The 508,976-nt window shown below is 40.1% G+C and overlaps 2 long non-coding RNA genes across 5 annotated transcripts; one reads left to right on the top strand and one right to left on the bottom strand.

The window, feature by feature from the left end:
* The first annotated feature begins 25,553 nt into the window (after positions 1 to 25,553).
* On the top strand, positions 25,554 to 447,610 carry LOC131494301 (uncharacterized). 4 transcript variants are annotated; one of them, XR_009253304.1, is made up of 9 exons: positions 25,554 to 25,752; positions 206,696 to 206,886; positions 280,968 to 281,285; positions 282,719 to 282,865; positions 372,700 to 372,770; positions 422,081 to 422,176; positions 422,351 to 422,437; positions 446,138 to 446,285; positions 447,296 to 447,610. It is a non-coding gene; the product is annotated as an uncharacterized LOC131494301 (long non-coding RNA). The 4 variants fall into 4 exon arrangements; XR_009253307.1 differs by lacking the exon at positions 25,554 to 25,752 and adding an exon at positions 86,500 to 86,691; XR_009253305.1 differs by lacking the exons at positions 25,554 to 25,752; positions 206,696 to 206,886 and adding exons at positions 278,016 to 278,382; positions 278,476 to 278,599.
* Positions 421,611 to 423,891, bottom strand: LOC131494302 (uncharacterized). Its single transcript, XR_009253308.1, has 2 exons — positions 423,807 to 423,891; positions 421,611 to 421,891 (listed from the first exon to the last, which is right to left on the bottom strand). It is a non-coding gene; the product is annotated as an uncharacterized LOC131494302 (long non-coding RNA).
* Positions 447,611 to 508,976: the final 61,366 nt, after the last annotated feature.

Here is a 508,976-nt window from a genome sequence, read left to right as displayed (position 1 = left end):
GCTCTGCACTGTCAGCACAGAGCCCAATGTGGGGCTCGAACTCATGAATCATGAGGTCATGCTGAGCCAAAATCAAGAGTGTGGCACTTAACCCATTGAGCCACCCAGATGTCCCAACCCTGTTGGCACTCTTAATAAAAGAGATTTCAGAGAGCTCCGTAGCTCCTTCTGCCTTGTTACACTGAGAAGATGGCCATCAGTGAGGGAGAGAACTGTGAGAAGTAAATTTCTGTTTTTTATAAGCTGCATAGTTTATGTTTTTGTTTCTGCTATAGCAGCTTAAATGGCCTAAGACAGACTCAGTATGCTTAAAATCAAGATTTAAATCCTTACTCTGGCTATGAAGGCTGTATCTCATTCTTGCCTTCCCATCTACTTCCACTGCCCCCACTCTGCTCTAGATACAGTATCTTTCTTTCTGTTCCCAGCATGTATCAAGCTCGTTTTAGAATCAGTTTTGTGTTTGTTGTTTTTTTCCGCCTGGAACACTCTTCCCTCAGGTCTTCGCATGGCTGGCCCCTTCTTATCACATAGAATTCTGCTTTAAAGGTGCCTACAGAATGAGGTTTTCTCTGAACACCTAATCATTACCATGTCACTCTGTTTTGTTTCCTTTGAAGCACATAACACTCTCTGAAATTAACCTATTTGTTTATATGCTATTTCTGTCTCCCATGATTAGAATATAGTCTGCATGGACGTAGGCACAGTTCACATTATATTCTCTGCACCACCAAAGTCCTTGATTCATAGTAGGAACTAATGGAATTAGTAATTAATGGAATTTACCAATGAAAAATGAATGAGTGAAAACCCCACGACAGAAAGAGCACGGTGTGTTTGAGGAAATGGAAGAAAATCAAAGAGGCTGGAGTAGAGGAGGTGGGCATCATGATAGGTGATGTAGTTGGAGTGGTAGGGAGGGGGTCTGGTCACGTAGGCAGTTCAGCCATGGTGAAAAAATTTGTTCCTTACACTGGAGTTCTTCAGAGAAACAGAACCAATAGTACATGTGTATATGTACTAAATATAGTGTATATATATGTTTTTATTATCCATCCATCCATCCATCCATCCATCCATCCATCCATCCATCCATATGGTTTATTTTAAAGAACTGGCTCATGTGAAAATGGGAGCTGAGTCCCAGGACATGCTGTCAGCAAGCTGGAGACCCAGGAGAGCTGATGGTATGAATTCTAGTCCACAAGCTGGCAGACTCAAGACTCAAGAAGAGCTGATATTTCTGGCTGAGTCTGAAGGTTGGGAAAAAAAGCAACATTCCAGTTTAAGCAGTCAGGTAGGAAGCTTTCCTTCTCCCTCAGATTTTTTGTCCTAGTCAGGTATCTTTTTTTTTTTTAATTTAAATTTTAGTTAGTTAACATTATAGTGCAATATTGGTTTCAGGAGTAGAATTCAGTGATGCATCACTTACATACAACACCCAGTGCTTATCACAACAAGTGTCGTCCTCAATGCCCATCACCCATCTGACTCACCTCTTTCTAGTCAGGTCTTAAATTGATTGGATGAGGCATACCTACATTAGGGAGGACAATCTGCTTTACTCAGTCTACCAATTCAAATGTTAATCTCATTCCAAAACATCCTCACAAACACACCCAGAAAAATGTTTGGTCAAAAGTTTGGGCATCCTGTGGCCCAGTCAAGTTGATACAAATTAAGGATCACAGTCCTTATCTTAGTATTTATATGTTACAGCGACAACTATCGTATTCGTCATGTAACTTTTAAATCTTTTAGCAAATGCCTCATGTACAATTTTTGAACAAAAATATACTGAATTGTACTCTTTCAGCCTCCACCTAACATATGGAATGAATATGTTCTAGGAACCCATCTCCTGAGTTCTGGGCTCTTCTTTGGTTTTACTCTTTTGTTAACAGACATTTCAGAACATTGAAATTAAATCCCTTGTCTTCTCTTTCTAGTGTGCTTGCCACTGTTGTAGACTCTCTCTCTCACACACACACACACCACGTACATTGTGATTTTTTTTTGCAATGTTCTTAAACAAATGTAAGCATTAAATAAATTAATTTAAGTAGTCAATGAATGCCATTTCATATTTGAAATAAGGAGAGTGTATGTAGCCAATCATGGTTGTAGCATTCCAAAATCTCTGGGAATTACTCTTCCAGGATACCAGCTGTATAACTTGACTTTTTTCAGTGATTTCTTAAATTACTACTGACTTTTCACTGACTTCTCTTAAGTTACTACATGATATTTATTTATTGTGAAAACAGCACAATTTTATTTTGCATAACATTGAATGAATTCTAATTGACTTAGGTTGGTTTAAGAAAGGTCCAGTGGAGGCAAAGAGTTACATTAACTTCATTCACCATTTATTCAGCATTATTTACTGAGAACTTGTCATATACCAGGTGCTGGATTTACCATTCTTTTTTTTGTTTTTATGTTTATTCATTTTTGAGAGACAGAGACAGAGCACAAGCAGGGGGAAGGGTAGGGAGAGGGGGAGACACAGAATCCGAAACAGGCTCCAGACTCTGAGCTGTCAGCACAGAGCCTGACGTGGGGCTCGAACTCATGGACCGTGAGATCATGACCTGAGCTGAAGTCAGATGCTTAAAGGACTGAGCCACCCAGGCACCCCTGGATTTACCATTTTTTAAACCAAGTGCCCTGCATGAGGTGGAAGGAGGTACCTATACATATAACTGGAGCAGTTTTTGAGCTTTTTTCCAGTCGTATTTCTTTGAAACTTTAGAGGTGATGATGTAGTTTAAATTAGATTATTTTATTTAAATCATATGTTATTATTTTCTTAATCTTAGCTTTCTCCTCCCCTCCCCCTTGTCCCATTTTAGAAAGGAAAATATTAAGTGAGCAACCATGATATATTGTATTTTTTTGCCGTTGTTTATGCCTATACAACATGACTTCGGATGTAGCTGTTACATGTTAGATAGCTTAAGAAAATTGTTTTAATGTTGATACACAGATACAAAACCTCTCCCTAGCAAATAGTTTTATTATTTGTTTAATTTTTTTTTTAATGTTTATTTTTATTTTTGAGACAGAGAGAGACAGAGCATGAACAGGGGAGGGGCAGAGAGCAAGGGAGACACAGAATTGGAAGCAGGCTCCAGGCCTGCTGTCAGCACAGAGCCCGACGCGGGGCTCGAACTCACGGACCGTTAGATCATGACCCGAGCCGAAGTCGGACGCTTAACCGACTGAGCCACCCAGGCGCCCCTAATTTTGTTTTTTTACTCTTTGAAGATTCAATATTTGAGGGGATATAAGGACTCCCTCTAGTGGTAAACTTAGTACTTAAAATGACTTGGTCAGGAACTAGAACCAAGGGATTAGGATGAAACTGCCCCAGACTGCCATCTCTTTTATGATCAGTTTTCAAGTAGAACTTACCTATCACTGGCTTTCTTAGTGTATTAAGGAGTGAGTGTCATAAAGTGATGAAGCACATGGGCTTTGGAGGGCTCTGAGGTCTCACACCCAGATTTAAAGCCCGGCTTTATCACTCTCTTGAGGGTTGGTGTGCATCAGAGTCACCTGGAAGGCACGTTAAGACACAGCTTTCTAGACCCCAGCCCAAGTTTCTGACTCAGGGATCTGGAGTGAGCGCCAAGAATATACATTTATAACAAATTCTCAGATGACACTGATGCTGCTGATCCAGGGACTGTAGCCGGGGCCCAAGGGTACAAGGGCACCTGGCCCCAGGGGTCCCAAACAGACCAGGTTCAGCCACTTATTGCTGACATCATCCAGAGGCAGAGAGACAAGAGGTCGTGAGGCAAGAAAGGAATTTATTTCAGTGAGGACTACACTGGGAAGACAGCAGACTTATATCCCAAAGACTGACTCCAAAGTGCTGAAGATAGTGCTAGGTTTATATAAGGAAAATGTGGGACAAAGGTTGGTGGGTGCATGTAGGTGGGCAATACAGGTCAGGTCAAGCCTTGTCTTGGGGTCAATTGTGGGGGGTCTTGCTGGCATCAGGGCAATTATTATTATTTGAGGAGGTAGTTTCGGTTCCCATCATGGGATGCTTTAGCCGCCATCTCTTTTGCTTGAGTTAAAAGTTAAGTTGGAAAACTTCATCAGTTAGAAAGTACAGACTAAGGTAAAAATGGAGGTAAAGTTCTCTTTCAAAACCACACTATGAGAAATAGGATCCTTGACTCCTAGAGTGATGTCACTAAGTAAGCCTTCTGTTCCTCAGGGTTGAGCTGCAGGGTTGTTGTGAGAATTAAATGGAGTAGTTGATGTTAATTAAGTGCTTAGCATGATTCCTGACAGTGAGTGCTCCATAAAGGTTAGCTTGTGTTAATGTCACAGATATGCAGTGTTTTCTAATTTGGAAAATTCAAAAAATAAAACTGTTTAATAATATTGTTGAGTTAAAATAGTCAGCTAAGTTATATCAGTAATTTTACTTATGGTTGAGGTCTTTGTGCTTGACACTGTACTAAGCATTATTAACAAATCTATAGAATCTCCATCATTATTAATATATTAATCTTTTTCATTGGTTTGAAAAACTGATAACAAAACAAAACAGAAACTACACACTGAAGGGGAGTGTCAAATAAACACAGGGGCCAATCGAAACAGCTCCAAATATAGTAATGGATTATAACCCAAGGTGAAAAACAGATACCCCTGAGTCCATGCTGAGATCAATGATTAAATGAATGAAAGAATGAATAAATAAGTAAATGGAGAAGAGACAAATCTTCCATGCAGAAGAGTCCAAATAATTTATGTAGATTCTCTGCCCTCAAAGCGGAAGCCTAACTCAGTCCTTAAGTGTAGACAACACATAGTGACTTCTTCTTCCTTCCTTTTCTTTCTTCCTTTTTCTTTCTTTCTCTTTCTCTTTTCTCCTTTTCTTTCTTTCTTTCTTTCTTTCTTTCTTTCTTTCTTTCTTTCTTTCTTTCTTTCTTTCTTTCTTTCTTCTTTTTCTTTCTTTCTTTCCTCTCTTTCTTTCTTTTGCTTTTATTTACATAGTAACTTCTTTCTAAAGAAGGGGGAAAAAAGTAACTTTAAAGTGGAGAAACATGACAAACATCAGCTCAGCCAGGTGATTAAGGTCAATGTCAACAGTGGTAAGTTATGTTACAAGTATGTACCTTTTATGTGATGTCATGGAAATGGTATCTTATATTTCTGGTCTTTCTCCTCAAAACCCATACCCCCCGAGTAATCATGAGAAACACATCAGATAAATCCAAGTATAGTGGCATTTTATAAAATATCTTACCAGGATGCCTCAAAACTGTCAAGGTCATCAAAAATAAGAGAGTCTGGGGGTGCCTGGGTGGCTCAGTTGGTTAAGCATCCATTGGACTTTGGCTCAGGTCATGATCTCATGAGTTCAAACCCTGCACTGGGCTCTCTGCTGTCGGCACGGAGCCCGCTTCAGATCGTCTGTCCCCCAGTCTCTCTGCCCCTCTCCCGCTTGCGTTCTTGCTCTTTCTCTCAAAAATAAATTTAAAAATGGGGCACCTGGGTGGCTCAGTTCGTTGAGCTACCGATTTCGACTCAGGTCATGATCTCACGGTTTGTGAGTTCGAGTCCCGCGTTGGGCTCTGTGCTGACAGCTCAGAGCCTGGAGCCTGCTTCTGATTCTGTGTCTCCCTCTCTCTCTGCCCTTCCCCCATTCATGCTCTGTCTCTGTGTCTCAGAAATAAATAAACATTAAAAAAAAAAATAAAATAAATTAAAAAAAATTAGGAAGTCTGAAAAACTGTCACAGGCAGGAGGAGCTTAAGGTGGCATGACAACTAAATGTAGTGTGGTATCCTGGATGGGGTCCTGGAACAGGACGTGGACATTAGGTAAGCGGTAAGAACTAAGGAAATCTGAATAAAATACAGAAAAAAATAAAGCAAAGTTATTTGACTGTTAGAAAAATATGAATACATATTCATTATTAGAATGAGAAAAGTTGAGAAGTATAATAAAGAAAAGTTGAGGGGCACCTGGGTGGCTCAGTCGGTTAAGCATCCGACTTCAGCTCAGGTCATGATCTCGTGGTTCATGAGTTCGAGCCCTGCATCAGGCTCTGTGCTAATAGCTAGGAGCCTGGAGCCTGCTTTGGATTCTGAGTCTCCCTCTCTGTCTGCCCCTCCTCTGCTCTCTGTCTCTGTCTCTCAAAAATAAATAAACATTAAAAAAAATTAAAAAAAAGAGAAAAGTTGAAAAGTATAATAAAGAAAAGAATGCCAATACTATAGGTAAAATGTTATGTTAATATTAGGTAAACATTTTTGTAGATCTGTTTTTCTAGATTGATCTATCTATCTGATAGGTAGAGGTAGAGCATATATATGCATATGTAAATATACAAATATATAGTAGGCCTGAAGACAAATAATCTTACAAAAATATGATTTTTGTGTGTGTTTAAAATTTTTATTTTAGGCATTATTTAATTTTTTTTTACATTATGAAATATAGCAAACATACAGAAAGTAATTAACTGGCCTCTGTGTATTCGTTGGGCAGATTTTACCATATTTGCTTCAGTTTTTTTTTTTTAATAAGCAAAAATTCCAGATAAGTTAAAATCCTACCCTTTCATCTTGTTCCCTCTCTCCCTTTTTTGTTGTGATAATCACTGTCTTCAAGCATATTCTTTCCATGCCTGTTTATATACTTCTACTTTATATGTATGTATTCATTAATGATGTAGTATTTTTTGTGTTTTTAAACATTATGTGATTGGTGTAACATTTACGTACCTTTTTGAAATTTGCTTCTTAACACAACATTATTATGTTTTAGAGGTTTATCCATATTGTTACATTGGGTGCTGTGTAGTTAAACTAGTGTTTGTATTCTTCTGGTGAATATTGGTTGTTTCCAATTTTTTGTCTTACAAAATATGCTGCAATGTATATGTACTTTATTTTCTCTAGAGTATCTATATAGAGATGGCTTGTCTTTTTGTGTTGTTTGTAATAACTTTTACATTACAAAAGTTTTTAATATTAGGCCTTTAATCTAGTTGGTATCTATTTTTGTATATACTAGGAAGTAAGGATCTAATTTTATTTTTTTCCATACAGGCAACCACTTGTACCAAATTAATTTATTGAATTATCCCCCCCATCCCAACTAATTTTTATTACTACTTCTGTCACATGCCAAGTTCCCATACATAGTTTGACCTTTTATAGGCATTCTGTTCATTGGCCTATTTGTTTAGCTATTGCTTCTCAAACCCGCCAGCCCTAGGCAATCAGTAATCTGTTTTCTGTCTCTATGGACTTGCCTGTTCTCGGTGTGTCAAATAAATGGAATCATACAATACGTAGTCTTTTGTGATTGAACTTTCACTTAGCATAATGTTTTCAAGGTTCATTCATGTTATAAACTGTAGTAGTATTTTATTCTTTTTATTGCTGAGTAATAGTCCTTTGTATGGACATACCAATTTGATTTTCCCATTCATCAACTGATAGACGTTTGAGTTAGTTCCACTTTTTGCTTGTTATGAATAATGCTGCTGTAAACATTTCTGTGCAAGTTTTTGTGTAGGCATGCGTTTGCATTTCCCTTGAGTATATATACTTAGGAGTTGAATTGCTGGATCATAAGGTAACAGTATGTTTAACTTTTTGATGAATTTCCAGACTGTTTTGCGAAGTGGCTGCACCAGATTCCCACTAACAGTGTATGATGGCTCTAATTACTCCACATCCTTTGCAACATTTGTTATTTTCTGACTTTATTCATTTTAGCCATACTAGTGGGAAAAAAATGATATGACATAGTGGTTTTGATTTCCATTTGCCTGATGGCTAATAATAAGCATTTTTTCGTGATCTTATTGGCCATTTATCTTTTTTTTTTGTATTTTTAAATTGAAGTATAATTAACATAAAGTGTTATTCGTTTCCGATGTACAGTATAATGATTCAACAAATCTATACATTACTCAGTGCTCTTCACAAGAAATGTACTCTTAATTTCTGTGGGGAAATAGGTTCTACTTACATAAATGGGTTAAAAAAAACAACAACTTAGGTTGGAAAACTGCCACCACGGGGTGAAAACACCCAAGGTTAGCTAGAGAGATACTGTAATGGAATCACGAGTTATATCACCTGAAGGAAATTACTTTCCATCTGGCGCCAATGTACCTTTATCACAAACTCCGCTTGCCCCCCAGATCCTTTGCTTCTTACACATACAAGTTAATGATTACTGTCTGATTGCTTTCTCCATGTTCACGTTTGTAAGATTTTTTTTTCCCTCATGTTCACCACGTGGGTAGTATCTTGTGAACTCAATAAATAGGGAGACAAAATCCCTGTTTGGGGCTCTTGTCTCCTCCCAGGCATTAGCCTCTCTTGCACTCAATTCTGCATCTGCTCTCTTGCTGGACAAGAGAGAACTCCAGACTCGTAGTCTGCTACAAATTTCCTTTATCTACTTCACCCATCTGCCCACCCACCTCCTCCTGGCAACCACCAGTTTGTTCTCTGTATTTGAGTTGTTTCTTTCTTTGTTTGTCCCTTTCTTTGTTCATTTTTTTTTGTTTGTTTCCTCAATTCCATGTATAAGTGAAATCATATGGTCTTTGTCTGTCTGATTTATTTCACTTAGCATTATACCCTTTAGGTCCATCCATGTTGTTAGAAATGGCAAGATCCCAATTCTTTTTTTATGGCTGAGTAATATTCCATTATATATATATATATATATATATATATATATATATATATATATATATCTCACATATATTCCATTATATGTATATATATATGTATCCATATATATATATCACATCTTTATCCATTTATTTATGGATGGACACTTGGATTGCTTCCATATATTGACTGTTGTAAATATGCTTCAATTAAACATAGAGGTGTGTATATCTTTTTGAATTAATGATTTCATTTAGGGGGATAGATACACAGCAGTGGAATTACTGGATCATATGGTAATTACATTTTTAATTTTGGGGGGAATGTCCATACTGTTTTCCACAGTGTGGCTGCACTTTGCATTTCCACTAATAGTGCACGAGGGTGCCTTTTTCTTCACATCCTCACCAACACTTGTTATTTCTTGTATTTTTGATACTAACCATTCTGGCAGGTGTAAGGTGATATCTCATTGTGGTTTTGATTTGCATTTCTCTGATGATTAGTGATGTTGAACATTTTTCATGTGTCTGTTGGCCATTTGTATGTCTTCTCTGGAACAATGTCTACTCAGGTCCTCTGCCCATTAAAAAAAAAAAAATTTAAAGAGAGAGAGAGAGCTCATAAGTGGGGCAGAGTGAAGGGGGGGTGGGGGAGAGACAGAGAGAGAGAGAGAGAGAGAGAGAGAGAGAGAGGAAAACTTAAGCAGGCTCTATACTCAGCACAGATCCTGATGTGAGGCTTGATCCTATGACCCTGGGATCACGTCCTGAGCTGAAACCAAGAGTCAACTAACTGACTGAACCACTCAGGCAACACCCCCTGCCCATTTTTAATTGGGTTATTTGTTTTGTTGTTGTTTTGTTTTGTTTTCTTGGCATTGAGTTGTATAAATCCTTTATGTATTTTGGATATTAACCCCTTATTGGATATCTTATTGGCCATTTGTATATCTTCTTTGGAGAAATATCTATGTAGATCCTTTGCCTATTTTTTAAATTGGTAATTTGTCCTTATATTATTGGGTTATGAAAGTTCTTTATGTATTCTAGATACAAGTCCCTTATCAGATATATGATTTGCAAATATTTTTCTCCCATTATATGGATTGTCTTTTCACTTTCTTGATGGTATCTTTTGAAGTACAAAAGGTTTTAATTATGATGAAGCCCAATTTATGTAAGTTTTCCTTTGTTGTCTGTGCTTTTTAAACAAAGAGGGCTTGGTTAACCTAAGGTCATAAAGAATCACGCCTATATTTTCTTCTAAGAGTTTTATAGTTTTGGCACTTAAATTTATGTCTATGGTCAATTTTGAATTAATTTTTAAAAAAATCTTTATTTATTTAATTATTTATTTTTAAAGTTTATTTATTTCTTTTGAGAGATACACAGACAGCATGAGTAAAGGAGGGCAGAGAGAAGGAGAGAGAATACCAAGCAGGTTCCGTACCTTCAGTGCAGAGCCTGATGCAGGGATTGAACCCACAAAACTGCAAGATCATGACCTGAGCCAAAACCAAGAGTCAGATGCTTAACCAACTGAGCCATCCAGGAGCCTCTATTTATTTTTGAGAGAGAGAGAGAGAGAGCATTAGTGGTGAGGGGCAGAGAGAGAGGGAGAGAGAGAATCCAAAGAACAGAGAGCACAGCTCTCATGCTGAGAGCACAGAGCCTGACATGGGGGTGGAACCCATCAGTGAGATCATGACTTGAACAGAAGTCAGATGTTCAACCAACTGAGCCACCCAGGCCGCCTAAGAATTGAAGATTTTATATTTTGTAAACATGTAGTTCAATTTCAAATTTTATGGTAAACTCTCTGCTATGAAAAATAAAGAAATTACCATCTTTATACCTTCTATCACTTCCCTTTTCCTCACATTTTGTTTTTATTAATAATACTATTATTTTATATTATCAATGTCCCTAACAATATGTTTGAAGCTATAACCCATATAGTGGTTTAGTCTTGGTTGTACATTTACATTGACTCATTGACTCATTGCTCCCTATCAGTCCACTTGATCTAAGTTGGTGACTTTATAAACTCAGAGTTGTATGTTATATTCTGTTATCAGTATTTTAATGTCTGTGGGACGAGTAATGATGTTCCTTCTTTCATTTCTTTCATTTATGTGATTTATAATTTGTGCCTTCTCTCTCTCTCTCTCTTTTTTTTTCTTGATTAGTCTGGCTAGAGACTTATCAATTTTAATGATCTTTTCAAATAACTAGCTTTTGGTCCCATTTTTTTTCCTTCCCTCTCCTTTTCCGTCTTCTTTTTTTTTTTTTCTGCCTCCTACTTGTTATACGGTTAATTTGCTATTCTTTTTTTTAAAAAAATGTTTATTTATTTATTTTGATGGAGAGAGTGTGTGTGCATGAGCAGGGAGGGGCAGAGAGAGAGGGAGAGAGAATTCCTAGCAGCTTCCATGCTGTCAGTGCAGAGCCTGACACGGGGCTCCATCTCATGAGAGATGAACGTGAGATCATGAACTGAGCCGAAATCAAGAGTCAGACGCTTAGCTGACTCAGCCACCCAGGTGTCCTTCCTCTTCTTTTCTTTCTTTTTTTTTTTCAAGATTTTATTTTTAAGTAATCTCTACATCCAACATGGGGCTTAAACTCACAATCCCGATATCAGGAGTCACATGCTCTACCAACTGAGCCAGCCAGGCACCCCATTTCCCCCCTAGTCTCTTAAGATAGAAGCTTAGATCATGGTATTTACACCTTTCTTCTTTTCTGATATATGAATTTAATGCTATATAAATACTATGCACTTTTCTCTAAGCACTGCTTTTGCCGCATCCATAAATTTTAGTATGTTGTGTTTTTCTTTTCATTCAACTAAAAATACTTTCTAATTTCCCTTATAGATCCCTCTTTGACTCATGGGTCATTTGGAGGTGTGTTGTTTAACTTTCAAATTTTCAAATTTTACAGATCTATTTCTGTTACTGATTTTTAGTTTAATTCTGTTATGATCAGAGAATATATATATTATGATTATGGTTCTTTCAAATTGGTTGAAGGATTTTTTTTTAAGTAATCTCTATGCCCAACATGGGGCTCAAACTCATGACTCCAAGATTAAGAGTCACAATGTCTACCGACTGAGCCAACCAAGCACCCCCTGGAGGATTTTTTAATGACTCAGAATATTGTCTATTTTGGTGAATGTTTCATATGCTTCATTTTTATTATACTTCATTTTTCAAGTTTTTATTTAAATTCTACTTTGTTAACATATAGTGTAGTATTGTTTTCAGGAGTATAATTTAGTGATTCATCACTTACATATGATGCCTTGTTTCATATGCTTTTGAAAAGAATTTGTATCCTACTGTTGGGTAGAAAATTCTACCAATGTTAAATAGGTCAAGTGTTGATAGCATTGTATTATAGATTTTCTATAACCTTACTGAATTTCTTTCTATTTGCTCTGAAATAAGAATGTTGAAGCCTCCAACTGTAATTATAGATTTGCCTGTTTCTCCTTTCAGTTCCATCAGCTTTTGTCCATTTTGAATATGTGTTGTTAGGTTCATATATGTTTAGATTATGTACCATATTGATATATCTTCTTAATGACCCTTTAATGATTGTATAATACTGCTTTTTATCCCTAAGAAGTGTGGTACATGTGTGTGTGTATACACACACACACACACACACACACACACACACATACATACAATGGAATATTACTTGGTGATCAAAAAGAATGAAATCTTGCCATTTGCAACAACGTGGATGGAATTAGAGTGTATTATGCTAAGCAAAATAAGTCATTCAGAGAAAGACAATTATCATATGATTTTACTCATATGTGGAATTTAAGAAAGAAAACAGATGAACATAGGGGAACGGAAGCAAAAATAAGATAAAAACACAGAAGGAGACAAACCATAAGAAACTCTTAAATACAGAAAACAAACTGAGGTTTGCTGGTATGGTGTTGGGTGGGGGGATGGGCTAAATGGGTGTCGGGCATTAAGGAGGGCACTTGGGATTAACACTGGGCATTATATGAAAGTGATGAACCACTAAATTTTACACCTGAAACTAATATTACACTGTATGTTAACTAACTGGAATTTTAATAAAAATAGAAAATAATGCCAAGGTTTGTTATATATATGTTTATATATATATAAACATATATAATATATATATTATATATATATATTATATATATATAAATATATATATATGTTTATATATATATATTTTTTACCACAATTTGAAAATATTAAAAAGGTAATATATCAGAAACCATTGGAATTACATACTTTAGATGGGTGAATTGTATCATATGTGAATTATATCTCAGAAAGACTCTTAAAATTATTCAAAGCATTTAGGATTTTTGCTTTAAAACAGTTGGCATTTGGTGCTAAACATTGCAGCCTTTTGGGAGCTGAGAAATTGTTCCTCCTGTCTAATGGACAACTAGTCATTTCCTTTTGCAGCACATTAGATGGTATATTAGGGACAATAGAAACACAAACGTCCCTAGGTTTGATATACATCAGAGGTTCATCATTGAAAAGAAATGGAAGGGAACAGGGGTGCCTGGCTGGCTAGCTCAGTTGGTACAGCATGCAACTTTTGTTCTTGGGGTTGTGAGTTTGAGCCTCATATTGGATGTGGAGATTACTTAAAAATAAAATCTTAAAAAAAAAAAAAAGAAATATAAGGGAATAAATAAGTATGACCTGGCAGAGACAGACTCTCACCTAGAGATTGGCAGCACTGCCAGAGGAAAGTTATGAATTACCTAGTGAAATGAAAACTAGGCTTGGCTGTTACGGGCTTTTTATCTTAATCTATGAGAAGCTACTGACTACTGATTCCTGAAATCATTGTTACACTATATGTTAACTAACTTGGATTTAAATTAAAAAAAATACTGCTCTTTATTCCTGGTACTATTCCTTAATCTGAAGACTATTTTTCCTGATACTAATGTACTTTTTATTAGTGTTAGGATGGTATAATCTTTCCCTTCCTTTCGCTTTTAACTTATCTGTATCTTTATATTTAAAATGGGTTTCTTATATAGTTAGGTTTTGATTTATCCACCTGATAGTCTCTGACTTTAATTAATTTGTTTAGGCCATTTACATTTAATGTAATAATTGATATAGTAATATTAAAATCTACCATTTGGTAGCTTTTTAAATATATTCTGTATTTCCTTTGTTGGAAGACCTGGGTTCTATTATTTTTTGATGTCTTTGTTAATATCCTGTGTCAGGGCTAACTCCATGTAATTGCAGTATATCCTGCGCCTATGGTGGGGGATATGTGCTGACTCCAATTCAGCATGTGGCCATGGGATGCAGTTACTTCAAGAGATTCCTCCAGTAGTGGAGCTTAATGCTGGATGCACATTAGAAATACCTGAGAAGCTTTAAAAAGTACCAATGCCTGTGTCCTACCAATAAAAATTATAATTTGATTTATCTGGAATGCAGCCTGGCAATTGATAATCTTAAATTAGGCTTCCCAGGTGATTCTAATGTGAATTAGGTTGCAGACCCTGGGACGATCTTGAATGAAAATAGAAAATTCTACTTTCATTGATTTTCCTTAATGCTTCTCTGAGCTCCCTACCTACTCTTTTTTCACTTCTTTAAAAATTTGGGGATAAAATGGAGAATTCCCAGGATTTAGTTGAACTCAGTATTTTCCCTTATCCTTATTCCTTGGAAGAAGGTATGGGATTATGATCTAGTCATGGCTGAAACTTTTCAAAATTTATGACATGATTTAGTATACTTTACTGTGTTTTACTTTTGCTTGTAATTTTTTGGCTAGTTTTTGCAACCTTTATTTATTTGTTTATTTTGTCAGATATGGAGGGAAAGGATTCTGTGATCCAACTTTATTCTATCATCTTTACCTGGAAGTCCTTGTATCTTTTGTTATATTATACTATTTTCTTTAATCTTCACAATGATCTTGTGAAGCTACTACTATTACTACTGTAGTTGTAGATTTCCTTGTTTTTACAGATGCTTAGACAATAATTTATTTACTTTTTAAAAGGATAAAATTAGATATGAATTAACATTTTTTTTCCTGACAGAAATGTAAAAATTTTTAAGCTACTATGTTGTGGGCATACGTTGTAACTTTTTTTTTTTGTCCTTTAGATTGGAAGATTTTCTTTCTCAACCAGAAAAGCCTCTGTTAGGGGCACCTGGGTGGCTCAGTTGGTTGACATCTGACTTCAGCTCAAGTCATGATCTCTATGTAAATTCGAGCCCCGCATCAGTCTCTGTGCTCAGAGCCTGGAGCCTGCTTCGAATTCTGTGTCTCCCCGCCTCTCTGCCCCTCCCCTGCTCATGTTCTGTCTCTCTCTGTCTCTCAATAATAAATAAATGTTAAAAAAAATTTTTTAAAAAGAAAAGCCTGTGTTAGCAACCATTTGTATTTCACATATTAGCTTCACGTTCTGTCCATATGAATTTTTTTCTTTATTGTTTTTCAGTGTTGATATCAGTTTTTCTGAGTCTTCACAGTTATTTTTAGTGAGCAGTTAGATTTTACTTAGTGTATTACAGGTGATTGCAGCCATTATTCTTTCTGATGTTCCAATTACTCAGGAGCTGGCCAGTGGGATCCATTCCAGCTGGTGCTGTGTTTGACAAGTTCCTGTTTTTCATAAATGTGTCCTGGGTTCTGGCCCAAGACGTCCCAGACTCGCCTTGTGTCTATTCTTCTCAAGACTTGGAATCAGCCAATTCTGCAAGGAACAGCTAGACGTCACTTTAAACTGAAAACTCTGAATTCCTTATTAAAGCATTTTCTTGAGAGAGTTTTGGGAATAGCAAGCCTGCTGAGTAAAGAGTTGAAAGCATCTATTTTGACTGTTAGCTGTAATGGTCACTGAAAACAATATGTTTATCTTTTTAACAAAGACTATCACAGTCAAAATCTGCGTTAAATCATAGCTTGTTGTGCTCCTATTCTTTCAACCTAAATAAACAAAAATTTAAAATAGTGTGTTTGAGATTGTACTTGTATTAGAGACAGTTTTATGCAGTTTAACATACTCATAGGCTTAGCCTACTGGGAAGAAAGAGTAATGTTTCTTCAGATCACCAGTTTTTGGAAATACTTCTCATTTTGATAGCAGAATCTAGTAAATATGGGGTTTCTATGACAAATACCATGGAGTGAAAAGTTCAGTCATTTATTAGAGTATGTCCAGATCTTTATTTGGGATTAACTGAAGCATTGGAATAATTTTCAGAAACATTTCCTTTTTATCTAGATAATATTGTGTTATAGAAAAATGGGTATTTTATTAAAAGAGTGTACCTAAAACTTTTATTTTCTTTAAAAATTCTCACATATCTATTGCTTTGTTATTATTATAAAAGTTATAATACTTTTTTTTTTTAATTTTTTTTTCAACGTTTTTTATTTATTTTTGGGACAGAGAGAGACAGAGCATGAACGGGGGAGGGGCAGAGAGAGAGGGAGACACAGAATCGGAAACAGGCTCCAGGCTCCGAGCCATCAGCCCAGAGCCTGACGTGGGGCTCGAACTCACAGACCGCGAGATCGTGACCTGGCTGAAGTCGGACGCTTAACCGACTGCGCCACCCAGGCGCCCCTATAATACTTTTTTTTAGATAGCTTGCAAGATGCAGAACCACTGTTAATCACTTTTCTTTTTTTTAAGTTTATTTATTTATTTTGAGAGAGAGAGAGAGAGAACACGAGCAGGGGAGGGGCAGAGAGAGATGGAGAGAGAGAGAATCCTAAGCAGCCTCCATGCTGAGCTTGACGTGCTGAGCTTGACATGGGGCTTGATCTCATGACTCTGAGATCATGACCTGAGCTGAAATCAAGAGTCAGATGCTTAACCGACCGAGCCACCCAGGCACCCCTGGGTGCTATTGATATCTCATACTTCTCTATGTGATATTTCATACTACTCTGTAGCATCGATCACAATTATAAGTAAATATCTGATTGAGTAATGAGTACTATTTGTGTCTGTCTGTCCTCATATAGACCACATTACTCATATGTCTGACCTCATATAGACAGCATGCTACATCATTCATTACCGCACACCTAGAAGCTAGAATACTGTCTTAAGTGTAACAGTCAATATATTTTTGTTGAACAAATTATATCTAAAAATAGTCAATATTTTACTTTAATATTTTAGTTCCCAAATTTGTAACTTGCCTCTTAAGCTTATGCTTTAAAACGAACAGATAAAATCCATTTTAGCAGTCTTTGTCATTGTAATTTGCTTTTATATTTTGAAAGCCCTTTCCCAATTTGAGATCAATTAAATATTCACCTTCCCCCCCCAAAGCTTTTATAAGGTTTAATTTTATGTAATTAACATTTTAATCCTTTAAAAATTTATTTCATTCTAAGTTGTGAGGAAACAGTGTTAAATGGCCAGTATGACCAATATATCTAATTAGCTATTTTCCCCAGTGCCATTGATTTAATAATATAAATACCTTCTCTGATAATTTGAGGCTCTGTATATTTCTTTTCCTCTTATTGGTCTCCAAGAAGCTTCTTTAAAGTATGTGCCTAGGAATGGAACCATAATTCAAAATCACAGAAGTGCTCTTGACCCTATTCCTGCTTTTCACTTTTGCACATTTTGCTCCAGAAATGTTGAATTTTCCCAGAATGGTGGGAAAAGTCATTCTGCTTTTGGCCATATGTGAACTTCCAGGTGGCTCTGTGTTGCCAAGTCTGCTCTAAGAAAACAGTTTTAATTAAGAAAAAAAAAATTGGCAATTTGCTTTGGGAATTGCATTAAGCAGAAGACACCAGGAGTCAGGGGGGCTTACACAAGATAGAAATTAATTTTTCTTTCACATAAAAGAAGTACCATGGTAGGCAGTCAATAGCTTGTCTGGAGGATAAATAAAGTTATCTGGAATACAGACTTCTTTCTTTGCAACAAGACAGCAGCACAGTCATTGTATACAGATTTTTGGCTTCAGACAACTTTTGGGAAGGCTGAAGGGCAAAAAAGCCTTTCCCTAAAAGTTTGTTCCCCTTTTAAGGAGATTTTTAAAAGTCCCAAGTATCTCTCTATCTCTCTATCTCTGTCTCTGTCTCTGTCTCTATCTCTCTATAGAAATATGTATGTATATATCTATTTGCAGCTGTGGTAATTGTCCCATCTAAAACTCTAGCCAACGGAAAAGAAATACATACAGATTTTCTAGTAGTATAAAAACATATAATGACATGTTTATTTTTTAAAGTGTGCGAGACAGTATTGTTTTTTTTTACACCTTGACTTTTAATGATTCCTTAAAATTTTTGCCAATAGTGAATAATGCTTTCTCATTGTTTTAATTTGCATTCCTTTGAATTGTAGTTAAGTTGAGCATCTTTTAAAATATATGTGTTCTTTTTTGTCTTTTTAAAAATGTTTCATTTGGAAATAATTTCAAAGCTGGAAATACAAAATCCGTACAAGGAACATATATATACTCTTTACTCAGGTTCATCTATTGCTAACATTTAACTCCATTTGCTTTGTCATTTTCTCTCTTTGTGTATGTTTGCATGTATGTGTGTGTGTGTGTGCATAATTTTTTACTGAAGTATTTGAAGTTACATATATGGAGTCCTTTACTCTTAAACATTTCCACATATATTTCCTAAGAATAGGGACACTTTTTCACAGAACCACATGAATTTATCAAATTCATAAATTAATATTGAGGGGCATGTGGGTGGCTCAGTTGGTTAAGCCTCTGACTTTGGCTCAGGTCATCATCTTGCAGTTCATGAGTTTGAGCCCCACATTGGGCTTCTTGCTGTCAGCCTGTCAGTGCAGAGCCCACTTCGGATCCTCTGTCCCTTTCTCTCTGCCCCCCCCCCAACCTTGGACTCTCCCCAAAATAAAAAAATTAATATTGTTGTAATACTTTATCATTCATATTCCAGTTTTGTTCATTGATCTAATATTTTCCTTGATAGCATTTTTTCCAGTCCAATAAAAGATCCAGTCTAGGATAAGGTATTGCATTTAATTGCCATGTCTCTTCAGCCTTCTTTAATATGGAACATTTCCACAGCCCCTCTTTGTCTTTTATGACATTGACATTTTGTGAGAATGTAATGCCCCCATGTCCCACGTTCTTAGTAAAAGTTCATTATTTTGTGCTTGTCTGATGTTTCCTCATAAAAGACTGAGGTTATGCATTCTTGGCAAAAATACTGCATTGTAGATGGTGTGTTCTTCTCAGAGTATCACATCTGGGGCACATGTTCATCTCTTCCTTATTGGTTATGGTAATGGTCATCTGCCAAGTCTTCAATGTGCATCTCTTATAAGTTAAGTACTGGGTTCAAAGATGAATAAGATAATTCCTCTGCCAAGGAGATTACAGTCTAGGAAGGAAACGGAAATGTAAACAGAAAAAGGACAGTAACATGAGTTGTGTGCTGTAATAGGGGCATGAACAGTGGAGTAATTAAATCTACCTTCAGGCATAACTCTGACCAGGGAAGTTGGGAAAGCTTCACAGAGATAAGTTATTTAGGAACAGGGACTATGCTTATGGATGTTTGTTACCCTTATAGGATCTTGCCTTATACTCATTAATAAGAAATAAATGAATTAAAAAAATCTATGTACTTCAAAATAAAACTGTCGAAATATAATACAAAATATATTTGATTTTATCTCTTTTTAGTTCACCATTGATTATATAATTGACTGTTTTAGACACTAAGGAAATATATTTACTTGCTGAGAGAAAATGCTCATAGTAAATTATGTGTAAAAATGTGGTTTATAAATTTATGAGATAAGCTTTTATTACACCCAGTTAGAGACCTTGATTAAAAAATTGAAATATGTACAGAATCATAGATCTTGATGCAGGAAAGGATTTCAAGAGTTCATCCATTCCAGTGTCTTCTCTTCAGGTGAGGCCAGTTTTGCAGATGAAGACATGGGGCTCAGAGTAGTTTAATGACTTGACAAGGTGAAAGTTATATGGTTATTAAGAAGTCTGTAGCCTTGAACTAATTCCAGTCATGTTCCTAGTAATAACTGGTGTTTAATCCATATTTGCAGGATGAATGATGTTCTTTTTTCCTAGTGCATTGTGCTTTCCAGTATTCATACTGAACTCTTAGGAATCCCTATGATCACAAGTTCTATTTGTGGTCTCCAAGAGTCATAGCTAACCTTCAAGTTATATCCTAAAGTTATAAGTTCTCTTGGCATGAACTAATACCACTATTTAATAGAAATACAACATGACCCATTTTTTTAACTGGTTTGTAACTTGTAATGGGTACATTAAAAAAGTACAGAGGAAGAGTGAAGTCAATTTTCATAATATATTTTATTCAATGAATATATCTAAAGTTTTAGCATTTTGGGAATTATCTCTTAATCGCCTTCATCTATTTCACCCATTCCCCCAATCCCCTCCCCTTTGGGAACCACCAGTTTGTTCTCTGTATGTGTGTATTTATTTAATGTTTATTTATTTTTGAGAGAGCGAGAGACAGAGACAGAGAGTGAGTGGGGAAGGGGCAGAGAGAGGGAGACAGAGAATCCAAAACAGGCTCCAGGCTCTGAGCTGTCAGCACAGAGCTCGATGTGGAGCTCGAACTTGTGAACCGGGAGATCATGACCTGAGCCAAAGTCGGACGCTTAACCAACTGAGCCACCCAGGCGCCCCTTGTTCTCTGTATTTAAAAGTATGTTTATTTTGTTTGTTTGTTTTGTTTTTAAGATTCCACATAAAAGTGAAATAATATTTGTCTTCCTTCCTCTTATTTCACTTAGCATAATACCTTCTAGGTGTGCTTATACTGTTACAAATGGCAAGATTTTCTTTTTAATGGCTGAGTAGTATTCCATTTTGTGTGTTTCACATGTAAATGTGATTTCAATAAACATTTCAATATGTAAATAATGTAAAATTATTGAAATATTTCAATTCCTTTTTTGATAATTTCTTAGAAATCCAGTGTATATTTTGCAGCCTATCCCATTTTTCACTATCTACATTTCAAGTTCTCAATAGTCACATGTGGTTAGTGGTTACTATATGGTTCAATACTCACAATATAGTGTGTGTGTGTTGGACAGTACAGATCTAGAATGACCCTTGGTAATCTATCTTTATGTTTTGCATTACTTAATACTAGCTGCCAAAGGACAATGTCCCAAAGAAGGGTTTCTTCTCCCACCAGACTGGATTTTGATATAATCTCAGGGTTGTGAGTGCAGATCCTTTTATAAATCTTTCAAAGAATTGCAGAATTTTGGAGAGGGATAAGACAATATGGTAGTGCTTCAATAAAAACACACACACAACCACTTATTTCTCATGCTTATGGTATTAACAACTAGTTGTGATGCTTTTAGAATTAGATCATGGATAATGTGATTATCTAAATTGATCTCCATGTTCCTTTTATAGATCGATACATCACAGCATCAAGATAAAATTCTTTACTTTTAGATTTATGGGGAGAAAGAGAAGGCAGCTTTGATGAAAATGACATTCATACTTAAAAATTTTTATTTCATATGTTGATAGGAAACGTTTTTCTTGGCTGCTATTAGTGGCAGAAACCTTTAATAAGATAATATTTCAAATTAGTGGGTAAAGATAATGTAGTTCATAAATCATCTTGGGACAACTGGGCACACATCTGTAGCATTATAATATAATAAAGTTTGATCCCAACTTCTTCTATATCAGGATAATGCCACATGAAATTAGGATATTCTGTCTCATATATTGTTGGTGGAGTGCAGGGTTGGAGGCCAATTTGGCAATCTCGAATTATATGTTTCCACCTCTAGGAATTTATCTAACATATATATTCACATGCGTACAAAGAAGTATGTAATATGTAATTCACTCTAGCAGTTATTTATAATAGCAAAAAAACAACCAAAAAACTTAATGTAGGATTGGCTAAATACATTATGATACATCCATAGAGTAGCTTATTATATATTCTTTTAAAAAATGAGCTCTCTTTAATGTCCTGGTACAGAATTCACTCTAAGATATATTATAAAGAGAGAAAAACAAGATACAGAACTGTATACAGATCAGGGGTCAGCAAACAATCCAATTTGCTGCCTGTTTTGGTAAATAAAGTTTTACTGGAATGCAGCCTCTCCCGTCTGTTTACATATTGTCTCTGGCTGCTTTTGTGCTCAATGGCAGAGTTGAGTAATTGCTACAGACACCATATGGGCTGAAAAGCAGAAAATATTTATTATCCACCCTTTAAAAAAAATCTTGCTGAGCCCTGTGTACTCCTATCTATGTTATATAACTTTTACTAATTAAAAAAGAGTACAGAAATCTCCCTATTCATTTTTCATGATTTCAGTTACCAGCGGTCAACTGTGCTCAGCCCCAGTTTGGAAGCAGATGATCCTTTTCCTGATCAATCAATGAAGGCCAATGGTTGGCTAATGCTACATCATAATATTTACATCCTTCACCTCACTTCGTGTCATCATGTAGACATTTTATCATCTCACATCATCACGAGAAGAAGGGTGAATACAGTACAATAAGATATTTCGAGAGAGACGATGTTCACATAACTTTTATTACAGTATATTGTTATAATTGTTCTACTTTATTATTAGTTATTGTTCTTACTCTCTTACTGTGCCTAATTTTCAGATTAAGCTTTATCATACACACACACACACACATATATGTGAACACATATACATATATATTTACATCAGAAAAAACATGGTATATATAGGGTTTGGTTTGGTATTATGACTGGGTGTCTTGGAACATATCCCCTGCAAATAAGGGGATACTCCCCTATAAAATAATTGGAAATATTCTTACCTCCAACATTTCACAATTGTAAACCTGAAAATATCGTCAATGTCATGTTTGTCGAATTCCCTGCGTTTAAGGAGGTTGCATAAAAAAAATCAAGAATACGTTTTTAAGTGATTTCTGATATGATCAATCCATAAAAAGAAATTCCATTTCTTTATGATGGGATCTATACTGTGCCCAGAAGAGCAATTAAAAGGTGGAAAAATCCAATCAATCAGTTCATTATTTTGTGTACAGAGTAAGTGGTTTGAAGGTTTTTTGTTTTTGTTTTTTCCCCTGAACTCACTGTAACAACTCACCTGGAGGCAAGTTGGCAGAGTTATCAGCTAGCTGTGTAACTGACATCAAAGGTTCTGTGGCCCACGGATGAATTCTTTTGCCATCCCAGTTCTGGCCAGCCACCCTCCAGAGCTGGTGTTGGTTGTTTGGACCTCCCGATGCATACACAGAATAGAGCCATGGTTGTCTCCTTGACATCTTTCCATGACTTCCTCCGACTCTCATTTCTTTGTTTTTCATGGTTCCTTGCTTGCTCTGATCTTGGACTGTCTACCTCTAACAACCTGGATTATCTGCCTATAACAACCTGGCCTCAGTTAGCCTGGTCTCCACCCCGCATTGGTACCCTCCCTCTCAGTTTGTAGCAAACCAAACCCAAAACTCTGTTAACACCCATAATCACAACACGGCCCTTGTGCACCTCAGAGCATGTCAGCCAATAATTACAGTAATAAATCTCACCCCATTCCAAGCTATGTTTGCTCCTCTCTGCCCCCAGATACACAGTGCTCTTCCATGGTTCTGTTCCAAGCTGCTCCTGTGCTGGAACATAGCCTGTGCTCTCTGCTTGGATAGCACCTCTCATCCGAGCTCAGTTGTTTCTGACTCCCGTGGAGAGATTTATATTCTCTTGTTTTCAATTTTCAACATTTTATTCTTTATTACAGTGTTGAGATTGTATTGAAATTATTTGTTTTTGTGCTTGTGTTTGCTCCTTCATCGCACATTGTGCAGTCCTCTTGGATGCCATGCCCCTTTAACAACATCAGCCACAGAGGAAGTCTGTCACAAAAGGCTGATGAATGAAGGTACTGTTCTTGAAAACTCCTTGCGACCTCAAGAGTCTAAGGTTCTCTGAATATTGACAAAAGTATGGCAGAAAATTTATTCAACAGCAGATATTTATGAAGTACCTACTACTATGTGCTGGACTATGATATGGTGCTTGGCACAAGTCAGAGAACAAAGCAAAGATGCCCTTGGAGTTTACTTCACGGTGAGGTGCAGGCGTCATCCAATTTTATAGTATGTTAGAATGTGGTAAGTGGTACAACAAAAGGAAAACAGAGCAGGGTCCGAGCGATTAGCAGTGTTGCTGTCACAGTGGATGGTTTCAGTTCGTCGTTTTTTTTTTAAGCACGGCATCTGCTAATACCTAACAGTTGAGCCAGACAGTTGAAGCACTATATGAGCTCACTGAATTCTCGTACTAGCTAAATGCGGTAGGTATTATTTTTCTTATTATCTACATTAATACTGATGAGGAAATGAAGAGAGAAGTTCAGTAACTTGAGACTAAATTCACACTGCTAGTACATGGCAGACCGGGATTCGAATCCAATCAGTCTGATCTAAAAGTTCAGGTTATTAATCACTATTAATTAGTACCCTGATATCTGTGGGAAGTGATACATTTCCTAAATTCTCCACTACGCTTTTTCACTTTATAGTAATTTTTTTAAGGCAGTAGTTTTATTGAAAGATAAAGAATTTTCTTACAGCCAGGGGGCAGCAAATGATTGCTCTTAAACTATGTACAAAGCAGATGACAAATGCAGATAGCTTTTTTGAACTGTTTAAATGTAGTTAATAAGCCTCAAGATGAGAAAATGGAAGTCTTCCCTGTGCTTTTCTTTAATCTTTTAGAATAAAATTACTTTCATGTTAAAAGTAATATTTACAAATATTTCTTTAAAATAATAAATTTACAGAAAGACTATCACCTTGATCTGAATCTTGATCTAAGTATCAGTATCCCTAATATATTTCCAGTTTGGCTTTATAATATTTTTAGATGCCTGAATATGTGTATTCTTTACAAATAACTTAATTGCTATTTTCACAACTAAAGAATAGAGTAAATGGGTATTTATGCTTAGTTATTCTTCATTAGAAATTGAATTTCTTTTTTCTTTTTTTCTTCATTGGAAATTGAATTTGAAATTCATGCATTTAAAATCTTTTTTAAAGCTTCACAAAGGAAGAAGTGTTGTGGAAAAATGTCTACCAACTTAATTATGTTTTCTGAGTTGTACGGGGTATACTGTTGACCTTTGGACAGCACAGGGGTTAGGCACCAACCCTGTGCAATAAAAAAATCTACCTATAACTTTTGAATTTCTCCGAACTACTAATAGTCCACTGTTGACTGGCTAATAATAGCAGCAGTCAATTAACAGGTATTTTGTGTGTGCATCATATACTGTATTCTTATAATATACGAGGCCAGAGAAAAGAAAATGTTATTAAAATCATAAGGAAGAGAAAATATATTTACAGTATGTACTGTATTTATAAAAACAAATCCATCATGTGTAAGTGGATCACCACAGTTCAAACCCATGCTGTTCAAGGATCAAATGTAGTTGCACAAACTGTAGACGAAGATTTGGGGGTACTCTCAGAGCTTTTTAAAGGGCTAACTCGTAGAATAGCAGAATAGGGGATTTGGTCGTTAGGGAATGTTTAATAAAGAGCAACTCAATAAAGATCTTAGATGATCTCAGGGGAACACTGAGACTCAGAGCTTATTTTCCCAAATCGAATGGAAGCTTTGGCGTGGGACACAGGATCCCTAACATTCTGACGGACACGAGTTTTGAAGCAGAGGGAATTCGTAATTCTTCATTCAACACGAGGCTGACACCAATCCCAAGTGAGGAACCCAAGCATTGCCCTAGGAGAGGGGCAGGGCTGTCTGCGGGGTGAAAAGTCAGGGGGCAGCCCCGCTCCAGGGCCAGGTGAACTTCCCACCCCAAGCAGTGCGGCTGGGGCGGGAAGGAGGGGGAGGAGGAAGGGGACCCAGCGTCCCAGCCGCGCGAGCTCCTCCTCCCGCTGCCAGCGGCCTCAGCTAGTCCGCCTCGGGCTGCCGCCGGGCTGCAGGGACTGCGCTCCGAAGCGCCTCCCCACGGGCCACCACCCAAGGTCGGTTTCTCACACTTAGAACACGCTCTTTAAAAACAGCCCTTGCGCTCGAAGGACGTGTCATTGTTAACACTTTGGGGCAACTGATGTCCTTGGCCCATTTTCTGCAGAGTAGGGGAGGGAGTTTAACTCACTGCCCTTGCTCAGCCTCCCGGGGTCCTGGTTGTCCCCGCCTCCTCGAGAAGGGGTGTGTGTGTGTGGGGGGGTCCCCTGCCTCCTCTTGGTCGTTGGCCCCTGCCACAGCCCGCCGGGTGTCGCCACTGTAGCTCTTGTCAGGTCCTTTCCTAACCGCTGTTGGCTGGTCTCCCCCACCGCGTCGTGTGGGTGTTTAGGTTCCTGGGGACTTCACAGCCCGGTCGGGTCCCGGCGACGGAAGGAAGGGGAGCCCGGGGGGGGGGGGGGGGGGATGCGGTGGTGCAGAGGACAGACAGGCTGGGGGCAAGGGCCCTGCTGAGACTGGGGACGTGAGAAGGGCGACTGTGGTCAAGGCAGAGGCCTACAGTTGGAGCATGGGGGCCGGGAAGAAAAGCAAGCTTCAGGATATTGCTAACTGGGTGTCTTTTGCCAAGGCGAGAGAAAACAATTACCGGGACTCTCCTAGGTTCTAAATCAACAGCTGGATGCCATTTCCTATCCCTCCCGCCACCTCCGCTTGTAAGGCTTTATATTTGACAAAGAATTTACTTCTTTTTCTCAAATGAATGTAAGAAGACACCCATTTCAAATACACATTTGAGGGACCCAGGAAAGTTCTGTGAATAGGGAAATATGATATATTTACTAGAAGTCCAAACATATTTTATATGTAATATACTGCTGACTTAACAGACACACATGTATTTATGTGTCTGCGTGGTATTTAGTATTTCTATTTCCTCCCTGTTTTGGTCCTAAGTCTAGTTAACCCCAGGGGTGCTGCTTCATTGCTCTACACGCAAGCGTCAACTCCTCTCAGATTTGAACTCCTTTGTGGACCCCAGCGTAACCACACCTCGCCCTGCACGCCGAACCTTCCCAACTATATTATTATTGCCGTGAAACCCTAAGTGCTATGGAATCGCGTATGGAATCGCGTTTGTAGCTCACTAACAACTCTTTTTTTTTTTCAACATTTTTTATTTATTTTTGGGACAGAGAGAGACAGAGCATGAACGGAGAGACAGAGCATGAACGGGGGAGGGGCAGAGAGAGAGGGAGACACAGAATCGGAAACAGGCTCCAGGCTCCGAGCCATCAGCCCAGAGCCTGACGCGGGGCTCGAACTCACGGACCGCGAGATCGTGACCTGGCTGAAGTCGGACGCTTAACCGACTGCGCCACCCAGGCGCCCCGCTCACTAACAACTCTTAAAGCAGTCTACTTGATATTAGTGTTAGTACATTTGTATTCCAAGCTTCTTTATTAGATTTTGAGCTCTTTGGGCGTATTCGTCTTTGTATCCTCTGCAGTGCTCAGCACTGTACGGAGCAGTGTTCCTACCTCTAGGCCTCGGACTTGCTCTTCTCTTTCAGGAGGGTTCTTCCCCCAGACAGCTGCATGGCTAGCTAGCTCTTTCATTTCCTTGAGGTCTTGACTCAAAATCACGTTGTCACTGCCTAAAATCCTCCTGCCCCTCAGCATTTTGTAGTTCCCTTTCTTGCTTTATTTTTTCTCCCTAGTACATAATACATTTAGCATTTTATGTATCTTACTCATTTATCTGGTTCATTTTCTATCTAAATTACAAGTTCCATGAGGACAGAGTTTTGTCTATTTTGTTCAGAACTGTATCCCTAGGGGTGCCTGGGTGGTTCAGTCGGTTGAGCATCCGACTTCAGCTCAGGTCATGATCTCACCGTTCGTGGGTTCGAGCCCCGCATCACGCTCTGTGCTGGCAGCTCAGAACCTGGAGCCTGCTTCAGATTCTGTATCTCCCTCTCTGATCCTCCCCCATTCATGCTCTGTCTCTCAAAAATAAATAAACGTTAAAAAAAAAAAAAAAAAAAAGAACTGTATCCCTAGTGTTTATCACACAGTAGGTGTCCAGTAAATATTAACAAATAAAGGAATAAATAGAAGCATTAAATAAATACAGTAGAAATGAATCAGAGTATATAGGCATTGGATCTGAGCCTAGAACTGATGTCAAGGGAAATGAATGCTTCTTTCCAACATGTGTAGAAGGGCACTAGCTAAATTAATTCACATTTACCTGGGTCTGTTAAGTTTATGAGAAACCAACTAATTGTTTCATTAATGTTTCAAAATACATATTTTTAAAATAAAGAGTGAGCGTATAAATATTTCCAACCTGTTTTCATAGATCAAAGGGAAACATAGGTCTTTGTTTCCTGGCTTGTCAGAGAAATGATTATGCTTCTAAGACATCTGTTCAGCTCATCATTTTCATTTCCTCCTGTGGTTTATACAGTTGAGCCCATTGGTACATATTTGTTTATATAATATGGCATATGGTATTGGTCAGTTCTGACCATAGAAATGTCCTGAAGATTTGTGGTAGCACTAGGCCTTACAATGTGTGGTTTTGTCATGGAAAAATTAGATTTCCATTCTGGTAGACAATTGAGTACTGATCATATTAACAAGAATTTTGAATAAAGATATTTAGATTTCTCACCTCACTGCAAAATGGTGAGTTGCAAGATTTAGTGAGCTAATACTAAATAAATAGTTCCTTTTCTCCTTGAAAGGTAAGCTTGGATCTGGGCAAATTTGAGGAACTTGGTGTGCCAGGATTAAATTTAGGAAATACTGGGACTTTTACTAGGATTTGTTAAAACAAACAAACAAACAAACAAACAACCCCCACCCCCCCACAGAACAAAAACAAAGCTAATTTCACTATTCATTCGAATGCAAATATTTTCCAGAAAGCATTGCCCCTGGAAAGTTTTGAAATTTTATCTTGGGATTAAAGAAAAAATATGAGAAATATGAATATCCTTATGAACCTCATATGATTTTGCTTCTTGAGCAGGAAGACTTTATAATCCTGATCTGTTTTAGTCAACTTCCCTCAGCCTTAGAGTTCTCGGTTTTGTCAAATAAAAAGCAAATCTGGACTTAGTAAGGAGAGACTTTATTTGAAAGGATTATTGCAAGAGGTGGGCAGAGACCATTACAATGTCATGAGGGGGCTCTTTCCATAGGGAGAACACTGTAACCATGTGATCGGCAAGTATCTGAAGAGTTAGGCAAAAAAGGCTTCTTTTACAGGAGAAGTGAACAAGGCTAGCAAGAACTGGGCTGGAAAAGTGGGATGAGAGCACAGCATATAGGACAGTAGGTCAGAGAATGCCTTACTCAGACCCCACCCTGCTTTCCAGGTGGGACCCATAAATAGGTATTGTATGCTGTCTCAGGCTGCAAGTGGGCTCAATCAAGTTCAGGGACCCAAAGCAAGAAGAGAAGCCTAACCAAAGTTTGGTGAACAACTGCTTTGTTTTAGTAAATCAGTGGGGACCAGGAGGTTCAGCTAATCATTTGTAAGGCAAAGGCTGGTCTTGTCATAGGGTGAACAAGTAGGGAACCTGTGAATTTTATCTAAGTAGTATGGGAAGGGTGGTTCTTTGCAGTAAGCCATTTTCCAGAACACAAAAGCAGAGGGAGAATTCCTTTAATTTTTGTTGTTTTCCAGGAGCACAGGACTCAGGTAAAATTCAACATTGTCAGTTTCTCTACCTAGAATGAATTTGGAAAAATACTCTGACCTTATTCTGCCTGCTTTATAAAAGGATTACAGTGAAAACAATCTGATGGTTGCTAATATTTGAAATTTGAAATTTTTCCTCCCAGAAAAAGAAAAGGTGAATATATAAAATATCTTTGGAGCTTTATTCTTGCAAATAAAATACATCTTAAAGGATGTGATTTTCTGGTTTATATAGTAGCTGACTTGCAGAGGCATTTAATGGTTGTAAATGAGAATTGTAGGAGAAAATAAATCTTTAAAACATAGATTAATCAAAGTCAGTATTTAGAACTTTACCAAAAAGGTAAACACCCAGGTTTACTCTAAAGTACTTGCTTTATGAAAAAATTAAAGACTATTTCCTGACCCCCTAGGAAGTTTCATTCTACAGTGAATGACTTTGTTATGGCAGAAAGTTCCATAAAGATAGAGTGAATTAAAGATAAAAAGCTCCGTGTTTTATTTTGTTGTGTTGTGTTTAAAAGGACCATAAAGCCACAAAATTTAGATTTAAATCAGTTTATTCTTTTCAGAAACATATGTATTGGATACATCAACTTAGAGATAACTGCCCATTTTACTTTCTCATGTAGCTATGTACTTAAATTCTGATTTTCCTCAAAATAGCTCAGAGAAAGTGAGGAAAGTATGTATGAAGAAAGTATAGAATTTTATCAAGCCTCTGAAATTCCAAACATATGCAAAACAAATAAAAACAGACTGGAGGTGGGGAAACTTTTGAGGAACATTTTGTATGTGTGGCCTACTTGCGGAAAAATTTATTCTTCCAGGGCCCAATCTGTGGTCTGTCGCTCACCAGCTGGGTGACCCCAGGGTCACCTACATTTTTCTAGCTTCGGTTTCCTCTACTGTTAAATGCAGACTAAGATGGTCCAAAAGGGATCAGCCTAGTTTTAGAAGTTTATGTATTGTCTTAAAGCCAGTAATTCCTTAATTTATGAAGCAATTTGAAAACCTTGGATCATCAACAGATTTCCAGCTCTAGATGATTTACAGATGGTGTAGTTAAGATGGGGGAATGGGGAAAAAAGGATATATAAAGTCAACAACACAGGAGAGAGATTTTCTCTGAAGACAGCTAAGTGCTCAGGGTAAATGTGATTCCTGCTGGTAACACTCCCCAGGATCCTGCATTCTTCCTTACCTCTCACAGAGGCTCATCCTGGCTGGGTATCTTTACCTGGTCACCACTTAAGCCAAAGCAACTCCCCTCTTTCTGCTTTTCTTCTCTCCCGCACCTCAGTCTCCTTTGAATACTCAACCCTCAATAGCTCTCACCAGCCAAGGCCCATCCTGGTTTCCAGAATTAGCTACACCTGTGACAGCCTCACCGATTTCTCCCAGAACCCGCCACATGCTGGGTAGGAAATGGCTTTCGTTTGCTATTTCCATTTTCAGACAGTAGATGTCCCTGGTTTACCATTAAAAAGGGCTTCCTGGTTGTCATCCTGGTTCCCAGGCCTCCTATATCAAGTTCTGTGTTGAACCACCTTAGAGTCAGAAATGTTTGATTTTTGCTTGTTTATAATCATATCTTCTAGGCAGTAGTTTCACAAATGTATGTAAACTACTCAAACAGTGCTTCCCCGTTTTAGATATTTCTGTAGAAGAGTTATTTTCTGATTGCGATGCCAGTGTGTGTGTGTGGGGGGGGGGGGGGGAACTAGCTCCCTGCCTTAGAGATCTTCATTAAATCATGCCATCTTCCATGAGGTATTGAGATGCTGCCTTTTGGAAAAGGGATTTCAAAAAACTTGTATAATTGACAATATCTTCCAGCTAAACCTTTGAAGTTCTAGTTCTAATATCTTAAAGAAACTTTTCAAATGGTGTAACCCATTTGATTTTTATTCCTTTGTATATTTCCCTTTCTCTTTAAGCCGCAAGACATCCTTTAGTCTTAAAGGATGAAATTGAGAATCAGTTTTCTGGAAACAGTTTGCCATTTTCTCCCTAATGCTGTGCCAATAAGCCAAAGGGAGCATTATAGAGCAGACGTATACATCTCCACGATAGAAAAACAAAATATACTGCCACCAGAAAGACCAGCCTACTGTTGTAAATATCTCAAAGATGCCTTCATGGGAGGTGTCTTAAGAATTTTCATGGAAGACAAAATTAGGGAGAATCTGAAGAAAATATCTTATCATTAATAAAATTATAATTTTTGTAACTCTAGTGACTGATTTTCCCAGTATGTGATTTCGTTTAGTTCACTGAATGTATATTTTAAAATAGAATTTCTTTTTTCCTACTTTCCCCCTTGTCATGCAACAAAATATGACTTCAAACCAAAAACCTAAATGCATAAATTAAGGAAGGTTCTAACTTTCATTAAAAAGATCTTTAAAATTCATAGTTTTCCACAAAACCCTGAATCATACCGCTTTTTTTGGGAAAATGTCTATTTGATTTTAAGAAATTAATCACTTCTTGGTGCTGCTATTTAAGACAGTAATCTAAATATATTTTATGAGCTAAGTTACACTTTTGATGGGCTCTGTGATTAGAATTTGAAACACTTAAAGATCTCCCATACACTCTCAAATCTGGTGATTTTAAACAGAATGTAATCTAAAAATGATCTCCCAGATCTCACCCAGCAGTGAGGTCTTATCATTTCACTGTTGCCCTCCTGTTCTCCAATTACCCAGATGTCTACACACTGAGCATGGTGTCTCCCTGACTTGGTGATGGATTTGTGTAGCTGTCAATTCTAGATTTATTGCTTAGTTTGGGAATGAGCTGTTTCAATAGCACATGCCCTGCAGATCTCTCAGAACTAGCAAAAACTCTCATCAGAAGCAAAATATTAGCCTACACCTCATATGCTTGTAGTCCTGAGATTATGTAGTTTGTTTTTTTTTTTTCCTGAATAAAGTTAGAAATCCAAAATGACAACACAAATTTCTTAACTTCATCCTAACTCTGTGATATTGCTGTCTGGCAACAGCTATAGCCAAACCTACGATTTAAATTTCAAACTTAGTAAGTGAGAAATCATCTTTAAGAGCCAGAATACACAAAGCAGCAGTTGCAACAATATCCTTCTACAACATGTTAGAAAGAACATCGCAAACACATTGCCAAAATTATTAATTTTCTAGAAGAAAAACACACAAAGCAAATGTTCCTGAGGAACAAATACATATATGCCTTGGAAATGGCTTTAACTAGCAATAATATATAATTTTTGAGTTCTGTGTTCAAGACATTGGAATTCTTGTTAATTCGTATTTTTTTCATGACTAAATGTACTGGAGGAAACCAAATAAATATCTCTAAAAGCTGAAGTTCTGAGTACTCAGAATGTTTTCTGGGACATAGCCCAGTTTTTTATACCTAAGAATTAGACGGGAGAAGTAAGGATACAGGCACTGTTTTGATCTTTCTCTCTCTCCTTCATGTTTCTCATAATCAGTCATGATATGATGGGACTATTTCACTTAGGTGTTCTGTCTTCAAGTTAAGCATCTTAGACATAAGCCAACCTTTCTCTCTTCCAAACTATAGTATTTAAAAAAAATTTTTTTTTAATGTTTATGTATTTTTGACAGAGAGAGCGAGAGAGTGCACAAGCATAGGGGGGGCAGAGGGAGAGAGGGACACACAGAATCTGAAGCAGGCTCCAGGCTCTACGTTGTCAGCACAGAGCCCAACTAGGGGCTCGAACTCATGAACCATGAGATCATGACCTGAGCTGAAATTTGACGCTTGACTGACTGAGCCACCCAGGTGCCCCTAAACTTTAGTATTTTTTAATCCTTTTAGCTCTTCCTTCAGGTTTAAAAGCCTGTGGCCATTTGGAATTTTTTCTCTTTTGTTGCTCCTCTAAACCCTTGTGGTCGCCAAGTTCCTCCTCTGAAATGCTTCCTCTTTTTGAGCATGAAAATAAATATCTTTGCTGTCTTTCACATCTGGTTTGACAGGTTAAAATTCAAATTAGTTTTATGTACAACCTTGTTTTCTATGCTGTTTTCTTCATCTTCCCCAGAACTTACAGTTTAGACTCTACTGCTGGTAAGAGCAAACAGAGGCTTTGCTGGTAGATTTTTCAAAAACCTTACCTAACTCGGGTGATCCACAAATTTGACAGGACCTTTTCTCAGACCCCGCCTCACCCACTCTCCACCCTGTCTCATGATCATTCTACTTCTTGGCGTTTGTTCATGCTGTCTCTGCCCCAGCTTCGTTTTGCCTATTCAAATTCATCATATTCTTCATTGAGGTCACAGAGCAGGTCCCAGATGCTGCATTGTTTCCCCAAAGAGCATGTACACAGCCCTGTCCCAACTGAAAGTTCTTTGCTGGCACCTCTAATGTATATTCTGTGACTGTCCTTGTGTTCTTTCTGTGGCCTCATGTGACCATGGCTATGTCTCCAAGAATATTTTAGACTCTTAGGGCTGAGAATGTTGATAATCTTTTCAAATTACCCACCCTGTTTTGTTGGTGGTGATGACATTTGTTGCCTCCTTCAGGATCTTGCTGACTACGTCTCCAAGTGATCTTTACATAGGCGACCATGTTCATTTGGAAATACTTGTCTTCTTCAGAGAGAGAGGATCGGTGTGTGATTTCAAATGCTTCTTCTTTTGGTTTTTTAAAACAGCTTTATTGATATATAATTTACATACTATAAACAGCACCCATTTTAAGTGTACAAATCAATGAATTTTAGTATATCCACAGAGTTGTGTAACCTCTCTACAATCTAATTTTAGTATATTTTCATTGCCTCCAAAAGAAACCTTGAACCCATTTTCAGTCATCCCTCTATTGGTTGGCATTTAACACACCAATATTTTAAAACACTGAATGCAAAAAAAAAACCAAAAAAACAAAAAAACAGTGAATGCGTTAGAACATCTCCATTCAATAGCATGGCTATTTTTGAGGGAAAGCTATTAACCAAGTGTTAATGGATTTTTAAATCTATTATAAATTTTCCCATCAATCAGTAATGCTTAAAGTACTTGATCATGCATTCTAGTTTTAAAATTTTGTTTTTTGGTGCATCAAACCCCAATGCCTAAGAACATTTGGCTCTTGCTCAATGGCAGATCATTTTTGTTTTCTAACAAGAAACTGTGTCAACAGGACAACTAATTCAGCCATGTTGATTGAATTAATGAGTCAATTTAGTGTTTACAGCTCTGTTAAAAATGATTATTTGATCAAGAACATTTGCCATTTTATTCAAGATTGTCAAATAATTTGAGTGTGTGGACATAGCCTTCTATCTGCATTAATTAATTCAAAACTTGGAGCAAAGAAATGGGACCTGATACAAAAAGAATTCCAGGAAATATCTCTTGGGAATCTAGCTCTGTGTGTAGCTCCAAAGCTCCATGTACTTCTTGAAAATCGACAGTAGTGATTTAAAACATTTCATTAAACAAATGGACCTGGTTTAGTGAGTAAAAACAGGTTTGTAGATGGCAAATCGGGAGCTGCAGTGAATGTAGGCACTCACGTACTTGTGACTGCTTCCAATATTTAGGAACCATTAGTCCAAGGCTAACATTTTGATATTCATGTACTTCTTCATGGTTTTATGTGTAACCTGTTGATTTTACCCTCTACGTGTTTCTTGAACCTGTCCTCTTACAGCATCTCCCAGCTCAGGCCCTCGTGCTCACTCTTGGGCTTGCGCAGCTCAAGCCTGACTTGTATTCCTGCCTCCACTCTCATGCGCCTTGCCTCAAACCCTGTCCCCAGGCTGCCTTCCACACACCAGCCAGAGTGATGGCTCAAGACCAAATCCATTTGGGGTGGTTCCCTTGCATGTGCTTCCACCACGGGGAGAATGAAGGGCAGGCCCCTTGGCACAGACCATAAGGCTTCTGTGTCCTGCGCTCTGCTCGGACCTCCTTTGCCGCCATTCCCCTGCACACTTAGCGTTCTAATAATACTTTACTGCTGGACGCTTCACTGTACCCACCTGAATGTTTCACGCTTCTCTTCAAGCAGTTCCTTCTGCCTGCAGTGGTTGCCCATACATCTTTCTTCACATAGATAATTCGGATTCATTTTTTTTTTTTTTTATTTGAGAGAGAGAGTGTGAGCGTGCGTGCAGGTGGGGGAGGGGCAGAGGGAGAAAGAATCCCAAGCAGGCTCCATGTTCAGTGAGGAGCCCACCGCAGGGCTCGAGCCCATGACCCTGGGATCATGACCTGAGCTGAAATCAAGAGTCGCATGCTCAACCAATTGAGCCACCCTGGCGCCTCCTCCTGGATTCATTTATAAGGCAGTTCAGGTGTCATCTTTATGGGAAAACCTTTCCTTGACAGCAGCTTAGGGGAAGGGTCCTTCACTGGTGTGCCAGCGCCTTGATATAAGGGAGGATGTTTTAATCATCTCTGTTTTCTCAGTGTCTGGCAGGAGGCACCTTGTAAAGGTTTGCTGACTTGAAGTCAATTTTGTTGAATAAGTAACTAAATTTCTTAGTTCATGGATCACTTCTGCCTTTGCTATGCCTTCTTTCTGAATGTTTGTTCATCTCATTGTGATTTATAACCAGTGTGTGCGCGCGTGTGTGTGTTTTCAGAACTTTATGGGGTATAGGGGCACCCAGGTGGCTCAGTTGGTTGGGCATCTGACTCTGGATTTCGGCTCAGGTCATGATCCCAGGGTCATGAGATTGAGCTCAGCACGGAGCCTGCTTAGGATTCCCTCTCTCCCTTTGCCCCTCTCCCCCAGTCATGGGCTCGCTCGCAAAATAATTAAATAAACTTTAAAACTTTATGGGTACAAAAACACTTTTTTCATGATATCTAGGGGAGTGGATCAAGCCTGATTTAGGATGAAAAATGAAAGATAAAGGTCTGTGTGGTATTTCTTGAACTGTAAGTAACGCTAGGCCAGAGATGCTCTAGTGTCAAGTTGATATTAACTCTTTATGTGTTTACATTTATTTGTTGATCATTTTCCAAACTGAAAGTTAGATTAAAAATTATTATTGTAGTTACCATTTCCTTATTTATTGAGTACTTACTATATACCAGCCCCTGTTAAAACTCCTTCATGTTAATTATATATATATATATACACATATATATTTATATATGTGTGTGTATATATATATATATATATATATATATAAGCTTATTTATTTATTTTAAGAGAGAATAGAGTGCGTACAAACATGTATGAGCATGAGTGGGGGAGGGGCAGAGTGAGAGAATCCCAAACAGGCTACATGCTGTCATCACAGAGACCAGTGAGGGGCTTGAACCCATGAACCATGTAATCATGACTTGAGCCAAAGTCAAGAGTTGGACTTTGACCAACTGAGCCATCTAGGTGCCCCATGTTTATTATATTTAAACCTCCTATCAACAAATGCAGAAGAAATTACTATTCCCATTTACATTCAGGGAGACTGGTTAAGTAACTTGCTAAAAGTCATACAGCCATGGGCTGCATCGCTAGGATTCAAACTCTGAGGTCTTGAGCTCCAAAGCCCATGTTCTTTCCACTTAGTTTTGATGCCTCCACAAAAGGGTACTTCTGTAAGAATGAGCCACAAAGTAGGTAAACTGTGATAATGAGGTAGAGAGCAGGCAACAATCAGATACTACTCGGAAGGGTAAGCATTGAAGTAATAGGTCATGATCAAGGATAGGATGGCAGAGTGGGTGTCCCTGGTGGGAGAAAGGCAGGCCTCTTACAGCTATAAAAAAGTTACCGGAAGGGGATGAGGGTGTGCCAAAGACACAGTGTGCCCGAAGCCCAATTTTGCAAGTAACTGGCTTTGATGGGAAATATTTTGGTGCTTGCTGCTCTCATCACATGAACTAGGAAAAACTAAGAAAAAACCTTCCTCTGCCCCCAATTTTTTTTTTCTTAGAAAGCAATGAAAAAGAGAAAAAGAGAGAAATTAAAGGGGAAAATAAGTATGTATAGATTGGTAAAGAAAATGAAGAGAAAAAGGTTTTGAAATAATTATGATAGAGGGCACCTGGCTCAGTCGGTTAAGCACCCAACTGCGTCTCAGGTCATGAGTCACCGTTCGTGAGTTCAAGCCCTGTGTCGGGCTTTCTGCTGTCAGTGCAGAGCCTGCTTCAGATTCTCTGTCCCGCCCTTCTCTCTGCTGATCTCTCTTTCTCAAAAATAAATAAACTTAAAAAAATAAAGAAAGAATTATAACAGAGCCGGAATGGGTCACCGAGCAGTTTTCATATGCAAACATCAGATCTTTGGAGAAATTATTTCTTTCCAAAATATTTTGGAAGCAGAAATTATATTTGCCATAAATTATTTTGCAAGAGAATCTATTTGGCTTGATTTAACCTTAGTATTTAAAAGACCTGCAATCATCATTCTTTTTTACACTTTACGATTTTTTGAAGTTCTATTTTCTCAAGATTTGACCAAATTATTTAAAACGGGAATGGAAAAACATGGCTTTCTTCCAGATGGTGTGTGAGCATTGCTTTATAATTTTGTTAGCATGTGGGGGGGGGGTGGGTAGAATGTTATTTCATTTTGTTTGTAAACTCTGGGTGTGGATGTTCAGTTTTAAAATGAACATCGTTTGTTAATGCTGTTACACTACTTGCTTTTAGAATTTTTACAATAAATTCTTCTGTCTTCCTGGTGCTGAATTAAAACTTTCTTGCTGGTGAGCTTCTTTCCAGTATGAAGGCAGATTTAAATTAATAATCTTTTTGAAATTAAAAAAAAGGTAAGTATATTGATAAATTGTGTGATAAGTGGTTGCATAGAAACCATTGGCAGACATTGCGTGGTGAATTACAATTTAAAATAAGGCTTAATTTTCATATATATATATATATATATATATATATATATATATATATGTATTCATTCTTGTAAGTTAGACTCAATCACATGCCTTTGCTTTTAGCTACATATCTATGTAAAATAGTACATTTGAAAGTCGTTTATTTTAAAATGAGACAAAATTTAGAAATTTGACTCAGAGGAAAATTGAACAATAGGGAGAATGAACTTCCCTTGACCTGGGATAAATGAAAAAGTGACTTCAACCAAAAATAACATTTCTCCCTGCAGAGCAGGAACGTAATATATGGAGATACCTTTGCAGCATCCAGACGTGTGATTTCAGGATGCTGCCAGGTGTTATATGTGCTCCAGGAGACCTCACAGAATTGGGTAGAAAGTGTGGACTATGCTGCCTGAGCCACACACGAGGAGGACTGTGGACCGATAAGAAAAGATGGCCACAGAAATCAAGGTGCTGTAAGAGGAGGCTCACGAGTGTCCAGGGGTTGCCTCAGTTTACCTCCATCAAACAGGAGGCAAGGCTGGATGAAGTGGGGAGAATCAGATCCCAAACATACTCATGATCTCTTTCGTTATCTGCTTCCCCCTAGGATGTGGGACGAAAGGGCATGTAAGGAGGTAGTTCAGATTATGCAGAATTCACTTCAGTTTAAATTTCAGGCCACAATAATATGACTACAATGGTTAGGCTTGCCAATTATGTATATTCCCCTTTTATATGTGAGCCAGTTTGTTCATTTATTTCTTCATTTCTTCCTTCCTTCCTCTCTTCCTCTCTTCCTCCCTTCCTTCCTCCCTTCCTTCCTTCCTTCCTTCCTTCCTTCCTTCCTTCCTTCCATTATTAAGAATTAGTTGCATTATCATTTTGCTAGGAGCTGATATCGAGATAACGCAGGGACACAGCCTGCAAGGAACCTCTATATGGATGTTAAAATCCACTGCTCTTGGACTAGACTAAGTCCAAGATATAGGGATATAGTCAGTAAATTTGTACACTGAACAAATAACTTGATTATTGCACATAGTGCTGGCTGCTGTGAAAGAAATGAACAAGATATACTGTTAGAAAGCAATGCTTGACAGCCTTTTTGAGGAGGGGACCTGGAGGCTCTCACTGAAAGTAAAGAGGAGAGCCAGCCCTGCAAAGAAGGGGGGAGAACATTCCAAGCAGAGGGAATAGCATATGCAAAGGCCTTGAGGTTTGCCCTCCTTGAGGTGTGAAAGAGCTTGCTATTTTTTTTTTAATTTTTTTTTAACGTTTATTTATTTTTGAGACAGAGAGTGACAGAGCATGAACGGGGGAGGGTCAGAGAGAGAGGGAGACACAAAATCTGAAACAGGCTCCAGGCTCTGAGCAGTCAGCACAGAGCCCGACGCGGGGCTCGAACTCACAGACCGCGAGATCGTGACCTGAGCCGAAGTCCGACGCTTAACCGACTGAGCCACCCAGGCGCCCCAAGAGCTTGCTATTTTTAAGGCACAGACATACAACGACCATTTTCTTCCACAGCTGGAGCTGTAAGGAAGAGATTAGCACAAACCAGGAGGATGGGGAGGGGAGGGGTGAATGCCAGCTTTTGCAGGGTCTTTTAAGGCTGGGCAAGGAGCTTGGGTTTTCTTTGAAATGAGATGTGAATTCATTGAAAGGACCTAGTCAGGGGTGAAATATGAACTAGTTCATGTTTTGAGAAGAATGCCAGGCCTGCTGTGTGAAGAACGGATGGAGGTGGGCAGGAGAGGAAGGAGAGTCATACAGAGGTTCCTGAGTGGTCTGGGCAAAGAGGCCATGCCTGGTATCCAGTGGGGAGGCTGCAGGTAGCCCGTGCAGGGCTGAATGTGGGAGTTGTTCTCTGCTCATCCTAATGCCCACCTCTGTGGAGCCCTGGGGCTCTGGGAACAGAGTTTGAAAACCACGAACCCATATATGTGTAAAAATGAGTTTGACTGACGTTTTCAGGCACGTAACCACTACTTGACTGAACTGACCAGATTAGCTAGGGGTGGGGTGTGTAGTTCTTCTGAAGCTAAGATCCTGGTTTGTTGTATTGGAAGGTTACAAGATAATTTTAGATGATGGAAGTATGTTTTGTTTACTGAGGTATATAAAAACTGTTGACCACACGTGTTCTAGTTAAAGTATTCTTTGGAGGAAATAACTTCCAAATCCTTGGCTTTCAGTCTTACACTGAAATCTCATTATTGGAGGTCAAGATCAAGGGGACAACATAAACAAGGGTAAGAAAGAGCAAAGATGAACCCAATCAATGATTTACTGGCTCACACACCGCAAAATCAAACTGAGTCACGTTGCTGGGCTTGATCTCAATTTTTAAAAGCTACCCCTTTCTTTCAATGAACAATGTTTGGGAGATTAAGACAATGGTGTTGTGCTTTTCAGGCTCTAGGCAGGTTGTGCTTCTGTATTTAATTTTGCTGCAGTAACACATGTCCTGATGGAGCACGGGCTTGATTATTGTAATTCTCTTTTAGTAGGACTTCCAGCAGGGCTTTTCTGTCACTTGCTGCTCATGCAGAATGCAGCGGCACATCTGTTGGCTGATTTGAGAATGGGCAATCATATTACCCCATCCTGTATAATTTGATATGTGTGGGTCACTGAGGACTCTGGCGATGTTTCTTTGTTTCTCTCTGTCTCTCCTTCTCTCTCTTTTTAAAAAGGATGAAAATTATATTTCCTCTGTATCCAAGCCTATCTATTTTTCACAAGCATTTATCTTTTCTTAGAATTGTGAGGCATTTTACCTACTCTCAAGTCACCTGTCATTTTAGGTTAAAGGTGTATCCATGCTGTTTGTTACGTGGATGACAGGGGGAAAATGAGACTATGTGGTAAGATTATGAGGCACTGTTTTAATAGATTTTATTCCTGCTTGGTGAAAGAGGATGAAGAGTTTCCATTCCATTCCATTCCATTCCGTTCCGTTCCATTCCATTCCATTCCATTCCGTTCCATTCCATTTCATGCCATTTCTTCCTTCCACTCAGGGATTCTTAAGTTTGCCAACAGCCTGGAAGAGAGAGACAGCTGCTGTGATACCGCAGCTTTGCCTGTGGCTGGTAATATAGCTTTGACCCACATGGTTAGTGAATGTTGTAAAAGCTGTGGATGGAGAGGTCAAGTCAGGAGTCATGACACTGTGGACTTCTCTGGACTGCCAGTTGCCTCTGTTCCTTGTTCCATGAGCATCCTAGTTTAAGGTTGCTCAGAATGGTGGGAAATTGGATGGGAAGAAAGATCAGCAATTTGTATGCACAATTACCCAGAGGAGAAAGTAAGACAAGGCACACAGGTAGGGCGCCATCCTGCCTTCAAGGCCAGATGGTCATTGGGCCTCTGGTTTCCTTCACTGGCAAGTTTACTGATGTTACATTGAGTGTTGGGAGGATGAAAAGATTGGAAAGGGTGGCAGGCACTTTAGGTGCCCCCACAGGTAGAGGTAGGCTGACTCTAGGGAGTATCTCAAGAGGCATCAATCGTAACTAACCATTTCCAAGTTGTCCAGTGTCTTCTGGGTAAGGGAATCAATCTTTCTCTATGGTCTTTTATAACATTTACTCCATTTATTCTTTTGATTCTTTTAGTCACTATGGCCGGTGCTCATTTAACTTTTCAAAAGACAAGAACAAATTTTGGGAAGGAAATAAAGCTCATGTGGCAACTATAATTTTCATATATTAGGGGTTAGTGGAATTTACCCGAGGTGTTGACTACCTAGGTGGAGGCTGGGGTAAAAACCCTCATCCTGAATCACAACTCCAGTGTTTCTGTAAGTGGGTTCCTTTACATCACTGCTCCTCAGTTTCTTTGTGTGTAAAATGTGGATAATCATATCAGCCTCTCAGTGTTGCTGTGAGGGGTAAATGAGATAATGATTGGGAAACTCCTGCAGCACCCTTTCCTGCCTCCTTTAAAGTTTATCTTGGTTCTATCCAGGAAAAGAGTTAATTTTTTTCCGTTACTTAAGTATAATTTCTCTCTTTTGTGATGAATTTTCATCTTGAGAAATAGCTTTATTCAAGCAAGTTTTTCCCTCCCTCCCCCATCCTTCTTTCCTCCCTCTCCTCCTTTCTCCATTCCTCCCTTCCTTCCTTTTCTCCTCCCCTTTCTTCCTTCCTTCCTTCCTTCCTTCCTTCCTTCCTTCCTTCCTTCATCCGTCCCTTTCTTCCTTCCTTCTTCCCTCCCTTCCTCCCTTCCTTCCTTTCTTCTTTTCTTCCCCCCTCCCCCCTTTTTTCTTTCCTTCCTTCCTTCCTCCCTCCCTCCCAATAAATAGTCATAGTAGGCAGACACAAAGGCAGTCTTTTCAAACTGGCCTAAAGACCAGGTTAGTGATTACGTGACTCCAGTAAACTAATCAAATTCTCTGATAAATTTGTGGAAAAATGTCTGCTTTAACATTGTTTTGTCTTTTATTTTTTTTTTAATTTTTTTATTTTTTTAAAAATTTTAATGTTTATTTATTTTTGAAACAGAGACAGAGCATGAACGGGGGAGGGTCAGAGAGAGGGAGACACAGAATCCGAAACAGGCTCCAGGCTCTGAGCTGTCAGCACAGAGCCTGACGTGGGGCTCAAACTCACGGACCGTGAGATCATGACCTGAGCCGAAGTCAGCCGCCTAACCGACTGAGCCACCCAGGCGCCCCTGTTTTGTCTTTTAAAACAGAGTAGTGTATTTGAAGGTTTATTTTATGCAAATACAGTGGAAGCATTGTGTAAGGACTAAAGCATACTTCATTAGAGTGGGGTCTAAGAAAAACCAAAGAAAGACTCCTAATGACTAAGCATTTTAATAGACGGATAGTTCCACTGAGATCACAGAGTGGTTAGTAGAAAGAAGTAGGATGGCTGTAATTAGTGTTGGATGCAAATGGTTAAAGCAAGGAGGTCTTATTTCATAGAGCAGTGAAAGCCATTCTTGCTGTGTAAATATCATCACTTCTGCTGAAATAAACTGTACAGTGTCAGTCTCAGGTTGGTGATCAGAGAACCTAATTCTTGGGACACTTCTCAACCAAGGGGTACTAAAGCTCTTGAGAGAGTGTGAACGTCAAGGTTGCCCTTGGCTTTATAGACTTACAGTGATATATTGCTAGGCTCTGTTAGGTAATAGATTTAGTTGACTTTCGGAGGGATTTCAGTTTAAATTTGGAATCTCCAAGCCAGGAGTGGGACCTTTTTTTTTTTTGGCTGTTCATTATAAATAAACAGGTCTTCAGTGAAGCTGTCTCTTAGTCAGAACCTATGGGGCAGGGAGCCCATGATCAAAGGCACTGCTTCTCATGGATGAAGGGCGTGTGACCATAGGATGCTACTTTACAGTATTTTTTAAACAGTTAGATGAGATTACCCTATGGTTTATACTTGAAAATAGCACCTGAAATATTTTCAGGCACATACTAGAGTTAGTCACTTCATGAATTCTTTAAAAAAAATTTTTTTTTAACAGTTACTTATTATTGAGAGACAGAGAGAGACAGACCGTGAGCAGGGGAGGGTCAGAGAGAGAGGGAGACACAGAATCCAAAGCAGGCTCCGAGCTCTGAGCTGTCAGCACAGAGCCCGACATGGGGCTTGAACTCACAAACTATGAGATCATGACCTGAGCCGATGTTGGACGCTTAACCCACTGAGCCACCCACGCACCCCATTTAAAAAAAATTTTTTTTAAAAATATTTACTTATTATTGAGAGACAGAGAGAGACAGACCGTGAGCAGGGGAGGGGCAGAAAGAGAGGGAGTCATGAATTCTAATAGGAGTGTGGGAAAAAAAAAAAAAAAAAGATTAGTGTCATGCCCCAGACTGTGGCTTCCAGGACATGTCTGTGGGCAAAGTCTGACACACTGCTGTATCTGAAGGAGATGTTTTCTAACTCCAACCTTAAAGGCAAAAATAGGCTGCAGGTAGTGGCAGGACTTGAGGAATTTGGTTTCTCTGTGGAATCTGGAAAGGAGACACCAGGAAGGATAGGACCTGAGGTTTGGAAGGGATGGGGTGAGCTCAGAGACATCCTAGACAAGTGTCTAGATTGTTGTGATTAATATGTTTCCCACTCTTTTACCAAAACACTCCTGAATATCCCTGAGGGAATTTATGTAGATCACATGGGATCTACAAAAAATATGCCCAATATATACCGCGGTGACTCTAGTTAGCAATGTTGTATTGAATATTTGAAAGTTGCTAAAGAGTAGATCTTAAAAATTCTCATAAGAAAAAAAACATAACTCTGTGTAGGGACGGACAACTAAATTTATTGTGGTAATGATGGTGTGCGGTATATACATATACCAAATCATTATGTTGTACACCTAAAATTAAGAGAGTGTTATGTGTCAATCACATCTCAAAAACATGCCTAATAAATTATATTCCAGTTCATAATATCATAGATGGATCAAGTCCACAAAACCTTTTATGTGATCAGTATAACCTTATAGAAATAGCCAGATTCATAGAGTTTTTGTTTTGAGATTTAATGAACATTTTTATGAATATATATGATTAATTTCATTTCCTTAACAGATTTTTTTTTACAGTGTGTATGTGTGTGTTTTCATTTATTGAAATGGCCAAAGACCTTAAGAAAAAACAGAGATAGTACAGGGTGGCTTGGGTTTTAGCTCAGCTCTGACTCAGATCTTCTTGTGACCATGTGAAAGTCACTTCACTTTGCTGGTCCTCAGTGACTTCCATCATAAAATGAGAGGACTGATACAGGTCCTTGGATTTGTATGGATATTTATAAAATAAATGATGCTGCTTGTGTGTAAATATGCTTTTTAAAAAAATGCTTATTTATTTTTGAGAGAGAGAGAGAGAGAGAGAGAGAGAGAGAGAGAACAGGTGGGGGAGGGGCAGAGAGAGAGGGAGACACAGAATCTGAAGCAGGCTCCAGGCTCTGAGCTGTCAGCACAGAGCCCAATGTGGGGCTCGAACCCATGAACCATGAGATCATGACCTGAGCCAGTCAGACACTTAACCGACCAAGCCACCCAGGCGCTTGTGAAAATGTGCTTGTAATGTGCCTAGACTGTTGCTTATCTTTTCCAATCATCACTGTGAGGGGGATACTTACATGGAGGAGTAGGAGAGGACCGTGGAGCATGGGTGAGGGGACAGATAATACAGGAGAGGGAGCATTATGTGGACTGAGACAGTAGTATAGCATGAGCTAAGGAGTGTTATTAACACAGCTCTCTGCACCCATGGTCAAAAAATTAAAGCAAAAAAGAAAGACTTGGATCATGTGAGCAGTGCCCAATCTGTGTAATCTCATCAGCTAGCAATATTTAAAAAACGATGTTTGGGAATTGATAAGTCATATATAGTAAGGGTGTTAAAAATCTAGGGTGATGTATTACCTTCTTTTCATAAACAAACTGACCTTCAAATATAGAAAATACAGGGAGCATATATTACCAAAGGAAAAAAAAAATCTTTAAATTCATCAAATGGATCTCTTGGGAAACTCATCTCCTTGTCCTTATTTTTCTAATTTTTTCCTGGATTGGTAAAGAAGGTATCTTGCATGGTCCCAAGTCCCAAGGCTGGCATTTAGAAACCAGTGAGTCCTTTTCAGAATTCATCCTCTGATGCTTTGTATTTTCTGAGAGAGAACTATCACATGAGTGATCTCCTAGGCTTATTTTAAAATCCCGAGAGTCTAATGTTTAGTGGTGCTAGTAATGCCGGGACTGGAGGGGAAGAATAGCTCCTTGCTTGTTGCCTTCTCGGGACACCAGCCGAGCTGCTCTGTGTGTGTGGAGGGAATGCGTGCCTGAGCGCATGTGCCTTTGGAAACAGCGGGGAGCGCTGAGATGGAACCTTTGCAACCCTGCTGGGACTATCATCTTTAGATCCAGTTTTACAATTAGAAGGGTATGAATAACATAAATAAACGGATGGTGATTTACCTTGCTTTTTTATTTTATTTCCTGGAGTTTTATGACTTGAGTTTTGTGAAAATCTCCATTATCAGTCGGCGGGTAGCCCACCCATCTAAAATTATTTGTTGATTGTCTGAGAAATAATTTTTCCCCAAGGAAGTCCAGCATTGACAGAGCACTGGTTTAATTGTTAAACAATTCCTCTGACTTTTCCATAGGCCTTTGGCTACATGAAGCCTTTCTGAGGGAAATCCCTAGCATTAATAGTAGTACTGTCTGTGTGAATCAGTCTACACTTGAGTGGGAAAGCCTGCTTTCAGGGGACTGAGTCTCCTCTTTGTGTTTGGGGTGGGGGTGATAACAACCAGACAGTCATCTCCTGGAGGCAGAGATAAGAGCATCCTTCTGCGCTATCATGATTCTCTACTGTAAGTGGGCTCACGACCAATGTCTATCTAGGATGTCAACTTCCCGCTACCAGGAGCCATGATTTCTTGGTGCAAAGTTACAGAATGTATAATGTCATAATAATCAATATCCCTTAAGGGGAAACTAGAAAGCACCTTGGATTATTTCTGCTAGCACATGTGTGTCTTCTAAGCGTTGGCCTTTTTCTGCTCAGTTCATTTGGCAGGCAAGAGGAAGTTAGTCTTGGCCCAAAGGCACACCACAGTGGGAAGAGGGTGAGGCAGAGACACATCTCCCCTTGTTTAAAGTCACACAAGGACCTTAAAAGACATCCCTCTGATGTTTATAGCAGGTTACTCTTTCCCTCAAAGAAGAATGTTAATGTTAAGTTCATTAAGTAGAGATTTTGTTATACTCATTTCCAACTGAATGTTGTACGTGATTGAATTTACTGGTTTTTGTTTTTTTGTTTTTTGTTTTGTTTGGTTTTGTTTGGTTTGTTTTTGGTGAGGACAGGTCTCTTTAAAGATGGGAAAACAAAGGAAAAAGGCCTGGAATACACTGAAAATGTAGCAGCCTAGAAAATGACGTATGACTGAGTTTGCTCAGGCAGGACTCCGGCCTCCACTCTCTTGTCATACTTCCTCCTTTCTACAAACACAGAGGCTTGGTTTTGCTTGAAACCAGACTTCTGCTCACTAAACATCTTTATTGTGCCATGTTCTAGGTCTCAGTTAATGAAAACCATGTAATTCAGCTATCCACAGTGAAAATTTTAACCTATTAAAAATATTTATCTGTACTCTTGACTTTTCACATTCAATCAGTTGTACTAAGTGAAGGAGGTTTTTTCCCCCCGAATAGTTCTCTCCATTTTTATCATAATTACTTAATCCAGCCCCCAGAAGCTTCCTGCCTAGACTCTGGCGTGGTTCTCCTAGTTTATTTCCTGAACGCAGTCTCTTAGCCCTCTTCTCCATTCTGTGTTCTTGTTTTTGGACTTATCTTTCGTCAACCCCATTCATACTCTCATCTTCCCTGTCTTAACCAGTATCGGTGCAAGTCTCAACCCTATTTGAGCTTCTCTACGATTCCTTGGCTTCACATGCATTTATTGAGCACCAACAATGTGCCAGGCATGGCCATATGGCCTGGATATAAGAAAAAGATATCAGCCCCACCTTCAAGGAGCATTGATTCTTGTGGAGGAGAGAGATGGATAGTGTAGGAGAACGTTCTGGAATCCAGGAAGGCTTTGCAAAGGGGGTGAACCCCAAAAAGGATTTCCAAAGAGAAGGAACTGTGTGAAGAGGGATGGAAGGGCACTGACTGGTGAGGTGGTGTCAATTCAGGGATTAACTCAGGGTGACTTGAGGGTGGGTGTTGGTAAGAGTGGTGCAGTGGTGCAGTGACAGGGAAGGAAGAGGCAGTAGCTGGAGCCAGGCCCCCTTGCTCTGGTTCCCGCTCTCTCCAGCAGAGAGCCTCAGCACTGACCGCACCTGCCTTGTGCCATCTTGTTCCTTGTCCCAGCTGGGCCCTCACTCACAATGTTCCCCTCACTCGGAATGTGCCCTTTCCCCAGATCTCCCTATCTTTTAAGGCACAATTCTCATGCCACTTGCTCTGAAGAGACTTCCTAGACTTCTTAGGCCTTCTGTACAATGCCCTCTGTTTCTAAACTTCTTTTTTTGCGGTAGAACTTATGTAATATAAAATTTACCATTTTAACCATTTCCAGGTGTACAGTTAGATCGGTGGCATTAAATACCCTCCACATTATTGTACACCATCACTACCATCCATCTCTGGAACTTTTTCATCTCCCCAAACTGAAACTCTGTACCCCTCAAATACCAGCTCTCCACTTCCCATTTCTCCCAGCCGTGGAAACCACCGTTCTACTTTCTGTTCATGACTTTGACTACTCTAAGTACTGGAATCTTACGGTATTTGCCCTTACAGGATATGCTTCTTTCACTTAGCATAATACCTTCAAGTTTCATTCATGATGTAGTGTGTGTTAGAATTTCCTTCCTTTTTATTTTTATTTTTATTTTTATTTATTTTTTATTTTTATTTTTTTATTATATTTTTATATTTTTATATTTTTTTAAGAATTTCCTTCCTTTTTAAAGCTGAATAACATCCCATTATATATATATATATATACCACCTTTCATTTATCCATTCATCCGCCAAGGGGTACTTGGGTTGTTTCCACCTTTTGGCTATTGTGAATAATACTGCTGTGAACATGGGTGTACAAATATCAGTTTGGCTGGCTCAGTGCGTTAAGCGTCTGACTCTTGATTTTGGCTCAGGTCACGATCTCATGGTTCGCAAGTTCAAACCCCACACGGAGTCCGCACTGACAGCACAAGAGCCTACTTGGGATTCTCTCTCTTCCTCTCTCTCTGCCCCTCCCCAACTTGTGCGTGTGTGTGTGTGTGTGTGTGTGCGCGCGCTTGCTCTCTGTCACAGTCTCTTAAAACAAACAAACAAACAAACAAACAAACAATCGAACAATAGAAACCCAAATATCAGTTTGAGTCCTGGTGTTCACTTCTTTGGGGGTGTTCCTCTACTTTTAAAAGGTTATGTAAGTCTATGTTACACGATTTAGAATGAAATCATTTAATGTCTCCTTTATCGGTGATACTATTTTATAAAACTTTGAACACCTACTAAGTGGTATGAAATAGGTGCTTCGTTTAAACCCACAACCATAGCCACTAACATTTATTGAGGGCATACTTTGTATTAAGCAGTCCTCTGCATGCTTTACATGCAGTAACACATTTAATCCTCAGAATAACCTCATGAGAAGAACACTTACTATCCCTATTTTGCAGATGAGGAAATGGAGGCACTGAGCCGTTATGTGTATATAAGGGCATATAACAAATAAGAGGTAATATTATTAACTCTCACAGCGACTCAGAACAGATTTTATCATCTTCATTAATTCAGATGAGAAAATTATTGTTCTGAGCAATTAAGTGGCATTCCTGATAGCATACAGTTACGCAGAAGCAGAGTTCAAGTACCTTGTTTACTTGACTCTGATTCCCATGCTCTTTCCACTGCAGTGTATTTTTCTATTCTATTCTATTCTATTCTATTCTATTCTATTCTATTCTATTCTATTCTATTCATTTTGCTTTGTTTTTAACCAGATTGCACATTCTTGGGAGACAAAAACATCTTTCTGATTCTTTTCCAAGTACATAGTCAGTGATCACTACCTATTTGATTTCTCATTGTTAGGTCAATAAGCAGATGAATATAGGAAGGACTAAAGGATTCAAGGAAAGGCCACAGTAGTTTTGAATTGAGGCTTCAGCAATTTGAGGACAAGGGAATGGGAAGGAATCATTTAAAACACTACTTTCACCAAGAAATTAGTGTTCAATAACCATTGTTTTTCTTTTGTGTTTCTGCAATCTATAAGTATGTCATAATACATGGAACGCAGTGTTACATATGCTGCACCCCATGGGAAAAAACCCCATTGATTATTCACAAGAGTTACACTACTCTCGTGAATTATTAAAATTTGCTAATGAGATGAGAAGCAGCCCCAAACTCCCATCAGGCTGCTCTTTCTGCTCCTGCCATGGAGGGGCCTTTTCTGTGAAGAGAGGAGAGCTTGGGGGGAGTCAGACTGGGAGGGGATGGCTGACAGGGAGAGTCAGTGTGAGGATGGATGGCCCCAGTGGGAGGAGGGCACGCGTGAATTGAGAAGTAGGATCCATCCATTATATAAAAATAAACAATAAGCAACTTTTGAATCGCGATGCTGTATTTCCTTCTGGGATTCAAATGACTACACAAACCACTTGAGCTTCATTTTTATGGTTTATGAAGCTCAAGGGAATTATATGCTCGTAATTTATAGTTGCTGGTTCCACGTAGTGTTTATGGCTCCGTATGCTATGTATGATGATATCGTGTGCATGCCTGTACACAGGGTTTAATTAATGACCTAGAGATTATCCTTGGCCTGACTTATTGATGTCTGTGTGTTGGAAAACATGTGCTTCCATGCTGAAAAATAAGAGTGGTTCAGGGCCAAGAGCAGTAGCCTTGGAGTTTGGAGTGAAATTTCATGCTACTTGCAGATTCAGTCTTCAGAATTCTGCATGTATTGTGCACCTTTCCAGCTCATCTTCTAAGCTTTTGCAGTAAGTGAAGCAATTAAAAGTTAAATTAGATTCTGAGTCCCTCTGAATCAATTCCCTTCCTATATTTTTTTTTTGGAGAATGCAATGGACATGAAAGTTACAATTGATTTTGGGGGGTTATTCTTCCTTTGAGAAGCAGTGAGTCTTCTCCATTTCCTGGAGTTGGGAGGGGCCCAGGCAGGGATGTCTTTTAGGGTTCCACATGTGAAGAGCAGAGAGAAAGTCAAGAATGTAGGTTTCAATTTTATTAACTTTTTTCTTTAGAGTAGCTCTTGCTAAACCAGATTTTAGAGTGTTAAAGCGACTTAATTAGTTGAGATCAGTGGTTTTCAAACTTAAAAACTCATAGTTCTCTTTTTTAAAGGAGCTCACAGATAAAACGGGTACAAGGGTGTCCCCAGTCCCTCTGGTTAGTTGAGAGACAGTGTGGTACAGTGGTTCAAGTATGACCTAGAGTGGTAGACTGCTTGGGCTCAGGTCTCAAGTTTTCCTACTTACTTAGATGGGCAAGTTACTTACCCTCCTGGTACCTCAGTTTCTCCAACTATAAAATGGGGATGATAAGAATAAAAGCAGTCTCATGGGGTTTTTGTAAGGATTAAAGACAGGAGTTGATTATGAGTTAAGCGCTAAGATCAGTACTTGCATGCGATACTGCCTATCAGCTGCTGCTAGTATTATTTAATCTACCCAACAGGTCAGTGACGCAGCTTGAAAACCTCTGAGTTGTTCAAATATTTATCGTGTACCTACTCTGTGCCAGGAAGGTCTAAGGGCTGGGGAGATGGCGGCGAACAAAACAAAGTCAACTTTTCTGTCTCTTATATTCAACAGGCCTAGCCCAGGGGTTGGCTAACTTTTTCTGTAAAGGGCCAGACGGTAAATGTTTTAGGCTCTGCAGCCCATGCTGTCTCTGTCGCCACTGCTTACCCCTGCCATTATAGCACTGAAGCAGTTATAGATAATATGTAAGTGAATGGGCATGGTTGTGTTCTAATAAAACTTTATTTACAGAAGCAAGAAGTGGGCTGAATTTGGCCTGAGGGCAGAGGTTTGCTTTTTCCTGTTCGAACTTAACCTCTCCTTTTATAAACTAGACAAATGAGGCCCAGGTCACATAATAGTGGCAAAGTCAAAACCAGAATATTGTTTCAGACATCCTACCATGCAATACTTTTTCCTTTTTACTGTTCTCCTTGGCACATTGACTTTGGAGGGCCCTTCCTGTCTTTTATCAAGTTGCACAATGAGTTGGGTAAAAGTGGGATGACTGAGAGTCTCACCAGAAGATCCTGTGATTTGCTCGCTTTTGTATCTGTCTTTAGAATGGCATATTTGCTCATTCAACAGATATTTATCAGGTGCCTACCATGTACTAGGCACTGTTCTGAGGCCAAGTGGCTACTGGTTAACAAAGCAGACAAAGGTCCCTGCCCTCTTGGAACTTACATTCTAGAGGGGCGGGGAGAGATAGCAAACAATAGACAAAATAAATAAATTATCAGATGATCAGGAAGATCAAGGGCATACGAGCAGTTTGTGGGGTTCTCTAGGGTGGTCAGAGCAGGCTTCACCGCAAAGAGGAAATTTGAGCAAAGACTTAAAGGAGACAAGAACATCAGCAGAGTAAAACCAGAGCAAAAGCCCTTCTGGCAGAGAGCTCTGCTGGAGCATGTCAAGAGTGTTGGAAGAATGGCAAGTAGGCCACTGTGGCTGGAGAGAAGTGTATGGTGGGTGTGTAATAGAAAACAAGGTGGGGGTGGTTGGGGGTACTTGTGTAGTACACAATGGGGAGCCATTGTAGTATTCTGAACAGAGTCATGCATTGCTCCTAAAGAATAGACTCACTCTTACCTGCCCTTGAGAACGGGAGACAGAAGCAGAGGCCATTGTGTCGATCCAGATGAGCGGTGATGTTGACTCAGGCCGCAATAATAGTGACAGACCGAGGAAGTGAGAGGAGGTCAGATCCTGAATACATATTTTGAAGGTAGCATCAATAGACATTGCAATATACTGAAAGTGGCATATGAAGAATGAGAAGAGGTAAGGATGACCCTGTACTTACAGTATTCATAGGATTCCTGGCCTTATCATACAGCTCAAGAACTTTCTTTCACAGGTGGGAGAACTGAGGTACAGAGAGGAATGGCTTGTCCAGGCCCCAGCAGCAAGCAAGTGGTTGCTCTCCATCTGGAGGGGCACAGCTCTATCACTCTCTCTCTTTTAAATGGTTATTTATTTTTGAGAGACAGAGAGAGAGAGAGAGAGAGAGAAAGAGAGAAGGGAACAGAGGATCCTAAGCAGGCTCTGCCCTGACAGCAGCGAGCTCAATGTAGGGCTTGAACTCATGACTGGTGAGATTATGACCTGAGCTGAAGTTGGATGCTCAGCCAACTGAGCCACCCAGGAGCCCCTCTCTCTTTTCTATTCTCCATCTTTTATCTTGTTGGGTTAGTCTTCTTTGTACTTCTCTGTAGAGCTGGGTGTTCCTTTACTCTTTCTGATGTATCCTGCTTTTACCTACCCCATGATGAGATTTTCCTCTCTGTTTTGTAATTGCCTGCTTACTGTCTCCATCTCCACTTGGCTCTTTGGGGGCTCCTAGCATAGTGTTTCACACACAATAGGTACTTTATTGTGCTTTGTTAATGTTATATGACTATGTAAAGTTTTTTCAAATGGTTTTCTCCTAACTTACAGCCATTGTAAAATCTTGTTCTTTTATAGTTTTTCTTCTTTCATTGACTTTCCCTCAGTGTTTTATTTCTTTTTCCTTATAGAATCTCCGTTTGGATTTGCTTTATGTTTTCTATTTTAAGAGTTTCCCTAGAGCCTGTCACATTGAAGGGAAAAGTCCTTTGATTTTCATTTTAAATTACATCTGTTAAATAGTAACACATCAGGTAGTAAGGCATTTGGTATTTTAAATCTCTCTTCTTACTTTCTTTGGTTCCTCAACAGGTCTCTCGGGGGGCATGCAAGTTCAGAGCGTCTTGAAATTCTGCCAGCAATGTGGCACAGTTGCCTCAGTGTGTATAATTCTCGAACGTGTGAAGTGCAGCTGGGTTATGTACAGTTTACCCATGCCCAGAGTAGAATGCATTTGCCTAACTACGCTCGGTCCTCTCTTTTGCCATTACTCTTAGTTGACTATGTGCTATAAAAACCAACAGGTGTCAACAATGTAGGCAACCATGCCTTGACTAAATCTGCTCAGGATGAGGGTGCATCTGCTGGAAGCATCTTCTAGAACTGCTAGTTGCTGAAACTGCAAATTCACATAACCCTTTGCTTTTACCTAAATTATTGCTCCAAGTCCTACCAGATAAAAAAAAAAAAAAAAAAAAAAAAAAAAGAAAAGAAAAAAAATCAGGTTAGTGTATGTAATGGGTAAAATATCTATTAAATACTGGAACCTGAAAGATATTTTAATTTTTTTTGCATATTTTTTGGTGGGATATGTGAGTCTTTTTATTGTCTCAATAAGAGCTGCGAACAAACAATAGATTATTGGTTGTCATATTTTTGGTTTTATGACCCATTGATTATAGTCTCATTCTTTTGAGTTCAATGATGAAATGGTAGGCAATATTTATAGTCTGGCGTTGTGTTGAATATTCTACACGAGTTCTTTGATTCTTCCAGCAATGCTGAGGTAGCTGCTATTATTATTACTCCCATTTTACAGATGAGGAATGAAGTTAAGTAGCTGGCCCCATGACAATATCTGTAGAGCTAGGGACACACCTGTTATCCCAAAGGTATTTGTGTATCTAGAGGCTCTGTGGTATTGTGCTAGCTTATGTTCAGTTTTTCCTTATATAGATTTTAAATTATGATCATTTGGGGAGTTTACACTGTATCTCAATAAGCTTTAAGGTTAATTTGTGTTTCATTTGGTATATGGTATTTTATGAAAATTCCCAACACTTATACACCACTGTAGCATTTATAAAATGCTTTTTACAAATAATCTCTCCCTTAATTTTAATGTTCTGTGGGCACTCACCCTATTTTCCTAGTATCAAAGTCATGCTGATCATTTTAAATGTGAAGAAAAGCTTCCCCGTACTTCCTTTTCTTTTTAATTTCCCCCATCTCCCACCCCGCCTCACATCTATTGCTTTACAGTATTCCAAATAATTTTGTATCTATTATTCCATTGAATCTTCAAACCAGTCATGTGAGGTAGATGTTGTTATTCCCACTTTGCTGTTGAAGAAGTTGAGCCTGAGAGAAGTGATTTGACTGGAGAGATGAGGCAGAAGGGAAGTCAGAGAGATTCGAAGTGTGGGAAAGACTCAACCCACCATTGTTGGCTTTGAAGATGAAGGAGGCCACAGCCAGGGAATATGGGCAGCCTCAAGAAGCTGAGAACAACTCTGGCAAACAGCTGGCAAGGAAGTGGGGTCCTTAGTTCTACAACCTCATGGATCTGAATTCTGCCAACAACCTGAATGAGCCTGGAGGTGTGTGTTCTCCCCTAGCACCCCCAGAAAAGAACGCAACCCCGCCAACACCTTCATCCTGCCACGTGCAACACTTAGCAAAGCACCTGCTGAGCCATGCTATGCCTGGATCCCTGGCTCATGGAAATCATGAGAGAATAAACTTGTTATTTTAAGCTGCTAAATTTGGGGTAATCTGTGACAGTGGCAATAGAATACACATAGAGTTGCAAAAGTTGTTTGGTGGTGACTCAGGTGATTCCCAGTTCCATACTGTTTCCACTGGTTGCCCAGGACAGCACCCAGCACTGTGGTCTCTAAGGGTGAGAGGTCCATCAGCCCCAGGTGTGCACAGAAGGATCCTTTTGAGTAAAGAAAGAAAACTCAACTTTTCAATGTATAGTTTTGCCTAGGTTTTGCACTATAATTAATGTATTAGCATAGCAGAATAGTTATAATTCATGTACGGTATGTTGTCTCCTCAATTGTTTTTTACTGACAGGGTTGCATGATCATAAAGATTGCATAATAAATTGACTGTCATGTTGAACACTGACCTAGTTAGTGGACAGCAGAACACAGAGTCTGCATGCTCTAGTGGAAAGTATTTGGAGTTGGAGCCATCAATTTTATTTTCACCTATGATGGTAATTAGTCCAGTGACTTTGGCTAAGCCACTTAACTCTGGCTTACATTTCCTCATGGAACGGGAGTTCGGCATCAAGATGCTCCCTGAGCTTTCTTTGAGAATATGGAGATGACACATTGGCACATAAATCAGTAACTATCATCTCTGAAACACGTCTTTGTTCTGACTGAGACAAGAGAGAAACTTGGACAAACAACAACAACAACGTCAACACAAACAACAAAACATGTTTCACAGAGTTGGCTGGTTGTTTGGACTAACTGATTGTTATGTTTGACTGAATTGACTTCATATAGTGAGCTACTCCTGGGCAGGTATTTTTCTGACTCATTTGTTAAAGTTTTCCAAACCTCTGTTCTGGTACTTTGCACCAGATTCATAATAAGATCTTGTGGAATGAATGGGTAGACTTAAAATGGTAAAATAAAAGTATCAAGGTTAAAAAGAAGTGTTAAGGTTAAAAAGAAGCATTCCAACATAAATTACAGTGATCAATCTGTTATTTATTAAGAGATAAATAACACTTCCAGAGAAGTGACTGCTTTCATTAGACCACAGGACCTCAAGGGGACTGGCAGTACAATTGATTGTTTCTAGGGGTATTCAACAGAACTGTTAGAACAATCTAGCTACTTGTATATGGTACCTATTATGCTTCAGATGTCATGCTGGGGACTTTTTGTATATTAACTTACTTAATGCTCACAATAACCATATTGGTTTGGAACTGGTATGACTCCCCTTATTAAAAGTAGGTAATGCAAAGCACAGAGAACTTAAATAACCTGCTCCAGGTCACATAGTTAATAATTGGTGGGGCAGGGATCCAAACCCGACAGGCTGGCTTCAGAGTCTTTGCCCCTCACTTGTGTGCTCTGTTGCTTGTCTGTGATAAGAGGTGGCTAGGCAGGCTCTGGAGGACTCTTTTCCTGAGTCCTCTGAGCATAAATCTTTCTTTAATTTCTAACTCACAAGGAATAATCAGGACCACCTTTGTTCCCCATGGACTCAGGTATGGGACCAGAATAGGAAAGCCCACAGTAGGGTATTCAGTATCGTCATGAAGAGGAGTAGAGGGTAGATCTTGGCACAAAGAGCTTTCTGGCCTCGGAAAAATGGAACTTTCTGAGCCAGAGTTTTCTCGTATTATCAATATGGAGCTGACAGTACCTACTAGATAGGGCTATTATGAGGGTTAAGTGAAATAATGGGTATAGAGCATATTGTTTCAGGCATAGAATATAGCAGGTACTTAATAAATCTTTGTTGAACTGTACTGCACCCATGCCCTGGGTACTGGGTGGCTTTGGAACCCAGTAGATGTTAACACACAGGAGAGAGGATCTGCAACACAGCTTTGCCTACATAGCATCTGTGTGGTCATCTTTGTGTCTTTGCACAGGTATATTGAGGCTGGAGTACACGCTTCTCTGTTCTTCTCTCAGTTAGTTCCCAGTGGTAGTAATATTTTATTACGAACGCATTATATTATGAATGTACTTGAACGTAGATTTCTAATAGCCACAATTCTCTTGGAGATTGACGAAGCTTAATCAAAAGTCTTACATGATTTTTATTCACTTCCATCACAACCGTGCTTCCCTGAGCCTTCCCCATCTGTGTTAGGAGGATCACTGTTCACCTTTGCGTTCTCTTTTCCTCACTTATTTTGGGAGGTTCACTGTTGATCCATGCATCCTGTCTCCCCCGTTTCTGGTGGGAGGACCTCTATATATCCATGTGTTCAGGCTTGCCACCTGGGATTTTCCTTGACTCCTCCCTTCTTCCCATACCCCACATCCCATCCCTCAGTGGATCCTGTCAGTTCTCCCTTAATAACCTGTTCTGAATCTAACCAATTCTCTTCTCTTCTACCACTACCAGGTTAATCCTAGCCATGATCACCTCTTGCCTGGATGACTGTAAGGACCTCCTTTGGTTGCTTCCTCTCTTGCCCTTCTAGTTTACTCTCCATAGGCAGCCAGAGTGATCGTGTCACTCCTCTGTGTACACCCCCAATGACATGTCACATTCAGAACATAATCCAGTGTCTCACCATGGCCTGTGAGGTTCCTTACGACCCTACCCATAACTATCTGTGCGTCTTCATTTCCATCTCTTTCCCCTGCTTGCTGCTCTCAGTCTGCTTGCTTCCTTTTTGCTCTAGGAGCACTCCAAGTGGCCTCCCACTTTGGACACTCCATGTTCACTTGCTCCTCCCTTCTGGAACACTCTTTCCCCAGAACTGCCCTTGGCTGTTTCTTCTTATTCTTCATGGCTCTGCTCAAACTTGATGTCTTCAGAGAGGCCCTTTCGGTGTTCATCGCGCTCTCTCAGACCCTAACCCTGTTTATCTTCCTTCATAACATCTGACTTAAAAAAAAAACAAACTCCATATTATTTGCTTTTCTGTTCTCTGTCTAGGATGTACGGGGATTCAACACCTGGAAAAATAATTGGCACATATTATGAGTTTAAAAATATTTGGAATAAATGGATTAGTGAATTATTGAAGAATTTAAAAGGAATATAGTGGGAGAAGTTGGATATTTCAAAAAAGTATTTCTTCTGAGAACAGCAAAGGAGGTAGAAGGCAATCTATCTAGGGGTGATTCCTTCCCCTTGACAGCAAAAGAGAATTTACCTACTTAGGGAACAAAGTGAGCCTGAGTTGAGGTAGTCTTCCCCACCACTCTGTTTTATACACCTGTTGCCTGCCTGTGGCCCCCCCCCCCCCGCCTGCCCCCCCTGCCCTCCATCCTGCTGTTTGGAGGCTTAGGGAAGAGCACCTAATTTGCCATTACCCAGCAGAGCAGCTGTGCTTTTCTCTTGTCTTCTGTGCTTGGGATCTCTCTGGGAACAGGCCTACAGAAGGTTGGAGAACACTATTCCCTCCCCGGATGGTTTGGGAGGTACCAAGAGCCTAATGTCCACTTGGGAGTAATGGTCCTTAAGGAGAAGTTCAGTACTTTGGCTGAACACAGCAGAGCCTTTCTCAGGGAAACTCTCCGAGGAGTTTCTGCACGGGCCTCCCAGGTAGAGATGTGATCTGTAGCGGTATTAGGCCTCTTTATATTGCAGTTTCGTCTCTACGCATTGATTTTGTCATTTGCAGCTTATAATGGAAATGAGGATAGCTGGTATGGGTGGAGCAGTTACTAGATGCTTCTCTCTGTCTTGTAGCTGGGACACTCCTGGGGAGTAGCTGAATGGGCATTTGGTTTCTTAACTCTTCTCTGGGTTTCACCAAGTCAGGGTTGCCTGGAAGGTGATCATCAATTCTGTAGATGGTTCATATTGTACAATGTGAATACATGAAAGAATTAGGACCAGCTCCCAACATAAAAGCTTAAAGGAGGACATAAGTATATAAATTGTGACAACTTATACTAATTTTAGGAATATGTGTTGTTTAAACAGGATGAAAAATACATTACATTTGATCAATTTCCCTGTATGCTGTTCTTGGGGGACAATGGAATCTTTAGTTTTCTGTAGATTGATTGTGATGCTAGTACCTTAAGGAAGTCTGGTATTTATTTTGCTTTGAGAAAACTAAAGATATATATGGTGGCGTATCACCTGTATATAGAGGTCAGTCTGAAATATAGCTTTGATCTGAAAAAAGTAAGTGGAAAAGGACTATGAAGATATGAAGCAGGAGACTTATGTCCTGGCATGAGAGCCAGGCCCTGAGTGCTTCCTATTCTTGATATCTATTTAGCATTCTCATCTAACATTTTCAGTTGTCTTTCTCCCCACCCCAGAGCAGCAAAGAAGCAGTAAACTGGACGAGGGCAGAGGAGGTTTCAAGTCAAAGTCATACTTTGTCAAAACTTAACCAGCAATGCAGGACTGCTGTAGACTAGCTCAGAATTGTTGGTTTTGTCTGTAAGTCCAAGATAGACACAGTGGGGATTGCCTTCAGGCATGACACACAGGAAGGAGTCAGTGGATGGAAACGATCCAACCAGGAGGATGTTCATGAATTTGCCAAGTCAAAGAGCTTTGCTTGGCGAGGAAGCTGGGATAGGAAACTGGGCAAAGGTTGTGTGGCTTAAGCCAGATACTGAAAGACCAAGAGATGGTTTCCAAGGTAGGTCGGCAAGAGTGTTAACAAATGGAAGTGCACTGAGGTCCACGTGGGTGGTTAGGTTGATTCTGAAACTAAATGAGAAGATTTAAGTTTGTGATGGCTAAGTTACTTTTATATCGCTACATGAAAATTATGCCATAGACTGGTACCTTCAGAATGGAGAATGTACACTCTAGGAAGGAGGCATGATGATCTCAGGGTATGTGATATGCAAAGCATATAATGCCTTCTTATCAAAAGACAGAAATCAATTTTTAGGTAAAGATTGACATTAGCATTTGTGCTGTATATATGTATCATCAAAAGACATATAATATATACTTGTATATATTATATGTATAAATTTGGGAGTGTGCTCAAATCAAGTACAACATAAACAGTGTTTGGAAATGACCAGTCTATAGAATAATATAGCTCGATCAAACAGTCTGTATGAATTCTTTTGATTTCCTGCCCCTAATTTATCTGCACACTTATCTGTATCCATAGCCTTGTTTCCCCCTGTTTACCCCTTTTGCCATGGAAAAGATATCTTTCAGTGGAAAAGATGGTCTTTTCTTCTTTTCATCTGTGTGGTTTCTCCTCCTGCATTCAGAGTCTCAGTCCAATCGGTTAAGTTTGACTCTTTACTCAATAAATCTGTTCACTCCCTTACTCACACATGCAACTTTTTTCTGCCCAACTTGTGAATAGTTTTACAGCCCTTTCATCTGAATAAAAACCCTGCAACTTTCCATCCCAAATCGGTTGTCCTTTCTCCCCACTACACCTCATTCCTGCCAAGTTTTTGTCCATGCTCTCTGTATGTCCCTTTGACTTTTCTCCTTCTGCAGTCTGGGTTCTGCCTCAGCATTCCATGGGAGCTGCCTTGGCTTTCATGCTCTGGCCCTGAGCACCTGTAATCACCTAATGCCACATCCAATGAGCACTATTACTGCTCACTTTAGTTCACCTTTCTTTGGCATCTTAACCATTTCTTCTGTTTTGAATGTCTTCTTTCTGTCCACCTCTATTTGTTAATGCCTAAGAACACCCACCTTAGAAATCACTTCTCTCAGGTCATCATCTTTGCTTTAAACTAGTTCCTCCACCTGTATTTCCCTATCTTGATGAATGTCAGCACCATCTGCTCTATCATTTGCATTAGCCTCAGCTCCCTCTAATGATGAGCCAGTCAAAGGCACTCTTCATTTTTATTATTGCATTTATGATTTCTAGCATTTCTTTCTGATTATTTCTTAGAGTTTCCGTCTCCCTTCTTATATTACTCATTGTCCTTGTGTTGACCTTACCTTGCCTGTCTGCCTACTTTTCCCATTAGAGTCCTTTATATGTTAATCATAGTTATTTTCAACTCCCTGTATGCTAATTCTAATTTCTGTGTCATATCTGAGTCTAGTTCTGATGATATTTTTTTTCTCTTCATACAGTGTTTCTTCTTGCCTTTTGTCATACCTTGTAATTTTTTGTTGACAGCTGGGCATGTTGTATTGCATAATAAGAACTGAGGGAAATAGGTCTTTAGTGGGAGGATTTATGTTAATCTGGCTAGGATCTGGACTATATTTAATGTTTATTTTAGCCGTAGGTTCTAGAGGCTTCAGTTTTTTTCTCATCTTTATTTTTGTTCTCTCTCTTGGCTTTGAAGCTTCCCTGTGTCCTACTTCTTGGAGAGAGTCTGCATTGTACACTTCCTTTACCTGTAATTCACTGTTATGACACTAGAGTCTGTTGGTGAAGTTGTAGGGTGTGTGTGTGTGTGTGTGTGTGTGTGTAAGTGACCCATGATCTTCTGATGAAGTCTCAGTCCTAGGCTCATAGGGAGACTGTGTTTTGGACTGTAGTCTTCACAAGAGTTTCTACCTCTCTTCCAGGGGTATAGCCCCTTTCTCCTTTGCCCTTTACTCCATACCAGGGCTACAGTTTCCTCAATTTATTTCCTTGAAGCCCAGCTCCTTGGTGACTATGGGATTCTCCTTCCCCCTTCTGCCCCTACTTCTCTATAGGAAGACTGTAGGGTACTGCAGTGGGGAGGAATTCCCTTCCCCCAGGCAAGATAAGGGTTCAAAATTGTGCACAGGTGAAGTCGTTTTCTCTGGAGAACAGGCCTTTTTTAATGGTGATGGCTCTGGATGGGTGTCACAAGGATCGTTCAGCTGGGAGGGGATCTTTCTCAGATTCTCGCTGTGAACCTGGTGGTGTTCCTGGAGGGAAAGCTCAGGAAAGCTTCCTTGCCTCAAGACTATGGACCCCAGGAATTTCTCACTCTTACCCCAGTCTACACTGAACCTCCAGCAATTTGTCAAAATTACCAGGAAAGTGTTTCTACCAGTTTATGGCTCCTGTAACTTCTGCCTGAGGTAAACAGATCTCAGTCACTGTATTTCTTTCTTGAGATGTACCTACCTCTCCAGATTTCAGGGAGGTAATTTTCTCTGCTACTTCAATTTTATGATAGGTCCAAGCAAATTAATTGATTTTCAGTTTGTCCATTTTTTTCTCCTTATAAGAAAGGGGATGATGATTTCCAAGATCTTTACATGTCAGAGCTGAGATCAAAGTCTGCCTCACTCCTAGTCCTTCGTTGTTTCTATCCAAGTCCTATTACTTCTATTTCCAAAGTATCTTTTGAAACATTCCCAGCTTCATTCAGTCAAGACATCATGATTTCTTGTCTGGATCATTGCAGCAGTCACCTGACCATTCTCCTTATCACCAGTAACGCATAAATTGTCCTAAGATGAAGTCTCATCTTAGGACTGTCCTTACTAATGTCTTCTAATGGCCCAACCACCTTAGTATAGAATACAGTGTCCTCCTACGTCCACTGCCTTCTGGTCCCTTACAATGCGGTACAAAAGATCAAACATTCAGGTTTGGGGACAAGGATGTGGATGCATTTTATAAGAACCTTAAAAATTATTTCTTTAATTCCTGTTGCTTTAATTAAATGATCCCTTTAAACTGGGACATGTTCACAGAAGAAAACGGATCAAAGAGAAATAAAATTCAGGTAGAACAAATGTTAATATATGGTCTACTTATTGCTATAAAATATATGTTTCTTTGTGATCACACAAACATACCCATATTTTGTACTTGTACAGAGGAAGGGACTGGATTGAAACATCTTTTATTTTGGCTGCAAGTCCAATAAAGTCCCAAGGGTTGTGATGTGACACACATTCTGTCAGGGCATACATGAGACTGGATACAGGTAAGATGAGGGCCCCTAGCATAAGCACTTGCCCTATTTTCAACTCCAGGCACTCTTAATTCACTACCAAAGACCAAATGAAGTGATAACTGTAACGCATCAACAGTCTAGACTTTAGCTGGCCCTGGAGACATTGCATTAGTGTCCTATGGGTGAGGTCTAAATTAGATGGCAGTCAGGTATGTATGTACACAGGAGCGGTCATTACTGTGGGCAGATGTGCACAGCTAATGGCTGGCAGTGGAGATTGCTGCAGGGGGAATTCCTTGATAAAAATGAGTTAAAATGAGACAATGGATTATCCAGAAGGGTGCTTTTCTACAGACTACACTTTTATTGGTAAAGGCAATCAAGGAAAAAAAACCCGAGCCATTAAAAATGAAAGCCACTATACTGTATTTATTTAATACCATCTAGGTACCACATAGACGATGTATACATCTATATGATTTTTTTTTCTTTTTAGTTTGAGTAAACTAAAGGAAATGCTGCTTTCATTTTCCCCCCAAATAAATGTAGATGGGAGGCTGGTACATTAAGGCAATGTAGGAACCTAATGTACTGGGACGGAGGGACTACTTGCAAAAGAGTTAAATCTTTATGCATGTAAGCCAAACTGCCCATGATCTCATTACGCCGCAGAGAGCTTGCAAGCATTGCTCCCCAATCACAAAGAAAAATCAGCACACAAGTGACCTGTGTATTAGCATCTCTGCAAATCTCAGGCAGGAGCTGAGATTTATATACACTTTACACACCCCTGAGGAAATACCCATTTTATGCCATTGATAGGCCAGATGTATTTTTCTCTGTGAAATGTGATCAGAATGTAATTAGAAGAAAATACACTGCGTATTCAAAAACAAATAGACAGTATTCTTTAAAAGTCCATGGCAATTTAGAACAGGCAGCAATATCAAATTACAGGAGTTGTATGGAAGGCTTATTACTGTGTGATTGGGCCTATGTGGTTATATTAGCAACAGTGAACTGATTTAGTTCTACAGCCATTGAGATGAGTTGGAAATCTCACATGTCCAAAAAATCTTTGTCTTGGAATATGATTACTTATGTGATAAAATATCTCACATTAGATAGCACGATTCCTTAAAAAATGCCAATGTGGATTTCAGTCTGTTTTTTCCCCCCAAAACCAATTTTACATGGAAGGAAAAAAATGAAGATGGCTTTGGGGGAAAAATACACACATTTCTAATAGAACTTGCTAGAGCAATCACACAGACTGCTATTATTCTATTGCATCTGTGCATTTTCCTGTAACAAAGTGATTAATATGCTTTAAATTTTGAACTTATGGACTCAACTATTTTAGTGTCATATTAAAATACACAAAAACCTGACACATCTAATTTCTATGTAATCCCAAGTAGTATAAAATTATATGTGTATTTATAATGTTTAGGCATTTGAATGGATTGTGTGACATAAGCGTGGACAATTATGTACAGGAACATGAATAAAACATGGTCAAATGTATAAACAAAACAGACACCAGCCAAAAGAATTGTATGTGTGCATGATGAATCAGGATGAAAATTCATCCTTTAATCTCTCTAGACTTTGGATCACAATATTTTATGTAAGACTGAATACTTTATAGGAAATATCTGGGAGGGGGGAGGGCATAATTTATAACCTGTGTCCTATAAGGATTTTAATCCTTAGTTTTATATGAACCAAAAAGATGTGTAAAACATTGTTAATGTTTCTAAACCTCTCTGAAGAGGTCCAAAGAGAGTATGGATTAGTGGCAATGAATTTAAAGACAGGATTAACAAGGGTTGCTTCCGAATTGAAGGTATTAAGAACCAACTTTACAAAGCAGAATATTCTCATAAGGAGATTTAGGCATCATCTGGGACTATTGATGAGTTCCAAGGAACCAGTAACCCATAGCCTTGCTCTGGTATTTGTCAAGACCTTACAAATGTGAAGAATGTCTACAGAAAAAGAAAGTTTGTGGGTGCACATTAAGGACTGAAACAAGACATGTGGCAGTTTAAAAATATGGCCCTGAATTCTTTGCTGTCCTCCCATTGAGAGGCAGGGTCTTGTCTGTTTCCTTTGAATTTAGGTAGGTCTGTGACTGCTTTGACCCCCAGAATGCGGCAAAAGGTGTTGCCACGTGATTCTGAAGCTTGGTCAGGAGAGGCCACGCAGTGTCCACCCAGTTCTCTGGGGATGCTCACTCTGGGAGAAGCCAGCCACGCGCCGTAAAGAAATCCCACCACCCTGAGGCTTCCGTACTGGAGAGGCCACTTATAGGTCCCCAGGGCAACAGCTGGCTGCACCTTGAGACTTTTGCAAGCGCTGAGGAGCAGAGACAAACCATGCTTCCTTTTCCTCCTCCCAGGCTCTGACACAGGGAATCCATGGGAATGATAAAGTTATCGTACACTACTTAGTTTGGGGATGTTTAGTTCACAGCAGCAGTTAACTGGGGCAAGCCAGTATTTCCCGAACTTACCTTCCACAATGGCCACTTGGGGAGCAAGTTAAAGATTCCCATGTTTCACTCCTGGGCATTCTGACTTAACAGGATTGGCTGGGAGTAGGGCTGGAGAAATCGGTTTTTAACAAGTAGCACGGAAAGTTAACGACGATAAAATGACTCCAAGATACTGCATGATTTGTTGGTCAGTTTTGATATATGAATTTTTCATGACAAACATATTTCTTTGATTACTTGGAATGGGCTCACGGGCCCATTATTTTCCTTATTTTAAGGTTGTAAAACATACCACTTATATGCCTATCTATTATGCCAGTCCCAATTGTGAAAAAGCAGCCAACGAGACAAGACACTCTCATTAGGCACTAAATCAGAGCAGCGAGAGAGAGGACGATGAGGGTTAGCATAGGAGGGAGTTTAGGGAGGAAGTGAGGCTGCAATGAGGCCTTTGATGCTGACGGCACTGGAAGCGGCTTAGAGGAGAAGGAAGGTGTCACGTGTGGAGGATGGAAGCAGGAGGGGAGGCCAACAGCGAAAGAGTTTTCAGATTCCATCATAGTACTGGGAATACTCTATTGCACTTGTTTGTTACTATCATTACTTCTAACACCGGCAGCAACCCGAACCATCTTTTACTGAGTGTTTCCTTTGTGTGTGTTGCTCTCATTTGCTCACATCTGTCTCCTGCCTTCCTGGCACCTGCACTGCATCTTGCTCCTCTTTGTATCCTGTGATTGGTGTGGGGCCCGCCTAGCACATGGTGGGCAGGCCTACAGATGGTTGTGGAAGAATAATAATAATGATAATAAAAAATAAGAGATAATATTTATGGGGCCAGACTTTGTGCGAGACACCTTGAATAGATTACCCTATTTCGTCCTCATAACAAATCTATCACAGAACAGGATCCTTGCCCAAAGTTGTGTAGATTGTAAGTGGTGGCCCCTGCATTCCGACCTAGGCAGTTGGACTTTGGACATGACTCTGAATGCATTAAGAAAGCTGTGCTAGAGAATGAATAGAGTCTATCTCTCTTGACCCCTCCACGTACTGCCTTTACCTGGGGGCACTCTTCTCATCTTTCCTTGCCCCGCTAGTACCTACTCATCCTGCACTATCCTTTCCCTTGATGCTTAGTGGGAGACAGAAATGATGCTAAGTTTCCTACAGCACGTGGAACAATCCTATACAGAATGCCAGTAACAGCCCAGTTAGGAAACAGTGCATAATAACACTCACTAAAAGCTTGAAAGAAACCTACCCCCCAACCCCGTATTACAGGTGTCAGGGGGTGAATAATTTTATTTATTGGGAAAGAGAAGAAATATTTTCTCTTGACCCTCTTGAAGTGTCAAACTTACAGGGAACAATTTTATTTAAGAGCTGATTTCATAGAAACCTAAAAACAGCAACATTTTTATTTTTGGATATGAATCAAAGGATATTTTAATCTTCTAGCTTTTAATAAAGTCTATTCATTTGCTCACATGAACATTCATTTAGTCAACAGATATTTATTAAACACTTTTTAGAGGCAAATCACTCTTCTAGGCTTAGGAGATACAGCACGAACATGACAAGCAAAAACCCTGTCCTCATGCAAGAGGGAGTTTATAACCCTAAAATTGCAAGGGGGGATAGAACATGAGAGGGAGGATTCAATTGCTTCTTTTGCAGCCACGAATTATTTATGTGGGATCTCTGAAAATATAACTAGGGCCACATTTCTTCATAACTAGACAAGCTTATAACCCCAAGGGTGTATGCACTGTCCGTGCCTTGCTAGAGAGGTAGATATAGACTATGTCATTAAAGCCAATTGCTACCACATACCCGGGGCTGTTTGGGGACTAAGAGAATTGAGGATTTATTTAAAATTGGGAGAACAGAAGAGTTGGCACCTGTAGGAAATCTTGCTAGTGCAGTTATGTTAATGTCATAAATATTTCAGAAAAAATCAGTGGTTAAAAGGATATCAACGTTGACCTAATTGGTTGCAAATAAAGTAAAACCCAGAGATTGCCAAGAATCCTTTTAGAGCAGAATGGGTTGCACTTCATTTTAGCTCATTTTCCCAGACCTCTTTGTTGGGACGAGCCAAGCAGGAAGAAGAAATATACATAGGATGGAAAGAAGCTATTATTTTGTCATCATTGCTATTATTTTGTTTGTTTTTGTGGTGGTACTTCAGATAATGTTCTTAATTTGATGGAACAGAAGAAAGAAAACTAAGATAGTTTCATTTTTGTACTAGTTTGATGTCATTGCTACCAAGAGAAATATTTCCTACCTAAGCCTAAAGTCAAAGATACGAAAAAGGGGTAAAGAGGTGCCACTGGTAGAAAAAGATAATAGAGCCAAATTTACCCATATTGGGTGGTTGCTGTTGTGGCAAGATCATTCACTGAGATATGACCCGTGTTTTGCCTTTCCTGTGCATGAAAAGGAGGTGGCCATTCCTTGGGTTCACTTACCTTAGGGTGAGTTTGGGTCAGAAGGGAATTTCACTTCCTGTCTTTGGTGAAAGCCTAAACTTGTTAAGCTGATTTTACTAAAATGCCCTGGGAATCAGTAGAGTTAGAGAGGTAAGAGAAGGAAGAACAGGAGAGAGAAGAGATCCTTTGTAACTGGCAGGATCTTGGTGTAGTGGATACTTGTATTCTGTTCTCTCACGGTGGACCTTGAAGGGAATGGCACTATGGAAGGCTGGATCCTAGGCACAGGGTTTGCTAGTTAAGTCGAAGATTCCAGGTCTATTTCCACCCAGGACGCTTGGGGTCGATGTTCCTATCTGGACAAAGTGAGCCTGGGCCATAAAGCAACAGCTGTGACCCTATGGATGGGAGATTGGAGATGTGACTTTGTTCTGGGTTTGTGGGAGCCTCTCAGGTTTCTGTGAGATTCTAGAGAGGGGAAGATGTCAAGAACTATGAAAGGTCTGAGAGCAAATCGCACTGTGTAACTTATTACTGCCTTGAATATGATGTGAAGAATCAGTGAGATGATGCCTGGAAAGAGCTTAGCACATTGCCTGGCATAAAGTAAATGCCAAATATTTGGGAGCTATTATGTAAAGGCACATGTGTATAGCACTAAATGTAGGTGGCAAATGCGGTGATCAAAGGTAGGAAAAGAGAGGTGTGTTTTTCCAGTCTTCTGTCTAGGCCCTGAGGTTCTCATTCTTTTGAATTGGAAGGCTTTTTGACTGGGCAACTTGGTTTTGAAGAAGTCTCAAGTTTTCTCTATCTGCATCCCTCACGTCTTTGTTTGAGTTGGTATAAAACGTGGAAATATTATTGCTTTGCAGAGAAAATCAGGGCTTAAAGATAGGAAAGCCTGAAAAATCCAGGCTGACCCAAAAGTAAACTATTAAAAGGGTAGACCCAGGCTAGAGGCCAGCTAGCCCCTTAAGGCCGTACTGTCCATAGAAATGGCAGGCAAGCAGGTTATGAATGGGTCACCAGCATGCCTCAATAGTGGTACCCTCAGCTGGAATGTAGCTAAAGAAGGTCTGAGGTGGTTGGAGGCCCCTCCCTGGTCCAGTAGCCTTTGGCTGAGAACATCTGTACAATATAAGAACAAATCTTGTATGTACAGCATAGTGACTATAGTTAATAATACTGTATTGGGGGCGCCTGGGTGGCTAAGTCGGTTGAGCTTCCGACTTTGGCTCACGTCATGATCTCATGGTCTGTGAGTTCGAGCCCCGCGTCGGGCTCTGTGCCGACAGCTCAGAGCCTGGAGCCTGCTTCAGATTCTGTGTCTCCCTCTCTCTCTGACCCTCCCCCACTCATGCTCTGTCTCTCTCTGTCTCAAAAATAAATAAACATTAAAAAAAATAATATTGTATTGTATATTTGAATGTTGCTAAAAGAGTAGATCTTAAGATTTCTCACAAGAAAAAAATTGTAACTATGTGTAGCAATGGATGGTAATGAGACTTATTGTGGTGATCATTTCACAATATATATAAATATTGAATCATTATGTTGTGCACCTGAAACTAATTTAATGTTATATGTCAATTATATCTCAAAAAAAGGAACACATTTTATGTTCTATGTGTGCCATGATGTGTAAAAGTTTGGGAAGCACTGATTTAAGGATTGAGAGCTTCAGGTCCACACCGGGGAGGATTGCGGAACTAGGGAGTGAGGAGGAAAGTATCCTTAAAAAGCTCAAACTGAATTAAAGATTTTTCAAACCCAAGCAGGGACAGTATAAGTAAATTCTCGGATTCCAGGAAGGGAAATTATTTGCCATGGAGTTGACATGGGGAGTTGCCAACACAGAGTTTTGCACTGCAGGAGATCCTATAGGATGATTCAGCTGTCAGGTCCCAAGAATCCTGGACTTTGGAGGTGGAAATTCTACGTCTGCCAGTGGGTTTGGGGGCTCGGACTTATTGGTAGTGCGAGATACTGCCACTTAGAAACCTATTTATCTGGGAACTAGGGTGCCAATGCCAGAGTGAACCTGGAAATCAGAATAAAGTCCTATCAATTGACCAAGCTAATAGCATAAGGCTCCTTGTCCTTCCTCAATTTAGGGCAAGTAGACAAGTTTGGTGCCTAAGACTGGAGTGGGGCCAGGTTTTAAAGTAAAGGCTTAAATGGATTTAGGTTTGAATGTTAGGAAGGAAGCCAGGAAGGGAACCAAGCAGACCCCAAAACCACCCTCTCTGTAGGGCTCTTGTGACTGCCAGGTCTAGAATCCACCAGCTGACCACTCCTCACCCCCATATCGGTAAATAAATAACTTTGTTCCTTGTGGAAGCTAAAGAACATTTAAGTTCTATTCTGCCATATCAGATCACAGGCTTTTTTTTTTTTTAATTGTGTGGGTTAAGTAATAAGCTCCGATAATCATGCTTAGCCCTTGTAGCAGCATTTGAGTCATTTATTAATGCAGGGACATTAAGCTGCTCTATTATAAATACAGGATAATTACCCAGATGATGTGTGAAGTTCTTTCCAAATTTCTTCCCTTTATTTAGTCCAACATAAGCACTAACATATGGTGCCTCTGCCATGAGTACATGTGGATGAGGTCAATTATAAAGAAAGCAAAAACTGATTGATAAGTGGGTGTGGTTTCAAGAATCAATCAGTCAATAAAGACATTAGGCCTTCTTTTATGACTGGGACTAGGTATCTGGGGGCACAGGGACAAAAATGTAACAACTCTGAGCACATGGCCCAAAGGGTTGGTAATCTAGCAGGGGATTGGTAAGAGATTGCTAATCTAGCCGGGGAAGTAAGGCTATGCTGTAGGGGTCAGTCCTGGAAACCCTTGGAGGGGGGACTTTCCAGTGTGGAGGTGCTGTGTATCAACCACACACTGGAGGAAGGTAGTCATGCACAAAGGCGATAGTTCACATCTCTGATTTACATCTTCATGTTACAGTGGGCAGGGTTCTTTAAAAAAAATTAAGGGTTCAACCCAGTGTAGGATAGATGGCCATGGAAAAAGGCAATCCTTTAGAGAAACAGCAGCAGCAACAAGAAAAAGGAGGCAAGTCTGATTCACAGCTTTGATGCTCTTTGAGAAAGAGAGTCTGAATGATAGGTCTAGGATCCATACTAAGAAATTTAGGACATTTCTTACCCCATAAAATTTCTGGGTTTTTTTTTAAGCTTCTTATTCCCCCTCCATGGTGACCATCACTGTGTTCAAGTGAGGAAAACAAATTTCAGGAGATTGGAGCTGGTGGACTGTTAGTAACAGGAATTGAAATAGTAAGCATTCAGCTGTTTGCTGTGCTGGTTGTGCAGACGTTCCCCTGTCACTCCCAAAGCTCTGCCTTCTACCTCATTTGTAGGAGAGGGAAAAAGGACAAGGGAGCCACATTTCACATTAGTATGGATATGGACTGGAGAAGAGAGAGTGACTGAAAGAGGCAAGACACGACAGGGGTCGAGAGAGGTTACTGAAAGCAGGCAATCCAAGCAAAGGGAGACTGGGGAAATAGAGTTCTTTTGAGAGTCCTGAGATCCTGGGATGATGTTAATTAATGCTTGAACATTTTGAAAATTGATACTAAGACTATTCCACCACCTTTGCCTCCTCAGTGCCAGAAGGTTGTAGGGGGACATCTAGGCAGCTGACATGTGGGTTATAAGGCCCCTGTGTTTTATTTTGTGGCAACAAGGAAGGGGTGTGTACTGTAGAGACTACACCTCTACAACCAACATCGATGGGGAAAAACCTCAAAAGGATGGTACAGAAGAGCAGAAAGGTAAGCACACCTTCCATCGCTGTGGTCTGCAGTGGGAGAGGAAAAGGAAGACTGCCATATAACTTAAAAACTGTCCCGGATACCCTTGTAGTTTCCATAGAGAACAATAGCCATCGTGTGCCATCTACCCACAAGGAAGGTGTCCATTGGTGGCAGGCACATCCATTATAAACTCAAAGAAGAGGGTAACTGGAGCCACCAGAGCTTTTGGGAAGAGATCTGACTTCAGTTTGATTTTAAAGAATGAGAGGGATTTGGCTTGGCCAAGAGAAATAATTTAATACAAGCTCCCATGTGCCAGGCCTGTGCTTTTGTACATATGATACTTCATTTAATCTTTGGAAGGCTTATTTAACAGATGAACAAATGAGGTTGAGAAAGATGAAGTTTGTTTTCTGATAAGTGATGGAGCTAAGTTTCATATTTAAGAAACTTTGGTGCCCAAGAATATTTTTAGTCACTACCACTCTGTGTTTCTGTAGGTTAGACTGTGTCGTTTCAAGGTGGGGACAATACTGCCTTATTGGAGGCTATTTTGAAAAGTGAGGAAGGAGGGAGGTTTGGGTACTTATGTGAGATTGTCACTGGAGATGTCACTGGAGATTGAGAATTTAGTGGAAGGGCCTGTGTTGCAAGATATTCTGTGATATGTGGGTAATCCTATACTATGGAGAATTACCCCAAATGATAATAATTCTATGAAGAAACACTAGAAGGAAAAAGCATAAATGCAGTAGATAAGGCAATGGGAAATAAGAATTGCCAGCAGTAGGGGACATGGGCTGAATGGAGACTTGTCTAATCAATGAACAGACTGGGGAGAAAAGTTTGTTTGCTTCCCAAATGTTCCAAGTCCTTTTCCATTTCTGCTGGCTGGTCCTTTAACTTAGCTGGGTTTTGTTTGTTTGTTTGTTTGCAGAGCTCATTCTTGTTCTTTAGGTCTCAGAGCAAATATAATCTCATCACGTAGGTCTTTTCAAACCACTGCCAGTTTATTTCACATCCTTGTATCGTTACCTATTGCTGTGTAACAAATCCCTCCACAATTCAACAGCTTAAAACAATAAGACTTACTGTCTAATGCTTTGTGTGTGTCAAGAATCTGGGAGCTAGTGGTCTGGCTCAGGAACTTTCATGAAGTTACAGTCAAGGCATGGACTGGGGCTGCAGTCATCTGAAGGGCTGGAAGACCCACCTCTAAGACTATTCACACTGTTGTTGGCAGGCCTCAGTTCCTTGCTGGCCGTTTGCCACATGGGACTTGCCATAGGCTTTCTGAGGGTCCCCAACATATGACAATTGGTTTTTCTGCCAGAGTGAGAGCATGAGAAGGTGACCGAACAAGCCACCCTGTCTTTTATAACCCAATTTTGAAAGTGACATACCATTCACTACTTCTTTTGTATTCTATTGGTCAGTCAGACCAACTCTGTAAAATGTGAGAAAGGACTACACAAAGGTGTGAATGTCAAGAGGAGGAATCACTGGGGGCAATCTTAGAAGCCCCCACTGGTGACCACACTCCTGCTTACTTTCTTCATAGCACTTATCCCAACCTTGGATTCTCTTATTTGTTTACTTGTTAATTGGTGATCTTTTCCCCACTAGAATGAAAGTTGTACTAAAGCAGAAACACTTACCTGGCTCGCTTCTGAATTTCCAGCTCCTGGAAGAGTGTATAAATATTGTTGAAATAATGAATATTATTTGAATGGATAATGAATAATGAATAATGATGCGATAAATATTGTTGAAAGAATGAATATGTGAATGAACCACATGGTAACGTGTAGAAGGTCACTAACTAACCTTCATTTCCTCTGTCTACATTTGTGTTTCTCATATTAGTTTGTGATCGTGTTAAGAATGACTTAGATCACTGGCTGGACAAAGAGGCAGGAGCATGATACAGATGTCTAGTTTGATTTTTTTTCTTTTTTTACTTGATAAATGATTTAAAAGAATTAGCTATATTCTTAGTCCTTTTTCATACTGCCAAAACATGTTCTAGTGATAAAAATAGTCTGGGGTAGTACATCATAGTTTCAAAATTGCTCTCACATTCTACCCTTCGTTTGATTTTAACAATACCATGTTTAAGTTGATGGAAGTTATATTTACAGATGAGGTATTGGAGGTTTGCAAAGGGCAGTGACTCACCAAAGGGATGTACTTAGTGGTTAACATGGGGACCTAAGCAAAACCTGTCTCCAGATCAAGGACACTGTCCCTGAGCCCAGATTGCCTTTGTTTAATGCTTACTTGATACTTCTCTCATGATAATTTTTAATAGTATTATATAAAATGATATTCTCAGAATAGCTCTCTCAGAATAACTTGCTGTCTTTCATATGTACACGGACCATTTCTTGTATAGCAGGGCGATTGTATTAACTTACCATTATGGCATGGGCTTCTAATAGTTTATTGTATTTAATTTTGTTATCATTTATTTGAGCGCCTGCTGTGTGAAACAGAACTGTGCTAGGTGCTGCATATAAAAAAGGTGAATAAAATATGTGCTTCGATTTTAAAAAATGACATTTTTTTGGTACTTTCTTTTCCTAATTCTAAAAGCAACTTAGGTGTTTTTCAGAATTTTTGAAAAATATGGAAATGTGTAAAGAAGAAAAAAAAATCTTCCAAATGTTAATTACCATTAACATTTTGGAGTATTTTCTTCCAGAGTTTCACTTATAGACATATACATTTGTACATGTATATGTACTTTCCTATAATATTTTAATGTAAGAAAAAATCATATTAAAAAACTTTTTCCTCATCCCTTTAAAAAAGACTTAGCCCCTGGTCTTGGGTTGGTCAATGACTCTGTTGAGGTTGTAAAAGACCCCGAGGGCTTGCACAGTCTGGAAAAATTGGTAGGGCTTCTGGTCTTCTGCCCCTTGTGTCCCAGCCCTCATAGACCATTCAGTGGTGGAGGCTCCCTGATGTCAGGGCTCACAAGGGACTGTTCAGACCCCAGATATCCAAGAGCCATTTCCCCCTGTGGGGCACACCAAAGAGAGCCAGGGAGCAGAAACCTAGGGTTTGACTCCTCCAATCCCAGTCTTTTTTTTACTTTTACTTTTTATTTATTTTTTAATGTTTATTTATTTTTGAGAGAGAGGAGGGAGGGAGAGAGAGAGAGAGTGAGTGCACACAAGTGGGGAGGGGCAGAGAGAGAGAGGGAGACAGAGGATTAGAAGCGGGCTCTGCACTGATAGCACCGAGCCCGATTCGGGGCTTGAACTCACGAACCTGAAATCATGACCTGAGCCAAAGTCGGATGCCTAACTGACTGAGCCACCCAGGCATTCCTGAAGTCAACACTTTTTAAAAAAGTTTTTTTAACGTTTATTTATTTTTGAGACAGAGAGAGACAGAGCATGAACAGGGGAGGGTCAGAGAGAGGGAGACACAGAATCTGAAACAGGCTCCAGGCTCTGAGCTGTCAGCACAGAGCCTAATGCGGGGCTTGAACTCATGGGCCGCGAGATCATGACCTGAGCCGAAGTCGGCCGCTTAACCGACTGAGCCACCCAGGCGCCCCTGAAGTCAACATTTTTGAACATAGATCTTAGTTGAAACTTTGTGATCAGTTTTTAGGATAAATGATGGAGTGTCTGCTCTTCGAGTTCACCTCTGGCCTGGGAATGAGAGGAAGACAATGAGAGAGAGAGAGTTTTCATGGAGGTGGTGAATTGGACAATAGAGATAGACTACCAGTCACAAAAGGGGCAAAAATGGGGGCGGCCTCAGCAGCGGTGACAGATTTGCCAAGATGAGTTTACACATGCTTCCTTAAATCTGCTGATGGTTGATGGCATATATTTTAGATCTGACGACGTTGGGAGAGTGGTGTCATTTAAGGCCTTACCACTCACAGTGTGGCCTCAGACTAGCAGCCTCAGCAACCCAGAAGTAGCTAAAATGCAGAATCTCAGACCTCACTCTAGACCTTGGTAACTGTAGATAGTATCACTATTATCCCATCCGAAGTCTTTGCGTTCTAACCAGCTGATAGGCACGCATTTTTAGCTTACAGCCTAATTTCCCTTTCCATCAACACAGAGCCCACGTTTGAAAATGCATGAGCAGTTATTGCTATTATGATGATGACTATTATTACTATTACCTTGATTTTATAGTGCATATTTTCTTTTAAGAGCCGAAAAGGCTTAAGAAATATATCACTAATCCTTACAACATCACTGTGAAATAGGTAGGTGGCAAATATAAACAAGTATCAATATTATGCTAAATCATACTTAAGTATATGGTGTGAAATCCTGGGCGATATAATGAAAGCAATATCCTTTTGCTGCTGGTGAAGTATTTTATGTTTTTATCTCTTGGGGTACATCAGTGAGGGATAGGGCTTGGTGACCTATTATGTTTTTCGCCATCACTCATTTAGATAATGTTCCTTTCACATTTATATGAAAACGTTTAGATATATTTTTGAAAAATTCAGGCCATGAGAGAGATTTTACAAACATGACCTCAGCAATGCCCCTGTAAGAGGGAAACAGAGATACTTAGAATTACCAATGGAATTGAAATCAAAGACTGTAATTTAATCCAGTCAGCTTCTGTATTGAGGCATCTCCAGCCTGAGTCCAAGCCATCTTTCCATCTTGCCAGTTACTATGCCACATTGGTCCTCCCCACACCTTCATCATTTCTTGGTCACCCTCGCTGATTCTACTATTTATCTTTAAAAAACAACTAATTTTGGGTGCTTGGGTGGCTTAGTTGGCTGAGCATCTGCCTCTTGATTTCAGCCCAGGTCAAGATCCCAGGATTGTGGGATCGATCCCTGTGTTGGGCTCCACACCGAGAGTGGAGCCTGCTTAAGATTCTCTCTCTCCCTCAGCCCCTCTCCCCAGCTCGTGCATGCTCTCTCTCTCCCTAAAATAAAAATAAGCATTAAAAAAAACAATAAATTTAAAAAATCTTAAATAAATTTTCCTTAAAAGGAAATGTTATATTACCACCACAAATGGAAGACCAGTAAGTGCTTCTTGGTATAGAATAAAGTAACATTGATAACCAACATTATGAAAGCAAACGATATTATCAAATTCCAGCCTGTAGACTTTGGGCCCGAGGCTGGCTCTCTTTGTGAAAAAGAGAGATTTAGCAAGTACTCGAGTGGTGTGGAAGATATATTGGCACCAAACTGAGACTGTCTTCTTAAGGCAATTAGGAGAATTAACAGAGTTAGTAGGAGATTATTTTCTGACTTTATAATTCAATGTTATTTAATGCCTACATGTGTACTACTCAAAATCATTTCTCTTCACTTCTACAGGGCTGGACATTAATTCTCAAGATGTAACCAGAGCGGGCTCCCCACAATTTCACCCATTACTCCTGCTTCCTCCCAATGAAATACTTCCTGCTCTGGGCTCTGTAAAGCTTCTCCCATCTGCTATGACTTCTCCTTTTCTGTGACCATCTGAATCTTTTCAGCCTTCAAGACTGATTTCAAATTCTTTTTGGTGAGCTTCCTTGATTTCCTGGGCTTGTGGAAATCTCACTGTTCTAAAAATTTCTTTTGTCGTGCTCAGTTCATGTTTATCACACACCCACTTAGTGGCTGAGAATCTTCTTGTGGGAGCATCTGTCTTCATACCAGCGAGGTGGTCAGCTTTCAGAGGCAGCATAGCATCTTAGGCTCCTTCTTAGAATGGTGCCTTGCAGGGCACAGGTGCTAGATCAGTAACTGATGCTTCTTTGGGACGAAATTTCTCTGAACTGGCTCCATTTGTGGTTTGAATATCTATGTGCTAACGGGAGCTGTATATACAGTAGACTGATAGCTTTGAGGGTTCTTGTTTGACCTTGTCACTCTGTTCAACATTGCTACAGCTGATGTAGAAACTTTTGGCAGCTTGTAAGTGAGAACACTAAGTTCCAATTTATTTCTGCTTTGACCTGGAAGTTATGGTTTGTGCCGTTTGTGACATTATCAGGGACCTTAGGAAAGCCTTCTCTAACTCAGAGGAGGTAAACTAAATTGGATGGAAACTTTGGGTTTGGATTCAATCTAGTAGCCCAATCATCTAGAATTCATAGAAAGCGTTCCAGGAAGAGGCAAGGAAACCATCTTAGACCACTCGACACAGTTTTCATTATCCAGGCCACCAGATCATACTTCTTTTTTCCGTGTGCAATATTTTTCAGGCTCTCTCTACCATGATATGATTGTTTTTCAATTGAATCCTTCCTTTTGGGCTCTGTTTGCCAGGTTAATTAACTGCATTTGTCTCAGATCCTGATTGTTTCTAAGATCTGGATGCAATATTTCCCCCAAAGATCACTGAATTTACAAACAAGTTGTTACTGCTGAAATCTTGATATTTCACTTGGGTAAAATGTAAAGTACTGAGATCATTATCTAAATACTGATAAACTTGCCCTGTTTGAAACCTGTCCATTGTGTATGGTTACACTTCATATGACTTTTAAGATACATGATGGTTGTAAGGACTTTCTTCAGGAATGTACCCTTTTGCAAAGGCCTTATCTTCATCTGTGAAGCTTTTCAAAAACAGCTACAGTGCATTTTAAACACCACAGAAAATTATTATAAGATCCTGAACTCACAACAGAGCCAGAGATGTCAAATCCAACCACGTAAATCCATAGTCCCTTCTCCTGATTTTTGGTGGGAGGTGTTGAGATTGCATTTTCATGGCCTTTATAAAATTGTCAGTAACTGTAGGGATATTAAAGGGTTAATCCGTTTCGTTTACTTAAATATTCCAAACCACGATGAAAACATTTTTGCACCTAAGAGGAAAGATTGTGGGTGAAAAACTGAAGATACATGATTTATCACTCCCCTCACAAATAAAATTTATTCATTGCATCCACCAGCCATCACACAGATGGTCAGAAAATTGGCTTTGTGTAGGGATGTGGATTCAGGCATGAATATTAATATGAGACAGATGTAAACGCATATTAATATGCATTTGCTTTGCATGGACTGACATTACAATATTTTCATTAAAGGAACTGCATTTGAAAAGAAAGTATAGGTCACCTTTTACAAAGCATAAAATTGAATGGTAGAATATATTTGTTGGCTCTGGAAAACTGCTGTTGATAAGAAATGGAAAAATTAACGTTGAATCCGTAGTCGGATGTTTACAACATGGCAACAGAGGCATCAGAAAGATTTCGCTCCTCTGGATTACAATTAAACTCTATTTTTGCACTTCAGTCGTACAGGGTACAGGCTGCGACTCAAACAACCTAGGAAGCAAAGCCCTGTTTGGATATGATACACGGACAAGTATAAATTATGAGGAGTCTGAGATAAGCTAAAGTATCAAGAAAGATCCATTCACATCCTAAGACACAAATTTGCAGTGTGCGTTTGCCGTAATGGCAGTGATTCATAAAAATATAAGATTTATGCAGGGATGGTACTTGGGGAATTTTTTTCTTTCTTTTTTTTTTTTTTTTGGTGCGGGACAGCATTTATGCTCACATCAGCGCCAGCATCTGTGCTGTTAGTATCTGCTTATGGTAGCATTGTGCTTCCTTCCCAAGTGGAAGGAGAGAACGTGACATTGTAAAAAGCTATTCACATGCTTGCTGCTTTGTACTCACAAACCATTCACAGGGTGTTTTGCCACTAAAATATTGCTTACTGGAGAGAACAGCAGCTTTCTTCTGTTTGTGAATCCCTTTAAAACTGCTGTGTTGGCTCTTCAGACAAACATGATTACATCCCAGCACATGAACATGCAAGCTAATAATTATAAATGATCTGTTATTGATTATTCACTTCAGTGACTTCACTAATCCTTACAAAACCTCTGTGAGGCTTCTGAATTCCATTCTCCAACCCTGATGTCTGCCCCCTCCCACCTCGAGACTTGCCCAATGTCTTTTTTGTTGCTTGCTGAAAAAATTCATCCAGAGGCCCAGCAATGTAGCCAAAACGGAGTTGAATTTCCCACCCCCCCTTCCCCCCCAGCACTAGCATGGATTAATGGAGACAGCATGAAATCTGGCCTGGGGTCAGGAAGGTTTGGGTTCAAATCTTGATTCTGCTACTCATGGGCCTCATGACCTAGGCAAAAAAAGTCGAACGTTTCCGAGCATCAGTTTCTTATGGGTAAACAAAGGGATAGTTTTACCGGTTTCCTTGGTAATTTTCATTTGATTGTTTGGCATATTACTTGTGAAAACTTATGGGAAATTGCCTAGCATGTCTGGCACATAGTAATTTCTCAGAGCTATTTTCATAGTTTTCTATTTCTTTTGCTGGCCCAGCCATGTTTCCAATCTCTCTGTCTCTCTGCTTAGTTATTTTTCATTCTGTTTCTTATTCCTCTTCACTGTCATCGTTCTGCTTTGGCCTTCCTTATACTTCTCCTGGTGTATAACCATTTATTGTATAATGGTTTTGTAACTGGTTTTCCCATCTACTCATCTAAACCATGGGACAAGTTGATTTTCCTAAAGCATAGTACCCATCAGGTTTCTTTTTTTTTTCAAAATCCTTCAAGGGTTTAGCATTACTTACCAAGTAAAACCCAAATCCTTAGTTGGCAGGCCAGGTCTCTTTTTGCTGAGCCTCTAATCTGCCCCTTCAGGCCAGTCTCTGTCTTCTTCTTCTTTTTTTTTTTAGGATTTTATTTTTAAGTAATCTCTACACCCAATGTGGTGTAGAGATCAATGTGGCTTAAACTCATGACCCTGAGATCAAGAGTCACATGCTACACCGACTGAGTCAGCCAGGCACCCCCAGCCCTCAACCTCTGTCTTCTTGTCACACTTCTACAGGACTGCTTTTTCCAAACCTTCTCTCACTTTCCTGCCTTGGCCTTGCCTGGATTCTGTCTGGAGGAGCATGTCTCCCTAATACCACCTGGTGAACTCCTACTCATTGAATAACTCTTTTCCTATGAATATTTTTCTGTGAATACCTATAACGTTTGGTTTCACTCCAATAAATGTTTGCTACAAAGTTTATTTGACAAATGCATTTATAGAACTCTAATTCATTCAACTATGTCATGTGTCCATTCTATAGATGAAGAAGCGGAGGCACAGAGAGTGAGTAATTCCCTTGGACACAGAGCTGTTAGGTGGCAGATTTGGGATTCCAACCCAGGTGGTCTGGCTACAGAATGTGTTATTAGGTTATTAGCCACATGTATTCTATACTACTTTTCAACTTCAAATTTTTTAATATATCATGTGTCTTTCTATCAGTCCTATTCTTGTTAAGGTACTATTACAATTCTCCACCAAGCTTTCTTTTTAATTTTTTTTAAGCATTAAGATTATTTGTTTGGATTATGGAATCATTTAGCTTTTTTTTTTTTTTTTTTTTTTTTTTTTTTTTTTTTTTTTACCATGTTTGAGTCAAAGATTGAAACTTGTGGTTGTCTGAAAGGGTTCTGGATGAACACAGGTATTTGATTATCTATCTATCTATCTATCTGTCTATCTATCTATCATCTATCCCTCTATATCTCTATTTCTATCTATCTGATATTTCTTTATATATTTATGTATTATATTTCTTTTAGGATGGTTATAAAACATTTCCACTCTGGTTCCATAATCCTTATATATCAATTATACACATTGTTTATATACTGAAGATTTTCCCTGCAATTACCACATTCTTATCAATAAGGTTGCTTATGTTTGTGATTAATTGTTTTATATATTTGCGTGCTTTCGAATTCGGTGCATAGGCATTTATAATTGTTAGCTCTTCCTGATGGATAGACCCTGTAATTATTATATAATGCCCTTCTTCATCTCATGTTACAGCCTTTAATTTAAAGTCTAGTTTGTCTGATATCAGTATGGCTACTCCAGCTTTCTTTTGACTTCCAGTAGCATGATAGATAGTTCTCCATCCCCTCACTTTCAATCTGAAGGTGTCCTCAGGTCTGAAATGAGTCTCTTGTAGACAGCAAATAGATGGGTCTTGTTTTGTTTTGTTTTTTTATCTATTCTGATACCCTATGTCTTTTGGTTGGAGCATTTAGTCCACTTACATTCAGTGCTATTATTGAAAGATATGGATTTAGAGTCATTATGTTATCTGTAGGTTTAATGCTTATAGTGGTGTCTCTGGTGCTTTGTGGTCCTTGCAACATTTCACTCAGAGTTCCCCTTAGAATCTCTTGTAGGGCTGGTTCAGTGGAGATGAATTCCTTCAGTTTTTGTTTGTTTGGGAAAAGCTTTATCTCTCCTTCTATTCTGAATGACAGACTTGCTGGATAAAGGATTCTCGGCTGCATATTTTTTCTGTTCGCCACATTGAAGATTTCCTGCCATTCCATTCTGGTCTGCCGAGTTTCAGTAGATAGGTCTGCTACTACCCTTATGTGTCTACTTTTGTATGTTAAGGCCCGTTTATCCCTAGCTGCTTTCAGAATTCTCTACCCTTGTATTTTGCCAGTTTCACTATGATATGTCATGCAGAAGATTGATTCAAGTTATGTCAGAAAGGAGTTCTCTGTGCCTCTTCGATTTCAATGCCTGTTTTTTGCCCAGATCGCGTAAGTTCTCAGCTATGGTTTGTTCAAGTACACCTTCAGCCCCTTTCTCTCTCTCTTCTTCTGACACTCCTATGATATGGATATTGTTCCATTTGACTGCATCACTTAGTTCTCTAATTCTCCCCTCGTAACTCCCGGATTTTTTATCTCTTTCTCAGCTTCCTCTTTTTCCATAATTTTATCTTCTAATTCACCTATTCTCCCCTCTGCCTTTTATATACCGAAGATTTTCAACAAGATGGGATGTCTTGCATTAAGCAGGCCAAGAACATTCCCATGCCTCTAGGCACCCAGTAGTTTCTAGGTGGAAAACAAGCCTGTTTTTCTCTCTGCCTTATTTCCAGTGCCTAGCATATTGCCTGGAATATGGCTAGTAAACAAATGCTCAAAGAACCATTCTATTTCCTCATGTTGTTCTAAGTACTCTTAGTAATAAGTTATTTATATGTTAATTTATTCCTTCATGTTTGTTATGATCACCCTTGGTGTGGTTCCTGAAGTTGCAATTCAGAGTTCCACATGTAGTCACTTCCAAAGAAACAAAGAAATGAATCTTTATTTCCCACTTGAGGGTGGCTGGGCATCATAGCAAATGGAGCCCAGGGTGATTACAGAATATATTTAATAGGTCCCCTGATCCTACTTCTCTCCAAGTCTGCAGGCATCAATTTTTTTAAAGTGGGGGTGCCTAGTCAGGGGCACACATACCCTTTAGAAGATCCATGGATGGGCTTCAGGGTCTTTGGGATTGCTAAAATTGTATACATAATTGTACATGAATTTTGGGGGGGAGAAGGTCCATAGATTAAAAAAATAATTTATATTATTCTTATTTTCCTTTTAAATAATAAAAGTAATATGTTCACACTGTGAGAAAATTCAAACTGTACAAAATATCAAGTAAAAAAATTCAACCAGCACAGAAGCAGATCAAGCAAAAACCTAGAATTTGCTTTTTTCCACTTTTCACTCTTTATATCTTCAGTCTCTTTCCTGATAAGAGGATCACACCACAACTCTATTTGACAGCTGATTCTAATAATACAAAGTTATATTTCCATATCAGTACGTATAGACCAACCTTTTTTGGAAAACCTTTATTTTGATATAATTATAGATTCACAGGAAGGTGCAGAACATGTATAGAGAGGTCCTGTGTTTTGGGACCAATGGTAATATAATGCCTGATTATATCACAGTATCAAAACGAGGACCTGAGGTCTACAGGGCTTATTGACATTTCTCCAGTTTTACATATACCTGTGTGTGTGTGTGTGTGTGTGGTGGGGGGTGGGGGAGTGGGGGGGTTCTATGCAGTTGTGTTATGTACTACTCATGTAACCACTGCCACAATGAAGGTACAGAACTGTCCACAATCATGTCCCTCCTACTATTCCCTTTATAACCACATCCACCTCTGTCCCTACTATCCCTAATCCCTGTCAACCACTTACCTGTTCCTTGGCTCTACAATTTTGTTATTTCAAGAATGTTACATAAAGGGAGCCATCAAATTTGTAGTCTTTTGAGGTTTGCTTTATTATTTTTTTTTCCACTCAGCCTAAGTCCCTGGAGATTTATCCAAGTTGTTGAGTGTATCTGTAATTCACTTCTTTTTATTGTTAAGCAATATGTGGTACAGTAGGATTGTACCACAGCTTGGTTATACATGTGCCCACTGAAAATATTTAAGTTGTTCACAGTGCTTGGCTATTGTGAGTGAGACTGCTATGAACATTAGTGTACAGGTTTTTGTGTGAACAGGTCTTCATGTCTTTGGGATAAGTGCCCAACAGTGCAATTGCTGGGTCACATGGTAAGCACATATAGTTTTATTAGACATTGCAAAACTATTTTGAGGTCTGTAGCTTTGTCACAGATTATTAAAGGGAACTGTGATCATAAGAAGGCTGAACTAACTTGACATGACCCAAATATGGCCTGGAACCCAGTTTTTGCTCCAAATTGTCACGTAAGGAAACTTCTCTTTTCTCATTCTTTTTTCTGCCGCCTCATAGGCATTTCACATGAAAACTTCAGCAACAGTTCTTTGAGGATATTCCTTACTTATCATCTACAACTCTGGTCCTAGGACTCCTCTAACTTCTATTCATCTGCAGTCTTTTCAACATCCATTGTCCACAGGAGAAATTCACAACCTCTCTAGCTCTCAAAGATTTTGACTGCATTTATCATTCTGTTCTTATTTATTTACATTGTTGACACTTCATCTACTGATTGTTAGTGTCAGCTCCGTTAATCCTATGTCTTACAGACAATTAAGTTTTCACTTACTCTTGCACTGTGTTTTCCTATGTTCTCAAAATGCAGCTCGTTGAAACCCTTTGTTAGCTATCATCCTCTTTGCTTTAGGGAAAACTGAATAGAAAACAGCTCTGCTTAGGCTGGTGGCAAGAAAGGAATTTCTTAAGATAGAGAAGGATGATGATAAAAATTGATTAAAGTTAGGATAATGCAGTTTTTTAATTTCTTTTAAGTTAAATTTTCACAGGTGCTTCTTTTCCTGGTAGTGGCTGACATGAGAAATAAAGACACTAAGCAGCCATTTACAGATGTAAACATGAAAAATCCCAGAGACGATGAAGTAGATAGTTTGGGCTGCAAAGGGTAGTCTAATAGTTAATGCTCCCAGTCAGTGTCTTTGTTTCCTGATAATCAGCTTGTTTGATCCAACATATTTCTGGCCTGGGAGTTCATATGGCTTCATGTGACTCTGGGATCTAGCGTATCCAATGATAACTTACCATCGGAGCCAGACAACTTGTGTTCTGGAAAGTACTTTTGGTTTGCTGCATCTGATGCATGCCAGATCCTCATCTCGAGTCCTGTTAGGACTAGCCTGACAAATCCTTAACACTGAGGTTCTCTTTGCTTGCTCTTAGTTGAGCGTTGACTACATTTCAGTGATGATGAGTGAAGGGCAGAAGGGGATGCTGTTATTTTCTTATTCCCTCTCTTTCTTTTCTTTTAAGTGAATGCATATCAAAAGCTAATTAAGTGCCACACACCCTGCTAAATATTTTGTGTACATTGCCTCTTTTGATGTTTATAGCAACCCCTATGCACTTTCTCCATGTCTGTCTTATTGGAGGCTTTCCCTCCCTCTACCACATGTTCACTGGTCTTCCTGACATAGTGGCTGCTCAAGGCCAGTAGGTTATTCTTTAGTGCGCTGAACACTGTAGTGCACTTTTGGTGGAGGAATGCACTCAGAAGGACCACTTGAGCTTTGTTCCCAAACCTTTTGTGGTTGAAATTAATGTAAATTGATTAAATGTCATGTAAAGTGATAATATATAGGTGGGAAAGAAAGATACTGTTTTTAAGAAAACAAACTTGAATGTTTAGAAAGTGCTAGGAATTTCCCCAAGGGATATAGGAGTGCTGATGCGTAGGGGCATTTGTACCCCAAGTTTTATTTATTGTATCCCTATTGTTTATTTCAACAATAGCCAAATTATGGAAAGAGCCTAAATGTCCATCAACTGATGAATGGATAAAGAAATTGTGGTTTATATATACAATGGAATACTATGTGGCAATGAGAAAGAATGAAATATGGCCTTTTGTAGCAACGTGGATGGAGCTGGAGAGTGTTATGCTAAGTGAAATAAATCATACAGAGAAAGACAGATACCATATGTTTTCATTCTTATGTGGATCCTGAGAAACTTAACAGAAGACCATGGGGGAGGGGAAGGGAAGGAAAAAAAAAGTTAGAGAGGAAGGGAGCCAAACTATAAGAGGCTTTTAAAAACTGAGAATAAACTGAAGGTTGATGGGGGGTAGGAGGGAGGGGAAAATGGGTGATGGTCATTGAGGAGTGCACCTGTTGGGATGAGCACTGGATGTTGTATGGAAACCAATTTGACAATAAATTTCATATAAAAAAGTCTTAATAAAGGAATTCAGTAAACAAATTACTGTTTAATTTAGTATGAGGAGAAAATCTGGAAAGATTTTGCACTTAGACTACTTTACAAGTGTCTGCATGTTCTGTTTCTTGTTAAAGAAAGTAAAACTGGAAATTATAGATACACTATGAGTGTGGTTTGTGCAAGAAAGGAAATAAAAGGCTTTTACACTATTTCATAGGCTTGATGAGTGTTCATTTATATATGTTAAGTTACTGTAAAATGTTTAAGGTTTGTTTGTATCATTTTAGGACTCCCCCTTTACACTGATATTTTTGCTTATATAACTAATTCCAGGACTGAGTTATGCAGAATAGGAATCTGCAACTATATGATGGCATTTTATAGGTAAGGAAACTGAAATTTACAGAGATTATGTAACTTGTCTTCTTTTTCTAGACAATTAATGATACCGCAGTGGATATTGCAAAACTAGGATTTGGTATACATGTTTCATATGTTGGGAAATTGCTTGATCCTATATCAAGGTTTTTTTAAGCCTTTATATAATATGCACATTGGTGCCTTACGTCATTTTTAATAGTGATGATAAATTAGCACATTGTGACATTGTAATTAAAATACTTAAGAATGTTCAGTGAAAAAAAGTGCAGGTTATAAAGCCTGTTTATAATATAGATCCAGTTTTGAGGAGAAATATCTATATATCTATATATCTATATATCTATATATCTATGTCTATCTATCTCTATCTATATATAGAGATAGATAGACATAGATACAGATATCTATATATAGATATCTATATATGGATATATATATACATATATAGATATCTATAGACGTCTATAGATATCTATATATAGATATATATGTATCTATATATACATATATAGATATCTATAGACGTCTATAGATATCTATATATAGATATATATATCCATATATAGATATCTATAGACGTCTATAGATATCTATATATAGATAGATAGAGATAGACATAGATACAGATCCAGTTTTGGGGAAAATATATATGCTTTAGATTATCATTACTATCAAATACACACATCTCCACATGAAATAGACCAAAGATATTTTTATGAAGTCTTAATGATTTTTTCTATTTCTGAGTAGTAACAGAAAAGATCATTTCTTTATTTTGTTTTTCCATATTTTAAACAATTGCCTCTGGGAATACATAATATTTTTATGATCATTTAAAATGTTAAAAAAAAAAACGGTCATGGGCTTGATTTTTTTTCATTCTCCCCCCACCTTAAAAATATGCTGATTGGTCTATTATTACAGTCATTTTAATAATGGTGGCATGGAATCAGGGGAAGTGAAGGACTATTCCACAATATTTTCCCTTTGTCTGGTCTTCTGGACAAATCGCTTTAAAAAACAGGCTTGCATTCTGACCTGCTTTTCTCTGATACCTGACAATTCATCTCAGATGTTTCTCTCCTGGGTCTACCAGTGTCTTATCAGTGCTGCGTTCTGAAGAATTGAATGCAGTATGAGTTGATTTAACAAAGCTCTGTCATCCTCGATCTCTATTATGTCTAAGATTATAAGAAGTCTCCTGTCTTGTGACCTGGAATGCCCCACTAGAATGAATAATTCACCATCTAGTCTTCTCCAGTCACCCTATTTATGCCTTACCTGTTTTAAAATGGAAGTTTTCTAACAAATGAAAAAATATGGGTAAATAATTTTTCAGATTTTATTTCTTTACCCTGTAGTAGATTCCTGAGCAATATAAATGTGCAAATGAAAGCTGTCTCTTATTACTATCTGGCTTTCTCCGTGCAATTCATTTAGCTATATCTCTGTCTTTTCTTTTTGATGTAACAATTGCTGATATGAGGATGAATTGTAATGTTACTTGTCTGGAATCTGAGTGAAATATGCCTGAGGAATGTAATGATTAGGGTTGGGGGGGGGGGTGTTTCTATGTGAAAGATGTACTCTTTTTTAAAACTCAGCATTGGTGGGAAATTGCCAGCCAGTGCATGGAGGTTTTAGTTAAAAAGAAAAAAAGTCCTAGGTTATAGTTTTCCACTGAAACATGGTAATAATTCATTAAACTTTAACAATTTAATCCAGAAGTCAGTGATGGTGGGGGGCCTCTGTGTGAAGCATAGAAAAAAAAATCTCTCTGAGGTCTGGTGCAATTTTCTTGCTTTTAATCTGGTGTTCAGGGTGTTTGCAATCATCCTTACTTCACAGTTGGGAGTTTTTCCTTGGTGTTCTTGTAGATTGTACAAGGAATGATAAAACAGCTGTTATCAGGCTGCATGAGAATCTATCTCTTACCTCGCCACAATAGGAGGTGAAGTACAGATGTTGTTTAATAAAGAACTTAAGAGACAGGTCAGCCTGTCCAGCTTGGATGAACACAAGGCTGTAATTGCTCAAGTGGGGACACGTGGTATACCCCAAAGAGGATTCTCTTTGACAGCTCCAGCTTTTCTGGCTGAGCCCTCTGAGAGGTGAGAATGATATATATATCTGTGGATATATATTGATATGTGTAAGGATAAACAGGGAGGGTGGGAGGTGTCAGATTAGAGGGTCACAAAATGTTTTAATTTTTCCTTTGTCTTCCAAATTTAAGACACTTATGGCATAAGAATCGTCCTAAGAGTTCAGTCTTTGACTTTTGTTGAACAATTCAATACTCAGTGCTAATCCACCTGCCAATCAACAATTTAGAAACAAATGGAAAATGTGAGAAGATGAATCAAATACTTTGCCCATTATAGAGTTTTCATGATTAGAGAACAAGAGGGAGTTCACTTGATCTCTCAAGACAGCATGTGAAAACTCCTGCTAACAATAAACTGATCCACAGAAGCCTGATTTTACTCTTGGTCTAGCAGGTGACATAGGCTCCCCAGTTGTCCAAGTGCAGGGCTTGATCCTTTCCAATGATTAGACACTTGTTGCACTTTGGTGGCCAAGCAAATCACGTATTAGCATAAGAAGAGCTCTAACAGGGGCGCCTGGGTGGCGCAGTCGGTTAAGCGTCCGACTTCAGCCAGGTCACGATCTCGCGGTCCGTGAGTTCGAGCCCCGCGTCAGGCTCTGGGCTGATGGCTCGGAGCCTGGAGCCTGTTTCCGATTCTGTGTCTCCCTCTCTCTCTGCCCCTCCCCCGTTCATGCTCTGTCTCTCTCTGTCCCAAAAATAAATAAAAAACGTTGAAAAAAAAAATTAAAAAAAAAAAAAAAAAAAAAAAAAAAAAAAAAAAAAGAAGAGCTCTAACAAAAAGAATTGTAGAAGTTAAGTTTCATTTTTTTCAAGTACTGTCACTTTTTGTCTATCTTTTAAAAATAATATAAAATATTTTTACCAAAAAAAATTGAAAAAAATAAAAGAGAAATAAGATATCTTTGAGTTATAATCCCATGATCCAATAGTAATGATTGTTAACATCTTAGTTGTATGTTTTTCCGTACTGTTTCGTATGCGTGTGTAAACTACACCCTCCACATACACTGTAACTTTTTAAATTAATAACCACATGCATCACCACATTCATGTTGTTAATAATCTGCTGCTTTCACCTGATAATATCACAGTCTTGTTTCATGTCAACACATTAAGCTTAAGCATCGTAATCGATTGTATGGATTTATCATTAGTTATTAAGCTGATTCCTTATAGATGGACATTTAATTTGTTTCCACTATTCTGCGATTATAACAAACTATGATGAATACCTTTACAATCTTTTTTTTGGTACACATTTAACAAATTATGTTAGAAAATGGAATTTCTGGGAAAAAAATGATAGCTACAGCCAAACTGTCACCTAAAGATGTTAAAATAATTTATGTTCCTGCCAGTAGCATATGAGAATCCCTGTTTTCTCAAACACTTGCCAACATTAGGTTTTGTGTTTTTTTTTAATCTATATTAATCTGCTAAATTAAAAATGTTATCAGTTTGTTGTCCTGATTGGCATTTATTTTATTACTAATAAGATAGAGCATTTTTTATATGCTGGTAAACATTTAAATTCTTTTACCATTTGCCTTTTCATGACTTTTGCTCATTTTTTTCCCTTTTAGGCTGTTTATATTTTCCTTATTGATTTTTAAGTTCATTATGTATTTTTTTTTATGTTTATTTATCTTTTTTTGAGAGAGAGACAGTGTGAGCCAGGGAGGGGCAGAGAGAGAGAGAGAGAGAGGGAGATACAGAATCTGAAACAGGTTCCAGACTTTGAGCTGTGAGCACAGAGCCCAATCCAAGGCTTGAACTCACAAACCGTGAGATCATGACCTGAGCTAAAGTCGGGTGCTTAACCTACTAAGCCACCCAGTTGCCCCTGAGTTCATTATGTATTAAGCACATAAATTATTTTGTTATGAATTCTTTGCCATAGGCCCCCAAGTGTCAATTTTTTAGAAACCTTGTTAGTGTCGTTTTGGGTCAAATAGAAACTTTAAAATGGATATGTAATAGAAGCACCTGGGTGGCTCAGTCGGTTAAGTGTCCATCTCTTGGTTTCGGCTCAGGTCATGATCTCACAGTTCATGGGTTCAAGCCCTACATCAGGTTCCATGCTTACAGTGCAGAGCTTGCTTGAGATTCTCTCTCTCTCTCTCTCTCTCTCTCTCTCTCTGCCCCTTCCCCACTTGTGTTCTCTCTCTCTCTCTCTCTCTCAAAATAAATAAATAAATAAGCTTAAAAAACTATATGTAATAAAATCTATTCATCTCTTCCCATTATGATCTCTATCTTTGGTATAACTTCCAGCCCAAGATTATATCAATCTCATTGATATTTTCTTCTAGTGCTTTTATGATTTATTTGTTCTTATTTGAATCTTTAATCTATGAAATGCTGCATACATTCCAGTATACAGCACTGGTTAGGAACTTAACCTTTTCTCCTTAAATGGTTAGCTACCTTCTCCATCATCACATATTGAATTTTCCATAATTTCATTATTGTTTTGAGTTGCTTTCTTTATGAGATTATAATTCTGATACATACTGGGTCTATTTCTGAATTCACTCTTCTATTAATCCATCTACCCTTAAACTAGCACCATACCTTTTCAAAAACTTTAACATAATATAGTGAGCAACTGAAGGGCATATCCTTTTGTCTACTTAGACACTGCACATCACCATCTTTCCATAGCAGTTGTGAATGCATGCCTGGACTTGAGTCCAACCCTGTCACTTACTACATATATAATCACAGGTAAATTACCCACCTCTCTCAGATTTTGATTTCTTCCTGTGTAAAATGAAGAAAATAATACCTCACAGAGTTGTTGTGACAAGTGAAATAATCTGTGTAAAGCTCTTTGTGCAGTTTGGAATATAGCATATTCGACAATAACTGTTCATAATAGAAAGACATTTAGGATGTGGTCCTTCTCATGGTTTTGTGCATGCCTTGATTGCAGAGATTAAGGATAAACATGAAAAGGAAGATGATTTGATGATGCGCCATAAGGTGAACACGCACATTCCAACCCTCCCGTCTGTTAGGAGGCAGACTCAGGGCTGCTATGGCAGGTACAGAGGTGTGAGTGGGGCAGCTGACTGCTTAAGACATATTTTGCGGGGCGGGGGCAATGGCTTTATTTGGTCATCAGTGTCAACGGATTGGTTCTCAGCTTGGTGGTCCAGTTGATCTAGAGTCAGTTCAGGTCTGGAATCACAAGCAGGAAATATATGGTCTCAGGTTATCTGATCTGAGAAGATGCACAACTCTGATGAAACAGGGCTGATTCAGATCATGTGCCCTGTCCAGAAAGCACGGAGATCTGCATGCTTCCGGCCGTTTTTATAAACATGGCACATCCCTCTTCTCATATTTTGTCTACCGATCCTTATGATGTCCAAGGGTTCCTAAATCAGATGGGTGGTGCCACTGAAAATGCCCAGGTGCAGTTGCAACTTACCTGGTGCCTTCTCCCTCATGGAGTCTGAGTCACATAAATTGTTTATGAAGGTGAATTTCCCATTGATTATAAGGCCTGCCTTTAATACCCTGTATGACACTAAAACGACTTAATGTGACTTATGTTAACTCTTATACTCCTTTTCTATTCCTTAACCCAGTAGCTGTTGCTTATACCAGCCTCTCAACACTGGAAAAATTATTCTTTCACCCCCAAACTGAGTACGTCTTCAAATAACAGGAATGGTTATTTCTCAGTACAATGTCTATCTCCTATTCACCGTTAGATAAACCCTGACAAATTCACATTCTTTGGCCTTCTTTTCCTTGCTTACACACATACCTCTCTTCTGTTGATACATCTCTTCTTTATACTCGTTATCATGTACAGTTGATAGGTTATAACCTTCGTTCCCTACATTCTAGCCTTTAGCTGTTGGGCTGGGTAGATCTCTAAGTCCATGCAGCAACACGTTTACACACCAACTCTCAGGACCACTGAATATGCTAATCCCTTGTATGCTGACCTTTACCACCGTCTGTTTCAATGGGTGGTTGTTTCCTGACCTTGTCTCCAAATTCAGAGTGTGAGTTCTTGATTACCGCCCCCAAATGAGCAGTGCCTTCTTTCACACTACTAACAGGAAGCTTGTGCTCTCATCCAGTTCCATTTTCCTTGGGTGACACCAGACGGAGTTATAGTTTTCACATCTAGTGTTATCTATCTATACTATAATAGCAGGCTTCATTGTTCCAAAATGCTGTTGAAAGACACAACCACTACTGAGCCATTACCTATATATTTTTTTATCACCCACTATTCATTATAATGCCTTTGTGTTCTGTCAGCATTATCAGAGGCAACCAGTATTTATTAGGCATCCACCGGCTGTGTGACATTGTGGTACGTGTTGCCAAGGGCACTTGTGTAGAATGAAGCATTACAAGAGAGGAGGACGACAGTTTTTCTTTATGGTGCACCACCCCACCTTACACCGTAGTGTTGGTCACCAGGTTGGTCAAATTACCCATTTGATCCCTTGGACTCCGTTAGGATTTCCTAGAAAGGTGACAGTGTTTGTCATGTGTTTTAGATGGGCTCGTTGCAACATGGCCTTTGGGTGAATTTGCAAAAGTAGTAAGAAAAGATAGTCTTTTCTGAGAAGAGAGCAAACAAGAAAGCAAGGTTTTCTTAGAAAAGAGAAAGAAATTGTGTGTGTGTGTGTGTGTGTGTGTGTGTGTGTGTGTGTATTTGTAACTCAAGTGGCATAAGGACTTCTACTTTCATTTTAGTATGCATGCTGTGGAGCTAGGTTAATTTAAGACTTGTAAATATTTCTAGACCCATTTACCCAAATAAACTTAATTTACCTTATGACACATCATGTCCTGGAATTTCAGGTGAGGACTTAATGTACCCTTCCGGGAGTGGTTTCTGACTTCTTGGCATCTGATCAAGATAGAGTCTGAGCTTCCAATTTTCTTAGTCTTTGGATTCATCAACCTTCTTAAGTCTCACAGTGTAGATATAGCTATAATAAGTACCCTGTTAGTCTAGTGGGTCTGAGGTATATCTGTTCATTTTGGCACACACAGTATGCCCTTTGAACCTTCTGTCTCTTGGTCTCTGGGTGTCTGCCATTACATCATAGAGTCCTGCTAGATACTGACAAGTGTAAATCTACCATGATTTTTTGAAGTTTTGGATGCTTCTTTTATTATGAGAATGATGATGGATTGAGTTATAACTCATTTCTTGTTCTCTGCCCAAAGTTTCTTAGCAGAGCTAGAATCAATTCTGGTGTAATCCCTGGTCATACCAGGTAGAGGGTTGCATGACATTTTTTTGGACACCAAGAGGGATTCATACTGTTTTGAACACAGAAGCAGGCTAACTCATTAAATAAGGCATTTCAGTGCAATAGAACTCACTTTGTATACATGATAGTCATTATTAGCAATAAAAATATTGATGATAATTTTAATGTATGCAATCTCATCATTTTACACCATATCCAGATATTTATTAGACTTTAATTTGCATGATGTATGGTTTCCATGTGTGTCCTTTTAACATTTTTTTTTATTAAAGAGATTTTTTTAAATGTTTACTTAATTTTGAGAGAGAGACAGAGTGCGAATGAGGGAGGGGTGGAGAGAGAGGGAGACACAGAATCCGAAGCAGGCTCCAGGCTCTGAGCCATAAGCACAGAGCCCGATGCTGGGTTCTAACTCATGAACCATGAGATCATGACCTGAGCCAAAGTTGAAAGCTTAACTGACTGAGCCATCCAGGTACCCTCTTTAGAAAAATTTTTTTAATGTTAATTTAGTTTTGAGAGAGAGAGAGAAAGAGAAAGAAATACAGAGCGTGAGCAGGGGAGGGGCAGAGAGAGATGGAGACACAGAATCCAAAGCAGGCTCTAGGCTCTGAGCTGTCAGCACAGAGCCTGATGTGGGATTTGAACTCATGAACCGCAAGATCATGACCTGAGCCAAAGTCGGACTCTTAACCGACTGAGCCACCTAGGTGCCCCACTATGTGTGTCCTTTTATTTGATGTAGGCAAAGTAGATACCATTGCCTTGTGGGAAGTCATCATGGAGTATTGGAGAAACAGACAGACCTGAGATTGGATTCCACCCCAAATACTCTAATCACTCAGTAGTGAATGCAAGCAACTTACTCTCATCTTTGGTTTAGGGATTTATCACTTGGATTCCAGTCAAGAGGCTGCAACCATATGAGTTATATTAACAGAGAGCTTTTAATATTAAGAATTACTAACTGGGTGTTGGAGAAATGAAAAGGTTAAAAACGAACGCCTAGGTACCATGGAGGTGATGATGCGGGAAGAAGCTACCACCCTCAGCTGTGAAACAGGAGGAAGAAGACGGAATATTAATACTTAGAAGATTGGAGGAGGGGCCTTGCAGGGCTTGGATGCAGATCTCCGAGGAGGGTGCACTGGCTGGGCTGGTGTCACCCGAGGGCAGCATTCACGAGGCTGGTTGTAGGAGTGTAAGAAAAGCTGCATGCTGACTCACCCTTGCTGCTGGCTTGGAAAGAACTTCTGTGAGCTGGAGTGAGCTGTGGCCTCCAGAGCTGAGAAGTGTTGCTGGCCATGCAGACAACGGGGAATAAGTCGGGAAGGAACAAATCCTTCTTCCTCCTCCAGTCTTGTGGTCTCTCTCGGATGACCCCTGGTGACAGAGCCTAGCGGGGGAACAGCAGGCTCTGACCGTGGGCTGCAGAGCACCAGCCCCATTGCCGCAGAGCAGAGCAGGGAAGGCCGATTTGAAACTGAGAAACAATCCTTTAATAACCAGCGCGGGGATGATGTTGCCTACCCCAGTTGGTTATCATTTTAATCATTATTATTATCACTGAAATCTGTGTAAAGAATCTAGTGCAATGGCTGGCTCATAGTAAGGGCTAAAACTCATCAGTTCTTTTCAATTTTTTATAGGTTTACAAAGTCTTCTTTCAGCTTAGTTCTTAAAGATGGCCAGTGACACGTTGACACTCTGATTCCTCTATTTTTTTAAGTTTATTTATTTATTTTGAGAGAGAGAGAGAGAGTCAGAGAGAATCCCAAGCAGGCTCTGTGTTTTCAGCACAGAGCCCAGCGCGGGGCACGATCTCATGAAGCATGAGTTTGTGACCTGAGCCGAAAGCAAGGGTCGGACGCTTAACCAAATGAGCCGCTCGGGCACCCCCGATTCCTCTATTTTGATCCCAAACCACCGTAGTAGCATTTTGTGTGTGGATTAGTAGTGTTCCCTCTGGAATTCATTTGTTATTAGTTGCGAACTTTGGACAAGTTAATTAGGTTCTCCAAGCCTAAATTTACATTACGTGAAATAACACATGGACAGTGCTTGATTCAAAGCCTGGCAAATAAGTGTTTAAACATGTTAGCTGCCATTATTGTTATGCTCATCGTCGCCACTATCAGTATTTAATGTGTGTGGAGAAAGCAACAAAATAGCCTCAACTTGAGATACAACGTCTGTGAAGCCATCTTTCTCCAAAATCACCAGTGATTCCCTTTATCTCTGAAACCCAATCATTCTAATGAAAATGAAACACAGTTTGTTTTCCTTGTTAGCCACGTACCTCATTTTTGGTTCTTCAAAAAATTTCTATTTTTCTAACCTTTGATCCGATTATTCTGAAAGAACCCAATATTACCAATTCTGTTTTGCCTTAGGGGGTATTGAGTCCTGAGATTCTTTGAGCCTTTCCCTGAGTCATGCATGTGTTTGTGAAAAGGCCTGGAAGGGATTCAAAAATCCATCATGCCACTATCAGGGACTCTTGAATTCTGAAGCATTCCTGGCTCCCACTTGCTCAGGGATACGGAGACTGTCACTAGAAATTCAGAATGAGTGTTCTGCATGGTAATGCGGCACATCACTGCTAGGTCCTGAGGCAAGCTGAGGACATCCTGGATTTTATGCATTATGCATGAGAGGGTGTAAGAAATAAAGGATCAATCATCTTCTCCCTCAGATAACATTGATCATTTGCTACACATTATTTGGCTGGGCTCTGTGCAGATTTATTTTCTCCAATGAGAACGAGAAGCAGATTGCCTGTTTTCTTAATGAGCAATGACATCAATCTAGCCAAATCTATCTAATGCATTGGATGTCTCTCTCTCTCTCATTCTCTGCCCCACCCCCCATAGTTAGAAGAAATGGGGACAGCTTCCGAAGACTGCCGACTCCTGTGAGGGTGCCGATGGAGTGGAAAACTTGGGTCTAATTCAGGGTGATGAGGAGTCTCTTTCTCTCCCTTTACTTTTTTTTTTTCTTTTTAATTTAAAGCAGTGTTTTCACTCTTCATTTTTCCAGATGGCATATTCTGAGGGGCTGATCTGCAGGAAAGGCCAAGTGAAAAGTCACCCAATAATGAGATAGGAGGAAGATGGTGTGTGAAATACATGACTAGGCAGTGATGCTAGGACTCTGAGCGGGCTGGAATGGCACAGTCATCGGGCAGAATAACAAATACCAATCAGAACATGTTATTACAAGCGGTCCTCAGCCAACACGAGTGACCTCTCATAACATCGGAATCCACGTGTGGCCCCCATGAGCACCTGGAGTTGAGACCTTTCTGTTGATCCAGTGTTCCCCTCGCTGTGGTAGCCAATAGAATGTTGGAGGTAGTGGCAGGACTGAAGATCTGAGAGGACAGTGGAATGTCTTGCTGGAGCAAGACCCTCCTTCAATCAGACAAGTGTCAACTGTGGGAGGCAGGGGCTTTGGGACACTGACTGGCTGAGGTTGAGCAATTTGGGATTTGGTGGAGCAGACTACTAATGGCAGATCAGGGCTGGCCTGGAGTCTTGGCAGGATTGGCCCGCCTGGAGACTGTTTGCTGGGAAGCACGATGCCTGAGGGAGAGGAGAGATCTCAGACCCCTGACCCGGCACGGGGTAGGGCAAGAGGGGTCCTAACAAAGGAGGAAAATGTGTCACTAGGTGGATGGGGCAGAGGAACAGGGCAACTTTCAAGGAGATCCTGCCAATCAATGGCAGTGGCTCGGGTCCCAGAAGGAAGAGAAGAGGCTCTGGTGAGAATAAGGCAGGACACCCATCCCAGGCAAAGGCCAGAATGGTGGGCCACGAGGCTTCCCATCATAAACTTCCCACCCCCAGTGTCTCAAAGTCACAGAGAAAGAAATGTTGAAACTGTTGGAAACTAATTAACCATGAACCACAATAGCACGTGGAAAATCAGTGATGTAAATTGCAAAACATTAAGTCCTGCTTCTGTTTTGTTTTGTTTTTTTTTTTTTCCTGCAGAAATGTAAATACGGGAGAATTTTTACCAAGCTAGAATGTAAGAACCAGGAAGACTTGGGCAGGGGCATTTCATGGAGTGTCACACCTCTCCTCCATCAGGCTTGCTTCCCACTCTGAAGTGGGGAGGTGGGTTAGAACCACAGCTCAGGGACAGGGCCGGGAGACTGAGTTAAACACGCAGGCTTTCTGTGGAGGGAAAGGAGAGGCTGGGAGGGTGTTGGAGGGTCCGCTGAAGTAAGCTCACTCTGCCAGACACTGTGCTGAGACTCTGATGGTTTTCCCATAAAATGAAGTGTTCTTAGCATTTTTTCTTTTCTGTTGGCTTTTCCCTCCCTCTCTCCCCTCCCTTTTCTTTTTTTCAAACAATTTTTAGAGCACGAGCAGGGGAGGGGCAGAGAGAGAGAGAGGGAGACGCAGAATCCGAAGCATGCGCCAGGCTCTGAGCTCTCAGCACAGAGCCTGATGCGGGGCTCAGGGCTCAGGGCCGGAACCCGCGAACCATGAGATCATGACCTGAGCCAAGGTCAGACTGAGCCACCCAGGCGCCCCCCACCCCTTCCCTTTTCTTAACAAATGAGGAAACTGTAACAGGGAGAAGCAAATTAACTCGCTCAAGTTCGAGGCAGGTAGAGAGCTGATCTCTAATCTATTAACGTGAGTCCAGAGCCTGGTCTCTCATGCACCCTGCCACACAGCTCTCAGGCGTCTGCTCTGGGATGTGAAGTCTGAGTCAGCCCCGCTCAGAGGCTGTCCTGAGCCAAAGCATCACCTTTCTCATTCTAGAGCGAGAGAGTCCTTTTATCGATTCACCCTGAGATCAACTTACTGTTTGGGGAGTTCAGCAAACACGGCGTGCGTGGTATGAACTAGCAGTCCGCTCCTTAAAGGTCCTTTTATTTTGTGCCCCGATGTAGATCGTTACATTGTAGATCTTATTTAAAGTCATCTTTTTATATTTAGCCGATTGCTCCAGCCTGTCAAGATCTTTTTAAATCCTTACTAACAGCAGATTCTTCTTTTTTGTTCCTTCTTTTTTAAAGTCCAATACAACATGAAATGAAAACCACAACTCTCTTAAAAGCCCTCCTGTTTCGGAAAGCTTTGACACATTCAGCAGAGATCTATTCCTCGGTGTCTGTCTGTGCTATGTTTATTTTCTGCCTTGCCGATTCGTGGAGGATAACTGTACCCAAATGTGCCTTTAGACGGCAAACTCTTCAGGGCAAGGGCTCTGCTCTTTGTTTTGGCACATGCTACCTATTACAGAGCTCAGTGTGCACCTGGGGCTCCAGATAAATAATAACAATCCTGGACTATTTCTCACTTGGAGAGCTGCACAGGCCTTTTCAGACAGTGTGTTAGCTTTCTTTAAAGAATATCCGAGTGACCGATTTTACCTTGACATTGGGTGCCCATCTCTCTGCACCTGTTCCACCTGCTGCCTGGCTGGTAGCTGCTTCTTTATTGTTTGCTGTTTCTGCACTGCCCTTAGGAGCCATTCCTGAGAAGTAGCACTTTGGCTTGCAGATGATGCGCGCCTTTATGAATGTTCTGGTTCTGACGCCAACCAGGCAGCATTCTTCCCCCTTGCCCTCCCCACCCTGTTAGTGCTGAAGTGTGAATCCCGGATGGTTTCCAGTGGACTGGAGCCAGAGCAGGAGGAGGTAAAGAGGTGGGAGGGGACAGTTATTTGATTTCTGGCAGTAAAAACAACTAGCCGAAGCCTGGGTTTCACAGATTTTAGCAAAATAGTCTTTTGCTTTTCATTTCTTTCCCTCTCTTTCTCATGAAGAGCTCGAATGGCCGGGGGCTGGGGGGTGGGGTGGGGTGGGGGAGGATTACAGCTTTCTTTTGTTCGCTTTGAAAAGAATAGTTTAAATACAGTTAATGTACCTATTATCATTTTCAAAATATAGAACGAAAGAAATCCTGGTTGGCTCCAATGGATTTGGAAGCAAAGTTGCCTGCTTTGGCTGCAGCCAGATTAGATTACTGTAATTCTCTCAAGTGGCACTTTTGCTAACAATTAAAGTGGATCTTTGGAGGGACCAGGATTCAGTTGAGAGGAAGATGTCTTACAGCAGTGAATCAACCATTTGTTCTCAGATTGAGAATAAAAAAATAAACTTTTAATCCCCTCCACTTTTGGGTGGCCGTTGTATAGAGGAGGGCTTGCTTTTTAACAGACTGACACTTCAAATCTTGAATTACCTGGCTCTGTCTCATGCCTCCGGGCACTTCTTGGCGAACCAAACTTCATCATTAGATAGGGCTTATATTCTCTATCAAATGGGCCTTTTGAACATTCCTTTTATCATGCTAACGTCTCATTCATTCACCTCCAAAATAGTGAGGTCAAAACTTCTCTGTCTAGGCAATTACTGTTATCCTGTAGCGTGTGATATGTGTAATTGATATTAACTATAATGTCATACATTTTATTCATTTATTTATTTAATTTTATTTAAAAAATGTTTATTTATTTTTGAGAGAGAGAGAGAGAGTAAGCAGGGAAGGGCAGAGAGAGAGAGGGGTGCAGAGGATCTGAAGCCAGCTCTGTGCTGACAGCAGGAAGCCTGCCTGATGCTGGGCTCAAACTCACCAACCATGAGATCAGAACTTAAGCCAGCGTCGGATGCTCAATCCACATTTTTGTTCCAAAGAGTAGCTTTATTTCTTGACCCTCTTTATTTTTAAATATTTATTTATTTATTTATTTATTTATTTATTTATTTATTTACACTGCGAATGTCTTAATCATTTTTGTTTACAACTGAAACTCTGGGAACTCAAAGTTAACATCTTTAATTTCTGCCTCTGAGTCTTCAGACTTTTTTCAAAGTAAAGCTGTCTGGTGCACTCAGTGATTGGTCAGGATCTGTAAAATGGACATTGTCTAGTTCAACGTTCCATTGTATCAAGACTGTTTCCCCCCCATCCAAAGTTTCTTCCTCTCTTTTTCTCCTGATCCAACTTCTAAGTTACACTGAGGGGAGCAGAGGTTGCTCTCATGATGTTGAAGGCTGAGAGAAGTCACATCCATTTTATGTTCTGCTGATGTTCCTGGAGTCTGTTATCCTGCTGTGGCTAACACCTGGAGGAATCACACAGAGGAGCAACTGTCCCTCTTTTCACCCTGCTGGTGGCTGCATTCTCCTCCCCTTCCTCCTCCCATTGGGGGTCCCTTCCCAGACAGGCTCTTAGAGCCACTCATTGGCCGATCTTCACTCCAGGACCATGAGATCCTTGTCGTTCCTCAGGTTTGGTTTGTGGTTGATGATGGCGTTGGACCACCACTCAAGTCTAGGTGCACGTGCCACCACACTCTTGTTTCTTGCAAGTTTCACGGGGCTGGATAGACTTGCAAAGACTGCCACTCTCCAACTGTACCTGGAAAATGTATTTAGCAGGCCTCCCCCCACCCCCAGATATTCTAAACATCACAGGAGAATGCCCTGGTACCCTTCAAGTCCCTAGTTTGGCCAGAGGTGGGAAAGATTAAAAAAATTTCCCACTGTTCATTTTTTCCATCTTTTAATCTTCGTTGGACTCCTTCATCTCTCCTCTTCTCGTAGTGGTGTTGGCCCTGGGGAGATAGGGTGAGGGGTAGCTCCCTGGCTTTGGATATATGTATCGGCATCTTCTTCCTTGCCCCTGAGGTCATTTATCTCAAAGTCAAGGCTTGGGCATATCGTTTCACTGCTTCCTACATTGTAATATGTCTGCTATGTTTATCTTTAAGATTTAGAATAAAAAAGCAACGTTTCATTTCCTCCCTTGGGTTGATGTTGAGCTGATGATGGGAGCAACTACTTCCCCATGGCAAATGGCAAGTCAGTGTCTCCAGGTCCGGATGCAGAGATGGCAGGGGTTATGAATACTACTTGCTGCTTGATGTCTCACATTTTTGGTGTGACATGAATACTTTATATTTTTTCCTCCTATATATGTGTGTGAGTGTGTGTGTGTGTATGCTTGTGTGTGTATTTTGGCAACTATCATAACCAAAGTAGTCCCACGGAGAACAAATTTCTTAAGTAAAAAAAAAATTTTCTGTAATATTAATGATGCCATACAGACGACTGTTTAGGAATAATAACTGTGATGTCATCTCAAGAATCATGTGTCAGGAAGGATCAACATAACATTTTTGTTCCTAGGAGAAAATATGCATGGCTCTATCAAAGCAGAAATATAACGATTAATTGTATATAAATATTTGATTATATTTTGCTGTTTTCGAGAATCTGGAAGCAAGACAGCAATCTTTTTCTCGTACTGGGCTGAAGTGGTGCTGGAGCTGGGATGAGCATGTGTGGGGATGCTGGGGTGGAGGTCTGGTGGGCAGGACCAGGTGATGAGCAAGGAAGATTTCATCTTTATTGTACATGGCTTAACCATGTAGTATTTGTTTAGTTTGATAATTTGAAATGAGGTCACGTTAATCTTGTACTTTCTTTGGGAGGCACGTGAGGAGGTTTACCTGCCCACTTGGATGTCAAGTTATTAAAATCCAAGAGGGATAGAGTAGAGGGAGAGATATATGGTAACATGTTATCTATCCAGCAGCTCATGTCATCTAGGGTGTTTGAACTGAGGGCAAGGATCTGCCAGCCAGGACTGGGACTCACGTGAAGGGTGTACAGGCACAAGACACACTGTCAGAAGTGCGCGATATCATCCCAAAGACACAGGTCATAGGCTGTAACTGAATAAAGGCAATGGCCTTTAAACTCACACAGATCTGATCTATGATGCCACCTTATTCATTTCTTTGCTCACAACCTTAATAGTGTTGACTCTCAAAGTTGTACTGTTACTGGAAACTGGAAGGTATTTTGTTTAAGAATAGTTTTTTTAAATGTTTATTTATTTTTGATGGGGTGGGGGAGAGGGGAGGGCAAGGACAGAGAGGGAGAGAGAATCCCAAGCAGGTTCTGTGCTGTCAACGCAGAGCCTGACATGAGGCTCGAACTCACAAAGCATGAGCTCATGACCTGAGCTGAAACCGAGAGTTGGACGTGTAACTCACTGAACCACCCAAGCAGCTCTAAACTGGAAAGTACGAAATTTTACTCTAGGAATGTAATGTGGAACTCCAATCAGCGGACCCATATTAAGAAAAAACAATTTAATTTAAAAAAGTGTTTAAAATCTTGTCTCTATTGCAAAATATATGATTATTAAATCTGTAATTGTGTACTTTAAGGTAAAACAAATGATTTAAGTATATATACATATATATTTTTATAATTACTTGCTTTAATGATGTTTTGATCAACTAACTAAGTTGTACTAGATTTCATTTAGGGCCATATCATCTGAAACATGATGTTTATTTAACTTTTATAGTCAAATTTAATGTAGAAGTGTGGGAACACAGTCCACTGAGGCAATAGCAGATTCTTCTTGTCCTTATCAAATTCATTTCAGAGCTATGCTCATTGAGTGGAATAGTTTAAATTATGGTTGCATAATGCACATCATTTTTTTTCCTATGGTCATACTTACTCTTATTCTCCCTCCTTTGCTGAGATCATAGAGTTAAATTCACATTAATTAAGTGCACATTTATACTTTATTGTTATCTCCTCCTCACAGATGAAGAAATAAAGCTTAGAGCAGTTGAGACATTTGTCAGCTTCTCAGAGCTTTAACAACCAAGGAGAAAGTTTTGAAAGCAAGCCATGGGGAATGTTTAGCCTTGCATCTGAGGCTAGGAGAGCTGTCTCCCTCCGGGTTCCTTATCCATCATCACCCAGCTATTTGCTCAAAGTCAAAACGTAGTAGTCATTCTCAGTTCCTCCCTCTTTCTCACCTTCCACATGATAAATATTTAAAATCTATCCATTTCCTTAGTTTAGGGCATCATCATCTCACCTGGATATTAAGAATATGATAATAGCAAATGTGTGTGTGTGTGTGTGTGTGTGTGTGTGTGTGTGTGTAGCACTTACTAAGCATTATACCACACCTGACATGTACTTATCTATATTTAATTCTCACAATTACTCCTTGAGGTAAGTACTATTGTTTGTTCTCATTTTAAAAACAAGAAAACTAAGGCACACCTAGATTAGAGGCAAAGATAAGAAACAGTATCCTATTTGATTTTTCTACCTTAGTTTTGTTTTCTCCAATTCACTTTCCGCAGCACAGCTAGTCTGATAGTTTTAAAGTAAAAATCTTCCAATATTGCTTACGATGTTAAAATCTTTTTTTTTCCTTTTGGCATCTTGCTACCATTTGGGGTCCACATTTGGTACTTGGTACCCCTTTTCCATGGGGCCTTACCCATGTAAGAGTAGTAACTGATGGAAGATTACTGGTGGAAGTTGGGTACCACACAAGGACCTGGTGGAAGAGGAGAGCTGTTTGGACCAGCACCTTCTTGGTGCCTTTGTAGACTGTATGCTCTAAAGATGCCTACAACAATATCTTCCCTCCCACACAGTCTTCTTAGAGAGCGACACTGTGAGAAGTGCTCCTTTCTCTTGAATCTGGATGGGCTTATAACTGTGGTCACTCTGACCCTCTGAGACTTCCAAGGCTGGATCATAAAAGGTGGTGTGGCTTCTGCATAGACCATGGAAAGAATCACTCCGGATCTCTGTAGAAGCTACCAAAATGCCCCAAGGCTGCTGTGTTATGAGGAAGCCCAGTCTAGCTGTGGTACAGAGACCACCCAGAGAAACTCTGAGACTCCTGAACAGAGATGCCGGCCCAGCCACCAGCTGCTCCAGTGCCATCATTGTCTGACTGTAACTGCATGAGACACCTTGAGCAGAAGCAACCAGCTATGGCTTTCCCAAATAATGACGCAGAGATAATAAAATGATTGTTGCTGTTCTAAGCCATTAAGTTTGGGATGATATGTTACACAGCAACATAGAACTGGGACTGTGTCCCGCAATTTATATCACTCGAGAGTAGCTGTAGGCTTGAGGAGGACACACACAGTGTTTTGATCCCCAGTTTATTCCGGGAAAGAGGGTTCCCTATCTTCCCAGGCTACTTTGTCTTAAAGATGAGTGGCTGAGACAGTTGTGTGTACTTGAACTGTGTTTCTTACTGAACTTTCAGCATCTTGGTGCATCACAGGTGATGAAACACACATTTTTATCAGTTGGTGATCCTGCCAGATGTCTCCTGTCTTCATTAGGTGGCTTGGCAGGGAGCTATCCCTGTCAGGTAGCTCATGGGTGCTCTCTGTTCCCCTCCCAACTTCTTGATAAAAATTTCCAGCAGCATTGGGGAGCAGATACCTCTTCTGGAGCACTTTCCATGGTGCCTTCCTTACTCTGGCCAGCCACATTCTCTGCATGAGCTTGAGGAATTATGGGCACTCCTTTGCCACTCTACTTCTTCAATAAATCCCACTTTAGACTTACACTGTGTGTCGCGTGTGGTGTCTTACACTCTTTGTGCTCCTTACAATAAGAAGTAGGGTCAGTGGCCAACACAGTCTATGGATTTAGTCAGTCCAAGTTGGATTAATAGTGACAGAATGGGGGACATCCCCTTCATAGTTAGTGGTGAGAATGCTTCAGCAAAAATATCTCACCAAATATCAGGATGCCTCTCTCTGTGCCTGATATTTTACCATTAGAGACTTATGTAATCAAGAAAGACGATGTTTTCAAGGATTCCAGAGTTTAAAGGGGGAGACAGACAAAGGAGCTGGCAACTGCAACTCAGGATGAGCAGCGCCACAGGAAGACTATGCCGAGGGCATCTTGGGAGGAAATAGATCTCAGGGGAGGCAGGGGAAGTCAGGGATGTCTGAGGAAGCAGTAATGTGAGGACTGAGATCTGAAGATTAAGATGGAGTTGGCCAGGGGCACTTGTGTGGCTCAGTCAGTTGGGCATCCAACTCTTATTTTGGCTCAGGTCATGATCTCATGGTCGTGAGATCCAGCCCCATGTCGGGCTCTGTGCTGGGCATGGAGCCTGCTTGAGATTCTCTCTTTCCTTTTACCCCTCACCTGCTCATGCTCTCTCTCTCTCTCTCTCTCAAAAAGAATAAAAAAAAAAAAGATAGAGGTGGCCAAGGGAAGGGAAGGAAAGGAGAGAGAAAGCCTGCCCCGTTTCAGGGATTGGAACACCACTCTGCTTTGGGAGACTGGGGGGACGGAAAAGTGGGGAGGAGAGCATCAGAATGAGGGAGGAGAAGGTGGAGGGTACAATCAAATCATGCAGGGGAGTTGGACTCTATTTTGAGGGCAGTAAGGAGCTGCTCATTGTTCTTAGGAAGGAGAGGTACAAGATGAGATTTGCCTTTTGGGAATGTGGCTTTGTCTGTAGTGTAAAGCATTGGAAGGGGCCATGGTGGTCATCTAAGTGAGATGCTGGTGGCCTCGAATTGGGAAAAGTGGACATGTTTTAAGATGCTTTTGGATGTGACCTCAGAGTATTTTTTTACCCCCATCCTCCTTAATTCCCAGTTCCCCACCTCCAAACACTATGTTCCATCCTACTAGTCTTTAAATATATCAGCTCTTCAGCCGTGTCAGGCATCAAAGTCTTTTTAAATCCCCCTTCCACAGTTTTTCCAGTCTGTAATGTCCCTTGTCTTTCACATTTGGCAAACTGTTACTCATCCTTCAGACCCATATCCTCCCTATTTTCCCTGACTTGCTCGGGAAATACCATTATTTTCTCCTTGATGCTTCAATAGATTGCTTTCCTCTCTTCTGTTATATGTATTGTACGCTCCTGTTTTCCCCTTCAGATCTACTCTTTCTTTCATCCTGTCCACACTGCTGGTTGCCTAGAAAGTCAGTCTGAATGGATACCAATGGACTCTCTTCTCTGAGACTGAATAGATGGGTCAGTCTCCATCCATTGGCTTGGCATTGGGTTGGCTATTTTCAGGAGAAGAGAGGGAATAAGGAGAATAAATTTGGCTTATTTATTCCCCTGGCATCCTTTCTGTGTGACTACTCTGAGCTAGCTGCCTCCCACAACAAAGATTCTACCTAGTGATGTGCTGGTAAATGGTTAACAAGCAGCTTGAGTGTTGGAGAATCCCTGATGTGTAGTTTTTGTCCATTTCTGTAGTGTAAATACTCCTACCATGACCAGTTTCAAGAAACCAATGTGATGTCACTAAATGTGGAGTTGGGAAGGGATGTACACTGTCTGTTTTCTCAAAGTGGCACAAGTCAGCTCTAGCCCCTCATGGTTCCATTTTCCCTTGTAAATAATTGTATCTGTTCTTCCCTTAGCCCTTTGGATCTGTGAGGAGGGCTGTGCCATAGTTTTTAGTCCTGGGAAATTGCACTATCTTCTGTGGCTTTCTTCACAATACCCATAACTTTGAAAATAGTCCTTCTATTAGACTCTCCTCAGATTATACAATTTGAGGTGCCATCTGTTTCCTGATGAGATCCTAATTAATTCACCAAGTAATATTATGTAGAAATTGATCATTTAAAAAGCTTTTCTCCTGCTATATTACAAATACTTAGAGTGCAGGGATTATGATTTATTAATTTTTGTATCTCCAACATCTAGTCAGTGGAGGGGTGAGATGGGAAAGAAGGATCTAATTCTTATCCAGTATCTACTATGCACCACATATTGTCAGATACGTCAGAACTGTTCTGTCTTTAATTTTAACAAATCAAATCAAGTCTAGTCACTATCATTATAGGCATTGACAGATAAGGAAACTGAGGCTCAGAGTGTTAAATAACTTTTCCATGGTTACAGTTAAGAAGTAGCTGAGTTAGGATTTGAACCTGAGTGTCTGGCTCTAAAATATTCTTTTTGCTCTGTTGTCTCAATTTATTTTTAGTACATGAATGGAAGTTTTAGCTAACAGAGAAGATAGACTGAGTGCCATCAGAGATGCCTGATGAGAGGGATCTCCGTGTGGAAGGAAGATGGCAATTGGCTTCCTTCTGTTCCTAGGAGTGAACTTTCTAGCAATCTAGTAGCTTATGAAATGTAGACTGGTAATGTATAAGCATTTCCATTGAACAGGGTGTTTTAGGTAACATCAGGAAATCATAGATTAGTCATAAATCTGGCAGGTATTTTTATTAGTAGCTTAACAAATTCATATCTTACAATAGTACCGGGCAGCTTCTAATCTCTTTAGGGTTTAACATTAGCTTAATACTCCAAGATGAGGAAAACCATGCCTGTATAGTTGCATTAAATGATGGCAGAAACTGCAAGCGTGATCAATTCAAGAGAAATTTCATAAGAGAAAGTACTTAGATCATCCTAACATCTCAGATTTTGTGCTCCAGTCTTTTCATCTAGAATGTACTAGTGACCCTAGTCCAGACCTGGAGGGATCTGTGGGAAGTCTGCTTTAGAGAAACATCTGTCATGTATTTCCGCTCTCTTGAAAGGGCTTAGTGTTTTAATAATGAAAAACATTTGCTGGAAAAATCGATCTTGTTTTGGCAATGTCATTCTGTTACGATGACATGAAAGGGAACACAATAGGTCTAGCAGACCTCTCAGGAGCCTGAGTGAGAAAACTTGGGTCTAGTACCAGCTTTGATACTTGCCTTGTTTTATCATTACAGCTGAGCCGCCTAAATGTGTGCGCCTCAGTCTTCTCATAGGTACAGTGGGTAGGGAGATTAGATGTAGCCTAAACGTTCTTCCTCGCTCTGAAAGCGTATGAAACCCTTATGAGTTCTTCTTTCTTTTTAGTGAAACCGTTACAATTTCTCTACATTGATCAGCCACTATGCCTTTAATTCCAATTTTATTCCTATTTTCCTTTATAGCAATAATTTTATTATTTAGTTAGTCATCCTCTCTCTCCCTCTCTCTTATTATCTATCATTTGCTTACCATCTGGCTATGTATCTATAACTACTAAGGAGAAAATCTGCCCAGTGTCCAATGTGTAGGTACAAAAATAAAACAATCCCTACATTATGTACTTCTGTCTAGCCTTCTATTCCCTAACACATGCTTTGCGTATATGTGTGTGTGCATGTGCACATATATATATGCATTAACCCACATAGGTGTAAACATTATATATGTATATACATATATTAATATTAATGTAGCTATGTCTCTACACAGGTGTCTTTTGGTAATTGTTTACCCATCAATTCTCTTGGAATAAAAAGAAACATTTTGATTTATAACATTTGCCAGTTTCTGTGGTCTAACAGCTCCCATCATGGCAATTTCAAGCTACCCATGGTAAATTGCCGAATGTGGAACTGAGAAAAGATGCACAAAATTGGCCCTTGCAAGCGATACAAGCTGGTCCCAGCACACCTTCGAGTGTAAGCAGCTTGTGGGGCACAAACTGCTCTCTTTCATGCTAAAATACCTATTTTAGCATATATTTTGGGAACTGAATACTGAACCTAAAAGTAGGGAATACAAAGCTTGTGTTTTCTAGTTAATTTCTGTTCATTAGGATCTTGGAATTCTTTTTAATAGCCCTCTGTCACCCTCATACCAAATGCATGCATACACAAGCACATATATGCACACACCTCAATTTGGTTGAATTTTGCTGATGATGTCTGTGCCTTATGTAATTGTGTGTAAGTAGAAAATATTAAAATACTGTGCCAATTTTCTTCTTCACAAATCGTCTATCCTTTCAAATTTGAAGTTAAGAGAGCTTCCTTAAAAATCCGTATTTCTAAAGAGTTCTAAACCTTTTTAAAAAATGTTTATTTATTTTTGAGAGAGAGAGAGAGAGAGAGAGAGAGAGAGGAGAGGGAGACACAGAATCGGAAGCAGGCTCCAGGCTCTGCGCTGTCGGCACAGAGCCCAATAGGGGGTGGGGGGCTCAAACTCAGGAACCATGAGATCGTGACCTGAGCTGAAGTCGGACACTTAACCCACTGAGCTACCCAGGTGTCTCAAGGGTTCTAAACCTCTAAGCCTTTCCTCATGAGTGTGTCTGTGTTTGTACCCAAGATTTTCATTGATTAGTTGTTTATCAAAGGAGTTAGTGCTGGAAAAATCCCCAAACTATTAGAATCAAGTCAGAGACTGATATAAATTTGATAGAAATCCAGAGAGCTGCACATAGTAATTTGGTATTTAGTCAATCGCAGAAAGGCTACAATGCGTTGACTGTTGACTGAATGATGAGCATCAAACATAGAGTGTAATTAACACAGACAGAAGCTTACTGCCAACAACAGTTTGAAACAATTTTAGTCCTCTGTCTCTTGCCAACTTTGATATATAAAGAACCCTTCATTGCATGATGGAGAAAATTTGTTTTTGTATGGGGAATTCAGCATGTACCCCAGAGCCTCCAGAATAGTGGCTTTTGCAGGGTAGGAACTTAATGGGTATTTGTTGGATTGAACCAGATCTACATTAAAAAAAATTGGTCCTCAGACACCACAATTCTTGTTAGAAAATACCACTGAGTTTCATGAGCCAGTGGTAACATGTCCTCTGTACCCTCAAGTAGTAAGTGAGCCTTTGCCAGGCTAGTGAACATTTTTTAAGGGAGGAAAGACAATGATGAATACCTATCTTATTCAATCCAAGGAAAACTTTTATAAAAATAGTCACTGAGAATTTGAAGTTGTGTATGGATCCAAGAATTGATCTGTGCTGATCAAATGTGTAAGAAGGAATATCAGCTCTAAGGTATCCATTTCAGCTACTACTTGAGTTCTAAGTTATCCACTAATAGTTTATCTGCTAAAACTGGAATCGTGTTTGCCTTGATAATTCGCTGCACCCTGGGCAATGAGCTTGAATTTTGAGCTGAGAGCCAGGTGGGACAGGACTTGGAAGAATATGCAGGTAGATACTGAGCAAGCTGCAGCTAGATGTGTGTGTGTGTGTGTGTGTGTGTGTGTGTGTGTGTGTGTGTGAACGTTGCAAAGTGTGTATCATTCATCCACACTGATAGAGATAATAGAACATAGCCATTATCTGTAGTCCTTGATTGTCTTTAGGCTACAGTTCTAAGTCATGAGCTGCCCTTGTGGATCTCTCTGGCCTCACCTCTTGCCACTTCCTTCCTTGTACCCACAGATTAGTCATGTTGAGCTGTTAGCAGCCCCCCAAAGCAGTTAGGATTCCTGATACCCCTGTGCCACAGGACTGCTCTTCCTGCTTGCTACATGCTTCTTCCCATCTGACACTCCTCCCACCCCTGACTCAGCTTGGTTTACTCCTCCAAATCATTCTTCTCGACCCAGTTCAGATGTCTCTTAGAATGTCACCCTCGTCTGCACTGAGTGCCTATCTTGGGAGGCCCATTGAGTGTAGAAATACATTTATCAGTGTCTATCACATTGTATTGTAGTTGTTGGTCTGCAGGTTCCCCTGCAGACTGTATGCTCTTGAGGAAGAGAGTGATTACTATCTCTTTGTATTCCCAGGACCCAGCACAGCATTTGGCAAATAGTAGGTATTCCATAAATGTTGAGTATTTCAATATATAAATAACTAAAATGAATAAATATGTGATTTACCAGTTGAGTATTCATCTATTCAATCTTGAATTGCCTTTATTCATCAAGATTTTTCCTTTTTTAAAAATGTTTTTATTATTTATTTTTAAGAGAGAGAGACGGGGGGTGGGGGAGAGAGAGAGAGAGAGAGAGAGAGAGAGAGAGAGAGCATAGAGAGAGGGAGACACAGAATCCAAAACAGACTCCAGGCTCTGAGCTGTAGCACAGTGCCAGACGTGGGGCTCAAACCCATGAACCATGAGATCGTGACCTGAGACAAAGTGGGACACTTAACCCACTGAGCCACCCAGGTGTCCCCAGCAGGAATTTTTGTTGTAGAAGAAACACAACTTAAAGAAAAACAGGAATTTACCAGTTCAAATAACTGTGAGTCTAAAGAGTGGCGTTAACTATGGGCTTATTGGATCCAGGTCTCCGATGATGCCATTAGAAATCTGTTTCTCTCCATGTCTCTTTTCTCCTCTGGGGTGTTTTCTCATTAGGTTCTCTCCATGTGATTGGAAAAGATGGTCCTTGTAGCTCTAGGCTTACATGATCCAATATAGATCACAATTTCAGAGTGATACTAAATGTCTACATCAACACACCCAAGATGCCTATGCTTGGCTCTGGTTGGGTTGCACATTCACCCTTGGACCAATCACTGTGCCCAGGGCAGTTAAGCATTCCGATTTTTCACCTTAGATCACATGCAAGCACGTGTGGATGGCAGGTTTCCTTAATTGAATACTTCTTGGGAAGTGGTTTCTGGGGGCAGTTTGCAACAGGAAGTGATAATTAAAATAGGCATATATATCTATATGCTGTCGTTGATTTTGCAATATGATTAACAAATATGCATTTTAAAAAGTCTACCAGGCGTCCAGGCAATTTAACTCTATACATCTTTTCTGCGTCCACTGAGATGCACCAAGACTGGTGTAAAAGAAATCTCTGGAGGATACTCAATTTTCAGGTACTTAGATGCTGAGCCTAGGTGTGTAATTCTATGCCTGTATCTTGCTCCTTTCATTAAGGAGATTTTTGTTTATTGGCTAAAAAAACCCCCCTTTTTTAGGGGCATCTGCGTGGCTCAGTCAGTTGAACGCCCAGTTCTTGATTTTGGCTCAGGTCATGATCTCAGACTTTTGTGGGTTTGAACCCTGAGTCAGGCTCAGAGCTGAGAGCACAGAGCCTGCTTGAGATTCTCCCCGTTTCTCTGCCCCTCTCCCACTTGCACATCCTCTGTCTCTGTCAAAATAAATAAATAAACTTAAAAAATAAACTTTTTAAAATTTTAGAATATTTTTTATAGACAAGGCACACAGTATAGAGGGTTCTCATATACCCCATCACCCAGTTTTCCCTGTTGTTAACATCTTACATTACTATGGTACGTTTGTCACAACTAAGGAAACAACATCTGTGCATTACCATTAACTGATCACCACAGTGTTATTTGGATTTCATGAGTTTTTCCTGAAAAACTTTTTTACTTATTCTTGCTAGGATCCCATTCAAGGTACCCCATTATATTTAGTCACCGCCTTCTTGGCCTCCTTCTGTTTGATAGTTTCTTGGGCTTTTCCTTGTTTCTGATGACCTTGACAGTTTTGAGGAGTGCTGGTAGGGTATTTTGTAAACTCTCCCTCAACTTGGGTTTGTCTGATATTTTCTCCTGGTTAGACTGGAGTGATGGGATTTGGGGAGGAAGACCTCAGAGGTAGAGTGTCATTCTCATCACATAATGTCAAGGGGGCATACTATCCACATGACTTACCACTGTTGACATTAACTTTGATCACTGGCCTGAAGTAGTGTTTGCCGGGTTTCTCCACTGTACAGTTATTTTTTCCTCCCTCTTCTCATACTCAACTCTTTTGAAGCAGGTCACTAAGCACCACTTACACAAGACGTGGGGGTTGAGCTTCACCTCCTTGAGGGGAGGAGTACCTACATGAATTATTTGGAATTCTCCTGTGTGGGAGTTTTGTCTCTTCTTCTCTATTTATTTACCCAATTATTTTATTTTTTAAAGTATACTTATTTATTTTGAGAGAGAGAGAGAGGAGAAACAGAGAGAGAGAGAGAGAGAGAGAGAGAGAGAGAGAGAGAGAGAGAATGAGTGGGGAAGGGCAGAAAGAGATGGGACAGAAGATCCAAAGTGGGGTCTGTGCTGATAGCGGACAGCGGAGGCGGAGCTCAGACTCCTGAGCCATGAGATCACGACCTGAGCCGAAGTCGGATGCTTAACCTACTGAGCCCCCCAGGAGCCCCTACTCAGTTATTTTTTAATGTCATTGTGGACCCATGAATGTTCATTTTTTACTTTGGGTTATAAGTGAACACTACATTATTTATTTTGTTCCTCAAACTGTTCCAGCTTTAGCAATTGAGAGTTCTTTCAGTTGGCTCCTCTGTCCCTTTGCCATACTCCTATCCTTTTGTTTTTTTGAGCACTTCTTTATGCTCTGGCTTTACGAGATACCTCATTCTCATTTTGTATATTCTGTTCCAGTCCTAGAATCAGCCATGTCTCCGAGGGGCCCTGGTTCCTTTTATTGGAGAATGGTGTTAGAAACCAAGGTCTGGGAGCTGGTGCTGGTGGATTCTGGAGTTTCATTACTTCTCAATCCTCTTGGTGGACAGAGCTAATAAATATATGTATCTATACTAACTTATTTCACACTTGCTTTTAGTTTTCTTTGTTACTGACCTTCCCCCCCCCCCCCCCGCCCCCAATCTATGCATGCCTTCACCTTGCCTTTCAGTTTGATGTATAATTTTCCCCTGGCTTCCAAATTTTGCTCTATTTCTTGGCTATGCTTTTATTGCATTTTCTCCTTGATTCAGTGATCATGATGTAAGAAGTAATGTGTTCAGCTTGATCCAGCACTTGAAATAGCAGCTCCTCTGCTGTGTCCTTGCAGGCCACATGTTCTGTCCAGGACTTATTGGTGACACCCAGATGCTGTAGGACATATAAATGAGCTTTTATTTTTGGCCTCTCGTTTGAGATGCTCATAATAGGATTATATCACTCTGTTTGAAAAACATATATATTCTGCCTCAATATCCATTTTCAATATGCAGCAAGTGATATTTCCAAGTAAATATTTTGTTCCAGAAATCTGGGTCAGGCTGGAAACATTTCTAGAATTTTGCTTCTGCAAAGATAGAACATTATTTGGAAATTATGGTGTTATTGGGAGAAAAAGATGAGTTATTTGAAGAGACATATGAAGAAAACCACCTCAGAGTTAGAAGTAGCTAAAAGAAATTTTCTGATAGTACTTTTTATTTCCTTTTAAAAATTGAATATATTTGACATATAACATTGTGTAAGTTTAAGACATATATTTGTCTTTTCTTCCTCTTTCTTTCTTTCTTTCTTTCTTTCTTTCTTTCTTTCTTTCTTTCTTTCATTTGTTCTTTCTTCTTCTTCTTCTTCTTCTTCTTCTTCTTCTTCTTCTTCTTCTGTTATGAGTAAGGAAAAGGACTTGTGAAAGTCTTCAGGGGAAACAATGTGTGAGGAAGAAAGTGAGGTTCGTTCCCAGAGAAACTGCATAGAAGGTGAGCCCCTGAAGAATGAAGGAGAGAAATGAATGCCTACATTCTTATAAAATGCAAGCAGATATCTTAAGACTGGATACAGCCTTAGGTCCCCAGGGATAGACATCAGCAGAACACCTGTCACAATAGGACTCTGGCTTGAAGAAAAAAGTCAGGTTATATTTGCTACATAGGTCTGGAAGATAAAACCAAATTAGATCATCTAGTCATTTCTGAATAATGTGAATTTTAGCAAGCAAATTATTCTCTTAAATTTTATTACATATTTACCTTATATTATGTCTTAAAACAAGTGCAAAATGAGTAAACAATGTTTTTTTAAACTGATATTACATTTACCTCAAACATTTTTTTCCAGAGAAAAACACAACTAGTACATAATCTCTATTCTCATTTATGCTTCTGGGGGGAAGACTGGTTTATTTCAGGCATTCATTAACTCACTCAGTCATCAATCATTTATTGAACACTAATGAATCAGACATTATTGGAGGCTTTGAGGATAGAGTTTTGAGTCAGTTACAGTCTTTATCACCGCCCTTCGACTCCAGAGTTTGGGAATCTAAAAAAAGACCACTGTGTGAAGAATACAGTATTTAGGTATCATGTTAGAGGTGACTGGGGAGGTACAGTAGAAGAAAAGGGGAAAGATGAATCTGTTCTATCTTGGCGGCTCCCCACCTTGCAGGCACAGTGCTTGAGAAGGAAACCAAATGCTACTTTAAAAGATCCTATAAACCCAAACCCATACAAACATGAGGAAGTGATGCTGAAGTGCTCTCTCCCCTTCCTGCCTGTTCTTCCCTTCTCTCTCTTCCCCTCTCATTCTCTTATAGCAGAGATCAGGGACTTCAAGTTTTGAAGTACTAACACAATTAAGCAATTTAGAAATCCTTCTACTGGGATCTCCTCTCAAGGAAGTGTCTTTAGATTCCATGATCAGAGAAGGAAAAGTGATCAAGATTCTTGGATTCAAGATGGTCTGGGGATTGAGGGATGAGGTAGGGCGGATGTGTGCAAGACAGACTGCATTGATGACAGGTAAGTTCAAAATGGATCCTATTTCCAGGCCTGGTGTGTGGAAATTAATGAAATCGACAGACACAAGAGTATAGCAGTCATTCAACACAGATGTCAATAGCCGATGGTATGGGTTCAAATCCTGCATGACTTACTTAACTACCCTTCATACTTCCATTTCCTTACCTGAAGGTGGGGAGGGTGATTGTTGTACCCACGTTATATGAGGATTATATGAGTTAATACGTATAAGATCTTTAGAACAGTGCTGGGCACACTATCAGTGCTATATAGTTAAGTGCTGGCAATTGTCAGATTTAGATACTGAACATCTTGTATGTGCAAGATTCTATGCTAAATACTAGGAAGTATAAAAGATCTTCCAGGTAGGGTCCCTTCCACAATCTTTATCAGCAAGTACTTCTAACTCCTCTTCAACTGAATATTTTTTTATAATTCCACTTTGTGCTATATCTTTAAGGAAATAATCCATCCTTTTTCCATTTACCTCCTCGTAAGTAGACCAGCATATTCTATTAGCATTTTCTATTCCACTTGGAGTGGAAACATCATCTAAGGTAACAGTGTCTGGATAATGAAGAACTTGGTTTACTTTGCTGAGAAGGGAGTGAATTATTTCTATGCGATTTTCCAACAGCAATATCTTTAGATGCTCTGTCTTTTATTATTATTATTATTATTATTATTATTATTTTTAAAGTGTTTATTTACTTTTTGAGAGAGAGAGAGCGAGAGAGCGTGCAGAGGAGTGGAGGGAGAGGGAAACACAGAATCCCAAAGCAGGCTTCCGGCTCTGAGCTGTCAGCACAAGCCTGACACAGGGCTGGAACCCACCAAGTGGGAGATCATGACCTGAGCCAAAGCTGGCCGCTTAACTGAGTGACCTACCCGGGCACCCCCCTCTGAGGGTCTTTAATTATGATTGCCAATTGCTAAAACTATTGAAAGCATATAGCATACATAAAAACAGTTATTTAGACTCTAATATGTACAGAGCAGCCATGATGTAACATTAAAAAAAATTGAGCTACTTTAATTGAACATACCATTAAAAAATAATGAAAAAATGTTGGCAATTTAGTCAGAAAAGAGTGGTCACTCATCACTTCTTTGAATTTATAAACTGGAGTTGAAAGTCCAGGACTGTTGACAAGCCTAGTAATTCTGGGTCTGGGTTTGTGAGCCCATCAATTACCTAATATTTCTTTAGTAGTAAACAATCAAAAAGGTAAAATCATCACGTTTCTACTGTTTAGGAATATTATGAGGTTAAGTTAGAGAATCTTTTTGAAACTTGGAGACCACAAGTGTCAATAAGCTACGAAATAAAATTTTAATATTTGAGTTAGTAACTAAAACTGTGCTCACAGTACCCTGAAAACTTTACACTTAGACCTACATCTGCTAAAGCCAGAGTCAAGAACATAGTTTCGCTTCAGATAACAATTGATACCTTTTCAAAGTTCAAAAATAGAAATTTTGACTGGTCATGATTCCAAATCAGCAGCTAAAAAGGTGTTTGGGAATCTGACATGCAAGTAACGGTTGCATTTTAAAAGGTTTCACGTTACCGGGAAGCTGTCAAAAGAGAAACAAGTGTGCGAAACCTTTTTATAGCTCCCTTGATCTCACAAAAAGAAACCCCAAATATTTCCTTTCGTCAGGTTTACTTTTAGGGTGCAATCTTTAGGAAATTTGATATATGCACTGGGCAATTTCGCTGACTTTCCCCATCCCTGAACTCTCCTTGCTTCTTATAAAGACTTTCAGTAGGGTTAGTTTCAAAATTAATCCAGGCATTTGAGGGCAGTTGTGCCCTCCGCGCTTGAATAATTAAGTGCATACTATTAAAGAAAAGGCTACACATTAGTAACTTAGAAGAATCAGAGTGGATGAACCACTTTTCAGAACCTGCATGACAATTTTGAAAATTAAACCCAGTTAATAGAAAAAAATGCTAAATCAATGGCCATAAAATTTAATGGGTTTATAGCAGCCTTAACACAGTAGGACTGAATTATCATGTTAATTTAATTTCCATTTCTAAATGAACCAGAAGGCACAATAAAGGTCAATTAACCAGCTACCTTCCCTGTCTTCTTTTTCTTTTACTGCTGGTTTTAAATCACATTCAGCCCCAAAGCACTCACACTGCTTCTGGAAACTCATTAGTTTTTCTTGAAATTAAAACAAAAAAGAAAAAAAAAAAAAGAAGAAACAAAAACTAACAACTAACCATGTGCTGAGAACAACCACTGAGAATGTGTGCCACAATTATGGGGATATATGTATTCAATGAAAAAGCTTTACTCTTGTCACATCGAGGCTACAAACAGTCACACCAAGCCTAGGGAAACACACAAGTTAAAGGTCTCAATTATAGTGTTTACCAAGTGTTCATCTACAGTGAAAAAGCTGCGTGTGCTACTCTTAACATTTATGAGGCGAATAAGGAAGAGAACTCCATCTGTGAAATGTGGGTCTGTTGTTAGTACAGTGAGAACCTCAAGCTTTGCACAGCCTGCATTTTTTTTGCATTGAAATGTGTCACTTTATATTAATAGGCTTTTATTACTTTTTTTTTATTTAATGAAAAGAGAAAAAAAAAGAAGTCAGTTTCTTCCTCCTCACCAGCAAGAGAATTCAGTCCTTGTTTTTAGTGTAGTTAATTAATTTTGCAGTGTATTGCCTGTAATTTGATATAATGTGGATCCAATGCTTCAAACATTCTGGTGTTTTCCAGAGATAAAAACAACATCAGGGGTACTAGACTGGTGAACAAAATATAGTTTTGTTTTTAAAAATCTTTACAGTCACTAAAATTGGTTTCTAATTACAATATTTGCAAGAATTGGAACAGTGATTTGCAGATGTTGCAAAATGATCGTGATTTTGGTTCCAATAGGAATGTCTTTAAAAGAAAATAAGTAATGGTTGTAAAACCTCTAACCCCAGGTACCAGGTAGCTTTCAATGAATGTTAGCCTTCTTTTCATTCCACATTAACATTCTAAAGTAGAAAAATGAAATACTCATGAGTTAAAGTCTAGTTGTTTGGAATTATTTCTTAGGATTATAGAACTTTAAGAGAGCGATGACTTCAATATCTTTGCTTATCAAATTCCTATAACAAAGATACTGAATTTAAGTGTAATTTAGATCAGGAGTGTAAGGGTTTTACTTTATGGCTAACATCTATTTTTTTTTCACATAAAAAATTTAGTTCACCTTTCTTTTAATAAAAATCTGCTCTTTTGCTTCCCCTTCACACCAAAGATCAATTGATCTGTATCTGTCTGTCTGTCCATCTATCTATCATCATCAGTTTTAGAAGACACGAGTAAGATTTAATGATCTCATGACAATTTCTGGACCAAAATGAAACACGTATTCCATGCAGAATGTTGATGTAGGAGTATAATTCACAACGTACAGATTTGACAAATACATACTCATGGATGTGATTGGCTTTGAGAGGCATCTTTGAGAGGCATCTGAAAACTTTTGTAGGCTAGCAATAGAATCCAGCCTTTCTTTTAATTGCAACCTGCTTAATCCACTTTTAAAGTTCTTGTGATAGAATAGAAAGAATTGAAATTTTGCCGCTGGAATTCTTTAACAAAATTTTTTAAATGTTGATTTATTTTTGAGAGAGTGAGCAGGGGAGGGGCAGAGAGAGAGAGAGGGAGTCAGAGAATCCGAAGCAGGCTCCAGGCTCCAAGCTATCAGCACAGAGCCCGACATGGGGCTAGAACTCACGAGCCACGAGATCATGGCCTGAACTGAATTCTGATGCTCAACCGACTGAGCCACTCAGATGTGCCTGGAATTCTTCAAACATTAAATACACTTAAATGATTTTGTTAATTGCATGTGTATAATAAGCAATGCTTTTGTAAGAAGGAGGGGGTTTCTTGTGCTGTTTTACTCCTGGTCTTTCTTTAGATTGACATTGGGATTGCACATATAAAGCACCCATTCTGTCACCTGTGTGAGGTAGCTCTGTAGTGAATACTCTCTTCCCCTCTCTTCTCCCTCTCCTCTTCCTCTTTACTCCCATCAGAGCTCTCAGTGAGCTCCAGAGTGAGGCCCTAGGAGCAAACGTGAGCCAAGTGTCTGCTGTGGCCTCTTGCCACTTGCCGTTTCCTACAATTGATGAGGATGCCCAATTACAGTGGATTCTCAAAAATTATTGCTGACCAACTGAACGATATCATATCGTATGATGTAATTATTCTGCCCTCCCCACCTCTTTTGAGACTGGAGAGGCTGTCTTTAAACATTAGGGCACTGTGTCATGAATTATATCCCTGAACCGTTGATATGACTTAGGGGTTGGAGTCACAGAAGTCACTAGACTGTGACTGACCATGTGCAGACAGGGAATGTAGAGAAGTGGTATGGGTACATGGTGGGATAATAGGAAAAGAAAGAAGAAAAATGGAAGCAAGAGGAAGAGTGTTAGAAGAGAATAGGAGAAAGCTGTGGCAATGCGTGCCCTTCATGACCACATTCACGAGGCAGAATACCCATTCCTACATTTGCACAGCAGTCTCCCCCCAACCTCCCTTGCTTATTGACCACTGCCAGCTGGTATTATTTACAATGTCATGGTCAGGTCCAAAGATTATTGAGTTTGGAATTTTCTGTCTTGATGGTTTTAAGGAAATTTCCTCCAGGTGAGAGTTTAACTGGTATCTCTCCTAACTATTACCCGATAGTTCATAAGCCCTTAGCTCCCTGGAGTTGTCTTATCAGAATATGTGAATGTATTTGACAGCTCTTCTGCCATCTGGCTATGTGGTTTTTGGAAGTCACTTTAGTTTTCTAGGCCCTGGTTTCCCCAGTGGTGAAAGGGGTTTGCCCTTTGATTCTGAAGGTACTTCTGGCTCCAATATTCTATGGTTCTCTGAAGCCCCATTTCAAGCATGGAGTAAGAATGTAAACAGGATCAAAATGCCCCAGCTTTCCCCTTTTCCTTCAATTTACCTCTCTTGTACAAAGATGAACTGAACTGAACTGATTTTTGCTGGAAAATTACGTGTGTGTCTATGCATGCATACACATATACAAATATATATACACACAGATGTATATGTATATACATGTGTAGATATGTATTCTACAGTAGTTTGAAATTTTACTTTGGTATTAAGTGACTTGGAGGCAAAATTTTGATGTTGTGTAAATAGAGAGACAATGAAAAGAGGGAAAAAGTCTGTTTTTTGACTTCTAAAACTTTTTGACTGCCAGTTACATTCTTTTATTGAAAAGGGTCTAGTATATGTGCAGATGTAGGAAAATTGGAGAAAAACAGAACTTCTTACTCATTTAAGAAACATCTGTCCATTTGTGTAGTACGGTATATATATAATTTTTAGTGACAATATTTTATATTACACTTAAGCCTCACCATGAAAGCCGAGGAGCCGTGAGGAGAGGAAGTCTGATGGCTTGTGTGAAATGGGCCAGGTGGCTGACTGGTAAAGGAAAACACAAGTTCGTTACCTAGCAGCATTTCCTTTATCTCATAAGAACATGTTTGCCAAGAAAGTAGATCAGAAGGAAAAATCTTGGAATTGTACTCTTTGTTTTACAATTGGAAAGAGTGAATAAATATGTGAAGTTAATGCAGCTTGGGCACCACTGCAGAGCCATGTCAGGAGAAGACGATGGTAACTAAGGACAAATGGGCCAGGATGGCAGCAGAAGGGCCCTTCCTCGAAGACAGGAGAGCCATTCAGCTCCCTCTGAGCTCCCTCCCTTGCAGAGGTAGAGAGGAGAGGGACACAAGTGACAACTTTGGGCCTATGGCTCTCTATTTTTATTTCTCAGCTGGGGGTCCAGTGTTCTCATTTATAGGCACCTGTCCCTTTCAACTCTTAGAATAGTTTCTCCCTCTCACCTTGGTATCTATATCTCTTATTCTGTTCCAAAAAGAAAAGAAAAACAAAACTCTAAGTTTATTGCCCCAAGAAGTTTCTTACATTCAGAAGACTGCACAGATGTAGCTGAGTGCTGTGTGAAGCAGTTCAGTCTACCCCAGTCCTGCCCAGCATCTAGAAAGGCGGCTGAGGGTCGCCTGCCACCTGGCCACTGGGGAGGTAGGAAGATGGCTCAGGTAGATACAGAAAGATGAGTGTGATGTACCCAAGAAACAAATAATCCTGAAACCCTGTGGGCACCACCCAGGATCTCCATTGTAATCACGGAATGGGTGGCTGGTGCTCTCATTTATCTGTCTCCTCGTCCATCTCTTCATGGATCCATTGAGTCAATAAGCACTTGGGGAACTTCTTTGTGTCAGACGCAGATGCCTGTGTGTAAACTGGAGTAAGTCTACCAAGGGAAGACATTTAAAATAATATGAACTTTGATTTTGAGGTTTACAATTTGTCAGGCATTGTGTTAAGTACTTTATATGCATCATTTCATCTAATCTTCTTATGTATGACCCCAATTTTCAGACTAGAAACTGAGACTCTGAGACTCTAAGCGGCTTGTTCGAGACCACATAGCTAGTAAGTGACAGAGCCAGGTTTGAAGTTGGGACTGTTTTACTTGGAAACTTCCCACGAAGAGGTCATTGGACTAGAAAGTGATAAATGCAATAAGGGAGGCATGCCTGGGGGTGAGAAAACAGGACAGAGGAATTCAATCCACCTTTGTGGGTTCAGTTAAAGCACTTTGGACATAGTTGTTCCTTTTTTTAAATTTTATTTTTTAGTTTACATCTAAATTAGTTAGCATATAGTACAACAATGATTTCAGGAGTAGATTCCCTATTGCCCCCTGCCCATTTAGGTCATCCCTCCTCTCACAACCCCTCCAGTAACCCTCTGTTTGTTCTCCATATTTAAGAGTCTCTTATGTTTTGTCCCCCTCCCTGTTTTTATATTATTTTTGTTTCCCTTCCCTTATGTTCATCTGTTCTGTGTCTTAAAGTCCTCATATGAGTAAAGTCATACGCTATTTGTCTTTCTCTGACTAATTTCGCTTAGCGTAATACCCTCCAGTTCCATCCGCGTAGTTGCAAATGGCAAGATTTCATTCTTTTTGATCGCTGAGTAATATTCCATTGTATATATGTACCACATCTTTAACCATTCATCAGTCAATGGATATTTGGGCTCTTTCTATACTTTGGCTATCGTAGGTAGTGCTGCTATAAACATGGGGGTGCATGTGTCCCTTCGAAACAGCACACCTGTATCCCTTGGGTAAATGCCTAGAAGTGCAATTGCTGGGTCGTAGGGTTGGAGATGGTTGTTCTTGAATGTAATGTTAAACTAGGGACCTGAAGGCAGATTGAGGTATATTAGTGATTCGAGACAGAAGAATCGCTTGTGAAAAGGACTGTGTGAGGAATTAATTGCAAGTGCTTTGGTTTTTCTGAAAGATCAAGTGTAGGGCAAGGACTTGTGGGATATGAGCCTGGAGAGGTGGGTGGGGTCAGTTCATGGTGGATTATTTAGAATCTACAGTGTAGCTGATGTCAAATGAGCTTGGAACCTGTGCAGTGGTCTGGGAGAAATGTGATGGGGGCTGGTCATGGCAGGGGCCATGGCATGATGGAAGGAGAGAAGGGAGGGAAGACTTGATGGCCTGCTGGGTGGACAGAGGGAATGAGAGATGCAGGAGGGTAGGATGCCTCTCAGACTGGGTTGGTGGTTGGATGGATGGAAACTCCAGAGGACCCAGGAGGAGGAAAAGGTTCTGAAGAAGGGTACTGAGCCGCTTTATTTCTCACCAGTCTCTAGTTCCAACACAGTAAGTTTTTCTATATTAGGTTAAAATGGTAATGCATAGATTTCAAACTTACTGTAATTTATAGTTAATTATTCAGTTTTATAATTTCATAAATAAGAACTATTTTTCTTGCCTGGGGGAAATTAAATACGTTCGTTACAATCTCAAAAAATAAAACAGAATTAGGTCAGCCATTGTTAAATGGATACTAACCATAACAACAACCACTTACTGAGCGTGACACATGTCCAGGTATCGTTCTATGGGCTTTAGCTACATCAATTCTATTCATCTTGCCTTCAGTGATTCTAGCCAGAAAATCCAAGTTGTAACCCGCTGGAGTTCATTCATATCCTGTCATGGTTGGAAGCCTAATGGTATGGCTCTGTCATGGGTGAGTTTGAGCATGGCATGATCCCCATTGCTGGTGACTGAGACCCAGGAGGACAGCTTTGTGGAAATAAATCAGAGAAAGCTGTTTCACTACAAGTTGTGTGAAGATGGAATGTGTACTTTCTTCAGACCAAGTTTGTATTCTGGTAATGCCAGTTAGAAGCTGTACGACTTGGGGGTGTTCATAGCAGCATTATTCATAATAGACGAAACTGGAAACAACCTAACTCTCCATCCACTGGTGAATGGACAGACAAAACTGATAGAAATTCCACTGAATACTATTCAGCAATAAAAAGAAACCTTATTTATGCAACCTTAGTATGGACGAGCCTCAAAAACTTTATGCTATGGGAAAGAAGCCAAGCACAGAAGACCACATATTCTATGATTCCATTTACATGAAATGTCCAGAAAAGGTCAGTTTCTAGAGAAAGAAAGTAGATTAGTGGTTGCTTGAGTCTGGAGGTGAGATGGATTCCATTGTATGTATGAGGAATTTTATCGGTATAAAAATGTTCTTAAACTAATTATGGTAATGATTGCAACCGTTTGGTAAAGTTAGTAAAAATCATTTAATTCATGAAATGGCTGCATTTTATGATATGTAAAATATACTTCAATGAAGTTGTTAAAAAAATAAAAGAAGCTGGGTGACCTTGGCCAAGTTCTTGAATCCCTTTTTGTTTCACTGTCCTTATCTTCACAATGGGTGGTGAATTTTTAGTTCTTATTTCATGTCTGGCAGCATTTGGCTCAGGTTATCATTCACTGCTCCCCTGCTGCTGGCCCCCACTCACTTTCTGAGATACTTTCTTGACTTGATTTCTCAGATACTGAACCCTCCTGATTTTCTTTTCTTACAACAAAAGCTGGCATTGGGTTCTCTGACAGTGTGGGGACCGGTTTAATTGTTTCAGTCTGCAATGAATTATCCAGTTCAATGCCTGGGATATGCATTCTGAATCAGCCTCTGCTACTTCTGATGTTGGGATTATTCTGGGTTCTGCCTGGGATATTTTGGGACTTTTTTGAGATATTTTTCTGACACCTCAATATCACTTCAGGTTCCTTAGCTCTAAGGGCAATTTTGTCAATCTTTTCCCATCAATTTATTCCAGAAGGTCTTCCTTATTCACCTTTGCTAGAGATCCCTCTCCTGATCTGAATTCATTACAAATTCATTTTTGTTTTTATATTTTGCTCATGGTTGCAATAAGATTTTGTGAGAGGGGACATAGAAGATGCTCTGTGTGCTATTGAGATCACAATTAGGACTGAAAAGCTTATTTGTCCAGCTGCCCAAGATTGGTCTCCTTCTAGGGGAGCCTTCATTCAGTGACTCATCTACTCAAGGCTCAACCTTCTCACTCAACTTGGTAGAACTCTGAAGGACCACCCAGGTTCAGAACTTCCTGAAGTTGGCAGAAGCTTTTATTAAGAATCCGTCCATCCCAGCTTCTCTCTCTATTTCTATTTTCTTCCCTTCCTTTCCATCTGAGTTGACCCCAAGAATACCCTCTAATAAACATTATTCATGCTAATCTCCATCTCAGAGTCTGCTTCCTAGAGAGAAGAGATGTGACAGAAGAGCTGTGAATACATCTGTCCACTCAGCCATTTGGAATGCTTTTTACATGCTTTTTACAGGGCTTATTTTGAGACCAGGGCCTTTTAAAATAAGATTGAAGTGTGTGAATTCTTTCTATCCGGAAGGTGATGTTAATTTCCCTCTCCAATACCAACTCACTCCTTTTGGTTTTGGATAGAGACATCAGGCTCAGTTGGGTTCCCAGCTTCTCCCTCCCTCCTTCTCCCCACAGCTGGTACTATGTGACCCTTACTTGTGAGCTCAGCCTCCCACTTAGTAGGGCTAAACTAACCCTGTGTGGAAAAATCTTAGCAGTTTGTCTTAAGTCAGTCTTTCCTCAAGCAGATCCTAAGATAAAGGTTTGTGTGTAAGTACTTTATTAAGGAGGTATCCCTGGAAGAAAGGAAGAGGAAGCCAAGCAAGGCTAAGATCTCAGGGAGAGTTCTTTGGCGATAATGTGATGGTTAATTTTGCATGGCAATGTGACTAGCCGCAGGGCGGGATGGGGGGTAGGGATGTGCAGTGTAAATATTATTTCTGGGTGTGTCTGGAAGGGTATTTCCAGATGAGACTAGCATCTGAATCAGTGGACTTGGTAAAGTAGGTTGCCTTCCCCAAGGTCATGGAACTTGGGCATACTGATTCCACTAGGAGCCTGAATGAAACAAAGTGCGGGAGGAGAGGAACTTGTCTTTCTTTTCCTGTCTTACTGCTGGGCTTGAACACATCTCATTCTCTCTGCCCTGAGACTGGGATTTATACCACCAGCTCCTCCAGTTCCTGGGTCTTCAGCTTGCAGACAGCAGACTGTGGGACTTCTCAGCTTCAATAATTCTGTGACCCAATTCCTCATAATAAATTCCTGTCTGTCTATCTGTCTATCTATCTATCTATCTATCTATCTATCTATCTATCTATCTATCTACATCTATCCATCCATCCATCCATCCATCCATCCATCCATCTCTCCATCCATCCTATTGACTCTGATTCTTTGGAGAACCCTGATTAATATAGATCATGTTGTTGGATCCTCAGAAGAACTCTGGGATGTAATTTATACCTCAGAAATTTTTCTTCCTGAGGCAGAAGAGTGGGGTTTTTATACTCTTGCACCCAATATTCAGATTGATTGACAGTGACTCCCTGTGGTGGGGCCAGGAGCTGGGATGAAAACTCCCAGGCACTTCTGGCTCTGCCCATGCAGAGCAAAGCCACTCCTGTACCATGAGGGTCCCTCAAGGTCACATATGAGTGCTGGATGTTGGGAGCCAAAGCGCACAGAAGCTACTGAAGGGGCATCCAGAAGGGACAGAGGGGATCTTGGTGGAACAACAACATCATCTGCTGCATGGTTCTATCACCAGCATCCTCATCAGTCTGGCTTCGGTGCCAGGCTCTAATTTTGATAGTGGGTCCTGACAGGAGAATTTTGAAACTTGGCCTTATAAATAGTCTGTCTCTAGCCTAGTAGAACTTATAGAATATCTAATTTTGTGTTGGACCGCATTCCAATGAGCCTGTTTGGATGAGTTAGTTGCAAAATGCTCCATTAAATAATGAAATGAGTTAATCTTTTTATGGAGTTCCTCTATATTTGCTATCAAAATGCAAAAAGTGTTTGCCAAAAGCAGCAAGCCTAGTATTGGCCTAATTGATATTGAGCTATTCCTCATAGTTGTAATTGCCCACTAAGCTTAGTGGCTCCTTGAGGCCACTCTGAGAATGATAATAGGACTATGTCATCAGCATAAAGGAGGATGCTGTGACAGGAGGTCATGTATCCAGGTTATCAAAAGATGTATCAAATGGTTTGGGTGAAAATTAAAGAGTAGGTGGGCTAGGACATTTGTACCATTTGAGGCCGTAATCTGCTCTGTGAAGAGCGCATTTCCTGTCCATTTTGATCCCTTTTTGATATTACAGTAAAGGCTCTGAAGGACTATTAAAAGCCAGGGATCGATCTCGAGATTATGCAACTTGGCCTGTAAATGGTTTCTGTCTATAAAATCAAAGGCTGACAATAGAGTAATAAACACCACAAGCCTCAAATCGTTTTTAACCATTTTCCTTAATAGAAGAAATAGAGTATAGTAGGAATAGTCCATAATAGAAAAACTATTTCTAAAGCATTTGTGCTCTTCCTGTAGGATATTATATTGAGACACCCAAATAGGCAGTGTGGGAGAGCAAAGATTTTTAAAAAGGATATTCTGAAGATTGCTGGGTGGTAAGCAACGATAGAAGACTACCTCCCCCCCCCCCCACGCACACATTTATTTTACTAATAGCAGATTATTCTTTTGGTCTATTTTATAGAATTATACTGTTGGTGATTATGGCAATAATGTTGCATGGATTAACACCTGCAATGTAGAATAGGATTTGGGGTGGCAGAACTGTCCCTGCTACACAGTTCAAAACAGTCCTTTCACCTTCCAACCAATGTGAGCTTGCTCCTTGGTGAATCACAGATACACCAGGTGGAGTTGTTGTACAAAGGAAACCTTATCTGCAGCAAATAAGGAGATCCCAGGAAATAACTTCCAAAGCTGTGAATCTCTGAACTAGGGTGAGTGGGTTCCTTTTATTTAGGGTTAGAATGGATATTTAGATAGGGAAGCCTTGTCATTGTATGTAGAGGGGGACGTGAATGGCTCAAGCTGCCTTCAGGAAACACTCTGGTACAGACATTGTATGTTATGTAAATGAAGCTTGTGCTCTTGTTTGTGGGGAGATTTTAGTATTAAAATGGGCTAAAGGTAGTTTTCAGTCATTCTAGAGGTCACTCCAAGGTCCATCTGCCCGGGTGCAATTCAGGGTTTACACTCAAACTGGTCTGGGTGGTCTGGGCTGGTGGGAGGTCTTGTCAGGGCAGTGGCTATTGCTTGAGGGGTGGTTTCAATTTCCATTTACCTGAATTGAGAGCTAAACTGGAAAGAAGAACTTACGGAAAAATGTGGGGATCAAGGGTTGGTGAGTATAATCAGGTGGGCAATAAAGGTCAGGTCTTGGGGTCTAGCTGGTGACGAATTTTGAGTGAAGTTTAATGAGTTAGGGGAACTGGATTTGAGCTAGAGAAAGTTCTACGGTTCTTAAACTGCGAGGTGAATGTAAGAGTTTTAAAAAAAGAAGTCTTTGAAACTGCCTACCCACATCCCTAACCAATATAGTAAACAAAAAACAATGAGACATTGTGGGAGAAATGGTGATGATTAGTGCCACTTTTAAGGATCTCAAGGATGTGGGGGAGGGGTGGCCCCCAACATATCTCTATTTCATTTACCAATCTGGCCCTGGCAGAAACTGGATAGATCCTGGAGAATGACTGTAGGCTACCAGAGAGAAGCTCAAATAGTAGCCTTGATCAACAGGAGACTGGCAGAGTGGATCTAGTTTGCTAGCGCAGGTTAAAATACCTTTGTTACACAATATGCAGCCATTGATTTGATAATGGAGTTCTTTTCTTTCTCTGTAGGTAAGAAGTTGGAAACAGCTTGCCTTCACAAAGAGGGAAAACCATATATATTTGCGGTTTTGCCCAGTACTATGTTAAGTCTCCTGCCCTCTGCCATAATATGGTCTGAACATATCTATACTGTTGGTGTGTACTCTGTAGAATATCAATTGATTGATTACATTGTTGGCATCATGCTGATCAGGCAGGATGTGCAAAAGAAATTAGCATGCTGGAGACATTGGTGCTTGGGCCAAAGGGTGGGAGATAAATTCTCCAAAGGCTTTAGGACCTGCCACTTTGGTAATGTTTTCAGGGGTCCAGTGGTTCCAGAGGCATACTGGGACATCTCCTCCAGGATATAGGAGAACATGCTTCAACCTTCATCCACTATCACAAAGAAGGCAGCACAATGCCTGCTAGACCTGTTCAGGTACTGGAGGAACACATTCTACATCCAAGAATACTATTCCAGCCATATATCATGTGACCCAAAGGCCTGGGTCAGTTTTGAGAAGGGCCTGGAATAGGAAAGGGCTCTGAAGAGGTTCAAGTTGTGATATAAGCAGCTCTGTCATGTAGGCTATAAAATTCCACAAACCTAAGTGGCTATTCATCAAGAACTTATGAGCTGGGTTCTGTTGGAAGCATTAAGTTACAAAGCTGAGTGGACCCAGCAGCAGTTCATCATAAGGTGGAAATGGTATGTTTAAGACTGAGGAGCAGAGGGCATGAGTAGCCTAGACCCCCGTATCACCCACAATGTCTGCACCAGCACCTATCTTTCAGCCCAAAGCTAGCACGAGGTTGAGATGGGAAGGAGGTGCACACAATCAGTTGAAGGAGGAGGATAAACCTAAGGTTGGTTTATGGATGGGTTGGCTTGGTATGTGGGTCCAGGCAGAAGCAATGCAGCCATAAGTATGGCAGCTTTGAAAGATAATGTTGAGAAAAATCTTTCCATAGTAGAGCTCTGAACAGTGTATCTGGTCATCCTCTTTATGAGCATGAAGAAATGGTCCATTCATCTGGCCCTTGATGCATAGCCTGGCCAGTTTGGTTAATGACCTGGAAGGAAAACAAAAACAAAAAACAAAACTAGAAGATCAGAGAATAAGTCTGGGATAGAGGTAATGTGAATGAACATATGGAGGTTGGCATGAAGTGAGATTTTTGTATCATGTATTAATTAATGCTTACCAGAAAGCACATATCATTGAAGTAGCACTAAAATAATCAAGTAGACAATACAACTCAGACAGGTAACATTAGCTGGGATTGGTCATCAGCTACTTCAGGACTGCACTTTGGGCACATGAATGAAGAGGCCACAGAGGCAGAGGTGAAAGCCACACATGGACCTAACAACATGGATTCCCACGTATGAAGGCAAATATTGCTAAGCCAGCTCTGAGTGTTCAGCCTGGCCGCCACAGATCTCAAGGCTGAGCTCCTAACATGGTACTATTCCTCACAAGTAGCTAGTTGCTGACAAGTTGACTACATTGGACCCTTGTCATTCTGGAAGTGCTGGTGATTTGCTCTAATAAGAACAAATATCTGTTCCAAATGAGTTTGCCTTTGCTGGTCACAAAAGTTCAGCCAGCACTGCTGTCTGGAGTCTTACCCGATCCATAGCATTTATAGAGTGAAGGAAATGCTGGAATGGGCCCATTATTATAAAATTCACTGGCAGGATCACATGCTGTACCATCCAGAATCTGTCAATCTAATAGACTATTGGACTGGCCTGTTGAAGGTGAAGCTAAAGTGCCATGTTGGGGGCAATACTCTGCAAGTATGGGGCCTCTTAATTAGAAATATAAGGAGGATTCTCAGGTTGCCATTTAACAGTAGACTAGATTATTGACATTCTCAAAGATATAACCTTCTTACTACTCCTATGGAATATGATTTCTCTTATAAAATGTAATACTGTATAACTTGAAATGAAATGATCTGTTCACATTCAATGATACGAGAGCAGCAAAGCCAAGCTCAGTGCCCTCATGCCCTATCAGAGCTCTTCTCGTTCCACCTGTTTGCTCATCCTTCTCTGTTGTTATTGCTCTAGGTAAGACCGTGTTACAGTACATGCAGTTCAAATTAACATATGCACAACGTTACAAATGATGACATATTTTGAAATTTTAGGGCCACTCAGAAGTGCTCAAAACCATAAATGTTTTGTTTGCCACAATTAAGGCTCTACTGAAATGAGTGTGATTGCAAATTAATTTGACTAAATGCTGGCCTTTTCAAGTGCACAGCTTTCCCTACAGTTATAGTGATCTTTTAGTTCAGGTCTTCCATGAATTCCATTTGGAAGAATCATTTCAATTCTGGTATTCAGGTCTCTTGAATATTATTTCCTTTAAAGGGTAAAACAAATATGTGCAAGGCAAATAATAGGAAGAGGGACAAGGTAGATTTCATACATATAAATGTAATTTGATGGTGTAATATATGTATCTAAGGCATGCGTGGTCTGTCTTATTAGGGAGCAGAACCATTGTGTGATAAAAAGTCGCATTTCCAGTATTCGTTTGGATTCTAAAAATCTTAGAAATACATTCTTACTTGCAAAATGATTGCCTTATTTTGAACCCAGCTGCATGTGAGTTATTATTAATCACACCCCTCCCCTCCAAACACTTCTCTCTACGCATGTGGTTATTTATTTGAAATAGATAGAATCAGTATCAGTTTTTAAAGAGAATGGCTATATTCTTAAAGGAAGCTGGAAGACTGTGATACTACAAAGAGATATAAAAACTATATAAGGAAAATGATATATTAACTGGTTAAATTAGTACTTAAAAACGGCAGAGAGGCCTACTTTACCTCTTACCTTAAACAAAATATGTTTGGGGCACCTGTGTGGCTCAGTTGGTTAAGAGTCTGACTCTTGATTTCAGCTCAGGTCATGATATCACAGTTGGTGAGTTTTTAGCCCCATGTCGAGGCTCTGTGCTGATCCCTGCTTGGGATTCTCTCTCCCTCTCTCTCTGTCAAAATAAATAAATAAGGATAGTTAAAAATATGTTTATTTCTCTGTAGATTCTATTGAACAACTATGGTGTATTTTATTTTTCAGTGTTAAGTATTTTCATGTGAGTTTGTAAAGAAACATTTCCAAATTATGCTATTATTTTGCAAAAGAAGTCAGTGAACCAAATAACTATAAACATATTTCCACACAAAGACAGAAAACATGCACAAGAAGAGTCAGAATTTGTCTTGGGGAACACAGTATTGGGTTCATGGTGTGAGACTTTTATTTATTAAGTACTGCTTCAGAACCACCTACGGAATATAGAAAATGATTAAGATTTAGTGTCTGATGCTAACATAGAACCACAGAGCCCTAGCTTAAGAAAAGTCATAAAGCATCGTTTTCTGAGGAGGCAGGAAGAATGAAGGAGATCATCTCAGGTAATATCGGTGGTAAAGGAGACACGAAATGTTCCAAGATGACTGAATAGTCAACTGCTCTCTATCTTAAGTTGGGGAGATAAACTCTCCTTGAGAATTGCTGCCTTTACAGGAGACTTTCTTGACAGAGAGGGCCAGGTAGACCAAAGGAAGTATGCCTGGATCTGGAGAGTACAGTCCATTTTTTATAAGCTGACTAGCTGAATACCTACCATGTGCTAGGTACCCTTCCCAGTGTTGTGGGGGTTACAAAGATAAATAAAGAGGAAACTGGCTTATCTTAGAGCTCCTACTTTTGCCAAACACTTGACAGGACTTCTGTGAAATGGGTGTTATGGTTACTATTTTTACATGTAGGAAAGTGGGGATTTGGAGATTAAATAATATGCTGCAAATCACAAAGCTAGTAAGTGATAACCATAATATCCCCTTTGCAGAATTGTGGCTGGGTTCTCGGTGTGAAGTACAAGCTCAAAAAAAGTTAGTTCTGGGGCAGATTCTAAGTATGTATTTGGGAGTTATTTTATCTTTAAGCTGTTTGCAAACTCTATCATTCAATTATCACCTAATTATAACATGTTCAACTTAGTAATGTTCTAGAATTCTTTCTTATGTATTAGTTTATGCTATTATGGCAATCTGTGAGCTTCTGAGACTGTGTGTTATACGGGCAAGTCACACTTTCACCAGACCCCATGTTGCCCCCTTGCTCTTTGGACATTGCTTAGTGAAGATCAAGGTTTCACTCGTTTGCTGAAGTGTTCATCATTCGTTGGTTCCTCCTGATCACCGTAAGGGTAAAGAATGAACGAGGGGTGCCTGGGTGGCTCAGTCGGTTAAGCGTCTGACTTCGGCTCTGGTCATGATCTTGTGGTCCGTGAGTTTGAGCCCCACGTCGGGCTCTGTGCTGACAGCTCAGAGCCTGGAGCCTGTTTCAGATTCTGGGTCTCCCTCTCTCTCTGCCCCTCCCCTGCTCATGCTCTGTCTCTCTCACTCTCAAAAATAAATAAAAACATTTAAAAAGGTTAAAAAAAAGAATGAATGACATGCAAGATCAGAATTTTATTTTGTATCAGTATGCTTTAAAAAAGTGGCTTCAGATGTTTGTCTGAAATCTCCAGCAAGAGATATATTTTTCATCAGACCTAGCTTTTGTGTATACATGCACACACTCCAGTCAAAGGTTTTATGAAACAATACTTACCTTATGGACAATAGACTCTGATACTTTCTATTCGATTCAATTTAGATTCCATTCCATTCTATTCCATTCTCTGCCATGCTTTTCTGCTATTCCATTCCATTCCATCCCATTAAAAAAAAAATCCTAATCACAGACCACTAAACTGATTTAATAGCCCACTAATGGGTCATGGTCCACATTTTGAAAAAAAGATTTCTTTTTAAGACATTTCAAACACAGGGCACTAAATGAAATTTGAACCTCCTACAGTGCCTAGCACGGTGCTAAAATATAACAGGTAATCTGGTGTGTTAGATTACCAATTTGCTCCAAATCTTCACCCTCCTTTCCATGTCTACATTTTTTTGCCATGTAACTTTAGAGTGTATGCCTATTTTGATGCTGGCCTGGGCTATGTGATTTGTTTGGGGCAATGGGGAAGTTAGTAAACATGGCCCGATCAAAAGCTTGAAAAGTGCGTTTTATCGTGGTTGGGTTTGTTTGCTCTTGCCCCTATGTCTTGGTTATGAGAACATGCTCGACCAGCTGCTTGAGACACAGGGATGGGATCAGAATATGATCACAGCTGAATTGCTCCGGGTGTACCAGCTGAGGCAATCCTAGATCAGCTCACAGCCAGCCAACACTGACACATGAGTGAGCCCAGCCAAGATAAGCAGAGGCATCTAGCCATCTAGCCAACCGCTCCAGACATGTGAGCAATAAACATTTATTGTTAAATGCCACTGAGGTTTTTTGGTTTGTTACACATTATTACTGTGGTGATAGATAATATGCACCTGGCTGCACCTGCCCAATCCTGTACTGTTCGTGTTTGAGTAACGTGAAGTATATCTATGTAACTTGAAGCCTAGCAGAATCAAAAACTTCACCATCCTGCCTCACTTCCACTGATGTGTCAAAATTTATCCAGCTTGTTGATTGGGGTCACCTAGTTACAGGTATTTCCAGTTGAAGAAAAAAACCTCCAACTCTTCCCAAATGTTAGTGTCCATCAGATCAGCTGATCTGCTGAATTAGAACCTAATGCTTGCTAAAGGCTGAAAACTGCTGACTTGGTGAATCTATTTTTTTTGAATTTGGAAACAAGGGGATTAATTGCTAAAGACTACCGGGTAAAATCCAATGGTTTGCTCATGCAATTGATTTAAGTATAGTTATCCTATATACAACAAATGACAACACATATAACCCACATCTTCCTTGCTTAACTGTTTAGTCTTTGCACATCAGGAAACTAAAAGTTAAGCCTCAGTTCTGGTACTATTTTTGGGGGGTATTGTCTCTCCAAAGGTGCTGCCCCTTGTGGCTGCCAGGATATCTTTGAGTGGTTGTCAGGTCCTTAGAACTGTGTTGGTTACGAAGTTACTTAAGGCTCCTCTGTTTTTGTTTTTGTTTTTGTTTTGTTTTTAAACAAAATTCAATTTCTAATGTGTAAAACATTCTGCCATTGCTGTTATCTCTGTTTTTCATGTTTCTCTTTTCTTGTCAAACTTCATTGACCTGTGCTGGGCTTGGTTTCTTGGTGTTGGACAAATTTGGGGGCACCCTGAAAATTTACTACTATCTCTTTGATCACCTGAGCATAGGGATAGTCCTCAGTACGTCTGATTTCCTCAGGAGGTTCTCAACCTCTCAGAGACCACATTTTGACATTCGGATGTAGGACCATTGAAATTGTTAACATTTAAGAAGACGATAAAGGTATGATGTTACACTGGAATGCACTACACTATATAGGTGCACAGAAATACTTTAGCATCCCACTGTTAGGAATCTGAAAGTTATTTTAAAGCATGTCAGTCTACCCTTTCTTCCTGTTCTTTCTAGGTTTCAAGCTTTTTGTTTTAGGACTTCTCTGCTAATTGCTCTTGTCTTATTTCCTTTAGCATTTTATTACTCCCCAAATGGGTACCCTTCTCCCCAAAAAGGTGTTCCTTCTGTGTAGGAGTTAGACAACTTGGGGTCTTCAAAAGAAAGATATTACTCACTGCTCTGGAAAATCTGAAATAGGTGGAAAGATCTGGATAATATCACTGAGAAAGCATAACTGCCAAAAAGGTGGTTATTAAAAAACCAGTAACTTCTACTTCTCCCTCTGATATCAGAGAGATCTCTAAGTTTGGGCCAGGGGATACTCCATTAAAACAAGCTGGAGAGGCCTCATTGCCTTGACATAGAAGGCTTGACATAGTTGCTTTACTTACTACCATTAAGCTTGAGCCTTGTCTTTTGTAGGTTAGCCAGGGACCCACAAAGAGGTCAGGCTTCTTAGAGGGAGGGGTCCTAGCACCTTAACAGAAATTCCTGGTCATTCCATCTTTCAGGTGCACCAAGCATAGCTCTCTTTACCAGTCAGGTTCCAATGACGGAGACAGACTTACTTTGATCTTTCGTATCTTCCTTGTTTTCTCTGACTTGGGTGTTAATGGGTCCTTTGGACTTTCTGAATTCTTGTATCCCCATCATCCTTTAGCACAGAGGTTTTTTTTAAAAAAAAATTTTTTTTAATCTTTGTTAATTTTTGAAAGAGAGAGAGGCAGATTGCGAGCGGGGCAGGAACAGGGAGAGAGGGAGATACAAATCCAAAGCAGTCTCCAGGTTCCCAGCTGTCAGCACAGAGCCCGTCGCGGGGTTCGAATTCACGAACTGTGAGATCATGACCTGAGCTGAAGTAGGATGCTTAACTGAGTCATTCAGGCTCCCCTAGCACAGAGGTTTTTGATCTTAGTTGTACTTCAGGAGCTTTGAAAAACCCAGATGCCCTGGGGCCGCACCCAGATTAATGACATCAGAATCTCTGGGGATGGGTCTCAAGCATCTGCACTTTTGGAGTAGTTTCATTGTGTAGCAAAGTGGAAAGCCATCGCTCTAGTCAATTTCTTAAGTCACCTTCCAAGCTCTTTACTTTCAGAAAGTTGGGAAGTACTGAGCTTTCATGCCTCTCTGATTTTGAGATTGAAAGGACTAGATGAGACACATAGTGCCAATAAGAAGACTGTCCTCTCCAGATCTTCTTTTTCTTTTCTACTTTTTCCGTTTCTCATTTCTCCCCCAACAGGGCTGTCAGTCAAAAAATAAAGTAGTTGCGCTTAAAATGTAAAGTATGTGGCTCATGTTCAAACCACTGCTACCCCAGCGGAAAGTCCTTTCTGGTCTGGCATGAAATTCTTAGGTCTTTCGAACCTAGCACATGGTATGAGGTAAACACATAGTTGTTAAATTGAATTGAAACATGAATTTTTTAAATTCACTCATAGCAAGTACATTATTCTACAGTGTCTCTGTATGTCTGAAACTCTCAGGTTAAGTTTGTGAATTGCCAGGACTAAACAGATCATTCTTTCTTTCCAGACTGTCTAGCTGCAGGTACTCACTGCCATGATGTTAAATCTTCTGTGAATTCTTAAACTCTAAGGATATTTGCAAGATGAACACAATATTATCTTGGCAGAGAATCGTGTGTATGGATGTGGGTAGGGGGTGATAGTTGCTCCTATATATCTCTTTAACATAAAAGAAGCTAGGTTTAGTTTGCTTCTATTTTATTCTCCCAGGATCCAGGAAAAATACTCAAGAGGAAAAAGGGTATTATTTTCACTCTGAGAGCTAACAGTGATGGAAACTTGGAAATGAAAGCAAGTATGCATAGGTACATAAGTCATGAATTTTAAATGTCTGAATTACCTCTGGTTTATTCATCTAAAATGAAAATATTCTCCAGCCATCAAAATCATGTTTATAGCTTATTTGGGAAAATTTATCTTAAAACCAGATATAGATTTTGGAAGGAAACCAGGAGCCTGGACAGTACAATTCACTTGGGGTCAAAGGCACAATTACTGGGAGATCTTTTTTTTTTTTTTTTTTTTTTTTTATTAAGGCTGCAGTGTTAAGATTTGAGGAATATAAAAGAAATAACTTAAAATATCTTCCTAGAAGTAACTGTATATCATCAGCTTTAGATGAAAAAGCTGGGAACTGGCTTCATTTGAAGGAATAATTACTCAGCTCTCTAGAGTTTGCTTAAATGACTTCAAGGACCAAATTTACAGCTTATATCACGTGATGTTAAATCCTTTTTTGCAGAGTCTGTGCAAGCCAGAATACTTATTAGGTTTCTGCTTATTTATTCATTTGTCATGTGCTTCTTGAGCACCTACTTTAGTCAGGTACTGCTAGGTTCTGGAAATACAAGGATGAACAATATGCTCCCTATCCTCAAGCAACTTACAGTTTAGTAAGGAAGATAGTCATTGAACAAATAAATGACACGGATAGTGATTTAATTACAGTTGCGATAAGTGGAACAAGAGAAAAATTACAGTGTGCAGTGGAAGTCATTAATATGGAAAGTGCCTCATCTTGGGCGTTAGAGATGGTTTTCTTTAGGAAATGGTGCATTAGCTGGCGTTGGTGGGATTAGTAGGTGTTAGCTCACTTGTTGTTCTGTGAAAGTACATTTTAATCGAGTCATTGAAATCAGATATTTATTTGTAGAAGAACTGATTCAGTGTGATTGGGTGTCTAGTGGGCTTACATAAAATTTAATTTAGAAAATCAGTATCTCTGTATATTCATAGAAGTCAGAGGTTAACAAAGTGTCATTAGTGACTCAAAAGATCATATCCATTCACTCAAAAAGTATTCGTGCTGGGGATATAGCAGTGAACAAAACAGACAAAAATCCCTGCCCTCACGGAGCTTGCGCTATAATAGACTAGACAGTCAGTAAAGATAAGTGAGTACTTACAGAACATATTAGTTATTGATAATGGCTATGGAAGAAAAATAAGGCAGAAAGGGGGTTAGGGAGTGTTGGGGTTGCAAATTTACCATAGCCTACTTTACATAATGCTTTTGGAAGAAAATCTGTTCTGATTCTACTCACAGATGGGCTACTAGGGTTGCAGTTGGCTGGAGTTGGCACCATATTCGAATATTCACTGGAATTCTTCAGAGCTGTTGTCCCTAAACTGTTGTGAGGGGGCACTAATGTCCTTTTCCTCACGACTTTGCAATTGGGAAAGGTGCTGGTGGAGAAACCTTGACTGCTTTATCTCCTGGGACATTTGTCTGAGCTTTCGAAAGCACCTTGTATGCGATACTTTGCCTGTGTTGGTGAATGGTCTTTCTGTCAGGCAGGTAAAGAACATGTTATACTTGCATTGGCATCTTTTTGGCAATAATAACAAACATTTGTGTGTTACTAGCTAGGTGCCAGGTGCATTTCTCAACCTCTTACCTATAGTCCTCATGGCAGTTTTACAAGGTGAATATTATTGTCATTCCCATTTTGCAAATGGCAAATTCAGAAAGATGAACTTGCCCAAGGTCACACATGTAGTACATAGCAGAATTAGGAATCAAGACCAGGCAGACTATGCCATGGTCGCCAAACATTTTTTGAACACACATCCCAATAATAAAATAATTTGGAGCATTAATCTCAAGGTATGTATGTTTATTGATTTAAAATTCTACGTAAAAATTAATATAATAATAGGGTATGTAAATTATAAAACATCCATAAAATAGAAAGTAAAAGTGAAAAGCTAAAGGTGAAGTATTTAAATATGCATTTTTAAGGTTTTATTAACAGTTCAAAACCTTTTTGCTTTCATAAATGTGATTCACTATGCTTTGTTATTTTTTGTTTCAAATTATGGACTACACTTTGTGATTATACTATTGAAAGATTTGTTTCTGAATTTTTAGCTGAAAAAGATGCCTCACAGATAATTCTTGGGTCCTTATGGAAGGTATACATCATTAGCTGCCCTTAATTATGATATGTTTGTCACTCATCCATCCTTTATACAAAGGCTTTTAAAATTGTGATTGTTTAGATTGTACAGAAAAACTCTTATCATTTCTGATTTGATTAGCTGCTCTTGCAAATTCCTTGGAAGAGGGTGCCTTTTTACATTTCGACAAAAGAGATAAAGACCAACTAATATATTATTTTGAGGATGTTGAAACTGGTTAAAATATTGTTTCTACTTTTTTTATTTTGATATAGATAAGGGGGATTTTAGAGGGCCCATCCTGCCGTCATCTCGTTTTCCTAGAAAGCAGACCCTGGGCTTTATTTAGAAGTGTACAATCCCAGAGAGCAAGAAGGAGGGACACGGGGAGGGAAATCCTGTCAAGGATTTATTATTGAGTTGGCCACTGTCTTGTATGGAGCATGACTGATGCTCAATACTAAGATATGGTCTTCCTAAAAGCTGTGCAAATGACTGCTTCCCAGGACAGTCCCTCTGGGGAAAGGAATAAGAAAATGTATTCTGTAGTTCCTATCTTCCAGAGTTCAGAAGTTCACTCTGGGATTGCACTTGTGTTGGGTACTCGGCAGGGTCCTGTAGCCTTTCTACTCCTCCAAGTCAACAGGAAAACCTGGGGCGGGAGGCAAGAAAGCAGCATCCCAAGCAAATATGAGGCTGGGCACTGTCAGCTTGTGTCTGCTTGAAGGAGGTCAGAGCCCGTGCTCCAACGAGGGGCTGGACAGGAGAGAGGCCGGGCAGGGCGAGGTGAAGGGGCACCAGAAAGGTGATTTGTGGATACACTTAAATTATGTCTTTGGCAATGGAAACCATATAACTATGCAAACATTTTCAAATAACCAGTTTCAAAACGCTCCCTTAAGCATTCTTTTTTTTTTTTTCCTAAAGCACTTACTTTTAATTTTTGTTAAAACAGCACCTGTATCAACCTAGGTAAACTGCCTACCAGGTAAATCGCAACGTGCTGTGATACACGGAAGTAAAAGAACAAGGGAAGGTTCCACTGTGAAGTGCTGAAGTGTGAGAGCCTTCCCTCCCCCCCCCCCCCAGGATGCTCACAGGCTGTATGTGAGTGCAGGCAAACAGACTGATTTATGCACCAGGCTCAACCTGTATGCTAAATATTGGCATAACAATTTCTTATTTTTTGATCGGAACTGAATAGAAAAAGATGTTCTAATGTTTTCTAAAGAAGTTCTAATATTTTCTCGTTTCCTAATTGCTAACTCCCTTCAGGCAGTGGCAGCTTTCAAAGCAATGGCCGCACCCCCGCCTTTGTGTCTGTTTGTCCCCATTAGGCTGTGACCTATATCTGAGATGGGAAGATGGAGAGTTGGTAGTTGGAATCGCCCAGCATCTGTGGAGAACTGGAAAGGGTAGGTTTTCTGGCAAGATGCGTATGACCAATATCTCCAATCCTTTTATGGCAGTGACTAATTGTGAGTGTGTGTGTGTGTGTGTGTGTGTGTGTGTGTGTGTGTGTGTGTATGTGTGTGAGAGAGAGAGGGAGAGAGAGGAGAGAGAGAGAGAGAAGGAGGGAGAGACAAAGAGGAAGGGAGAGAAGGAGGGAGGGAGAGACGGGGAGAGAAAGGGAGGAGAAGGAGGGAGAGACAAAGAGGGAAAGAAGGAGAGAAGGAGGAAGGGAGAGAGAGGAAGAGAGAGGGTGGGAGAGAGAGAGAAACCTTAGAAGGATGGGAAAAGTTGTTGCCTACCAGCTGTGGAGATGGTATTGGGGGCATGGTCGAGTGGGTATGAGGAGAAGGGCTGTTGTGTATTTTTGACATTGTCTAGGTGGAGACTGAACCTCCTCCCCTTGGGAATTATATGGACTCTGGTTGATTTTTTTTTTGGTAGCAGAAAACTGCTAAATATATATATATATTTAAATATTTTTTTGTGTTGAAGACATCATCCATCCATCCATCCATCCATCCATCCATCCATCCTTTTGTACATCCACCCCCTTATCCATCTGTACCAAAACTTCAAAGAGCAGCTCTTACAGGAAGTTTAAAATTGTGTAGATCTCATCACTTTGCCAGAAAGATCTCTTATAGTTATTATAGGCCCCCTCCTGCCATAGTCCACTATTTTCTCTATTATTTTGTCCCTCTTTACCCGCATATTTTCTCGTATGTCTCTGCAGCCAGCCTGTGTGCTGCTTGTTCACCTGTGCCCCACTGAGGCCAGCCCTGCACTGGACCGTCAGCCTGGATGCAGCCGTCTGGCTGTATATAAACACTGCTTTCATTTGTTTGTTGAATGCTGACAAAGTTCTCTGGCCTTATTCCTCCCAAATTACCCTCAAACCTATTTCTTGTATTTAATGATGCTGTCTTTAATATCTTGCATTTGTAAGAATGTGCAAAAATATACAGCGTATTCTTCACTTTCCTGACTGCTGTGCCAAGAAGCGTAACAAGAAGGTATATTGATTTTTATTTCTTCTGGGCTTCAGCCACACACATTCCCACATAGTTCCAGACGTTAACAACTGAGGCAGGCCCTGGCATTACAGTTTTGGGAATTTTAACGACAGCGTTGGCCTGCATAGCTCATTCATCTCAGGACATGCGTCTCCATCTGCCAGGCTGAGGTGCTTTTTCCAAGAAGCATTCAAGTACACAGGGAGTGGGTTCGGTGCTAGGGAGTTTCTGTGTCAGAGTAATATTCCAGGCCGATGCCTCAGCAACAAAGAGGGCTGAGCAGAGCTCTGAGGCAGATGCGGCAGAAGTAACACACTCTCTGGAGAGGAGCGGTGACACTTTTGTGAAGGAAAACAAACTTCACACATGCCTAGTAGCTTCTCCCTTGAGAAATCCATATCTTAGTAAGAGCCAGAGAAGGGGCTGAGGGTTGAGAGCCATGCTTGCCCACGTCTATGGGGATGGACAGGTTGTACCCCAGTGAATCATCTTCCTGAACATTTCCTAGCATGTGAGCATTTGCTGTCTCTTTTCTGGCACGGAGCCAATTGTTTGGCCTGATCTGAGAGCCAGCGAGTGAGTGCATTTCTCGAAGGATATACGTTTGGCTCCACATGCACTGGAGGACGATAAGATATAATTGCTTCCTGTTTTCTTCATTTTCCCTCTATATTAATTATTTCCCTTTTCTTCCATCTGATGGAAAGAAGGCCACAGGAAACAAAACTACCCTTTCCCATTTGGTCTTAGCCAACAATGCATTAACGAAACCCCTTGTTTAGTGGCTGGGGTCACAGTTGATGGCATCTGTGGAGATTAGAGCTAGAGTTTACCCAGCTCTGAAAATGGCACAATTTTAAACTCAGAGGGAAAACACCTTCTGTAAAGTCCCCTAGGAGATAGGCAAATGAATGATCTACTTTAGAGCTTGCTTAAATATTCACCGTTGTGGTTGACTGCAGTGTGGAGTGGAGGTCTCCGTTGGACTATCTGCATGGCGATATTTTAAGAGAATCAGAGCAGGGAGGTCAGCCTGGGAAACTCATTTTACCACATGATGGATGCAGGACACACACATTATGCTCAGACCACTGCTTTGAGCCTCTGATTTGTTTGCACAACTCATCTAAACTGTAAGGCCCCATGCAGGACATGAAAAGTATCTTGGAAAGTGATGTACATTCTTCAGCTTGAAATTGGATTATAATCTAATTTAACATAGTTTTTTTTTTCCCCCTCTTTAATTCTTACATTTTTTTTTTACTGTGGTAAAATACCCCTTGCACAGAATTTACTATATTAACCGTTTTTAAATGTACAGTTCAGGGGTATTACATACATTAATAATGTACAACCATCACCACCGTTCATCTCCATTGCTCCTTTCATCTTGTAAAATTGAAACTCAATACTCATTAAACACAAACTCCCCATTGTTCCCTGCCTCCAGCCCTGGCAACCACCAGGGTGGTTGTCTACTTTCTGTCTCTATGATTTTGATGACTCTAAGTACCTAATACAGGTGGAATCACACAATATTTGTCTTTCTGTGTCTGGTTTATTCCACCTAGCATGGTGTCCATCCATGTTCGTCCATGTTCAACATCTTCATCTGTTTTGTAATATTATCAGAATTCCCTTTCTTTTTAAGGCCGAGTAGTCTTCCATTATGTGAATATACCATATTTTGGTTATTCATTCATCCATTGATGAACACTTGGGTTGCTTTCATGTTTTAGATTTTGTGAATACAGCTGCTATGAACATGGGCGTACAAATATCTCTTTGAGACCCTGCTTTCACTTCTTTTGGGTGTATACCCAGAAGTGGAATTCTGGGTCATATGGTAATTCTATTTTTAAATTTTTGAGAAACTGCCACTCTTTCATTTCTCTCCATTTCTCATCCTTCTTCAAATGGGAAGATAGATCTGAATGTGTATTGTGGCTTTGTCATTTGATCATTTTCTTTGCCCACTATTTGTTCAGTCTCCTATATGTCTTGGGAGCATATATTGCCTCTGGTATTACTAAGTGGACCAGACAGTACGAAGTAAAGCCTTGATTTATAGGTGATGTGGATTAAGGAGTATCTTGTGATGACCACTGGATGTTACATGTAAGTATTAAATCACTAAGTCGTACACCTAAAACTAATATTACATTGTTTTTTAACTAACTAAAATTTAAATAAAAACTTAAAAATATATATGTGAGATAATTTAAAGACTTTAGGCCTGTGTATAGGCTACATAATAATCATTATTATTTACTGAATGTCTTTTACATGTCAAGAGCTTTATTAAGCACCAAGGCTACAAAGTATAAAAAACTCAGTCCCTGCCCTCAGGTAACTCACTGTCTGGTGGAGGAGAGACATATACCCAGGGATTTCAATGTCACAATTAATCTAATGGAAATATAATTATGTATAAGGCACAATTGGGAATGTCAAGAAGGGGCTTTAAAGTTTGCTTGGGAGGAAACCAAGAGCTAATCTTTTAGTTGAAAATTGCGGTAAAAGTTTGTCAATTGAAGATGGGCCAAGGGCATTCAAGCAATGGGAGAATGGGGTACAAAGGGAAATACCAGAAGTTTAGTGTGGGTGGAGTGGTGAGTTGTGAGACTGGATAAAAGCAAGAGATGAATAAGTAGGCGAGAGCAAGATCACAGGAGGTGCTGGACATCATAGTTCTTCCGTTGGGTAATGGTAAGCCACAGAAGGGTCTTAAGCAAAGAATAAATAGCATCTGAGTTGAGGTTCAGAATGTTCCACGTGTAAGACTGAGTGGGAAAGGGTTATTCTGGAAGGAGGGAGAACATTTAGAAGATGTGAGAATGGCCCCAGGAAAAGAAAAAAAATTGAACTTAAACCCAGGCACCAAGGCAGTGTTTTGACAAAGAGGAAGGATATGGTTCTGGGAAAGATTTAAGAGAATATAGTGTATAGGACTTATTAAATCACTGGAAATAGAATGTATCTTCCAAGGAAATCCAGGATTGTAGTTTGAGTGATGCAAAGACAATGTTTTTTTTTATTCATTCAGAAAATATTTATGATATATCTATGGGTCCCAAGAAAAGTGGTGAGTGCTGAGGATACTTAAGTGACAAGACGTAAGATCTGCCTTCAGAGAGTTTGAACTTTAGTAGGAGAGATAGATATCACAACTTACAAGTGAAATATGGCACTTGCATCATGAAGTTGTGACTATTACCTCCAATAAGGAGCCCAACATCTTGAGCTTACGGAACTTGCAAGATATCCAGTGGAGATGCAGACAGCTGGGTATATGGGAGAAGGACTCAGAAGACACAGGAGTAATCAGGGTTGAAGTCACAGTCAAGATCTTGGGAGTGATGATATCACAAGGGAGAGTGGGGGTGTCCTAAGAGAAAATGGGCAAGGAGAGATGCAAATTTTAAAGGGGTAAAAGAGGAAGAGTTGCCAGCAAATAAGACTGCGAAGCAACTGTTAGGGAGACAAGAGTGAGACATTTGCATTTTATCTCCCATCACTCTTGAAAGTCCTGCTTTGGTGGTACATAGGAGAGAAGTACTCCTATTATTTCCAGTATCTATTTTGGTGCCTAGCTCAGAGTAGGCACTAAGAAATGTTGATTTAGTTAAATGTAATAGGGGTTAGGAAATTAATTTTATCCTAATAGTGTGATGAAGGAAGTGGAGAAATAATGTAATACACAAAATTGGAAAAGAACTGAATTTGATGTTTATTGAATTTGTGATCAGGGAAACTTTAGTTTACAGCTGACTTCATCACCAACTGCGGGGCAAGTTACTTGTCTCTCAATATTGTATTTATACTATGTGCTTCTGTGTCCTTCTTAGTAAATCAGGGGATTGGGATAAGAGGCAAAGTCCTATTTGGTTCTAAAATTCTGAATTTGGAAACATAATTAGCAGGCGAAGCTGAAGAGGTGATATATTATCAAATGGAGGTATCCTTGTCGGCTTTCACTGATATATTATCTTATAAAACATTGGGACATTAAGTATTTGATAGTGGAACTCTGGATATTGATTTTGCCCCCAGTCATAAATGGCCTTTGCTTCTGAAGAATGGTAGGCATTGCAGGGTTGTTTATACCAGTAGATTGCGTCCCTGCAAAACGAATGTCAAACAGTGCATCTGGGTATTGTCTTGATAAATTACATGACTCAGTGATCACTGACCCACATTTTGTAATATGATTTTATAAAACCCGTGTGACAACGCTAATGGAGATAGATGCACTATAGTTCTTACACAGTAGAGGCCAACAGTGTTCTTGGAAAAAAATGAAAATAGGAAACGGAATCACAAATTTGCTATTATAAGATTTCATCTAAAGAAAGAATGTTAGGTGGGTGGATATTCTTTACAGGGAAGTTGTTAGAATTTCAAGCAAATTTACTGCATGCCAACCAATAATACTGCTTTGTCAAAATAATTGTTTATTTCTGTACTTCTAGAATCTGCACTGCCATAGCACCAGGTGTGGGATAATAGGTTTGCACTCTGTACATATGCTGGGGTGCACGATACTTTGGCGTGTGTAGTCTTGGTCTGGGATTTCCTTTTTATGACTTCATTTTTTGTTGTGGCAGCCTCCATCTGAGGATTCATTCACAGCAGAAAAAAGACACTGACCTTATCAGTGAAGATTTTAGCCTGACTCACGAAAGGAAAAAGAGTACCTCAGACAACAAATTCACTTGTGTTTACAGAAAAAGCATTAGGAGAGTTATAAAGATTTCTTTTTCTTGAAACACAGCAGCTTGTATGGTTTTGTCACGTAAACTGCCAAGATAGAAGGAGGAATTTAGTGGGCTTCGACGTATGAGACTTATTCACAAAAATCCTTTCTGGTTTTTTTTTTTTTTTAATGTAACATTTGAATTCTAAGAGTTCTGTTTGTATGTTCCAGTTTGGAGTCTGAATTTTTGCCTATTGAAAAAAATGCAGTTATGGACTGGCACCTGGGCTTGATTCTAGCTACCCTTCTAATTTCATTTCTTCAGTAGTGGTAGGAATCTAAAGAAACACTATGTTGGGTCTTGATCATTTTCTGAGAACAGAGTTTCTAATCTCGATTTGCTAAGTGTTCTTAATATTCTATTATTTTGCATCTTAGTGATTCATTGCCATGATTAAAATGGTGGTAGAAAAGTGAAGCCGAATAAGAAAACTGGACAGTTTAGGTTTACCAAAGGACTTTTCCCCCCTCAGTTTCTTTAATGGGTTGGGGACACGGAAAATGATGAGGTCAGCTTTGGTCAGTTTGAAGTCATAAGCTTATAGCATATGCAAATGGAGATGTGAGCCTATAGGTCAGATGTCATCATCGATGGTATGAGTTGAAGGTTGTGCATGGGAGAGATTACCCAAGGGAGAATATGAGGAATGAGATAAGTAAAGTGCTGCGAGTAAAATCTTGGTAAAGATCAATTTTTAAGTGGCTGTTGGAAAGAGACAAGGAAACTCAAAAAGAAGAGCCAGCCAGTCACTAGGAAAATCTTGAAGGTTACGGCAGACGTGAATTTTCAAAAGAAGGGAATGGTCACAAATGACAAACGCTGCAGGAAGATAAAGGAATAATTGGACTGGAACGTGTCCATTGCATTTGTCAACCAGGGGATGAAACTGACCATCGTAAGAACCAGTTTAGTGGAACAGCTGTGGCAGAAACCCAGATTGCATTAGATTTAGGAGTAAACAGGAAAAGAACAAATACTGTTTTCCTTTTAAAGAAACTAGTTTTGCTTCAATGAAGTTGTACTATGCTGTGTGCATGTGGGAGGGAGTGGTTGCAAATTAAGATTTCAAGGGGAAAGAAGGGTTTAAGAATGTGGTAATGATGGAAAGAAAAGTCTGTTGGGGCCAGTTGGGGATTTTGATCAGGACAATACAATTTGATGGGACATGGTGGTGGGTAGATTAGATGCAGGATTATCCCATCAACTTTCTTGGAAGAACATGGAGTGTTAGCAAAGAAACCAAAGGATGAAGGCAAGGGCTGGAGGTTGGGCCGAGTTATGGAGTGAAGCTCTTTAAAAAGAATTGCAGATTGTAGTCTGTATTGCAGTAGAATTCCAAGGTCACAGATATGGGAAGGTGGTTCTCAGAGCACAAAGTAGAATTTGTCGGTAGCCTTGAATACTGAAACATTTGCAAAGGAAGGAGACTCTGGAAGCAGTGGCAGAAGGTATAGTCTGAAGTAGTGGGGGTGGGGTTGTAGGAAATGGGTGACCCTGACACATGTATGGAAGATACCTGTGGCTGCACTTGAAATTGCTCTACAGGGGTACCTGGGTGGTTCAGTCCGTGAATCCTCCAACTTCATGATCTCGCGGTCTGTGGGTTCGAGCCCAGCATCGGGCTCTGTGCTGAGAGCTCAGAGCCTGGAGCTTGCTTTGGATTCTGTGTCTCCCTCTCTCTCTGCCCCTCCCCCTGCTCTCTCTCTCTCTCTCTCTCTCTCTCTCTGCCCCTCTCCCACTTGTGCTTTCTCTCTCTCTCAAAAATAAATAAATAAACTTAAAAAATAAAAAAGATAAAAAAAAAAAAAGAAGAAATTGCTCTACATGTGAGAGGTCCGAAGTGACTAGGGAACCACTTTTAGACTTGTTTCTCAGAAAGTATATATATAACACAGAGGCAGGGGTCTTGTGAAGCAAAGGCTACTCATGGCTCGTGACTGGAACGACTGCGTCTTACCTTAGAATTCCTTAAGAGGAACTCATCCCCAAAGCTTGGATATCCTTGTTTATTTATACTACTACATCTGTGACAGTGGAAGTATCTGACATTTTAGGGGAATATAAAAAGTGATGAAGAGATGTTTGGGACCCTTTAAAAGGATGTCCAATAGAAAGAAGAATCAATTCCCCAAACTGTAGGACAGCTACTGAAGTAAAGGCGAGGATGGATCTAAAGCCACAAAATCGGCATGGGGGAAAGTCATTCCCGTTTAGTCTTTTAGTGACCTAGAGGTCAGTACGGTTATGATGAATTGTTTATAACAGGGTCTCAAAGTGGGAAGAGTCCAATCTTTCCTCCAATTAAAAAAATTCCCCAACAGTTGGGTGAACATCTCCAGTAAGTCAGGTTCATTACTAGCCATGATCATCGTTAATGTACATCTCCGAGTAGGAAGATAGTAGCTGTAGGGCTGCCCGTTCCATTTACAAATTCTAAATTCCTTGTCGGCCAGGGTCCAAAATCCTCCGAACCCACCCAAATTATTTTTTTCCAAAAATGTCTTCCTTATGTAGAGATTTCACTCAGTGATCCTATTTTGAGTCTTCTGGAGTTATTCTTTTACAAATTCAGTGACCTCTATCTTTTTCCATATGTATCTTTCTACCATGTTTTAATATCATATAGTTTCCAGGTCTTCCAATACCTTGTCCTTGGGTATCAGGATCTAGACCTAGACACAATTCTCCAGACGTGCGCTGCTGGTGTTAGTAGAGTCATTGCTTATCTTGACCCAAATACAATGATATCATCAGCAGAGTCTTGGGTTTTTGTTTTTGTTTTTATTTTTTTTAAGTCCTAGCAAGGGGGTCATAGGCCTCTCTAATGATACATTCATGGAATAAAAAGAGAATCAAGAAAAGGGTGTAGAAAAATGCCAACAAAGCTCTTTCTACTTGCTAACAATTTTATGCACCGACACACCATTGAATAATTTTCCAAACAGTTACAAATCCACCTACCTCATTACTACCCGGTCCACAGCACTCCACTGTGTCTGTGCTAGTATTATGAAAGGCAGCCAAATGTCTTGGCGAGATCATGGTGCATTTTCTGGCTTAAAGATCTTTCAAAGATTCTCCGAATCTCAGAATACTCCTCAGAATAAAGTCTAAACTCAGAATAAAATCTACATTCCTCAACATGGCTTTCAGTTCTGATTTTGCTTGTTTCTCCTGCCTTCATTCTTCAATCTCCAGTATGAATTCTATGTTCCAGTCTTTCTGAACTACTTGCAGCTCAGCTCCATAAGCCATCGCATCGCCCTCTATCACCCCAAAGCCTTTCACCTTTTATTCTTTTCCACCGGCATCTTGTGGTCCCTAGTCCCCAGCTCTGTTGGCCTAGTTTATTTCTCTTTGTCTTTCCCCTCGCACAATGAGACTATTTTCCCTCATCTAAGAGCTTCCTTCCATCTTTCTCCATTACACCCATGTTTAGCCCCATAAAGGCTGGTCTTTTTTTCTTTTCTAGCTCTCCCTTTAGACTGAAATCCCCTTGAAGGCAAGAACTGGGCACTTTATCCCCAAGGCCTATGTGGTACCCAGCACATGGTGGGGACTCAATACATTAAAAAAAAATCAATTCTGACTGGTCTTTGAATACATTTTACTTGTGATATTCTTTCCATCTACTCTCCTGCTAATGTAGCAAAGTAGTTTGCACTGGATTATTTTTGGCAACCTCGTGTTGGCCTCTGGTGATCGCCTATTTCCCTACTAAGAGCATATAAATTACCTAGTGAAGAATACACTTTAGGATGTTCCTGGCTTTGAAAGTCAAACTCTTCTGGCTTCAGAATATGAAATCCCCCTTTTTGAAATCTGAAGCATTTGCTTAGCTCTGATCTTCTGGCAATTTTCCCATTCTCTGATTTTTTTTTTCCCAGGACACTAGCAGCTGTGATAACAGCTGCAAATTGTTTTAATTGTCTTGGATGTAATGCATCTGGACTTGAACACATTTTAAAGCTGCTAGACACTCTCTTACTATCTCCCTTACTAAGATTGTGTTCCATCCATTGCAACCTCAATATTATTCTCCTCTGAGGAGGAAAATGGGAGCAAACCAAAGAGAGGACTTTTCTGCTTTTTCATTCATCATCATCAAGCAGTTAACTTATCATTCCTTTGTCTTATTACTAACAACATAACTTTATTTTTTTACATTTATTTATTTTGAGAGAGAGAGAGAGAGAGAGAGAGAGATTGTGTGTGTGTGGGGGGGGAGGGTCAGAGAGAGAGGGACAGAGAGAATCCCAAGCAGGCTCCTTGCTGTCAGTGCAGTGTCTGACATGGATCTCGATCCCATGAACTGTAAGATCAAGACCTGAGCCAAAATCAAGAGTTGGAAGCTTAACCAACTGAGCCACCCAGGCGCCCTAAAAACATAACTTTAAAACAATAACAACAACAACATTCTTATTTTGGTCTCATCTCAGTTACATTCTGGAAGGTTGGGGCAGGAGGAATATGCGTGGATAGAGAGGACAGCAATCGTATATTCTCTCTCTCTCTCTCTCTAAGACCTGCTTGGTGCTAGACATTGTGATAGAGATCTTGCTACAAATATGATTTATTCTCTGTTCTTAGGGAGCTCATGGTCAAGTAGAGAGTGTTAAAAATTATAGTGTTATATTTGAGTTAGCTGTGTATCAACCTTGGCAAAAAAAGATAACTTGATAACTATTTTGCATGATTTAGTTTTTTATCCATCCTTCCATATATCTTCCAAGTCACGGTTCTCAACTATAGTTGTATGTTAGAATCACCAAGGGATTCTGGATTGGATAGCAATAAAGTAGGTGGATTTGTAACTATTTGGAAACTTTTATAACACAAGAAACCAACTTGATTAGGATCTCTGAGGAATGAAGTCTTATGGGTGGTACCTATTGAAAGCTCCCTTGAAAAATCCATAGTCAGAGAGTGGAGAACCATGGTCTTAAGAACTTACTATGTGTTTTAGTAGTGCCGTGCCAGGGACTGAAAAAGATACACCCCATCCTAATGTAATACAAAGTCATTGCCAGAGGTAACACTTTGAGTAGACAAGGCATTCTCACGGAAAAGAGCAAAGTGAAAATGCAAGGTAGTATATTGTATGATTAAGAGCCAAAGTGAGCGGAAGTAAACAAAACAAACCAAAACAAAAAACAAACAAAGAAAAAACCAAAAAAACCCACCCCCAAATCCATGGACGTTACAGGTAAAGGAGACAAATCCTGGGCCAGAGTTGTGAGAAAAGAGTTGGGGCAGGTGGGCTAAGGTACACTTTGAAGAATGCAGAGGATCAATCAGGTGGTAGGATAGATACATGCGGTTCTGACCAGGAGGGTATAATGAACAAAGGCTTGGTGGCAGGAATGAATGTGGAGTGTTCTGAGCATTTTGTGGACTGGAAAGCCAAAATGGAGCAGAAGTTTAATTTTGAGAACCAATCAGACTAAGGTTATGGAAGTAAAGCCCAAATAGGTAGAACTTTGTATATGCTATTTTGAGGAATTTTTCTTTAAAGTATAGGCAGCACTTTATTTTTTTTTTTTTAATTTTAAAAACATAACCACAGTCCTTGGACATTTCTCAAACCTCTTTCAAATTACGGCATTGATCAACCTCAGCCTTGCTACTGAGTTTAGAATCTGTGATACAAACTTGGAGGAGAGAGGAGGCTGGATCTCATAGGCAAATGGAAGTATTCTCTAATGCTCCCATTCATTTGTGTCAGTAGCATCCTGGTAAGTGTGTAACAACCAACTCTCTAGGGAGAAAAAAGCCTTGATTTATAGTGTTTGCCGATTTCCATGGTGTAAATACTACCACTGTGATCAACATGAAGATACCATCGGTTTAAAAATCACTTTGCAAAATTTCTGGAAATCTGGCATTGACTCTCACAAGCTGGTATGAGCCGGCTTCGAGACACCGCTGCTGGCGTTTACTACCTCAATTCTCTCAATAATGGTTTGTCTCTGGGAAGAGGGGCATTGAGGCATAGAAGATTTGCCTTTGAAGTATCATATTCAGTTTCATCTAAATTTATGTAACTCATTAAAAAATGGGGGTGGAGGAGGAGGAGGAGGAGGAGGAGGAGGAGGAGGAGGAGGAGGAGAAAATCCCTGACACTTTGACTAGAGCAAAACTGAAAGAGCACGTCAACATCCATGTCTTAGGAAATGCGATTCCAGAAGCGTCTTTTGCGGACAGAGGGGGCCCCCCCGAGTGCTCGGTGGCCAGGTGGAGTGTCTCACCTTAGTTCGTGGTGTTTCCAGCAGAGCAGCGAAGGGTTACGAAGCCTGGGAAAACATAGGAATGTGCTGAATAAATCCAATTTCCGTGCAAGGGCGCTCTGTGTGCCCCAGGAGGAATCACAGGCCGTTGTGTTTGTGTGAAACTCAGCTCCCGCTGCAAAGGGCCCTTTTCACTTTGACTGCTGAACCCACGTCCCCTTGGTTCCCAGAGACAACCCAACGGCACCAGCATCGCCGGTGAGAAGTCCGTGAGCTTTGAAGCGCCATCGGACCTGATCTGATCACAGTTTGCCTCTCCCTAGCGCCCGGGTCACTCCTGACGCGTTTAGCTCTTGCCTTCAGTACTCGTCGCGGCCGCATGGGGGTGAGAGCGCAGGGGTCCCGCTCGAAGCGTCCAGACGCCACCTGGGTCCCGCGCCAGGCCTAGGCGAGCCTTCCACGGGCAACGCCGCCACAGAGCCTTCCACGGGCAACGCCGCCACAAAGCCCTCCGCGCAATCCACCTTCCCCTTTTCTTCCCCCTTCAAAAAAAAACCAAAAAACAAAAACAAAACAACCAACCAACTCATGTGTGGGTAAAAAAGCCATTTAGTCAAAAATAAAGACTAAAATGTTTTTTCCTTCTGATAGTGTTCCTGGTTCCGTCACTCGGCATTATGCTCCATAATGTGCCGCGTGCAGCCATTTTGTCATCGCTTTGGGTCATCCTTGCTCACAATTGGTTATTTACTCAGGGGCTTTTGAAATTATTGAGTTGACACATCTGTCAGACGGCAAAAGCAGAAATGCTAAAAGGTCACTTGGAGAGAAACCAGCTGCTCCAGACAAACCTTTCTGCCTCCAAATAGCGCAATCATTACAGCCTGGCAGATGGGGCCTCTGCTTTCGTTTCAGTCGCTCCCCTTGCCTTCAGGTATTTAGCCACACTACCTCATTGCCAGGTCAGCCAGGCCTCCTCGTAATTACCCACACAATAGGCATCTCTCTGCTTAAGAATAACAGCTCCATTTTCTCTAAATAGGAAACCAGTTTCCTCACAGATATGAGCTACTCAACGCGTGCCACAAACTTTCCTATTAACAGATTAATTTTGACAGTGGTGGGTATGTTTCTATTACTTCTGCAGCCTTCATTATACCTAGAAACACGAGGTTTGGTCTGATTTAACACTTTGGCGGGCTTCTGAGGGTCTGAGGAGATGGCCTCTGGAGAGTAGGTCTGCGATTCCCTTTCCCCTCCACCTAATCCTTCGTCCTCCTCACCTCCTTCCCCTCTGTGTGCCCCCGGAGAGTTGGTGTCATGTCGGGAGGAAAAGGGCAAAAGGTGACGCCTGTTTGTGCTGCTCCACGGGGAGGTTTCATTCGGATGACTTTTCAGTCAGCCTGGCTCCCCCGAGGCCTCAGAATCTGAAAGGTGTGTGTGCGCACGAGTGCCTATGTTTATGGCCCTGAGAGATGATGTAAAATAAAAATTAACAAGAAAAGCAAGCTGATATTGAACCTCAAGTGTATAGGGAGGAGAATCTTCCATAAAGCAGGTTCTCACAAACTCTGCTTTGGGGAACAATTAATATGTCATCAGCTATAATAACAGCATCTTAACCTTTCAGAATAATAACAAATAAATTGATAAACATAAGGCAGTGTGTCTCAAACTTAGTGGCCATGGGGGTGGTTTTTAGAAACCCTAATTTAACTATGCTTATTTTCCCCAAATTAGTAGTATTACCAACAGTAAGGTTGAAGTTTGCTCTCTGTCATTAGGGACAAGACACTTCAGTGGATAAGTTTGAAAAGCAACACTTTGGGGTACGTGCACGAAGCAGAGAGTGGAAAGGGATTTGAGAGCTGCCTCGTGATTACAGTTAGAGTTCTGAAATCATCGCATCCGGAGTAGATCACATGACCTCAATATTCCCTTTCAGCCTGGTGGGGCTTCTCACATAAATAGACGTGAACCTGGAAGACTTCGCTTGGGAAATGCTATCAAAGAGCTTCAAACAGAAAAACACTAACAAAACCTTCGACCACCCAATATCGTGACAACTCATGATTGACGCCCCAGACATTGCTGTTTTCCCTCTGTTTCTCCTTGAGGTACTCACTACCTTGCCCCTCAGTCCTCCATTTCCACTTTTGCATTCTCTTCAGTCTCTTATTCTGGGGACTAAACAGCAACTCTATGGTTGTGTTAAGGTCTGTGAGCACCAAGAGAGATTGCTATTCGCAGCAAAAGTGGGGGCTCTCTGCGTTGTACCTCCATTATCCTATAAGAATTCAAAAAAATTGTTACATATGCCATAGCCTGAGACTAGCTGTGAACCAGGAAGCTGAGAAAAGTTTGGAAGTGAGACAAACTATGGCAACCGACCAAGTTGATCTAGGTGATTGTCCCCTAATAAGATACAACTGTAAACTAGTAAATGGCTTTACTGTTTGCTTCTGGAAATCTTGCAAATTAGTTTATGTGGGCAAACAGTTTGGTCGCATGGGTAAGCAGTTCTATCAGGATGAGAGATTGCTCGTTTAGGCAATGGTTCACTTACCAGACAATAGTTAACACTATTGCTTCAAGACACGAGTGTTGCTGTATTCATCAATCCTAAATTATCGTGTCGTAAACTTTGTCTAATCTCAATTAATCTCTTGTCTTGAAAGACTCCCCCCTCAAACCAGATCCCAGAGTCCTAGAAACGTCCTCTTCTGATCTCTCTCTTGTGAGATATTGCTAACATGCTGTCAAGGTGTTGTCTCCATTACTGCAGTAAGTCTGATAAACTTAGCTCAATCAACAGTTCTTCTGGTGGTCTTTTTGGGGAAGTTGATAGTCAACAAAGTGGACTGGTGTCCAGTCTTGGAACAGACTGGACAGAAAGAGAGAACACTCCGAAGAGATCCCCAGGAAAGTTATGATGTAGCAGTGAATTCCGAACACGGGCGATGGGGCAGGACACAAGATAGGTTTGGAGCATGTATGTATTCTACAGGGGTTCCTAGAAGTTATATATGAAGAGACACTGGTCAAAAAATAGACGTCCTATGATTCATGAGACAAACTTCAGAGTCATTACAAATTTATTATTAAAGAATAAATGGTGGGGTGTGTGACCAGCTTAGTTGGTAGAGCATGGGACTCTTGATCTTGGGGTCGTGAGTTCAATCCCCATGTTGGGCCTAGAGGTTACTTAAAGAGAAACAAGAATAAATAGTCTTACTTTAAGATCACCAGCTGTTGAAACTCAGGGGCATATTGGGTCCTTAGTCAGAAAGAAGGTATTCTGGAGCTGTGGAGGAGGGGGGTGACCAGGGAAGACTTTATGCAGGAGGTGGCTAGCATTTGAGGTGGGTCTTGAAGAATGGGTAGAATTTCTGTGTGTGTGCATGTGTGCGTGCGTGTGTGTGTGTGTGTGTGTTTATGTGGAGATGGGTCATGAGGACATTTGGAATAAAGCCAGATGCAGGAGGCAGTATAATGAAGTGGTTAAGAGAATGAGCACATGATTCAGAGACCTGCATTTGAAGTCTAATTCCACCACTTAAAATTGTGCAGATGCACATGGGCAAGTTGCTTAACTTCTCTAAGTCTCATCCATAAAATGGATCTATGATACCTACTGTATTAGGGTCCTTATGAGGACAAAATGAGATAATGTATGTAAAGTAGTGAGGAGATTACGTGGATATAGTTAAGACTTACTAGATGATGGCTATTATCATTTATTATTATTATTATTATTATTATTATTATTATTACTACCACCGTCTAACACAAAAGAGAAGTGAATGGCAAGAAAGCTCAGGGCCCATTCCAGGACAGAGTGAAGGTGAAACTCTGCATGCAAAAGTAGGAGAAAACAATTCAGGAAGAGTCAGGGCCAGTTGTAAAAAAGCCTTGAATTTATTTTAAAACATTTATTCAGTAGGCAGAGGGGGACCCATAAAGGATTTTGATGCAGGGGAGCAATGATCAGAGCTGTCCTGGTAATACATGGGTTGAATGAAAGGAGAGGAGAGACCAGTTTCAGAGATCAGTGAGCTAGCAGGCTGTAGCAGAGTCAAGAGTGTGGTGTTTCTAATGCTGGAAGAAAGAATAACTGTGAGAGAGTTTTGGAAGGGTTTTGGGATTAAAAGGTCCTCTCGTCCATTTAATTCAGGCTTAAACAAATCAGCATTTAAGCCCTTAATCTAAAGCACATCAAATGAAGTTTAGCCACAAGTTTATTTAAAAAAAAAAAAAAAATTTTTTTTTAACGTTTATTTATTTTTGAGACAGAGAGAGACAGAGCATGAACGGGGGAGGGTCAGAGAGAGGGAGACACAGAATCTGAAACAGGCTCCAGGCTCTGAGCTGTCAGCACAGAGCCCGACACGGGGCTCAAACTCATGGACCGCGAGATCATGACCTGAGCCCAAGTCGGCCGCTTAACTGACTGAGCCACCCAGGTGCCCCAAGCCACAAGTTTAAAAGTAGCTCATCACGCTAGTGCTGTAGCTTATGCTCTGAGCCTTCTGCTATGTGACGCCTGATCCCACGAACACCGGGCATGTGGAATGAATGCATAGCAAAAGCAACGAGCTAATGCATCTGAACTCTGTCTAATTTATAGTATATTTGCATTACCTACGAGCTTACCGTGGGACTGGAGCCCTTTGAATAGTAGAATGTGTTGCTAAGTTTTACCCGAGTTCTGCAAATTCCAATCCACTAACTTTTTATCATATAAGGTGCTAAATTTGACGCCCTCCCCTTCCGAGTTCATATCAGTTGAGGAAGGAAGCATTAACAAATCCACTGAATATAGTATTTTTTGAATCAATTCTTGCCATGCTTTATCTATTGGCATTCAAATTTATTTAATTAGTGGGCTCTAATTTGCACTAAACAGAAAAGCCAGGATTCAGAGCCAGCATCAGGTGACACTAATGTTAGCCTAATTGGTCGATCTGTGTTAATTATCAGGTAACTTGGCTAAATAATAAAGCCATTCACAGACAAGGACAAAGTGATTTTAAAAGTCTCTCTTTAAACAAGGCCTCACTTCCCTAGAACAGTCTAGCAGCTTTTAGAGCCACAACGGGTTATTTATAACGGCTCTCTCCTTAGAGATTCTACTTTCAGATGGAGGAGGAGTATTAAGATTGGGACATAAGACCCGGAGGTGCAAATCAGAGTTAGTGGAAGCCACATAAGGGAGGGAGATCAGCTTCAAGGGTTGCGATATTTAGAATGAAAATGAAGAACATAATGTGTTTTATTCTTAAATAATTATTAAACTTTGAAAAGGCCGAGAACAATCTAGATAAAATCCAAACCACCTTCAACAAAGGGTAACCCTCCCTTCCCAGGATTGGGATCATGTTGTGCATATGGTGTGGTTTTCTGATCCTTTTACTTAACCATCTGAGAGCATTTTCTTCCCCATAGTATTATTTCTCAAAAACATTCGTCTAACTTCACAATTAAATTGGCTAAATCATAGGTCACATTTTAACCTTCTTATGTGAGGAGGGAGGTAGGGAACAAGGTCAGGGTGGGAGAGGGTTATTTGTAGGGTCCAAATGGTTAAGGGGAAGTGCCTTATGTAGAGAGGAGGGAGGTGGCCCTCTCCGTCGTCCTGGGCAGTTAAAACAAGGTGATGCTGGGAGAGTGTAAAGGCGTACCAACCTCACTGACTTCCGCACATTTCTTACTGCACAGCAGAACCCATGCAATCATCCTTTCTAAGTTTAGGTTTTAGGATTGTTAAAACAGGAAAATATGGCCCGGGACCAAGTTTATCCCCCTGCATGTTTTTAGACAGTCTTAGATCATGATCTAAGAATATTTTTATATTTTTAACTGATTACACAATATCAAAAGAAAAATAATATTTTGTGACACATTAAAGTTATATGAAGCTCACATTTCCGTGTCTTTGAAGTTTGACTGGAACCCAGCCATGCCCATTCATTTGCTTGCGGTCCCTGGAGCTTGTCTGTGGCCGCTTCCCTAGCATAATGGCAGAGCTGAGTGGTTGAGACGGAGGCTGTCTGGCCTGAAACACCTAAAATATTGACTGTCTGACCTTTCTAGTGAAAGTTTGTTCACCCTTGCTCTAGAAGATGAATTTTTACGCTCATATCCACATGTCTTCCTAGAATTTTAAAAGGGCATTCTAAGCCTTTAATTATAACTTCCTGACATCACAACCTCATATCCACTTGTTACTGAGCATATTTGTTTCAAATATTAATCATTACTAATAAGGACATTGCAGGCTGGACTAACTTTCCATGGCAGTGCTAACACTTGAGAATCTTGGGCCTCACTTTCAACTTACTCAGACTATGTATTATCACACAATTAGAATCATTCATTACGGAAAAAAGGACTTTTTTTAGTTTTTTCATTAAGCTGAGAAAGAAATTTTATTTTATTTTATTTTTTATTTATTTTTTTTTTTCAACGTTTTTTATTTATTTTTGGGACAGAGAGAGAGCATGAACGGGGAAGGGGCAGAGAGAGAGGGAGACACACAGAATTGGAAACAGGCTCCAGGCTCCGAGCCATCAGCCCAGAGCCTGACGCGGGGCTCGAACTCACAGACCGCGAGATCGTGACCTGGCTGAAGTCGGACGCTTAACCGACTGCGCCACCCAGGCGCCCCGAGAAAGAAATTTTAAATATTATGTTAACATAAAAGCAATATGATGTTAATGACTTTGCAAAGCACCTTGAGAGATCTTGGATGATAATGAGAACTGAACGTGCAGTGGGTAAAACTACATGCCAGTCAGCTGTTTGTTCTAACACACGTATCCACACTGGAAGATAAAATTACCTGGAGATTGTATCATTCTCTCTTTCTTTTTTCTCTCTCCCATATACACGTACGTACACACACACACACACACACACACACACACACACATTGTATGTACACATCCATACTCCATGGCTGGAATCCAAACTGGCTGCTCTATAGACAACAGTGATTGTCGCACATCCAATATGGCATGTATTTCCCTGAATCAGTTGAATTGAGAGTTACACGGCGGCTCTTACCTTTATAGACTGTTCATTATTTTGGAAACATAGGGAGAGCAATGATTTTATGTTTAGCATGTAATAAGCACTTAATACAAGTTACCTATTACTGTTGTCAGTAGTGGAAACTTGACTAACTTGAGTATGTCTCCAGAAAATACTTTGGGGGCCAGCTAATAGAATGCTGTTTGTGACTCTTGGTGGCACAACTGGAGGACATATTAGAGATTAGAATTCAGGCTGTGATGTGTCTCCAACAAAGTTTTGCTATAGGTAAGACCCCAAAGTCAGGTGTTTTCGTGGTTCATTTAGAGCGACTGAGATGGTAGAGAAATATAATGTGCTTCTAATGGAGTCTTGGCAGAGATTAGTTGTGGAGATCACAGACTGGGGTCCCATGGTTGAATTTGGCTGGCAGTAGCTTTGATTAGCAAAATAAGTATTGATAAAAAAATAAATTTGAATATTTTTAGACAGGCCGCGTACTCTCAGCTTTACCGTTGTCTTCACTGTTGCATATTCCCAACATGGTACCCATCTTATCCCTAGAGGCATTCAAATTTGTAACTCTTGATTAGAAACACTGTTGAGGAATCCTTGAGAGGGACATTTGAAGGGACTTGGATTTGCATGCCTGTGTATGCGCGTGTGCATATATAGGTAAATAATTAATTTTGCTGCTAGGTTCCAGATTTCAAAATCATATAGTTAAATAAAGCATCCCAACTAAAAAGAACTTAAGGCAAATTCTGTAGTACATTTCTCTGTGTCTGGTAGTGAAAAAATTCCCTCCTGTCCTTTTTTTATAATTTAGTCTTCTTACTATTTATTATGCTCAATGATAAAAGTCGAACAGCATCAGCTCACAGAAGGCTGGCTATGCTCTGAAAATGTGTGCATCCTTGGGTTACATGAATTTGCTCTTCTGATATGAGGGTACTATAATGCCCCTTAGGGAAAGAACAGAATGCTTTCCTGTCCAGAGAATTTTGAACACTGGCCAGAGTAAGTGAATGTCCTCTGGCTGAATGATGAGGCTCAGACTTATTATGTGGACACCTGTCCATTAAATACTTGTTAGACACAGTCCTTTTGCTCTTCTGTGGCCCTGGGTAAGTCTTATTTCTTTTCCCAATCACATATTATGGGATATTCTGAGAAAATGACTTGGTTATCTTGGAGTTCCTAATGGTACAAGAAGAAAATGTTAGATAGAGTCTGACATGGCACTAAGGCTGGAAAGAGAATTTTTAAGAGTTTACATAATGGTTTTTGTTGCCAGAAACCATGGAAAGAAATAGTACTCAAGAGGGGAAGGAAGCTGTAAAAATGAAATATGGACCATGACCATGGTAGGGCAATCCAGGAACACATCTGCTCTTTGTGGGGATATGGTCCCTTTAAGACAAGGATGTTCCTGGGGCGCCTGGGTGGCGCAGTCGGTTAAGCGTCCGACTTCAGCCAGGTCACGATCTCGCGGTCCGTGAGTTCGAGCCCCGCGTTGGGCTCTGGGCTGATGGCTCAGAGCCTGGAGCCTGTTTCCGATTCTGTGTCTCCCTCTCTCTCTGCCCCTCCCCCGTTCATGCTCTGTCTCTCTCTGTCCCAAAAATAAATAAAAAAAAAAACGTTGAAAAAAAAAAGACAAGGATGTTCCTGACCAAAAGTCAATTGGTGCCACTTGCCTCTGTGGGCAGACTTGAATTTTTGCTTCTAATCTCGTTCAGCACCTACCCACTTGCCTTCAGGGCTCTCACTTTAGTCTCGGGGCTTGTTGGGCACTCATCTGTCTGTTCTTTAGTCTGCCTGAGGTGGCTTTGCTGTCTGGTCTCCTTTTTCTCTGTCCTGTATTGCAGAAAACCAACTTTGGATCACATACTGTGCAAAATTTTGAGGTAGATAAAAAGATTGCAACTTTTCCCTTTTTTGAGGTTTATAGTGAAAGAGAGAGCCCGATGTAGGTACTGAAATAGAGAGAAATGCACAGAACTGAGGGAAATGGAGGAAGACAATGTCCCTGATATTTACATAGCACACTATATTCACAAACATTATCTCATTTAATCTCCCCATATTCTGTGATGCAGGTAGTATTCTCGCTACAAGGTGAGGAGAACAAAGCTTAGAGGTGAAAGAGAAAACAATATGTGAAAGATTAAAAAGCTCAAAATGCAGTAATGTTGGGAGGAAAAAGTGCTAAAACACCCCAAAAAGAGTCTCTTCTGTGTTTGGAACAAAAGGGAGAACAAATAGGCCAATTACAGGAGCGTTTAATGTTAAAATGATAGAAAATAGAAATTATTACAGAAGCAGATCCTATTTGGTTTCTGTATTCTATAAAAAGAACAAAAATCCACTGACTGTCAAATTCCCTGAAAAGACACCAAAAGACACCATTGAGAAAACAAAGCAGTAAGGGAGACAACCATTTTAGAAGAAAGAGGGCAAAAGTGGGATATTTATGAGGTTTTTAGAGGAATGATTTAAAGTCTTTTCAGTATGGGGACCTGGTTGGGATTGAGCAAAATTCACAATGTGACAGTTGAGGATTAACAAGGTGGATTTTAAAGGATAAACAATCATGTAGTGAGTCTGGTTGGGAGGCCTATTGTCTGGGGAAGGGGCTATTAACTCTGATGAGGGTAGTAGAGTTTTTCATTGTTTGGAGAAATGGATTTCCAGAACGTTCCTGCAACAAAAACAATGCACCTTTATTTTCTTGGAAAACTTCCCTGCAAATTTTTCATGGAATATGAAAGTCCTATGAATGCAGACTGGTGAATAGTAAAGTCATGTTAATGTAAACAGTGTTGCCGATGGTTTCCATTCTCTGGAGGGAAGCCCTGCAAGTAGGGTGAGAGACCCACAGTGTGGCCTAAGGCAAGGCTCTGTCAGGCTGTCCCTGTGTGGAGTTGTTTGGAGCCCATGCAGAGTTGGTTGTGACAGTGGTGGGAAGAATGTGGACTGTAAGAAAAAGGGTTCTGAAATGGTGCACGGTAAGGCAGGATTATTTAGGAGAGAGACTCTTCATTGACTTTCTTATACCTTACCCTATGTTTGAGAGTATTTCTGAATATTTGCTTATGATGCTGGAATTTATTTTTATTTTTAAAAAATATTTATTTCGAGAGAGAGAGAAAGAGCAAGTGAAACAGGGAGGGGCACAGAGAGAGAGAGGGAGAGAGAGAATCCCAAGCAGGTTCTGTGCTGTCAGCACCGAGCTTGACTCAGGGCTTGATCCCGTGCCTCATGAGCCATGAGATCATGACCTGAGCCAAAATCAAAAGTTGCATGCTCAACCGACTGAGCTACCCAGGTGCCCCATGGAATTTATTTTTATTTGGAACAAAATCTATTCCACAATTAGAAGTAAAAGTGGGAATTGTAAGTTGATATGTAAGGATACAATGACCAAAATTCATCACACTGAAGAGTAATCAAGCCATTACGGTACCGTTATCTAATAGTAGATCATTTCCTGATCTGAAGTTAAAAGGCATGAACATTGGAAAGTGGGAGAAACATTTACTGATGACGACACAGGGTAGAAAGAGAGCTGGAATCCCATCAGCAGACATTGAACACTCTGTATCTGCTAGGCACTCTCTTAGGCCCTGGCATAGAACAGGTTATAAAACAGACTACATCTCTGTGCTCTGGGGCCCAGGCTGGAGGAAGGAGCAGACATTAAGCAAGCAATCCAAAGAAAAATATGTCAAGGAGGGTAAGTCCTACAAAGGAACATAAAGGAGGATAGGTACAGAATAATGGAAGGTGTTATTTAAAATAATAGAGCAAGAGCTCTTCTAAAATAAGGTGAGGTTTTAATAGAGGCACAAAGCAGTTGAAGGGGGATGCCATGCCAATGACCGGACAAAGAAGCTTCTCCACAGACAGCATAGCTTGTGCAAAGGCCCTGAGTCAGGAACATGCTTATCATTTTCAGGGAACAAGAAAGCCAGTGTATTTGGAACAGAGTGAGGTAGGAAGGAAATGGAGGAGATAAATCCAAGAATGGTCTTGGATAGAGTGAAAAAGGGCAGATTGTTTTTTCCCAGGCTGACATTTTTTTTGAGAGTAATCCCTGTTTACTTCATTTGAGCATAGGTATCTAGGGGGTAGGAGAAAATAGTCTATTATTCAAGACTGTGTACACTCCCACTTTAATGGGGCATCAATCACCCTGAAGCACTGTGTGCACCTTTGCTTGTAGTATTTCCGGAATCCCTGCCTCATACCTTTCATGCTCTCTAGGTGACAGAAACTTTTACTTCAGAGAGAAAAGAGTCTAACATGACTGTCACTTACTACCCATGACTCAATTGTATCTACTTAATGAATATATTACCTCCATTGCCTTATTCCTTAAGACAAGATTTATCCTTCCTCCTGCCCTTCTGGGTTCAGGGTCCCATCCTCTGAGTGTCCTTGTTTATAAATCATCTGCTTCCTCTCTTTATTGTCAACATCCCCTCTTCCACTGGTTCTTTGTCTTCAGCTTTTAGAAGGGCTTAGGTCTTGCCCATCTCAAAACAATCCCCCCTCAACCTGATGACAAATTCTAGCTCTTGCCAATGTCTTTCTTCTCCTTCATAGCCCACATCTCCTTCATGACTCTACTCATGCTCTATGCATTTTCCATCGCTTTTGTTCTGCACCCCTCTAAAGTCATGACTCCATACCACCTCTCCACAAAACCCCTTTCTCTCAGTTCAGCAGTGACTTACTCTTTGCCCAAACCAGCTCATACCTTTCAGTTTTCATTCTCTGCAAACTCTCTCAAGTTCTTTTTTTTAAAAATGTTTGTTTATTTTTGAGACAGAGAGAGAAAGAGAGAGGAAGAAAGCTCAAGTGGGGGAGGGGAAGTGAGAGAGGGGGACAGAGGATCCAAAGCAAGCTCTGTGCTGACAGCAGCGAGTCTGACACCGGGCTTGAACTCACCAACCATGAGATCATGACCTGAGCTGAAGTCAGACATTCAACCAACTGAACCACCCAGGTGCCCCCCTCTCAAGTTCCTTTGCACAGTTCTTTCCTCTTCTGTGGCTACTTCTTGGTTTCCTTTGTTCATTTCCAGCTGCCTAAATGTATTTATTCCATAAGACTGAGCTTCTCAACCAGCATAAAACAGTGATGCCCTTAGTTCTTGTTATGGCCATAGTCCCCACGCTAGTTGCCTACAGACCTGAGTTTTCTTGTCTGTTTACCCCACCGGGCTGCCCAAATACCTGTTTGTACTGATATGAAAAAATACATGGAAAGTACAGCCCTGGGAGTCTGTCCTCAGCCCTCCCAATCTTATATTCTAGATACTCTTAATGATCTCATTCACACAACTACTCCCTATGGGGAGATGAATTCTAAATCTGTCTCCATCATTCCTCTGTTGAGTTCTAGATCGGTATAATCAAACCAAATACCTCGTCTTGGGTGATCCTCAAATTAGCATCTTCAGTATTAAACTTTTTATCCCCAATGCTGTTCTTTTCAGTGAATGATATCACCAACCACCTTCAAACGTGAGTGATTCTCAGTCCAGCTGCATTACTCACACATAAACTCAGCTGCCACATCTTCTTGATTTGGGTTTTGTGCCATCATATCTAGTCTTTCCTGTCATCACTCTGATGCCACTTTCATTCAAGTCTTTATAATTCTTTACTGAAACTGTTGTGGTAGATCTTATTGCTCAAAGGATTTACAGCTCTTCCCTATAGTTCCCTTCCCTGTGATGACTCTTGTGGGAGAGTTATACATTCCTACCCCCAGTGAATTCAGACAGTGTGGTCTAGGGTTTGCTTTGGCTAAGGAAATGTGAATAGAGTTAGCCAGATGGCAAAGTTTGAGGGCACAGTCCTCTAGACTGCCAATTCTACTCAAGACTTCTGTCACCAACTACAAGAAGGTAGGGTCCAACTACAATAGTGGGAAAAGTCCATATAAGGCCACCCTCTCTTCTGACACCAAATGCAAGTTTAGAGGTTCCTCAAACCACTCTCAGGTTTGATATTTTCTGGAAAGACTCACAGAACTCACTAAAGGCTATTGTACTTGTGGTTATAGTTTATTATAGGAAAAATATACAGAAGAAAAATTAGCCAAAGAAAGACATGCATAGAGCAAGGTCTGGGAGGGTTCCAAATGTAAAGTATCCATTATACTCAGAACATGTCACCGTCCCAGCATTAATGTGAGGCAATATACCTGGAGTATTGCCAACCAGGAAAGTTTACCTGAGCTATGAGTTCAGAGCTTTCATTGGGGCTCCATCATATAAGCATGTTTAACTGATTGCCCATGTTGTTGACCCCAAATACCTATATCTCTGGGCAAAGACAAATTCTTTACTACACAGAAGTGAATTGGATCACTGCTGACAAGCAGCTTTAAACACCAGGGTGGGATTTGCTGTTTTCTTCTCTCTGCCATCTGACTAACAATGTTCCAGATAAGTAAGTCTGGGTCTAGAGTGAAGATGGAGAGGAGCTGAGTTGCAGCTGGCCCAACATGGCTGTGTGACATGGGCAAGATGTAAATCTTGGTGTTTGTAAGCACCTAAGATTTGGGAATCATTTGTTACCACAGCATTACTTGTAGCATGGTATCATCTTATGGATGAAGCCATTGGCATCTGCCTCTTGCTCCTTCCCCCCCCCCCACTTTGATCCGTTGGACCTGCTTGAGCCCAGGCATCATGGCAGTTTGTCCTTCCAGTATTGAGTGGTAAACAGACCAAGAATCACAGATTTCTCTTTTTTTTCTTTCTTTTTTTCCTTTTGGAGAGAATGAGTGTGCCAGTGGGGGCACAGGGGCAGAGGGAGGGAGCAAGAGAATCCAAGCAGGCTCCATGCTCAGCTCGGATCCCAACACAGGGCTCGATCTCATGACCCTGGGACCATGGCCTGAACTGAAATCAAGAGTCTTATGCTCAACTGACTGAGCCACCCAGGTGCCCCCAAGAAGCCCAGATTTTTATCAGGCTGAACTAAATTTCTGCTCACTTTATTCCAGCTTCTCCAGTTAGTCACAGGCTGTTTAAGTCAGGGAAAGATAGGACTCAGTTTTCAGGGAGGGAGGAGAGAAGCTTTGCAACATTCTCCAATCCAGCTTTTGAAACAATAAAGTTGATCAGGTATTTTGATTCTTCTCTGGCTGTTATTGTCTGCTCTCAAAGGGTTAAGAACCCAGAAAGGGAAAAATGGTTACTCAGACAACCCCAACCCTAGGTACCAGTAAAGGCTAAATCTGCTGACTTCAGTACTTGCTGGGGGTCAGGACTGGAACTTGGAATTGGTAGGAATTTGTAGTTCAAGTAAATCTCATTGGTAGTCCATCTTTAATATGAAAGACTATTCCAAGAACAGAAAATGGACAATGGTCTTATTGCTCCAAAGGTAGACAGGAAGGAGCTGGTGGGTGTTCCAGGAAAGAATAAACACTTTAGTGTAATCAGTTTGTGTCACCTTCTAGGTTGGAATCAGTTAGTGGTGAGGCAGTTGGCATTTTCAGCCTGAGGCTGTCATCTGCACAGGCAGGAAAACCAGAAAGCGGCTGAATGGCTGGCCACAGCACAGCCCATCAAGAGGGCGAGAGAGTCTCTGCAAGAAGAGCTGGAGTGGTGGGAGGCTCTGAAGAGGAGGCCAAGAATCTATATTTGATCTAGGATGTAAAAGGACAAAGTGGTTGAAGCAGTTCACGTAAGAATTAATTTCCAGGGAAACAGGATACTTAGCAAATTGTCTCTTTTCCTGAATTGACAGATATGATAGGAACTATAGTAATACATCTCAAAGGATGAGCAGTTTATTCCCAGGGGCACTTTATTTACTGAAAAGTAAATCTCACTGAGAACCCGGCTGGAAATATCTTTTCATTTACTATGCTCTCCGCCTGCCTTGCCTTTAATAGAAAACAAGCCAAGAATGTTCTCAAATAAAACTAAAGACCATACGGCCACTAGTGAGTTCCAGAGGAACATTTATAACAATAATTGCAGACAGAGGATCATTCTTTCAGGGACTGCAGTTCCCAGGCCCCCTCGCTGAAGCGGGATAGAGCAATACTGTGCAACCCTGGGGCCGATGCTTCCTATAAAGCTCAGAGACAGTCAACTGGGACTCAAGGGGAAAGGAAATGGGAACAGAAAGAAAATATCCAAGAGAACGATTTTTTTTAAAAGGATGGGATGACCTCACAGGAAGTGTTTTGAGCTATTCATTAACTCATGAAGAGCTACAACTTACTCCTTTACTTTTTCTTCTTTTTCTCCTTCTTCAGCTCTCAACGTTCTCCTGCATCTGTTTCCCCAATCCCAGTAACCCCAGTAGCAATCCCTGGTGGAGACTAAAATTAGGACTGCTTTTAGAAATGCTGATAGTCTTGGAAAACTAGCAGGGCCATGACAATGACAAAGGCAGGACAGCCATAATGAAATAAATACATATATAAAGTGGCTGTCTTCTCTTCATGTGACAGTCTTCATTGACATGTTTGAGACTTGGCATAGAAAGTATACATGTCTCCCTCCCTCCTTCCTTCTTTCCTTCTTTCCTTCTTTCCTTCTTTCCTTCTTTCCTTCTTTCCTTCCTTCCTTCCTTCCTTCCTTCCTTCCTTCCTTCCTTCCTTCCTCCTCCTTTCCTCCCTTCCTCTTTCTTTCTTTCTTTCTTTCTTTCTTTCTTTCTTTCTTTCTTTCTTTCTTTCTTTCTTTCTTTCTTTCTTTCAAAGGCAGAGAGAACAGCTCCCGAGGGGTTGTAGTGGGTTTGAAGCCATCATATGGTGCACATGCCTCAAAATATTCCCCTCCACGTTCATTCTTGGAATCTGAAAGACACTTTTCATGCCATTAAAATTATTTCTTGGGAGCCTACTGAAGACATGCATCTTTAACTAAGCCAAGCCATGGGGCCATGGCATTATCTGGTGGGAGTGAATATATGTGTTCAGTACAATGCTGTCAGAATATTTCTTTCTCCTCTTCAATCATCTCTGTGAGGTGAGCAGCCTTGGGGGAGTGGGGCACAGGCTGGGTACATTTTGATGGGTAAGCTGAGGTCTGGAATATAGATGGACTCCTGTCAGGACGTGGTGAAGATGATGGAAGAAGGCGCTTGTCAAGCACAGGGCTGCGTGAGCACACTCTGTGTGCATGCATGTGTGTATGGGGAATACAGACAGGCGACACAGTGATCGATGAAAAGGGGAGAGCCTGTGAGACAGATAATTCAAAATTCTTACATGGAAACACACTTATTTCTTGATCATGCCACATTAATTTATAAACTTTGTCTCTAGTGTTTCCTCTAGGATGTGTGTGTGTGTGTGTGTGTGTGTGTGTTCAACTAATAAGCTTTATTTTTTAGAACAGTTTTAAATTTACAGAGAAATTGATCAGGTATCAGGTGGTGCAGAGGTTCACGCACACATATCCTTCTGCCCCCAAATAGAGTTCCCTTATTATTATCATTTTCTATTAGGAAAGTCTATTAGTTACAATTAGTGCACTGATACTGATACATTATTAACTAAAGTCCATGGTTCATATTAATTTTCACTCTTTGTTTTGTATAGTCCTGTGGATTTTGGCAAATGCATAATGCCAGGTATTCACCATTACAGTATCATACAGAGTAGTTTTGCTGCCTCAAAAATCCCCATGCTTCACCTGTTATTTCTTCCCCCAAGATTCATTCTTTAACTCAATATAATGATGAGGGGAATAGTTAATTAAATGTACATATGTGCACATAATATATGAATATGTAAGTGTGTAAGTGTATATGTGTGTATACCCTCATACACATGCACAATCTTATATTTAAGCAATGTAATTTCCTTATGGCTGCTTACACACTATCTCCAATAAAATAAGAAGCTGCACGTATGTAAAACCTTTATGCTTCTATCTTGTGCCTGAGGTGTTTTCTTTAACGGGACCATCGTCTATCATTAAATCCACAGAAGGTCAAACTTATCACCTGACGCTAGCATTATGATCCTTAAGATGTCCTTGTAAAGGCTGGATGTCATGGCAACCAGTTTTATATATCAGGATGCAGTGCTGCTGAACTTCTCTTAATAAATCAGGCATAATTGGCATATATGCACTATAATTAATTAAAAGTTATTCAAGTGGAATGATTTTATATCGTGCAACATTAAGTCATTAAATTTACTTGTCCTGATCTTCCTTCAGTGTTGGTATTCTTGTTTGGCTTAAAAAAAAACCACCTTACATTTTTAGTATCAAGTGCTTTAAAAAGTAGCTATTTATGGGTACTATATTGTAAAATAGATCGATGCATTATTTATTTATTTGTTTTTGATATGTTAAGGTTAAATTCTGGTGGGTTTAGGTCAGAGAAGAGTTATAAGACTTTCTCTCCATTCTTTAATGGACTGAAGCGCCTTGCAAGGCACCTCTGTGTGGTCAGTCATGGTGCTTGTTAGCGCTCTGGTAGGTAAGTACTGCATGGGCAAGAGTGCATGTGCCAGAAATGGTTAACCCACCGCCACACCCTTAAGTTATCTTCTTGGTGGCTCCAAATCTGGGATGGAGCCAAAAAGAAGGAGTGGTTCAAGGCCTGAAGGCAATGAGGAATTCAGGAAGAGCCAGTGGCATCATGTCTTGCTACTCAGAGAGTAATCAGAGGGCCAGCAGATCCAACTGGGAACTTGTTAGAAATGTGGAGCTTTAGGTCCCAATCCAACTGACTGAATCAGGATTCACTTTGGATGATGATCCCCAGATGTCTCATGTGCACAACAAAGTTTGAGAAGCACTGGCCTAGTGGTTCAGAACATGCATGCTGGAGTAGAAAAGCCATGAGTTGAATTGCAATTCTACTACTTTTTAGTGGTAGGAATTGGCCACATGTCTCAGTTTGAGTTCCTTAATCCTTTAATGTGGGAATCACCCTTTTGGAGCATAATGATAGAACAGATGTGAAGTGCCCAGCACAGTGCCTCTTATACAGTAGTGCACGTGTTAGCTGTGATTAAAACTGGCTGGAGAGTCAGTGTGACTATAGAATGCCAACGTAAGTGACAGAGAAAGAGCCCCAGCTTGGGAATGTGAAAGTGAGTCTGAGTCAAAATCAGTAAACAATGATGAGCAACCTTAGAATTCAGGAGATGCCAAGGGAGAGAGGAGACAGTCTAACCCAGTTTCCTCGGTGAGTCATAGGTCCAGGATCTACCTTACAAGTACATTTCAGCTTCCCTATATTTCGGAACATCCCAGGTATTCAGGAATTCAGTGTCCTTGCCTCAGTGGTTCTCACAAAGTAGGAAGAAGGTAAATGAGCAGATGAGAAAGGAAGCATCCCACATTAGAATCACAAGAGATCAAGTTTGGAAGGAACCTGAAAGGTGATCTAGCGTGATTATCTATTTCATGTTTTGGTTCTCACCAAATTGTTGCTCAGTCTATGGCTGAATGCCCTCTGTGACTAAAAACCCACCAGCTCCACTGACTCAGCTGTAACTTGGCTGTTGTCTGTGGGCAGAGAAGTGTTTTACAAGTCAATGGACTCAGATATTTAGCATCCAACATATAGACAAAACAACCAGAGAATTTCAAACAAGTTATCCTGTTTGCAACCACACTTGTTGAAGTATCTACTATGTTCTAGGCATCAGGCAAAGTGTTTGGGATAAAAATATGTATAACACATAGAGCCCATAGTTTTGCTGAGTTCGTAGTCTGGATAAGTGACAGACATGTAAGCAATAACTATAATGCAATAAAGGCAATGATAGAAGAATGAATGAGTGGGTCAGGTAGCAGGGAAAAGGGCCACTCATTCTATGAAGCATGTTGAGGATTTGCTAAGAAGATGATTTTTGATATGGGTCTTTATTATAGACCTCTAGTGTTTGCTGAGTGAATACCTAGGTATATGAACTGTATGCATATGTGTGTGTGCGTGCACACGTGTGCTTCTGAATGTGCACGTACTCTTAAAAGGAACATAGCAAAGGTGTAGTATCTTGCAGTTCTGAGATTGGCTCCTATGCCATCCCTTCTTTGCTAGGTGATGTTGGAAATATTTCCCGTCTATGAGCCTCAAGTCTAAACAAAGGCAGTTCTTAGTGTTTTCTAATAAATAATACTATTCTGCAAAGTCTCTTTATTTAGTTTTTAAAATATTTATTTATTTAATTATTTATTTATTTCAAGTTTTTATTTAAGCCTAGTTAGTTAATATATAGTGTAATACTGGTTTTAGGAGTAAAATTTAGTGATTCATCACTTACATATAACAAACACCCAGTGCTCATGCTAAGTGCCCTCCTTAATACACGTCATCCATTTAGCCCATCCTCCTCCTACTTCCCTCCAGCAACCCTCAGTTTGTTTTCTATAGTTAAGAGTCTCTTATGATTTGCCTCCCTCTCTGTTTTTATCTTATTTTTCCTTCCCTTCCCCTATGTTCATCTGTTCTGTTTCTTAAATTCCACATTCTGAGTGAAATCAAATGATGTTTGTCTTTCTCTGATTGACTTATTTCACTTAGCATAATACATTCTAGTTCCATCCACATCATTGCAAATGGCAAGATTTCATTCTTTTTGATGGCTGAGTAATATTTCAGTGTGTGTGTGTGTGTGTGTGTGTGTGTGTGTGTGTGTGTGTGTCTGTGTGTGTATATATACACACAGACATACATAAATACATGTATATATACATCATATCATATCTTCTTTATCCATTCATCAGTTGATGGACATTTAAGCTCTTTTCATAATTGTTGAGAATGTTGCTATAAACATCAGGGAGCATGTATCCCTTCAAATCAGTATTTTTGTATCCTTTGGGTAAATACCTAGTAGGCAATTGCTGGGTCATAGGATAGTTCTGTTTTTAACTTTTTGATACTGTTTTCCAGAGTGGGTGTACCAGTTTGCATTCCCACCAGCAGAGCAAGGGAGTCCCCCTTTCTCAACACCCTCGCCAACATCTGTTGTTTCCTGTGTTGTTAATTTGAGCCATTCTGACAGGTGTGAGGTGATATCTCATCATAGCTTTGATTTGTATTTCCCTGATGATAAGTGATGTTGAGCATCTTTTCATGTGTCTGTTAGCCATTAATATGTCTTCTTTGGAAAATTGTCTATTCATGTCTTCTGTCCATTTATTCACTATTGTTTTTTGGGGTGTTGAGTTTGATAAGTTCTTTATAGATTTTGGATAATAACCCTTTATCAGGTAAGTCATTTGCAGATACCGTCTCTCATTCCGTAGGTTGCCTTTTAGTTCTGTTAATTGTTTCCTTTGCTGTGCAGAAGTGTTTTATCTTGATGAGGTCCAAATGGTTCATTTTGCTTTTGTTTCCCCTGCCTTTCAAGATGTGTCTAGTAAGAAGTTGCTCCAGCTGATGTCAAAGAGGTTGCTGTGTGTGTTCTCCTCTAGGAATTTGATGATTTCTTTTCTCACATTCAGGTTCTTTATCCATTTTGAGTTTGTTTTTGTGTGTAGTGTAAGAAAGTGGCCCAGTTTCATTCTTCTGCATGTGCTATCCAGTTTTCCCAGCACCATTTGTTGAAGAGACTGTCTTTTTTCCATTGGACATTCTTTCCTGCTTTGTTGAAGATTAGTTGACCACATAATTGTGGGTATATTTTTGTGTTTTCAGTTCCATTGATCTATGTATCTGTTTTTGTGACAGTACCATACTGTCTTGATGACTGCAACTTTGTAATATAGTTTGAAGTCCAGAATTGTGATACCTCCAGCTTTGTGTTCCCTATCAAAATACCACCAGCATTTTTCACAGAGCTAGGACAAACAATTCTAAGAGAATTTGTATGGAACCACAAAAGACCCTGGATAGCCAAAGCAGTCTTGAAAAAGAAAAGGAAAGCTAGAGGCATCAAAATGTAAAGTCCTCTTTAAACACATATAATGTGTGATAATAGAGATTTATAAAACACAAATAAGGCTGTGATTAGACACATAAAATCACTCTTCATTTTATAGGAGGATTTATTTTCAGAATGTTTATAATTTCTCTTTAGTGCACTTCAATTGTAATTTGACTTAATTTTTTGTGGTATGTTTCTCTTTTTAAAACAAGTTGTATCTCCACTTAGATAACATTGATCATAATATAAATATTTGAAATAACAGAGAAAAATAATTTTTATGGATCATGGAAGCAATTGGAAAAAATGTACTGAATTTAAATTTTAAGGGTTCCCTTTCTGTTAAACCATTCATCTATCCATCCAGCCCTTTAACCCATTCTCTATTCCAAGTCAAGAGTTATTATTTTTTCCTAAAGTTATAATGATATTGAGTACAACAAACTTAAAAGTTAACATTGAGTATTGAAAAGTCTAAGATATTTTCTAGTTGTTTCTACATTTTTCTCAAAATTAAAATTTGGATTACCCATATACTTATACTTGTAGTAACTCATCAGGTAATACAACCGATTATTTCTTTTTGGTTCATTTTTAGGTAGAAATTTGAATTTTAGTGTCTGCTTGAAATGAGTGTTACTCTCCAATGTTTCAAATCTCTGTAAATTATTCTTTGTATGCCTACTACTTGGACCTCAAATATTTTGTAATCCATTTGATACATTTCACCATGTTTACCTAAGAAAAACTTCTAAACATCTGAACCACTTATAAGGATGTCTTTGGCTTTTTGGACATCAACTTGGTACAAAACAACAGTTTGTTACAAAAGATGTAAGTGAATTAGAAACAGATGGATAATATTTCTGTGAATAAATATAATTAAAGGTTTAAAAGCTTGCAGAAAAATATTCACTAAAACCAAATGGCTGAACAGTCAGTCTAGGAGCTATGACTAACCTTAAATAGGTTACGATTCCCTTCCAAGTCAATCTCAAAGTGTTTGGTGGGTTACTCATATCTGTTTATCCACACATTTGGTCAGTGTTTGTGACGAACTTGGAACTGTCAGATGGAGTTAGAGTACCTGGCACACGCTTGAAAGAAAGTGTGCTTTAAGCCACTTCATCAGAGCTTTGACATACCAACCATGGCAGTTAGTAATCATTTTATCTTTTTTGCTGTAAATGTACACTTGTTGCATCCAGTAATTGCTTTCGTTGAATCTATAGAGTAGGCATTATTGAGTCACGTCCAGCATTTGCTCAATTATGAACCAACAAACTGAATTCACAAGTAGATCTGATGTTCAAGATCCAGAAGAGGGCAGTAGGACACAGAGATTAAATCCCACTCCACCAGTCAGTACAACAATGGCTGCTAACAACTACTCAGTGTTAGATCTAACACTTACCTTCCCTTTGGCATACCATGAGCATGATATAGCTAAGGAAAGAAATTAACCCTTCTGCACCCCTACTATGTGTCAAGCACTAACTAGGTATTGTTCACATGTGGTAAGTCCTAACAGCCTTGAGAGGTAGGTGACATATTATTACCATTTGTATTAATGGGAAAATCAATGCTCAGAGAGCTTAAGCAACTTGCCTGAGGTCACACAGCAAGTAATAGAACCAAAATTAAAGTCCAGATCTGACTGCATAGGTTCTGTTCGACCCTATTAGAATTTGATTACTGACCCCACTACTCATAAACTTACTGACCTAGGTCAGGCAAGTAATTAAGCTGTTAAGAACTTTGGTTTATTTTATTTATTTATTTTTCTTTCTTTCTTTCTTTTCTTTCTTTCTTTTTTTTTTTTTTTTTTGAGAGAGGGAGAGAATGTACATGAACAAGCGGGGGAGGGGCAGAGGGAGAGAGAGAGAGAGAGAGAGGGAATCTTAAGCAGGCTTCACACTTAGCATGGTGCTGGATGTGCAGTTCAAGCCCTATGACCATGACGTTATAACCTAAGCCCAAGTCAAGAGTTGGACACTTAGCTGACTGAGCCACCAGGCAAAAAATTAGAGAAAATTAAATCCAGAAGGGAAACAAGAGAGCTTATCCAACACTTCCATCTTAGAGATGATGAAAAGAAGGCCCAGAGTGTTTCAGTGACTTGTATACTATCAGAAAGCTTGATAGTGACAGACACTAGAACTCAGGATTGGCAACTTTTGTCCAGCTTTCTCCTCTCTTTTCTCTGTGTCATTTCCTAGAGATAACAATAAATGTCTCTGAAGAAATTATAGAAGTTTCTTTATTTTATAAGGAACTTATTTCATTAGGAAGCCCTGCTTCCCTTGCTCTGTTCATGAGGGAAGCCAATATAAGGCTAAGACTGTATAAGATTTGTCTAAGACTGTTGGTTGATAGGAGGGTGGGAAGGGCCAGGGTATGAATAATTAAGACACTCTTCAAATGGGAAATGCTAAAATGCAGACCCCAATAAAATCATTACTAATGTTAGATTTTTTTGTTTCAATCAGTCTTACTGGTTTTCCCAAATCTATGATGGAGAAGCTAACTACTTGGAAACAGTGGAGATTGATCTAATGTGACTCCTTTGAGAAAATTTTGGGTTATCAACCATATTTTATTCCAGTTTTTCTAACTTCCTCTTTTCTGAGTTTGGTATAATCCGTCTAGTCCTCACAGTAGGTTCATAGCGAATCCAGTAAGAGGAAGCAAAAAGGCGAAAAGAAAAAAAAGGAATAATTGGAAGGAGAAATGCTTCAGTCTTCATCACCAAGAGGGTAGGAGGCCCAAGCACCTTGTACATGTGTTTGAAGAATCCCCCAGGTTTCATTGGGCTGTGGATTTATGGACTGTAGCTAGGAAAGCTGATCATCAGTTATACAGATATAGAGCCTTTCTATTTAAAATACTTGCAATTGGAGCTACTGGTTTTCCTAATTTACCCAAAGGTGGATTTTTGTGTTAAACATTGTTTGAAAATAGAGATTTCTAATAGTTTAAATGATCTATCCCCTGGCTCACCTTAGGAATAGTTTCCCAGATCCCATTCATGTCTCATTTCATCAGATTCTTAGGGCTCTTCCTTTCCCTTGCAGTGCTGGAAAAAGATCTTCTCAGAGGTCTGGAGAAAGGGAGCTTAGGTGGTGATTCATGAATACATGTTCCAGGAGCTATAGCATGGCTGTCCTGAAGGCTGGAGGAAAGGGCAAGTGGAGACCAGTGATGCTTTGCTTCCAAACTCAGCACTTGAACACCTGCATTGTTCACTGACCATTAGGCATGTAGTACATGTTCCAGTTTTCTGTTATCACTGGCCAAAGCTTACATTTTGTGTTTTGTGATTAGATATCTTATCTCCATTATAGGTATGCCCAATCTCAACTCACACTCAGGATCTAGAACAGTGCCCTAAAATGCAAGGTTATGATACGTATTGATTATTTTGAATGACCCTCTGAATAGGACAAAACTTCTGACTTCTGTCCAGTCTGTATGGAATGAATGTAAAGATGGATTAGGGAAAGTGAACTATAAAGAAATAGGGAAAAAACCACCGTGGGTTAGTAATGCAATCTGGTATCTTCGGATGCAGAGTGTGGCATATTAACAAATGACAATATTGCCTGTGAAGTGCTGAAATAATTCCTGATATGTTGCCTGCTGAATGGCAGCAAAGTGTTCCAGCACTGCTAATGGTATGGGATGTGAGAGATGATAGGGTCTGGGGCATAGAGCGTGCCCATTCTACATTGGATAGAGGGCCTGTTGCCTCAGGATGCTATTATTTCAGCATGATAGATGTTTGATGTAAGTTATAATAATTTCATCTCCCACAGCATTCCTGGAAGACAGTTGATAGGATACACACACACACACACACACACACACACACACACACACAAGAACCTTTAGTTACCCAGGAGGATACTATAATTTTAGATGTTAGAATGACTATAGAAAGTAAAAAATAATAAAATTTAAACTATCACAAGAAGTATTAAATGCTTGTATTGTCTCTGATAACAAATAAGAAGCTGTTGCCCCTTAAAACATGATCAGTTGTACAAAAGGTTAACACGGTCAATAGTATTTAATACAGGTTCGTGGTATGTTGAGTTATGAGAAGAACAAAGGTCTGACTTTGCCATTTGTACAGTAGGTCCAATGATGGATATTCAGAATATCTTGTGTCTCATCATTCTGTAACACCACTATCATTTTTATCATAAAAGAATTATGTTACTCCATATATGAAAAATGCATTCTTGAACCACTGTGAATTAGTTTTTAATGTACTGTGACCTTGGATTGCCCTGGGATATTAATGCTAAATGATTACTTCTGAATGCTTTTTGAATAGCTGCATAGTGCAATTAAATGTGCGATACATCATGGATGACATAGCTAAATGCCTCTTCTGGTCAAGGGACCCAAAGAGGTCTTGGGAATGATGGTAATTCTGCATTGCTGAGGATGGGAGAGAAAAGGATCTCTTGTTAGTAGGGAAATAAGTACAGACTGAAGTGGATGATAACCTTTTCCTGGGGTTAGTCAATGGGAAATAAATTTTTGATTAAGAACTGTAAAGGAAGATGATTTTTCATCACTGCCAAAGTAGTGTCCCATTATATCTGCCAAATGTGCAAAGTGAATAATTATCATTAGTCTTTCTGAGTGACAAGTTGCCAAACAGTATGTCTGAGTATGTGTGTGCACATGTATGTGCGTGCGTGCGTGTGTGTGTGTGTATGTATGAATGTAGAGGTGTAGATGAAGGAATAAAGAATTTGGTTCATATTCTAGCCCTCTTTCTAGAATGGGCCTCTATTGAATTACTGCTTGCTTCAGTGTGGAATCTCATAAATCTTGCACTTAATCAAATCCTTTTTTTATCAAATTATTGGGCCTGGGGAAATATGACGGATGAAAGGGTGGTACGGAAGAGCCAAGATGAAGTAGAGGGCCTTTTACCTATTGGTCAGTGGTTTAAATCCAACCTTGCTGGCTGGTGGCTAAGGGTGGTCCCTGTCCTGCTGGTTGTGGGCTGGTGGCCAGAGTCTGGCTGTCAGCTGACTCCACAGTCTACAGAAGAGCCTTGAATTCGTGGGTCCCTGATGGCAACCGGCTCTCCATCAGACACTCTTTGTCTTTAGTTGACTCTGTGAACAGGCTGCTGCCGAAAGGCCCAGCACTAATGCTGTTGGGTGAGTGATCTGGGATTGGAACCTTTGAGCTTGATCAACAAAGAGAACTTTTTTTTTTTTTTTTTTTTTTTTTTTTCAACATTTTTTATTTATTTTTGGGACAGAGAGAGACAGAGCATGAACGGGGGAGGGGCAGAGAGAGAGGGAGACACAGAATCGGAAACAGGCTCCAGGCTCCGAGCCATCAGCCCAGAGCCTGACGCGGGGCTCGAACTCACGGACCGCGAGATCGTGACCTGGCTGAAGTCGGACGCTTAACCGACTGCGCCACCCAGGCGCCAAAGAGAACTTTTTACTAAGGCAGAACTCACTGAATTTCTCTTTAACTGGTGACAATTTTAAAAAGAAGCATTAATAAGGATTTTGGTTCTGTTTCATGAAAATGAGCCACAATTGTGCAAGCCAGTCTAACTTCAGACCACAGCCCTAAGTGTATCACCCTTCCCAGGGCCAGGCTCACCATGGCCTCTTGTGAGACCTAGTGGCAGTGCTTGGTCAATACCGAGGTGCTCCATTAAGCTCCTTGCAGAGATCGCTTTATGGCCTCAGTGAGCCCAGGTATAGAAATGGCTAGACTTCCCTATTCCTAAACTCCCACTCCTGTCCCTGCAACTGGAGGCCTTTCTTGCTGTTTGGAGAATGTGACCTTGTATTTTATCTAGCCAGCTAGCTAGCTATCTAGGAGAGAAAGATTGCAAGTGAGGGAAAGGGGCAGGGTGGGAGAGAGAGAGAGAGAGAGAGAGAGAGAGAGAGAGAGAGAATTTGAAGCAGGCTCCAGCTTGGTGTGGAGCTGGATGCAGGGCTCAGTCCCATGACTCTGGGATCATGACCTGAGCCGAAATCAAGAGTCAGATGCTCAACTGACTAAGCCATCCAGGCACCCCTGTGACCTTGTATTTTAAATGCTAGTGTTTTGGGGATAATAGCACCAGCCTAGATGTACTAATACTTTTTTTTCCTAGAATGATACTGATACAGATTAAATGTAAATATATTAATGCCTACATCTCAACTGATTGACTTCTTGGATGAGCCTTCCAGGACATTTTTATGAGTATACATGTACAGCTTCTATTTTTGAACTTGGCATTCTGTTGCTGTTTATTCATAGAGATCTGCATTTTGTAATTATTTATTTGTTTATATATTTATCATGTGTGCTGCCAGTTCCACGAGGCAAGGACTTTGTTTTCTTCTTTTTATGTACCCCACACCTAGTATAGTGCCTTCTACATAATGGATGGTCAATAAAAATTTGGGGGATGACTGAATGAATGAACACATTTCTTAGGAACATATTTACGTGTATGAGTGGAGAAAGGGGCCTAGAAAGAGGAAAAGAGTAGAAGAATAATTTTATAATGAATAAAGCTATGAGTTTGGAACTTAATTGGAACTTAAGATACAATGTGAATGCAAAAAAATTCAAAGATCTTCTTTGAGGCAGAGTGGAATCAGAAAAGCTTCGGTGCTTCCTTGCCGGCTTTGCAATTCACCAGCTATGAGCTAATTTCCTTCTTAAATGTTTTTGAAAAGCTCTATCTCATTCATATTTCAGAGCAGCAAACAAGTCCTGTCTCACTTCGGACCCTCTCAATTTCTCACCTGGATTATAGCAAGAGCTTCCTAACTAACTTCCCTGACTGATCCAACCCCTCTCACATCCTTCCTTCTTAGAGCTGCCAGGGAAATCTTTCCAAAATGCAAATCTGACCATGCTCTGCCCCAGATTTCTAATTGGCTGTAGGATAAAAGCCAAACTTCTTCTTTTTTTTAATGTTTATTTATTTTTGAGAGCTAAGGGTGCAGAGAGAGAGGGGGGAGAGAGAATCCTGAGCAGACTCTGTACTATCAGTGCAGAGCCCGATTTGGGGCTTGATCCCACAAACCACAAGACCTGAGTCAAAATCAAGAGTCAGATGCCCAACTGACTGAGCCACCCAGGTGTCCCCAGACTTCTCAGTGTGGCTTACAAGGCCTTTCTCAATCTTCCCTTCTTTGTTGCCTCACCCTCCTGTCTCACTCTCTGTCCAAACAGGGCAGCTCTCCAGAAGCCAAGACCCTTGGCTCTGCACTTTTGCAAGTGGTAGTTCCTACTTCCCTTTGTCTGGTTAACTCCATTTCTTCCTTCAACTTGGAGTTCAGGTTTCACTTCATTCAGGAAGTGTTTCCTGACACCACTCCTTCAGCATCCCATGGCCAGGTGCCATAGATCTCTCTCTTTCATGTGCCATGTGCTCTTTGGTAGCCCAGAATACTCAGCTAAGTCCACTGCGATTGAGCGGCTCTAGTATGAGTTCTCACTAGATGCTGAGCAGCTTCAGGGACTCTTCTTCCATCTCTGAGTCTCTGGTGCTCATATAACCTGCATGTGGTAGATGTTCAGTGAAGGTGTGTTGAGTGAATGCGTGACTCACTCACTGACCGACGGCACTTTATCTGGTCCTTGATGACAGACCTTTAAAGTGTGTAGGGTCTGGTGCAAAGGAGAGAATGGGGGAAGGGTAGTTGGCTTGCTGAGGTCAGCTGATGAGTTAGTTGTCAGATCTGTTTTACTCAGTGCTAAATGTAATGCAGTGTCAAGCAAAACGAAACAAAAAGCCACTGGAAGAAAAGGAGAAAATGTTTTGGCTGGGCTGCTGCTGCTGTGATTCAGGCATCAATGATCTTTTCCTCCTTTGAAATCCCTTATTTCCCTTATGGACAAGAACTAATGTAATTATGTATGCTCTCATCTTAGTTTGTTGTATCAGTCGGCTTATATGAGTTATACTGTAGTAACAAACAACCTCTATATCTTACTGGTTGCCTACCTGCTCATGTTGCATTTCCATCATGGGGTGGCCATGGCTCTGCTCCTTATCTGGATCCAGGCTAATGGAGAGAAACCCCCATTTCTCTCTGGGGTGTTGCTGGGCTCACAGCAGGGGAGAAAGGGAAATCATGCAAAGTGCCCATCTGGTCTTTAAAAAAATTGAGATATAACTGACATATAGCATGGTATTAGTTTCGACGAGAGGTGTATATGTTGTGAAATGACCACTACAATAAGTCTAGTTAACATCCATGACCATACATACATTTTTTTTTCTTGTGATGAGAACTTTCAAATATACAATACAGAATTATTATGTATAGTCACAGTTCTGTATATTACACATCTCCAGGACTTACTTATTTTTTAACTGGAAGTTCATGTCTTTTGACCACCTTTACCCATTTCACTGCCCTCCCCGAGCATTGCCTGTGGCAGCCACCAATATTCTGTTCCCCGTGTCTATCATTTCATTTTTGTTTGTTTTTTATGCTTACTCTACTTCTCACTTTACTACTTAGACTCCTCACAGTTGGTCTTAATGCTTGTGCCTAGAAACATTGCTTCTACCCGTATTTCCTTAGCCAAAGCAAGTCCTAAGTGGAGATATATTGTATTCCCATGGGGGAGAGCAGCAGCAAATATTGTGAACAATAATGTAGCCTATCACATTTCCCCCACTGTACCATAAACTCCTGGAGGGCAGGAATGTTTGCGTTCTCTGACTCAAAACCCTGGAGCCTGGCCAAAGCATATTACTTGTTATCTTTGAAATAAAGAGCAGAGGTGTTGTGCTTCAGAAGTAATGGAGACTTATTTGGAATATCACACTCTTCTTTTTTGTGTGCCATCAGTTATATTTCAGTTTGTGTGATCTAGTTACTTAAAAGCCCTTATTATTTTTTCCCAATTAAATATTGAATGCTTGATACTCCTTTGAATGTGTTAATTGGTTGCTTGCTATAGAACTCTAGTCAACAGAGGTTTGTCTTATTTCCCCAACTAATCTTGACCGATGGCTTCATGCTAGCTCTCCACTTCCTCCTCCGCAGCAAATCTCAAGGTTGGTACTGGAGGCCCTCTGTGATCTGGCACCAAGTGATGGTGCTCGTGCTGACCTCCACACCTAGCCACCCTGAGCCTTGCCCCATGTGTGCTGCTTTTCCCCCTTAGTGTCTTTGCTCTGGTGATCGCCTCTGCCTGAGATGACCCACGGTCCTAGCAGCATCAATTCAGATCCTTCTCAGGCTTCACAACCTAGGTTAAGTACTACTTCTCTCACACAGTCTTCCTTGGCACTTAGGGGATGCAAGCCACACTTTCACGCCATGCTCTTTATCTTCCTCCTCAGGCAACTCATTTGTTTTATCCTGCGAAGGAGGTTAGGACCGCAGGGTTTGTACAGTTAGAACCGAATTTGAACTAAGTTTCTGCCACTGAACTACTTCTCAAAACCGGGCTGAAATTCTTATCCTCTGAGTCTCAATTACTTCATTTGTAAGTAGGGGGTGCTAATAACTGTCTCATAGGACATATTTGATAAGCTATGTAAAGTGATTGATCACCATCCCTCACATATAGGAAGTGCACAATAAATGAAAGTCATTACCTGATAGAGTTAGGTACTACTGGGTAGGGTTTCTTTGCTTCACCCTTCTATCTCCCCAGTGACATTGCGCAGAGTAAAATGAAGGTATTTGTTGAGGGAATTAATGAGTAATAGAATGATGCTAGAAAGATGGCCACGAGGCTCACTTTTCAGGGAAATTCATGACGCTGGACTGAGTCTTGGTTCTTTTCCCTGAGGCTGAGTTTGCCTAGATTGTCAATGGCTTAGGTCTGATGGTGGGGGGTCCCAAATCTAGTGATAGGGCAGGGAGAGATGGAAACTGTTACAAAAACATTTGAGAGGTGTCCCCCAGTAGAGGATCAAAGAAAGTGGAACAAAAATTCTCCTAACATATTTGTAATAAAAAAATTACTGTCCAGAGACCCCAGATAACACCATTTTATGTATCACCCCAATAGTTTACTAGAAGTATCTTATTTCTTCTTCCTTTCATTATGGCAGACTGAACAAATAACTATTTCAAAGACTGGGTCTAAAATTTGCACCGTAAATCCTTGACATACTGCAAATGTTTATTGAATGGTAAGTGGCAACTACAGAGCAATCATTTACCTGATTAAGAGAATGCTGTTTGGAAAAAATCACAAGCTATATGTTTCAAAAGTCTTGTAATAAGTTAATGTTTTCAAATAAATACAATTTCTCTTCCATAAGCCATAAATAATATCACAGTTCATTTTAAAGCACTACAGTTATTTAACTCTTCCAACAGTGCCTCTTTTAAATCAAGCTCAGTGCTACTCCTTTCTTAAACTGGCAATGTTGTCGAATTTTTGGATCCCTGTCCCCCAATGAGGACAGCTATAGGAACTTCCTGAGTGCCAGCAAAGGAGGAGTACAGGTGTTGATGACGCTGGAAGCCTCCACACCAAGCCAGAGTGGGGTTCAGACCCGTGGATTGTCCTCAGTATAGAGATAACTTAATCTTGGGACAAACTTTTTAGTGAATCAGGTTTTCTTTGTGTGTGTTTCCTGTTGTCACTGTAACAGATGACCGCAAACTGAGCGGCTTAATACAACACAAATATATTCTTTGTAGTTCTGAAAATGAGTCTTATGGGGCTAAAATCAAGGTGTCAGCTGGGGTTGGTCCCATCTGGAGGCTCCACAGGAGACTCTGTTTCCTGATTCTTCCAGTTCTAGCCAGGTTCCTGACTGCTTCTGTGGTCACATTGCCTTCTCTTCTACTGTAGTCAAAACTCCCTCCATCTCCTTATTATAAAGACATTTGTGATTACATTTAGGGCCTGCCCCGATAATCGAGAGTAATCTCCGTTTCTCAAAAATTCTTAAATTAACCACATCTGCCAAGTCCCTTTGCCATATAGTGTAATATTCAGTTTCTGGGGATTAGGGCGTCTTGGGGTGCCATTACTCAGCCTACCATGCCTTGCCTTTCAAAAGCTTTTCTGTTTCTAGACTATCATATTGACTTTATAAAAACAAAGAATAGAGTACTGGCTTTCCCAGAGGGAAAAGAAGGCATCTCAAAAGGCTGTATATACAGATTGCGGAATGAGGAGTAGGTTGTGAAGATTCTGATTTGCCTAAAGCCTGGCTCATGCAGTTTGGTTACGAACGGCGGTTTGTCCCTGTCATTCTGTGAGTTTGTGTTTGTTTCTATATCCAAATCCAAGTGATGAAAACCTATTGTTAAGATTTTGAAGAATGAGAACCATCATAGGATTCACTTCATCTTGCACAAAATAGATGTGTAGGCGTTTAGCGATCTAATCAAGTATTTGCATAATTCTTCCACTGCTCCACCATCCCACCTATGGCCACTGTGTAATCCTAGGGGCTGAGGGTCTCACTGCAAGCCTAATAAACGACTGTTGAAAGTGGACTTGATTCTAAATCTGCTTGAAATTAGCAATGGAAAAATTCGTCTCCACCTTCTCCAATTATCGTATCTTTCTTTATAACTCTGGATAGAGAACAGTTTAAACCTTAATTCTGATGGTCCTTAATTTTATGAGTTTCATTAAAACCCTTGAGAGTCATTTAATTTTATGGAGTTCAGTGCTAATATCAAAATGCATTCCCTCCAAAATAGATTTTTACCTTGTATCATAGAGATAGAGCTTCCATTTTTTAACACATATGTTCTTAGTGCTTATGCAAATTTCACTACTTATCTTTAAAATTGGCATATCATTGTTATTGTTATTATTATTATTGTGTATTGACCAAGTTGAATGCCTCATTCTCAAGGGATTGCTGTCAGAGTTATATAACACAAGAACAATGGGTGAATGTTGTTCATTTTAAATGTGAAATTATAAATCAATTACAGTGGTGGCTAAAACCCCTTCATGACATGCCACAATTTACTTCCAATGACATTTAAACCTATCTCACATGCTGAACAATCTGTAATAAATTATGATTTTTTTTTTTTGCTTCTGAAATGAAGCTATAATTATGACAGTTGAATTCTTGTTCTGGGAAATAAGGTGGCATTTAATTCCTTGAGAACAAATGACACTCACAAAAGAACAGTTAATTATTCTCAGCTGCAAAGGAAGGGAGGAGGGGAGAGAAAAATTATGAAAAAGGACATGGTAGCACTTTATGTGAAGTATCTATTAACTAATCCTTAACTAAAGCTGAACTACAATTGAACTTCTGGGGCTGCCCCTGAGCTCAGGTAACACTTTTCATTATTTCAATTCTCAATAAAACCCAAACAGAAGGAATTAGCAACCTGAACATTTCTCTATTCCTTGTCCATGATGATACAAATATTCTCCCGATCAGCCTTGGCTCATTGAACGTGGGTCTACACTGTAACCCAGTTAAATCAGACTCGAGATGGGGGGTGGGTGGGTGGGCAGGTGTTGTATGGTATTAGTTTTCAATTTCAGCTGTCCTAATAAAGGTCTTTAACTGCTGTAGTCATTCAATCAATATTGCAAATAAAGAGAAAGGAAAGCATTGTACCCCCAGAATTTATTATGTTGTCGTTCGTTTCTAGTTTAAACAGCAACCCTACTTCTATTGGCTTTTCTCCGATGGCCCTTTCCTGTTCATTCTGGCAAGAAGCCCCTGTGCAATTGAATATGCCAGCAAACACGAGGCCACTCTTCAGAGCCAGTCCTGACACCATCAGCTGTGATGTTAGCAGCCTGCTATTAGAGACGCCTCTTTCTTTGACTTCCCTTTCTTCCTTGGGAGGAATAGATACTCCAGAGAAGGGCCCTGCTGAGTGGAATCCCCCATTTTGACTGCAATTAGGGATTGTGACTTGATTGATTTGGGGGCTCTCTGAAATGTAGCAGGATCAACACAGTTGCACACAAAACAAGGCATAATCCACTGGGTTAAATTAACGTTAAATCAGAGATGATTGGATTAATTGCTATTACATTTTATCTTCTGTGCACATGTGCTGTTGGCAGGCTTTCAGAGCCTTTTTAAAATTAGCTTAGAACTGGATGGAAATGGTACAGGTGCAAATGATTTGTGCACTGGGTCTTTCAAGTACACAGTGGGCTCATAAGAAGGTGCATTTTTTTCCAAATCATATTTTGGATGTGATTTACGAAAACTGCACCGAGAATAAACTTGGCATCACTATACAGAAGCTATGGATGTGTTAAATGGCAAAAGGACCCTGTTGGCTAGAAGATAACTTGGAAAGTGGATCTGCTTTGTACTGTGGCCTTGGCACTATCCCTGTCTTCAGTTTGTTTCCCCTCCATGCTTTTCTGCCCTCATGAGAGTCTGTAGGGTCCTGGAGACTGATGCATCTGAGCACTTAGTGTGACAGTTGATACCCTGGAATGTATTCTTCAAAAACCCCATTCCTTCAACAAATTTTCAAGATAAAATGTTGACATGATGACTGTTAACAGAATGAATCTGTTGCACAGAAATAGTGTGGAATATGCAATTGAAATATGGAATGATCAGATGAGTGAGGCAAAAACAAAGATAGTCAAAGGCTAGTATCTTTTTATGTACTACTCATTTGCCCGTCAGCCAGTGGCTCAGGCCCACTGCCAAGCTGACGGTGTGAAAACCTGCTAAACCACTTGGAAGAAAGGGTTATGTTTTTATGGTTTAGGAAATGGGGTGAATCAACAGCTCCTTTTTAAGACCATGGTGTGCACAGCACTATAAAACAGGTATTGTGGAGGAGAAAAAGATTTCATTTCTGGGGCTGATCGTATTTTGGATCAATACAAATACATGGGTTAGAGCATGGTATCTTCTCTTCTTTGACCTGTGACACTTTGCCAGCAATATCCGGCTCATGAGAGCAAGCAGTGACTATCAACGGGATTTTCCCCTCCTGGACAATCTTCTGTCTGCAGGTCTTTTGCATATGATGCATTTGCTTCTGTCTAGCGTGCCGGACCCGAGCATCCTGGCTTCTTCTATGGCTTTATCATCCCTGCCACTGGCCCTCTTCTATGACTTTGTCATCCCTGCCAAAGGCCCCACTGGCCTTTTGCACTTGCGCCGGCTTCTTTTTTTTTTTTTTTTAATGTTTATTTATTTTTGAGACAGAGAGAGACAGAGCATGAATGGGGGAGGGTCAGAGAGAGAGGGAGACACAGAATCCGAAACAGGCTCCAGGCTCTGAGCGGTCAGCACAGAGCCCGACGTGGGGCTCGAACTCACGGACTGTGAGATCATGACCTGAGCTAAAGTCGGCCGCTTAACGACTGAGCCAGCCAGGCGCCCCTGCGCCGGCTTCTTGAACCTTCTCTGCTTTACCTTGTCTTCGTCACTCCTCATGCATACTTGTCTCCCTGCCTCCACTCCAGGCCATGTCAGTTCCCAAAAGAAAGGGTGTTATGATACATACAAATGTCCAAATGCAACAATTAGGAACTGGGCTCACAAAATCATTTCAGCTTATTACACATATATATGTATATGCCTATATCAACCTTTAATTTATTCTTTTGAAAAAGTAGCATATATGTGATTAAGTTCACATGATGCCAATAGTTACACTGAAAAGAATGTTTCCTTCCCATCCATGACCTGACCGCTGGTATTCTAATTCCCCATTTCAGAGATAGCCACTGTTACTGGGTTTTATATTTTACCCATTCTTATGGAAATATACGCATATATAAATACATATGCATATATGCTCTACCTCATTTTTACACACAAATCACATGATGGCATCTCTGCTCTCTTCTATATTTCCTGCTTACTGTTTGCTTAAATGGATGAAGAGTGTCCCATATTTGTACACATAGAGATGCCTTATTCTTTTTTAAGTTTCCATAGTGTTCCTGGATGTGTCATAATTTATTGAGCCAGTCATCTACTGATGAGCATTTACACTGGTTTTCAGATTTTTGCTTTCATAAGTCACACTTGCACCTAATTTTTAACATGCTTAGGTATTTGCATTGTATCTGCAAAACAAAATCCTTAGAAATAAAGTTTTATGGATATATCACAAGATTTCAATAAAACACACTTAAGAAAGGTGAGTGAATCATTGCCAGTGGAACGCCCTTAGAACCACTGCTTGGGTCAAAAAAGAGACTTGCTGGGGTGCCTGGGTGGCTCAGTTGGTTGAGCTTCTGACTTCGGCTCAGGTCACGATCTTGCCGTTCGTGAGTTCGAGCCTGACATCGTTGGGCTCTGTACTGACAGCTCAGAGCCTGGAGCCTGCTTTGGATTCTGTCTTCCTCTCTCTCTGCCCCTCCCCAACTTTCTCTCTCTCTCTTTCTCTCTTTCTCAAAAATAAATAAACATTAAAAAAAAAAAAGAGTGACTTGCCACCACCTGAGAGACCCCATTCCTGGCAGCTTCCATTTCTTACTTGTTTCCTTCTTCCACTTGCTTTTCATACTATAGTTTTTCTTGCTTTTGAGCTTTGTATAATTGATTTACACAGTACTATAGACTGCATGTTTGTGTTCCCCCCAAATTCACATGTGGACACCTAACTTCCAATGTGATGGTGTTAGGAGGTAGGCCTATGGGAGGCTATGAGGTCACAAGGGTGGGGCCTTCATGATGGGATTAATGCCTTTATAAAAGAGACCTTGGGGAGGCTCTCACCCCATCTCCCATGTGAATACAGTCAAGAAGATTGCCTTGTGTGAACCAAGAAGAGAGCTCTCAGCAGACACTGAATGTTCCGGCACCTTTCCAGACTCCAGAACTGTGAGAAATAAATGTTGTTATGCAAGATGTCCAGTCTATGCTATTCTGTCATAGCAGTCTGAATGGACTATTTTTGTGTGTGTGTGCCATTTTTGTGTCTGGCTTTTTTGCTCATAGTATTTGTGAAGGCTGTGTGTATTGTTTCATTGTTTCGTTGTAACTGTAGATAGGTCATTTTTACTGGTATATATTACTTTATTGAATGAATACATCACAATTCATTTATCCATTCTTCTGCTGGTGGACATTTGGGTTCTTTGGCTGTTAGGAACAATGTGGCTATGCATACATTACTGTTGGGTACATACCCTAGGAGTGGGGTGGTCGTATCATGGATTCCATGTGTGTTAAATTCTAGTAATGCCAACATGTTTCCCCAAATCATATTCATATCAGCGTGTATAAGAATTCTCATTGTTCCACATTCTTTCAAATATTGGTAACGGCACTTTATTTTTAGACATTCTGCTAATTGCATAGTGGTGTATCATTGGGGTTTTAATTTGTATTTTTCTGATCACTCAAGGATCCTGAATATGTTTCCTTATTGAAATATTATTCTGTGAAGTATCTGTCAAAGTCTCTTGCCCATTTTTCATTCAGGCTCTAGAGAGCTCGGAGATCATTTTATATATTCTTGATACAAGCCTTTTGTTACATACATATAACATTTTCTCCCATCTATAGATTGCTTTTCCACTTTCTTAATGTTATATTTTGATGAAAACAATTCCTAGTTTTAATGTAGTCCAGTTCAAAGATTTTCCATTAATGGTGATTTTTCTTTCCTTGTGGTATGTGTGTTGCTAAAAAAAAAAAAAAATCCTTAATTCAATCTAACGAAAATATTCTCCTATATCATATACTAGTGTCATTCTTTGTCTTTATTTTTTGGGAATTGATTTTTGTGCATGGCAGGAGGTGGGAGTGAAGTTTCCTTTTTCCTATAAGAATATCCAGCTGAGGGGTGCCTGGGGGGCTCTGTTGGTTAAACGTCCAACTTCAGCTCATGATCTTGCAGTCTGTGAGTTGGAGCCTTGCATCGGGTTCCGTGACGACAGCTCAGAGCCTGGAGCCTACTCTGGATTCTGTGTCTCCCTCTCTGTCTGCCCTTCCCCCGCTAATGCTCTGTCTCTCAAAAATGAATAATGTTAAAAAATTAATTAAAAAAAAAGAATATCCAGGTGATTCAGTGCCATGTACTGGAAAGACTATCCTTTTACCTCTTAATTGCATTGTTACGTTGTCATGAATCAAGTGTCTGTACACTTGGGGATCTACTTCTAGACTTTCTATTTTGTTCCATTGGTTTATTTGTCAAACTTTTACAAATATCACATTTCTTAATTATAGTAGCTTTATAATAAGTCTTGCTATCTAGTGGAACAAGGTCTCTTATCTTGTTCTTCAAGACAGTTTGCATATTCTTAGCCACTTGCATTTTTATATAATTTGAGAAATGGCTTTTTAGTTTCTTCAGAAATAAAGGTTAGATTTTTTGGGGGGGGAGTGGGGCAGGGACAGAGTGGGGGAGAGGGAGGGAGGCAGAAAGAGAGAGAGAGAGAAAGAAGAGAGAGAATCTTAAGCAGGCTCCACGCTCAGCACAGAGCCTGACTTCGGGCTGGACCCCATGACCCTGTGATCACGACCTTAGCCGAAAATGAAAGTTGGAGGCTCAACTGACTGAACCACCCCAGTGCCTCTAAATGTTGGAGTTTTAAACATGATTTCTTTGAATATATAAAAAATTGGGGGGAGAACCAATATTTTTGTAATATTGAGTCTTGCTATCTATGTATGCTACTGGAATCATGTGTTAATGAGTGAAACTGATCCATAATTTCTTTCTTATAATGGTTCTGTCAGGCTTTGGCATCAAGCCTCATAAAAATGCTAGTCATATGCCAGTCTCATAGAAATGAAACGTCTTTGTACTTTCTGAAGAGTTTGTGTGGAATTGTAGTTATTTCTTCGCCAACAAATCCTCGATCTGGAGTTTTTATTGCATATGTTTTTAAAGAATTTTTTTTTAGAGCAGCAATTTTAACAAAATTGAGATGAAGGTCGGAGATTTCCCATGTACCCCCTGCCTCCACACATGCATAGCCTCTCCCATTATTAACATCACTCACCAGAAGGTACATTTACTACCAAGTATGAATCTACATTAACTCTTCATAATTACCCAAGTCCATAGTTTACCTTAGGATTCACTCTTGGTATATCCTCTGTGGGTTTGGATAAATGTATAATGACATATAATATATGTCTCTATAATTTCATAGAGAGTATGTTCACTGCCCTAAAGATCTTCTCTGCTCTGTCTATCCATTCTTTCCCCTCCCCCAAATCTCTGGCAACCATTGACTTTTTTTATTGTCTCCATAGATGTGCCTTTTTTGGAATGTCATATAGTTGGAATCAGACAACGTGTAACCTTTTTGAATTAGCCTCTTTCATTTAGTAATATGCATTTAAATTTCTTCTCATGGCTTGATGGCTCATTCTTTTTAGTACTAAATAATATTCCACTGTTTGGATGTACCACAGTTTATCCACTCATCTACCGAAAGACATCTTGGTTGCTTTCAAGTTTTGACAGTTATGAATAAAGCTGCTATAAACATCTGTGTGTAGGTTTTTGTGTTGACATAAATCTTCACATTTTTGTGGGGTAAATCCAAGGAGCATGATTGCTGAATTCCATGGTAAATGTATGTTTAGTTTGGTAAAAAACTGTTAAGCTGTCTTCCAAAGTGCCTATACCACTTTGCATTCCCACCAGCAACAAATGAGAGATTCTGTTGATCCAAATCCTTGCCAACATTTGGTTTTGTCAGTGTCCCAGATTTGGGCTATTCTAATAGGTATGTGCTTGTATCTCATCATTGTTTTAATTTACATTTCCTCAATGACATATACTGTGGAGCATCTTTCCATATATTCATTTGCCATCTGTGTATCATCTTTAGTGTGGTATCTGTTGAGGTCTTTGGCCCATTTTTTAATCTGGCTGTTTTTTATTGTTGAGTTTTAAGAGTTCTTTGTATATTTTGATTAATAGTCCTTTATAAGATGTATCTTTTGCAAATATTTTCTCCCAATCTGTGGCTTGTCTTCCCATTCTCGTGAGTTGTCTTTTGCAGAACAGTAGCTTTAAATTTTAATAAAGTCCAGCTTATCAGTTATTTCTTTCTCAGATCATGCATTTGGTGTTGTGTCAAAAAAGATACCATCATACTCAAGGTCATCTAGGTTTTCTTTTTTCTTTTTGCCATCTTCTAGGGGTTTTATAGTTTTGCATTTTACATTTTGGTTTATGATCCATTTTGAGTTAAGTTTTATAAAGAGAGTAAGATCTGCATGTCTATGTTCTTGTTCTTTTTCTTTCTTTTCTTTTTTTTTTTTTACATGTAGATATCCAGTTGTTCCAGCACCATTTGTCAAAGAGATTATCTTTGCTCCATTGTATTATCTTTACTCCTTTTTCAAAGATCAGTTTACTGTATTCATGGGAGTTCTATTCCTGGGATCTCTATTCCGTTTCATTAATCTATTCGTGTATTCTTTCAATATATTACTGTCTTGATTACTATAGCGTTATAGTAAGTCTTGAAGTTGGGTACCATTAGCCCACCAGCTTTGTTCTTCTTCTTCAATATTGTGTTGGCTATTCTGTGTTTTTGACTTTCCATATAAACTTTGGAACCAGTTTGTTAATATCCATAAAATACTGCTAATATTTTGATTGGGAATTGAATCTATAGATCAAGTTATGAAGAACTGGCATTTTTGATAATACTGAGTTTTCCTATCAACGAACATGGAATATCTCTTCATTTATTTGGTTCTTCTTTTATTTCATTCATTAGGCTTTTGTAGTTTTTCTCATATAGATGTACACTTTTTGTGAAATTTATACCTAACGATTTAATTTGGGGGGGGTGCTAATGCAAATGATATTATGTTTTTAATTTCAAATTCCACTTGTTCATTACTGGTATATAGGAAAGAAATTGACACTTTTATATTAACCTTGTATCCTGGAACCTTGCTATAATCACTTATTAGTTTCAGGAGTTTCTTTTGTCCATTCTTTGAGTTGTTCTATGTAGACAATCATGCCATCTGTGAACAAGGACAGTTTTATATCTTCCTTCCCAATCTATGAACCTTTTATTTCATTTTCCTGCCTTATTGAATTAGCAAGGATTGCCACTACAATGTTGAAAAGGAGTGGTAAGCTTTTCACTATATTTTCAGCAATATCTTCCTAAGATCTTTTTTTATAATATTGTTTTATAATCTCTTTAATGTTTTGTGATGTTACCTATTTCATATCTAACACGGTTATTTATGCCTTTTCTCCTTTTTTCTTGATCCATCTTATGGAGAATGTTATCAATGTATTGATTTTATAATGAAACAGTTTTGGTCTTGTTGATCCTATTTATCGTATTTTTTTCTATTTTATTTCTATTCTTGTCTGTTTAGTTCCTTTTACTATATTTAGGTTTATTTTACTGTTTTATGGCTAACTTAGTGAGATGAATATTTAACTTATTAATTTCATCTTTTCTTCTTTTGTAATGAATACATTTCCTTGTGAGAATGGGCTTATCCACATTCCACAGTTTATCATCAGTTAATCAAATAATAACTATACATATTAATTCACACAGATATGGAGATTTTCTAGTTTTGTTTTGTTAATGATTTCAAGCTTAATAGAATTGTGTCACAGAACATATTCTGATCATTTAAATACTATGCAATTTGTTGAGTTTTTCTTGATGATTCAGCGTATGGTTAATTTTTATCAATGCTTGGTATGTGCCTTAGAAGGTATATTCTGCAGTTCTTGGGTACTGTTATCTACAAGTCAGTTACTTAAAGTCTCTTAATTATGTTGTTCAGATCTTCCAAGTATTTACTATCTTTTATTCTACCATTTACTGAGAAGATTATGATTATGTTTTCCACTATGATTATTGGCTTTATGTTTCACCTTGTAGTTCTGTTTTCTCTCTATATTTTGAAATTATGATATTAGGTAAATACAAATTAATAATGGATTAAGATGGTTAACCCCCTTTCATATGACATTTCCCACTTTTCTCTAGTTATGTTATTTTATTTACTTTGTCTGGTATTGTATAATTTAATCAACCTTTTTGTTTTATGATTGTATGTTGTATCTTTTCCATCCTTGTATTTTCAACTTTTGGTTCCTTATTTTCAGATATATTATTTATAATCAGCATATTATAAATTTTAAATTTTAATATGACCATTTTTTTCTTAAAAAATTTTTTTTTTTACATTTATTTATTTTTGATAGAGAGAGACAGAGCACAAATGGGGGAGGGGCAGAGAGAGGAGACACAGAATCTGAAGAAAGCTCCAGGCTGTGAGCTGTCAGCACAGAGCCTGATGCGGGGCTCGAACTCACAAACTGAGATTATGACCTGAGCTGAAGTCAGACGCTTAACCGACTGAGTCACCCAGGCACCCCCACCATTTTTGTCTTTTAATATGAGCTTATAATATAATCAGTGATACATTTGTTTAAATCTCCCATTTTATATCTGTTTTCAATTTTCCTAACTTTCTTTATCCTCCTATTTTCTTTCTTTCTTGCCTTGTGTTTCAATAGATTATTTCTTAGTCATGTATTCTTGTCCCACTTTCCTAATCATGTCAGCTTGGTAGTTGTACAATTATTATTTTTTCAGTGGTTATCCTGAAGAATACAATATGTATTTTTAAATTATCAAAGAGTGATATTTTTTGATTCTTTTTATCCATTTTCTTGATATGAGAGTGGTCTTAAAATACTTTAACTCCATTTAATCCTTTGTCAACTTTTATGCTATTTTTTTTTTGTCTTGTATCTCAGTTCTATGCACGACTATTTTGCCTTTCTGTGTTTGATGTTTGTTATTTTCTTCTTTCTTTACTTACAAAAACAGAAAAAAAGACACTGTCTTTACAAAACTTATATTCCTGTTGAGGAGACAGTCAACAAAAACATAAACAACTAAAATGTATTGTATGTCAGATGGTGATAAATACTTCAGAGAAAAAGCAGGGAAATAATATATGGAAGGTTGGGAAGCAAGGGTAGAATTTTAAGTGAGGGTGATGTGGGAAGACCTCCTTAAATAATTGAAGTTTGAACAAAGACATACAGGAGTTATGGGGATAAACCATGAAGAAATCTGGTAGTAGATTATTTCTAGGCACAGGGAACTGTACATAAAAAGCATCTCAGTCAGAACTGTACCTGATATGTTTTAAAATTAGGTAGGAGGCCGGTGTGGCTGAAGTTAAATGAGTATGGGAGGGCAGAAATGGATAATGAGAGGAGTAGTGATGTTTTTGTTTGTTATCATTTAAAAATTTTTTAATAGTTATTTATTTTTGAGAGACAGAAAGAGACAGAGCATGAGCAGGGGAGGGGCAGAGAGAGAGAGGGAGACATAGAATCTGAAGCAGGCTCTAGGCTCTGAGCTGTCAGTACAGAGCCCAACGTGGGGCTCGAACTCACCAACTGTTGAGATCATGACCTGAGCTTAGGTTGGATGCTTAACCTACTGAGCCACCCAGGCACCCCTGTAGTGATGTTTTTACAATGAGGTAATGAGTTGGGAGTCAAATAATGTCACTATGGCCTTGTAGAAAAATTTTTGGCTTGTGATTATGACATAAAACCCAGTTTAAGAGATGTGATGGTAGTTGAATACAAAATACAACTTTTTTTTCTTTTAGCTTGCAGTTTTAGAGGGTTTATTATATGTCAGGTAGTGTATTAAGCACCTTACATACAAAATTTCAGTTTATATTTAATATAAGAATGTAGGTTTGACACAGCTTGTCTTACCCAAGCTCACAGTTCATATGTAGCAATTCTAGAAGTCAAGGCCATGTGGTCTCTTAACCATAATTCTATTATTTCTTGGACTCTTATTGTTTAATGACAGTTTACCTGGAGAGATCTAGCTCTGAACTCTGTAGATGGGATTTCCTACTTCTTCTTTCAGTACACAAAGCATTAGCAAATGATCCCAAGAGACTTGGTTGGCTTGTCATGTGGGTCATTTACCTGTTCTATGTTTTAATGACACATGCTACACATTCGATTCTGGGCCATTTTTTTTTTTTCATAAGCCTATTGCCATACACAAGAATGGACAAAGACATCATGGATGGTTAAACCTTAATAAAACATCATTACTGAAAAGAAACCATGTCCTATAGAGGACATTGGCATATGAGTTATTTTAACCTACTGTAAGGTCTTTTGTTTACATCTGAGTGACCAATTATGTTCCTTTTTTATTTTATGTAATATAAAAGAAAAAATTAACTTGGTAGACTATACTAGAAAAACTTGCCCTTGGAATAATCTAACGTTGTATTTGTCTGTCACAAATGAGTAGCATGTGCATTCTTGAGTTTATTGTCTCAGAAGGAGGGATGTTGGCTGACCCAACCCCTGTGGAACAATCAGAAGGTTGGGCGATCCATTTTATTTTGTACACAATTTTACTAGAAAACTGAAGACTTATTGATGTAAGGTAAAATATTAGCTGGCAGGTAAAAATAAGCCTGTTAATGAATGCGATTAGACCAGCAGCTGGAATGAATTGCAGTGTTTGCAACATCAATGGAATTAGTAGACCTTAAAATATTCAGGGAATCAATTAAAAGTCTTCTTTGGGATTCAAAAAATGTGTGTTCATGTGCTTAACTTTAAAATGAGCACCGGGAGAAGAAATGGCTAAACCTTCTGTCAGAAAACCACTTAAAGATTCCAAGGGCGTCTGACTGTTTTCTGGGCCCAGCCAGCTTCTGAAGGAAGCCCTGGTGGGCTGAAAGGCAGGCATCTTGGAGCACAAGCTCCAGACTGTGCTTCCGAGAATTGAATAAGAGAAGCACGTGAGAGCAATTGAAATGGGTGTCCTGGCCACACTCCCTGAAGGTTCTGCAACCTCGTTAACCTTTGAGAAGAGCGCAGCTTCCAACCAGGATGAAAGACGAAAAGAAGGTGATAGTTTCTTAAATATGTTCTTTCTCGTGGTCACCCCAAGGACCTTGAAGAGTTTCAAGCCAGAAGTTTTGAGCTGAATAATCTTGTATCAAAGTCCTTGGGAGAAATTAATTGGACAGCATAATGTGTAAGCAACTGAACATAGATATTATCTAGCATTCCCAAAACTAGATTAATTAACCTCCGTTTCCCTACACTAACAAACAAGCTGGATAGGCTCTTTAAAGCTCTGCTTTTAGGCTTTTACCTCCAGGGAAGAACCAAAGGAAGCCTCCATTGTTCTCATAATTGTTTTACAATCCAAAGTTGAAAGTTCCTCTTCAAATTAATGGAAAATAGAAGCATAAAATAATAAAGCTGGGGAGATTATTTAGTTTTAGGCTATGATTGTCTAAGACATCTGTTTTAATTTGGGGGATACATTCGTGCCCTTTTTTCATGTCTAAGTCTAAAAGATGGGGGCTGGTTTACAGGTTAAATGTATCCTTCACGATTTCTGAGACTTTTTTTCCCCTCATCGTCTTGGTAGGAAGCTGGGCAGGGTCAGAAATCCTGCAAGCCACAATTGCTGGTTTTGTGAAGATGACGTCAGGATTTCTGAACCTGCAAATCTCCTACTGGTTTTTTTTTTTTTTTTTTGCCCCCATGGCTCCAGGTTTCAGTGTAACCCCTAGTCCCAAGCAGTCAGGATCCCGTGTTGGTCCCACAATACTCATGGATATCTTCTGGTTGCTCTTACTGGGGACAGGAGACAGTGGGGAGATGGCCAAGGGGATGTGCCCACCCAGTGCCTAGCTCCTCTTCTAGACCATGCTCTGGGGAATTCAAAATTCCTGGTTAAACCTGTGAGCTGGCTTTCAAGGTAACAGTTTGTCCTCATAAGAGTGGATTGTGGTACAGTGGGTGTGTGCACCCATAGATCTAAGGAGTAGACAAGGAGAGGGGGGAGAGTGAGAACAGGGGGAAGAGTGAATGGAGCTTAGACATGCAGGATGCACCCAGGCCTCTCAGAGGAGCCAAATGATGGGGGTAGGGAGGATGGGACAACTTAGCCTTGCCACACAGTTAGGAACCTCTATTTGTACCGGCCCTACCAATTGCTATAGCCAGCCATGGTCGTGGCCATATGAGAAGAGCTGCCTGTGCCTTGGGTCCCTAAAAAAGGACAGTGAAGACACACTTTGCCTTCTTACCAACATTCTCCAGTGGTTTTCTTCAAAACTGAAGTACCCCGTTGGCATTTTACTACAGAGATTATCAGAAGCAACAAGGGGTAATTGCACTATTTAGTGTACCTTTGTTCTAGTCTCAGCAACTTGTCTCTTATTTTAGCATCTCCTAAGGTTCCTCCTATTTGACTATTTCTTTTTTGCCAACGTCCCCCTTCAGTGATCCAGCCATTGTATATTGCCTCTGTTCCCACCGCAACATCTATTCAGGTTTTTTTTCTTGTGGTATACCCCCGGTGATCTTCCACTTCGGCCCCACCCATGGCTTCCATTATATTTGCCTTAGGCTAATCCAGTAGTGCTTGAGATAACAATTTCAGGTGGAAGGGGAGTGTGGTATAATCACACTGTGTGTATATATGTTTGTGGGTAGCAGAGAGAGAAGGGGAAAGTTCAGTGTATATTCTGCAACAGATACGTTGAAACCACAGAATCTTGAAGCTGCTGTTTTCTTCTAGGGCTTATGATATTTGTCAATTAACCGTTTGAAGACTCCTAAGAGAAATGCATTCCCTATGAAGAGCACTAAAGAGAGAAAATCATTACTATTTTTCAGGCACAAAAAAATAAATAAATAAAGAGTGTGTAAACATCTTAGCCAGGAGCTCAGATCCTGATCTGGGGACAGGAGGGATAGACGTATAGAAGGTACGTTTAAATCCAACGAAGTCAGGAAAAAAAAAAAAAAAGGATAGTGTGAGACTAAGAAAGTACATGCATTTGAGTAGTGAAGACATACATTGAACTGTCATGGGATCAGAGGACTTAATTCTGTCTCTCATCACCAGCTACCTGTGTGACCCTGAGCAGTTTACTAATGACCTTCACCTTCAGGTTCCTTGTTTGTAAAACTGACACAATGTCTTCCCTGCTGCCCTACAGGGTGGCTGTGAGGACGAACTGAAACAATGACTAGGAAAACACTTTGTTTACAGGAATCTGCGGTGTATATGTGTTGGAACCCTGTGTTCCCTCCAGAGCTCAGACGTGTCTGAGATCTGGACCTAGTCGAGGCTCGTGCACGTGGTGGTGCTTGTGCTCTTTGTTTTGGTTTTCCCCTAAGCCACTGTCCCCAGCACGTAAAAGTTTGTTGGCTAAATGAAAATAATGCAGAAAATAATGTTGCCTAATGAAAGAAATGCAGGACGATATTCTACTTTCATCACACAATCCTCTATCTCACTTTTTGTTTTATTTTGTAAATAGAGATCTACATATGTTCTGCTGAGCCAACAGGATCACACCAGCTCCTACGGGAAGGATAAGCTCTGTGTCCCCGGGGGGCGGGGGGGAGGGGCCTCATCCTATGAGACTTCACTGGTTTAAGGGCTAGGATAGCATCCTGGCCGTTATTCAGCTGTGAGGGTCCTTGGGCCTTAGATGACTTAGGCTGTTTCCCTATCACCCTATTTCCTCAGCTATAAAATCAATATTTTAAATGACACAATTTCTAGCATCTCTTCCAGCTCTAGTTTCCAGGATTCTAAATCTAGCATACACACATGCTCAGGTCTTCTTTTTCTTTTTAAAATGATGAAATAAGCAAAGGCAAAGCCTACCAGAACCTAAATAATCAAAATAACTGATAAATTAAATATTTTGTTTGGTCAAAATTGTTTCTGGAATATCAACTTTATGGGGACACTGGGGAAGACAAAATAGACAAGATCCTCACTCTTACAGAGCTCACTCCTTAGTAGGCAAGACAACAAAGAAGCAAGTAAGTGAATAAAGAAATGGTGAATATAGACATGTGCTGTAAAATAGGAGATTTTAGATTCACCAAATTGACCATACATTCCCCTCCTCTAAATCCCCAGATTTCTTATTGAGGATCACCTTTTAAGCAGATTTACAGAATTCTGTTTGCCTATGTGGAAATAAGGAAGAGAAAATAATTTGAAAGGGGCTTAGGGAATTCTGAATCTTTGAAATCATTAACTCTTTCAAATTTGGGTGGCCAAAAAAAAAAATCTACACACAAAAATGAGCAACTCTTAGTCTTAGACGCAGCATTGAACAGATGAAGTTTGTCTATGGGGAAAACACTGAATAATATAGCATCGACTTACAGTGGGTCACTGTTTAGGCATTCATTTGCATTTTGACTGAATCTGTTGACAGGAAAAGGATCCCAAATGTGATGGAACTAATTTGAAAGCTTACAAAGCCTTATAAGCACAGTGAAACAAGTTAGTGTATAGTCAAACTTTAAAAAGTGGAGAGAAAACAGTATGTGTACAATGCTAGTGAGCAAAACAGAGAAGTCGCAAATAGGCAAGAAATAGTTTTGAATTTATCTTGAATGTCTGCACTTGCAGCAGATCGATCAACCCAGAGGGACATTAGATGCTAAATTGGAGAGAGAAGCCTTTGCAGGTGCTTTGAAGGGCTCAAGTGGTCAAGATGCTGATTACTTATTATGCCCTATTTCACTTGTAAGCGTATGGCTTTCCTTTCTTTTGATTTTACAATGTTGCGGGACTCCGCACTTAATGCTTCCCAGTCGTGCCTATAGTGAGTTTATTTAACTCATAAATGGAACAAAGTAGGGAAAAGAAAAGAGGGCATGGATATTTTCTGAAGTCACCACAAAGATTTGAAGGAGGGCTGAGAAGAAGCGTGGGACTGAGGGAGATAAGGATATGTGGATACTTCAGAAAGAAGACCCGACGTACAACCAGTAGAGAAAGAAGTCCTGGATATCTAATGCACAAGCATAGTGATCATAGACAACAATATTGTACTATAAACACCAAACTTGCTAAGAGACTAGATGTAAATTATTCCCACCACAAAAAAGAAATGACAATTATGTGATGATAAGGGTGTTAGCCAACGCTTCAAAGACAATCATAATATCTAAATGCATCAGAGCAACATGTTGAGCACCTTAAACTTACACAGCGTTATACGTGAAATGTATTTCAATGTAAAAAGAAAGAAGACCTGTCTAAACTCCACCAAATTGCGAAGAGTTGAAAGCCAAGAAATGGGAGAGAGAGGAGAGGAGGTTGGGCAAATAAGGGTATTTATTTGATGGCCAAAAAGGAGGAAAAACCAGAAACTGCAACTTGGGTTGGGGGAAACAATGCTGAGTAAGTCATGGTGGTTGGTGCCGGTGACAGGTTGCAACCCCCAATTTATATTTAGGAATCTTTGTAAATCAGATTTTGGTGTGTTAGAGAGTGCCTATTCTTTGAACATTTGCCTTGGACCTAACAGTGTTTTTAGCCACGCTACATTTTCTCTTAAGACAAGCTTAATGCTATTGTTTGTCATTCAGCAATCTACTGTCAGATGTGGATGACTCATTGACATTTTAGCACCAACTACGATCTATTTTCCTCGCTAAATGTTGAATTAGAGGTTTTATGCATATAATATGGATTTAAGAAATTTCCCTGCAGAGGTTAATGTGCTTAAAGGTCAATGCAGTGGGGTGTGTTTTGGAAGAACGTAATATAAAGCATTTAAAAAATATAGATTTGACAGGTCTTTTGCAAGCTTTATTGTCTAAAATGTAATGCTTAGTTTCTGTGAGATTAATATACCCACAAAAGAAATCATTACCGGTACTTTGACGGACTGAGCAGTTTCTGAAGCTCCTGTAATGCCAAGAGTACAATATGCATGGGCAGCAGTGAAGCTATAACTCAGCCCTGTGTGATTATGATGTTTAAGTAGAAAGCAAGAATCAGGGAAAGTGTTTTGCAACAATGTCCTCTCCAAATAACAGAGTATTTACTGGTTCACCAAGAAAACGTCAGTGTTCAAAAGGACTGTGGGTGTCACAAGCAATTAGTGTGTCTACGAAGGATCTTCTGCAATTCCCAGAGAAGACAGGAAAATGTTATATAGAATGTGAAATGTAGGGGTCATTTCAAAAGTAATGGATACTGACACAGAGCTACAAACAATTGTACGGTTTACACATCACTCAAAGAAATTGGATTAGAGCCAGAGAAAAAGATGTTTTATATTATGGTTTCAAAAAAAAAATCTTGAGGGCATTTGGTACAAGACAGTATAATATCTACCTTTTTTTGAAATGTAATGTACATGAAGGCAAAGGGTTCTATGTCATTTTTGAGGTAAAATGTTACCACTTGGAGCATATTTCTTCCCAAAGACTTCACACTAACAATAGCCTGTACATATTAAAATAGTTTACAAGTGGCATGTAAATGAAGTACCTAAATCCTAGTGTTCAAAGTGTTTCTATGTCCTGCTGAAAGAATTGCTCATCTGATGTTTCTCAGGCTTTGTCTAAACTCTCAAATAGGAGCAGGCTTCCGTTTGTTTGTCTTGGAAACACATTTAACTAGGCAAGTGTTCTGACTCAGACTTGGGATGATATTTGTGGCACTGGCTGGCTTGGGAGAGTGTTTGACTCCCTGAGGCAAGGCCCTGGTAACCAGCAAGAACGTTATGTCTTAGTATGTGGACGTTGTAAAACCATACAAATGGTGGCTTCCGAAAAGATAGGTTTATGTCCTAATTCGTGAACTCTGTGGATATTATTTGGAAAAAGGGTCAATGCAGATGAAAGTAAGTTAAGGATCTCGAGATGAAGAGATCATCTTGGATTCTCTGGGTAGGACCTAAATCCAATGACGATACTCTTATGAGAGAAAGGCAGAGGGATATTGAGAAAGGTAGAAAAGACATAGAAGCTGAGGCGATGATTAGACATAGAAGAGATTGGAATGATGGAGCCACAAGCCCAGGAACTCAAGAAATACCAGCAGCCACCAGAAGCTGGAAAAGGCCAGGAAGGATTCACCCTTAGAGCCTTCTGAGGGAATGTGGCTTTGATCTTGAACTTTTGGTTGGCAAAGCTGTGAGAAAATGATTTTTATTTTTTAATTGCCCAGTTTGTGGCAATTTGTTACAGTAGTGACAGAAGACTTATATAGCAACCTTTAACTTCTGGGGTTCCTACACACCAAAGTAAAACCAGGTTGCCAAGTGGTGCCTAGGTGACTCAGGTGAATAAGCGCCTGACTCTTGGTTTTGGCTCAGGTCATGGGATCAAGCCCCGCATTGCTTGATTCTCTCTCTCCCTCTTCCTCTTCCCTTCTCCTGCTTATGTGCACTGTCTGTCTGTCTGTCTCTCTCTCCAAAAACCACCACCACCACCATCACCACCACCACCACCAACAAAAACCAGGGTCCCACGTAGAACATGGTCTAGGTTGCTCACCCTCTATCCTTCTACACTCCCATGAGGTGATAATAACTCACTGGGAGGAGACAACAAGATGGAGAAAGTGGTTCTGAATTCCAAATCCAAGATTGTAAAGGTGTCTTTAGTTTTGAAGTGAGGGAAGATAGGAGCCATTTCTGTCAGCGCGCTTACCACAGTATCTTTCTGATTCCTTTGTTCTTGCCTCCTGTCCACCATTTTGGCCTTGGGAAGAGGAGGGCAGGTGAGACACAAGAAAAGGAAGGAATTAAAACAGAGTAAGGAGTAAGCTGAACATAGTAAGGACTCTTCTCTGATAAGAACATATAATTATGGCATCCAGACAAAGACATTTTGAAGACAAACACAAACAGCAACAACAACAAACCAGATAGAAACCCAGGATAGATATAAATTAACAATGGAAGAGTTGAGACTTTTTCACCTTAACATTTCATGAAGTAGATAGACTATAGCACCAAATTAAGAGAGAAAACATTTCCCTCTCTGTCTGGCCAAGTTGTTGTATAAAGATTCACAACAATGACCATACATAATAGCATTTAATTTTGGACAGATTATTTTATCTGTCTGGAACAGTTTGGAGTATATTGTTTTGACCTTTATTGAAGTCAGAGACTTTGTTCTTGGTCCCTGATTCTCTGTTATCTTTCTCTCTCTCTCTTTTTCTCTGTAGTCATACCTTTCAGGTAAGGTTCCTCAGGGTTCCCTGAATGAGCCTCTTGAAGTTATTTCTAGGTCTCCTCAGTGAATTCAATTTAGGATGTTAGTTTAACCTATTAACTTGTCTCGTAACTAGTGCATTTTCGGCCCCATGGGTTTAAGTAGATTACATCTCGATGTGTTATTAGGTAATTCTGACTTCACATAGGCTTCATAAAATAGCGGCCCTGGCCTCTAAGATTTAAAGTAATGGAGTTTCCTGTAAGTGAGAAGAAATACACATCTGGACAACCCTGCAGGCTCATGGAGCTGTCTCGTATCCAGGCGCCATGAGGGGACTGGGGACGTTTGAGGATGTGCCAAGGTAACTGCTCTGACAGCAGTGCTCGTGAGAAAGTTCTCGTCTTCCTGGGGCTAATAACAAGGCAGTGCTGTCGATGTGAAAATGGATTCAATTTGCTTCAATTCAAACAGTTGTAGGAATAATTTTGCTGAGGCAGTACACTGCAAATGGCTCTGTGCCCTCATGGAGACACACGGATGCTCCAAAAGATGTCTGCTTAAGCAGCTCGGCTGCTACTGCCTTAACCTGGATATTAAGGTCTTCCTGAACTGTCCGCCATTTTTCTTTTTCTACTATGTTCCTTTAGATACCTGCCACTTTGACCAAACCTAGTCATTCAACAGTGATGTCAGGCCCTTGGGACTTTGTCAGGGATATCTGTCCCCTCATTTCTGCCTAGTTGAGATCCTAGTCATTTCGAGCCTGAATCAAACCTCCCAAACACAGTTACCCCCTTCTTCCTCTGCAGCCATGCATGGCACACTGCCAGAACCTCTCTCTTGGTCCCTCCTTCCTCTTTCACCTGCCCCATTTCACCGTTTATGCTCTTTCTGACTGCATCCCACTGAAATGTTACTTCCTGGGGACTTGCGTCTTAGTCATCTTTCTATAACTCACAGTAACTGAAAGAGGACTTTTCCTCCTGTAACTATTTGATAAACATTTTTTAATGAACAAAAAAAAATGATAGAAAAATAGGTGATTTGGGCCATTACAAAATACTTTTTATTTCCCAGATTTGCTGGAGAACCCTGAACAAATAGTTGCCTGGGATAGCCAGAAATCAAGTAAATGTTTGAGAATCAAGACAGCAGTTCATTATTCCATAAGTATAAAGACAAAAATGTTGGAATTAGCTCAGGATTTCCCTTGTACAAGTTACTTTAGATGGGAGAAACGAAGGTCATTACTGCCAAACTCTTAATGTCTTAGAGTGTCTTGCTTGGGTGGGACAACAACCTCCCCATTGGTCTCCATCCTCCCCTGGCATCTCCTCCAAGCCCATCTTCACAAAGGAATATTTATAAAATAGAAAGCTGACCCTGCCTTGATCCTGCTCTCAGGATGAAGTTCAGACGCTGCGGCCTGTCATGTCAGGCCTTTTATGACCCTCCCCTGCTTGCCTTTCTAGTCGTGTCTCTGTAGCCTTTTCAGGTCTCCTTTCAGATTCATCGCTTATTCTCCGATCCCATGCTGTCTTAGGCCTGTGTTCTGTTTGGTTTTTTTCCCTGGAATTTTCTCCCTCTTTTCATCTTTCGGAATAACTCCTTCTTATCCTTTCAGAATTGGTTTAAGCAGATTCTTCAGGCTGAGTGTGTTCTGTGTGCACATCTATTATAACACATTTTAGCATAGCATTTCATACACACTGTCATAATACTTGATACCTTTTGTCTTTTCCCTTTTGTCAGGATCATGTCTTACTCACAAGTCTGGAGCTGTGGGAATCCTTAGCACAGAGGAGCAGATGAGGTTCCCTAGGAAGAACATGTAGACTAAAAAGTGCATCAGGCTGAGAGTTAGCAGAGGGAAAGTACCCACCAGAGGAGACAAAGAAGGTAGAGGAGAATCAGAAGAGATCTGCATGTGGAATCCAAAGAAGGTAAACGTTTCCTATTGAAAGAAATGTTCAGCTGTGTGAAACATTGTAAAAAGGTCAAGTTAAGTAAATATTGGAAGGTACTCATTGGATTTGGTGCTTAGGAGCTCATTGGTGGTCTTTGTAATAGATCACAAGGTCTGTTTCTAGGGTTTAGCACCCACATAAACACTATTGCATCCAGCAGAACAGATCATTTTGACTGAAGATTTTGTAATGCCTAGGTTGGCATGTCTGCTATACTTTTGTCATTAGGGACACAGTCCAGGTTCTCAGCACAAGGAGATATTTGGCAAAAGCTGAAGAAGGAAGATCTACTTCTGTGCTTTGGATATGATTGTAATCCTAGCTGCCGTTTCATGCTGTAATCTTCAGCACCTCATCAGCATCCCCAACCGCACCTGCTTGCCAGGCCCTCAGCTGCCACCGAGACAGATTGGTTGGTCCTTCACGGGCCTGTGCAATTTTGCCACCTGGGGCCGGTCAGCTGAACCCGTGGGGTCTCTGGCCCCTCCGACCACTTCCAGGCTTGGATGCAGCAGGACACTGTGGTACTGGGACGGGCTTCTTCAGCAGCTACTGAGGGAGCTAGGTGACATGACTTGGGATTTGGGGAAAAGAACTCCCTTTGTAATGAATCTGGGAGACTAGAGAGGGGAAGTAGCCATGCAGATAAATTTCCCCTCCTTCCTCTTTGAAGGGACTGCTTTGAGCAGCTTCGATGCACAGCCTGTCTGGAGACATCCCAGGTGGCTGAGTAGCTGCACCTGCTGAGCGACCAGCTGTGTGTCTTTGAGGCTTATGGTAAAGCAGTGGCCAGTACAGTGACACGCTGTGGCTCTGTAACCTTCCTTGTCACACTTCTCTTTTCATTAACTCTCACTGCTTCAGGACTTCACCTTTCAAATTAGGCACCCCTGTCCGGTTCTGTTTTCAGTGGAGTCCGGGCTGAGACATTTCTTTGTCTCCCTTGCCCACCCAGGATGCTGGTGATTGTGCAAATATCAACAGCAAAGCTTGGACTTCTCTAGTCAATAGCTGGCCTGTCCTCTCCTTTCCAACTTTAAGGCAATGGATAGGGCAAGGATGTCACATAATTTGAATGGCATGAATCATTGGCCAGGATTCATTTTGGCTGATACCTTGCCTATTCTGCAGGCAGAATAAATAAACTCCTTTGAAGAAACACGTTGCTTATTTGGGGGACAAACCCAGGAGCCACATGCCAGCTCATCACTAGGGCACCAGGCTCTGGTTTATTTTCTTGGCTACATATGGCAGGAGAAGGGGGCTGTTCAAACGTCAGGAAGAAGAAGGCGATTTTATCAAGTCTCACACAATCTGCTGAGTCCACTGTCAGCTGGGTCCCATCTGCACAGATGTGAAATTGTATTCCTGTTGAACAAGGGTCCTTTAGGTTAAAAGTAATAAATATTATCTTACTTAATTGAAAGATTGTTAGGATTATTACTTCGGCTTTTGGCAAATCCTCCAAGGGGAAAAGTGGATCCATGTATCTGGAAGGAGGGGCGTGATAACTTAAATTCTGGAATCTGAAGCAAATCTCTTAGCAGCTGGATAAGAGCTAGGAGAGGAGGAGGAGGAGGTTCTGAATAGCTATTCTTGAATAGGGCCATAGATTGAGGGGAGAAAATAAATTTAGTAGGTACCAAATTCTACTTCTAGGAGTTTGGTTCTGAAAGTTAGGGTACATAGGATGGTTGCTAGAGGAGGTATCTGTCTACCTGATGAGGGGAAGAAGCTATCTGTCGAGTCAGAGTGTAGCCACAAATAGAAAATGTCTCCCTTGTCAGCCGGATGACTCTTGGGCTCTCACATGAGTTCTGCAAAGTTATGGTGGTTTTGCCCGTCTGGGCTTCAATTTCCCTTGTTCGTAAAGTGAGGACACTACACTGGGTGGTCTCCAAGATTGTTTTCATGAATGGAAATTTCCTGTCCATTCATTTTACTAGTAAGGCCTGTATTGACTTGTTCTCAGGTCCCCCACTGGATTCCAGAGCAGAAGTATGCATACCACTGATTGATTGCTTTTATTCTGATGTCAAGGTTACCATTCTAAAAACTCCACATGAGGGAAACATTAGGGTGGCATAGTAACAAAACGTTTTTTTTTTAAAAGAATACTTTGATGGGTTGGCTGCACAGATTCAGAAGTCCTGATATGCCCAAGGAAGATAGCTCAAGTGTAGATGAATAGAGATTAGGCCAACTTTAGGCAGAGACAGAGATAAGGAATGGGAGAGGGAGTAGGAGAGGGGGAGGAGGAGGGGATGGGAGGAGGGGAGGAAAGGAGGGAGGGCGAGAGAGGGAGAGAGACAGAGAGAGAGAGAGAGAGAGAAGCAGATAGACCCTAATGCCTATACCACAGAAACAAACATTAGTGACACTAGGTTCTGTTTGTTCCCAGATGCGCAAATCTATGCTATCTCTTAGACTTACCAGCCCTCTTTAAAATTCTGTCACATTTCCCTTTTGTCTCTCTGCAACTTGGTGGGAAAGATGTGCAGTCAGAGCCTTGCAGCTTTTTCTTGGTTATTCTCATTCATTGTCCCAAACGGCTTCTGTGACTGTTAGCTGGCCAATGACGCCATGGCTAGGGACACAATTGAGATAACCTCTGAAGTGGAGGGAAAACATCTATGGTTTGGGTGAGTGGAGGTGGCAGGGCCACTGGCCTGGTTCTATTCGCTGCATACGTGCAATGTATCAAGCACTGAACCCCAAGCTGGTACACAGCAGTGAACCAGACCAGTGGGGTCCCTCAGCTCACGGAGCGTCCATCCCCAGATCATGTTTTCTCTTAAGGACCTGATTACATATTCTGTGTAATGCTAGATAAGTTTTTCTCATTTTTCATTAAAAGAGTGATGCAGATTTTATGCATTCAATGAACAAACATTTGGTGAGCACCTACTATGTACCAACAAACTTTCCAGGTGTGGGGGTACAATGTAGAACGAGGCAGACTCTGTTCTGCCTCCTTGGAGTTCAGGCTCTAGTGTGGAAAACAGAGATTTAACAAAGAATTACACACAGGGGCATTTAACTGGAAGGTCAGAGAGCAGTTTCTGAAGAGGTCATGTTCAAGAGGATTAGAGCTCATTCTCAATTATTTGAGTTTGGAAAATTTAATCCACAGTAAAATGTTAATCTCTCGTTTGATTTCTACTACTCTTACCTGGTATGGATATGGGCTGTCTTCCTGTGCAATCAGCAGCTGCTTGCATGGAGCTCCATCCTCATTTAAATGTTAATGTAAGCAAAACATTATTAGGAAAGTAACTTGGATGCAAATAAATAAATAAAGGGTTCTAAAGCCAAATACTAATGACTTGAAAATTACCTGCCGTGTTCGATTAGCTCTGCCACTTTTTATGAATATGGATAGTTGGGAACTGACTGTAAGCTATTATTTCTAGCAGCTAATTGATCTCTTTCGTAGATCAATTTAAGTTTTATTATTTGTGCTTGATTCTTAAAAGAGAGTTAATGTTTGCCCAATTACTTTGCTGTGTATCAAATTAACGATATCCTATGATGTGCTATGCAAGCGTTTCTTAAATTCTAGCTTGGGATGCCAACGACTCACTTCCTGTGACTGTTAGCTGCCCGAGGCTGCAATGGCATCAAATGGGGGGAAAGGTACCCATGATTTGGGTGAGTGGGGATGGTAGGGATATCGGCTTACTTAAAACCTGATGCTTTGGACTAGCTTTTCCTTCCAGGATGCAGCTAGAACAGGCAGACCAGGCATCACCTAATCTAATCGTGGACACGACAGAAAGGCTAAGGCCTTGGAAGGTTGGTAACCAGAAACTGAGCATCAGGAAACCAAACCAGTTGAGTTATATGCATTTTATGCCAAAACACAGGTTCAGAAAACATGCATATCACAATTCACTTGAAAAGAGTCAAAATATAGTCAGAATAGAGGTGACCTCAATGAGCCACCAATTATTAGAAGATGTTGTTTCTATAACCTAGAAAACTATATCCTGAATTTCAAAGCTAGTTTTTATCTTCTCCTGATCTAAACTGTAGATATCCTGGAATCTCATCCAAAGGACTTTCTGGAGCATGATTCAATCTGTGTCCCACCTCTTAGGTTCACTTTAAGATAAGATTGGCTGGGTACCGACCAGTCGTGCATCTGAAGGAGATATAAACCAGATCTAAAGCCAAGGTCTAAGATTGCTCTGGGCCTCCAGAAGTTCTTCATTTTGGAATAATTTTCATCTTTTTTGTGACTCTGATAAAAAGTTGTGGATTCTTTCTCTAGAAAAATGCACATGTGCATACATACATAAAATGTTCTTTGGTCTTTTTTAAGGCACCATGGACCTGGGGTCAAGAACCCTTGGCCAAGAGGTAAAATAGAGCCCAATCACTCTTATTTGGACTGGAATATTTTCACATTGAATCTTCTTTGGTATTGACCAAAAGGGTCTCAAATCTTTTGTGGAGGGGTCATGTTCCATTCTATTCACTTTGGTATTTGTAGTTTCTAGTCACTTTTAGGTAGGTAATAAAAGTCCCTATAGTGCCATTCAGTCCCAAACACAGTATCAAGTAAATTCATAATATATCAACTCTGGTGTTAAAACAATAAAAAAACCACAAAAAACCCTCTGACCTTGATTTAATGTTAACCTCTTTCCCCTCAAAATGTGGAACTGGAGGCTGAGTCTCTTTAAGGTTGGAGGCCCAAAGTTTGTGACTAGGCAGGGATTTTGACTGGCTTCTTTTTTTCCCCTCTGCATCCTAGTTCATTCTCCCTCATTTTGCTACCTATGACTTCTGGACCTTTGTGGTTGGAACAAAGTGCAAAGGAAGGAGAGTAAGGGAAGCAGGAAAGGTCCCGCTGAAAGCTACTGCTGTGAGCTGGCTTTCAGTTGGTGGTACTCCTGCTTCTCTACTTACAGGATATGGTAGACTCCATTAGAGTGAATCGAGGTAAATTTTGGGCAGGTTTGGTGAATTATTACCCACTGTAGCTGAGGATCAATGAGCTCCATGAAGAAAAGGACACTCTGCCTACTTAATAGAGTTGAGCAAACAGGGAATCAACACTAGTCACTTTAAGCATTTCTAGATGGACTTAGAAAAAAGCATAATGAGGAGGACCATGAACTTTGGCAAAAGAAACTATGCCCAAACCTGCCTTTTCCCTTTACCAGTTGTGGAACCTTGATGGGTCATTTATGATTTCAGCAGTTAGTTTTCTCATTAGAAAAATGAGCATAATAATAACCTCTTGTGGTCATATTGGATAATCAGAGATAATGTTTATAAGGTGTCCAACACTTAGTAGGCACTTGATGAATGGTAACTATGAAGATTAGTTTGAAAACATACCCCAAGTCCCTTTAGTGCAGAAGTTTATAAGCACAGACATCCACGCCCTTTCTCAGTCTGTATCAAACATTCAATGTGGTCTCCAACACATTTACTGCTTTGAGGAGAAAAATAATATTCAAGCTGAGTTATTTTTCTCTCCCACATGTGGTTTCTCATAGTTCTACATGTGTGGCTTGGTTCTTGGATTCCACTCAGGCATTATGCAACATCCTGATGTTGCAAAGATGCTGTGTTGGAGAGAGAGGTACATTTAAAACAGACACAAGTAACATAGAGTCAGACCCACTGGTGGTGGTGGGAGATGAGCTCGGCCAGATGTTCCTCAACCTCCCACAAGCTGTGACTCACAGGTGGCCCCTGGTGCCGTGTGCAGTGGCTCGGGGGACAACCTGTTGTCCCAGCTGAGTTCTCCATCATGGTGAGGTCAGAGCCTAGATTTATGAGCTCCTGGCAAGGTAGAGTGCAGATGGAGAAAATTTCAACTTTAGCTTTTGTGAGGGAATCAGGAAGTACCTTTAGGAATTGTCACTGCCATGACTTATTAGAGAGTTTCACCCTGAACCCTTTCTCCTGTGTAACTCTCCTTCTCTGCTGACTTCTTCCCCTCCAGCCTCCGCACAATGTCTAATGATACCTATGCCCCTAACTCTTATTTTTGACGTTCTTTGCTCTTGACCTCTGTTGGAAACTTCTTTTATCTACCCTTTGGTGTGGATCTGAAATTCCATATGGCCATGCACCCCTGTTGATGGTAGAATTCAGCATATGGGATTGCAAAGTGAAGCTGTTTTAGCTTTCTCTCCCTCAGAGGTGTTGGGTCTTAACAATGGTCTTGCACCAAGCGAATTGTGGTTCCTGGGTGTGCTTTACAATGCTAAGGAAATCCCCTGGTAGTGGACAATGTGTCTTGTTATGCACTTCTTTACATTTGTTCCAGAAAAAGAAAGGAAGGAAGGAAGGGAGGAAGGAAGGGAGGGAGGAAGGGAGGGAGGAAGGGAGGGAGGAAGGGAGGGAGGAAGGGAGGGAGGAAGGGAGGGAGGAAAGAAAGAAAGAAAGAGAGAGAGAGAGAAGAAAGAGAAAGAGAAAGAGAGAGAAAATGTTTACTGTGAGTTGTTTTTACATGGAAATTAAATTAAATATTTTAAATAGTCCATGGAATGAAAAAAGGCTCAGATTGAGAAGTCACTTTCCACAAAATTCAGACACCCTCTAGAAATGGTCCTATTCCACTGCTTGCCTTTTTTGGTGTATGACTCCCCAGCCTCTGTTCTAGCCAACAGCTGCTGGCAATTTTGCAATGAATTTCTCCTTTAATTAATCAATTGGGGTCCACATGGAGGAGGTCTGTATTTACTGTGTCAAAATTTTGACAAAAGCATGCATGCAAGGGAATCAGGCATGCACAAAAAATCCAATTTCTTTTTGACTGTACTCAAATAGTAATCAGGAAGCTGCATACAGGAAATAAACAACTGTCTTTGCATAGACAATTAATGTGACATTTTTTTTAAAGGGGAGCATGCTCTGGCTACTGGAATAAGTATAATGGTACTATAAGATCAAGAACAGAATGATGTATTTAGGGAAGAAAAATAAAGTTCATAAATCCAAGAATTGGAATAACTGAGAGTTGTCAAGGAATGAGAATTATGGAGGGGACGATGTTTTCCATTCTGCCTCAATGCAAGCAGAAACATAAGCACAAATATGTCTTGTTCCAGAAGTGAGATTAACACTGGACACTTCTGCTGACAGAGAGGGAAAGACAGTTGGGGGACAAGGAGGATATGAAGCCTGCATCCTGACATCCTCTAAGGCATGTGGAATGTAGGAGAATGAACACACCCATTTGAAAAGGCAGCAGGGGATGTGGTAACCTCATAGAGCCAGATTTCAGTGAAGATGGGCAGCGGTGTTCTGTGAGGAAGTTCAAGATAGAAGGGCGTTTGTCAACATGGAAATGGCTTCCAGAAGGAGCATCCCTACCATGCAATGCATTGGCTATTTATTATTTGCCACATGACAATAGATGTTGCAGTGTATGTGTGTCGATCTGTGTGTCACTAGTATGTGTGTGTCTATGTGTGTGTACCATATCCTGACTACTTAATCAATTTTATTTAAAAAATCAAACTTTCTACAACCTCAAAACCTTTGTTAAGGCTAGAAATTCTCTTTAACCAAAATAACTTTTTTTTACAATAAAATAGCCGAATTAAAACTAACCAACGGAAAAGGAAAAACAACAACAACAACTGAATATGGTACAAGACACTCTCCAGATAAACCTGAACAAAATAAATGAAGGCGGCCAAGAAACGGATGGACTTGTGTGACAACTGTCTAGATTTCCAGGGCTCAGCCATTACATGGTTTCCACTTTTTCTCACCCCTACGTGCCAACGTCAGTGCTAATAGCAGGGCCCCTCTGGGGGCTTCTTCCTGCCATAGGGAGTCAAGGTCGGGGGGCGGGGGAGGGCGGGAAGGTACAGACCCCTGCCAGGATGTTCAGGGTACAGCCCGGGGGTGGGAGTGAGGGTTTGGGGAGGGGGGGGCTGGGGCTTTATATATATATATTTTTTCTGCTTCATATATTGTTTCTCCCTCGTTAGAAATGACACTGCTGACAGTGTTCTTTCTCGGCAGTTTACATGCCACAGAATATGCTGAAGTTGTCTGGCAGCTTCCATGATGAGGGTAATCATCCTCACAGACGCCAGCCCTCGCGCACCTGCACTTGGCTCCAGCGCCGCAGCGCGCGGGGCGGCGGAGGCAGCGGGTCCCGGCCCTCTCGGCTCCGGCTCCTTCCGTCTTGCTGGCTCCAGCCGACTCTGTGTACAAGCCAGCAGCGCGGGCTGGACTGCTTGCTTCCCGCACGGGGTTGTGCAGTGAGCTACTTGGGAAGAAGGGGCGAGACTGAGGCTTGCTCACCAAAGTGCTATTGCCTCCTAATATACTGGGCTGCTGGGAGTGCCTGAAGGCTTCTCATACGAAGAGTAATGGTGCTATCTTACGGGGCACAATGAGAAAACACAGGCCACTTAGCGCTCTAGCTAGATCAGAGCAAAGTCGGAGTCCAAACTGCATGGTTGGAAGCCAGCTGTCATGTGCGGGACTAACTTCTATTGTGGAATGTTCTCAGAAACATCACCAAACACTTATCCCAAAGACAGTGTGAAGCTGCTTGAAACGCAGAGGCAGTCCGTTAAACATAACTAGTCGTTACTGCGGCTATCGTGTGCGGTCTCATCCCAGGCACTGCTAGGGCAAAGTCCAGCCCCTCGAGGAACTCTCCATGGAAAATGTAGGAGACAGGCGCTCAGTGTCTATTGTTACAGAAAATATGTGCTCTAAGATTTAAGAGGAGGGTTTGTTAGCTGAGTGACACAGATGGGATGCCAGATCTGGAAGGGAAGGTAGGATTTTACATAGGGATAGAGAAAGAAGGATCATGAGACAGGCATAGATTTTAAATTCTTCCAGCTTGTATCCGATGTTGTCGTTAAGAACCAGTGTTAAATCACAGGAATCTCACCAAAATAGAATGGGAAGGGACCAGGGTCTGGGTAGGTGTTACTATCTAACACATTTCTATCCATGCAAAGATAACTCAGAAGGCAGGAACAAACCTGAAATGGGAGTGAGAGAGGGAGAAGGGGAGAAAGGGGAGAGGATGAGACAGGGGAGGGCGGGGCAGGGGGCAGGGACTAATTACTCTGAAAAAGACAAGTTAGATCCTGCAATTTTAAGAGTTGAGATGTTGTTTTTAGAAGCCTTAAAAAGCTACAGCAGTGTTTAACAGGGGTAATTTCACCTAACAGCTGGAAAGAAGCTTAAAAAAGGAATACCTGTACTGGACCGCAGCTTGAAAGGAAGAAGGTAAAGAAGTGAGAACACTAGCTTTATCGTGAATGACACCCTGTGTCTCCCCTCTTTGATTCTATGAATTTATTTTTAAACTACCTGTATCTTTCTTTGTATTATTTGGAATGGCTACCAGTTAACTTAGCCACCTTATTGTCTTGTTCCAGTAAAGAATACTTTTCTCTATTAAAAACAATGACTAGGCTGTATGGTGTGGAGCTGCTGGTGTTCTGTTAAGAAAATTAAATCCCCAGGCCTCTGTTAAAGGAATGGGCACTTGAAATCATTAGCGGCAGATGGGAAGGTATCCTGCCAGCCCCTGGCCCCCAGCTGCCATGTTTTACTTTTCCCCTCCCATTGCCCTGCATCTAATGAGCTGTCCCATCTGAAAAATTCTTTCTGTCATATTTCATACCTTTCCACTCTTCTCCATGCTCATGGCAGCTCTCCCGACTCAACTCTCCTTGCCTTTCACCTGGATATCAGCACATCCTCATTCATTCTAAACACCACCATTGGAGCATTAAGGTGGGAGCTGGGATTGTAATTATGCGTGAGACACAGCCCCTGCTTTTAAGTTGCACTTAATCTAGTTAAGGAGTTGGACAGACGAGCAGACAACATAAGTACTATTTTAGACCAAAGAAGCTGAGATGTTTTCAGCACATACAGGAGGACCACTCAATCAGGCAGGGGCTCAGGGGTGATTTTCTGGAGAAGAAAGGAATGCCGTGCTCATCAGAGAAAGTAGTGTAGGAAGGAGTGACCCATGTAACAGTTTAGAGGCGTGAGAGAGCATGGCACTTTTAAGGAACTAGAGGAGTCTCTGAATTACATACCCCCAGGAAAGGGGCATGATGTAAAACAGTAGCTAAGCAAGTAGACAGGACCAGGCTGTGTTGGGTCTGTGTTCCATTCATTTGTCATTCAGTCATTCATCTATCGTGGTTTTTGAGTGTTTACTGTGCACAAAGCAAGAGACTAAGCACCATATGTTAAAGGAAGCTAAGAATAAATATAAACATTTGTTGACTTGTTGATGAGAAAGAGCACAGGTGAGGTGTCGTTGGCACTGGAGGTAGAGAAGAGAAAGGGAGTGATGCCTGACTGATGTATCGACCGGTGTCGTCCTCGTGCCGCCCCCCATCCCCAGACCCCAGCTGCAGAACACAGTTTCAGTGACAGTCTGCAACTAAATGTCAGGTTAACTTTCCTTTCCTTGACTGAAAATATAAATGTAGGAAGGATGATGGGGCATTCAGCAGTGAGGAAATGAGTCAGGGACTAAGTAGAAGCAAGCTAGATGGTTGAGCAATTTTCTTAAACGATATATGAAAGGAGAATCTTGAAAAGGAATAGGGTTTGACTTGACTTTATATTCAGAACTTATAAAAATGCCGGGCAACGTGCACTCAGCAGAGCATTAGTGCATTAGGAGCCATAATCTAGTTGAGTTTCTAAAGTAACTCCAACCAAGAAATGAAAAATGAGGGTGTTCGATTTCTGCAGAATCAATGTTTGAAAAAAAAAAAGTAGTGAATAATGGATGCAATAGAATGGAATAACTGAATAATACAATGGGAAGGAATTAGGAACAAAAAAGGGAAAGAAATTGCTCAGAGATAATCTGATCCATGGCAAAAGGTTATAAACTACCATTTTTAGCAATAAAGGTACTTTTGGGCCAGGGAAAAGAATAAGAAAAATAAAAAGTAATTTAAGATGAAAAAAAAAAAAGAGAAACATGTGAAATATTAAACACCTGGGTCATGCAATATTGAAAAGACAGAACAAAATTAAAATAATATATAAACTTTGACAGTTTCCACTTTTTAAAAAAAAAGCCATGTTGCTTCAGCCCCACTCCCAAATACTGACACCTTCCTGATGGCCCTCGCTCAAAGCCCTTGGGGGCAACACTGAGAATGGGTGGACTCTCCTTGATCTCCCTCTTTAGGCAACTCAAAGTTACTCTCTCTCTCTGCACCCACCACTCCAGCCACCAAGCTGGATGAGTTCTAAGAGAGTGCTTGCTTGTAAGATAGGTGGCCAAGGTTCCGGAGACAAAATGATACAGTGCATTCATGGAAAAATAACTCTAAAAAGAGATGTGATCCCATTCTTCTGGAACCTGCGTTCCAGTGCCAACAAAATCTCTTAGCCCTCTGCTCTTTCCTCACAGAGGATTCTCTGCCTCAGTGGTCCTGGGCCCCTGGCATCAGCATAACCTAGGAACTCAGTAGAAATGCAGATTTTTCGGGGCACCTGGGTAGCTCAGTCAGTTAAGCGTCTGACTCTTGATTTCTGCTCAGGTTATGATTTCATGGTTTGTGAGATCAAGCCACACCGTCAGGCTCTGTGATGATGGCATGGAGCCTGTTTAGGATTTTCTGTCCATCTCTCTCTCTGCCCCTGCCTCACTCACTCACTTTCTCTTGCTCTCCCTTTCTCTCAAAATAAAGAAATAAACATTAAAAAAATTAAAAGAAATGCATATTTTTCAAGTCCCACCCAGACCTACTGGTTCTAGCAATCTGGATTTCTTTTTTGGTTGCACAGTCAAGTGTGAGAGCCCAAGTTCTGTTTTTCTGCCCAGTTTGTGCTGACCATTCTTCCTCACTGAAGCCCAGGCAGGAGCTGGGTGCTTCACACATGTGCTCTTAATGCTTGAAACAACCTCCTGGAGTATTTCTTTGTTACTTGCCATTTCTATAGGAGACAGAACTGAGGCTCCACTCAAGAAAGGCACTTGTCCAACATCTCAGTGATAATGAGTTTAAGAGCTGGGGTTTGGATCCAGGGCTGGCCAATGCCAACATCCATGCTCCTTTCTCTACACGTTGTCCTTTTCTCTGAGCACCACACCTTTTCTGATTCAACTTTGCATTGTTCAGCCAACAGTTTCTCCCTTGTTTAAGTCTCCTATATCTCACCTCAGAGTATGTCTGCATGTGTCTGCTCCTCATTGTTCTGCTTGGAGGGATAGAAGGAGGCTCCTTTCCAAGGGTGATTCTTCCACTCTGCTCACATCGAGATTCCTCTTCCCCCCTCGTCTCTCTGCCATTTTCTACCTTTTACCGTCCTTTATTTTCTCTTCATTAGCCCTTGTATTTCTTCCAAAAATTACATATCTCTTGTTTCTTATCTCTTTAATCATCAGACTCCCTCATCTTCCCTCTCTTTTCATATTCTCTCACTGAGAATGTCACCCGGTCCCAGGATTTCTCCTCGGGTGAAATCCAAACCTCGGTCTCCAGTCCTGACCTCTTTCTCAAGCTCCAGACCCATGGGTCAAGCTTCTTGCTGGATATCTTATCAACCTCACCTCAGTGTGCCTAACATTGAGCTGATGAGTCCCTCCTCAAATCTGCCCAATTCTCCATCTCTTCTTGCTAGGAGAGAAAACCTGTACTCTCCCCTCTTTCACACTCTATCCATTCAGGCCCTGTGACCTGATCATTCTTCTTGAAAATATCCACCAGATCTGGTGCTCTTAGTTATATTCCCCAGCTGGATTCTAAGCTCTTTGAGAGATGGACAGGATCTTATTCCCCTTGTATCTCTCCACCTAGCTTGTTGCTTTGATGTTATAGGTGCTCCAAGAATATTAAATGAATATGTAGAGAAATTATGGGGAATTAAAAAAAGTAGCAATTTTTATTCTCATGGGAAAAGGAGAAAAATAGCAGGCACTGTAAAGGTAAGTTAAAATAATTTATTGACAGCCAAGGTGACTGTTAAAATGCTTGCTGAATTATTAGTCCCAGAGGAGCAGAAGGAGGGAGACCTGAAACACTTATCAAATAATGAATCAAAGGATGGTCCCTGTAGCCTCCTGTTAAGAGGCAGAGATATTTCAACATCTCAAGAATCAAGTACTACAATCTTTTATGAGACCAGAAAATCATTGTAGGTCTCATAAATTTCCCTCTTCTCATTGTTCCAAAGGCTTAATTTAGGATGAGTCACTCCATAAATCTAGACAAAGATGACTAATGATTATAATAACAATATCATAAATTATATCGTGCTTTTCCACCAAAGGAAAACTGTATCTAATTTATTCTCAAAATATTCCTCATTGGTTGCTAGGACCAGGGATCATTCTCTCTATTTTTCAGCAAACTGGGCATGGAAAGTGCCTACTCACTTATCCTTATGGCCATGCCATTTCCTATGGTACATCTTAACGTCTATCCAAGTTTTACTTCAAGTGGATTACAGCTTCCACCCCATCTTTGTCAGTCTCCAAGCCTTTCCTTAGTTTTCTTTCCTTCTAGTGGTCACGCCACATTCTGAACCTTATGTAATAAAATGTTGTTGTAGCTTACTCGTTGTCTAATTCATTGCCCCAGGAACTCAGAAAACCTAACCATAGGGGAATGAAAAAGGTAAAAAAGTATGCAAACTGAATTTTAGGTCAGTTTTCTGATAATAATTACATTGGGGTGCCTGGGTGGCTCAGTTGGTTAAGTGTCTAACTTCGCCCTAGGTCATAATCTCGCGAGTTCAAGCCCCTGAGTCAGGGCCTGTGCTGACAGCTCAGAGCCTGGAGCCTGTTTCAGATTCTGTGTCTCCCCACACCCCCACCCCCCGCCCCTGCCCCTCCCCGACTCTGCTCTGTCTCTCTCTCCCTCTCTCAAAAATAAATAAGCATTAAAAAAAATTAAAAATAATTATAATAGTAGTTAACTCCTTTCTCATAACAGATATTTAAAGTTACTGCAATTGTAAGTTCCCTTTTTGGTATATTCATTTTAGTTAGCCCTGTTAATGCCACTGAAACAGGAAATATGCATTTTGTTTCGTTTTTAAATGTTTATTTTATTTTTGAGAGAGAGAGAGAAAGCTCAGGAGAGGGGCATAGAAAGAGGGAGACAGAGGATCCAAAGTGGGCTCTACACTGACAGAGAGCCTGATGTGGGACTTGAACTCACAAACTGGAAGATCATGACCTGAGCTGAAGTTGGACCCTTAACTAACTGAGCCAGTGAGTTGCCCCTGCATGTTTTTAATATATCCTCAATCACTGTTTACCAAGTTATTCAAGATGGATATTAAGCACATAGTTATTTACTAAGTGACTTGGTTAAAGTCACTGGTTCAATAACACTGTGATCACAGTGTTTGAGTCATTAAAATATGAATCCATATCTGTTGATACTCAGTTTATTATGTGGTCCATAAATGTATCATTTTGTAAAAATTTAAGCATGATTTTACAATTTTTTCCTAGTAAAACACTCTGATGAGTTAATCTGAACAATTACCTTAAGAATAATGCCTTGATTTTAAATTTATTTTTTTATGAATTCAAGTTGCTTTGCACGTATTATTTTAAATAATAATTTCATAAGATGGTAATGAAAAAAGCAGTCCTATTCTTGTCTTTCTCTTCATAGATGGAGTTGCTAATACTCTTCATTCATCCATTCATTTATTCCACAAATATTCATTTATTGCCAACTGTATGCCAAGAACTCTCCTGGGTGCTGAAAATATGAACAAATCAAATGATCCTTTTCCTTGAGGAGCTTAGAGCCTAAAACGAGATACAGACATGAAGCAAAGAGACACATAAAGGGATGCATACCTTCAGATTACAAGTGCTATGAAGTAAAAGAATTAAGAGGGATACAATGGACAATGAAGAATCCACGATGGCCTCTTTGAGAAAGAGACGTTTGTTGTGGGATTGAAGGCTAGGAGTTAGGCCGAGTAGCACGCAGACGAGCAGCACTTGGGAATGACCTAAGAGGATCGTGTGGCACTGATGGCAGTGAGAGGGGAAGAGGGTTACAAAATGAGGCAGAGGAAGGGGGTAAGGGTGGGAGAGCCGCCAGATGGTGCATCATCTTGTTGTCCATGCTGAGGATTTGAGACATTATTTTGAGTGCAAAGGAAACTACTGGAGGGTTTAAGCAGAGGAATAAGTAGAATCAAATTTTTATTTCAAAAGGACCATGCTGGCTGCTTTGTGGGAGCATAGGTTGGACAGGAACAGGAGAGAAGGACTGATTATGAAGCTCTCAAGTTAGTTCAGGTGAGTAAGTACTAGGGTGCTCACTGCAGAGGTGGGCAGATTTATTTATTTTTCTGTTGTTTATTTTTTGAGGTGGGCAGATTTAAAATATATTTTAGAATCAGACTAGTAGGACTTAGTGATGGATTGGATGGAGCCAGGGTTAGGGATGAAGGAGACTGAGATGCTTTATGTCACTGAGTCTCTGACTGATAAGACCTAGAGGGAACCTTAGGTGCTTCCTAATTCAACTCCTCATTTTTGAGCAAACGGAATTGAGGATCTGAGAGGCGAGGTGATTTACATACACGAATAGTTCTTTTACTGCAGGCAAAGAACTGAGTGATGTTCAAGGTCAAAAGAATGAGCCAACAGAATTAAAATAGTCTTTTTATATTTAATTCTTACCTCTAAGAAAAATACTTAGAACAACTATTATGAGAAACTCACCATTTCATTATTAATTAGTTTGTTTATTTATTTTTATATTTTTTAGAGAGAGAGTGTGAGTTGGAGAGGGGAAGTGAGGGAGGAAGAGAGAGAGAATCTTAAACAGGCTCCCCGCTCAGCACAGAGCCCAACGTGGGGCTTGATCCCACAACCCTGGGAGCATGACCTGAACTGGAATAAAGAGTCAGATGCTCAACTGAGCCACCTAGGCACCCCACTCACCATTTATTTTATAAATATTTGCAGTGGGTCTGAGAATGTAGGAAAAAGTTTCTAGTTCCTTTTCCTGTGTGTTTAAGTGACTCATTAGTTGGGAAAGCCACCTCCTCATCTGTTCAGTTTCTCAGGCCAATAACACTGTAAAGTCATTCCTTGATATTCAGCCCAAGTGTTCACTTGTCCAATGACAGATGTTCTATTTTATTTGGAAATATAAAAGAAACCAATAGTTCCTGATCTGCCCCTAAAAAGAAGATATGGAGCTTTATTCTTTAGGTGAAGTGAAGTATATTCACGCATGCAAATTATTATTTTATTTTTTTGTTTCTTTTCACTGATGCAAAAAGAATTGACTGCTGAGAAATGAGTCCCCGTCCTTTGTCCTGTTTGGCTGATGTGGCATATTCTTTGAAAGTTTGATTTATTAAAATAAGTGATAATTGTTAATCATTCTCTTAGGAGAATGAGATTTATATTTTATATTTAATGGTAATAATAATAATGTTTTTAAATGTTTATTTATTTATTTTGAGAGAGAGAGAGAGTACAGGAGCATGGACAGAGAAAGGGCAGAGAGAGAGAGAGAGGGAGAAAGAGAATCCCAAGCAGGCTCCGTGCTGTCAGTGCAGAGCCTGATGAAGGGCTTGATCCCAGGAACCATGAGATCATGACCTGAGCCAAAATCAAGCATCAGATGCTTAACTAACTGAGCCACCCAGGTGCCCCAATTATAATTATGTTTTAATAATGATGGCTAATATGTATAGAGCCAATCCCTAAGTGCCAGGCCCTGTACCAGAACTGTTAATAGGCACTGTTTGCCTACAGCCAGGCAGCTCATGGTGGCAGAGCTGAAGTTCATGCCCAAGTCTGTCTGATTACAGAGCCCATGTTCAAAGCCATTCTTTTGTATATTCATCCATCCATCCAATAAATGCCAAGCAGTTGGGTGACAGGAATGTTCCAAGAGCAGAGATATAGCAGTGAATAAAATAGACAAAAATCCCTGCCTTCATGAACTTATATTCTATTTTGGGGCAGGAAGGGTTAGGAATAGAGCATAATAAATTAGTAGATAGTGTGCTAGAAAGTGATAACTGGTATGGAGAAAAACAAATCCTGGTAAAGGGAGGTGTTGCACTTTTAAATAGAGGAGTTGGGGAGGGTGAAAGCAAGACGGTAACATCTGAGCAAAGACTTCAGGGAGACTAGGGCCGGAGCTCTGTGGCTATTGATGGGAATAGCATTCTAAGCAGAGGGAATAGCAGTGCAAAGGCTCTCCTTCAGGAGGTGCCTGGCATGTTTGAGAATTAGTAGGGAGGCCATTGTGGTAGCAGTAGAGTGAGCAAGAGGGGAAGGGGATGGAGGGGCCAAAGTGGGGTTGGGGAGGGTAGTAAATGCAGTCAGTGATGGAAGGCCAGATTGTCCCGTAGGGTTTTTCAAGTCAGGATACTTAAAAAAAACACCATAAATCTTGTATAAAAATGCTGTTCGACACACTATTACAAGGCGAGCTTTATTCACATGGCATTGGATGTCTCCAAGAATTGGTAAATGACAGTGGTTACTGCTCTCTGGGAATATCTGAGCCACTGACTTCCTGAGTCAGCTGTCCTTCCTCAGTAACCAAGAGTCAGATGGGTTTTATTCAACTTTGCAACTAATCTGTAAATCCATTTTTATAGTGCGTTACAGTAGTGTTTCTCAAACTTGAATGTGCATATTAATTAACTGGGGAATCATGTTAAAATGCAAGTTCTGATTCAGTGGGTCTGAGGCAGAGCCCATGAAGCTGCATTTCTTTTTTAAAAAAAATTTTTTTTTAACACTTATTTGTTTTTTGAGACAGAGAGAGACAGAGCATGAACGGGGGAGGGACAGAGAGAGAGGGAGACACAGAATCGGAAGCAGGCTCCAGGCTCTGGGCCATCAGCCCAGAGCCTGACGCGGGGGTCGAACTCACAGACCGTGAGATCGTGACCTGAGCTGAAGTTGGAGGCTTAACTGACTGAGCCACCCAGGTGCCCCTGAAGCTGCATTTCTAGCAAGCTTCCAGGTGAAGTCGGTGCTGCTGGTCTGTGGTCCATACCTTGAAAAATAGGGCGTTTAGCATTTGCAGAAGACTTTCCTATACATCGTCTCATTTTAATTTGGCTCTTCATCAAAACCCTGAGTTAATTGGTTCAGATCGTATCATCTTCATTTACAAATGAAGAAATCAAAGCTCAGAGGGGTGAGACGACCTGGCAGAGGTTGTATGGCCAAATGACAGAGCCGTGACTTGAATTTAGCTCCCTGGCTTCTAGACAACAGCTGCCCTGATGGCTTTTAAGATCTAATACATAAAAGCATGCTAATTAATGCTTTTAGCTGGTGTGTGTGTGTGCGTGCGTGTGTGTGTGTGTGTGTGCATGTGTGTGTGTGTGCACACACACACACATGCACACACACACACACACACACGCACGCACACACTCATGCACACAATTTGGTGGGGGGCAGGCAGAGGGGATGATAAAGCTTCTCTAAAGCTGCAGCTGCCCAGAGGCCCGCCTTGGCAGTGGTCTCTGGAAATGATCCAGTCATCACAACATGCCCTGGAAATGTCTTCCTGTGTGCCTTGCTCTGGCACAGTGCTGGCCCCCACCTCGGATGGGAACATTTTCTTCACATCCACTTTGTGCGTGAGCTAAACTGCATTTCATCTACCTCTGAGATAATCTGGTCCTGTGCTCTTGCCCAAGTCAGAAAGTTATTTACCGTCAAGCTGGAAAATACTGTTCTTCTCACCCAAGGACAGCACTGTTCTCAGAAATGAAGCACATCACTTCATACTGAGCTCCAGCTTTCTGGGACAAGCAGAAATCTTTGAAGCATTTCCAGCCAAATCCTTGGAGAGGTAAACATATTTTTCAGCCGCAGGATTCCAGGTTAAAGAAGTGTGTCCCCCACTTGTTTACAAAGCATCGTAGCAGCTGTTCGGAGGCCTCCGCCCCCCTGGACAGACAGGCATTTGGAAGATGCACCGAGCCCTGCCAGACAGTCTGCTCAGGCTCGCCCCTCTGGGAAGACCTCAGCACCATCAGCCACCGGCAGTGCTGAGGGCTCAGTACAGGAACGGCACAGGAGACACGCCTGCCTGGCTGTTCGGATTCAGTTTGGTTGTGCTCTTTTTATTAATGTTCAAGAAATCGTGCTGCCTCTCAACTTTTTCCGCGGATGATGGTTAAAGGGAAACTCCTACCTCTACCCTCTACTGGTTCTTACTCCCTAGTGAGAGACAGGGCTTCAGAGATGCAGGCATTGGTTTCTCGGGCGCTCCAGGGAGAAGTGCTGCACCCCCTTCCCTCTGCCTGTGTGCCCATGCTTAAAAACTCTGCTCATGTCCTGTGTGCTTTGGGAAATCCTCGTGGGACCCACCAGCTTACAGGGACTGCTCGCTTTCCTCATTCCTAGAACACAGAGTGTTTTCACTATTCATTAGCCTTCCCCTGTACTGTCTTGGAAGGTTGTAACAATAACGGAGCTAACAATAGCTAGCATGTATAGCGTGATTACTATTCATTTCACATTGTGCTAAGCACTTTTTATGGACTACCCCATTTATCCTCAAAAAGAACCTCATAAAACTGGTATTGTTATCCCCATTTTAAGATAAGAAGATTAAGGCATTGAGAAAGTAGCGTTTGCCCAAGGTCATACAGCAAACAAATCAGAGAACCTGGCCTGGTACCAGGTGTGTTTGGACGCTTGTTATCTTTTAAACGTGTAAAGATAATGCCTCTTTTGTTAGGCAGAGACAGTAGTCAATAAACTGCGATGAATAGCAGTAGTTGAAATAATATCCCTGTGTTTCAGCGAAAACTACTCTGGAGACACTTCCACCTTAATATTACTACCTACTGTTACTATTACTCGTACGAATACTACTACTATGTGGGGCTCCATACGAGCAGATGGCTGTAGAAGTTATGTGGTGTGTGTGTGGTGTGTGTGTGTGCACTTGTTTGCTTGCTTGCTTCAGACATCTTTGGAAGAACCACCCATTTCCATTCTTAGTCCACGTAATTGGGGTAAGTGTGACCTTCTCCTTACCCCCTTCCTCTGAAGCTGGCACCCAATCCTTCCCAATAGAATATTCCATACTCCTGAACATAGGGATGGATCAGGGTCCAGCCAACCAGAGACTGATATAGAAGGACAAACTTGAGATTGTGGGTACCAAGAATGATAGGAGCCTGAGTCTACTGGGGGGTCACCTTTCGCCCCCCCCCGGCCATATACTAAAGCCAGCCTACAAAGAAAGCCCACATAGAAGACAGTAAGGCTTACAGAAGAGAGACAGTTTTAAGGAGAGATTGGAACCTCTGGATCCAGCTGGGCTTTATTCCTAGACTTCTCAAATATAAGAACAAATCAATTCTCTATTTTTGTTGAAGCTATTTTTGAGTTGCATTTTTCCTCTTATGATTGAGTGAGCCCTGACTAATCATTAGGAAAAAACCTCTCATTAAAACTAACACTAAAATTGGAGCACGTGTCCCCTTTTCCTTTAAATAGCAGTCATTTGGCCAGCAAGGGTTTGCTCTCCTTTTTATCTAGACTGGCACCGTCCAATAGTATTTTCTGTGATGATTGGAATATTCTAGAAATGGTCAAGATCTGCATTATCCAACACAGTGGCCATTAGCCACACGCACTACTGAGCACTTGAAGAGTGGCTAGTGCAACTAAGGAACTGAATTTTTAATTTTATTTGTTTTCAACTGAAATATGCACATGTGGCTGGTGGCTACTGGACTGGGCAGCAAGGATCTAGGCCACCTCTGTACTATATGAATGAACGCAGAAACTCTCGATGACTCCACCGTACTAGGTGGAGTGACCAAAGAATTACAGCTTACTCTCTCTCTGTTTCTGGTGGGTTCCCAGGAGTCCTTCTGTCTGTGTGAATCCAAAGCTCATGCTCTTTCCCCTGGAGGAGGCTCAGAGAGAGGGGGGTGACTTGATGAAGTCTTCTAATGGTAAATGCCTTAACAGCTCTGTTTGTGCAATGACAGATGAAAGAAAACTCTTAATTTAAAAAAAATTTTTTTAGACGTTTATTCGTTTTTTGAAACACAAGAGAGAGATGGAGTGTGAGTGGAGGAGGGGCAGAGAGAGAGAGGGACACACAGAATCTGAAGCAGGCTCCAGGCTCTGAGCTGTCGGCACCGAGCCGGACGTGGGACTTGAACTCACGAACTGCAAGATCGTGACCTGAGCTGAAGTTGGCCACTTAAGCAACTGAGCCACCCAGGCGCCTCTTACTTTTTGAATATGGCTACCCCACTCTGGTCTATCCATCCTGAGACCTGCTGTGAGACAGGGCCTGGGAGGTCATTGTAGTTGCACCTTCTTGTGGTCTAGATCATGCTAACACTTGTTATAGAAAGCAATAGAGAAAAATAGACCCAGTGATACTCAGATTCCTCTTACTTGTCTTCTAAATGTTCATCTAAATTTGCAGGAGGAAGGTGGAGACAAATCTTAAGACATTACTCAACCGGAAATTCATCTAGTTGTCAAGAGCTTTTGAAATCAGGCAGCCTGGATTTAACTTCTGACTCTACCATTTAACACATGTGAGGCCTCCATGGAGCCATTCACGTTCTTTGAATGATGGGTTTTTGCAACTGAAAACAAATAGGGCAATAGCATCTAGCTCGTGGTATCTTACTGAGTATTAAGTGAGACAGTACATGTGAAAGACCTACTAGAGTGCTCTATAAACATCCCCTGCCATTGCTGTTTCATATTATTATTGATATCTATGGGGTAATGTTTCAAGTAACGAAGAGCACAAAACATATTGATGGTTTTTGTAACTTTCCACATCAGGGCTCCTCACTAGCCGGCAGTATCCTTTCAATCTGAAATTTAGCTGAAAGTCTGAATGAGGTTCCTCTGCACAAATTACTCAGTCTTAACTGAGGTAAATTAAATGAAGATCCCTGGTCCGAATGATGAGTGTCTGCCTGGCATAATTACTGCTTTTCACTGCTTGGCAACTTTCTTTTCATCTTTCAAAGATGTCAGGAGTTCTTGCCAGTGGGGTTTAAAAATAGTCCTTGCTCTTTCTTTCCTGAAGGCTGAAGTGCTAAACACCTTAACAATGACATTAGACAGCAGCTCCCCTAAAACCCTGGGGAGAAGGCCGTGTTCTTTCCCAAGCTGCCTGTCTGGGTGTAGAATAATTAGACTGGAGTTCAGGAAGCATTTATTCTAAAAATATTTATCTCATACCTCCTACTTTCCAGACACTGTGCTGGCTGGCCACTGAGGGTACAGGAAGGGATCCAATGGACAGAGTCTACAGCTGCCTTAATGGAGCATATAGTCTAAGGATGTTGTCTGATGGCTAAGCATAGGGGGTGTTTTAGTGCCTTGTTTACAGGATACTGGTCATCTCCCCAAAATCATTTTCTCATTAGGAAAGCACCACTGAGGGAGCCTCCAGAAAAGTATAAATGGGTTGAGAGAACATCATTCGATTAGATGCTGAGGCTTCTCTTCAGTTCTGTATTCTTGCCGTGCATAGAGGACATTTTTATGTTCATGTAAAAGAATTAAATGGCTGGATTCATGTCCAATGGCACAATTCTATGCATTAGAGGAAGGGGGAGCCTTGTAAGGTCATATTATCACACACTAAGTCCCATAAACTGTTGGCTCAGTTTATTCAGACTTGTCTGTCATACTTGCTGCAAAATAGGATGTGGGGCACCTGAGTGGCTCAGTCAGTTAAGCATCTGACTTTTGGTTTCAGTTCAGGTCATGATCTCACGGTTCATGGGTTCAAGCCCTGCATTGAGCTCTCTGCTGTCGGCACAGGGCCCGCTTCGGATCCTCTCTCTGTCTTTCTCTCTCTCTCTCTCTCTCTCTCTGCCCCTCCTATGCTTTTTCTCTCTCTCTCTCAAAAATAAATACGCATTAAAAAAATAGGATGGAAACATTTCAACATATAAACTTTGGGAAGCAGGTTTATCAGCATCAATATCTTAATAGCTACAGAACCCATGTACAGTATTCTTTTTACAAACATTAATGCCGTACTCACATTATGGCAGACACTGGCAGGATCTTGGAAGCAGCAAGTCTCATTTCTCTGGGAAGAGGCTGTTTTCAGTAGCTTGAGAGCAGTATAGTTCTATAAATTTACGTGATCACAAAGAATTCTGTTAATGGGATCTTGTTCCTCATTCCCCAAAAACGTTGTGTTGGGATTGCAGTAAAAATTTAAGGAATCAGTGGGCATATGAAGCCAGGTTTCTGCATCTCAGGATCTATTCTGACTTAAGTCCACCAGAGGTGACCACAGTAACATTCACTTTAGCGTCTTTTACTTGACTGGACATTGATTGAGTCACATGAAATACCATTAACAACAGTGCACATTCACATGGATCGTCTCATGTCCTTCTCAGCACGTTCCTCTGAGGTCAGGAACGTGCTGCCATTTGCTGCCACTTTATAGAGGAGGATACCAGGAATCTAGAGTTAAAACACAGGCCCCAGATGAGGCTGCAAGACCGTAAGGGACCTGGATTGTATGCAGGTGTGGTGTATTTGACCCCAAAGCACAGGCTTTAAATCCACAGCCCTGAGGGTATGAGTGCATTGTCGACTTCTTCTAGTTCCCACTGTGTTTCGTCCATGGTTAAGTTCTCGATAAATACTGGTCAGTTAGAAGTTTTCGGCTCTGTGGTGGAGTGGGGTGGGGGGTGGGAGAGTTGAGCTTTAATTCAAATTAGAAATTTTTTTCAGTACCTGCCTGATGCTGTTGTGACCTGCCCTTTCTCTATACCTTTGAAACCCGGATAACCGGGGTTGGAATCACCAGCCCTACATTTTGGTTAATACTTTTTCTGACCCCAACCGTTTTCTCCTGCCTCCACACAGATACTATTTCTGAGCTGATTTGATGGAAAATCTACCCCCTGCAAGTTTCTACAAAGTATCTAAACTTACAATACCATGTTTCTCTAGTAGTTTTCCTGAAGCTGTTAGGCTCACATTTCACAGTTAACATATTTTGCTAGTATCCTGCTGGCCATTGGCCCTCCAACTCACTTTCCCCTTCCACTGCTACCTAGCCCCAGACCCCCAAATCCTACACACACACACAAATCCTGAGTCTTCTAAAAGTCCAAATTTGAGGGTCGCCTGGGTGGCTCAGTAGGTTAAGCATCCACCTCTTGATTTCAGCTCAGGTCATGATCTCACAGTTCATGAGCTCAAGCCCCATATCAGGCTCCATACTGTGGATATTCTTCTTGAAGCTTTCCCATGAAGCAGCATGCCTTCTCTTTCCCTGTTTTTCTGTCTTCGGGAAATCTGGAGAATAAAATCCTCTCCGTTACTGCACTAACAGGTGTTTAACAATTTTATGTAATTGTCATTCAATCTTTACAATAACTCTAGGAATTAGATGTTTTGTCCTTATTTTATGTTTATTTATTTTTGAGAGAGAGAGAGAGAGAGAGAGACAGAGCATGAGCAGGGGAGGGGCAGAGAGAGAGAGGGAGACACAGAATCTGAAACAGGCTCCAGACTCTGTAGCTGTCAGCACAGAGCCAGATGTGGGGCTCGAACCCATGGACTGTGAGATCTTGACCTAAACTGACTGAGCCACCCAGGCGCTCCTGTCCTTATTTTATGATGAAAGGAAAAAAAAAAGACTCAGAAACATAATTTATCCAGGTTATCACTGGGGGAGCTGTGCTGAGAACTTTTGCTTTTTAGCCCGGCTCTGATGCTTTTCCCCCTCCCTCCTGCCTCCCTTGTCCACACAGAGAAAGAAAGGATTTTTCCTCAGCTAGTTGGCTCTATCACTGTTTCCTCGATGGAGTGCTACTGACAGTTTGGGTGAGATGATTCACTGTAAGGAACTGTCTTGGGCATTGCTGGTGGCTTGGCCTCCCTGGTCCTACCCACAAAATGCTGGTAGTGTGTTCTAGTCATTGTGACAACCAATGAATGTCCCTTTGCATGTCTGGGGGTCACTTTCTTGGGTGGGGTAGTCCTTACTCCATGAAAGAGAACAGATGATCCCTAGAGGTAAGTGGACAGATAAATCCTCATATCTGTACTACTCAATTAATTGCAGGGCTGATATGCATATAGCAGCCTCCACTACTGTTAAAACAGTATCATGAAGCAGAAAGGTAGGGAAGAATAGAAGACAGTCAGAAAAACAGAATATAGCCCTTCTTTCCCCCAATTTAACACACGGAACCTACGGAAGTCCCGGATGACAAGGTCATTCTCACCCCAGAATTAAGCTGTGGGTAGAATCCAAGATGGCGGGGAAGCAAGGCCAGAAAGTGGTGCTTTGGGAAGCAGCAAGAAGGGAGGAACCACTTCCAGTGGTGGAAAAATCACTGGAGAAAAGGAAGGGGAGTCTGGGTCTAGTGTTCTCTGGGTTGCAAGTCACTGTGTAATCTTGAGTACTCTCCTTCTGACCTGCAGAATGAGAGAATTGCATCAGGGGATGGCTAAGGGTCTTCTTAGCCATGTTTCTTAGTTTAGGGAGCTTGGGGGGATCAGAAATGCTGGTCATTTTGTTTACCGAGAGTTCTTAATACTTTGGTTGCTGTGTACAGTTTAGCCTCCTAATGACTTCCATATTTTTCAGCTGCTTCAGCCTGAATCATCTTTATCCCTGAGGAGAAAGGAAAGTCCAAGTCCATGATTTGATTCTGTTCAGAAACCATAACCCTCGGCCCAGGCTCAGGGCCTGTGCTGTACTATTTATTCCTGCTGGCAAGTCACAGGCTCTGGGTTAGGGAGATACATGATCTTAAATGTTAGCAGAGTCAGATGTGCTCAATGGAAACAGTCTGGCTAACTCACAACAGATTCTCAGCCCTCTTGGCTGTCCTCCAGAAATCATGTCTGGTAGGATTTCTGCAACAGATCTGATAGTTGCTGACTTAGAGAACGTGTAAGCTGTTTGTGAATTCATGGTGAATGGTCCTAATTCCAGACACAAATTCCCATTGACAGTAAGAGAGTAGAAACGTACAGAAAATGCATTGAAAGCTTATTTGTGAAGTGTGTGTGTGTGTGTGTGTGTGTGTGTGTGTGTGTGTGTGTGTGAGAGAGAGAGAGAGAGAGAGAGAGAGAAGGAGAGTATGTGAAATATGAAAATAACTTAGGTTGGTAGAGGCTAGATACCTTCTAAGTGGAATATTTTGTCAAGATGGCTACATAGGGAAGGAATAGACTAGAATGATGAGGTCTAATGATTTTTCAACACAGAATATAAAACTTAACCTCACAAGACATAACCAAAACATAGCATGCTCTATCAGAAGGCCAGTATGCAATTTTTGATAATTGAGAGAAACAGGGCAGGTAGACATAGGACATCGGAAAGTTGATAAAGTTTACTAGAATTTATAGGTTGGTTTCATTTATTCTGTGTTCCAGAACATCAGGGAAACTTTTGGCAAATTATCAGATTATTTATAAGGATTTTTCTCCGTTCTCAAGCACTTAATGATTTTTGTTTTGTTTTGTTTTGTTTTACTGTTCACTACATATTTCGTAGAGCCTGACCCTATCCCAGATAGAATGTATGCTACTTCACACTCTCATGTGTATGAATGTGTGCAGGTGTGTGTGGGTGTAAAGGGTAATTTGTAGAGTTAGGAAGGTAGATGGGAAATGGTTATTCTAATGTCTTTTGCAGACTTGCTGCTTGTTTGCTAAGAGACAATTCCAAAAGGCAGAGGAAAAATAATACTAATACCTAATAATTGATGTGTGCCTTATCACCCATTGGTCGGTTTTCTGCTGTTCTTTCTGGAAACAACTTCTTAGGATGGGCAGATGCATGGGTATAGTTGTGTAGACAAATGCATTGTTACTTCTTTGAAGACTAAATAGAGTTTGAAGAGACATCTTAATTCTCAGCATGAGTCTAGAGAAATGAAATCGTGAGGGTCAGCTCTTGGATGGGTGATGTTGGTCAGTTAATTTTGGAGAACTATCACTTAACTGGCTTTGCTGGTAGAACATGTCTTCTCAGCTTGTGTGTATGAAGACTGTGTTATGAGTTTTCAGAAGCGTGCTAGCTCCTGCAGATGACAGGTTGACAATAAACACATTTATAGAGTATTAGGTTAGTAACATCTAAATGGGACTTTAATGTTTGAAGGGCTTAAAATAATTTTTATTGTTCAATCAATTGCTATGTTGTACACAGGCTAATTACTCTTGAGTCAGTACAAAGAATTCCAGTAAGATTAACAACATCAGGAATCAAGTTATTTGAGTGTCTTAATACTTATTCTGACTACCTAATGTATGTACCAACTATTCCTAAATGTAGTGGCTTAAGATAACTTGCTATTTTCTGTCAGAGTTCTGTGGGTTGACTGTGACTTAAAGAGGACCCCGTCTTACATGGCATCAACTGGAAGGTTTGCTCTTGAGTTTCTCTCACCTAAAGGCTTGACCAGATGGACTCACTCACATGGCTGGCAGTTGATCATGGTCATGAGCTGGGAGTTTAGCTGAGATTGTCCACTGAAGTACCTACATGTGTTCTAGTGGCCTCGCCATGTGGCTTGAGCTTCTCACAGCCATGGGAGTTGGGCTCCCAAAAGAACCGTGCTAAGAGCTAGCCTTCCAAGAAAGCATAGCTAACTGCAAGTCTCCTGATCTTGCCCCTTAACCCCAAGAATGTCACCGTTGCTGCATTATATTGGTCAAAGGCAAGTCAGAAAGGGCAACCTAAGTTTAAGGGGAAGGGAATTAGATTCCACTCAATGATGAAGAAGTAGCAAAGTCGTGCTGTAGCAGAACATGTGGAATGGGAGATATTATTGTGGGCATTTATGGAAAGTACAATTTGTCACAACGCTTTTAACCTAGTACTTAGTTGTTTTATGTGTATGAATGAAGTCTTTATTTCCAAAAAATTATACTATCACGGTTAAGACCTTCTTGGAAATCCAGCAAGATAAAAACAGAATGGTGGCATGTTCTGGCACCATGCTGACTTGGTTTTGAATCCAGATTTCGCTTCCCTAAGACCCATGGGACATTGGTCGAGTACAGTTATATAATTCGTGGGGCCCAGGGCAAAATGAGTGGTTGTTCAAAACTTAGTAAGAATTTTAATTTAATGGCATCAGACCATTAAACCAAGCATGAGGTCCTTTTCAACGCAAGGCTTTTTGTGACTGCACAGGTCGCTTACCTATGAGGCACCCCTCAGGGTACATAACTTCTCTGAGCCTCACTCACATCTTCAAATTAGGAATGATGCTATCTATCTTATAGGGGATTTAAAATCTTTTTAAAATGTTTATTTAGTTTTGAGAGACAGAGAGAGACAGAACCCGAGTGCGGAAGGGGCAGAGAGAGAGGGAGAGACAGAATCTGAAGCAGGCTCCAGGCTCTGAGCTGTCAGCACAGAGCTTGACGTGGGGCTCGAACCCACAAACCGTGAGATCATGACCTGAGCCGAAGTCAGATGCTTAACCAACTGAGCCACCCAGGCACCCCTCTTATAGGTGGATTTTAAAGAAAACTTGAAATGATGTTATGTAACACTATTTATTAAGCTTATCAATATGCTTTCCCAGCTTATTAAGCTCGTAGAACGTGCTTAATAAATAAAAATATTAAAAGTTAATAGTAGTATTAGTTGAATTAAAACATAAATGAGAATTTATTTGGGGGACTTCTATCAAGAGTTTTTTTTTTAATTTGCTGCTCAAAGAAATAAGAGCTTTTTGCAGGCCACATGCATGCCCAAAATATCCCTGAGTAGAAAAATATATGAAATCTAGAGAAATGCTTGACACATGCTCAGTCGTTCCCCTTATAATATTTGCAATCATAAAAATGTCTACTCTGATGCTTTCCAACTTGAGTAGAATTTCTTTTCCGTGGAGTACCATAGACAAGCAAGTTTCCAGGTTTCAAATTTAGTTACTTGAACATTTGAGACATTTTAGTTACTTGAACTATTGAAAAGAATGTTTTATGTCAAAAGCAGAAATTGTGTATTTCTCTTTAATATTTAACAGCTGAAATGATTTAGGCTCAAATGTCATCTTCAAACCCTAAAAACACCTTTGGGGAGAGACAACATTAAAACTTTTAAGTCCTAAAGGACATCTTAAAAAGTCATGAGTTAATGAAAACAGGACCGTTCGTTTTCCGAAAACAATTTCTTTGACATATTTTCCTTACCTGGAAAACGGTTGAGAAGTCATAGCTCGAAGGTGGGATATCTGTGTATCTTCACTCTCCTAGTGACATCAACACAATATTTCCAGACTAAATAACTGAAAATACAATATTTTATTCAAATTTAGTTATTGGATGGGAGGAGATAGACCCTATGAGGTGATTGTATTTCCTTTCCTCTCATTTCAAAGTTGTTCTCTCTGTTCCCCTCTCCTCTCTACCCACCCTCTCGTAATTTATCTAAATTATCCCTAAAATAAGAGTGTCAGATATTTCTTTGGTGATGTCACCCCTAGTTCATAACAGTACTGTCAAAATCTGGCCAAGAATCCACAAATAAGTCTTCTGCCTTTTGCTCAGTAAGGCCCAGAGGACAAATACCTCCATGAAGTGAATTGTGAGGATTTTGAAGGAACTTCCTACCTAGTTCATGGAAGATCAGATCCTCCTAGTAAAATGCCCAACCTCCAGAGGTGCTAAGCGTATAAACTCTGGGTAGATAAGGATGTGCTCCCCGTGCAGGGTCAGGGTCTGTATGACCAACCCTGTCCTTTATGGGGTTGACTACAGAAGATCTGAGCCAGGGCAAACCAAAGGCCCTTAAAATGCTCTCATCGTCACCAAGAAAGATTTCTGTGTCTTTCTGGGTTACCTCAGAGCCCAGCTCCACATTATCCATTGATGCTATCTGGGACCCTGAAGTCTGTCTTCTCAGTTGGTGGCCCCTCATTCTGTTGCCTGCTTTCCCTGGAGCTCTGCTAATGGTCTGTGCCCTCTCATGCCTGGTCTTGCCTGTATCCTTATACCTATGGACATCATGCCCACATCTGCCTCACATATCTGCGGTCTTTGCCTCACAACCACATCCTACTGATCTGACCTCAACTGCAACACCTGGTCATTTCCCCTCAGACTAGTGAGAACTTTTGATTCCCATATGCACTTGGCCAGGTGGATTATTCCTCTAGGCGCCTCTTATAGGTTGGATTGTGTTCTCCTCACATTCATACACTCAAGTCCGAATCCCCAGTGCCTTAGACTGTGACCTTCTTTGAAGATAGGGTGTTCGTGGAGATGGTCAAGTTGGAATGAGATCATTAGGGTGGGCTGTGATCCAGGCTGAGCGGTGTCCTTTAAGAAAGGGGGAAATTGGAGATAGACTAATATACAGGAAGAGCCCCATGAGCATATGCAGGGGTACACAGAAGGACATGGACAGATCCTTCTTCATGGCTCGTAGAAGGAGCAACCCTGCAAACACCTTGATTTGAGACTTCTAGCCTCCAGAACCATGAGACAAATTGGTTTTATTGCTTAGGCTGCCCAGTTTGTGGTAGTTCATGATGGAAGCCCTAGCAAACAAATAGGGGACCCCATCCTACACAGGTTTCAACTCCTTTTCTCGGCTCTTCCACAGCATTCAAAGCCTGTGTGGTGGCACTCACTCTTTCTATGGTGGGGGGCCTGTCGACATCCACGAGGTAAGGTTTCTTTCTGGGGCCACAGCACACAGTTTTCTGAAGCGTGTTTGGCCTGTACCTGGCTGGTCTCTTGGCTCGCGAAACGTGCATTTCTGAAAGGGCTCCCGGACTGATGTCTACATCTCTAAGTTATCCACGCAGCTTGGCCTTTTCTTTGAAGATAAAGTATCCAGTTAATCTCTCCAGACCACCTTGCTGTCTCTTCCCTGGCTTCCTCCTAACTGGACTGAGTGAAAGCAAGTCAGCCCTCAAATCCCCTTCAGTGAGGACACTTGCCAGTGTCTGACTCTGCTGCTTCATCAAGGAGGGTGACAGTGGGGCCAGTCGTGCCATCAGGGCCACAAATCAAACGTAGCCGTTTCGTTGCAGTCAGATACAATATTGTTTCCTCTGCCCTCCCTACGAGCAAGCGGTCAGGGCCATAATTACTCTTGATGGCAGGTGGCAGGTCGACATCACATCTTGACATTAGCTTTTAGCTATTTTTTTTATAGCTGCCAGTGTGCTCAGTCAAATACCTGTCTGTCATCACAATCAGACAGGTCTTAATGTCTCTGCATTACAGAGGAGGACCTCGGCTCCCTTCCAGCCCGTTTATTATGGTCCCAGCGTAGCATTTTATCACACATTCCTTACGCATAGCCTCCTCTCCACCACCACGGAAATCTTCCAAGTTGGCAGCTTTAGTGTCTACTGCCATTAATCTTCACTAGGCTGGGATCACGGGGCAAAGGATGATTTATTGCAATTACCTGTTATAGTGCAGAGCTCAGGTGAGCTGGGCTCACATGCATTTACTGGGCTCCCTTCCACTCTCCCACAGCCAAGGAGTAAAACGTGTTTGCTTTGTTTCTGTGTATATCTTCTTGCATTTAGCCCATCAAATGTTAGTTAATTAACAGAGAAGTGGAAAAATAGATTTAGATAGTATTAGGGTTATGTACAGACATGGGGAAGCCTGGCTGTTCATAGCCAGAGCTGACGCTGACATCTGACAGTCCATTTAATTTCTTTGTTGTTTCTGCATTTTAAGAAACATCCAAAGGAAATTCGCAATTGCACTTACCTGCCACTTTCTGCACCATCTGTTCCAGGTGATTAAAACCAATCTGCATATAGTGTGTTTCATTTCCAATTTCTTGCTCCCTGGGAAGGCATGGGGCAGTGCATGAAGTGGATAATGTGTGCTTGAGTTCTGCTCGTAAGGGGGGGAAAGACAGGGTGGGGGTGGAATAAAAAGGGAGAAGACGAAAGTCCCAGGATAAGCTCTTCATAGCAGAAAAAAGTGTGTTCCTAAGAGCGGCCCATTGTTTTCCCATTACCAGCTCCGTTGGCAGCTTCTTATCTGTCCTAAGTTAAAAAGCCCCAGTACTCTCATGTCCCTGGCCCAATGAGAAAGTGACAATTTTCTGGGTAGATTAATGGAACTAAAACACATGTTTGCTATTGTATATGGGATCTGATTCATTTGCATGTCAAATATAATTTGTAGGAGACACTATCTGGTGTCCTTACTATGGACAATAAATCGTTTGTCTCCTATTGGAGTGGGGAGGGGTAAACTAAATGATCTCCCTCTCTCTCCCCCCACGTCTGTTGAAGCCATGCTGTGAACTGCCCTATGAAGGGGCCCACGTGGCCAGCAATTGAGGGTGGCCTCTGGCCAGCGGCTAGGATGGAGTTGAGGCCCTCTGACCAAAAGCCTGGGAGAAACAGCATCCCACCAACGATGTGGACTTGGAAGCAGTTCTTCTCCAGTTGAGCTCTGAGGTCGATTGCAACCCCAGCTGGTGCCAGGACTGTGGTCTTGTGCAAGACCTTGAGCCAGAGCATCCAGCAAGCCACCCCAGACCCCCGACTCACAGAAACTGCAAGATGATGCATGTTGTTGTCTTAAGCCATTCTGTTTTGGAGCGTTTTATTATACAGCCATAGACAATTAATACAACGTGGAAAACTGAACCACACGAGACTCTTTCACTAATTCTGCTTACTATAGAAAGGAATTTGGGAAAAGGTATGTTTGACTTGCAATCCTGTAAGGAGTACTAACTGAGGCCAATGAAGAGGTAACAATAAAATATTGAACAAATCTGAATGGCACAGATGCCAATCACACAGAAAGTAGCCTTGTCACCAAGTAGGGTGCTGGGGGCATGCTGTGGTGCTAGGGCCATGGCACCACATCCCCTTTAGTCATGAGGGGCTCCGGGAAGTTCTGGGAGAAGGGGTGGGCCACCCTACAGGTACTTGTGAGGCTCAGGAAGAGGTTAATTACCAACTGGAACCAACATGTCCCTATTTGAACAATCAGCATGCCCATACTGGTGCCTCCCTCCTGGATATCAGCCCTTGGCCAGTTCAAAGGAGCTCATTTCAGATAGTATCATCTGCATCAGAAGGCCCAGACTCCGGGCAGGAGTGGGGAGGTAGCAGTTCCTTTTTGTTCTTTCCTCTGATTTACTGAGGAGACATCCATGGGTCCAAGGCTCCCAGTGGCCACAATCAGCTACCTTTTCCATTTGCTTATCAGTAAGCAGTCTATTACGAGCCCAGAGGTTTTGGAGAACATACCTCCCACAGCTGGAAGCCCAGCTTTCGCTCTGACACCCTTTCTCCAGTTGCCAGGCATTAGTGAAGGTAATTCTGCAGAATGCAGGAGCTTGGGCAAAGGCAGGCCTTTTAAACATTCAGCTGTGTGCTTGAACTGGGGAAGTCACAGCTGCTCCTCGCTTTTGATAATGCCAGGGAAATTGGTAAATAAATAAATAACTAGGGCCCAGGGTTCATTTACTAAATACCCCAATATGTGCAAGCAAGCCGCATCAGGCACATCAAAGGAAAATAAAAGCATAATTTAGTAATAACATGGTCTCCTGCAGCCTCCTGCTTAACTCACATGTTAAGTTAAAAGAGGTAAATCAGGGGTTTTGAAGCACCATTGTATACTTAGTCTTCTTTTTCTTTTTTTAAAAAAAGAAAGGGATCTGGGACCACTTCCTATGTTAGCAGGATCTGGCACATTTTCCTTCCTGTGAAAGGGGAGACTTTAAAAAATGATTGTTAACAATTAGCCTTTATTTATCCTTCAGCTAGGGAATCTCCCCTCCTGCAAGAAGTGTGCCAATGTTTAAAGTGTTTGCAAGGATTTGAGGGACTTCGCGTCCCCCGTGGCGGAGATTGGTTTTCCGTTTGGGTGTGGAAGAAACAGGGCAGAGCTCTTGCTTGACTGAGGAAACTAACCCACAGGAGGGAAAATAAAGACACACATGCCCCGGGGCGGGGGCGGGGGGAGCAAGATAAATGCGGTGTCTCCTGGGACACCTTCCAAACTGTCTGCCCATTCCCAGGGACCTCTAAACCTTTGGATGGTCTCTGATGTCTGGGAACAGACAGCAAAGGGACAGCAGTGCGAGCACTGATGGTAGGACTTTCCCTTCTGTAATCAGCCACAGCTGGCGCACGGTCACTCTCAGCTCATTGGACAGCTTGCTGTCGTCTAGCTTGCCAACCTCAGCCCCAGAGTCCCCCTGCCCTGGCAAGCTATCCTGGATTCATCATGCTCCAGGTTTGTGGCCGGATCCCTCCCTTGGATCATACTTGTTTGACGCTGGCCACACCCCCCATGCATCAGCCCCGTTATGCTCTGATTTCTCACTGCCTGCCCTCTATCTGGGCCCTGGATCTTTTCATTTCTAGCATACTGCATGGTTCGATATTTTAAAGTGCTCCTTCTGCACCCCTTCCCAATTAAAACGACATACTTCTGTCTATCGTGCTCTTCATTGAATGTACCTGTCACATGGAGATGCATGGGCTCTGGACGCAGGCCGCCTGGGTTCAAATGCCAACCTTCCTCAGGCAAGTCACTTTGAGGCTGCCAAGTGTCAGCTTCCCATGGTTAAAATGGAAATTTCTCCAAGTCTCACTCTTTTCCTTGAGATGGGAATCAGTAATCCCTAACTCATAGGGTTAGGGTGAGGATTAAATGGTATAATATATGTAAAATGTTTCACGTGCTGACTGGCCACATGGGAAGCCCTTAGTAATTGACATACACATAGGTGACTTAATACAACTCTAATACCACTGATTTTTCTTTTAATATTAGATCATTTTATTCTCTTAACTAGGAAAGTACGTGGTGACTAGGCAGGTCTCCCTTGCACAGGAGGAGTTAAGTAACTTGCCCAAACTCAGCCATCTATTGAGAGAGGTTTGACTATAGACCTGAATCCAGAACCTTTCTCCAGGTTCTCTTTAAACAATGAATGATTTGCTCTTTTTTATTCTTCATTTTGGCCCACAGCTGATGAAGTATTTATGCTTCAAATGGTTTACCTATACAAAGGGATAAATAGAGTTGAGAAGTCAACATGGATGTAAGTAGTAACTGTTGGTAGCGACTCCCCAAGATGTCAACAAAACAGGCTCTGAACTAGAGTAGATGCTGGTAGTAAACTTGAAAGCAAGCCATGACTTGGAAGATTAGGAATCGCTGTTCATGGAAGGGAGCAATAACGTAATTAACGTGATTCAACACATGGATAAATAGTAATTTAGATTTAGATTTAGAATCTCCTTGGTACCCATATTGGTTCAAGTGGAAATGTTGAACACCTCAGCCCACTGGAGCAACCAACCAGACCATAAAGATCACATCTATTGGGAAAACCTATCCCCATCCATCCAGGTCCTTCCCACCTTCATGCCAGAGGCGATGCTACACTTTCACCTGAGGGTGGGGGGCGCCCACTAAGTTTCATGTCTTCCACATACCTTCTTGAGCTCAGCATAGATTTTTCTTAGGATACATCTGAAGTGATTGCTTGAGGGGCATGATGACATCCCTGGCTTGTCATCCCATGAAGACAAGTGGAATGGGTGTCAGGAAGCTCCTTTGGATGAGCTGCTCTTGACCTCAGTTTTGTCATAGAAAAAATGAGGAACTCCAAAATTAAAGATTCTTTCCTTTCCAGATTGTGCTGGGCTACAGAAGGAATGTGCAAGCTCATAGAGAGTGGAGGAATAATAGAAGTAAATCCTGCATGAAAGTAGAGTCTTTCTGAACCAATAGGTCAACATTCAGAGTTAATAAAAAGTTGTGCGAAATCAGAAGTTGCTTAGATCACATGTGGAACATACAAACCAGAGGCATATAGATATTTCTTGGTCTTACTTTCTTTGGCCTGAAGATAGTTTAAAAAATAATTTGAATTTAATTGCTGATTTATATGAAAAGGTAGATTTTTCCTTTTACTTGAAAAATAGGGAAATCTGGTGTCAGTGGACTTATGTTTCCATGAACAATAATGAGCTGGGGCCTAGTAATAGCTAGCCCCTTAGACAGAGGCTGGGGTCCCAGTTCCATCCAGTTCTGGGTAGGACACTTTCTATTGTCTCCCACTTCTCAGGATTAGTGCATTTGCCATTGATCTTGGCATTCACTTCATTGTTTTCCTTATACTATATTGTTTTTTTTTCTTATACTATACTGTCTTTCTTGTACTTAACTCATTTGTGTGACCATAGGCTTGATAATTGGTGGCCTCTGCGCTAGATAAATACCAAATACATATCATTCAGAAGTTTAGAGTCAGCAAATCCAACCCAGAAGAAGATCCATTCTATGGGGAGGGTTACTTACTCGAGTTCTACTCAACATGGGTTCCAGAAAAGTGACTGCAAAGGTCATTTGGGTCTATCCAGTTCAGGTAACTCTCCTGAACACTTGAAAGCGTTCTTTTAATTTAGGACTTTCTGAGGACAACTGTATATATGAGTGGAGAGCACTAAGCATGGTACATAGAATTAAATGGCTAGATAGTTCGTTTGAATATTTATCTGTAATGCCTACCATTGCTCTGTGCCTTATATTGTACTAAACACATCACATCTATTATCTCATCAATTCCTCATAAGAACCCTGTGATAATACTGTGATAACCGATAACATTAATATTGGGTAGAACTCAATATTAGCTAACATTTTGTAGATGAGGAAACTGAGAAACTGATAGCATTAGCGGTTGCCCGCATCACTCAGGGGGCAGAGCGGGGAATTCTAGACCAGCAGTCAGACTCAGAGCCTGTCTTAACCACCCCTTGACCTCCTGTCTACCAGGGAGGAGGAATCAATAGTATCCCAAGGCACGTCAGGCAATCTCCTCAGGGGGGGAAATGTGTGAAGAATAAACTAAGCACCTGGGTGACTCAGTCAGTTACTTGTCTGACTTCGACTCTGGTTGTGATCTCACAGTGCATGAGTTCGAGCCCTGCATCAGGCCCTCTGCTGTTAGCATGGAGCCTGCTTCGGATCTTCTGTCTCCCTCTCTTTCTGCCCCTCCCACCTTCCCTTCCTCTCTCTCCCTCTCTCTTTTCTCAAGAATAAATAAACATTAAAAAAACCTCAATATCTTAAAAAAAAAAAGTGAGCATCAGATATAATACCTATTTGAGGATTGTATGCTTTAAAAAACATTTTTTTTTAAGTTTATTTATTTATTTTGAGAGAAAGAGAGCACAAGCGAGGGAGGGGCAGAGAGGAGAGACAGAATCCCAACCAGGCTCGGTGCGAGGCTCAAACTCACGAACTGCGAGATCATGGCCTAAGCCAAGATCAAGAGTTGCAGGCTCGACTGACCGCGCCACGCAGATGCCGTGGGGATTGTATGTTAAAGGTGAAAGATTTCAGTACATCTGCCTCTCCTGGTACATGAGGTCACGCCTGAACCCTGTGGGCTGTGGCAGTGATAGGTAGAGACGTCGGCTGAATTTCCGGCTGCTTTGCGCAGAGGCATCTACTGCGGGAGATTGAAGTAGTAGATGTCCATGTCCTTGTGGGACTCGAATACCGTATTAGCTGGCGTATTAGCTGGCGACTGTTGGTGTCGTGTGGAGTGACAGTCTGACACCCCTGCCATGAAGTTTGCTGGTAACGCTGAGGTCAGCAGCAGCCCTGACAACAGCTGTGCCGCAGCGGAGGGGATGCTGTCTGTCCGTGATCTTCTGCTCGTGGCCAAAGTGCCGATCCTGCGAGCGCATAGCCGGTTAGGCGGAAACTTCACCACCGTTTGCCTGTGTTCTGCTCTGAAGGTGGACAGCCTCCAACACTGTGCCGCTAGACCGGGAACCGGCGTCTTACTTACTGTGATCAAGAACGTGACCTCAGCATTAGGTAGACCTGCGTCTGAATCTCAGTTTTGACATTTAATAGCTGCGTGAATTTGGACGTGTTAATTAACCTCTCTGTTAGTTTCAGCATTTATAAAATAAGGACTAATACGATTACCCACTCTGTGGTTGTATCCTAATGAGGAGTAAATAAGATAATTTTTAAAAGATTACATGGTACAATATCTGGGTATACAGTAAACACAGATCTTCCTCAACTTACGATGGGGTTATATCCAGATAGACCCACTGTTAAGTTGAAAATATTGCAAGTCAAAAATGCATTTAATACACCTGACCCACCAAACGTCATCGCTTAGTGTAGCCTACCTTAAATGTGCCCAGAACACTTAACATCAGCCAGAGTCGGGCTCACACAAAGCCTATTTTATACTAACACATTGACTATCTCATGTGATTTACTGAATCCTGTACTTAAAGTGCAAAACAACATTGTATGACTACAAAACCGTTGTTAAGTGTGTCGTTGTTTCCTGTCGTGGTCATGTGGCTGACTGGTTGCTGTGGCTCTCACTTCCCAGCATCATGATGGAGAATCACACCGTGCATATCACTAGCCCAGGAGAAGGTCAAATTTCACAACTGGAAGAATGGTTTCTACTGAATGCGTATTGCTTTCATACCATCGTAAAGTTAAAATATCGTAAGTCAAGTCATTGTAAGTCAGGAGTCGTCTGTGCTCTATTGGTGGTAATTTTATTTTAAATATTAAGAACAGATGGAAAAACTCTGTGGCTCTCCTTTACCTGGCACTATCACAGAAGCCGTTAAACCACACTTCTTTGATTTCAAGTCTCCCTGGATTGTAGCATCATCAAATTCATAACTTTTGGAAAGAAAAAGAAACAGTAACACGTTGAACCACTTACAAAGCACATCTTGATTCCAGGTGTGAACGTATGAAAAATTCTCTCTCAGGATCATGTAAATGGGATTTATCAAGTCTGAGATGTACCTGATCAAAAAGGCTTTGCATTATTATTCTAGCAGAATAATATCCGAAGGAACTGAGCGTAGGTGAAGACTTGGTCCTTGTCATTTCCTTCGGAAAGTCTTTGATGTGCTCTTGCCCACAAGCTCCTCCTGTTTGTGGATACTTTCTCTAGATGAGCCTGAGTTTTCCTATACATAAAATGGGATATTTCCAATTTCCCAGTGTTGTTATGAGAATTACGTGAGACAACATAGACAAGTCACCTGGCCTAGTTTCTTACCCAGAAAAGCAGCTCCATGTTTTCTTGTCTGCTTCTTCTTGCTGTCGCACAACAGACTGTGAGCTACATGACGTGGATGTGAAGGAAATGGCACCGATGACATGGAACATTTCTGAATTAAAAAAAGTTTAGACCACTCAGAATTCTCAGCCTGTGGATTTAGCCAACACTTACTGTGTAACGAACACAAACGTGATAAGCTGGCTGCGAACCCCCTGAATTAATTAAATGCTCCCTGATCAGAGGTAGCCTAGACACTGTGTCTCCGGAAGGGTCCAACTAGGATAGGCAGAAAAGGGGTTCTTTTGATGAATTGATGATTTTATTGAGGCTCTGAGAGGCCACAGCAAACATGAGAAATAGTGCTCCTGCTCTTCTTTAAAAGTCAGACTTTTCATTCATTTGTTCAACTGTTATTTTATAAAGTGTCTCCTTTGGGTGAGGTCCTGGACTAGGCTGTGTCTACACTGGTGGATAAAAGAGACATGTGACCCTTGCACCATGGAGCTTGGAATCTGAAGAGGAAGGTAGGCAATGAACAAGAAAACAAACTAACACAAAATTATAAATTGGGATAAGTGCTATCAAGGAAAAGAGCCAGACACAGGGAATAATAGCAGGGTGTGGGATGAAGGAAAGCCTCTCAGTGGGGTTGGCATCTAAGCTGGAAGGAACTAGCAATAAAAACCAAGAGAAAGGTGTTCTAGCCTGAGGGAACAGCATATGTGAAGCCTCTAAGGTGGGGGAGAACTTGGCATACTTTGTTTATTTGTTTGCTTATTTATTTGCCTATTTACTTATTTTGAGAGCGAGGGAGAGAATCCCAAGCAAGCTCCTGACTGTCAGCGTAGAGCCCGACACAGGGCTCGATCTCATGAAACGTGACATCGTGACCTGAGCCAAGATCAAGGGTTGGACATTTAACCACCTGAGCCACCCAGGCACCCTGTCATACTTTAGACCTGTGAAAAGGCCAGTAGGAAGGAGCACGGTGTCCCAAGGTATAGTCTGTTCTCAAACAACTGATTTGCTTATTATTTCAGTAATATGTTGAAGGGAATCTAAAAGAATAATTATAATCTGACCAACATATTTGAACTTCCAGGGAGAACAGGTAGGGAATGGGACAAGCAAGGAACACACAGGGGGAGTTCATCATCATTTTCTTTTCATGGTGCTGCACATTAACAGGTCCTACTTGTGTCATCTCTGCTATGGTGCAAGCAAACTTTGCCTCTCCGGAGTGTAGGGGCCATGGGGTTTGGTTTCTCCAACTTATTTCATTCCGGCTGCACGTAGTGTTACTGGCTATGGGTGTGGGATCAGATCATCCTGGAAACAGTGAGTTAAGAGCCCAGCAGAGTATGAGTAGTTGTTTTCCCCCTAGCACGGTATTTGAAAATAGGTTTTTGCTCGGTTCTCCTAGAACCCTGCATTTCTTAATAGGTGCTATGGTCCGAATGTGTATGACCCCCTAAATTCATATGTCAGTGCCTGGTGTGATGGTATTAGGTGGTGGGGACTTCGGGAGGTGCTTAGATCATGAGGGGGGAGCTCTCATACATGGGATTAGTGCCCTTATAATAGAGGCCCCAGAGAGCTTGCTGGCCCCTTCCATCATGTGAGGACCTGGCTATGAACCAGGAGGAGGGCCCTCACTAGGACGTGATCATGCCAATGCCTTGATCTTGGGCTCCTCAGCATCCAGAACTGTGAGAAATAAAATTTCTGTTGTTTATCAGCAACCCACTCTGTGGTCTTTTGTTGTAGGGACCTGTCCAAGACAATAGATACTGGATTTAAAAAAAAGACCTACTAAAGGAAATAAGTTTGGGAAATCTTGGAGGTGGGTGGGTGGTAAAGAGCTACAGTAAATAGTTAAACATTATTTTAGTACTTCCTGGAGCCTTTCATAGTCTTGAATTTCCTCAAATATTGCCATGAATGTTTATACTTCTGTTGGGGTATATATCAAATAAAAAGAAAAGTTTAAAAATGATACTTAAAATTCCTTTAAAATCAGGTTTTGAGAAAAGACCCAATTTATTCTTTTTTATATATTAAATATTATTTATTGTCAAATTGGTTCCCATACAACACCCAGTGCTCATCCCAACAGGTGCCCTCCTCAATGCCCATCACCCACTTTCCCCTCTCCCCCACCCCCCCCAAGACACAATTTATTCTAACATGTGCCAGAATCAAGAGCAATAGCATTAGACAATTAGGAGCGCAAAGCAAATATATGCCATGATGTAAGGAATTAATGGAATGGAATTTAATCTAGGACATTAAAGGCAATCGTATTTATATGAGTTTGGAATGAATTCTTTTCGGAAATTCCCTTATGTGAGCCATGGTCCAGAAGATACATCCCAGTGAGTATGTGAATGTAAGGAACCTCTCATGTAACTGGAGCCATGGACACATTTGTGAGATTGGTTAGTTTGTGGGAGAGTCTATAAATACGTGCTCTCCACGAAGACAGTGTGAGCTGGAGAGACAGGGAGATGGCATTGTTAAGAGAGAGGTAAACTTGAGCCTAGCCATATGGTCAGTGCCACAGCCAGGCAAGCCTGTCAGGGGCAGGCAGCCTTGTAGTGCAGGCAAGAGGGAATTGTCCTGTGAGAACCACATACATTCGGCCCCGAGGAAATGAGGACAGAGGGCTGTGGGCCAGAGTCTGCTCAGTGACTGACACTTGTGCTGATCGGAGCCAACACCGGATGTTGAATCATGTCTACACAAAGTTGATTAGGATGGATGGGAGCCTTCTAATGCCCTAAAAACATTCAGTTCAGGGCAAACCATACTCATCCAAAGTGCCATACACAAGATTGGCTTCTATTTTGCGATGTTTGTGACTAAATTTATTCAACCGATCGGAGGCATATAAATAGATCTTCCAAGAAATTCCTCTTTTTCTAACCACGCTCCATCCCAGATGTCTTCCTATAGCTGCCATTTATCCATTAAAATGCTATGCTGGTTCCATTAAAATATCAAGCTTTCTGGATTAGATGGAGAACATCAACCATAGACGTGTGACTTTGCCTGTGTGGACTACTCACCTTGCTGCTATGAGTACATCAGAATTTGCTAACAGTATCAGTGAGAAGACATTGCCATCAGCTTCCCATCTGATCAGGGTTGATACAAGAGACTCGGGAATTGATCATTTGGCCACTTCCCTTCATGCTGTCTTTCGGCACGCAACACCGATGGAAATGCAGCCAGGTATCTGGAAAACTGCCAAAGGCATACGCATAACTGGGTTTTCCAAACTAAGTTGCTTTCTGGGAGTAATAGATGCATATTGATTTTTATGCCATCCATTCAGAGTTCTAACATAAAAAGCCGGGAGACGATTCTAACTCACTCAAGTTCTGCTTTGCCCCATGCTACCCCACCCCCTACTCCCTGTGCTAGACATGGCCCTTTCATAACAAATCACTAACCCCCAAGATTCTCAAGCTAACCTAATGGGCTTAGCATCATTAGTGAATTAGTCTCTCTCACTCGCACACACACATAATCACACACATACATTATAATCTTTTAATGTTCTGCTGGAAGGATTACTTGAAATTTTTGCACAAAAGAATAATTATCACAGTTATGCTTATATTATAATATATACAAATGACCTTAATGTCATGTAAAAATGTATATCCTTAGGAAAAGTCTTGCTTTAACTCCTAATAGCAAAATTGATATTATGAAATGAGGTATTTTATGACAAAAGAATGGATTAATTTCCTCACAATGCCCCATAAACAGTTGCTAAAGTCAAATCATCCGTTCACTAGTGACAATGGTTTAAAATATCTTGCCTCAATATATTTTGCTATATTAGAGTATGTAATGTCTAGTATAGTTTCCTACAGACTTGAACTATTTTATTTCATATATAAGGTAGCAATGAAAAAAATTTTTTTTGGCAACTAAATCTAGCTTTTCTCCTTGTAGTTAGAATTTTGAAGTAAATGATCTTCAGAGGGAGGAGATGTTAGTATATTCCAATTTTCTCCTCTGATTTCTAGGACGTCTTCTTAGAAGCAGACCCAAGGAAGGAAATAGTTTCATATGCAGTATGGTCTTGGCTTATGCTGTGGTTTTAAGATATAATTGGGATAATAAATCATGTTCTGGTGTTCTGATTGGATGTCAAAGCACTCCTAGGTGGTGAAAATGTGTCTCCTCTTCTGTAAACACTTTGTCTCCAGTCAAGAAGCTGTCTCCCATTCCTTCTTGTTTGTAAAGTCCTTGTGGATCTTTGTTGCCTTGGTTTTAGCAGGCCTTATCCAATGTATGTAGCATTAATGGTGCTATTCAATTCTATATTTATGTCTGAATAAAAATATTTAAAACTCAGCATAAAGCAGGTTCAGGCAAGTATATCATTTCATCAGTACACAGCCACACATGAAAATCTGGGATTCCCATTTGAGTCTATAGAATTCCCCCATTCTAAAAGGAAAGCATCCTACTTATTCTGAGACTGAGACCTGATTCACATGTCACTGAACATAGCAATCTGCCTACAGTATAGGGGGCCAATGAATTGGAGACTATCATTAAGACAACCGATAAATCTTTTGAGAAGATGCTCCAGAAACTTTTAGAAAAGTACATCTTCTTTCTGCATTATTAAAGCTATTCCTGGGGCGCCTGGGTGGCTCAGTCGGTTGGGCGTCCGACTTCGGCTCAGGTCACGATCTCGCTGTCCGTGAGTTCGAACCCCGCGTCGGGCTCTGTGCTGACCGCTCAGAGCCTGGACCCTGTTTCGGATTCTGTGTCTCCCTCTCTCTCTGCCCCTCCCCCGTTCATGCTCTGTCTCTCTCTGTCTCAAAAATAAATAAACGTTAAAAAAAAATTTTTTTTTAAAAACTATTCTTTTTTTTCATATTGCGTTTCTAATGTAGACATTTAAGATTATTGTTGTTGAATGTCCCACGGAGCATGTCTTTTTTTTTTTTTTTCCTGGCTGTTCTATGTGGCTGTATGAAAGTGCTAGTTAGGAGCAATAATAATGAAAACTTAGGCTGGGAGTCTCCATTTATTTCCTTATTCCCAACATGGAATCTAGGAGTTGATTGCTGTTTTGCTTTGAATTATTCAACTCAACTCGTGTTTATAAAGCACCAGCTGTACACTCAGTCCTTGGTGATGTAAGGGCTTCCCAAAGGCATTCAGAACTTGGTCTCTAGGAATTACAGTAAAGTTGGGAGGCAAGACTCCCTTACATTAAACAACCAAGAAACCATCATTGTCATGTGGTGACAACACCCATGGTATAGTGACTCTGGTCCTTTAAGTGTGCAGTGTGGACCAGCAGCATCAGCATTACCTGGGAGAGTGCTAGAAATGTGATCTGCATGCATTAAAGTTTAAGAAATTCCCATAAAAGCAGTGAGCACTGGGGAAAGCCAGCTCTTGGTGAGGTCCTTGTAGGCTAGGATGGTGGGATAAGGCTTGATAGAGAACAACAGACGTAAGAGGGTAGGATCTAAGCAGTGTGGACCCGTTTGCCTTAAGCTGTCACTTGCATGAAAGCCGCTCCCCAGGGATACTTGTTTAAAATGCTGATTCCTGAAACTCTCCCCCTATCCCTTAATGAATGAGAGTCTGTGGGATGGGCCCCAGGAAAATGTATTTTTTTAATGTTAATTTATTTATTTTGAGAGAGAGAGAGAGAGTGAGCACAAACAGGGGAGAGGCAGAAAAAGAGGGAGAGAGAGAGAGAGAGAGAGAGAGAGAGAGAGAGAGAGAATCCCAAGCAGACTCCACGCCAGCAGTGCTGAGCCCTACACGGGCCTTGAATTCAGACTGTGATGTCATGACCTGAGCTGAAATCAAGAGTCAGCCGCTGAACCAACTGAGCCACCCAGGTGGCCCTAAGAAAAGGTATTTTTAACAAACGCCACAGGAAACTTTCTAAAGTAAGTTTGAGAGTCATAGGTGCAGAAGAAAGAGAATGCATTCAGGGTAGGGAAAGTTTGCATGTTGAAACCACGCCAGTTTTGCTGTCTACACTTCTTCCCTACTGCCTGCCCTTGCCTGCGTCATTTCTCACCAGTCTCCATTCCAGTTTATCCTCCTTACTGGTGCCAGAGTGAACGATCTAAAAACAAATTGGGACACGTGTCTTGCCGGTTATAAAACGCTGCTGTTGTCTAAAGCAAGGCTTTTAACTGTGGCATAGAAGCCCCGTTAAACTCCGGCCCCCTGTCCGTCTCCTCTGCCAGCACTTCCTCTCCAGGAATCTCAAAGTCCAGGCAAACTGAACTTTTCTCCCTCCCAGAACACACTGGACCCTTCCACACCTGAGGGTATTTCCTTGTAATGCCCTACTATTCCTTCTCTGTCTGCCACACTCTTCTCCATTTCTCGCCCTCAGTAGTACTTCTGGTGGGGATAAAAATAAGTTGTCTTTTTGCGGAGCTGTTTGTTCTCCTTATTCTAAGGTTGGAAACTGGATTTAGCTGTAGAGAAGCTTCTCTTTTGGGATGGGGGATGTAGCAATTTAATAGGCCTTCGTTTATGTAAAGGCCAGGCATATTCTGGAAGGGAGAGTTGAGACAATGAGGAGCTAAGCTGCTTTTTTATGATAGATCTTCTTCGAGACAAAAGATGGTTACAGTGTTCCCTTTTTGTTCCCCTTTTGTATGGTTTCTTGTTTTCTCTACGTGGAAGGGAAAGCGAATGAAATGGGCCCGCGTGAGGAGATGAGAGAGGCAGAATATTCTTGGGGACAGGGATGGGGTCTTCAGTGATAATCTAATGGTTCAGTTTTAACTCTGGCTTTTCCAAATTGCAATTCCTGTATGTTATCCTTAAGTCTTCAGTTAAGTTGATTCACCATTGTGGCTCCCTCTAGGTCTTACTTTAGTACCGCCTGAAGGAATAAAAGGACGAGCTAAGTCCATATTTTGGAGCTGTAGTAAGATGGAGAGAGGGTAAGGAGTTGGCAGACTTAACTGAAGAAGAACAACTGAAGGTGATCAGTTGGTCTGAAGACAAAATTCACAGAGTAATAGAACAAATATGCATGTCTCAAGTCTTCAAAATCATTCATTTGTTCATTTGATACACACTTATTGAACACCTACTCTGGGTCTGGTATGGCCACCTCTCTTCTTGACTACATTGAGGTTCATGGAGAAAATCGCACAATTCACCCAGTAGTTGTCCAGCCTAGGACTTGATGCTCAGTAAATCTTTCATTCATCTCTGAATGGCTTCAATTTTCCATCCCTGATGGCAGTTCAAAAATTTAATTATTGTAGGGGCACCTGGGTGGCTCAGCTGATTGAGTGACCAACTTCGGCTCAGTTCATGATATCATGGTTCATGAGTTCGAGGCAAATATCAGGCTCATTGCTGTCAGTCTTTCAGTGCAGAGCCTGCATTGGATCCTCTGTCCCTCTCTCTCTGCCCCTCCTCCACTTGCGCACACGCTCTCTCTCAAAAACAAACAAATAAATAAATAAAGCATTATAAAAAACTCTCCTTAAAAATTTAATTATTTTCATTAAGCTACCCATTCCCTTGCTCCTTGTCCTTGTATTCATTAAAGTGTGGAGCATAATTTCCTCTGATTTCAGCTTTTCTGCTCTAGGGTTTTTCTGTTTCTTTTCCCATCTATATTTTTTACTTCTGAAGGAAAAGGTCTTTTGGAGTTAACGTTCCTATGGTCAATGAGAAAAAACAACAAAAAGTGGGTAAAAGCATGAGCAAGCATTTCCTACACCAGGAGACCCATTTGGCCCACGCATGCATGAGATGAGCAAAGCTGAGATGCCCGCTTGGCCCCAAGTCCCATCCCCTCTGTCTTTTTGGGGACTGCACCCATCCCCTGTCATCTCCACCTTTTCAACCTCTCCTACTCTAGTGACTTCTTCTCCTTAAGTCTTTACCATCCCCAAATTAGCAGATTCCTATTCTGTTCTCCTAAATGCTATTATTTCTTTCTCTTGGCATCTCTTTTTTGGAAGCCCAATTGTATTGCTTGTTTTCTCATGGCCTCTGTAATTCCCATCTCCCTGCAACCTGGCTTCCATCTCAAAACTCCAGCCTTCCAACTCTTAATACGTGTAGGTCATATTTCTAGCTGTGGTGGAAATCATTGTAAATAGCAATAAAGTAACTGCAACTTCAGGTTATTGTGAGGATAAACTGAGATAGTGATTATAAAAAGCTTAGCGCAATGACTAGCATATTGTGAGCCCTCCATAATCGCTAGCTGTTTGATCCTTCACAAAAGGAAAATGATGACAAAAGCCATCATCATCCACGATGGCTACCGAAGAAAGACACAATACATAAGGCCAGCAGCAGATAGGTTAAAACTCCAACTTACTATCAGCTTAAAAGCAAACTGCCAAGGCCCATTAAAAGGGTCTTCTTAGTGATGTGAAAATTAATTCTTTTTACTAAATACACCCAATCTTTGCTTTCTGAACGTAGTATAGAATGATATTTCTTGGCCTCCTGGGGCTGGAGAGGCTCTGTGGCCAGCGGCAGTCAATGAGTTGTGAGCAGAGGTGATGCGTGTCTTTTCTGGACCAAGGTCTGAATTGTTGGTGCAGGACTCTCCAGAGTGCTCTTTTCTCTCTGCCAAAATGTTCCAAAGAATGGCTGCTCTATCAGCCAGGCTCCTTGGCTCTTTAGACGAATGGCATGCAGGTTCACTGCCTTTCATTTATACAACTAGGTGAGTTAGCGAAGAATACTAGGTTTAGTATGCATAGAGTCATATGAATGCCTCCCCCGAGGTGGGAGCAGCAATTCTCTCCTCTGCTGAATGCTTGACTGCCAGCCACAGTACCCAGCTCCCGCTAGGCAAGTGCACATCCAGCAAGCTGCAATGCTCCGAGTTCAGAGAGAATTCTTTATTATCAGTGCGATCGGGTTGGTTGGTCCTTTCAACTTTTATTCTAGTTTTATTCTGGTTTTTAATGATCAATTATTATTAACTTGGGTTCTTCATATCCATTTAATTGGCTGCGGCTTATTTATCCTGAACGGGTAGGCTGCGTATTTATCTCAACAGTATTTTTGGCCTATAATTTTCTAATCATTTGATTTTAAAGCAGAATGTATTGTAGTTCAAACTTAAATAATCTGTATATTTTTCTTTTTTTTTTTCTTTTTTTTTTTCAACGTTTTTTATTTATTTTTGGGACAGAGAGAGACATAGCATGAACGGGGGAGGGGCAGAGAGAGAGGGAGACACAGAATCGGAAACAGGCTCCAGGCTCTGAGCCATCAGCCCAGAGCCCGACGCGGGGCTCGAACTCACGGACCGCGAGATCGTGACCTGGCTGAAGTCGGACGCTTAACCGACTGCGCCACCCAGGCGCCCCCTCTGTATATTTTTCTTAAAGAAAATGTATACATCCTCCGTTGAAAATTTGCTTAGAAAGTAACACTTCTCTGGCGATATGCTCCCTATAAATTTGTGCTACTTAAAATACTTAACAGTGTGAGTTAAATAATCAGTATAGTAAGATAACCAAGCTCTTTTTAATTTACAGGACATTTAAAAATATACTTAGCTTCATTTTGTGCTTATGGTTATTCGGAAGGACAAGTACTCCCATTTACCAAAAATGTCTACAAAGACAGAGGTAGAATGAAAATTTTATGTGTAAGATATTTTGCTCTGTGGAATAAACAATGAGCAATTAAATTATGTTGCTAGCAATCAGTTTATTACAACTTTTACATTTTGATCCTCTGTAATTGTTTTTCACTACTAAGTTCTGGACAGTGGGAAGGGTTGGTGAAATGGGTCACAGGATCTTTGGCCCTGAGACTAGAATAGAAACATCTGAGAGTGACTTATACAAAGCCTCCTTAGTGACCTGGTGAAGGGCTCAGTCTCTGGTGTAATCTTGTTCAAAATATCATCAGACTTTAAGGACGTGAAGGGGTGCAAAAGGAAAAAAAAAGTAGATTTACCATATGTGGCCCAGAGAAGGGTTGCAATTTCAAGCAATGCCCATGGTAGTAGGCAGGTAGTGTACATGATTAGAGAGTGGATGGGGGACAGTAAGGAGTCCTGGAGATTGTAAGGCGTATATAACCCGTTTAAAAGCATTAAAAACAATCAAGCAAACAAACAATGATCCCAATCTAGCAAAACAGGGCTGCAGGCTAAATTCCGCACAGGACACACAGTCAGCACTCTGTGCTAAAGAGCAGACGTGGGTTCACAAGAGACAGAGAGTATTGTAGAAATGTTGGCTTTGGTTCAGTGTCAATACTCAGTTTCCATGAAGTTGAAAACGGGGTGCATGTAATCTTGCTGGAGATCGATGCCAAGATCTACCCATTCTTGACCCTAAGACTCCCGCAATGACATCTTTTATTTTGCCATGAAAGGATAAATACTGATATGATAACTTCACTTTTTTTTCCTCAATAGTTTCTGTTGTCCCTGCCCTTCTTCCTTATGGTAGCTCAACCTGCATCATTTGATGCTTCTGGTAAACCAGAACATACCTTGGCACACTTAATTTGGAATTTTGGGAAGACGATTATTTGACTGGTTCTTTTTTTTCCCCCTAATTTTGATTTCTCTTGGGTTATTAGCGGTGATTCTGCGATTCTGTCAGCAGGTTATTGGAGATGAAGTATAATTGGGATTGGAGACTTCAGGTGAAAGCAGGTATAGATTGTCTTCATTTGCTGTAAGCACCTCGACACTTACAGTTGGAGGGCTGTTTTTCTTGGAAGGGAAAAAGAAATAAAACTGGAGATGAGTAATTGTGCCTTTTCTCTGCCATTCCCTCAAGATTCTATCACTTCCTCCAAGCAATGGATCAATCCCTTCTTTCATATTTCTTGTTCCCACAAAAGTTTAACAACTTTTGTGGTCCTTGCTTGTCCTATACTTGGCCAGGTGAACACTAATCTTTCTGGTTTGTGCTGCTTCTTCATAATTTTATGACTTACACATTTTGATCAAGATCCTTTAGAATCCAACCTCATCAGAGAAGCCCCTTGGTAGCTACACCTGCTTCTTTGATTGCCATCCTCTCCTGCTTTCCCCTTTGACCATATTTCACTTGACCATCAGAAATTTGCTTGATTATAGAATCCCATCTATAGAGTCTAATGTCCATAGTAACATAGCCACCCATCCTCTCTCTACCCCAAACATTTTGAAATCTGTTCACTTAAAATCAAAGACACGTTGAAGTCTCCTCGCCTAAAAGCAAGGGCGTTAAATTATGATTATGCCTTTAGTTCTTTTTGTTAGAATTCAAACTTACTGCTTGAAATCAGCCCAGCTGCTTTCTTTTAGTGTCCAACCCCTCCACTATTGGCAAGTTCTCCAGAATGAGGTCCATACTCAGTGGGATGCAGTGCTCTATGGTAGGAATAGTAGGGCTCTGCATCTAGTGAGCTGTGTGACCTTGGGCAAGATGGTTAACTTCTCTGAGCCTCAGTAATGTTTCGGATCTGTAAAATGCAGACAGCATCTACCTTGTGTGGCAATTATATGAGAAATGCTTTTAGCGGAGGGCCAGTTATGACACAGAAGTTCTGTAAGTGGCAGCCAATATCTTCTTTCAAGACATAAAAACTTTCAACAGAGTAAATCAGGAGTTTACCAGATCCTTCACTTTTAGCAGCAGAAGAATCTTCTAGCATCTGATGAGGAAGAGGATGATGGTGATGATGACTCCAGCTACCATTTATTGGAACACTCACCCTGCACCACTATTTACCCCTCATAGCAGCCCTATAAAACAAATATTGCTGTCATTTCCATTTTATGAGGGGGGAAACGAAGACCTAAGTAGATTAAGCAACATGCTTAAAGTGGCAGAGTCTGGTTCCAAACCAACATGTGCCGGACATTGAAGTCTGTGCTCTGATCATGGATGACCCCCCGCCCCTTGCCTACATCAGGTAAGCCAGGCTCTTGGCCGAGGCATCCACATGATCCACCTGGAAGGTCTGTGTTACACCCACAGTGACACCGCATCCATGCAGTCCTCCGTCGTCCTGACCCGGTTTTCTTCCTGGTGTCTTCACTCTCTGCTCCTTGCACATGTACAGAACTGAATACCTGTGAAGTTTCCACATGATAGCTCCCTAGGATTTTGTATTTCTAATGTGGGTTACCATTCTGCTGTGTTGAACTCCCCTTCCCTGCTTCACACTTGTCTCAATAACATCTTGGTCCAATTCCACAAGTTTCTATCTAATCCCTTCAGCGATGAACAGTTTCGGTTTAGTAATTAAGTAAGATTCAGTCATGCTGATTTCTTAGTTTCAGGTCTGATGTGATTCCAAGATCCCTTGTCTCAGGACAGGGAAGAGTTCCCCACATGAAGCCAGAGCAGAGTGTAGGGTTGCTTCCTTCTTGCTCTCCCTTCTCTCTTCTGTGCATTGAGGCCTTCAGGGCTGAGAGAGGATAGAAGAAGAGGAAAGCAGTTTGTCATTTTGTCTGACTATCCATGGTGAGGTCCTTCTTCCACATCTATGGGTTGTCACCACAGCACAGTGGATGGTAATAGGTTGTGATGTTAATTTTATGCATCAAGTGGGCTGGGCCATGGTGACTAGTTGTCTGGTCAAACACCAGTCTAGATGTTGCTGTAAGGATATCTTTAAGGTGTGATTAATGTTTACAGTTTGTTGACTTTAAGTAAGGCAGATTGTTCTCCATGATGTGGGTGAGCCTCGTCTAATCAGTTGAAGGGCTTAAGAGAAAGACTGAAGTTTCCAAAGAAGAAATTATTCCTCCAACTGTAACATAGAAGTTCTGCCTGAGTTTCTAGCCTTCAGCTCAAGAATGCAATAGCAGCTCTTACCTGAATCACCAGCCTGCTGGCTTGCCCTACAGATTTTGTACTCGCCAGCCAAAACAATCACGAGTCAACTCCTTGAAATGAATCTTTTCCTCTCTCTCTCTTTCTGGAGAGACAGAGGTCTAGTAGTTTCGATTATGTCTCTGAAGAGAGGGGGTGGGAATTAAGAGAAAGATCTGGTTCCTTCTGTTTCTCTGGAGAATCTTGACTAACACAGTAATGATCCTTCAAATGGGGTATAAAAAATGGGAGTTTTTATATACTAGGAGAGGTTCAAGATGCTCCCATTGAGATGATACAAGAAATATTAGAACTTCAACCTATAGAGTTCCTTTTTTTTTTAATCCAAAGAAATAAAAAAGTTCTGTTTCTTTAATGTTTAATATGCAGATTGACACCAGCACCCTCCCTGGATCCATGTAAATCAGATGGCCACACTTCACGTACCAGGCCTGAAGGTCAAAAAGTGGCGATGACGAAGCAAAGGGCTTTTGCCAATGGTGCCTTCCCACACCCATTGGCGTTCAGTGTATTCAGGCACTTTTCAGTTACCTATACATACACTTAAAGTTAAATGGGGGTGCCTGGATGCCTCAGTCGGGTGAGTGTCTGACTTCAGCTTAGGTCCTGATCTCACAGTTGCTGGGTTTGAGCCCCGCATCCGGCTCTGTGCTGACAGCTCAGAGCCTGGAGCCTACTTTGGATTCTGGGTCTCCCTCTCTCTCTGCGCTCCCCCCACCCCCCGCCACTTGCTTGCACATGCGCTCTCTCTCTCTCTCTCTCTCTCTCTCTCTCTCTCAAAAATAAATAAACATTAGCAGATTTGAAGATAAGTGTATTTATGGATACTACCTAATATTAGCGAAATAAAACCCGGTACAGTGGAAAAATGGTTTCAGATGATCTTCACAAAGACTGTATGGGTGAAAGCGAATGCTAATAATGCAAGCTCACCTGGAAAGTGGAATTGGCAGATATTTTTCACTCCCCTGGTGCAAGTGCTTCTTTGCCTCTATCTCGAAGTAGGGGTAGAGAATCTGGGACACTCCAATCAGGTATGCCAAAAAGGCGGCCAAAAGGTTTTCCTGATTTTCAAGAGGGCTATTAAAATATGGATTCAGAGTCGCATCTTAGCTTAAGTTTGCTTTACCATGTAGTTGCTCTCCATACACTGTAAGATAAATAGTTGAAGTGTGAGCATCTCCTGATCCATTTCTGTTGCCTACATCCTTTATTCTCTGATATCATGTAAATAGATGGAGGGAGAGAAGGATTTCAAGATGATTTCAAAGTTTTCATCCTGGGTGAGTGAATGAGATGTGATATGGAAGGCCGAGAAGAAAGGGGTAGATGATTTTTTTGGGGGGGACAAGTTCTGAGGTCAGAAGACCTTTAAGAAAAGAACTGAATATCACACACACACACACACACACACACACACACACACGTACATTTAGAGATAGATGCTTAAAGAAAGAGTTCCGTTTTGAGGAACTTGAAAAAAGTGGATTTGTAAATTAAGATTTCTGTAAATGAAAGTTTATTGCCATGGTATGCCAAAGCAATGCATTATATTATGCTATTTAAAAATACAGATATTAACCATGGAGTGCACTTATAAATAATAACCCATTCTGAGGGGAAAGCGTCAGTTCCAAAGTGGTGGTGGTGCATAAAATTGCAAATTCCATGCCATTTTAACCATACCTTTTGCAAATTAAACATACTACTTTTTTTCACGTTTTTTTTTTTGTTGCTTGTTTGTGGATTCTATAAATCTGATATTTTTCAAGAGCTTTCTCACATTAGGTACTCGGACTGTTGAGAGTGTAAGATAATAATGCCGTTGTCTGCTCGGCATGCAGAAAAACCAGAGGTCACCTGGGTAAAGTCACCAAGTCTCTGCTCAGCTGGATGCATCTCATGTCCCTGCAAAGTCTGAACCCACCACATGGCAGTCCTTTGGGGCTAAGATCAAGTCCTTTTTCCCTTTGGCCTCTCCATGCTCCTTGCCTCCATGCCGCCAAGACCTTTCTCCCGGAGATCCCTGCATCTCCTGACTGCTGCTGAGCTGGACAACAAGCAAATGAAAAAGAGTTGAGTTGATCTGAGTTGTGGGTTTGGGGTCCAATGAAAGTGGACTAGCCTGAGTCCATCTTACTTTTTTAGCTTGGTCACAATCCACAAATGTCATATAGCAGCAGGAAGGGTCCAGGGTCCTGCGTAGCATGTACGTTTTCCCTGAAAGCCTTGCTTGTGCAGATCCGGTTCTCCCTCTCTTAAGAAAAAAAAAGAAAGAAAAAGAAAGAAAAGAAAAAAAGAAAACATCCCAAGAAAACAACCCAAATCACACAGTAGTATGAGGCAAAATATCTGATTACAGAGTCTAAAACTGCTTTGTGTATGTAATTTTTGAAGAGAAAAAAATTACAAGCCAGCAGCAATGAAGTGCTTAGTGCAAGATTTCAGTTTTCAACCTTGCAGCTATTACATTTCAATCTGAGCAGCGGGAAGATTCTGCTGATCCTAAGCTAACGAATGTCAAGAAGGAAATGGCTTTCTTTCTTCTTTTAGCAGGTGGTTATTGTTTTAAAAATGAAGAGCCTCAATCCTGGCTGGAATCCAAGGCATGTCACATAATCTTGATCTAGAGATATGCAGTGAGATTCCCCAGCCCCCAAATATTTGATTAGAGCATATGTAAATCATCCTGTATTCTTGGCATGGGCTGAATTAGGAATGACAATGTGGATTATGATGTTCTTATACCATCAAAGGTTATTATTACTATTTTTTCCCCAAAGGAAGGAAAGTTGTTTAGTCAGGAGTTCCGATGCTTCTTGGTATGGCAGATAATTTCTGCTGATATCCAATAAGGAAATAAACAATGAGTGTAACAGTTCACGACATTCTGTAAATGTAACTTAGATTTCTTGAAAGGTTAATAGCACAGCTAATACTGAAATATGCAGTCATTCAAAGAACTGTCAGCAATTTTCTTTTGTGACCCCGATTTCTGAGGGTTAAGGTAACTAACTGTCCCTCAGCCCCAAATCAAAAAATTAGATTTGAGAGCCCTAAATATGTATCAAAATCATTTAGAAACAGTGTAGTAGCCAAAATATGAAAGAGACACATTGTTTTGTTGTATAATTAATTGAGAAGATGTTTCAACATCTTATCTACTTGTGTATATAGAACGGCATCCTGAGAGGTAAACATCGCTGTGATCTTCAATGCTTAAATTCAAGGGTTTGCAGAAAACAGCTCCATACTCTCACTAATGTCCTTCGTTTGGTCCCGTGGATCTGGCTGTACAAAGTGGATGCTTTAACTCCAATCTAAATATAGTTGAAAGAATTCTAGGCAATGTTTTTCCAATCATAATAGTAATGACATACAGGAGACACAAATTTACCAAGAAAACAACGTTGCTGTGATTTAACACAATGGAAAAAATGGAATTATATGTATTTAATATAATTTGCTATCTACAGAGAATTGCTGTTTGTCTAGAGAGCAAATCTTGGGGGTGTGGGTGTTTCATGTATATCTCATGCATGATTAGGATTTATATCCCAAAGTTGCCAGTTTTTTTTTTTTTAATACAGGTGGGATCTTTCTGGATTAGCTCCAGAAGTAGTTAAATTATTGGATTAAAAGTGTTTCTTCCTCATAAGAATGAAGAGGGGGAAGGGATAAAACTGAGTGCAGACAAGAACCAGTCTTGCCTGGAGGTAGAAATGTATGCAATGCCTCAGAACAGACAATAGAAACCTAATGAGGTAAAAAGTCTGGCGGAATAGTGATCTGATTTTCACAGATTAAACTAATGTCAATGAGGGGAAAGGAACAGTGAATGAGCCAAAATGGCTCTGAGACACCTGCAAATAATTGTGTTTCCAGCGATAGATTGTTCGGGCATTGTTTTATATGGCATTTTACAGCAGAAGGAACAGAATGGGGATCCAGAGAGGTGGGGTTCTTTTCTCACACCTCCTTCTCTCTCCAGAGATGCACTCCCCTTAAGCCCCCGCAGCAATCATGTCCCAGGAAGGAGCTGCCTACTGACCCCTCTGCCTGTTTACTAAATCATATAATTTGATTGATAAGAAAATAAAATCATTGCAGCTGAATGCTGCACCCGCATCTTGAAAAGGAAGAGTCTCGGTACTAATATTTTACAGTACATCTGTACTGTACATGGGTTGCATTTTTTCACTGAGTTCTAGGACTATTTTTCATTCATTTGCTTTATTTGCTCTTTTGGGGGGCCAAGAAGAGAAATTAAGTGAAAAATTTAAGCGAAGAGGCCTTTATTTGGGCAATTAGAATTGCAACTCAGGAGACACTGATTCAAGGAGAAACATAAATTGGGTTTGGAGGAAGATAGACAGGGGTCAGAGTTATAGAGGCAAAGGCTCTGAGTGTAGTTCTCATTCAGGTCCTCTATGCAAAACAGGGACTGAAACTAGGTTCACTGGGATTGGTCGAGTTCACATGCAAATGAAAGCTTGAACCTTCTTAAATCGAATTGGCTCCTTTCTAAGTGCAGAGGGCACAGGAGTCAGATGTCACGGTGAGGAGGAGGCTAAGTCCAGGATGAGGGCTTGAAGCGGGCTGAAAGGTTTTTAAAAAGTTCATGCTTTCTCTGATGAGGATGTGCATAAATTCCTCCTCCCTAATGGCCTCCCGACCTGATTTTAAAAAGAGACTCTCTTAGCTAGATTTGCTTGGTCTGTTTTGAAATCTCATTTTATAGGCCTTTCATCAGCTTTATCTGGGCCATATTTTACTCAGAATTCGATTTAAGTGAGGTCCTCTTGTAACCAGCTGAAATTTTTGACTGACAAGCCTGTATGAGGGGACACACTCCCATTCCTGCGAGCAATACCTATAAAACAATTATCAACAATTCTTTAAGGACTGGATGGCAACATAAGGGACATAAGGAAGGAGAAGAAGGAAAATCTATATAGCTAACTTAGGACTTGAAATCTTTTCCTCCCATTTGGAAAACAATAAAAATGACATGATGATCATTGTGCCAAAAATAACACTATTTGGACTCTGGCAATTAATCACGGATGTGATAGATAGGTAGTGGAAATTTTATTTCAAAATTTAACCATATTTGGTGAAGTGTCTGATTAGCTTGATATGGGTTCATCTTACCAGAAAACAGTTTGAATTGCCATGGAAATACAATTTGCTTTAAAGGAAAAATCATAATCTGAGCAGGGTAACAAACTCATGTTGACTTTTCCATGATTTTTTAAAATTTCAGATTTATTGAGCTATAATTTGCATATTGTAAAATCCCTCTTTTTGAGTATGAGCTTTGATGGACATGTCACCATGTAGTCATTGCCATAACCAAAACATAGCACAGTTCCCTCACTTGCAGAAATTTCCTCCTGCCCTTTTGCAGTCAACCCCTGCTCCCCCTTCTACCCTCAGCCCCTGGCCACTGATGATCTATTTCCTATCCTATAGTTCTATACTTTTGCCTTTTCTGGAATGCCATGTAAATGGAATCATACAACATACAGCTTTTTTGAGTCTAGCTTTTTTATTTAGGATAAATCTATTTGAGATTCATCCATGTTGTTGTGGATGTCAGTAGTTCACTTCTTTTGATTACTGGATAGTATTCCACATGGTTTCACTTTTAACATAGGGATGCATCTGGGGGCTAATTCTTCCATCTGGGCTATGATGGAGTCAAGGTCAGGCAGAGTCTTTATCTGGTGGCAATGGTACCTTCTCTGGAAATTCTTCAGAGAGAACCTCTTGGACACTTTTTAGGCTAGGAGAACCCAAACCAAAGAAGCACAATGGTTTTATATATATATATATATATATATATATATATATATATATATACACATATATATACATGTATATATATAGGCTGTGCTCTCATATAATTTGGGAGACAATTCTGAGCAGGAAAGACTGACTGGAACAGAGGTAGATACCAAACTAAGATTCCAATGGTACCAGGAATTGTTTTTAAAAAATAAATCTCTACAGGGGCGCCTGGATGGCTCAGTCCATTACGTGTCTGACTTCAGCTCAGGTCATAATCTCATGGTCAGTTGGTTTGAGCTCTGAGTTGGGCCCTGTGCTGACAGTTCAGAGCCTGGACCCTGCTTTGGATTCTGTGTCTCCCTCTCTCTCTGCCCCTTCCCCCTGCACCCCCACTGTCTCTCAAATAAATAAATACTTAAAAAATTAAAAAAATAAATCTCTGCAGGTAAGTAACTCAACATATATGGTTTTCCAAAAAATGAAAAACTGAAAGAACCATTTAGAGAAGTCAATTGGAGAAAGTTTTAAAAGATGATTACACATTTGTTGACTGATTAAGACATTACTTTTCAAAATAACAGTGCATATATTTGTCTAGCACTTTCTAATATTTAAAACACTTACTACATGTACTATCTCATTTAATGGTCACAGCCACCCCATGAGGCCACCAGGGTAGATACTGTTATAGGAGTCCAAGGTGACAGTGGCTTGCTCAAGGTCACATAGTGGGTAATTGTCAGCATTGACTCAAAAGCCTGAGTCTCCTGACTCTCAACCTAGTGAAAACTGAAAGGATCAAATTTTAAATAATAAATTTAAGTAGGAGTAAATATTGTCAGAGTTAAGTATTTAGGGTTGTAGTTACTAAGCTCATGGGAAAATTCAACCACGAGTCTCTTGTTATTTTATAAAAGATTGGAATTAAAAAAAAATACAATCTCACCATGTTATTAGGTTAAGCACTTCTAAAACAAACAAGCAAACAACGACGTATTGTAAATTAGACCATTTTGGAATTTGTGCAATTTAAATGGTTGAGTTATTTTATGTTAGGGAAGTGACTGCACAATATTCATTAGCTAATTTTCATGATGTTTTGGTTTTTTTTTTAAAACACATTGGGCCAAATTACACTTTCAGAGATGCTGGCAGAATTTTAATTAATGTAATAGGTCTAATTTCCATTCTTTGTATAGTGGTTTCCTTTTGATTCAGGGAGGTGTTGCACATTATAATTCCCCCTTTTATAAAGGAAGAAACCCAGTTTTTGCAGGCTGAGATATATACCCACAGTCCAACAATGAAGTGTAGAAGAGTTCATCATTGATATGGGTTTTAGGGAAGTGAAGTTTTGGCCCTAATAATTTGGCCGATGGTGGTAAAATTGGTGACATCCATATGTGTCCCATTCAGTGGCTGAGTTGTGCTATATTCCCCATTCCCCCACCACAATCCCTTCCCTGGTCTCTTTTGTTTTGAGGAGATGCAGGAGCTACGGAAGGAACAAAGATCTGAGTATACTAAACTAGCTTGTTAAAATAGTCCCTAGAAAATATTTTAACCAAAACGAAAACTTTATTGCGTGTTCCACCAAAACTTTGCAAAGACTTTCGCATTAATTGTCACCATCCTCTTGGGAGGCTAAGTAATAGTGTCTATAAGCCAGTGGGTTTATTTAAATTTACTTCTTCTTATGTATATATTTTTACTCAAAGAAGCTTGACGATGAAAGTAACACTTCATAAAAAATACTCTATCCTGTGTTGTTTCGATGTCTAAAGATTTCAGAGCTTGAGCATTAATATATAACATTTCACAAAGTGCATTCTAGAGTTAGACTCCCAGGGAAATAGGGTCACCTTTAGCATTTTAGACCTATGATCCCTTTTCTTGTGGATCTATAATTTCAGCAAACAAAGCATATTAGCCGGAGCTAGGAAGCACTGGATACTTAACACAAACAGCTGTTAATTATAAAATGGCAGTCGTTTGTATTTTACTAAAAATGTTGATATGGCCCTCGAAGAATTTTTAGGAAGACATAAAATGCCTTTCATCTCTGTGTCTGATTTCTACGTTTGCTACCTTCTTTCCCCCAAAGAATGCCTTTTCTTCCTTCAGAGCCCTATCAAGGCTCATAAAAACAATAAAATATCTTTTTGGAAGAAGCCAAAATGTACTTGAAGGAATTAGGGTTGATCTGGGAGATGCAATGCTGGCGTTATAGCAAATTAGCTCTGTTAAATATGAGTAGAATGAGTGTTCTGTATATTGTTTTGCAGTAAAATATACGGGCACGTGTATGCACGTGTACGAATGCAGTACACTTACATAGAAAGCTGCTTGCACGTTTCATTAGGTGTTTATCACGGTGATGCGGCAACGAAATACAAGACTGGCAGACAATAGATTTTTCTGTAGAAGCTGTAGATCCTGATCCAGTGTAAGATATATATTTTTATATTCAAGCCTGTCTTTTATTTTGTTTACACAACAAAGTTATTATGCTAATTACATGGTAATAAGCTGTCCCTGAGGACTTTCTACATTGATAGCATCTACTTGAGGATGCAGATTTGGAGCCAATATGTTATTATTACTATTTCAAAATGATATGATCAGAATGACAGTTTCACCTTCTTACAGGAGTCCTCACTAGGCTCTTTACCGCTGAGGGCGGGGTTGGGCAATGAGCAGGAGGAGTAATCCAGGAGAGTGTGGGGGATTTTTTTTTCATGCTGTTTTTAAAGAATGTGGGTCTGGACAACATTTTGGAATAAACAGTCAGGTTTAAGGCTGTGTGTGTGTGTGTGTGTGTGTGTGTGTGTGTTGTGTATGTATGTGCACAAGTGGGAGCTCACTCTGATATGCGTGCAACTTCACTAGGGGGAGCTCTTGGCTGGCTGTTCAGAGGCTTGACCATTGTCTGTAGGAGACAATTTTTCTTTGTTTGAAAATTTACAAATCATCAATGAAAATGCCATAGATATAGCAGAAGCTTTGGGGCTAAGTCACTGGCTCCCATTTCTGCCTTCAGGTGGGGATGGCGATGGTGATGGGTTTGTCTGTCCCGCCCATTGCTCAGCAATTATTTTTCTACATTGCCATCATGTAGCAGATTTTTAGAGCTACTGTAAATAGATCTTTGCACCCAGAGATAGAGCTTCTTTGTAGCCCATTCCTTCTTCAACGCTCCCCACTGAAGCTTGGTGGTAACAGTGAAAAAGTTTACATTTACAAAACCTTTTTTTTTTCAATATGACCTCAGATCCATTAATTAAATGATGATAGAAATGTGATTTTTGTGAATGACATCACAATGCTAGTTTAAAAATTGGGAACTTTACGATTGTAAATGCACCTGATTAGAGAGTCACTGGGGGAAAATGCTCAGCTGAAGAGACAGAAAAATTATTTGAAAATCTTTATCATATAATCATTCTGGAAGGAAAAAAAGGATATATCAGGCCTAGGATAAAGGTGACACTGGCTCGGACAATTTTAGGACAATTTTATTGTCCTTGTTCTTTAAATGTTCTACTAAACACCCCCCCCTCCCCGACCAAGCTTTTTTTTTTTTGTCTTTTTTTTTTTTTTTGTCTTTTTAAATTGGAGGGAAAAAAAATAAAGCAAAGTGCTTCTTTCCCGACCATGTTCCTTTCCTTTTTTCTCCACTCTAATGACATTTGGCAGGCTCGGCTGTGTAATGCTTGACTGGTTTTATTGTTGTCTGTTCCCAGTGGGGAATAGTTGACGCTGCTCTCTGTTTTCAATTGATATCCATTTTCAACAATATTGCTTTCTATTAGATTCCTGCACAGTTTGTGCCGAGCAAACTGAATATTTACTGGGCTGACCTCAAAGCCTTCATATCAACAAACACTAGAATAAGCAAAATATGCATTTTTAAGATCCAATGTTTTCAAATGCTCCTTTCAAAATTATTATTTTTTAAATGCACTGTGAACTGCAGATTAAAGGATATTATATTGCCACTGCTGTCAGCCCATTCTTATTTATTTATTTTCACACATTAAATAATGGGATTAAACACAAAACAAGTTGTATGCGCCTACCTGGGCAAGGTTAAAAGCAATTCAGTTTTCTCATATTTAGCAATCCCTCCTTTTTAAGCAATAAAGTATGTTTACTCATTGCTTTTTAATGCAGATGATGTTAATAATATCACATTGAGCAGAGCAACTGAGTCTGACAAGCTGGAAGACAGGTAACCATTTCAAGGCTTCGTCAGGGGCCAGGGACTCTGTGTTAGAACTGAGGGGTCAAGATTGAATTTAGCCAGAAAGAAAGCCAAAAAGCCAGTGAATTACATGAATTTTCAAGTATCTTTCAATCTGCTAGGCAAAGTTTTCAGAATCTTAATTGTATGCCCTACCTACATCACCATGTATCTGGCTGCAGTTGGTATATAAGAGAGAAAGATATTTGGGGCCCCTTGGGGTCTCAGTCAGTTGAGCGTCCGACTTCTGCTCAGGTCATGATCTCTTGGTTCGTGAGTTCAAGCCCCGCATCCAGTTCTGTGCTGACAGCTCAGAGCCTGGAGCCTGATTGGGATTCTGTGTCTCTCTCTCTCTGCTCCTCCCCCACTCACACTCTGTCTCTCTCTCAAAAACAAATAAACATTAAAATAAAAATTAAAAAAAAGAGAAAGATGTTTGGTTTGGGGAGATTAAAAAGCAGAAAAGGATTGTTTTCTATGATGGGTATATCAGGAACTATTGCAATATAGTCAAACCTATTTAGTTACTTTTAAAAAGGCCTGTGATTCTTTTTTTTAATTTATTTTTTTAATGTTTATTCATTTTTGAGAGAGAGAGAGAGAGACAGAGCGTGAGCAGGGGAGGGGCAGAGAGAGAGGGAGACACAGAATCTGAAGCAGGCTCCAGGTTCTGAGCTGTCAGCACCGAGCCTGACACGGGGCTCAAACCCACAGACTGTGAGATCATGATCCTAGCCGAAGTCAGATGTTTAACTGAGTGAGCCATCCAGGCCGCCCCTCCCCCCCAAAAAGGCTTGTAATTCTTTTATACTGAAGTTGAAACAAACCATATTAGAATGAGTCTGCCTAAAATGTATTGGTTAGGTTGAAGTAACTATAGGTAATTTAAGCAAAGAAGCCTGCACAGTGAGGTGGAGATTGACTTCTATGAAGGGCAGTGTTAATGATACATGTCCACCTGACCCTCATGTTACAGAGGAGAAAACCATTTTATAAGCTCTCACATGTCACAGGCAAAGAAGAGTAAGCCCAATTTCCCATTTACGAAGTTTTCTCCCTCTTTCACTTCTTTCTTTTTCCCTCCTTTCCTTTCATAAATATTTATTAAGTATCTACATTAGCAGCCTCATTTCTCTTTAGGCAGAGACTCATCTCCCTGTTACCATTTCCTGTGCCCATACTACCCGCGAGCTACTCAGTGCCAAGCACTTTCCATACCTATCGTTTACCGGCCCCCCTCCCAACAGCCCCAGGGCTCTGACCGCTTTATTTTACTACTTCTGAAAGTATGTGTGTGTTATAGCTGAAACACACCAGAGCCTTTAAGGATCATCTGCCATTCGAAGCATCTTACTTAGAAAATGTGGCCAAGTGGAGATTGTGCGGGCCTGGCAAGCAGTGGCCGGGACCCGACAGGCCGGGTGGTTCTGGGAAAACCCCTTACTCAGCTTCATTTTTCACCATCTGTGTCTCAGTTTTTCTATTTGTAAACCGGACATAATTAAAACTGCCCACTGGGCCTTTCACAGGCATGTTGGGAGGGTTAGCAAGTGGCTGCAAAGTTTCCTTAGCTCTTTGAAAGAGAGGTGTTACAAGAAATTCAAGGCAGGAGGCTTTTATGCAAGGCGTTGTCTGCATTTACATGTAAACCTCCATTTTTTTTAGATTAAATATGGCATTCTTTGGCCCTAATGAAGAGCATGGTTAATCAGTAGGATCTCAATCAAAAATACAATTTATATGGATTCCAGGAATGCCTGGAATCTCACGACCAGTATGGAACTGACATAACAGGCTGATGGGACACTGGGTGCTCTGGGTGGGTGTTCAACAAACTTGGGTTCCAATCCACTGCTGTCACTAAGCAGCTGTGTCAACCCTGGTGGGAGATTTCCCTCCCTCAGCTTCTTCACTGGTGAAAATAATGCCCATTCTGATCACCTCCAAGGGGAATAAAACTAAGGAATGCATGAAAGTATTTAGAATGATATGAAGCATGATTTGCATGTAATATGTGCTACTGGTGATTTTTGAAAATGGAATGAGATAGTCCTAAACTTTCTTCTTTGGCTAATTGCAGTTGCATTAAACCAATGCAGTACAGATTGTTTAAGAGTAAAGACGTCATTCTCCCTGTTGTTCTTTATCCTGTATTTTGTCGTTAAATTTTGGCTATCTTCCTTGTTGAGTATTAAAGCAGCTACCAGCCAGGTATTTCTCCAAATGCTTTGTTCCTAAGAAGTACCCTCAGATGTAAGATGCATTTCATTCTTACCAAAAACATACATGACTTGTGACCCAAGAGTGTTTTCTCAAAGCTTCTCTCATGAAGCTTGTCCAGGAATCTGCAGATCAAATATACAGTGTGCTAGTTGCACAAATGATTTTTTTTAGGGTCCTTTGCACCATCTTAACGTTCTCACATCTATGACCGTATTTCCCAAGTGGTATCAGAATTCAATTATGCTTTACTTGATTTTTCCCCTTTCAAATGCAAATGATTATTTATCAAAATCGTGAGCATGCAAATGACAAAAGAAAAATAGATTTCATTGAGATCTGTTGCTTTGGAGAGTATTTCATTTAAATTGGATTCGTAAGATGGAACTTCCATTTTCTCTCTGTGAGTTGCAGGCCCACCCTTGGGAAGTAGACTTGAAGCAAGGTCGCTTGGGAAGGTTGACAGCCCAAAGTATGTGGCATCATCTTGGTGATGGCTATTGTAGGTGCATGAGTGTAAGTTATTGTAAAGAAGAAAGGCCTTGGGCAAAGACATAAAGAGTGGGAGAAATTACAGTGTGTCCCCTTAATTAGGTCAAATTGAGTTAAAATGAACTTCTCTATCCTAGAAGGGGAGAAAAGACAAAAAATGTGGTTTTTGTTTTTATTTGTATTTATTTTATTTATTTATTTTGTGTGTGTGGTTTTTGTTTTTAAAAGGAGACTAAGATGGGGTGCCTGGTTGGCTCAGTCAGTTAAGTAACTGACTCTTGATCTTGGCTCAGGTCATGATCTCACGGGTTGGTGGGTTCGAGGCCCATGACGGGTTCTGTGTTGACAGTGTGAAGCCTGCTTGGAATGCTCTCTCCCCTTTCTCTGCCCCTCCATTGCTCAAGCTCTCTCTCTCAAAATAAATAAACTTCAAAAAAATAAAATAAAATAAAAGCAGACTAAGATAAAGGGGAGAGAGAAAGACAGAGGATTATATGCCACTCCTCTGCTTTCTTTCCATATGCCATGAGCCTCCATTATTCCAGTTTGTTCAAGTGTCGGGGTTAATCTAAGGCATGCGGCTTAGTTCCATGTCATGTCTTGGAGGGGTTTAGAATACCCACATTTCCTTCTTTTTTTTTTTTTTAATGTTTTTTAAATTTATTTTTTAGACAGAGAGAGAAGAGAGAGAGCATGCACAAGCCGGGGAGGGGCAGAGAGAGGGAGACACAGAATCTGAAGCAGGCTCCAGGCTCTGAGCTGTCAGCACAGAGCCCGACCCGGGGCTGGAACCCACCAACCGTGAGATCATGACCTGAGCTGAAGTGGGAGGCTCAACCAACTGAGCCACTCGGGTGCCCCCCTCTTTTTTTTTGGTAATTTTAAAAAATGTTTATTTATTTATTTATTTATTTATTTATTTATTTATTTATTTATTTTGAGATGGGGGGAGAGAGAACGCGTGTGTGTGTGAAGAACAGGGAGAGAGGGAGAGAGAATCCCAAACTGGATTAGGGCTCGAATTCACAAACCGTGAAATCATGACCTGAGCTGAAATCAAGAGTCGGAGGCTTAACCGTCTGAGCCCCCAGGTGCCTCCCCACGTTTCCCCCGCAAAGCATTCGGAACCTGGGAAGCGCCCATGGCCCAGAGCCTGCCAAAAAGTAGCCGGAAGCTGTGTATCCCGGAGAGGATGCAGCACAGGGGTACAGGCCACTGGAGGCGAAGGCAGCGCGTGTGCGGATGGCATCTGGGGGCTCGGAATGGAGAGCACCGTGCGAGAGGCAAGGCTTAGACCGAAAGTGGGGCGGTGGGAGTAAGCGGCCCAGGAGGGAGGAGCGTGAAGCTGGCCAGAGATGGGCCCTCACTTAGCTGCCTGCAATTAAGGCGAGGGACTGAACTGCCGGAAGCTCCGGCTCTACACTTCCGGAAACAGCGAAGGAATCGGGTTGCCTTTAGGAACGTTGGAAGTGACAAGTGAGATGGGGTGTGTAAAAAGCATTTTGTCCTAGAAGTCCTGTTAGGATTGGATGTGAGGTTGGCGCAACCGCGGAAGCAGGAAGGGCAGCCTGCAGGGAGGGGTCTTCTGAAGTTTGCAGTCACGGCACCCCTCCCCCGTCGTGGGGCGTCTGGCTCATCGGTGAGCAGCGGGCAGTGGGTATCTGGGCTGCCAGGCTCTTCCCAGCACCCCTTGGTGGGTGCTGACCTCATCTGGAGTCCCCTTTTAGGAAGGGGAGAACTGTGAGCACCTAACTCATATGAAAAACCTGCTTCGGGATAGAGCTTTCTGGATCCAATCTCAGAACCTCAGCCTCAGGAAGTGACCCTGCAGAGCACAGCACTCTTGAACTGAGTTGAGGAGAAAGAGGCAGACCTTAAAACATCTTCACAAAGGAAGAAAATATTATCAGCCTAGACACAGACACCGTAAAGACATAGTTTAGCGCCTACGGTTGGTTGGATTTCATAAAATGAAGAAAATCAACCCAGAGGCCTGTTTGTGGAGTTGAGGCATGATTGTATTTTAGTTTTCTTAACTAAATAAATCCATCGGTTGACAAAGAGGAGAGGGTAGTGGGTTAGACAGAGAAGCTATGATTGAAGACTTGAAGGCAGGGTCAGCTAGAGAGGCATTGATCACAGTCTCATTAGTCCTGGAACAGAAACAAAAATGAATTTGAAATGCGGGGAGGGGGCGGGGGAGGGCAGAAAAGGGACCAAAGGGAAATATGGGTACATTTTCCAACAGCATGATACATAACATACTCATGAGCTCGGATGCTGAGATACAATTCATTGGTTAAATTCCTGACAGATACTGAACCAGGGCAAAATGTTTCTATCATCCCGGACCTCTTTCTCTTTGCCTTTCTAGTAAAGCATGCTGAAATAACATCAACCACATAAAAAAGGCGTTCTGCTCCTGGTAAGCATTATTAATGTTGCAACACTGCAAAATAGCTTTCCAAGGCAAGTCAGGTATAGTGAGGATGATGGGAGAGACAGGCAATTGGAGAGCTTGGGACATCATTACTATTGGCAAGTCATTTCTCTGATTTGGATTTGAAGAAGCCTATATTAGCCACAAAAGAGATCTATAAAAGAGCCGATTGCATTATTTTATTAAATTGGGAGTGAAGCTGATCATCAAATTTAATATTAGGAGGAACCAGAACAATTGGCACAAAATTAAAGTAACTGTTATGAAAACCTTAGTCTTCCAGGCTGCCATCAGCTGCCCCGCTGTCCTGTGTGTTGTCAAACTGCATCCCTCGTTATTTTTCTTTTGCGTAGAAAATGTAGTTCTGTGCCTCACACGAATCTTCCTTTTCCTGCCCACTACATTCTTTCTCTGCTCACACTGTTTCTTGTGCCTGCCCCCTTGGTTCTCATTTATTCTAGTCCCATGACATCTTTCAAGATCTGGTAGAAAGCTTTCCTGGATCTCCTTGAGGAATCAATCCCAGGGTTCAGGGGAGCCCAGTAATGAAGACCTCTCTTCCCCACCTGAGTTCTGAACCAGCTGAGAAGTATATGGAAACAGGACAAATGCCATCCTTACTCTGATAAGGCTGAAGAATGTGGCACGTGGATCTCATAATCCGGAGGTGGAATGACATGCCTACTGCAGAGATCTGCCCTCAGGTGAGAGAGGCAGAAGGTGTGCTCTGGGTGGGCAGGCTCACTCCCAAGAGAAGGAGGAAGGGACAGAGCTGTGTAGAACCACTTCCTGATGCCAAGCTGCTTCTCTTCCAGTTCCCCCTTTGGCCAACTCTAGCCTGGAATCATAGAGAGGGGAAGGATTCCAGGAAAAGCCATTCTCAGCTTAAACAAACTGATGATAGAATAGTCTAGTGCAGTCAATACCTTGATAACTTGGCATTATGGGTAATATATTATTATGTACATTATATGTAATGTAAACCATTATGAATATACCTCAGATAGGTAGGAAAAAGAGAAGAAAAAGAAAAGCAAACTATATAGGGCTTCATACCAAATTAAGGAAGAAATACTAGTAAGAACTACCGTCCTCTTTTCTGCAACTGGTCGCACAGTCATTGCTGGCATTTAAAGCTTCTTTCTTTCTGTAACCTTGCCATATTCCCTTTGCTCCAATCTGGGGCCTCAACTCATCATGGTTCTTGTCTGATGGTGGGTGGGGGACCTAAACTGTCACTCCGGAAGGTTCTGTGCTGTTAGCTGTCTCACCTATAATGGGCCACTGCAGTTTTCTATTTCCCTTATCACAGAGCATTGGGAGTATTAAGAGGCCTCTGCTCCTATTATGCAGTAGTGTGGTATAATAAGAAAAATATCTGGTCTTTGTTCCTGGTTCCTGGCACAGAGCTCCTAAACCCCTTGGGATTTCCTGAGGGATAAGGGTGATAGGATGTCATTTGTTCTCCTGAGGGCACTCTTGGTAGCCCTGTAGATAGCTTCAGGATAGGGGTTGGTCATCAGAGAAACAACCATGTGATTAGAGAGTTGGAACTTTCAGTCTCCTGCCACAACCTCTAGGGAGGGGTGAGGGGATAAAGATTGAGTTAATCATCAATGGCCAACAATTTAATCAGTCATATCTATGTAATGCCACCTCCTTTAAAAACCCTTAATTGATGGATCTGGGCAACTTCTGAGTTGGTGTATGCATACATGTGCAGGCAGGGTAGCATATCCCAACCCGGTGGGGACAGAGGCTCCTGCATTCAGGGTCCTTCTGGACATTGCCGTATGTACCTTTTCATCTGGCTGTTCATTTGTATCTTTTATAATCAACTATAATTGTAAGTATAGAATTTTCCTGAGTTCTATGAGTCATTCTTATAAATTACCGAAACTGAGGAGGGGGGTTATGGGAACCCCCTAACTTTGTAGCCAAGTTGGACAGAAGCGTGGGTAACCCGGGACCCGATACTCTCAATTGGCATCTGAAATGGGAGCAGTTTTGTGGGACTGAGCCCTTAAACCTGTGGAGTCTGACACTAACTCAGATAGTTAATGTCAGAATTAAATTGGATTTGGAGGACACCCAGTTGGTGTCAAAATTGGTTGGTGGGAGGGAGAAAACCTTTCAAGTAGCAAACCAATTTTTTTTCACCCCAACCAATAAAGGAACCTCCTTCTTTGACAGTTGGTTTACTGATGTGAAGAGCCCAAGTGGCCAGGTGGTCATCTCAGCTTCCAGTTTAATGAAACATGTGTGTGTGCACACACGTGTACCCATGCAGGCACACCCCTGGAAACCTTCTTCCTTAGCAACAAAGCATTTGAAACCAGCAGAGCCCAAAATTGTGAGGAAAGAAAGCAGAAATTTTACTAGTAGAGGACACGGGTAATAGTAATATGAGCCACTTCTATTTCTATCCCTTGATTCTCAGGATCCTGAATCCTATCTATGGAAGAAACAGTACAATTTATTAGTCATTAATCTGGCACTTACTGCATCCTAGAGGGTGTCACAAAAGAGTGGTTCCGCACTGATACCATTAACTGTGTCTTCAAAGGCCTTTCTACTATTCTGTTAAGCCTCAGAAAGATGAGGGTTATGGTAAGTGCAGTGAATTTCCATGAATATAAGCCATGATCCACTTTATTTGCTGAAAAATTAATTCTCTTGTCCAGAGCGATATTATGTAGAGTAGTATGATAGTAAATAAGGCATTCTGCAAGTTCATGGATGGTAGTTTTGGCATTTGTGTTGTGGGAAGTGAAGGCAAATCCATATTCAGAGGAAGTGTCAATTCCATGAGAACAAAGTACTGCCTCTAATGGAAAGGCATGGAAGACCACATGGAGGTCGTCCAGTGTAATCAACCTGCTATTAGGTGGCTGGCAGTTTTACCAAGAAATGGCGCCATATCAGGGGCTCAGTGTTGACCTCCGCTGTTGATAGGTTACATATTCAGCAATGACTATAGCCAGATCAGCATACCACTGGGTCCAACACCAATCGTTGACCTACAAGACTATGAGCAAATCAATGTTTTAAGCTGCTAACTTTTGAGGTAGTTTGTTGCACAACAAAGGCTAACTTAAACAGAAATTGGTACCAGGAAGTGAGGTGCTGCCAACACAAAAAAACCTAAAACATGTGGCACTAGTTTTGTTTCAAAGTAATTGGCAAAACCACTGCATGTGGTGACTCGGAAGTTAGAAAATGTAACTAACTCATACGATTGTGGATCCAATTAAGAAAATTTTCAGGCAGAGTGTTGAAAGCATATACGAAGAAAGGGATGAACTAAAGAAAACTATTCAGTTTGCAGGCAGAAAGTAGAGGAAGTATAGAGGGCCTTTCTAGACTTTCTAAATTAGAAAATAAAATAGTTTTCAGTCACAGTTTCTTCAGTCTACAAAAGATCCTTCTAAAATCTTTGGGGGGGGGGGTTTGGTTTTAAGCACCTGTACAGACCTCAGAAAGATTTGTGGTGGTTCCTAGAAGATTCTCTCAATAGGGCAAGATAACTTCTAAAGACTTTAAGGGCATTAATTTATAGCATCCTGATTTCCTGCCAAAAGAAGAAAGGAGAGCACATCAAAAACAATTGTGTGTGTGTGTGTGTGTGTGTGTGTGTGTGTTCTGTGTCTAATTAAATGGGCTGTACCCTGATACATAGGAAACCCACAAAGTTTTAAAGGGGTTTGTATAAGGTTGCATTCTAATGGGACCAAAACAGTTCAAAGTAAACAGATGACTCTGGGCCCTCAAATTTCTTTGAAAAGGGAGCAGGATGAGAAAAGCTATTTCTCTGTAAATAAGGGCTATTTCTTATTGTATATGTACATGACTGGATTCCTGAGTTGCTATGCACCAATGATTCCTATTTACTTCCCATTTCTCCTTTTTTAAAAAAATTTTTAAAGCTTATTTATTTATTTTGAGAGAGACAGAGACAGTGCGAGTTGGGGAGGGGCAAAGATAGGAATGGAGGGAGAGAATCCCAGGCAGGCTCCACACTGTCAGCACAGAGCCTGAGGTGGGGCTCGAATTCATGAAACGATGAGATCATGACCTGAGCCAAAACCGAGAGTTGGATACTTAACTGACTGAGCCACCTGGGTACCCCTCTCTTTTTTTTGAATGGAGATATTTATTACGATTTTCTTATTGCCATCTCACCATTGCATGTTGGGTATGTGAGGAGAGGGAGCAAACAAATGTGTCTGTTTAGTTCACAAATTTCCGGACTAAGAGGAGCCACATGCAAGAAGCTGTACCTAAGAGGCCTTGTCCACATCTGAACCATCCACATCTGGATGAAGTTCCCAAGATATTGGACTCTGCGTTTGTGATAAAACTATATGATAGTTTCCAGCAATCTCGGAAGTGAGTGAATAATTACAATAATACAAATAATACAAATAATTATAGCTAGTGGGTGATTGTGGAAGATTACATCTGGCCACAAATTCTTTGCAGCTTGTCCCGTGAAGAGATGGAGTGGGTTTCTCTACCTCTTGAATTGTGGCTGGCTCATGACTCGATTCAACCAACCAACCAACCAAACAGACAAAAATGTGACAGAAGTGACAATGTGTAAACTGTGAGTCTAAGCCTCCAGAGACCTTGCCGTTTCTGAACTTGCTCTCTTGGAACATGTCTACTCTGAATAAGCCTGCCCTCTTTTTCCTGTGGAGAGAAAGGCCTGGCCACCCCAACCCTGCCAGCTGTCTCAGCTGAGGCCCCAGATATAGGAGTGGGATCATCAGACGCTATGTAAGGCAAAGGTGCCTGTGTCTCAGCTGAGCCCAACCCAAACCTGCAACCCACAGAATTGAGAGGAGATAAATGATTATTTCAAGCCACAGAGTTTTGAGGTGGTTCTTTGCCTAACAAAATCCAGTTTTATGGCTTCATATAGAAGTCTTTTGTCTTTTACTGAAATTGCAAAAACCTTGAGGGCAGTAACTGCATTTTGCAATATTTGTGATTTCTGTAACACTTAGCACAGGGCTGGGTACATATTGACAGTATGTGAATGCTTTTTATGTGATGGAGGCTATTATTCTTATGTTTGGAAATACAGAGTTTAAAAAGTAAAAGAATATCAGAAGAAAAAGTTTAGGCTGGCTAAGCCTATCATAGGGGTTCCTTCCTCGTTCCTGCCTCCTTTTTCACCCCTGACAAGGGGAACAGGTGTGGTCTTTAACCCCTGGTCTTCAGAATCAGAGGGGACCAGATTTTTTCCATCTATTTCACTGTTAGACTCTCAATGGGTAGTGAAGAAGTGTCCACTGCTTAAAGAGGTGACAATATAAATAGATAAAGAAAAAACTAAACGTTTTGGCAGCAGGGAGTATTAGCCCAAACTCTGAATCTTTCAGCTTTGCCCATGGATGTTACTGGGCCTAATAACCAGTTGAAAGCAGACCAGTGAGAGTCAGAACAATTGCCTGGAATCATCTTGCTTCCTTCCTGATCTGATTCTGCTCTTCTTCTCTTTCCTCCTGAATCCTGGCCTTTGGCTTTGTTTCCCATTTACAACCTACTTACTCTTCCCTTTGCACTTGGCATTGCTATTAAGTATTCTTGGCTTGGGCTGTTAGTAATTCATACAGATGCTGGCTTAGGCTCACCTTTGGATCTTTCCACCCAGACTTGCCTTAGATAGGCTGCTGTGACCTAATTTTAGCTCCTTGTGGAGTAACCATCAAGAGATGCTGCCAGAATGGGCTGAAAGGTGGGTGAGGACCTCGTGCACATTGACTTCACATCTACTGCTGTCAGGTCTTGGAGGTCATTTGCTAATCGGATCAAGAGAAAAGAGTAATGTATTCTGCTACCATTGAAAAACAAGAGATGTAAAAATTTCCTCAATGAAATTATTATGTAACACACACAATGCATTTTCTCTCACTGGAGTATGGAGAGGTAGTTCCCAGGCTGTGCCTACCCAGGTGTCTGCAGAGCTGGGCTCAGGGTTCCTGCCTCCGTGCCCACCAGGGAGCTCTGCTTCATTCTGCTTTAAATGTGGGTGATGCATAGAAGGATCCTGTAAAGGATTCTGCAGTGTAAGGCTTAGATGTGAATGCACACCATCTTTATTTGTTAAGCGTAGAATAAGAGCTCATCATGAGAAACTTGCTCAGTAAATGTGTGTTGGCCAACGAACTGAGTATCTCTTCACTATAAGAACAGTAGAGTTACTTTAAAAGCCATGTTGTGACTTTTAATTTTGCGATAAGGTCAAAATATGATTTGTCCCCTTTATGCTTATTTAAAGATCACACGTGAATCTCTAAAGTGATAGTTACTAAAACTGTGGGTGGGCCAAGTCAGCAAATGACAATACTGCCTTTCTGTGTATGAGGCTTCATTAATACTTCAATATTCGTCTGAAGACAGAAGGGTGTGTGTCCCCCAATCCCCTTGCTTCCCATTATGTTTTTGCTTGATTACTGCAGGTGTGCGAAAGCCTTTTCCGTGTGAAGCCACATGTCTCTGCATAGGAGTTTGGGGTTTGAGAGTGCATTTATCAAATGCATGCCAACTCTTGCAAAACTCCCTAAGAAAATTGTAGAACACCTGCATACTAATGGTTTTTATTGTTGAAATTATTTTATTGCACAATCAAAAACCTACAATCATATCATGGAAACATGCTCCATGACTCCAAGTACAAAAATTGGCTGTGAACTTCACTGCTGACACTTTATTTCTTGTAATTAAACTTTTACTTTTATTTCACCTATTTTATCCCATAAACAGGGGAAAAAAATAAAACATATGGAGGGAACTGCGGGATGTTGTGGTTTATTCCATGTTTTGGTATTTTTAGCTGTTCCCAATGAACCTGAAGCCCTGAAATTTGTACTCAAAGTGTATTAAAAAGATAAATTCATTAGTTAAAAAATATTGAAAAGCTAGCTATAAATTTAGGTTGGAATCTTCTCTATTTCCTTGTCTTGCAGAAAGTAACAGACCACAGTCGCCGGTATTTTCTTTCCTCTTCAAAACCACTTCTGCTCCAAAGACCATGAACCTGAACTGAAGAAACGACTCTTTCCTGCTGGTGTGAGATAATTCAGTCTCCATGATGTCTTAATCCTGGGCCTCCCTTAATTGACTTCTAACTGTGCTGAACTGTGGCTGCTAGGAGTTGCAATGTGGATCGCAATTTACAAGGCACTGGAATCGTTTCTCGTCCTCAAATTAGTCCTGAGCCATACTCGAGAAAGATTAAGAAAAAAAAAAAAGGTTTACCTTTCCTGGCTGTCTTGCCATCTCAAGTAAGACTTTCTTACCATCTCAGAATGGATGGTTGCCTTTTAACAATTTAGTTAGGGACAGAAAGGAAAGAGCATTACGGCTGCCGATAACATGTCAATTTTGTCTTAATAAAGTTGCCTCCCTAAACCATAAGAGACTCTTAAATACAGAGAACAAACTGAGGATTGCTGGAGGGGAGGTAGGTGGGGGGATGGGCTAAGTGGTGATAGGGATTAAGGAGGGCACTTGGGATGAGCACTGGGTGTTGTATGTAAGTGATGAATCACTACATTCTACTCCTGAATCCATTACTACACTATATGTTACCTAACTTGGATTTAAATTAAAAAAAAAAAAAAAAGTTGCCTCCCATGGCTCATCTTGTCTAGGGGAATTGGAGAGCTCCTAATGCTTTTAGATGTTCATGAGGGGGTGGTGATTATTTTGAAGCCGTGTTCTGTGGGGATCCAATACAAGGATCGCCTCCTTTTCCTTTTCCATGAATGTCTTTGGGATATATTTATTAATTAGGAAGTATTCTAGATCTTAGCAGCAGGGGGAAAAAAGGAGGTTATTTCTTCTATGGCCCCTTATAGCCATGTAACATTTACTTCTACCTAACCTACCTTGCTTCTTCCTTTCCTTCTTCGGACCCTCCAACTTAGAAAGCCATGATATATGCACTCATGAACACCAGTGGGTACAGGTGCTCTGTTAACTCTTGGAATAAAGAAGATACATTAGAATCCTCAAAGAATTCACATCCAAAGGGGGAGACATATACATAAATGATGGTGATATAATTTAAAAAGATATATGTGAAGAGTTTTTATGGCATCAGAAAGGAGAGACACCTATCACTGGGGCTGGAGGAGTCCATGGTGGTTTTCTGGAGGAAAAGGCAACAGAATTAACTTTAAGGATGAGTCAGAATCAGCCAGGAAAGGAAATGTTAAGAGGATCCTTTAGGCAGAAGGAATGGATGAGAAAAGCAGGGAAGGTTAAATAGGTAGTGTGTGTTCAGGAATCACAAGCTGTTTCATGCCACACCGGAGAGCAGATGGGAAGGTTTGGGGAGAGCTAATCAGGCCCGGAGGTAGGTATGTGTAGTATTACATGCCGTGGCAACCGGCTTGGACTTCATCAAGTAGAGGATGGGGATGCTCTTATGCAGGGAGTAAAAGTGGTCAGATTGGTGCCTTATGTATGTCATTTGGGCAGCTGGGCACAGGGTGAATTTGATCTAGATCTTAGCACAGATCTAGATCTAGATCTGGGCACAGGAAAAGTAAGGCTGCAGGTCAGATAGCAGGCTGATACAGTTGTCCAAGAAAAAGTCCTGAACTAGGGTGGTGACAGCTGATGGTGAGGGGTTACGGTTGAGAAATACCTAATAGGTTAAACTGGAAGGGCTTGCACTAAGTTCATAGAAGGCGACTCATTAATTTTTCAGAACGGCCACAGAACTTACTCAGCTTTGAAGAGACTGGATCCTCCATTTGAGACCTGAAGACCCTCCATCATGCAAGACTGACTGCCTGTCTATAACTTTGTGGAGAGGCTGGTATTAACATACCAGGGCTCATGGGTGAGCATTCAGGTATGAAATCAGTTCTTATGAGAATTCCATGAAGTCTGCTCCTTCTCACTCTCAGGAACCTTTGGACATTTGTGGGATAACTATTATGGAGAACCCAGGATGAATGGGGCTGGGATGATTAGGACTAGTTTTTGGCTATGAAGCCTACAATTCCCATCTCTAAGTGTTTCCAGATTGAGAGCCATATATTTTGTCATGGAAATGCCATTTGGCTCCTAGAATGATTCCTCAGAGCGTTTAGGAGAAAGCCAGCATCCTGAGCTTTGTGCTCAAGGTCCTTTCATGGTCTGTCCCTGTCTTCTTCATTCTCGTTTCCCATCACGTGACACATGCATTCTTTCTCCGTGTCTTGCAATTTGCAAATGTCGTTCTACTTTTGAAATCTTGTCCCACAGTTGTCCATCTAAATACCTTTTACTCCCCTTCAGAAAGTATCCTGGAAGCCTTACTGATGGTAAAGCCTTTAAGGGAAATGCGTGCATACATATATATGTATATTTATTTCTAGTGGTTAGCTCAGTCAGTGCTTAGCAAAGAGTTCTGAATGAATATGGGTGGGTATTTCTCTTGTCCTATATCAGGCTCAGACTCTCAGGGATTTATAAGTCGTAAGAATTACTTAAAATACCCAGCAATATAAAATTCTAGAAAAAAATAAATGTGTGACAATGCTTTTAAAAATGTAAAAATTATTTACCAAAGTATATTATTATTATATTGAACACCATGTTTACCTACTCACTCATTTAGCTAACACTTATTGGGCAAAATCTGTAAGCAAAGCACAAATAGAACAGGTAGCTCATGCTTAGGAGACTTACCTGATTGAAGTCCAGATCTTTGGAAGACTAGAAGTTCAGGTATCATATTGAGTATTTTACTGACCTTTGCCTGTTGTGGAGGACTAAGTGTAGCCAGGATGGTAGAAAGTGCTAGGTCTCTTGGAAGAGAATCTGAGCTCTCACAAGCTGACTGAGTGAAACACTGCTCTCATTTTCAATGGCCTCATCTGTAAAGCCCGGATAGAGGCACACACCTCCTGGGTTGTGCCATTCAGTAAAAGGATGGAAGCTAATGTGGGTGTGGATGATTTGGTGTCAGGGTCAGTTTTATGAGTATGTGACCTGTGCAGTTGCTCAGGGTGTTGGCCTTGGTTTAATGCTTTACTGTCGCCATCTTGAAATTCTCCATAATTACTGAACAAGGGGCCTCACAGTTTCATTTTTTTCTGAGTTCCTTAAATTATGTAGCCAGTTCTGCCTGACACACAACCACGGGCACATAATAGTGTTCTCAAAAGAGCCCTAAATTCTTCACCTGAGATTAGAGGGGCCACTTCTAATGAGGGTTGGGCTTTGATGATACCTTCTCTTTGCTCTTCCACTGAAGGCATGCTGTTGCTCCCTCTATTCCCATACCTGCTTCCTGAGGAGAATATTGATTTTCAATTCTGTCATCCATTTTTTTCTCATTTATTTAAAAAATCCATACTGAGATCATTCTTTTATCTTAACTACTATTTTTATCCCCCACCTGCCCCTTCTCCCTACCGAGATAAACACATTGGCCACCAGCTGTACATAAAATCAAAAATGCAAATTCCTTTTTGATTCCATCAAGGTTCGAGTTGCAGGTTTGTGTGTGTGTGTGTGTGTGTGTGTGTGCTGTTAAAATACTTCAAAAATTTTAATTAAAAAAAAAACTAAGTCCCTGTGGTAGTTTGATTTTGGCATCTACCATAGAATTTTAAGATTTTAATATCTTTGTTGATCATAAATTGACTGTGAATTTTGCTCCGATGAAAATTACTTGTGCCTGAAAGCTACACTGGGTTGAAACATTCTACCACAGTAATCCCTATGGATTAGAGCATATTGAAGTACAACCGTGGGAAATAGAATGCTTCTTTTAAACCACTGAGCCAACAAATAAGGTCATTTGATGCTGAGAGACCATGAATGTCCACAAAGGGGCTAGTTCACCGGTAACATTAAGCTGGTTTGGACTGACCTATTCCTTAGCTGATGGTAGGAATATTAGAACTTTATTGTTATTATTATTATTATTATTATTATTATTATTTTATCAATCCCCTTTTGCTTTTTGTCCTTCCAAGTTACAAGCTGGAAAATAAACTATAAGGTGGTTGAATCTCTGCATGGTTAAAACTAAGTCAACTTTTGTGCAGACTATTTCCTTTTGAATTTGCTGTCTAAATGCTTTGAAAGCACATTAAAAATGGCAACGTGTTAGGCATTTTAAATGGGGAAGATTTCAGGTGTCATCTCTAAATGACAATTCAGAAATACCTACTTTGTGTCCCCCCCGCCCAAATGCTCTGAGCTGGAAAACTGAATGAATGAAAAGAAAAATGGGAAAACCAAACAAATTGGAATCATGCCTGGCTTGTTTACTTTAGGAAATCTCTTAACACTCATTTTAATCAATTGAAAAGAGATGGTTCATCAGATCATAGAATTTTAGAGCTGAAAGGAGCCTCAGAGATGATCTCATCTGACTCTCTCATTTTATGGATGAGGAAACTGGGACCCAGCGAGGGGAAGACAGCTTTCTAGCATTCCACGGCTAATTAGCAGCTGGGCAGAGCACTGAAGTCACCACATGCCCAGCCTGATGTCTTTTCCAGTCTGGATTACTGCCTCATTTTCATACCAGTTTAAAGTCTTCATATAGTTACAAATTAAAAAGATTTATAAAAGTAACTTAGTGAACATAGGAAGAGTATTTTTTTTTTTGGTTGAATGAGAGCTTTCAATTATGTTTTGGAATTTTGACTGGTACTGGATTTAAAATTGTTTTGCACACAGTAGACAGTAAATATTTGTAGAATGAGAGAACTGCTCAGAAAAAGTTAATTTATAAAAAAAAGAAAAACCCACAAAACCCTAAACACATATGTTTAACATTGCATAGGGAAAATGCTTACATCTAATATCAAAGGAAGCAAGTTCTTCCCCCAATAAAATCCTAAATGCAATTTCAGGTGTTCTTTCCAAAAATAAAAGGAAACCTATGTGGTAGGATATTTGCAGACCTTCTCAAAGTTGCTTATCAATAGGGTGGACCATATGATTTTTTGTCCAAACTGGGTCACTTTTGATAGTGAAAGGAGACATTATAAACATTTTTGTTGAGGCAACAAGTATAAACTGGGACTTTGCAGGGCAACTAGGACATATGGGTCACCTTACATATGAAATGATGAAAAGTTTACGTTAATTCTGTATTTACTATGTGCTAGGCAAGGCCTCAGGGACTTCTAGACTTTAGTGTCTCTTTTACTGGTTGAGCAGGTAAAGACTTCAGCGACATTTTATTATGAGGTTTAAATATTATATTAAAAGTCAGAGGTGTTGGATCACATAATTTTTACTTCCTACAATGAAAGGTACAGAAATCTTTTCTATTTCTCTAGGTAGAAAGAAATGAAGGCTTTCTGGAGGACTGTCTACCTCCTTCCACACCCCCCCCCACCCCCCAAACCCCCCACCCCTGCCCAAATTTCTTCCACAAGTCCCTCTTTCTGAGACTTCTTTGAGTGGCAAAATTCAAATAGGATTATTTGGTGTTGAATATTTTTCTGAAAACAGCTTCCTGGTGAGGAAGGTTTCTTTGTCCTGACAAGATAGGTTGCTGCTGAATTTGCTTTTCTCACTTTTAGTTGGTTTTATAATGGGGTTGTTGAAAGCAATGAACGGTTTAGAAAAATACCCTTGGTGCGGCGAAATAGGGACCATTTCCAAAGCTTGTTCAAAATCTGATTACATTAGCAATTTCTCAAATCCATTGTATTAGCTTTGTAATTTGCTTCCATGACCCACGAATCTATTGACTCAGACAGTGACTTTTTTTTTAAGGAAGGGAAAAAGACCTCTCTCTTTGGAAAACACAAACTTTGAAGAACTTGGAAACAATAGATTTCTAGATTGGCTGGAAGATAAGATCCAAACCTACCCAATTTGTTTGCCATTGTTTGCAGTGTCTCTGTAGGGAGGCTGGGACTGATGCCTTGGTAGCTCTTTTAGATTTTATAGACAGCGCTTTAAGGAGTAACCTCAGAATGGGCCCCTAGACGTTCTTTCTACAGGGAGGGAGAAACCTTGACGTTTGAAAATAGGTAGTATCCTTATTGAAACTTCAGCAGGTGCCTAGGTCTTAATACTCGATACTTTCCTTATATTTTCTCACTTTACCTTCACAGCAGCCACATGAAAACCTAAACCATACTTCGCGCTAGTTTGCGGTCAAGAAAGCAGAGGCTGAGAGAGGTGACTTTGGGAACTAGCAAAGTTGTGATTTACAGGCAGTTTTGTCTGGTTCCAGGGCTGCACCCTGGGCTCTTAACTAACCACTCTGCCAGGCAATATTTGGAGATTCTCTTGGATTTATCTCAATTCTTGAGAGGGTTGTCTCCATTGAAAGCCAACTACCCAGTTATCGGAACAAGAACATTTGCATACTGTTATGGGTTGAACTGCGCCCCAGCCCCAAAGTATATGCTGAAGTCCTAAACCCCAATACCTCAGAATGTGACAGTATTTGGAAATAGGGTCTTTTATGTTTTATTTTAAATTTATTTTTATTATTATTTTATTTTTGAGAGAGAGAGAGAGAGAGCAGGGGAGGGGCAGAGAGAGAGGGAGACACAGAATCTGAAGCAGGCTCCAGGCTCTGAGCTGTCAGCACAGAGACCCATGTGGGGCTCGAACCCACGAACCTCGAGATCATGACCTGAGCCGAAGTCAGTCGCTCAACCGGCTGAGCCAGTCAGGCATCCTGGAAATTGGGTCTTTTAAGAGAGAACCAAGTGAGGTGGGTAGTGTGGGACCTAATCTGATATGACTAGATGCCCTTAAAGGGGGAAATTTGGACACAGACAGAGGTAAGACGATGTGAAGTGGTACAGGAAGAAGACCACCATCTGGAAGCCAAAGCTACAAGCAGTCTACAAGGAGAGAGGTCTGGAACAGACCGTTCCCTAGTGCCTCTGGAGACAGCACGTCTCTGCAAACTTCTTGATTTCAGACTTCTGGCCTCCAGAACCATCAGACAATAAATTTCTGTTGTTGTTCTAAGGCACCTAGTTTGTGGTACTTTGTTACAGCAGCCCTAGCAAATACACGTTTCCCCCACATTGTAGCTGGTGGGGACTTGCTTCTGAGTGACCGCTGGAGCTACTCTTTCTGCTGACTGTGGAGCAGAGAGAGACAGGTCCAGGCCGGAAGCACTTGCAATGCAGCACCAGCCAGTGGAACCCATCTCCAGGCTTTAGGACTGAGGCAGAGCCCTGGCCACCTCACCAGTGACAAGGGGAGGTGGCCTGCGTGGTGGCTGTGATCTCCCACTTCTTTTTTTTTTTTTAATTTTTTTTTTCAACGTTTTTTATTTATTTTTGGGACAGAGAGAGACAGAGCATGAACGGGGGAGGGGCAGAGAGAGAGGGAGACACAGAATCGGAAACAGGCTCCAGGCTCCGAGCCATCAGCCCAGAGCCTGACGCGGGGCTCGAACTCACGGACCGCGAGATCGTGACCTGGCTGAAGTCGGACGCTTAACCGACTGCGCCACCCAGGCGCCCCTGTGATCTCCCACTTCTTAGACGCACACGATGGTGGTTCCAAGCCGACTCCTCTTTCTCTCTCTCCTACTCCCGGTGGGAGAATGATCTGTCATGGCTCTTGAATAATGCACACATTGATGATTTCTTAATAACTTAAAAGCCCTTGTGATGGGATGAGGAGAAGGAAGAAAACATATCCGACCACCTGCAAGCAGGGAACAACAGCTTCATTCAAATCATTCTCAGGAGGAACTTTTGAACTGCCAGGCGAGACCTGATCCTGAGCTTCTGGGGAGAGTAATCTGGTTTCCTCAAACTTACCACCACTACCTCTAAGTGCAACCAGAAACACAACTCTACTATTAGCTAGAAATAATAAAATGCTCAATAAACCCAGGATGATGAAGGCCCAGCCAGGAAACCCTCAAACACTCATGTTTACAGCACACCTGGTGAGTATTTTTACAGTAGAGTATAAAATATGCCCTTTTGAATAGCACCGAATTGGTGGCACAGCACATTTATGCCCTTCAAGCTATAAGCCTGAATTTGCAGTTTATAAACTCCTTATAACCCTTCTCTATAATGTAAAAGTTTAGAACAGAAAGAGTAGTTGGACAAGCTGTAGAGGTGGAAACAAACAGCTTCTGTTTCTCGTCTATAGAAGAGAAAGCTGAAGGGAGTGAGTGTCTTTATGGAATTGCTTCGGCCCAGGGGAAAATTCCTGGAAAGAGGATTGGAATCAGATAAATTCCTTCTTCTCTTGAATTTCTACTGTACTGTTGAGGACAAACTTATTAAAAAAAAAAAAAAAAGAACACCTTTGTTGAACAAGGTGTCAGAATAGTGGCAACCCGTTTTGGGTTGGCATTTCATCCCCCCAGTATGGCCATGCCTGGTGGAACTCTGTAGCCTTTCTCTCAATGTTTGTTTTTCCCTGTAGACTTGTAATACTCTGTGGGCCTTTCCTGATGCCGGGACCTCCCACTCAGGCCAAACCACCCCACTCCACGCCAGGCCTGCCATTCTTGTCTTGGCCCACCTCTCTTCTTTCACAGTTTTATAATTAGTGACCCCTGCCACATACCGGGCACCTACCACTGCCCAAATTCTCTCTTTCCTCTCTGGAGTCCTGGTGGTCTGTCTCCAATGACAAAATGTGTTTTCCTGAACCCTCTGCCTCTGGTTGGGTCCCAGGAAGTACTCAGCGGCAGAGCCTGGGAAGGGCTCCCAGGCCCATCTCCTGTGTGGGAGTAAAGGCAGCAAGATGGGGCTGAGGAAGAACCTAACGATGATGCAGCCGGAGCAAAGGCCTCAGCTCCCACCATGTGAAGCCCACCATCTAGAACAGCTGGGTCTTTGAAAACCTTCCTCAAAGGGCACTAGGGGCTGGCCGCCCCAGGAGGGGACATGGTCTTGGGTAAGGAATCTCCCTGTGACTAAGGGCAGCTCTCTCTTGGGGAGAAACTCAGTCGGGACCCTTCAGCTACCAACAAGCCTAGCAGCTGGGGGAATGAGTGTTGGGTCTAACCAGGGTGGATCTGGCTGGGTACCACTGCGTTCACTACACCCTCATTGTAGAATTCCCAGTTGAGGAAGCCAAGACTTTACAGAGAAATAAAGGTTACAAGTAAGGTTAGGAAGAATCTTATCCCTATTTTTTTTACACTTACTGAAATATAACAATCAAACACATGCTATCAATACTATTTTACACACCTTAAATAAGTTATAATTAATGCTCTATAATTAATTAATCTATTATTTATCTCTTTCCCTTCTCCTAAGCTTTAATAAGATAATTACAAATATGTTTATCTCTGTTACAAATAGTATATTGATAATTCCCATTAACTGAGCACATACTGTATTGCAGATATTTATTATTTTATTCAATCTTCATAAGACCCTATAAGAAAGATACTGTTATCCCCATTATGGATGAGGAAAGCAAGCTTAAAACAGAACAAATTACTTCTCCAATTCACACATAAATTGCAGAACTGGGTTCTGAACCTGACCCCGGAAGTTCTATTCTTTTAACTCTATCATGTTGCTTTTTATCCTAATAAGTAGTTTATTTTCCTTTTTGGTTCTCTTTCCAGATATCCAATACCTCTCTGATTTTTGTTTTCCCTGCTAGTTATGGAATCCATTCCTGGAGTCTGACTTTAGTCCCAGAAATAAAGCCGTAAAAGAGACAATGGAAACCTGTATTAAACCTCCTTGGAATAGCTTGGGGGTGGGGTAGCTCCTTAGAGAGCCCCTGCTTTCCTAGGCTGGAGCTCTTGCTGCATGGCTCTGACCCTTCTTCCATCCACTGATGCAGGACAATCTCCCTTGGCTTCTCCTCTGTGCCCTGAACCTCTTGAGGCTTCACCACAATAATCTCAATCCCTATTCCACCTTCCTCTTCTCCCAAAGCCCAGTTCTTTTTTCCAGTTCTTTTCTTTTTTCTAGTTCTTAGCAGAAATGACAACTGATGTCCACAAGTTCAGATCTAAAATTCTCATGGCAGTAGAAAGAAAATAAGTAGATACAGTCCCACATCCTGGGATTTCAGGCACAGGGAAGAGAGATTGAGAAGAGACCACTACATATATAATGACTTAAAGACTTGTCTTCATGTGTCGTTTCCCCAGCATGCCTCATATTGAAAACCTGATTTGGTCCAGACTAAAACTTCCTAGAGTCTGGGGCATCAGGTAAAAAAATATTCCCTACTTCATCATTTCAGAAATTTTAAGTTAAATAGAGCCAATTCTCTGTCTCTCTTTGTCTCTCTCTTTCTCCTTCTCTCTCTCCCTACACACACACACACACACACACACACACACATACACACACACCCCCCCACACACTCTCAATCTGTATCTGTATAGTATCTAGGTATGTAATTTGTAAATTTATAAATCTATACACAAATATAGATTCCATATAAATATAAATCTATGTATGCAATTTGTAAAACTATAACAAAAGGAATCTTATCCAGCTGGCTTTATCCAACTCAAAATGTGCCATGTGGGCTTTAGAGAAGAAATCAGGATGAGTTGCTTAGCTGAGGCCTTTTTTTATACTAGAATAGTGGAATTAAAATCTCATTTTTTGAAATGAAAAAAGGATAGATTTTCATCTGTCTGAGATAATTTAATATAACCTACCTGGAGGCAGAGGAGAATGGAGCGAATGATTCTTCTAGTCATTTCTAGCTCTATAATTATATTTTCAGGGGGAGAGAATAAAGATTCCTGCTGCTCCACACACTATTATACATTTTGAAGAGGATTCAGAATTTAATATTTGTCATTCAGCCACTTTCTTAATTTTATGTCTAATTAGCCAAGAAATTGAAGTTTCAAAAACATTCTTGATTTGCCAAATTCCCATATGTATTTCAATTCAACATGCATTTAGTATATTCCTTCTAGGTGTGCGGCACTTTATTGGGGAACCAGGGAAAGAGGTTGAAGGAGGAGGAAAACGCGCCAGTCTTTGCATGTCCAGAGTCCAGTGAGGAAGCAGGACAATTCAAAACGAGTTGCTAAGTTGGGGGTATTGCCGTTTAGCAGAAACACAGAGGTGGGCCCACAGAATTTTGCTGAGGTGGGAGGAACACTGAGGAAGCTTCACAAGGAGCTGATGTTGGAACTGGGTCAAAAATAAGCAGACTGTCACGTGGGGTGCTGGGAGGGAGGGAGGAAGGGAGGAAAGAAGGGAGGGAGGGAGGATGGGAAGAAGGAAGGAAAGAAGGGAGGGAAAACAGGGAGGGAAAGAAGGAAGGAGGAAGGAAATAAGGAAAGGTTCTTTGAGCCACCTCTCCACTGAGACCTTCCCCTGGCCTATTGTGATTAATGTTCCTCTATTGTGTCTGTTATGCAGAATCTGAAGGCTCAAGACAAGAAAGGCCCCAGGCTCTGCTAGCATTCTTCATTTCAAGACTGTCCTGTCCTTGCTTCCTCCCTGCCCTTCAGATAAGGAGGTAGCACGCAACTCTACACTTGCAACCTGTCCAGGTGTTTGTGTGTGAGGACTGTATGGCATATCACAAGCTCATCACCCCCTAAACAGAATGGTAGCTGTCGGTAACCCCGGCACTACAGTGGATTCCTACTGAGAATGCTCTCCTTCTCCCAAGACTGTCTTATCTTCCGAATCTCCAAAAATAATAGTACTGTTTCTCTCAAAACTGCTATTTCCATAGAGATGAATCTTTCCTCCCACATTTGTCTTATTTTGCAGGACATTGTTAAAAATATCTTTTCATAAATAACTAATAGTATTTATCTCCCTTTCACAAGCTTGACTCTCATGGATATTAGAATGCTGCAAAGGATGAATGCTTTGTGGGGTTGGTTGCAAGCAGCCACAAGCCCACAGCCCCCCCACCCCCACCCCCATGCTCAAGGCCAGCACTAATTTCCATGTGAAGGCAGTGAATTTGCACTTCCATGTAATTCCCTTTCTTTGGGATTCCTAGCCATCCCCACACCCTTCTGGTCCTCAGACCATCTCTCTTGCCGGCAGCCAGCTGTCAACTAATCCTTCCAAACTGTGAATCCTCAACCGGAAAATGTTGCCTTCTCCAGAGACACATTCTAATGGCGGAATCACAGGCACTGTAACTGGCCTCAGTAGAACCATGGTAATGAAGGACTTGCTGGCCATGCTGCTGGCTGAGAGCTACTGGGAATAGTCTGAGGGGAGCCTTAGCCAAAACTTCCCAAAGGTGGTGGCAGCTGCCTTTTCTGCACTCACATAGACTTGTCGAAAATGTGTGGACTTTCTAACTACTAGGTACTGATTATTGGTGGCTTCTGTGAATTAGTCCTGTCCCCCACTTTTCTTGGGTCTCCAGATATACAGGCATCTAAGACATTGCTTCTTATTTACAGACACAACAGAGGCCCTTAAGTTAGGAATTTCCTCACCATTCTGCTTCTCCACCTTAGAACATCAGTCTTTGCATCCCTCTTAGCACTTGTCCTGCTCCTCTGCCTCCTTCACTCAAGGCCAGCCTGTTTCCCTGTTCTGGATTCCACCTTATACCTCTTGTTCCACTGCGTTCTCTTTCTTGCCTGTAACCTCAAAGTGTCCCTCTCTTTGTTTATGTGAGTCCTTGCCTGCACGTAAGGTACAAATCCTTCTCACCTGAGAACCTGTCTTCCTCTCTATCTTCAACTCATTATAAGCTGGTGTTCTTCCTCTCCAGTCTGATGTAACTCTTCTTTCTAACACCACTGTTGATCCTCTCATGGTCAACTTCATGGATATTTCTCAGGCATCATATTTGTTTCCCTACAATATTTACCGCTGCTGACAATGCCATCCTTCTTCAATTTATTTCCTCATTTGATTTCTTCGTTGAACTCCTTATGCTTCTCTTTGGTCTTCTTTCAAGGTGTCTCTTCTCTCACAACATCCCTTAAATATTGATATTTATTTAAATATTGACATCATGAATTTCTCATCAGCCTATTTCTCTTCTTTATTCCTTCCTGGGCTCTCTCATTAACCCTCTCAGCTTAAAATCCATCTTTGTCCTGTTGACTGTGAACCCACATCTCCCGCTCAGACCTCTTTCCTGTGCCTCAGATGTGTATGTTCGGGTGTCTAATGGGCATGTACATCAGGCCAATCCAGACTCCTCAAATCTGCTTCATCCCAAAGTATGTGCCCCCGCCCCCCTTTGACTCCCTTCACCTTACTCACTCTCTTGTATTTCCTAAAAGAGGTGCCTGGCACCACTATGTACACATGGGACTCCTGGGTACATTCCCTTCCTTTATCCCACACAGCTAACTCAATGATGGTCTTATCAATTGTACAAGCCCAAGCAAGACCTCTCTTGTCCATACCTTCTTCTACTGCCTATTGCTTCTGCCAGATTTAGGCACCCGTTGTTTCTTCTACGCACTCTTTGTGCTGCTTCCAGTTTCTAGTCTTGCCCCTCACTGCCATCTACTATGAACACCATCCATCCACCACAAGTCTGAACGTGTCAGCGATCAGTCAGAATTCTTCAGGGTCCTTCTTGGCTCAGGGCAGAGAAAACTGTGGCTCATGGGCCAAATCTGGCCCATCTTCTGTTTCTGCACAAATAAAACTCACGCACAAACGCAACTCTTCCATTGCATAAAAGCTGCCACAAACAATGAAGAATTGAGTACTTCCGAAAGAGAGCATAGGGTCTCCAAAACCTACGAGATTTCCCATCTGAGCCTTTTCCAGGAAAAATTTGCTGGCCTGTGGCAGAGGATTCACCCAACCTTCTTACCGTCTTAGCATAGCACAGAAAGCCCTCCAACATATGTCCTCTCTGTACCTGTCCAGATTCATGTTCTTTTACTTTGTCTCTAATAGAAATGTTGGATTTTTTTTTTTTTTTTTTTTTTTTTGGTATATGAGGTTGTGTAACATGGTGTTTTAAGGGGGATGTATACCCAAGATACCTGGAGCGAATCCTGGCCTTGCCACTCATTATCTGTGTGATCTTGAGCAAGTTACTTAACCTCTTTATGGTGTAGTTTCCCCATATGCAAAAATGGAAGATCCTGATTCAAACTTTTCCCAATTCAGAGAACTTTGGAAATATTTTATTTGACTGTAACGTAGAGCTAATGAGATTGTCTTTTGGGTAATAGTTCATGGCAATACAGCTGTCAGCACAGAGCCTGATGCGGGGCTCAAACTCACGGACTGTGAGATCGTGACCTGAGCCGAAGTCAGACACTCAACCCACTGAGCCACCCAGGTGCCCCCCCCCCACCCCCCGCCGGCCCACAATGTATTTTTGAGAGCAGTGTTACACATATTAAAGTATTCTCACTTGAATAAGTCAACTTTCTTATCTCAACTGATTTATATGACATCGTCTAGGAACAAAAATTCACCTGTCAATGCAAAAAGCGAAGACATCAGGGAAAAAAAGGGATTATTTTTGAGGAATTTAAAAATTTATTGGAAAAGAGAAAGGCTCCCTGTTTATGGGGCACTTGGGTGGCTCAGTCGGTTAAACGTCCGACTTCCGCTCAAGCCGTGATCTCTCTGCTCACAGGTTTGAGCCCCGCATCAGGCTCTGTGCTGGCAGCTGAGAACCTAGAGCCTGCTTCACATTCTGTGTCTCCCTCTCTCTCTCTGTCTCTCTCTCTCCTTCAAAAATAAAAATAAACTTTAAAAAAATTACAAAAACACAATTATTCCACCCTGCCTGCATGTGAGTATGGTATACATAAGCTGTTATTTATAGACTTTAGTGCTCACCCTAATCTGATTCTCTTCAGCTCATTTCTAAGAGAATGATATTTTTTGGCCCTCTGGCAGTTAGGTGAGATCTTGTGAATGCAAATGCGCCATTCCTTACTTCCTGGATGAAGCATTGAATCACTGGTGTGAGACCAGCACTTTCTTCCCATGCTGGATAGAACAAGGAGGACAATATTCCAGATGGTACATCCACAAGATGGAAGCCTCTCTTCAGCCTCGATTACTGAGTCACACTGTATGGGGGCAAGTGGCTCCAGTGTGTTACCTGGGCCCTCAATGGATTTTTTGACTGTGAACAATGAACTGCACTCAGATTCAATCAGAGAGATTTGGGGGTTGTTTGGTATTGCACATAACTTGGTCTACCTTGGATTATGACTCCGTAAGAGAATAATGCCTTTTCCTTCCCTCATGTTCTTAGACAGTGGAATTAAGTGAATACCCGGGTGGGTAGAGCAGGCTTCCCAGTCCCAAGTCTTGTGTGGGGCCTTGGAAAGAGCTGTTCTGTTGTTCTATGCTGATGAAGAAAGGGCTCCCCTTTGTGATCCACTCCTGGTTGTTTTCCCTCTTGTAATTAGCAGTTTTTGTTATTGTACTTGGGAGGTGAAGCTTTAGGAGCAAAGGCCATGGCTTTAATGATAAATGCCTCCTCAAACATTTCTAACCTGAAAATAAAATAACATAAAACCCCTCAAATGAATGTGGGAGCAAGCTGCAAATGTCAATTCTGCCATTGTATGGATTTAAAATCAAATGTAAACAATGTTTGAGGAAACACTGACCTGAATCAAGTCTTTTTTTTTTTTTCTTTTTTTTTTTTTTTTCACACTAGTAATTAGTTCTGCAGCAGCAGGCTGAGGCTGAAAGCTGGGTCAGTGCCCCTCTCCCCCAGGAAGCTGAGAAAATTCTCACTGCAGCCAGACCACAAGACTAGGCCCCTGAGGATGTCGTCTGCTGTGGTTGCCACTTTGCCCACTTCTGGTAAAGGGCAGGTTTCTTGGCAAATGCTCCCCCGACTTGATTTGGAGGGAGTGGATAGAAATTTTTTCTTTCTTCAGTGTGAGCAGTAACCAGAGTGAAGAGGCTTGAGGAGGGATGATGGAGGTTAAAGTTCAAGAAATCAGATGGCTGGCTTAACCAACATTGGGGTATCAGCTTCAAAAATGTATCTTTACTAAAAAATAGGTGAATGGCCACAATGTTACATAGCTTTTCTCATACTCTGGAGCACAGTACCGCTATAAAATCAAATTATCTGAGGGTTTCTTATTTTGATTTTTGTTCTGCAGCTGTTTCAATGATCAGAACTTTTAATAGTCCATTTTCCTGATTCATAAAGCAATGGGTAAGGATGGATGTTTTTGAAAAATATTTGAGACTGAGTGGCTGGTTTAAATTTCCCACAGTGAGTGTCTTCACTTGAAGCCTGAGAAACAGATATCAAATTGTGTGTAAGAAGTACAAACCAGTTCACGGGGCGCCTGGGTGGCGCAGTCGGTTGAGCGTCCGACTTCAGCTCAGGTCACGATCTCGCGGTCCGCGAGTTCGAGCCCCGCGTCGGGCTCTGGGCTGATGGCTCGGAGCCTGGAGCTTGCTTCCAATTCTGTGTCTCCCTCTCTCTCTGCCCCTCCCCCGTTCATGCTGTGTCTCTCTCTGTCTCAAAAATAAATAAACGTTAAAAAAAATTTTTTTTTAAAAAAGAAGTACAAACCAGTTCATAAATGAGAACTTTAACCTCTGGAGCTATTACTCAGAACTGTACAAATTCAGACATATCCTTGTGAACATCCGTGCCATTTCTAAGTTTATTTGAGAGCGTTTGGTCAAAAAAAGATTTTCAGGCCATCAAGATTATCTTCTCTGTTTCGAGTTCAGAGAACTAAAAGAAAATAAGACTCTACCTAATGAGGTGGAAAAATCATTTAAAAATCAGATAAATACCAAAGACTTGAGTATTAACAATTTATTATTATAGTATTCACTAACCTTAGGCAGGCTGGATATAAATGTTCTCTAAAGTGCTAAGTAGAAAGAATTTAATGATTTCAGTTTAATTCCCTGTTGCACTAAAGTCCATTCTGGAAAGAAAAAATAAAAACCATCAATGTACATTATATTAAAGGTCTGAGTCTCAAAAGTAAAACTCTAATCTTTAGCTGGAAAAACAAAGTATTTCAAAATGCATCCTGAGTCTACTGAAACTTCATCGTTCCTGAACCAGTCTGCTGTTATCAATAGTCAGTTCCTCTGTTATGACAGTAAATTAAAATACCACTCTTTGCCTTAACAACAACAACAAAAAATGAATAAGAAGAATAAGAAATTTAAATGCCTTTGCCAAATCATTCTTTGGCTTGCTTTTTCATATCTTCTTTCTTTACTGAGGCCTTAAATCTGATATCCTTCAAATAGGCAGGACAGAGAAGAAAATGGCTCTTACCTTTCTGTTCCCCCTTTCTCTCTCCTGATGCTTCTGGTCTTTGTTCATCATTTTTTTCAGGTCATTACATCCCTTCTGGATTAATTTCTTTACTATCCCATTGGCTGGGCTGCCAAAACTCATTTCTTCATTACTGTTCTTTGCTTAAGGGTAGCAGTTGTTCAATCCTCCACCACATCCCCTTTGATCTGCCTTGGATTTTATTTTTTTATAACATCTATTTCTTTTTCCTTCTTTGTTTATCCCAGTGGCAGAAAAAGAGGATTAATTATTTCTATGAAGCCAGTGCTTCCTTTTGTGTCAAAGTGCTGGCAAACAGAACACATTTATCTCGAGAAAGAGCATTTCTCCATCGGTTGTAATTTGGGGTTCTATACATTGGATGCTGGATTCACTGAGGGCAGGGTCTCTGTTTGCAGATTCTCTTGGCAGAGTCAGTTGAACGATGACAAGTGTCTGCAGATCTAAGTCCGACTCCTTAATAAGTCTCTGTCTCTTGTCATGCATGTCTCTAAACCCATCCCAGAATAATCTTTCTGAAAGACAAATGAAATCTGTTAATTCTTGTCCCTGAACATTTCATGGGCTCTCCATTGTCTTCAGAAGAGACCCAAACTCTTCAGAATAGCATAAAAACACTGTTTTTCTCCAACTTACTTCATATCTTCCCATTCTCCCCACTATTACATTTCAGCCATACCAAAATAGAGGGGTTTCCAGACAGGGGACGTCTTCTCCCATCTCTGGGCTTTTGAACTTGTTATTCTCTCTTATGAGAATGCCCTCCTCCTTTAGCTACTTGGCAAAGTCCTCACACTTTTTAGGACTCAGTCCAAGGTTAGCCACTCTCTGAACCTTCTCCCATTTTCCCAAGACCCACAGGGTCACTGTCCCCATAGTACTTTATATTCGAGTCTGGTGTCCTGCTCACCATATTCAATGTGAGTGTCTACTTGCCTGGATCATTCACTAGGTTTTGAGCTGCTTGAGGACAGGATCTCTGTCTTAGTTATCTCTGGGATCTCCATATCCTATTAAAGAGCCAGGAATATCATAGTGGCTCAAACATGTTACATGCTCAGATGAGTGAATGAATGAATGAATGAATGAGTGGATAGTTAAGCAGCTCAATATTTCTCATTAGTTGCATGGCATAAATTATGAATCACTCTAGTTTTATTTTTCTTTTTGGTTGGCAATAAGAATATTCCCAAATGCAGGTACTTAATAGTTGTTACTGCTGTTATTCTAATTAATTAAGACTCATATTTTGAATAATATGAATTGATTCTATACAGTCTGAATTTATCAGGAAATTGTGGGTTCCTTTTTTATAATTTTATATGGTTTCTCATCTCTTTTCTTGACAAGCCACACTTCTGTTGGTTTTCTGTAGAGTAAATAGGATTTGGACCTGTTCACTTTAAGAATGTCCTTTTTCCTTTTAAATCCTAAGGAAAAATTGCATTAGTGGTCTGAATTTATCAAGATAACATTGAATTAAAAATTGGGTACATACTGTATATACACAATTGTTCTCCTACATGTTCTAGATTACATTTTATTGTTTTATTGTGAGCATTGGGCCATGGTATTAAATATTTTAGGTAAATATAATTATCAACTGCATAATACATCATTTTTTGGTTGTACTCTTTCTATAGTCATCACTTATTGAAGTATTATTGCATTGTGTTATGTGTATGCTTTTGTTTATATATTTGTATGTTTGTATGGTATCACAATGCAAAATGTATTTCTTGTTATGGATTAGGGTCCAAAATGTCTGAGAGCCAATGGCTTACTCATAGACGAGTTCTGAGACTACCTATTCCCCTTTAATATTTTCTTACAAAGGCAAGTCAGGTTAAGATGAAACTCAAGGAGGGCAATCTTGAAAGGTTTAACAAGTATAAAGTTTGTGAGTAGAAGTTAGAATAGTAGAATTAAGTTAAGAAGGTCCTGTCATAGAATAATTAAATACATGATAGATAAATGTATTATGCTTAATTTCCTTGTGTGATTTATGGGAACTGTATTTATTTATTTATTTATTTATTTATTTATTTATTTATTTTTATTTATTTTTTTAACGTTTATTTATTTTTGAGACAGAGAGAGACAGAGCATGAACGGGGGAGGGTCAGAGAGAGAGGGAGACACAGAATCCGAAACAGGCTCCAGGCTCTGAGCGGTCAGCACAGAGCCTGACATGGGGCTTGAACTCACGGACCGCGAGATCGTGACCTGAGCTGAAGTCGGCCGCTTAACCGACTGAGCCACCCAGGCGCCCGGAACTGTATTTATTTTTAAACTCACCAGCTCTACCTACTTTAGGTCTCCTGACTTATTTTACCTCCCTGAGTCCCTGTCCCTCTTCCATTTACTACTGCAAATTGGGGATCCCTCAAATGGGGAGCCCAAGGCAATAGACTTAGTTCAACACAGTCAAGTGTAGTTTCCATCTTCCTACCTTTGGCCAGCTAGCCTGGCCCCTCTGCTGTCATTCCCACTGTGCACTATATATTGTCAAAGCTGAGGCATGTGTTAAGAATAAGACGTCTCGGTTAAGGAAATCAGGATGGTGGTCCCCACTTTTAAAAACTCCATCCTACCTTCCGGCACAGCAGTATGATTGATTCAGAAGATGGGTATCTTTCAGAAAGCTTGCATCTTATTTTTCTGCATTAACACCTAGTGCACCCCACAGACACGTGGCCTGGTAACTCCTCTTGTGTAAGTTTTCCACGATTCCTCTTTGTGAGTCACCATTTCTAATGTTAGCAATTTACAGTAATGAGCCACGAGCTCATTAATGAGCCACGAGCTCACACCCAGGCTGGGTGAGACAGAGGCAACGTTCCATCTACAACAAGTGGCAAAGAGTACTTGAGGGATACATTCTCTGCATTTTGAAAGCATCTTAATGATCCTAAGTGCTTTAGATGTTTAGAGGAAGTTCAAAGGCACTGAATCAATTGTACATCATTAAAAGAATACAATACATAAAACTTGGGGGCTGGAGGAATGGCATCTATTTTCCTGTTTCACAGACTACAAAGACTGAGGAGGCAGAAGGATAGAAGACCACTGAAGTAATGCTCTTGTTCCCTAGAAGCACAGGGTAAATGCATGTTTCCTTATGTGTTCGTGGCTGGGTTCCAAATGTGCCTGGGTAAGGATGAGTAAATTCAGGCATGTTGGGGAATCATGGGACATCCCATGACGTTTCTCCAAACATCTTTCATTCAGCAAAACACCAAACTCCTTAGCTGAACATTGCTTCATATTTAATTTTTAAATTGATTCATTATATGGCAAGATGGAGTTTACGTGTTTCCAAAGACTTTTACAGTTTTTACAATAAGGATAGTTGGATAAATTTGGAACTGCGTCTTTTGTAACAAATTACTTATTTTGGTGATAACAAGAATGACAGATCTATAGTTATTAGAACATAAATATTATCACCACGCACATTGACACACTCAGTTCAGAAAGTCAGTTTCTTAATATAAGAACACAGCCATCAATTTGATGAATTGCATTTTCCTTTCTCTCAAAGTAGGCTTTTTAATATGACTTCATTATTGAACAGGGTAGAGAATTCTAGTGCCAACAAACTCCTGCCAGCTATTTTTAGATTCATATTTATGTTTTTCTCTAGTACCTTTGGACGGCAGCTGAGTATCTAGAAAGTGGAAGAAACATGGCCATTGGCTTCAGATGGCACTAGGTTTGAAATCTGGCCTTGCCACTGATTGGTTGAGTGGCCATGAGCAAATCACTTCATTTCTGTAAAACTTACTACCTCCCTTGTGGAAAGAGCACAGTACACTTCCTGGTTGTGCTCTTCTGAGAATGAAATGTATGTGCATGCAAAATGCTTCATATAAGGCCTTCTGGAAATTGTAGCAATTGGCTGAGATGCTGCCCTCATTACTCTCCTCACCCGATGGTGCAGAGATGGAGATAGAGGTGCACTGCTTTCCTCACTCTGGCCACTCTTTGCTCCCTGACTTGCCACCATTGACTTGTTTTCTAACCCAGCCATATTGCACTTGTGCCCTTTAGATGTCAGCCGGGCCCAAAGCCTATTCAGTCAACATTGTCTCCCTTGATGGCCACACAGCAAGGTTGTCTTCTCTGCACCTCTTAATCATGGTTTTCCACCTCTGCTTTCTCTGCCCTGCTGTGATTGCCTCACTGTGCTTCCCACATGCACCCTGTGGACAGTAGTCTTTCCCTTCCTATGCTGAAAGATGAGGTGATCTGAGAGGGAACGAAAGTCCTTTGTGTGAAATACATTCCCCTCTATCTTTTTACATTGGTTCGGTGCCCACAAGTATCATGTGGGTAATGAAAGCGTGGAGGCCAGAAGTTTAACTATGTCTGTCTAACAGACTGGAGCCTGAAGGTAGAGGTGGAAATTGGTGGAAGTCTCTCTTGCCTACCAGTGGATCAGCTTTTCTCACAAAACTAGTCTTTTTTCTCTTGTCAAGAGACCAGACCTAAAAGAAAGGTCATTCCTATGTTATGATATGATATGATATGATATGATATGATATGATTGATATAATAATATGATATGATATAATCAGGTCATCTTCATCATTCACAGATTCCATTGTGCAGTTGCCTACTTACTAAAATGTATTCATAATTCCAAATCAATATTCTGGTGCCTTGCTCACCATTCACAGATATATGCAGAGTGAGAGAGATATAGCCCTTCCAAGCACAAGTTCCTCATTGGAGTCAAACAAGGAATCCTTCTGTTTCTGTCTCTCTCTCATAACAGAAGGGACTAGAGGATGGAGACAAGATGTGGCAGGGAAGTGTAGTATGAGAAACTCTTGGTCTGGGGCCTTGGACTAGGTTTGAAGCCCAATTCTAGCATCTGTTAGTGGAGAGCCTGTAGGCAAATCACTCAACACTTGTGTGAGCTTGTGAGGAACACTTGTGAGAAAATAGAACCCACTGACTGGAGTTGTTTTGGGATTTAAGGTTATGATCTATGTGATATATATATATATATATATATATATATATATATATATATATCTCCAAGGAGCAATTGTTCAGTATTCACTAACTCACTAATTCAGTGTTTGTGGAGACTTTGTAAAACATAACTACCACAAATAATGAGAATCAACTGTTACATGTATATTGTGCGTTCATGTGTGTGTGTGTGTGTGTGTGTGTGTGTGTGTGTGTAAACATCTTTCGGTGGAGGAGTAAGTGGGGAATAATAACTACCCTTGGATTCAGTTCCATTTCTATCAATAGACTCCATTGATGTGTAGATTGAGACAAGTTACTTTACTTCTGTGCTTTATAACTTCCTAATATGCAAAGTTAGGGTCAAGGTATCTGCCCTTCCCATAACAAGAGGTTGCTGTGAGGAGAAAATGAATTTAATAGTCATGAACTTCCTTAGTAACTTTCAAAACACTCTAATAATGGAAGGTAGTATTTTTATCTGGCTCCTGTCCAGGCAGCAAGAGCAATCAAGAGGCTGAGATGGTTATTCTACAGGGTCTCTGGTCTACAGTGGGCTATTCTAATCTAGTGTTCATTCATCTGTTGATTTGTTTACTCAATCTTTCAGTGAACTTGTATTGAAAACGGATTATGTGCTCAGGCCTATGCAAGATGTGAGGGATACAAATGAGTGAGCAAGACTCATCTCTAAAGACGCTCACCGCAGGAGACAAACACGCTATCTGGATTCTAGGATAGGGGTATCCCAGGCTTCCACTTTTCCACCAAACCTAAATTTTTACATGGCCTTAGGGCTTCATCTGACTCTGGAGACTTTCCCATACTTATGTCGGTTGCATATTTGTGAGTACCTGTGAGTGTGTGAGAATGGGTATGAGTGTGTCCAGAGCTAGAAATGGGGATGCAAAATACCCTGATACTTTCCTCTAAGTGCAATTTCCTCCATGTTTCTCTTTCATTCATACTCATTCCCTAGGAGTCTCATGGAATGAATGGTTGCTTCTCTGGGATCTCAGTCATAATCCCTCATGCTACAGCTACAAACATACAGAAATTCACACATATTCAGATGATGATTCCTGACAGTTAAATACATCAGCTGAACAAACTGCATTCACTTCAGATGTGCTCCGTGGGAAGCATGTTGGGTTTTTTTTGTGTGTGTCCTAAACCCTGAGGCCCCAGTATAAATAAACCTACTAATATGATTCCTAGTGAGGAATCATTATTTGTCTAACAACTTCCGTTCTCTGAGCTTATATGAAAGCAATTCTTAGACGATATGTGTGTATATGAACTCCTCTAAAGTTGTTTTAAGGGTCTATAATATTGCATAGATATTGTATAATATATGTATTTAAGGGTGTATAGTATTGCACTTGCCCTTTCAAATTGTCTTGATAATGTATGCAAAATAGGGAGAAAAATTACAGACCTCCTTGGAAATTGCTTTGACACAAGATTTGAGTGAACATAAAACCTATTTTAAAAGAGCTACCAGGAAACACAGTAATCATATGAGCCAAATCCCTTCACAGAGAAGGTCTAGAGTGATGAAATGGATATCCTAATTTTTGGATTGTTAGTGTGAAAATATAATGCAATTTAGTTATGATACAATATACTTTACATCCTTCCTCCATCCCTTTTCTCTATGTTTTTCCCTCATCAATTTGGCTAATCATTCTAATCAAACTAATCAACACTAATATATTCATTCATTCATTGGTTCATTCTTTCATGCATTCATTTATTATTAAGAGTGAATTAGAAGCCTGTAATATTCAAGGCCCTATCAGGACTAAAATTCCTTTCCTGGAACATGTCCTATTGGGATAAATGAAGTAGATAACCTGATATGTAGTATTTTTCTGAGTAGTTTTTCAATATTACACGTTTATTAAATTCTAGTAGGCTCATTCACTTTTATTAAAGGTTTCAAATATTTTTCTCCCAGTCTGTAAAGGTAAAATAATCTCATCCAAAGTAAGGCTAGGGTTTCTGTTCTAATATCTGTTAAGTTTAAGCTGCCATTTCCAGCTTCTGGAAAGATAGTGAGGATGTTAAGAGCATGGGCTCTAAAGTCAGACTGCCTGGATCCAAACTCTGGCTTAGCCAATTTCTTCCTTCCTCCCTCCCTCCCTCCCTTCCTTCCTTTCCTCCCTCCCTCCCTCCCTCCCTCCCTCCCTCCCTCCTTTCTTTCTTTCTTTCTTTCTTTCTTTCTTTCTTTCTTTCTTTCTTTCTTTCTTCATTTTTAATTTAAATTCTAGTTAGTTAACATATATGGTAAAATTGGTTTCAGATGTAGAATTTAGTGATTCATCATTTACATATGACACCCAGGACTCATCACAACAAGTGCCCTCCTTAATTACCATCACCCCCTTAGCCAATCCCCCACCCACCTCCCTCCATCAACCTCGGTTTGTTCTCTATGGTTAAGAGTCTTTTATGGCTTGTTTCCCTCTCTCTTTTTTTCCTTGTATCTGTTTTGTTTCTTAAATTCTACATATGAGATAAATCATATGGCATTTGTCTTTCTCTGACTGACTTATTTCTCTTAGCATAATACACTCTAGCTCTATCCATGTCATTACATATGGCAAGATTTCATTCTTTTTGATGGCTGAGTAATATTCCATCATGTATGTATATACCACTTCTTTATCCACTCATCCATCAATGGACATTTGGGCTTCTTCCATAATTTGACTATTATAGATAATGCTGCTATAAACATTGGGGTGCACGTGCCCCTTCAAATAATATTTTTGTGTCCTTTGGATAAATACCTAGTAGTACAATTGCTGGATCACAAGATAGTTAGTTCTATTTTTGACTTTTTAGGAACCTCCATACTGTTTTCCCGAGTAGCTACACCAGTTTGCATTCCCACCAACAGTGTAAGAGAGTTTCCCTATCTCTGCATTCTTGCCAACATCTGTTGTTTCCTTGTGTTGTTAATTTTAGCCATTCTGAGGTGTGAGGTGGTATCTCATTGTGGTTTGGATTTGTATTTCCCTGATGATGAGTGATATTGAGCATCTTTTCCTGTGTCTGTTAGCCATCTGCATGTCTTCTTTGAAAAAATGTCCTTTCATGTCCTCTGTCCATTTCTTAACTGGATTATTTTTTTCTTGGGTGTTGAGTTTGATAAGTTCTTTATAGATTTTGGGTACTAACAAACTCTGGCTTTGCCATTTTCTATCTTTATAACTTTAGGCAAGTTAGTTAACTCTTTTATACCTCAATTTTATTGTCTGTAAAGCAAGAATGATGATATCTACTTCTTTGGGCTCTTCAGGATATTAAGTGGGAGGCCCTATAAAGCCCATAGTATAGCACCTGAACCATATTAACCATAGCAAGTACTTGGTAGATGTCAGTTGTTATTGTTGGTATTGTACAATGAAAGCCATTTATTTGATTCCTGGATTGATTTGGTAGCACATTGGATATTCTCTGCCAAAAATTTTACATTTCCACTAATAAGACATGTGATGCTTGTTTGGATAATCTAGAGCCCACAGGTTAATTGTTGCCTAAGCCATAAATGCAAGGGTATAGCTATGGAGTTGATGGGCTTTACATCCCAGAATGAGGGCTGGGAAAGATACTTCCTGTATGTGTAGCTCTAGGAACAAATGAGTTAAATCACCAAGCCTGTGACTAGTGAAATGGAAACCTAGGGAATAAATCTGGTGGAAATTGCACTCATATTCTTAAATTAAGGAATAAGTTGATAGTTTTTGCAAACTTAGACTTGATTGGAATCATGTGGGAGAATTTTAATAATATAAATTTCTGAGCTAGAGTTAGGACCTAATAAATTAGAGTTTCCTGAAATTTCTATTTAACCAACAAGTTCCCACCAGTAATTTGTATGTAGCTAGCCTGATACCAGCATGTGAGAAGCCTAATCCTACCTTGTAGTGGGTGGTTGATATCTAAATGCCATTATTTGGTAGACATTCCAGACCAGGTAGAAGAGATTACCTTCAACCTTAATTTGGTTTTCATTGAAGGCATACTAGGGCCCCTGTGCTCTCACTTCTGGACTGGTGACATCAGTGGGGAGGAGGAAAGAGATGAATTGAAGGGCTCTGTAATTCAAGTGGATATCTTTTGTTCTCTGTGAATCCCCTGGAACTTCCTCTTAGAGCTTAGCAGAGGCCTCACTTCTCACCTTTTAACGACAGTTCCTGGGTTTATGTGGAAAACCTCCAGCAAATATGCAGCTCATCATTATAATACCTGGTTTAACAAAACAAAACAACACCCCCCCCCAAAAAAAAGAAAGAAAAAACACTGGATAACTGAAAAACAGAAATAAAAATTTAAAACGCCAGAGCAAACCACCATTGCCTCAAGAAAACAGTTGGCTTAAACATTTTAGACACTACATTTTGTAAATGAGATTGTGGCCCCTTTTGCTTTGATACTAGAAACCTCAGAGCGAAGTCTATGCCTCACGTTGCACAAATACAGCAAGGGATGTTCTGCCAGGCATTTTATGTACTCATCTCACTCTTGGACTCTTTACATCATTTTCCTACCCTTATTTACCCTTTGTCATTATTTCCTCAGTTATGTATTTTTAACCCTCTTCTGCTCCGTATGATACAAAGCATATACAATCATTTTCAGAACGAGTTGGCGTTTGAATGTATAGACAAAGATATAGTAGGCAATTGGCACGTAAGATATTATTTCTGTCCTAATCTACACAATTTAGGAGTCAGAGAGAGTCACAGAAACATATAAAAAAAATTACAGTGTAGTTTTCTAAGTGCTATAAAGGCAGTGTGGACACAGTGCCACAAAGGTGGTGGCGCACAATGGGGGAGCAATTATTCTGCACCTGTTGTGTCCCAGCAATTTTTTTAGGCCCTGAAGATAAAAACTCCCTTAACCCCAAGGTGTTCAAGTCTATGGGGAAGACAAATACGTAAGCAAATAACTATAGGATAACGTGATTCATTCTAAAACGGAGTGTATATAAAATGCTGTGAAAACACAGATCAGGGGCAATTAATTATATCTGGGAAAGGAAGTCTCAAGGAGAGAGAGCTACGGAGAGGTGATGACATTTCAGCTTGATCTTGTGCATAACAAATGACTTCCTATAAGGTATTTTCCACCTGTTTTGAATTAACTAAAATGATTAGGCCTTAGAATTTATAAAGGTCATCTCTACTAGAATGGGGAAAGTGGATCACTCTTGTAAAATAACCATTTAAAAAGCACCAGCTTGATTCTGGTATGGCTACCAGAATGAATTAATGGTAAAATACATAAGAAAGAAGATTTTGGAAACTGAGATGGGGATTGAATAACAATAGTGCTAATAAATAATTGTACATAATTAATTATAAGCAATATGATATCAAATAATTATAGCTTCCTACTCTACCACATTGCCTTTTAGTTTGTGTTTGATTTAGGCCCAACTACAGGGAAAACCACTGACTGATGAGGTACATAGAAATGTTGCCAACACTCTAAGACAGAAATAATGCTATGTGTTCTCCAAATCTACTTGGTTTTCTTTCTGGGTCCACTATTGAATTCTTTCCCATCACCCTTGCTGATATGTGACACTTCCAGAACTGGCCTATAAAAATCTTCTATGCTTGGGCCACCTGGGTGGCTCAGTCCGTTAGACTTCCAACTCTTGATTTTGGCTTAGGTCATGATATCATGGTTTGTGGGTGCCAGCCCCACATTGGGCTCTGTGCTGTCATCACGGAGCCCGCTTAGGATTCTTTCTCTCCCTCTCTCTCTGCCCTCCTCCATTCACACTCTATCTCAAAATAAACTAATAAACATTAAAAAAAAAAAAAACCTTCCATGCTTGATCTTTGACTCTCTCACTTTCTCCTCCATGGAGACCTCGTGTTAAAGACAATGGCGTCAGAAGGAGCTTGGGTCCCTAGGGCACATTTCGAGGAGGGATCCCTAGGAAAGCTAACCAGGATCGTGCACACTGGCTTTGCCTGAGGGAGACGGTATCGTACACTGTGCAAGGCTACAGACATTTGCAATTGTTTGCTACAGTGGTTGTTCTGCCCTAGCACGCTTTCCATGAGATAACGTCAGCACTGTTGCTTTTCCATTTTCCATCTTCAGCAACTCCATCTATCCTCATAATCACATAACACACTGGGGTTAATTCAATAAATGTTTATGGAATCTATGAATTAAGGTTTTCAGACACTGAATAAGGTTAGTATTGTAACTCCAAAGTATCAAGTTTGCATAAAATAGGTCATAACAATATGCAGATCTCAGTTCTCAGAGGAGCTGCCTTACATTGGCTGTGATTCATGTGACACACGTATGGGACACGTCAGAGTATGGCCCCTGTTCCAGACCTGGGGCACATGCGTCATGTGAGGGGAGGGTGCTCTGCCGTTGTGTTTGTGAACATACTTGCAAGAGGGCCACCCCCCCCCCCCCCCATAAAAAATGAGTTGGGTCACTTGGTCTTAGTTCTCAGGGGCTTAGATTTGTTTGGCAAAGCAGTAGGGCTTTTTTCCCCCCCAATGTTTTATTATTTGTTTATTTTGAGAGAGATAGAGCATGAGTGGGGGAAGGGGAGAGAGAGGAGGAGACAGAGGATCTGAAGCAGTTTCCCTTCTGACAGCAGAGAGCCCAAGGCAGGGCTCAAACTCACGAACTGTGAGATCATGACCTGAGCTGAAGTTGAAGGCTTAACTGACTGAGCCACCCAGGTACCCCAGCGGTAGGGTTTGAAAATAGCTGTTCCCATGCGTGAATTCTTAAAGTATTTCTATGACATTCTAATGTACCTGAATGAACAATTTATTTAATCAAGGATATTTCATAAGTATGTCCTGCATTTCAGCGGGGAATTGCTCTTGTTATTGGGAACTAACATGGCGAACAGATTGGCCCCTGCCTTCAAGAATCTGGGAAGGGGAAACAGATAGGTAAAATACAATACAACAATGGTTGTTTTCAGGGAGGCAAGACAGGGCATATTGCATTTATTTTGCACGTTTTCGCTTCTTTCTGGACAAAAAGATATGTTGATACTTCTGTTTTTTTAAAGCCAAAGCAACACCAAAAAGAATTTCTCTATGTGCAAAGTTTAATTCAATTATTAAGGTCTCTAAATTTGGTTTTTTTCCTTTGGTCACAATGGGTGTGGTATAGGCAGAGAGCTGGGAGTTCGTGGAGGGGGTATTTTTGTATTAAACCTGCCGTTTGATTTTAAGACTTTGATGGACTGTATATATGCACTTCTCTGTGAATAGGTAGCCATATATCTCCTTGCAGTCAGCTATATATGAGATATATAAGAGATATATAAGATATATGAGAATTTACTTTTTTTTCCCCTAGCACTAGGTTGCTTGGTGTAGAGGCCTAATTAATTTCTCAGTTAATTCCTTAATAAGGTGTCAAAAATAGTAAGTTATTGAACCTGCAAGTATGTCTGGTTTTCTTGCATTCAAATTCCCATGTCCCCAATATATCACTCATATTGCTCTGAGATTCATTTCTCCAAGCTCATCTCATTGTACCTATTTACCTGCTGAAAACACCTTCGGGGGTTCCCATTGCTTATTGAGTTATATTCGACTCCACAGTAGCATTTCAGCACTCTCCCTGTCTGCCCCATGTAGATTGCTAAACCCATTCACGGCATCCTTCTCGTCCCTCACTGCAGGCCCAGCGTCGTGAACGTTCTCTCAGTTCCACATACCCCTTCATGCTCTTCCTTAATCCTATTTCTTCCTGTATCCTAAGGCTGTCCCTTGACTCTTCACCCAGTGTGCTTCCTGAGCTCCAGTTTTCCTGCAGAAATGACTGTTTTTAGGAATTGGAGCTGTAGGTAGGGTGGCTGAGCTCATCAGCCACAGATTGGACACTAGTGGAGATTGTCGTAATGCTGTTGGAGGGCCTCTGTGGATCTTAATGAAACGATGGACAGGGGACCTACTTAACTCCACCCTGTCAGATCTTTCCCTAGAGGGTCTCTGACAGTTCCTTGATGTCAACATCTTCTGATCAGTTGTCTTCAGAAGAATGAGTGTGGAGGGTTAGAGGCTGAGCCATGATGCCTAAGGATTCAGAATCTGCAAGTCTAGCCTCTTCCTTATGGTTGCAGTCAGTCACCTGCCTCAGCAGAGTCTGGAAATCATAAAATGCAGAATCCAGGCCCATAGCAGACCAACCAAAGCAGAATTTCCAGGGTGAGGAAATAAAGTTCAGACATCCACAATTTTTTTTTAAGTTTATTTATGTATTTTGAGAGAGAGAGAGAGAGAGAGAGAGAGATTGAGAGCATGGGGTGGGGGGCGAGGGGGAGAAGCAGCAAGAGAGGGAGAGAAAGAATCCCAAGCAGGCTCTGCACTGTCAACGCACAGCTCCATGCAGGGCTCTAACTCAAGAACCGTGAGACCATGGCCTGGCCAAAATCAAGAGTCAGACGCTTAACTGACTGAACCACTCAGCCGCCCCAGCATCCACATTTAAATTTTTTTTTACGTTTATTTGTTTTTGAGGGAGAGACAGAGTGTGAGCAGGGGAGGAGCAGAGAGAGAGGGAGACACAGAATCTGAAGCAGGTTCTGGGCTCTGAGCTGTCAGCACAGAGCCCGACACGGGGCTTGAACACACGAACCTCGAGATCATGACCTGATCTGAAGTCTGACGCTTAACCAACTGAGCCACCCAGGTGCCCCTCTGCAACATCCACAGTTGAAATAACTATTCTGTGTAGGTGATTTAGGTCTGACAGCCACTCTCCACAGATGGGCAGACAGTCTGTGAGAAAAACCTGGTATCAGTCCCGTTACTGCCACAGTCAAAGGAAGGGCTAGTTGGCTTTTATTTCTTTGTTTGTTCACAATAGCGTTTGGCCTCCCAGCTGCCTTGTGGACAGCAGGAAAGCTGAGTCCAAGGAGTGGTGGGGTGAGGGCAAATCAGGACCATACCTCCTTGTGGGCATAGTCCTTGACAATCACAAGGAAAGGAATGCGGTATCAGTTTGGAGGGGCGGGAATTACACTAATAATCCTCAATGTCCACTCACTATTTTATTGAGCACTAGGTACTGAGCACACCTGAATTGTCTGCAGTCCCCGATCCTCCTGCTTCTCGTCCCCCATCCCTATCTTGTCCTGATGCCATAACACATCTTCGTCTCTAAATTTTGGCGACATTGCTATAACCTGTGCTGACATAGTGGAAGAATGAAAAAGAACGTAGGATTATGTTTATTTTTTATTGCTTTCTAAGGTGTTTTTTTTTGCATGTGTTTTATAATGTATATGATATACAGCGGAGCACGTATTTGTAAGTGAAAATACGCATGTTCACATGATACATATGGTCACTCTTCTTTAACTGATCCTGTATACCTTTAAAAAACTTTACTATCAGCTATCTTGATGAGGCAGCAACCTGATCCTCTAAGCTTTAACCAACTGCTGGCTTCTCTTTCCCGATGACTTTCTAAGGCCTGGGAATTTTGTATTTTGGACTCTCCCAGGGCTTTAATGAATTTCCTTTGGATGCTCGTCCAATGGAACCAGCACTGCTATTTGACATTTTGAATTTTTCATTTCATTATGTGACCTTGGAGGGTGTTGTTTTGAAGTAACCAAATCCTGATCTTAATCTAGTGAGTTTAACCCTTGCCTGTTTCGCTACCAACGTCATGGCCAATTAAATGCTTCGGTATTCATATAACGCACCAAAAAATTAAAGGCTGTCCTCAATTAAAAGTCTATCCTCTTCCACCTATGACCTGACTCAAATTATTTTGTGTGACCTTACAAACTTGAGATACAAAGTGTTTATATTCTTAGCTTCTTGAACTTCCACCAGTTAAATATTGAATATGTAGCAAATACCTGTATGTATGTGTATACACACACACACACACACACACACACACACACACACGTATTACAGTATGTGTATGTACAATCCAGAGTCATTTAATTTCTTTTTAAGTTGGGCTCTTTTTGGTCCAAGGATCATTTTTTTCATAATAGATCTAAATTTATACCAGTTGGGTACTATTTCCAGGACAGCCTTGTCACCGACATAAATCATCTCATTTCAGCAGCTACAGTAAATAATTGGGCCCCTGAGACATTGTTTTCCATCTTCTCTGCAGAGAGCTCCCTCCAACCTCTGGGTTCTCCCCTGGGTGTGCAGGGTGATGGTGCCGTTGCCTCTGGCCTTTTCATGTATTATTTATTTCATTTATTGCAGGACTCAGAACAAATTGGAATTGGCAAAAAATGGAGAGAGGGCTGGTGGAATGATAATGTCCACGGTTCTCATGATTACCAGAAACTGCAGAGAGAGCAGACAGGGAAAAGAAAACAAGAGAAAAACAAAACGAAATATCATTTCAAATGAGAACACCGAAGAAAAAATACTTGTAACCGAGTGAATTTTCACATCTCAATGACAAAAGGCTAGTTTAATAAAGTTTTTTTGTTTTGTTTTGTTTTTTATAAGTCAAATACAGCCTCAATTGCTAGAAGGCCAGGGGAGTGCTGGGTCTAGGCCAGGAGCTCTATCAAGAAGTTGACAGACTTACAGGATCCCCTCCCTGGGGCTAAGCTTCTCCCTCCTAAAGCCTCAGTTTTTCCCATGGTAAATACCCATGGAATGATTACTTTTCCCAGTCCATGGAGTATAAAAGGGTCAGTTCACTACTGGGTTATAATAAAACTTTCTCCTTCATTTCTGGTTGATGAAATACCTTCCAGCTTTTGTACAAAGATTAATTGGCTGCAATAGAACTTGATTACAGTCCAGTAGCTTTTTGTCATACAGCTTTCATCTTGGACCAATTCTTCTTAAAACAAGAAGCCTTTAAATGTTATGATCCTGATTGACACCAAGTAAGATTTTACTCAAAGGTGGTGTAAAATATGTAAAGTACCTATCTGGCCTAGTAGCCAAAAGAGTAAATGCTTAATATAGCAGGTGTCTCCTGTCTTTTATTATGTGTGTATGTATTCTGAATATATATATATATATATATATATATATATATATATATATATCATGTATACATTATATTTTATATATATATATATATAACATGTATACATACATTATATAATATATATATATAAATTCTGTGTTCCAGAATTTTAAAGTTTGAATAGATCCTAGAGGGCATGTGATCCAGTGATACATAACCTTGGCCACAATGATAGGTAGGAATTATTATTACTCTTTTAAATTAAGCTTTTCATTTTAATTCTGGTATAGTTACATACATTAGTTTCAAGTGTGCAGTATAGTGGTTCAACAATTCTGTACATTGCTTAGTGCTCATCAAGATAAGTGCAGTCTTAATCTCTTTCACCTATTTCATACATTCCTCCACCCACCTCCCGTCTGGTAACCATTTGTTTGTTTTCTATAATTAAGAGTCTGTTTCTTGGTTTCTCTCTCTCTCTCTCTCTCTCACTTGTTTGTTTTGTTTCTTAAATTCCACATATGTGAGAAATTATATGGTATTTGTCTTTCTCTGACTTATTTCGCTTAACATTATTCTCTCTAGCTCCATCCATGTTGTTGCAAATGGCAAGATTTCATTCATTTTTATGGCTGAATAACACTGCATTGTGTGTATACACCACATCTTCTTTATCCATTCATCTACTGAGGGACACTTGGGCTGCTTCTGCAATTTGGCTACTGTAAATAATGCTGCAGTGAACATTGGGGTGCAGTGTTTTTGTCTTTTGGGGGTAAATACCTAGTAATGTGATTACTGGATCGTAGGGTACTCCATTTTTAACTTTCTAAGGAACCTCCATACTGTTTTCCAGAGTGGCTGCACCAGTTTGCATTCCTCCCAGCAGTGCACATCTTCGCCAACACTTGCTGTTTCTTGTGTTGTTGATGGTAGCCATTTTGACAGGTGTAAAGGTGATATCTCATTGTGGTTTTGATCTGCGTTCCTCTGATGTTGAGTGATGTTGAGCATCTTCTCATGTGTCTGTTGGCCATCTGGATGTCTTCTTTGGAAAAATGTCTATTCATGTCTTCTGCCCATTTTTAATTGGATTATTTGTTTTTGGGTTGTTGAGTTGTATTAAGTTTTTAAATAGATTTTGGATACTAACCCTTTATCAGATATGTCATTTGCAAATATCTTCTCCCATTCTGTAGGTTGTCTTTCAGTTTTGTTGGTTGTTCCCTTTGCTGTGCAGAGGTCGGTATTATTATTATCCATATTCTTCAGATAAGGAAACTGAAATTTAGAAAGATGAAATAATTTGCAGAATCATCCAGCTAGGATTTAAACTCAGACCTAAATCCAGTAACTCCTAACCACTATATTAGATGCCGTTTAGGTCACATTTAAACTCATGCTATCAGTTTGAAAGTATTAGTTATCTATTGCTGTTTTATAAACCCACCCCAAAGCTTAGACGTATATAAGTACAGCAATGACTTATTTTCTTGCATGGTTGCTGTGAGTCAGAAATTCAGGATGATCTTGATTAGGCAGTTCTCACTTAGGGTCTTTTGTGAAGTTGTGGTCAGATGTTGGCTTAGGCTGTTGCCTGAAGGCTTACCTGGGGCTAAAAATTTTACTTCCAAGGTGGCTCATTCACAAGAATGATAGATTGATACTGGCTGCCAGCAGGGCTCTTCCATTGTTGTCCATGTGAACCGCTCCACAGGGCTGTACAGCATGGTGGCTGGCTTCCCTTATAATGTGTGATTCAAAAGAGCAAGGCTGAAGCAGTAATGCCTTCCATGATGTGGCCTTAGAAATACCGTACTATGCTTCCCACCACAATGTGACCACAGAATGTTGTTGGTCACAACAGCCAACTCTAGTTCAATGTGCGAAGGACTATCCATGGGTGCCAATACCAGGAGGCCTGAGTCATTGGGGGTCATCTTGGAGACTGGCTATGACAGCAGACCACTATTTGCTCTCTTCTTTCATAAGCCCTTTCCAATCCTGACTCTAGTCTACCATTCTTAGCCTATATTGATCTGTTATAGACAATAAATATTAGCATAGCCAATGGGCTCTATAACTATTTGGACTCTGGAAAGTGGAGCAACCCAATTGTTTGAGCTGTTGCTAGAGGAGTTACGTAACTTAGGCCTTCACCAATGACTCACTTTTTCAATCTGCTTTTCCTTTCAGAAACTGCTGGCTTACCTGCCCCTATAAACCTATAATCTAGTGATTGTGTAGGGAACCTCATAACTGAGGCCACTCTATCTGATCCATTAAGAGACACAAGAATAGGTTTGGCAGATTGGTGCTTCTGAACTGATCAGAGTCCAGAATGTTGTCCCTGAGAGAGCTTCTACAGTTGCTTCTGGTCCTACAGAAAGCTATGAAGTAGATCTCTTAGATACTCCATTTCAGAGCCAACCATGAGTCAAGTCGGTAATGTATAAAGAGCTATAAATATCCCCATGCGTTAATAATGCTGGTTCTTGGTGTATAGAAATACAGCATATTGAAAAATGTTTCTTGGGGAAGAAGGCCATTTTATTTTGTCGTCTCTAGTTTACTAACATTTTTCATCCTATATATTACTTAATGAAGATAAGCCACTGAAACACTAGTTAGGACAGGAACTGTGTTTTTCCAGAAGCAACGCCTGGTATGATGTTTAAAAATATAATGCGCTTCCAGTCCCTGCTTCTTTCTTGTTCCAAGGATGTCATTATCAATACTAATATAAATTTTTCATTGCTTGAGCCATTAAAATATACTGGGAATAGATTTTTCAATTTTTCAAGTTCCACTGAGTATATTAGCAAAATTGTCCGTCTGTCAGCAGGCATGTGGTGACTCCAGTAGCATCTCTGATTTTGATTGTTCGGAATCTTCTTATTTGTACAGGTCCCCAGGAGAGAAGAGGCCAAGGATCTATTTGCCAACCCTCCTCCGCACTCTTCCCTTCCTATCACTTTTTCTTGTATCTTTTATTCTCTTGTCTGACTCTTTAAGAAAATAAACACTAAAAGCAATCTTAAGAGAAAGGATATGTAAATTTCATTGGTAAACTTGTGAGCTTTTAAACATCACACTCCAAGTTACGTTGTTTTATTATTTTTAATATCCCTAAAAGTTAAGGAGAGAATTTATTAAGGAGGCGATCCTTGACCCGTGTAGAATTTTCTTATGCTTCAGGGACAGACTCAGAGTGGAGACATATGTTAACATTCAGTGTAGTGACTATTCTGGACTCATACACAAATGACCTACGGCAGCTTGAACGCTCTGTCCTTTTGTAATCACAATGAACTACAAGTTGTGTGTGCGCCTTTAGAATGAATTTTAGGCTTCAGTGTGGGGTGTTATGCAACAAGAACCTAAGAGAGGATCATAGTGGGTGGGACAGGTTAGAATGTATAAACATGCTTAATTGAGAAGGTGAAGTCAGGCTAAAAAATAGCATGGTGGGGTCATAGATGGTAGATGTGGGGGGTAGTTCCAGGATCTGCCTCTCAATTCCTTTCATGTTAGAATGAGGAAAGAGAGGACAAGTGCACGGCCTAATGTCATATGACTGAAAAGTGGCAAATGGCCCTCAAATCAACATCCTAGACTTTCAGTCATGAAGTTTTTCAGTACACCACATCTTCGCAAAAAGAAGGTGAGATTGATTTTCCATAGAATTCGCTTCCTTTCAATATAGATTATTCAGGGTTAATGACTAAAGAATAGATTTATTGTTTGTTTGAAATTATCTGATTTGAGTAACTAACCACACAGATCAAATTCAACAAATGGTCTTTTATTATTGTGTGTTGTTTATATCCATCCACTGAGCTTGATCTTACAGTGTAATGCCAATGGCTTACATCACCATGAAGACAGCCTTATCAATGGACCTGAGGTCATTAACATCTGCATTAGTTTCCTATTGCTACTGTGAACAAATTACTAGCCTCAAACAATATACCTAAATTTATTATCATCAAGTTCTGGGAGTCAGAGGTCTGAAAATAGGTCTTTACATGGCTAAAAACAAGGAAGGTGTCGTCAGGGCTGTTTTTTTCTGGAGACTCTAGGGAGAATCCATTCATTTTGTTTCCTGTCATTTGGAGGCTGGCTGCATTCCTTGGCTTATGGCCTTGTTCCAACAATGGCATCACTCTGACCCCTGCTTCTATCATCACACTTCCTTCTCTGACTCTAATACTCTTGCCTCCCTCTTCTAAGAACCCTTGTGATTATGTGGCATTCGTCCTTTCTGGATAATCCAGGGCAATATTCCCATCTCAAGATTGTTACTTACATCTACAAAGTCTGTTTGGCCACGTAACGTAACAAATTCACAGGTACTGGAGATCAGAACATGGATGTCTTTGGGGGGCCATTATTCTATCACAACATCTAAATTTAATACTCAGCTTAAAGGGGCGCCTGGGTGGCTTGGTCAGTTAAGCATCCAGCTCTTGGTTTCCGCTTAGGTCGTGATCTCATGGTTTGTGGGTTTGAGCCCCACATTGGGCTCTATGCTGACAGCATGGAGCCTGCTTGGTATTCTCTCTCCCTCTCTCTGCCCCTCCCCTGCTCTCTCTCTCTTTCAAAATAAATAAACTTATAAAAAATTAAACAAAAATTCAGTTAAAAAATTCGAGTGTGATGGTGAGATCCTTGCAAAGAGTCTGAAGACTTTAGTTTGAGTCTGATCTAGAACACATCACCTGGGTGACCTTGGGCAGCTTACTTAACCTGACCAAACCTTAGTTTCTTGATCTGCACACCAAGGGCTAGAAATAAGAGCCAGAATGTATTACACACTTGGTGTGTTCACTCATTCACAATTCTTTAAGAACTATTATTGCACACTCCCTCATGCCAGGGAGAGTGCGAGGCGCTGAGGGCACAGTGATGAGCAAACACTGACATAGGGCCTGTCTCAGGAACTTAGGTCTTGTGGAGAGCACATTTCTTCATTACATTTGTAGTTATATAAAGTATTAGAAAATTTTAAATATGACAGCATTCTACTGTTGAGGGACTTGTGCCAGGGGACTTGGTCTACAAAGGAGCGTGGAGAGGACTCTCCTGAGGCAGCATCTCCTGAATTGGGATGTGCAGAATCTGTAGAGATGAGGGAGGCAGAGGCAGAAGGAAGTGCACTGTAGGCAGAGGGACCAGAAGATGCAAAGCGGAAGGGAGCAGAGTGGGTGCAAAGGATCTGTAGAAGACTGTAGTGATAGACCTGAGAGAGTAAGTAGATCCCAAATACTCTGCCAATAGTTAGTTTAAAGTGCGTGATCCAAACACTCACTTCCTTTGGCAAATAACCTGAGGCAAGTCATTAAACTGTGCTAAGCCTCAGTTCCCTCACTGGTAAAATACAAAGAAGAGTTGTAGCTCTTAGGGAGTTGCAGATTAGATAAGAAAATGCCCCATAATTGCAAAGCACTGGAATTTTAGCAATTTTCCTAATCATTAACTCCTTTATTCTTGCATCAATCTTATGGTATATTATTGACCCTATGTTATAGATGGGAAAACTGAGGCTAGACCATTAAATTACCTGTCCAGGGCCATACAGCACGTTAGTGGGAGAGCAGGGAATTTCAGCCAAGATCCATCTAGTTGCAGGGAGCTGGTGGTCTCCACAACAGCGTCACTTGCCGTGGAGGGTGGCTTCAGGGATAAATGGGATGACACGGGCATGTTGTAAAGTAAATGTAGATCCATAAATAAAAGGCTTGTGATTATTCATATTACCTCCCAACCATTGTTTTTCCTTCCATTATTACTCACATTATAACAAAGGGAATGTAAGCTGCCTGAGCTGATTCATTTTATTTCCTCCCCAATTCATTTTCTCTCTAAATAAATTCCAATAAAAGCTAAAGAGAACAGGAATAAGGAGAGATGCAAAGTGCATTTGTGTCTTCATTGATTCTGTGGCCGTATTCCTTTTGGCACAGGTGCTAGAGCTTATTTCCTAGGTAACAGACAAGAACAGCTTACTGTCTATTATGCTCTTAGATTGAGAAATCAAGTGTTTGGGGGCAATTAAATACTCTGACAAATGGAGATAACCAAATAAACCATTTGAGGTTTACCTAATTTCAGAGATTTAGAGCACAAGAATATATTTAACAATAAAATGATATATTTAATCTTCCTTTAATAATTTCAAAGATATTTCAGAACCATGCTGTTTTTCAGGATCCCCATCACTGTGTCAATTATCATTGCCTTGATAAAGTGGAGGAGGGCTGGCTTAATAGTCATTTTTAGTCCATAGGATCCCAGATAACCATTCCTTACTAGACATTGTCATAGACTGAAATTTGAATTCAATTTCTTGATTAATTCTGTATATTTAGAACAGTGCAATGAGGGCTTTGAAATAGTCTCCTTTTAATTTCATAATTAATGTGAAACAATAAAAAGCATTATATCTTAAGTGGAAAATACATAACCTCCAAATGCTTTCCCAACCAAATCAAACAGATGCAAAATGAAGAGAGAAGGAGCTTCCATTAGCTAAATTATGGATTGTTTTGTTTTTGCTTTTGTTTTTTTTAATCATTCATGAAGATGTCTGGCGATGTCGGAATACAAGTCTTTAGCAATTCTGAAGTCAGAAAGGTTTTCAAGGACACATCTATTTTCATAGACACCCACAAGAAGTATATTTGCTTTGTTGTTTTTGTTTTAAGATTGGTATTTAAGAAGAGTCCGACATGAATTGATACTTCTTAATTTCTAGCTGCTAGATCTCTCATCGCTCCTACCAATTCAAGGCAAGGATGCAGCTAATGAAAAGTATGGCAAGAGTCATTATGAGAAGATCTATCTTACTGTAAGTTTATGGATTCAGAATCTCTGGTCACTGAATAGCCACATTAAGGACTAAAGAAGTCACTGACAGCTTGGAGCTGAGCTCTCAAAGTTGGAGCCAGCAGCATGTCTTATGCATTGACTGAAATAACTCAGCGAAATTTCTTTCTCTCTTAACAAGCTTCCTCCAGTCGTGAAATTCCCTTTGCTATGCTGCAACCCCAATGTGGAAAGGAGAACATGTTCAGATATTGAAAAACCGTAGGCCATTACCTACTTTATCACTCATATCAAAGACACTGAAAAGATAGCACATGTACAATTGATGGATTATTCTCATCATGAAAGTCTGATGACCCCACTTGGGTTTTCAAACAAGGCATTTAATAACCACTGCCTTGTTAAAAGGTGGAAAATGATCTGGCTGGTGGCCTGATAGGACGAGGTTTTATTGATTTTACTGAGGCCCTTGACTTGGGAGATCACAGGCTTCTTAAGGGCAAACTTAAAAGGAAGCATTAAGATGGATGAGTAATTACCTGTGTGATGTATGTCATTCTGTAAAAACATCAGGATTGGGTAGCTTCTCCTTTGGGTATCACTTGATGGGGGAGGGAAAGACCATAGGCGAAGTTCATTTCAACCACTTCTAGTTCCTTGCATATATATGAATTAGCTTTGTTCTGTTAGAACTATTGGTACAGATGATTTTAAAGACATAAGCCTCTGTTTTATTCAAACTTGTAAACTCCTTGTTTACAAGGAGGAATAGATAGGTGCTAGACCAGCAAAATGATGTTTCAAATGCTAATGGAAAAAAAAGAAAGAACTTTATAAACGTTTTTAGTGCTCATGGTTCTGAATCTCACTGCAAATAGGGATCTCTGAAGCCTGGGGCTTCCCTGGGGCCAAGTTGAGCTCGAGACAAAGTTGGGATAGAGACCACTGCTGGCAGACTGGGGAATGGGGAAGGAGGTACTGAGTTGGAATCCATGCTAAGGAGATTTGGAAGCTTCCCAGGGTCCTGGAGATCAGAGGCGACCATACAGCATTCTGAGCAGTAGGACAGGCACTCAGGACCATATGGAGCAGTGTCGAGTGCATTCTGTTCGTGAGAGATGGCTGTCTGAGAGGTTGTGCAGTGGGGTTCTTGGGCCCATCTTTTTTGTCCCTTCCCCTCCTTGAGTTCATATCACTCACTGAGTTAACAAGGCTATCCTCAGGCTGGAGAGGGAAAAGAGGAAGAGGTTTTGTTTACTGGAAACCACTGGGCTATTGAACCTGGGTGAAGCATGACATTCCTTCAGTGTCAAAATACTGTATTGAGCAATCCTTTCAATGTAAGGAAAAAGAATACTTTTTATCTTGGGGTGTCTGGGTTGCCCAGTTGGCTAAGCGTCCAACTCTTGATTTCGGCTTAGGTCGTGATCTCCTGTTTCACGCGATCAAGCCCCACATGGGGCTCTGTGCTGACAGTGTGGAGCTTTCTTGAGACTCTTTCTTTCCCTCTCTCTCTTGCCCCTCTCCCTCCCCTGCTTGCATTCACTCCCACTCTCTCTCTCTCTCTCTATCAAAATACATAAGTAAACATGAAAAAAAAAATTTAAAGAATACTTTTTTATCTTACCTGTTGGATTATAATGGAAAGGGTATGAGCTTCAGAGCCAAACAGATGAGATCACCCGGCCTCCAGTTCTGGCTCCATGCAGTATCTGTGAGACCTTGGGCAAGTGTCTTAATTTCTCTAATCTTTCTAATTTTTAATCTGTCTAATTTTTCTAATCTTTCTCTCACTTACCTATCATTCATTTCTTCATTTATCTGTCAAACATCAGTTGGGCAAATACTGTCTATTAAGTGCCAGAATCCCCACGTTATGTAATAGAGTTCAACAGTGATTTCAACATGATTATTGTTCTCAAAGAGATCCTAGTTTAATAGAGACAGTCACATTTGTAAATAAATGCAATATTATAGGGTCTGTCATGTGTTGGATAGAGGATATACTGGACAGAGTGAAGGCATAAGAAAAGGGAGTGATTGAATTTTCTAAACAGAGAACGGAACTGAGAATGATTCAGAAAGGAGGTAATGCATAACTGAGTCCTGAAAGATGATTAGTCGGGAGTGTGGTTTGCAAAGGTGGGCAGATGCCAAGTCACGGAGGGGGCTAGAATCCTCATGGTGCAAAGAGGAATCTTCCCATCAGGGGTGTCTTTATGTGGGGGATAAGGGGAATCATTATAAACAGTCTGGGGTGGGTGAGAGGGCACCCTCTTGTTTGTATCTACAAAACAAGGTTTCCTTGGGTAAATGATTACATGAACTTGTTATAGAGATTCCTTCTAAGATTCCAAATTCTCCTGGGAAAAAGAAAGTGTGGCCTCGTCTTTGACATCGTTGTCTATTTTACTGATCTTGGGCACCTAAGTTTTTGCCTTCTTGTGAGGATCCCGAAAGGGTGTTTTCGTCGTGTTCGCATAATGTCCTGGGCCTCTTCTAGTAGGAGGGAGGATTTGGCCGCTAGGTAGCACATCCTCCGAAGCCATGAATGAAAGCTGTCCTTTGCAGGTACTTCTGTTGTAGGAGATACTGAATCCTCCTACTCACTCATGCAGGCAGAAAGTTTTTGCTCTATAGGCAGTTGTGATTCTGGTGGCTTCCATTTTGTGGGTTAAAGGACAAAGTTTTTCTGTATCATACAGCAGGACAAGTCAGCCACCAAAGAGCTCACTGGGATATGTGAATTATTTGTAAGCTATCACACAGGTTTAACTTGATTTATACTAGATGAAAGCATTACCACAGCATGTGTGAGCTTAGAAGAGGGGAGGAAATCCCTTGGTTTAGTTCCTACTTGGAAATACATTTTTTAAAAGGTCAGATCCAAGAGTGAAATCATGGAGGTGAGGTGCTAAAAATACCTATTAATTCCATCATTAAATGAAACTAATCATTGTTATACAGAGAAAAATGGATGGGATAGCACTTGGGGAAAAGGTCTGCTAAGTATTATAATGATGATATTGCAATTAGATTCCAGCAATGTGATATTACATAATGGACGAATATTTGGGAGATTATATTTCTATGTAAGGAAGCACTCAATGACTAGAATACATTTTTCCTTAAATGGATTTTTATATGTTTGCATACATTGGCTTTTTCCAGAGAAAAAAATTAATACATAAGATATTTCACTTTGTTAGAAGCCATCTCTGGTGAAGTATTGTTAAAAATAATGAATGTGTGAGAAGAGTACGTGAAATGTTTTTCTCTCCCTGTCTCTTACAAATGTTATAAAGTATAACACTACCACAGTAAACTTCCAGAAATTTCTTGATATCACCCAGAAAAGAAGAGGGATATCAAAGACCAATTTAATGTAGTTCTCTTATTTTCATTATCCTTGCATATTTGAAGCCCACTGCTCATCCCTTGGCTTAGAACTTCGACTCCAGCATACTCATGGACTCTTCCCTAATTGTTAATATTTGTGGGGTAGAATTCATTAGAAGGCCTACTCACATGGCTGTGATTTAGCTCCAGAAACGAATTCTCTCTAACAGGTTATTTCATGTTTTGTTGATGGGGAAGTAATACATACTGTTGATGGGCAGATCCTATATTCCAAATGTGTTCATGAATACTCATTCATTTGGGAGGACATCTGTCTAATGGTCATGTTTTGGAGAATAATTTTTATGCATGCTATTTGAATTTGAGCACCTACAATGGTTTTATGAAGAAAACTAGCTACGTCTTTTTTTTTTTTTTTTTTTCAAAATCTACCCATGAAGGGTTGGAATCTTTTGGGTGATGAAAAACAATGTCTCCTAAAAGGAGTGAGGATTGTAAAGTGAAAGGTGCTCCAAGTAGCTTGATTAGAAAAAACGTGCAGTTTTAGGAGAGTCCCAGAGACTGCAGTAAGTAGGCCTGAACTCAAATATTGGTTCCACCAGCTGCATGAATTGTGTCACGTTACATAGTCTCCTTAGTGCCTGGTCTTCATCCGTAAAATGGGGTCACTAATATCTAATCAAAGGAAATGTATAAAGGTCTTTACCCACTGCCAGTCGCATTGTGACTTTTACCAAATAATGGTTATCATTGGATGTAAATTCATGAGTAGCTTTCAAAGGATCTCTTCTCCTATGGAAGTGAACTGCCTAGATTACCTGTAAATATAACTTTATTTATTTTTGGAAGAACTCTAACTTGAGGATGTCTGAGAGTCTTGTTTTCACATAATCTCCTTAAGTGGTTGTGATAATTCTCCTAGCAGCCCAGTGAGACAGTTTCCAACATGGTAAGTTGACTTGAGCCATATCATATTGACTTCTGACAGCTAGAGTATCGCTGTTAACAGGTACCAGACCAAAAAAAGGAAAAATAAAATTTATATGTAGGCTTAAGTATCAAAACCCCAAATATCATTGCATGACATTAAAATAATGACTTCTGTTTTTCTCATAATGTGTGTTTATTGTAGAAAATTTAGAAAATACCAATATCAAAAAAATGTTTCTTTTACCCATTATTCAGATATAATTTATAACTGTTAATATTTTAGTATATATCTGTCTAGTTCTTTCTCTAAATATGCAGCATATTTTTCCTAACAAAAATGGAATTGTATTGAACATATTTCTTTACAGTATGCTTTTTTGATCTAATGGTTTATCGTGATCATATTTTCAAGTCTTTAGAGTACTCTAAACATATTTTAATGTGTGTATGATATTCCAATATACTTTAATCAATCCTCTCGTTTCGAACATTTGTGCTGTACTCAGAACTCCTCACTCTTTGTCTGATGGGTAAGCTCACACATGGAAAGTCACAGGGAATAGCAGTGGAGCCCCTGGACTAAATCAAGACAGCAACCTGCTCAGTCTTTTCACATTTAATTAAGTGAGTCAATACATCTCCTCATTACTAAAGCAGTTTGCTTTGGGTTTTGGTTACTTATAGCCAGACTTGTAGCCCAAATAACAACTATCTGGTAATCAGAATTTGAAGATTTTAGTACTTAAAATTCTGATTTTAAGAATTTCAAAATCATAAATTACCTCCCCCCCCGAAAGTTCATACTAATTTATTTTCCCACAAGCACGTGCTATAGCATCTTGAACAATATGCTAAAGTATACTTTGTGTTGCATGAAAATGAGCTTATCACCAAAGTATATGGCAATCTACGGGTCACCGTTCTGGGACATGGAAACTATCCTTTCTCCAAACAAGTTCTGGCCGTTGCTCTTCCCTCCTCCCCCACCACCTGTCTTCATTTACATCAAGGCTTGGTCCAAAAACATTAAAACTCATTCCCAAGGGTCCTGGGTTAACATTCCCTCCTCTGCCATTAATTCTCTCTGTGGTGTTATATAATTTAGTAAGTCTCTGTGATATACTTTCTTTACTTGCTATTCATAACTTACAGAGCATGTATGTGGACAAAAGGAAGTAATAGGTTCAAAATTTCTTTGAAAAAATACTATCCATTTACTTTTCATCTTTAGCCCTTGTTTCTCGGAAAACTTCAGTTTCAGATGCGTAAATTTCAGTTAGTTGTCCTACTGTGGAAGGTGACACTGGAGTTAAAACATGAAGGAAATGAGAGATATCTGAGGGAAAGTCTTTCCAGCAGAAAAATAAAACAAAGCGACAACAACAAACAACAGCCAGTGCAAAGGTCCTGGGTCAGGGCCATGTCTCAAGAATTGTAAATTGTTTGGGTGGGTCTCTGCTGCCTACCATATGACACCTACATTCTCTTTCTCTTCTAGGCTCATCGTAGCCATGTCTTCCATAACTGCAGATATTCAGGCCACACGGATGCCAAAGACACACATCTGAGCACTACTGTTAGTGCCGTCCTCACAAAAGGCATTGCCTAAGGACTTTTGTCATGATACTCTTCCATGGGAAAAAAAAAAACAACAAAACACCAATGTCTGATTTTGAACATGTAGAAGATATGGCCATCATTACCATCATTTGTCAATGATTTAGATAACACGAGCACCAATCCCACTGAGCCTCCTCACATACTGTTTTTGGCTCTAAAAATGTTTTCTGTCCCATCTCCCTCAAACCCACTTGACCTTAGCTAATTCTTGTTCTTCCTTAAAGTCTCAACTTAAATGTCTCTTCTTCCAGTTGTAAGCCTTTCTGCTCTGTCCCTATCCTGTCATTACTGAAATCATGTAATTACTGAGCTCATGTCACTCCTGTGCTCAAACACATCAGTGCCTTTTTATCAAGCCAAATATGTAGGGTCACCTTGGCCTATTGGGTGCTACCTGATTGGCCTACCCTTACCATTTCACTCTGACCACACCTTCTACCATGCTCTATCTGCTCACTCTAATGCACCCTGCATATGCCAGACATGGGCCTGACTCAGGGCCTTTGCACGTGCTGTTCTTTCTGCCTAGAAAGCTTCTCCCTCAGGTATCTCTCATTTCCCTCAGTGTTTTTCTTGTGTCATCTTTTCAGGTAGACTATCTCTGGCCAACTTATCTAAAATTTCCACATACTTCTTTAGTCTCATATTCCCTTCCCTGATTTTTCCTTTGGAACTAATTACCTTATAAATATATTACACATGGTACTTAGATATATTATCTCTCCACTACTCTCCATTCCCACCAGATTACAAGCTCCAGGTGGGCAAGGATTTCTGTGTCCTTCATTAATGTAACTGCTGTATTCTCAGTGCCAGGAACTCAATAAACACTTGTTAAATGATTGAACATTGCATTTATATATGCATTTATGTATGCATTTATTATCTACTTATTTATTAATTTTGCTTTGTTTTATTGAAGATTCCTTTTCTCTCCTGAGAAGAGGCCAAGAAGCCTAAGGCAGAGGATAACCTGAATGAGGGCTGAATTCTGAGCTCAGAATTATTACTTACGCTTTTCCAACTCACAGTGTCATTCAAGGAAGCTCTTGATTCCATACATCCTGTCCCCGTAATCTTCCAGACGTTTTCAGGAACATCCAAATTCTGGGGTACAAAGCTACTGAGCCCCCTTATGCATTAAGGTTAATAAAAATGAGTGAGCCCTCATGTATGGTAGGGATAAATATCTACTGTAACAAAATTTAGACATAAGATAGCAATTAATACTGACATGCCCATCAAACTTGTAAAAAGAACAGAAAAAAGAACCATTTATCCCCAAAATGTTAAAAATTCCCTTTATAGTGAAAAATCAGCACACTAGATTTTTTTATTCCATTTAAAGAAAAAACTTACTGTGCAGGAATGAAAAATCTAGCATGTTAAAATTTATAATAATATATATTTTTTAAGTCTTGAGCCATAGACTTTCTGACGGATATGGGCAGGTTTTATCTTTCAAACAGAATGTTAAAAATTCCTGTGATGTTAGTGGGAAATTGCTCACCACTTTGCCCTTCAAATGGCATCCTTGGCTCTTGAGAAAGATTTTTGAAAGCCTTTATTTGATTCTTGACAGCCGTGCATTCTTCCAGGCTGCCAAATGAGACTCTATCTTGTCTAAATGTAAATACCTGGTAACTTGACTCCCGGTCATGGAGGGCAGTTTATTCTTTTTGTAGGAAGCCTTGATTTTAAAGAAAGAAGAGACTGTGGGCCTTTCATTAGTAGGCAGGCTTCAAACTGGTTCCAGACCCTGCGTTTACTCCTGTAGAGCAGACTTTGTTTTCATGCCCAATAAGTTTGAGAAAGCAGTAAAATCCCTCCGGTAAATGGATCACTGACACAGAGGGAGAGGTCACCCACCCTGGTCTTGCAAAGCACAAAACTGAGGCTCTCCTGGGAAGATGCACACCAATGGGTCCACTGGGGAGTGCTCCAGCTCCTCCTTTGCCCGGGGCTGTTAGGAGCCCAGAGTGCTCAAGTCAGTAGGTGGGGAAGGGCAGGGCTGGGAGGAGCAGTTTTGACTCAGTCTTGTGCAATCTTAACATCTTGCATGAGGGAACTGTAGAAATGCCTCTAATAAAATACACGGGTACACATCACATACACACTCATAAAGCTATGAAATGCTTTTTTCCCCCTGTTTTTGGCTGGCAGGGGTGGGGGGGGCATGAAATCGCACAATTTATGCTGTCATTTCTGCAGCACTTCCAGTGAAGCATCTAGGTGTTTCTCCTAATATCTCCACTGCAACTTCCAAATCATAGTCTTCCTGTGTTAGCTGAAAGCATTAAAACCAGAAATTACCATAATAGTGCTATTTACCCCTCATTTATGGAGCTACTAGTGTTATTTTTCCACTGACTTTACAGAATGCATTTCAACCAGCAGTATTTTTGGTCTGGTTGATGAAACTCAATTGTACTTAAAAAACACAGTTGGGCATTGTATCCAAAGACGAAACAGCAGGCTTGTCATTTCACAAAAGGGACTTCCAGAGGTTGTAGTCCCTGTAATCAGACAGTATTTCATTTGGTGTTTGATGCTGTGGACTAATGCCTTATTTCACAGCTAATCATCTCCATGTGCTTATGTAACTGGACCAGTGTTTGAATGAAGTCTGTGCGTTTCAAGAGCACTACAAACTAGATGTTAGAAATTTGTTTTCACTTTATGTAAAAACAGACCTGACGATGGGGATGAGTGAGATATAAATCCTGGAAGAGCTGTACCAAAAGGTTGGAAGAAATAAGTGGGGTGTGTGTGTGTGTGTGTGTGTGTGTGCATGTGCGATAACCCTGAGGTTGTTAGCACAGATTTACCCCATTGATATTTTATGTTCAGGCATAGCTCTTGGAGACTCTCTCTGAACTCACAAACAGCCCTGATTATGGTGTTTGTGACAATGCCACAGGGTCTTTGCATTATTTATCCCCGTCTGCTTTACTCATCCAGCTTTCTGGGAATATTTTCAGATGGAATCACTAATTAGCACATATGTGGAAACTTCTCAAAGCAGTTTGGCCCCCTTCTCATTACTTTTTAATTTTTTTTTCTATTTGCCTAATGTATGTCAAAGATAACATTTTATATGACGGGTCAGGGAAATTTTCAGATTGAAATGCACGCATTTCATGGAGAAAAAATAGTCAAGCCGGGAAACTTTTACACGATCAGAAAGAAAGCAGTTCAAATGCATAGTAATGGAGAATGATGTTACTTTGGTCCATAAGGTGTTCTGTGGAGTATTTTATTTGTTGACCTCTAGGAGAGCTTTCTAAAATTGCCTCACAAATATTTTAACAATCCTGTAAACTGTGCCTTTATTGATCAGTGCACATCCTGACTTTGCTAGATTACATGGGCCTCCTTCTGCTTCCCAGGCTTTGAATTCTATATATTTTGGGCATGGCATTGTTTCAGTTAGATCACAATCCACATATGTAAGAACTTGTCTTATTTTTTTTTTTTTAATTTTGAAATACTAAGAACAATGTGAAAACAAAGTCTCTGAATTTTTGTATCTCCCTTCCTAGGTTTCTTCCTATTACTCTATGTCAAAAAAAGAAAGAAAGAAAGAAATCATTTCCCATGTCATACAGCAAATACAAGGCATGAAATATGAATTCTTGGGCAATGGTATTATTAAGATGACAGAAAAATCTAGGTTCAGCCAGAAGAGAAAATACTAATATTGGAAGAAAAAAACCCATGGGGATATTTAAAAATAAATCATCAAAATAAAACAGATCTCTTAACCAAAGAATTTAGACTTAGCAACACTATTTTCAATTAGGTAGGATGTTTTTTTCTGCATAACACGGGCACACAAATTATGTATTTTGTGAGCAGAGCTGTTGTGTGTGTGAATGATTGGATTGTCGTCTCTAAGAGGTCTGCTACACAGTTTATTTATTATGGTTGCATTTGCTTTATGAAGAACTCAGTGTAAATATGGATGGAAAATCTTCAGAGTGTTCTCTGCAGAAGTCCAAAAACAAATATAGTCTTTTAGATAGTGCAGTTCAGCTTCAGGCATAAAATGCCTAGTCATTTGGTGAAGTGGCCAAGTTACAGTCATCATCTACAGGATCTAATAAATGGTATTAATTGAAGAGTTTTCTTTTTTAACCTATGGCCAATGGCTTCTGTTGCATTATATTTCTATAGCTGAGCGTTTAAAGCTTAGTCTGGATTGGAGACTTAACATTTGCTTATCAACTATAGTCTTAAAGCAGCGCCTGGGGATCTGGGACAACGTATGAACTCATCTTACACGCCATTTCTGTTCTTTGAAAGTGGCTGCCTATAGACTTAGTGGGAAAGTGTGTCGGGATCTAGAAGTAATATCTGTAATAGTTATAGTAAAGAGTTTGTGGCAGTAACAATACACACGCCAGGCATTTTCCATCCCATATCTAAAAATTTGCACTCAGTTGTGCGAGCTTGCTAATTTAACAGCTGATTTACAGATGAGAAAACTGCCTAACGCTCTGTTCCAAATTTAACCTAATTCAAAATGTTCTCAGTCTGTGTTCTCCAATATGGCAGCCATCAGCTGCATGTGAGTATTGAGCACTTGAAATGTGTGGCTGGTCCAAATTGAGGTACACCATAACTGTAAAAATACATATTGGATTTCAGAGACTTAGCATGAGAAAAAGAATGTAAACATTTTATTAGTATTTCTTACATTGTTACATGTTGAAATAATACTATTTTGGATATATTGCGTTAAATAAACTATGTCATTAAAATTAATTTCACATAGTTCTTTTTACTTTTTAAAAACGTAGCTGCTAAAAAACTTAAAATTACATAGGTGGCTCACATTTCTGGCTCACATTATATTTCCATTGGATCGTGCTGCTCTCAATTAGCATGTCTTCTCTTCTTTCATTAGTTCTAATGTTTAAATATTTTAAACTTTAAAGACAGATTGTGGTTTCTTTTCTACAAATCTGTAGAAAGAAAGTGTTCACTTCCCCCCCCCCCCCAAAATATTTAACTTCTTTTCCAGGCCCCTCTATGCCTTTAGGCCTTTGCTCCCATTTGCTCTTCTGTTTGGAATGCCAGCATGCCCTTGCCCAGACACCTAGTGAAAGCCCACTCACGTATTTTTCAACACTTGCCTCAAGCCTCACTGTGGTATCATGTGTAACATTAGGGCCCAGTATTATGTGCTGCCTTGATGTCTGGTGAAGTTAGGGTGGCTTCCAACGGCCTAACCCCAAGTTCCCCTCCTCACGCTGCTCCTGCAGAAAAGGTCACCGAGCTAAACAGCCCTCCTTTGTCAGGGGAACCAAGTGCAGCTCCTGCTTTTATCCTTGAGTAGTGACTTTCAATTCCCTGCCAGCCACAGAATTACTCAAACCAGCCAAGCACATCTTCCTGTGGGAACCAGGGGCGCCCCACCTTCCTGGTGCTGCAAAGCCTGCCTCCCATAGTGTGGTTGTTCATCCCGCTCCAGAGTGCAAGGCGGGTATGATCTCGCATGTGATGCGGCATCCTCCACCCTCCGGGATGTGACTGCATACTAATCGACTAATAAGCTATTGTTGATCCTGCCTGTCCAGGATTGGGTGTCATCTGTTCAGACACCCCATTAACCCCAGGGTGGAATCTCTCCCTCGCCAACAGGGTGATGAAAACAATTGCCTTTTTGCATAGTAAGCCTTTCCTCACGCACCCCCCCCCCCCCTTCCAAGGCAGAGGAAGTAACCAGCCCTCTCACTTACAGTAATTTGCCTATACATCTGTGTCCTTCTACTGGGAATTGAAAGCTGATTGAAGGTAACAGAATTTCTTGTATTTCTGTGCTTGTATTTCTGGTTCTGAGAGCAGTGCTGGTACATAGCAGGCACTCGGTAAATGTTTGATGAATGAAAAAATTTTGAAAACCATTGCAGCGTTGAGGCTGGGATTAGGAATTTCCTACTCTCTTAAAAATCATTTTTTGGGGCGCCTGGGTGGCTCAGTCGGTTGAGCCTCCGACTTCGGCTCAGGTCATGGTCTCGCAGTCTGTGAGTTCGAGCCCCACGTTGGGCTCTGTGCTGACAGCTTGGAGCCTGGAGCCTGCTTTGGATTCTGTGTCTCCCTCCCTCTCTGCCCCTCCCCCGCTCATGCTCTGTCTCTCTCTCTCTCTCTCTCTCTCTGTCAAAAATAAACATTAAAAAAATTAAAAAGAATCATTTTAGAGAGAGAGATAGAGAGCATGAGCAGGGGGGAGGGGCAGAGGGAGAGAGAATCTTAAGCAGGCTGTGTGTTCAGCGTGGAGCCTGATGCAGGGCTGGATCCCTTGACCCTGGGATCCTGGGAATCCCACTCAGATACGCTGGAAATTTCCTATTCCTTAAACACAAAGAAATAAATTGAATTTTCCTCAGTCTAATAATTGCCAGTGGAAGGGTAGGGAAGGTATCTGCTTATGCTGCAATTTGCCAAGGAAAAGTGGATGTAATCAGAAGTAATGGGAAGAGAATTTAGTGGGTAATATCTTTTCTCCTCTTGAAAACTCTGTGAATGGTAGAAAGAAGAGGATGACCTTGGGAATAAATTCAGAGAACCATCGTGTCGTAAAATTGTTTGATCAACCACAATCTGCATTTTAGGGAAACATAATTTAAATCAAAAGATATTTTCTTTAAATTTAAGAGCAAAGAAAATGCTCAGTGTGATTATGGATAACTCAGGTTTGTTTCAGATTAGAGGATGTCCATGTCTGTGGAGGGAAGAGGCCTAGAGTAGGTATGTGTTTAGTGGGAGAACAATAAGATGAATCTAATCTCATGGAAAGAACTGGGCTGAATCCAAGGCAGTTGGAAGCCTGGGCTTGTAACTGATAAAGCTTTTACAAGGTCAGGTCTTTCTCTCAAGCCACCATGGTGCCTGTACTACAGGGACATTAGGACCTGCACAGTCATGGGTGGAAAGAATCCCACTGAATCAGTCAGTAGCCTCTCTGTTAAGCCCCTTCCAGGGCCAGACATCTGGTCTCCCACTGCTCCTCCACGGCCCTTGTCCAGAAGACAAGAGGAGCATCCAAGGCCAAGAACACTGTAGCTCTGTTATTTCTCAGTTTTCTTAAATGTTCAGTCGTGTGAAATAGTGATGCATATTGTCTCTTTGCAATCTCACTTTCTCCTGTCACATATCTGAACAAGCTGGACCTCTCCAGTTAATAAATGACTACTGATAATTAAAACCAATTGCAACTGTAAGATAAACTATCATAGTCTGGTTTAACTGCATTAGAAATGAACACCTAGATCGCTTATATTTTTAGAATACCATCAGTATTTGTTGGCTAACTACCTTCATTAGGAAGGACTTTGTTTTGTTTCTCATTTTTATCAATATTTGTTTTTGATGTTGAACTGTCCTATCCTTCACGTGATTATTGTAATAGTAGATGGTACATTGTTTTCATGTCTTCCCTTGACAACAACAGCTTTATATCAGTCCCCAAGTGGTTTGGGAATATAGCTGGTCTCTGGCAACCCTAAGCCTGGACTCACTGTTGTATGATGGGGTAGTATAAGATTCTTGCTGCTGGGGTAGTATAAGAATGAAGATGTGGCAGACCAGTAAACATGTCCCAAAAGCCAAAAGGCATTCAGTAGCCGGGCTCCCTCCTGACCAACTTTCAGTTCCCAAATGGTCTATTTCTCCAATATTCATGGCCTCTGGTCCTGAGGATCCTCAGGGTTCGGAAGATAGAATTTGGGGTTTATGTGTCTTAGCTTCAGTTTATATCTCGGCCCGCAGGCTGCCCTCCATTTAGAATTAAATTAACTTAAAAAGAGAGTGCAAGCACCTTGTTTGAAAATCTGTTCGGTTTGCCTGGTGATTTAATTTTCAGCCCAGATATCATTTGGCCTCCCTGTTGGATAGTGTCTGCTTTTCATTTGCTGGGTGGTGTTCACAAGGTCCCAGGACATCGCAGGAGGCTGCCAACACAACAGCGGACCTTGGAAGGCCGGCCCTCATGCGTATTTTTTAACTTCAGAGTCATAAGACTGGCCTCTTGCTCCACTGCAATTGTCCTGGCTTCAAGAAGCAAGGCATGCTTTCTGTTCTGCAAAGCATCTTGTATTATTTTTTAAACATTTTTCTTTTGATACATACCCAAGCACCACACATTTTTCCCCCTTAATTTTTAAACCCACGTGCACTTCGAGGGAAATTGAATCCATATGTTTCTGATTCATTTACACACAACTCATCAAAATATTGTTTTAAAAGAGCTAAACTCAAGTCCCACAGGGGCTGAGCGGGTTGCAGACTTGGCTGAAGGCTCTCCCTTCCCTGGTCGTGGCTAGATGTGAGCAAACCAGCTCCAGTGAAATAGGAACGCTCACACTTCACAGAATTTGCACTGAAAAGCATCTTTCTTTTGAGGTTCAGAGAGAACATGGTGACTCCTTAGCTTACAGTCAACGTTCAGTAGCTGGCCCAGCCCAGGCCTGCTTTAGCCCTAGACAGTGTGGAGAAAACCAGTAGGAAAGTCACTCCTTACACTGTGCTAGCCAAATTGGAATGATCAGAAATCATCTAGTGAAGCTATCTAGGTATATTTTTCTGCCTGATTGTAGAATTTCTGCCATAAAATCATGGCGCTGGCAGTGACCCTACAAAATCATTCTCCTACCTTCATACAGACCTCACAAAATTCCTAAACAAACAGCAAAGGTGGCCTAATTGTCACAAGTATTGTCATGTAGCAAAGGCTCGTTCTCACTGCCTTTTAGGTGATTGTGACGAAAGCTCAAAAGCCCTCAGTGTCAGTAGCTCTGTTAAATTTAGATATATATACAAGATGTGTATGCTTGCCCCCAACTAAATTCTTGAGGTTCCACTAGTTCTCAGATAATGAACTGTGAAATTGTCCTATTGTGCCGTTTGGTTCCCAATAACCATTGAAGCGAGCATAGAGACTGGCAGGACAGCCAGCAGTGAGAAGCTTTGTCTGTGGTTAAGAACTGTTCTCTTATGCCTGAATTAATCAGGAAGCCCAGTTGGAATGGTCGAAAAGAGCTGTCAACATCTGGACATCTCTGCCATGGAAATTCCCAAGGCGATCACAGCCTAGGAAACAGTATTTGGGGGTCCATTCTTCCATTGCCAGTAGAGAAAACAGGAATCCCAATGTTGCATGTGCCATTGAAAGGTTAGCGAGGTGGCTGGGATGTACAAAGACGAACAGGAACTGTTTAGCCCCCAACAGGGTTCGGGCCTCTGAAAGCAGTACGTTTGCTAATCGGCAGAAGGGTTTCCAACACACAGGGTGTCTCTGACCTATTGAAAATGGGTAAACTTTTCAATAGGTTTTTTGATTAATGTCAATTAATGTAGCTGCTCTGAAATGGTGGGGCCTCATTAGTATCAAAAGGTTCTGCTACTTGGCACTAAAGTGGCATCAGGCATTCAGCTAAATTCCTGCTTTCCTCGGGGGCAATCAGTCTGCTCAGCTTGCCTGGGGCTTTTGACTCTACAGTCTCTTCCCACATTAAACAAGTGAATCCTGGGCACTCTGGTGGGTTCACAAATCCTGACAGATGTTTCTTTACAAAAACATGCAGGCCCGACAGCCCTCGAACACCTTAAATGTATGATGTTCTTTCTCTCCAAACTTTCTTGACGTTGTGTATTTACTCATTTTACTAAAGTCCGTGCCGAGTAATCTGCTGAGCCTCGCTCTGAGGTAACGCTGTATAGATGGGTCGGGGGATTTAAAAATTTGTTGGTTCTTCTTTTTATTTTTCTCTCAGTTTATTCAAGTGTTAGAACTGTTTAGTGGTCATGGATTATTCCCCTGGGTGATTCTTTGTTGGCATCATATTATGATCTAAATTTACGATGATGGGCTGATTGGTGTCGCTAAAAATAAAAGTACAATGGGGCATAGCACTAAGGCACACTCTGTCTAGGCTCCAGAAGGGCAGCTTTTAAAAGCAGCTGAATTAGGGGCGCCTGGGTGGCTCAGTCGGTTAAGCGTCCGACTTCGGCTTAGGTCATGATCTCGCGGTCCGCGGGTTCGAGCCCCGCGTCGGGCTCTGGGCTGATGGCTCGGAGCCTGGAGCCTGCTTCCGATTCTGTGTTTCCCTCTCTCTCTGCCCCTCCCCCGTTCATGCTGTGTCTCTCTCTGTCTGAAAAATAAATAAACGTTAAAAAAAAATTTTTTTTAAATAAATAAAAATAAAAAATAAAAGCAGCTGAATCACTTAGCAGCTGTATTAGACATGAAACACAGCCATGTCTAAGCATCCAGGACCTGGGTAAAGTACACTATTTTCACAAGGCCTTGCTGTGATCAGGATGTAGGTAGGCATGAGATTTGGGTCCCAGACTTTCTTTTAACAAGTACCACGAATAAAAATACTAGCAGCCACCAGCTTTGGGGTCCAGATATGTGTCCGGGCCTATGCTTGGCACATTATTTACATTATTTTATTAGCTCAAGACAACCAGGTGAAGTGAGCATTCTATCACATCTACTAGACAGATGAGGACACTGAGGCTCAAAGGAATTGGCTCATCTATCCAAGACAACAGGGCTAGTAAATGGGAGAAGGCTTCAGGTCAAGCTAAAGGCTATAGGCTTTGGAATCAGAAGTAAAAGATAGTAGTAATAGACAGTACTATTAACTACACTTTATTTAAAAAAACATTCGTACAAAAAACAGACTTGGAAAAAAATTAGGTATTCTGCATTTAGGTGATTATCGTGCTAAAGAGCAAGGATGTGGTGCAGAAGCATCTCCTCCATGATGCCCTCCCTGATGTCCAGGCAGTGCCCCCTCCCTTGCTCCTTTGCAGAGTAACCTTCTCTTTCCCTCTGCCGCACCCTTTCTAGGCTGTATCTTTCTTCCTTGGTCTTTCTCCCCTGCCAGACTGTACTGCCTTCCAGGGAAGGGACTGGATCCTCTGGTATTCCCAGTGCCTGGCACAGTGCTTGGCATGGAATGTGTGACGTTCAGCGTGTGTTTAGTGAACGAAGATATTGAAGAAGCTGATTAGCGACCCATGAAGCTGAAAGGAGGTGGGGAAGAAAGACAGGAACATAATGTGAGCCATCTCATATGTCAAAGAAAAGCCATCTTTAAGTAAGATCTGACTCAGGCCACCAGCTCTGGTCTAGCTTCCGTATAAACAGTGTCTCTTAGAGAGATATATTTAGTGCCATTTGCCTTTATTTTTATTATCAGAATTTTCCAGGATCTTCCTACGTAGATGGTGTAACACTTTTCCCCCTAATATAAAATAGGTGTGATTTTTTTATTTAAATTTTTTTTAATGTTTACTTATTTTTGAGAGAGAGAGAGAGAGAGAGAGAAGAGGGGCAGAGAGTGAGGGAGACAGAATCTGAAACAGGCTCCAGGCTCTGAGCTGTCAGCACAGAGCCCGAGCCCGACCTGGGGCTCGAACCCATGAACCGTGAGATAATGACCTGAGCCGAAGTTGGACGCTTAACCCGACTGAGCCGCCTAGGCGCCCCCAAATAGGTGTGATTTTAATGGAGAAAGTTCCGGCTAACCTTTGGGCTGTATGGACGATTAAGAAAATCATTAGTGCTTATTAAGAACTTATTTATTTAGGCCAAAGAGATCAAAACCCTGCTATGCCACGCTTTGTTCAAAATGAAAGCTGTTGGCCGGTCCCAGCACAGTCTTTCAGTACAATCCAATTGAAACCCCTCTACTTTCAGAACACAGAACATGACACAGGCGGACAAGCAAACATAATTAAACACTGGCCCAGATAGGGTTTTTCTTAATTAGTTGTGAGTCTCTATAATGAAAATACCTGGAGATTTGTCTGACTTCAAAGTCCCATTAAAGCTGTGCAGCTTTTGTTGCTTTGAAAATTTGAGAGTTTAGGACTCCTCGCCTTGTGCTTCTTAATGATGATAATTATATGATATGCTTAAAAGTGCTTTTGATCTTGGCCTCTCAAAGCACTCAAGTGAGGCGTCAATTCCCTCAACCCCACTCGGAGGCAGGCCTTCCTTGTTTACGGACAATGTGAGCTGACATGGATGTCACAGCTCTCGCTGCTTCCGAGAGACAGGGCCGGCAGCATCGGTGAAGTTGCACAGTTCCACATCTAAATCTCCAGCCTGAATGTGAATCCGTGGAAATAATGGCAACACCTAACATGGTTAGGGTGTTTTAGATAGCTTTTCTTAAATCTCATTTGAACAATAACAAAAAAATTCATGGAGGAACCAAGTAACACAGCACCTGCTGCACCTATAAAATGGGAATAGAATTTCTCACTCTTTCCTTTCCTTTTTGTCTCTTCTAATAGTTTCTCAGAAGGCACGTCACCAACCAGGTGACAGGTACGCTGAGTCAATCTCATCTTGGGCTGCAAGGAGCGATCCCCCTACCCTTCCTGCAGTTCATCAGTCTTGCTAATGAAACACTTCGTAGAGTACAGTCGTTTCTCTATGCTTCTATAACTGATGTTGTTGACTTCGTACCTTGCTAGAATGTTAGCTTCTTGTGTCATTATCCATGGGGCAGGCTGAAGGCAGAAATGAGTACTTATTGTGGAAAAATGAATTAAAAGGTATGCAATGAAAGCTTAATTTTGGCACAAACCTTTCCAAGGAAATAAACTCTATCATGAGCAAGTTGAAGTTGAGTGAGATTGTCTTGTACATGCTACTTCAATTTATACATTTCTTTACCTGAAGTGAGTGAATAAATCTTAGATTTGAGCAGATGGCCCATGAGTCTAATTTGGGAGGAACTCTCAAGATCTACACAGAAGAGAACTTGATATAGTGGCATTAAGAATACAACAGAGGGGTGCCTGGGTGGCTCGGTCAGTTGAGTGTCTGACTTCGACTCATGTCATGATCTCGTGGTTCGTGAGTTCGAGCCCCACATCAGGCTTACTGCTGTCAGCACAGAGCCCACTTCGGATCCTCTGTCCCCCTCTCTGCCCCTCCTCCACTTGCACTCCTCTCTCTCTCTCTCTCTCTCTCAAAAATAAATAAACATTAAAAAAAGAATAAAACATGAAGAGCGTGCTTGGTTGTTCACAAGCAGATCTTGGGAGTATCATGCCTTCATCCTATTACTACCTCTGAAAGGAAGAGGACCCGGGATCCAGTGACATCTAAGATGAGTGTTAAAAACACATATAACAGGGAACTTCTAGTGCATTGGAAGAGAGGCTTGATGTCAGCAAAGCATACTCATTTTGCATATCCAGGTCCATGGAGAGGCTACAGAATCAAAGAAAATGAAGAGAAAAATAAATCAAACACAACAAACAAACTTAGATCTTATTGAAAAATTGTTAAAATTAGACCAAGTGTGGCAATGTTGTTGTTGTCATTACCTTGAACATCCATATAAAATTTACCTTGTTGTTTTTTTTTAAAATCTCAAAGACTTTGGTGTATTATTTTCTGTGTGGTATGGGGGTTTGTAAAGTTAAGAACAAGGAACAATAGCTGATATTGATTATGCTCTTTTAGGTGCCAGAATTGTTCTAAGTTCTTTGGGTATAATCTTCACATCAGCCCTGCAATGTAGATGTTGTTTTTCTAGTTTAGAGATGCAAAAACTGGAATTCAGGAAGGTTAACTAACTTGCTAGAGGACAGTGTTAATAAAAGAGCCAGGATTATTACCCAAAGACGTCTGACGCCAAAGCTCCCATTCTTATCCAGTAGATTATTCTGCCTGGAGGACGCAATTTGAGCTGGAAGACAGGGGACCTGGAACCAATAATGCTAGCACAAGAAAAATCCATCTCTTCATCTCATATATTGTGCCTCCTATGGAGAGTTAAGCACACACACACACACTCACACACACACACACTCACTCACAGAAAGAAGGAGATTGTATTTTCTAAGTCTGGGCAGACTTTATAGATTAGCCTAAGGTTTTCAAGTTATCACAGTGGGTGTTAAATGAGTACTCAAAATATAGCCAATAATCAAGCGTTAGACATAATAATACAGACACTCTCTTTTTTAGTCATTCTGGTCTTTGCAAAAGCAAAACCCTGTGTTAGCAAAGATTATTTAAGGTTTGGAAATGAGGCAAACACACATCCTTGCAAGTCACTCTGGGTCATTGTTCAACAGGCCCCGTTCAGGGCTAAATCTTTGCTGTCCCTCCTTCTACTCTTGGTTACAGGTTTACTCTTGGGCCCAGGCTCTATGAAGGCACGAGTCCGCTCAGAGATCCTCGTTCAGGAGAGACATAAATGATCCTTCATGCAGCGTTGGAAGCCCTAAAGTTTACAGTTCTATTATCCTGAAGAACACTGGCCAGGTCTGCCTTTTAGCAAACCTACTTTAACACGCCTTACCTGAGCGGCTAGGTGAAACTCTGGCCCTCAAATTTGCCTTTGAACCAACTTTACCACCCTGCCGTTTCCCTTGTAAGTTAAGTGAACTTTTGACATATGTGAACTTTTTATTTGTCTAAGAGTCATGCGTTTTTACTTGTTCAAAAATTAAACTCTGACATGTGAGAAAGCTGAGTAGGTGAGATGGATACATCTGAAATGGGATTTTAACAACAGATCCAATATATCAAACCCCAAATAAGTGAGAGAAGATATCAGGTGCATTAGGAATCCCTTAAACCTATATAGCTGAGACCCCAATACTAACCAACTTCTGGCTCTGTTTGGGCAGGACCTAGCCTCTTTGATGGAGAAAGCCGGCAGGGGCCAATATGTCCAATGCGCTCCAGCTGAAGAAGAGGCTGACTTGATATCTAATTTTTTCCTAGGCACACTAAAAAGCAGAGCTCACTTCTGCCATCTCTTATCCTCCACGACCGAATAGATTAGAGCGAGGCTGATGTTCTACTTGCGTGCCAACTGAGAGGGATAAAACGCTCAAAGTCGTTTCAGGAAGTCAAAGGTCAAATTATTCCAGCAGTTATCTGGGATGATCTAAGTGATAGTTTTAGAGAAGTGTTTCTCCAGTATGATATGTGGCCTACTGGAGAGCAGCAATTACCCTCCTAATGGACCACAGACTAATCCAACGTGGAAGATATTTTTTTGAGTGTGAATGATACACAGTTCTTTAGAGTTCCTCTTTTCTATATGGCTACACTGACTTGAGAGAAACCTGTCAAGTTTAATATTAAGAACAAAATTAAGACTCACCAGAGTTCACCAAGGACTCAAAGGTATACTACATTTTGCACGTACTTGGCAATATGTAAGATCTGGCAGAAGAAGGACTTTATTTTGTTTACTGCTATATCCCCAGCACCCAGAATGATGGCTTGGTGCACTTACTAGGTGAATGATCAGGTACTGAAATATTTTTTAAAAATTTTTAAGTGTTTACTTATTTTTGAGAGAGAGAGAGAGACAGAGCACGAGTAGGGGAGGAGCAGAGAGAGACGGAGAATCCAGAGCAGGCTCCAAGCTCTGAGCTGTCAGCACAGAGCCCAATGTGGGGCTCGAACCCATGAACCATGAGATCATGACCTAAGCCGAAGTTGGATGCTCAATGGACTGAGCCACCCAGGAGCCCCTGTACTGAAATATTTGAATAAATGATGGCTCCTCCTTCACATGTGCATAGTCATCAAGTTTGATTTCCCACAATTTGGGGGAAGGATCCATTATTGTTAGTATATCCACAGTTGTGATTTTCAATTGCCATGATCTTGCTTTAGAATTATAAATTACTGTTAGTTTAGCTTCATCATTACTAATTTTAGTATGATGTGGGTTGTTTGGCTAACCCTACAATATGTGGTTCTGCACATTTGCATCAACATTAGTTTGGTCTATAATTTTCCAATAACTAGATTTTAAGGCATGCCTGCAGTGAGTTCAATAATGAATCATCTATATATCTAGAGATAAAGCAGATACATACATGCATCATCTGCTAAATTGTGCTGCCTTCACTAGTTATGGGCTGTCTGTACATTTGCTCTATTTAACTAAAATTTACTAGCAAAACAGAGGCACTAGATTATTTTTTAACTTTGTGTCACTGTTTTATAATATAAAGCTGTAGTAAGCTTACAATTAGTCTTTGAATTTTGCTCATCATACTCTTTTTTTTAACGTTTTTTGTTTTATTTTTGACAAAGACAGAGACAGAGTGCGATCTGGGGAGGGGAAGAGAGAGAGGGAGACACAGAATCCGAAGCAGGCTCCAGGCTCTGAGCTATCAGCACAGAGCCCAACGGGAGGCTTGAACCCATGAACCATGAGATCGTGACCTGAGCTGAAGTTGGCCGCTTAACTAACTGAGCCACCCAGGTGCCCAGCTCATCATATTCTTTTATCAGTCACTGGGTTCTTGTACATTTAAAGTTGGGAACAGGTGGGAAAGGAGGGTATTTGTCCTACTGAAATGCACTATATCTCTTGCTCCACCTAAATTGTTTGTGTTCACCAAAAAATGAGAATCATTATTTCAGACTCAATGATTATGTGTTTATACACTGGCCAAAAGCACCATCTAAAAAGGTACCAGAGAACCCCAAAGTCTCCAGAGAATCCCCCAAGGTCACCTCTTTTCTGAATCAACTCTCCTTTTGTTCGTTTCCCTGGGCCACTCTAGCAAATCATCACAAACTAACTGGCTTAAAACATCAGAAATTAATTTTCTCATAGTTCTGGTCAGAAGTCTGAAACCAACATGCTAGCAGAATTGGTGCCTCCTGGCATCTTTGAAGAAGAATCCACCCCATGCCCCTTTCCCAGCTTCTAATGGCTGCAAGCAGACCTTGGTGTTTCTCGGCTTATGGACATCACTCCAGTCTCTGCCTTGGTATTCATATGGTGTTCTTTCCTGTATGTCTGTGTCTCTGTGTTCAAATTTCTGTCTTCTTACACAGGTACCATTCACTGATATTCTTTTAATGACACCAGCCACTGTATTAGGGCCCACTCTAATCCAATACGACCTCATCTTGATTATACCTGCGAAGACCCTATTTTCAAATAAAGTCCATTCACAAGTGGTGGGGATTAGGCCTTGAACATAGCTTTCTGGAGAACACAATTCAACCCACAACATCCTTATCTATTGATTTTTTTTTTCTTCCTGATGATTATTCTCTCAGGTCTGTGTCTTGTCTTCCTCTCCTCAATTAACCCCATTTGGTGTTTGAAGGCCCCTTGTAACCTTCCAGCTTGACCCCCCATTCAACATCCTCCAGCCCACACACCTAAGGACTATGTTTGCACAAAGTAGGCTCTTGATAGATATCTGTTGGCATGATATGTTTAGGACATGCTCCTAAAAGTCTCCAAATGATAATTTTTTTATTTGAAAGAATCAGTACTGCAGAATGTCCAAAAATGATCACTAATCACAAAAATTGTAAGGATTTAAACAATATTTTAATTTGTTTTTACTTAAAACAGCCATATTCTAATGGCCAATGGATAAGACAGAGTATGTGTTATTGGTCCACTAATATACTTCTCCATGGCTTGATGTCTCATGAGGCCCCAAGGGCATGTCTGGTGACCCAGTCATATGACATATTTTATTGTATATTTTGTTTAATCATGCTCCAGACAAAGTGAGTTAAACCATACACACTTCTTTTTAAAGTATGGCTTGAAGGGCATTTTTATTTCTTATGTCCACTGGTATTTTTTAAAGGATGTCTAAATTCATGTAAATGAATCTGTTGAGAACCCAGAGAGTGGCTTCATGGTGGAAAGTGGACCTTCCTTAGTTAATTGCATTCCTAAGATCATCAATATGCATAGAAGCTGGATGTTCTTGATGAAAGTAATGGGATTCTTCACCAGGTCTTACAGGGCCACAGTTAGAGCTGGACCTCAGCAGGAGATGTTTATCAAGTGCATCCCATTATCTTAACGGTTGCCCTTTATACTGGAATTATCTGCTTAGAATGGATGCACACTAGTTTTGGAGGTATTTAGGAAAAGAAATCATGTCTTATTTAATTCTGTATGATCAGGTGTATTGTGTGTGTCACTTTAATAAATGTTGAATGAATAATGCATTTTCAAATGCATTATTGCTCTAGATGAAACAGAGCAAGGCACCATCCAGAGGCAAAATGGTCCTCCAAATGGTAACTTTGTCTGAAGAAGACAAGATCACACAATAATGATTTTAAAATGTTGAAGGTAAAGCCATATAAAAAGTATACTAGATAAATATGAGCTAAAAGAAATTTGGGTACATATAATACTAGAAACATAGATTTAGTGGAAGTAGTATTCACATTGAATTTAATTAAGTACATTATTAGAATAACACAGTCAATAAGTTTTCTGTAATGGACAAGCTAGAACCCTGTAACAAATTCAGCAATTCACATTTTTTCAAGCATACGTAGGGTATTTCCAAAAAGTTACCATATAGTAGTCTGAATTGCAAATTTTAATAAATAAATATAAAGAATCAAAATACTAAAAGCCATGTTTTTTACTATAATGGAATTTTATTAGAAATTAGAAATGAGAAATAAAAATACAGCCCAAAGAAGTTCACACATTTGGAAACTAAAAAACATGCTTCTAAACAATGCATGGATTAAGGAACAAATCATTATGGAAATTTAAAAAAGTATTTAGAAGGAAAATAATAAAACTACCAACATGAAGACTTGTGGGATGAAGGTAAATTAGTGGTTGAGGGCTATTTATAGTTTTAAATGTCTACATAAGAAAATCAGAAAAATTGACAATTACAAGCTAAGCTTTCAACTCAAGAAATTAGCAGAAGGGTGTCACAGTCAATCCAAAGAACACAGAAAGAAGGAAATGTAAATCATAAATTAAAGGAATAAAAAAAATGTAAAACAATAGAAAAGATTGACAAAAGCAAACACTAATTTATTTGAAAAGACTAATAACAGTAAGAAACTTCTGGTAAGATCAATCAAGGAAAAAAGCAAGAAAGCACAAAATAGTTATATTAGACGTTTAAAAATGAAATAATAAATACAATAGAGATGAAAAGCACAAAAGAATAGTGGTCATGATTTATGCCAATAAATTTGAAATCAGTTAAATGGTTTTATAAAAAATAATAACAGGGGCGCCTGGGTGGCGCAGTCGGTTAAGTGTCCAACTTCAGCCAGGTCACGATCTCGCGGTCCGTGAGTTCGAGCCCCGCGTCAGGCTCTGGGCTGATGGCTCGGAGCCTGGAGCCTGTTTCCGATTCTGTGTCTCCCTCTCTCTCTGCCCCTCCCCCGTTCATGCTCTGTCTCTCTCTGTCCCAAAAATAAATAAAAAACGTTGAAAAAAAAAATTAAAAAAAAAAAATAATAATAACAATTGCCAAAGCAAACTCAGGAAATATTGGAAAATGTGAATAAACTAAGGAGTTTATATCAATAATCAAAACCTACCATTAAAAAAATACCATAGGCAGATGATTTTACCAGGTGAGTTTTCTTTGAAAGAATAAATAGCTTATATCTTATGCAAATTGGTTCTGTGAACAAAAAAAGCTGGGAACTCTTTTTATGCTGTTTGATACTAAATCCAGACAACATAAAGAAGGAAATTTATAAACTCTCCTTATCTAAAATGATAAAGGTAGTAACCTAGATTTAAATTGAGCATGTAGTATGATATGAACACTTTATGTGTGTTGTCTCATTAAATACTAATAACAACCTTAAGAAGTGGACAGTGGACTCTAATTTCCAGCTGAGAAAACTGAAACATAAATTGGTATAACTTGGCTTTTAATGCCGAAATCAAAATGTAAGTGAATCAAATCAAGATATGTGTGTGTATACATATTACACATGTGTATAATCCACGGCAGTGACTAAAGATGGAAAAACAACCACATTCATGATGAATATAAAACATTATACCTGTTACTATCACTAGTGTATGGACCAACATTGTACTACAAGTTTTTTCCAGCATGATAAAATAAGGAAAAATAATAAAATGTATATGCACTAGAATGTAAGAAATAAAAACTGTTGTCTACACAGAAAAACCAAGGGAATTTGCAAACTATTAAAACCAGTAAGAACTCAGCAATGATGCCAGATACATAAATTATAAATAAAACTCATTTGTGCCCTTATAACCAGGAATAAATTAGAAAACATTATTTAAAAAAGAAAAAAGAACTATTAAAAATCAAATTAAATTAAAAATTGTAAAGAATATTTAATGGCATAGGCAATAGAAAGATAATTGTGATGTCATGTTGAATGAAAAAAAGCAACACAAAATTATATTTATGTCTATATCATCATTTTTTTATAATGTATTATAAACCCTTATCTTTCATGGATTTGGGTTGTGATTGTCTGATATATGTATATACAGTCCATTAATTTGTCAAATGAGTCATGGGAATTTGAATGATAAATTTTCTTCCAATTTCCTACATCTTTCAAGTGTTTGTAATGAGCTATATTTTGAAAGTGAGTAAAATCTTGTGGAAAAAGTTTTAACTGAATGTGCTGAATAGAACCTGAAGAAAAGTCTTGGACAAATGCTCTTGGTGAAGATGGCAATGGTTCTTTAAGGGAAGGAAGAAGACTTAATTGGGATGGCCTTACCCAGGCTGCAATTCCAGTGTCAAATAAAGGCAATGACTCTGGGGAAAGGAGACTCATTGGTACCCCAGTTTCTCAAAACCATTCATGTCCCAACACTTCCTAATACTTGCTGAATGATTCCATACACTGGCCAAAGACCGAATTGGAAAAAGGAGGAACATGGATTTAATAATCAAGGTAATTAATAAATCTGCTGTTGGTTGTGATTTAAATTAAGTGTAGGATAGAGGTAACACCAAATCTACACAGAGCTTTCCCTCTATCCATCAAAGCTACAAATCTTCTTTTTTTTTTAACTTGTTTTATTTTTTATTTTTTTTTAATTTACATCCAAGTTAGCATATAGTGCAACAATGATTTCAGGAGTAGATTCTTTAGTGCCCCTTACCTATTTAGCCCATCCTCCTCCCACAAACCCTCCCGTTTGTTCTCCATATTTATGAGTCTCTTCTGTTTCGTCCCCCTTCCTGTTTTTATTTTTGTTTCCCTTCCCTTATGTTCATCTGTTTTGTCTCTTAAAGTCCTCATATGAGTAAAGTCATATGATTTTTGTCTTTCTCTGACTCACTAATTTCACTTAGCATAATACCCTTCACTTCCAACCACGTAGTTGCAAATGGCAAGATTTCATTCTTTTTGATTGCCAAGTAATACTCCATTGTATATATATATACCACAACTTCTTTATCCATTCATCCGTCGATGGACATTTGGGCTCTTTCCATACTTTGGCTATTGTTGATAGTGCTGCTGTAAACACGGCGGTGCATGTGTCCCTTTGAAACAGCACATGCCTAGTAGTGCAATTGCTGGGTCATAGGGTAGTTCTATTTTTAGTTTTTTGAGGGGCCTCCATACTGTTTTCCAGAGTGGCTGCACCAGCTTGCATTCCCACTAACAATGCAAAAGAGATCCTCTTTCTCCACATCCTCACTAACATCTGTTGTTGCCTGAGTTGTTAATGTTAGCCATTCTGACAGGTGTGAGGTGATATCTCATTGTAGTTTTGATTTGTATTTCCCTGATGATGAGTGATGTTGAGCATTTTTTCATGTGCCAGTTGGCCATCTGGATGTCTTCTTTGGAGAAATGTCTGTTCATGTCTTTGGCTCATTTCTTCACTGGATTGTTTGTTTTTGGGGTGTTGAGTTTGATAAGTTCTTTATAGATTTTGGATACTAAGCCTTTATCTGATATGTCATTTGCAAATATCTTCTCCCATTCTGTCAGTTGCCTTTTAGTTTTCCTGATTATTTCCTTCGCTGTGCAGAAGCTTTTTATTTTCATGAGGTCCCAGTAGTTCATTTTTGCTTTTGTTCCCCTTGCCTCTGGAGATGTGTTGAGTAAGAAGTTGCTGCAGCTAAGATCAAAGAGGTTTTTGCCTGCTTTCTCCTCGAGGATTTTGATGGCTTCCTGTCTTACGTTGAGGTCTTCCATCCATTTTGAGGTTATTTTTGTGTATGGTGTAAGAAAGTGGTCCAGGTTCATTCTTCTGCATGTTGCTATCCAGTTTTCCCAGCACCACTTGCTGAAGAGACTGTCTTTATTCCATTGGATATTCTTTCCTGCCTTGTCAAAGATTAGTTGGCCATATGTTTGTGGGTCCATTTCTGGGTTCTCTATTCTGTTCCATTGATCTGAGTGTCTGTTCTTGTGCCAGTACCATACTGTCTTGATGATTACAGCTTTGTAGTATAGCTTGAAGTCTGGGATTGTGATGCCTCCTGCTATGGTTTTCTTTTTCAAGATTGCTTTGGCTATTCGGGGTCTTTTATGGCTCCATACAAATTTTAGGATTATTTGTTCTAGCTCTGTGAAGAATGCTGGTGTTATTTTTGATAGGGATTGCATTGAATATGTAGATTGCTTTGGGTAGTATCGATATTTTAACAATATTTGTTCTTCCTATCGAGGAGCATGGAATCTTTTTCATTATTTTTTTGTGTCATCTTCAATTTCTTTCATAAACTTTCTATAGTTTTCAGTGTATACAGTTTTCACCTCTTTGGTTAGATGTATTCCTACGTATTTTATGTTTTTTTGTGCAACTGTAAATGGGATCGATTCCTTGATTTCTCTTTCTGTTGCTTCATTGTTGGTGTATAGGAATGCAACCGATTTCTGTGTGTTGATTTTATATCCTGCAACTTTGCTGAATTCATGAATCAATTCTAGTAGTTTTTTTGTGGAATCTTTTGGGTTTTCCATATACAGTATCATGTCATCTGTGAAGAGTGAAAGTTTGACCTCCTCCTGGCTGATTTGAATGCCTTTTATTTCTTTGTGTTGTCTGATTGCAGAGGCTAAGACTTCCAATACTATGTTGATAACAGTGGCAAGAGTGGACATCCCTGTCTTGTTCCTGACCTTAGGGGGAAAGCTCTCCGTTTTTCTCCATTGAGGATGATATTAGTGTTGGGTCGTTCATATATGGCTTTTATGATCTCAAGGTATGCTTCTTCTATCCCTATCTTCTTGAGGGTTTTTATCAAGAAAGGATGCTGTATTTTGTCAAATGCTTTCTCTGCATCTATTGAAAGGATTATATGGTTCTTGTCCTTTCTTTTATTGATGTGATGAATCATGTTAATTGTTCTGCAGATATTGAACCAGCCCTGCATCCCAGGTATAAATCCCACTTGGTCGTGGTGAATAATTTTTTTAATGTATTGTTGAAGCTGGTAGGCTAATATTTTGTTGAGGATTTTTGCATCCATGTTCCTCAGGGAAATTGGTCTATAGTTCTTCTTTTTAGTGAGGTCTCTGTCTGGTTTTGGAATCAAGGTAATGCTGACTTCATAGAAAGAGTTTGCAAGTTTTCCTTCCATTTCTATTTTTTGGAACAGCTTCAAGAGAATAGGTATTAACTCCTCCTTAAATGTTTGGTAGAATTCCCCTGGAAAGCCATCTGGCCCTGGACTCTTTTTTGAGGGGAGATTTTTGATTACTAATTTAATTTCCTTACTGGTTATGGGTCTGTTCAAATTTTCTATTTCTTCCTGTTTCAGTTTTGGTAGTGTATATGTTTCTAGGAATTTGTCCATTTCTTCCAGATTTCCCATTTCATTGGCCTATAATTGCTCATAATATTCTCTTACTACTCTTTTTATTTCTGCTGTGTTCGTTGTGATTTCTCCTCTTTCCTTCTTGATTTTATTTATTTGGGTCCTTTCCTTTTTCTTTTTGATCAAACTGGCTGGTGGTTTATCAATTGTGTCAATTCTTTCAAAGAACCAGCTTCTGATTTCATTAATCTGTTCTACTGGTTTTTTGGTTTCTATAGCATTAATTTCTGCTCTAATCTTTATTATTTCCTGTCTTCTGCTGTTTTGGGGTTTTATTTGCTGTTCTTTTTCCAGCTCCTTAAGGCATAAGGTTAGGAATATGAGATCTTTCTTCCTTCTTTAGGAAGGCCTGGATTGCTATATACTTTCCTCTTATGACCACCTTTGCTGCATCCTAGAGGGTTTGGGTTGTAGTGTTATCATTTTCATTGACTTCAATAGACTTTTTAATTTCCTCTTTAACTTCTTGGTTAGCCCATTCATTCTTTAGTAGGATGTTCTTCGGTCTCCAAGTATTTGTTACCTTTCCAAATTTTTTCTTGTGGTTGATTTCAAGTTTCATAGCATTGTGGTCTGAAAATATGCACAGTATGATCTCAATCTTTTTGTACTTACTTAGGGCTGATTTGTGTCCCAATATATGGTCTATACTGTAGAACATTTCATGTTCACTGGAGAAGAATGTATATTCTGCTGTTTTAGGATGAAATGTTCTGAATATATCTGTTAAGTACATCTGGTCCAGTGTGTCATTCAAAGCCATTGTTTCCTTGTTGATTTTTGGATTAGATGATCTGTCCATTGTTGTGAGTGGGGTGTTGAAGCCTCCTACAACTATGGTATTACTATCGACGAGTTTCTTTATGTTTGTGATTAGTTGATTTATGTATTTGGATGCATCCATATTTGGCGCATAAATGTTTACAATTGTTAGGTCTTCTTGGTAGATAGACCCCTTGATTATGCTATAATGCTCTTCTGCATCTCTTGATACAGTTGTAATTTTAAAGAGTAGATTGTCTAATAAGTATGGCTACTCTGGCTTTCTTTTGTTGAGCATTAGCATGATAGATGATTCTCCATCCCCTTATTTTCAATCTGAAGGCATCTTTAGGTCTAAAGTGGGTCTCTTGTAAACAGCATATAGATGGATCTTCTTTTCTTATCCATTCTATTACTGTATGTCTTTTGATTGGAGCATTGAGCCCATTAACGTTTAGAGTGAGTACTGAAAGATATGAATTTATTGCCATTATGATGCTTGTAGAGTTGGAGTTTCTGGTGGTGTTCTGTGGTCCTTTCTAATCTTTGTTGCTTTTGGTATATATAATATTATATATATATATATATATATATAGTTGCTTTGGGTATATATATATATATTTGGTATATATATGTATATATACATATATTTTCATCCTTTCTCCTCTCAGAGAGTCCCCCATTAACATTTCTTGCAGGGCTGGTTTAGTGGTCACAAACTCCTTTAATTTTTGTTTGTCTGGGAAACTTTCTATCTCTCTTTCTATTTTGAATGACAGCCTTGCTGGGTAAAGAATTCTTGGCTGCATGTTTTTCTGACTCAGCACATTGAATATATCCTGCCTCTCCTTCCTGGCCTGCCAAGTTTCTGTGGATAGGTCTGCTGCAAACCTGATCTGTCTTCCCTTGTAGTTTAGGGACTTTTTTTTCCTTGCTGCTTTCATGATTCCCTCCTTGCTGGAGTATTTTGTGAATTTGACTATGATGTCTTGTTGATGGTCGGCTTTTGTTGAATCTAATGGGGATCCTCTATGCTTCCTGGATTTTGATGTCTGTGTCTTTCCCCAGGTTAGGAAAGTTCTCTGCTATGATTTGCTCACATAACACTTCAACCCGTATTTCTCTCTCTTTGTCTTCTTGGACCCCTATGATTCTGATGTTCCTTTTTAATGAGTCACTGATTTCTCTAATTGTTAAATCGTGCTCTTTTGCCTTAATCTCCCTCTTTTTTTCTGCTTCATTATTCTCTATAAATTTGTCTTCTATATCGCTGATTCTCTGTTCTGCCTCATCCATCTTTGCTGCCGCTGCATCCATCCGTGTTTGCAGCTCAGTTATAGCATTTTTAATTTCATTCTATTTTTTACTTCTTTTGTCTCTGCAGAAAGGCATTCTAATCTATTTTCGACTCCAGCTACTATTCTTATTATCGTGATTCTAAATTCTGGTTCAGACACCTTGCTTTTATCTGTGTTGGTAAAATCCCTGGCTGTCTTTCTTTGTGCTCTTTCTTTTGGGGTGAATTCCTTAGTTTTTTCATTTTGAAGGGAGAAAAGGAATTAGTGAGGTAGAAAAATTAAAATTAAAAAAATTAAAATTAAAAAAATATTAAAATTAAAAACACACACACACACACATAAAAATCAAATAGATGATGTTAGATCGTAGGTGTGTTTTGCTCTGGGTGTTGAAAGTAGTTTGACAGATTAGAGAAAAAAAGGTGGAAAAAAAGGAAATCATTTGAGAATTTGAAAAAATGAATACACTGAAGTAGACTAAAATGAGATGATGGGAGTAAAATAGAATTTGAAAAAGTTTACACAAAAGTAAAGAATATAGTAGAAAAAAATAAAAAAATATTTTAAATAAAAATTAAAAGAAAATGAATATTTTTCTCTTTCTGTATTCAAGAAAAAGAAAAGACACAGAAAAGAAAAAGAGGAAAAAAATAAATCATTTGAATATTTGAAAAAGTGGATACACTGTAGTAGACTAAAATAAAATGATGGAAGTAAGATAGAATTTGAAAAAACTTACATAAAAGCAAAAAATATAAAGAAATTAAAGAAAAATATTTTTAATAGAAATTGGAAGTAAAAACGAAGTTTTTCTCTTTCTGCATTCAAGAAAAAGAAAGGAAACAAAAAAGAGAAAAAAGAAAAAGAAAAAAAAGGAAATCATTTGAAAAATTGAAAAGGTGAATACACTGAAGTAGACTAAAATAAAATGATGGAAGTAAGATAGAATTTGAAAAAATTTACACAAAAGTAAAAAATATGGTAAAAAAATTAAAGAAAAATATTTTTAATAAAAATTGAAAATAAAAATGAATTTTTTCTCTTTCTGTATTCAAGAAAAAGAAAAGTAATGTAAAAGAGAAAAAAAAAGAAAATTGAATAGATGGGACTGCTAACAGATTGAAGTAGGACTGAAATTACTTTGTTTTCCTGTAGGAGTCAGACCATGAAGCGCTTTACAGTCCATAAATTAAGCTGGCGGTGAGACTTGTGTTCTTGAAGAGCGAGGTTGGCCCAGTTGTGCGGGGCTCAGTGTAATGGCTCCATTCTCCACTAGATGGTGCTGCTAGTCTACTGGGGTGGATTGTTGTGGCGCTCCTATGTGTGTATATGCATGAGCGGGAATGGTGAAAATGGTGTCACCCAGCTACCCAGTCTCTAGTATTTGAAGGAACTCTGTTCTCCCTGTTCAGCAATCGTGCACCTGTCCTCTGCCTTCAGCTTTCGTCCCCTCCCCGCTTCTTCACTGTCTGTGACCAGGCCCCAGGCAGTACCTCTCCCCCGAGTTTTGTCTCAGATGTGGCTGTCTCCCCTGGCCCCTTCTGAAAGACTGAGGCTTTGACCCGTTCCGACCCTCTGCGGGAGGGTCTCACCAAGCAATGGCCGAACAATGGCCAAATGTCAGCTGTACCCAGGAACGCTTGCTGGACCCTGCTGCTGCCGGAGCCCCGAGACCATGGCCAGGTGGCAGCCCACCCAGAAAAAGTTCACAAAATAGTGTAGCAGCAGCTTTTCAGGGATTATGGAAAATCACAACACATATCTGGCACCAGGCTTCACCCTTAACGACCTTGTTCCAGCACCAGCGAATGTGGCCATTCTCTGGGGTCTTCTAGGACCAGGTGGCTTCAACAGTCTCTACCAAATGTCCTTCCAGCAGTGGAACTGGTTTTCCCTGTGTGGCCCGAGAACCTCCCGGACCTTACTCTGTTCCTGGGGGATTCACCCTTCCCACTAGAGCACTGCCAGGTATGCAGTTGCGGAGTTGCAAACTTTGTGCTCCCCTTGTTTACAGTCTTAATGGAATTTAAACCCTCTCCTTTCTCCCTTTTTAGTTTAGTTCCTGTGGCTGTTTCCAATTTTCCACTTTCTCTCCAGCTGCTTTTGGGGAGGGGTGCTTTTCCTGCATTCTCCCCCCCCCCACCCCAGTCTCATTCCTCTCTCTGCCTGCAAAAGCGGCTCCCTGCCCATCCCGTCGCCAGCTTCTCTCTCCCCAAGTTCACCTCTCTGTGCCACGTACCTGCTGAACTCTGTGGTTCAGGTTGTGCAGATTGTTGTGTTGATCCTCCAATCAGTTTACTAGGTGTGCAGGATGGTTTAGTGTTGATCTGGCTGTATTTCATGGACGCGAGACACACAAAAAGCTACAAATATTCTAATGGCGGTTTGATTCTCTGGTAGACACTTTGTCCAAAAGTAAATTTATGAGACACCATTTTTAAATATTTTATTTTATTTTTAAAATACTTATTTATTTATTTATTTATTTTGAGAGAGAGAAAGAAGAGAGAGATAGAGAATGGGGGAGGAGAAGAGAGGAGGGAGAGAGAAAGATTCACAAGAAGGCTCTGTGCTGTCAATGTGGAGCCTGACACAGGGATTCAATCTCACAAACCACAAGATCATGACCTGAGCTGAAATCAGGAGTCTGATGCTCAACTGACTGAGCCACCCAGCCACCCCATATTTTTAAATATTTTAAAACATGAAATGAAACATAATCTTACAAGAACTCTAACCCGTATTTTCCCATTGATATTTTACACTCGATCCTCTTACACCGCTAGCATCAGCATTTGGGGCTGGGGCTAGTCAAGAATCCATAGGGCCCTGTTTAAAATTTGTAAGGGCTGGGATGGTGGAAGCCTTTTGAGGCAGTAGAATGCAGTGGCGGGGAGACCTTGCTTCAGAACATCTTGGCTTGAGGCTTGGTTCTGGCACTTTCCAGCTGTGTAAGTCTGGGAAAGTCATGTAAGATTCCTAAGCCTCAGCTATCTTACCTATAAAATGGAGACCTTGAGAACACCTATGTTGCAGAATTATTGTGAACATTTGACTAAAGAACATAAAGAGCTTAGTGTGAGACTATTAGGTTAACTGTTATACATAAGCTAAATACAAATATCCAACCTTTGTCTGATAGTCAATGGTCATAGATAGGACAGTTCATAAAAAAAAAAAAAATTCTGCCAGCTTAATTGTCCTTTCCAGATACTCCAATCTTCAACAAATTCCCATTCTCGGAATTTATGTATTGCAATAGCTCTTACAGATCAAGCCCAAAGTTCCCTGTTCTTGAAGAAAATCGGAAAATCCTGAAGGCCCTGTGGACTATCCAGTCCTGTTCTCTAATCTAGGTTGAGAGCAGTCTTTAGGAAGGCACTCAGGAACGGGAAAGTCGAGAAGGTGAGCACAAGCCAAGTACTGATGAGGCTCAAAATTAGGCAAACTGACTAAGCGCAGCCTGAGCACATCCCCAGAAAAGGAAAACAAAGCCAAAGAAGGGTTGGGAGCCAGCTGGCTTCTGGAAACAATTTGGGCGAAAACCCAGAAAGTTCTAAATAAAACTGAGGCTACTTGGCTGGCTAGTTTACTGACCGATTGTTAGCCCCAATTTTGAGGTGAATTTGCCTCTTTTGAGGACTCAGAGTAGGGTGGAGAATGTATTTTTCTAATAGCTGTTGACTAGGGAATTGTTTTTGAAAGAAAAAGAAAAGTCAGGGGCTATCACAACAATCCAGAAGCCAGATTACAAAATCTTTTATCATCTGCCTATATGCTGCTGTGGCCCTCATGATAGTAAGCATGGAATGCTTAGAAAGAGAAATTTGGGGCTGCCAGTCTCTGAAGGAGAGAAATGAAATCAATGGAATTATGTAGGAAGCATTCAAAGAGTTCTTATTTTGATCATCTCATACTAATCTGGAAGTTGCTTTCTTTTCCCTGACAAATGGCATTAGCTTTGTACGCCCATCTTCTTTGATAGTTGAGCAAGACACCTTTGACCTTAAGAGAAATCGGAACAGCAACAAAACAGAGTGGGAGGGGCAACCATTCCTGGGATATTAACTACTTATCTGCAGGCATTTGAGGAGTGTATTAGAATAAATACAATTATTTTTCTGTAGTTTTATGGACTTACAATTTAGACTTAGGCAGAAATTAGTTATTTCAAGTATCGTGGTGATAAAAGTCTTTAAGAAAAAGACTGAATTTATCAGCATAGGCAAAAAAAAATGTGGACTATATAAAACATAAAACACTGTGAGGATCTAAAAGACTAAAGAAGAAAAGTCAAGGGGCCCCTGGGTGGCTCAGTAGGTTAAGTGTCCAACTCTTGATCTTGGCTCAGGTCATGATCTCACGGTTCATGAGTTTGAGCCCAGCATTGGGCTCCAGCGCTGTCGATGCAGAGCCTGATTGGGGTTCTCTCTCTTTCTTTCTCTCTCTATCTCCCCTCTCTTTCTCTCTCTCTCTCTCTCTCTCTCAAAATGAATAAATAAAACTTTAAAAGAGAGAAGAAAAGTCTAAGGAGTGGCAATTTTGTGTCACTAACAAATGAGAATATTGAGTGAAAACCAAGGACTGGCTTGTTCACTGTCCCCATCCCCTGCATCTGTATCCATATAAACTGTTTTCCACCTTCTAAGACAGAATGACAGAAGTATGCTTTAGCCTCTCTTAGATCAGTGTGTAAATAACTAAAAACAAAACAAAATAAAACAAAACACTGTGTTTGCGTACCTTGGATTAATGCCCTGGTGTGTGTATGTGTGTGTGTGTGTGTGCGCGCGCGCGTGCACACGCCCCTTAAAGCAAACATCTGAAAAGAATTGTCTGTATTCTGTCTTCCCTTCTCTCCTCTCCTCTTTAGTCCAATTGAATTTTACTTATGACCCTCATCTCACAAATCCAGCAGTCTGTTCCCTACCTGGTATTACTTGTCAAATCAGCATGTTGCTGGTGACTATAGTGACTGTCCTTTCTTTTTTTTTCTTTTTTTATTTATTTAAATTTATTTTTGAGAGAGAGAGAGAGAGAGTGCACAACAGGGGGAGAGGGGCAGAGGGAAAGAGAGAGAATCTCAAGCAGGCTCCATGCTCGGTGGGAAGCCCAACGTGGGGCTCAAGCCCACTGCCCTGGGATCATGACCTGAGCCAAAATCAAGAGTCAGACTCAATAGACTGAGCCACCCAGGCATCCCTGCTCTTTCTTTTTTGAAACATATTCTTCTTTTGAATCCTGAGACATCACCCCTCTTCTGATTCTTCCTCTTCTGACATGAAATGGTGGACTTCTCCACGTCTTGATTCACAGTCCTATCCACTTTTCTGTTTACCTTCTCTTTGTAGAGAATGTATTTCATTGACTCCCGTGGCTTTAAACATTACATAACACTAAGCAATCCCAATTTACACTTCTACCCTGGCCTTTTCTTTGGGCACCAGATTCTTATGTCCAATTGCCTGCTTAATATACTCACTTTAGTATTTCATAAATATCTCAAACTAAACAAGTTCATAATGAAACTAACTCTGGATATTTTAATCTTGATTTTTTTCCCCAAATATTTTTAAAAAACTAAATTGCCACCAAACCATTCTATCAAGATCAAATCCAGGTGTCATTCTTTTTTTTAATGTTTATTTTTGAGAGAGAGTGTGCAAGCAGGGGAGGGACAGAGAGGGAGGGGGACAGAGGATCTGAAGAGGGCTCTGTGCTGACGGTAGGGAGCCTGGTGCAGGGCTTGAACTCATGAACTGTGAGATCATGACCTCAGCCAAAACCAAGAGTCGGAGGCTTAACTGACTGAGGCACCCAGGTGTGCCCAGGAGTCATCCTTAATTCCTCTTTTTCTCAAACTTTCCCATCCAACCCAGCAGCAAGTGGATTGCCCTAAAAAATATATTTGGAAAAATATGTTCTCACCACCTCTACTACCATCCAGGTTGGAGCCACGAGCATCTCTCACCTGGACCACTGCACTAGCCTCCTGGCTGGTCGCCTGGCTTCCATTCTTGTTCACATCTGTTTCACACACAGCCACGTGACTCTTAAAATGTAACTCAGGTTGTGCCATTTTCCTGCTCAAAACTCACTGCTTCCCATTTCATTTTGAATAAAACTCTAAGTCCTTCCTCTGGTCTACAGGGTCCTATGCGAATTTGTCCCTGCCTATTTTTCTGCTGTTGTTTCCTACCTCTTTCCCCAGTGCTTAGTACCCCTCAGCTATAGTTAGACTTCTTGTTGAGGGGACAAGCCACCTTCATTGCCTCTCCGCTGGTCCCTCTTCCTGGAGGACTCTGACCCTGGGTCTCTGCACCGTTATTGTAATTCACATCCTTGCTCCAGTGACACCTCTGAAAAGACTTCCCAGGCCCCACTACATAAGGTAGTGGCACTCCCTCTCCTATTATTCTCTGTGCTTTATTGGCCTCATAGCACAATCACTAGCTGAATTCATATCTTTATTAGTTTACTTGTCTCTTTCTCTCACTGGGATGTAAGCTTCATGAGGACAGGGACGTCGTCTTTTTTCCTGTGGTAGCCCCTGCATCTTGAAGAATGTCTGGCACATAGCAGTAGCACTGATAACTCTTGACAGGTATAAGCAAAGAGAATTCATTTTTACATACATACAGTCAACTTTCTCTTTTGTAGGATAGAAACCTTCTTGCAATGTTTAGTGTGAATCTCTGTCCCATCCCCAGAAAAATGGGTTAACATCACACAGACTGAAAGACCATTTTGTTTTCCCTTTTCCTTGTCACTGCATGAATTAAAGCTAACAGGTAGGTAACCAACAGACGGCCAACTTCCAACACAGAGAAAACTAGTGAGTCTTTTGCAAGTCATTAGCCAAGTGCAACCATGTCTTCCTGTCCGATCGCATTTACATTATCGCTGCTTCCTTTCTCTCATCTGGCTCTCCCGCCCCCCCACCACAGCTCATTTGGAAGTTATAAGCTCACAGACACCAGAGGCAGGTGGCAGTAGCTGACAAACAGCAGGTATATTGCTCCAGGGCACCCTGTAATTTAATGTACGAGTAGAACATGTCTACTGATTTATAGATTGATGGATCACAAGCACCGCCTGGGTATATATTGGGGAGGCAGCCTCAGAATTCACAAGGATGGCTGTCCAAAGCATAAGCCAATATCATTTAATTAATGAAAACAAAAGTCCTGGCACTTCTTTCCACTCAAAACCAAAACCAAAACAAATCCACAGGCTTTAACAACCAAAGGTTTGCAAGGCTGAATAAGATCAGGTAGCTTTTTGTCTAAATCACTTTATGTGTATATAAGGAGTCTAAGGTAGGAAAGTTATGAAACTTGTCCCCAGTCACACGCCAGCCAAGACTGCCCTTTATATACTGGATCACGTTCCAGTCACTGGACACCATGGTACCCATCTAATGACTGGCTTCCACCAGAATATCTTCCCATTGGAATTATATGCCCCTGAACTATAATTATGTGAATTATATGTCCCTGAATTATATTCCCCTATCCACCCCTACCCCAATATTTATTTCATGTTAACTGTACCAAATACTTTGACTTTGGATTTCATTACTATAGACTCATAAGGCATGAAAGAGTTTGCTCAGGTCCTCGTTTCTACAAAACTATGGTAACGTCATCTTTTTCATGAGGTTTGTAACTAAATTCCTTCATCATAGTGACCTTGCATGGTATTACCATCACATTCATAAACAAAAATGGCTGTACTGAATTAGTCTTCACAAATGATGTCAGCCATCCCTCCATTTCCACATAACTAGCCAAGAAGTATCAGAGTGTGATGGCCAGAGCACACACCCTAAAGTCACATCCCAGGGCTCTATCCACTTTTTGACTGGTAGCATTCACTAGTCTTGTGATCTTAGGAACCATACTTAATCTTTCTATGTGTCAGTTTTCATATTTATAAAATAAGGATAGTAGTAGTATTGACCTCATGGGATTTACAAGGATTAATTAAGGCACAGAACACATTTAGAACAATGTCTGGCACGCACTGAGTGCCACATATATGTCACCAAAAAATGAGATAATCCCTAGGTGATGAAATACCTTCCAAAGAGTCTTCCTTTTCCTTCACTTAAATATTCACTACCGGGAAGGTGGCACATTTCATTTAGACTTTCTCAAGATACAGTTAAGCAGTAAACATGATAATTACTGTTTGTAAGTTGGTAACAAAGTTGGTGACAAAGAAATTCAATTATAAAACAATCCTACATTTTGCTTCATTCCCAAAACCAAAAGCACAAACATAAGGCAAAAGGCAGAAAATGAGTCAATGTACTTATTATTTCAACATTTTAGGAAATATCTTTGAGTAATTTGGAAATTGAATCCTGTTTAATATTTTGGCCACAATTTAAAAAGCAGTAATAATGGATGTTTGCCAAATCATCAGAAGATTTGCTTTAGTAAAGGAATAGCTTAATATTTGACAAAAGTTGTGGCTATGGTTAAATTTTCTCCAAGTAAGAGTTTAGTAAAATAATAAATGTAGAATTTATTTACAAAATTATTTTGTTAGTTTGTGAAAACAGACAGCAAGGAGGCCCCATTTTACAGAGAGTGTAAGAGGGAGGGAAAGAAAATGTTTTACATAAAAAGGAACTTTTTCTAAACTCTTATCATTCATGAAAGAATCAGATCCGGGACTCTGAAGCCAGGTTTGTTCCTCAAAGATGATAAGCAGACTCTAAAACCAGAATTCTTGCCTTCAAATCCTAGCTGTGCGACTTTAAACAAGTCACTTGTCTGCCTCAATTTACAGGAAGGCCTCAATTTCCTTTCCTATAAAATGAAGACAATAGTACCTATATCTAAGGTTGTTAAGAGAATTAAATGAGTTAATACATGCAAAGCCCTTAGAACAATACTTGATAGTGCTCCATAAATATTAATTCTCATCAATTTATCAATTTCTATGTTAGAAGTGTATTTGTCAAAGGAATTAGGATGAGAAACTACAAAGCAGAGAGGGAGGGGGAAGTGGGAGAAGGAGAAGATAGGAGGGAAGGAAGGAATGAAGAAAGGAAGAAGAGAAAGAAGAAGGGGAAGAAAGAAGGAGAAAGAGAAAGAAGGAGGGGGAGAAGGAGGGAAGAAAAATAGAAAGGAAGGAAGGCAGGAAGGAAGGAAGGAAGGAAGAAGAGAAAGAAGGAGGGAAGGAAGGAAGGGAGGAAGGAAGGAAGGTCAGCATATTCCAGGGTTTTGTAGATGGTTGGGTTCCCCAGCAGTAGACCCTGTGCCAGAAACTTAAGAATGTGTTCCCAGGAGACCCTGGAAAGAAGAGGGAGGACGTAGGACCAAGAAGGACAGGAAGCTGAGGGAGGGTATAAGTGCAGCCAAAGTCCAGTCTTGGCCTGACCCTGCAGGGGAGCTGTAGAGTATAAATGCCACTTTGGGGTTTGTCCCAGCTCGGGCAAGAGCTTTCATACTCCTCTACCTGTCACTCATTGACTGGCATGCTTCTGGGCATGGAACCTCAGGCACTATTTAAAGCCCTCCATGCAATTAGGACATTCCAGCAGCCCAGGACAATTCTCCAAACTCTCCAGTCACAGGTGGGACATTTAGAAGGAATACACAAAGAGAAAGCACAGAAAAGTTGGACTGGCTCTGAGACACCCAGTGGAACACGGTTAGGGCTGCTCTACAGGGTTTGCCCCAGTCATTCTCCCGGCAAGAGGCTACTGATGAGCTTGTAACTTGAGAGCAAGTGAAGGTCAAAGCTAAAGAGAGGGAAGGCCCAGCTGAGAAAGTGAGTACTGGGCACTTGTGTTTCATAAGCAGAGACACCTAAACCCAAGCCCAATGTCTTTGAAGTCCACAAATAGCGATTGAAGTGATTTAAATGGTTTTCACAATCTATCAGAACAATGAAAACTTTCAGAAAAAAAGCAAACCAATATGATGTTTGATTTGCAGTGGGTAGTTTTAGTTCATTTCATTCTCCCACCTTTTAATAAGCCCAGGGAGGGGGTAATGTTGATTTTGCCTTACATATGACATGTATAACATTTCATTGGTCACACTTCTCAGGGTCTACATAGTAATAGAACTCATGCAGACTGCATGTTTTGGTATTTAGGAAGTGGCCTCTACATTTACAAATTACTATGTGTATATAAATACCTGTATATAGATGCAAATGTATGTGCATTTACATACTTATTTGCGCGCACACACACAGTTGTGTGGAGAGACACATCACAGGCCAGAGTGCAATTCAAGATGAACTTTTTGGATTTGGCTTCCAGTTATCAAGCCGCACATCAGATATCTAGATGCATAAAGACACATAATGAAAAGCTTGCAGATACTTTGCCCTCTGACATCCCTTACCCAACCTAGACATTCACCAGACAAATTAGAAGAGCAATCCATATTTTCTTTCCTTTGTGGCCAGGAGTTTCTGGCAAACTCTAAAATGAGATGAAGTGTCACTTCACGGACATCCAGAGAAGATACTTACATGAACAGTTTCATCATCAGGGAGTAAATATGTTATTAAAAAATGTGGTTACAAATATAATATTAGAGCAGAAGCAGAAGACCTAGGTTGGAATCCCAGCTCTGATACCGATCACAGATGTGACTTGGGTCACATCCATTTCCAGAGCTTCCTCTGTGAAGGGACAATAACAATATAGGATAATTATTAGAATTAAATGAGATGGTATATGACAAGGCACTTTGTGAGCCATCAAGTGTGACCTGGTCATAGAGTTTTAGGGTTGTAGTAGCCAGTCATAATTGAGGTCACAGTGATAATGAGGACAGAAGATACTCGCTCCTGATTTTAACTTATATTCTTCAGGTGGCAGCTCCAATATCGTCAGATCCATTCATTCTATCTGAACAGAGACAGCGCTGCAGATCTACAAAATCACAATGAAAAGTATATTTACAATTTTGTGTTATCGGTAGCCTTTTCTAGCATCTTATATCTTGTTATTTCCAAAGTGCTGTAATATATATCTTGGTTGGGGTGCCTGGGTGGCTTAGTCAGTTCAGAGTTAAGCGTCTGACTTTTAATTTGGGCTCAGGTCATGATCTCAAGGGTTCATGAGATCAAGCCCCCGAGTTGGGCTCCAGGCTGACATTGTGAAGCTGCTTAGAATTCTATCTCTGCCCCTCCCCTGCTTGCACCTGTACAAGTGCTCAAGCATGGGCACTCTCTCTTTCTCTCTCTCAAAAAAAAAAAAAAAAGAAAGTGCCTGTGTCTATTTTTTTCCCCACGAAGAACTTTCCAGAGGAGTTGATATATGCATAACTAATTTATCTTTATGTATGCAAATACTCTTCTACTTGCTATAATCTGACTCAGCAGGAAATTTGCGCGATATTTTCCCAATATTTTGGTACTGTGGGGGTTTTAGAAATGGACTTGAACGGTTGCACAAGGTTCAAACACCCGGGATGCAAGGCCCTACAGTATTTTTCTCAACTTTGGTAAATGTGTCAGCCACAACCATCTTGCCCTGCTGATTTTCTCAGCCTGAGTGCAGCGTGGTATCCGACACAGTGTCTGTGTGCACCTGGGCAGACTAGTAGGCTCTTTAAATCTCTGTTTCCTCACCTGTGACTGTGAGACAGTGAATATGTACCTCACGGTGTTATAGACTGTAAATGAAAGGGTTGTCCTGGTCTTGGGCATTTAATTAATGCTTCTTTTATTTCTTCTTCTTCCTACTTCGTGTCCTCCTCTTTCTTGTTCTTTTTTTCTTCTTCTTCATTATGATTGGTTTTCAGCAATACTCGCTCTTCACCCTGTGTTTGCTCATTTATTTTAAACTTGATATTAAAATCTGTCATATCCAAAAATCAGCAATACTCTAGAATACTCTGGCTTATCACCTAGGTATTCTCTAGCTGAAGGGTCAAGGAGCATCTGCACTTGTTCTTAGAAGAAAGCAGCAATGAATGTTGCCCTCAAAGGTCAAGAACCCTCCTTCAGAGGGCAGGTAGAGTGATGTGTCAGAGAATACTTCTTTTTCTATGCCCAAGGTTCTGGAGAAGGGTGACTGTGTTAATAACAGATTATGAGAAAGCTGCTCAAGCACACCAGAGATCATTCCATCCACTTATCTCGTGTCAGCTGTCACCTGTCACTGGTCAACTGTTGGTGTCAAGTTTAACCTTGAAGCATATCCTACTCAGGAGGAAATAACAGAAGGCATTAAGATGAATAAATGAAGATGCTTATCTTAAGGTGGGAAGGAAAAAATTTAGAAGACTGTTCTCTGCTTCCTAAATGTCAGTCAAAAAGAAATTCTTTGGGCTGTGGATGGGATGCCCTTCCAAAGTGTTTTACATGATTTGGACAACTAGTTCTTAGTCCCTCAGAACAAAGAGGAAATGCGTTATTTTTGCGACTCCTCCCTGATTTTCAGTAGTTCTGCCTTAGTTTCTTTGGCTTCGGTTCTGAGATTAATGCTTCAATAATCGGCGAATCATAAAATCTAAATATTGAAGGGACTTTGAGGTCACTTCGTCCACTTAGTTTAAGAAGTTTTTTTCTAAAGCATTTCTGGAAAATGGCCATGCAGCTTACCTCATACGCTCCCATCATTATATCCTCCACTATATTGGTCCATGATCTGCATCACGTTCAAAAATGGTCCCAAGCACTTGAGTTTTAAAAGAGAAAGAGACCTTAGAGATGGTGTGCGACTGGACATTTCAATCTTTTTACTACTACAACCATCTGCTTCTTTCATCCTCTTCTTGGTATGAAAAGGTATTTCCCCTCCTGAACGTACTTTTCTTGAGCCATGTTCTCTGGTTCAGGTGGCGGTACTAGTCATTGACCAAGTCAGAAATTTGACAGGCTCTTTCAAGTCTTCTTGTTTGGTTTTCACATCCAACCAGCGTATGAACAGAACTCTGGAAAATCTTGACACAAATCTGGCAAATAAGATTTCAGGAGTGTAGGTGCAAAGAGGAGCCCAAATCAGAGAGTGGGAAAGAGGGGTCGGAGAGGAAGTGAGTCCGCGAAGAACAGGCCATAGAAGGCAAAGGTAGAAAGAGTAGTTAGCAGCACAAAGTACCACAGGAAATTCATTTTTGATAAAAGCTACATGGTGTCCATTGAATTTTGCATTTTGGAAGTCATCAGTGACCATTACCAAAATAGTTGCTATGGAGGAATCCAGTCAGATGTTAGTTCAAAGGAGCTGAAGGGTGAAGAAATAAAGAGACACAGAAAAAATTTTGATTCTTTTCACAAAAGCTTGGCTAAAATCAAGATATGTAGAGATGTCTGATTGATACTTACATTTGTAATTAAGTAAAGTGTGTTACATGGATATTAAATTATATATGTGTAAATGAAATATAAATATGTAAATATGCACGTATGTTTTTAAATTAGATGAACTCGTGCCTATTTATAGGCTGAAGGGAATGGGCTCAAATAAGGAACTGTTTAAGAAATAGAAAATAAAGTATTTGAGGATAATCATGAAAGTAAATAGTAGCTCCAAGAGTTGACAGGAACGAGGATCCCTACTTGTGTGAGCCTAGAGGGAAGGAATAAAAGATAAGCAGAGATATAGATTATTTGGTCTTCAGCAGTGAAAGAAAGAAAGAAACAAACCAACAAACAAAAAAAGAAAGAAGAAAGAAAGAAAGGAAAATTTGCTATTAATCCTAAAAAAGTGTCATAATTCGTATCAGAAGAATTAAATCCTCAAAGGAAAAATGCCTTGATGGCTTCTTGGTATAAAAAAGATAGAAACCTACCACAGCATGGCCTGGGTGGTTCTCAAACTTTGTGGTCCTAGGATCTCTTTACATACATTAACCAGAGTTTCTGTTTAAGTAGGTTGTAAGTCTACGTGTTTACCATATTAGCAATTGAAACAAAAATTTAAGAAATATATATATTTTTAAAATTTTATTTAAAAATAACAATAAACCAGGGTGCCTGGGTTGCTCAGTGGGTTAAGTGTTGGACTCTTGGCTTTGGTTCAAGTCATGATCTCATGGTTTGTGAGTTCGAGCCCTGTGTATGGCTCTGTGCTGGCAACATGGAACCTGCTTGGGATTCTCTCCCTGTCCCTCTCTCTGCCTTTCCCGTTCTCTCTCTCTCTCTCTCTCTGTCTCTCTCTCAAAAATAAATAAAAATAAGAGCTTTAAAAATAACAATAAACCAATCAAGTACTAACCAAATAACATATTTTATGAAAAATCATTCTATTTTTAAAAAATTAGTGAGAAGTGTGCTATTGTTTTATGTTTTTGCAAATCTCTCTAGAGTCTTACCTAAGGAAGATAGCTGGATTCCTATACCTAACTCTGTATTAGTCTGTTGCAATATCTCATGTCACACAGCTTCTAGAAAACTCACTATACACTGTTGAGAAGATGTCAGTGAGAAAGGCAAATAATTTCTTAATTACGTTATGAAAATAGTTTTTTCCTTACAGATGCTTTAAAAAGGTTTTGGTGACCCCACATGTCCCCAGACCACACTTGGGAAACCGTGCTGTGGTTAAATCTATATTCCTCTACATTATATAGACAGAAGGATGAATTTAGAGTTTCTGGAAGAGTCATTTCTAGAGAGAGGAGAGGAGAGTTAGAAAAATATTTCAAGGAGGGCTGATGCTCACAGTCTGAGAAAATATTTGGGAGAAGGCCCTGAGAAAATGGCATCAAGCTAGGTCTTTAAGGGGCTTATGGCCAGTATAAAATTACAGGTCATTAAGGAATGGTTAGTGAATGGTTAAGTTAATAATGTCTAATATTCAATTTCAAGAATAACTCCTTTTGTTCTGGTCCTAAGTCCATGAGTATGTGTTTGTTTTACAACAAAGAATAGCAGCCTCAGGACTGAGAATAAGGTTTTTTTTTTTTTTTTGCAGTAGAAATAAAGTTTCAGTGTGGACAGTTTCAAGGGACACATAACCCATCACCACCTTGGTAAATCACTTTGGTATTCATCACAGATATATAATTACCATTAAAATGTTTTTCTTTAAATGTCAAAGAAAGATGTCACCCAGGCAGTAGACACCTCGTGTAAGATCATCAGAAATAGGATGTTGGATAGTTGAGTCAGGTTAGGCTGGATTTTGCCTAAACTTTCTGGGTGTACCAAACAAGGTATCCTGAAAGTGAGAGGGATGGGGACTGAGGAAGTAGCAGGTATTTTTATTAGTTGTTGAGAGATATATTAGTCAGTGTGCTCCAGAGGAACCGAACCAATAGGATATATGTAGAGAGAGAGCTTTGCTTTGAGACATTGGCTCAGGCACTTGTGGGGAATGACATGACCGAAATCTCCAGGATAGACCGGCAGGCTGGTGATGGGTGTGAGAGTTGATGTTGCAGTCTTAAGCCTGAAAGTAGTCTGCAGGCAGTATTCCTTCTTCCTTGGGAGACCTCAGTCTTAAGATTTTTCAACTGATTAGCCCCACCACATTGTGGAGGATAACCTGCTTAACCCAAAGCCTACTGATGACAGGTTAATTACGTCTAAAAATAACCTTTGCAACAACACCTAAACTGGTGCTTGACCATTGACTAGCTAAACTGATGGATAATATCAACATTAAAAGGGGTGTGGATAGCTTGAACCAAAGACCAAGAACAAATAAAAAAATGTCAGGTAACAACAGGGGCCCGGATAAGGCTGGAGGCCAGTTTTGTTGTCACTACTCCACATGATTGCTGGGATTTTCTCAAGCAGTGCTTAGGAGTCTGGATATAGGAGTAGAAAAGGTGAATTATGGACATGTCCCAGGGATGGAGGAGATGGGCGGTTAGGATCTGACTGTATAAGGAAGATGAATGTGAGGAAGGTGAGCAATGGCAGATCAGATATTTATGTAATTGAATAGGTCAAAGCTAGTCAGGAAAAGAAGGGGTGCCGGAAGGGTCTGTATGACTGAGACAGTAAAGTGGTCTGGAGATCAGAGGGCCCTATGGCATCAAATGCAGGGGTGGTGGGAGTGACTACTTGAGAGCGTTGACCAGCTGGAAATAAAGGAAACTGTCATCAAAGAATTAAGTGTTAAAGTTTGATATGATGTGTGAGAAGGATGTCATCATTGACAAATCCAAGCAGAGGAATGGTTTTGATGTTGGATAGGTCTTCCACATGTTCATTGGAATCACCCAGGATGGTGGCCGTGCTTGGGCTAACGAGGAAGGTTGTAATTCATATGCCAATATTTATCATTAATTGGGGCGGTATAACAAGACAGTTGTTAGAGACAGTGATGAGAGGTAGTGGTATGTGACCAGGTGCCACGTGCCTCAGAGATGGAGTGTGGGAAGCAGTAAGATTTTGAAACAGCCTTGTAAAGCAAAAATGATGCCAAAATTTTCTCAGGAGGCTTGTGGGGTTATGAGTTTCAGGAGAATAAAATGCTTCCATCAGGGAGGGTGTAGGGAAACAGCATAATGGTTTTGGTAAATGTCAAGATGGGGAAAAAATATCTTCTGATGACTTCGAGGATGTAGTTTGTTTTCCATGAAATAGGAGTTTGAGAAGTTGCTGTTAAAATTTGTTGGAGCAGTGGAGGTTAGAATTCCTATATAAGAGATTTAGAGTAGAAAATTGGTTGGAAGTGGGGGCTTAGAGACTTGTCTGGAAGCTGTATTTGCAGGACAAGTACTTTGTTTCCTTTGATTGCTGGATGCAAAAACCTCTGTCATCTGTCCCTTGGCTTCTCATTCATTTGGGTGGAGGTGGGTATGTTGAGGCTGGAAGAGTTTGAGATGAGAGAATGGAAAATCTCCAGGGACAATATTTTAGCTAACAGTGATAAGAGGTCCACTGAAATGAGCTAGTATCCAGGTAATGACAGTGTTCTAACAGAATCACAGCAGACCAGCTCATGTGGAGGGGGTGCCACGATGGCCGTGAGAAGCCAGAGCCAGATTCAGGGCTGGCAAGTCAAGGGCTTGGACACTCGGTTCATCCTACTCATCTAGAACTAAACTTGGTTCAAAAGTCACTCTCTAGAAAATTCTTTTCCTGACCTGCCCTCTCATAGAGAAGTGATTATTTCTTCCTTTACCCTGAACATGTTTGTTTTTTAAATTTTTTTTAATGTTTTTACTTAGTTTTGAAACAGAGAGAGACAGAGCATGAGCAGGGGAAGGGCAGAGAGAGAGGGAGACACAGAATCCGAAGCAGGCTCCAGGCTCTGAGAGGTCAGCACAGAGCCCGATGAGGGACTCGAACTCACAGACTGTGAGATCATGACCTGAGCTGAAGTCGGACGCTTAACCGACTGAGCCACCCAGGTGCCCCTCCCTGAACATGTTTTATCAGAGCGCATACAACACTTTTTGGTTTATATACCTCATCACCTCTCCTCAAGCCTAGGCTTCCTGAAAGCAGAGGCTCTATGTTATATGATGTTTTGCCCATGGTGCTGAGTCCCGGGTACCTGCTGTCAGCACGAAAATTGTCACCATCACACAGTAAGTGGCAAAGCTGAGTTAAACTCTGTAATTCACTAATTCATTAGATAAAAACGTTTGAATATTCATTACGTGCTAGGAAAATGCTGACTTGGATCCACAGAGATGATCATGACAGATATTGTGCCCTCATGGCGCTTAGAACTTAGGGACATTCTTAATTTCTTGATCTCAGTCAAGTTCAGTATACACTAAGGAGAAGCCTGAAAACCTTGAAAAGGTATCAGTGACAACACCATGTGAATTCAGACCTCTTTCCAGGCACCGAAGGACGCTGTGGGCAAGGGATTTGCTGATTTCACAGCTCCATTCGCCTCTTTCAAGCAACACTATTGCCTCACCTCTCAACCTCAGATTGTGTGTCTGCCCTGATATGCCCCAGCCAAAAGCATGACCCTGGGCACATGGCTTCTCTGCATTCAGGGCAAGGCTCATTGTCAGAATAGCAGGTTTCACTGGGCTGGAATCATGGTTCTAGAATTAGAGCGAGCTCTTCAGAGAGCGGAGTGGGCCCAGATTGTGTTGGCCAACATGCTTGGAGGTGCATTGGTGAAAGAGAAAGCAACTGTCAGCACTGAGAAGGAATATGAGACAAAACAACATGGTGCGTGTTGGACAATTGAATAAATAAACAGAAGTATTTAAACAGCATCCCTCAGGCCGTTCATTTGGTGAAAGAAAATGAGCCTCAAGTCTCAGGAGAACTGAAACAACAATTATCAGCATTGCTTCATTGATTCTTCCCCCTCTCTACTTCTCTTTCCCTTCTCTCCTTCCACTCAACATTTGAAGATCTTACCTGTGTCTTCTTTGTCCCACAGCAAGAAAAACTGCTAAGTTTGACAAACTCTTTGGTCTAACAGAGTCAGACCAGCATGGCCTGTCCGGTCTCCTTCACCCGGCCCCAAAGGGATGCTAGGCCCAGAGCAATGACTCCTTCTCAGTCCCTTCAGGAAGCAATTCATTCCACGAGCGTCTTAAGGGATAATCTTTACATGCCTTTCTGTGTGCCCTTCATCACAATTCTATTGTCAGCCATGTGAGTTCAGCTGTTAACTGCTCACTTAAAAAAAAATGATCTCTCCCCACCCTCATTTTCCCCAGTAACAGCCTGACAAACAGATAGCACCTGCCATTGCTCACAGAGGAAAATACAAGAAAATGGAAAACTAAAGGCGCGAAGCATGAGAATCCCACTAATGCTCGATGACTGATCTTGTTAGCACGCATAGTGCGTCCTCAGATTTTTCCAGAACCTTAGATCTCTCTACTGAACAACCACAAACACACACAAAAGCACTTTGGAGCAGGCTGCATAGCACACCCCTCCCACCCTCTGCCTGGAGCTTGATTGTCAGTCTCATACACAAACCCAGACAATGCTCTCAATAGGCATCTTTTGGGGAGACAATTGCGGAAAGCATGATAACGGGATTTGTCACCCTGATGTGGCTGCTGTTTCAGCAAGCATTTCAATAATGAAAGAAAGTTTTACTAATTGTAAATGTGAATGAATTTCAGCTGTCTCTTAAAAAAATTCTTTTGGAAGAAAGCCAATTAAGATCATCTGTCTAATGCATCTATTCACCCCCACTGCAACAATATGTCAGTTATAATAGATGTCTAATAAACTCAGACTTCTCAGGACAGGGTGCTGAGCGTGCTGAAACAAGGGAGGGTTGAGAGGTTCTACCTGAAAAATGTTTGGAGGTGACTGATGAAATTTTCCTCTGTGAAATTTTAGTTCATAGGGGGGCAGAACTAGGGGGCATTTACAACACACCAAGATGGAGTAGGTTTCAAAACAATGATGTGTAGTATCCAGAGCCGGTCTCTTTCCTACTGGCAGCCTGGTGCCCTGTCATCTTTCCAGGGAACTGTGAGAGCCAATTGTCAAATCTGGCTGCTGGATGCCTACTGTCTTCCAGGCAGAGGGAAAGCATTTACGTTAAGCAGAATGCCCAAGTGCCGCGGAAACTGAAGCATAGGCAATTGTGCTGACAAATTCTCTTCCGTGAAACATCTTCACCTACGTGGATGGGACCTTCTCTGTCACTGTCTCAGCCGTTTCTCGGAATTGCTCAACTAGCTGACATTACTTGTTGAAGGCCCCACTGTAGTTAGTCCAGTTAGGGTACTCTGGTCTGCTCTTTGGGGTCATAGGGTGCTTTCTGCATTGTGATGTGCGTGCGAGTGGTGACCCACACCTACTTCACTAACATCCAGAGTCCTGTCACTCCACTTACGAAACATTACTAGTGCCTTTGCCAATATCAACATCACCTCCACCATCACAATTAGTACTAATGCCATGAAGCTGGCCAACACTCTTGCTACCCCCTACAACAACATTGCCATGTTCATTACCCATACCACCAGAACCTTTAACATTAGTGTGGTAAACTGCATAATGACTCCCAACAGTATCCAGGTTTTGATCCCCAGAAACTGTAAATGTCACTTTACATAGCCAAAGGCACTTTGAAGATGTGATTAACAGTCTTGAGATTTGTCGGGATATCTCAGATTATCTGGGGCTTCCAATCTAATCACAAGGGATAGAGAGTTTCTAGTTCCCAAATGACACTTTGACATTGTTCTCTATCAGGGAAGGGGGAAGTTAAGATTAGCAGCCTAGATATTTGTGCAGAAGTCCTAGATAGTAAGGCCCCTTCTCTTTTCAATTCCAGATTGTTCTATGAGGACGGTACAGTATTGATTTCAAGTTTACATAAGACACTTGCTTGGAAGCAAATTACAGGTAGGTACTGGCCTATACATTTTCTTACCTTAACAGTTCAAACCTCAAACAGGAGGTAAAGTATCTTCTTTTATCTACTTACCCTTGACCTATGGCCTTAGCCATGCGTGGCATATGCAGATGATTTTGAGAATATTCCGTTGTGGGTAGGCTACATGTATAAAAGTCTAGAGACACGGGAATGCTTTTTCTAAGTCTGTTTTTCTTGAAAAAAAAATCCCATTGAAGAAATTATCTGATGCTTCATACTCCCACACATAAAAAGAAAGCAGCTAGAATAGGAAGAAAATCATCAATTTTGTTTATTACCATTGGCAGGATTTACTAACCATCTATTTGCACATGGCTGGGTCCTGGGCAGGGTGGCCCTGCTCTTTTACAGCTACAATGAGCCTGAATAATTTAGATTAGGTGACTACACTAATTGAATTTACCACGTAATTAGCTCACGGTTTTCACTTCACTTTGCCATGCAAATCCTTTCTAAAAAGTAAAACCCATTCTAATTTAACTGTTTTATAAATACTTCAGATCAAAGCTTGGCCAACCTACTTATATATTTGTATAAAGAATATACCTCTTTTGAGATATATTTTTGAAGATTAAATGTAGCATTGATATGATAATTTATTTTTTCTTTCATACAAGTAATATGACTGCATTATAAACAACTTGGAGAATTGACAAATACATAATCTTATCTCTTGGACATAATCACTTGTAGCAATTTGACATTTTTCCATTCACTTTTCCTTTACTGATAGTTGTCATATAATTAAAATTAGAGTATATTACAGATAGAATTTAAAATACTTTAAGTAAAATATTTTTAAATGTTCACATTAATTTTCATTGAAAATTATGGGTAACCGTCATAGTGTATACACATATTTACCTAATATGTAACAAATATAAAAAAATTAAAAATGTAACAAAATGTTTTTGATGATAATATTCTGAAAAGCAATTTTAGAAAATTGAAGTTATGCCAAATATGACTTCGTTTATTTCTATTTGGCATACTAAATTAATTTATTACCTGTGAGACATATATAACCATCATCATTGGTTAGATGCAATGGAGTCTTGTCTGGGTGTCAGTAAATCTGATAACCTGTCATTGGAAGTCATGTTTAGTGCACATCAATGCAATCTGAGAAACATAACTCTTACAGCTGAACCTATGAGCATTACCATTAGTTTGTACATGATATTTAAAGTACATACTACTAAACCATACTACAAGCTATACCTAGACCTCTGTAAAGTAGCTTTGATATTTTGTATGGGAATCAACAATGTTAAAAATTTTAAATGCTATTTGTGTACATGTAAGTGAATACTTCCCTTTTTGCTTTAAAGATAACTGTTAATATAAACGCTAAAATTATTCCAACTTCTAGTCTTGTTTGTATAGCTTTAAAATGTGTTCAGTATAAAGCAGATACAGAATTCATGTTTCTTTTATGTTCCTTTATGTGTCATGCCTCCATCGATAAAATGGAAACATCTACTTAATATTTATGTAAAAAATACAGTTGAAAAGAATTATTTATAAAGCATTTGGAACGAGAATATTTCCTTAGGAAGCAAAACAAATGCAACAAAATTCAAATTTATACAAATAGAAATAGCAAGTGTATTATCAAAATAAAAAACACAGAAATTATCATCAAATACTCATCTCTGTAGCATCTTGGGAGCAGAGTGGAACACTAGAAAAGACATGGAATTTGGAACTAGCTGTTTGGGTTTATTTGGGTTTACATCCTGGCTCTGTTCTCACTTTATCTTATTTGGGACAAGTCTTAATGACCTTGAACCCGATCTTCTTCATCTGCTGAAAACAACATGATTGTTACACAGGGGTTTACCAAAATGTATGATCTTTGCCGTAGACATTTTTCTAGAGCTGTGCTGTTCAATGTGGCAGTCACTAGCCACATAGGACTACTTAAATTTAAATTTCAGAAAATTAAGTACAGTAAAAAATGGGTTTTCTCAGTTGCATTAGCCACATTCCAAGGGTTCACTACATGGTTAGTTGCTCCTATATCGAACAGAAGAAATAGAGAAAGTATTTCCAGCGTCATAAAAAGTTCTACTGGATAGGACTGGTACGAGCATAACTGTTACTTGGAAAAGGAAAGATGTGTGTTAAAAAATGTTGGAAGCAGTGAGTTAAACAAAGTGAAACATGTTACTGTACTGCAATACACATCTCGGAGCCTTGGCATAGACCTTCTTGTGCTCATGCCTCTGCTCTCACCCCTCAGTGGGACTCCGGTCCTGGATTCTGGCTCTCCCTTTCTGCACCGTGGTTCAGAAAGTGCCTCCACGCAGAGCGGGAGGGCAGCGCTGCAGTCTCACCTCCTCTGTTCCCTATCTCTCAGAGACCTCCGAGATCTCCTGCACTGCCTGTTATCTGATGTCGAGAACTGTTGTTTAATGTATTTTATTCAGACTCCTTGTTTGTGGTGAGAAAACTGGTTCGATATTAGCTGGAAGCAGAATCACTGGTTGACTTTTAGGATGTACACCATGTCGATGGAAGGGATAAGTGCTGTGTGTTGATGCTTTTAAGAAGGGCTGTTACTTTTATAAAGGAATGTTCATTAGCGACCTTATTAACTACGTGGTGAAACATTGCTTTTAGTATTTTACATTCTAACATGATTGTTTTTATTTCTTTATAAGTGCTTTACTATTTTTAGTGAACACAGGGAACTGGTTTAGGGGCTGGGGTCAAAATGAAATGCATGACAATTTTTCTTACTTAAAATCATGGGAAATGGTCTCCTTAGCCAAATCATGCACAAGGTCTGAATTTCAGAAATGTCCGAATTACTAATGATAACTGAGGAATGTCTTGATGTGTAAAAGGCACTGACTGTTCACTCACACTCCTTATCTGTCATTTTCACAACTATATCCTAAGGACCTAAAATAATTCCTGGCACATAATGAGGTACCATGAAATCTTTGTTGATTAAATGAATGATAGGTCTTCAAGATGGAATCTTCTGTGATGATGATGATGATGATGATGAGAATTATGATTATTGAATATTTGTTGCTGTTTTAATTAGATAAATCACACTGAGCCACTCCATGTGCTAGCTGAATTAACTAAAATCCCATGATTTTTGTCCCTGTCCAACCCCTAATATTTGTGTAGCTGAGGGTAAGAGTACAAATGGAAGCCCACATATCACAGATCCAAATGAGGGTTTTAAGTCAGTTACTGAACACTTCAATAAAATATGTCCTATCCAGCTTCCTTGACAGATATATATTCATAATAACTAGAAAACCAGGTTTGAATTTAGAATTCTTTGACTCTCAGTGTTTATATTCCAAGGTAGGGGGCAATCTATTCCCATCCCACAGCCTGTCCTCCACACTTGGCTTTGTCCTGACCTATGAGGATTGTTGGATACACACTTTTAAACATCCCACCTACATGTCCAAGCTCTGGCCACAGTCTATGCAAGCACCTGTCCCTTGGTCACCCCTCCAGCATAGGGACATTTATACCAGTGATGAATTGAGACTTCAGAAGCACTGACCCAAGGACTCCGTAGACATTTGGGCAGATAATTCCTTGGCCTAAGCATCAGGGACTTGATCTGGCAATCGTGGAAATGGAGTGTACATGGCTTCATGTACACATCTCCCCTCAGTCCAATATAATCCTTTCCCTTAGAAAGAGGCATGGAACTGGAGAGCCAAAGCAGGCTCTCTAACATCCCAGGACCAGGGCCCTTCTTGGCTGGACCTAATACATTGGGATTATAAGTATATGGGAAAAATGCAAAAGTTGAGAAGCTATTCATGTAGTGTTTGTTTTTCTTTTTAAATATTGATTTGTTCTTGAGAAGGAGACAGCTCAAGCCGGGGAGGGGCAAAGAGAGGGGGAGAGAAGACCTGAAGCTGGTTCTGTGCTGACAGCAGACAGCCTGATGCGGGGCTGGAACTCACAAACTATGAGATCATGACCTGAGCCCAAGGTGGTCGCTCAACCAACAGAGCCACCCAAGCACCCCTCACAGAGCTGTTTTAATAATGGCAGGCATTTCTCTCCATCTGACCAATATCCACATACCCGTCTTTCCTATAAATAGAGCTCTCATTTTGTTTGGGGAGCAACATTCCCAACTGAGAAGCTATGTCTCCAAGATGCCGTTGCAATTAGGAATGATCATGCACTATGGTTCTGGCCAATGAAACATAAGGACATTTTTTTCTGGGGATTTCTGTGAGAGCTTTCTTCTCTTTGAGATCGTCTCTCCCCTTCCCTCCTTGGTGCTTTCTTTTTCTTGTCTGGAGCACATATACGAACTTGAAGGTAGAATGGCATCTTTATAATCATGAGATGAACTCAGAGATAAAAGTCACATGGTAAAGCTGACATAACAGAAACATACAAGAATCCTGGTATGTTGAAGACATTAAAGAATTGCTTCACCAGCCTTATGTGAACATAAACCCTTATCTTGCTAAGCCATTACAAGCATGTCTAATAAATGAGTCCAAAAGCAACTATTAATAAGATGCAATCAATCGATTTTATATAATCCTTACTCTTCAACAAATGTGTGTGGTGTTTGTTAGCTTATACCAATAACAGGGGAAGATGATCAAATTTATGAATTAAATTTATGAATTATCTTTTTGTCTGTCCAGTAGATTTTAAGCTCCTTGAATAGAGGGGCTGAGCTTTATTTATTATTTTCCTCAGTGCTTTCCATATAATCTGAAACATAATCTCATCAATGACACAAAAATAGAGATGTGCTAAAAGTTAAATATCTTAACAATTGTCTTTTTGGTGCTAAAGAGGCACTCAATATTTAGAATTATAAGTCACCTGCATTTGCATAAGATGAGTATCCTTGATATGATTTTCTACAGAAAAAATACAGGACTTTATTGAAAGAGCAGCATACACAATGGCAGAATCTGGAATCTGATAGAAGAGATTTGCCAAGAAATACAATTTTCTTCCACCTAATTCCTTGTATCTTTTGTCTTTTTTAGAAAGTCTCTAATCTTTGATTTTGCATCTAAGTCTTTTTTTTTTTTAACATTTATTTATTTTTGAGACAGAGAAAGACAGAGCATGAATGGGGGAGGGTCAGAGAGAGAGAGGGAGACACAGAATCTGAAACAGGCTCCAGGCTCTGAGCTGTCAGCACAGAGCCCGACGCGGGGCTTGATCTCATGAACCGGGAGATCATGACCAGAGCCGAAGTCGGACGCTTAACCGACTGAGCCACCCAGGCGCCCCGCATCTAAGTCTTATTATATGTACATATGCAGAAAATTAAGACTCTGTAAGACATATCCATATTTCCACTTGAAATTTCCTCTGTGTCTACTCTAGGATCCAAATCATTTTTTGAAAAACTAAACAAGATGATTTTCCCTAGTTTAGAAAGTCTTAGATATTAGCGACGAAACCTGGTTAGAAGTTCATCAGACTTGACATTTAGATTTTCTTAGCAAAGGTAATTGATTATGGAATCATCAGTCCTTCGTAGGAAGAAAGGTTTTCTTTTTTCACCTTTCTTTTCTTTGAATGGAGCAGAGTTGGCCCATCAAATTCTAGGTCCTTTCTGAAAATGCACTTTGTGAACACCTGCTATAATACTCCAACATCTTCAGCATTAGTACACTCAAGACGATATCAACTTGTTAGGGCGTTCTGCTTCTATTGACATCCACAAGTTTCTTCTCCCTTTTTCCTCTTCCAAATTAAAGGTATAAGAAACGGTGTCACATATCATTTATTACTTACTTCCTCAGAGGATCTCAACAGAAACTATTACCTCCTTCAAATCTTTTGTGCTCTCTTTATTGAAAATTTTCAGGGAGAACTGAACCAGTGTACTTAACTGTTGACCTCAGAGCTATGGTAGCACAATTTTTGTGCCAGAAAAATACAGAAAATAAGAGAGCTAGAAAGATACACATTCAGGATTACAAAAAAGAAAAAGCCTGCACTACGTTCTGATTAACAAGAATTCAACATATCGCATCATCTGAGGCACAACTAGTTTAAAAAAAAACACTGAATAAACGATATAATTTCATATTTAAGTCACTATAGCCCATGGCATGACATAGGAATGTTTTCAAAGAAGAAGAATTAGAATAAAAATAAGCTATTTTCCGATTGGCTTAAACATATTCGTATTCATAGCAAAGGAAGACTAAAGATGGGTTAAATCTTGTGGTAAACATTATCAGTCTTCATTTGTAAGCTTGTATTAGTTAACTGAACATTAATTCTGCATCATCCTAAACTGGAAAAGGGAAAACTTAGTTCTGCTTTCTCCTCCTGCTAGGATTCGTTGTTCATTTGTTCACATATTCATTAAGTATTTTTTTAGTACCTCTCTACGAAGAGGTTCTACAAATAAATACAAAACCCTGATCTGTGAAATGATATAGGTATGCGCAATGGGGTCTCTCTCTTCTCTGAAGAAGCAAGACGATAATTCTTGAATCGAGTCCCGGATCAGGATGCTTCCAAATTGAGCTGGAGAGGATGCCTGGTCACGGTGGAGGCAGGAGAGGCAAAAGGTGTGAAGATGATAGAAGAAATAAGGAATCGATCGTTGGTTTGCTGTGAGAAGCGAGGAAAAGGGAGACTTTTGGTACCAGCCACTTGGTGAGTGGTGTTGCTATTTGTTGAGAGGCAACAGTCTGAGATAGTAGATGATGAGGTAACGCTGAACTTTGTTGGGTTCTAATTGCCTGGGACACATCCGAGAGGAGAGTCCAACTGGCAGTTGGATCCAAGGGTCTGGAGCTCACGAGAGATGGCGCTGGAGCTCAAAGCCCTGAGCAAGTAGGCCTTTGAGTGATGGGCTGCCTTCAAGAGAGTTTGGAAAGAGATGAGACAGGGGGTGGCCCGGAAGGCTGTTAGACTGGAGCCTAGTATGGGCGAGGAGAGCAGAATGAGGGGCTGGAGTCAGGATGCCTTTGAATATGAGACTGAAGGAACTGGGTTTTGTTTTCTACGTTCTGTGGAACAATTGGAAGTTTTCATATAGTTCGGTACCTCGGTCAAAGCTTGGTTTCAGAGGCTTAATCTGTAGCGAAAATAGGCTGACGCCAGACGACCCAATTTGGAAGCACCCGGTGAGGAAAGGTAATGAAGATGTGAGTGTAGATCCGGAGGAGGTGTGGGGTCGGACACATTCCAGTGGTAGATGCTGCACACTAGGCAACTGATAGGATGTGCGGGAAGAACAGGTGACTGGGAAGCACCACTGAAAGGAGAGAATGCTGAGGTTGAAACGAAGATTGTAGGCTGGACATTGCTTGAAGTTTCACATTTAAACAGTCTGTGTCGGAGGTGGGAGGAGACTTCGCCCAGGCTTGGACACCTGACCACAGTTCTGCCGGGGAAGGCTGTCAAGGATGGACTGGCAGAATCAGGAGTCATCTGAAGAGAGGCGATAGCTGACTCCGTGAGGGTGTTTTCTGCCAGAGAAACACTGCCCAATTGAGGCGTAAGGAATAAAAGAAGATAAATGTGAAAGAGACTCTTAGGAGACAGGAAGTGGTTTTGTGCTTCCATTGTCATCAGATACCCCTGGTCTATTTAAGATGAACCGCAAGGACAAGTGACTTCTTTGGATTTATTGGTGACAACGCTGAACTGAATACCAATCTTGAACTTTGTATTGTTTCCTCTGCCCGTGCTTTTAAAATAATCATTAAAAAAAATAATTTTCTTGAGTTTTTAGAAAATGAAAATGTTTAACTCAGCGTTGGCATTCAAACATACTTCCTGACAACACTGTGGCTGAGGACAGACTCAGCCAAAGAGCTGGACCAGTCTCCCAACCAAGCCAGTTAAAGGCTACCAGTTTCCCACTATCACTTGGGTAATGCAGGAGCAATGCCTAAGGTATTATTAACTATTCAGAGTGTTCCCTGGTTCCTGCCGGTTCCACAGAACAGTATGGCAGCCTGCGTTGTTTTGCAAAACACCTTTCAAAACTGGATCCCAGTTTTTGCCTTACCTGCTGACATTTAAAAATAACTGAGTTGTTTACTCTGTTTTCATTTCTCGGAGCAAATAAAAGTAAAAAAAAAAAAAAAGATACTGTTAGCATTTGGGTCTTGGAGCCACAGTTGGAGATACATTTTTTTATTCTCTTTCCTTCTTGAATGTATTTTTTATTTAATGAAAGGTTGTTATTTTTGTTGATTGGCCAATTAGAGGAGCCGGTGGCTGCTACCTACTTCTAAGACTCGATTCTATTATAAAACCTCAGAGGCTAACGCTGCTTCAGTCTTGCCCTAAAGGGACATAAAAGGATACACTTGCAGTTAAGTCTCCCGGCAGACGAAGGAGCATAAACCATTGATCACAATGCGAAATGCTGAAAACTGAAAAGGAATCCAATTTATTTTAAATAAAACTACTCTGTTCTCCAGTGACAGATTCCAGAATCAGACAACAGAAAGGAACTGACAGCAGATGTTTTAGAGTCAAGACACAGAGAGACTGAGTAATAGTATAGAAAAGAAATTGCTTTGAACTTCACCCCTGCTTTAAATACTTCAAATCAATAGGGTCACAGAGCTCTTTAATAGAGTGATGAGGTCTTGCCCTAGCAGATCTGCACAGTGACAAGTTGATGTGCGTCCTAGCAGCAGGGTCATAAAAATGGCAGGCTTCTCCCTGAAAGGGGGCTTTGTGTGAGCGGGGTCCCTTTGGAATGACTCCCCTGTATGGCCATTCTCGAGAGCCAGGCCCTAATAGTCTCCATCTAAATGGGACTGACCTCATGAATTACCTCAGGAAACTTAATCTATAAACTGGCTTCTTCTTATGCAGACTGATGAATTCTTGTTTATTCCTAAATGGCTGTCACAAGACCTATTCATCAAACTCTTAAGGGGGGAAAGGAGGCTCACAGAAGCCAGCCTCAAGTGCGGCACCGTTAAATAATCATTAGGCTTCACGGCTGGTCTTGAGACCCACTCCAAATCCACAAAGCGGGCTTCTTTTTTATTTTTTAAACTATTCATCAGAACTGCATTTAGATGAGATTCTGACCTGATAAAGAGAAAAAAAAAAAAAAAAGAAGTGCTTTTTGTCACTATCAGTTTCATGGCTGTGTGCTTTTTCTTTTGAGAGTTTTTTTTTTAAACAAAAGTAAAAGAAAATAAAGGCAGATGGCCAACTCTTTTCAATATCCGTTTGCTTTATTTGAGCAGTTTAATGTAGTGAAACAGAGTGAAATGTTGCTACTTGCTAAGTGGTAAACAACACCATTACCCAGAATTCTGCTGTAGATTGGTACAAAACAGGGTGCTGGTGATTAATTAAACTGTTGTTGTAATTGTAATGCATGATACATAATAGATAGTGTGCCGTGTATTTTAAAAGCAGCAAATTAGCAAATAATAACTTTCCTACATAGCACATCTCCATTGCTTGCCGCTAATGCATAAATAATCAAAAATAAAAGGCTATTATGTAACTACCTAATAAAACGAATGTTTCGGATGTTCACCAATCTGTAAACATGTGCTAGTCAAGCTACACACCACGGCTGCTGTGGGTCAGATGCCCCTGGAGGCAAGAGGAAGAATTTTCTCCCCAGTGGACTTTCCTGTACCTACTGAATATATTGTTCCCCATCCTAATGGTAGACAGACATGTGGTGGTCTCCTAGCCATATATTATGCTTTTGTGGGGTACCAGCCTGGGTTATAGAAATGGCTGCACAAATACCTTTCATACAGAAAATATAAAATGCTAAAAAGAGCAATTTTATTCTACCATCGTCATATTTTGTCTAATATGTCACTGTCATAATTTTTTTTTAAATAAGAGGATCAAGCTGATCATTCCTCCTTCCTGATTCTATCTGAAGTTCTCTAACATATGTAAGCAAAGAAAGAGATCCGAGAGAAGGTAATTTAGGCAAACAAGTGTAAGCTGACCACTCATTTGGGAAGACTGATAAAAATGCATGATGGAAAGAAGGGGCTCATGTGATTTCTATGAACATGAGAAATTTTCAACACACAGTCTTTCTCCCTTCCTATGTCTTACTTAAGCTGAACGATGAAACTTGGATTTTTTGGTCTTTAACAGCTTAATTGAGATATAATTTACATGCCGTAAATTTCACCCATTTTAACTTTACAGCTATTCAAAGATCCTTAGTAAATTTACAGAGTTGTGCAACAATTGCCATGATTTCAATTTTAGACCATTTCTATCAACTTCAAAAGATTCCACCTACCCATTTGTGGTCAATCCCTGTTCCCACCCCCAGTTTTTGGTAATCACTAATCTGGACTCTGTCTCTCTCTATAGATTTGCTTTCTCTGGACCTTTCATATAAATGGAATCACATAATGCACAGTCTTTATTGTCTGACTTCTTTTACTTAGCACAGTATTTCCAATGTTTACCTATATTGTAACATCTATCAGTGTTCCATACATACTCATGGCTGAATAGTATTCTGTCACATAGATATCCCACCATGTTTATCTGGTCACCAACCGATGAACATTTGAACATACTTTTTCTTTTCTTTTGGGTAGGTTCCTAGCAGTGGAATTGTTGGCTCATGTGGTAAATTTATTCAACCTGGGATTTTAGAATTATCTCTATTTGGAAAATGATATCGAATTCCAAGACTGAAAAGCTCTTGGTCATTTGTACCCTGGCGGGACTGGGAGATTCTGGGTCTGTTTGCCTGACCACCTTTTCCACGTGTGGAAACACAGCCACAGTCCTATTACTCACCCTGCTATTCCCTGAAGGGTAGCTTCTCTTGAATTCCTGAAGCCAAGAGAGAACTGGAAACAAGCAGCTCAGACTTGGTTAGCATTGCTGTTTGGGTGATGTAGATGAGCAGATTTGCAAAGGCAGTATTTTGGCACACAGTTGTAAGCATGCAGACCAGAAGCAGTCCCCTCATGACTGGGAATGAGGAGAGATTGGAGCTGGTGAGTCTCATCCTTTGGCCTCTGGCTGTTCCATGAGGACCCATGAAAGAACTATCACATATTCCCAGGAGGTCTGGGGCTCCATGTTTCCCATCTCACTCTACCCTTTCTTCCGATTAAGGAGGCCTCTGCTTGGTCCAGTGGCTGGGGATTATTTTAGGATACGTGGCCACCTCTGTGCTTTCTGCTACCAGCCTTTGGCTTAGAATGCTGGTAAACCACACTCCATCCTACCTACACTCCCTGTAAGTAAACACAGATGATAATTTCCCTAAGTGTAGTCTAGTAAAACTCTGATCAATGCTATAAAGCAAAATGTAGTTGATTGCTGCCTGGCATATAAGTAATGCATTTCAACACTCACTGTCTTCCTTTAATAGTGTAGGTAACATTTAGTCGATAAGAACTTAGGGTGTGTGTGTGTGTGTGCATGTGTGCGTGCGTGTGTGTGTGTGTGTGTGTGTGTGTGTGTGTGTTTATGCTTCCTTCCCCTGCCAGACACAGGGATTCTGCTCTCTGCCCCGCAGGGGGATTCAGTAGAGCTCAAAAAATTAGCCAAGTGAAACAAGGACATCCTGGGAGCTGAAAGCAGAGTAAATCCCGCAGAGTGAGCTTCCCAAACTTGTGCAGAATTCAGAAGTTTTATGGACCATAGACACTTCCTGGTGGGAGATGAGAACATTATGTACACAAATAACTGTTTGCACAGGGTGTGTGCCATGCAGGTTCTGCCTGCTTGTATTTGTTTCTTCTCTGTTCCTTACAAGTGTCTTTCTACTGCAGCTTCGGCAATGTAACCAAGGACTAGGATGTATTTGGGGTGAAAATTGTACCAAAAAAACTAATTAGTTTGATTCCTTGGGTTAGCTGGATCTGAGACTCACATAAGCCACTTTCATGAAAAGGAGACTTATTTGAAGAATAAATGTGATGAGAATTGGAAGTGAAAGACAATCCAGAGCCCAGGAAGCTCTAAGGGGACAGGGCAGTTATCTCAGTCTTACAGAATGATGATCATCAGTCTTCCTGCAAGCCCCGCCCATTGTCCACCCATTGCTGATTGATCAGGCTGCGAGTCTTCTGCAGGACTGAGGAGGACGGGACTTACCTGACTGACCACATGACAACCTTCACCCCTACTAGGTTGAGTGCTTTGCTCCAGGCCATCTCATAGATTACTTGCCAAACTGTGGATGATTCTTGAGCTGCTTTTCCTCCCTGTACATTCATCGGGCCTTTCTGCACAAGGGCCAGGCAAGCAGTACCTTTGAGAATTAGGGAATTCACAGTTGAATAAGGCAGGAGTGGATTAATCGGCTCAATGTAGAAGGCAGACAAAAGGGGATGGCTCTTGTTCTTGTGGCAAACAAATAAGCCACACAAAACAAAAACAAGAAAGGATTTTGATTTGGATCTGTGGCAACTGTTGAGGCATAAACTCAGTGAGTGTGAACTGAGTTCTTACTTGTATAAAACATTGTGTAGGTCCTGACTACAAAGAAAATAATAGAGAAGCACTAGCTGGGTCCCTAGTAGTGCTAGGAATTATTTGCTCATCTATAAATGAAAAGACTGAGGGTCAGAGAAATTGAGACTTCTCACAGCCAAACAGCTGAGACCAGTAGTGTCTGAACTTGAACCCATATTTCTACACGCACTATAGAATGCAGAGATTATTTGTCTAGTGTTTACTGTATGTCGTTCATGAGTTTGCTTTGTTGGTATAGCTGTGGTTGAGCTAGAGCCTCTGACAGATGTCACCAACTTTGAGATGGCTTCCATCTAATCTGCATGGATTCCATGACTCCACAAAGCTCTGAGAATTTACTGTTACATTTTTATTTGTTTAAGAGTCACTTCATTTAACAATGATCATTAATGGCTTTTACATTATCTGAATAAGACAAAATTCTAATGCTACTCCTTATTAACTGTGTTAATGAGACAATTTCTAAATGATAAAATAATTTAAAACCCACAAACTGAAATAGCTTTGTAGTTGCTTTTTCCTCTCAAAAATGAGAGCTGTTTTCTTTGGGTAGATACACAAAACTCAATTTTTCTGAGATAATTCAAAGAACTTGCGTTTAGATTTAAGGTAACTTGTAAAAAAAAAAAACCTTAATATGAAAAAAGGTGGAAAAGGAAAAACTTGCAAACAATTGACATGAACTTTCAGCGGTGTGACCACCAAGTCCAGGTGCCCAGTTAATAAGCCTCCCGACATGAGTGCCAACAGCAGCTTCTGACTCCGTCTCTGGCCCCCTGGAAGTCCTGTTTCTTTTCTCATCATGGTGGCTGGGCTTATCTTGGTCCTGTTCTTTTTGAGAGGATTCTGCTTTCAGTGGATGTGATGAGCTGGGTCCCCTCTTAACCAATAACTCACTAGTGATTTAGAGCTATTCTTGCAGTGTCGTTGATCTATTCTGAGGCTATCTTCTCCCATGGGTGGAAGGTGTGATTCGCTTGTCTTTTTCTCCCTCCTGTGTTCTGTGAAGTGGCTCTGTCTAGAAGAACGTTGGAAAGAGTTGGGTACTTTCTTCACATGTTACAGAATCAGTGAACTAATAATGATCAATTTGCCCAAAAAGAGATAAAATATTTTTCTTATCTAGAAGAAGCTATGCTAAATGTGAGGAACGTATCGCACATAATTTTTCCGAAATTCTCCACCTATAGGAGTCAATCTTCTTTATCTTCTTTCCCAGTTATAATCAATCAGAATTGATTCTACCAAAATAATTTATGCCTAGAGAAAGAGTAGTATCCCTCTAGAAAAACTAATAACCCACAAGCTTTGTGTGTGTGTGTGTGTGTGTGTGTGTGTTTGGAATTGCTTGATCTCAAGTCGGGTTCTCTCTCTCCAAACTTTTTGCCCCAACACCGCTAACTTGTATTAACTTATTTAACAATATTTTATTTGGTTTATTAATGTCACTTTGATTTATTTTTTAAGAATTTGATAACACTGTGGGGTATTACAAAACAGTGAAAATATTTTATTTGAATTATCTGTCCTTCTAAACTGTGAAAAGCAGAATGAAAGTCAAAATGAGCACGGAGTGGAAATAGATTGCTTTCTTTGGAAACCAGGTTTTCCTTGTAACTGTTTGCTGTGGATAATTTCCTGGATTCATACACTTGTTCATGTAACATGTCTATCCCTTAACATTGAAATAATTAATAGAAACTCTAAGTTGTACTCCTTCCACTAGTGAAGAATTTTATAGGCATGGTTTCTATTTTACTGTTACTGATCATGATTAGTAGATATCATCATTTTGGTTGCAGTGATTAGGCATTATGAGAAACTACCTCTTCCTGAAATCTCTCTCACTTCAAGTCTTAAATTTATTTAGAAAAAAGGAAAATTACTATTCACATTAGTTCAGTACACTATGGTTTATAAAGCTGTTTCAAATTCAATATGGTATCCGATCCTCAAACCAAGCATTTGCAAGAAGTATATCGAGAGCTTCTGACTTTAAATCCATTAGAGGGTAAGTGTTGAAGCTGAGATGAAAAGTCAGCTCTCCATTCTCTGAGTTTAATACTCCTCTTTTCTAAGAGTCAATATTATTGAAAAATAGCATCTCAGAGGCAGGGAGTAACTTCACAGCTCCCGTTCAGTCTCAGTCAAGAACCCAGTATATAGGAAAAGTTATATATACTAGACAGTCTGAGGAGTTATCAAGGGAATAGCAGCTTGTGTTCCCATTATATGTGTGCAAACTCATCATTTTTGGTCAAAGTGGTAATCCCAGCATGATTTCCCCTGGACACTCTGGCTCATCTCTCTTTGCTCCCAAATGGTCAGTGTTCAAACACCAAGTAATAAGAATAAGCCAAATATAGTTAGGAAAAGAAATTTGCTGTGAAGAAATGTAAAAACCTGTGCCACAGAGGTCCTCGCCCAGAGGTTTGGCTCTATTGACAGGATTGATCATGCTTTTATTGGTTTCTACTCCCCCTTAAAAGCTTATGAAATCTATCTCATGGGACATCAGTCTTTCCTATTCACAATGATTCAAGCATAAGTTAATAAAGACTTTTGTCTTGAGGAATATGGGTAGGACTACTCCCACAAAATTCTGTACTCCTGCCGTGATGGATTCTTTATGGTCTTAGGGACACCAGATTTAGGCTGAGCAGACAGATCCTAGTGGAACACCCTCACTTCCCACTAACACAACCCAATGGACTTTTAGTTCCCTGTATTTGACTAGAAATAAGGATAATAAGATTGAACCAAAATATGAATTTCCACATAATGAATTTTGACCTGTTAAACAATGAAGAGTCATTGTAGTTTAACAGGGTACTACTTTGGAATGTTAATTACTGTATATTTTCAGAGTTCGCCAGGGCCGTGTAGCTTCTGAGGTTCAGAATCTTAAGTCACAAGCAAGTAGGAAGGATTTGTGTCCTTACACATAATTTGGGGTGAATATTTGGTAAGGAAAAGCAAGATTTACCATGCACCTTTCTCCGCAACTTCCAAGACTGGCATCTAGTCATTCCAGATTGATGGGGGAAGGAGAACATAGAGGTGAAACAAAAAATGAGGTAATGTTGTGGACCCCTGAGAAAAGAGCCTTGTCAGCCTGGTTGCTCCACCTCCTTAAAGTAGGAGTTTAGAAATATGAAATATGGCAGCTGGGAGAGCGGAAATTTAGAGAGAAAAGAAACTGAAAACTTACTTTTTATAAAGCACAGGAACCCTTGAGAAGCTTGTAACAACTGATACCACAAAAATAAACAACCGTTGGTGAAAATAGACCTGGAATTTGCTGATCCGACAACCTGAACCAACACTCAGTAGATTAGATTAGGATGAAAGATGCAGCATTTGCAAAGGAGGATGATGCTTTTAATTGTATTAATCTGGATATAACTCTCCTTTACTTCCCGGGTCAATGATCAATTATGCTACCACAGAGCAGCTACTAAACATTAGGGTTTTATTTTTTCCTATATATTCTTCAAGCCCAAACTAACCAAAAAGTGAGAAATTTTTGTTTGTTGGAGTTTTTGGAGGCCAGCCACAGGAAGCCGAATTTGGCTAACCTAAAAAGAAAAGGCAATTTATTGCAAGGTTACGGGAAAATTTCAGGACTGAAGAGAAGGCAGAAAACAAGACACGAGAAGGGCAGGAGCCAGGCAGCTTCAAGGGATTCGGGAACATCACTATTGAAAGGAATTACATGGCAGCCTTTTCCAGGCACCGGGGCAGGAATGAGTCACGTCCAAACATATTCATTCTGTCATGCAGCTCATTCCTTGTATCCTAAAGAGAGAACTTGGGTGACACAATTGCCATTTGGAGAGAAGAAGAATGGATTTCCTCGGCTGACGGTACCACTAAGCTATATTAAATGGTATAGAGGCAAAGTCGCCGAAAGGAAGCCAGTTCTAGTATCCAGACAAGAAGGAACTGGTGTCACAAAGCCCACTGGCAACACGGCTGTGTGCCATTTTGACGTTTGTGAATGAACAGCAGAGGTGCCTCTAATAGCTGTGCAATAGTTCCGTGGGTTTCTGGCTTGCAGATTCCATTTGCACAAAGGATGTCAGAACTGCTCTCAAGCGCCAGTTGCCTTTCAGAAGAAGGAACAACTTAACAGATCCTGAGATGCTAAGACTGGGTCCGAGCCAGAGATACTAAGTGCTGAACATTAACATTTGGCCAGTGACCATGAAGTCTCCTGTATGAAGTCATATATCTCTTCTTAAACGAGAGAGTGTCCTTCCCAATCAACTTGAAAAACAACCCCAACACACCCATTATTTAATGTGCTTTTGTAAATATCTTCTGCTGACGGAATGTTCTGTTGTAAGGGAAACGACTACCTCTTCATTCATCGCTGAGATCAGTACTAGGAAGCTAAATATTTGGGACATCTCAATCCTCACAATTCACAATTAAGTTAACCTTACATCTAAAGTCAATGATATATTTTCTTTATTAAACTGAATGATCACCTGCATTCATGATCAAAGACTGAAAGATGGGCACTTTTCATTACAGTCTAAAATTTTTCAGTCTGGAATGATGACATTCTGACTTAAATTATGCTTAGCCTTCTGATGGACTTGATGTACCAATATACTGGGTCTTTCAGCTGCACTAAAGACCTAGCAACTGCTTTCTATATCAATGCATTAATCACTCATTTATTTATATCACTTATTAGAAACCAATTATTATAGAATACTCAATATTATAGAATATTCAGTGTATGACCCAATATACTGGGTCTTTCAGCTGCACTAAAGGCCTAGCAACTGCTTTCTATATCAATGCATTAATCACTCATTTATTTATATCACTTATTAGAAACCAATTATTATGGAATACTCAAAACTCACTTAGGGACCCATTCATTTAAAAAAAATCAATTATACAGTTAGGTTGTATAATGTACCAATTAGCCTAAATGATTTTAGGCTTTTGGAAACTATTTGTAATTTACAAATATATCTCACTAAGTAATAGAAATGATACATAAATAATTCAGCAACCTGCATTTTTGTCCACATAATTTCTTGTGACAGTACCAGATATAAACACTGGAAATGGGGATATGGAAAATACAACTCATCACTGGCTGCCTACCACACTGCAAAGAGTACTTGGGGTATGTGGTAGAAACAGCACCTGCTGTGGGCTCGTTCCTTCACGCAAACTAATCTGGAGGCATAAAACTAGAACAATTGATTTCAGGCCCAGCTGGAACACAGACACAACATACAGGCATATACAGACACACCCTCAAATGGACACATAATGTACACACTCATAGACAAACGGAGAGCATATAAGAGCTGACTACCCAGGCCGAAGGAGGCGACTCCTGATTATCTCCAAGGATAGGCTGGTGAAATCCATACTGCAAAGCAGTTCTCTGTTTCAGTTTCCTCTTTGCGTTCCTTCCACCACGGTATGCTCACTGCACCTAGCATAGTTCTTTCGTAGCAATTGTTCAGTTGGGGTTTTTTCCTCTTTTTTTAAGTAAGAATATCAGTGAAAAAATCCGCAGTTTAATGATGTCATTTTACCGCAGTCTCTACTGTGCCCAATTCTTTTCTTTTTGAAAGAAGCATAGAAGAATTCATTGTTTTATTCCATGTTGGCACCTCCCCTTGTTCCATCTAGTAGAAGTGTCAATGAGAAACCTAACTTCAAAGCGGGTGCTGGTGAGGACAGGCAAGAGTCCAAAATCATTCACAAGCTCAGCCATCAGCTACTGGACACTGGAGAGTAAGTCCTCTCCCGAGGGAGTATTCGAGTCCTGCAACGTCCCACCCCGGGTTCCCCCCTCTAAAAGGAATCTGAAGTGAAATGTAAGCCACGGCCAATTTGTAGGAGAAAATAATACCAGATTTATTCAGTGTATGATAAAAACCACATGTATGTCGAAGACAAATTTCATGCTCAGCATCCATGACGTTCCTGGTATTTTGCTCAGATAGGCCTGTGAAATTCTTGGAATCTTGAATATTATATTTTAACCACTTTAGGGCAGAAGCTACTGTCACACACATGGGCCTTGGACTAATTGCTACACCTCTTTGATTTGTCTTTGAATTTTCAGTGCTGCAAGAGCTCCAAGGAAACATTGAAATAGATTGATGGTGATCAGAAAATTGAAATACTAACAAAGTAATCCCACACACTACTTTATTTGCGAAGTAAAAACTTGGGTTGTTTCAAATATATCATTTTCTCAACTTTATAACTTAGACAGCAGCAGAATTTCATTTTGAAACAGTAAAAGTGTATGAGGACAAAACGAATCTTAGAGGCAAATGTTTATATTCTCATACATGCATTTTTAGAATCGTTGTCATTCATCACAGACAGTTGGAAAGCCCTTTTTTAAAATTCAGTCCAGCTTTATTTTTCTACTTAAGTGCATATTTATTTTCAGAATTTCAAAGTTTTGTTTTGTTTTTTTGCCAGTTTTGTAAGGCCAGTTGTTTCTTACTGTTTTCTTTCTTCTAAAATAATTAACTGACAAGAAGGGCATTGAATTTTACATCTTCTGGGGATAGCCCTGATATGGTGGGGTCATCCAGTCCTAAAGAGATCTGTCTCATAGAGTGATCCTTCTAGAACATGATTTCATGAGATGAAAGTTACTTCATTTTCAATGGGATTCATTTACAGGGATGATAGATACCATTCAGAGGATAGACCATGATTGGGAAAAATAACCCATCGTGCGCTATTTAGAAGGCAAAGTAGAGAACTTGGGAATGAAATCAGGCCCTTTGTAATGCTTATACCAAATAATTGGTCACCTTTAGGAATTAAGTAATGTACTCTTAAATTAGAAAAAAAGAAAGAAAGTAAGATGCTTTCTGGCAAGTTGAAGAAATATGGGTTGCCAGATCTGCTCCCTTGTCCTTCTTAAATGTTTCTAATGAACGTTGGATCTCGAATCAAAAGAGATTCCAAGAGGAAGTCGTCACTATGACTCCCAGAACAGGGTTACAATGTCCCTGTCAAACACACTGAATGCTGAGAATGAAGGGAGACCATGGGGGAGAATAGGAGGTGAGGGGCAAGGAGAGGAGAGAAAAACAAAATACGTCCCAGTTCTCAACCTGCACATGTTAAAGCCCCTGGAAATGAGCAGCTGACTCTTTTTCAACCCTGTTCAACATGTCTGAACTCCCCAAATCTTTCCAGGGTGCTTGGGTGATGAGTGTAGTCAGCTGGCACTGAGTCAGGGACTAGTACTTCGGTTCTAAGATTCATGTTTAAAGGAAAGTTGTTCAGATGGAACACCAGAAATATAATTAGCTGAGTAATTCAGGTACAAGAAGTTTTTATTTTTAATGTCTATTTATTTTTGAGAAAGAGAGAGAGAGAGAGAGAGAGAGAGAGAGAGAGAGAGAGAAAGCACAATCAGGGGAGGGGCACAGAGAGAGGGAGACACAGAATCTGAAGCAGGCTCCAGGCTCTGAGCTGTCAGCACTGAGTCTGGCATGGGGCTTGAACTCACACACCATGAGATCATGACCTGAGCTGAAATCGAACGCTTAACCAAGCCACCCAGGCCCCCCAGATGCAGGCAGTTTTGACTGAACCACGAATGTGCAGACAAATCTGCCCATGGCAAAGAACAGCCATTCCTAGAGGCAGGAAAGTTGGCTTGGGTTCTCTAAAGTTTTTTGTTTTTTTGATTCAGGGACGCTGTGGGCTCCTGCAGAAGACGAGACAGATGGGAATACTACAGGATGATACACGGTTTCCCAGGATTTGTTGTTGTTGTTGTTATCAGGATTTTGAGTGAACCCATTATCTGAATCATAACTCGAACCCAATTCCTTGTTTGCCTTGCAGAATCCATGAAGTCAGTCAAATAAGTTATTGCACGTAGAAGAGGGTTTAAAGCATTCTTGTCTATCTTCTTTTTTGTGTGTATGAGAGAAAAAAGTACAAAAAACTTAAAATTATTTTTTAGTTAAATTATTTTCTACATTTTGACTGACTATGATTCAGACGTAAAGTAAAAGTCCCAACTTTTAAGTTGGTCAAGTTTACTTGAGTTGCAGTTCTGATTTTCAAGAGTGACAGAAACATTTCTTTCCTTCCTCCTCCTGGCTTCCGGTTCAGATCTGTACTTCCTTGCCTCAAAAGATGGAAGAGATGTGCTGCCGACGAAAAGTTGTCAGATTTAGCAAATAAAAATATAGGATGCTCAGTTAAATTTAGATTTTATATTTAAAGCATACTTTTTAGTATAAGTATGTCCCATGCAACATTTGGAGTATACTTACACTAATTTTTCTCTTGTTGTTTATCTGAAAGTCAAATGTAATTGGGTGTTCTGTACTTTATCTGACAACTCTGTCTGGCCTCGGCCTGTGCTGTGTGTCTGTGAGTGCCTAGTTTCACAGAAAATGCTCTCTGTGCTGCCCTTCTGAGAAAGTTGGTCAGAGAGCTTTTCAGATCTTTACCCCCATCAGAGCTCCCATGACCTCAAGCTTCTCCCAGACGTAAACCATTGTGCTTCTGGTGACAGATCATAAAACTCACAAAATACAGGGGAATTGAAGATTCCAGTGATAAACGTAACACAACTTGTTGCCCTGATATCTTGATGAAATTCTCGCTGTTTAGAACCTCAGGTACCAGTGAAAGAAAAAGGAAGGAGACAGTGTGTGCCAGATTCTCTTCACTGAAACTTGGCCACTGAGATCTGAAAGCCTTGAATTTGAGTCCCAACTCTGCCACCTACAAGCTGTGTGAGCAGAAGCCAGCCATTGAACTCTGAGTCTCGGCATCCCCGCTTTCACATTGGAGATAACGACGGATAATAATAATAGCTACCTCGGGAGGAGGATTAAATGAGATAAAAGATATAAAGTACTGAGCACAGTCCTAGGAACAGCTATTTCTATTACAACTTCTACCACGACTACCTTGACAACTGTTATTGTCACTAACGTTCTGTGCAATGCACTGTGGCAGACGAGAGATACAAAGCAGTTGTTAAAGAGCTCACAGGCTGTTGGGGAAATAGACCAACTCTTAAAGAGATAAAGAACAATACAAGCCAGCAGGCCCTAAGTGCCAAACGAGGGTCACAGATGGATAAACTACGGGAGCTCAGAGGAGAAGGGACTTTGGCCACAACCCTGGAAGCATACGAGGGTAGAATGGTTTATGTCCTACCATTTTCCCCTGGGAACTTTCCTCTTAATGGGCACCTCCAAACGTAGATAACTGATGACTTCTTATAGCTCTGCCAGCTGCCTCTATTTCCTCCAGGATTACCTGCAATGCCTTAGTTCTTCTCACTAACAGAAGCGTTCTCCCTAGAATCACCAATAACTTCCTCCAGGTTAAAATCAAAGGCTGTTATTTCTTTCCATATCCTTCCAAAAAAAATTGTTTGGCCATCTGTTGCTCATGCATCATTCTTAACATTCTTTTTAAAAATATGCTATATGCATTCACCTGCCTGGCTCTCTCCTGTCTACCCTTTGCTTTGAATGTCAGTTCTGTGCCTTCTCTTTGTACTCTTTTCTACACATTTTGCTTTTTAGCTCATTCATGCAAATGGTTACTGTCGCTCATTTTACAGGAATATTTTGTCCCTTCTGAAACAATTCCTTCCCATAAGTCACTAAAACAGTTCAGTCTCTATTATCTATGCTCATCATAATTACACAGTATTGAAAGGAAAGGTAATGTGGTACATTTATGAGAATATTGGCAAGACTGTGGTCTTATACCAACGGAGAATTTATAAAACTGGAACTGATATAAAATCAGCATTGTACTGAACTGAATAAGGCTTACAGATGTCCGCTCGACTAAATTAATATTTCCAACATAGTTGAATTATTTGGCGAGTTTCCTGGGCTGACACAAAATTCTGCCCCCTGATCCACCCCAAAAAGTGTATTCTTAGGTTAGCACTTCAATAAACATTGAGAAATAGTAAGCTTTCTGGTTTTTTGTTTTCTTGTTTTTTTACAGTGACACCTGTTCACCTGCTCCTGTCATTTTGTGAAGCAGGCATTCATCAGGGACCGTAACAGTAGAATAGAAGGAGATACAGGTTGGAGGTGGGGGAGACTCAGGGAAGGAAAGTGATGGGGGAGTTTTGTAATTTATCAACATAGGAGTCCTGGACCATATTTTTAATAAAATAAATTGTGCAGTCTTAACAATACTACAGAAAATAAAATGTTCAGCTACTGAAGGGCGAAAACTTTCCAGAGCACCAATTATATGTCTAGTTCTCATGGTTCAAACATAACTATACTGCAAGTTGTGATCTTCATCCAAGGTCTCACATGCAGCATGAGAAGATCTTAATGATATTGGACTAATAGGTTGGCCTGTCTGAGCAAGCCGTTGGTTGTTTTCTAAACCTAACAAATCAACACTACTGGTTGGTTTAAGTAACCCACTCTTTAGAAAAAGTTTTAAAAAACCCAATATGAGAAAAAGTTTTCTCTCCCCAACATGAAGTTACGTGGGTCTACCTGGGGACTAAAGAGGATTTGGACATTAATGAATGATAAAGTAAAACCAGCTACCAATCAATTGATTACTCGTCCTTTTTGTTTTGTTTTGTTTTGTTGATAACATCTTTTAGAATTGAGTCTTTACTCAAAGATGTAGTTCACAAGCCACTTTCCTCAGTCATTTTCACACAGAAGGATATTTCTTTGTTAATAAGAATAAAAAATGTCTACAATTCATATAAAACTTTGTCATTTGCAAAGAGTTTCCTTACGTACATTATGAAGGGTACAGGGTCAGCAGTCAGAGGACATAGGTTTTTGTTTAGTCTTTATCATTTTCAAGGTCATCAGTTTTCCCACCTACAAAAAGGGAATGCTGACACTACTCAGAATTATTAAGAGTTTGCCTAATACACTTGTCCACTGAGATCCATATGAGTATAAGGAGTTAACACCTCAATTATACAAATTATATAAAAATAGTTGTTACTATTATAATAAGGTATATACTAATTTTGAAGCAAAAACCAAATGGTTTCCTCACATTTATCTGTCATTCAAAAATGCCTATCCATGTGTATGAAGGATTTAGTTTATCAATAAAGTACACACATATATGTGAGCATCTTGAGGATGGCACCCACAAATATTTGCTAACATTATAAAATGACGCTGATGAATATCAAGGTGAAAAATTTCAAGTTAACTCTGAAGTTTTCATGTGGATAATATGAAAACAGAAGACTCTTCTTAGCATTATGTCTGGATTACATACCCTTTGTGATAGGGCATATTTTGTGCTGATATACCCCAGAACAGGCCTACCTGTCATTTAAGGCCAATATCCATTATAGTTGGCTGATGTTCATGCCATAGGTGATAAATATTTTGAATTTTGTCCCTACTTCTATAAAGACGTTTTCAAAATTGCAAAAATAGTTGGTTGATATCTAATTCAATCTCACCCTACTTCACCACTAAAGAGATTCACTTCTTTGTTATTTACCTCATGGGAAAGACTTATGCTGCTGTTTTGTCCCATTTCTTAAACAACATGCATGGTAAACTTGCAGAGAACGTCTGTAGTAGTGGTAAAATATTTCCATCCCATAAAACTTTTTTGTGTCTTAAGTGTTCTTGTTGGTTACATCTATATGGTACTAAACATCGAGATGAAAATTTTAAAAAATATTAAAAATTATTCAGATGACTGGAAATACGGTCTGTATTTCTACCTTTGTTTATTGGCATTCTTCTTTTGTGTTTTTGGGGACGTCTTGGATAATAAATTAAGTGCCAGCCTCTGTTAGCAAATATTTGTTGATTGCCAAATATTTGTGGTGTGTTGACTGGTTAACCAATGTCCAAGCAGGTCGTTGTTCCTGTTGGTGACTGGACGTCACCAGAGGATCACTAGTACTGATTTTTTCTTTTGCCTTAGGCCCCAATATGGCTTTCCACGGCACTGGTACAGATCCTGTGTCATTTACAATTTTGATATTTCGGTTGTCATAGATTACTTTAAAATTTATTTTGACTGCGTGGCAGTGATAGAGGGGTAGACAATAGGTCAACGAAACAGAGTACAGAACCCAGAAATTGACAAACATAAACACCTTCAATCGGTTGAAAATGTTTCTATGTTTATTATTTATTTTGAGAGAGAGAGAGAGCACAAGCAGGGGAGAGGCAGAGAGAAAGGGAGACAGAATCCCAAGTAGGCTCTATACCATCAGAGCCTGATGCAGGGCTTGAACTCACGAACTGTGAGATCATGACCTGAGCCGAGATCAAGAGTCTGCCGCCACTTAACAGACTGAGCCACCCAGGAGCCCCTTCAATTGATTTTTGACAAAAGTGAAAGAACAATTCAAGGGAGTAAGGACAGTCTTTTCAATAAGTAATGCTAGAGCAATTAAACATCACAGGCAAAAATAAATGAACCTCAACCTAAGCCTTACACCTAATGCAAAAATTAATTCAAAATGGAATTACATATAAAACTACAAAACTTTTGAGAAAAAATCAGAAGTCTTTGGTATCTGGGGCTAGACAAAGGGTTCTTAGACTTGACATGAAAAGCATAATCTAAAAATGAAAAGAAAAAGATAAATGGGACTTCATCAAAATTTGCAACTTTTGCTCTTTTAAGACCCTGTGGAGAGAATTAAAAGATAAGTTACAGACTGGGGGAAAATATGTTTAAAACCCATACTCAACAAAGTATGAGTATCTAGAATATATTAAGAACTCTCAAACTCAACAGTTAAAAAAAGAACCCAATCCAATTAGGAAATGGGAAAAAGACATAAAAAGACATTTTTTTCTGAAGAGGATATACAGATGACAAATAAGCAATGAAAATATGTTAAATATCATTAACCATTAGGAATGTGCAAATTAAAAGCATAAAGAAATATTACCGCGCACCTATCGGAATGGCTAGAGTGAGAAAGAGTGACAAGGCCAAATGCTGGTGGAAACGTATAATGGTACAGCCATTCTGGAAAACAGTTTGGCAGTATCTCCAAGACCTAAATGTGCAAACACCATATGACCCACACATTGCACTGTTGGGCATTTATCCCTCTAACATGAAAACTATGTTCACACAAAAATCTGCACACGAATGTTGTATAGGAGATTTATTTGTAATGGCCCCAAACTGGAAATGAGCCAGATGTCCTTCAATGAATGAATGGACAAACTGAGGCACACACGTACCATGCAATACTACTCAGCAATCAAGGACCAAATTATTGATGCATGTAGCAACCTGGATGAATCTCCAGAGAATTATGCTCGGTGGAAAACAAAAACCCTAAAAGGTTGTTGCGGTGCCTCTCCCAACCAGACAGGGACCTCCAAATGTGGAAGTCAGTAGCACTGGTGGTGAAAGAATTCACCCGGAGGAGAACAAAGCAGTTTATTGAACACACCACAGGACAGCAAAGGAGAGACCATCTACAATGAGGCAGTGGGTGGGGGCTGTTTTGAAAGGAGAAAGGTGGGGGGAGCACCTGGGTGGCTCAGTGGTTAAGCGTCTGACATCAGCTCAGGTCACGAATTCACGGTTTGTGGGTTTGAGACCCGCGTTGGGCTCTGTGCTGGAGCCTGAGCTGGAGCTCAGAGCCTGGAGCCTGCTTCGGATTCTGTTCCTCCCCTGCTGGCACTCTGTCTCTCTCTCTGTCTCTCTCTGTCTCTGTCCCTCTCTCTCTCACTCTCCCTCTGTCAAAAATAAATAAAGATTAAAAAATTTTTAAAAAATAAAGGAGGAAGGTGAGGAGGTATAGGGATATAAGGAATTTTCCCATTTTTTATTAATTGCCTAGATGAGGGTAACCCCATTGGTGAGCTAAAGCTTATGCTTATTTTGAAGTGGGTCACCTGATGGTCCTGTTTGTACTCAGCCAGGGGATTGGGGTCACTGTGGGCTCTTCTGCCTTGATCAAGTTTCCATGGCTCAAGCTGTTGCCTAAAAGCGGCCTCTAGGGGCGCCTGGGTGGCTCAGTTGGTTAAGCATCTGACTTCGGCTCAGGTCATGATCTCGCCGTCCTGTGAGTTCGAGCCCCACGTCGGGCTCTGAGCTGACAGCTCAGAGCCTGGAGCCTGGAGCCTGTTTCAGATTCTGTGTCTGTTTCTCTGACCCTCCCCCATTCATGCTCTGTCTCTCTCTGTCTCAAAAATAAATAAACATTTAAAAATAAATAAATAAATAAAAGCGGCCTCTATGGTTATATAAAAGTGTGATTCTATTGGGAAAAAAAAATTCAAAATGACAACATTGTTGCAACGGAGAAAAGATTAGTAATTGCCTAGGACTAAGGATGGGGTGGGGGAGGGGGAAGAAACGAAGGGGGGCTATAACGGGGCAACACGAGGAAACCTCGTCCCGATGAAAATGTTCTGTATCTTGACTGGATCAGTGGCAACATCCTGGCTGTTACCTTGTACTGTAGTTTTGCAGGATGCTAACCATTGGAAGAAGCTGGGTAAAAGGGTAAGGGGGAAATTTCTTTACATTATTCCTTACAACTGCATGTAAAACTACAATGATCCCCAAATCGAAAAAAAAGAAATTAAAAACAATCTTTAAACATATATGGTATTGAAATATTATTTATCTTGAAGTTGGTTATTTATCTTGGTGTCCCCTCAACCTTTACATCGGAGAGGAGTGACTTTCTTGCCTCGGGCCAGTCCCAGCTCTAGAAGTCAGAGGACCCCAGGGTGAAAGCAGAATGAATGTGAGCTGGAGGGATAGTCAGACATTCCTAAGGGATTCTGTGCTCACCTACAGTGACAGAATGCTTCAAAATTTTAAGGGAAACAAGGCAAGGCACGGAGATAACAGAGAAGACCAGAAACCGCGGATGGTGAAGGACAAGTCTAAAGACAGAGCTCAGGAACAGAATCTTTCTCACAGCACTTCCAGGCGGGCACAAAGAGAAAGGGAAATTATGCAAACATAGATATTTAGAGGAATGAAACAAAACAAGGTTTTTGTTGTTGTAGCTCCCCTTCCATCCCTCCCTCCCTCCCGCTGTGAATCTTGCCGGGAGGAATCTTAGAATGCTAATGTCTCGGTATTTGACACAGCCAGTGATAATTGCACAGTGGCCAATTGATTTCTGACTCGCCCCTTGCAGATCAGCCCTGCAACTTTGCATTCATTCCGAGCCTCAAGGAGTTGAGCCAGCTACGGCGGCGAGCCCACCTTCACCCATCAGATAATAAAGTTTAGTCATGCAGCTTAAAATAAAAAAAGCGAGAAGCAGATGGTAAAAGGACAGAATGTAGTGTATTTAATCTGCCCATGTTTGCAAGGAAGCAATTGTCCTCTCAGCTCCAGAAAACAGCAATACCAACAGTAAAGCATCTCTTTCCTGGGCACATACGACAAGTGTTTATTTAGATGAAGTGGAGGGAATTTGGGGTAATTTGACCCCCATCTGGCTGAATTCTGTGTCTCGGAGCCAAGGGGACAGAGCTGGCCCACTTCTCTCCTTAGGCAATCAACGCAGGGGGTGGTTTGGCAGCAGCCTGTCCCCTCGACAGCGCTGATCACAACGATCATACCCAGATGAAACCCATGTTGCACCAAGTGAACCTCTCAAGACCAGGGCTGCTCATCCGTAATAAAAGGGCAGCCAGAACACGTGGGCAAGTGTTAAGACAGTTCAGTGTAAACTATTAGGCTGCTGCCACTACGAAAACACAAGTGGTGGAGTAGCCTCACGGAGATGCGAGTCCAATCTGGCTGGTTTAGAATCAGTGCAACGCTGGAGAAAGGCTACGGAAGAAAATGACTTTGCCTCTTCCGCGCACAAATCCGGAAGGCTGGCTTGAGCCCTTTGCCTGCAAGTTATTCTGATTGCAGTTGAGATGGTGTCTGAGTATATTTTAATGACGTGTCAATTAAGTCCTGTTGCCGATTGCGAGAGCGGAAGCGTCAGTAGAAATCTATGCACAAGAATGAGCGAGAGGTGGACAGCTACCCTGTATGAGGCTGTGTGGAAACGGACAAAAGGGTGAAAAAGTGAATGAAAAAGGTGAAAAACGTGAATGAACAAATGAACCATAGGACAAGGAAACATTCACAAAGTCTGCATGCTTTTTACAAAGGATCCATTCAAATGGAAGACACCTAAGTGGAAGGGAACTGGTGGCCATAGGTCTGACTGACTCTTTCCCATTGTTCTGCATCTGCATCCTTGGAGAGTATGAGTTCCAACGAGGAGGGGGGAATACCCCTACCAGCAGGGGAAAGCCGTTCCCCTTATCTGTCAAGTTGGCTTTGCACTTTGTCGGCTAGTCCTAGGCTTCGTGATCTGCGACTGGGTCAGGAGCTGAATGAGGAAGACAGTGAAGAACCTGGCTTCCCTTCTCATCATATATCTACTCTATTCCAAATCTTTGCCAAGTCCAGTACGTTTCAGTGTGCTTCCTTCTCTGACTTTCTATCCCACGAGCAGGTAGCATGCACACACCTCAACACGGAGCTTTCTCATATTTTCATTGTCATTTACTTCATTCGTTCATCCACTTGGCCAGCTGGGTCTTAGCACTAGGGGTAACCATGGTGGGCAAAATAGCCAAGAGGCTGATTTTGTAGAATTTACCATTGGGCAGATTTTTAATCCAAGGTTTCTTAAAAACAAGCATCTTCCCTGCAAGATTTCTTAAAGATCATGGAGTGTATTTAAATGGTTTCATCTGAAGATAAGTAATCTCAGGAACGCACTGAGCTCATCAGTACAGTGGCCCCTGAGGCAGTCTTTCGTTATAAATTGCAGATGCGGGGCACATAATTTTGATTATGAAACTTTTTAAAATGGGGTTATTGTAAACTATAGTTACATCATGGGCAATAATAAATGAAATTGCACATCTGATAACAAAATTAGAGACTGAGACCTGCCACTGGGGTTCTAACTGTGCAGAGAGAGCAAGTGGAGAGGCTGGGCACCACAGGGAGCAGAAAGAAGCAGACACTCAGAGGGGCGCAGCCAGGAAGGATGGTGACCAGCTACCCAGGTGTGTCTGTACTGAGGGGCTTGTCAGGGCACTGGACTTCAAGTGCTAACATCAGGAATGTTCCGGGCAAGCTGGGACGAGTGGGCCACTTTACCAGGAGTTCCTGGAACCCAGCTTTGTTCCTGCACTTGATTCTATGAAAATCATGAGTTAGTTAGTAACTTGCAAACTTGCTTGCGAACTGGAATCCTAGAATCCTACTACTGACAAGTAAGTAGGTTGTATTTCCCACTTTATAAAGAATTTTGAAAAAAGGAGATGACATCCCCATCTTGGAGTGGAGAGAATGGGCTTGGAATTGTGGGAACATTTATTATGATCCCATGGCTAATGGGTCAGGGAGCAAGGCTGTGTCCTCTGTCTTGTATCAAGAAAGGTTTGTATTTCTAGGAGGTCTCCTTCGTAGGGCACAGGGGTTTTAGCATCTTGCGGACATGGATCCTGCAGGGCGTGGGCCATCCATCAGTCACCACCCGTGCTTTTAAAGACACTGCCACCCACCCCTACTTTGTTCAGAGGTTGTGTATGCTCCTGCACCCTACATGGTGGTCAACTCAACCACTCTCACCCCATTTCCTCTCCCTGGCTTCACCGCATGGAAAAGCACGAAAGTAGGAATAACCAAAACTCACAGGTTACCTCTCTTTAGGGCTCTCCACAGGTTATCTAACTTAATCCTCAAGATAGTTGGGTAAGATAGGTTTTACTATTTCTCTTCACAGATAAGACATCTGAAACTCAGGGTTTGTCACATGGCTTGTACAAGGTCGCACAGCTATTATCCAGGGAAACCATGATTCAAATCCAAAGCTTCTGACTCCAACGCCCATTCTTTTTTCCCCACACATAATGCAACTTTTAGGTACGTAAGGTACCCTGTTTTGGAGCACGCAATTTTTTCATAGGAGGAGAACAAAGGAGAGAGTCGTTGCAAACTTTCCGTATGGAGAAAGGCCGGTGAGAATGTCAAGCAACTGTGGATGCCTAGCCTTCAGACTGTTCTAGAGCTGCTAGATAGGAGAGGCCCCAAGATGCACATTACTTTCTATTCACAGTGCATTTGTACTCACCCTGGAATTTTCCACTTCATGTATTTAGAAGACTCTCAGAATGAATGTCCTCAAAAGGAAATAAAAAATTTCAAAACCAGGGAGAAAAAGAAATAGGCATAATCTTTTGCTTAATGTCTATTATTTTTTATTTCATAAGTAATGGGTTTTATTATAAAATTATAATAATTGAATTGTAAAATTATTAAAAATACAGATGAGTAAGAGAAATGGTAAAAACTCATTTCTGGGAAGATTTTACCATTTATTCTTCCAGGCTAAACACACACACACACACACACACACACACACACACACTTTGGAACCAAAAATAAAATCACATAAAACTGGTTTCATAACCAGTTCATTTCTCTCTTAACTGCCAATTGTGAATATCTGTACCTGGCAATGAATAATAATTTGTATTGTTTCTTCCTAATAGCATAGAGCATTCATAGCTATCCAAATAGATGCCACTACTTACGTTTTTCTATCTGGTGTTTCCTCTTCCCCCTCCCCCATCGCCAAAATTCAGGCCCCTCCATGAGTAATGCAGTGTCTGATGAGCTCAAGTATTTAGTAAGCTAATGCTCACTGTCCACAGCAGGAGGCCCGCACAGCTTGGCTGATGAGAAATGAACTGCCTGAAGCGATCTTTTAATGGCAACTAATTTCCCATATTTGATTCTCAGCTTAGCCAACTAATATCCAGTTCAAGCGTGACAAGGCATTCGCAGTTCCTTTTCAAAGTTCTCCATCTGAGAAGCTGAACAATGTGTCCAGGGCCACCGTGACCCTTCTGAGATCTTGTCCTGGCTTTTCCAAACCAAACTTTGATCAGCCGGGGTCAGTGATCTTATTAAAAAAAAAAAAAAAAAGTGTCAGGATGGGTGTCTTTATATAGAACCCTTTCTCGTTTAAATTCTATTTTCAGAGAAGTTGCTGATGAAAATCGCTAGGCAACAAAGTTTGAAAATGTCCCTCAAGAGTCTTCAGAGACCATACATCTAACCCTTAAAAATATTTTCATTTTCTCAGAACGGTTTTGTATCAATCAGTCTTTTTTACTCTTAATGCATTTAAGATATCTAATGTGGATTAAGCTCCTCTATCCTTGCCTTAAACAAATCCTATTACTCTGTGATTCTATCCCATTACACAGTGATTACTGAATAGAGCTCAGCGTAATTGGATCCGATCATGTCCTGGTATGTGGAATTATCATCCAGGAAAGTTAGTATTTTTAGTTATTACCAATATCCTTATTTCTGCTATATTTTACACTTTATCCCCCCAAAACTACAGAAGGTTTCATTAACATTTTTGTAAATGGCTCTAAAAAGTCTTAATATTTTAATAGCAATAGTATGATCAGATTTAGGGGAGAAGATATTCAAGGATCTCTTTAAAAAAAATTTTTTTTTAACGTTTATTCATTTTTGAGACATAGAGACAGAGCATGAGTGGGGGAGGGGCAGAGAGAGAGGGAGACACAGAATCAGAAGCAGGCTCCAGGCTCCGAGCTGTCAGCGCAGAGCCCGACGCCGGGCTCGAACCTACCGACCTCGAGATCATGACCTGAGCTGAGGTCAGAGGCTTAACTGGACTGAGCCACCCAGGTACCCCCAAGGATCTCTTTATCACAAGTTTTAGGGGCAGAGAGGGAGGAACAGGGGAGCACAGTGAACACCGACAGGAGTTAAATGTAGGTGCACGTGTGTGTGCAAATGTGCACATGTGTGTATGCACGCACATGCTGAAGCTTTTTGTATCATCAAAGGGAAGTGCCACCTTCTGCTTCCCCACCTCCCACCCGTGACCTCTATTTCACATCCCTGGTTTCTGGAAACCAGAATTATGAATATTTTTAGTTTGGACAAGGTCACCATTTTTTAATTCTGAGATGGCCTCACCATCTCATTTACACTTCAGCAAGAATGGCAATCTCAGATGGTACTGTAAATTGTTCGCAAAAGCCCAGATTGATATGAGCGGCATTACAAGCCTCCTAGGAGGAAAAAAAAGTCAGGAGGCTGTCAGGGAGCATGATGGGACTTGGGTCCTCACCCTCAACTGACGAAAGCATGACTGTCTTCCTGTCAATGAGCTATTCCTGAGCTGTTCACGCCAGCGAATTAACTTTCTCACGAAACTAGATTCAAGTGATTCATTCCATTCCAGTGCTTTTGGAAGAAGTGATATCATGGTTTGCCTTAGAGAAAGGTCAGGCCCAATAGATACTCATTTGTCCCCTTAAGTTGCCCAAGAAACAGTTTACCTATTTGCAGACTCATTGCTATTAAGCCATTGGCAGAATGGTTGTCTAGCATGAAAACCTTTGCTCTTCTATGAAACCTAAGAAAGTCCATCATTTTCCTAGAATATCCTTCCCTGAGGTGGTACAAAACTACAGCATGTGGTGGTTATGGGGATAGGCTCTGAAGTCTGACTGTTCTGGCTTTGACCTTCAACTCTGCCACATGTTCTTGCTATGACCTTGGACAAATTATGATTTGTCTTTTGATGTCTCAGTTCCACAAGCAGTAAGATGGGGAAAATAAGACAACCATCTCATAAGACTGTCATGAACAATAAATTAGATAAAGTATGCAAAATTCTTAGGTGATTGCCTGAGACATAATAAATTATTAGGTTGTAGGTCCTGTATTATTATTACTATGTTTTAGTAATAAACTATGTTTATGTCTTCAAAGCCCAGTCAAATTAGGAATATTTCTTAGGTTATAAGGGTTTCAATACTTGGTTATGTCACAGACTCTGATTCCTTAATAGTCCATCTCAATTAGATGATATTCTCATAACTAATGCCCACCAACAATCAGATCACAGGTATTAAAGACTCCTAAAAAACTCTGCCTATTTCCTTGTTGGTTGCTTCTTTGGTTTTGTTTTGCTTTTAGGCTGGATTCTAATAAGAGTACATTAACTGCAGTCTTTAGATCTGTGCACTTCTTTCTTAGCTTATTTTGATGACAAGGAGTAAACAGAAGATGGCTTAAAAAATGTCAAAGATTGCCATGGAAAAGGAGGATTGGCATTCACTATTTGTGAAAGGTAGGAGTAAATAACTCTGGACAGTAAGTGACATTCATAGCCTATACCGTCCAATTATTACTTGATAAAATGTTTTGTTCTTCCCTTGCTACACTGTCAAATATAGCAGTCTATAGCAGTCTCTAATATACCATTAGTCTTATGTGGCTCTTTAAACTTCTATTAATTAAAATAAAATAAAATATTTAGTTTTTGAGTTCCCACTAGCTACACTTCCAGTGTTTAATAGTTACATGTAGCTAGTGGTTACCATGTTGAACAGTGAGAATTATGGAACATTTCCATCCTCCACAGAAAATTCTATTGGACAGTGACTTTCTAGAGTATGGGGAACAGAAGGCCCGCTTCTGGGTAGGTGGAGGATAATGTACAGATCTTCTCCTCTGTCCTATGGTAATTACACTGCCTAGGCAAAGTGCCTTGAAAATGTACCCACTCCTCAAATTTAGAAAACCAATCTGCTTTTGAGCCAACCATTGGAACTTGGACTTATTTGGAAGATTAGAAAGATCAGATTTGGAAAAAGTCAGGGAAAACTGTCTTCAAGGGTGAGTCTATCCAGAATAACGTCAACTGAGCTGGGTCACCTGTTACCAGGTGGTGAAAGAGGAGGGACCCAGGTTGCCGGCCCCACCGAACGTGATCCTGCCAGGGTTCACCTTGACCGGGCACGAGTATCAACATGATTTATTTAATATCAGCACGATTTGCTTAATATTAGTCCTAGTAATACAAGACACAATGAGTAATAATGATCAAATTCAGTTTCCACGTGAAGAAGATTATCTCCATTTCAAAGAACTGTGATTCCATGTTTTGTAAGTGACTTGCCTAAACGTGGATATCTTGAATTGATATAGAAATTGCAATCCTGGTTTTCTGATGATAAATCCTCAGTTTCCCCCCCATAAACCAGGATATGTTGTAGCTTTAATATACAGTAACTAGTGTCCTTGCCAGTGTGCTCAAAGTTTATTTTCCTCCTGGACTAATGACTTACCTTTTATTAGCACGAACATCCCATCCACATGTGGAGACACAATTCTAATAAGAATGTCACAAATATAATGTAGCTATTATTTTATTTTTTCAAACCAAGATGCGATAGGTGCCACGCAAAAGTGTGTTTGTCCTGTTATCTCTCAAAAGCTCACCTGGCATATGCCAATCAGGTAATTGCTTGTGCAAACGGATCATTAGGTGCACAATTACCTCATTTGAAACACAAATTCAGGGCTGAGTGGAAGCAATCCCTGTATGTGCAATTTTGTGAGTGTACTCATCATTACAGCCAATATGGAAAAATTAGGCCTTAAATTCTTTTCCCACCTATGGCTTTCTGTTTCCTTCGCTGATGATATTCATTAAAATCAGACAAACATGATGTGTTTTCTGGACATAAACAATTAGTCACTTTCCGTCATGGCTTCTTGAGTAAACACGTACATAAAACCAAGTTGTGTATGCAAACGTCACCCTGCTCTATCCAAGCAGGGTAGTTCTCCTCCCTTTACCCCAGGCACCCGCTGACATTCTATTTCATAACTGTTTGCATGGAAATGATGAAGGCTTTATTTTATTTTATTTTATTTTATTTTATTTTATTTTATTTTATTTTTTTCTTTCCAAATACATTTGGCAAAATCTTCCAAGCTGTCTCCTTTATGGCAGAATATTGTCCCTGGCCCATTTATATGCTAATTACTGAAGTGTTACCTTTTACTGACAAGTATTTACATGTTAATTAACTTTGGGAGGAGGGTTAGAAATACTAGTTTGCCCTGTTTAAAGTGATAAAGGGGCTGCTCTTTCCTTTCAAGAAGAGAACAAAGACAGTATCATAAAAGGAAATTATTTAATTACCTCCTCCTAAGAATTAGAAATATGTTTTCCAACCTTTTTCTCTGTAGAGGAATTCTCCAGATTGTGACCTGAGGTACAAAAGGAGCAGGGAGTGAACATCCTTCCGTTTAATCTGAGTTCCAGGTGAACACATCTGGTGTGTGGAATCTAGGTCAGTGAAAGTGAAGAAGAAAAACAAAAGGAAAGAAAATGAAAAGGAAGCTTGGAAATGGTATATATTTAATTGAAAATACATGAGACTAAATGGATTCCATGAAAACCTATGCAAGTGAATGAGAAATAGTCTCTTGACCTCTTACTTGATTACACTGGTGTGTGCTATCCCTGAAGGAGGAGGAAGAAGAGGGCTGTGCTAGAAAGAGGATGTGACTGAAAATACTGGGGCCAGCTACAAGAGGCGATCAGAGTAGATGTCCATAATGGTAAAAGAACTAAAATGAAGAACACTTTAAATATAATTAACAAAAGAAATCTGGAAATTGGAGGCGATCAAATGGGAGCGTTACGAGACAAATTGAGGAATATTAAAATTTAAGTATATATTTGAGCAAAAATCCACAGGAATAAAGCAGTGCCAAACCTTAAGTGGTTAGGAGCGCCCCCCTGCGGCAGCGGAGGGTGAGGCTCTTATAGAGAAGAGGAGGAAGAAAAGCGCAGAAATTATTTGATTGGCTGTGGCTTAATTAGATGCATTATTTGGGAACTCCTGTTGGCTGCTTGTGACTGGTTATCTTTAGGGTTCAGTTAGAAGCTTAGGTTTTAGTTTGCTTGTGTCTACCGGCCCCCTTGTTAAATTAACTTAGTAGGATCAAGAAGTAGAAAGACAGAAAGTCACCATGGGAAAGAGCATTTGGGGGAGAGAGTAGTTAGTGATGGTCAGTACTTGTGCTCTCTAAATTTTGTAAACTCATCAACATCCATGTTGATGGAATTTTTTGAAATGTTCCAAGTTTCAGGTGAAAAACTAGCTGGCACCCAGGATTACTTGCCTTTTTCATCCTCTGGATGCAAGTCTTAGAGATTTTACCTCCTCTCTGTCTTTAACATATGTCTAGCCCCTGTTTTCCATCTCTGCTACCTTTTTAAATGTTTATTTATTTTTGAGAGAGAAAGAGAGGGCCCACGCGGGAAGGACAGAGAGAGGGAGGCAGAGGATCTGAAGTGGGCTATGCATAGATAGCAGACAGCCTGATGTGGGGCTTGAACTCACAAACTGCAAGATCATGACCTGAGCTGAAGTCGGATGCGTAACTGACTGAGCCACCAAGGTGCCCCTCTACTACCTTTTTAGATCTTCCTCACTTACCTCCCCAATATCCTCAAGATCTTTAAAAATCCCCTACCTATTCTTACCAGGTCCAGCTGGCCCAATCTCCAACTCATCTTCCACACTGCAGCCAGAGTGATTCACTGACTCCTCAGTTCACTGATTTATGTATTTTGGGGGGGGGGAACTTTTCATGTCACAAGCTCAGTGCTGGATATATTTTACATGGCTTCTTCCTTTAAGAAATTTGAATGGATTCGATACACAAGTTACATACCTCTTCACCTGCTAATTGCTAATCATGTTCATAAAACATAATAAAATGTAAGAAAATATGCTGTTAGCTGTGAACTTTGGTTTTGAGTTGCTTTATGTGTTTAATTCAATAGAGAAGATGTAAATGTTCGTAGTTTTCTTTAAGTTAAGTATATAAAGTTTCCAGCATTCTTCTCTAATAGCAGAGATCTGTCTTACTAATAGAGGTTTCTTTAGTGAGACTACTGCTCAGGAGAAACAGAAAAATAGAAAGCTGCATACCACCCTCTCCAACTTCTCCCTTCTTCAAAAGGTGAATGATATAAAAATGGTGAGGTCAGTTTGGGGAGGGAGGTGAGAACTGTAGACAAATAGCTCAAGGAATTGAGGGTGTTGGGACATGGATAGTAGAGGGAGAAATAAAGCAGGCTACAAAGAGAAAAAAGACAACAAAATTCTGATTTCAAAACAGAAAAGTAGGCTGTGATAAACAACATGAAGAAATACAGAGTCGCTGTTTTATATCTATTCAAATATGCTTAGAATTAAACTCTGGTAATAGAGATCATTTTGCAATTGAAGGTGATATGTTCCCTTCAAAAGACTCTTTGCTATAACAGGGAAATGTGGTATGCTAATTGGGTTTTAATTGTAAATCTAAGCATTGTATGAAATCTCAAAACTTCTGATCAAATGGAATAGAATTTATATCAGTATTTGGTAGAAAGAAAGTAATTTTCTGATTATGTTCCACACACAAGAGTATTATTGCCTTGTTGATTTTTTTTTTTATTCCTTTCACATTTTGTTTGGTATTAAGCCAAAAGAGGAAATAGAGTCTGAGTGCCAGAACTTAGAAAGATAATTAGGGCCTTTCCTCCAACTGGCTGGCTGCAAGCAGGCAGAGAGAGCTTTTTTCTCTAGGAAGTAGCAATCTGTAAGAGAAAAAAGACCAAATGTTTTTTGTTTTTTCTTCTGTGCCAAATGTAGCTTTAGTTCTAGCAGTATTTACACTTCAAAAGGGCTCTTGTCTAGACACAGGTATTCAGGGTGAGATGATAAAACTATCCTACCCAAGCCTGGTAGAAAGCCATGGGTAGAGAAAGATTAAACAGTAATTGGCCATAGTTGACATTTAGTGACAGTGACATGTTGAAAAAAAATGTATTTATATATTTATTCAATAAATACTTGATGACATGTTAAGTATTAGTGACATATGGCCGACCCTATCCTAAGTGATGGGAAAGCATTGATGAACCAAATTATCCATCCTCATGGGGATACAGGCTGTTGGCACGGTAACTACTTGTTTGCTTTAAAAAAAAAATCTTGCTTTATCAATGTATCTTTCAAATCAAAATTATTAGTAGTTATATTGGGAAAAAATAATTTTTCCCATTTAATAAGGGGTAGAAAAGGTGTCTGGACCCCAAAGCCCTTATTAAAAGTGCACCTCTCCATATGGATTTGTTAGAAGTGTAGCTTTTTTTTTTTTTGAGAGAGAGAGACAGAAAATGTGTGAGTAGGGGAGAGGGGCAGAGAGAGAGAGAAAGAGAGAGAGAGAGAAAGAAAGACTCTCAAGCAGCCTCCATGCTCAGTGAGGAGCCCAACACCTTGATTCCATGACCCTGGGATCATGTCCTGAGCCCAAATCAAAAGTCAGATGCTCAAATGACTGAACCACCCAGGTGCCCCTATATTCTAATTGTAGACAACATATCAAGGAGAAAATGAATAAATTCACTTATATTCTGCTTAGGAACCCAAATCTAAGATGTAAGACCAGAGGAACAGACTCTTAGGCACATTTCTACATTAAAAAAAAGAATAAAGGGGAGCCTGGGTGGCTCAGTTGGTTAAGTATCTCACTTCGGCTCAGGTCATGATCTCACTGCTTGTGAGTTTGAGCCCCCGCATTGGGCTCTGTGCTGGCAGCTCAGAGCTTGGAGCCTGCTTTGGATTCTGTGTCTCCCTCTCTTCCCCTCCCCGACTTGTGCTCCCTCTCTCAAAAATAAATAAACATTAAAAAAATTAAATTAAATTAAAATTAAATAAAATTTCTATGACACCTGATATTTTGTTAACGTTCCCTCATAATACACACACACACACACACACACACACACACATAAATAGCACACTGGAGTCTTCTCATTTACTGTTCATATTTACTTGAAAAATTGAATATAAAAAGGAAAGAATTGTTAACTTTTTTGGAAACTTCAGAGGCACTGTAAACAAAGGACAGAAAACAGTTTGCAGGGTGTCTCGTCAATAGCTACGGTAATTATTTGGTAAGATAAAGATGCTGTAAGATACGAAATAAATAAACAATTGTGCTAATTTTCAGTAAACAGTATTATTTTGGGGTATCTGTTTCTCAAGTCTTCCATTGTTCAAAATTTTATCCCTCCCTCCTTTTGAATACCAGACTTAATGACTGAAGTGTTCACGACTGAATTTTCTTTTTTATGTAGCCTTCTCAAACCCCACCGTTCACATGCACTTGAAACATACATAATTAGAAAAGATGAGAGCCCAATTATTATCTTCTCTCCACCCCCTATCCTCACAGGTGCCTGGCTACTTCAAGAGTGCGAGCTAATCACAGGGAAGATTCATTCTCCGTTCAGCTGCCTCATTTGATCAACTCAAGCCTGAGTCCAACAAAAGTGGTGTATCTAATGAAACTAATTTTCATTTTCCCTCCTTAGTTTATGAAAGACTGAGAATGTGAAAGGACAAAAGAATAGAGTGAAGCATGACAGTTAGAAAATATTTTTCTCTGACCTTTTATTTGACCTTTTCTCTTCTTCTTTTACTTAGTTATTGGGCTTCTTTATTTTCTTTCTCATTCTCTGGGGGTTGGCTTCCCCTACTTTCTTCCTTTATGAGGAAAGAATGAAAAAACCCGTGGCCTGAGGGCTGGCATACCTGAGAGGCCTCCAGGTCCTGAGCTGTGGGATCAGAATGCTAGGCTCCACCAAGGAAACGGTCATTGGCACGGCCATCCCAGGGATCCAGGGGAGCCTTTGCGTAAGGACAGACGGAGGGGAGCAAAGTTAGAGCGTGTGAGTGTGTATAAAATTGTGTAATTGGATGTTTTTGCCACACATATAATAATTATACATTTCTGCCCATTTTTCCTCTTAAAGGCTGCTATTACGTTACTCAAAATTCATTGCTTGGTAAAGCTGCAATTCACCTTTCTAATTCACCTGTTTGGTTTACTATAACACAAAAGAGAAGAAATTGAGTAAGCCTTCACTCCGTTAGCACCAGAATCAAAATAGAGTGATGTTGGAAAGAAAACAAGGACCTTGTGCCAGGCAGCTTTTAATTGCAAGTAACAGAAAATTTGAGTCCGGTTGACTTTTAAAAAGGCTGGGCAAGGGTGGGGTGCGGGTGTCTTATGTAAGTAAAATAAATCTTGCACTGGGTGAAGATTAATCTCATGGATCAACAATGACCTCCAAAGAACACATTTCTTCCCTTCTGTCCTCTCTGCCTTCCCTAACCATAAACTGGCTGCCCATAGCTGGTAGGAACTATTTGCTCCTTATTCATGTCTAACAGGAAAAAGCAGCGTCTAGCCTAAGTTCTCATAAGTAAACATAAGCCCTTAGTAGATGTATCCAAGCGTCTGATTGGTCCAATTGGTCACATTCTCTGAACCAATCACCATGGCCAGGAGGATGGAACCTGAGTGGTGATTGGCTGAGCCAATCAGGACTCCCACACAGAGTGGGGAGGAGTCGGTGCCTGTGCTGTAAGGGTGAGATACCAATGCCTGAATTATGAAAAACCCAAGCAAAAGGGTGAATGGACTCTGTGAGGTTCAAGGTAGAACATACTCACTTCAGAGCTGAAAGTAGGATGAGTTGCACAATTCTTAAAAAGGCGCTCACAAATGAATAATGATACAGTAAACATTAGTTCTGTAACACTAAAAAATTCTAACAGGGGCACCTGGGTGGCTCAGTAGGTTGAGCGTCTGAGTTCGGCTCGGGTCCCCATCTCACAGCTCTTGGGTTTGAGCCCTGCTTGGGGCTCTGTGCTGATAGCTCAGGGCCTGAAGCCTGCTTTGGATTCTCTCTCTCTCTCTCTCTCTCTGCGCCCCTCCCCTACTGGCACTCACTCTGTCTCTCTCTCTCTCTCAAGAATAAATAAACATTAAAAAAAATTTTTTTTAATTCTAGTCGTATGGGTTTTACATATGTAAAATAAATCTTTACATAAGATGAGTTTAATATATGCACAGTGAATATGTGTGTGTGTGTGTGTGTGTGTGTGTGTGTGTGTGTGTTTTGTGTATTATGGCGTTTTTTGAGGTCTTAAATAACACTTCTGACTAGGGAGAGACTGTCCCTCCCTAGATTAGCCAGTTCTTAGAAATGGCAAAAGCATGCCTCTGATTAGCAGATTAACCAATCTAGAGCCACACTTCATCTGTCTGGCCCATACTCTCTAGGAGGCAATAGTTCTCTGCCTTCATCATTCTAGGGTCTGGAGAGCCTGGGTGGCTCAGTTGGTTGAGCGTCCAACTTCGGTTCAGGTGCTGACAGCTCAGAGCCTGGAGCCTGCTTGGCATTGTGTCTCCCTCTCTTTCTGCCTCTCCCCTGCTCATGCCCTGTCTCTCTGTGTCTCTCAAAAAATGAATACACATTAAAAAAAAAAATCATCCTGGGGTCAGGTACCAGGCACCTAGGGACCACTCTTACAGTTTAGAGTTTGTTGAAATTATTCAAACTGGACCTTAACCTGTTTCTCTGCCCTGCCTTGTCTTTCCTGCAGAAACCCCAATAAAGGCTCTTGCTTCCGCTTTCCCCTTGCTTCTGTCACCCGACCAAAACATGGTGCTTCCCTTCGGAGCCTGCCTGGCATGGAGGGACCTCTCCCTAGGTTCTATGACTGTAATTAACTTTGTTTTCCTAAGACTCTCCTGTGTCTCCTCCTGTGGTTGCACTTGACTGACCATCACGTAAGAAAACAGAATAGCGAATGAGTAGACTGGTTTTATATCTCAAAAAGAATAGACATTCAGGTAAATGGATTGTATGAGAATGACATTTTACCCAGTTATCTACAAATTGTGTAATGGCTGGTCATGGCATCCCTGTAATGAAGACTAGTCTATGGGTATGAAGTATCCAGGAGGGACTGAGGACAGCAGGCTTGGTGGGGCCTTCTAACATAGACCTACAACAGTGCTGACTTTAACACAGCCCAGCGTCCCCTTTGTACATCACATAGAAAGTTCTAGATATTGAAGATGTCAAAAGATTTTCAGCTTGAACAATGATTTCCCCATTGTAGTAAGTGGAGTGTGTGAATCTTACTCTACAAATCTAAAACACAAGAACAATCACATTCCTCTATTTTCTTTAAACCAAACTAAATTCCATTTCTTCAGTGATGACAGAGAATGGAAAAAAGCAGCGTCTTTTTCTTAGATATTAATAAGATATTCAAGATATATTTAATAAGATATATTTCTTAGATATAAAATAAGATATTCAAAAGGAAAAGAGGAAATTCAATGAGGATAAAACACAAATTAATAATTCAAATCATCTTGCCATATATTACCTGGCGATACATTCTATGAACAGTTTGCTAGTTTCAAGTTTCCTGTAATTTTATATTGTCCCCCTCCCCCCAACAAAATAACACCAGAAAACACTAGAGTAGATTGTCAGGGAAACATGTGCAAAATTCTTCCCTGGAGATCTTTATGAGAAGCCTGAAAACTTCCTATCCTGGAGAGTTTTGGAGGTGTTTTTAAGCTTTCTGCTTCTCTCAGCCCACAGGCCTTTATCTGTGCTGACCAAATGCTCTGTGAGGAGCGTTTCCCCACGTTCCCTCTCCTGTCTTTACCTAGTTAATGATCCCAGCACCTTCTGTGCTTTTGCTTTAGAGCACATAGAATATGCAAATACAATTTGTATCATTTGTCATCAGTCTACCTTCCCTGCCAGACAGTCAGACTCATGTGACCAATGACTACGTTCTATCTCAGATTCTGGCACAGCGCCTGTTATAAAAGAAGTGTTACATTAGTGTTTATCAAGCAAATGAATGTCTTACGTGGTAGGAAGAAAACTGCTTAGAAAGACAAAAGGGAGAAAAGCTTTTTGGAGTGCCTAGCACCATGCCAGGCTTTTTGTTCTCACTGTGACTTGAAATGATAGATGCGTGATTGCCATTTTGCAGGTGAGAAAACTGAAGCTTCAGAGATCATTTAACCTACTTGAGATCGCAGTCAGTGGGTGCTGGGAATATGTGGCTTCAACTCTTAGTATGTTTTTCCATGGTCCCATGATTTGTGTGTTCCATCCGCAGGCCTCCAGAACAGTGAAAGTGAAGAACGAGAAGTATTAGAAGGAATATTAGAAGGAATAGACAGAAAAGGAATCATTCTCATAAAAAGGAATAAGGAAAAAGACACTTAGACAAGTACTGAAACCTAAAGACAGCGGTCACTTTTTCTGCCGACGTGCTGCCTAACCCCCCCCCCCCCCCCCCCCATGGATTGGAAACCAGCAGTGAATCTAGATCTCCACAGAGGATACACATGTATGCAGCAGGAAGTTCAAGGTTCTCTGATGGCTGGTGTGCTTATTTCGGCAGTCAGAGGACCATTCACGATGCTGACGCTCTGAACTCAGTCAGAGATTTACTTTCAGTCCATGAAAGTAATTTTACTGGGATGGCTTTTCTCCAGTTGTGCTCTGTAGAAAGTATAGCACAGAGTGAGGTTCACGGCCATTGCAGGGCTAGCCAGCCTTATGGGGATTACCACGGTCAAGCACATGGGCATTATGGCCCCTGGCACTGGTTCTCCAGGGTTTGTGCAAAGTTCTCCCTACTTTAGGTCTGCTTCGCCTTTCCAGAAAACAAAAGGATCATTTTTAGCGGGTGCCCTTGTCAGCTGTTTCTCTAAGAATAGGGCCTTTGATAACATCCAGAAAAAAAGTAATTGTGCCACCGCCCCTGCTTCATTTACATAACTGAGATTGATGAGAAGGGAAGGAAAGTGTTTACAGTGCAGGAAGATAGGAATTTCGGGATTAAGTAGGAAGCAAACCGAAATGAGCTGTCTGGGGTAATTATGAAACACATACTTCATATGTTTTCATTAGATATTGCTATTATACTACACAAGGCAAAGGAGTTTGATTAAACTACAGTTCAGTATATAAATGTATGCATAAATTACAGGGAAAGCAGTTACTTCATTACATTCCAAGAACTCTTCAGGGACATTAAATAAGTAGAAATTTAGCCATTAGGTATACTGCCTTAGAATAAAACTGTGGTCAGGCGAGGAGCACGGAGGCACAAAACAGGTGAAAAGTGTGCACACAAAGCACAGCCAAGAAAACTGGATGATCATGGATTAAACAAAGTGAAAGCCAAGGTGGCAATATGGTGCACCTTATAAGAAGCCGTAAGAACTTTGTAGCTGTTGTTGAAATCTATTGAAAAATAATTTCCTTAAAATCGTCTTTGTCTACATTATATAAATATTTTACCAATTCCCATCTGTGTCTTGTACGCCGTTTGTACTTTTTTGACTGCCAAAGACAAAAAGAATGGCTTCTCATTGTGTCAAAGATCTCAAAGGGCAAAGATGTCAGGGCATCTTTGAGAAAGCATCTGGGAGCTACTGTTATTCCTCAGGTAGCCAGAAGCAATAGCCATTGGTTCATCTTCCCTGGATAGGTCTTTGTCCATGAACCACACGATCATTTGGTCCTTTGGAGGCTCTGCCTGAGTCTTGCCTTGGACTAAAGGCGAAGGAAAAATGGGTTTCTTCTGGCCCCTATCATGAGCATTCCCTCTCCTCCTCAAACACTTATTGCTAAACATTTTCTTTAGTCAGCCACTGTATCAAAGTGAACTGATAGATTATACTCACTCGACAAATATTCCTTCCACAAATACTTGCCTTCTAAGTGAGAGACAATGTTTTACTTTCTTAGGGCCACCGTAACAAATTATCACAAATTTGGTAGCTGAAGACAAAGAAATTTATTGTCTCACAGTTTTTGGTGGCCAGAAATCCAAAATCAAGGTGTTAACAGGTTGGTTCCCTTTGAAAGATGTGAGGAAGAGACTGTCTCATTGCTTTCTTTTAGCTGCTGGTAGTTGATGGCAATCGTTGATACTCCTTGGCTCACAGGCAACTCTATCTCTGTCTTTACAGTGCTTTCTTCTTTACATCTTTGGGTCTTCTCCTTTTTCCGTGCCTTGAAAGGATAGTCTCACTGGCTTTAGGGCCCACTGTAATCCAGGTTTATCTCATCTTGAAGCTTGTCTTAATTATATCTGAAAGGACCCTTACTCCAAGTAAGGTCATTTTCTGAGGTTTTGAATGAACATGAAATTTTAGGAAACACTATCCAACCCACTACACAGATTAAATTGGATTTGGCTTCAGAAGTTATCAGAGCTTTAGAGATCACAATTCAGAGCTTATTTAATGTCCCACAGATGTCTATCATGTTAGCTAGCACATTAGGGAAGTCCTGATTGAGGCTCAAGATGTTTGGCCAAATCCTCAGAGCAAGGTCTTCAAACTGGGTCCAGGAGAATTCCAGGTTTTGGAAGAGGCATCTAGGGATAGAGGTAGGACAGTCTGGGAACCTCTATATAAATGATATTTTAACTAGAGCAAATTGGCCTTTTCCTGTTTCATATATGGTGGTTTCATGTAAAAATTTATTTGTCAAAGAGAATCCACTTCATCGATGATTGAAAATTAGTGGCCAAGAATTCCATGCTCGCACACATATTTTTTTCAAAAGTGGTTCCAAGGAGGAAAGCACATTACAGGTTTCAAAATGTGGCACAAAACTGACTGTATCACCTCCCAAGTATCTGAGTGATGGCTCGCAGGGCTAGTACATTTCAAGAAAAGAGGTGGCTGTCAGGGAAGGTCTAGACCCTAAGGTGCTCCTTGGATGAGGGACCTCTTTTTAGCACTTTTGAAACCAGAAGCTTCAAATAGGACTGTAGACTATATTCTGAGAACAGAGCAAAGCATTGCATAAAAGGCTCCTCCCTGAATGCTTAGGGTGTGAATGCTCCCAGCTTAGAGCCAGGCTCATTCATTGCCCTCACGCTGGCACCTGGCTAGTAAGCATGAATCTTATTGGGTTGAGAGAAGCAGACTTGGGTTGAGGTGCAGTGGTGATTATTTGGGGAGTTGGGGAAAGCTTCTTTCACTCACATTCAGGCTTCTAAGCCCTTCAGCACCCCCAGAGCAGCGAGACTGTTGAAATTACAGAGGCTTTCTGGACTCTCACATCTGTTTATGAATAACCCCAAACCCTAAGCTAAGCAAATCTATTTAACTCAATGTAATTATAAATATGAGCCTTTATTATTCAAATGACTTCTTCATATGCCAGGAAAACCACCTTGCAAAGCTTATTAGGAACCACAGAACAGAAATCTTTGTTCGCAGAAATGGCAGATGTCTTAAAGCAAAACAAAGCAAAATAATAATAAAATACTCAACCTCCCCCAAATGGCAGCTTTTTATGCTAGATGAAGAATAGATATTTGACCTCCAAACCAGTAAGATGTCTGGAAGGGAAATAATGGTTGTGTGGCCACTTGCTGCTTCATTTTGATTAACAGGCTTCTACTTCTGTTGGTTTGGGATGCTCATTATGAAGTATTTCCTCTGAGATCATGTGGAGTCACCTCTGAAGGTCCCTTCCCTCCACTCTCTCCACCTTCCTCCCCACTCCACTATTACTACCAAATAAAGAGTAATTCTAGATTTTACATTCTCTGACATTACTTTGATCTTAAATGCATGCTGGATGCTCATTTTGTAGTTGCTAATCAGTTTTGTTGCCTTGACTTAAATTTGTTTCTTTGGAGATGGGACTGGAAAAGAGGGGGAAAGTGCACGCTTTCATCAAAGCACTCTCTGTTTAGGGTGCTTTTAACCACGAGCATGGGTGGCTTGGTCAAGGGGCTGCGTGAGAGTGATGGCACAGAGATGAGGGCTTATGTCAACAAGTGGGGTACTGGGGTCACTTTCTTCAGGGAAAGTCCAGGTAACTGGTGAAAGGCACAGCCTCTGTATAAAATTCACCTGTCACTGATTAGCAGGTGACATAAGGCAAGGTCCTAGACTCTCAGTTGTGAAAATTATACAGATCTACGCGTGAAGTCTTTGGACCTGCACCTTTGTAAATGTCAGGTATGAAACAAGTCAGACAAGGGCACTTTCTTCGTGGTCTCCATGATCAACCAATTAATGGGTTAATTTCAGATGCTGTGTGAAATAAATAAGAAACAGGAAAGGGGCAAAAGCCTAGTTAGAGAAAAGAACTTGACATGAGAGGATTAGAAATGAAAGTGCATAGTTACTGGAGTCCAGGCAGGAGGGGTGGTGATGGGAGATTAGGTGAGGGAGGCAGGTAGGGGACACATCGCGTGGGGCCCTGCAGGCCACATAAGGGAATTAGATTCTCCCTAAATGTAGTGAGAATCCCCTGGAAATGACATCAGGAGATTTATGCTTTAAGGAGATCCTTGGTTTATTGGGTGGATTATGAACTTCAGAAAGAACCAGGAAGGTCAGTTAAGGAGTCAGTGTCATGGGAAGAGCACAGGGTTTACAACTGGAACATCTATGTTTGATAGCAGTGTGGTCATGAGTAAGCTTCCTGAGACGTACTTTTCTCATTCACAAACATGGGAAACAGTAATACTTTTCAGGGGTGCTTTGAAGACGAAATAAGATGATATATATGGAAATGCTTGGCGAACTGTAACGGTAGACAAAAAACCAGTTCTTAAAAATGTTTCTATGCCTGTTATCTAAAACTGTGTTTTTCAATGTATGGTTCTCATGCCATCTGCATCAGAATCACCTGAGGCCCTTATTAAAAGCACAGAGGTCTTAGTTCGGAATTCTAAATTTCTGCCCACTTTTTCTAATCCCCAGTATTGTCCTGACTGACGCATTGCAGTGTGGTGATGAAGAGTGTGCAGGCTGGGGCAGGACAGCCTGTTTTCAAATTCTGGCTCTGCCTTGACAAGTTTCTTTACTTCTCTGTGCCTCACAGCCTCATCTGTAAAATGGGAATGGTTAATTAGAGCACTTCTTTTATTGGATTTTGAAAAGGCAAGTGAATTAGTACATATGAAGGACTTAGAATAGAGATCGACTTATGGTAAACACTAAATGAACGCCAGCCCCTGTTACTGTCCAGGAGGGGTCTGATGGGGTGCAGATGTTAGTGTTGGACACAACCACCGAAGACTAATCTTTTGACATGCAAAGACACAGTCCTTGTTTGTGAGGTGTTCCCAGGCTTGCAGAGGAGATAGACATACAAGCATATAGATACATTGCAATGTCATAATTGGATAACAGAAAATTCATGCTGGTGACCTTGGGTTTTAATGTGCATTCCATGATGATCTCTCTCTCTTTCTCTCTCTCTAGTCTCTCTCTTTTTTTAAGGCCCAGTTTAGTATTCTTCTATCTTTAGAACTGTTAAACCTGGCTAGCTTAAATGTCAGTTAAAATAGTATTTAAATATTTGGTTCTGAGATAGGAACCTTGGAGAAGAAAAATAACTACAAAAGCTTTATTTCCTTTACTTTTCTCATAGGCTCCTCCTGGTTTGTGTTCCAGTAAACATTTATATTTATAGCTGATTGAATAAACTTGCTTCAGCTTTAAAGAATTCAGTGCAGCCTGGCTTGGGATGTGGAAACGCTAGGAGAGCTGAGACCATGAGGAGAAAGCCGAGTATCAAATGAAGTCTTGGATAAAGGATCTTTAAAAGTTTTTACTTCGGGTGTAGACCTTTTAATTTGGTCTTGGGTCTTTGATGTATTCCATGAAATAATTTATTAAGTTCTCATTATATGAAGACATATACAACTTTACATGATTTCCAGGAGTTGGAGCATACACAAAAATGCAATGTATGTACCAAGTGGGCTATGGTGGGGCAAGGGCCATGAATACTGTAGCCATTTAGAAAAGGAAGAGAGTCAGGGGCAGCTTCATAAAGGATATGGTTCTTCAACTGGGCCTGGGAAGAAGTCTAAGAAAAAATAAATTGACAAAGAGATATTCTAGTACTTGATAAGTATAGGGTACCTAACCAAAATAAATCACTTTCCTTTATAAAGCCCATCATATGATAGAACATTTTTGAAGCTATAACATAATTCTGGAACTGATTCTTTCATCTTGGACAAATCATAATATATGCTTATTATTTACTTTCTAGGTTTTACAGGGACAACACACATTGGCATCAGGAGTGTTGGTTCCAGAAAACTGCTTGAGAATTAAATATGTGCTCCACTGTGTCAATGTCACCTAGGTAGGTTACATGAACTTTCCTGACTCTCATTTTTTCTAACTTTAAAAATGAGAGTAATAATAGTACTTGCTTCATGGATTTGTTTTAACTGATGAGTGTATTGATGGCATATTTGGACATAGGCTTGAGTAGAAGTTATGATCAGATCAATACAAATGTTTTCTTTATATTTAGGAGCTCTACTTAAGAGAAAAAGTGGAAGAAGAAGAGAAGAAGTGGATTACATTTTTAAAATTATCATCAACATAAATTGAGTCTCAGGTAAGTAAACGCCTTCACAGATGTGCATACTGAGTGTTCATTCAGCCAACCCAGAAAAAATATGAAGAAGGCTCCTATAGTACCATACTTATACTTTCCAAATGTGGTTCATGGATATCTAGATCATGTCCACCTCTTCACTGACATTTTAATCCTTGCTTAGTCTCATTTCCATCCACATCTACTATGGACGGCTCTCAGAGGTCACCAGTGCCCTTTGAAAAACCAAGTCCCTTTTGACCTTGTACAGCACTTGACATAATTGTCCATTTCTCTGAAATGGTCTCTGATGTGGGCTTCCTTGATGCGGTACAATTGGCCTATAGATTTTTCCTAAAGTTTGGCTATTCATATAACACTATATATTTTTTTTTCCATTTCTGCACTCTGCCTACACTGTGATTTAATCAATAATTTTCTTTACATGCTCACTTTCTATAAACTGACCTAGATCTATGTAATAATTATGAAAAAAACAATGCTGATACTACAGCAGAAAACTACCATCAATTGCCATAAACAGAGGATGGATATTAAGATAAACAGGATTTGAACAAAACAGATTCTTCAATTCTGGACACATTCTCTGCTAAAAACTTTGATCCTGAAATGCTCACTCTTTTTTTGTTACATAGGGATGCTAATGATTCTCAAAGAGGTGTTTCAACTCTTAGTGCCTAGTGGAAAGTTTCTCCTTAATGTGATCCTAAGGATGGAATAATGTTCTCTCCCTATAGTTAAATATTACACAAAATCAAATCTGTGTACTCTTTAAAATATATTTTAACCACTAGTCATCCTGACCTCACACTTCAGGAAACACAAGCATATAGAATGAAACATAAGTCCCTTAGCCTGGTGTGTGGGCCAAAAGTAGATCTTAATTCTTTTCTTGAGCATTGCTGTTATCCTTCAGCATACACCTCATCCTGAAGTGAAATTGAACCACTCTACCTTTATACACATTTCTAGAACTTCCCATATCTTGCTTATACTTTTGCTCTACTTAGAATGCTACCTCAAATGTTCCATTCTCCACCTATTCTCAAATGCTGCTTAAAACCTTTCTTGATTTCCTAACTTGAAGTATTTGCTTTTTCTAAGTTTCAAGAACTTAGGTTTCCCTTGGGCTATCTCATCATTAAACTCATCACTCAATATTGTAATTATCGTCTGCATTTTTCTCTGGTAGGGCAGGCTGCATTCCTTAGAGACTTACTTATATTTACTCATCCCCAGCAACTAGCAGATGGAATAGTACATAGTAGGCACTTAGAAAATCTCCACAGAATTGCATAATTGGGTTGGGTTTAGGCAAACCTGGCTTATGGTAATTAACTTTCTGCAGTATGATAGAAAGGAAACTTACCTGGAAATTAGGAAAGCTGAATTTTCACTGTGAAACTGAGTGTCAATGGACAATCAGTTTCCCTGACCATTCGTGATAATATCACATCTGTCTCTGTTTAGATAGAAGAACAAAAGTTTAGGCACTGGTACTTAAAGGGCTGGAAAGAATGCCACTGAGGTAGGAAGGAAGGCTGTCTAGAGTTCCAAAGGTAAATCCTGCCCTAAGAGGTCATTGGTCATGATTTGTCCTGAGTACCCAAGGCTCTTTGTGGCCGATAACTCCTTTATAAGAATAAGGGAATTATACACTCTTTCTTAAGAGACAAAACACATGTACTCTGGACTGCATTTTTCATTCTTAAACTTCCTATTCCTCATCTATAATGTATGAGATGTTGTGTGGAAAATGTAATCAGTGTTGAGTGGTACCTAGCAAGTACTCAATAAGATATTAGTTTATAGGACTACACCAAAATAAAAATTTTTGCACAGCAAAGGAAACCATTAACAAAACAAAAAGGCAAACTAGTGAGAAGGAGATCATTGGCAAATGATATATCCAGTAAGGGTTAATATCCAAAATATATAAAGAACTTATAGGGGCGTCTGGGTGGCTCGGTCGGTTAAGTGTCTGACTTCGACTCAGGTCATGATCTCACAGCTCGTGAGTTCAAGCCCTGCGTTGGACTCTGTGCTGACAGCTCAGAGCCTGGAGCCTGTTTCAGATCCCGTGTCTCCCTCTCTCTCACCCTCCCCCGTTCATGCTCTTTCTCTGTCTCAAAAATAAATAAAAGTTAAAAAAATAAAAAAAAAAAAAAGAACTTACACAACTCAGCACCAAAAAAATCAGTAATTCAATTAAAAAAATGGGCTGAGGACCTAAAAAGACATATTTCCAAAGAAGGCATACAGATGCCCGACAGACACATGAAAAGTTGTTCAACATCACTGATAATCAGGGAAATGCAAGTCAAAACCACAAGGTATCACCTTACCCCTGTCAGAATGGCTAGAGTAAAAAAGACAAGAAATATGAAGTGTTGATGGGGATGCAGAGAAAAAGAAACTCTTGTGCACTGTTAGTGAGAATGTACATTGATACAGCCATTGTGGAGAACAGTATGGGGGCGCCTGGGTGGCTCAGTCCTTTAAGCGTCTGACTCTTGATTTCCTCTTAGGTCATAATCTCACAGTTCAGGAGTTCAAGCCCCACATCGGGCTTTGCGCTGACTGTGAGGAGCCTGCTTGGGATTCTCTCTCTCTCTGCCCCTCCCCCTGCTCACGCGCATGGGCGCTCTCTCCCTCTCTCTCTCTCAAAATAAATAAATAAACTCAAAAAAAAAATAGTATGGAGCTTCCTCAAAAAAATGAAAAAGAAAAATACCACGTGATCTGGTGATTCCACTAGTGGGTATTTACCTAAAGGAAATGAAAACTTCAACTTGAAAAGATATGTGCATCCCCACGCTCACTGCAGCATTATTCACAATAGCCAAGGTATGAAAACAACCCAAGCGTCCATTGATAGATGAAAGGAGAAAGCTGTAGTGTGTATATACATATACACCACACATACGTATGTATATATGTATATACATTATGTATACTACAAGCAATGGTATTGTAGTAACACTGTATGGTGATAGGTGGTTGCTGCACTTGAAGGAGTGTAGCATAACGTATAAACGTGTCAAGTCACTACGTTGTACACGTGAAACTAATGTAACATTGTGTGTCACCTATGCCTCAGTAATGAAAAAAAAAAGAGTAAGATGGCTCAAAAAGCTAGTTTATTACTCTCGAATATTAAACTGCATCTGAAAAACATATGAACAATTCAGATCAAGTATAGGACATAGAACTCAAATTTTGCATACTTTCTTATAGCCGATGAAGATAATTTGGTAAAATTTGCTTTTGTCCCTGTTGTGATCTCTGCCTTCCCCTCTCACCCACTAAACTGAATCTCTTTTCATGGTTTCTGATATCAGTGAATAAATGACCCTCAAGCCCTTCTCACCTGTAATCAAAACATTACTTTCCTTCATAGATTTCCATGGAAACAAAGCTATAGGGAAAGGGGAAGGAGCGGCTGGGGGAGGGGTGGGACAGGGAGGGTGGCAGGACGACAGACTCACAGTGAAATTTCCTCTGGACCTTAGGCACGTGCCTCAGACATGGCTGCTTTACTTTCTTAATAATTTTAATCTCACCCATGACTATATTTGTGCTTCTCTTCTAAACAAAACTAAGTATTTAAGATCTTTCTGACCACTCAGTTTCATATACATATCGGTAGAATGAACAGACATAGGACTCCTTATTGACTGTGTTTGATTTAGCCACTCTTCTCCCCTTATAATTGTGCTTCGGCTGCTGATCTCTTTTCTTTTCATTCTTTCTCCACCCGATTCCTCACTTTGCCCAGAGCCATTTAGATTTATTAACAGTTCCTTGACTGTTTGTTCGATTTGATCTACAGTTCATGGTCTATGCTGAAATTTGATTCATGAGTCTTTTTTTCTTTATCCCCTCTGATTTCATTCCATGACACCTTGTCCCCACTTGTGATTTCTCTGCGATCTCCTGTCCCATTTCCTCCAATGGCTCCAATAAAATGTATGGCTTCTTCTTCATTTGCTCTAATCACTTTTAGGCAGTCATTATGCTTAAATATTTAGCCTCCATTGATTTTCACTTGCACATCACCGTTTAGTTAAGGCTGTGATGTCAAATATCCTTTATAGCTTTTTCATTCCTCTCTTTTCCTTGTCATGCTTCTTTGCTCCTGCATAGAATTTCCTCACAAATTTCCCTGGAGTGACTTTCTGAGATCGGCCTCTATTTTTTTCTTCTTAGGCTGGAGGCTTTCCATATCACTGCTTAATTTTTTTTTTTCTGCCTCTGCTATGTTAACTATTCTCTCATTTTCTCCCCCTCCTTTTGCTCACTAATGAGCACGGTTGCTGAGTCTTAATACAATCTTCTGATTTAGGGAAGCTGATGAAATGGGGGACAAAGAGGTTTTCAACTGCAGCTACTCTCAAATTTCTGCTACACTGCGATAGGATTGAGCAGAAAGGAGAAAATGTTAGTTAAGTAATGTATGAAGGACCAATACGGTAAGTTATACACACAAGCTAGAAGAAAGCAAAATGTTAGTCTTATAAGCAGAACTCTGGCCATGAGGTTGAGGAATTAAGGTGAGTGCAGGGGTGTCTGAATTTGGGAAGGTAATGTAGCAACGAGCTCTGATACTCAAGGTGTGGTTTGTAGAATGGTAGCCTTGACATCAGCTAGAGGCTTGTTAGAAATGTGGGAGTTGGGGCGCCTGGGTGGCTCAGTCGGTTAAGCATCCGACTTCGGCTCAGGTCACGATCTCACGGTCCATGAGTTCGAGCCCCGCATCGGGCTCTGTGCTGACAGCTCAGAGCCTGGAGCCTGCTTCGGATTCTGTGTCTCCCTCTCTCTCTGACCCTCCCCCGTTCATGCTCTGTCTCTGTCTCAAAAATAAATAAACATTAAAAAAAAAAAAAAGAAACGTGGGAGCTTTGGTTCCATTTCAGATCTACACAATCAAATCTGCATTTTATTTATTTATTTATTATTTATTTATTTGTTTTTGAGAGAGAGAGAAAGAGAGAGAGAGAGAGAGAGCACACGAGCATAAGTAGGGAAAGGGTAGAGAGAGAGAGAGGGAGACACAGAAAGTGAAACAGGCTCTAGGCTCTGAGCTGTCAGCGCAGAGCCCCACGTGGGGCTGAACCCCACCAACTGGGAGATTATGACCTGAGCCGGAGTCAGCCGCTTACCCAGCTGAGCTACCCAGGTGCCCCTCCAATCTGCATTTTTTTAACAGTTACGTGCACATTACAGTTTGAAAGCACTGGCATAAAGTAAAACATCCTTAAAATTCAGATCAATAAACTCCCTAGGCAAACTTTGAGTCAGTGACTTGACCTCTTTGGATTTCGGTTTACTCACTCGTGAGCTGTGAGTAATAATAACTAACTTTTAAAGCTGTTGTAAGGAATAGAAATAGTGTACGGTTTTTGTAGCAATAAATAGTAGCAATAAATAGTAACAGCTAAAGTTGTAGATTTCCATAGAACAGGGAGGGTATTTTAGTTTAGGGGACTTTAAGGAATGTAGTCTGACTACATTTTAAGTTTAAAGTCATTGAAGAAAGAAAATACCTACTTCTGAAACTATTCCCATTTTTTTCTCTGGTATCTGAAACAAAACCCCCTATTTCTCACACCATATAGATGAAAGCTAAATTATTTTGTGAATGCTCAAGGTATTAACACATAAGCAAATGTTGAAGCGGTGTATACAAGCCAGACAAATGGATTAAATGTTCGCCTTTGGTATCATTTTAGTAACAAAGAGTAATGACTGGACTTGGCTTTGAGTCTCAGTTCACTTACTAATTTTGTACGCTTGGCCAAGTCACAGAACTTTTGGGGGCTTCAATGTTCTCATCTGTAACACGTAGGAAAGAATAATTCACAAGGTTGATTTGAGAGTCAAACACCAATAAGGTGAGAGCGTCGTTATGGATTCAATCTCCTGTGCAGCCACCAATTCATTCCACAGACATTTACTAACTGCCCATTATGTTCTAGTGCACTGGAAAGGGCCCTGGACATCTAAGTGTGAAGCGGACATAGTCCTTCTCTCAGGGAGCTCACTCTCTTCAAAAGAAAATGTGTAAAATTAGCTCTGACCAATAATAATGAAAATCAGGCACCTTACTAGACACGCTACGCTCTTTGCTTGTTTCTCAGGGCGACTGAGGCTTAGGGAGGCTAAGTAGCTTCCCGAGGGTATGCAGTTAGTGCCAGATACAAAATACAATAAACCCTACTAGGATCTATGGAACAAGCACGGTGCAAAAGGTAGCTACTATGATCCTGGCAGAGGGCAGAATTCAGAACTAGATGGCTTTATTGGACACTCCTCAGCTCCCGGAGTCCCTGTTCTGTACCTTTTCCTGAGAAATGAATTCCTTCCACTGTGTGCTGTTTCTCTTGTACGGATGCATTCCCCAGAGCTGGGACTGAGAAGTCACCTGCAGGACACAGAGTCTCACTCTCTTTCCGTCTTCATTGCAGGGAAAAAAAAAAAAAAAAAGAAGAAAGAAAATTTTGGTGGTAAAATTTCATGCACCTTTTAACTCCCCAGCAACCATTTGGTCTCTGCTGTTTCTGTTTTGTGGATGCCTTTCTTTTATGCATTATTTCCCCTTAAATTTTAAGGACATGTATCTTCATGAAAAGAACAAAAGAAGAAAAACAACTTGTAAATTATCACAAGAAAAACCCCTGCTAAAAACAATAAGTTTGCTGACAGATGGCAGAATCAGTTGAAAAGCGAGTACCATATTTACTAAGTCTAACCCATTTAGTAAGCCAAAAAAGTGTTATCTAATTCTATCCCCTGTGTCTGTGTGTGTTTTGGAATAAACAGATGCCTAATGAGGAATGCGTCTAGTGCAGTTTTGAAGGAACCTGGATAAACCCAGGTTCTGATTCAGGGTTCGATTTTGACAAATATAAAAGTGTACAAAGTCAAATCTATTGTAAATAAAGTTGTCAGAGCAAAAACAGCATTAAAATGCTGTCAAAGCAACATTATTTTTCAAAAACAACACCCCCCAGAATTATTGTGCCACATAAATTTGCTTTTAGAAATCTCTCTATTCTTTATACAGTTTTATAACAACTCGAAAGTACTTAAAAGGAGGACACAAGCCCTGTCATCATTAGGAAACCTGGATGTGTGCCTGGCCAGTATAACAAGTTTGAATATGATGAAGCTTTTTATAAAAAACTATTTTACAGAAAATGGAAATAATCCATCGAGGCTTACATTTGTTTATATCGTATAGGACATGACTGAGACTCGGAGGGCGTGCCTTCCCACCCTCACTTTCTTCCCCCAAAAGCCTAGTTTTCTAAAAGCAAGAAATGCTAATCTTATGACTATCTTATTTTGAATTAAGAGTTTTGAGACTGTGTATTCAGATGAAGATGTTTCAGGATCCAGTCTAAACCATGAAGAATAAATAAAGTCTGGGATACTGTATACATAAAAAGAACTTAGAACAGACTCAAATTCTAAGTGAGCGCATGTACCGTGGTTTCTAGAAAGTGGACTGATGGGTTCTTATTTAATGCCTCTGTGAGTTTCTTCAGGTGAAATGTTGAGATTGGTGATTTGTACAAGGTCAGCATGGTATAGATAATCCTCTGTAGGTAGCCAACACACATGGAGAAAAAGCCAAAGAATTTCTTTTCTTTTTGGCCTTTCTCTCTTTTAATAAAATTGTGGAAACATGATTAAATGATGAACCAATTAATATCACACAAAGCAAACTTTCTTTATGCTGGAGATAAAGAAAAATATGTCACAATGATCAAAAGGTCTATTCACTGAGAACACACAGGCCTGAATGTGTGTGTCTCACAACTTCAAGGTACAGGAAGCCAAAATGACAGAGTCAACAAGCCAAATAGAAAAAGCATCCAATCATAACTGATGATGTTAATGATCCTCTCTTGGTAATTGATAGAACAAGGAAAAACCAAAGCAGAAAAGATAGATAGATATGAACAATTATCGACGGGATCTATAGAAAATCAGATCTATAGATCTGATTTATAGAACCTTACACCTATTGATTGCAGAATATGCATTGGTTTCGCTTATACATGGAACATGTGACCTCACTGGGCTTTAATTTTCATTTTTGTGAGTAATGAACATAAACATACTTTATGATTACTGGCTATTTGACTCTTGGTATAGGTGCTATTGACGTCCTGAATAGACCTTCTTCACTAGGACAGTGCAACTATGTTTCAGCTGCTAATAACAGCTTACGGTTGCCTCTTAGAGGATTGCCATTGGCTTATGGGAGCCACCCCACCCAGTAGAAGCCACCTTGCTTGGCATTTCTAGAAGGATATGCCGCCCTACCAGCGGTGGTCCATAGCTGGTGACCAGCTGATGTGAGAGTCAGCTATCTTGTGTTTGAGCAGGACAAGCTGTGCGGTACAATTCATGTTCCAGAGCTCTTTATAAAATCAGGCTGAGGTTAGATTAAAAAAAAAGCACAGTGTTTGGCTTTTCCTCTTTCCCATCCCTGCCAGGGATGGGAGGATGGGAGCTGTGTGCGTGGAGGGAGGCAGTGAGGCAGTGGCCATTGCCAATACTTCCAGTTCAGTTCACCCAAGAGAAGTACGGAAACAGACTCAAGTCTTCTCACTTTGGTCTTTGTTTCTTTAAGACAGAAATTGCCGATAGTAAAAGGAGAGAATCTGTTGGCTGCTTCTTATCAAAATGATGACACACTGAATTATAAGAACAGGATAGCTTTTATTTCCTTGATTTGAGTCCTAAAAGCTTTTTAAATACAACATTACCAACAGGGGGGTTGAGTAACCTTCAAGTAGGTAGAGCTAATCCTGTAAAGCTAGTCAATAACACACATTTTCTAGGTGGTAGCTGGTGTTTTTCCCTTTCCTTCTAAAATACAAAGAGTTCTAGTTCATGGAAAGGTCCCAGAGAAAATTCTTGACTCTTTTCTGGGTGGGTTCAACAAAGATTCAAGCACTGAGTTCCCTCTTTTTCTTTCCAGTAATTTGCTGAGCTGTGCTGTGCTGCTTGGCAAGCTACTTAACCTTTCTGAACCTGAATTTAGAAAACTCCAAAATACCTGACACATTTCTCCAGAGGCGCCAGTGGAATTGGCGAATGATTCAGCAAATGTGTTTTATGATTCCTGGAAAAGGAAGCTCATATCTTTTTATAAGTACTGCGTAATGTAAAATAAGTCTTATCACACACTTTGCCCATCTATCCTAATGTATTAATTTAAATGAATATTCTAGTTTTTCCTTATTTATGTTTATTTTATTTATGCATTCCCTCTTTTTAGAAAGTCAACCTGTATCCTTCATTTGGAAGCAAAGTCGGGAAAAGCTAGTCATTGAGCATACCATACTAATTAGTTCTTTCTGATTTTTATTCTTCTGACTGAAAAACTAAAATATATTGGATTAAAAAAAACCTTCAAATATACAAATGTATGACTTAGGTCAGTGGCCAGATTTGGCTTCACTGTGGTTGCCAACCTGTGATTTAGCTAGTGGAAGAATTCCATATTCACTCCACCCCAAATACAAACTCTCTCTCATCCATTATGTATTTGTGGTTTGGTTTATATGCTTCAGTAGATTTTTTCCTATACTTATTAATTAATAACCAGAATAACCTCATAGAGAAATTAGCTATATATAACATTCAGCTGTAGGATGATAATAGTATGAGAGGCAATTTTCTCCATCTGACCCCTCTAACTCACTATTGCCTCCAACCCCAAAACAATGGAGTCTTCCTATCTTTATTTCCAAAATTTAGAATTTTAGCTTTAGTTTTTGTCTTACATTTACCATCTCTTTAAAACTATTTTTTCAAAATTTTTATTTTCAACAGCTTTCAATGTTTATTTATTTGTTTTTGAGAGAAAGAGAGAGAGCACAGCAGGTGAGGGGCAGAGAGAGGGGGGCAGACACAAATCCAAAGCAGACTCCAGGCTCTGAGCTGTCAGCCCAGAACCCAGGTGGGGCTTGAACCCACCAACCATGAGATCATGACCTGAGCAGAAGAAGGACGCTTAACTGACTGAGCCACCCAGGCACCTCTTCAAAAATTTTAAGCCCGAAGAAAAGTACAATGCATACCCGTATAACACTCACCTGAATTCACCAACTGTTAACTTTTTGCCACATTTGCTTCATCTCTTTCAAACACAATTACTTTGCTGAAATATTTGAAAGTAAGTCGCAGACCGGCAGACATTATGGCTCTTAACCTCTTTATACCTCAACATAAACCCCCCGAAGCAAGGACATTCTTTTACATAAACACAAAACCACCGTCACACTTCCAAACTAGCAGTGATAGAGTAATATTATTTAGTACACAACTATCTGCAAACATCTTTCCGCTGACCTTTCTCCACTCCCCAGCCTGAAATCAGAATCCAATTAAGGATCACATGTGGCATTTGTTTGGCATGTGTTTTTACTCTTTTTAATATAACACGGCTCCCTTTCCTTTTGTCTTTTATGACATACTATTTTTGAGGAATTAATTGATATGTCTAATGTCTTCAAATCTAGATGAGCAAAATAGCTTCCTCATTCCTAGATTCAAGTTAGATATTTGGGCAAGAATATTATAGAGGTGCTTTCTTGGACTTTACATTCTATCACATCAGAGGCGTAAAGTCTGTCTGTCTCGTTGTTGATAATGTTAACTGGGATTATTAGGTTAAAGGCATATCTCCCAGCTCTCTCTTTGCAACCAAGAAGTATGCTGTAGTATACGACTTTGAAATTATGTGAATAGCCTGTCTCTCAATAATGTCCCAATCTTGGAGTGTGAGCAAAAGCACTATTTTCTAATTTTTAAATTCCTTCTAAGTTTATTACTTGTCATTCTTACATAAATAAAAGCTTTACCTTCTCTCTCATCCTTTTTCTTTAAGTATTATTATGGTCTCATGGATTTTTTTTTTCCTCAGTGTATTACAGCCTAACACATCATTATTCTTTTTTGATGCTCAAATTGTATGTAGTTTGGCCAGCCAAGTCCATCAAGCTGGCTTTTGTCTTTTAGACATGTCTCCATTATTGTTTGGACAGTTCAGGGCAGAATTTTCCAGGCTTACCTTGTATTTTCTCTTCCTATACTTAGCATCAATCTTCTCTCCAAGGAGTTTTGTTTTCTTCTAGAGATAGTATTTAGAAATCAAGATTTTGGTACTAGGTGTCCTCAATGCTACTGGGATGCCATTTCTTCTAGATTGTTTGAAGGACAGCTGGCATATATATCTTTAAAAACATCATGTGGTTCATATGGGTGCCACCAATTTAAATGTATCACCACAGAGTTCTTTATCTTCTCCCCACTCCATATTTACATCTTTTTTCCCTTAGTAAGAACCTTGATCCCAAAATACGACGTTCTATTTACGCATGTGTTCTATAGTAATGAAAAAAGCTTAGGTTATTACTTTAACAATAATACCAGCAGCAAACCCACTATGTAAAGTTTAAATTTCTTTGCAGTTATTTAGTGTTTAGACTATATCTGCTAAAATTTTACAGTGAAGGTGCTATGTTTACAAGTAGTTTGATTACTTTTTCTGTGTGGTTAAACTACCAATTTGATTAAATTTTGGTTTTATTTCCACTTGTATTTAATTTTAGGATTAGAATTTTACAGCCTTTTTGATTTAATCATTTTAATTTAAACATGTATGGCTCAAGTCTTATAACTATATTTAAAAATATAACAAACATCTTATTCCTATTTCATACCATCTACCATCTTCTTAACTACTTCTATTGTAATAATTATCATTGTTGTATGGTTTAAACTGTCTAGTTTTAGGCGGTGTTTCCTTGGTAAAAATTAGCAGCATCTACCCATTCGCAATACATATTTCTATTTCTTCATGTTTCTATGTGTGCTCATATTCATCTTTCTTTCTTCACTTAATAGTATGTCCTTGAAATCACTTCTTATCACTTCCCAAGATCAGCTTTTAGTTTTGTATAGCTTATTCCATTGTGTGAGTTTTTCCAGTTTATTTAATCCATCTTCCATTAAGAATTTAGGGTATTTGCAATATTTTGCCGCTATACATATTTGTGCAGTGAATAATCATGTGTATGTCTGAGTGTATGTGTTGCCTTGTATTTAAGAGGGATATTCTTATCTTCAAGACCTAGATTTCATTGTTTCCTAGGAGATAATAAAGCTCTCTTACGGGGGTGAAGGGAGAGGAAGGGCTCAGTGGGATTGGATAAGAAGTGAATGGTAAGGCCCTAAAAAGAAGGGTTGATCCCACAAAACTGAAGAAGGGAAAAGGTGTTAGATTAAGTAGTTGCTAGAGTCCTGTACCCAGTTCCACACAGTGCTTCAGAGATGGCAGAAATCATGTAGGATAGATTTGTCGAGGAAATGGAAAGGAGCTGGAAGGGTCCAGGTGTTGAGGGCCTTTTGGATTTCCTGATGGCTGAGTAGACTTGGAAGAAGTGGATTCTATGTGCAACAAAGCCATCCTCACTTTCCAAAATGCCATCCAGGTTTGGGCAAGGTTCATTTCATTCGTGGTCATGATAGAAGCAAAAACAGGTTATTCCTAAAATTTCATGACTTTTAAGCATCCAGGACTCTTGTATAATCTTAGGAAAGAAGAGAAACACTCAAAAGCATTTTTGAGACTAAACTTTCTACCGGGCAGGAGAGACAGAAAAATAAAGATACAGGATGTTTCTTTCTGCCTCTGTTGTTGTGAAATAAATGCATTCCTATTCCCTAAATGATTTAGCATGTTTGTGTGTGTGTGTGTGTGTGTGTGTGTGTGTTTACAGAAATGGTATTGTAAATATTTACTGAATGGTATAACATTTTCTTCTATGACTCGTTTTTCTTATTTAACAAAGTAGAGTGGACATTCTCATTTTTTCAACACCTGTTTGATACTTCACTTTATGGATGTATGCTGTTTTGTTCTTGATAAGGTGCTATTGGGATAAATGAGTACTAAGATATTCAGAGAGTATTAGATAGATATTTGAGAAGCAGAGTTTGCAGCTGATTATCCTGCTCTAAAAAAGTTTTAGCTCTGACAAAGTTTGCATTCATGTTTTTCATAAGGAAAATAATTATACAGTGTTCTTTGTATTTTTTCAACATTGACAGATGGTAAGTGAACAGCCTGGGAGGAGGAGAAATGACCCAACTCGCTTCTGCAGCATTAGAAAAGATATCAAAGCAAGAGGCAGACACTCCCAGTGCCAAAGACTTTGTTTTCTTTCTCACTCATCTTATTCGAACTGATCACAAATTGCTTTATTGCATTCCACTGTGTCAAAGTAATTCCTTTTTACTTTCACGTTGAAAAAAATGTCTTAGCCTACAATAAAATGATTTCCTCAGATCACTTGAGGTTCAGAGTAATCGGTAATGAAAATTGTTCAGAAATCTGTCACAGTTATAACAACACTATATGGAAACACATGATATATCAATGTACTGTTCAATATGAAAAGGCAAAAGAAAATTTCCCAATGACCATTGTCCTGCGGACTGCAGAAAACACATCAGCATAAGTCAGGACAATTTTTGATGTGATTCCCCCTGACCCGCCCAATTGTGTACCAGGATTGTGATGCTTTACATAATGCCAGGTTTAAGTTGCCGGTTGATTAAACAATAATATTGAGAACGTTCTGCATTGCCGATGGAAATTGTTTTGTCCATTTTTTCTTCTTGTTTAGCACGTTTGTGGAACCAGTTAACCTAACAGCCTCGAAGGTAGAAACTCTCCGGCACCCAATTTGCATATGTTCTTGACAAAAATAGGTTTTCTAAAGTGTGGAAAATGGCTTATAAATCATGCAGGGGTGGGCGCAGTGGAGATATACAAAGACGGCATATGGATGATAAATAAACTCATATACTTCACTTCTGTTTTCAAATATCTCAGATATCAAAACGAGAAAGTAAACGTGGGCAATGACAATGATTAAAATGTGTTGTGTAATAGAGGGCACAAACTAAAGTCAGAACATTTGAGCTTCGGTTCTCATTGTGGCATTAACTATGAGACTATGGGCAAATCACTTTCAGCAATGTTATTTGACAAAAAGTATAGGTGCGTGGGAGTATTAGACTAGATGACTAAGTCCTAATGATTATTTTTGCTTCTTCTGGAAACAAGCTTAGCACAAAAGTAACGTGTGTTTAAAATAACGTAGCATGATTTAGCATTCTAAAATTTCTGCAATATTATGGGGTTGTTTTTTTATTTATTGATGGCATGTTCTGGGTAACAGAATATATTTAATTCCATAGTAGAGGTGATTAAACGAATACTATTCATAAACTTTAATTTTTCCTCAAAGAACAGTATGTATACTATACATATATAACTATAATCCAGACTCTCTGAATATTTATTTTACTACAAATATTTACTTAGTGCATACTAGAAATGGACTAATATGTAGTGAGTATTTACTATGATAGGAAGTTTGAAAGCAAGGATTCTGGAATCAGAAATGTCTGAGTTTTAATCCTGACTGCAATTTCTTAGCTGTGACTTTGGACAACTTTTACGACATTTGGGTGGCAGAGAGAAGTTTGTGAGGAAAGCCTCAATTTTCTGAAGGTGAAACATATCTACTTAAACACTTTCAGTGATCCCATTTCTGGTGCCACTGTGCTATAAAATATTTATGAATCTGGAGTATAATGAAAATTATTAAGTAAAATGTCATTTATAATAGTCAGAATGTATATTAAGCTTATCTTATAAATTATATACAACGATGGCAGAAAAGGGCATTAGCCAGTGTGATGAGTATACACTGTGGACTAAGATGCTCCTTAGAAAGAAAAGATGTTTGAAATACTAAGTAAAAACCACTTCTCAAGGTAGGAAATCTTAAGAACTGAGTGAGGGATTTGGAGGCTCTGTTAATAGTTGACGGACAGACAGCCCATTCAACCCAAGATCCTATTGATACAAGAGTCCAACATATATTACACTCATTTTAGCAAATGGAAACCCTGAACAGCCACCTAAAGAGATAGCAGCTTCTAAGAGGCTCTGCTCCTGGAGATGTTACGGGAAGCATTCTGACTTCACGGTTCTGCCTAGGAATCCTGGATAGCTACTCAGATTGTTTTCATTGAATGTGTGATCTATGAGGGTCCCTGTCCTTCAAGTCAAAGATCAGCAGAAAAGCCAGGCACCTCTTCCCTCCAGTTCTCTTTTTGTTTTCTCTGGATAAATAAAAATGGGACAAATAATCTTTTAAAACTAAACCTGTGATTTTTTTTTTTTAGCTCCTGGATAGTTTTGAGGTTAAAAAAAAATAATAATCTCTTGAGTATAGCAAATTAAAATCCAACAAATGATTTAATTTTATGTTGATGTGTGAAGTGGATCTCCTGCATGGGGTTGTTGCATGAATTAAATGAAATAATAGATGAGCAACTAAGATATAGCTTAGTTATCTTGAGACCAGTCTCTATTTTGTCATATGTTTAAGAGGAAAATAAATATGAATCCACACAAAATCTCTGAAAAATCATGAATATATTCTCTGAGAATCTTTTGAAAGCACTTTGGAGGAGTTTAGACAGAAAAAAAAATCATCTTTCTTTTTCTTCCCAATGTCAAAAACCCCATAGGGCAGCTGCCCTAATCTTTCATAATTCTCCTTAAACACCCTTCTTTAAACTACTCTTTCTTTCCTTCACCTTGGTTCTTTTCTCTTTTTCCCCACACCTGCTGTGGTCCACTTATTATCATATAAAGCAATCTGATCTTGGTCTCCTCCAACTGAGCTCCAACTGAATAGTCTTTTCCAAGTGATCTCCTCCAATAATGTAATAATAACATATATAATCTTATATAACATATATATGCTAATGACCACCAAATGACCATATTCAACAAGCATCTATAGCATCTGGTAATCACTACAGACTCATATCCAACTACCAGCTTAGGTGGTCTCTCCAAATAACATGCCAAAAATGTAACCCTTGATTCCTGTCATCCCAAATGTTTTTTCTCTTCCATTTTCCCCTGTATCAACAAATTGCATCATCATCCATCCACTTTCTTGAAGGGAAAAGTTGACTTTTCCTTTCTCTTAACCCATACATTGAGTCTCTCAGCAAAGTCTTTCATTTTTAACTCAAAACATGTCACAAATGTACTCACTTCCAACATCCTAATCCAGACATAATCACCTCTCAAATGGTCTACTGTAACAAACCACAAACTGAACTCATGATTATTGGCACTCGACCGTGGCCTTTTAAAACAGAAGTCAGAGATTTTTTTTTTTTTTAATTTACATCATGAAGTTCTTCTGCCTGAAACTCTCCAATGGTTTCCATTGCAATTTGGAGCAAACCCCAAATTCCTGCAGCCCATAAAGCCTTACAACACCTGGTTCCTACCTCCTACCCTTCCAACCTCATTGCATAGCAATCCTCCACCTGTCACTACCCCTCAGACATTTTAGCTTTCCTTTTGTTCTGGACTCTTCTTACTAGGTCCAAACGACTGTCTTCTTCTTTCATCCAGGGTTAAGCTCAAATAGCACTTCCAATAAGAGCTCTCTCTTACCACATTATCTGCAGTACCTTCCTTCAAGTCAGATTACCCTGATTTATTAACATTAGTCATAAATCTCAGGAATTCAAATATATTCAAATATATATATATGTATACATATATACATGACTATATATATATATATATATATATATATATATATATATATCTTCGTTTAGTCTTGCTTATGTCTTGTTTGAGAGTAAATGCCAGGAGGACAGGGACCATATTTTTCATATCTATAGCTATAATTCCACAGCCGAGAACACTTTGTGGCAAAATAGACATTTAATAGTTGATAGTTGAGTGATTGACTGGATGAAGGACTTTAGTTTTTCTTTCTTTCTTTCTTTTTTTTTTTTTTTTTTAAGTAGACTTCATGCCCAGTGTGAAGCCCAACACAGGGCTTGAACTCGTGACCCTGAGTCAAGACCTGAGCTGAGATCAAAACGCAGATGCTTAAACAACTGAGCCGCCCAGGTACCCCTAATTTTTTTTTTTTATTATTGTCACTCACTTCCACAGTAAATTGTTGCAGGGCCTCTAAGGATACCCAGGGTTTCCTCTAGAAAACCTTTCTTCCCTATCTCCTGCTGCAATGAGAGAGATATTTGGATACGCTTAGGCACAATGTGGTCTCAACTGCATTATGTTTATCAAAGTTTCTTCTACAGCATCTTGAAGCCAAGGAATTATAAAATGTTTTGGGGAGCAAATCCAGAAGCTTCAGTCTTAATATTCCCAGCATTCTTCATGGTCTATGTCTACAATGAGAGAAGGAAGATGGGTGCCCCCTGAATTATTTCCCTTATGTGTGCACCGTTTGCCAGAAGTGAACTAATCATTGAGCGTCACCAACCCCCAAGGACCCGAAAATTCTGAATTTGTTAGTGAATTGCATAATGCATCCTGGGACCTCTAAAGCACCAAATAATCAATGCCTGTATTTGTACGGGAATTCCATTTGGGACCAAATCTGGGACAATGAAAGCAAAAAAAGCTATCAAGTCATTCTCTTTCCTCTCATATTACCTTCTTCATATTACTGCCATCCTTTTCCCAACTCCTGCAACAGCCTCTTAACCTGGACTCCCTGTATCCCTTCTTGCCCACATCAACTTCTTGTACACCTTATGCAATGATCTTTTCAGGCCTGAAATGTAATCACGTCTCTTACTTGCTTAAACATTTTAATTATTTCCCCATTGTTAGGAGTTAAGATAAAGACCAAAATCCCTAATAAGGCCTTTGAGCAGGATGATCGTGTCCCTTCCTTGGCACACTGGACTGCATTTAGGATTGAAAGGGTATGTTATTATTAATTACACTGGACAGCAGGCGTCAGAGGGACTGTCTTAGACTCACAGGAGCATATGTCATTCTACTCTAAGCCTCTGCATTTGTTTGTGCCCACCTCTCCCTCCAGCTTCATGTCTCATCTTACTTGCTCTTGCTCTTTACCCTTAGCCACCCTCACCTTGTCCAAATTTAAAATACTGTGCCATTTCAGCTGCAAAAACACTTATCTCTCTGCTTGGATTATTCTTGCATCTTCAGCCGTGCCCTTCTCTTTGCATAGTTAATTACTTTTCTCAAGTGAAACCCTACTCTAATATCATGTGTCAGCTAATGATCGTTTCCTCAGCAAACCTCACCCTGCCTGCCTCATTTATCTCCTTCCTCCATTCCGCACTCACGGTGCCAGACACCTCACTGAAAATGTACTTACGCTCCTCTAAAGTTTACATTTACTGATCTGGTTGTTTTATCAAGTTTGCCCCCCTACCCCCACCCCACCAGACTATGGGAGCAACGGAAGGCATGGCGTTATTGTATTGCTGCATCTAGAAAAGTGCCTGAATCTCTGTATGCAGAAAGTGCCTGACACATCATGATGCCTGCTTAATTATGAGTTGAGTAAATGAATTAATACTGTCCTTACATTCACAGAATTTACACAGGGGATCGAAGGTATATCTCTATAGTACGTCAATAGGAATGATCATTACATGTTGTGATTTTTTAGAGTATATTTTTCTTTCCCTTCTAAAAAATGCTGAAGAAATCTCAGGTGCTTACCTGTATCTCTGATGAAACCACTTAAATTTCTCCTTCTCTTAGAAGCAAAAATGGAGGAGAATGAATGTCTTGGTGGTATAAGATGAGGTGACCAGCATGGGAATTAAAGACTCATGGTTCAGTGCCTCTATTCCACGTTCACAAAATGAATAGTCTATAGTGTATCCAATATTTTAATTTCAGACACATTCACAATCAATACTGATCATCACAGTCTAGTCAATTGTTCAGTGATCCGTGTCGATCGCGGTGACAGCTGAAATTCATTGATTGGGTATGTCCAACACCGGCAGAGTTGCCGCTGGGAAAAGTATTCTCCGGGAAGCAAGGCCGGGCCTCCACCAACCTGTAAGGTAACCGACAGTTGTCACACAAGCGCCGGCTGTTCTTGTACCCTCAGACAATTCTTCCAGTTCAAGTGCCAAATTCTCTACATGCCCCCCCCCCAACACTTACCAAAACTTACTCTCTGAAAATTATTGGTTATATATATTTGTAGGGAGAATTTTAACTTCAGTTACAGAAACTTCAGAATTTTAAGCATCATCTCTTAATATGTTAAAGGAATATTATGGGATTTGACATGGGACTTAGGGGCCATCCTAAGCACCTTAAAAATAAAACCTATTGAGGGCTGTGATAAAGAATTAGTCTCACTCTCCAGGAAAGGTTACTCTACGTTAGTAATTTCACAGTCAAATTTAGAATACCGCTTCCATTCCTTCTTAAGATTTCAAGAATCTCTTAGTTTAAAGTTTTGTTTTCTCTGTAAGGAAGAATGGGTAAGTGTAATGTGAAACTTAGCATCAAATAGTGGCCAACTAATAGTTTTCAGCGCAAGATCTTACAAAAGAGAATTTCAAGAAAATCTTCAATTGACACAGAAACAGCTCATTAATAGTTTAATGATTATAATGCCTAAATTGTTCCCTCTTGGAATTGGTTACACTCAAACTATGTGGAGTCAATCTTAGTATAAGAGTATAAGAGAGAGAGGGAAGGAGGGAGAGAAAGAGAGAGAGAGAGAGAATGAGAGACCAGATAAACATTTTATCACCCCCTTCCTTCATCTTACAGTGTGCATATGCACACACACACACTAACACACACTGCCGGGTCTATCGCATTAACTTTAAGTCTTGTCCTCCCTTGTAACTCAGAGGAAAAGATAATTAGCTAGGTAGAGATTGATAGGAAAGAAAACATGAAGGTTCTATCATACTTTGTCATAGCAAATAGCAGCTATCAAAAATGTCTGGAAACAGGGAAATTTTATTGAGAAAATATAATTTGTATCTTTTAGACTTTTGAGATCCCTATCAAAGCCCTACAGAGAGTCTTTAATTTTATGGTCAGTATGTTTTCTCATGTTAAGTATGGAAAGAACATAATATATATAGCATGAAGACCCTGCAATATTAGGATATTGGTTATGAAGAAAAGGAAAAGGAACATAATATGCTTCATCCTATGAAATACAATGAGAGTTCAAAGACAAAATCAGTAAAACATTGCAATGAAATGAGAAGGACATGGAAGAGGCAAGAAAGCAAATTGGAAGCCGATTTATAAAATGAAAGAGAAAAGCAAAGACATGAAAGAAAGAGAGAAAGAGAAAGAAAGAAAGAAAGGAAAAAGAAAGAAAGAAAGAAAGAAAGAAAGAAAGACAAATTGATTCATTTTACAAAAAAATTCAATTTACTAGGTAACTTTTAGGATCATGACAGTGACTACAAAGGAAAAAGGCAAAGGGAACAAAGAAATAACAGTAGATTCGAAAGATATGATGAGAAAAGAGACTTCAGTATAACCTATCATTGATAACCTCAGAATAAATAGCCCAGCAGAACATAAGAATTATACAAAGTTAGAATGAAAGACAATTCCCTGAGATGAAGAGATGTATTGAATCTACACAGTGAGAACTCCTCTGCATCTCAGGAACTCTGAAAAATCACACAGAACTACATCCTGGTTAATTAAAATGAATGACAAATATAGGGAAATAATGTTGTAAATATCCATAAAAAATCATGAACTAAGTCGGGGGGTGGGTGGGGACATCAGACTGATTTTGAATTTCCCCACAACAGTCAGTGTTAGGCTGTGAGGGAGCAATGTTTAAACAGTTTGAGGAAAAATAAAGTATGACCAAAGAATACTAGCCAAGACATAATCTAAGTATAAAGGCAATAGGTAGAGATTCTGTAAAGAACATGGACTCAGCAAAAGAGAAACAGCGATCTCCTCTTGAAAAAAAAATAGGAAGAAATCTACATATATTTAAATCACAAAAAAGAAAAAAATTTTAAAAAGAATCCATAAATGTCAAAACTGGCTAAAGAACTGTAACTTTAGGGGCACCTGGGTGGCTCATTCGGTTAAACATCTGACTTAGGGTCAGATCATGGTCCCACAGTTTGTGGGTTCAAGCCCTTGCGTCGGGCTCTGTGCTGACAACTCAGAGCCTGGAGCCTGCTTCAGATTCTGTGTCTCCCTCTCTCTCTGCCTCTCTCCTGCTCATGCTCTGTCTCTCTCTCCCAAAAAGTAAACATTAAAAAAAAAAAGAGCTGTAACTTCATAATTATTAGAGACTAAAGTATAAATTATTAAAATAATTCCTAATAATTATCTATAACAATATATAATATATAATTATTAAAGTTATTAAAAGTGTAAAATTATTAGTATCAAAATAATACTCCAACTATCCCAAATCAGGAAGTGGTGAAGGGGGGAGAAAGTCTAAGACTGTTAGCTTCACATATGTCATAGGAAGCAGCTAAAATGTGATGTGCAAGTAAAAAGAATTATCCTCAAAGCTTGAAGATTTTCATAATCTTCTTTTTTGAAAGCATATAAGGACTTCTGAAAAGTAGTTTTCCTTGTGATTAACATTTTTATTTAAATTTAAGCATTACTTTAATAGTCACTTTAGCTTCACTTTTTCAATTTAATCATGTAAAATTAATTTTAATAATTTTTTTAAATTTGAGAGACAGAGCACATGTGCAAGTAGGGGAGGGACAGAGTGACAGAGAGAGAATCTTAAGCAGGCTCCACGCTCAGTGTGGACAACGTGGGGGTCCATCTCGTGACCCTGGAATCATGACCTGAGCTGAAATCAAGAGTCAGATGCTCAACAGACTGAGCCACCCAGACTCCCTTAATTTTAATAATTAACAAAAAAATTTTTAATGTTTATTTTTGAAAGAGAGAGAGAAAGAGGGAGAAAGAAAGAGAGAGAGAAAGAGAGAGAGCATGAATAGTAGAGGGGCAGAGAGAGGGAGACCCAGAGTCTGAGGCAGGCTCCAGGCTCTGAGCTGTCGGCACAGAGCCCAACGCGGGGCTGGAACTCACAAACTGTGAGATCGTGACCTGAGCTCAAGTCAGACACTTAACTGACTGAGCCACCCAGGTGCCCCAGGCATCCCTAATTTTAATAATTTTTTAATTTAAAAGTAGCATATATAATTTCATCGCATGTAACAAAAATATTTTTTTCTAATTTTCCATTCTTCCTTTGGTCCATATGATCATCCAATGTTAACAATCATTATTTCGGGGTAGTGATATTGTTTTGTGTAATTGTCTACAATTCGTGGTTAACAAATTTGTGATTTAGAGTACTGATTTGAATTATTAATAGTAAACATGTATTTTTTTTTAAATTGTAATCAAGTTATTAATCTAGAATAATAAAAAATCAAGTAAAATGTCTCAGTAATTTATTAGTTGGCCTACTTTCATTTTTAGGAGATCAGAGTATATTTTTCTACTTCTCTTATTTCTTCATTTTTTTTTTTTACTTCTGGCATAATGTTCATGGATAGAGAAGTCTGTTGAAATTTTTCTCAAATTAGCCAAAGATTAGTCTAATAATTGGTAATTCTTACATTCACACTGTTTCTCATATTTATATGGAGTTCATTCTCTCATAATTCTTATTTTCATTTCTTTTTTGTTGCTCTATGGGTACAAAATTGGGCCATCCATGGGCTGAGAACCAGGAGCAACAGTATCCGCATGGACAGGAGTCAACTGCCCACCTTGGACAGCTCTAAGACTTCTCTCTAGTCTGCACCCAACATTGTAAATAACACACATATTCATCAACAGTGTATTGAATAAAACAATTATGGTCTACTTGTACAATGGGTCTTATACATCACGTAGAATAAGCTATTATTAGTTGCTATAGCACAAATAAATCTTTCAAACAAAATATTGAAATAAAGAACCCAGTCACTGTATGTATATATGTATGTGTGTGTGTGTGTGTGTGTGTGTGCATACAAAATGTGATTCTGGGGCACCTGGGTGGCTCAGTCAGTTAAGCTGCCGACTTCGGCTCAGGTCATGATCTCGCAGTCAGTGAGTTCAAGCCCTGCGTCGGGCTCTGTGCTGACAGCTCAGAGCCTGGAGCCTGCTTCCGATTCTGTGTTTCCCTCTCTCTGACCCTCCCCCGTTCATGTTCTGTCTCTCTCTGTCTCAAAAATAAATAAACGTTAAAAAAAAAAAAAAAAATGTGATTCCATTTTTATGAAGTTCAAAAATGGGCAAAACTAATTTATAGTTTTGGGAGTTAGGTTAGTGGTCACCCTTTAAGAGAATTAGTGACTGGAGCTGAGGGGGGCTACTAGATGCCAGTAATACTTTGTTTCTCCGTGACAAAGGTCACATGTTACGTAGGTGTGGTTACACAGGTGTGTATTCACTTTGTGAAAAACTCATTGAACTAAATACCCATGATTTGGTTGCTTTTCTGTATGTATGTTATACTGGAGTAAAAAGTTTGCTAAACAATGTTTTTGTTCCAAAATTATTTATTGCATAGCCCAGCATTTCCCCATTACTACGTATTGCCAACTCAAGAGAGAGAGGGAGAGTCAACCAGCATGGCTGGCCGCAAATAACAACTGAGGAACGGCTAGCTGGGGAGCCACCCTCTGAGTGGAACCAGGCTCATCCTGACTAGCGGCTCCTGCCACCCCATCATGCCAGTAGCATCAGGAGCACAGGTTCATGTCTGATCTTTTCATGAATTGCAGGTGCTCTTTTTCTCCTTCTGCTTCCTGACACGTGACGACTACATCTGCAAGCGTTGGAGTCGGACATCCTAAGCCTGAGCCCAGACTTTGCCACTTGCCAGCGTGTCGGAGCTAGATTAACCTTCTTTAACCCTCAGCTCTCTCATCGGTAATTTGAGAAATAGTAGTTTCTTAATGAAATAATTATTGTGAGAATGAATTAGACAACGCACATCAAGCACTTAGCACTGTGCCTATGCACAGTAAACTCTGATAAAGATTAGAGATGACGACGATGATGATGATGATGGTGATGAATCTTCCACTTCCCTTGATGTCTTCTTACATTCTCTTTCTCCCTGGACTGGAACATCATCTATCTAGATTCTCCTCTATCCACTTTCCTTGTTTTCACACTCCTTCCACCATGCTATAGACCAAAGTAGATGGTGGCAGAGTGCCTAGATACTTTTATGATCTCCAAGAGTGTTCTCAAAAGCTATCACGCACGTTGAATAGAGGCAATAGCTTGATCCAAAATGAGACCATCTTGTGTTCTCACACAATTGCGCTAAGCCTTAAAACTTCCATAGTACCTAGCACAGCATTCTGTAATTAGACCAGGTGTTTAATAAAATGTTTTTGACAAAGATGGAGAGAAGAGTCCACCCACTTCACATGTGTGCCTGGGGGGGGGGGGGCTGGGATACAATGTGTTTACAAATGCCCCCCCACAGGTGCCCACAGAGACAGCTCACTGGTGGTGTGGTGCGTGTTATTTATCACCTGTGTTGTTTACTCTTTAGTCTTTAGTTTGCGAACCTCCTTTAGTTATGAAGCTTCATGATTAAATAGAACGACCTTTTTTCGTGTGTGCATGGTGGGATTACCCATTAAAAAGCTGCTTTCTCTTTGTAAGTGATGTTTATCTGTTGATTGAATATAACCAATTTATTGAATTATTTTACATAGAATCTCACCTATCAATGCGTAGACTAACATGTCATTAAGTCATTCAAAGATTCAAAAAATTATATAAATTTCCTGGTACGAAGTATTTGCTCAGAAATGGTGGATTTCTGTCAGGGCAGATTAGAGTGTTTACCTGGAGGTGCGTACTGTGTGCTGAGAAAAGAAAGGAAGGAACGCCGAGAATATTCTATCTTCTTTCTCTTTCAGAGCTGGAGAATGGCCTCAGGTTGGAGGTGGAAAAGACTGGAATGTGGTTTTATGCCAGGCTGTGAGCTATACAAGCCACTTCACCAGGAAACCATTTCCAAGCCACATACCGCTAGTAATTAATGCTGTAGTCGTGACACTTCCGTAAGTGGGTTACAGATTGTTGCTGTGGTGTGTACAAAGCTTATTGGATAAATGTCTTTAGGAAAGGGGAAGACATTAGTCTCTTGGTGATCAATAGGATAATAAATTGTGTGTTGTTTCTGTACCTGGATTTAATGTTTACCTTTCAAATAAACGCTAGCTTGCTCATTGCTTCTCTGGTTTTCAAGGCTCATAGTCTCTTGAAACACTTATAGTCACTGTCTCCACAGTCAGCAAATCCCTCGCTTCTCTTCTGGGTAGACAGTCACACAAGTGAACAGGACAGAAGATTAAAGCAACTAAAAGCGAAAACAGATGATGTAGGGGGTAAGTACGGAGCAGAGCTTTGATAATCTACTCATCAGGCAGCACGTGAATCCCAAATAGAACCAGATTTTCAAATAGGAGCGCCTTCTTCCCCCCACCAAAAACACACTGCGTGCTTCCCTCTAATGTGCTAAGGCCTTTGTGACATTCTTTTGGAGACATTTTCCCTTTATCACACTGTCAATAATTTATGAAATGTTTCTGACTAACCAGTACTTACGAGTGAATACAAATAATGTTTCGAGTTAATAGCAACTTAACTACTTTCTATTCTATTCAGCTTTCCCCAATTCAAATATGATCAGGACTTAAGATTCTGCAAGAGCCATAGCAACAGGATGAAAGGAAAGGGGGAGAGCGTTGCTGGTGTAGTTTCTCTTCCTGTTTCCTTCTTTTATCTGAGTTGCTCTTATTGAGGTAGTTTCCTAATGTCCAAAAAGATCAAGATTCAGCCACAAAAGAATGGGAATAGAAAGAATGTGAAACAAAGAGCCGTCATTTCTTTCCTGAAATTCCCTCCCAAATAACTCATTCTGCAAAAGTAATGTGTTATATTTCTTATCCCAGTTCAGTATGGGCAGCTGGCAGTGACAGAGGACACGATCTCCTCTCCCCCTAGCAAATAACTTCTGTCCAGTATTGGTTGCATACATAGCTAATCAATGACAGATTCTCTGTAATCATCATTGAAATTAAGCACCCAAGTGTAACCAGTAGTCCTGCCAGACGAATCTGTACGATGGAAACTCAGAAATTATTCAACAAAGGTTAATGGTCTTCCTACTATGCGCGCTGGGCATCGCGCTAGCATCTTGAATCAGAATGTAGCTATTGAGAAGGGATGAACAAGTTAAAACCAGGGAGGAAGCCAAACTGTCGAATGGTTTTATTTTTCTCACCAATGCTATAAAGAATACGTCATTTTTAGTAACCTCCCATACTGTTGGGCGTGTTGATGCATGAGTGTAGATAAAACGTGCGTGGTTTGCAATGGGTCGCATTTATATGCCTTGTTATTCCTACATAAATATGCCCAGCCCAGCTTTTGTTAATTGCTATTTAGAGTGATGGTGATTAAAGTAAATACAGGAGTACAAATAGGAATGCTTTAAAATGATGGTGTAATCATTACTAATTCATTTTATATTTATTGTGGTATTAATTCTAATGAACCTTCTTGATATTAATGTGGGTGTTATAAGTACTCAGATTGAATTTTTCACTCTGAGTCAGTATTAATTAAATGAATGGTTATTATTACCTGTGTAATGGGCCTGGAAGGGGTATTATTTTGGTGTTTATAAAAATCAATAGTAATGCTTTAATAGTAAAAGCTTGTTTTTATTCTTTCATGTTGATTATGGGTACTGCCTGATTAATGCACGCTTATTGTACAATAATACAGTTAAGTAGATTCCAAGCCCATGACCCTAAGTTCCTGTAACATCTTCCTTACCCATCAAAGAAAGAGGAAATCCTATCAAATGTTTTGTTTTTTTCTAACTCCTTGAAATTGGGAGTCCGTGTATGGATTGTATGGAATGTTCCCAATTAATCAGATTGTTAGAATAATCAACATAATTTTCTAACAGTAAGTTAAATGAGGTGATATGAAAGGGCTTGAGAACCATAAATTATTATTTTCACAACCCTGCACTGGTGGAACATTTTTACAGTATTCAAAGAACTTTCATGACCTTTTCCCTACTCTAATTATTATTATCATCCACAACACTTTTAATAAGAAAATGTATTTAGTTGACCGCCGTGAATAGTTAAGAAAATAATTTAGCAGAACAGAGAAAATCTTGCTTCCGGGCTTAAAACCCATCTCTAGTGCTCACTAACCATATGCCCTTCTAAGGCTTAATGTTATCATTTATAAAAGAGGAGTAACAAATGCACCTACCTCCTAGATTTAGGAAGCACTGCACTCAGTCATTGGCACAGCACAAGCTCCCCATTTGTGCTAACTGCTACAATAATAATAGACAATCGTGCAGGGGATGAACGAAGCTAGAGCAGGTTTGGAGCCATTGAAAGAAGCGGCATTTAGGTAACATTTTGTTAGCACCAGGGAAGGGACAAGAAGACAGAAATATGGGGCAGGGGGAAGGGGGCAGGGAGCAGAGAACTGAGCAAGAGAGGGTGATAAGGCTGAGTGCTGAAACAGCTCGTCCATGGGCAGGAAGGAACCAGCTGCAGAAGGACCGACCCTGTCATTTTCACAAGACTTCACTTGGAATGAGAACAGCAGGAAAGGAGCACGCCATAGAATGGGTCGAAGGAGTCAGAAACAAGGCTGGAACATGAAGAAACTTGACCACGCAGTCTAGACATTGTGAGGAGGAAGTATCAAAAATGAACCAAACTTTCCAAAGTGTAGGTCACCCTTGGGAATTTACTGCCGAAATTTACTGGGTTGATTTACTTCATGAGTTGGTATGAGATACCAGAAGTAAAAAAGTAGTAATTCTTTCCATTGTGCCTCTCAAATTGTGTCTTGCATGAGATAGGATTAAGATAGTTGTCAAAATGTATAAGATACATTATTTTAATGACGTGTTAGGAATAAAAATTACAATATACATGTCTTATATCCATGTCGTATATGTATGTTTACATTTTTACCAAAAGAAGGACTATCGTAAAATATTAGAGATGAGTTTTCACTTAATGTGAAATGACATTTCTGTTATATAGAGGATTTCAGTGTAGAAAATATTTCTATTAAAAAGCAAACCACAAATTTTAATAATTATTTAATAGCACACAAACACATTTATAATCTCATTAGTTGTGTCACAATTGCTTTTGTATTAAAACATAAATTCAAAATTTACTATATTTTGAAAAATAACCTTAATGCATACAATATTGTTAAATCTCAATACTTGTGTTAAATAATGACTGTTAATTTATGTTCCCAGAGGTTTTGGTACATAGTGGCTTATAATGTAATTTGAATCTTGGTGTAAACTGAACTACTCTTAATAACTTAATAATTTCTTAATTATTCTTTGATTTCTTAATAATCTCAAATAATTCTTTGATTTCTTAATAATCAAAAGAAAATGTGGAAAATTTCAAATGGAGAGAAAATGGGTGAGAATATATAGGTTATGCCACCATCAGTCACAAAACAGTAACTAGAAAGCTAAACACCCCAAAATATGCCAAAATCTAGCATGTATTTTTATTATTTTATTTTAAACAGCATATATTTTTTAAATACCTCTGTATGATGCGAATGATGCTCTGCTGAGTTCGAATATTTCTCTCTCTCTCTCTCTCTCTCTCTCTCTTCCTCTCTCCTACTTCTCCACCTGCTTACCCTCCTCTCTCCTTGGGGAGAAATAATTCAAGGGGAAAAAGTCATTAGGTTCCTTCTCTCACCAGAAAGCTTCTTTCATAAATAATGTCAGTATTTTAAATATAGATAAATTATGTGTAATGGTCTGCTCATTACAGGGAAGGGTGAATGGCGGGAAAATAAAAGGAAGGGGGAAAAGGCAAAAAGGAGAAGAATGGAAATATATAAGATAAATTGAGGTAGAAAGTAGGTGTGAGGAACAATGTGTATTCCAGGGGAAAGAAGGAAAGGAAAGGAGAAATGTAGAGAAAGAGTGGTCCAATAAATGACATGGGGGGGGGATGATGTGGGGAGTTCATGGGGGGCAAAACCTGTTTCAGAGTGCTGTCATAAAAATTAGCTGTGTGATCTAATCTGTATAGTCTTCTCAACCATTCATCATGCCCTACTGATTGGAATAGTGCAAGAAATCAGGCACTAGGATTGCTGATCACAGAACACCGTGGAACTGAAAAAACTGGGAGAGAGCGAAGTTTTCTGACTAGTACAAGACCCCGCAGTGTTTAAGTACACTTCAGGTATGGATACCATTTGCAACTTTTAATAGCATTTTCTCATGGCAAAGGAAAAAAGAAAAATGAAAGAATAACACAAAAACACCAGGGTCTCCCTTCAATTATGAAAAACAGCAGTGGCATCTTTACGTATCTTCCAGGTAAGACTAAGATCCTAAAGTGATTCTGGTTTCACTTTATATCCTGAATTGTTAAAAATCTCTCTTCTACTGTCACGAAACCAGTACTGCATTTTTCTTTTGATCCTGCCATCTTTCTTTTGAGGCCAAACATGGCAAAGAGGGAACCTAAATGTCCATGCAATCAAAACAGCTATGGCTGTTTAAAAATAATTGCTTCCCAGGGATATATGATTCAGTAATTATCTGCATTAAGTTTTGGATTAGATATTTGCTTCTTGGATATAGTGGATATTTGATATTTAAGAAGCATGGATATTGCTATTGATAAACAAAATGAGGTCTGATAGGATTACTTAAGGGAACATGGTCCTGACTCCGCAGCTATGGACTGGAGCAGTGCTATTCACTCTGGGCAACAATGACCATGGTGCCTTGGGACATTCCTTTTGTTTTACCTGTCCATCTTCAGGGTCGAATGATATACAGTCAATACCAAAAATATCAATAAACTAAAAACTAGAAATAAATCTGTGTATACTCTCCAGGTTCCAGATCGCTGAGTTTCTAAGTTAAATCTATCCTAATCATACTCTAAGCCATGCTTGTTCTGGGTTTCTTTTCTGTTTTCTTCTAATTCTCATATTTCATTTTCCACTTGTCAGACATACAATACCTCTTCCCATCATTCTTGCTATTTACCATGCTATTTATGGCATATTAATGATGCAGTCGGAGGTTTTAAGTCTTTCCCTTACAAAATAGGTAAAATGATTCTGCCCTCAATTTTTTTGATGACTGCAAAATGAGCATTTATGTGTATTCTTTTGGCCGGTGCCTGACACGTGGTAGGCATTCATAGTCTGTAAGTGTTATTATGCCTCCACAGTTTGCATTATAAATGTACTTTTGTGTAACTTATAAACAAAAAAGATATCTCCGGCTCTGTTTCTTTCTTCCACCTCAAGAGAATTAAAAGAGCCCAGTTTTCTTCATTAATCAGGTGGAACAGTTGTGTACAATAATATCAGATTATAGAGAGAGACTTAGGGTTTGCAAGGTGATTCCACATTGCTCCTCATCCAGATCTGACATTTGAATCCAGTGTCTCCAGCCTCATTCACCATTGCTGCATATCCTGAGTCCCTCTATTATTGTCAAATGGCAAGATTCTGTATTCCACAAAGCATATCACAGACATTGGGTCTTTGGTGCCTCCTGTTAAGCAGTTGCATAGACTTGAAATTCGACTTCACACCATCTACCTTAGGATGAGTTGTCTCTGTTTTAATAAATGGACCTGCTTGCGTGGAATCCTTCACAAAAAATTGGTCATTGCTTTGACCTGCAGAAAGTTTATAGAGTCTGCTTTTTATTCTTTGCACAATAATTTCACTTGTAACCGTTAAGAGATAAACTGAGACACGCTGAAATTTTCAAGAGTTTATTTGACCAAAGATGGGTTGGAATTGGCCAGTGCCAAACTAAGAAAGGTTAAGGGAGAGGCTATATGCAAAGGAGGAGGAAGTGAAGCAAGGAAATTATGTGATTGGCTACAGTTTAATCGGTTGCCTTATTTGGAAAAGCCTAATTGGCCTTTTGAGGCTGGTTGTTCTTAAATTTGTTCTTTTTTGGATATCAGTACATTTACAGAAATTAACCCCGGCTTAGGTTTTGCTTATGTGGGCTGCCAAGGCATTAGAGCCACTTCAGTGTAATGGCCTCCTTGTTTACTTACTTTAACATATTATTTTGTTTTGTAAATAATCCATTCTTTCTCTCTTCTCACCAAGTAAGTGGCAAACTGGAGAGAGCATGTCATGTACAATGCGGGTCAAGCAATTTATCCACAGGTGGAATTCAGTGGCTATTGTTTTACTAATTCTCTTAAATATATAGTAATGGAGATACAGAATTTTAGAGTAAGAGGGGCATTGAAAGCCTAAATCTACTCTGTTGATCCAATGATTAACTCTCCTTCTATCAACCCATGCCAAATAGTAGTCTGGCCAGCATTATGCTATTCCAGAAGAAAGCAACACTTGACTCCCCTCCAACACCCCCCCACTCCAGTTGAACACAAAGAGTTGACTAATTCTCGAATATATCTCATATGATCATCAGAGATAAATTAATATCAGGCAATTTCATTCATCCCCTAAAAAAGTCTCTCACAGCTCTCAAGTTAAAAATTCATGATGGCTCAAAAAAGATGAAACCTCATAACACTAGAAGCTGAAGTCAGCAATTCATTAGACTCTGAGAGGAATTTTCTTTAGTTACAGAATTAATTAGTTCTTTCACTTTTTTAAAAAGCTGGTTGCAGCTGATTTGCTGAATAAAATCCATGTCCCATGGACATTTTACTCTCTAAAAATAAAACCATGTAGCTGAATAGGTACCATGAAAGGAAAATTTCTCCTCACTCTTTGGTCCTCTCTTGGACACATAATTTACACAAATTGCAAAACACTGTGCTGGCCTAGGGGTGTTCAGACATAGTCAGACTGGAACTTCCATTTCTACAACCATTCAAAGATCACAACTCTTACAGAATATAGACTGGGGGTACTGAAGGCAAGAGAGACTTCAAAATAGTAAGGAGGAAAATGAAGATGGACACTGTTCTTAGTTGTTCTCCATGTGCTGTTCCCTTTGCATGAAGTGTTAGGTAGCAAACATGGTAGAAAGTTAATATGGAGCTGCTCTTTGTCTTTCTGTGAATTCTGGAGACCTTTGGAGAATTAATGAACACAGAGGATAGCAGAGTCAGATAATGGAGAGGTGGATTATCTGCCAGAAGCCTGATCTGGCCTGGACTTCTCAATGCCTTGAATCAATCACCGCCCTTTTATTGAGGTCTGTTCGCTAGAAGCCCGATGACAAATAAAATAGTCCTGATTGATACATCATCTCTCTCAGCTCAGCTTAAGCACTACTTCCTCAGGTAAGCCTTCTGTGACACAGCTGCAGCCATGACCACTTCCTTCCTCTGCCTGTTGCCTGGCTGGTCTAGTTGCTTTGTTGTTCTTGTTGTTTGTTTATTTGTTTTTTTAATGGTGTCATATATGTTATTTATTTATTTATTTATAATTTACATCCAAGTTAGTTAACATATAGTGCAATAATGATTTAAGAAATAGAATTTTGTGACTCATCACTTACATATAACACCCAGTGCTCATCCCAACAAGTGTCCTGCTTAATGCCCCTCGCCCATTTCGCCCATTCCACCCCCCAAAACCCCTCCAGCAACCCTCAGTTTGTTCTCTGTATTTAAGATTATCTTATGGTTTGTCTTTCTCTCTCTCTGTTCTTATATTATTTTTGCTTCCCTTCCCTTATGTTCATCTGTTATGTATCTTTTTTTTTAAATATTGAATCACAATGAATTTATTTACATTTGGAGTAAAGTTTTAAATCATTCTCAAAATTCATTTAGCATAATTAATTTCAATCCATGGTCAAAGAAAATAACTATTATAATCACAAATTTAACAGTTTTAGTGCTTACTATACATTTTATTTCATGTACTTTACTTCAAATAGATACCTCAATTATAAAGCTGACTGCACTGTAGAAATACACTAGTAATACCTATTATGTTCATAAATACACATTTATATAAATCTGTTCAATATATTTTGTTTTATTTATTTATTTATTTTTATTTATTTATTTTTTTTAATTTACATCCAAGTTAGCATATAGTGCAATAATGATTTCGGGAGTAGAATCCATTGATTCATCCCCTATAACACCCAGTGCTCATTCCAACAAGTGTCCTTTTTAATGCCCCTCACCCATTTGTCCCATCCCCCAATCCCAAACCCCCTCAGCAACCCTCATTTTGTTGTCTGTATTTAAGTCTCTTATGTTTTGTCCCCTTCCTTGCTTTTATATTATTTTTGCTTCCCTTCCCTTATATTCATGTTTTGTATCTTAAATTCCACATATAGGCGAAGTCATGTGATATTTGTCTTTGACTAATTTTGCTTAGCATAATACCCTCTACTTCCATTCACGTTGTTGCAAATGGCAAGATTTCATTCTTTTTGTTGCTGAGTGTGTATATATACACATAATATATATATATATATATATATATATATATATATATATACACATAAAGACACACACACACACACACACACACACACACACACCATATCTTCTTTATCCATTCATCAGCCAATGGATATTTGGGCTCTTTCTATACTTTGGCTATTGTTGATAGAGCTGCTATAAACATTGGGGTGCATGTGCCCCTTCAAATCTGCAGTCCTGTATCCTTTGGATAAATACCTAGTAGTGCAATTTCTGGGTTATAGGGTAGTTCTATTTTTAACTTTTTGAGGAACCTCCATACTATGTTCCAGAATGGTTCCACCAGTTTGCATTCCCACCAGCAGTGCAAAAGAGATCCTCTTTCTCTGTATCCTTGCCAACATCTGCTATTGCCTGAGTTGTTAATTTTAGCCATTCTTACAGGTGTGAGGTGATATCTTGTTGTGGTTTTGATTTTTATTTCCCTGATGATGAGTGATGTTGAGCATTTTTTCATGTGTCTGATGGCCACCTGGAGGCCTTCTTTGGAAAAGTGTCTATTCATGTCTTTTGCCCATTTCTTCACTGAATTATTTGTTTTTTGGGTGTTGAGTTTGGTAACCTTTTTTTTTTTTTTTTTTTTTTAAATTTTTTTTTTCAACATTTTTAATTTATTTTTGGGACAGAGAGAGACAGAGCACGAACGGGGGAGGGGCAGAGAGAGAGGGAGACACAGAATCGGAAACAGGCTCCAGGCTCCGAGCCATCAGCCCAGAGCCTGACGCGGGGCTCGAACTCACAGACCGCGAGATCGTGACCTGGCTGAAGTCGGACGCTTAACCGACTGCGCCACCCAGGCGCCCCTAGTTTGGTAACCTTTTTATAGATTTTGGATATTAACCCATTATCTGATAAGTCATTTGCAAAAAATCTTCTCCCATTCCATCTGTTGCCTTTTAGTTTTGCTGATTGTGTCCTTCGCTGTTCAGAAGTTTTTTATCCTGATGAAGTCCCAATAGTTCATTTTTGCTTTTGTTTCCCTTGCCTCTGGAGACATGTCAGGTAAGAAGTTGCTGCCACCGAGGTCGAAGAGGCTGTTGCCTGTTTTCTCCTGTAGGGTTTTGATGGCTCCCTGTCTTACATTTAGGTTCTTTCATCCATTTTGAGTTTACTTTTGTGTATGGTGTAAGAAAGTGGTTCAGATTCATTCTTCTGCATGTTGCAGTCCAGTTTTTCCAACACCATTTGCTGAAGAGACTGTATTTTTTCCACTAGATATTCTTTCTTGCTTTGTCAGAGATTAGTTGGCCATACATTTGTGGGTCCATTTCTGGGTTCTCTATTCTGCTCCATGGATCTATGTGTCTGTTTTTGTGCCAGTACCATACTGTCTTGATGATTACAGCTTTGTAATACAGCTTGAAGTCTGGAATTGTGATGCCTCCAGCTTTGGATTTCTTTTTCAGGATTGCTTTGGCTTTTTGGAGTCTTTTCTGGTTCCATACAGATTTTAGGATTGTTTGTTCTAGTTCTGTGAAGAATACTGGTGTTATTTTGATTGGGATTGCATTGAATATGTAGATTGTTTTGGGTACTATTGACATTTTAACAATATTTGTTCTTCCAATCCATGAACATGGAATGTTTTCCATTTCTTTGTGTCTTCTTCAATTTCCTTCATAAGTTTTTTTTTTTTTTTTTTTTTTTTTTGTATAGTTTCCAGTGTATAGATTGTTTACCTCTTTGGTTAGGTTTATTCCTAGATATTTTATGGTTTTTGGTGCAACTGTAAATGGGATCGATTCCTTGATTTCTCTTTCTGCTGCCTCATTATTGATATATAGAAATGGAACCCATTTCTGTACATTGACTTTATATCCTGTGACTTTGCTAAATTCATGTATAAGTTCTAGAAGTTTTTTGGCAGAGTCTTTTGGGTTTTCCACGTACGTGTATCATGTCATCTGCAAAGAGTGTAAGTTTAACTTCTTCCTTACTGACTTGGATGCCTTTTATTTCTTTGTGTTGTCTGATTGTTGAGGCTAAGATGTCCAATACTATGTTGAATAACAGTGGTGAGAGTGGACATCCTTATTGTATTCCTGACCTTAGGGAGAAAACTCAGTTTTTCCCCATTGAGGATGATATTAGTGGTGGATCTTTCACATATGGCCTTTGATTTTGAAGTACGATCCTTCTATCCCTACTTTCTTGAGAGTTTTTATCAAGAAAACATGCTGTATTTTGCCAAATGCTTTCTCTGCCTCTATTGAGAGGATCATGTGGTTCTTATCCTTTCTTTTATTGATGTGATGTGTCACATTGATTTGCAGACATTGAACCAGCCCTGCATCCCAGGAATAAATCGCACTTGATCGTGGGGAATAATTCTTTAATGTATTGTTGGATCTGGTTTGCTAGTATCTTGTTGTGAATTTTTGCCTCCATGTTCATCAGGGAAATTGGTCTGTTGTTCTCCTTTTTAGTGAAGTCTTTGTCAGGTTTTAGAATCAAGATAATGCTGGCCTCGTAGAATGAGTTTGGAAGTTGTTCTTCCATTTCTATTTTTTGAAACAGCTTCAAAAGAATAGATGTTAACCCTTATTTAAATGTTTGGTAAATTCCTCCAGGAAGCCATCTGGCTTTGGACTCTTGCTTGTTGGGAGGTTTTCGATTATTGATTCAATTTCTTTGCTGGTTATGGATTCTAGTTCCTTTGTTCTATGCTCTTGTGAAATGGTTTATCTCAGTGTTGGATTTTACATTTGTAAAATGTGATGATGATTAACATGAGTCTTTCCTCTAATAGTGATGATGGTGATGATGGTGGTGGTGATATATATAATGAGATCTAACCATGTGTCACACTTTGCTCTAATTGTGCTGAACATAAATTCTCACATTTGAAAACTGTGGGGCAGTTTTCCTCAGACCAATAGATAAATGCTATTGGATAGTGGAAATTGGATTGGGGGATGGGGAAATCAATCATGAATTCATCAATCATTAATTCACCAATTCATCCATAACATGAAATCTGAGAACAAGACTAGGAATCTGCAAGCATTGAAGTGGACATTAGGAGCAGGGGCAAAGGAAAATAAGAGGTATATGTGGGTTTTATATATTTAGTTCATTCTTAAGCAAGAGTAAATTAAAAAAAATATACAAATGAATAAATGGGGCCTTTGGGGGAAAAAGTCCTTGGCATAAGAAAAATAGAGATTGTATGAAAGACTCAAAGGAAATTACACCACTATAAATGCTTATTACAGGAAATTAAAAAAAAATAAACTTATTGTTTTCAGTAAGAGAGGCAAAATGATGGTCTGCATAGAAAAAGAACAACAAAAATCATAAAGAGAGGGCAGAATAAGGTTGTAAAAGTTAGGCTGACATACAGAGGGAAATAAAAAAAGCAGATGCTTAAAATGCCAAAAAAGTGATAGTAATAAAATGAGAATTAAAAATCACGGAAACCAAAAACAAAAATCACAGAATTAAAATCTGCATTAGAAACATAAAATAATAGAATTAGTTCTGGAAAAATGGCTTAACTACATAAAGGACCAATTTGAACGCCTCTGCCATGACAAAGAGAGAGAGCATGAAGACACTTGAAGCAGGTACTCCTGGGGGCTAGCCAACCCCATCCACACCCCTTTCCCAGCCACTTACCAGCAAGGGAGGCATGTGACCAGGTCTGGCCAATAGGCAAAGAGTTAGTCCTGGACTATCTCCATCCAAATAAAAAGACAGAATGTCACTGGGAGAAAGCCTTCTTTGCCTTTTTTGTTCTTGCCTCCGTTTCCTTTTTGGAACACAGTTATGATGACTACCATTGCAGCAACCATTTTAAAACTAAGAGGCAATAAGCCCACATGCTAAGGCTGGAGAAACACAGAGACAGAATGAGCCTAATATACTGATATTGTTTTAATCATTGTTTAAACCACTGCACTAGCCGTGTCCTGCTTAACTCTGACCCTCTTGTGATATAAAACAAACCATCCTGCTTGTTTAATCCACAGTTTGCTGTTTTGTTGTTTGCATCTGAACATACTGCTAACCAATGAAAACTAAAAATTACAACATGGAAAGGTGAATATGGAAAACAGAAAAAGGGTCAACTTAAAAACACCAGAAGTTTCCTGATTAAAAACCAGAGAAAATGAAATAAGAGTGACAAACAAAAGACATTTTCCTAACAAAAGAAATCCAAGCCAGCTGGTCTAAACGTGTCATCATGTTTCAGTCCAAAATCAATAAAGGTTGACTCACTTTAAGACATAGATGAGGAATTTCTTTTTAATTAAAAGGATATTTTTAAAAAGCTCTACGTGAATCAAATAAGAAAAGCACATCATCTAAGAGATAATAAACATTAGGACCAACCTCCAGCTTTTCATCTCTCCAGAACCAAATTCCACCAAAAAAAAAAAGAAAAGAAAAGAAAAGAAAAGAAAAAGGAGACATATTAAGAGTTCTAATTCAAATTCAAAACCGAAGCAAAATTTTGTGTGTGAAGACTACAGAAAGATAGTCAAATACATAAGGGCCTATGAAAAAAGAAGCCATCCTTTATCATTATTGAAAGGGAAAAATTATTGCAAGACATATGTTATATAAGAGATGAAGAAAACTAAAATGAAAAGAAAACAATATTGGGAAACTGGGATAACTTCAAATAAATAAATATGTAAAGGCTGGAAAGTTGTGAGAACACCTCTGATTTAAAAAACAAACAAACAGGGGCGCCTAGGTGGCTCAGTCAGTTAAGCTTCTGACTTTGGCTCAGGTCATGATCTCATGGTTCATGAGTTGGAGCCCCGCATCTGCTCTGCTGACAGCTCAGAGCCTGGAGCCTGCTTCAGATTCTGTGTCTCCCTCTCTCTCTGCCCCTCCCCCGCTCATGCTCTGTCAAAAATAAATCTTAAAAAAAAATTAAAACAAACAAACAAAAAACAACCTCAGTGATTTTGAAAATTACTGTTCCAAATGCAGCTTCTAGAGCAGATTTCCCCATACCCCTTAAGAGTGGGTGGCCACGTATCTCACTCCAGTTGTTTTTCCTCCATCTGGGGAGAAGGACAAAGGTTTATGCCCCTGGTACTGCCGCAGTTCATTCTGATTAACACGGGCTCACCATCAAGCTTCCCAACAGGGTGGCATCATAATAGTAACTTCTTCTTGAAGCTCAGACACGGGCATCTGCGGTGGTGCTCTATCTTATTTTCTGTTATCCGGAGACTTTGACACTTGGGCCTTTGTTGACCCTGGAGAGATCAGCCAGTTTCTTGAAACAGAAAACGACTTACTCAGAAGCACACCTTTAAGTACAAACTAACCAGTCTAGAGCCCACAATCCTGCCCCCTCTTTTATTGCTCCAGGACCAGGTACCAATCAACTAAGGACAACTCCTATGCCCCACAAACTGCTGAAATTATTCAAACTAGTCAATCATAAAGCTGCTCACCCTGCTTGACACGTTCTTTCCCACGGTAACCAATAAACCAATAAAGGCTCTTGCTCACATTTGCCCCTCGCTCACTCTGCCTTCTGACCGACCCTGGTGCTAACCTATGTGTCTCCCTATATGGCATGCTTCCTGTTTCCAGGGATCTGTGAGTCTAATAAACATCTTTCTTCATAACAGTCCTGTCTGTGTCTGTGTGCCTTACCATACCTATTTAAAACAGATCCTGATACCCTTAAAACACACAGGGACCTCCTCATATAATTCCCTGATGTGAATGGCACACACTCTGGCTGACCTTTGGAGTCCCCCACTTCTCAGCCTCTTACTGCTGGCATCTGCTAATCTCTACTGGCCTCCCTTTTGGGCAGGGTCCAATCATGAGGGCTTGAGCCAATGTGACAGACACACTCCATCAAGCCAACTGGCACAAGCACAGGATTCTCCCCAGAGCAGCCCTTGCTTCCATGCGTAGCTTCAGGCAATCTCAGGCCTTGTGTGTGAGCTCACCAGGTAGAACGCAAACACCAGTCTCTGTCCTCTAGGGACACGTGTCACTCACAATACTTATTCCTGGCTCGTGGTGGCAACTACAGGGTCTAGCCAGGCGCGGTTGCCCGGCTCCCCGTGTTGCCTCATGTAGCTCTTCCTGAGGCAGTTCTCCTTAACCCTTTCTCCTCTGGCCAAGATAAAAGGGAAATGCCTCGGCTGTGAGGTCCATAATGCTCAAACACAGGGGCTCTTTTCATTCTTTTTTTTAAAATGGAGGTGGGTAATGGGAATGACGGGCACTGATAATTTAACGTGAGTTAGTAAATATATGATGGGGCTCCCTGCTACTTCTATTTCGAATACAGAAGCACTTCTGCCTGATTTCCTCAGTTTTGGGGGCCTACGCTACAATTCCAACGCATCGGCAAAAGCCTCACTGTGTATCTTGCATTCCGGAGCTGTAAGAAGGCTCTCCATTGTGGGGAATTTAATGTAGCGAACTTTAGAGCTACTGAAATCTTAAGCAAGTAGTTTCTGCTTTAATCAGTTCCCCAGTACCAGTGAAATTTGAGGGAATTTTCATTTAAAGGTCCCAGGGCATTTTATTCTAAAGTGGGAGAATATAGCAATACCAAATAATTTACTTCTCTATGATCACATTAAAATGCACTGCACAATTCTTTAATTACCATCTCAATCTAATTCTCTAAGAAGTTTGCCTTAATTGCATTGTTGCTATGCATGGATGCAAATAAGATGTTGGCTGTTTCCCTTGTAGCAAACGACTGTTTCCAATACCTACCGGTCTATTCTCTTGTTAGAAAGGCTGGCGTGGTTCCGCTGAACTCCGAAAAGTTGTTGCCCTATCACAAATGGCGATAGCTAAACCCAGCAACCAAAGAGCACATTGCTCCCCACCCAGCTTACCCCTCTTCCCACCACATACACCCACACACAGCAAAAAAAATGTCCCCGAATAAAGCAACGAAAAGCAGAAAATTCCCTGTAGACTGGCAAGATGGAAGTGCGAATTGGACATTTGTGGAGTGGCACTAGCCAGAAGGTATGTGAAACAAACAACCCCCAGCTGCTCTGCTTTGCTTTTGCAAAAGATTTTAAGGTTGGTTCACAAACACAGGTGTGAGAAGGAAAAGAAAGAGAAGAGGGAGAGGATGATATATGGGCAACTGGCAACCACAAATAGCGTCGTTGTTCTTTTAGGGATGGAAAATAGATGCCTTGGTATCACGTGGGGCATCCATCCGCCTCCCTCCTCTTAGCCATTCCCGTTCATTCCTGGAAGGCACACGGAAGTTTGAATAGGTGTAAGTGGATGCTGAGGGAGGGTCCAGGGGTGGCTCAGGTGACGGGTCTGAAGCCTGGTTAAAAATGCCTTTTTTTTTTTTTTTTGAATTAGCAAAATGGAAGATTTATAATTTGTAAAATTACCTCCCCTTAAAATCACATTTATATTCCTATAGGAAATAAGTAAGAATAAATATTTCTCTATATGAATTTTTTATATATGCGCACATATGGGCACTTATTTTAGTTTATTTCACTTGGCATATTTTGTCCCTCTGCAAAGAGCCTTTGTTATGGAACACCTTATGCAAGTGTGCTATAGTCGTAAAACTCGGAAACCTGTATTTTTCCAGTCATGATGTGGACTTGGAATTTAATTTTGTAGAGTGTATTATGTAAATGGCCTCAATGAAATTTTAAGGTTTGTAGATCAGGGATGAGATCTGGATTCAAGAGATCATAATGATCACATTCTTCTCCAACTTCTGCTTGAGGGACCTTTGGGTGGTGACATTTACATTTACTCATGATTCTTTGTATGTCACTGATTTCTTTAGTTAAATGGGTATGTGGGGACTGAGGCACTTATTTTCACTGAAACTTCCTCAGACATTCAGGTTTATGAAAACAAAGTCCTTTATTTTCGTGTTCGTGAAAGAAGAAAGTGACTTTGTAGGTGAATGAATTTCTTTGGCTTATTTTGGAATGAGTCATGGTCTCTCCAAATGCTTTAATTAGGATTGCAAATTTGGCATATTTTCAGCATGACATTAGTTTATCCCTTGACTGTACTGAAGAGGTTTCTTAATACTTTGGGTGGTAGTTTCAGAAGGACAAAGAGATATACTGGCCTCTTCTCTAGCCTACTCTTCACAGATATTTCAATTTTCCCTACTGAGCACCAATTCCCTTTTCTGTAATAGCATTCTAATTTTCCTTTATAGACGTACCCACTTTAGGATTGCCAGTTATAATACAGGACTTCCAGTGAAATCTGAGAATCAACAAATTTCTAAGAAACAACAAATAACATGTTAAAGTAAATTATGTACAAAATATTGCATAGGATATACTTACACCAACACAATATTCATCATTTGTCTGAAATTCAAATTTAACCTGGCATCTTGTATTTTCATTTGTTAAATCTGGCAACTCTACCCCGCTTCTACTCTCGGTGAGTTTGGTTCACATGTGGTTGACTCCACCACTCAGCTTCAGAGGCAGGCATGTGACCCAGACCTGCCAATCAGAGAGTCTGTCATCATGCCAGGCTAATAAGAATACTTCTTGGCCTTTTTACTGGAACTTTTGGAAGACAGAAGCCTTCTTTTCCATTGAGATTATTCAGGAAGCAAATGTAGAATTGCCACAGAAAAATATGTACGAAGAGCCTGAGTAAGAATGAAGTTAATAAAGAGAACAAAGGACACAGAGTCAAGAGACGTAGAAAGAGACTGAATCTTGACATGATTTGAGCTCCTTGATGAGGCGGTGCCTGAAGCCCAAAACCTTACTTGAACCAATAATTTCCTTTTTTATTTAAGCCCATTTGAATTTTGTAGCCTTTTTGAAGTCTTCGTTCTTATACTCTGCTTTTAATTTGTGCATTCTTGTTCCCATTCCATGAGTTGAAAATGAGACAAATTATGACAATTTGGGCACTGTTAATGACATTTCTTTATTTACGAAATTAGTTCTGGATCAAAACCTCTTCTCAAATTCTTGGGAAATATCACACCTTTGAGACTTTTCTTATCCTTCCTTGAACAGTAAGAGATCTAGAGAGGATTAGGAATAACATTTCATTATATGGGTATACCACGTTTTGTTTACCCATTTATCAGGTGATAGACATTTGGCCTGTTTCTACTTTTTGGCTCTCTTCTACAAATATTCATGTACAAGTTTTTGTGTGGACATGTGTTTTCATTTATCTGACATTGTTTTTTGCTGTCGCTTGGTGCCACTATTAGACATGGTCTTCCCCTAGGCCTGGGGCTCTAACCTGTGATAAGGAAAGTCTTTCCTGCCCGGGGCTCTAACCTGTGATCAGGAAAGTCTTTCCTGCCCATTTTTTTCCCCTCATTTCTTCCATCTCAACTCCATCAGGAAGACCTCTGTAATTACTTTACTATGTCAATCAGTGGTTCAAACCTCTTATTGCCTGCCATTGTTCTCAAGATAGAGCCCCAAACTTTAAGATTTTCATTACTATGGGATTTCAACTCCAAAAAATATTTATCTGTTTCCCCTGGACATGGCAAAATCTCTGGATGACCCTCCTAGATTGTCAGAATCTTCCTGAGTCCAGTAGCCAGCCATGTTCATTTCTCTTATTGGCCTTAGTTTTATATTCACTTTCATCTGGCCATCATCACTTAGAGGCTTTTTCCCTCTTGTGCATTTTTCTGTAGTCCTCTCTGTAATGTAAATCTATCACAGAGTACTTTACCTTTTCTTGGTTTCCAAAGCACTTAATGTCTATACCACTCAAGTTTGTATTTAATAAGTAATTGTCTTACATTGTTCTGTAACTGCTTAAGAGGCATGTGCCATATCTCTTTGGTCATATGAAAGGTCCAGAATGGCAGGCATTATGTCTAAAAGGAGACAGATGTAAAAAGATGAAAAGTCCAAGGATGGTTGATTTCTGATTCTAGTAAGAGATGGCTGGGTAATTCAGAGCAACCTTTCCAATAAGGATTACTTGAAATGCTGGGCAAAAATATTTTAAAAGTCTGATTTAGTCACAGAACTAAAACACCTGAGTTTTTGTTTGTTTGTTTGTTTGTTTGTTTTTTAAAGGTAGCACTGCAGTATTTTAATATGTCCTGAGACATTTGGGAATTTGTTGGAATCCATACTTCACATGTAGGCAACAAAATAAAATTTCTAGATGGATTTTAGATCTAACTGTGAAAGACTAAAAAGTAATACTTCTAGGAGATAATTAAAATAATATCTAAGTGGCCTCTATCTAAGGATGGAGAAGTATTTCTTAAATAGTATATAGAACACACTTAGCACAAAGGAAAAGATTAATAAAACTAAGAATTTCTGTTTGTCACCATTAGAAGAGTAAAAAGGGAATTATGGAATAAGATACTTATCATACATAACCAAGAGCTTATAACTGAAACTTTTTTTAAAAAACTCTTATAAATCAATAAGAAAAAGACAACCAAATAGAAAAATGGACAAGCACTTCACAGAAGAGGTATACATATGGATTGGCATTTTCTACCAAATCAAGATGTGCCATTTCTAGATATATGTTCAGTAGAAATGTGACACACATTCAAGTGTGTTCATAGCAGCATTATTGGAAATAGATGAAAACTAGAAACAATCCAAGTATCCATCAGTAATGAAATGCATACATAAATTGTGATATCTTCATATACTATACCTACCACCATATAGCATACAACAAGGAAAATGTACAAAGTTTAGCTGCACCTAAACGTGGATAAAGCATAGTTTGAGTGAAAAATGTCAGACTCTCACTATATATATATATGTATGTGTTTATATACATGGTGTATATGTGTGTTTATACACACACGATGCAGATTCTATTTATATAAAGTACAAACATTCATAGTTTTCAGAGATGAATGCTTGGGTGGTAAAATGGAAAGTGAAGGAGGCACTGTCATAGCTGTAAAGATAGTAGTTACTTTTTGGGGAGAGTGAAGGGATAACAATTGAGAGGTAACACCAAGGGGCTCTGGGACTCTGGTAATGTTGTATTTCTTGACTTGAGTGGTGGTTATACTGTATCCTTCTTAAACTTTATCCTAAAAATATTTTAAAAGAAGAAGGACAATGGGGTGCCTGGGTGGCTCTGTCGGTTAGGCGTCCGACTTCAGCTCAGGTCACGATCTCATGGTCCATGAGTTCCAGCCCTGCGTCGGGCTCTGTGGTGACAGCTCAGAGCCTGGAGCCTGTTTCGGATTCTGTTTCTCCCTCTCTCTCTGCCCCTCCCCTGTTCATGCTCTGTCTCTCTCTGTCTCAAAAATAAATAAATGTTAAAAAAAAAATTAAAAGAAGAAGGACGAAAAGGAGGAGACGGAGAAGAAAGTGAGTGATCCCCCTCGTTCACTCTTTTGGTGGCCTTAGGTAAATTACAATATCCCTTTGAACCTTAATTTCTTCATCCATAAAATGGGAACCATGTTACCTTCCTCACAGAACTTTCATGATGATTATGAGATACTGCATGTAACAACAATTGATAAAGATATAAAGCGCTTTATACATTTTGAGGAAAATAATAGTGTTATATTAATATCTAATGCCATTCTGGAATTGTAATAGTCATAGCAATAGTCAGGTTTAGATAGATCTTCAAGGATAATTTGGTATAGCCATCTGAAACCTCAGAATAAGATTGAGTTAGGAGGAAACACTAAAATGAAATTATTTGTAAAAAGTTGATTGCTTCCAACTTACAAATATCTTATTTATTCTGTACCCTGAGAAACGGTGGTGCTTCCAGAAAGAAACTGAGAGAATTCCTGAACTGAACAGGGCACAACACTACCTGCTCTCCTCAGATCCTTGAATTGTTGCAAGTCTTTGACTAATTTCCAGAGTTGTTAAAAAATTGACTCTGGCAATTTTTATCCATGTTCCCACTGCTTTTATGGAGAAGTGGATTTTCAGAGGCCCTTAATCTGCCATTCCTATGATGCCCTTCTGATATGCCCAATCCTGACATGGCTGCCTTTTCCCTTACCCCCATCCTGATAACTTGCCACTTACAGACCTCCCATACAAAATCCGACACAAGTTCTGCCAGAGAGGCCCCATTAAAATAAATAGCTGGTAGCCACTTTCTGTCAGCACCACGCACTGCTTTGGAGACAACAGTTCTCACCTACGTTTTTTTTTTTTTTTCTGCTTCCCTGCTCATATCCTTTGTGTCTTTGACATCAGACTCCAAATGATCAGACTGTTGTGGTAAGATTCCATTTCTTGGTTGCTCCTATTAATCCTATTTTGTTTAAATTTCTACCCACCCAATGACAGTGCTTCTTACCATTTCATTCCCGAATATCTAATGTCAACATCTGTATGCTCCAGGTCTTGGTTTAGATAACTATGTTTCTTTAGGCTGTGGCCCCGGTGCCTTTCACCTCAATGCTACATTCCTCAAAGAGTTCTTTCCTTCCCCCGTGTCAGCTGCCACAGCCATGCTAATGATTTATAAATCTCTCCAAGCCTTCCCTGATCTAAACTCAAGTCATATATCTCTCAATGTCTTTAAGACATTTCCACTTTGATATATCTCCATTAACCCCAACACAACAGCCTAAATGGAACTCCTACAAACTGCCACATCTACTGTCACATTCAAAAATAATTTTGACATCTAAAAGAATTTTAAAGGTAAAATAGCCGTCACTCTAAAAAAAAAAAAGAGAGAGAGTTTCCTTAATAACAAACAGAAAAAAAATTAATCCCTTCTTCAACATTATCTTCTGAATCTTTTGAAATCATATCATGGCAGCTAGCCAGATAACTTTCCCTCTTATTCCTGAAACTCCCCTAAACTCTCCCTCAAGCATAGCATATGCTGGATATTGCTTGTCTTGTTACCATTCCCCCCACCTCCCGGCCCACGGTCTTATCTATAAAATAACTCCCTGTCCTTTCCAGTATGAATCAATCAGATCAGGTTTCTTTATTCTCCCTCTCATGCATTACCCCAATTCTACACAGTAAAGCCTTAGAAATTAACCTGGCAAAGATAGAGTTCTTCTTAGAGTTTAAGAGAGGAAAGAGATAATGTGAATAATCACATATTAATATTATTTTTCTTTTATATCATGATATTCCAAACTAAATAAGCCTTTCTATTTCCTTCGTCAAATGACACCCAGGCACTGGTCTCCTTGGTGATTATCATGATGTAATCTTCAGGTTTTAAGTGGCTCCTTAAAACTTCATGCATAAACTTAGAAGCAATTTTGAAGAAAAAGTCCTTTTATGACTTGTACTAATGCTTTGATTTAAAAAAAAAAAGTTGTATTATTATAATGAGACAGAGTATCCAAAATAACCAGCCATAGAGAAAAATATTTTCATTAGTATGACCAAACCGGAGAAAAATGATGCCTACTTGTATTCAGATTATTCAATAAATTACTGAAATATTTACCATGCATTTAATATTTGCAAAGATGATTCTTTGAATAGGCAGTTAAGGGAAACTCAGAAAAAGCTTTTGAAGAGAAAATGGGCTTTGAAAAATAAAGGGGGGGGGGGCGCCTGGCTCAGGTCATGATCTCACGGTTTGTGAGTTCAAGCCCCGCGTCGGACTCTGTGTTGACAGCTCAGAGACTGGAGCCTGCTTCGGATTCTGTGCCTCCCTCTCTCTCTGCTCCTCCCCTGCTCACGCTCTCTCTCTCTCAAAAATAAATAAACACCAAAAAAATTTTTTAAAAAAAGTATTCACTGTGTTCAATGCACATACCTGATACTGGGCATGTGTAGATGTTAGTTACTCTAGTAGCTTTGAAATGGTCTAGGAACTTACAGAAAGCTACTAGAGTAACTAACATCTACACATGCCCAGTATCAGGTATGTGCACTGAACACAGTGAATACTATTTGCTATAGGCTTGGACACCTGAGGAGGACAATGTCTAGTACACATTTATTCATCAGGAAGCATTTCAAAAAATTAATGGGATAAAAAAAAGAATTAATGGGCTACTATAAAATACATACGGAATAAGAAATTAAGGCTTCCAGCTGACCATTCTGGGAAGCTTCAACATTTCCGGGAAGCTATAGATAGTAAATATTTTTTAAAGAAAATGTCTCCATTTTATATGACGTGAACATTTTCATAAGTGAAAATCTAAAGAATAGTGGGATATGGTGAGGACAAGCACTCTTACTGTGTATGGTTTTTTATAATTACTTATGTCTTCAGCTTCTTTTTAGGCAAAATATTAATCACATTAAGACGGATTCACATACAAAAGAATAAGTGAGGGGAAAATGCCTATTTATCATTTCAAAGAAAATTAAAAATGAATTAGTGTGAACAAAATAAAATGTGAACAAAATGATTACTGCTCTTAGTTAATACTAACTCAATATGGCTCCTTTCTTTCTCACCTTTATGTTTCTTTCTCCCCTTTCATTGATAAATCCTCAACATCTTTCTTTTGAAATAGCTTTTGTAGAATTTCTATGATGTGCATGGCTACAGAATTCAGCATCTTCTTCGTTAAATATCTAGAAATCAAGCAGGGACCATAACTGGAAGTCAACAACAACAACAAAACCAAATATCACAAGCAAAGGAACCGTGTCAATAATCCGGAACTAGAGCTAATCTAGGCACCAATATGCATGTCTAGCCTGCCAAAAACAGCTAGGATGGAATGGGACCCATGTGAGTGTGGGCAGAAAAGAAAAGAAATGTGGAAGGTGGAGAACAGACTCAGTGCATCTGATCTCAGTATATATCTTTAAAAACATACTTCCAGAGTCACTACTCTAAAATGAAAAATTATATTTATTTTCAAGAATGAGTCCAGAACGGGGGGAGGCTTCTCTTTTACCCACAAGTACTTTATTTCCAGCTCTGTCCCAAAACTCTGGCTAATTTCCTTTTTTTTTTTTTTCCATCTGAATTGTATCTATCTTTCCAAAATTTACTCTTATGCAATCTCTTCCAGGAAGACTTACCTGAATTCTTTACTCAAATCTTCTCCTTGTTGTAGTTAATACTCTATCAGTTACATGCATAGAAGTATCATCTGCTCCAAAATGTAGGTTTCCAGGGAAAAACATACATTCTTTCTCTGTTGCCTATGCTTCTTGGCCAAATATTAAACATATTTGTGTTGGGAAATCAAGAAATAACTAATAGATTGACTTTATCATATTTATGTGCATTGTATTATATACATAATCTACATATATAGATTATGAATCTCATTAATCTACATGACATGTAGATTAATGCATTTAATTAATTTCTGCATCAAACCAAACCAGCTATCTTCCTGACTGACACTTTCGCAGTTTTATCTGTCTTGGAATTGTTTATTAAATTATAAAACACCACCTCACTTTCCAAAAGCAACAATATACCATACTGTTATAATTGTTGGCATTGAGTGCTTATTGGAGAAAAGATCTTTCAGGCATCTGAACAGATTAATGTTATTTTTCCAATATCAGTTTCCATTGCGCTCTCTGAGTTGGAGATTATCATTTAGGAAGTTTATCAGGAATGCTTTTGGGACCAGTCAGCACCCTTTAAAGGAATAGGATGAAGCAGGATTGGCCCAGGGAGGAGTCAGTCAATAGAATGGGAGGTGGAGACTTCTGAGGCCTTTCAGACAAATCTTCAGTTGGCTGTAGGCGCCAGACTTGATTTCCGGCATAAAGTCATCAGTCACTGAATGCAGACTGCTTCCAGAAGCAGGCATGCCCTTAGGTGAGGCTGGTTTATTTAAGAGAGGTCTCACTCCTACTAACTGGAAAAAGGTGCCTTTCATCCTTTGAAGTGGAATCTGGGTGGCTCACCCCACCATCCATTACAGTTACCATTTATTATTGTTGTTTCTTGTTATTTATTTGTTCACAAAGATTCCTCCTCCCTCGTTAGGTTACTGTGGGTTCAAACCAGGTCTTCTCTATTTCTCTCTAAAACCTCCCACAGTGCCTATTCATTAGAGGTATTTAGTAACTGTTTGTGGCTGATAGTCATATAGTAAAAGCAAATTTTATCTTAAATTCTGGTATTTTTATAAAACCATTGTATTAGACCTTAAAATGAATACAGGCTTTTAAATCAGCTGCCTGACAAAACTTCATTCAGAGAAGTGTCTGGGTCTGAATTAGACAGAAAGAGGAAGGATGGTGTAGGTGTGGAGCTACTCTGTGTGGATTTGATATGAGGCAATTATAGGCCATGATGGCAGCTGTCAGGTTTCCAGGAAGAACTTCAGGAGGGTCCTGAACACTGCTGTGTGATCACTCACAGAAGAGTGGTTTCACGGGTGGCTTTTTCAGATTCAATGAGTTCCAAGTCAAGTGCTTCCAGCAACACTGAGAGAGGTCAAAGCTGCAAACCACCTGCTTATTACATTAGCTGAAGCATTTCTCATTCATTTGGACCCATAGTTTATTCATCCAGTATAATAACCTGGCAACTGGAACTGTATTTTTTTAAAGTAAGCTCTACACCCAATGTGGAGCTTGAACTTATGATCCCTGAGATCAAGAGTCACGTGATGTACTGACTGTACCAGCCAGGAGCCTAGAATTGTATTTTTTGGCGACCAAAATACGAAGCAAAATTAGCAGAAGAAAAGTATCTGAATGTAATTCCTCATGGATATGTAGCTTCAAGGTATTTAAGAAGGCATGATGTAGCTGTGGAGTCACAAAGATCTGGATTACACAGGGCAGGGCATCAAGGTTATCCTTTATTATTATTTTTTAAATGTTTACTTACTTGAGAGAGAGAGAGAGAGAGAGAGAGAGAGAGACAGAGCACAAGTGAGGGAGGGGCAGAGGGAGGGAGACACAGAATCCAAAGCAGGCTCCAGGCTCTGAGCTGTCAGCACAGAGCCCGACGAAGTGCTCAAACTCATAAGCTGGGAGATCATGACCTGAGCCGAAGTTGGACACTCGACCCTCTGAGCCACCCAGGCGCCCCCACAGGGTTATCCTTTAATTGTGATGCTGGGTTCCTGTCTGATCTGCCTTTGGAACCTGGCTTCTGCCTCTCTATTTATCTGGCACCTGTTCTGGTAGGAGTCATTTTGGCTCTCAGCTCTGATGCCTGATCTGAACCAACCAGCTGGGCCCCTCAGATGCTAAAATTTTGATCCACTTTAAAGTATTAGCTGCTCTAAATACAAACTTTTCTTTCCATATCCAAACCCAAAATGAAATAAGATTATAGAAACTCTAAAGAGTGTAATGTGGCCATTACACCATCAACCACATGGTATGATGTGTTAAGGTTTAGGTCAACCACCTCCACCTCCCAAAACGCCATAAATGCATATAAAACACACCTTAAGTTAAACAAGCATCTTCCTAAGACTCAAATCTTAAAGAAAGCCTCCCACTAGAAATCGTTTGTTTAATTTCACTTTAGGAGGGAAAAAAAAAGATCCCAGGGCAGTTAAACTCGGGGGTAATATAAAATGCAGAAGGAAGAATTTGTATATTCCACCTCTGATGTTAAAGATGGGAGAAGGCATCACAAAAAAACATGAACCACGTTCTGACCTTGATTTGAGAATAAAGAACTTCGAAACATGTTACAGTGAAACACCAAACTAAAGATTGTGAGGGCGGGCAAAGATCACCCATCCGTCTGTGAGCCAGAACAGGGCTGTGTCCCAAAATCATCTCTGGTGGCAAGATCTTGACAGTCCAATGTAGGGGTAGGATGGGTGCCTGGATCCAGCGGACTCTCTTCTGTAATCCCAGGGGGATTCTGGGTCATTTAAGTGCTTGGTACAGAAACCCCTTCCCACACTCAGCACACTGGTTGTAGAACATCACAGGATCCTCCCTGGTCAGCAGTTGTGAAAGCTCCAAACTCAAAGGGAGACTTCTCTTCCTCTTACAGGGAATGCACCTACTTAATAGCAAGAGGGAGGAATAGGCAATCCTCTTTTGTACTGCCCTCTTGGGTTCTCCCCTCAGGCTATCCCAAGTGTCTCAACACCCTTCCTAACAGTGGGCATCGAGCACATCTGACTGCATTCGTCACTAGCTATATAATGTGTGAAACAGATCTTACATTTTCAGTGCCTTTTATTTAAAAAAAAAAAAAAAAAGAATGGGATTTACATATGATAGATAGAAAATCCACTAGCAAGGGGAGCATAGAGAAACAAGCAGGTGTTAATAAATTTCCAAGAAACATTAATCTGTTTCTGCAAATATATCCTGCTGTTCATTTAAATGAAATGATACTCTATAAATTTACCATTTCAGTCACTCTCTGAGCTATCAAACTGTAATATATAACACCTTCGGTGATCAAAGTGAAAGTAAGTTTAGAAATCCAATTTGTTTTTTTCACCATTTACGCTCTTTATTTAACTTGTGTATTCCAGCCCTCATTTTAATCAAGCTTCAATTCTGTTTACTCACACTTTAGGTATACTTGGAAGGTTGTCATGAAGTGTTGCAGTTGCCAAAAATAAAATTCCATTCTAGACCAAATATACCTATAAGTGAGAAAAAAAATCTGGTTCCTATCACACTTAAAGATTTAAAATAACATAACCTTTGAGTTAGCCATAATCGGTAGTCATTGAGGGAACCAGAGGTCACTACTGGAGGAATTGTGAACAGGTTTGTATCTTTCCACGAAAGATACCAATGGTTCCCCTTTGCCTGTGGGGGAAAGTCTAAGCCTGTCCGAATGGCATAGCAAGCCTGTCACGATATGATTCTTCTCACGTCCAATTTCATCTCTGCGCACTTCTCCCCCTGCACTTACATCCTGACATTCACAACTGCTGGCAGTTCACAGTTAGCATCATAGGGATTAATGGACACAAAAAGAGATGAATTTGATGTGAGGATTGTATTGCTAAGGTCAAGTCAGGGGGAAGAAATGGTGGAGCAAAGACAGGTGTTATAATCATCCTCGTGATATGAGATGTAGCCCCATGGACAGATCAGAGATCCGTGTATTTGTTCCACGGGCACTCAGTTGGGAATTGTGTGTGTGCAGAGGTCACAGGTATTTTCACTGCTGGTCAGAGAAAGTCCTTGAGAAAGAAATAAGATCTTTAGTCCAAAATTATCTGGTTCGGAGAATTCCAACATATCTGAAAATTTCTTAAACATGCTTTGGTTGCATTGCTTTTGTGAGCAGGCCCATGAGCCAGATGCACAGCCCTGAGATCATGGCAAGCTGTGACAAAATAAATTCAGACATTATTCTAGGGACAATTGTGGGGTTAAGATAAAAGAACAAATAGATTTGAGCTTTTTATAGGGGTTCTTATTTCTCACAAAAGCATTACAAATAATCTCTCCTGTTATCTTGGGAGAGGATTTGGGTTTGGTGGGATGATCAGTGGAGAATCAATTCACAAATGATTGCTTTCACGTGGGTGGCAGATATACCTAAAGGGCCAGAACTTGACTCATGCAAGTCTTTGAAAACAGAAGAATATGGATAACTAATCATAGATCCTGCAATCTTCATCCACAATTCTGAGAACCAATCTGTAGACATGTGACCTTTCCTAAGAGGAAAAAACAAGATGTGATCTCCCTGGTTTACACTGGGTATTATGGCCCTCCCAGATATGCCCATTTGGTAACACAATCTTCTGCAAATTGTCCATCCTGGCCATAATAGAGTATACCTATTTCCTCACCAACTGGATTAATTACGTTTGGAGATAAACTTCAAGGATTGAAACCCTACTTCTGTAGGATACAATGATAGTGCTGGTCTTAGGGGTTGGTCCTCTAGTTCAGTCTGAGAAACTGTCCAATGCAATGCTGGATGTCAGTTTGTCCCCGATGGGGACATCCAAGTCCTCCTGACATAGATGTCCGAGCATGAGGTCTTAGATGAGAAGGAAGGAATTTATAGATTAGTAATACGTGTTTCACCTTGGAATGATGGGTGAATACTACGAAAGGCCAGCAACTTCTTATTTTAAATTAACAAATGCCTACTGGAATGCCTGAAGAATGTTCAAATTCACCCAAAAGTAGAGTCTACCTGCTGCAACTACCCAGCCTTTCACTGGTCTTATCACGTGTCTGGGTATGAGTACAACCGCCATATAGGATCGTTTCAGTAATGAACCGCATGACTTCAGTAGACACCAATTATGCTGTAGCACAAGGACCTGCTGCCTTTTGAAGCTGTACATTAAGCAGCCTGCAGGACTACATGTAGTGACCTTATAAACTTTCTTTGACTCCTTTCTGTGGACTTCTGAACCCCCTGGGCCTTCACGAAGGCCGTTAACAGAAAATGGAAACAAAGGTTTTTCACCAAACTGTTTCAGGTGCACCTAGGGGGCAGAATTACATTCTCCCTAATACTCACTATCCTTCTGTCCAAAAGGAGAAGCTGTCTGTTTGCTATGAGAAGAGACGACTTGTTTAGATAATGGAAGCAAAATGCCAAGTCCATTTAAAGGGTTCTGGGAAGAAACTAAAATTAGAGTCATGTTAAATTAGAAATGAGAATACAAAAGCAGTTAATAAACTCAACTGAGAGGTGTATCAGGGCATCTTGGGTGAGGGTCCGTTCCAAGGGCTAATAAGAATGAAGGGAGGGTTCAAGTTGGAAACAGCAAAATCAGCAGTTATCCTGGAAGGTGAAAATCAGGACTCAAATACTGGATGAAGTTTCAGGAGAATGGGACTTCTGATGGGCCAGTAAGTCATTAAGATAAATCATTTATTTCTCTAGGTTTCTTTTTTGTCTTCTATTTCAAAAGCATTCTCAGATAGCTGACATTCCCATTTTCTGCCTTTTCCTACCCCGTTTGAATATGCTGCCTAGTTTGCGATCCATGTGACTGTCCACTCTGCTCTGTGTGTAAGGACCTGGCATGAAGGCATTTGTGCATTCCTGTCCCCAGGCATTTTCATTTTCATGACTCAATTTGCAAATGGAGCCATTGTTCATACGGGACAGAAGAGAAGGGCAGTCTTGGGATGGTCAAAGGTCTCAGTGGCTCCTAATCCAGTTCTAATGCTTGGTGTTTGATGCAGTTTCCAAGGAGAGATGTGACACAGGGCATTAATCTGCCTCGTGACAGCATGGGGTTTTAATGCATTTTTTGTATCTGAAGAAAGAGCCTCCTATGGAGGCGGTGAAAGGAGTTATGGCGAAATCAATATCTTCATTTCACTGGGGCACTGACAATTTGTAGCAATGATACGAGGGATCACTGCACAGGGAGAGCTTGTTGGACAGAATCTAATGTACAATACATATACTTTGAAAATCAGCACAAAGACTTGCTTCATGCGTTAAAGTAAGAAAGGTGAGTGAGCTTCACAGACATTATCTTTCTAGAAATATGTAGATAACTTGTAACACCAACGACATGATTTTGGTGCGATGAGGTTTTCATTATAGTCCTTTTTTGAAGAAGGCATGCTATCTCAGAAGATCAATTCCATAAAGCGTGTTTAGGAGACAGTGGAAAATATCCTTACTATATGCTGAAATGTCCAAATAAAAAAAAATTATGGCAGGGGCACCTGGGTGGCTCAGTCGGTTGGGCGTACGACTTGGGCTCAGGTCATGATCCCCCAGTTCGTGGGTTTGAGCCCCAACTCGGGCTGTTGGGCTGACAGCTTGGAGCCTGGAACCTGCTTCCGATTCTGTGTCTCCCTTTTTCTCTGCCCCTACCCTGCTCGTGCTCTGTGTCTCTCTCTCAAAAATAAATAAACATTAAAAAAAATTTTTTAAATATTATGGCTGATAGTTTACTAAAGGTACAGACCAACCTAGAAACCATACAGTAAAATGCCAAGAATAAGGTCATTCGGTGTTGTCACTGATATTGAAGGAGGAGGAATATTAGGCCACCTTCAAAGCTATTCTGGGATGAGAGATGAGTCAGAGTACTAACTAGACCAGACTCTTTAATCCTTCTCAACCACAGATATTCGATTTGATCTCAATACCAGTGCTACTAGAAAATGAAATTTAATGACCAACCATTAATGTACTTTGGTTCTTTTATCTTTCTCTGGGTACCGTTGTTCAACTTACCCTGATTTCTATGATATTCCAGTGTTATATGTATACTGCTATAATGAGTACTGATACTTAAGTATACATCCCTATATATCTATGTGATATCTTCCAAATCAACAGATAAGGAAGATGGATGGATGCATAGTTTTAAACATAATTATTCATTGTTTTGGTATTTTCATGGCTTCTACAAGATTTCAATATATATAGGGAAAAGCTTCTTTATACCTTACATGGGTGTATAATCTTATTATCCATAGGAATCATTTGTCTTATTCTATATGCACATAAAGACAAAATAGAAGTGGTTAATTTTTGTATACTTCCCACAAAATTTATTATTTCTTCTTTTTAATTTTTTCTGACAACCAATGTTAAGGAGTAAGGAGGTCCTTATATTAGAATGTTTTTAAGATTCTTTTTATCCTGAGTCATAATTTTTATTTTACTATGTCTTTCAGATATGGTGGCTATTTCTAAAGTAGGGTAAAGACAGAATACATTTAAGATGCAGATATTCAAGAAAATACAGTCTGCTGCAAAATTTCCCAAACTTGTATTCTGTGGAAAACTAGTCTCAAAAGAGTTCCATCATCAAATAAGTTTGGAAGATGCTGCATCGTATCTCCCTTCTTGGAGATTTATAACAGACTTAAGAATATTTAAAGCTTTGGTGAATTCTGCAGAAAAGAAACTGGTTTAACGAAGCCCAGCATTTCTAAAACTTACTTGATAATGAAACTCATCTTTAAAAATGCATGAAATATCCATTAACATCTTGTTTAATTGTGAGGAAATTGCAGAGTTATCTGTTACCCATGGGCAGGAGATCCTGTACATAGGCTCTTGAACTTTAACACACGTGGTCATTACTGTGTAATGTCCTTGGCAGACAAAGGTAGAAGCAACAATGTGAATCCTTCCATCCTTCACCTTCTTTAATGACTTCATCCCTTTTCATTACCTTCTCCATTATTTCATAAAATTGCTGTGAAAAATAACCAACTAAATGGTCATTTGGCTTGTCAAATTAAATGCTATATGAATGTTATAATAATGGCGACCATTAATTGAGCACCCACTGCATGTGGGGCAACGAAGCACTAATTCAGGCACCTACTATAAACCTTCTCTGTTCCACACAACCACTGGCAGAGGAGACATTGCATACTCACGTAGAGTGTGAGGAAACCATCTTGGAGAGGTCATATATCTTGCCCAAATTCACTTGCTGCTACAGGATGATGCCAGCATTATATAACGATCTCTTTTGTCTCCTACATCCCTGCACTTTCACTATATTATACTGTCTCTCTGGATAACATGAATTCAGCCAGTCCCAACGAGATAATAAAATATGAAGTGATAAGAATAATGATGCCAATAATGGTAATTAATAACAATCAGAAAGGTATTAAAACTCTACATGTTGTCATTGTGTAAAATTTATGGCGGTGCAATGTTTTAATAGTATAGAGCCTACTCTCCTTTTTCCCACCCCCACATCCAATTAATCACCAACTCTGCTTGATTCTTTTATCCCTACCATCCGTCCACCGCCACCAACTGCTGCTTAAGTCACTGTCTTATGTGCTCTGGATTTTTACTACAGCCAACGCCTCCTGGTATCCTTGTCTTCCTCCAGTTCACTCTGTGCATTGCAATCACAATGCTCTTTCTAAAATGCAGATCCGATTTTCTGACTATTCACTATTCAGTTTGCAACCTCTGAGACTTCTCACTGATAATAGGTTAAAGGCTGAATTTGCAGGTTTCCAGGATCCATCATCTTCTGGCTCCTGTTCACCCTCCAGCTTCAAACTTCACACTCTTCTGCCTCATTCCGGGCCTTCTCAATATCAAAATAACAATTTCACTGGTTCCAAAATGCATTTATTTCATTTTATAACTTTACACCTCTGAAATAAAGATGTGTCTCACAGGGGCGCCTGGGTGGCTCAGTAGGTTAAGCGTCCAGCTTTGGCTCAGGTCATGATCTTTTCATGAGTTTGAGTCCTGTGTTGGGCTCTGTGTTGACAGCTCAGAGCCTGGAGCCTGCTTCGGACTCTGTGTCTCCCTCTCTCTGCTCCTTCCCTGCTTACTCTCTCTCTCTCCCCCCAAATTAAATAAAACATTAAAAAAAAAATGTGTCTTTCAATCAGTGGTTCATCCTATTTAAGCGGCAGCATTCTCCCTTTCTTGGTGGCATATAGAATGTAGGGCCACTTGCTAACTTCATAGATTCAGTGAGATGCTACACTTCTGTTTCCCTAATGCTCCACACCTTCTTATTTGAAGGGTCAGTTCCTTGGTTCTTCCTTCTGCCTGGAATACTATTTGAACTCCTCTTCACCATCCACTCCCTGTCTCAACTTTCCTGCTGAAAGACGTTTAGGATTCTCCAAGCTTGGTTTAAGGATGCCATATGTTGCTGCCACAGCATTACTTTACCACATGGATGGATGGGGTTTGAAAAGATGTCCATAATTCTTTAAGGCTCCTTTTTCTATGGGAAGCTTAATTGCCTCCGTCTTGAGGGTGGGCTCTATTTAGGGACTGGCTTCTACAGAAGGTACTGGGTGTCATTTCCCAGATTAGGTCATAAAAAGACATTGTGTTTTCCTCCTTGGTCTCTCTTGGGTTGCTCTCTCTGGGGAGGCTAGCCGCCATGTCATGAAGAAACTCCAGCATTTCTATGGAGAGGGCCCATGACAAGGAACTGAGGCTTCCAGCCAAGAGCCGTGCAAAGGTGCCACCCTGGAAGCGGCTTCTCAAACTAACTCCAAATAAGCGTTCCCATAACTGCAGCCCTGGCCGACGTCTTGCCTGCAGTCTGATGACAGACCCTGAGCCAGAACCACCTACCTAAGCCCCTGCCAAATTCCTGACCCATGGAAATTGTGAGATGATAAATGTTGGTTGATTTTAGCTTCGATGTTGGGGTGATTTGTAACACAGCATTAGGTAACTAATATAACACTGGATTGGAATTGTTTCTTTTCTTGTCTGGATTTCCCCCGGGACTGAAAGGTCCTGGAGCACAGGGTCTGCACTGTGTTTGTGTTACCCCTCCGGTGCCTAACGTAGTACTCTGGCCTCTATTATAAGCTCAAAAAATTGTGTTGAAGGAGTGTTTACATGTAAAAGAAGTCTGTCTTGGCCAGTGCTTCATTTTAGGCAACAAATCTTTCCCTTTGTCGCCAGCAAAAATTTGCAAAACTTGATATACATGAAAATGTATTTGTTTATTTAGTTATGGTGCAAGGAAGGAAGGAGTAAGTAATTTAAATATTTTTCCCCTTTTTGATGCTTATGCTTTATTTCCCCTATTGTAGCCAGAGTGATCATTTAAAACTTCTGTTCTCTGCTCAAAAACATTCAGTGGTTCCCCACTGCATAAAATTCAACTCTCTTCTTATAGACTACAAAACTCTCCCTGACTCAGTCCCTGCCTCTGACCTCACCTCTTACCATTCACCTCTGGTCTTCCTGTTCCTCAAGGACACCAAGCTATTTCCTCTTCAAAACCTGTGTGCACACCCTTCCTTTGCCTAAAGTTCTTTGCCTCTGTATTTTGCAAGGATGGATCTGTTTTATATAAATCAGATTTATAAATCATGCCAGGTCTCCAAAAAATCACCCCATCTAAATTTGCTCTCCACCTAACAAGTGACTATTTGCCCCAATTCTCTGGTATATTTTTCCTTCTCTGCCAGAAATTATTCGATTTGTGCACTTGTTTTCCATTCCTTTTCCTTAACCAGAAGTAAGCCCAATGAGGGGACAGACTTTGACTCTCCTGGTGACTGCTGTGTCTCTGAACACCCAACACACCTTCTTACATGTAGTACATAATAAACAAATACCTGTTGGATGAATGGATAGGTGGAAGGGTGGATGAATAAATGACTGAGAAGTAGCCCATGGGAGAGACAGAGAAGTGCAAGGGATGTCCAGAACATGTCACCTGCCTGTATGCCCCCTTCAACTTTACTGGGGCTGCTATGAAGAGACAGGTGAGGATTCGGAGAGGAAATTTGTTTGGGGCACATGTTAAGGGACTTGGCTCCAGCAAAGCTGCCTCGTGGCCTAGGTGATTCAGCGTGATGAGAGACCAGGAAGGCCGTTGCATCACTCACAGGACCTCAGCATGGCTTCACAATTTCAGGGAGGGGAAGCTTTGGAAACATCAGAGAACTGTTTTGGAGAGAACACCAGCCTTCTGAGGATGGGGCCCTGCCAACAGAGTCAGCGGTGAGAGTGTTCAGGCTCCTTGGAGGGAGGTGGAAATTGATGGGAAATTGATGGGGATGATGGGGATTAACAGCAGGGAAAATGGAATACAGCAGATAAGTCATGGCAAGTCTGGTTAGTAAACTGTTTTGTGAATACCTGTGAGCCAGTCTTTGAGTATCCTTAGATATATTCCGTAAGGGTGTGGGGAAGGACACTTCTTAGGGAAGAGAGCAGAGGTTCTGTTTTAAGGGAAAAAAAAAAAAAGAACAGAAACGTGTCTTTGAGTTTATTCACAGGCTGTCAGAAAATCTGAGTTTTAGCTCTAGCTCTTTCACATTCTAGCTGTGTAATTTGGGGCAAGCTCCATAGACTTTCCAACTCCTATTTCTTCACGGAAATACAGGAACAATGATATGTACCAGAGAGCATTACGAGTATCAAAAGAGGTAAAATTTAAAAATAGATATGGAAACATTTTATAAAATATAAAGTGTTATTAATTATTAATTATTTGTCACAGTCACCTTTGGAAAGGTCTGCCTGTCTTATAATGATGTCCTCCAACCCTTAAATGTTCTTCTCATTTACATAACCGGACATCTCAGGAGTCATATATACATTTCTGGATCCCACCCCCTTGGCCAGGGTTTGTTGGTTTCAGAGTGGACAACTGATCTAAGCTTGCCCAGTCAGATTTCTTTTCTAGGAACTTTAGAATTGGGACCAGATAACTCTAGTTCAGTCTAAGTTGGTCTTTTGAATGACAAAGACCTAAACTCAGAAGCTATGGCATGCCATCGTAAGTCCACATGTTACTGCAAAGGGAAGAGAGACAATCAACAGAGAGACACAATGAGGCAGGTTTGTAGACAGAAGCTGCCTGGACTCAGGTTGGATTTTCAGTGCCTGAGTCCAGTCTGACTGGATACCTCTGTCTTAACTACAAATTCTGTCTTAATTATAAATGGCCCCTTTAAGTTAAATATGGCTAGCTTCTGTTCCAACAGAAGAATCCTAATGCGTTTATATATATACATAAATGGAGGTGGCTAGCTCTTAACTGAGTGATAGTTCTGGTTAAAGAAAAAGGCTGTGTTGCAACCTTCAACACATGGAGCTCATTTCATAAGCATGTGGTGTATCTGCTTTGTGGAGTTGTTGTGGAGATTAATATCTGTATGGTGACTCAAAGTTTGCCAAAAGAAGCATCGTATGAAGTAAGGTGATAACTATAATAATACCAATAATAGTAATAACAGTACTTAATAAAAATCAAAAAGGTTTAAAAACTCTACACGTGGCTGGTGTGAAATGTGCAGCGGCAAATTATTATAATATGGGTCATCATGGCAGACTTAGTTGGCTGTTAGTCATATGATCTAGACAGTACTTTCATATGGTAATATCAGGAGTCATGGTTCCTCTGTTGGCACTCCTCTTACCTTTCTTATTTAAATGAATTCCATTTGTTTGGAAACACGTTTCCTTTCAGAAGCTTGCAAGATCCATGTTAGGAATCAGACAAAAGAAATCTTTTAGTAAAAGAAAATAATAATGTTTACTTCTAATATTTTGTCCAGTCATCTTCTGGAATGTTTACAAATGTCCACGCTGATCTTTGGCTACTATAAAAACTTTCAAACAGGTTATTGTTTTAATATTTTAAAAATCCATGTGTTGATGAATCTAGGAACACATGTTACCAATGCTCTATCTAATTGCCATCTTTCTCCACATAAACCTACTGCACAATAACTGCCCATACAATTGAAGCTCCTCTCTTAGAATGTCTATTGTTTTAGTAATGATAATTGAAAACCAATAACATTTTGTAAAACAAATGTGCATATGAAACTCCAAATATAGACATATTTGGTTCTGAGTCTGACAATGGGAAAAGAATATGTGAAGTCAAGACTGTGTTGAAGGATCTGAGACCTATGTTGATGTAGCATGTATATAAAACTGAGCTTTATGATTTATAGGGTCAGCACGAATACACATATATATTATACATATATGTTTATGAATACAGATAAAGGGGCTTACATTTCATAAGGGCCATAAGTGTACAATTCAATTGTCCCCAAATTATTTTGCAGTGGTATAATTACCTTCTAAAGCTTATTTTTATTAAGAACTTCTTTGATTAAAATGTCTGCACACCTGAGTAGGCTGAGCCTAGATCACCGATGCCTGAATTAAGAAATCAAGTATGTATTACAACCTCACTAATTTGTAGGACAATACATACGAATTAATGGAAAAGTATGAATCATATCATTTTATGTGATAAATTACAGTAATTTATTATATTAGTATTCTTTTCAAATTTGCTCCAATGAGTTATAAATTTAACTGTTAAAGAGTCAATTCATTGCCAACAAGAATATGCTAAGATACTTTAAAGTACTTCTTCTCTGAAGTAGATGTTTTACAGAAATGGTTATATTCGTTTTTGAAATGAAAGCCTTGGTTATGTGGTGTAAAGGCAACTAACTCAGTCCACAGTGCCCTCCCCATCCCCCCCCCCCAAAAAAAACCACCAAACAAAAAGAAAGGTATTTCTCACAAGCCACTGGGTCTATTTCCATCATCTCATGTAACTTATTTTACTTATCATTTCGTGTGTCCTTTTCTCCCTATTGGACTATAGACCTTCTTGAGGTTTGGAACGGGTCTTATTTTTTGAGTCACCATGATGCTTTGCATGGAATGTCTGCAACAATAGTTAATTGAATGAAAGACTGAATGAATCAATGCGTTTGGCTTTCAAATGACAACGTTCATGGATTTTTTTTTTTTTTCACAGTGGGGTGAAGGATTATTATTATACACTTTAGAGGGCTCAGAGGGGTTAAGATTCTGCTGTATAACGAATTATCGAAAACAGTTGTCAACATACATTCTTTAACATTTGCCCTTGAACAATTGGTTTTCTATCAATTTGTATTTATTGGTCTAGAAAACAGAAAGGATCAGTCCCATGAAGAATGGTAGAGAAACTTAATCAGAGACCAGGAAGAAAGATCCATTTCTGAAGTGGAAGCAAGACCTCATAACCATTCTGTGCTCTCAGGATTTTCACTCCAAAGAGCCCTCACAGCATCCTTGAGTTGAGTTTTCTGGTTGGGTTTTTAACAACAGTAGTATTTTGTAGGGCAACACATTGCCAGGATGGTTCCTTGGGGAGCCTGAGAAGCCCCATGTTGCTGCTTTTTGCTGTTCAGAGGTTTGGGGGTATGTGACAGAACTTACAAACTTCATTGCTCATTTTGTAAGAATGGATTCCTTTTCCTCCTGAGAACACTTGCATTCATTAATATCTTTAAGGGCAACCACTGGTGGTTTCCTACAGTGACTTTGTACAACCACTTTTTTCCATGCTTTTTTTGGTGCTGTAAGTATCTGGAATTAGAAAAGACTGGGTCAGTGTGAACAAACCACCAATTTGCAGCATTTGTTTGACTTCCAAAAGCCCATATTCATCCCTAGTTTTGTCTGCACAATGTTAACTTCCCATTAGATTTGGTGACTTCGCATCCTACCATCGGTACAAGCTGAGATCAATGGGAGCAAACGATCGATTCCAGGGGTGGTCTGACAATATGTCGAATCTGTATGCTGCAGTCTCTCTTCCGACACGCAGCATCCAATCTCTCATAGGCCTAATAACATCCCAAATGTTGATCAGTCACTATTGTCAGTCTGTATTCCCTGGACTAAGAGACAGAAGGTTCCAGACCTTTATCCCGAAAGTCCAGGTTTTCACTTGGCACTTGAAAAAAGTGACCTGTGTGTTCCAGGTCAAGCTTGATTCTCCAGATCACTTTTTTATGTGTTCACAAAAACAGCTCTTGAGTTTCAGCTTGAGTCTCTCCACAAGATTACCCAAGTTTCTTTATTGTAGGTTCCTTGGGGATTTTGCCTTTGTAGCTCTTTTAGAGCACTTATCTGCTAGCAGTGAATAAGATAGCAGATCTCCTCAATTCCTCTCTGCCCTTCTAAGGCAACTAATGAGATCAGAGCTGCTCGTGTCTTTATCTACCCTTCTAACGTATCACAGGAGATAAGATATCAGGGTTTCCCCCCAAAGCAAACCAAAAGGAAGCACAAAGAAACACTGAAGGATGAGAAGACCACACAAGACAGGATAACCTGTGCCTGTAGCCTACCTGTTAATTAATCGGAGCCATGATCCAATCATATGTCATGAACAGGAGCAGGAAGCAAATGAATTATAGTCACTTCAAATTAGCTCACTCAACAGGCCAGGAGCAAGTTAATTCTTAAGCATTGAATTCAGTCCATTGTCACTCAAACAAGGAAAGGCAGAAACAAATGGTGTAGTCTTTGTAAGGTTGTTAACCTGACCCAGGCTTGTAAGAGTAAATTAAAATTTTCAGTCTTCTCCAATTCTTCCCCAAATCTTCAGGAATAGATACACATTTTCAGCACTGTCTTACTATATGGGCTAGTCTCACATCTGCCACCACTTACTTGGACCATTTACATTAACTTTCTGTGCTTCAGAGTTTTCTTTTCTATAAGATGAGGCTAATGATAGTGCAATCTTTATAAGGATCAAGTGTAATAATACATTTAATGCGTTTATTAAATATTCAGTTGATATTGGCTATCATCATTTCTGTATATTCACGTTTGAGACACTGAAAAAGAGGAACTTTTCATTTTTCTACATCATTCTATGAAGAGGTTGGTCTTCAGTGAGGAATGGGCACCGTCCTGTCCATGTTTCACACACAGCAATAAAGTTTCACGTGTCAACATCAACGTCAACCTAAATGGCATTTATTTTTTTCTATTCTATTAAAATTAGATGTTTGTTATTATTTTACAATCTTTTCCTCCTTTTCCTTTGGATAATTGCTGCTGGTATTTTACCCTCTTGGTAAGGAACAAAAATGTCGATCCTTGCATTTCTGCACTTCGGTAATGCCTCTGAGAGCTGTGGCCCTGATTTCCCTTCTGCAAAGTGCCATCTGTGTGCAGGAGATCTTTTGTCGGCTCCTTCTGTGATTCACTGTGACTCCTTATTATTGCAACTGGGACGGTCTTTCCCTCTCTCTCTCTCTCTCTCTCTCTTTCCTAATAAGGAACAGAACCAACATGACTGGGATCACTTTGAACACTGGCATTTCTTCTGAATACAGCTCTAACTAGATTTGTATTTTTATGCTGTGGGTGGAAATGCCAGATAAGAAGAAACAGATGAAGATAGATGAAAGGAAGAGATGGAATGAGGGGGTCAATTATTTGGATTTCCTTAGGTGGGACATTTGTTGCAGAAATGGCAACCAGCTCTAAAAAAAAAAAAATACATTGGAGCTCAGTACCATTAACAATAGATAAAGAAAGGAGGCAAGTAGCTCCATGGCGTTAATCTCACCCCTCACAAATAATGGCACCAGTGACATTTGACCATGTGACAGATGAGTGAGTGGAGAGCCCTGGGACTGTGATAGTGACAGTTTTCTTTTTCTACCCTTGTAAATTATTCAGCATTGGCACAGCACTGGGAAAACACAAACCTGAGAAAGGGTAAGGGAGAAAAGGAATTCTATTGCAAATGAGAATGGCTGCTGACAAGTCCATTAAAAAACAACAACCCAACATTCAAGCTGCGTCTGCTGCCTTCCAAATGTCCTTCAAAGGTTCGGTTCACTAACCTCTTTTAGACATCTAAGAAGGAGGCAGAGAGGAGAGGACAGCCTCTGTTAAAAGCATCCCATATTGGTCTCTCTCCATGTCTGTGTCATTATCAAAGATCGGATGGTACATCTCCTAAAATCACGTGGGTTATTAAAGCCCAATGTCCAAGCCACACATTTCCATCCCAGTAATTGCATTCTGTTCACTGGATGCTCCCTGTTGTTTTTGGTTAGATGTGATTACCTTCTATCCCTTTCTCTCTACTGTGTTAAAGCTGCCATCCCAGGAGAGGCTGTTTTTCTGAATGTGGTTATAAAATTTCACAGACAAGTTGTAAAAATGCCATGGGAAAAAAAAAATGCCATGGCACACTTAAAAAAAAAAAGTTGAAATATATTATTGGTTTTCAAGGAGCTTAATTATTTCTCTTTTCTCCATTTGGGAGGGAGGCAGGCAGCCTTCCCATCTAAATACCCCCAGCCAAAATGGGGACGCAGTGAGAGCTCTTGATGTGAGGCTGTGAACGAGAATTCTAACACTGAGCCAGACCAGTTGCTCTGCCTCAACCTTCTCTCCCACGAACATCTGCTGTGCAGCTGGAAGGCTGGGGAACTGATGTTTTTACATTGACTGTCCAGCAAGGGGGGCTAGAAACTACAATTCCATTCCCGTTGGAGGCTATGCCCCTCTGATATATCCTGCCAGAGAAAAATCACTGGTAACATCTTGTATTTCTGTAATAGATTTTATGTGACATTTTCAAAATATTTTACATTAATGTATGAAGCTTCTCTTGGTAAGGTATAATAAGCGAGCACTTCATCTCCATTTTCTGGAAGGGTAAAATGATACAACAGCAGGCCCAGTGAGGAATAAATCTGCTGCAGTATCGTGGATGGCCCCCAGATGTTCTTTCCTCGGCCCCCTCCTCCCCACAGCTCTAACATTTCTTGTCCACAGTTTTCTGTCTACAACAATGGTATGATTTTCAAAGCATGTCCTTTATCAGCCCTTTCCTGCCAGGAAATAACACTGGAGTGGAGTAGGAACATCACAGGAGGTCACATGGTTTCATTTATGCAGTCGTGGTGATTAAATGGTGGCCTTTCCACCCTTCCTGAGTGGCCCACATCTTATTTTAGGCTAATGTGTCTCTCCTGAATCCCACTAGAGGTACATATCACTAATCTGGTGTAGCATGGGTCTGAAATGTAAACCCCCTGAGGTTTCAATCTTTTAAATTTCATTTGCACTACCTACTTCCCACTTCCTCCCCCCTCCCCCGCCCCCCCCCACACACTCACACTCTCCAACTTTGCCCCTTAACACACTAAACAGATTCCACTTAGACCTACGTAAAAACTTTATTATTATTTCCTTAATGCTGGAACAGGTTAAGCAAGCAGATGTAAAATCTCTTTTCTGATAAGCTGGGTCTATCCAAAGGCAAGCTACTAGACCAAATAATCTGGAAATAGAGGCAATGCATCCTCGAATCTTAATCTACATGTTTGTGATCACAATTGGAGCCCTCTGAGAGAGGCTTTTTCTCTAAGTCTAAATGAGAAAATATCTCTGTCTAGATCATCTTCGAAAAAGCTGATCCTATGATTTCTATCCTTTTACTCTAGATTTCTTTTAGGTTCCTATATGATTTTCATTTGCCAAACTCATTACTTAGTGAGCCTGGAAGACAGAGTATGGTTATTGGAGAACTGTGTCTGCTTTTTGTAGCATGCTGGGTATGACTTAGGAATATCAGTAGCTGATATGCCTGTAGTCATTACCAATTAAGTCAAAAGTTTTGTTCATTAAGGCTTTACATCTCAGTTGAAAATTAAATGCTCTAGGTGATAACAAGGGTTAGTTGCAATTTCTATGTCAGAAACGGTGTTGAACTTGGGAAATCTCTCAGTGACTATGCATGGGCTTAATCTAGATCCCTTCTTCCACTTTGGACACCTACCTGTTTACTTTGCTGTCTACTGCTCAGGAAAAGTGGAGGACCTTACTTTAATTGATAAGCATATAAGTACTAAACTATGGTGATAAAAGGTAAATAAATACATAAATAGGTAGAAATAATGAGGCCACAATGGCAATTTGCCTGTCCATTCTTACATTGCTTATTCTATTTTACCAAACCATTATAGACCAGATGATGAGACTGGTCTATAATGACAAAGAAAGTATTTTAGAGAATATCAATTATATAACGTCTTTATAAATAAAAAAAAAAAGGTGTAATCTCATTTGACAGATTATATGCCTCTGGCATTTATCCTTTAAATGAGCAAACTGAATTTGAAATTTTCACTACCTAGAAGCTGCTGATCCAATCGAAATAAAAAAAAATTTTTTTCTCCAATTCTGCAAACACAGTTGACTATTTTCCAAATTGAACAGCAAACCCTTCATGTGGCTGTCAGTCCTCCTGAGTGCCCTCACCTTTGTTCTTCCTTCAGTGACTACATAAATCAGGAAGGAACTTGGTTGCCTGGGAGAGTGACACGGGTGACATACTACCAAAAATATTACTCAAACCAACTTCAGAAAATACTTTTCCCTAAATTATATATGAAAAAAAGTTTTATAGGCATACACATCCAAAATGCACTTCATTTTTCATTTTAGATTATATCTGTGGGGGTGGGGGGTGGGGGTGGAAAGCAGTTCTTTTTTTAGTATCTGTGCTGCCGAAGCCAGCAGGGAAAGCAGTTCTTTAAGGTGATTCATGGCAATGGAACTTAAAGAGAAATACGGACTAAAGGTTTGGTTAAAGCTTCAGAAACCAGCTGCAGGAAGAGTTCAGTATCTGATCTGCCTGGGCTGGTCCACATTTTCCAGCAGCTTTATACTTTTATGAGGTTTGAGAATTCGGATCCTGTCCCTGGGCTAAATGGGTGGTGTCCCTCGTCAGAGGTATGTTCAAGAGAAGACAGTCAAAATGGCCATGGCAGTTGTGTTTCTGCTCCCTGATGTGTAGGGCACAGTTTAGGTGTAAATGAGGAAATAATATGTGTGTAGGCATGTGTGTTGGGGGTTGGGATTAAGACTGAGAAAGGGAAAGAGAAAAATCCTGAAAATTATATTATTGGTAATTTTGTCATCATTTTTTGGAGAGGATATATTTTTAGAATGACTTTATAGCTCCATAAAATACCCTACTTTAACCCAAAGTTACTCTTTTAAAAGTTAGCCTAAAGATATGCCTTGGATGGTATGGAATACCCAAGTTTTAATGTAATTTCTTGATTTGCACTAGAATCTCTGTGCTGTATAGAATTGGGGGCTTAACCAGGTCCCCAGGTTACCAGGACTTTAAGGAAGAAATGGACTTAGAACCTCTCAGGGTGGCTTAGGGCCTGGGAGTAGGATGGGTAGTTGAAGACTAGATGCTGTTCTGAGTTGTCTGAGATACCAAAGAGTGAGAGGCACTGTTAACAGGAGAAGGTCTTGTCTGCTGAGGATTCTGGGACAGAAGGTTGTTTCCATTGCCAGGAGGGCAATGTCCAAGAATCATTGACAGATTAACTCCCTCAAGAACATTTCAGAGGCCACAGAGGAAGTGTTCACTTACTGAAGCTTATCTAGTATCTGCCTGGGACTAGGCCTCTGCATTTCTCTGACATGCCAATAGGTCACCCTTGCCCTTCTGGTACAGATATTTGCTTCTAATTGTACTCTATCGACAAGAAAGAGTAATCATTTCACCAGAAAAAAAATACCATACATTCAGACTTAGACTTAGAAATCTGTGTCCCACAAATCACAAAGACCCAGACATCTGATTCCTAATTAAAACTATAAGGTCAAGAAAAACAAGATTCAGAGTTATAGAAGAAATAATGTGTTTTGAATTTTATTTTTAATTTCATTAGATGTGAATCAAATCAACCTGCAAAATGCATCTGTCAGCTACATGTCATTTGAGCCCTTTTAATGACTCCAGAATGATCTTGACCTTTTCATATAGGAGTTCAGGAGATCTAACTTCACCCCTTGATTCTCAGCCTCTCATCTGACTCTCATCTATGTCAGTGTTAATGCAGTGCTCCAATTTGGATATTTAGGCTACCTCTCAGAACCTGCCTCACTGGCACTCTGGTTCAGGTAACTGGATCCCTGATTTGGGCTTGCCTTAGTGACCTGATTCAGATGCCTGAACTGACACCCTCTGTCCTTAATTTATATCTTCTCTTTTGTCTGTAAGTTTTGTGTTGTGTGCTTCTAAAAACTTAGTGTGAATTTTGGGATATTAACCATTCCCAGTTCTCTTTTCATGAGTTTTGCCCAATTATACAAATGCCTCATATGTTTTTCTGCTTTTTAGAAATATGAACATAGATAACCCACTTTGGTATATATATAATCAAAGTTCTTGTAGTTGACATCTGTGGTATTTCTGGGTTTTTTTGTTTGTTTGTTTTTGCTTTTTTTTTTTTTTTTTTTTGCCACCCAGAAAACATTTCCTTTTCTTCTAAATATGATAGTTTCATCTTCTTCTGGGCGACGGCTTCATTCCAGCTATTCATTCTGTGTGGGTTCGGGTGATGTTGAGACCATCTTTGCTTCCACATTGAGCATGTGACCCGATCCAATGAATGTATCCAGTTTCCTGGCCAAAATGATTGGTTCAGGTTTGGGAATGTGGCCCAATTTTGGCCAATAAGAGAAGAGTCAGAACTTTTGTTCAAGGTATGAACTTCTGGTTAGGGTATTACTGAAGGTAGATGGGGGAGAATTCTTTTTCTCTGGACTTTGTGCTGGGTGGATGGAGGGTGGGAGCTGTTGGCAGCCATCTTGCCTCAAGTGATTTAGGGAGTTTGTCCAAGAATGGAGTAAACAAAGGGATGTCAGACAATAAATACAGAGATTCTGAGGCCTGTTTACATCATTTGGGTTCCTGCATCCCAATCATGACAGAACTATACTACCTCTGTTGTGTAACTATTTTTGTCCTTGTCAATTTCAGTTGAGTTTACAGACACCTGAAGATCATTGACCATTTCAGGTTATATTTTCCTCATGACTGATGATACAGTGAAAGTCTCTTCTTACAGTTGTTATCTGGGGCTTGTCCTTACTACTCAGTCACATCACAGTTATAGACATAGGATGGAAATGCAAGTCACAGACTGGCCATTGCAAAATAAATTATCGCAGGGAGTAATTTTCCAGACAGTCTGCTGGAATAAAACTAGGCAGAGAATCTTTTTTTCCTTTGTATGTTGAGAAACCAGAGACACTCCTTAGCCTACTTCCACTTCCCATAAATGGTATGTCTGGAATAATGGATAGAGGATGGTAGAAAATGTAAGACACAGGCCTGCTTTCTCCATTAGACCATAAAAGCTCCTTTAGGAAAAGTGCTCTATCTAGTTTCTTATTGTATTCCTAGAAATTAGACTAGTACCTGGCACAGGGCTGATATTCAATAAATGTTGGCTGACTGAATAAGTAGAAAATGTATAAAATAGTGCTGCTTATAGACATAAATCATTCCATTTTTTTTTTTTTCTCTGTTAATCCTGTAGAAAGAGCCTTACTACAATTGGAATTGCCCCGGGACCTGGGTGGCATTTGTGTGACATGCTCATCAGTCAAACTCACAATTGCAAGCTAGTTCAGAGGACCCAGGACAGCAAGAATCAAACAAGGTCCAGCATCCACAGAAATGAACTTCCTAAGCCACTCCTATTCACAGGGTCCGATATACTGTTGATTTGGGAGGCACTGTCTCTCACTATATCACACACTGATATAATGAGCAAATTTCAGAGGCATGGCCTGAAGTTAAATGACGTTTAACTCTCTGTTGTCTAGCTGGCAATGGGGGTCTAAAGGTTTCTTTCTTTTCGCTCTCAGAACACTCTCAGATATGGTGCTTGTTCCAAATTTAGCCAGCTGCAGGCCATGAGAGCTTAGCATAAAGGAAAAAAGATGAGGACTGCTTATATTTTGTGGAGCAAAGAAGCTCAAGGCTTCTGCAAGAGGGATTACCCTGCAGGCACAAGAAGTGTGAGATGAAGTGCAGAAAGACTGGAGCTGGGACTCAGCCTCCAGCTGGAGCTGTGGCCGGCTCCTCGGTGATCAAGCTTTCATGGCAGATCATCCATTAACTTTGTCAAACCAATCATGATGCTCCCTGGGTCATCCACACTGAGAGTGAGGCAGAACTAATTAGGCAAACACAATCTCCAGGCATCCTGAAGACCACAGACCCGGTAGGGCCCATTAGTTCCTTCTTATCCCAGCCACTCACTCAGTTTGGATGGTTATATTTAAATGAAGGAGACCAGAAATCAGGACATGTGTAGCTAAGAGATGTGCCAGGGCTGAGACTGGGCCCAGAACTGCTGGGGCTGGGTGCAGGTGTTCAACAAGAAGCCTTTCTTACTGGGAGGTCAGATGAAATGAAAAGCCAGTCTGAGTTGTTCAGTAGGAAATACTGGGTCTTTTTGTGATTGGAGGTCAAAATAAATGAAGGCAAGATCTTCCCCCTTAGTTCTCTCTCCTCCTCCTGTGTTCTGGCAGTGAGTATCTAACCAGGGAAAACTTCAGATTATTAGTAACAACCTAAACAATGGCATTCCTCCAAATCATGATGAAACCCTAGGGAATCTTCAAAATGTGCATCTTTTCCAGGACTCAAGTAGTTCCTAGGGCTGGAAAAAGTGCACTTCTCCAGCAGCCTTGTTCTTTCTAACTCACAGAAACTCTCCTTGAAAGTGAGGGTGATCACAGAAGTTTTGCTGAAAGTTTGCTATGCAAATACACATGATGAAAGGGTCTGCTTGGGATGTTGCAGAGGCTGTGCGGGACCCACTTGGCATACAGCTGAGACAGGCTGCAAGCCAATCATGTGACTAGTAGAGGCAGGCAGGGGCAAGGCAGGCAGGGCTGCAGTTACCTTGTCTGGGCAGCTTCGTTTGCCACCACGTTGCTTGCCATAGAATTTAAAACACTAATAATAAAATTAAAATAAAATAAAATAAAATAAAATAAAATAAAATAAAATAAAACGTTAACATTGAGTGTTCAAACAAAATGTAAAAAATTAAAGAGAGAAAGAGACTGAACAAGAGAAAGAGACTGAGAGAGAGAGAGAGAGAGACAGAGACAGAGAGAATACTTTTTAAGAACAGTTCTAGTCACCCTAATGCCATGGCTAAAATATTTTCGATGCGCTCTTTACCTCACATGAGCAGATAAACGAACACAAATTAATTGTGAAGGTAAGAGGGTAAGAATCAAGGTATCAATTGTGAAGGTAAGAGGGTAAGAATCATCCTCGACCTTGAACTACATTATTCAAATCACCTGGATTCTCTACAGAAATTGTGTTATGAACCATTGTTTCAATGGCCGACAGGACACATGGCTTCTCTTGGTTCTTGGCATACTCTTTCTTAATCTCATTCTCGGAGTTCCTCTTCTGGCCCATCAGGTTTTAGTCCTTGGTTTCTGTTCTTCTCTTAGATTCTTTCCCTTGGTGAACATATCCATGCATTCATATTTAACTACCCGTACCTTTATCTATTGGCTTTATTTCTGGCTCTAATCTTGTTTTCAAATGATTACCCTTTATCTCTCTAACTGCCTAATGGACATTTCTACCTGAGTATTTTACCATCATCTTAAAATCAACATGTCTATCATTAACTTATCCTCCTCATCCCCGTCCTGGCTTCCTCTCTACTAGTGAATATTCCTAGGTGCCCAGGTTCAAAACAAAGAAAAATTTTGATTTAGTTCTTTTTATCTCGCACTGTAAATCATTATTTCCTATCAGTTCCTCTGTGTGTCTTTTCTTACTTCTGCTTCTTGGTACCCCTCTCTAACTGCCATTCCACAATTTCTCTGACAACTGAGTTATTAAGTTGAACCAGATGAAATTGCCATTGCCCTCAGTCAATACAGTCAAATAGTGGCAATTTCAAATGGTTCGTTCGAATAGAGTAGCCATTCAGAGCTGTCTCCCCGGATTTAAGGGAAATTAATGAAGTTTAAAAGACTCTCGTCCTTTAGGAAACATCTCAACCTTGTCTTAACTCTCAATATTTGAAGCATTTTCTGGTGCTTTGGAGCACAAAGAAAAATCTTGGCTTTCTAGTTGTGCTTACATAGTTTAGGGATTCCTGTAGTCATATATCTTACCCACCTTCCCAAGCCCACCCCCATATTTGGGGCAGGAGGCCCTGAGAATATATTTCTGTCATACCACTTCAAACCCTCTTTGGAAGTAGCAATGGAATAAATTTTTAATTAGTCAACCAGGGCTTTAATGCCTGTACTTCAAGTCTTTGCTTCTGCCAGAAAGGGAAGATCTTTCAGGGAGGGCATATGACTGTTTGTTTTGCCCTTTGCTTTGACACAGTCGGCTGACCTTCAGGGGACAGCTTAAGGCCCATCTGTTCAACCAAGCTCTTGCCTGATTGACATGGGAGAATCATCTAGGTGAGGGGGTCCCTTAGATTCTCTTTGTACATGCAGCCGGAGACCCCTGCTCCAGCCTCCTCCAAGTGACCTAAATGAACGAATGCATACGCAATGCTTTCGGTAGCAATTGTATCTGTTCCAGAAACTTCTTTCTCAAATCCTCTGTGGAACAAGTCAGCATATGAATATATACGTAAATAATAAATTTAAAATATTCCAATTAGTACCTTAAAAAAATTCTCTCTGCTTTGAAAGCAAAACATTTTCTGTTGAAAACAAACATTTCTAATCTCATTCCTTCTGAAAAGATGAGTGTGAAGTATTTTTCTGCCTAAGTAGTTTTTAAGTTTTTATTAGCCAACAACACGATAGTAGAGACACTGCTATAATGAACCCCCATGTACCCACCATCTAGCTTTCTACAGTTATCAACACTTGGACAATCATGTTTCATCTCCCCCCCCCCCCCCCCATATTTTTTCTTGGAATGCTTTAAAGCACACTGGTTCACTTAGCCTGTAAATATTTCAGCATGCATATCGAACTGATAAAAGCATATAAAAATATAGCCACCATACCATTTTCACACCTAAAAGTTTAACAGCAATTACTCATTTCACTGAAATGCCCTGTCCACATTTGATGCAAATAATATGTCCCTGAAGCCCTTTCTATTTGTTAACAGAGCCCCCTCCCCCTCTCTTTTTTCTACGCCATTGATTTGTTGTTTGTCCACCAGCCATTCTACTCTCTGAATTTGACTGATGACTTTGGATGGTGGTGTTGACCTTATTACTCCATCCCTCATATATTCTGTAAACTAGTAGTTAGAGCTAGAGACTGTTTTAGACTCAGGTTCAATTTTTTAAGCAAGAATATTTTGTAGGTAATGCTGTAGATTTCTTATTTCCTCATATTAGGAGGCATATAATATCTGGTTGTCTTGCCTAGTGTTGCTAAGATCAATCAGAGGAAACATCAAGACCTCCATTACTCATATTTTGCAAAGAAAATTTGAAGTGTGTACATGATAATATCCACAGACATTTCCAGAAAATGAACTTCAGAGCCTTGTGTTTAGTACTCAAGGACAAATGAGAAGTCCAAGAAGTCTAACATAGAGCATTTGCCTTTAAGAGATTTTTACCCCCATGAAAGAGAGGTGGAGACAAAGATATGCTTGAGATGTTAGCGAGCAAGTAATAACGTAAGCTTTAAAAAAAAACCAAAACACTAAAAACTGGGCGCCTGGGTGGCTCAGTCGGTTAAGTTTCTGACTTTGGCTCAGGTCATGATCTCACGGTTCGTGAGTTTGAGCCCCATGTTGGGCTCTGTGCTGACAGCTCAGAGCCTGGAGCCTGCTTCGGATTCTGTGTCTCCCTCTCTCTCTGCCCCTCTCCTGCTCACACTCTGTCTCTGTCTCTCAAAAATAAACAAACATTAAAAAAAAAAACACTACAAACAAGGTACCGCATGATTAATAGTCAGAAGACTTTTACAGATGCTATTTGATGTAGGAATACAAAAATGGAGAAAGCAATGTGGTCAGGCACTTTCCAGGCAGTTTTCCCTGAAGAAGTGCCTCTGAGCTAGATTTGAAGGATTTGCAGGATTTACCAGGAGAAAGAAGGAAAGAGATGCAGTACATAAAACAACCTAGCTAAAGAGCAGTGGGAGAGAAATGCACAGGGGGTTCAGACACAGTACTTTAGTAGAGTTTGTTCCATTAACACCACTTCCTCATTAACTCTGCACCTGAATAAGTAACTGTGTAAAAGGGGACTCAGCAGGTATCCAAAATGAGTGTAGCTGTCTGAGTCAAGTGCAGTTGGTGTCAGGGTCACATGCTTTGGAGGATGGGTTGAGAGGTGATCTCATTTAGGGCCAGTGGTTTCAAATTTAGTAAGCTTATTAAACGTAGAGACTCCCAGACTGACACCCAGGGATTCTGGTGTCTGGGGTTGGAATCTAGGAATGTGCACTTTTTATAAGCACCCTCAGAGAATCTAATGCAGGTAGTCCAAGAGCTACATTTGAGAAGCACTATCTGGGGGAACGAATGCCTGGGGTAATAGCAGACAGTGTGCTTCAGGGCATCACGAAAATGTTCTAAGCCTGCTTTACTAATGATGGTGATACTGAGCGTTTATGTGCCAGGAGCCGTGCTAAGCTTCTCATGTGCTTTTTCACATTGAATTCCCACAAAACCACCCCAAAAGATAGGAACGTGTTTATATCCCCATTTAACAGTGAGGAAACTGAGGCTTAAAGCAGCTGAGATCACACAGCAACAGGGGCAATGAAATCTAAATCTAGGTGTGTTTGATTTTGGAAGGGAGCTCTTGACTACAATTCTAGCTTGACGTTAAAACATGCAAATAGTGACAATGTTTCTCCTGTACAATACCCACATACATTCTATGCCACCACTTAAAATTTTTAAGTTTATTTATTTATTTTGAGAGAGAGAGAGAGCAGACAAGCAGAGGAGGGGCAGAAAGAGAGAGAGATGTTTCAGCTGACTTTTTTGCAAATTAAAAAAAAAAAAGAGAAGACTCTCTTCTATGACAAACATGTAAATTCTGAGGTCAAGGGGTATAAAATGAAACAAAATGTGAACCTGCTGTTTGTGTACAGGCCAAGAACTCCCCCAGGTGCTGCATTTACTGCTCCTTCCTGGTAGAGGTGCATTCTGTTCTCCCATCTATTTGCAACGGGACAGATGCCATGCTTTCTACAGGGGTGCAGTTGACAGCCCAAAATAGAGTGTTGCCAAAGATTTAGCTTTGCTTTTCTCACACGTGGCTTTAGTTAAAGAGATGGAGCTGGGGTTGAGAACTGCAACTATTTCAGGAAATGAAATTCAATTTTATATTTTCATGGTGTCTGTAAAATACTTTATCACATCCTAATATTTTATGTGTGTGTGTGGGGGGGGTATCTGTATATTTATATAAATATTTAAATTCCTTTGAAATTCGTGCTATACTTGCATTGGATAGAAGCTACAAAGAGGAGAGGAAGCCTGAACCTTTGCAAACGTCTCTGTTTCAAATAACTGTTTGATAACACTCTGTGAAACGTGAAAATCTGGGAGGTTGTGGGGCACAGGGGTGGGGGTGGTGTTGGATCACTCGTGACAACTTGGGCCCGTAATTGGTTTTAAAACATCTATAAAATGTTTGGGGAGAAAAGAACCATATCGACTTGCAGGGTCGCTTGTCTTGAATAAAATATTACCAGGTTTACTTAAGGCAAGTCATTATATATTTACTATTTATTCCTTGTATCTAGTGAAGTGAATAAGAGTTTGGGGGAAGTCATTGATTTCACAAGATGGGTTGGATTTTATCTTTATATAAAATAGGAAGATGCCTTGAACTGCCCGGTTCTGGCATCCCCATGCAGAGAAATACACTTTAACTACAAAACAGCATGTTCTGAGTCTGTGTTTTCTCTGGATAGTAGTAGCAGGAACACAGTGTTCATTTAAATTAAACCAGTTCCTTGGATAATAACAAAGTAATTAAAGAAACCACCAAGGAAAAAGAGCCAATTTATTTGAATCCTGTTCATAAAAACTACATCAAGAGCCTGAAGGTACAAAATAATGTGGATAAGATGGCAGATTGATGATTTTTTAAAATTCTGCGTGGGATGCATCTTGATATTAATTCAAATGAGTATCTCTCATCTGAAAATAATACAAGAGGCAAAATTTTTTATCCTTCTTAAGAAAAATGAAATTCTATTAAAATACTCAGATAAGAAATTGCTGCATAGCTTGAAGTCCACTTGACCTCTAGTAATACCTTAACATCAGAACTTTATGATTTATTCATATTTTGTACATTCCCATTGGAATAGAGGGGCCTTTGTCTTTAACGCATTCAAGAGTTTGAAATTCATACTGATTTATCCTAGATGATATTACCTGAATCATAAGGAGATACTTTTGGGCATCAATGAGTTGCTTATTTTGGTCAGTAACAAAAATCTAAATGGAGTTGAAAATGTGTATTGTGTTTTTACATTTGCCATTAGACAATGAAAGTTATTTTAAAGGGAAAATGCACCAGTAAAATACCTCTCACTCTTATACTCCATCAGTGCAACAGTGAGGAATTAAACCTAGGTCCCCAAGCAAAATTTCACAATTGCTCTTTGTGCATTTTAGCAAAATGACTGCTCCTTTTGGCCAAAAGAGTTCTTGGCCACGTTTTGCTTCTCTCTCTGGAATATGGATCCACTTGGATTGCTTCTAGGTCAATGAAGGAAGTGAAGAAAAATGGATACATTAGAGGGTCTGTTGGCTAATGGGTGGCAACCCTGTCTCTGAAGACCAACCTACAGAAAATTGTCAATTTTGAAGAACTTAAAATGAACTAATTCTATTAGAAAGGAAAGATCTACATAATATGTCTAAGAAGGGTCGCTGGACCCAATTCCGCCTTTAAGGGTGTGTTCACCCCACACTAACAAACAATTCTGACACTATCTACTCCACCCCACTTAAGACAGGCACCAGTTGCAAGGCCAGGGTGTTACCTGTACTTGTAACCAACTGTCTATAAATCAGTTGTTCCCATGACCCTTTCCTTGGGTTCCATTAATTTGTTAGAGCAGCTTACAGAACTCAGAACACTTTACTTACTATATCCCTGGTTTATATTATAAAAGGACATAACTGGAGAACAGCCAGATGGAAGAGATGTATAGGGCAAGGTATGGGGAAAGGATGTGGAGTTTCGATGTCCTTTCCAGGCACATCACTCTTCAAATCTCTGCATGGTCGTCCCACCCAGAAGCAATCTGAACCCAAACCTTTCAAATTTTAATGGAGGCTTCATTTACATAGACATGACTGATTAAATCATTGATTTGACCTCCAGCCCTCTCTCCTCTCCCTGGAAGTCAAGGGGTGGAAATAAAATTTCTAAACCCCTTATCACTAGGTTCAAGGTTCTAACCATTGGCAACCAGCCCCCACCCTTAGGTACTTTCCAAAAGTCACCTCATTAACAAAACAAAGGACACCTTTATCACTCTCAATGCTCAGGAAATTACAAGGGTTTGGGGAACTGTGAGTCAGGAATTGTTGATGAAGACAAAATATACATTTTTATATCTGAATGACCAAATGTATATTGTTTATAAATCAGAGTATCACAATATCCAATTTGACCATTAATTAGCAGAATGAGAAACAAAGAACTTAAAACTTTATTCCATCAACATGAAGTAACAAACATAGTTCAGCTTCTTATTACAGCCAGTTCAATAGAAAGGAGCAAACGGAAAAAAAGAATTGTACATGGAAGGGTGTCTGGGTGGCTCAGTTGGTTAAGCATCTGACTCTAGATTTCAGGTCAGGTCATGATCTCATGGTTGGAGAGTTCAAGCCCCTCATCAGGCTCCATGCTGACAGGGGGGAACCTGCTTGGGATTCTCTCTCTCCCCCCTCTCTGCCCCTCCTCTGCTCATGCTCTCTCTCCCTCTCAAAATAAATAAATAAATAAATAAATAAATAAATAAACAAACAAACAAACAAACTTAAAAAAATTGTACATGGAAATAAAGGAGAGAAAGAAAAGGCAAAAAGAAGGAGTGGATTAGAAGGATAGAACAAAAAGAGAAAAACAATAAGACTTAAATTGGGCAAGAAAATCTAGGAGGAAAAGGGGAGTATCATGGAATAGGAAGAATTCAGTGGGCCTTCACCATTTTTATCCTGCTCTGAGCCACTCCATCATTTGAATCCAGTTTGCCATCCCTTTACACAATTGATGGATCCCCTTTGAGACATCAAACTCTCCATCTTCAGAGTCTTGATGTCCACTGGTTTGCTCAGTTGGGAGGGATTCCTTTAAGCAAAGCAAATGGGAGGAAGACTTTGCAGAAATTTGCCCTAAGCTCTGTTTTACTTATGGAGCTTTTTCCTTTCTAGCTGGTCATGCAGGCTGTTTTTGTTGATCTTAAATCAGGAATAGTGAAGACATTTACTTTTAGAAAATAGCCCTGGTTGACACAAAATTCAGCTAAGTGCAGGATTTACTATGGTTGCCTACTCATTCTCTTGCACTTTCTGTACATTTGAGGGTTTCAATATTATACCTCTTTTACCAAAAATAAGTTTTATGTTAGACATCTCTGTTAGTTTTTGTAAGTAATTTTTGATTTCTACTTATTTACAAAAAAGTATTTTAGAGGACCATTCCTGTGGTCATTTCTGGTTCAATATCTTCGGGTTTCTTTGTTTTTTTGAATGCTGGGACAGTGGCTAATCTATCATGGATCATATTTTTTCTTAGTTTGCTTAGTATTCTTTTCTTTTTTCTTTTTTTCTTTTCTTTTATTTTAGAGACAGTGTGTGTGTGAGCAGGGGAGGGGCAGAGAGGGAGAGAGAGAGAGAGAATTTTAAGCAGGCTGCACGCTGAGCGGGGCTTGATCCCACAACCCTGGGATCATGACCTGAGCCCAAATCAATAATTGGAGGCTTGCCTGACTGAGCCATCCAGGCGCCTTTGTTTATTGCTCTTGTAAAAACAAAGTGAACATTCTGCTATGTTCAACATTCTGATGAAACATTAAGCTAGGCAGACATGCTAATATTCTCTTTTTGGTAGGAGAGAAAATTTTTCAGAGTAGATTTGTCAGTTGAGAGAGTCACAAAGCTGTATTTTAAAGACTAATGGGGGTGGGGGTGCCTGGGTGGCTCAGTCGGTTATGCATCCCACTTTGGCTCAGGTCATGGTCTTGTGGTTTCTGAGTTCAGGCTCCGCATCGGGCTCTGTGCTGACGGCTCAAAGCCTGGATCCCATTTCAGATTCTGTGTCTCCCTCTCTCTCTGTTCCTCCCCCACTCTCACTGTGTCTTGCTGTCTCTCTCTCAAAAATAAATAAAGAATAAAAAACAAATTGAAAATAAATAAATAAAGACTAATAGGAAAAAATCTCAGAGCCTCAAAAAGAGGCTCCTCAGAAATGAAACCGTGTCTGTGAGATATTTTTCTGGTTTATATAGTCAGTCAGTGAACATTTAATCAACTTCTACTAAATTGCATTAGATTCTGGGGACTTAAAATTAAATTTAGACATAATCCTTACCATGAAGATTCTTTTTTTTTTTTTTTTTTTTTTTAATTTTTTTTCAACGTTTTTTATTTATTTTTGGGACAGAGAGAGACAGAGCACGAACGGGGGAGGGGCAGAGAGAGAGGGAGACACAGAATCGGAAACAGGCTCCAGGCTCCGAGCCATCAGCCCAGAGCCCGACGCGGGGCTCGAACTCACAGACCGCGAGATGGTGACCTGGCTGAAGTCGGATGCTTAACCGACTGCGCCACCCAGGCGCCCCACCATGAAGATTCTTAAAATCAAGTGAAGGATTCATTGAAAACTCATTCTAATTCCTCTAACCTATTGTTTACTGTTCTTTTTTAATGTTCATTATGTTCAAAAAAAATTTTTTTTAATGTTTATTATTTGAGAGAGAGACAGAGAGAGAGAGACAGAGTGTGAGCAAGGGAGGGCAGAGAGAGAGGGAGACCCAGAATCCAAAGCAGACTCCAGGCTCTGAGCTGTCAGCACAGAGCCCAATGTGGGGCTTGAACCCAGAACTGTGAGACCATGACTTGAGCTGAAGTCAGACACTTAACCGACTGAGCCACCCAGACGGCCCAATGTTATGTTCTAACTCTGATTTGTATCTGCAACCTATTTTTGTCCATGCTAACTTTTGCTTGAATAGCTGGGCATCTAGCCCTCCGCTCAGCTTGAATTAGAACTTTGCTAAGTCATTGTTTATGTGACAGTTTGCAGCAAACATTCTGCAGGATATGGCCAAGATAGAATCATGATTGTGTCCCCTAATTTTCTTCATAGTTATGGGCATACCATTTCTGGCACAGTGACTAAGGACAAGAGTGATTGTCAGCAGTGAGACAGTTTCAGAGAGATGATTGTGACAGAATGTAGGGAACCTTAATAAGAGGAAGCAATCTGTATGCCATGCAAATAGGTTGCGGTGATTGACCATTCCTGATTAAAAAAATGTTAGCAAACTGGCTCATATATCATATATTAGAGGTTAATATATAACAGGTCACTTCTAGGGCTCTGCCACCTATTACTCATATAATCCAGGGCAAGTCAGTTAATCCAATGTGGTTTATATAATGGGAATGTGGGGCTCCTGGGTGGCTCAGTCAGTTAAGCGTCCGACTTCAGCCCGGGTCACGATCTCACGGTCCGTGAGTTCGAGCCCTGCGTCAGGCTCTGTGCTGACTGCTCAGAGCCCGGAGCCTGTTTCAGATTCTGTGTCTCCCTCTCTCTCTGCCCCTCCCCCGTTCATGCTCTGTCTTTCTCTGTCTCAAAAATAAATAAACGGTAAAAAAAAAATTAATATATAATGGGAATGTTATTTAGTACCAAGTGGGCAAATGCCAGTAAACTATTTATTATGTACCACAGAGTAGGCACTATGAGTATTGTTTTCTCCCATTCTCCAATTCTTATTTTACATAACTGCTCTGCCCCTAGGGTAAGTAATGTTCAATTGCATTACCCCTGATATGGATAATTGAGATTATTATATGTACATCGTATTAGTTTCCTATTGCTGTTGTAACAAATCACCACAAATTTAGTAACTTAAAACAATACACCTATATTATTTTACAGTTGTGGAGGTCAGAAATCTGAAATGGATCTTACTGAGCTAAAATCGAGGTGTTGACAAGCCTGTGTTCCTTTTAAAGGCTCTAGGGAAGAATCAATTTCTTTGCCTGTCCTAGTTTCTTGAGGCTACCCGCATCCCTTGACTGTGGCCCCTTCTTCCATTCTCAAAGCTGGCAATATAGCATCTTTAAATTTCTCTCTGACTCTGGCTCTCTGGCCTCCCTCTTTCACTTATAAGGACACTTGTGATTAGTTGGGTAATTTGGGATAATCTCCTCACCTCAAAATCTTTAACTTAATCACATTTGGAAAATCTGCATTACCTTGGGAACATATTTGTAGTTTCCAGGGATTAGGGCTCGGACATCTTTGAGGGACCATTATTCTGCCTACTATATATATCAGAAAATGTCTGGAATAATGCTTACATACCCAAAAAACCCGATGCATGTTACAACAACTGCTTCCATAGCATGGAAGGAGAGAATTAGTCAGAACAGTATTTATTTGAATTTGTATTAACATTTATTATGTGCATACATCACTATTATTCATTCATTCACTCGTTCATTCAATAAACACTTGCCTAGCAACTTGACCTCTTTAATTAATAAAATCAGTTTCTTTTCAGTTATACTGCAGAATCTATAAAGTAAAAATCTACATCAGACTATTATAATGACTCAGACTTAGTTTCTTGTCAAAGGAACCTTAAGGGCTTGAGTATGGTCCTGGTATGCTTTGCAGGTCTATTGCTAATATTTGAGCTCAAGCTAAAGAAATTTGAGCCAATCATCAGACCCTCTGATTAGAAAAAAAAAATAGACACAGTTTTCTTGAGATGTAGAGGTAGAAGTAAAAGAAATTCAACCTTATTTGTTTAATAGGTGAGAAGGTCTTCACTTTGGTGTTTCTAAACTAAGCAAGTATTACAACCTCAGGGAAAGAACAGCAGGGCTAACTTACAGGCTTGGGTTTGGTGGAAATTGGGGTGGCATTAATGTTGTTGAGAGAATGAGGCTGGGAAACCAGCCATCGTTATACAAGTCTCAGGAGGTTGAGGGGCTGGATGTGGTTTGTATCATGTTAATCTTTAAGCACCAGCTAAATTTTGTCTCCAGGAAAAGGTAGTGGTCCTTTCTACCAGGTTGGCACCTCAGATTGCATGGTGCTTTAAGAATTTAGATGATCTGCAATATAATTTCAATATCTGAATTAATTTGAATAGGAAGAACAGTTAAATATGGATTGTTCACAGATTATTTCAAAAGGCAAGACCTTATTATTGCCAGCCCACATGTCACGAGCTGCTGAGTGACACCACACATCACATTTCATGGAAATAAAAGGAGAGCTCCTTTGTTGCAAATTCATTCATACACTCTTGGGAAATTAGGACACACAACAGATGTAAATCAGCCTTTAATCCAAGTCCCAGTGTGGACAGTGCAGAAGAGAGAGGTGGCAGGAGTCAGGGGGAAAAGAGAACTGTAATGGTGTAAGGAATAGAAGAGAATATCGTGTTTCTGTGGTCAGGTTGGACCATTTATTTATATGTATGCGCAGAGACTAGTTTCTCTCTACATTGTTGAATCCTCTCCTCTTTTCCTACCGGAGTTGGAGTGGAGGCTGACCCCGGTTAGAGAAATCCCCAGCAGGACCTTCCTGCTTTAAAACACTACAGCTTCATCTCACAGAGGGCACTTCTTTCCAAGCTGTTCCTCTTAGAGGCTGTGTCTAATAGGCACAGGATTCCTGTAGCAGAAGACACTTGTCAGTTTGCAGAAGAATTATTCATAGATTCCCTTAAAAGTTCCTCTGGGTATTGCACATCCAAAGGCACACGATTCCCAACAGACGAAGAATGCTTTGGGGCCTGGGTCTTGAAGGCTGCACCCTCTTCCTGTACACCTTGGGAATCCTCTAGCCCCCTCCTTCAGCCGGCTCCCCACCAGCTTGTTTCCGCATGAACCTCTCATGGGCCAGGTAAGGTGGAGATAGTGATGCTTTACTGCTTCTGTTCAGCTGCTTGCAAGATAGTGAGTCTCCAAAGCAGTGCCTACAGATTTCCAATGCCATTCTATTAGCCTAATCACAGTATAATTCTACTTGGATACAAAATTAGCCGCAGAATCATATTTTACTTCGAGTTGCTAATTGGCAACAGTCACATGCTTTTATTAAACTATTCCAATCAAGTCTTCCCAGCATCATACATTCTGCTTATCACCGGACCCACCTGCAGCTAGCTCTCTTCTTTGCCTCTTATCAGCAAAGCCAATTACTTTCTCCTGTGCTTGCTTTGTGGTTTTGCTTATAGACTCCACCACACCTCCACAACTAAGCCCGCAAGGGTATTAGGTAAATTTTATTCCTGAGCCTCCCTCCCCACCCAGCATGAGTTACTACCTTGAGGTGGTCTGTGAGTTCTGGTCTGTCTTCTTTTCTACAAAGAAGGGTTCACAGCATTGCTTTTATTTAAATGTTTTCTTGCTTTTCTGGGTCTATTTGGGGTTTCCCCTCTTTTCCTTTCTTGCTGCCTCCTTTTACTCTTTCTTCCCTTCTCCTTAGTCACGTTGCCAGTCTTTTCTAACTCTCAATGAAGAATGATTTTTTTTTTTTAAACGCAATAATTACTGGGGTGCCTGCGTTGCTCAGTCGGTTGACCATCCGTGTTGGGCTCAGGTCATGATCTCGCAGTTCATGAGTTCGAGCCCTGCATCGGGCTCTGTGTTGACAGCTCAGAGCCTGGAGCCTGCTTCGGATTCTGTGTCTCCCTCTCTCTCTACCTGTCCCCTGGCTTGCTCTCTCTCAAAAATAAACACTAAAAAATGCAATAATTACTTATGAATTCTTGTCCCAAACAACTCTACTTTTTGATTAATTGATGTGTTTGTCTACAAGGATGGTATTGATGAGAAAAGGCAGGCACTTTGGCACTGAATAGAGTTGGGCCCCTCATTCATTATGTGGATAAGTTTATGTTCTCTTTAACCACTATGGTCTCCGTTTCTTTATCTCCCCAGTGGGATGGTTATATCTCCTTGCAAAGATGTGAGCACTGCCTGAGCAATGAGGTAGGGCCACTGAGACTTGTGAGCCTTTACTGTGTTAGCTTTCTTTCTCTTGAAGGGTCAGCAAGTTTTGTGTTGTTTGGTTTTTAAAGCAGTCAAGTAGATTGGACTAAGAAACTTTGTAGAAATGCAGAGATGAATAAAATGATGTGTGACTTAGAGGAGTTTGTAATCAAGTGAATAAGACCACAAGAAGCCAAGTCAAAACCGGCTCTAAGTGAAAACAGAACCTTGCAAACCAGGCACTTAATCGACTTAAATCTCAAGTATACTGTAACTAGAAGAATATTGCCTTCTAGTAATAAAATCATACAACTAATTTATTTGCCCCAATTTGTCCTCTCCTCTTTACCTGGGATCTACCCCTCAAGAAACCATACAATTAATGGCAATAATATCAACAGTAACATAATTAATATCAGTGGAGTACTCTGAGGCAATAAAGTGGCATAGGAAATCAAAATGGTGTCTATGTAATATTCATATTAAATTTAATAACTATTTAAATATTTATAAATTATCTGGCATTTTATATTTGCAAAATGCTTCACAACCACTTTTTATTAATTATTAGATACCACTTATCCCTTGGCACTCAAGTTTCCAGATGCAGCAGTGCTGATTTTTTTATTATTATTAATCTTAAAGAAACATTTAGCTTTATCAGCCATTTTTCTAAGTTCTCATAGCTACAGCATTGGGTCACATGGAAAAATAAAAGAAATCACAAAAGAGATAGACATTTTCTTTGCAGCATCTAATGCCATCATTTTAGAGCTTCAAAAAGTGGAATGATTCCCTGCTTTGTGGATTCTGTCTCCCTCTCTCTCTGCCCCTGCCCAGCTCATACTCTGTCCCTGTCTCTCTCAAAAATAAATAAAACATTTAAAAAAATTAAAAAAAAAAAGTGGAATGACTCTTCCAGAGTCACATGGCTAGTTGTGCTAATGGCTGGCCATGTGGAAATCCTGGATGAGCCTACTCCCCGGAGTTTCATTCCTATACATATGCAAGTCAGAAAGC

Source organism: Neofelis nebulosa, chromosome 14, assembly GCF_028018385.1.
Source record: "Neofelis nebulosa isolate mNeoNeb1 chromosome 14, mNeoNeb1.pri, whole genome shotgun sequence".
NCBI classification, from domain to species: domain Eukaryota; kingdom Metazoa; phylum Chordata; class Mammalia; order Carnivora; family Felidae; genus Neofelis; species Neofelis nebulosa.
The sequence above is the reverse complement of the archived record's forward strand: the minus strand, read 5'-3'. Positions and strand labels throughout refer to the sequence as shown.